The following is a 477,802-nucleotide window of genomic DNA, read 5'->3' as shown; positions in this document are numbered from 1 at the left end:
TGTTGCCTAGGACAGCAGTTATTTGAAGGTTTCACCAAGTCTGGAGGTTCTACCTCCAAGACGGTGCCGACACATGGCTGACTGGCAGGAGGCTTCATCTCTTAGCCATGCAGATCTCTTCTTAGGTTTGCCTGAGTGACTTCATGCTTTTTCTCATATAGTTCCCCAAATCCAACAAAATAGAGCAAAACCATCAAAGCTTCAGCTCTTTCTAGCATAGAGTCCCTAATTATTCTGTTGGTCCATGCTAAAGTTATTTGATACAGAGGCAATTTACAACATATTGGACTGGGTGACTAGGGATGTCAGGTCCATGCCCTTCATGTTGAGGATGAGAAAACTAAGACCTAGGTTGGGTGATCCAAGAGAAAGAATAAGGAGGAAGTCACAATGGCTTTGACCATCTAATCTTAGAAACCAAGCACTGCCACTTCTATCTTCTATTCTTTAGAATTGAGTCACTAAGCCTAGCCCCCACTCAAGAGGAGGCAAATTAGCCTCCTCTTATTTATTCATTTGAGAGAGAGAGAGAGGCAGAGAGAGCACAAATGGGAGAGGTTAAGGGAGACAGAGAAGCAGACTCCTTGCAGGGTTGGGAGCCTGACAATGGGGTTCAATCCCAAGAAATGGGGCTCGATCCCAGGACCTGGAGATCATGACCTGAGCTGAAGGCAGACCCTTAACCATCTGAGTCACCCAGGTGCTCCAGCTCCCACCTTTTAAAGGAGGGCTATCAAAGAATTTGTGGTCATATTTTAAACTACCACACCACAGTTGTGAATTGAGGTGATAAATACCCCCATAGAATTGTTTTAAGAATTAGATAAGATAATCCAAACAAAGCACCTGTCACTGTAATAAGGGCTAAATAATGGTATTTGTTAAAATTACTATTAAAACTACTAAAACCAGCTTCAAACTTGATATGTATCACTAATATCCTTGAATGTTCAAGATTCCCATAGAAAGCCAGTAAATCAAATTAAATCTACAAAATGAATATTTTTCTCAAGCTATACAGAAACTTGTTAGTAATTAAACTTTCAGTATTAACTTTAAAAATACTTTATTTCAGTAACAATATTAATAATGAAGTAAAGCCATGCCTATTCAGTACAACATGCTAAGTATTATTCTCACTGAACACAACAAATAATGCCTCGACCTCACAAGTTTACAGTACAGTGGAGGAAAACAAAATGTATATATAGTATTATTTCAGGTATTGACAAAGACTATGAAGAAAAGCGAAGCTAGGTAAGAAGAAAGGAAGTGGGTACACAGGGGCCAGGAGGGGGAATTGGTTTAGATACGGTGGTTAGGCAAGATCTCACTAAGGTGGTGACATTTGAGCTAAAACCTGAACAAAATGAGAAAGGACACAAACCAAATCAGAGGGCAGAGTATGTCAGCAGGAGAAAACAGCAAAGGCAAAGCCCTGAGGCTGAAGAACTTGGTATGATCAAGGTCCCACAATTAAGCTAGTACAGGTAAAGCTGAGGGAACATAGGAAGAGGGAAGCCATAGAGCTAACCAAGGTCCAGGTGTATGTTGGGACTTGTAGAAAGGCAAAGAATTTGGATTCCACTCTAAGTGATATGAGATAAGAGGTCAGTGGGGAAGCGTTGAACAAGAGAATAACACGATTGAATTGGCTCCTGGGTAGAGAATGGAATGGAGAGGGACAAGAGGGATGCTGGCCACCATTACAGAAACCCAGGTAGAAGATCCTAGTGATGAGGTCTACGAAGGATGGCACCAAGATGAAGGCAAGTGGTTGGGACTGAAGGAACACAGGGAGATATGTGTAGAAGCAGTGGAACCCTTAATTTTTGGTCTGAGTCTAGAATAATGGAGGTTCCATGTACTGAAGTGGGGCAAATGGGGGATGGTACATTTTGTAGGTGGCATAAATGCTGGGTGGGGGGAAATTGACGGTTCAGTTCTAGGACATGCTAATTTTAAGATGGGTATTAGATGTGCAAGTGAAAATGAAGGGGTATTCAATATGTGGTCAGGAACTCAGACTGGACATGTGGCCAGAGTGATCAGCACACCAATGGCAACAAAGGACTAGTGCTGGTCACCAGTAGAGTGGGCAAAGACCTGAAAGAGAAGAGAGCCTAGAGCCATTTGGCATTTAGAGGTCATGAAGAAGATGGGGAGCCAGCACAGGAGTCTGAGAATAGAGGGTTAAAATAGGAGGTAACCAAGAAAGCGTTGTGTCCCAAATCCAAGTGAGAGACAAGACTGATCATTAAATATCACTGAGAGGTTGGGCAAGAAGAGGACTGACCATGGAATCTGCAACATGGAAATCTCTGGTTATCCTGATAGGACTAGTTGCAGAGAAGCAGTAAAGTTGAAACCTAGACCAAAGTGAATGAAAGAGAATTTGGGCAGAGAGAAAGTGCAGATGGTAAGCACAGGTGACTCATTCAAGGCCTTTTGCTCTAAAGTGGGTCAGTAGATGGAGGGGAACCCTGCATGTGGGAAGGATTTTTAATATAGACAATATGACAGCATGTCTGTGCCATGATAGGAATGACACACTGAAGAGGAGGAAATGGTCATGCAACAGAGAGAAGAGAGAACTGCAGGAACAGAGTTTTTGAAAAGGCCCATGGGGAAGGGATGCAGACAGCCAAAGTGGAGGGGTTGGACTTGGGAGTCCATCTATATGGGGTTGAATAGTGTCCCCCTAAAATTCATATCTACCTGGAACCCATGAATGTGACCTTACTTGTAGATGTAGTCAGTTAAGATGAGATCATACAGGATAAAGCTTGTCCCTAATCCAATAGCTGGTATCCTTATAAGAAGAGAAAATAGAGACAAGGACACATCAGGAGAATGCCACGTGATGATGAGAACAGAGATTGGAGCAATGTGTCTATAGCTAAGGAATGCCAAGGACTGCCAGCAACCATCAGAAAACGGGAAGAAAGAATTCTTCCTCAGAGCTGTTAGAGGGAGTGTGGTCTTGCCAACACCTTGATTTCAGACTTCTAGCCTCCAGAACTGTGAGAGAATACATTTTTGTCATTTTTAGCCACCAGGTTTATAATAAGTTATTATGGAAGCCACAGGAAACTAATACACCGTCCCCTGGAAGAACAAGGAAGGCCAAGCACACAGCGGCAGATGAAGTTGTTGGCAGATCTGAAACTCACTTCTTTATTTCTCTATTCTCCATGAGATAGATAAGCCATGGAATCCCCAGATGAAAGTAAGGAGAAAGGAAACTATCAGGGGAATGTGATTTGCCTGGAACAACACTGCTTTGGTCTATTGTCTCCCAAATCTATTAATAGCACCACATTTTACTCCCAAGAACACCCAGATTTAGACAACAAATGTATGGGTTTTTTAGTGTGTGATGTTTGAGGACAGATTTTAAAATATGAGAAGTCAAGTTAGAAGAGTGGAGTGACTAGGAAAATAGAGTGGCATTGCTGGGAGATACTGAGGCTCACTGGATATTTATATTTGTAAGTTGATCAGACCAGTAAGCATGGAGTTGATTTATCCAGTCACATTCTGTTGTTCGGGGCAAGTTGCGTGTTGGGTTTAACCAAAGGTGGAATTAGTGGGGTTAGCCATGTGTGTTGAATGGAAGGAGAGAGTGGAAAGGGAGTTAAGACTACATACATAAGGAAGAGATCATAATAATAGAATGGTGGGTGTGATAACAGAAGGGCTGGGTTGGAGGTGATAAAAACAAAGGTGTTGCTCATTGGATTGGAAAATTGATGGAGCAAGGACTCTAATGGGGCAGTCAGTAAGGAAAGCTAACCTCATGAGCAACAACTTGGGCTACATGACCATGCTGTTTTCTTCACCTCTTTCCTGCTTCTCCTACTCACACTGTAAGGACTTGATGTTGTCCCAACAGGATGGCAACAGGATCAATGTTCAGAACCTTGAAGACATTAAGAATAGTGGATGAATATGGGGTGAGGGATGAAGGGTGAAAAAGACCACAGATATTGGGATTGGGAGAGGGGCTGAAGAATGAAGGAAGTGGAGGGGAAAAAAAAAAAAAAACTTCCAGAAACCCAAACAAGGTATTCTTTGAATGACCTTAAGGAAGTGAAAAGTAATGTTTTGAGCCATTCATGATCTCCAGTGATTTTGGATAATGGAATGAACCAGCCATTCCTTCTAGTCACTATAGGCAGAACCCAGTTATTACATGCATGTTGTATCATTTCATCAATTCAACAAGGTAAAAACAATTGTCCTCTGTTTTACAGATGCAAAAAGAAAGGTCCATGACCCAGGGACATGCCCTGCAAGGGGCAGATAGAGCTTCTGTGGCCTAAAGTTGTCCAGATGCCCTGTGGTCTATGTGTTTGCAGAGAAGTTACTTTTTGCAGAGACCGTCAGGGGAGAAAGAACACCCAAGTGTTTGACCTTGAGCTTTAATTAAGAATTTATCCTATGACTAAAATCTTGGGGTAGGAGGTGAATGGATTCTGGAAAGCAAATAATATCAATTTGTGTGCATCTGTGTGTCTGTGTTTTGTAAAAAGAAGGAATTTGGACTTGTTATATTGAAAAAATTTTAAAACGCAGGAACTCAACCACATAAAAATAACACACAAGCTCACACTCTGTTAGCTGCCAGAGCAATCAAGTTATCTAGAATCATGTACCTTCTAGAAAAGCCTCCACTACCCTGTGAAAGATTGAGTGAGAAAAGCAAACATACCTCAATGTTATTATAAAAATAGTTTGACATTATGGATTCCTAAAATGACTTCAGGGGCCTTGGGGTGGTCTTGATCACACTTTGAGAATTCGATTTTTGCAGAATCCTATAAAAAATTATCTTTGTTATATGTAAAGTTACATCTTTGAAGGTTATATGGAATTTTTTTTCACTAAATAAACTTAGGCTGCATTGTTCTTATATTTTGGGAGGTGAGTGTACATGTTCTCATTCACAAAGTTCCACCAAAGATCAGAATAGAGGCCCCAAGTCCCCTGCACAGGATCTAAGTATGCCTTTCTTCACCACAAGCTTGTGAAGGAGCTCTAAGAAAACACTACTAAATGTACTGGTAAAATCCTACATGAAGATTTCTCCTCCCCTTCCTCCCTTTCTCCTCCTTCTCCTTTTTCTTCTTCTTCTTTTTTTTTTAACCTTTTTTATAACGTGAAAAATTCTAAATGTACACAAGAGAGAGAGAACAATAATGTGAGCCCATATGTACCTCTTATCCAGGTACAAAAACAACAGTCCAAGGGGCACCTGGGCGAGTCAGTCAGTTGAACAACTAACTCTTCGTTTGGGCTCAGATCATGATCTTAGGATCATGATCTCAGGGTTATGGGATTGAGCCCCCCATAAGGCTCTGTGCTCAGTGGGGAGTCTGTTTGAGATTTGCTCTCTCCTTCTCCCTATGCCCCTTCCTCCTGTGCCATCTCTCTGTCTCTCAAGTAAATACATAAATCTTGGGGGGAAGAAAATAGTCCAAGTCCATTCTTCTTTCATCTCTATTGCCCCATTTCCTCACCCCACATGTTAGATTTTAAAGCAATCATAAATTTCTTCTGAAAATGTGTCAATATGTATCTCTAAAAAATAAGGGTTGTTCCCTTAAATGTAACCACAATACCACCACCACACCTAAATTAACACTAATTCCTTGATATCATCAAATAGTCAGTTGATGTCCAAATTTCCCCCAATCACCTCATAAATACTTTTTGACAATTAGTTTGTATAAATCAGGATCCAAACATTCATATGTGCATTTGTTTGTTATGACTCTTAAATTTTTAACCTTTAGGTATCTCCTTCCTTTTTTCCTCTTTGTCTTTTTGTTGTTGTTGTTGTTGTTAGAGAAACTAGATCATTTGCCAGTGGTGTCACTTAGCATGTGCTTCTGTCTCCAGTATTTTCTGCACATTAGCTACATCTAGTTTGGATTTGTCTCCGGGGCAAGAGTGCTTCATAGCTGGTGGTATGCACTCCCACCATAAGGCACATAGTCTGCTTATCTTTCCTTTTGTGATTTTAGCAGCTACTAAAGACCGTTGACTAGATCCATTTCATTGGCATGCAAAATGGTGATTATCATTTCTTCTTTATCAGCTGGATAGTTCTATAAAATCTTTCCTGATCAACTCTTTGTCCTAAGATGCATTTGTATAGAAAAAGCTGGCTAAATGTTTCATTCTTTCCTTTTATTTATCAGTTCCCTAACATCTTCAAAGGATCATGATGTATTTAATTAAGTGCCATTATGAATCCATGAATTTTAACATGTTTAATATGTTTTACCCCATAGCCATTGTTCCTCTTCTTATTGTTCAAATTGCTCCTGTTTTGGTCAAGAGGAGCCACTTTCAGCTGGTTCTTGAGACTTTAAACACATCCTTGCTTTCTGGTTTGAAAAGATGCTCAGATACCTTACCACTTCTTGTACCAGACCTGGAATCCACATTTCACCAATGATCCCTGGTTCTTTTTACTAAGAAATGGCATTAAGATACCATAAAGTGAACACCAGCTTGTAGCTATAGACTAGACAAAACTAGACAATTTTTTGTAGATCTTTAAGCCCTTAGGCTATATGCCACAAGGGGTGTCCAGACACCTTACTTTGGTTTAGAGTACCTTCAAATAACTTCTCCATGCTTGGTTAAGTCACCAACTCACTACACATTTAAATTAATTTGTCTCTATTTTGATTTTAATTTTTAGGGATAATATTTTTATTTTTACTTCATTTTTAATTATGTAAATATTTGCATGGCTCCAAAATTAAATCTACAAACAAGGTATATTTAGGGAAGCCTAGCTTCTACCATTTTTACTCCACTCTGTTCCCTCTCTCCCCTTGTAGATAACAATATTATTGCATGGATTATTGTTGAATTTTTAATATAAACAAATATGCACATATATTCATATACCCTCATTTCCTACACAAATATCAGTATACTATGCACGTTTTTCTCTACCTTGGTCTTCTCACTAAACATTACACCTTGAATATCATTCTTTAGCATTATTTGGAATTATTCTTTTTATAGTTGCATAATACTTCATGATGTGTCAGTACCTTAGTTGTTCATCCTGTTGATGGACAGCCTTTTGCAGTTATAAATTATACTACAATGCTTAGCTTTATGCCTATATCTTTTCAATTTTCTGCTACCCTATAAGGAGACTTTAATTTTATACTTAATAATCTGATTTCAAAAAAGGTACTAATCATTAGGAGTAGAGATTATGTTGGGAGAGAGGATGTCCAAAAACAAGCTCCACCCCTATGGGCAGAACACTAGGTTTATTTCTATTTCTGAGAAGAGTAGCTGCTGCAACTGTCAATCATCATGGCAGGGAACCAATCTATAGATGATAAATGAGTACTTTCAGTGGGGTGGGAACTTGAGGCTCCATAAAAGAGAAAGGCATTACAGGAAGCCATTGAGAATGGAGGTAAATGAGGTGACCCACTATCAGAATTACCCAGTCTAGGAAGTGGCCCGGGTAGTGCCAGCTGGGGACTCAGATGAAGGAACTTGGATATGTGGTCTCAGGGAATAATCCATTAATTGATTTTAACTTTCTCTTTGTTCAATTTATCTTCTTTGATTGTAAGGTCTTTACCCAGGCTTTGTGAAATGTTATAGCAATATAGTTGTGCTATGGAAGATTCAGAGACAAACCTGTAATACATGATTGGAATGCAGAGATAAAGTGGAAGGTAGCCATACTTCCTATTCTTTGCCCCAAGGCTAAAAGAGTGGCAGCAGCGGCAGAGGCATTGCAAGGGAACACAGTAACTCACAATTCCAGGAAGTAAGGTGAGTACTAATCCTGTAGAAATCCTGTGGCATGGAGAATAGAGCCATGGAAATAGGAGATGGTCCAGATTTGGGTATGTATCAATCTGTTGAACGGAGTCAGACTTCTTGATGAAGAAAGACTACAGAAAAGATAATTAGGACCACCTGGTGGCTCAGTCAGTTCAGCGTCTGCCTTAGGCTCAGGTCCTTATCCCAAGGTCCTGGGATGGAGCCCCACATCCAGCTCCCTGCTTCTCCTTCTCCCTCTGCCTGCCGCTCTCCCTGCTTGTGCACTCTTGTTCTCTCTCTCATTCTCCCTCTCTCACACAAAGGAAGGGAGTAAGGGAGGAAGGAAGGAAAGAAGGAAAGAAATATAGATGCATGGACACTCATTCCCAAGAAGTCTTTGCTTTTAGGTAGAAAAGGACATTGTGTGTTGGATGAGGAAATAGTAATGATATAACACTAAGTGATTAATAATCAGACTACAAAAGGACTCAGTGTACCATTTTTCTAATTAGCTATATATAAAGTGTAAAATATTGATTTCTGGTATGTAAATAAATACACCAAAATGAAAATAATAGCAATGAAACCAGAATTAGTGATGAGATCATGGGTAATTTTTTTCTTTGTATTTTTCTTTGTTTTTAAGTTCTCTATATTGGGGATGCCTGGGTGGTTCAGTTGGTTGGGCAGCTGCCTTTGGCTCGGGTCATGGTCCCAGGGTCCTGGGAACAAGACCTGCATTGGTCTCCTTGCTTAGCAGGGAGCGTGCTTCTCCCTCTGCCTCTGCCTGCTGCTCCCCCTGCTTGTGTTCTCTCTTTCTCTAGAAAATTGGTAAATAAAATCTTTAAAAAAATAAAATAGATAAAGAAACAAAGTTTTCTATATTGAATATACACTTGCTTTGAAATTATAATATTATTTTGAAACAATAAAACAATAAAAATACCTAACAAAAAAAATAAGCAAGGGTATTAATAGGCAATAGAGAAACAAATAAATATAATGGCCAACTAACTTAGGAAAAGATTACCCCAAAACACTCGTGATAAACGACGTTCAATGTGAAAAAAAAAACTAACAAGATGCCATTTTAATTAATTGAATGATGATTTTTAAAAATTATTCCAATACCCCATATTCCTAAGGATATAGATAAAATGGCTCATATACAATGATGACAGGAAGCTAAATTGCTGCTGTCATTCCTGGAAGAAAATTTTTCATTGTTTATCATTCTCCTTAAAATGGTCAGACCCTAGGGCTCACTTCCATAAAATATTCTAAATAAAAATCAGGTATGTTCATAATGACTCTTTATCTTTTGGAGTATTTATTACCATTATTTATAACACCAAAAATTATTAAAATGTGAATGTCCAAAAGCCTAATATTCTATAGGTAATTAAAATTATGACTTTTGAGAATAGTTATGACATGGAGGAAAAACTCCTTATATATGGTTGAGTGGAAAAGGCAGATCACAAAATAGTGTATCTAGTGTGATTAAGATTTTGTTCATAAAATTGGGGGGAGGGGTAAAATGTTAACAGCTATTGACTAGAAGAGATTTTGGCTTTCTGTCATAGACATTGTTGAATTTTCTAAATATTCGACAATGAGTATTTAAAAAGTACACACACATAAACAGGCATATTTATAGAACTGGGACTTTTTTTAAAGAAAATATTATTTTAAGAGTAAATCTAGGTTCTGGAGTGGGAGTTTACAAAGCAGCAAGGGGGGGAGAGACTAGAATGATTCATCTAGTAATGAGCTGAAGTGGTAGACATCAGTAAAAACTCATGTTTAGCTTGGTATAGATACAATTAGCTACATAAAGAGATATTTACAGATGTGTGTATATACAGACATATATCTCCTTGCTCTGTCAGCTGAGAGGGCCTAGAAGTAATGACACCTCAGTAGCACTGAGCACACCTAATTTCCAGATCTTGGTTTCTAATACCATTCCCCAATAAAAAGAACAGGGCTCTTTAGAGGGATTGCTGATCTAGAACTAAGGCAGGAAATATATAAAATGAGCCTGGAATACCTTATCGTACCAGTAAATAAGGAAGTGCTCAAAATGAGTAAATAAGCCCATGGTAATGAGGACATGTCAAAGAAGCCAATCAAAAAAGTTCCCCATGGCTGAGGCTGGACAATCTGAGCAATGAAATAAATGAAATGGTATTGGATTATATCCAAAGTATAAAGTAAATATTCTTGAGTCAGTACTGGTATAAATTAATTATTGGATATATAAATGGGGGAGAAGAGACAAATCTCCTTTGCAGAAGTGTTACAAATAATTTATGTAGATATGCTACACTCAAAGAGGTGAAGCATTACTCCCCACTCCTTAGCTATGGGCTACACGTAGTGAGTTCCTTCTAAAGAGCACAGTGTAAAAAGCAGGAGGGGAGAGTAATTTTACAGTGGAGAAACCTGACAAACACAACTTCAGCCAGGTAATCAAGACCAAGATCAACAGTGAAAAGTTATCCTGACAGTATGCACCCTTGGATATGATGGGATGACAATGGTATGTTAGCCTTGTGACTTGTCAAAATCTCATGACGCCAGTCTACTCAAGAGAATAGCATAAGACAAATCCCACCTGAGGGACATTCTACAAAATATCCCTCTCAAAAATTCATCAAAAACTCATCAAAAATTTAAAAAGTCTGAAAAAATGTCACATCCAAAAGGAATCTAAGAAGATTTGATGACTAAGTGTAATGTGGTATCCTGGATGGGACCTTGGAATGGTAGAAATAGTATTAGGTATAAATTAAGGTAATGTAAATAAAATATGGCCTTTAGTTAATAATAATGTATCATTGTTGATCACTAATTGTGATAAGTGCATCATACTAATGTAAGGTGTTAATAATAGGGGGATCTGGGTGAGAAGTATGTGGAAACCCTCTGTACTATCTTTATAAGTTTTCTGTTAATGTAAACTATCCTAAGAAATAAAGCAAGGTTTTTGTTTTTTTAAAGCATGGTTCTGTCACAAAATACAACAAAAGCATTTTTAAGAATTATTTATGCAAGATAGGTAGGAGGCCATTAAAGCCAAGTTTTTTATGTAGAAAATATTGTAATAATTTCAATTAACACATAGTTAAAAATATACACTAAGAAGAGGAATATTTTTCTCTTCATTAAGGAAGAGTGAAATATTACATTTTCCTGAACCTATAGATGTCCATAAGGCAATGATTTCACTCTTCTTTATCACCAGGGAAGACTGAATTTATCTTAGGGAAAGGCATAACTAAACGACAAGGAACATTTTAAGAGGAAGAAGCTAGAGAAGAACCTGCCTCTGAAGATAAGCTACTCCAAAATCCAGAAGAAATGATTAAGAACCTGCTTGGGACTCTCAAAAAAAGGACCCAAAAAAAGGGGGGGGGGTCTATGAATATTCAGCATAAGAAAAGATCAAGATGAACAGGCAAAGGGAAAAGAGAAAAAGGAAGATGAATGATACAGAAGATTTGAAGGAAACTTAAAATGTATCAGAATAAGAAAACTATGGACAATAAAGGACCAACAACAACAAAAAAAATACAGACAATACAGTGAACTTAAGATATTTCTCAGAATCTAAAAGAAAAAGACAAAGGATTAAGATGAAAAGAGAAAATATGATAATCAAGGGAGAATGGAGAACAAAGATGATGTTTAAAAAGTTCAAGTGAAGAACTGAAAAACTAGAAGAGAAGGAAATCTAGAGATGTGATAGAAGAAAACAGTGAGCTTAAGACTTACCACTTTACAGACATCTAACATGTTAACCATTTTACAGAAAAAAAGTAGTCATTTACATGGAAAGGTAATGCAATAACATTTTCATGTAAACAAGAACTCAGAAAATATACTTTTGTTGAAAAAAAGTACCTAATTATATACGAAATAAAGGGAGCCTCAGGAGTAAAACAACCATAAAGAGACCAGCAATAAAAACTGAAATTGTTCAACATAGTTAAGTCTAAGTAGCTGTTTTAAATCTAGGTTTAAAACTGAAAGTGAATGTAAAAGTCACAATGTAATAATATCTTGTACTAAAACCTGTGAAGAAAGGAGAAGTAAATGTACTAAATACTTTGTCTCAAATGGGAGCTGGAGGTTGGGAAGCCCAAAGATACTGCTTTGATTCTGACCCTGCAATTATATGAGAAATTTGAAACACTGAAGATAACCACAATAGAAGTCACATGATCTATTAGCTCCTAAAACACAGACAAACACAACAGCAAACTCAATATAATCCATACAACATAAGACAGAAAATAAAAGAGATACAAAGGAAGTGCAAAAGACAAAACATATGAGTTAAGGTTACAGAAGTAATATTTATTATAATGACCAAAGAAAAGGGGATTAATGCTATAAGAGTAGCTAAGACTCTTAAATCAGGCCCTCAAAACATGTTAAGCCAAAAAAACCATGTTTTTCATAAAATGTGTGTGTGTGTGTGTATACAAAAGTGGTATCACAGGTTTTTAAAATAAGGGAATACAAGAAGATAGTAAAAATGTAAAATGAATACTAGAGGGGAAAGAAATCTAGGCAAGAAAACGAAATGGGACAATTTAGTGGGTGGGACCCTTTATCATAGTGATGGACATCATTCCAAATGAAGAAGATACGGTGAAATAGTTAGCAAGTACTTATCAATTCCCACAGCTGTTCAGGAATTTTGAAAAAAATGCATGTGAAACACTGAATGCCCAATACTACTTAAATTTAAAATAACATATATCACTTTTTGAGTTGTTCTGTGCCTTACAATATTCCATTTAAATATATAAAGATATATAAAGAAAAACTTTTTCGAAATACAAAGAAAAACTGACATAAATACTGTTATTTTGTGAAATGTCAACATACCATTATTGTTACCAGAAGATAAATCAGACAAAAAATAAAGATATAAAGAATCTAAATCATAAAATTAGTAAGTTCAATTTTTTAAATGGGGCAAGGAGAGAGTACATTTTCTTGGCAATTATAAAACTGATAAACATAAAACACAGAAAAACTAAATGCAAAATTCAATACTCCTGAGGATAATTCATCTTGAGAATAATCCTTTTACAGTAAATCCCTTTAAAAGGAAGTTCAAAATTTCACAAGGAGCACTCAAGAAAAGTTGGAGTGGAACCTAATCTTGAAAAATGAAATAAAATTGCCAAGGTAAGTTTATTTTATTATGTATTTAATGAAATTAAAGAACAAAAATATTGATTTAGACATATTTGTTCTGACAAAATTTGGGATCTCATGATATAACATCCTTCATGGTTGAACAATAAAAAGAGTGGCTTTTCTGAAAAGAAAGATCAAACCTTTATCAGTCTTCCAAGGGTCCATTCAGTGCTTTTCTATTTAGATATTTCTCCTCTGAAGCTATCATGTCATCACCTTGAAGAGTTTCCTCTTCCGTTTCTTGCCTTCAACCCCATGCTTAGTTGTCAAAGAAATATGGGTAATTCCAGCAGTTCTCCAACATCACCTTCAACCTCACAAAATTCTGCCAGCTTGTGGCACCTGGATGGCTCAGTCTTTAAGCATCTGCCTTCAGCTCAGGTTAGGGTCCTGGGATGGAGCCCCACATAGGGCTCCCTGCTCTGAGGGGAGACTGCTTCTCCCTCTCCCACTCCCCCCGCTTATTCAGGAAAATTTTTTTAATTTTTTTTAAAGATTTTATTTATTTATTTATTTGACAGAGAGAGATCACAAGTAGGCAGAGAGACAGGCAGAGAGAGAGGAAGGGAAGCAGGCTCCCCGCTGAGCAGAGAGCCCGATACAGGATTCGATCCCAGGACCCTGTGATCACGACCTGAGCCTAAGGCAGCGGCTTAACCCACTGAGCCACCCAGATGCCCCTTATTCAGGAATTTTAAAAAGCAAATACTTGTGTTTCCTCTCTTGCTGCATCTCTGTCAAATAAATAAATAAAATCTTCAAAACAAAATTCTACAGGCTCTGTTTTTAATCAAAGATAATGTGCTTGCTTTGTTTTGTCAGGAAAACATCCAAAAATCAAATCAGGTAGAGGTGACCAGGCAAAGAGATCTCACCAGTTAGAAATGCAGACTCTGGTCTCACTAGTGATGAGATCAGTTTCATAAGTGATTAATTCGTGCATGAACATTTCACCTTTATGACAGTTTTGCTCTCCTCTACAACTTCATAATTGTAGGGACTTAGATACTGAAGTCTCTCCTTCTGTCCTACTTAATTATGTATAAGAAGATACCAAAATTGCACTGACAGGTTATTTAGAAGTTAATCACAACAAAAACAGGTGATATCAAAACTGCTAGAATACAGTCAAGGTGTTACCAGGGGGGATCTTTATGGAGTTAAATGCTTTCATTATTAAATAACATTGAAAATTAATAAACCAAACCCTTAATTTTTTTAAAAGACTGGAAGAAGATATGAAATTTTAAAAACAAAGGCTTAACAAGAATACAAATGGAAGTTGAGGAATAAATCTAAGTTTTGATTCTTTGAAAAGATCAACACATTCCAAGACTAAGCAAGAGAAAGGAGGGACAGAGGGGAAAAAAAGGTGGGGGGGGGGGGCGGACGAAAGAAATGAGAAAAAAAAGAAAGAAATGAACTAAGCAGGGAGGTAAGGGAATGCACAGAGCACAATTATATAATGCTAAGCATGGTGAAAAGGTCTTCAGTTCTCAAGTGATCAGGTTTGGGAAGACTCAAAGCCCATTTGTTCTGAAATTAAAATTAACAATCTATAGTGACTGCTATCGCCATCTGTTGGTGGAAGACAGGGTTGACACCTTTGCTCTGGCTTTGTTCGCATCTAAGAATCTTATAAATGGAAATTTCAAAATGGTTTTAAATTTATAGCTTCTGAATATTTTAAATGGTACAAGATACTTTAGATGCTATGTTGATTTTAGAATCTTGATGAAATTGAAAATGTGCTGGAGATCATAAATAGTCAAAATTGACTTAAGAGGAGGTAGAAAATTCAGAAACACAAATGCTAATGTATGAAGTCAAAATGATTTTTGTTAGAACCAGACAGGTGAGTACTTTTAAGAAAAGAATTAATTCTATACTCCTGAAACTTCCAAAACATGGAAAAAGAGGGAGGTTCTCTACTTAATTTCATAAAAATCAGTATAATTCTGATACCATTAAAATGACAAAAATACTCCCAAAAAAGAAAATTTGAAGACAAATTACAATATCAAATATGGAAGCAAAAGTAATATAAAATATTATAGCAAATTAACTAAAACCATATATTCAAAGAATAATACAATGTGCCCAGGGAGCATTAATTCCAGATGTGCAAGGATAGTTCAATATTATGAAATCATCAATCTGAGTCACCATGGTAATAGATCCAAACAAAAAAGCTGTGTGAACATCCTGAAGGATAAAAAGAAAACACTTTGATAACATCCAATGCATGCCTGGTTAAACAATGCTCCCGCATTAGGTGAGAAGAATACTTCATAAATATCAATAAGATTTCCTCTCCTAAAATCAAGAGTAAGAAAACAATGTCCAAAATAACCACTGTTATCCAATATTGTCTTGGAATTTTTGGCCACCACAGTCAGAAAAAGAAATAAAATGTAAATTACAATGTATATATAATTATTTGTTTTCAAAAAACCAAAAGAATCAACTAAAAACAAATAAATAAACAAAGAGGGAAAAGAGAGACAAAGCAAGAAACAGACTCTTAACTATGGAGAACAACCTGCTGGTTACCAAGGGGGAGGTGGATTAGGAAATTAATGAAATGGGTGATGGGGATTAAGGACTACACTTGTCCTGATGACCACTGAGTAATGTACAGAATTGTTGAATTGCCATATTGTATACCTGAAACTAATATATCACTGTATTAACTCTACTGAATTTAATTTAAAAACTTAATAATTTTAATAAAGGAGTTCAGAGTTCTAATTTATTTTTTAAATATTTGTGAAACAAGACAATAGATTTCCCACATACTGTTATAATCCTTTAAAAATATCATGGGAGAAAATTATTTCTTTTTTTTTTTTTTAAAGATTTATTTATTTATTTATTTGACAGACAGAGATCACAAGTAGGCAGAGAGGCAAGCAGAGAGAGAGAGAGGAGGAAGCAGGCTCCCTGCTGAGCAGAGAGCCCGATGCGGGCTCGATCCGAGGACCCTGGGATCATGACCTGGGCCGAAGGCAGCGGCTTAACCCACTGAGCCACCCAGGCGCCCCGAAAATTATTTCACAAAAGTATCAAAAGCTATGGAATTTTATGAAATAAATTTTAAATTTAAGACATGCTCTTTAAATCTACAAAACTCTAAAAAATTAAAAAGTGTGAACATACTATGTCCATGAATGAGAAGACTTCAGTTCTCTAAACTAATCCAAACATAAAATACAATCGAACCAATATCACAATAGGACTTTTTTTTGGAAATGAATACAGGCTTTTCAAAAATTCAATGAGACTAATCAACACAGAGAATATTTAAGACTTTTTTTTTAATGAAGGGGAAAAAAGTGAGTCTTTTCTGGGATGATTTTTAAAGTACTACTAGTCTTGGGGCACCTGGATGGCTCAGTGGGTTAAGCCTCTGCCTTCAGCTCAGGTCGTGATCTCAGGGTCCTGGGATCGAGCCCCGCATCAGGATCTCTGCTCAGCAGGGAGCCTGCTTTCCCCCCTCTCTCTTCCTGCTGCTCTGCCTACTTGTGATCTCTCTCTCTCTGTCAAATAAATAAAATCTTTAAAAATAATAATAATAAATAAATTTAAAAAGATTTTAAAAAGTACTACTAGTCTTGGTGCAGGACTAGAAAAATCAATAAAACCCAAACCAATGTCCAGGAACTAAGAGAAGGATTTGTAAGAAAGGATCTATAAAAATAGCATCACAGGGCAGTGTGGAAGATAAGATTATTAATAAATTGTATTTGAACAATTGGCTGAACACTTGGAAAAATAAAAAGATAAACCTGACTCCAAATACGCATATGATAGATTGTACTTAGTTTTAAAACTGTCAACTCTCCCTTTTGTGAGACTATATACACTTCCATCTCCTACTGACATAGACTTAGCCATGTGACTTGATTTTGCCAATAAAATGTGAACAGAAGAGACATGGCACATTCTAGTACAAGTTCATGGTGCCACTCACTGGTTCCACCATCACCCTTTGTCTCATGGGCAGGAGAAATGGATGGAGGCTGCTACTTTACAGTGGGTCCCATAAAAAGGCACACCTGGAAAAGCACCAAAGTTGTCTGCCAGCCAATATATAAAATGAGTGAGAAATAAATACATATTATTATGAGTCACTGAAATTTGGGATCATTTGTTACCATGAACAGCCTCAAGAAAAGTTAAGTGATAACAGAAAAAGAGGAGGGATGCCTGGGTGGCTCAGTTACTTAAGAATCCCACTCTTCATTTCAGCTCAGGTCATGATCTCAAGGTCATGAGATGGAGCCCCGCCTCATGCTCCACGATCAGTGAGGAGTCCACTGTGTTTCTCTCTCTCCCTGTCTCTCTATCCCTCCCCAACCATCCCCCGTTCACATGTTCTTTCTCTCTCTCTAAATGAGTAAATCTCTAACCATGAAAGAAATAGAAAGATGAAGTTAAAAAAAATCTATGAAGACGCAAGAAGAAGCTATTGATAAACATTTATATAATCTTATATCTATTTAAATATAATGCAGGAAGACAACATTTAAATGAAACAAGAGCTTTGGCTACATCAAGGGTTAAAATTTCTACAAAATATTCAGTCAACAAACAGAAATTTTATATGCAACATATATGCCATAGGGTTTATAAGTAAAAAGTTCATGGAAAAAAATAGTGTTCTAAGGGGCCAAGGACATTAATAAAAGTTAATTCTCAAAAGAAAGGGTAAGACTAACCACAGAAATTGTTAAAATACATTTAACTTCAATAATCACCAAATAAATGTCAATAAATACTGAGATTTCTTTTTTGAGTATCTTATTAGCAGAGATAAAAAGCATGATCTTGTCTGGTGTTGATAAAGGAATAGGGAAAGTGGCACTCTCCTATACTTCTTTTAAGAGTATAATTTTTTTTTTGGAAAGCAATTTGGCAAAGTTACAAACACTTAAAAAGTGACTCAGAAAGTCTCCGTCCTGGAATTTATCCTTAAAAATAAGTGGACAAATGGGCAAAAATGTATATATAACCAAGTGTTCATTTATGATAGGGAAATATCATCAAAAGTTTTAAATGGTTAAGTAATTTATGATACAGTTATACAATGGAATATTATGCAGCCATTATAGATGATTATGTAAGTGTATATTTTCAAGGAAAGACATTCATGATTTAAAAAGAAAAAAACAATTTACAAGTATTTGGTTATATCTAATTATTTTATTCTTAATACATACTGCATAAATAATACATACATATGTGTATTCTGTGCATATTTACATATACACAGAATTTTTTAATGTTTAAGGTTGGAGACATAGTAAATAGTCTTTGGTGTATTCTTTCCTTTTTGCTCATACACATTTTTTAAACTACAAGGTGTTATCTATGTATTTAAAAAATAATACATTTTTTAAGAGTTTCTTAAAGGGCTATGTTTCCTCAATCTAATTGGGGTCACAGAGCTCTAAGAATATATGGAAAGCCATATTGATTGACTGGCCTTGGAAATGCACATGTACAGCTAGACAGAGAATTTTGTATGGATTTCCAGTGACTTACTCCTCTTGAATATAAACCCATGGACACCTAAATAAAGAGTCCTTGACACAGAAGTATTGTACACCTGATTTGTCTACTCTAGATGTCATAACCTTGGATTCACTCAGCCCAAATATCTATAATGAACAAGACTGGAGGTTGTTTAAGTTAGTGTTTTATTAAGTTGACAAAGCATGTTTTGAGAATGAATGATTCCAAGGTCTGTCATGAGGATTTTATCATTTGTCCTCCATCATTAGAAACATTAATATACCAGGAAGTATATACATAGGGTCTCTGATCCGACTGGTTGTCCCTCTGAAGGAATGCATTACAGCCAAGAGAAATGGAGAAATGTGTTCTGCTCTGGTCTGGTCTGACCTTACTCCCAAGTTTGTTAACTCACCAGAATTTTGTCCTGCATCTATGTCTACTTTGCCTGTTCTGGTCTCTTAGCATCTTATTTTCTAATAAGATGGAGTGAAGGGGGGTCTGTGTTCCTCCCCCATTTGAAGGGCTCTGCTGGCTGAGGTCCAGACTAAAGAACCAATTACCTCCTTCCATGCTGGAGGGGAAACGGCATTAACCCCACGGATCATTATCTAGCCAGTTCACATTTTGTTAACACAGGACTCTGAAAATATACATATTTTCCTTATAGACAACAGCATTCCAAAAGCTCCTGAGATCCTGAGACCACCCACCCAACCAGAACCACTTCTGCCCCTTGAAATCTACATGTGACACAAACTCATGAAAGTAAAAGCAGAAAGATTAAATGAATAACGTTATAATGCCCAACACCCTGTATAAGTAAAGGAAAGTCAAATCAATAGGTCCATAATGGCTTAGCTCCATAGCAGATACTAGCAGAGATACAAGTTAAGAATTGAGGATGATAATCTCTAAACATGAGAGATAGCCAGGCAATCAAGATAAAATGTTTATCCAAATATTTGAAGTGCAATGTTGCAGATATCAGAAGCTTCCTGTTTTCAACCAAAAGCTTTAAAAAACATAGAAATGATTCAAAAGAAGCGAAAACCTTTCCCTGCCTTAGGCAGAATATATGGAGCATAGATTAACCATTTCTGTATATCTCCAGATAATTAGGAATGTCAACTTTCAACTGTGTTGTAATATAGGGATCCCCTCGGGAATTTTCAAGTGTAGAAGGTGCCTGCAGCTACACTAAATGACTTAGAGCTACTATAATGCTCACTTCACATTTTTGCTTTTTATAGGTCTCTTAGTTCCTTTCTGTGTTGTCATAACTTGCAAGCTTTGAGCATCCTTCCAGTCATTTAGCCAAGTTCTGATAAAAAAATGTATCTAAAGTAAGAATACATAAGCTATGGGTAAGAACTGAGGTTCTCTGCTTAGGTACTAGCTACTCTTAGATTCATAGTACTTGTAAAACGAAGGTTTTTGCATGTCATTTTCTGCACAATTGTCCCTATTTTTTTTCTTTTCCAAAATTCTTAGCTATGTTGAAGAAAGGTATATTTGGTTCATAAGTGACAGTTGGTCAAATAAGATGCTATTGAATAAAATTAAATGTGTAATGAAGGTATGCACAAAACAAAGAAACAGGGTCCTTGGGAAATAACACAGAAAAAGCAAAATGTAAGCCAACCAGAACAAAGGAAGGAAGGGAAAGTCCTTGGCATTCTTTGACTCTCACTATTGCCAAGTACTGGGATGAGTACATATGGTTTTCACATTTAGGATTCACAGTTAGGATTGCATTTGTCTGCAACAGAAAACAGAAGTTTATTTAACTATGTGACAAAAATCCCAGAAGTTAGTGATTGCTGCTGTTGGTTCAACTTCTCAATGATACTGTCAGGACCTGGGCTCTTTCTCTTACTGCCATCATTTGCAAACTGTCTACATCCTTGTGGTTGCAAGATGGCTGCTGCAGCCCCAGACATCACATCAAACATTCAAAGCAGAATGGAGAAGAGGCAAATGTTATATTCCTGTGAGACTTTGTCTTTTTATTTGGAAGATTGGCCTTCTTTGGCAAACTTCCCTTTCATCTCCTCATCCAGATCTAGGACATAGACCACCAGGATGAGATAGATTCTATTATCTTGAATAAACTGGGATTCTGTTAGAAAAAGAAGGGGGAAAGTATGGGAGGGGCAAAAGTCAGTGACAGCCAATGTCCACCACGAAGACATTTCTTCATTTTACACTAACAACAAGTTTTATTTACTCTAATAGGAAAAGTGAGGCTCACACGTGACTTACCCAAATGCACACAAGGCTAAATTTGGATGTGAACTTATTGCTCTTCCTCTCTCCATGACCATGCAGTGGTAGTAAAAATAAACCACTCATGCTGAGAAAATATATTCCAGCATCCCAGTATAGCTACTTCCTAAACATATAGGAATTTTCCAAGAAGAGTATCTTTTCCTTTGTCCCAATTTGTAAAGGCGAAGTGGCCACTGCCACAGAGCTGGGAGGGAGGGTGGGATCCCAAGAGGTGAAAGCCCCATTCGATGCACTGTCCCTTCTCCACGGATCAGGGCTAGCAAGGCTCTTCCTGCCTCCACCAGAGCTCCTCGGTCATGGCCACCAACTTCATCAGACACCTGCCTTGCCCCAGATATTGGAATTTCAGTACCAGCCTCATCTCTGGCCCCAGAAGTCACAAAATTCAACATTCCCACCCCTATGTTTCCTTGACCTCTCCACCTAATTCCAGAGAATCAAGACAAGACAGTACTTACTCCTGGGTGTTTTTCCTCCTTGCAGCAGTACCATCATTTACAAGCACACTGCAGAAATTAAAATCATTGTTCCTTTTTGTTTTATTAAAAATCCTGCCTTGGGACACATGATAAGCAACCTTATTAATTTTCTTTTGTATTTAAATGTTTCCAAAAAAAATAATGCAGTGTTTTGCAAAAGTGTGAAAAGGAAAGTGATTGCACTAATCCTCAGTATTTAAAATCTCCTAGTTCCTATTCATCACTATGTGGCTTCCATGATTACTGTTCTGAAATTCAGACCCAATCGGCTTAATGATGCCCCATTATCTAGAGGAAGAATGCTTACCCTTGGGCCCCAAGGATGAGCTTCAGAACATCCATTAAATTGAAAGCAAAATTGTAAGTGTGTGTGCATACATGCATGTCTTTTTCTGGAGAGGGGATCCATAGATTTCATCAAATTCCCTAAGAGATTGGATTAGTATCCTAAAGCAGCCATAACAAATTTCTTAAAACTTGGTGGCTTAAAACAAGAGAAATTCATCCCCACACAGTTCTGGAGGCCAGAAGTCCGATACCAAGAAGTTCACAGGACCACATTCTCTCCAAAGGCTCTAGGGGAGGATCCCTCCTTATCTTTTCCAGCCCCTAGTGGGGCTCCTGGTACTCCTTTCCTGGTGGCCACATCATTCACACCTGTCTTCACAAAGCCTTCTTCCCTGTGACTCTGTGTCCTTTTCTGTCTCTTATAGAGAGACATTTATTGGATTTAGGGTCCTCCCCAATCCAGCATGGTCTCATCTTGATCCTGACCTTAATTGTATCTGCAAAGACCCTATTCTATACAAAGTCACAGAGTTTTGGAGTGAACACTAATTTTGGATGGCACTCTTCTGCCTCCTAGGGATCCATGACCCTACATGGGTTAAGGAAAAAAATGGCATCACAAGCTTCGGGGAAGACACTGCAGGATGTCCTAGATGACATTCCAGGGCCTTAAGACTCTGCCACCATCCCATTCCTCTGACCTCATCTTCTTCAGCGGCACTCCAGCTACCCAGGCTGCTCCCAGCATCTCACACCACTGCACTGGTCTGCTCCCTACCCTCTCAGATGCCTTTTCTCAAAGACTCTTCCATCTTGTGATGGACACAACACACAGCTCGATCTTTGACCCTTCACATCCTTGCTCTGTGCTTGTCCTACTAGAGAGCTCGGCCACAGCCATGACTAACCTTTTATTTCCCTAAAAAAGACTTGCAAACTGCTATCTGCAATCCCAACCCAACCATGCTATGTTCATAAGGGTTAACATCCACAGAGACTTCCTTAATTCTCCAAGTATGTGGCCCCATGTGCTTACCACCTCTGAGGTGGGGCAATCATTACTTCCATTTTATCGTTGAGGGAAATGAGGGTTAAACAAAGTAGAGAATTTTTTCAGTACCACCAGGCTAGCAGTAAACAGAGCTGTGATCAAACCCAGATTTAGCCGAGTCCAGAATCTGTGCTCTTGACCATCAAGAATTTTCCTGCTCAACTAACAGTGCAGTTGGAGCAAGGTAGGGGGCAGAAGACATAAGAGTAGACCATGGTTTGTATGCATGAAAATATAAACAGTAATTCTGAATGTGGTGGGAAACCAACAGGAACACTGAAAAGCATGAGAACGAAGAAAAGACTGTAAAGTTACTCATTACATTGAGTAGTTTCACTAATTCACTCATTTGTTCATTTGCAAAATGGATATTTATTGAAAATCTATGATATGTAGGGCACAGTGGAAGACAGTGGGGGATACGAGGGTGAATGTGTTAGATGAGATCCTGGTCTTCACTAAGCTTATATTCCAGTAGAAGGAGAAATAAAATAACTAACAAGGGATTAAACAAGCCAATGCAAATGACTACAGAATGGCAAAGAGACGGGGGAGCAATGCTCTAGACTGGGAAGTCAGTGAAGGTATCTCCAAAGAGGTAACATTTGAATGAAGACCTGAGCAATAAGGAGGAATCAAACGAGTGAAGATCTAGGAGCAAGGTCCAGTGGAAAGACAAGACAGTAGGTAGAAGGCAGGGAGAGAGAGGAGATGAAAGTGTTAGATTTAATTGAGGGAGTAAAAACCCAGGAGAAAGAGAAGTTTATGGGAACTAGAGCACAGCAATCCTGCACAAACTATGATTTCCACAGCTACGTTTAAACAGCCTTGGTAGGACTGGGGAAAGGTGAATCACTACCATTTGGACACTCTGTGACAGTTCATTAGCAGTCCTGACTAATGGAAGATGACAAAGATTGGGCAAGAAAAGTGACTGCAGCAAAACGTTGGCATCTCTAACTCTTCATCTTTGGCAAACAGCCTCTCCAACAGTCCCTTGCACTGGGTTTGGCAGCTGGGCACTCCCAGAAAAATGAAGATGCCCAGCAGTGATATGATCCTTGCAATGCAGCAAAACCAGGATATCTCCAGGGGACAGGAAGATGACATGGAATTCATCCCATCTTCTAGAGAAAGCAACACCAGCAGAGAGTCTGGGCTCCAACCCATGCAACCCCAGGCCATCCCGTCTCAGAGTCATATCCTACCACATCTCCCTTCCTCTACTTCATGCAGCCAGATTAGATCAGAAAGGATTATACTCCATCTCCTGGGAAAAGCTTCAGGCTGCACATGTCACCAAAAGACCTTGAGAAAGCCACGAGAAAGTTTCTAGATATTCATGCAGTAAACAGTTGCCAGAGGAGACTCATGAAAAGGCCGGACTCACTTCGTCATCACTGCCTGACAGTTGTCATTGACTCAGCTCTGTAAACCAGATGTTCCCGGTACTCTGGCTTGCTGAGGGCACATTTTCTTTTATTACCCAAATAACATGCCTCAAGTCACCATGTCATAACTAACAGAAGTCCTAGGACTCTTCTTGTGTCTGAGAGAGAAGGAATGTGGCAGAGGAGTAAATGGAGTAAGGCTTACATTTCCACTGGTCATCTCGCTTCCTCTGACACCACCCTTCTTCCCTCCTCTTTCCTCCAAACAACATTATCCAAGGTTATTGTGTGTGGTTAACTTCGACTGGGGCTTTTAGGGATGACAGAAGTGGCCTCTTGAAAACCACTTCTTCACAACAGCACCTAAGCGAAAACTGCATCATTTTTGTTTTGTTCCCCATAGTTCTTCCTCTACAGGCAGTTTCGCCCTGCCACCATTTTACCTAAGATGCTTCCTCCCCTCATATTACTGGGGCCCTTTCCTCAAAGGCTGGGCCCCTAAAGCCCTCTTTCACGTGTTGCCCACTAACACCAGAATCCTTACTTTCTTAGTGGGAGCAGTTAAGTTCCTTCAACTCACCCTCACAAGTCTAGGCTTTGCATGGAACTTGGTTGGCCAAAGACCAAGACAGAGGCTCATCTTTCTGAACCACACAGTCCCAACAAAGTTTTTTGCTCCATCAGAGAGCCAGTCACCTCTGATATGCATACCATTCTTCCCCCCAATGGCAGAAACCTGATATGTGTCTATTTTTTATTTTTTTAATGGTTTTATTTATTTGAGAGAGAGAAAGCACAAGGGGAAATGAGAGGGAGAAGCAGACTCCTCACTGAACAGAGAGGCTGATGTGGGCCTCGATCCCAGAACCCTGGGATCCTGACTGGAGCTGAAGTCAGACACTTAACGAACTGAGCCACCCAGGCACCCTATAACTTTTTGACAGAATTTTTTTTTCTTTCTGACATACTGCATCATGATCCTATCAAGATATATGGAGACAAACACCATCAGTGAATTCACTTTATAGTCCATTGGAATGAGGCTTTAAAGAAGAAGAAAAGAAAACAGATTAAATCGGGCCATTCAAATGCTTTGAATTGGTGAATTGGTGAAACCGTGTGGTGTCAACATATGGTGATGTCTTACACTCAGTTCTATCACAAATTAACAACTGTTGTGGCTCATGCCTCACGCAAATCCTTCCAGACCACTAGGCTAGCTAGAGCCCATCCAGGGGTCAACGGCATTCTGGGAGCAGTGCTCATCTGCTATCACTGATGCAGGAGCTCCATCCCCATGCCTAGAATTCAGGCAAGCCCAGTCCCCCAGTACAAGTTCAAGGAACTTTGGGGACTGCAAAATAGCTCATTACAATTGCCTTGTCTTCTCTCACTTTGCTCCTATTTTTTGACTCTCACTTCCAATACTTCAGAACCTACCTGTATTCTTTCTAACTTTGCTTCTTTCTCTAAGCTCCCTTACTCATCCCTTTTCATCATTAGCAGATTTTTGCTTCCTGGTTGAGACTTCTCTACTGCATGGCTCCTCCATCTTAGCCCTATTGACCCTGGGTGTAGATAATTATTTGTTATGAGGGGCTGTCCTGGGCACTGTAGGATGCTTAGGAGCATCCCTGGCTTCTTCCCACTATTTTACCTAAGATGCTATGATGCCTCCTCCCATCATATTACTGGAACTTAACTGCTCCCACTAGATGCCAGTAGGACCTCTCCCTGGTTGTAACAACCAAAATTACCCTCCAACATTGCAAATATCCCTGAGGCCAAATGGCCCTCCCTTAGCAACCACTGATCTACTGAACATGATTTTCACTTGCCATTTGGTCCCATTAGCTCCTGGGTGCCATAAAACACCACCTCACAACAGCTTCAGACCTCCAAGAGGAACCGGAAGGGATAGGCTGTTGGCTGTATCATTGGCCTTTTATGATAAAGGCCTTCCTCAGGACCTCATGAAGAAGATTCCTAAGTGGTTCAAATACAGCATTTGGCTTTGTCTGGCTGGCCAAAGCCAAAACATCTGGTAGAACATTAATTTAGCCAATTTTAGTATGCTAACAAGTCCCCATAATTAGATCAATTTTTCATCTTTCACTCATATTTGGGTGCTTGCACCCAGCTCATTCACTGGCAAACCAGTAGTACCAAGAGGAAACAGTTGAAGAGAAGCACAATTAGGAGAAACTACACTGTTTACAATCTATATTGAGTAGCTTTGCAGGTCATAAAACCTCATGACCTTCCCTATAGATGAGTCTAACAGGGTTGCACAAGCTAGGTTTTTATTCTCAGGTCTCCTTTAAATTTGATATTCCATTTCAATGCCATTACTCCTGGATCTTGACCACATTGAAAAACAAAAAAATTGTTTCCACTCCTCTAGCTTGGCTAGAAAAAAAAAAAAAGGGAAAGACTATGGCAGCCCACTAGAATAACAGGAGACATCCTTTAAGGCAGAGGGCGGGAGTGGGGTGGGGAATGGCAATGAAAACTTTGGCCTCCTTCCATGGTTGGCCAAAAGCAGCCCTGGTTCTGTTTATTCTGTTGCCTGCACTGCTTCTTCTAATTTGCCACACTCTCATTCATTCATCCATTCAATAAACATTGGCCAAGGACTGCTTCAGGCTATGATCTCTATCAGTGACTAGAGATCTCAGTGTGAATAAGCCTTGACAAAGCATAACATCATGCTGAACTCAGGTCATAGAATCAAATATCTCTGTGCTCTACCACTCACCCACGCGCAAAAGTCATTGATCTTTCCTGGGCCTCAGTTTACTCTTCTGTAAGAGTATTATAAAATTTAAACGAGAGAATGATATAATACACTTATCACAGGCTTTGGCCTGTGTACAGATCATAGTCAATGATCTGTAAATATTAGAGATGCTGATGCTGATAATATTTCTTACCACTATTCTCAGGAAGCTCAATATCAACTAAGTATGTGTCAGGGGAGGGGAGATCAGGAAAACAGTTAACTGCAGCCAAGTAGTGGGTGCTGGTGCAGAAATCTCACAGAGTACAGCGATGCCACACAAAAGAGAATGGTTAACCCTACTACAAGAGAGGAAGAAGAAGGAAGCCTTCCTAGACAAAGCACTCTGCTTCTCGGAGGCTACTGTATAATCAAGCACTCCTCCCCTCAGGAATTTTGCCCCTGCACCAGGATCTCAAAGGAATTCTACTTGAGGACCCAAAAGGATGACCACTGAAAGCACCTCCAACACTCTTGTACAGGCTTTTCTCCCTCAGGAAGAGGGATTAAGGTGCCCCTCAGCTGTGTCCAAGGAAATAAGCCAAAGCCAAGAAGGTCAAGAAAAGTGGGTCCAGGAGAATGTGGTCCTGTGCAAAGCTGGAAGGCTTCACTGCTGCACTATAATTGTTTCCACTCCACATCTGTTTTAAGGTGGCCAAGTGTACAAATACTCTCAACCCAACAGTGAGAAGATAAGGGAAAAAAGGCAAGGATCCACTCTGTTTCCAACAACTGGTACGTAGCATTTACATTGCTTTGAGTCTTTCACAGAGGCCCGAAGATTCTGGAAAGGAGATAGTATATAGTAGAGGAATTACAAGGGTTTTGCAGAGGAAACCTATAGTTGGTGTCATAAAGATTCCTTCATCTCCATAAATTAGAAAAATGCAAAGCTGTCATGGCCATTTCTTCTTGTAATTTAGATGCATATTCCATTCTCAAGATGGACAATTTGTAAGGAATATAGTTTTATTTAGGGACTGACATTTCACTCAAGAACAGGATGGGGGAAAAAAGTGGCTCCTAAGTCACCATTAAAGCCTTCAAACAAGGGGGGAAGGTCAACAAAGACATTGCCCACTTATTTCTAGAGAATGAATGCTGCCTTGGGAAGAAATATTTTGTGGTTTTTTTTAATTGCATCTGCTTTGGGGGGGTCTTTCCTATTTTGAAATCCTATCAGTTCTACAAATCAAGATATTTCCCTCAGTTTCTTTATGTAAGAAAATGTTTCCTTATTGATATTTATTTCACAAAGGCATTGAGAATCCTGGGATAAAATGTTATTCACAGCTGCCTGTCTTGGCATATGCTTTGCAATTTGCCTTTTTTTCCCCAAGTCCTTGAAAATGAACTTTATACCTTTTTCTGATTGCTAGGGGACACATTTAAGCTGTAAATGGAAATGTAAAAGACCACTTATATTTTTGAAGATCCTTAACATTTCTTGTGTAATTATTGGTTAGTTTTTGAGATAAAGTAAAATTGCGGTGTTTTTTTTTTTTTCCTTTCCACAGTGCTCTTCCTTCCCTGTGCATTCCACTTAAATTAGCACACACTATTCCCAATATATCATAAAGTTTCAAGAAGAGATTGGTTAACGGAGAGGTTTAAGAGCTTGTCCTCATTTGGGAGAGGGATACTTACCTTAAAGATTTATAACTATCGAGCTTTACTCCTCTTTGATAAGAAAAAGAAATGCATGGAGCACTGGGTGTGGTGCAAAAATAATGAATACTGCTATGCTGAAAATAAATACAAAATAAATTTTTAAAAAAAAGAAAAAGAAATGCATCATGAAATGAGTTTTTAAAACAAGCAACAGATTCTTCGACTGTTCCTCTTCTTTATCCGTAACATGGCTGGTTATTTATGAGTCTGTCGTCTTTCCCAAACACCACTGTAAATGAGTTGTAAAATCTGGTGACATTTTTGGGGTCAAATGCATACATGTGCATGAAATATGCTCTTGTCTCTAGGGGATAATCTCTCCTTCCTTGAAGGAATAAAACCCATTCAATGCCCACCTGTGATATCAGGCTCTTAACTTTTTGTTGATTTAATCTTCCATTCAGGTAAAATTTACTGATGTCCTGTTATGTTCTAGGTACTAAGGATACGCCAGTGTGCAGAACCAGAACACTCCAAGATGACAGAAATGCTCTATGCCTTTCCAGAGCAGTCATCACTAGCCACCGGTGGGTCCAGCTACAGATGTGGCGATGCTTGACAGCCCAGGGTAAGAGTCCTCTGTTATCTTTCCTGCATAAACCACACCCCTAGGCTTCCTCTCTGATTTTCAGTCTGGGTTTCTTTCCAATGGACTGAAAACTTAAAGACAATTGTGACACATCCTGAGAAGAGAATCCTTTTAAATGTTAATATTTAAAAAAATTAAAGTCTTTTACTCATTCCCAGTCTAATAGTTATTTTCTCTAGCAATTTGCATCTTTTAAGTCTTTTGATGAGTTCAACGCCCATCTCTGGTTCCGCTCTTGAGATGGTCAGCTTCTTGTGTGTTCGGGATGGGGGGGAGAAGGAATGGGTTCTAGTGGGCAGAGGTTCCGTAGAGTTTCCTCATTCTGAGCAAAGCCATGAAGCCAGCATCTGAGAACCCTGAGGCAGGGATTATAAATGGCAGATCCCAGAAAGAGTATGGTGCATGGGGATACAATGACTTCTGAGGTGAGAGACAGCATTAATCCTATATGATTGTATCTGGTATCCATGGCCCTTGAAAATCCATAGGGATACTGAACAGGTGGTCTTAATCCTCTGCATCTTTGAAGCTAGAGGAGTACAAACACCTTGTCACTGAGATGCTCCTTCCCAGGACCCCAGCAAGGGACTACTGCCCCATCTTTTGACCACACACAGCATCCCCACACTGGAATAGAAATCCCTTTATCTTCCACCAGTCAGAGAACAGCCTCTATCTGGAGAGCTGTAACATACAGATCTGTGACTGTTTTTAAAATAATGCATTAAAGGAAACTCAGCAGCTAGAGAAAGGAAGACCAATCTGAGCAAACAAAACATTTGGCCAGTGAAATGAAGCTTTTAGAAACAACAGAGGGAAAACTGGACAAACAAATAGCAAGAGCAGTTAGGAGATTCAAATGCAGTGCACAAAAAGAATGCCCAGGCCTCAGGAAAAAATGACTTCTCCACTGAATGGGGCTTCTAGATTTTGCATATATAAGAAGAACTTCAGGAGACTCCATTAAATCAGAATTTCACATAAACAATAAATGATTTTAGTATATTCTTCCCATGCTACACTAAAAAAAAATTCATTCTGAAATCAAATTTAACTATATATTCTGTATTTTATCTGGCAGCGCTATCATTGAACAACTCAGTGGCTGAATTGAAGAGAGGTTAGTCATTGAAGTGACATGAACTGGTGACTAGAAAACACATGGAAAAAACTCACACTGCACAGAGCAAGCAAAGAGGTGGGCAAATGAAAGAAAGGGTGAGACCTTGAGCTGGGTCTAGCAGACACACTATAAGTAATAATATGAATTCCAAGAACAAAAGGCAGTAATTTTAAAGTGTGTGATAAAAGATATATATGCCCCTAAGTTTGTTGCAACATTATTTACAATAGCCGACATAAAGAAGCAGCTCAAATGTCTATCAGTAGATGAATGGTTAAAGAAAATGTGATATATTTATGCAATGGAATATTATTCATCCTACAAAGAATGAAATCTTGCCATTTGCAACAACATAGATAGAGCTAGAGAATATTACACTAAGTGAAACAAGTCAGTCAGAGAAAGATAAATACCATATGATTTTACTCAAATGTGGAATTTAAGAAGCAAAACAAATGAGCAAAGGTAAAAAAAAAAGTGAGAGAGATACAAATCAAGAAAAAGACTCAACTATAGAGAACAAACTGATGGTTACTAGAGGAGAGGTGGAGAGATGGGTAAAATAGATGAGGATTGGGATGCTTGGGTGGCTCAGTTGGTTAAGCAGCTGCCTTCCGCTCAGGTCACTATCCCAGCATCCTGGGATCAAGTCCCACATCGGGCTCCTTGCTCGGCAGGGAGCCTGCTTCTCCCTCTGCCTCCATCTGCTCTCTCTCTCTCTCTTTCTCTCTCTCTGACAAATAAATAAATAAAATATTTTTAAATTTAAAAAAAAAAAAGAAGAGGAGGATTAAGTAGGGCCCTTGTGATGAGTGCTGGGTGATATATGGAATTGTTGAATCACTATATTGTAAACCTGAAACTAATATAACACTGTATGTTAACTATCTGGGAGTTGAAATAAAATAGTAAAAAAAAAGAAAGAAAAGAAAATTTTAAAAAGAGACAAACAAAAAAACCCAGACTCTGAAATACAGAGAACAAAGTGGTGGTTACCAGAGGGAAGGTGGTGGGGGGATGGGAGGATTAAGAGTACACTTATCATGATGAACACTAAGTAATGCATAGAATTGTTGAATCATTACACTGTAGACCTGAAAGTAATATAACACTGTGTGTTAATTATACTTGAATAAAAAAAATTTTAAAAATAATAAGTAAAAGTACGTAATAGAAGAAAATCCTTACTAAGCTGAAGAGACTCCAGATTCTGGAGACTGAAAGGACTCCTGGAGTTCTAAACTTGACTGATGAAGAAAAACATTCATGTGGGTATGTCTTGGTAAAATTCCTGAATGAAATTAAAAAGCAAAAATCCGACAAGCTCCTGGATAGAAAGAACAAATTACCTGTGAATGGGAAAGCATACAATTTCTCTCTGACTTATTACCGTTAACACTGGAGGCTAGAAGACGATGGAATAACAGTTGCCAATGACCAACTAAAATCAATTGGGGGAATCCTCTGCCCAGTCAAGATGGCATTCACCAGCTAAGGTGAAAGGAGACTTGCGGACATGTAAGAATTTGGAGATTACACCACCTATAACTCCCATCTGAGGAAAGGCTTCAAAAGGAAAGACTTTGAGGGCTGCCAGGGTGGCTCAGTCAATTAAGTGTCTGCCTTCCACTCAGATCATGATCCCAGAGTCCTAGAATTGAGCCCTGCAGTGCCCTCCCTGCCAAAGGGGGAGTCTGCTTGTCCCTCTCTCTCTGCCCCTCCACACCACTTGTTCTCTCTCTCTCTCTCTCTCTCAAAAAACAAATAAAATCTTTAAAGGAAAAAAAAGAAAGAATTTATTAGAGACTTTAAAATACAGGAAGATGGAGAAGAGAAAAAACAGTGATGAACAGTGAACTCAATATAGACAGGTAAAGGTAAGTGGATATTAATGGACTATTGGGCACTGTACAATGTAAATGCTACTTCAGTCCTTTGGAAACAGAAGGGACATATGACAAAGGAGATTCTCATAATAACCAGTACTAAAGTCCAAGATAATCCCAGGCAAACTTAGGAGTTAGAAATGGAGAAGGAGAAAGGAGGCAAGATGTCCCAAAGATCTCACCTCAGGGAGTAGGAAGCGGTGGTGAGGAGGAGAGGGGAAAAGGGAACATTCTAGAGGTTTCATATCCTTCAGGATTGGGATGTGCAGGAAGCAGAACACCATATTGGGAAAAGGGTATGCCTTTCCTGAGAAAATAGTTGGATCTAAAAGTAGATGTCTTGTAAACTCAAGAAAAGGAAACAGAATGAAACTGAAAAGTTCAATAGAACATCCAAATTCACAAGAAGGAGAAAACAGAATGAAACAAAAATAGAATGATTAACAATCTGATGGAATCAGCCAAAATAAAGGGAATTATAAGGAATTAATGATTAAACGATTAAAATAAATAATTTTGAAGTAATTACCGTTCCTACAACATGCCATTAATGTTACTCTCCATACCTGTGCTATCCTTCAGGTTTACCTTGCATGCCTTTCTCTGTCACCACAAGGAAGGCCTGTGTGGATTACATCAATGGGTTCTCTCGCCATCTGGCTTTTTTTTAGGTGCAGCCAGTGATAAAGACCAGAAGAGATCAGAGGGAAGGAGAATGGGGAAGTTAGTCCCTGGGCTCCTCCCATGCCAGGTAGCTCTGTTGTGCTTCCCTACAGAAGGCAGCCCCATGTACACCCTACCCATGGCTTCCCCCCTTTCTTCTTCTGGCCTGGGATGGTAATGCTTTGGGCTGTCACTATCCCCAGTTTGATTCCCTTAAACTCTGCCCATACCCGAAGTAGTCACTATACTGATCTTGCTTCAAATTATCCACATTGCATGTGCCATCTGTTTCCTCCCAGGACCCTGACCAAATACTTCTCTCCACCTGAATGCCCCTCTCAGGCCGTTTCTGCCTCATGGGCTCCTGCTGGTACTTTTTGGAGGAAAGTAGGTATCATCTCTGAAGTAAATAAGAAACAGTGCTGACTGGAGACCTACAGACTGAGGACCAAGTCCTGGCTCTGCTCTGTAACCAAGGACAAGTTACATCCATCTCTGATGTAAATGGAGATGATGGTGCTCACCCCCCTCCAGGCTATCATGAGGATTATGCACCCTATAAATGCTAGTTCCCATCCTCATGACATTGGCAGCAATCCATGTATTTTCTTTGCTCTATACCATTTTCTTTTTTCAACTTACTTATTTGTTTGAGAGACAGAGCATACAGGTAGGGCCAGAGGGAGAGGAGAAGAGAGAATCTCAAGCAGTCTCCCCACTGAGTAGGAAGCCCAACTTGGGGCTCAATCTCAGGACCCTAACTCAAAATCAAAAGTCAGATGCTTGACCAACTGAGCCACCAAGGCACTCCTGCTCCTATGCCATTTTCTTTTTTTTTTTTTTTAAGATTTTATTTATTTATTTGACATAGAGAGAGCAAAAGTAGGGGGAGCAGTTAGAGGGAGAGGGAGAAGCAGGCTCCTCACTGACTGAGGAGCCCAGTTCAGGGCTCCATCCCAGGACCCCACGATCATGACCTGAGCTATAGTCAGACACTTAATGACTGAACCACCCAGGTGCTCCTCTTACACCATTTTCTAACATCTTTATTGAGACATCACTGACATACCATATAATTCACCTATTTAAGGTGTATAACTCAATGACTTTTGGCATACTGAGAGTTGTGCACCCATCACCACAGTTGACATAAGAACACTTTTTAACTCCAAAAAGAGACCTGCTTCCTGGGACACCTGGGTAGCTCAGTTGGTTAAGCATCTGCCTTTGGCTTGGGTCATGATCCCAGGGTCCTAGGACTGAGTCTCACATTGGGCTCCTTGCTTGGGGGGAGCCTTCTTCCTCTGCCTGCTTCTTCCCCTCTTTGTGCTTGCTCTCTACTCTCTCTGATAAATAAACAAATAAAAGCTTTAAAAAAGAAAAAAAAGAAATCTGCTCCCCTTAGCCATCATTCCTCCATCCTTCCCCATCCCAGCACAAGACAACCACTAATTTGCTTTCTGCCTCTATAAATTTGTCAACTCTAAACATTTCACATAAATGGAGCCATACACTATGTGGTCTTTTGTGTCTGACTTCTTTCACTTGGCATAATGTTTTCAAGGTTCATCCATGTTGTAGCATGAATTAGTAACTCTAAGTAACAACTAGTAACTACTAGTTGTTTTTCATCACCAAATAATCTCTGTTTTGTTCCACTCATCAGTTGGTGGACATTTGGGTTGTTTCCACTTTTTGGCTGTCATAAATAATGCTAGTAGGAACATTTGTATATCTCATAGCAGTTTATAAAAACCTAGAGGACAGCTTTTACTATTCTGCACCATAATCACTTGTTGGCATGTCTGTTCTTTGCCCCATCCCCCACTCACTCACCAGGAAGTGAAATTCCCATGGGCAGTGTGCATGTGGGGTCATTCCCGCTGTGAACTAGCACATTATAGACAATCTGTCATGTCTGCAAAATAATGACTCTAGTCATTCCACCATCTTTGACGGCAGCAATAATATCCATGGCCATGTCTGTAGTTGGCACTAAAACAAGCAAAGGGGGAGAATTCTCTCATCTGTTATTTCCTTCCACCCTCTTTGATCTAGGACCTCCATAATCTCACAATCAGATCTTCAAAAGCCATTGGTCTCACAGTTCTTCCTTTTCCTAAAACACAATTCCATTTTTTACAAAGGTCTTTAATCTCACCTAGATTGTTCAGATGTTTGGGAAATTTTATTAAACTTCTACTGTTCATGAGTAACACAGAAAACAACTGTCAACCTCAGGTATGGGAGAGAGTATCAATCAACATCCATATCCCTTATGGTTGAGAGGGTTGAGAACGATACTAATTATTCTCCAATACTTATTATTGAACTGTTATCACACCTTCAAGGAACAGATAGAAAATAGAAATCAATGTAGAGTCTGATGGGTCATAAGGATCAAGACGGAAGAAGCAGTACATTAAATATGAAGACATTTGCATCTGGTTAAACATCACATCTAGAGTGTGGTCATGGTAGGTGCATGGTAAATGCGGGGATTACTTAGAATGTAATGTTGTAATAACTGAACAGGATTTACTGATCATAATTAAACAAACATCTCAGTTTTTTAAAAAATCATGCAGGGCGCCTGGGTGGCTCAGTGGGTTGGGCCACTGCCTTCGGCTCAGGTCATGATCTCAGGGTCCTGGGATCGAGTCCCGCATCGGGCTCTCTGCTCCGCAGGGAGCCTGCTTCCCTCTCTCTCTCTCTCTGCCTGCCTTTCCATCTACTTGTGATTTCTCTCTGTCAAATACATAAATAAAAAATCTTAAAAAAAAAAAATCATGCCTCCAAGACTTGACCCTGTGCACCTGATGAAGAATATCAGTGTAAATGATAGAGAGAGGTGGAGAGAAGTAGGATCTACTTGGAGAAGCATGTTTGCAGCTGACAGATAATGAACTTTTTGGTTGAGTAAAACAGATATATTGAACCTATATGCTTGAGAGCATCTTAGTCTGGTATCATCCTGCCATCCTTCTCCATCTTTGTGCTTGCAACACTGCAAGCATGAAACCAGCTAGGCTGACTCACCTCTCTGGCTTAAAAGCTGTGCTGGGAGCAAAAAAAAAAAAGATAATAATATGATTAAATTACTTGTCTGACAGTTTTTGAATGTTGACTAGTGATGCCAGCTTTTGTGCCCACAATCAATTGCTCTTCCTGTCCCTTGCCACACCAAAAATAGCATAGTCCACCTGGAGAGGATACAAGTCAAGGGGGATCATAAAATGTTCTGAAGCTCAACAGAAAGGAGTAAAGTTCAAGAAAGGTTCAAAGAAGATTTTTCTGTAAAATGGTTTTATAAAGGAAGATCATTGGGCCAGCATGTCCATGATTTGACCTGTTACAGAATAAAGTGGTATTTCCAGATTTAGATATCTTAGCTTCAAGCAAGCACAGGGTTTTTTTTTTTTTTAATGCATTTTAGAATATTATGTGGGACCTATGGCATAGAAAAAATAAATTAGTTTTAAAGAGATGTGTATCCTGGAACAGTTTTATCTCATATGAATGCTTCATGCAAAGTAATTGAAGAATGTGTTGAACACAAGTTACCATTTTGCACCCATGAGAAGTAGCTGGATTAACTTCTGTGCCAGGAAGATGGGAAAAAAAAAAAAACATAGATCTAAATATCTAATGATGGAAAGAGCAAATACATTTTACTGATCAATTGTCATACACAGAATTTGCTTTGCACTCATTTCCTTAAAAAACTGACACATATCTGTGAAGTGTGTAAACCTGGCGATTCACAGACCTGTACCCCTGGGGATAAAAATATATGTTTATAAAAAATAAAAAATTTAAAAAAAAAACTGACACATATGTTAAAATCATTAATTTCTTTTTTTAATGAAGTTTTCATTTTCCAGGAAATCCTTGTTAATCTGAAGAGCGGGATGTACAAGTGTCCCTTCTCAGCAGGATTTGATGTCACAGTGGCAGCACAGAAGCTGAAGAATGGAACAGTGGTACAGCATTGATGAAAAGATCCATCATCTGCTTTCACTTCCTCTGCTTTTCTTTTTCAGGTTTCTCTTTCAGCCTCTACATGTGAGCCATCTCCTGCTCAGTAATAAATGACACTGGTCCCATGAAATTTATGAGCTTTTCACAGCATAAAATAGCATCAGATAAAGGTATTCTTCATCTGTCCAATACCACTCTTACCATCACAGACCCAGCTCAGTGGAGCTCACCATCATCAGGAAATCATTCTTCAGTTATTATAATAAATGATTTTTAAAAGCAGGCAATGGTTTTTCTTTTGAAAATATAAGGATATTGGAGGGGAAGATGAACCATGAGAGACTGTGGACCCTGAAAAACAATCTGAGGGTTTTGGAGGGGCAGAGGGTGGGAGGTTGGGTGAGCCTGGTGGGAACATATTGCATGGAGCACTGGGTGTGGTGCATAAACAATGAATTCTGTTACACTGAAAAGAAATTTAAAAAATAAATAAAAATTTTAAAAAATAGAGCAAGCATAAAATAATTTCATCATACAGTCTTATGTTTGTACTCCTAGACAAATGATCTTATAGTAAACTTCATGAAATAATAGTTCAAAGAAGACCCATCTCTTATTTCGGTAAGATACAAGGGATACATTTTCTATGAGCTAAGAACCATCTGACATAAACCAACAATCAATTTAAAAGACTGTGATTAAAATATGAAAAACAAAACTCAATGCTTTCAAAGCTTGATTAAATCATGCAGAAGATAAATTTGAGAAACACAGCATTTTTTTTAAAAAAATCAACCATTAAGGCAACATTGAATGAAAATGAAAATATTAGCAAAGTTGGCAGATAAAGTGGATAGATTACAAAGAGTCAACTAATGAGTAGACCTTTGGGCAGAGAAGGAGCAAGTAGATCAAAGAAATATTCAGAAGTATGGTTAAGAGAAAATTTAACTTTAGAGAATGAGATAACCAGCTATATTTCAGACAAAACTGACAAATAAACAGCCTTCCCAGGACACATAATGGTCAAGTTTTCAAAGAAAAATAAAGAACTGGAAGTAGCCTTTGGATTAGGCAATCCAGAAATCAGGGTAATAGTCAAACTTCCCGAAAGAACAGTCTATTCTCATGACCTCTTTTCCTGATCTCCAACACAGTCCTCAACCAACTTATTCTGACTTCCACCTGTTCCACTTTGTCACCAAGAAACTGCTCTCACCAAGAAAGCTTCATGCTTTTTTTTTTTTTAACTAAATCCAAAGGACACTTTACAGCTCTCATCTTGTTTGACTTGTCTGCAACATTGGACACCATCTACTCTTTTTGAGAAATATCTTTTTCCTTGGTTTTAAAAGTATCAAGCTTTTGAAGTTTCCTTCCCCATCATTCTGAAGTATTTTTACTCATTCTCCTTTTCTGCTTCCACCTTTTATCCATCCTTAAAGTCGGGTAATCATCTAGGCTCTTTCTTCTTGATACCATCTACACAGCTTCCATTACCATGGATATGCCAGCAATTCCCATATCCATGTTTCCACATCTCCTTTCCCATGAGCTCCAGATTCACATGTTTTATCTCCTGAATATGGCCTGGGCTGCCTTCACAACTTCTCTCTCTTCCACTCCCAGTCATGTTCCAGTGCCATTATTCCCTAAATCAGTAAACTGGCATCATAATCTATTCTGCTTCTCATGCCAGAAATCTCAAAGCTATTTGCTACTCTTCTCTCTCTCTCTCTCTCTTACTTTTACCCAAACATCGAGTACTTTTGATACAACATGTTAAGCATTTTTCATGTCTGTATATCTCTCTCCACCTCCACCACTCCCACCCTTCTTGAAGGCACAGTTATCTCTTAACTAGACTCTATAACAGCCTCAAATCCAGATTCTCAGCAAGAAGTCTTGTATCCCACACCTACATTCATTCACTATTCTGCAATATGAGAGATCTTTCATGTTACCGACCTACCCACTACTTATAGCTACTTAAAACTTTTCATTTTGGTTCTTCTTTTAGGAAAAATATCTCAAATCTCAAATAACTGTAGAGAACTCTAGAACCTGTATATTTTAGGCATTATTCTCCTCTTTACTTGATCATCCTCCAGTCTTCCTCAAATGTGGCACCTGTTTCTTAATTCCTTGAACTGGAGTTATTTCCTTTTGTCTATATATTTCTCTCTCCTTCCCACCTCTTCTCTCTTGACCTATCCAACTATGACTCATCATTCAAGTTTCTTCTTTTGGCTTATGGCGATCTCAGTGAAGCTTCTTTTTCCTCCATAGCTAGGTTAAATTCTAGCCAGAAAATAAACAATCCAATTTAAAAATAGGCCAAAATGCTTAACAGACACCTCACCAAGAATATATACAGATGGTGAGGCACCTGGGTGGCTCAGTCATTAAGCATCTGCCTTCGGCTCAAGTCATGATCCTAGGGTCCTGGGATCAAGCCCCGAATTGGGCTCCCCACTCAGTGAGCCTGCTTCTCCCTCTCCTCCTGCCTGCTTCTCCCCCTGTTTGTGCTCACTGTCAAATAAATAAAATCTTTGAAAAAAAGAATATAAACAGGGCACCTGGGTGGCTCAGTGGGTTAAGCCGCTGCCTTCGGCTCAGGTCATGATCTCAGGGTCCTGGGATCGAGTCCCGCATCAGGCTCCCTGCTCAGCAGGGAGCCTGCTTCCCTCTCTCTCTCTCTCTCTCTGCCTGCCTCTCTGCCTACTTGTGATCTCTGTCTATCAAATAAATAAAAATAAAAAATTAAAAAAAAAAGAATATAAACAGATGGCAAATAAGCAAATGAAAACATGTTCCTCATCATATATCATCAGGAAAATGCAACTTAAAACAATGAAATACCACTAAATTCCTATTAAAATGTCCAAAATCTGAAACACTGACAATGCCCAAGGATGGCAAGGACATAGAGCAATAGGAATTCTCATTCACTGTTGATGGGAATGAAAGATGGAACAGGGACTATAGAAGACTGCTTGGCGATTTCTATAAAACTACATATATCCTTACTATATAATTCAGCAGTCGTCCTCCTTAGTATTTACCAAAGAAGTTGAAAATATATCCATCAAAAACTTGCACATAGGGGCGTCTGGGTGGCTCAGTGGGTTAAAGCCTCTGCCTTCAACTCAGGTCATGGTCACAGGGTCCTGGGATCAAGCCCCACATCAGGCTCTCTGCTCAGCAGGGAGCCTGCTTCCACCTCTCTCTCTGCCTGCCTCTCTGCCTACTTGTGATCTCTGTCAAATAAATAAATAATATTTTAAAACAAAGAAATGAACTATGAAGCCATGAGTAATCCTAAGGATTTAGCAATTAAGCAATTACTAAAGGAAAGAAACCAATTTGAAAAGGCTACATAATATATTATTTCAACAATATCATACAATATCAGATGATATCAACAATATCATCTGAATGCTTTCAGAAAAATGCAAATCTATAGAAACAATAAAAAAAATCAGTGGTTGTCAGGGGTTGGGAGGTGGGAGGAATAAGTAAGTGGGACACAGAATTTTTAGGGCACAGAAAATATTTTCTGTGATATTATAATGATGAATATATGTCATTATATATTCATACTAACCCAGACAATGTAGAACAAAGAAAAAGTGAACTTGAAAATAGATCAAGGGTGCCTGGGTGGCTCAGTGGGTTAAGCCTCTGCCTTCAACTTGGGTCATGATCTCAGGGCCCTGGGACTGAGCCCTGCATCGGGCTCTCTACACAGCAGGGAGCCTGCTTCCCCCTCTCTCTGCCTGCTGCTCTGCATACTTGTGGTCTCTCTCTCTCTCTGTCAAATAAATAAATAAATAAATAAATATCTTTAAAAATATATATGTCAGTAGAAATTATCCAATCTGAAAAATAGAGAAGCAAAAGTTGAAGAAAAAGAAATAGAGCCTCAAAAATACATGGTCAAACATACCAAAATGCATATAATAGAAGACAGAGGGGTGCAGACAATTTCTTTTGAAGAAATAATGATTGAACACTTCCCAGCTTTTATTGAAACACTAATATGTATACACTAGTATACACTAATATACTAAGAAGATGAACAAACTCTAAGTATATTGAAAACAAAGAGTTCCACATCATCGTCCAATTCTAGAAAAGTCATAGTCCATAGAAACATCATAGTCCAATTCTAGAAAACCAAGGACAAAAAGAAAATCTTAAAAGTAGTAAGGGGGAAATGGCATGATATCAAGGGAAACCAGTAGGAGGCCAGGTGTCCAGGTAACCCAAGAAGTGTCATGGGCCTGGTGATCCAGAGACACTCTAGTCCTGGTATCAGTCATGTTGGCTGCAGCTTACCATGTGTAGGCTGCTTTTATATTATTTCCTTCAAGCTCCAGGTTACCAGCAGCATACTCTGAGGCTTGAGGCAGAATTCCAAGAGGCTGGCAGTGAAGACAGAACCACCCTGGCCACACCCTATGCTACCAAAAAAGCAGTTGCCCTCAGAACAGTGACATAGATTAACAATAAACTACTCATGGGAAACAGTGGAGGCCAGAAAGCAGAGGGGTGACATATAAAGTGCTGAAAGAAAGAAAAAGCTGCCAACCAATAGCTTTATTCAGCAAAACTACCCTTCAGAAAATGAATATGAAAGAAAGATACTACCAGATAAACAAAGATTGAGAGCATGTGTTGCCAGCAGACCTATATTACGAGTAATAATAAAGAAAGTCTTTCAGGCTAAAAGGAAATGATGTCAGTTATTTGAATACACAGATGAGATGAAAATCACTAAAAATGGTAAGTATGTAGCTCAATATAAAAGATTAACATATTTATTAATTACATGTACAAATATATAGTTATCTTCTATTGTTTGAGAATTTATATTACATTGCATAAAGCAGTGATTATAACATTGTATTGTTGCATTTTAATACATACTGATGTTATGTGTATGATTAATAATTAGAACACATCATCCAATTGCTAAAGAATGCACATTCTTTTCAAGCAGACATGGAACATTCTCCAGGATGGCCTATATGTTAGGCATAAAACAAGGTTCAATAAATTCAAAAGGTTAAAATTATACAAAGTGTATTCTCTAACCACAATGGAACTAAATTAGAAATCAACAACAGAAAGTAATCTAGGAAAACCCGTTATGTGGAATTTGAATAATATACTTCCATATATACTTCCATATAATTGACAACTCAAAGAAAAAGGCATGAGGATAACTATAAATTATTTGGAATTGAATGAAAACAAAAACACAATATATTTAAGTTTATGGAATACAGTTAGAGCTGGCATTAAAAACCTAAAACAGAAAAGAAAAAAGTCTCAAATGAATAAATGACATCTACATTAAGAAACTAGGAAAAGAAGAGCAAAATAAATGACAGGAAACAGAAAAATAATGAAACCAAAAGTTGGTTCTTTGAAAAGAAAAGAAAATTGACAATCTTTAGAATAACCAATCTAGAAAAGAATGGAGAAAGAGGAAACAAGCAAAATCAAGACCAAAGAGGGAACATATTACTAACTCTACAAAAAACAAGAGAATTATAATATTATGAGCAAGTTTAGGCCAAAAAAAAAATAGATAAGCTGGATGAAATTAACATATTCCTAGAAAGATATCCCAAAAACTCTTTCAAAAAGAAAAAAATCTGAATAGAAACACAAAACTAAAGAAATTAGATTAATAATTAAAATCTTCACCCAAAGAAAACCAAAGGCCAAGTTGGCTTCACTAGGGAATATTATCAAATATCTAAAGAAGAAATATTACCAATTCTTCACAAATTTTTCCCAAGATAATAGAAAAGAAAGCATTCCCCAGCTCATTCCTTGAGGTCAGAATTACTCTGATAACAAAGGCAAAGACATTACAACAAAAGAAAAGTACAGACCAATATCCATCATAAATATAAATACAAAAATATTAAACATAATATTATCAAATTGAATTTACCAACATATCAACAAATTATATACTACATCAAGTGTTTTCTTATCTTGTGGTTTACCCAGGAATGCAATAAAGAGAATATATAAAAAATATATATATATATATACCTTGCATCATATTGAAGAGTGAAAGACTGATTCTCACGAACTAGGCATGACTGTCTTGCTTTCAGTACATCTATTCAACATCAAACTGTCTTGACAGTAAAATAAAGCATCCAAAAAAAAAGAATAAAAGAAAAGAAAGGCATTTAAATTAGAAAGAAAGAAATTTAACTGTTTTTATTAAAAATGACATGATAATGTATGTAAAAAATAACAAGTAATAAAAAAGAAACCATAACATTGTAATACAATATAATATATAACAAGGTCATGGGATCTAAGATCAGCATACAAATATCAGTTGTATTTCTATGTACTACTGATGAAGAATTCAAAAATGAAATTAAGAAAACAATTCCATTCACAATAGTAATCAAATAGAATAAAATAATGGAATAGAATATGGAGTCCAGAAATAGACCCAAACAAGTATGGCCCCTGATTGTCAACAAAGATGCAAAAGTAATTAAATGGAGAAGGGATACTCTAAAATGAATAGCATCAGAATAACAGAACTAAAAGCAATAAATAAATAATAATAAATCACAGTTATACAAGAATAATTAACTCAGTGGGGATCATAGATCTAAATGTAAACTGCTGTATGACATAAAGGAATTTGGGGGTTAATTAATAAAAAAGACATGACCATGAAAAGACATGACACACGCTTTATTGGGTCGAGGTTGGATATGGGGAACTCTCTTACAACACGAAACCAGCCAGCGGTTAACAGTAAGGAGGCTGTCAATCATAGGGGAGGAAGGCAAGGGGACCCTGTGGAAGGGGAGAATCAGAGAGGGGGCTTGCATGTCTAGGTGCTGTCACTCGGCCACACAGCAGAAAGTCTCTTGGTCAGAGAGCTCCTTGTGGTTTTATAATCTTACTAATGTACAACAGATGCTGGGTGAGGTTTCACAGGGTATGCACAGTCAACGGGCTCTACATATGCTTGCTTAGGGCTACTTTTTTAAATATTAGGGCATGCAAAAACTTACACTAATGGATTTGGCACCAATGGGCTTTGGATCTAGTAAGTCTCAGCCTGAAGTGAAGAAACAACCTAGAGAGTCAATAAACAGAGGCCATCTTTTGGTCATTTATATAACAAATGTTAAACTATAATTTTTTAGAAGAAAATATTGGAGAAAATCTTTGTGACTCAGATTTATGCAGAGTTCTTCGACATGATTTCCAAAGCAAGATCCACTAAAAATAATTTGGTAAGCTGAACATTAAAAACTTTTGTTCTATGAAAGAACCTGTGAATGGAATGAAAATACAAACTACAGACTAGGAGAAAATATTGGCAAGTCACACATCCTAGAAAGTAGGTGTTACCTAAAATATAGAGAGAATTCTCTAAATTCAACAATAAGAAAACAATAAAATCCAAAGAGCAAATGGGCAATGATTTAAACAGAAACTCCATAAAAATGGATAAACAGCAAGTAACCACATGTTCAACTTCACTAGCCATTGGGCAAATACAAACTAAAGCCAGAATGAGATACCACTGTATCCCTATTAGGATGGCTAACATTAATGTTGACCATACTAAGTGCTGACAAAAATGTGGAGCAATTGGACCTCTTATATATTGTTGGCTGGAATACAAAAATGGGAGAGCCACTCTGAAAAAAAGGTATGGCAGTTTCTTAGAAAGTTGAACATATATAACCATACAATTGAGAAATTATACTCCTGGGTGTTTATCATCAAAAATTAAAAACATGTTCACACAAGAATCGACATGAATGTTCACAACAGCTTTACTTGTAATAGCCTGAAACTGAAACAATCTAAGTGTTCTTCAGTGGACACATAGAAAAATGAATTACATACATCCAGACAATGCAATATTACTCAGCAATAAAAGTAACAATCCGAAGATTCATGCAACATCATGGATGGATCTCAAGAGCATTGTTTAGTGAAAAAGCTAGACACAAAGATGACATGTTGTGAAATGCCAGAAAATGTAGTTTATAGAGAGAGATAGCAAGTTACTTATTGCCTGGAGCTGAATTTGTAATGGGGATTAACTGAAAATGAGTATGAGGGACTTTTGCGGGATGGCAGGAATGGATTGTGGTAATAATTGCACAATTCTGTAAACTTACAGAGAACCATCCAGTTGTATGTTTCCAGTGGGTAAATTATGCCTAAGTAAAGCTGTTTTTCAAAAAGTATAATTGGCTTTATAAAATTTGACAATGTGCAATAGGGTTTATAACATATGTAAAAAATAAAATGTATCTCACAATAGCACAAGGATAGGGAGAAAAGAAATGGAAGTATACTATTGTAAAGCTCTCATATGTAAAATGGTATAATATTAATTGAAAGTAGTCTGTAGTAAGTTAAAGATCAATATTATAAACCCTAATATAGAAATAACAAAACGAAGAGTTACATATTATAAACTAACAAAGGAGAGAAAACGGAATCAAACACACACACTTCTTCAATCTGAAAGAAAACAGGGAACAAAATATAGATGAGATGAAGAGAAAATAGCAAGATTATCAGTTTAAATTTAACCATAATTAGTAATCATATTAAATGTAAACTGCCTATATATACCAATTTAAAAATACAGACACTCATATTTTAAAAATCAAAACTCATGTTTGCTGCCTACAAGAAAAGCACTTCAAATATTAAGACATAAATAGGTAAAAGTAGAAGGATGCTATCACTAATGAAAAGAAATCTAGGGTGGATACACTAAAATCAGACAGAGTGTATTTTAGAACAAAGAATATTATCAAGGGTAGATAAAATCATTTCATAATGATAAAGGGGTCATTTCAGGAAAAGCACATGACAATCCTAAACAGTATGCACCTAATAACTGATCTTCAAAATTCATGAGACAAAAAGTATAATCAAGCCACAAGAAGAAATACACAAATCCACAGTTAGAATTTATTTCAAAACTCAATTAAATAACTTATACAAGAAAAAGAAAATCAGCTAATATATGGAAGATGTGAACAAGAATATAAATCAACTTGATGTAACTGACACCCTCAGAACATTCTGGAAAAAACAGCAAGATTTTACATTCTTTTTAAGTCCTTCACTTAACCAAACAGTTCATATTCTGAGCAATGAAATAAGGTTCAATAAATTTAAAATATCTGTCGTATAAAACACATTCTTTGACCACAATAGAATTAAATTAGAAATCAATTTTCTAGCTTTGTTTGAAAATTACCATGATAAAAACATTTTTAAATTTAAAAAAAAAGAAAGAAATCAGTAACAGAAAGATATCTGGAAAATCCTCCAAATATGTGAAAACAAAATAAAACACTTCTAAAATAATACATGACTCAAAGAAGAAATCTGGGAATTATAAAATTATAAATTATAAGTTTTGAAGTAAATGGAAATGAAAATGTAACATATCAAAATTTGTTAGAAGTGGGAAAAGGAACTTGAAGGCTTACTTACCTCACCACAAGTGCAAAAATTGGGTCACAGTCCTAAATATAAAATCTAAACTACAAAACTTCTGGAATAAATCATAAGAGAAAATCTTTGTGATCATGGGAACGATAAGATTTCTTACACAGGAAACAAAAATTACAGACCACGAGAGAACATAAAAAGATAGGTTTCATCAAGATTAAAAACATCTGCTTCTCGAAAGACAGTTAAGGAAAAGATAAGATGAGCCACAAACTAGGAGAAATATTTGCTAAACATATATCTGATAAAGGACTCATATTCATAATATTTTAAAACTCTCAAAATAAATAGTTTTAAACATCTAATTTTAAAAACTGAGCAAAAAATTTGAACAAATGCTCTACCAAAGAAGATATATAGATGATAAAATAGGTACATTAGAAATGCTCAATAGGTCACTAGGGAAATGTACATTAAAACTACAGTGAGATGCCACTACATTATTAGAATGGACAATTTTTTTTAGCTGTCAACATTAAGTGCAAGGGAGGATATGGAGTAAATATACCTCTACACAAAGGTGATGGTGGGAAGAGAAAATGCCATGGCCACTTTGGAAAACAGTCTGGCAGCTTCTTATAAAGTTACACACACAATTACCATATGACCCAGCAATTTCAATCCTGGATATTTACCCAAGAGAAATGAAACATAGGTCTCTTAAAGATCTGTTCACAAATGTTTACAGCAGCCTTACTCATAACTGCACAAACCAGGAAACAACCCAAATGTCCATCAACTAGTGCATGCATAAACAAATGGTGGTTTAGCCCTGTGATGAAATACTACACAGGAATAAAAAGGGAGGAACGACTACTACATTATCAACAAACCCCAAGTGCATTATGCTGAGAGAAAGAAAAAAAGGCCAGACACAAAGGTTCTATGTAGTATGACTCCACTTATGTGATGCTCTGGAAAAGGTGAAACTGTAGACATCAGTTAGATGAATGGTTGTCAGGGGATGGATGGAAATAGGGCATCAACTGTAAGGGAAACCAGGGAACTTCCTGGGACAATGGAAATAGTCTGCATTACATCGTAGACTGTACATCGTACATGGTAGTTACATGACTATGGATGTTAATATTCACCAAACATTATGCCTATTTAGGGAAATTTTACTGTACATCATTTGTTCCTGACTTTAGAGAAAGAATATGGAAAAGAGGATAACACTAAACCAGTGTTTGCTAGGAATTTTCTGTACTTTGAAAAAAAAAAATCATGTATCTTTATTTTGGAAATTTGTTCTGAGATGGGAATAGAATAAATAAAAATAAATCTGCAATTAAAAGCATTGTTGATGAAACTGTGGGAATGCAAAGGCAGTAAGAAAATCTTAGAAAGCTGTAGGAGGAGCAGGGAATGGGTATTCAGCAAAGAAGAGTCAACAAAATGATCTGTAAATAAAAAATAGATTGATGGGACTTTTTGACAACATGGAAGTCAGGTATGATATCCTCAAAGTTTTGTGAAAAAATAACTTTAAATCTAGAAAAATCTATCAAACTGAACTACATTCAGAGTAAGTGGGATAAAAAATAAATAAAGATGGATGAACAAAGATGGAAATAATTTAGCACTAACAAAACTCCACTGAAAGACATACTAAAGGCTGTAGTATTTTTACAAAGTAGGAATTTGAACTCAGATGGAAACAGAGGGATGTAAGAAATAATGGTAACTAGAGAAACTGTTAAACATCTCAAAAAAATCTAAGGGTAGTAACAATAATAACCACAAATGTTAGGGGAATTGAATGAAAATGGTGTTACGCTACTGAGCGACAAAGAGGAATGAACTACTGATACACTCAACAACACAGATAGATCTCAAAGACATTGTGCTATGTGAAAAGAGTCAATTTCAGAAGGTCACATGCTGGGGTGCCTGGGTGGCTCAGTGGGTTAAGCCTCTGCCTTCAGCCCAGGTCATGATCCCAGGGTCCTGGGAGCGAGCCCTGCATGGGCTCTCTGCTCAGCAGGGAGCCTGCTTCCTCCTCTCTCTCTGCCTGCCTCTCTGCCTACTTGTGATCTCTCTCTCTCTCTGTCAAAAAATAAATAAGATGTTAAAAAAAAAAAAAAGGTCACATGCTGTATGATCCCACTTACATGATATTCTCAAAGTGAGACTGTTGTTGAGATGGAGAAGAGATTAGTGGTTGCCAGGGGTTAGTGGAAGAACAGGGGTCAGAGTCAGGCTAAAAGGAATATCATAAGGGAAATACTTATGGTGCTGGGTCAGGTCCACATCTGGATTGTGGAGGTGGTCACAGAAATCTACACATGTGATAAAATGACCCAGAACTGTAAACAGACACTGTACCAGTGTCAACTTCCTGGTTTTGATATTGCACTATAGTTATATAAAATATAACTTTTACAGGGAATGCTGTGGAAGGAACCTCTCTCTATTATCTTTGCAACTTCCTGTGGCTCAATAATAATTTCAAAAGAGAATGTTTAAAAAAAAAAAAAAAACCTAAGGTAGAGCCACCAAATAATAAAAAGATGGAAGATGGCAGGGGGAAATAAAAGTTAAACCTATTTTAAGGCCTTCATATTTTGGGGAAGAAGACAAAGACATTCCCTAATTTTAAACCTAAGTTAAACATGTCATTAAAAATTTAAGGGAGGTGCTAAAAGAATAGAAAAAGAAAGTATAGTTTCTAAACCAGACAAACATTGGGGAGTGATAATAATAAAAATAACTCAGTAGAAGTTATAAAAGGAAAAGTAAAAGAGTAATGTGGCTTGCTAAAACATGTATTCCAAAAAATCATAACTTTAGCACTAGTAATAATGAATCAGAAAACATTTTGTAAAGTAATCCAATTCATAATAACAAAAGAATTACAAGATCTATAAAGCGTCTACATGAAAACTATGTGTGGCATATGAAGAAAACTACAAGTACTTATTACCCAATAAGTTATGTTAATAGTTATCTAGCCTTGAAAGATAAGGAAAGAAGAGCAAGTTCCAAATTTGCTCACGAACAGAATGTGCTTGATAAGGAAGCAAATGGAGCACTGGGTGTGGTGCAAAAACAATGAATACTGTTATGTGGAAAATAAATTTAAAAAAATTTTTCTTTAAAAAGTAACCACCTTGTGCTGGTCTGCAAGCTTTTCAAAATGCTGTAGTTTCTCACGCATCAAACTCTGACCGAATAGATAAAGGATATGAGTCAGTAAGTGGTCCTAGAAAGTGGTGCCAGGAGTAAACAGTGTGTACAAGTTAATCCCTGTATCCGAGGTCGCAAGCCTAGGAGCGCTGGTGGTGATTCGAAAGCACCTACCTCTCACCGGAGCAGGTGTGCAGTTCTAATGTGCTCCAGAGTTGTTGTAACTCCATTAACCTTCTCCAGAGCCCCAAGAAGAAGATACTCCTTTTGTTCTCATGGAAGATACTACTATTCGCAAGTGAGAAAGCAGAGGCACAGAGAGAGGTTAAGCAAGCTGCCCAAGGTTTTCAGGCAAGTAGGCTAACTCAGGATTTGAACTTGAGAAGTCCAGCTCCAGAGCCCAGGCTTTAAATGCCTCTGTAACCTCTTTTTAAATGAAGCTGGAAGAATAGATAGATATGGCTGTCAAAGAATAATACCAATGGAGTTGGACTAGCCCTCCCAGCTAACTCAGTGTGCAATAAACAGTGTGATAGGATATGAAAATAGACAAAGGGAATTGGTAGAACAGAACTAATAATTGAGAAAGAGCATCTACCATGTGTATCAAATTAATTAAAGGTGCATCTAAAATCAGAGATCATGATTTTAATTAATAATGTTAGCTAACAACTGCAAGGGGAGTGTAAATATCCACTATAAGAACTTCTCATTTTGCCACACACAAACAGAAATCCCAGCTGGAACAAAGAGTTAAAGGAAACAAAACTGTACATTAAAAAAATAGAACAGGGGCACCTGGGTGGCTCAGTGGGTTAAACCCTCTGCCTTCGGCTCAGGTCATGATCCCAGGGTTCTGGGATCGAGCCCCACACTGGGTTCTCTGCTCAGCAGGGAGCCTGCTTTCCACCCCCCGCCCCCTCCCCCGCCTACTGTGATCTCTGTCAGTCAAATGAACAAATAAAATCTTTAAAAAAAATAGAACAAATATTACAAAACATCTACCATCTTTCTGAGGTAAAAGGAATCCCTGTATAATAAATCACAAAGGGAATCAGCAACTGACTTGATAACATGAAAGTGTAAATTTTCTATCAACTGCATAAAAACTCAGAAAGAAAATTAGGACACAAAGGCAAACAAAAAATTTACAACAGACATAATTCAGAATCGTACTGAATGCAACTGTACTATTTGTACTATCAAAAGGCTTTAAATTTGGAAGATTAGTTGATATCTTTAAAATACAATGTGTTATATGCAAACAATGAATCATGGAGCACTACATCAAAAACTAATGATGTACCGTATGGTGACTAACATAAATAAATAAATAAATAAAACGCAAAGAATTCAGACATCAAAGAGAAAAACACTCAAACCCCAGAAGAAAAATTGACATAGGCAGGAAATATACAGAGGAGTCACTTAAGGTCAATAAAGTTATTTTTAATTCAATAAAAGTTGCAATGAAAACAACAGGTCATTTTACATTACCCTTTGTCGACAAGGATCTCTCTCTCTTTTTTTTTTCTAAGATTTTATTTATTTATTTGACAGAGAGATCACAATTAGGCAGAGAGGCAGGCAGAGAGAGGGGGGGAAGCAGGATCCCTGCTGAGCAGAGAGCCCAACGTGGGACTCGATCTCAGGACCTGAGATCACAACCCGAGCCAAAGGCAGAGGCTTAACCCACTGAGCCACCCAGGTGCCCCCAAGGATCTCTTTCTAATCATGGTAGTAGGATCATAATATAGATACAAATTCAGGAAGCTTTCTATAATGTAATTTAGCAAAACAGTATAGTTAACATCGTGTGTGATTTTGAATTAGGTAAGCTAATAGTAAGATATAAATATCTTAAGAAAACTGTACCTTATGTGCAAATTTTGAAATCATGCAAAGCCCAGCATTTTTAGTTCTTGAAAAACACAGCAAAATTACAGTCCAACCAAGTGAATTGTAAATTGTGAAGAGACCATATAGCATGATTACTTAGGAGTGTGGACTCCAGAGCCAGGCTGTCTGTCTTTTATTCCTGTCATTTACAAGCTGTAACACTTATAAGCTGTGTATTTTATCTCTTTGTGTCTTGGTTACTTCATCTATGAAGTGGGGATAGTAATAATCACCATTTTATATGAACTTAAGAGAATTAAATGAGTAAATATATTTAAAGTACTTGGAACACAACCTTGCACAGGTATTACATAGTGTTTGTTGTGACAATGATGATGGTGATGATAATGATTGATTTGCCAAATGATGGCACCGTGTTAGCAGAAAACAAATATACCCACCATCTTTTGTCATTATCCTGGGACCCATATTGCTGCTAAATGCTAGAACTTCTGCAGATGATTTTGGTGGGTACTTATTATTTTATTATAGTATACAGTAATAAGAAGTCTGTAATAAAATATAATTGTTAAAACTGAATGTTAAACTATTTGCATATTTATAGAAATGTTTACTAAATAATAACATAACTATTATTGCTTAATGGTAACTCCAAAAACTTAAATAGTTAGATATGATACAATATTATAAGAAAAATTTTTAAAAGGTGTTATGATAAACAATGGCTTTTGAAAAACATAGCAGAAGAAAATGGAAAAACAAAGACTAATCATTAAAGCAAAAATACACTGTAGTGCTTGAAGATTTATGCACACCAAAAATGTCCTCTCCTACAAACTACACATTTATTCCAATGAGAAATCAGTCGTGGATTTGCAACGTCTTCAGGAACACCTCCCTCACACAAAAAGGCAACCACCTGGTCAAGGCAGAACCAATGGTCAAGACATTTTATGTACTGGTATCAAAATACGTAGAGAAATTGCTGTAAAAATTTCAAGGAAGAACTTACAAAAAAGGTAAATTAACACATTTGACATGGTAAATAAACTAGATATATCTAGAAAATATCCATTTTCTATTTGTCTACAAAGAAAATCTCAGAAAATGTTTGAAAAAAGAATTTGTACAGACCAAGTGTTCTCGCCATTCTGTAACCAGAAAATTTTAAACACTTCCTGAAGTAGTTCTTGGGTTAAGGTGGAAGTGAAATCTATACATTGAGACACTTTAGAAAATTGGTCTAACCACAATAGATGACACATTTCACAGAAATCAGTCAAAGCTGCATTCAGAAGAATATTCATAGTCTTAAGTGCTTTTACTATTAAATAAAAAATAATGAAAAGATTCAAGACAGGAAGTCCAAAACCTACAGAAAAGAACTAATCACAATAAAGGAGAAATTAACACACTAGAAAATATAGTAGAACTCACATATCTAAGAAGTAGTTCTTTGAAATGGCTAATTAAGCAGAAGATAACATTTAGTGAATTTAATAAGAAAAAAAAGAAATGAAAGAGAAAAAATACAAATAGGAACCTTGAAGGATAAAAAAACAAAATTCCTCTCTCAGAACTCTCACTTCTAAGCACTTCCATAAAGATCCAAATAACATTTAAACAAGCCTAACAAAGCAGCATATTAAGAGATCCATAGCTACAACAAAATGGAGTTTAAGAATGCAAAAAGAGTTCCACATTACTAGGAACTAAGTAGTAGAAATTTTGTCTAATTCAGTGAAGGCAGAAAATTATTTTATAAAATAGGACATCCATCCCTGATTAATAAAAACCCCCAACAAAATAGGGATTGAAATATACTTTTATAATTTAGCAAAGAATATCCATATCAAATGGTAAGCCACTAAATAACAGAATACCTATCTTTTTTTTAAAAAAAAAAAAGCTAAAGGCATGGGGCACCTGGGTGGCTCAGTGTGTTAAAGACTCTGCCTTTGGCTCAGGTCATGATCTCAGGGTCCTGGGATCGAGCCCCACATCAGGCTCTCTGCTCAGCAGGCAGCCTGCTTCCACCTTTCTCCCTGCCTGCCTCTCTGCCTACTTGTGATCTCTCTCTGTCAAATAAATAAATAAAATCTTAAAATTTCTTTAAAAAAAAAAAAAAGCTAAAGGCAATCTCATTAAAATAGACAATAAGACAAAGATGCCCATAATCATTTCCGTTATTTAGGATTATGGTGGAAGTTCCATGTACCATTGCAATAATGCAAGAAAAGCAAATGAGGCATCTACTAAAAAGGAGATAAGTTATCTGTATTTTCATACAACACAAGTATATGTCTTCAAAGCAAACAAATATCTATTGCAAAACAATTCAGAATAACAGCAGAGTTTTCTGAAATGTCTGATCACACTGGTTACTCAAAAGACAATGGCTTGATGCAGAGTTTCAGTTTGGGCCACCGAGAAAGTTATGAAGATGGTTAGCGGTGGCGGCTGGACAACAATGTTAACGTACTTAATTCCACTAAACTGTACACTTAACAAAGCTTCAAATGGTAAAATTTACATTATATTTATTTTACCATGACAACAATTAATTGGCTTAGATTACTTGGAATAAAACTGGCACAATTCACATACTCAATAATTATTTTTTAAATAAGTGACCAGTTTTGAGAAGTTAGTGGGGAAAAACATCCATTCACAATTGAGATGAGAGAGAGAGAGAAAGAGAAGAAAGGGAGAGAGGAAGGGAAGAGAGGAGGAAAGCAGGAGGAAGAGGGAAGAAGAGAAGTAGCCACAGAGGGAGGACGTGGGACACATATGAAGCTGAAAATGTTTATTAAGGGGCAGCAAAGACAACAGAGAAAGAGTGGAGGGAAAAGCATATCGTGCTCCCAGATGAAAACATTCAATATTTCAAAGACCTGAAAATTCCCCAAATAAATCGTTGAATGTAGCTCTATTCCAGTCAAAATATCAGCAGGATTTCCCTTTCAGAATTTGGCATGATAATTGTAAGGTTTATCAGGAATAATAAAGGGGTAAGAATAGCCAAGAAGATTTTGAAAATTAGTAATAAAGGAGGAGGAGCAGTTCCAGAAACGCATAATGTGTTCTACAATGTCTTTTACTTCCTACTCTTTTCTCAAAGCCCAGAAGTTCAAGACAGTCTTCCTGCTCACTCACAACTGTCCAGAGAGAGAAAAGGACATTGTTGCGAGCTGCTCAATGTTCCTTTAACGTAGTAAACAGGCACCTTCAGTAGAACGTACTTTTAATATATTCTGTATTCTTAATTTTAAAATAGGACACCACAATTGGAAATAAAATGACTAGCTGTGCTGTATATATTAGCTGAAGGGTGTTAACAGAATGCAGTATTATGATATGCTGTGATTGGCTCTGAGCCTCAAGGATATTCAAGTACTATCTTCTTGCACCATCTAGGAAAGTAAGATCCTTCTATAAAAATAAATAAATTTATTATTGGCCATTAGAAGAACACAATCAAGGACAGTTTCTTTTTTTTTTTTAAAGATTTTATTTATTTATTTGACAGAGAGAGATCACAAGTAGACAGAGAGGCAGGCAGAGAGAGAGAGAGGGAAGCAGGCTCCCTGCTGAGTAGAGAGCCCTATGCAGGACTTGATCCCAGGACCCTGAGATCATGACCCGAGCCGAAGGCAGCGGCTTAACCCACTGAGCCACCCAGGAGCCCCTCAAGGACAGTTTCTAAAAGGATGATGGTGATGGCATCAAATAGACCAACAGACTCACAAGCACAATAAAAAGGACCATAGAGCACCAAGTATGTATGTAATTTTGTATACAGTGAGTGTAGTGTTTTAAGTCAATAGGAAAAGGATAAATTATTTGACATTTGCCATTGAAGTTACAGACTGATCATTGGTGGGGAAAATAAGGCTAGTGCTCTAAATCACAGTATCCACTAAAATAAAATCTAAATGGAATCAAGAGCTTAATTCCTCCGCACATCTAGCAAATGCTTACTGTGCACAAATTTACGTGCTGTACGACTGTGAGGTCACAAGGACAGAGCAGCGAGCAACACCCACAAGGTCCCCATACTCATGGGATTTATAGCCTATCTCTGGCCTAATGGTATGTGCTGATGATTTCAGGGCAACTGGGGAAATATTCCTGCGTTAGGTATCATGGGTCTGGTCAGAGCAACCCCAGGGTTAGGTAATGTTTCACTACTCCACCATTGACCTTGTGTTTCTTTTATCTGGTGAACACAGCCACCAGGTGATAATCCTTACCTTTCCCTTGATGATGGTAAACTTCAGGTAGTTTCCTGCACAACTTTTGGAAATAATGGGTGGGAGGTAATCAAGCACTAGGATGTTGAAAACCCATGTTCTTCAGCATTTGAGGGCAGATGCTGAAGACAGAAAGCCAAGAGCTCACAAGGAGATGCAGGGAGGAGATCTCCCAGAACTAAGGACAAAGGGAGCAATAACAAGGTAATGTATCCTGTCCCCCTTGATAACATTTTCTCCATCAGGGTCAGAATCAATGAGAGGACGGAAGAGAAATGCAACTTAAAAATATATACATAAGTATCTCTCCCTATCTCCTTTCTCTCTCTCTCTCTCTCCCCCTCAGTATTTGCACTGGGATGTTACCTGACAGGTATGGCATGAGGTGTGACATATGGCCAATAAAACTGCTCTGATTCTGCCTTTCAATTGTTTCTACTCTGATTGACATGGAAACTATAATGCAGACATCAAAGGCTGAATTACACAACCGGTTATTTAATTACCTCTGTGATGATGCCAGAGAAGTAGAGTCAGGGGGTTCACAGAACTGGGACTCTGACCTAATCTCAGGGTTCAGGTGAGGCTTCTCTGAGGACCTTCAAAAACTCTTAACTGCAAACAGGAATGAAACAAGCCAGGTGACTTGGAAGGAGGGAGAGCCCGTGCATAGACTGTGGTAAAGCAGATGGCCCTCCCTGCTGTGCATGGGCACCACCGATCCATTAACAGCACAAATAGAACAAAAAGGTGGAGGAAGGGCGAATTCCCTCTCTGCCTGACTGCTGGAGCCGAAACATCCATCCTCAGTGCTCCTGGTTCTTAAGCCTTTAGATCTGGGCTGGAACCTCCACTCTTCGCTCTCTGGTTCTTAGGCATTCAGTGTACACAACCAGCTCTCCCGGGTCTCCAGCTTATAGACAGCAGATTGTAGGACTTCGCTGTCTCCGTAATATGGGAGCTAATATCTTAAGATAAATCTCTTGCTTAGCTTTTTTATTATAAGCTAATACCTTATAATAAATATGTATCTAGAAAGATATATACAGAGTTATATATCTTATTGGTTCTATTCCTGGAGAACCCTGATGAATACAGATTTCCATCTCAGTCAGAATACTATAGCCTGGATGGCTTAAAAAACAAAAATTTATATCATATGGTTTGGGCAGCTGGTTAGTCCAATATCAAGGTATAAGCAGATCCACTGTCTGGTGAGGGCAATTCCTCTTGCAGAACAAGATGCACCTTGAATCCTCTGACAGTTGAAGAGCAGAGAGAGACCATCTCTCTCCTATCTCTTCTAAAAGGGCTCTAACCCTATTCGTGTATGTCCACCCCCATGAACTAATTACCTCTTAAATGTCCCACCTCCAAATACCATCATTCTGGGGGTTCAGGCTTCAGCACATTAATTTGGAAGGGGGAGAGGGGACACAAACATTCAGGACATCACACACACCTAGTTACTTCTATTACATCTAGGTTCACGTTTTGCCATCTTGGACACTATGATGTCTCTCTCTTACACTTCAGTCCATACCTGTAAAATGTCAAATAGTTTTTTCAACCTTTGAAAAAAAATTATATTTTTATCAAATTAAGAATAGTAATATGTCCAGAATAAAATACAAGCCTGGACACCCAAGAGGATTCAACAGAAATCTTCTTTTTTTGGCCATGACCTCTTTCCAATTCAAAATGTGGTATCTGGCGGGTGGAGGGGGGGGGAGGTGATTGTAAATTTCTTTCCAAAACTCTATTTCAATGATGCTCAAAATGTCCTATTCTCATCAATTCAGAGGGAAAATATGCAAATGACTAATAAATACGAAAAAATTCTCAGCACTCAACTAATCAAAGAAATGTAAATTGAAACAACAAGGTAGTATTTTTCACCTACCAAATTTGCAAATGCTTTTTAAATGTCAATACTGGATATTGGCAAATTTGACATACAACTCAGGTAATACTGGCAGCACAGTCTTCAAAATAGCTACATCCTTTAACCTCATAAATTCTGTGCTAGAAATCTATTGCGGAAAATAACGTGATCAAAGATTTATGTATGAGAACATTCAAAGCAGTGACATAATAACAAAAGACTGTCAACATGCTACAATTGATAGTCTGGTCATGATTTTCAAGCTGTGATCAGTAGAGACCTACTGTTAAACAGAGGAGAACTACTGGGACCAGAAAGTGGTCAGGTTGTTAGGACTCTGAGTTAGATATTTTTGAGTCAAACAGTTCTGCTTTTATCTGTTTTACATACTAAGTTTCAGTTAAGATTCACTTTGGGGGGTGGGAGGAAAGGCAGGCGGGCAGGGATAGCAATTGTCAATCTACCCCAATCAGAGTGTAAGATCCTTGAAGAATTTATTTGCAAGTGATATGCAACCAGAATCTCAAAACTAAGCACATTGTTTGGCTCATAGTAGACATTAAATAAATAGGTAATATTTATTGTAGGTTTAAGTGTTTTTTCCCTGATTAAAAACAAGTATGGATGGTATTATAATTAGGAAACTAAATAAATATCAGATTTTGACAAACTACAGCCCGAGGGCCAGCACTGGCCCACCACTTGTTTTTATAAATAAAGTTTTATTGGGACACAGCCACCCACACTCATTCATTAACAGGTTGTCTATAGCTGCCTTTGTGCTGCAGTGACAGAGCTGCATAGTTGCAACAGACAAGGGGTCTAGAAAGCTGAAGATATTTACTCTCTGGCCCTTTATAGAGAAGGTTTGCCGATCCCTGCTCTATTCAATAAACTGCATATGGCCACCAAAAATAATGAAACAAATAATGATAAGGCATGGAAATGTTCACAGTATGATGTTGTGTTTAAAAGGGTGTAAAACACAAGGACAATGCCAAGTGTTAGTGAGAATGTGATGTAACAGGAAGTGTCCTACACTGCTAATGGGGGTGTAAATGGAAATGAGCACTGAGGAAAGCAGCTCGGCATTACCCCCGCAACCTGTAGGTATCCAACCTTACAACTCATGTCTGCAAGTTCATGTCTACACAGAAACTTCACTGCTAGTGGTCACCCAATGGAAATAAGGCCATGGGTACACTAACAGACATATTTTTAAAAATGTTCATAAAAGGGACACCTGGGTGGCTCAGTTGGTTAAGCGGCTGCCTTCGGCTCAGGTCATGATCCCAGCGTCCCACATCGGGCTCCTTGCTCCGCAGGGAGCCTGCTTCTCCCTCTGACTCTGCCTTCCACTCTGTCTGCCTGTGCTCGCTCTCGCTCTCTCTCTCTCTGACAAATAAATAAATAAAATCTTTAAAAAAAAAAAAAAGTTCATAAAAGCATTATTCAAAATAGGCCCAAACTGGAAATAACCCAAACATCCATCAGAAGTAGAAGGATAAATACATTACAGTAGATTCATATAATGGGAAAAAGTCTTCAGTCCAAATGCATAAATTCTACACACACCAACAGAGATGAATCTCATAAACCTAATGCTAAGGAAAAGAAACCAGACATAAGAGTATATTCCATAGGCTTCTAATTATAAGTAGAAGCCGAATAATCACAAAATTAATTTGTGATAGATGATAGCCTTTAACTTTGGGGTAAAGGGAGAGAATACAAATTTGTAGGGGGCTTAAGAAGGGGCCTCAGAGAGTCTAATAATATCCCACTACCTTACCTGGGTGGTGGTGATATGGGTATTTTCATGTAGCAATAATTTATTGATTTGTGCATTTTTCAGGTTATATGTCACACTTAGATAAAAAATGCTTTAAAAATGAATGTATACTATGGTCCTAATTTGGTTAGAGAAAGAAAGTGTGAGATCGTATATCTGAGTGCATCAAAAAAGCAACCAAGAGAACTACATCAACATCTCGAGAAATTGGATTATGGCTGCTTTTCATTTTCTTCCTCTATATAACATTCAAAATTCTCTGCAATGTTTAAAATATGAGAAACCCCTAAAAATGATAGCTACAGAGCAGATCTCCAAAATTCCATCCCTTAAGTTGAAAGAAATAAGCAAAAAGAAGTAAAATTAGCAAAGAATGGGTAGTGAGCATTGAAAATTTAGCAGATGCTCCCAACTTGGAGGGAAGGACAAGGGGAGACAGGGATACCCCATCTGAAGGCCCTTCCCCCACACTGATGAACAGGGCCTAAGTCCCAAGTCAGCACCCAAGTACATAGCAACAGGAGAATTTACACCACAGAAAGAGATAAATGTTACAAATCATGATTCAATTCATTTTTTTGTTGATCATCTAGGCTTAAAAAAGTAATGGAGAGGGGTGCCTGGGTGGCTCAGTGGGTTAAAGCCTCTGCCTTCGGCTCGGGTCATGATCCCAGGGTCCTGGGATCGAGCCCCACATCGGACTCTTTGCTCTCTGCTCAGCAGGGAGCCTGCTTCCTCCTCTCTCTCTCTGCCTACTTGTGATTTCTATCTGTCGAATAAATAAATAAATAAGAAAGTAATGGAGAGGGGATGCCTGGATGGCTCAGTCAGTTAAGTGTCCAATTCTTTTTTTTTTTTTATTTTTTTTTTAAGATTTTTATTTATTTATTTGACACAGAGATCACAAGTAGGCAGAGAGGCAGGCAGAGAGAGAGGAGGAAGCAGGCTCCCCGCTGAGCAGAGAGCCCGATGTGAGGCTCGATCCCAGGACCCTGAGATCATGACCCAAGCCGAAGGTGGAGGTTTTCACCCACTGAGCCACCCAGGTGCCCCAAGTGTCCAATTCTTGAGCTTAGCTCAGGTCTTGACCTCAGGGTTGTGAGTTGAAGTCTCATGCTGGGCTCCCCTTAAAAAAAAATAATTTTTTTTAAAGAAAATGATGGAGAACACACAAATAATAATATAATGCAAATTAAAATTAAATGTATGTTGTGTCTGCAGTCATAATCTCACAAAAAATTAAGGAAAAATTCTTCCATTATTCAGTGTTATTAACCAGTTCAGCAAGGGAGTCGCTGATATCATGGACAAACATCCCTAAATCTGTCTTTGGTTGTGTCAGTTTCATCTTACTAGGAAACATACAGGAAAGTATCAACCAACCAATTTTGGATTCATGTCAAAACTATACTTGCTGGTCAGCAGCAACCATAGGTTGGCTACGGACACAAATCAATAAAAGCATCCAGTGGCAATCAATCAGCTATGTGGGCTTTACAATGAGGAGTACAGTGGAGTTGATCATTTGTAAATCGTGTGCTGTGCATCCTTTAAATCTGTCATACTGATAATAAACTTCCATACATGTCCCCAGAGAGCTGTTAGGCATTTTTCAGCACACCACTGCCTAAAAACACGTTTTTCTCAGTAAAAAGAGGTTACTAAGATAAACCTGATTTGCAAATGTAGGCACAGCTGAAGAAGTCAAAGAGTTCGTGGGTGAGGGGCACTCAAGCACAAATGTAAAGGTGAGGGGAAAATGTACTTCTTTTTAACTGGCAGTCAGGGCAGCCAACTACAGAGGTTTTGTGCCCTAGTGGAGGGAACCCATGAGGTTAATTCATCTTTCACGTTCTGCCACATGTAGAGAAACAAAGTAAGAAATTTGAGAGCAAGAAGGTTAAAACGCCTTCTCTATAATTAGCTTAACAGGTAAATTAAGGTGCAGAGGTTCCCTGGGGGCCAAGACGGAAAGCAGTGGGGTCCTCCAGCACCCCCCTAATCTCTGCAGTCCCTGCTATTCATGCAATACATTAAGCTCTTTCTCGCCTAATTACATTGTGACTTCATGTGCTAATCCTGATTTCCCTCGCATTTAAACAGTACTTTATAATTTTCAAATACAATTATATTAATTATCTCACTTGATTCTCATCACAGTTTTAGGACGCAGGAATGGCTAAGTTTTAAAGAAAAACATTCCTGGGGAAAACTTAGTGTTTTTGTGTGCTTAATTGAACCATGGTTTTAAAACCAGGCTCAAGAAAAACCCGCCTTTCACATCACCTATAGTTGTGTGACGACACTCCCATCAGCTTCCTTGAAGATTTCAGCTTGATTTTGTTTCTAAAGCACTTGCCCTTTATCATTCTTCCCGGGAAGGAAGACAAAACCACCTGATTACAATTAACTAAAGGGCAGCCATTAATTTTTTAAGCCCTGTCCTCTGCCTTTATCAGGAAAACTTCTGTGAAGTAGACAGACGATCCCTTTTTTTTAGTCCTTGACGTTAATTTTGTTCCTTAGTGAAGAAACGTATACACAGTACGGGCTTACGCAAATTTGGTGAGGACGGTCTTCCCAGGCTGATTTGTTTGAGTTCCATGACAAGCACCATATGGGGGGAGACACATCCCTTGTTGTCCAATGCTGTGAAATTCCCAAGCAGCCTCACGAAGAAAGGCGATTCAGAGTCAGCGCCTTTTCAGAGGGGAAGGCAGGGAGCGAGAACAGAAGAAAGGAGGGGAAGAAAGAAATGGCTATTTCCTGAATCCCTACTACATGTTCAAGAAACTTGGACCGACTTCCTATAACCTGACCGGGTTGTCACGAACCCCATCTCACAGATGGAAAATCTTAGCTCCAGAGAAGATGACAAATAACAGACTAGTTAAAGATGTATCTGTGATTTCAAAGACCTTCCTTGACCACTAGACCACTAGTTCTCAAAGTGTGGGTCCCAACCAGCAGCAGCAGAAGGGTCACCTGGGAACTTGTTAAAGATGCAGATTCTTTTTTTTTTTTTTAAGAGTTATTTATTTATTTGACAGAGATCACAAGTAGGCAGAGAGGCAGGCAGAGAGAGAGAGGGAAGTAGGCTCCCCGCAGAGCAGAGAGCCCGATGCGGGGCTCGATCCCAGGACCCTGAGATCATGACCAGAGCCGAAGGCAGAGGCTTTAACCCACTGAGCCACCCAGGCGCACCAAAGATGCAGATTCTTTTTTTTTTTTTTTTTTTTTTTTTTTTTATAAACATATATTTTTTATATACATATATTTTTATCCCCAGGTCTGTGAATCACCAGGTTTACACACTTCACAGCACTCACCAAATCACATACCCTCCCCAATGTCCATAATCCCACCCCCTTCTCCCCAACCCCCTCCCCCCGGCAACCCTCAGTTTGTTTTGTGAGATTAAGAGTCACTTATGGTTTGTCTCCCTCCCAATCCCATCTTGTTTCATTTATTCTTCTACCCACTTAAGCCTCCATGTTGCATCACCACTTCCTCATATCAGGGAGATCATATGATAGTTGTCTTTCTCTGCTTGACTTATTTCGCTAAGCATGATACGCTCTAGTTCCATCCATGTTGTTGCAAATGGCAAGATTTCATTTCTTTTGATGGCTGCATAGTATTCCATTGTGTATATATACCACATCTTCTTGATCCATTCATCTGTTGATGGACATCTAGGTTCTTTCCATAGTTTGGCTATTGTGGACATTGCTGCTATAAACATTCGGGTGCATGTGTCCCTTTGGATCACTACATTTGTATCTTTAGGGTAAATACCCAATAGTGCAATTGCTGGGTCATAGGGCAGTTCTATTTTCAACATTTTGAGGAACCTCCATGCTGTTTTCCAGAGTGGCTGCACCAGCTTGCATTCCCACCAACAGTGTAGGAGGGTTCCCCTTTCTCCGCATCCTCGCCAGAAGATGCAGATTCTTAAGACCCACCTCAGACCTTCTGAATCAGAAACTATAAGGGGGGAGGGGCAACATTCTGTGGTTTAACAAGCCTTCCAGGTTATGCTGATACACGTGAAAATTTGAGAGCACCTACTCCAGGACAAAAGTCAACAAAAGTAAAAGATCACATGGAAAATATTCTAGGCTCTGCGGGCCAGTCTGTGTCATAACTACTCGGCCCTGCTGTATTAACACAAAAGCAGCCACAGATAATACATAAGCAAATGAGCACAGATGTGTTCCAATAAAAATTAAATTATGGACAATGAAATCTGAATTGTGTATCATTTTCATATGTCATGAAGTAGCATTCTTTTGACTTTTTTTCAAGCATTAAAAAATATAAAAATAATTCTTATCCCAAAGGCTAGACCAAAAAAAAAAAAAAAAAAAAAAAATGAATTTGGGCTGTGGGCCTTGGTTTGGCACCCTGTCCACCAGAGCTGGACCGAGCTACCTAAGTGTGAACTCGCTAGTTAACACATGACACAAAGGCAGGCAACTCTCTTATAAGGTAAAATGTTACAAAGGTGAATTATAAAACTCTCTGTGGCCCAACTGAGGCAGACAGCACATCTGGTTGCGGTCATTAGGAAGGCTTCCACGAAGAGGTGACAATCTGTGTGGGCTTTGTGTGATGAGTAGGAGTTCAACAGATAGACAGTGAAGATGGACCGTACAGAGGGGGTGACTTGGACAAAGGGGTGAAGACTGACGTATGCCAGTCACCTACTCCAAAATGCTCACTTCTACCCAAAATATCCCAATCTATTGAACAAAAATGCTTTCTGGAAATTGTAATATGTAAAGAGTGTTTCGATGCTCTTGTGAGTACCAATAAACTCCAGCATCAGGAAAGGGACAAATTGCAGCAAATGACATAACAACTTTACATGTGAGACCCACAGTCAAGGATATATTCTTTTCTCCTTCCGAGCCATGTGTTGGAGGGGGGGAGGGTGTCTTATTTCCCACCACAAATTATTTCTGGGTGCAAATACATATAAGATTATTGCCTGTATGAAAATGTTGACTGTAGGAAATATGTTCCCAACTATCAGGCAATGCAAGAAATAATTTCTTGAGATAGTTTCTAGTTACACAAATTACTTCCCTTGAGATTTGTTCTGTTTTCCTAATTCTTTACATACCATCCAATTGAGTTGTTCGTTATTTTCAAACACGAGAGTTCTCTTTATGATCATAAATTAGTACAATTTCAGAAAGTGAGGTTTTTTTTTCCAGGTTACTCGTTTTCATTAGATTTGCTTCAGTACCAGCTATTAAAAGGAAATACTATCGAGTCTAATAATATTTCCTAGAATAAGAAAGAAGACAAATGGTCAAGATGGTAAGGAGTAGTGCCTTTCTCTCTGATAGCTCTCCAATTCAGATAGCAGGGAGGTTAGGAGGCCAGGTTCTGAACTCAGACTCTCTGGGCCCCAATCCCTGGTCTCCCATGTAATCACCTATCTGACCTTGACAGAGAACTCATCTCTTGGAGCCCCAGTTTCCCATAAAATGGGGAAAAGTAATTGTAGTTCCTTCGGATTGTCTATGTGTTTGCACAGCACATAAAACGATCTCAGTTAAGTTTTAGCAATCATTACTAGTTCTCAGTGATCCTGGTCTTCCAAAACTAAACAGACCTGCCTCTTTTGGGAGGGGGGGTGCTAAAATGATATTCTCTTCATGCAACCTATGATATGGCAGCAAGTTCAAGACAGGACTTCATAAGTAGGACCTTTCGTGACTCCTTTCTCCCTCCGCCCTCCACCACTTGGACCCTGGAGGGATCAGAAACCACTTACCAAGCTGGGTGAGGCAAAAGGCAGAGAAATGGGCGTGAAGCTATTGGCACAGCCTCTCCCACTACCGGCTTGCTGGTAGCAGCAGACCCAGCCAGGGGAGGGCACGCGAGAAACTTAGGGATGCCTGGAGTTTGGACCCTTACATTGCATGGAACATACCCATTACCACAATGAGAACCCTTTGGGATATAAAGAGGACAGAGTATTTTGTATTATCTAAGGGTGCCTGGTGGAAGCTATCAGGCCCATCTCGGCTTCCACCAGGGGCAAGACAAGAAGGTGTCCTATTTTGTGCGTAGGAGTGGGCAGAGGGGAGGAGAGAAGTTGATTTTGATCGCCCAGCAAGAAGCCTGTTACAACTGTAAGTCCATCTGTCTGTCTGCCACGGGTGTGGGGGGGGACAGAGGAAATGACTCAGGCCTTTGAGACACAGAGACAGGAACAGCTTCACCACCTGTTAAGCCCGCCGAGGGGCAGTTTTCTCAACTAAACCCTGGGGCCAAGGATGAGTGGGGGACGCAAGGAGACAAGGGTTGCCAAGTTCTTCCCACGGTGCCCGCCATCCTGGGGACCAAATAAACGACATCTGTTCTTGTCCAGATCGTTCGTACCATGTTCTCACTCCCATTCGGTGATCACTGGCGAAGCGGCTTTAAAATTCACTAACAGCCACACCAATTTGCAGTCAGTGCTTTTATCTGTCAGATTACAACCCAGCAGAGCTAGTTGGTGTGGGTTTTTTCCCCCAAGTCACACTGACGTTGACATTCCTTCTCTCATTACCATTCTCCTCTCAACGGATTCGCTGGCTGGGAACAGCGAGTTCCCAAGCTGGTGTGAATCAAGATCGAGCTTGGGGAGAGGCGGGGAGAACCCGCCACCCCTCACTGCTGCTGGCTTCACCCTCCCTCACACACACCTGGTACCTGCTGCCCCACGCCTGAAATCTCTCCTTAGCACGAATCACACTTTGCTGCAATTATCTCTTGAATTAATCACTTTCTCCATGAACTCCTTTGGAACACGGGCTGGATCTCTCATGCCTGGATCTTTACCATCTAGCTCCTAGATTTCTTAAATGATGTAATGACATTATATATTGAGACACGAGTAGAAGCACCTTATTTAGAAAGCACATTGGGGGGCACCTGAGTGGCTCAGTGGGCTAAGCCTCTGCCTTCGGCTCAGGTCATGATCTCAGGGTCCTGGGATTGAGCCCTGCATCGGGCTCCTGCTCAGTGGGGAACCTACTTCCCCCTCTCTCTCTGCCTCTCTGCCTACTTGTGATCTCTCTCTGTGTGTCAAATAAATAAATAAAATCTATAAATAAATAAATAAATAAAATAAAAAGCACATCGGCACATGTACTGTGTATAAATCTAAGCCTGTACTTAAATTAAAGCTTTGCCAAAAGGCCCGCACTCTAACCGGATGGTTCCTCACTGACCAGCAGGAATCACAAAAGCCCTCTCTATCCCAGAAATATGACGTGGCAGCTAACATTCTATTAGGAAAAACTACAGGATGCCCTATATAGTGCCCCCCAGTGGCCGGGAAGGGGCATCACCACACCACCCCTGCCTCAAGAGACCTCTCTGAGAAGAAATCCGAGCCATTCTTCAGGGAGCAGAAAACAAAGATCCAAGAGCATGTCTACACAGCCAGTCAGCTCTCTTTCCCAGATTCGCTTCCAAATGAAGCGAAAATAACTTTCTTGAATGGGACCTCCCCACGTGGCCCTGTGTATTCACAGACTACAGAGAGGGAACCGAATGCCCGAGAGCCTCCGCATCCTTGAGAGAATCACAAACCACACGGAGTCATGTCACAGCCTGTCATGCCCCCTTGTCCCCAAGCGTGCCAGGACAAGAATGCTGTTTCCAAAGCAACGGTGACATTGTGTGTTACTAACGCTGCAGGCAGAGAGCCTCAGGAGCACACACGCAAACGCACACGGTCACACACCGGTACACACACGTCAGCAGGCGTGCCTAGAAACACATACGCACAAACCCAGACACGTATCCCCTATATTATAGGAACACGGAAATCTTTTAAAAAGAAACAAATGACAGGGCACTTGGGTGGCTCAGTCTGTTAAGCATCTGCCTTCGGCGCAGGTCACAATCCCAGAGTCCTGGGATCGAGCCCCACATCAGGCTCCCTGCTCAGCAGGGACCTGCCTCTCCCTCTGCAGCTCCCCCTTCTCATGCTCTCTCTCTCCCTAATAAATAAATAAAATCCTTAAAAGAAAAACAAGTCATCTTATTTCTTATCTGGCTAGAGAAGTTAGCTTTCCAAAGATATATTTAATTGTTCTCATATCTGTCATCTAACATTTTTTTCAGTTAACCTGGGGGACATCGAAAAAACCCAATGTTGTATGTCTATTTGGAAACATCTGCTAGTTCCACAGGTCCAGTTTATCACCCACATAAGATGGAAAGGGTTGAGGGGCAGGGATCTCGTCCCTAGGCTGAGACGTGTGGCCCCTTTCTCTTAAGCCTTCATTTAGTGACCTCAAATGGCCAGTCCATGCTATTTCTTCCTCTGTCTTCCTCTCTTTCTGTTCTTCCATCTTCCCTACTGCTCGGCTTTGTTGGAATCCCCTCCCTGGAAAGTCGGAAACCCGAATCCTCATCCTGATGTCAGATTCCGGCAGCTGGGTGTGCATCTGGAGTATGGCAAGGACCACGGTGGCCCTACAAAGTCTCAAATCTAAACGTGACAGGTGGGGAAGCAAAAATGGGCTCTGAGGAGCTGAGTCTGCCCCCGAGGATAGGCAAGACACAGTGGCGCGTCCAGGAGGGAGGGGCGGTTGTGCAGCGCCGGCATGCAGGGGAGCGGGCCAGGGCTAGTTCTGGCACCTTTGCAGAACACGGGAAAGAAAAGCTCCCCCTCTGGGCTTGACACGGGCAGCTGTGCTGGATTTCTGCTTCCATCCACCCACCCTGGGGTGGCCCTGAGGGAGCGCAGAAGCTGTGAGGATGGGTCTGTAGCCTTGCCCTCCAGCAAGGACAACTCAGTTTGTGTACACTCTCTTCCCTCCTTGTCACGGCATGCCTGGATTCCCCAGACCAAACCTTAACCTGAAGAATCAACCCAGGGACCTCGAAGAGAGCTCCGTTCTATGCAGGAAAAAAACAAAGAGAAAGTAGTACTCTTGAGAGTGAGCAGGGGCAGGAGCCCAGCCTCAACCCTGCCTCATGACTGACCATGAGACACAGGTCATGTCAAGTCCTGGGGCCTGGCTGGATTTTCTGCATGTCTACACTGGAGAGACAGTAGTCCCCACTCCCCCGGGCAGTTATAGGATGAGAGGAGATCATACATAGCAGGTGCTTAGCACCTAGCACCCAGAAAGCATTCAATAAATGCTCCTGCTCTGAGCCACCTGAAATGACTCCAGATTTAACTGAATTTCCCAAAGTTACTGGCTGATTTGGTTTCACACGTATGAAATAATACTGCTCTTTCCCTGTCGGCTCACCTTCAGCAAGTACTTTTAAGGCACTACTCCTAGGGGAAGTTCACGGTCAGTGGTCCAGAAAGTGGAGCTCAGGGATGAGGCTGACCTTGGGGGGTTCCAATGGGAGCTGTGCAGGATTGATAAGCATATCCACTAGGATGCCGAAGAAGCCTTGACTCTTCAGACTCCGAAGTCTCGACTCTACCAAACACAGGCTCTCCGGGCGAAAAAGTGACGAGCAGTTCACTGCGATACTATTTTGAGAGGCTGCCGAGGAAGAGCTTTTGAACCAAGAAATGGGAAAACCACTATGTCTGGTGCTGTTATGGTATTTACCTGCGTGACAGACGTGCAGCCTGGCTTAAGGCCATAGTTAAGGTCAATACCAACCCACCCTCCCTGCCTAATGTCAACATTTTGTGGGGCCCATGCATATGGCGTTTCTTCCTGAATCTTTCCCTGAATGCCCCAGCCGGCATTGGGTGTTCTCGTCTTTTCCTATTACATCAGTTGATTCAATTGTTTACTTCTTTCTGTCTCCTGCTAGAAGCAAGCTCCAGACGTGGGGCCGTTCTTCTTGGTTTCAGCATCCTGCCCTCAGCACCCAGCATAGTCCCCGGCACACAGCGGGTTTCAGTATTCTTGCAAATGAATCAATGATGGTGATAAAGGGGATGAGTCTGAGCCTTTAAGAGGATTACGGATGGGTGTGGGCACCGAGTGGTGTGTCTAAGACGGGATCCTTGGCCCTACTCCTAAGCAGATCTGGGCAACCAGACAGGTAATCACTTCTGTTCAAAGACAAGGAAAAAGAGGACTCTGGAATTTCTTGAAGTTGGGGGTGGGCAGAGGGGAAGTACATATGTTAACCAACAAACCCGGTGTGCAAAAGAGAAATTAATTTACAGACAACATTTTCCGGGTTCATATGCGCAAAGCTCAGAATGCATGTAGAAACAGAAATCCCAGCTGTTCGAGTACGATTTGGACCAGGAGAGGCTGCACACGCACCTTGGCCAGAACAGAGAGAGAAGTCAGAACAGGAAGACCAGGCTGGACCCGCTGCAGGGAGGAGGGAGGCCGGTGTGGATTTAAGCCCGGTGCCAACATTCATGGCTGCGACTGGCCGCCATCCAGCTGCGGGCCTGCTCCTGATAGGACGAGGGTCCGAGCCAGGCTGTGGGGTGCAGGAAGGGCTGGCCTGCAAAGGCTGCTGGGAAGCCCAAGTGCCCAGTGGTAATGGGAGGGGGAGGGGAGGCCACTAAATAGGAGGAAGTGTAGACAGCATCGTTCCCTGGGGCACTGGCTGCTTCTAGGTCACAAGCAAGAACTGCTAGCAGAACAGAAACTTGGCTGGGGGAAAAAAAAATGTTTTTGAAGCTGCTGAGTGAACCTTGCCTCTTTACATGCAGCCAATTCCCCGACTGTGATCTCAAAGTGGCAACGGGCAATTTCTGTGCTATCTTTGGACCAGCATCGCCAAGGCCAGGCCACTGGACAGAAGTGGAAGGTGGGTCATTTGGGGACTTCCCGTGGGGGAGCCTTCTCAAGGCGACGGGCCAAACTACACATGCACGAAGCGCTCCCCCACGAGGTGGCACACAGCGGTCTGGAAGGAGGCCTCCGAGCCGGCCGCCGCTGAGCTGAGACTTGAGGCCCACGACGTGCCCGTGAGAGCCGCCGTCAGCTGGGGCCCCTTCGTGCACGCTTCATAACCACATCTCCGACGCTCTCACTTGGCTGAAAATACCAACACTCAGACCCTTCCTCGATTTCCTTCCAGAAACAAAACCAAACAAACTGTGCTCAGTCTGTGTGCTTGGGAGCAAGGCAGGGAGTCGTTGGTCTCGTGCTGCCCCTTCCTGAGCCTCTGCCTCGGCAGGGCCTCTCCATCTGTGACCCTGCTCCGCATGGGACACTCCCGGCTGCCGCGGGTCTCCGGGCTTCTTGCCTCCTGCTGTCTCCTCCTTCCAGCTTCCTCGCTCACTCCTCATCTCCTGAGGGCCCTCAGGAACTTCAAATTCTCTCCCTTCTATACGCAAAAGAATGAGCCCTGCCCGATTTCCAGTCCCCAGCATGGCTCCAGGCCCACCTCTGAAAACCAGGCTCAGCGGAACCTGGCATTCGCTGGGATCCAGAAGTGGCTGTTCATAATGTCATTTTCCAGGGTGCCTGGGCGGCTCAGTCGGTGAAATGTCTGGCTCTTGGTTTCGGCTCTGGTCGTGCTCTCAGGCTCCTGAGATGGGGCCCCTGCTAGCTCCATTCTCTCCTTCTCCATCCCGTCAGATTCTCTCTCCTCCCTCTGCCCTACCCCTACATGCTCGCTCACTCTCAGATAGGTCTTTCAAAAATATATATTGTTTTTCTCTCTCACACCAGGATCCATTATTATCTCTTCCCTGGTCCCCTTCTGTCCTAAACCAGCCCTCCTAAGATAGCCCTTCTTCAGCTCACTTCAAAGCTGCTGAAAACCAAAGCTCATCGCCTCCCCGCAAAGCTACTCTTCCTTCCATGTTACCAGCCTCGCAACCATCCATCCAGATGCCCAAAACAGCTGCTGTCACCTTCCACGGTCTCCCCTCATCTGGTGCCCAAACTGTTTGATTCTCCTTCTGAGATGTTTCTTGGCCAAGACTAATGGTGCAGGGCGTGCACCAGACAAGTGGCTCAGTGGAGGAAAGGCCGATAAATCGCTATGACTGACTACCCTAACTTGGAACACAAGGCATGGAAGACGGGGAGTTCTCCCGAAAGAAGGATGATGGGCAAGCAAGATCCACAACAGCATCTCAGCAAGGGATCCGGGAGCGTGACGGTCGCAGGTCACGAGAGCGAGCTTCAGAAAAGTGTAGTGGAGTTCAGACACCAGCCCTGGCAGGGGGTTGGGAGGACTGACCTGGGCGGGAGTAGGGGAGGGTGACTCCCCGTCCGAGGGACTGAGGCAGACATTCAGTAACACAACTGGAACTGTATTGCTTTGCTAGCGGGGCCATAACAAAGTACTGCCCAGTAGGGGGCTTCAAGGACAGAAATCCGTTGGCTCACAGTTCTGAAGGCTGGAAGTCCATGTTCAAGGTTGGTTCTTCTGAGGCTTCTCCCCGTGTCTTCTCCCTGTGTCTTCACTTAATCTTCCCTCTACCTGGATCTGTGTCCGAACCCCCACTTCTCACAAGGATACCGTTCAGTTTGGATGAAAGACCACCCTAATGGCCTCGTTTTAATGTAAATTACCTCTTTAAAGACACTCTCTCTCCAAATACATTCACATGTTGTGGGGCTGGGGGTTAAAATTCCAACGTGCATTCGGAGGGACCCAGAGAACCAAACTGTGGGAAGCAGGACCACCTGAGGATGAATCTCGGAGCAAAGAGGTCAGAGTCACTGAGGAGCCTCCTGGTGCCCTGCAGGGGCCCCTCTCTGTTATGGCACTTTTATTTGTTATCAACTGACTTCTGAGATGGACTTGGTTGGGGCTTTGAAGCATCATGAATCATTAAAGCAGAAGTAATCCGGGTCTCTCGAAACTGGATTCCACTCCCAGATCGCCTAGAAAACAAAAGGTCTGCTTGCATTTGCCATTGCAGTGAGTCACCTGGAGCTGTAAGATCTTTTTTTGTTTGTTTGTTTGTTTGTTTGTTTAATCACAAAACTCCAGAATTGGGCAATAGATTCCTCCAGAAAACACAGGAAAATACAACTGAAAAATGTAGGCGACCTCTTCTGGCCCATCATGGTTCTGTACCACGGGTCTTCAAGTCCTCCTCGTGTTCACAAGGCCATGCTCTCACTGAGGGCTCGAGGAAAGAACGTGCCCCAGGCCTCCAGTTAACTGCCACTGGGCGTTTATGTGGGAATTACATTTCACGCAGGACGTGGGCTCATTTTATTATGAGGGATGTGATGGAAGAAGGTGCTTCATGAAGTTAGAGAACCCAGGGCCTGGGCGACCTCAAAATGACCAGCCTTTGCAGCCTGGGGCCTCCGTGCCGGAGAGAATCATAACCACAGAGCTCTTCCTGGCAGACCTCTGTGTTCAGGGGAGTTCAAGGTGGCTATGAAACCCTGCCTTTATGGGCCACCTGCAGACTCAAGCAAGGGCATTCACAGAGCCTAGTGAGCAGGGAGCCCTACTTCACCTCGTCCCTGGAGGCCTTTGCTGTGAAAAAGCGTCCCATTGGCGCACACCCAAAATGGACTTGCCTCCCTGGCTGGCAGCCAGTTGCCCTGTGGGGGTAAGGAAGCCGGGCAGTAACTGGGGTAAATGTCTCTGCTGGAGGCAGCCTGTGGCACTTCAAGCCACAGCTCTCACCCAGCTTCCTGCAGGGAGAGGAGAGGAGGCTGCGATGCTGTATTCCCCTGTCAGTCAGAGGGAAGCAATTCTTTAGGTCATCAGTCAAAAGCCTCCTTGGCAATGAAAAACGAGCCTGAACACCAGGCCGTTTAAAAAGATATTTATTGTGAAATGTGGATGCAGCGGCGCCTTCCCAGAATCGAGATAGACGCTCAGCATGAATGATACCGGCTAAGCCTAGAGAAGCAGGCAGCAGGAACCTGGCTATAAATGAGATACGGCCTCGAAACCAGGGGTACAAACCGCCACCTGGGAGGAAAAATCATGCAGGTGGAGGGCGGGGACATTGGTCCTCGGGACTGTGGGGAGAGACCATGACGGAGACCCTGTGGCCCTGGGCAGACAGCCAACTCGTGGGGCTCCAGGCAGGGTCCCCAGCCCTGGGCGAGGAAGAATAGGGCTAAACCCAGCCCAGTGCAACCTGGAGATGCCAGCTGTTGTGACTGGTCGCTGGAAAGTTCTTCAAAGTGCTCCAGGACACAAACGCTGGGGACACGATAAAGAGAGATGAGGGACATGTTGATAGTTGCTGAAGCTGGCTGATGGATATTTGGGGGTTCCTTACATTATTTTTTCCACTTCTGGGGAGATTTGGGAATTCTAATACCGAGAACAATTTTTAAAGAAAATGGGTCTTTATTCTGCATGGATGGATCGGACCTCTGTGCAGATATATACTTTGGAGCACAAACCAGCCACATATTCTAGGCTCTAATTATATTTTAGAGATACACACACACACACGCATGTTATGTGGACACACATAGTCACCATATTGTAAATGCTACAGTTACGCTCTCTGGCACGTCAGGTACAATGCATACAATTCTTTGTGCATGTTATCATTTCATTTCATGAAAATCACATAAGCCAAGGGACTAAGTAAGTCATCGTCCAAAGTCAAAGAGCTACTGAATGCCAGCTCCAGGTTTAAGCCCACCTCGGCTGGATCTAGAGCCTGGAACGTGGCCCATCCTGATATACTAAACCCCATCACTGGGGCTACAAAAAGCCTCAATGTACAGTCACGAGGCCAGACGTGAGTGCCTCCTGTCAACGAGGCAAGGCCAGCGAAGCCTAGCCTGCCTGATTGCTTCTATTCTCCGTTCTCATGTCTCTCCTCAACACCCCCACCCCCTTCCCACGGCCCTTTGGGCAAATCTGTGTGCACCTGAGGCTTCCCAAAAAGGGCTTCTGCATGAGCAGGTGCTTGGCACCATGTGGCCACCCACTCTCACGTGTCTCCATCTGGCTACACAGCAGGACCCTGGAATTGAGTTTGAGAGACAGCGTTTCAAAGTGGCCGAACCACTGTTATCTTTTAAATAAGATAGATTGTAAAAAATAAATAAATAAATAAATAAATAAATAAATAAGATAGATTGTGTTTGATTTTCTGTTTATAAGGACAACTGGGTTCTTCTGGAAGCTGACTGGGGCTAAGAACCTGAGAGCAAGTAGTTTTGGGGACAGCATCTGCAGGAAAGTGGGAGCACGAGTCAAGGAAAGAAGCACCATGTGACTGAGAAGGCAGCTGCCATGGGCGACGCAGGGCTCGGCTCCACTGGGGAAGTCTGGACAGAGTGCAGACTACATGCCAGAGTTTTCCCACCTAAGAGGTAGCAAAGCAGGGTAATTACCCGGTACTTCCCCCCACCACCGGCTGAATGCTACTCCTGACACGGGTAACTCTTCAGCTTCTAGCCAGGCCCCTGTGCGTGGGCCAGAGAAGGCGCTCAGATGGAGAGGCATGGGTACTTCAATACAGTGCCTCTGGCGTGTGGTCAGGCCAAGGGATATGGACAGGGCATTGGCGGCATTTGCCTCACGTGTGAGAGAACTTTTATCCACCTTCACCTACCACTCTCCGGTTTAACCAGTGTTCCCCAACCCTTCTGCACATCATTCTGATAATTAAACCCTTAGGGCTAACATGGTACTTCCTGCTGTGCCCACATACTTCTACCTCCATCAGATGTCTCATCTTGGTTAGCCCAAGTGAGTGAGCTGCATTGGTTATCCATGTTAACTATTAACTATTAAATTAACTAACTGTTGGTGCAATACTGTCATATGCTAGGGCTTCTACTACTATTACTACTACTACGACTACTATGACACACAGAGACACACTTGTGTTTGCCTATGTCAAGGTCAATGACATGTCATTAATAACAACAAAGCCACTAGACTACACTATAGATCATTGACCTTTGAGATCACCAGCGGACGCCCTTACCTAGAATACAACCTGTCACCATAGAAATAATCAAGACATATTTAAGGAATGAATTAATTAATGCTATAGCAAATTCTTTGGTAGGAAGCTCAAAGTCAAATTTGAGGATGATTCCCCCAACTTATGCATAATTCCTCTGGGTGTGAATTTTTTAATTCTTATGTATATTTTCCTAAGTTAATCCATGTAAGGTTTTTTGTAAGCTGATTCAAAATCCTTTATAGAACACGGCAGGATATAAACAAAATCAGACAAAGAGATAACGGTTTCCTACTCTACTAGTAAAGAGAATTCCACTGTGGGTTTATGGTCAGTCCTCAGGAGGCTGCCTGCTTCCCCTACCTATAGGGCCTCAGCAATCATCTCCTAAGAGAAGGTTCTCAAGGTCTCAGTCATGGCCCCACTCCTTCTCCCTCTGTGACAAGTGTTTCCTGGACCTCAGGGCCTCCATTTCCTCAAGCTGGGGTCCACATTTGACCTCAAGGGCCTTTCCAGCTGAGTGAACATCCACTCAGAATGACTTCATAGAGCAGATGGCCAATTAGCCTCCCATGGCTCAAGTAATCCATGGATGAGAGCATGAGGACTTGACCAGGTCCCACAGTGTGGCAGGGCCACCACCAAACCACTGAGGAAGCCAACAGCAAGTGCCTCCATAACCTCAGCTTTGATTGACTCCACTGGAGACTCAGAACAGTGTTCTCCAAACTCAACAAAAATTGAGATTCCCAGTCTTCTCTCCTGCAGATTCTGATTCAACAGGACTGGACTGGTCCTAGTAACCTGGTTGTTAACTTAAAACTGAGTAATTCTTGCAACGGAGCAAGGCTGAGAAACAATGACCCAGCAGAAGCATGGATCATGAAAGAGGGTGGGGCTGATCCTAAACCACCTGGTAGCCCACAGGCCATTCAGTTTTCACTTTAGCCCAGATCAACCCATCCGCTGGTTAGATACTCATCCCTCCCATGCCACTGTACCCAAACAGGACAGCACTTCTTGGCCACGGCACTACTGACATTTTAGAGTCAGTGGCACTGTTGACATTTTAGACTCAAGGGTTCTTTGTGAAGGGGGATTCCCTGTGCACTGTGGGATGTTTAGCAGCATTCTTGACTACTACCCACAAATGCCAGGAGCAGCTCCCCCTCCCCTGTGTCACCAAACCTGTCTCCAAACATTGCCTTATTCCTTGAGAGGGAGAACAAAATCATTCCCCATAGTTCAGAACCACTAAACTATGGTGACCAACCATCCAAGTTTGCCCAGGACTTTCTGGTTTTAGCATTAAAAGTCCCATATCCTGGGAAACCCCTTTAGTTTTTGGCAACTGACATCACCACTCACCTAAAACACATTCAGTTTGAAGGCTGAAGGTAGCTCATGTGTTACTGAAAAGCCTTTAGTTCTTCCAGACACCCAAGTTCAGAGCTCAACTGTGTAAGAGACCTTGGAAATGGGGCTATGGATAAGAAGATCTTTGAGACATCTCACTCAAGGGATCCAGAGAGGTCTGAGCACCCACCCCACTAGACTATGAGCTCCATAAAGGCAAGAGACCCGGTGGTCCTTCCCTGATGATACCTCAGTGCCCAGGGGAGAATATATAAAACATGGTCAGTGAGTATTTCTGAAGATGGATGGATGCATAGACAGACAGATGGCTAGATGCACAGTTGTGTGGATGGACAGATGGGCATATAACTCTAATAAGGGATTTCAATTAAGCTATCTAATCTTTCTAAGCTCCAGCATACTGCCTCCCACAGCATGTGGGTAATAATACCTTCTATGGAAGGCTTCTGGGAAGACCAAATGATGAAGTGAATGGCTGTGTGTGGCTTCCAGGATCAAAATGCTTCATGTATACCTAGCCCATAGCAAATGCTGGCTCCCTCCCTCCCTTTCTGGGGTCCAGGAGAACTAATTAAATTTAATGAAATGATCTGAAACATGAGAACAGTAAGCGAGGCCCCGCGATGCCCACGACACAGACTCGCAGGGACAAGGATGACCGCAAACACTCTTATCTTTTATTTCTATCGCATGGTCCTAATTTCAAATTGCTCATGGTTCAGATAATGGACCCAATAAATGAGATCCCACAGTGTTCTGCCGAGTGCACTTTGTTTTACATGCCCTGGCATCTGGGAACGTTTCATAACCAGCCCCCTACACATTAGGCTGGGTTTGCTTCTGAGTCATTTGGACCCCCCTCATCGCTCAAGCCACAAGGAGTTAATCTTCCCATCCACCCTCAAGCCCAGAGAAAAATGAGAAGAGCAGAAGACAACAGCCCAGCCTTTACTCAGCAGTTTTGACCTGGGGATTCGTCCACTGGCTCAGCCAGGATGCCCCGAACCCCATATCCTTCTCAAGGTCAGTAGGTGACCTTGGTCTTTAAAGCCTATTTTTTCTTTTTTTTTAAGAGAGAGAGGGAAGGGGAGCCTGGGTGGCTAAGTGGGTTACCTCTGCCTTCGACTCAGGTCATGATCTCAGGGTCCTTGGATCAAGCCCCGAGTCAGGCTCTCTGCTCAGCAGGGAGCCTGCTCCCCCCCGCCCCCCGCCTGCCTATCTGCCTAGTTGTAACACCTCTCTCTCTGTCAAAGAAATAAATAAAATCTTTAAGAGAGAGAGAGAGAAACTGAGAATTGCATAAACTGATTAAGTATGAATTGAAAAATATGTTCAAAGGACCCTCAAATCCCAGGACGTGAGAAGGTAAAACAAGAGAATAGCTAGATAGAAATGGTGTATCCCATTGAGGGGTCAGAACAAAGGGATGTGGAAGGCTGAGCTTGTCTTCTCATGCAGACTCCTTACCCATCTTTTGGGGGGGTCCCCAATGATCCCCACCCTCCTCCAGAGCCTCCTCTCAGCCATTCTCCCCAGCGCCATCACTAGGCTGCTTCCCCTTGTTGCCAAGCCGTCTCTGAGTTCCTGAAACACCCCCAGCTTCTTCCCACCTCAGGCTTTCATGTGTGCTATTGCTCTGCTTGAAACTTTCCTTCCATGCCCAGCACAGAACGCATGAAACACGTCACTTCCTCAGAGGAGCCCTTTCTGATGCCCACCTGACCAAAGATAGGGGGCACTAAGCACTTTTCCATCATAAACTTTCTTGTATTACAATTTAAAATATTTGTGGAATAATGTGTTTGATGTCTACTATTGCTTAAATGGCATCCCCCACCCCAAATTCATATATGGAAGCCCTATTCCCCCATGTGATGGTATCTGGAGATGGGGTCTTTGGAAGGTAATGGATATGTCATGAGTATGGGGCACCTGTGATGGGGTCAGTGTCCTTCCCATAAAAGGAAGAGAGACGCGAGTGCTCTTAGTGTGTGCCCTCTGCCACAGCAAGAAGTGGCAAGAAGAGAGTCCTCACCAGGAACTGGATCTGCCAGCACCTTGATATTGGACTTCCAGCCTCCAAACTGGGAGAACTAAGTGCCTGCCGCTTAAGTCACTCAGTGTATGGTATTTTGCTGTGGCAGCCGGACCCGATCAAGTTAATGTCTGCTGCCCCAGACAGACCAAGTCTGTCTTGTTAATTGCTCTTTCATCCCTCCCAGCCTCATGGGACATGGATGGCACATCTGAGCTGGGGAAGTGGACGAGAGTTTATTTAAACAAAGGAGTAGGTGTAGGGACAGAAACCCAGGACTTACTACCCTAGGCTTGAACAGAGGAAGGGAGGACTCATTAGGGAAGCCACAAAGGAGAGAGTTGTCTCCAATCAGCCCCCTTGAGAGAAACAGTGAGAGCCAATCATGGAGATGTGAGGCAACCACAAGGAGGAAGCCAGAGGAAAAAGCAATTGACTCCACCCTCCTTCTACCTCCGGATCTCCTGCCTCCGGATCTCCTGCCGGGGCACCCTGTTGGCCCAAACAGGAACCAGAGAACACTGGGGCCTCATGCATACAAGTCAGCCTACTGGGTCCAGAGCAAACTGGAGAAGGTTGGAGAGTGGGGCTGAAGGGACCACGGGAGGCTCTCTGGAGCATTCCCCTAGTCCCAGGTACAGTTCTGAGCACAAGTGTGAAATCAGTATTTGTTAAAGTCGATGACCACCGTGACCCTTGAACCTCCTCGCCTGTGCTTCAAGTTTGGCTGTAGGAGTTAGGACTTAAGGATTCTGTGTTCCCTCCTCCTCTGCCTTGAAGGGGAGAAAGCATAAATGATTCTCATACTCCCGTCTTGCTACAATGTGCCCTTTGATAATCAATACCATTTTGGTGAACAACCACGGGACCTGCTACCTGCCCCAAAGCCAGCTGGTTGGTGTTCTGCCTTGCCTTGGGTGCCTCTCTCAGGGACAGCTAGTCCATATGTCTGCTCCATAAGAATATGCTCTAAAGAGGCCAGATTCTCTCCTTGGGGAGATCTGATTTCTTCCCCTCCTCCACTTCCTATTCTCTCAATACTTTATTTGAACACATTTCGCTATCCAGGGCATACACAGCCAGTGAGAACCAATCTAGGATTCAGAGTATGGTAGCCATGAAAATGGATCACTCGGATCTCCCCCACTGTGGGTACACGGTTGATGGACAGCCCCAGCTGCCACCTGTCTGGCTACATCACTTTCATACTGAGGCTGACCTTCTCTCAGGCTACTCCACCCAATGGTTGAGAACAGCACAGTACAGTGCCAGCCCAATCCCAGGGAGCAGGGGAGTCCTCTAGGGGTGACATTAGCATCAGGACTCCTTCGCAGCCTGGCCAAAATGTGTTTATATCTGTGTTGTGGTCTGGTCTCAGGCTCTTCCTTTCCTGTTCTCCTTCCTTCCTACTCTCCCTTCACAGGTGCCAGGTATGGATTTAATCTGAAGCCTTGTCCTGCCTCTTCCCCCTTATCATGCCAATCCCCCAATAAATCTTCCACTTGTCTAATCCCATCTTAATGTCTGCTTCTTACAGACCAAAACTGGCACAGAGAAACTGGCAGTTGGCCAAATTAAATAGGCTACTGATGTCTAAGGGCAGGTGTTTGCTTGAGTTTGCAGGGCTGTCAATGCAAGAATGCTTTTGTTTATTTTACTCATTTTATTTTTTATGAAAGCAGATGATGAGATTTAGAGTTTAGGGACTGGGAAAAGCAAAGCTAGTGGAGGGGGTGGCATAAGTACTGTCTCTTTACCCAATCCTAGGAGTTGGTTTTGAGCCTCATAGAAGAAGGGGTGATGGCCAAAAGTTGAAGGAGTTATGTTCGGGAGAGACCAATAAGTTGAGCACAAGCCATCCTACTGAGAGATCCATACAACTAAATGTGGTAGAGTTTGGGGGGGGAAAAAGGATAGTCACCTACACCATTGGCCACAGACCACAGGGCACCAGCAGAACTGGCTATGCCCAACGGGTCGACGTTGTCATGGAAAATTGTATCAATTAGCTATTGCTGTATAAAAATCCTCAACACCCCCAATTATCTATTATCTTCAAACAACAATCATTAATTATCATCATGTGTCTTCAAGTCAGGTAGAATTTAGCTAATCTAGGCTAGGATCCACTGAGGCACTTCTGCTTCATGTATCTCTCTTCTTCCTTGTAACACCTGACTAGCCAGGGCATGTTCCCAGCATGATGATGGCAGAGAAGCAAGAGTACAAGTGGAAAGGGTGAGCCCCCTCACTTCCACACATATACCACTGAACAATGCAAGGCACTCCACCCATGATGAAGCCATTGCAAAGGTGTGGATGCAAAAAAGAGTGGAGAACAACCTGCCAGGACTCTATCAATAAAGATAGAAAAGGGTCACATGAGGAGAAGGCAGCCAAAGAGAATGAACAAGAATGATTTGTTCCAGCACCTATGAGAAACATATCCACCCTAGAAATTACCTGAACTAACTGGAGTAACGTTTGAATTCGGACATCATCTTTAACATAACCTCATTAAAGGGTAAGAATCCCTCTGTCTTGGTTTTTCTGCAATGGTCACAGCTCTCCTTTCTTCTGAATGTCCTTAGAATGGTTAGAGCATCCCAGGAGTAGGAACAGGTTCTGGGACCAAAGGGATCATGACACTGAAGGGAGATGGAGAGCTCCTGTGTGGCTGGAGCCCAGAGATGGGAGCAGAGTTACGGAGGTGAGGGGTCAGAGGGAGCCAGGTCATTCAGGAAAAGCCTTCTTGAGTTATTTGGTTTTCATCCTAAGAGAAGATGAAATCTTGAATGGTCTTAAGTAGAGAAGGAACATAACTTCACTTCTGTTTCTTTCACTCCTGCACATTTTGGAGAATAGGCTGGAGTTGACAAGAGTGGAAACAAGAGTCCTCCGAAAACAGCTGCTGTCCAGGCAAACAAACCTGGGGGATTGTAGATGGTCAGAAATATGCAGATCTGCCTGAGAAGCAAAATCAACAGGACTTGATAAAAGATCAAGGAGAAAGACCGAGTTGGTAAGCTCTGAACTCTTGCCCTTGTTTTCCATTAAGGACATTCTGATTTTTCTCTGACCCTTACTCAATGATCTGAGGAAGCCGTAGAGGTTGTCCTAGCATCCGAGAGTATGAGATGGACTCCAAGTCCAAATCCTCCTGACACTGCCATGAACTCTCCCCTGGCCAGCTAGGTGTGATGTTAATTACATGGGATCATGGAATCCCAGAGACCAGAGTTCCACTTCCATCTTTGACCCTCAATCATTAGGGAACTCAAGGGACCTGTTTTAACCTCTTAAGCTTCAACTTCCAGATCCATAAAACGGGGATTGTAATACCCACTTCTTGGGGTGGTTTTAATTTGGGTTGATTCAGGCAGATGCTACTTTGCAAAGGGTAAAGGACTAAAACAATGCTGGTTCAGTTGGTACACTTATAAGGAAAATCATTCTCTTAGGAGAGTACATTTATCTAGCACATTGCTTTCTGGCAATGGCTAGTTCTATATTTATTCATTCCAAAAAAGAGAAATTGTTTCTTGGGCCTTTGTTGAATGTTACATTGCTACATAGGTAGGGGACAAAAACCTCCCTTTGTGACTTGATGGTGAAACCATTTCAAGAACAGCACAAAGTATCCTATTTTGGGGACAGTTTTCTCCTCTCAGAAAACCTGTCATCAATGACCTGTCACCTTGTCTATAGTCCTCTTTGATAAATTACACAGGTGTTGAAGCCACAGGGGAGCAAATGTTCCATGCACAATGGGATCAAAAGAGGCCAAGTGAAGGGCGGGGTTGGTCCCAAGCATAGGACTGGTGTCAGAAGGGCAGCATTTCAATTAGAGAGGACTGCAAACAGTTAGGCAAAAAAGAAAATTCGTTGACATAAAACAGAAAAGACCAGAGGTATGGAAGACTGTGGTGTGCCTGGATTCAGGGACTTGAACAATGTCACCAACGTCTATCCATCTTGTACTTCATCTGCGTTGGTTGTGACTCAGACAGACTCTGCCCTCATGCCCTCCCAGGTTCAAGTCAGCAGAAAAGAGAGAAATTCTCTTCCAGGGAATGACTGGGCAAGTCCTGGGCTTCACTCTGATTGACCAGCTTGAATCACGTGCTTATTTTCCAACCCATCAGTTGACCAGAAGGACAGAGCTATGCTGCTTGGGTAGTCCTAGACTGCATGCCCATCACTGACAGGAAGGAGACAGATCCCCCAAAGACATGGAATGAGAATGGGGAATAAGGTGAAACCCAAAGAGAAATCAGGGACTACTGTAGAGCAATGATGCTGGTTGGCGGGGTTGAGGGGGTGTCCCCTCACCAGCCCTTGCCTTGGCTTCTTATTCTAGCCTCACGTGATTTGGGCCCTACCTCATCTACTACACTCAAAACCAAGTACCTCCGCCTAGTAATGTGTGCCGTTATCCCCCTTCACAGCGTAAAATATGTCCCCAGCCGGTCCTCCTCTGCTCTTCCCAATACCCTTCAGCAGAGGGAAGGCAGCTTTCCAGAGAAATCTGATTTCTAGATGTGGACACCTGTTCCTCTGCCATCTGTCCTTTCTGCTCCATTCCTCACTCTCTCTCTGTCCTGCGTGTCCCCGAAGCTGACTTCTCTGGAATGTGTCATCGGAGCTCCCTTACTGAATTAGTCTCCTGGTGCTGCTGCAGCAAATGACCACACACTGACGGGCTCAAAACAACACTGACCTACTCTTTTATAGTTCCGGAGGTCAGATGTCCACAGTGAGTCTCGTGGGGCTAGAATCAAAGTGTCCGCAGCTCTTGCTCCTTCTGGAGGCTCCTGGGGAGAATCCATCCCTTGCCTCTTCCAAATTCCAGAGACCACTGGTATTCCTTGACTCCTGACTACTCCCACGGCCACATCTCCTTCTCTGACGACTGGTCTCCTGCCTTCCTCTTTCTCTGATAAGAACACCTGTGAACACACTGGGCCTACCCAGAAACTCCAGTTTACTCTCTCCAGCTCAAGATGCTGAGCGTAATCCCATCTGCAAAGTTTCTTTTACCATGTAAGCTAACCTCTTCCCGGGTTATAAGGATTAGGCCATGATTCTCTCTCCCCTGTAGTTGTTAGGTGCGTTCAACCAAAAGAAGGCACCTGCAGGTGATCACAGGGTAGGGGAGAGAGCTCCTCTCTCCCTAGTGCCCCTCTGCCAGACCGGGTTTGGGTGTGGCGGCATTTCCTGGTTGACCACAGCTCCTCCATCTGGCCCAGAGCCTCAGCTTTCATGGGGTTCCCACACCCCACTCTCTCCTCTTGCCCTTTCAAAGCCATGGGTGGTAATGGCTGTCAGCTGTTGCTAGTCATTGGGTGCCTCAGCATCCCTTGATTTTCTGAACCCAAACAACACTTCTGAGAATGGATGGTTAATAAAGAATCTTAAGCCTTTTGACGTGGACTGTTTCCTGCTAGGATCTTTCCTTAAGCCATCTTTAAAACACTGTTGCTCCATGATTTGTTTCCCTCCACATCAATAATACCTGCCTCTCCTCCTCTGCCCACAAACCAGCTCGGATTTCCCCAAACTTACAATGACCTTTCGATCACCTAAAAATACCACTCTATTTCTTCCCTCCCTATGCCATAGACCTTTTTAAGCAAGTGATCTGCAGACACATGCACGCTGTGTCTCTGAATCTGGTGTCTTCTCCTCCCTGCAAGCTCCTGGAGTTTCCCCACTGAGGGTCACTTGGGACACCCTATTTCTCAGTCCCAGCCTCTGGCTCCCCTGGCAACGTCAGCTCTACCTCTGGAGTCTGAGATAAGAAACTTCACCTGTATCTTTGTTCCTTGTCCATCTGGGTGCCTCCCTGATGGACTGACCCCGTCCTGCCTCACACAGGTTTTCATCACATGTCATTATCCATGAGCTCAAGACCCTGGCCGCTCAGAGTCCTGTCTGTACCTGCCCATGGGTCCTCTCTACCCAGCAATCCAGGGCCCTCACCACCTCCCAACAGAACTCCTCTTCCTGCCACTGGTCCCTGTCCCATGTTGCTAATTTCCATCTGGGACATTCCTGACATTGTATGGATATAGTTCTCTGAGGCTAACGCCCAGGACTCTGTGGCTTCCCTCCTGACTCCTCTGCCCTCGGGTGGACGTGCGGCCTGGATGATGGTGGATTGTCATTTTACCTGAAGGAAGGCTTTTAAAACACAGATCTACAGACCTCACCCATGAGGCACTAAGTTAGAATCCCTGGGGTTAAAACCCAGGCAAGTGTATTTTACCAAGTTACCCAGGTGATAGCTACGTGGCACTTGGGAAATCCTGGTTTACAACAACCTACCGAGATGGCTTCACTGTCCAGTACACGTTTACACTAAATTTTCTATTCTGTTAAATAAAGAAAATTTACATCAACAAATCAAAGCAGAACAGTTTCTAATCTTGTAGATGATACCCACTACCCTTCTTTGAGGTGCTATTTGCCTGATCAGACTAAGCTTCACGTACATTAAGTGGACGTTCATTTACCTGAATTAACTCCTGTGTCCAACTCAAATGATCCATTCGGCAACAACGGCAAATTCACGGGGGGTGTTGGAGGAGAAATGAAGAAATAAGAAGGCTTCAAAAAGGTAACTCTAATTTTTAATTTATCAAAACAGAAAAACCTTAGTAAGATACACAGAACTGCATTTCCTGGTTGAAATCTTCAGGACAGGATTTCAGGATATGCAGAGACCCATGTCCAGGGTCAAGAGCCACCTTTCTAACTAGCCTTCCATTGCTCCCAACCTTGTTAGCCTATTTTTGTTTTCCCAAGATTTACCACAGTTTCTCTTCGTGAGCCACCCGGAAGCTTGAGAATGTTCTCTCGCTTGCCTAGGTGTTCGTCTTGAAGGTTATAATCCATCGACCAGTTTTTAAAGAGCTCTGTCCAAACTTTCCTCTCTATAAATAAACTCAAGTAGACTTCGGGACTTGTTTTCAGCCTCTCAGAAAGAAATATCCCATTTTCCTTCTTTTTTTTTTCCCCTAAAGATTATATTTATTTATTTATTTGACAGAGAGATAGCACAAGTAAGCAGAGTGGCAGGCAGAGGGAGAGAGAGAAGCAGGCTCTCTGCTGAGCAGTGAGCCCGATGCGGGGCTTGATCCCAGGACCCTGGAATCATGACATGAGCAGAAGACAGCCGCCCAACCAACTGAGCCACCCAGGTGCCCTCCTAATTTCTAATTTCCATGGTTACTCTTCCTCCAGGGTTTCGACAAAAGAAAGGGGAAATATCTTAACACAAATAGGTATATATATATATATATATATATACACACATATATATATACAGAACTCCTCTTCCTGCCACTGGTCCCTGTCCCATATAAATATATATATATATATTTCCTCTAAGTTTTGGACTCCAACCAACTCCAAACTTAAGAAATGGGGAGCTGAGGTTGCCCTGTGCTGATTAGTAATACATAGTCCTTCTTGTGCTTCCAGGCCCTGGAAGACTATCAAGGACATTGTCTTAATCCATTATAATAAATACCACAAAATTAAACAACAAGCAATGTACTTCTCACAGTCTGCGGGCTGAGAAGCCCAAGATCAAGGCACCAGCAGATTCTGTGGCTGGTGAGGACCTGCTTCCTGGTTCACGGATGACAGTCTTCTTGGATCCTCACATAGGAGAAAGAGAACTTCCTAACTCTCTAGCCTCTTCTCCCAAAGGTGCCACTCCCATTCATGAGGGCTCTACCTCATGACCGAATCACCTCCCAAAGGTCCTAGCAGACACCATCACACTGGGATTAGGGTTCCAACAGATGAATTGGCGGGGATGGGTAACAAACATTCAGTTCCTTACAGGCAGTGTCTGTCTATCTGTGCTCTGAAAGCATCCTGACCTAGTCCCCTGCCAGCTCTGTCACCACATCAAAGCAGTGCCATGAACCTCAAGACTCGTGGGTGGGTGCCTGCCCAGGTAAATGAGGCTGGGGACACAGATCTGCTTGGGGCTGGAAGCCTGCCTCTCCCCATCCAGTGCAGACCAGACCACAGAAGAATTCGGGGGGTGGGGGGGTGGTTAATGGGAGTGTCTGCCTCTTCTGCAAAGCCCCAGGGAGCACTGGGCTCCCAGCCAACATCCGCGTCACCTTGTTTGCTTCCTGCAGGTGACAGAGAAAAGGTTCTGCTGTGTTGGATTGTGACCCAGGGCTCTCTTTTGTACAATGAGAATTACTTCCAGCTCTGGAGGATCTGCCGCCCTCTGAGGAAAAAAGCCAGTCAGAAGGTTCTCAGGCTGACTCCTCCCTCTAGGATGGCTTCTCTCCAACCCCATCCAGGTGAAGCCTGAAGATTCTAGAATTCCCACACCTGACGGAAACTTCAAACTTGTTTCAGCAAGGAACACAGGCAGACCGAGGGCTCCTGACTCTCTTCCCAGGACTGCATCAGTCAGGGCTCCCCAGAGTAGCGGAGGACATGAAAAATTAACCATCACAATGGGGCACTTCCACTTTGGAACCAGAAGACTATCAATGTAAAGCAGCTTCGATGCGGGCATATGAGCGTCCTGTTCAGCACCACCAGATGCTTGCTAAAGCTTGCCTAGACCCTCATGGAGAACAAGAGATGGGAGTGTGCTCTTCTCTCATGCCACTCACTGTTTCTTTGGGAAACTCTTCTGCCGCCAACCCATGAGGGGGTTTGTGGGTTTGTCAGTCATGGTGCCCTGCCCCGCCTGCCAGGTGAACCAGGCTGAGCCAACCATCTGTCCTATTTGTGGTGGGCAGAGCAATGACCTCCCCAAGGAGCCACATCCCAAGCCCCAGAACCTGTGAACATGTGACCTCAGAAGGCAAGGAAGAATAAAGGTTGCAGGTGGTGTTGGGGCTGCTAATTAGCCAGCCTTCCGGCGTGGACAGTGACCTGGACGATCTAGGTGGGCTCCATGTAACCACAAGTGTTCTTAAAAATGGCAGAGGGAGGCAGTTAGAGATGGAGATGTGAGGATGAACACAGGGTCACAGGGTCTGAGAGATGCTCAGTGCTGGCTCTGAAGATGAAAGGGAGCCCCGAGCCGAGGAATGTGTGCAGCCTCTAGCAGCTGGAAAAAGCCAGGAAACAGATTCCCCACTGGCACCTCCAGAAGGGATAGAAGCTTGGCAACACCTTGATTTTGGTTTGAGGTGGCCCATGGATTCTCCTTTCATCACATCCTAGACAAGGAACTGTTTTCAGACTCCCACACCAAGGGCCACAGCTTCTGTGCCTGGCTGCAAGCTGCTCTCTGCTTCCCGAGACTTCCACCTGTCAGATATCTCAGATAAGTCTAAAATCAGAGGGACTAATACAGTTGTGGTTTTGTTTTCCCAACACCCATTCACTCTCTCGCTGTAAGAACAACCCCAATTTTCCTTTGGAAGGATACGCTTCTCTGATTTTCCATGCAGTGAGTAGGGAAGCCGGTAACTTCCACCACCCCCCAAACCACTGTCCATTTCCAGAAATGAACATGTGACACTGGTCTGACCAATCCCAGCAAGATGGAAAAAATGTGGCAGAGCAGGATTTGGTGGGAGGCAGGGAATGGGAGCTAACGGGAGCTGTGTTTGGACGGGTCAGTGTTTGAGAAACCTGTTAGACATCTCTGTGGCAAAGGCCGGTGGATATTCTGGAATAGAGTCCGGGGCAGAGGTCCAGGCTAGGGATATACATTGGCAAGGTGGCAGCAGCATGTGGGTCGGATCGGAACTATGAAGCTGAATGAGATGCCCTAGGAAGAGAGTATGGGTAGAAAAGGGAAGAGGTCCAAGTCCTGAGCTCGGCGGGACTTCAGCCTTTAGAGAGTCAAGGAACAAGGGACACTCGGCAGAGAAGAGCGGTCAGCCAGCAGTGCAAGGAGGACCGGGGCAGGTTGTCCCCAAAGCCGGAGAAGAAAGCCTGTCAAGGAGAACGTGACCAACAGTCTCCAGTAGTCCTGATAAGACACATCAGATAAGGACTCAGAAAGGGCCACTGGACTGAGCCTCAAGGTCATCCCTGCCAACCCAGAATGCACGTTCAGTGGGAGAGCAGAGGCACAAAACCCCGATGGGGGTGGGTTCAAAATGAGTGGGATGAGAGAAACTGGAGGCAGCAAGTACGGACAGTTATTCAAGGAATTCCTCGAACCCATCAAATATTTACTTTTCCTTAAGCCACTGTGAGCGGCCTTCTGTTGCTCATACCAAAAATGTCCAGACTAACGGAGGACGGAGGCAGGACGCAAATACCAGAGGAAGGTACTGAATACACGCTACTGCCAGGAACGTCGTACACACGGTCTCCTTCCGCTTTAACTGCGATCACCCAGGAACGTCATACACACGGTCTCCTTCCGCTTTAACTGTAATAACCCTACAAAGCAGGTGTTCTTTATCCCCGTTTTAATGAGAAAGAAACTGAGGCCCAGAGAAATTAACCACCCTTGCATTCAAAGTGGCATTCAAACCCAGAACTGGCCCTTGGTCCTATACCACAGCGGTGGGGTGACAAATGTTGGTGCGGGAACCACCAGAATGAGTGAGGCCCTACTTTTGCATTAATATATGCACCAGGGGTTCTCAAACTTCAGAACCGCGTGGAACAGCTTGTTAAAACCAGGCTGCTGGGCCCCAGATCAACATCGGTACAGGAGAGGGGAAAGTCTGCACTTCTGACGAGTTCCAGGGATAATACTGACACCATTGGTCCAGGGACGACACTTTGAGGACCATGGATTTATACCATCACACTTCCTTGCTCAGGCTTGGGGTGCCTGAAGAGCCCCATTCCAAACTGAGATCTCTCGTCCAGCTTATCTCCAAGCTACCAGAGGGAAGCTCACAGCAGCAGACTCCTCCAACCTTTTCTTTTGAATCACTACTGAGACCGTGCACTGGGTAGTCACAAGGCAGGCACTTAGTTTAAAATGCCTTGTGCTAAGGAAAAAGTCTTGATTTTTAAAAAAAAAACTCCCCATACTTATCATCACAGAACCTGTAATCATTTATAATCATGATTGTCAACACGAGACGTGGAATTCAATACCACTATTTCGGAAACATTAAGAGAAAGTCTGATCTGTGTGTAATCGGGGTGGAATAGGTCTCCCCAGTGCCTTCAGGTCAGATTGCGACAGACAGGGCTCTCCTGAAACTCACGGCCATTTCCTCTGACATGCAGCATCTATGGAACGGTGTGGGGAACAACCCACATCCTACACATTTTCTGCCCAGACTGTACTTCCTGACCCTGGAACTGTAGGTCTGCTCTTCTTGATCCTGCCCCTCGTCACCCAGACACAGAGCAGGGCTGGGTCTCTTTGGGGTGTCTGTATCGGTAAGGGAGAAACCATGACCGAATGTAGCAATGGCTTTGAAATCAGACACACATGAACTTGACTCCAAACTCAGCCAGGTAGTAGCTGTGTTCCCCCAAGCAAATTACTTGACCTCCCTGAGCCTGTTTCTTCGTCTATGGAACAGACACAAAAAGAAGTATCTGATAGATTGCTGGAGTAAATCATCAAAACAATTCATTGTAAGTTCACAGCAGCAATATCCACAACAGCCAAACTGTGGAAGGGGCAGAGATGCCCTTCAACAGAGGAACGGATAAAGAAGATGTGGTCCATAGACACAATGGAATATTATGCAGCCATCAGAAAGGATGACTACTCAAATTTGCATCAACATGGACGGAACTGGAGAAGATTATGCTGAGTGAAGTAAGTCAAGCAAAAAAAGGTCAATTATCATATGGCTTCACTTATTTGTGGAGCATAAGGACTAGCATGGAGGACATTGGGGGAAGGAAGGGAAAACTGAAGGGGGGACATCGGAGGGGGAGACGAACCATGAGAGACTATGGACTCTGAGAGACAAACTGAGGGTTTTAGAGGGGAGGGGGATGGGGGGAGGGGAGAGCCGGGTGATGGGTCTTAAGGAGGGTACGTATCGCATGGAGCACTGGGAGTTCCAAGCAAACAAGGAATCATAGAACGCTACATCAAAAACTAATGATGTACTGCATGGTGACTAACATGACATAATAAAAGAAAATTTTTTTATTTTTTAAAGATTTTATTTATTTGTTTATTTGACAGACAGAGATCACAAGTAGGCAGAGAGGCAGGAAGAAAGAGAGAGAGGAAGGGAAGCAGGCTCCCTGATGAGCAGAGAGCTCGCCGGGGACTTGATCCCAGGACCCTGGGTTCATGACCTGAGCTGAAGGAGGAGGCTTTAACCCACTGAGCCACCCAGGTACCCTAAAATAAAATTTTTAAAAATGACTTGTTAAATGCCCAGCATAAAGAATAGTTATTAACTGAGTTGTTTGATCATTAATTTAACAAGTATTTACTGAGCATGATAGAGGCTTGTGCTAGGAACTTCAACAGTGAAGAAGGGAAACAAAAATTTCTGCCTTCCTAGAGTTTAAAGTCTAGTGGAAACAGTCAGACTATTAGCATTATTACATGACATTAAAAGCAGCTTAGGTTTTTGGAGAGGTGATGGGGCCGGCTTTGGCGGGAAGTTTGCAATTGTTAATAGAGAAGGTGGTGATGTTCTTTGAACAAAGACTTGAAGGAGATGACGAGTGAGCCATGTACCCATGTACACAAAGGCCCTGACATGGGGCATTTCGTAGGGGATTGAAGATTAGCAAAGAGGAGACTGGGCCAGGGCAGAGTGTGCAAAGGGAAGAGGATTAGCAATGAGGTCAGGGCATAATTACGTGGTTTTTTATTAATGGAAGTTATAAGCCAAAGGTAAGCCACAGTTGTTGTAAGTCACCTCACCTAGTGATGGCTGCTAAAAGTCCCATTTTAAAGAATTGCAACATTTAACATATGACACAACAGCCCTCGGTAAGCACATTTATGTGAAGGGGTCTTTCCAATTATAATCAAAAGTGACCTTCACGAATACCAGTAAAACCCAGATTCCCCAAGGGTACAACCGGGAAATGAATCTCAATGCATCTCCTTGTGGGCAGGGGCAGCTCTTGTGGGCATCTCAGCTCTTCTGCCCAGACAGCTGCCTTCCTTTGGGGATCTGTCACTGCCAGCAGCACCCTGGACACTAGGCGGCGCTGCTTCCCACTTAACACCCTCCCCAGACTTAATGAGGAACCTTAGTTCAGTCTGGTCAAGGCTGAAGCACGTTATCAGGGTTTGCAAATACCTAGGGAGAGCAAAGGGGAACTAAACACAGGGACCTACTGGAAATAGGATCACCTCCAGCCCTAGATTCCAGCTCCCAGCCAGCCCCACTGATCCAAGCACCTTGGGGCATTTATTCATGTAACCCATCTCCACTGGGAGAATAGCATGTGCTGGGCACTGTGCCTCCTCCAAGTCAGGATAGGGGCTGGGAATGGTCTCCCCACTGGAGCCAGTGCCATGTGACTCTGGAAGACGGGTCATCCAAAGGATACAGCTTCTGCCTGGCTCGTCCTTCTGGTTTGCTTGCCCTGGGGGAAGCCTGAGTCATGCTAAGAGGATGACCAAACTAGCCCAGGTACAAGCTCACACGGAGAGAATGATGTGGAGAGAAACTGAGGCTCCCAGCCAAGAGCTGACATCAACCACAAGACAGAGGAGTCAAGAAGCTTCTGCTGACTCCAGCCTCCAGCCTTGCGGAGCTGTCCCAGCTGAGGCCCCAAACACTGGTGCCCAGAGAGCCGTGCCCACTGTGTCCTGTTGGCGTTGCTCCCCCACAGAATGCACGAATGCAGACACTGTTTGTCTGACAGCACTAGGCGCTGCAGAATGCACCACGCACCTGAGTAACTGGGACAAATGGTCATGTGGGGCAGGAACCAGCCAGGAGGCAGATGCAGAATGCACGCCCTTTCCTCGACATTTTGATTCCCTGAAGTCTACGTCCAAAGAGCAAGACGCTTCCTTCTCCCCTACCTGATAAATCTTCCAGCGCCCTTTTCCTGTCTGAGAACTCCCTGGCACCCAGGTGACTGACCTGGGGAAGAATGGCTTCCTCCAGCCAAGGGCCACCTACCCGCAGGTGGGATGGGCAGAGCCTCACGGTAAAGGACCGTCTAGAATACACAGAACACAGTGCAGTCACCCAGATGACCTTGCGTGGCGCACACACGGGGGAATCCGTTCCCTGTATGCACTCTTGAGCCATTCAGCTCGTTCGTCCAAGGACATGTCTGCCTTAATTTTATATCTGTAGCAATCATGGGTCAGAATTTATTCTTTTTTCCATGATACGTAGCATTTCATCCCTTTGGTGTTTTTGCTTCTGTTTAAATGTGGTTTGCTATTTTGCCTGTTTTTGCATCTTAAAGATTTTTTTTTTAAGCCATTTCATCTTAATGCCTCCATCTTAATTGGCTGAAAGTCCTTGAAATGCTGAAATGCAGCTAAATGAGAAAAATGCATCCAGAGTCACGGGCCGCCGCTGACCTTCGAGGAGCAGCGCCCACGGTTCAGTGACTCCACTTTTGATGCAAAATTCAAAGTCTAGAATGCAAAATTCATTCTTTGGGACAATAAAATGAATGAATCATTTATTTCTTATATTACTAGAAAAGAAATACATGTTGATTGTGAAATTTTAGAAAGCGCGTAGCCAAAAGAAGGAGCAGGTGGAGAAATGGAAAGAGAGGGAAGAAGTTGGAAACAACCACTATCATCCCCCACAAAGTCATCATCTCTCAGCAGTACATCCTGGTAACCTATTGGATCTTCTTTTTTTTTTTTTTTTTTTTTTAAGATTTATTTATTTTAGAGAGACAGAAGAGAGCAGGGAGGGGAGGGGCAGACTCCGCACTGAGCATGGAGACTGATGCAGGACTCGATCTCAGGACCCCGAGATCATGACCTGAGCTGAAACCAAGAGTTGGATTCCCAAGTGATTACGCCACCCAGGTACCCTACCTATTAGGTCCTAATATGCTTATTTTTTTGCCAAGCTAATCTCTCTCTTGTGTTTGTTCATTCATTCATTGTATGAACATTTATTAAGCACCTACTATGCGCCACGCTCTGTCGTGGACAACGAAACTGCGACAATGAACAGGCAACTATGATAGAGCCTGATGTCTGCCATGGCGGGGGTGGGGGGAGGGCATTAGAGGGTTGCGTGGGAAGGTTCCCAGTTCTGCCATGTTGGGACGCCAAGGAGAGATGTCTAACTTGGTTTAAGGGATGGGTAGGAATTAGCCATGCAGCAAGAATAAGATGTTGGGGCCAGGATGGAGGGAAGTACAGAGAGTGGTCCACACACTGCAGGAACTGAGAGAGGCTTTGTGTGGCAGGAGCCTGGATTGCAAGAAGGGCATAAAGCCAGGCTACGTCGAAAAGGTGAGTTCACAAAGGACCTTTCTCCTAAGAGAACACAGAACATCCATGGCCTGGGGTAAGCTCTGATTTGAGGAGAGCTTATAACGAAGTCAGGGAGACTGGTCAGAAGGTTCTTCTCTGAGTAGCCATGCTTGGACATGCTAGAGGAAGGGTGGAGAAGAGAAGTACACAGCCTAGGGAGACATTTAGGAAGAAGAATCATCAGGACTTGGTGGGTGACTGGATATGAGGGTGAAGGAAGATGGAAGTCAAAAGTGACTCATGGGTATCCACATGAACGAGCGGATATATTCACGGTGTTGTAGGTCAGAGAGGTCACTGGGACATGGAATGTACTCAGTTCTGACTCACAGAGCTCCAGGTTTCTATGGGATACTCGGCTGGAGCTGAACAGTGGGGAGGTGTTTGTAGCCTGTGTTTCTGTCATTTGTGGCTGGTTTTCAGGTTCCCTGCATAGCTTCTGTCTCTATCAAACTTCTCCGCATTGGTAGACTCTACTCAAATACAGGGTTTTGGACTGTGTAACCCTAAGATCTGCAAAAATAAAAAGTTAAACTACTTGTTTTGTCGACAGAGTATCAATACTGAAAACAAACGCGCAAACAAATAGAAAGTCACCAGTAGATTCACAGAGGTGTTTGGGTTTGTAAGGTCTCCACCACAGCACTGCCAACCCAAGGACATGCCAATATCCTTATCAAAGGGACCCACGTCACCAGGTGTGCATTCCACTGGGGCTCAGGGTGAGGCTGAGAATAACAATCCATGAGGACAGCCGTCCCAGGACTCACCTCCTGGTGGAGGTTACAAGGTATCTTTAGAAGAAAGAAAGGAAGACAGGATGTGAACAGAGGCTGTCGGGGCTCAGGAAACAGTCTCCGAAAATGTGCTAGTATTTTACTCAAATAATAGCCCAGTGTTGGCACCCTCTTGTGCCAAGGAGCTGTCTTTTGTCGACTCTTGTGAATCTCCCCTGTCCCAGCTCCCTGAAAGTGGCAGAGATCCTCCATTAGACTGAGCCCTGCCCTTCTAGCCTCGACTGCCAAACTGTACCATGAACAGACGCTCCCCAGGCTGCTGAGTTAGCTCTGCACGGAGAATCTGGACGTTTCTGAGCTCCCCCCAGCACAGGTGTGTGGGTTCCCTTTTCATCCAGATCTTCGGCCTCTCGGAAGCTATAGCCAAAAGCCTTCAGGTGGCTCCCCTGGCCCCATCTCAAGGTCTGCCTTGCTGACTCGTTTCCAACCGCCCCAGCAGGGGAACATGGTCAGCTTCCTGAATGGATTTATGCGATGCATGCCTTTGTTGCTTTGGGAAATGGGCCAGAAAGTTTTCAGTTTATTAATTCATCCATTCATCCATCCATCTACTTAATAAAACATTCAGGAAGCACTGTGTTCTGAGGATATAAAAGCAACAAAAACAGACATGGCCTTGCCCTCCTGGAGGTCACAGTCCAGTGGTGGCAACAGGCATTCATCCCGGGACTCAGAAAGGCTGCTCCTATTCAGCAAGGTCACCTACCGAAGGGAACACAAGGTGTTTCATGCATCTCCGGCCATGACCAGAGATCTGGAAAAACCCCAGATTCTTTGCCACGTGGACCGCTTCCCATAGGGTACAAGAATCCTCATGCTAACCAGGTCCCATTGGCTTTCTTCTTTTCCCACATATCTCCAAGGAAGCTCCAAAAGCTTAGATTCCTATAATGGCCCATGTAAGGAACTGGAAGCAATCTGTGAGATGCTCTACGAAGTTGCCAAGGAGAGGGGCATCAGGGTGGCTCAGTCGGTTGAGCCTCTGCCTTCAGTACAGGTCATGACCTCAGGGTCTGGTATCAAGCCTCACATGGGCTCCCTGCTCAGCGGGGAGTCTACCTACTTCTTACTCTCCCTCTGCTGCTCCCCCAGCTTGTGCTCTCTCTCTCTCTAGCTCTCTCGCTCTCTCTCTCAAATAAATAAAATCTTTAAAAAAAAAAGAGAGAGAGAAGTTGCCAAGGAGAATGTTTGATTACTTGACTATTCAACAGCTGTAAAAAAGAAACCATTTCCTTGAATTTAAATTGATGCTTACTCTCAGCGTGCCCAAGTATCCCAACCAGGTGAGATGTCACCTGGCTTCCTCACACTCCTCGGTGCTACCGCATCCCTGCTGGGCCAGGCATCTACCCTTGCCTCCAGGAGAACATGTTTTATTTCTGGCATTTTCATGTCTGCCACTAACAATTAAAATTCCACTGAAATTGAAAGCTCACAGCAAGGGAGCCCCAGGATTGTGCCATTTTATCCAAGATGAATTGGCCCACGGTGGTGGAAGTGGAGGCGTCCACAAACTGTCAGCCCCTCTGGGAAAGGACAGCGGACAAATGTATGGATTAGTCTTCCTAGAATTCTCCTATTTGCAAAGAAATTGTTGAAGTAAAATCTCAACAGAAGTGATAGCAAAAGGAAAGGGCTGGCTGACAGGTAAGTATTGAAAAGTCAAAAATTTTAGAAAGGGAGCTGTCACAGAACTAAAAACAGAAGGGTTAAAGCAGAAACGGGGTAGGAACAAGCTGCTCCAGCCACAGAATGGAGTAGGGCTCAGCGAGGAGGAGGAACACAGCCCATTCAAGGGAGAGCAACCAGATTCAAAAGGCTACCTACATAGTGCGTGTTTCCATTTATCTGGCGTTCTAGAAAAGGCAAAACTGGGGGCGGAAAACAGATCAGTGGTCTGTTGTCTCCCCACCGTCTGGGGAGAGGTTCACTACAAAGGGCCCCAAGGGGATTTGGGGGGCCATGGAATTTATCTTGACTGTTGTGGTGGTGACCCAATTGTGTGCATTTATCAAAACCCCTAAAGAAGAGGGATTTTTGCTATATGCAAATTATGCCTCAAGTTTTAAAAATTTAACTGTGGAAAAAATAAACAGGGGAAAATACTTAGAATAAACATGTCAAACCCCAGGTAATTCAGATTTATATGAACACTTCAAGACCCAATAATAAATAGGTAAAGAATATAAATAGGTAATTTGCATGGGCCAGTAGAAATCATAAAGAAGCATGGGGGGGAAATATCCATGCTGTTAAATTTTAATGCAGGCTAAAGCAACCTGGACATATCATTTTGAACCTACCCAATTTGGCAACATTTCACAAAATAAACTATATGTAACGCAGGCCAAGTTGGAGCGAAACTAGAACCTTGTTCATTACAGATGCCATTATCAATCAAGATGACCTCTCTGGAAAGCAGCATTATAAAACATTCCCAATAACTTCATTCCGGGAAACTTATACTAAAGAAATAACTCAACAAAAGCAAAGAGCTACATGTCACAAATATGTTGATTACTTTTTCAGCTATTACAGGAAAATAACAACTAGAAATTAAATGTCCAACAGGAGACTACTGCATTGTAAATTATGACATGGCCACTAAAAATGATGTCTGAAACACTGAGGAGAATTAAAAAATGCTAACGATGTAGTCTTGGAGTTAAAAAAATGTACAGAATTGTATGTATAATGGCTTTTCACCATAAGCAAGTTCTAAATTATATTTCCTGTAAGCAGAAACATCTCCCGTGTATTTCAAGACACCAGGAGGCAGAACTATTTGGAAAACAAGGACAGGGATCATGTCAAATTCCATTTCTATTTTGCGTCTCCCTTACCAGCAGTATTGGAAAATCACACCTTCTAAGACTTGGTTCCTTCATTAGTAAGTTGAGGTAAATAATGAGTGTTGAGTTTAAAAAAAAAAAAAAAAGCAATGGAAAATACTTTCTAAAGTATAACGTACCATATAAACAAGATGTTGCAAAAGTATCAGGAAATAGCAAAAACTTAAGGCATTGGCTCAACAGGAAGTTGGAAGACTAATAAATAGCAGGACTGATGACAGAAAGTTTTAAACAACTCCAGGGTTTTTTGTTTTCTGTTTTTTTGGTTTTGGTGCATGTGTCTGTTTAGGAGCTGGTTCTACAGTGAACATTGCCAGGAGACGTTTTAAAATTGAAAGAATGTGTTTAAAAATTAAGCTACCTTTTAATAAATTGGAAAATGTTTCTTAAATTTTTCTTCTTTCTTTCTTTCCTTTCCTTTTCTTTTCTTTTCTTTTTGGTAGTTCTTAAGTGACATGGAAATGTTCTCAACTCATTTAGGTTGTTTGGAGCAATGTGATGTGTGGGAATGTACAGTATGTGTGATTTGGAAGCAGTAGTAAAAAAGAGTATAATTACCAGTGTCTTAAACATAACTATTGTTGAATGAATGATCCCCTGAATGAGTACCGACAAGGACCAGGAAGGATTTCTTTTTTTTAAATGAAAGCGTGAGCCTGTGGGCAATTGGTGGTCACATGCAGAACACAACATCAGAAATGCCAGGTTAAGAGGTTGGAGACAGTGACTGAAATTCCATTTCAAAATTCCCCATTCCCAACACCTAACACAATGAGCAAAACAGGTAAACCAGTATAAAACCAAAGAGTCGGGGCGCCTGGGTGGCTCAGTAGGTTAAGCCTCTGCCTTTGGCTCAGGTCATGGTCTCAGGGTCCTGGGATCCAGCCCCACATTGGGCTCTCTGCTCAGTAGGGAGCCTGATTCCTCCTCTCACTCACTGCCTGCCTCTCTGCCTACTTGTCATCTCTGTCTCTCAAATAAATAAACAAAATCTTTTTTAAAAAGAATTTTTTTAAAAAAGAGTCATCAACAGCAATCAAACACCAAAAAGGTAAACTAATGAAAAATCAACTAAAGGAAGGAACAAAAAATTCTGGAGGAAAGCAAGAGGTACAACACAGCGCAGCGCTCAAACCACCCTCATCCCCCAGAAGCTGTTCCTTTAAATCAACAAAAGTTTTACTTAATCTCCCAACTCTTCCCTTTTCTGGTCTGATAGAGAAATAGGGGAAAGGGCTGCTGGAAAGAAACAGGGAGAGCACAGGTGTTAGGTCCGTAATCAAAGGAGCGAGACTGATACAAAGGGAAGCTCAAGCAAAGCTTTATTTCACGCCAAGCATCAAAAATCAAACCAACGGGTCAGGGTCACCTCTTACAGAGAGATGCAACCCCTCCCTGCCTCACAGACTAACTTTTATAGAGCAAAGGCCTTGTGGTTGGGCCTGCCACACACAGGTGGCCAATGAGATTGTAACACACAGAGAAAGCTGCATAGTCATGGTAGGTCACACATGGGTGGCCAATTGAATTACAATTCACCCCATAGTAGCTATTTGAACTAGCCTATCACCTTGGTCAGAATTGGCGCCGAAAAGGCGGGGCCCACTCTCCTTGGTAGCTAGGAAGACAGTATGCATGCCCCACTGATTGGATGTCTCCCTCTGCCCTGACCCGCCCTTGTATTTGGCCTCTGTTACCTGGGACTGGTTTCCTGGACTTGCTTTTAAGTAAGTCCCCTGGGAAGCAGGGGGCAGGGTCAGTTTAAGTTTTACTGCATAAACAACAAAATCACTGTTTAACCGGATGGCATCGCTGTGGCTAAATAGGTCCTTACACAGGTACAACAGAGAAAAGGGAACACCCAAACCTAAACAAAAACACCAGGCTTATTCCAACCTCTAGGGAGATGAGTATTCACCAACCCCTGCCCCACTGAGTGGGGTGAACCTTGATCCAGGATATTTGGTATAATTTAGAAGAGGGAATAGAGCCCAGCCAATTATAACAGACAGCATTTTTGCCCTTGCAGGATAAAGCAATCTAGTCCTTTTCCCTAGTTCTCTCTCTCTCCCTTCACCATTCCCCCAAGTCACAGATAAGTGGATGGAGTACAAAATACTTAGCCCTTGAAATAGAGCTTGCAGAGGAAACAATCTGGTTTCAGATAGGGTAGGAAGAGAGTCAAGAAGTCATCCACACTATATAATTGCAAACAGAATGTCTGGTCAGACCTGCCCAAGTATAAGAAAGATGGAAAGAAATGTCACAGAAACTATGCAGACTTACTGAATTTAAAAAAAAAAAAAAAAAAAGGAGGAAGGAAGAAGGGAGGGAGGGACATGTAAATATAAAACAAAGAACTTGAGCAAGAAGAAAACATGACTCAAAAGAGAGGAGGAAATCCCTTATTGCTACTTCATACCAGCAACAATTAAGAACATAAATCTCAATAAAGCAACAGTTCCAGGGGCGCCTGAATGGCTCAGTGTATTAACTGTCTGCCTTCAGCTCAGGTCATGATCCCAGGGTCCTGGGATCAAGTCCCGGAATCGGGCTCCCTGCTCCCTGGGGAGTCTGCTTCTCCCTCTACCCTTCCCCCACTACTCATGATCTCTCTCTCTCTGAAATAAATAAATAAATAAATACAAAAGAAAAGTGAGAGCTCCAAACATGGGAATAAAAACAATAGAATGAGATTTTTCTGAATGGAGTTTTAAGAACTAAGGAAACAAACTGAGAACCGAAATGACGATTTATGGAACACTAAATAATTCAAGACAGCAAGCAAGGAACTGATCTTGTATGGAAAACTGAATTAGTGAAACGAAAGTCTTGCATTACAATTATAATGACAAACATCTTAAAACTGTTTGAGAGAAGCTAACAGACATGGAAGACAAAAATTCTCCAACATATGGATATTTGATCCTTAAACTGTTAATCCAAAAAAGATTTAGGAAGATGTATTTACAGATATAGTATCAAAAAACTGTCCTGATTAAAAAAAAAAAATGATGATGACTTTTCAGTTCTAAAAGGCACACTCTAGTGCAGGAAAATTTTGTTGAAATGCTCAATACCAAATATATTCCAGTTAAGCTGGGATTATATAGAATCAGAAAGAATTCTCTCATACCCAGGAACAAAAACAACACTTCCTAAAAGGAAGAAGAAAACTCCTAGCTATCCTCAGACAGGTCCACTGCAGGATTCAATGCCAGGAGACAACGGAATAATGTCTACAAGGTTCTAAATGGAAGAAAGTGTATCCTGAGAATGTTATATCCAGTTCAGGATGCTGCTCAAGGAATACAGGACCTATAAATCATTCTGAAAACAATGACCTCCATGGAAATCCAGACAACTGAGAGACGACCTTAAATAAATAACTCAGGGATGCAAAAGACTTGTGATTATGAGCACTGAATCCATTTCAATAGGGAACTAAGAGTAAAGAACGATGGGAAAATATATTTAAATAACTGAATGTGAATGTTACAAACCTGGAAAATTTTAAAATAGTGTTAAAAATCAAGAAACAAAAGAAGTGATAGGAGGAAACTCCTACATGTTAATGGTCTCATGTTTCTTAGCAAGAGTAATTCTACTGGCTAAAAACCGGAACATGTATTTTTTTAAAATCTCCAACCGCTCGATAAAAAAATATAAATAAATAAATAGGGGTGCCTGGGTGGCTCAGTCTGTTAAGTGTAGGACTCTTGGTTTCAGATCTGGTCATGGAGTGGTGTGATCAGGCCCTATGTCTGGCTCCCACTGAGTGATGAGCCTGCTTGGGATTCTCTCTCTCCTTCTCCCTCTCCCCCTGCTCCTCTGTGCTCTTTCCAAAATAAGATAAAATAAAATAATAAATAAAATCTCCAATCACTTAATTTTCATTCTCTCCCCGCCCCACCTCTGTCCCTCCCTCTCCTCCTTTCATTCCTCTTAAAAATAATTTTTTAAAAACCCATAAAAATATATCTGGAACAGTTCGTTGTTCGCCCAGTGTCGGCGATGGTAACTTCTGAGCGGTGCGATTTTTCCTTTGCTCCTGCGTCAACTTCTGTGCATCTTTTGATCCGTTTAGAACAAGCACGTTGTCTGTTCAGAAAGACTCTAGATGGGCTGTATTAAGAGGCAGGGACAGCAGAAGTGAACGTGCGAGGTGATGCAGGAGAGAGGGAGGGGCAGGGCGTCAGGTGGACAGGGTGCCCCCCCCCCACAAAGAGAAGGGGCAGGACCTGGAGCTGCAGGAGGGGGAGCCCAGGGAGAAGAGCAAAGCGCTCAGAGAGCAGCGGGCGGTGCTCCGGGAGGAGGAGCCCAGCCAGCGCGGGAGGCGGGAGGCGCCAGCGCCCGCAGCAAGCACCGCCGGCCCCAGGCTGACCTACTTTCCTCCAGCCCATCCGTTTGTGTCCAGAGCTCCTGCTGAGACAGTCCGGAGCCTCGGAGACACGCACGGGCTCCGGAGGAGGCCAACCTGGACCGGCCGCGGCCACCTCCTCCGCGCCCGCAGCTGTCAGGTTCACCCCCCGCCGGCACCCCCTGGAAGGGGGGATCCCCACGCGGACAGTGCGGCCAGCCTTATTGGAAGAGATCAGCCGGCTTGTCTATTAAAGCCGAGTCGCTCCGTGGGATCTGCGGCCAGAGAGAAGGGGCCCTTCTCCCCGCCCCGTGCTCTGGGACCCGAGCCTCTGGCTGGTGTCCCCCCACTCCAGGCCGCCGGGAGCCCCACGTGGTGACTCGCATAGAGTTCCTGCTGCTCCATCTGGCCTCCCAGCTCCTGCCCAGAACTTGTAGAATGACGGGCTCAGGGTTATCAGCTCAGCTCTGCCACCTTCCGCACGATGTCCTTGGGCAAGTCACCCGATGCCTCCCCTCTGGCTCTCATCCTTCTTGTTTTTAAGATGCAGAAAACGCCATTTACATCCCAGGGTCGGGGTGAGGAGTAAATAAAAAAGGTGATCGTGACCACCTGGGCTGACCGGGACTGCTGCCAAGGGCTCCCTATAAAATGTTAGTTGATCCACTCATTAGGAAGTGCTTTGTAGGGGGTACCACTGATGGCCTCAGGTGCTGGTCCGCACCGGTCAGGAGTGGTCTGTGTCATAGTCACTTGTGCCCTGAGAGTATAAGTAACCAAGTGCTTGAGGAAATGTGTTCTTCCTGAAATATTTCCTACGAACTTCTTTGGTCCTGCGCCCACTACCTACAGAACTGTTTTGGATCATTGGTATAAAAAATAATAAACTGCCACGAGGCCAGTGAGGGTGGCAGCGCTTTAAGTGAAATAACTCTTAGCACCTCGGCAGCAATCGCCAGGAGGAAAATGGGTTGAAGTAAGTGGCGGAGTTATAAATGGGTATTTGTCATTTTGGGGGTCCTGTGGCATCTGTTCCCCCCTTTTTATGCTTAATATCATCTTGTTTCCTTCTGGGAAAACTACCTCACCTACTCTGTGCCATCATGAGTGGCTGAAAATGGAAGTCTCCTGCCCTCCTCACATTAAGGTGTATTTCCATGACCCAACGTGGCCAAGGGGACTCTCCCTCCCCGCCAGGACTTGGAATCACAAAGGGAAGACACAGAGACAGAAGAAAACACTAATAAAAACGTAAAACTATAGCAACAGTGGGGCATTTTCTTCGTGCTGGTGATGCCACATCTAGATTCTCAATGCTCCCACCACCACTCACCACCCACAACCTTCATGTCTGCCCATGTAGAGCTCTAGATGCAGGACCCCAGCTAACAGCTGGACGGCGCAACATGATGACCCAAGGGCACTAACGGGTTTAGGAGGGAATGCACCGTCTCCCTGTCACCCCGCCACCCGCTCTTCTCCCACGTTCCTGTCTCTGTGCAGGCCACCACCATCCTTCCAGTTTCCTAGGGATTACCCTAGACCCTCCCACCTCATCCCCGGCCATCTGGTCTCCAGCTCTATCAACTCTGTCTTCTAAAAGCTTGGAAACCCATTCTTCCTTCATCTGCCTCAGTTCAGGCCTCCACCCTTTGTCTCTTGGAAGATGGCAACAGCTTCTCCAGGAAGACACCTCTTAGGTTGGGGCCTTCCTCCTCCAACTCATCTTTCACTCTGCAGTCAGGGCGATTTTTCTGGAATCTTCCACGTGGTTGTGTCAGGAGCTTGAAGCTCTTCGAGACCCTGCCTTTTGATCCTCCAAGAGCCCAGGCTCCTTATCATAGTAAACCAAGGTCTCATATCCCTTGCCACGCTGTCCCATTTCTTCTCTCAACACTCCTACCCAAGCACCTTCCTCCATCCATATGAAAGTTTTCACTGACTCCAGGACATTCTTTGCTTTTTTACACTTTCACTGCTCCCCAGGTCCACTCCAGCCACATGCTAAACTGCACTGCATTTATCCTGCAAGTCTGCTCTCACTCTGGCCCCTCTAACGACCACATCATCTCAAACAGGGTAGGATGAGGGAATGAGTAGATTCTGGTTGGAGATGGGGGAAGGAGATAGTCTTGCATTTGCTTTTTTCCCAGGCAGACTGTGGGAAGCTGGTTTACATGTCTGAGAGTGACGAAGATATAAGCCTTAAACGGCTGGCAGCCATGCTACCGCTACATTGCCTGGGCAGGGAGCTGACACAAAGGAAGACAGTTTGCCCAAGAGATCATGTCTCCCTGGTGATACCAGAGCCCCTAGATGCAGCCGTGCCTGAAGTCAGACATGACTCTTGAACAGCCATTCCCTCCTTTTGCTTAAGCCATTTTAAACGTGGATTTTCCAGCTATCACAAGCGGAAGGGTCCGGATAGCCCCAAAGAACACTGAAATAAGAATACCCATTGGGAGATAAACTTCAAAATCCACAAGATAGAAGTATGGGATCAACTCAAAGAGGCAGAATGGCCCTGGGGCTGGCAAGACTTGACTGCAACCTAGTTGAACAAAGCCTTATTGAGGGCAGATGTTGTGACTAGAGTCCCAGTTACCTGACATTGAAAATGCTTCTCAGGGTGGGTTAGACATGCGTGCCTGGACAAAGAGGGTTGAGGAGGAAGAGTTGGCAGTACCCATCCAAGCATCATACAGGTTAACAGGTATCAGAGCTCCCTTGGGCAAGATTCCCCATGTAGTGCAGGGGCTCTGCACCTGGTTGGGTGGGCGGGGGGGGGGGGGGGGTCCTACGGCTGGGCTTCCTGGAGTCTTGTAAACCTCCTGAAATTGTATGTACAATCGTACATCTTTCGGGGAAATACATCCATAGCCTCATTCGGATTCTCATGGGGGGTTCATTACACCAAGTAGATTACAGATTGCCAATGTAGTAAGAGAAACTACTTCAGGGGAGGGGAGAGTCACATTATCTGAGGGTCCCCAGCAGGACCTGGGGAGGAGTCACTAGTATCTGTTGAGCAGATGTTCCAGGCACTTTCCTAAATGTTATCTCACTTAATCATAAAAACATGAGACAGAAATGATCATCCCCGTTTTTATATGAGATCGAGGTTTACAGAGGTTAAGAAATTTCCACAGGGTCACACAGCTCCCTGACGTCCAAGACATGTCTTTTCCGTGCTGCCAACAACCACCACAAACCACGTCCAAGTGCTGGTAACCACACACTGGACTTTGCGGTAACTTCACTTGTGGCGCTACCGTCTTGATCCCCCCCACCACAACCCGTGACTTGCTTCTAGCAGTGGACCCCTGCCTTTGCCCCAAGCCACAGGGAATGTGAACCCAGGCACAGAGGTACCCGGGACATGCTCTGGATAGACAGGCTGATTTAGGGACAGAAACATGACCCAAGTCCGTGCCATCTTCCCTGGACTACGTAAATGGAGACAGCACGGAAGGCCCTTTGCCTCTTGAGTTCTGGAGAAAACCAATCTTCAAGAGGAGAGAATAACATCGGCCAGAAACCAGAAGAGATGAGAGACAAGTAGCAGGAGCTCCAGCAGCTGGAGGCCCAGTTCCAGTTCCGTAAGTTCTTTGCATTCTATGATCTTCTCTCATAACAGTCTGGACAGAGTCAGTGAACAGGAAGTGCCGTAACAACAAGCTTCACAGCCACCTTTAACTGCATGTGTTCTTCACATCAAAACTCTAAAGTAGGTGCTATTCATTTTAACGAAATGAGCCACATAAAGGAACCAAGTGGTTCAGCAGATTGGCAAGATCACACAGAGGTGAGAGGCAGAGCAGAACCAAGGGGGCAGGGCTCCAACTCAGCCACCAAGTTGCATTTCTTTCCATCAACATGACGAAAGTATGTGCCAGCATTTGACCCCCATCAGTGAAAGCAGAGTGATGTCGTGCCTCAGTCTGGAGAGGGAGCTGCAAGTAGTTTAGATGCTTCCAACGAAGAAAGTTTGCCCCAGAAGATGGACATTTCCTAGCTTACCTAGAGAACCAAAGTATTAGTCAGTGTTCTGCTGCAGCAAAAGACCCCAAAAATCTCCATGGCTTCCCACAACAAGGTTTATTTCTTGCACTCGGATTTGCACTCTGCTGCATCTCTGCCCCACTCTGCTCCCTGCGGCTTCTCACTCCAGGGCTCAGGCTGAAGGAGCAGCCGCCATCGACGACATGCCCGTCATACTGCAGAAGGCAGCAAGGCAAGAGGCCAACCCAAACTATCTAATATCTTTAAAAGCTTCTGCTTTGATGTGGCATAAAGTCACATCCCCTCACGTCACACTGGCAAAACAAGTCCCATGGCCAAGCCTGACAATATATTCCGCCAACTGGCATAACTCCTGGGAGAAATATACTCTGCTCACTGGAACCGCTCCTAAAAATCATGTGGCAAATGGTATGGATACACAAAACCCTGGGAGGGAGGAAGAAGAGGGCTGAAAACAATAACACCATCAATTAGACCAAGAAACAAGCATGGGCTGGAACAACAGAACATATGACAAACCCACCTTTCATCAGAGGGAACCCTCCAGCAGGGATGTTGGGAAGAGAACACAAAGCGATTGGACTTGTGACTTGAACAAGGACAGAGACCCAGCAGCAGACAGGCCAGGTTTCAGTGGCAAAAACAGAAAGTCCTGAGAGCTAAAGCTTTCAATATCTGGTACCCAAAGAGAGAACTCACCAAAGACCAGAATACAGTGGCCCAACGGAATGCCTGTAAGTGTGCCATAAGGATAATCATTGTCTCTGGGCCTTGGGTTTTGAGAACATTTCCCGTCTATAGTCATTGTGCTATTTTCTTAATTATAAAAAAAATAAGTGGGGCGCCTGGGTGGCTCAGTGGGTTAAGCCGCTGCCTTCGGCTCAGGTCATGATTTCGGGGTCCTGGGATCAAGTCCCATATCGGGCTCTCTGCTCAGCAGGGAGCCTGCTTCCTCCTCTCTCTCTCTCTGCCTGCCTCTCTGCCTACTTGTGATCTCTCTCTGTCAAATAAATAAATAAAATCTTTAAAATAAATAAATAAATAATAAATTTTAAAAATAAGCAATCTTTTTTTTTTTTTAAAGTCATGAGCCCTTCCTGAAGACTAATGGGGTATGGACAGCAGAGGCAACTGCTTCCAATGCCAAACCACATGGTGTGGAGGGAGGTATGAAAGTTAGGTGATGCACCAAGGGTATGTAAATTCAATCCCATGGGGCAAATGCCACCTACGGTAATGACTAACAAATGGAAAGGTAATGGTCAGGAATTTTTTCCTTGGGAACGGTGTGTGTGTCTGTGTGTGTGTGTGTCCCCAACCAAGATGTTCCAGGAATTTTCTGCTCAGATCCCACTTGAAGTTGAAGAAAGAGAAAGGCGACCAGGAGTTCAGTATGAGTTGGACATCCTGGGTTCCCTTCTGGCCCAAGGTAGGAAGTTAGGTCACAGGGGCTTAAAAACGTCTTAGTTTGCACTGAATGTGTAAGACAGTCAGCCCTGGGATTTTATGGACGTTAACAATGAGTTTGAGCTGATTTGAGCCCAGTTTGGTGTAATGTGCACAGAGACCTCAGTGCTGGGCTTCCGAGTTACACAGACCTTCAAATCCTGGCCCTGTTGCATGACCACTCTGCAACACTTGGCAGGTCGTTTACTCTCTGTGCCTCAGTTTTCTCCTTGAAAAATGGGACAGTATAGCATCTACTTCATTGGGATGTGTTTTGGGGATAAAGTACACACATCTAAAATTCCGAGAATTGCACCTCATGTGACAGACCGTAGGCAAATAACAGAATTCAGATAGAAATAACTAATGTAATAGAGACAAAATGATGGACGTATGTGTAAGAAAAGCTGGTGCTACCTGGTCACCATTTCCTCCTTCTGCCCCATCTCCCAGCTCGCCTCCACTTAGGGGTCTTCCCCACTTAGGGGAAAATCAGCTAATGGCAAGAGAAGAACAAAAGAAATGGGGATAGAGATTTGCTGTGGAAAAGGCTAAACAAAAATAAGCAAACAGTAAACAAGAAGAGAGAGAGAAAGAAAGGAGAGAAGAGGGCCTGAACAGCGAGGGATCTGTGAAAGTTTTGAAGAGAGGAAAACAAAAATTGGGATGACTCTGGGGCCGTTTGGATAGCGTGAGAGAGTGGCTAACCGAGAGGCGCCAAGGAAAGGGGATGAATTAGCTCTCTATTGCTGCCTAAATTTTCCCCAAATTCAGCAGCTCATAGCAATACAAATGTATCATCTCATGGTTTCTGCGGGTCAGGAACTGGGAAGACTGAGTTATTCTGGCCCAAGGCTTCTCATGAGAGTGCAGTTACCACACCAGGCGAGGTTAAAGTCACCTCAAGATGAGACGACTAGAAGCCCCCCTCACATGGCTGTGGGCAGGAGGCCTCAGCTCCTCACCACAGGGCTCCCCAGAGGGCTGTTAGGGTGTCTTTGCAACGTGGCAGTCGCCTTCCCCAGGGCAAGTGGGCCAGCTGAGGGAACGGGAGGGACATGACCCAGCCCTGGAAATGCCCCACCGTCACTTCCACTCTATTCTGTCCACTAGGAGCGAGCCACCGAGTCTAGCCCACTCTCAAGGGGAAGGGAACTGGCCTCCATTTTTTGAAAGGGGGGAACACAGAAGAATTCGTGGACATATTTTAAAATCACTGGAAGGATTTAGGGGTGTATCACTGTGGACTGTGACTTTGATTCCCGTGAATATTATTGGGGGACAAAGCTTGGAATATTTTTTGCCTTGATCATGAAATTTTTTATTGTTGTTGCTTTAATATGATGGGGTCCCTGGGTTGGTTTTTACATTTCAGTATCATTTCCCTTATGCCTGAATGATACCCGTTAGCATTTCCTCTAATATAGGTCTGCCGCAGGTGAGTTCTCTTGGCCTCCTTCTGGTTCTGGGACTCTACGGACACACACAAAAGACCACCAGATGTTGTCCCATAAGCCCCTGAGGTTGAGTTCACTTTCGGACATCTTTTCACTCTCTGTTCTTCAGAGCGGACGACTATTACTCATCTGCCGTCCAGTTCCTGGATCATGCCTTCTGCTCTCTCACATCTGGCACTAAGAACGTTCAGGTAGTATTCATTTCACTTCTCACTTCCTCTGCTAGAACATCCACTTGCTCTTGTGTTCTTCACTTCTTAGCACAGATCACCTGCTCACTCCTTTAGTTCTCAGAATGCATTTATAATAGCTGCCCTAGAGTTTTCCTTTTCTAGGCCCAACATCTGGGCCAAGCCTGCTTTTTTTCTTGACTAAACAGTACAATTTCCTGTTTGCTTGTACACTAGCATGTCTTGACTAAACACTGGGTGTCGTGATTAATCCGCACGTAGAGTACACAAGACTGTCAACACATCTGGATTTCGTTATCTTCTCCTCAAAGGCACTGCTTCCACTGTTCAGTTCTGGTGGATCATCTTGAACTGGTTTTAGGTTTAGTTTTAGGAGCTATTAGTGTAGATCTGTGGAAAGCCCAGTGCTTCCCAACCTCATCCAACTGGTAGGACTCAACCATGAGCATGCAAAATTTTGCCTCTACTGCAAATCTCATTTTTTCTTTTTTTAGAATTTTTATTTATCTATTTGAGAGAGAATGAGAGAGGCAGTGCACGAGTTGGGGGGAAGGGCAGAGGGAGAAGGAGAAGCAGGTTCCCTACTGGACAGGGAGCCTGATGTGGGGCTCGATCTCGGCCTGAGCTGACAGCAGATGCTTAACCAACTGAGACAACCAGCCACCTGTCTACTGCACATCATATCATGACTTTGTTTTGGGTTCTGCCAGGGGAGGTACAAATTGGGTTTTGCCCAAGGGCAGCAGCTCTCAACTGGGGTGAATCTGCCTCAAGAGGACATTTGACAATGGCTGGAGACATTTTTTGGCTTTCACAAGTCGGTGGTGTGGCACTACTCGTATCTGGGAGATGGAGACCAGGATGCTAGCTATCCTACAATGCACCAGGCAGTCTCCCCACTGCTCCCCTCACCCCCCATCCCCAACAAAGAACTCTCTTGTCCAAAACAGCAACAGAACCAAGGTTGAGAAACCCTGCTCTAGGACAGTCCTTCCTCCTAAGGCACAACCTTCCTAGCACCTCAGCCAGATGCCATTAAGGAGCCATTAACAAGTCATCAATTAGCTCTCTCCACTCTGGCAGGACTGAAAATGCAATGAGCCCCAGACCAGCACTGCTGGTCCTCTAGTACCTATCCTCTCCTTTCTGACCTGGAGCAGCCGCTCTCTGGTGAACCTCCAGTAGTCTTGCTTGCACATGTCTCTCAGCCAGACTCAGAGGGGACCACCACACACAGCCCCCCCCCCACATGGATTCTAGCTTCTTCAGTTGCCCTCAACTCTGACCTATGCCTCCTGCAGTCAGTGGGACCATGGTGCTCTGCTCGAATTCCAGTTCCTGATGCCACGGTTAGAACACCATCCCCAAGCAGGGAGCTGAATGATTACAGGACTCGATTCAAGTTTCCTTCCTTTCAGGGATCAATCTTGCTACACCTATTGTCCACTGGCTGACCAAAGTTGCCGCACGTAGTTTGTCAGGCCTTGTTGTTTGTGGTGAGAGGGCTAATCTGTACCGTGACTCCATTGTGGCTAGAAAGTGAAGTCCAGTGTGTTTACCTTGGCCTTTCCATTTCTAATCAAAACCTTGCAGGAACTAGTGAATCTGAAGAATTATGGTAACACCCACCAAAGGTGGCCCCAACTAGCCACTCACTGAAGACATTTCTAGTTCAGATTCTCATTCAACAGACATGAACCGAGCTCTCACGTGGACGAGGTTCCCTGGACTCATCTGCATAAAACCCCTGAGAGGCGTGCATCGTCTCCCCCATTTTTTATGCATAAACTTGGGTCAGGAAATGCAATTTTCCTCAAATGGAGGGGAGATAAAACAGATCAAGGGATCATATGGGAACACATTAGAAACATGAGTGGGTTCTCTCCAAGTCCAAGTCTGGTTTCCTTTCTTTCCTTTCCAACGTCTGCAGCTGTCTTCCTGGGATCTATCCACCACCTCTCAGAGGAGATTAAATGGCCTTATAACGTGACTGGTTTTTCCCTTCTCACACCCATCTGCTCTCTGCTAATTTCATTCATACTTTCCTTTACTGGCATATCCACATCTGGTGCTAGGCCTCTTTGTCCACATTTGTCCTGGGACATATCTGAGGCTGAACACTGCCTCTCTCCCAAGGATCCAGGAACTTACACTGTCAAGAAAATGTTTTCCAACATTAATATCATACAACTTTATTTTCTGTTAAAGTCTTTTAAAGACTTTTTTTAGTTTAAAGTAATCTCTATACCAAACATGGGGCTTAAACTCACAACCCCAATATTGAGTTACATGTTCTACAAACTAAGCCAGACGGGTACCCCTCCTGTTAAAATCTTCTTTTAAAATCTCTCAATCAGGGGCGCCTGGGTGGCTCCGTGGGTTAAGCCTCTGCCTTCAGCTCAGGTCATGATGTCAGGGTCCTGGGATCGAGCCCCGCATCGGGCTCTCTGCTCAGTGGGGAGCCAGCTTCCACCTCTCTCTCTCTCTACCTGCCTCTCTGCCTGTCAAATAAATAAATAAAAATTTGGGGGAAAAAAATCTTTCAACCATTAACTAAGCAGCTATCCAACTTGGGAAAGAGAAGACTGAATGCTTTCTGCAGAACACCAGTGAATACTGGTCTATTTATTCCTGTTTTTATGAATTAGGAACCACTTTTTAGGTTGAGAACAGAACCACATTATCTGTTTGCACTACAAAATCACAACAAAAAAGCAACTACATTGTAGTGGGCTGAACAGAAAAATAAAAAAGAAAAATCGAGAAATCACTCTATCCATCTATCCATCCACATGTACATATATGTTCAAACCACCAAAACCTGTGAATGTGACTTAATTTGGGAAACTGGTCTTTCAGATATAATTAAGGATCTTGAGTTGAGGTCATTCTGGGTATCCAGGTGGTCCTAAATCCAGTGACAACTGTCCTTATAGGATGCTGTAGAGGAGAGACACAGTAACACAAGGAGGAGACCACATGAAGATGGAGGTTGAGATTGGAGTGATGCCAACGGCCCGAGAGCATAGAAGAGTCAAGGAAGAGAATCCCCTCTGGAGCCTTCGGAGGGAGCACTGCCTTGCTGAAACATTGATTTCACACCTCTGGAGACTAAATTTTTGTTGTTTTAAGACACCTAGTTTGTAGTAAGTTGTTACAGTGGACACAGGACACTAATATACATATTCGCAGAAAAAAGCAATTTGACACACTAACCACACCGGATTTTTCAAGATCTTGTCCATTAACATTCGATTTCCTTCTTGTTGATGGGTTTCTTCGATGGCTAACACTTTCTACTACCGACAGCCTACCATCAGAGCAGACTACAAATGTTTAAGTCAAAACAGGGGAAAAACTTAAAATTGAGAAATTCAGAAACACCTCATTTTTCTGCTGATTAGGACGTGATTATTGTGTGCTTCCACAGCAACCAAGGTGGTCAGTGAGAATGCTTTCAACTGCAGGATGATGGAGAACCCAAACCAAAGTGCCTTAAACCTCAACGCTTACTGGCTCACATTCTGGAAGAGCAGAGCTGGGATGGACTTCAGAGCCAGCCTGATCAAGATGACAGATTTAATTATCTCTCTACTCTGCCATTTACAGCACTGGTTACTCCCCAAGGATGTTCCCTTCACTGTGGGAAGAAGGCTGTCGTAGGCAAGCAGGGCTCCATGCTTCCTCTTCTAGATCCAGGAAGAGAGTCAGAGAATGTGAAGACAGAGACAGAGACAGATACTTTCTGTAGCTCTCTCCTTAGAGAAGGTACTTTCCAGATGACTTGAGCAAATCTCTCCAAGTTCATTGGCCAGAACTAGACTACATGCCCACCCTTTTTTTGAACCAACCATAAGAATGATGGGTCATGCTCAAACTAATGAGGCCCCGCACCCTAGGTGGGTCAGGTTCCCCATGGCCTCCCCAGAATGCATTAAATGGGAGGTAGATACCTAACCAAGATGGAGGTCCGGGAGGAAGGACAGGGAAGGGAACACTGATGTTTAGGCATTGTATATAAATGATGGTGCAACAATACCAACGTGCCCGCCATCCCGTCTACTTTAAAATACAAAACACAGCTACGGTTGACCATCTCTGCACCCCCTGGCACAATTCCATCCCTTCCTCCTCTGTAGAGTTACCTGCCATTGTAAATTTCGGGTTTGTCATTCCCATGGTTCTCATTCTGTTTTTATACATTTGTGTGCCGAAGCAATATGTTTCACCCTCTTGTATGTTTTTAAACTTAATATAAATGGGATGTGTACATACTATTCTGCAACTCGCTTTTACAGATCATCATCGCCATTTGTGAGTCACGCCTACAGGAATATGTGAGGTTCCAGTTCTCACATTTTCATGGATGCATTCCAATGAATGGATTAATTCTCCTGGCCGCGAATGTTTAGGTTGACGTTTTTTCCTTTAACTACTACAAAGAAAGCTGCTGTGAACATTCTCAGTGTGTGACTCTGTATTCCTGGGAGAGTTTCTTTTGGGGATAGAATAGAAGTAGCATCACTGAGTTATAAGGTGTGTAAACCGTTAACTTTCACTGTTCTCACACAGGCTACACCAAATTCTATCCACCAGCTAGGGATGAGAGTTTTGCCCCTCTGTACCCTTGCCAACACATGCTGAGCCTTACTTTAAAATTTGTGAGTCTTCTAAATCTTGTTTAAATGCTCTGTCATTCTTGCTAGTCTCCAAACTCTACACGGATGGGCAACCAGCCACTGTGTTTACTCCATTCACTCCCGAACCCCAGACAATGCTTAGCACTTGGAAGGTTTTGTGACGAAGGGATGGGGCAGACGCTGAGCTTTTTTTTTAGGGCAGATTCCTAGCCTCATTCTTCTCTGCATAAACCCTTTGCTGTGGGCTGTTAACAGTAAGAAGGGAGGGAGGGTATAGTCTAGTTACTGGGAAAATCCTACTGATTTTCCTGTCGTGCTGACTCAGCACACTCATGGGATCTGGAGTGTGGAGAAAAGCTGTCTCTACCTTTGCCCTCAAGTTATCTATCAGTCAGGAGTCCTCCTCTCTTCTCTCCTTCTCCCATGGGGCTCTGGGTACCTTCACCCACACTAAGCCTCCTGGTCAGGGCCTCCATCAGGCTCTGGCTTAGGTCCAGTTGTTCAGGTCCATCCTGCCTACCCCTTGCTGGCGATGGGGGTTGGGAAGTGGATGGGGGAGTGGGGAGGAACGGATGAAAGAGAAAAGCCGCTTTCCTGGTCCCATCTTGGTGGGGGGCGCACCAACAAATTTCTGAGCTCATAAATGGATTTGGTTTTTCCTCTTTCAAATACCTCCTTCTACTGTCCTAATTTAGTCTGGGCCAAATTCCTAGAAAAAGACAAATGTGCACCACACCCAAGACAGTGGGGACTGCATCCAAACTTCTTGTTTGGTCCGCATCCAGCTTCCCTAGCCGTGGCTCTCAACCAGGGGCTGCAGCGCCCTCTGGAGGCACATGGAAATATGTGCCGGCGTTTTCAGCGGTCCCCCTGCTTGGGAATTTAGTGGGCCAGGGCCAAGGATGCCCACAATGAACAGGTCAGAGCTGCACAGTAAGGAACTCTCTGACCTAAAATGCCAGTACTACCCCCAGTGAAAATGCTGTGGGCTCTGGGAGGCTGAGAACGAGGCCTGCCATATTCACAAGTGTCTCCCCAAGGGAGCCTGGCACATGGTGGAAGCTTGAGAGAAAGAATGGGTGAATGCAGTCTTGTATGGCACCAGCTCACAGAACTCAAGTGCCCGCTCCAAGCACACGCTGACAACCAGAGTGTTAACTCATCCATCAGAAACTGACTAGGAATCTGAAGGGGAAATATCCTCTCTGCCAGGAAGTAAGTGAAATAGTCTTTAGATGTGGGGAAAAGATTTTGTTCTCTATTCCCAGAAAGCTATACAATCCTATCTCTTCTCCTACTAAGAATTATGAGGGAGTCGAAAAGATACAGTCACAGGAAAGCAAGCAAAGAAAGAAAGAAAGAAAGAAAGAAAGAAAGAAAGAAAAAGAGCGAGCATATAGGCTCTGACATTACAAAGCAGCCATACGTAAATCAATTTCCCCGCACCACAGTACCCTCACCGCCATATGACAATGACCATGAATGGACACCACACAGCAAAATTCGCCAGAGCAGTTACATGGGCTTTCCAGAGAAAGTAAAAGGAATTCCTAAGCCCGCCTTACTTGGAGAGGGGAGAGCAAGTAACGCAGTGCTGGGCTCTAGATCAGAAGGCAAAGGGTTCAAACTTCAGCTGTGATGCCCAGTAGCTGAGACACATTGGGTAAGGTGTCAGACTTCTTCAAGCCTGTTTCCTCATCTATAAAATGGGGATAATGATATTTACCCTATAGGGTAACATGAGGGTTCAATGAAAGAGTCCATAAGGCACAAAGCACAGGGCCTGGCACTTAATATATTAACACATTATTACTTTATTATTATTATTCATTATTTGAAGCAACATCAAATAGCCAGTAATAAAGCCAATGACTGCCTTGCAGAACAAAACAGACATTTAGCCATTTAACCCAAGGACATGAGCAGACCAAGAGAACACCCTGTTCTTAAAAGACACAGATGAATTAACTTTATTCTGCCTCCAAGTCATTTTCTTCCCTGGTTGAACAACAGTGTTTGTGACTCACAGTAAATTATAATTGCGTTTTTATATCCCTCTGGTGATAAATATTTCACTTTTAGGTCTATTTTCCAAAAAATGCAGGTCTTCCAGCCAACTTATTCCTCATTCAAACTTCACAAGTTCATTTTTCTCTCCCCATCCTCCACCTGCCCCCTAGCCCAGGCCATTGCTGGCAGTTTGCTGTATACGAAGGAGTAGATCTGTGCTTTATTCCAATAACTCTGAACATTGATAATAACGAAAACACTTGGCATCTGTTTTCTGTTGAAATGTGAAAGCTTCAGAGCAATATTTACAAAGTCTTCTTCCCCAACCACTGCTCTCAGATTTGATTAAGTAACACTAAAACATGACATTCCAAATCAGAGTAACAAGCTGTTCTGGGGCTGTGTCAGGGCCAATCCTTTATATTTTCCAATTTATGAGTATGCTATGAGAGAAACATCACTTACCCAGCTGATCCAACAAATGCTCTCTCCTCTGGTGCACACGCAATAGTCTCGATCTTCCTGACTCCAATCCCAGTCAAAGCCCGCTTCCACACGTTTTGGAGACTGGGGGCGCTGTGAGGAGTATCTCAATGGCAACAGTGTAGGCAAAGGGGCACATTCATAAGTTAACTGACTTTTTTATTGAAGATGCTCTGGCATAAACAAATCAAGGTAGGAGCAGGGAAGGCTGGCTTTAATATTTTTTAAATCAAATTCAACTCCCTATTCAGAAAGCTGAGGAAAATTCTCCCTGGGAGAACATGTGGGCAGGCAGCAACTTTCACACATGAAATCACATAGGTTTAAAGCAAACCCACTATCACTAAATATTACTATGTATCGGAGGCTAAATAATGAATGGCCCCCAAAGAGATCAGGTCCCAAAACCTGGGACCTATACACGTTACATTATTTGGAAAAGGGGTCTTTGCAGACGTAATTAAATGGAAGGTCTCGAGATGGGGAAAGCCCCGATTTCCTACTTTAATCCTGGATTAGCTGGCGGGCTCTACATGCCATCACAGGGGTCCCTTATCAGAAGGAGGCATATGAAGATCCATCAGAAGAGGCCACGTGGCCACGGAGGCAGGGCCTGGAGGGGCGCAGCCACCAGCCGAAGAATGCCAGCAGCCACCAGAAGCTCATAGAGGCAAGGAATGGATTCTTCCCTAGAGCTTCAGGGGGGAACACAGTCCTGCCGACACCATCATTTCAGGCCAACGAAACCAATTTTGGAATTCTGGCCTTCAAAACCGAGAGAATAAATTTTTGTTGTTTTAAGCCACTATGTCTGTGGCATTTTGCTGCAGTGGCCACAGGATACTAATGTACTATAAAAATAAAAGGTACATCATAAGAGAGTCAAAATTTAACACGGGGAAAAATTTAATCCAATCCTCCCTCTGTTCCCGTTTTACGGACCAGGAAACTACACCAGAGAAGAGGTGGCAGGCAGTGGGAGGCAGAGCTAAGAGCCTGGTTTTCTGTCTCAAAGCACTTTTTAAAGAAAGGAAATCAAGCCTCTGGCCTGCTTGGGTGCTCTTTTAACCTTCTCAGAATATTTCCAGCACTGTCCAATTCCAATATTGTCCAATATGGTAGCCACTAGCTGCCTGTGGCTATTTAAATTTAAATTCCTTAAAATTAAATTTAAAATTCAGTCCCTCAGTCACACAAGCCACATTTCGAGAGCCCCACACTCACAGACAGCCAGTGGCTACTGAATTATGCAGCACAGGTAAACATTTCCATCATGACGGGAATTTCTACTGGACAGTGCTACATCAGACACACGGAACACCCAGCCAACTTCTCACTAAACTTAATAACTCCGTGTCTGTTTGTTCATATTGTATTTCCAACACCCAGCACACTAGCTGGCCTTCCCTGGGAATCCCACAAGGACTTATAAGAAGGTGCAGAGTGACAACAGGGATTGTTACCCCTGACACCTTCTCTTTGCTGAATAGGGCTTTTCTGCTGGCTTAGAGAGATCCTGCAACATGGGCCAAGGACCACACCCTGTGCCCCTTCCTGACTAGGCCCGGGAGCAGCACAGGGAGATCAAGAATAAGACAAGGGGGCTAGACTGTTTCAGACCCAGCTAATGTCCCAGAAGAGTCTAGAGCACATTCCGGGGCTGCTCCTAACTTGTTCTGATGCTCTTGGGATGCCCAGAGAAGGCTGACACACCCCCTCTAGAGTGTATGTGCGGCCCTTCAAAGTTCAAAAGCAATGCCACGGTCTCCTTTGATCCACACAACTAGTGAAGCAGAGGTCTCCACTTTATGACTGAGAAAACTGAGATTCAAAGAAGTAAAGAGAGATGACTTGCCGAAGATATGCGGAGAAGCCAAGACTCTAGTGAAAAATTCTGACTCGAGAAACTTGCTGTTCACACGACCAACTCTTCTTCCTTCTCGAGAACCCAGGCTGAGTCCTGCTCACTGGTGTAGCCCCCGTGAAATCTAGCTGTACCTTCTTCAATCAATCAAATAATGCTTAAGGTTGGTTTTCCCATCTCACTCTTTTCCCCAAGGAGAAGTTAAGAAGACAAATCAAGTCCAAAGGGAAGTGAAACAAATACTTGGAAATGCACTTCTTGGTAGTCAACTCCAGAAACAGAGGAATGCTGCTCAAATTCACTTCAGAGAAGCGAGTTTGTTATACTGACACAGAAAGCTATGTGCCACAATTGAGAAAGGGTTTTTAGGGCAGACAGCAGGCATTCGGGTCCCGAAGGCCATGTTCTGGGGGTTTTTCTAACATATATACACATGTGCTAGGATTCTTTTTTTTTTTTTTTTTTTTTAAGATTCTATATATTTATTTGAGAGACAGAGAGAGACAGTGAGAGAGAGCATAAGAGGGAAGAAGGTCGGAGTGAGAAGCAGACTCCCCCCGGAGCTGGGAGCCCGTTGCAGGTCTCCATCCCAGGAATCCAGGACCATGACCTGAGCCGAAGGCAGTCACTTAACCAACTGAGGCACCCAGGTGCCCGACCCATGCTAGGATTTGTGGTATTCCAAGAATATGACTTAAAGCACACCACGCCTGAAATGCGACCATTCAATCTTCACCTCAACTCCGTGCAGTGGGTACAAGAATCAGTCCCACTTCACAGCTGAAGGAACCAAGGTTCAGAGAGTTTAGGTCAGTTTGCCCTCCACCACTACAGCTCATCGGCGACAGAGCTGGGACCGAACGCAGGTCGGTCTGACTCTAAAGTCCTTCCCACCACGGCAGTACTCTGGCTGTCAACAAAGTGTAAAATAGACATTTTGGACTTATAGGAATCTGTCATGGAAAATAAGTCCTGGGGAGAAAAAAAGCCTTGAAAATAGTTACTAGTAGGGTTCTATGAGGATATAGATATAGATATAAATATAGATATAGATATAGATATAATATTTTGAACATATTCCTAATTCCACACTCGGTGTTTCCATCATCAACATCTGCCTGTTATTTTTTTCCCCAGGCTGCCCTCTGCCTTTAGCAGAAAAACCCAGAACCCATCAGAATCAAACAAAACAAAAATAAATCCTACCTAGGAAAAGAAGAAGCTACAGTATTGTCTTTTTCTCAGAAAAGTACATATTGATGATACACTGTATTTCTAGATGAACTGCTTCTTGACTGAAAAAATCTAAGACGCTTTCAAAAAAAATTTTTTTATGGAAATTTCAAGCATTCATTAGAGAGAAAAGTGTCATACACCCTTAGGACTCCACCTTTTATTTTCTACAGTTATCCACTCATGGCCGATCTTGTTTCATCGAATCCCCTCTGCACTCACTTTGTTTGCTGGTATTTTAAAGTAAATCCCACGTATCTACCACCCCCCCCCCGTGAATACTTCCATAATGCACCTTTAACTGATAAGGACATCTTTTTCATGGTAATCATAATCCATTATCACACTTAACAAAATTACAGTAATCTCTTATCATCCGAAACCAAATTATACTCAAATTTCTCCAATTGTCCCCCAAAATGTCTTTTTTGCAGTTACTTTGTTCCCATCAGAATCCAAGCAAGGTTAATATATTGCATTTCATTGAGTTTCTGGAGTCTCTTAATTTTACCCCACCCTCAAACCTGAACACAAAATGGATTTAAAACTTAAACATAAGACCTGAAAACTAAAACTCCTAGAAAAAAAAATTAGGAAAAAGCTTTTGACGATGGCCTTGGCAACAATTTTCTGCAGACGAAAGCAAAAGCACGAGCAATAATAAGCAAAAATAAACAAGTGGGACTAAATTGAACTGGTAAGATTCTGCACAGCAAAAGAAACAATCAACAAAATGAAAAGGCAACCTACAGAGTGGGAAAAAATATTTGCAAGCCATATGTGACAAAGGGTTACTATCCAAAACATAGAAGGAATTTAGACAATTTGAAAGCAAAAAACCCAAAAACAATGGAGGTAAAAAACGAGCTGAGGACCTGAACAGACATTTTTCCAAAGACGTACATACAAATGGTGGACAGGTACTGTCACCAGTTTTCAGAGAAATGCAAACCAAAACAAGGAGACATCGCCTCACACCTGTTAGATTGGTCATCATCAAAAAGACAAGAGACAGTAAGTGTGGGGTAGGACGGGGACAAAATGGGATGTTGGCACTTGGGGATATTGGGAATTACGAATGGTCTGTGTGGAGCAAACGCTCCAGGTCAGCTGGGTCTAAAGCTCTCCACATGGAATGCCTCAGCGTCTCTGTTCCCTGCCCAGAAGAGCTGAATAGAAAGCAAATGCCCTTAGAGTTTCATAATGGCTCTGCTCTCCAGTTAAGATCTTGCTGTCATATTCAATATGCCAGTATGTCGTATTAACACTCCCTCAATGTTATTACCAATTGGAACTGTTCTCAAAAGCGTCAGTAAGAAAAACAGAACAACAAAACCTTCAGCGTGGGGCACCCCGCTGGCTCAGGCGGTGGAATGCGCGACTCTTGATCTCAGAGTAGTTAGTGTGAGCTGCATGTTGAGTGCAGAAATTACTTAAAATTCAAGTATTTTTAAAACATAAAAAATAAAATAAATAACAGTTTAAAGAAAAAAAAAAACTTTGGTACAAAAGCCACTTCAGAAAAGTGCTTAAAAATGCTTAAAAATTGGGGCGCCTGGGTGGCTCAGTGGGTTAAAACTTCTGCCTTTGGCTCAGGTCATGATCCCAGGGTCCTGGGATCGAGCCCCGCATCGGGATCTCTGCTCAGCGGGGAGACTGCTTCCCCCTCTCTCTGCCTGCCTCTCTGCCTACTGTGATCTCTGTCTGTCAAATAAATAAATAAAATCTTTTTTTTTAAAAGAGAGAGAGAGAGAAAGGGGATGCGTGGGCAGCCCAGCCAGTGGGGCATCCACCTTGGTTTGGGTTCAGATCACAGTCTCAGGGTGAAGTTTACCTCAGCACAGAGTCTACTTGAGATTCTCTCTCCCTTTCCCTCTGCCACTCCCACTGACGCTCTCTCCCTCTCAAATAAATCTTTTTTTAAAAAATGAACTGGAAAAAGAGAACTAAGCTAGAGAAGTGGCCAAGAAGACAGGAGGAAGGTCCTTACCCTCAAAGAAGTAGTCACTTTACGGAAGGTAGTTTAAACTATCAAGAGATAGTTTATGTCAATTTTATTTATTGGGGGGGCAGAGAGAGCATTTGTGCACACAAGTGGGGGTGGGTGGCAGGCGGAGGGGGAAGCAGGCTCCCACTGAGCGAGGGGTCGATGCAGGACTTGATCCCAGGACCCTGGGATCATGACCCGAGCTGAAGGCAGATGTTTAACTGATGGAGTCACCCAGGTGTCCCATAAGTCAAATTTTTAAGATACTTCTCTCCTGGGGATTTTATTAAAAGCCACTGATGAATTGTTGAACACAACATTGGAAACTAATGATGTACTATGTGTTGGCTAACTGAATTTAAATAAATAAAATACAGATTCTCAGTAAGTTTGGGGCAGGGCCTGGGTTTCTGCATCTCTAACAAGCTCCCATTTGATGAAGAAATTGCTGGTTCATGGACCACAGTTTGGGCAGCCAGCCAGAGTTCAGATTCAGATGAAGACCTATGAAAAGAGAATGTTCCCTTATAACTCCTCTCTCTGCCATGCCTTTCCCACTTCCCCACATCCTCCCAACTCCTTTCACTCCCCACTTGTCCTCTAGGAATGAAGACCTAGACCTCTAACTGTTCAAAGCACAACCAGTCCTTACAAGCGGCCATCTCTGTAGGTTCAAATTTTAAGCACAGGACATCTGCTCCTGAAAATGTGGCTGATCGGGTTATCTGAAAACTTTCCTAATAACAAGTACTTGAAAATACTAAAGAACAAGTTTTTTTTTTTTTTTTTTTAAGATTTTATTTATTTATTTCACAGACAGAGATCACAAGTAGGCAGAGAGGCAGGAGGGGTGGGGTGGGGAGAAGCAGGCTCCCTGCTGAGCAGAGTCCGATGTAGGGCTTGATCCCAGGACCCTGAGATCATGACCTGAACCGAAGGCAGAGGCTTTAACCCACTGAGCCACCCACGTGTCCCTAAAGAACATATTTCAAATGAAAGTTTTAAGGCACAGCTGACAACAGAGGAAAATACAGAAAATCTTTGGAGGCTGAACCCAGAAAACTATGAACCAAAAAGGTAAAAGCGTCTGCAGAGGCTGGACACCCTAGACCAGTCCCAGTAAACCTAGAAACTGAGATTTTCATTCACACACAGGACAAAGATGAAAGACACGGGGTCTGTAGGAGGTGCGGTACAAGAAATAAGAATGCCACACATGCCAGGACCACCAAAGGGTACCCCTCTAAGAAAAGGTAACTAGAAAACAGCCATCTACTCACCAGCATAGGGAGACCACAGTAAAACCTGACTTATCTTGGGCTCTGAGAAAAAAAATTGTTCACCCAGAATTCATAACCATGAATCTTCCCACACCTAAACTTGAGTAATTACTCAAGTTGTCCAAGAATCCTTAAACACAATTAGCACAAAAGGTGGCTCTGAGTCAGTAATACCCCTGGGGTACCTAGCAGAGTCAAATGCAAGAGCTCTCAAGGGCATAGAGACAGACTTTCGAGTAGCACTGCACAAAGTCCAGTTAAATAAACCCACTAGAGATACCTAACAGTCAAGAAAAACACATAAGGAAATCATCTGCTCTAAGGAAGAGACATCAAACAAGAAGTGTAAGATGCCAAAAACTTCAAATACTGTAACTGTTTCTAAAAACCCTTAAGGAAAACTAATGAAAAATAAAACAAAGAATTAAAAATATTTTTAAAATCTTTACAAAAATAGGTTGATTTGAAAATGAATCAAATAAAACTTCTAAAAAGGTATTTCAACAGTCCTTGAAAGTAAAAACTTGATAGTCATTGAAACAGCAGAGAAGACACAGCAGAAAAGCTAATACACTGGAAAACAGATTTGAAAAAATCACCAAGAAGGCAATGCAAGAGACGTAAAGTGATAGAAGCCAAAAGGGAAAGAGTGTGACACATATCACGCATGTAATGGCAGCAAGGTTTTTACTACCAAGTATTACATAACCAACCACATAGAGAACTTCCTTAACCAGGCATAGGCATCCTTCAGAAACCTACTGCAAACACGGTACATATTGGTGAAATGTTAGGATCGCAGGTCAGGATCAAAAACAGTCTGATCTTTCCATTAAACATTGTACCAGATGCCTGAACTAAGTGCAATTTTTTTAAAAATCATAAGCATTAGAAGAGGCAATACTGTTCATATATTCACAAGTAACATGACCGTCTACACAGAAATATCCAAAATAATCCACAAACTATTAGAATTAAGAAAATTCAGCAAGCCTTCTGAATATAAGATCAATATAAAGACATCAACCACATTATACCAATAATAGTAACGTAAAACATGCAATTTTTAAAGTACCACTTAAGAGCAAATCTAGCAAAAGATGCCTAAGACTGTCACTTAAAAATCATAAAAATTTATTGAGAAACATAAAAGACCTGAAAAGCTGGACAAGATAGACCATGTTCATAGATTTAAACAACTCAGTATCAGGTAAGGTGGATTAATTATATGTCTGCAACTATTGGCAGTTTAATTTAGAAACTTCTAGTACAGTTGAAAATGTGTTCTTACAGCTCAACAAAAGCTAAGGTTTCTAGTCAAGAGACACGGTCACAGACTGCATAAGACGACATGTGAGAATACTAATGGAAGTGCTTTAATAGCAGCAAAAACTCACTACCTAAAATGACCCTCAACAGGAAAATTCCATAAACTGTGGCACAGTTATACAATGGAATATTACATGGCAGTTAAAATGAATAAAGAGCTTCATTTATCAACATAACTGTGAAAAAAAGCAAGCTACAGAAGGCAAATCACATGACAACTTCTAAATAAAATATTTAGGCATGCAAAAGAATAGATTATGGATACTTACATGTATACTAGAAGTATATGTATACTAGAAGTATGTATACCAGTACATGTATACTAGAAGTACAAAATTACATGTATACTACAAGTACAAAATCATACACGGACATGAACTATATCAGAGTGGGCGTTCCCTCTGATAAAGGAAGGAGAATAGGATTGGGGTGAGACACACAAGAAGGCTTCACCCACATTTGTAATGTTTTATTTAAAAAAATAACCCGAAACGAACACAGCAAAAACGTCAAAGTTAATAAAGCTCGAGGGTGGGTATGTGGGTGTTCATCAAGTCTGTATACTTCTGCAAACATGAGATGTTTCCTTTACAAAGAGAATGGCAATGTTAGCGAGCTTAGCAAAAGTGACTCACATGCGTGCGGCACTCTTGTCTTCATGCTGTCAGAGGAGGTTCACACTGAGCCAGAGTCTTCCACGAGGGAGAGCAGCACAGCCAGCTTGCTCTCCCACCCTGCCTCTCTACCATAACCCTCGTGTCCCATGTCCCATCTTCCCAGGTGACCAGCTGTGCTTAGAGTACCACTTAAGAGTGGTACTCTGTACCCACAGGCCTCCAGCCTAGGCCACCTGCCCCACCTGGAATGCCACCAAGACACGAGACTGATGACAACAAGCCTTCTTCTTGCCGCCTCTTGTGCCCTCCACTGTGGACCACCTCCTTCAGTGACTTCACTGGGGAAAGCAGCCATGACCATGGCAGAAAGCAGGATCTGGCACATGTGAGCCCCCAGGTGTAACATCATTTAAAGGGCACCAACTTCCATCTGAGGGTGGTGTCAAAGGCAGCTCACCTGGGACTTACGGACTTGTTCTTCTGCTGAGCGCAGAAAGCTCTCTGGTGTGTCCCCCTGGCAAGCCAATGACATTACCTTTATTAGTTTACCCCAAACTCTTTCTCAGGAAACAAACTCTGTGCTTTGAGCCAAAAACCCCATGGAGATTAAAGTCATTTTAAACTCCATTTATGAAGGGTCAGAAAAGGTTCGACTTTCTATACTCACTCTTAAGTAAAACGGTGTCCTGTTTCTTGCAGCAAAACGTTAATAAATTTGTTGTGAACAGAGAATCAGGGCTCACGGCGGTCTATAAAATTAGATTTCTCAGGAAAACCTTGGCCTGAGCTCTTCAAGAGATGGTCCTTTATGACCCAAAGCCACTAGAAATCCACACTCAGTGAAGTACTTCTATCATTTCACTCTCCATCCTGCCTAGACCTGACAATGTCTCCCCAGAGCCCTTGAAAGGAAACCGAAATTTACCGGGACTTAGGTGGTCCTTGGTGACCCAAGCCCTCACCTGGACTAGGTCCAGCTCGTTCATCCCTGTAACATCAGCACTCAACGCAGTACCAGGTGCCTGATAAAAGGCGAGAGGAGGAGTGCCTGGGTGACTCAGTGGGTTAGGCCTCTGCCTTCAGCTCAGGTCATGATCTCGGGGTCCTGGGATCGAGCCCTGCATCAGGCTCTCTGCTCAGCAAGGAGTCTGCTTCCCTCTCTCTCTCTCTCTGCCCCTCTGCCTACTTGTGATCTCTCTCTCTGTCAAATAAATAAAATCTTTAAAATCAATAAAGGCGAGAGGACACAGGACCTCTTCTCCTTCCCACCCCATCTCCCTCTAGCCTCTTAGGTTCCTACAAGTGGCAATAAAAAAAAAAAAATTAAAATTAAAAACAGCCACTACCACCCAGAAATCCCCAGGAGGAAAGTGCACTTGCCCCGCAAAGGAGAAAATTAAGAGATTTCACACTGATCCATAGAAAGCTGAGAAAAGCAGGCAACTGGTGACATGTCCTGAACCAGAAGGTCATACATGGTATCGCAACAGAAACAAATGCAGACAGTCAAATGCTGGCACACAAATCCAGCCACAAAGGCACAGGCAGGTCCCATTTCCTCCCTAGTCCACCTGGCATAAGGTTCCTCTCTTGCACAAAAAGGCATGGCCCTGCAGACTCCGGAAACCAGCCGTCGTGGCCTGCAGGTGCTCTGTCGCAGGAGGCACGGCAGTCTCGCGTTAGCACACATCTTCGGCGACAGGTACTTCCAACTGACAAAATGCCAGAAAGCAGGAGAGGTGGCCATCAGTGGGCAACCAGTGATGATCCCTTGCATTCCTTGTCACAGGGTGGTGTGCCACGGGAGGGCTGGAGGCAGCTGGGACCAGCTCAGGAAAGCCTCCCATGGGCATGTCTTCCCAGCTCCACTGGGGTGACGTCAGCTTGGTTGTCAGCTACCTGCCTTGGCAGGAGGTGTACACCACAGACAATGGCAAAGGCCACAAAGCGGCGCCTTTTAAGTTCGTTTCTGAGGGTGAGTTATTATACAGTCACCTGCATAGAACTAGTTATTGGTAAACCTGTTGGCACGTCTCAGACTTGGGTCCAGTGCATCCCATGCTGACTGGCACTTACTGCTCTCTGAAAGGTACGCTGTCCATTTCCTATGGTGCTTCAAGTTTTCTGTTTCTCATTAGTTTTCTGGAAAAAAGTGGCATCCTTATCAGCAAGGGCCCCGAGTCTCACTCACTTCTGCATCCAGTTCACTCCACAAATCAATCCCTCCCTCCTTTCCGGCATTCTTTTCAAATCTGTCCATCCCCAAGTGCCACTCACCATTTCCTTTTGATTTTGTAAGACCCTCTCTCGACCTTACATTGTCCTCCCCTTCAGAGCCGAGCCTTTCCAAATACACTTATGTCCCCCAGCTCTCCATAAGCTCCCGCCCACTCCTCACCACAGAAAGCAACTCTCAGGTCAGGGATGACGGAGGTACCAAAGCCTCAAAGGCACCTCAGTCCTTATCTGATCCAGTGACACTCCCTCCTCTGGACGCCTCTTGGAACTCCGTGGCCCCATTCTCTGCGGTTTGCCCTCTCTCTCTATGCCTCATCCTTCTCCGTATACGGGGTTCCTTTTCCTGTCCTGAAACAGTGATATAAATACATAGAAGACCCACCCAACTGGCAGCTATCGATCCTGCTGAGGGGCTGAGGGTGCAAAGTCTATAAAACTTACAGATTGTCCACATGTTCCACCAAAATGTGGAATTCTAAAAAATCAAGTGACCCCAAAGTTTCATCCTGCTCTATAAAACTCTGGTGGCCCACTGTCAACACTGGCCCACAGGGTGCTGGGGTCACATGCAAGCTGTGGTCTCCCAACTCCGTTCTCGTCCAGGCTACTACGTTCTAGATCTGCATCCTCTGAAGCTGGAAAGCCACCTCCACCCAGGGTCTTCTGCACACACCTCAAACCAGCACTTTACCCCGCCCCTCTGCTACACCCCCTCCCAATCGAGGCAGGGCCCCAAAAGCATGCAGACACAGGGGCCTTAGACCGCCTATCAGCCATGCTGATTCTGTGTCCAAATTCCCCTCAAATCAAGCCACTCGTCTGGATCCTCAAGCATTCCTCTGTTCCAGGCCTTCATTTACCACCTAAGTTAAGGCAAAAATCAAAGGGGACTCCCCGGGTGTAATTTCCCTTCTCCAATCTATCCCCCAAACTATAACCAGAAAAATCTTACTAAAATACAAATCATAACATATCACCCTTCCAACTAAGAGCCCTCCACAAATCCCTAATCACCATATTAAATCTGCAACGAGTCACAACAGCATTGAAGAAAAACTCCAACTGGGGACGCCTGGGTGACTCAGTGGGTTAAGCCTCTGCCTTTGGCTCAGGTTATGATCCCAGGGTCCTGGGATCGAACCCCACATCAGGCGCTCTGCTCAGCTGGGAGCCTGCTTCCCCCTCTCTCTCTGCTGCTCCCCCTGCTTGTGATCTCTGTCAAATAAATAAATAAAATCTTTAAAAAAAAAAAAAAGACAAACTCCAACTGATTTCAGAGCCATTTCTTTTTTTCTTTTTAAATTTTATTTATTTATTTGACAGAGATAACAAGTAGGCAGAGATGCAGGCAGAGAGAGGGGGAAGCAGACTCCCAGCTGAGCAGAGAGCCCAATGTGGGGTTCAATCCCAGGCCCCCGGGATCATGACCTGAGCCCAAGGCAGAGGTTTTAACCCACTGAGCCACCCAGGCGCCTCACAAAGCCATTTATCTTCCTCCACCACCAGCCCTCTCATTCCAGTCATGCTAAACAACTCTGAAGCTCCCCAGAATGTATTCTGTTTTCACTGTCTGTCAAAGGTTCCCTTGCTAAAGTAGCTTTCCTAGAATGGCTCCTTCTTCCTGAAGGCCGGGCAAGGATACCCTTTCTGCGTTTCCCATGATAGCTACCTCATGATGGGGCTACAACAGTACTGTAATAGTCAACTCGTCAGTTTACTACAAGCTTCTAAAGGCAAAATGTCTCATTTCTGTACCTATACGGACATGGAGGAAGGGGCTAAATAAATATTTATAAATCTCAGTCTCGAAAAGGCCCTCAGAATTAACTCTATTTCTTCCTTCATCCCTTCATCGAACGCCTGTTATCCTGTGTAACCAACTGCTAAGGGAATGTCCAGCCTCTTGAACACCACTGATGATGGGGAAGTCACTTATTAAACACCGACGTCAGCAAGGCCTCATTCTGGACATGCACGCAGAATTCATTAGAAGGAGCTCACAGCTCACAGTCTGTTGACACCTCATCTGACAAGATCAAGTTCCTGCTGTGGCTGTGGAGGGAAGCTGCTGACTTCCAGATTATCACTGGTTTCAGAAACACCTAGCAGAAAGAGCACTGGGGGAAGGGGTGAAGGTGCCTGCTGGAAATGAGTCTGGGAAAAATAAAGTTGGGTCATTTTCATATCGTTAACATAGCTAGGACTTCTCCAAACTCTTTTTGCCCAACTTCTGTCTTCAATGTTTAAAGCTCCAGAATCACCACATTGTCAAAAAGCAGAGTCTAATGGGACCATTTTGCCCTAATTCCAGGAAAGTCTAAGAGAACAGAGAAAATATAATTAAAGTCAATTATTTTGTTGAAGGAGAAAGTTACACAAATATTAACTGACTGCTGGCAAAGGGAAGAAACGTGTTGGGAGTCAGGTATGTTGGCAGATGAGAGAGCGTATCTAAGGTTCCACCCAACAAATATTCAGAATCAGGGTTTCTGTCTTTCTCTGTGGGTCACTTCCCATTCAAAAGATTCTGGAGACCAAATGAGGTAAGATTCTTGCAGGTTAAGACCAAGAGTCTTTAGGTCTTCTCTCAGCCACGGCATCCAGAGAAAGGATACAAGCAAACCTCAGAGATACCACAGATTTTTTTCCAGACCACCAAAATAAAGCAAGTACCGCAACAGAACAAGTCAAATGAATTCTTTAGCTTCCCAACACATATAAAAGTTATGTTTATATAATATTGTAGTTTATTACATGTACAGTAGCATTATGTCTAAAGAACAACATTCATGCCTTACTTAAAAAATATTTTATTGCTAAAAAGTGCTAACCGTGTCATCTGAGCTTTCAGCAAGTCATAATCCTTTGCTGGTGGAGGGTCTTGCCTCAACGTTGCTGCAGCTTCTACACCAGCCCTTGCTGCTTCACCATGCACTTGTAGGTCCTAGGGATGGCTTCTTTCCTTTAAACCTCACAAACCAATGTCTTCAAACTTTTCTTCTGCAGCTTTCTCACCTGTTAACCCTCACAGAATTGAAGAGTTAGGACTTTGCTCTGGATTAAGCTTTGGCCTAAGGGGGTGTTTGATCTTCTGTCCAGAACACTGAAACAAGGCTGTTTCGCTTTCTTAACGTTTTTGTGTGCTCACCGGAGTAGCACTTGTAATATCCTTCAAGTACTTTCCCTTTGCATTCACAACTCCGCTGACTGGTGCAAGAGGCCTGGCTCCAGCCTATCTCAGCTTTCAACGTGCCTTTCTCACCGAGCTTAATCACGTCGAGCTTTAGACTAAGAGTGAGAGATGGCGGACTCTTCCTTTTACTTGAACACTGAGAGACCATCATCATAGGATTACTAACTGGCCTAATTTCAATATGTTGAGTCTCAGGGGAGAGGGAGGCCCAAGGACAGGGAGAGATGAGGGAACGGCTGGTTGGTAAGCAGTCAGAATACATACGTTAAGTTCACGGTCTTATATGGGCACGCTTGTGGCACTCTAAAACGATTACAATAGTAACATCACAGATCACCATAAGAAATATGATAGTGATTATAAAGTTTGAAATACTGTGAGAATTACCAAAATGTGATACAGAGACACAAGGTGACAAATCTGTTGGAAAACGCGCCAATAGACTTGCTCGACGCAGGGTTGCCACAAACCTTCAATTTGAAAAAATGCATTATCTGTGAAGCTCAGTAAAACGAAGCACAATAAAGCGAGGTATGCCTCTAATTTATTTTTCAGATTCCTCTGCGGGATTAAAAAGTCTTTTTCTCATCGCATTGCCACGCTCCCTGCTCTTGGTCCTCTTTTCCATGTACTGGAAAATAAAAGGAAGGGGGGAGAAAAGAGACAGCAGATTATATTACCATTAGTATCAGCTGAGTTAAATATTTTAAAATATTTGCAAAATAGTTTTTGCTGGTAAAATTCTCATTTGTCTTTTATTTCACTGAATCTGAAACTGCAAACACAGTATAGCATCTACATCCTAACAGGTGTACAAATATTTACTGAATTCATATTTTCTCCCATGAATTCAGTAAATATTTAAGATGAGTGAGTTTTATCCCTCTTCTGCAGGAACTCACAATCTATCGAAGTCATCTAATCTCTGCTTGAACACTTCTAGTAATGAGCAGCTCACTACCTGAGGTAGGCTGTTTGTCAGACACTTCTACTTGTTCCAAAGGTTTTTTTAATGTTGAACCAGTAAGTGTTTCCCTGTAAATTCTCCTACTGCCCTCCATTTCTTCATGCAAATATCTGATTACAAAAAACCCACTTACTACCTCTGCTTTTAGGCCGAGCATTGCTGGTTTCTACAAAGGACCACAGAACAAGGCTCTATCTTCTAATTGCTACCACGTACCATTTGTAAGGTACTTTAATATCCCTTATAAAAACTTATAAAAACTATCACAACCGGGGCGCCCGGTTGGCTCAGTGGTTAAAGCCTCTGCCTTCGGCTCAGGTCATGATCCCGGGGTCCTGGGATCGAGCCCCGCATCGGGCTCTCTGCTCAGCAGGGAGCCTGCTTCCTCCTCTCTCTCTGCCTGCCTCTCTGCCTACTTGTGATCTCTGTCTGTCAAATAAATAAAATCTTAAAAAAAAAAAAAACAAAAAAAACTATCACAACCAGAATTAAATACAGTGCTCCATGCAGTCTGACAGATGTGGACTACAGAGGACCTTCTAGTTCTTATGACCTACGCATTTTATATCTATAAATATTATCAAGAGTAACTGGCTCTTGGCAACCACATTATCCTATTAGTTTACACGGAAATCTATACTCGGCTGAACTTCCCAGGATTTTTTCATTATGAATAGCCATCAAACAGGATTCTCTCCAAATCCTACATGTCTGCAGTCAGTTGGATCTAAGTGCAGTTTTCGCCTTAGAGGTTTCCAGCCTTGTATTTGGATCTGGCCAGAAGATTATAAGTAACGGGAAATACACAGCCTGGTACTTAGAAAAAGCACTTGTTTAAAGCAGAGAAACGTGAATATAAGTGCTTTTGTATGGATATATGTACAGACTTATATACACCGACAGACATATTTTAAAGGTGAATGAAGGAATCACTACGAAAAAAGGAACTATTCACTAGGGAATGAAGGAATCCTATGGAAAAAGGAAAAAAAATAAAAGTAAATTCAAGTTGAAAAAACTAAGTATATGTGAACAGCTAGACATCAAAATCTTTTAGGAGCCAGAGATATGGGAAAAGGCCAAAGAAATGAAAAGCAGTAACAGAGAGCTGAGCAGGAACTTGACCGGGCCCCCTGCCCAGACACCGGAGGCAATGCTGGGAAGGTTTGTGTTTATTGCATCTTCGGGTCTCGTAACCTCAAATAAGGGGAGCTAAACTAGATCATCTCTAAGAAGATTTCTAGATCTAAAGTTTTGACTGAAAAGTTCTAACAGCCTCTGGAATGATAGTTTTCAAACTTTTTTTTTCTTCTTCATCAAAAGGCCACTTCAAATTGCAGATGAAACACCAGGTCCCTTTAACCAAAATCATTCCTTTTATCTGTCACTCATTAATTTCCCTCCTAAGATTGTTGGGGGAAAGGGCATTTGTCATTTTATTTTATTTTATTTTAAAGATTTATTTATTTGACAGAGAGAGATCACAAGTAGGCAGAGAGGCAGGCAGAGAAAGAGAGGGAAGCAGGCTCCCTGCCGAGCAGAAAGCCCGATGCGGGGCTCGATCTCAGGACCCCGAGATCACGACCCGAGCCGAAGGAAGCGGCTTAATCCACTGAGCCACCCAGGCGCCCCGCATTCGTCATTTTAAAAACCATTTTTTTTTAAAGGCACTGTTCTAAAACGTAATGGGATACCTACTCTGAGAAAAATATTTGGTATCGATCTTGAATCACATATACCAGACTGCCTCCAGTAATCAGGCTGGGAGGAGGGTCTTAAGGGTAAATCTTCAGAAGATGATATGTTAGAGGCAGACAAAAAAAAATAAGTTAAAGAGCAAATTAAATATAATCTGTTAAAATGTATGTTAAAATATTCTCAAAGGGAGTCCAGATGGCCTTTGAATAAAAGAAGAAAAAAAAGGATGAATAAGATGTTATTCACAAAACTTCACTGAATAACAAAACCAAACCAAACTGAATCAAAAAATTAAGAGGGATGAGGGGCGCCTGGGTGGCTCAGTGGGTTAAAGCCTCTGCCTTCAGCTCAGGTCATGATCCCAGGGTCCTGGGATCAAGCCTCGCATTGCATCGGGCTCTCTGCTCTGCGGGGAGCCTGCTTCCTCCTCTCTCTCTCTGCCTGCCTCTCTGCCTGTTTGTGATCTCTGTCAAATAAATAAATAAATAAATCTTTAAAAAAAAAAAAATTAAGAGGGATGAAATAGAATTAGTGATTATTTCCATAGAAAGAACAAAAGCAGCGACACAGCAGCAAAGAGAGGCTAGTAAGGGAACTGGCCAGACCCTTTTTCTAGTTGAAAGCACCAAGGAATGAAGTACTCAAACGGCAGGTGAAGGGGATGGTTAGAGGAGCACGTGAGAGGCAGGAAATGGTCAAGTAGAAAGCATTAAAGGCAGACAGGAAATACGTGAGCATAGGTTCAGAGGACCAGAGGAAGAAAGAACAGACAAAAACATCTATAAATCAGGTAATAAGGTGACATAAAAACCACACTGAGTTCTTAGAAAATACATCAAGGAGAAAATCCAAAATTTATATGAAAACAAACTCAAAGTAAGAAAAAGATATACAGCATTCTACCAAACAGTTGCTAAGAGCTCAGGACCACCGGGGGAAGAAAATTCTGAATAAAGATCTAATCACCAGGGCGCCTGGGTGGCTCAGTGGGTTAAGCCGCTGCCTTCGGCTCAGGTCATGATCTCAGGGTCCTGGGATCGAGGCCCGCATCGGGCTCTCTGCTCAGCAGGGAGCCTGCTTCCCTCTCTCTCTCTCTGCCTGCCTCTCCATCTACTTGTGATTTCTCTCTGTCAAATAAATAAATAAATAAATAAATAAAAGATCTAATCACCAAACCAATGGCAAAAATTAGCAAACTGTAAAAAGAAAAAAAAAAATCTAAACTTAGGAAAAAAGCAATCTAACACAACTGAAAGCACATGAGAAATAAACATTTGTACTGAATAAAGTAGTGTGGGCTTCATTTTCTCATCCTCTGTTAAAAGGGGAACAAAGCCCTAGGTTCAGTTTTCATACAAACTAGCTTTACATGTAAATATGAAGAAAAACTCTTTAAAAATCTATTTAAAACATTTCTAGATGGGGCGCCTGGGTGGCTCAGTGGGTTAAAGCCTCTGCCTTAAGCTCAGGTCATGATCCCGGAGCCCTGGGATCAAGTCACGCATCACATCGGGCTCTCCACTCAGCAGGGAGCCTGCTTCCTTGCTTCCTCCTCTTCCTCTCTCTCTCTCTCTCTCTGCCTGCCTCTCTGACTGCTTGTGATCTCTGTCAAATAAATAAATAAATAAAATCTTTTTAAAAAAATCACTTTTATATGTACACATTTGTGCAAAGAAAATTATAACTCTGAATTCAGAACTCTAGAAAGTTCTTCAAACGGTAAAGACATTGGAAAGGGATTCTGGGAATGGAGGGGTAAAAAAAGCTTGATTTAAAAATACAAAAGTTGAAGATAGATAATTGCTGCACAGCTTCAAATATTATAACTAATACCTTTCAATATGAGGCTAATAGGAAAAAAATTCAAAAATACAGAAAAGGAAAGAAAACAGGAAGGCCGGTTTTTAGTATAGATTTTTAAAGGTTTGAGACATAAAACAATGGATGAACAGAACAGAAATGGAGTTAACTTTCTTTTCAAAAGCACTCTGCTATATGCCCAAGTCAAAGTCATGGTCTAAAACCAGGTCCAGGAAATGAGTCTTTCCAACCAAGTCAAGCTAGATCTGCATGGCTCGTACATGCCATGGTTATGAAGAAATTCATAATTTTAGACCAGTAAGGAGCCCAAGTCCAGGTCCCACCATGTTCTACGAGGAAAGAGAGGCCCTGTTAGTTACCTGCTATAGCTGAGAGATGGTTTACCGAAGTCTTCCTACTATTCAAACCCAGTTTCCTAGCCCTTACAATTCATCCAGAGGAGTTACAATGATTATAAGGAAACTGTTTTCATTTACGTGCATGGAAAAAATAAAAAAGTAATGTCTTTCATTTCTCCATTTGGTTTTAGGAGAGGACATACATATAAAGTGTCAATTCTCTCTGTTATACTAAAATTTGGAATAAAAATTAGTAATGGGGGTATTCTAAATATTGCTCAGAAAGGTTCTATTCTACTGTTCAACCACTTTCATCCTCTAACACTTTTCTTACCTCATTCTTCAAGCATTTTCTCATCTCCCGATCGAGATCATTGCAATGACCAAAAAATTTCAGAATGTTGTGCTAAAAGGAAGAAGAGGGGTAAAATATTTCATCCCATAATATACTAAGGTCTCTGGCACATAGAATTTAAATACTTATTCTAGAAATAAATGGAATATTTTGGTAATATTTACAGAAATGAATTTAATGTGTTACCACCTTGTTAATAAGCAAAGAGTTAAATCACAGGTATTAAACATACAAATAAATGGACTTATCCTGGCCTTCTTAAAAGAAGGGATAAATGCTCTATAGATAGAAATGAAAACTAAAAAGACCTCTCCTTGATAAAATGGAAGTCTATTAACCTGCCCAAACCTCACAATGACAGAATATAAACAATTCTGTTTTCTAATACCCTTTTAAGGGCAGGTGAAAATCACAGGACAACCATCATCTATCACAGGAAGCAATGTCAAAGTGTGGGGTGGCCATATTAACATGACCAGTGACTTCTTCACTAGCAAACATTCTGTCCCTTTGAAGAATTACCCAATAAATGCTCAGGGCAAACACTAATTTTCTCATTTGCCTCCATCCAAAATGTCATCAAAATATATCAGAAACACATAACACCGTTACTAAATGGCCTATATGGGCCATGTAAGTAAGCCACTAATCCAAAATGTAAGAAAACCTAGATCTAAAGTTCAAAGTCTGCTTTCTTTGCCAAGAAAAATAAAAATCTCCTAGTGAATTCAAGGCCTATGACAATTAGCACAGCAAAAAGTATGAATGCTCTGAAGCAGATTAAGATGAAGAATGAAGTCAAGAACACGAATTTTAGTCGGGCTATAATTAGTGTGTTTGCATATCACGATTTTTAAGGAATGGGTAAGACAGCATGGTGATGTCCTATAATGACATGCCACAAGTGCTGAACTTGTAATAATAAGCACCTTCTCCTTTTCTTTCTAATTAAGGCTTTCATGGAAACCAGACAACGCGTAATTAATAAGCTGTGCCTCATGCTAATCCTTTCTTTCCCTGCCACTGTAAATGTCCTTTTCTGGTCCACAGTGGAAAAATGGGTCATTTTTTTCTGGCAAGCATTTACGGTAAACTAAGATCTACTACTGGTCTCCTAAGGACCTTTTCAGAATAACTATTTCCTATGTATTTTTCCTAAACTATTTCCTTGGCAACAAATGAACAGGAACCATGCATTTTCACACACCTTCTGGTGAAGCAGAACAGAAAGGATTAGACTTTCAGAATGTAAGGCAGTATTTCATAGTTTGGTTTACATTGACTCATATCATCCATAAACAGACATCTTATTTTTAAATCCAAGACAGAAGCTCTTTTTTTTCTTTCCCAACATTTAAACCCAAAGAAGAATTATACTCTTGTGACATTACATGAAAAACAAACCCAAAGTGCTCCATTGGAATTGCTTTATGAAATGCCTGGGGTCTACATTTCTCTTGTACACACATGGCATAAGCGTCTAGTGTGTGATGTCTATGTCTAGAGAACCAAACTAACTGAGCAATTGATTGAATAAATGAATCAATCAATTGATAACTTGAAGACAATGTACCAAGCAGCAGGGATATAGCAAAGAGGAAGGTGCACCTGGGCCCTACTCACAGTACATGGTCAGACGGAAGAGCCAACTAACAAAGAGATTGCTATACGGTAATAGTTTTCCAAGTGTAGTCCAAGGACACCCACGAGTTCCCAAGACCTTTCCAGGCATGTACATAAACACGGTAAAAACTATTATCCCGATAATCAAAGATCTTATTTGTTTTGTTCATTTGCATTCTCTCACAAGGCTACTGTGGAATTTTCCAGAGGCTGCACAAAGGGCAATATCACCAAAGACTGAACATAAGGCAGATAGGAGGATCTGGCTATATTCCATTAAGCCAGGTATGAGAGAACTGCAAAAATGCAAAACTAATGCCACTCTTTTCACTCTGTTTTGGAAAATAAGGTGTTTGGGTTTTTTTTAAAGATTTTATTTATTTGTCAGGGATAGAGGGAGAGCGAGCGAGCGAGCACAGGCAGACCGAGAGGCAGGCAGAGGCAGAGGGAGAAGCAGGCTCCCTGCCGAGCAAGGAGCCCGATGTGGGACTCGATCCCAGGACGCTGGGATCATGACCTGAGCCGAAGGCAGCCACTTAATCAACTGAGCCACCCAGGCGTCCCTGGAAAATAAGGTTTTTTATGAAAACTTACTACATTAACATATTGGAGTTATTCTTATATTTTTATATAAACGTATTATTAATTCCTGTTTTAATTTCTAATTCAGTGAATATTAGTAGCTATAGCCTACATACACGAAAGTTATTTGGGGTCTTTAATAAAGCATAAAGGAGTCATGAAACCAAAAAGTATGAAAACTATCTTAAAGTAGGAACCATGTGATGTGTGGGGTTACTGGAGTACAGAGTGACTACACTAAGAGAATGCAGGCCAGGAAAGGAGAAAAGGAAGAGGAAGTAACAAGTGACGCTGAAGCAAACCTGAAGGAGGAGGAAATCTGGTCTAGCACACAGGAAGTGAGACAGTGGGGAGGGCTCTGAGACCAGCAAGGAGAAAGCAAGCTCAAAGGCTTAGAAGAGGGAAGTGTGTTGCCACACAACTGCACACAGGAGCACACAGGAGCAAGCAGAAGAGTGCAGGAGGGTGGTAAGGCCCACAGGGTATGTAGGGGACAAGTCCATGAAGGCCCTGAAACAACACAAAATAAGAAATTCAGATTTGATAACTTGCAGGCAAAGGGAGCCATTAGAGGGATACAACGATTCAGCTCACATTTGAAGATCACTCCAGTCAAGTGGAAGGGGACAGAGAAGAGGACAAAATGGCCAGGGGGCCAGCGTGGCCCCAGTAAGATAACACCGGAATTAACTGGTGTTAAGAACAGACACATAAATCAGTAGAAGAGACTACAGAGCCCAGAAACAGACCCAGCCACATATGGTCAATTGATTTTTGACCAAGACAGCTCGATAATTCAGTACGGAAAGGATGGTCTTTGCAACCAATGGTGCTGGAACAACAATATCCATAGAGAAAGAAATACTGGCTCATATCTCACACAGTACACAAAAATTAACCTGAAATGAATCACAGCCCTAGGATGTAAAAGTTAAAACTCTACAACTTCTAGGAGGAAATCTCCATGACCAGGAAACATACAAAGATCTTTAAAAGGCAAAAAACCCTCCCACAAACCCACAAACCGTAAGAGAAAAAACCTGGTTATCAAGCCTCATCAAACTTAAAAACTGCTCTTTGAAAGACAACCTTAAGAAAATGAAAAAGGATGCCACAGACTAGGAGAACATATTCACAATACACTCATCAAAGGACTTGCATATCGAATGAAAAAAAAATTCTTAAAATTAAATAATAAAGCAAACAACCCAATTTTAAAACATCGGCAAAAGAGAAAAAATAATAAATAGATAAAATTTAAATTAAAAGGGCGCCTGGGTGGCTCAGTAGGTTAAGCCGCTGCCTTCGGCTCAGGTCACGATCTCAGGGTCCTGGGATCTAGGCCCGCATCGGGCTCTCTGCTCAGCAGGGAGCCTGCTTCCTCCTCTCTCTCTGCCTGCCTCTCTGCCTGCTTGTGATCTCTGTCAAATAAATAAATAAAATCTTAAAAAAAAAATTAAAATTAAAAAAATAAAATATGGGGATGCCTGGATGGCTCAGTTGGTTGAGCGGCTGCCTTCGGCTCAGGTCATGATCCCAGCATCCTGGGATGGAGTCCCACATCGGGCTCCTTGCTTGGCAGGGAGCCTGCTTCTTCCTCTGCCTCTAGCCTGCCACTCTGTCTGCCTGTCTTTGCGCTCTGTATCTCTCTCTCTCTCTAACAAATAAATAAAATCTTTAAAAAAAAAAAATAAAATAAAATATGACTTTATATGAATGGCCAAAAGACTTTATATGAATGGCCAATAAGCACATGAAAAGATGCTCAAAAACTAGCCATCAGGGAAGTAAATCTAAAACCAAATGAGACACTACTGCATACCCATATAATGATTAACGTTAGAAAGACAGTATCAATTCTTGATCTAGATGTATGCTGAAAAGAATCTGCCTAAAGTATACAGTCAAACAACAACATTCATCGAACCAACAAAAATATCTAACTTCAAAGGTCATAGGTATTACTCATTACCTTACCATTAGTCTTCAAATTTTACTCATTTAAATAATACTTATTAGTATAATTTGATATATCTACAGTATATGAATATCATGAGGAAAATAACACATCATGAAAAGTTAAAGAAAAAACAGACATTCTCCTTATAACCATCTCACATATCAAGTATATGAAAAAAGGTAAACAGTTAACATCTGTAAAAATATCAGCTTAATTTAATGATTTCCAAAAATGTGCTTCCTTTCTATTTTTGGTTTAAACCACAGAATTTTACTCCCATTACACTAACAAGTGAGCAAATCTGCCAAATTAGGCCAATTATAATTTAAATCGAGCTAACATCTATTATAAAAAATGTTTCGGGGCGCCTGGGTGGCTCAGTGGGTTAAGCCGCTGCCTTCGGCTCAGGTCATGATCTCAGGGTCCTGGGATCGAGTCCCACATCGGGCTCTCTGCTCAGCAGGGAGCCTGCTTCCTGCTCTCTCTCTCTCTCTCTCTCTCTCTCTGCCAGTCTCTCTACCTACCTGTGATCTCTCTCTGTCAAATAAATAAATAAATAAATCTTTAAAAAAAAAAAAAAAAAAAATGTTTCAATCTCCTTTAAACACAGAATGGTAGACATCAAGGAAAATCTTAGAAAAATCTTAAAATAATTCCAATATGATCAGAAGAGTTAGAATTTAACATAACTGTTCTAGTGCCCTATAAAAAAAAAAAAAAAAAAACAGTATTTTATGGTAAGAACATGAATTCTAACTATTATATATTATCTCAGAAGTTCCCTAATGAACCACCATGCTTGATTTTTACTAATCAAGAAATGAGATGGTGCCTTGAAAATCACAAGCATCAGTTACTAATCTTTGGTAAACTAAGATCCACTATATTAACATTCCTTTCCAATAGTGGAAATAACATTTTATATCAGTGTGTTGTACTTAAGTTTCATTTTTGCTTTAATGTCATTTTTCTGAACTCTTACATTTTTGTGACATTCCTTAAGTAAGTTAATCAAGACGTTGCATTCTTCAGTGTGCAAGTGTGGAGATAAGTCAGGATGCATCTTTAGGAGGTGACGGAGCACAGCAGAGCAACCTGTGGATACAAGAGTGTCTTGAATATGTGTGACTCTATTTGTTAATGCGACCTAAAACTATTTCAGTAAAAACGTGCAGTGAGTTTTATCAGAAAACAATGTTGACCTCTGGCAGATTATTAAACCTGAGCCTCAGCTTCCTTATCCAACAATTTCACAGATTCAGCAAGCCATCAGGTGTTGTTTGGAGAACCTGCAGGTTCAGAAAAAAGCAGAAGTCCTCAAGAGACCCAATCCTGGAAATAAGTGCTCCAGTAGAAACAGCTAGCCTATATTAACAAGCCTAATCTCAATTATTTTCCTCACATACCTGAAACTAACTACAACTCCTTTTGTTCAGATGAAATTCTATGAAATAAGAGAATTGGTTTATTAATCCTTTTAAAATGCATATTCCTGAGGGAGAGGGCTAAAGCCACATTAGCCAATCTCATGTTAATGTCAGTTCATATGGACTGCTTTCTTATTCCGAACATCTGGCTGAGAAAAATCCAACTAGACAATGAAGAGAAACAAAAAGCAGATGGGGAAAAAAGTTTTTCATTTTAGCAGAGATAGCCATAAAATGCAATTATTACAATGAAAGGAAGAAGCTGAATTCCAGAAATTAAATTTATCACAAAGTAGAAAATCAGAAGCCAACGTCAAAGGAAAAACATTATTTTGAAATGTCTGCCACAGTTATGTAGTACTATTTACCTATTCCTTCCTTTAACCTACTGTTTTTAACTTGGAAAACATTAACAACAACAACAAAAAAAAAACCAATTAATTCTTTTAATCTACAAGTTTCAAGAAAGAAAACCTAAGGGAAAATAATGACCTTAGTTGGGCAAAGAGTTCTTTATATAGGTCAAAAGCATAATTCATAAAAGAAAAGAATTGGTACAAACTTACAAACTTAAAAAAACTTTCTCACTTCAAAATACACCATTAAGAAAGTGAAAAGACTCAGGGATGGAAAGCACAGCATAGGAAATGTAATCAATAATACTGTAATAGATTTATTGTGGTGAGCATTTCATAATGTATATAAATTTTTTAAAATGGAAAAAAAAGACAAGCCACACTTTGGGTGATAATGACATGTCAATGCAGGTTCATCAGTTATAAAAACACATGACTCTGGTGGGGGATGCTGACAGTGGGGAAGGCCGCACATGTGTAGGGCAGGGGGCAAGTGGGATCTCTGTACTTTCTGTTCAGTTTTGCTGTGAACCGAAAACTGCTCTAAAAAATAAATAACCTACAAGCTACAGACTAGGAGAAAATATTTGCAAATCATATATGAAAAAGGATTTGTTATCTAAAATACATAAGGAATGCTTATAAACAACCCAACATTTAAAAGTGGACCCAAAAAACAGCCAAAAGACTTGAATAAATACTTCATAGAAGATGAGACAGGAATGGTTAATTCAGCACATGAGAAAATGCTAAACACCATTAGTCACAGGGAAAGGCAAACTAAAACCACAATGAGATGGTAGCTACACATCTGCCAGAAAAGCTACAATCAACAAGTCAGACAATAACAAGCATTAGTTAGGATGCAGAGAAAACAGGCCTCATTGCATTGCTAGTGGAAACAAAAAATAGTACACACTTAGGAAAGCAATTTGGCAGTGTCTTAAAGGACTTAAACACAAACTTACCAAATGACCCAGACCTCGGAAACTGCACTCTTAAGAATCTACCCAAAAGAAATGAGAACACATAGGCACACAAAGACATGTATCCGAATATTCACAGCATTATTCATTATAACTAATACTGGAAACAACCCAAATATACAATAACCTGGTAACTGGACACACAAATATGGTGTATCTAGACAATGGAATACTACTTGGAGAGGAAAAGGAATGCACTGATACAGGCACCAACATGGGGTAACCTCAAAAGCACCAAGCTAAATGAAAGAAGCCGGATTCAAAAGACTATATGATTCCATTTATGTGCAATGTCCAGAAAAGGCAAAATTGTAGAGAAAAATAAAAAAGCTGATGGGCTCCCTGGGCCTGAAAGTGAGAGTGAGGATTATTTGCCTTTGGGCACAAAGTAGTATTTCTACATGATAAAAATGATTTAGAATAGGATTGAGGTAATGGTTGCACAATTGCAGTTCACTAAAATCACTGAATGGGTGAATTTTATGATACGTAAATTGTACCTTAATAGAACTAATACCAAAAAGTTCAGGAAATTCAAAAGGCCTATCTACCTTCTACTCACAAGTAAAATCCTTAAAAATATCTAAACAAATTAATTCCAGAGAATTACAGTATTCCTACTATTGCAGAACTCAATTAATAAAAACATCAATAGATCACTATTCCATTGAGTGACTTCCAACTGAGCACATCCACTCAAGGACACACGTGCACACACACGCACACACAGCATACCACAGCTGAAGATCCCACATAGGGCTGTTGGGCCAGTTAAGTGTTTGAAATGGAAACTGGAAATGCAGCCAAGTTCAAGTTTGGTTTGCCTGCCACTAACTACAAAATCTTTTTAATGACATAATGTTTTTGCCTCAGAAAAACAAGATCTCACATACTCTAGCAATTTAAACCATTTAATATTATACCAATATATCACATTTACACCTATTAGTTATCTGGTTATCTGATTTCTGCCTCCCTTTTTTCTGAAGGAAGATGTATACTGGCTTAGCCACCTAGAAAATGTCTTTATATTTTGTAAATATATTTGACAAAAAATTTTTGCATATTTCTATCAACCAACCCTCAAATGTACACTTTTACAGTTTGGAAATGAACTCACAATGTACTGAAATGACCTCGTTAATTGGTAAATTAAATACTCTAGAAGACACTTGGCTGGTAGGATAAATACTGCACATGGCATACAAGTATAAATGCAAACGTATCACGATGTATATTTTTCCTCCCTCTATTACAAAAGTTAATGTCACTATAGACCCAGCCAGGGCACCAATAAGACGTCTTCCCTTCTACGTACTTATCCAACATAATAACTACATCCAAGAAGAAAATGGGTTTCATAAGGTTTCCTTTTCCTAGTCTTCTTGGTAAAAAACTAAGCTACTACTTAACTTACAGTTCTAAACACTGGCCAAATTCCTTATCTAACAAATTCCTTGCCTTACCAATCATTCCCTTCTTTCCTTCACTCTATCTTTTTAGTGATATATGCTTTTCTTCTTTCCCTCAATTGACCCTGTACCCACACTAACAGCACCCAATGTCCTCTGGTTTCTTGTAACCATTGGTGCACACACAGGTGTACTCCCGGACTCTCGGGAGTTAATCTACAAAGCACAGCTATAAAATGAAGGCACTGCTCTTAGAACACAAGGATGTGAGTGCTGGTATCTTCCAGTAGTCATCTTTAAAAGCCTATTCTAATCAGCATTATTATAACTCGAAGTAAATTACGAACTGAAGAAAACGAAATGTATATTCCATATTCTTTTAAGATTCCTTCAAAGCCATAAGAAAATATCTATATTATTAGTGTTGAAAATAATTTGTTAAACATTTACCACACACTAGGCACAAGTCTTACAATCCTTCCAGAACTGTAGCAAGTAAGTACCTTTATAAATTTAATGAAACCATAAGAAATTGCCTTTTTATAGTTCAAATATGCATTACTCACATTTTCATAGTAAAACTAAGCCCCAGATCACATATTAAGTGGTAGAGTTACTACCCAATGCAATCTCTCATCAGGACAGATAATTCCCATGTTCAAAATAGGAAAGACATGCCTTCCCAGCAGTTTGTGTAAGAAATAAATACAGAGAGTAAAAACTATTTCCCAAAGACACTCTGGTGGGTTACAAGTTCAACAGACAATAATTCTAGGCCTATCTTCCAAAGAAGTCAATGTAATATTATCCTGTCTGTCTCCCTCAAGAAAAAAACAGTACTATGTTTGTCCTGATCGGTCCAAATATTGACAAAGTAAATATCTGGAGAGAGTGCTCAGGATTAAGATGGCTTTGACTCTAGGTTTAAACAGGAAGCCATTAATGAAACTGGGAATATTTGCCAATTTAGGGACGTGCACATCAGAGGAGACAGATAAACAACCTGGTTCAGTAAAACAAACAATGGATTTACAATCAAAAGTTGTAGACTTATCAGTCCATAAGTTATAACACTTTGGTTACTTAATCTGAGACTAAGTCTCTTCTTCCATAAATTGGAATTAGCTCTTGACCTGTATCTCTGGGTGGTCCTGAGGTTTAAGATAACATATGTGGGAGAATCTGAAATAGTGAGCAGTGAGTGTGACATCTGTAAAGTATTATTTATATATCTGAAATACTCTTGTCACATGATGGGAAAGCCTGAACTGAATTTACTGAAAGCCTGAACTGTTTCCAAGGCACTTTCCAGGACAGGACTGGAAACCAAAGGGTGGATGTTAACAAAGGCAGGTGTCCTCTTCCTGGAGCTGTCCAACAAGGAAACAGGCTGCTATGTGAAGTTCTCGGTTATCTGTCCTCATGTACCCCAAGGAGACTGGCTACATCAATTATGGATGCCGCAGCATATTCTTGCATTGCATTAAGTTTCTTCTCAAGCCTAAGCTCATAACTAAATGATTTCAACCTATTTCCAAAAATAAAATTCAGTCAATGGATAAAAAACTTGTCACCACTAAAAATACAAGGAACAATTCTAAAAGGGTAGTAACAAACTAATTAACACCGGGCGAGCTGCTGAACAAAGGTGAAGGGAACATTCATTTGTACTAAGACCTCATGCATGGGTGTTTGTATTAAGAAAAAGGGATAAATTCCGTTCAAAATGTTATCATTTAAACACAAAACTTCAGTCCCACCTTTACTTCGGCATTTAGAAAACATCAGAAGGGTTAACTTGTCACAGTTACAATGCCTCCCTCGCCACCTCAACTCCACCCATTGCCTGAATTAAGTGTGCACACATTTATACCAAAAGAGCCACTGAAACTCTAAAAGATGTTCAGCTGGGACAAGCTTATCGTTCTGTAACTGGGTGACAGGTCTCTGCAAAGCAATCTGAACTGATATTTGGGGGTGAGCTGGGAGAAAAGAAGCAGTATGTTACTCTCACTAAAGGCATAAAAATTACAGGCTTATTTAATCACTCCTTCACCCTATTCTACCAACACTGAGCTAAAATCTTCCTAATGAGTATTCCATGATAGACAGATTTCAACCACCAGGTGGCACAATTTTAGAAAATAAACCAAGAGTAACCAAGACATTAACCCTGGTAGAGAAAAAGCAGGAAGCATTCTAATAACACTTCAGCAAATCTTTAGTCACAAGGAGGAAACCCCTTATTTTAATGCCACTTGGGTTTTCTTTCAAAAGATTCTGCTGTTTGGTGTCTGCACCAGAAAGAAATTTACACTACGCTGCAATTTCTGATGTCATTTTAAAACAAACAAAAAACAAGTCCAGAAAAGTCTCTTGTGCAAAGTCTGAAGAAGCTGTTCTCTAGGAAAAACTGTGCACTTAACACTTAAGGCTTAATGCTTTGTAAAACCTATCTTTTTTAAAGTGTACTTCTCAGAAAGCACTGGAATTAGTTAAAATAGTATTTCTGCAACTATGTCAAACTACGCACCACATTCAGCAGAGGCAGCAGACATAGCAGGGTATACCTACCTTACCTTTTTATCTGCAGGTGCAAAGTGACCAAATCTAAACATATGCTCTTGAGTGACTAGTGCTCCCAAATACAGACCAGGCCATATAAAACCAGTCCATATACCCCCCAAAGAACACACAGGCTAGTGAAGGAATATTCTTCTAAATACACACAGTAAATGCCCAATTAATGTTTGCCAAATCTTGAATTTAGGATTATTATAGATCTGAGAATTGGTTCACACCTCAACATAGTTTAAAAAAAAAAAGACGAAAATAAGGCTCATTTGAAATAAACTAAGCAAGTGCAGAAGCCTGTATGTATGGAAAGGAGCTACAAGGGGCGTCACAACACAAGTCGGCCAGTGCGAACTTCTTTTAAGCACTTAAGATTTTGGGTTTCCAGAACTCGGTTTACCAGCACCTACTGTGAGCCTACAGGCACGGTGATTTTTAAACCCAGTGAAAGGGATCTGAATGTCTCCTCTCCTTCAAAAGTGTCCTGATGAAAATAAAGTCTTTTTTTTAAAAAAGTGTACTGATGAGGATCTCCCCGGATTCCCACTTCGCAAGACGGACTGGGGGCCACTCTGCAGCTGAGATGTGCCGGAACAAGCCCCCCACCGTCTACAAACAAATGCTAAACCCCCAGCTGGTAACAATAATAATCCTCCAGTTCCTTGAGCGCTCACCGCACCAAACGCTGGGAAGCGCTTCCCTTCTCACCATCGATGCCGTGGGGTTCGACCATTTTAGCGGCGTGGAAGCCGAGGCTCAGGCAGGGGAGCAGCCCGCCCGGGATCACTAGGCTCGCGAGTGGCGGGACAGACTGCAGCAGAGTGAAAGGTCTGGGCCAAGCGTGCCCTAAACCGACCCGCGCGTCCTCAGCAAGTGCCTGAGGGCCGAGAGCCCCGCACAGACCTCCAGGCGCCCGCGCCGTGGACTGCCGGCGAGCCGAGAGCCACCACCCCCCTGAAGACCTACGGCCGGACCTTCCAGGTCCCCACCTCGGAGAGCGGCAGGGGGGGGCGGGTGGCAACGGCGGGGCGCGCGCCAGCAGGGGACGGGAGGAGGGGCGGGTGCGTGTCCCGCGGCCTCCCCGGACACCGCGGGGTCCTCGGAACGGCCCGGACTGCCGAGACTCACCTGACTCGCGGCCACAACAGGAGGGCTGAAGCGACAGTCACCAGCGAAGACTCCCCATTCAAAAGGCGGCAGTCAGGACGCCGGAGCTGAGCCACCGCCGGGTGGCGAAGGCTCTCACGCCCTCCACGGCTGACCTCGCACGGCTTGACCAGCCCCCGCCGCTCCTGGCCTCTGAGGCGCATGCGCCACCCGGCCTGGACGGGCCCATTTCCGGGGGCTGTCGGGGAGGGAGAGCGAGGGTCCCGAGGCCCGGTGGGGCCTAAAAACAGCAACCCGAACGGACAAGCGAGATTAAAGGGGCCTAGAGTAACTGTATTTAACTAACGTTCTCCGCTAACGAGGGTGATGCGAAGATCCGGCGAGTTTCACTGCTGCCGCTCTCCCACGCGGCCCCCGTGCCCAGGGTACAGTCCAAGGAGAGCGCTCCGCGGGGCGGGGCTGGAGGGCGGCGGGAACTGCAATTGGTGGCTTTGAAGGCGCAGCGGGCGGGAAGAGCGGCTGACAAGACACTGCCGGCGATGACTGACTGCAAGAGACCCGTGCGCGGCGTGGGATCGGGCCCTTGAATGTGGCGGAAGCCTTGAGGAAGCCACATCCCAGACCTGTGGGGTGACTTTTCCGCGACTGCCACACGTCCCAAGGTACGGATTTGGCGCTTGGCCTCAGGTGAGGGGTGGCGGACGACAGTTGAGGCCGGGCTAAGAAGGCGTAGCGACGCTTGCACATGACGTCATATCCGCCCTCAATGGGGCGGAGCCTTAACTGGTTTACGTCCTCTCCGGAGCCCCCACCCCGCTGTCACGTGACGGGCTGCTGTGCTTTCTGATGCAGGGCTTGAGGCTATCCTCTGAGTTGGATGTTTTGATTTTTTTTTCTTTTTTTAAATCGGGCTTAGCTTCCGTATTTTTTCCGTACGTGCGGTTCTCGTGTTCTTACTTATGGTCCATTGGCAGATCCTCAGTGTAAGAGGAGAGCTACAGAAAAGTATCCTGAAAGAGTTCTGTTTTGTCATGCGTTCGTTCACTCAGCAGAGGTCTTGGGCACCTGATACGTGCCAAGCGCTGTCCTACGAATAGCCAGAAGTAAAAAGAAATTAGATAGTCACGGGGAATCAGCTGGGTTTACGCAGGGGTTTACCAGCCTTATTGGTGAGGTTGAGTGCTCCTACCAGAAGTCTTTAGAAAGGCATTTCGCAAACTTTACCCGGAATTAAGAATCTTCTAAAGCATTCTAAAAATGCAAGATCTCAATTTTTTTTTTTTAAAGGTCTAGGGGCGCCTGGGTGGCTCGGTAGGTTAAAGCCTCTGCCTTCCGCTCTGGTCATGATCCCAGGGCTCCGCGGGGAGACTGCTTCCTCCTCTCTTTCTGCCTGTCTCTCTGCCTGCTTGTGATCTCTGTCTGTCAAATAAATAAATAAAATCTTTAAAAAAAAAAAAAAAAAGGCAAGGTGTAACGCCCTACCTGGTGCCCGCCCACCTCCCAGTTCAAATAGATGCGGTCCGGGAATCTGCATTTTTATAAGCTTTCCCCCAAATCCAGTGTTTTCAATGACAGACGTTGGTTTAATATATCGCTGCTGGGCCCTAATTCTCACCAGGGTGCTTAAGTCCTCAGGCACACTTCGGGATATAGCCATGAATAACCCAAACGTAGTTCCTACTCTAGTGGCTCAATATTGTAAAGCAATACAGTAATCAATAAACAAGATAATTTTAGGTAGTTCTGTAAAGACAATAAGTAATGCAAGGTGGGGAGTTACCTTTATTTTTTTTTTTTTTAAGATTTTTATTTATTTATTTGACAGAGAGAGATCACAAGTAGGCAGAGAGGCAGGCAGAGAGAGAGAGAGGAGGAAGCAGACTCCCTGCCGAGCAGAGAGCCTGATGCGGGACTCGATCCCAGGACCCTGAGATCATGACCTGAGCCGAAGGCAGCGGCTTAACCCACTGAGCCACCCAGGCACCCGGGAGTTACCTTTAGAATGGGTGGTCAGAGTAAGTCTCTCAGACTAGAAGGCATTTAAGCTAAGAACTCACTTACAAGAGCCACACATGTGAATATGTGCGAGAAGAAACTTCTAGGCCGGGGGTAACTGCAGGGACAATGACCTGTCTCTGGAAGGATCCTTTTGTACTAGAGGAACTCAAGGCCAATGTAGCTAGAGCTCAGAAAGCCAGGGAGAAAGCGGTAGGTATGGGGAAGGATGCAAGAAGCAAATGCAGGGCTTTGTAGAGTGTGGTAAGGATTTTAGTTTGACATTAAGGGAAGTTGGTCCTGTATCTGGATAAGAAAATAAATCAGTCTCAGTTTTCATGATCTTGATTATCTTCTCATGTTCTTAATTCAATTGTTTTACTCCTTCTTCACAACTCGTTATAGTTGATTTTTGTTCTAACTGCTCTTTCAGTACCTTAAAATCTTGTTGACTATCATTATCTTTTTTGGAAGTGGGCAGTGGTAATAGATTATATGCAGTGTTCAACAAACACTCAAATGGTAAAAATAAGTCACACCCTGGATTCTTGTAGAGGGGTGCTAGAGGCATCCTTCACCCTGTTCCTTGAAAGCCCCAGGGCTTTTGCACTTGCTATTCCCACTGTCTAGCAAGTTCTTCCACGAGCTAGCCATGTGGCTTACTCTGTCCTCCAAATGTTCCCTTCTTTATGAGAACTGCTCACTCCACCCCCATATCATTCCCAGCCTGCTCATTTTAAATATTATTAGTTTCCTATCTCTATTCCATTCTCTCTGCAGCATTTAATCACATTTTATGATTCTCCTATTCCCTCTCTCTCCCCACTAGAATGGATGCTCCATACCACGAGGGAGTTTAGACTTTGCGGTTAAAGATGTCACTGTCCCCAGTGCCCACCAAAGTGCCTGGTACACACAGGTGCTCAGATTTTTTATGCGAATCAGTCCATGAACGAATGATTTACTTACCATTACCATCAAAAGATCAAAATACTCTAGCCAATCAAGGAGAGAGAAGACTAATTTTTAAAACCTCCAAAGCATATTTAAGTATACAGCATAGGGCACCTAGGTGGCTTAGTTAGTTAAGCGTCTGCCTCTGGCTCAAGTCATGATCCCAGGGTCCTGGGATTGAGTCCAATGTACAGCTCTCTGCTCAGCAGGGAACTTGCTTCTTCCTCTGCCTTCTACTCCGCCTGCTTGTGCACTCTCTCTGTCAAATAAAAAAATTTTTTTTTAAATTTTAAGTAAGATAAGTATACAGCTTAAGGATAAAATAGTTAAAATCTTCCTGTTGAAACACTCTTTGCAGAGTACCTAAAAAAAGGTAAACATTTGGGTGTTTGACCTACAAATCAAAATCCTGGCTAAAAATAGGCTGAAAAATTCAGTTAGGTTAAACTTTTGTGTTTGGTTCATACTTTGTTGTGCTGTTTTTGTTTTTATTAAAGTGCCAAAGAGATGGATGAAACCCTTGTCGAGTTTATCAAGAGGACCATCATGAAAATTCCAATAACTGAAATGATGCCAATCCTCAAAGCCTGGGACTTTTTGTCTGAAAAGCAGCTGCAGACTGTAAACTTCCGACAGAGAAAGGAATCTCTTGTTCAGGACTTGGTTCTGCTCTGTGAGGTAACAGTGATCAAAATGATAAACCTTAAGTACAATACTCCCCCTTTGGTTTTTTTCTTTCTTCCTTTTTTGAGCCCAAAAGAGATTTAAGGCAGCTGCTAAGCCATGAAGGAATGCGGGTTATGTACTACTCCAGTGAGGAAGAAACTAATTTTTGATTAGCCTTTGCAACTTCCATAGAAGCCTTAAGAATCAGTAAGATAGTGAACACCATGGGAGAAAAAATAATTAATACAAGTTAAAAGAATGAGCAGTATTCTTTTTTTTTACCTATTAGATTGTCAAAGATGAAAAAATAATATTCAAATGGGTTGGTAAAGTTATATGGAAAGAGACCCCATCTTTCACTTTCTTTTTTAACTTATTTGCTTTTTAATTTAAAATTATTTCAGATTTCCAGAAAAGTAGCAAGTGTGGTATGGAACTTTCTTTTTTTTTAAGATTTTATTTATTTATTTGACAGAGATCACAAGTAGGCAGAGAGGCAGGCAGATGGGGTGGGGGAGAAGCAGGCTCCCTGCTGAGCAGAGAGCCCCGTGCAGGGCTTGATGCCAGTACCCTGAGATCATGACCTGAGCTGAAAGCAGAGGCTTAATCCACTGAGCCACCCAGGCACTCCAATATGAAACTTTCATATTCGTGTACACTCTTCCTTCATTCACTTTTAAATAAATCCGCTTTATGACCCAGCAATTCCACTGCAGGAAATTTATATTAAAAAAGTTAATAAAAAACTAGGAGGTATATATATGTATTATAATTGATAAACATTTATATACCTAGATACAAACGTATAAATATTTATATATAAGTAAAGATGTTAGCCTTTTTTAAAAAAAAACAAAAAATTAGAAACAGCTCCTTGTAGGAGAATAAATAATGACACATCCATATAACAAGATATTCTTCAGACGTTAAAATGCATAAACTAGAACTTTATGTACAACATTGAGAAACACTGTATACCTGAAAATGTATAAATGTATGTCGTAGGGCAGCGGTTCTCAATTAGGACTGTTTTGTCTCCCGGAGAACACAATGTCTGGAGATGTTTTCAGTTGTGAGACCTGTGGGAATGCTCCTGGCTTGTAGTGGGTAGAGGCCAGAACGTTCCTTAACATCCTAGGACAGCCCTCCAACACACAGAGTTGTCCGACTAAATGTCAGTCGTGCCCAGTTGGGAGCCCCTGATGCAGAGGAAGTTTAGAAGGGTACCGCTGATGGAAAACGAAAGAGATGAACGCGGTGTAGACTTTGGGGGGAGAGTGGGGAGTGCCTGGACCGAGACACTCGGCAAGACAGCATAGACTGTACCCAGTTTCTCAAGCAACCCTAAGATTACTGTGAATGGAGCAGAACCAAACCATCACCACGCTCACGGAGTATTTTCTCTCTTCTTTCAGGAGAGGCGTGCAAGTATCCATGATGCTGCCCTTCTAGACATCATTTGTGAGTGTTGGTGCTTTGTAGTTACACTTCCCCAGTCCCGCTTCTTCCTTTTTTTTTTTTAAGATTTTACTTATTTATTTGAGAGAGTGAACAAGTGAGAGAGACGGAACAGGGGGCAGAGCAGAGAAAGGAACAGAGGAAGAGGGAGAGGCGGAACTCCCCACTGAGCAGGGAGCCCCATGTGGCACTCGATCCCGGGAACTTGGGATCATGACCTGAACCAAAGGCAGACACTTAACTAGCTGAGCCACCCAGGTGCCCTGAAGACCCCAGCCCTGTTTCATAAGTGAGGTCGTTCTGTATGTAAGGGCTGATTCTTCAGTCAGGTGGACCTAGTTTCACTCCCTCCTGTGTCACTTACCAGTCCCGTGTCCTTGGCCTGAGTCCCATCACCTTGCTGAGCCTAGACTCCTCCTAAGTAAAAGGAGAAAGCAGTCATACCTACTTCATAGGGAAGCTCAGAGGCTTAAGATAATGCTTGGAAAGCTCTTAGCACAGTTGCTGGCTACTGGATGTACTTAGTAGGTATTTGTTAGGCTTTGTTTTGTTATTAACAGAACTTGAAAATATATTTACAAGAATTTTTTCTTATTACATTGTTTGTTATCTCCCCTCCCCTTCCCTTTCTTTGGGTTTTTTCTTTTGTGTCCTAGTTTTCTTTTCTGTATTTTTTTAAGACGTCTACTTTCCTCCTCAGGAGGCACCAGAGTATAGGGTCTAAGAACACAGGCCCCAAGGCCAGATTTCTTGGATTCAGTTCGTGGCTCTATCATTGTCTCCCTGTGAGTCCTCAGGGAGGCTGTTGACATCTCTGTGCCTCAGTATTGTCATTTGACAAACCTATGTCATAATGATGATATTGCATAAGGTTATGATGATGAAATAAGACTCCTGGTCAAGTTCTTAGAACAAAGCCTGGTGTTTACTAATGATAATCAATTTATATTAACTACTTTCTGTGACCTGGTGTGTAACAAAAGTCAGCTTTATGTTTTGCTCCAACTATGAAATAACTGAATTCATTTACACATCTGCCTCTGGTTAAGTCTAATTTTCAGGGATTGGATTATACCTAGACCATATAAGGTGGATCCACGTAATTCCCATTTCTCACATGTTTGTTCAAATGTTCATTGAGCACCACTCTGTGGCAGGCTGTGTGCTAGGTGCTGGTGGCTCCAACAGGTTGATTCATTCTCTCTTAAGAGGTCACGATCTTTAAAAATAAATAAATAAATAAAGAGGTCACCATCTGATGGAGGAGACAGGTTGCTTAATCACACAAATGCCTTCTTGCAGACGGTAGCAGGGGCTGTGAAGGAGAGCATAGGAGTGGGATCTGCCACACTGAGGGTTTGGGGAAGGCTTCCTCGAGGACATGAGCTGAGAGCCAGAGGATGAGTGCCATTAATTAGGCAGAGAGGAGAAGGGAGGTTAAGAAGCAGGAGGGCAAAGGGCACAGAGCTGGAAGTCTTGGAGTAGGAGGGCTAAGTAGAGGAGTGGAAAGAAGGCGGGGAATGGGGAGCTCAGTGATGCCAGAGGGGTCAAACCAAATGAGGCATAGGCAGGCAGATGCTATGGAGACTTAGAGGCCTCTCAAAGGATTTCAGCCTTTTTTCTAAGAATAATGCAAAGCCTTCTAAAGATCTTGAGCAAGAAAGAATCAGGCTCTTGTTTTTCCAGAGCTCACGGTGCAGAGACAGAGACCAGGGAGGGTGGGAGTGCCCTACAGGAGTCTGTTAGAGCATCTGAGCAAGACGGGGATGTAGCCTGGGTGAGACGGTGATGCGGGGGATGGAACGGAGAGAGCCGAATGGGACCAAGAACTGCAAGGATTATAGTGGACCCGATTTGCTGGTGGCTTGGTCATGGTGGAGTGAGTGGGAGGAACACGGCTGGCTTCAGGTAGTAAGTGCTCTGTAAGTGCTACAGAGGAAACCAAAGCAGGGAGAAGGGCGGGCGGGTTTGGGCAGGGGATTGGGATAGGCCAGTCCGCATAGGGGGCCTATCAGTAAAGACCAGAATGGAGGTGTACCACCAGCTGGAAGACGAGGGCTCCTGACAGAGGGAACAGCCAGTGCCAAGGCCAGTCGTGGGGAACGCGTCCTCCCTGCCATGCTGGGAGAGTGCCACGGTCTGGGGAGTAGAGTCATGTGGAAGGAGAAGTGGTCAAAGTGTGAGTAAATGCCAAATCTTGACTATATCACTAATTCTTCATGATTTATTTTAGTTGTCTGCAGAAAATTAAATCCATATAAAAGTTATGTTTTGAATAAAAATGTACACGACTTAATTTGTAAACTACTAGTATTTTCGCTGGTGTTATATTATATTGAATACATGCTTAAAATATGTTTCATAAGTTCTTTCCTCGGGAGTTCTAGGATATAATAGTAATCCACTCTTCCCCTCTCTCTCAGATACTCAGTTTCATCGGCACCAGAAAGTTTGGGATGTTTTTCAGATGAGTAAAGAACCAGGTAATGCTTTCCATTTTTTTTTTTTTTCCTAATTTTTTAGTAATCTCTATACCCAGCATAGGGCTCGAACTCGCAACCCCAAGATCAAGAGTCGCATGCTTTTCCAGCTGAGCCAGCGAGGCGCCCCCGTGTTCTCCATTTTATGTATTTGATATTCTGGGAATTTTAAAATGAAAAGCAATATGTTCCTCTTAAATGTCTCTTATTTCAAATGAGTAATTTCAAAATTGCTCTTTTGTGGGAAAAATGAGAAATATATTTGGTGATGCTCTGTCTGAGGTATCGGTTGGTGAGACTTGATCACCGTAGCTCTTTGAGGTCACATAAAATGCTCACCTTCGGTGTCTTTGCAGATGTATTTCTTGAACATTGTACTCCCTTGATTTGCTTTTATTTTTCTTTTCATTCTGACAGGTGAAGACATTGACCTTTTTGATATGGAACAATTCAAAAGTTCATTTGTGAAAATTCTTCAGAGAGCATTAAAAAACGTAAGAACACAATTTACCTGCATTTCCATGAAATTCAATGTCAAGGCATCTGCGCAGTTGTTTTTTTTTTTTAATGTGTAAGAATTTTTGTTACTAATATTCTGTGTGCCCTCCGCCGTGATGGAAGTGTCCTGCATCCACACTGTCTGGGACACCGGCTAGTAACCGCACGTGGCTGCGGAGCACTTGAAACGTGGACAGTGTGACGGAGGAACTGGAATGCTAATCTTTGGTAACTGTAGTGAATTTTCGTGCAGTAGCCACGGGTGGCAGGTGGCTCCAGGACCGGTCAGTGCAGCCTGGTGCACCCCTAGTACCTTCAGCTGCCGCTCCACTTCCACAGTACCACCGAGTATCTTGTTTTTTCCCTTTTGAGGGAGAGTGAGGAGAGGGGCAGAGGGAGAGGGAGGGAGAGAATCTTAAGCAGGCACCACGCCCAGCACAGAGCCTGACGCGAGGCTCGATCTCACCATCCTGAGTTTTGACCTGAGCCGAAATCAAGAGGAGTCAGATGCTTAACTGACTGAGCCACCCAGACGCCCCACCACCAAATATCTTGTTGTAGGTTCAGGCAATCATTTTTTTTAAGAGCTCCCTTACTTCATTCTCTTCCCACTCTGGTCTGCCTTAGTCCTCCTTGCAGAGCAAGACGCTCCCAAAAACCTGCCCCAGTCACCGTGCTCTAGCCATCCTCTGCAGAATAGTAGCGTTCCCCCTCCACACACAAACCCCCTGACTGGGGCTTCCCATCTCTTCAGCTCACCGTCTATGACTTCTGCCATACCTCTACCTACCCCTTGTCCCTGGCCTATTCCCCCGTCTCCTTTCTCACAGTGTCCCTTCAGTGTGGAGCTGGAGTCCGTCCCCTGCGCCCCCATAAGGCCCCTGTTTGCCGTTCTCTGTTCTGTTTCACACTCGCGGTCTCTTCTCTGCTGCTTATAACCGTGCTCAAGTCTCGGTGGAAGGACAGCCCCTCCCTGTCCTCATCCTCCGCTCTGTCTTTTCTACAACACTCTTGGAGGGAAATATTCTTCTCTTGCTCCTGATATGTCCACTGGCACAGTGGCGCTGGCCCCCCCCCCCCTTACCATCCCGTGAACCTTTTTCTGGCAGGACCACTAACTTGGCCTGAAGAAGAGCCGTCATGCCCACTGGGACACCTATTCTTCGCTCCTGCCCCGGGTCCGGCTCAGCCCCTGCACAGGAGGCTACCCGGAGTCATTCTGTCAGTGACCATATGAGCAGCTCTGCCTGACTGGATTCTCCCATCTGGAGGGTCACTTGCCTGCAGGGAGGAGCCACCACCAGTGTCTCTGTAATATGCGTTGGCCTCCGCCTACCAACTCTTTTGCCTTATTTCTCGGTGGGCCCAGAAGGACAGGAGAGAGATTGGCCCCCTCAAAAACCTTTTCAGAAAGACTCTTTAAAAGGGTAATGCGTCCTTGCCAGCTTCATGCTTAAGCCCCTCGTATTCAGGCTACTGCTCTCACCTCTGTATCAAAACGGAGTTGGGAAAGATGGTGGTTCTTGTGTCATCCCCAGAGCAGCAGCATCAACATCACCTGGGAACATGTTAGACGGGCAAATACTTGGGCTCCCTCAGACACAGTAGGAGTGGGCCAGAGCCCTCTAGGTGATGCTAATGCCTGCTCAAGCGTGAGAACCTCCCTGTTCAGAGGGACCAGTGACGTCACAAAATCCCGTGGATGGTTCTCTTTCAACAGTAGCGCTGATTGCAAACACCTGTGCATGCCAGGCCCGGGGCTAAGCCCTTGCCGGTCACTAACTCACTGAACCCTACTGATAAAGCAGGGTGGGTCCCGCAGTGGTGCGCGTCAGAGCCAGGGTCGAAATCCAGGCAGGTGGCTTGAGCTCATGCTCTTCACATCTACACTGACTGGCTCTTCGCGGCTTAGGCACTGCCATGCACCAGTCACATAACATCAGTTTCTCATGCTCAGGAAGGTCACGCCGTCAGAGAATCGGCCATCAGACCCCTTGATCCTGAATATTTGTCTTCTGGCCATCCTGAACTGCTCTTCATTGTCTCCACGACCAGCTCCTTTCCTTTCCTTCTGCCCTTTGCTAGAGCATTTCCCCAAGCTTCTGCAGTCTTCCCCCCATGAGTTTCAGCTCTGGGAACTTAACTTTAGTGGGAGAGAGGAGGGAGGAGGAGAGAGAGTCATTCCCCTCTTCCCTTCCAGAACCAAATGAGTTGTCCCAACACCATTTGCTGACTGGTGTAGCTTTTTCCACTGCTTTATCATCATTGGATCCTTCTGATTCGTTCATGCTCTTAGAGTCTATGTTCTACTCCTGATCTGTTTCTCCTCATTTCTGCTCATGCACTCCTGATCCACTGCTTGCCTCTCGGGCGTTAATCTGAAGCTCCAGTCAAACTGAACCAATCTTCAAGTTCTTGAACTTGCCATAGGCTGTTCCCTCTCCTTGGAACAACCTCCGCCACCTGGCCTTTGCACAGCTCATTTCTTCCTCCCCTCCTCCCTATCCTTCTGCCTCCACTTAACTAGGTCTCCCTCAGGGAGTCTCCGTGACCCACCCAGATGGCATTTCCCCTGTCACCATACTCCTGCCACTTCCTGCTTTTATGGTCAGCCTTCCTCCCTCCCCCTAGTCTCCCTGAGAGGAAGCCGACTGTCCTGCTCCCCTCTGACACAAGTGAGCGAGGGCGGAACAAATGCTGGGAATGAATGGATTGGATACATTCTTTGCAAAGTCCTTATCCCTTTAATGCTGTAGTTTGTAAAATATTTTAATAACCATTAAGGCAAGGCAACCCTGTCCCTACCCACAATTACTCTTCTTTACCAAAAATGTCCTGACTATTCTTCAAGATGAACCTTAGAATCATTTTTATCAAGTTTACAAAACAAAACAAAAACTTCATCATTTTGAGTGTGGGTCCACTTTGATCTGTAAATTAATTCAAGGGTTATTATGAGCCAAGAGAAGGTATGCCTCTCCTTTTTTGGGTTGTTTTTGTTTTTTGTTTTTTGTTTGTTTGTTTTTCTCTTTTATGAATAAGCACTCTTTGCTACTCTGTTCCTAAGTTGATATTTTTTATTATATTATTTGAAAAATATTCTTACCATGAAATTACACACTTTTCGGAGATTAAAGGAGAGTCCCATCCGGACTGTGGGTATGGCATGTGCCCCTGCTTTTTTTTTTGAACAAAGAGCCTTACTGGCACAGAATCCCAAGCCAGCTGTCCATAAATGGGGATAGGTGGTCTGGACCCTTGTGGAAGCAGCCTCCGTAGAAGCCAAACATGACTGGCTAACTCCTCCTGAGAAACACCCGCAACCGTGTTCCCGCCCTGTTCACCCCGCATCAGAAGCCTAGAGAGACCTGCTCGCTTTCAGTGCCCTCTTCCTCCTCGACAGTCTTTCCTGCCCTTCTCTTTGGCACCGGGAACTTCTTTTGTATGAACCCCACGCCTCCTGCCCCAGCCATTCTAGGAGAAGAGTGAAATGCTCCCACATCCTCCTGCTTCAATGGCCACGTCTTTCAGTTGTGAGATTTCCTCTTTTATCACCGCTGTGTTCTAAAAGCTTTTGCCTCCTGAATGAATTTCAGGCAGACTAGTGAGTGGGAAAGCCTGGGAGAACAAAGGAGCTTTTTTTATTAGTCACGTCTTCCTGCTTGAAAGGCCACAAAGGCCCACCTCCCCGTGTCTTCTCTGTCTTGAAAGGCCACAAAGGCCCGCCTCCCTGTGTCTTCTCTGTCTCCCCTGCTCAGAGCTGGCCCACATGTGCTAACCCCATTTCTCAGTTGACCGGGGACTCCCAGCTCGACTTCACTTTCCTCATAACTAGCAGCCCAAAAGCTGATGCTGGTGATTTCAGGCCACGTTGAGTCTCCAGGACTGAAAAGTGACTTGCCTGCTGCTATAGGATAGACATCTTAACCTCTCTATGCCAAGGACTCCTTTTGCTGTTAGTGAAAGTTACAGACACCTTCTTACAAGAGTATTTTATTTTATTTTTTTTTTTAAAGATTTTTTATTTATTTATTTGACAGAGAGAGATCACAAGTAGGCAGAGAGGCAGGCAGAGAGAGAGAGGGAAGCAGGCTCCCCACTGAGCAGAGAGCCCGATGCGGGACTCGATCCCAGGACCCTGAGACCATGACCTGAGCCAAAGGCAGCAGCTTAATCCACTGAGCCACCCAGGCACCCTTACAAGAGTATTTTAAATGCTATAATGAAATACATAGAATTGTAAGGAAAACCAACTATATTAAAATACCATTATGAAGATATTAAAATATCAAGTTGTGCTAATTCATGTGCTTCTTTAATAACAGTAAATGATCTCACAGTAGGTCTAAAAACGACTGGTCTCAAAGTAGTGATGGGCATAAATGGTATTTTTGAGGCAGGCTCAACAGTTATGTGTCAAGAAAATATTTGGGATTTCTACAGATAATAAAGTAACAGGCCCTAACATTCTATTGTTTTATTGCCTACCTTCACAACTGAAGGAGATGCTCCATTTCAGTTAGTTCAGAGACACCCTGAATTCTAAGCAGGGACTACAGGTTAAGAACTTCCTGCCCTTGAGCCACCTGGGTAGAGAAGCTGGTCTGAGAGGGAGCTGAGAGCCTGCCCGGGGAGCCATGGTCTGAGCCGCTACAAGGAATGGGATCCAGAGCCTTTGAGTGTGTGTGTGTCTCTGCACTCAAGAAAGAAAGAGACTAACCGTATATCTTACCACTCTAAACTATTCAAAATACAGTGTTCTTAGAAAACTTACAGAGAGGGTGGCTCAGTGGTTAAATGTCTTCCTTCAGTTCAGGTCATGATCCCAGGGTCCTGGGATCGAGCCCTGCATCGGGCTCCCTGCTCAGCAGGAAGCATACTTCTCCCTCTCCCACTTCCCCTGCTTGTGTTCCTGCTCTCACTCTCTCTCTCTCTGTCAAACAAATAAATAAAATCTTTAAAAAGAAAGTAAAACTTACAGGGAAAGAAAATACAAGCTAAAAAATATGTTTCAATTGCAAAAAGGTAGTACATTTACTCTCCTTTTTCTACTTATATATCATGTAGTTTCATATGATAGTCTGTACTAAATATATTAGTTTGGTTAAATATGTAGCAGTTCTGTTCGTTGTAAGCTTCATTTGATTCCCACACTAAACTTGTTTGTGGTATGTCAGTAGCTTGTGGGTCATGGCCAGTTCTAACCAATTTATGGCCAGAGTACCTTGGCCAGCAGGACAGTCCCAAGTTAACCAAACCTCTTAGGACTCTTGGCCAGCAAGTGTCCCAGTTAAGCTTGAACAGTATTTATCTGAGCTATCCTCAATGAAAAATGCTTTCTCCTGGCTACTGAAGGATGATATCTATTAAGATAGTTTCTTGGGAAAATAGTCAAGGTCTGCATTTGGGCCCTGCCTCTTAGGGGATCTGAATGTCATCTTTACTAGAAGAATGTGAGACAGAATCTGAAAGCCATCTGAGCCAGGATTATACTAACTCTGTGAATATCCTTTTCTCTTAGCCCATTGATTTTTTTTTTTAATTTGACCTTTTTTAGATCATAGAGCCTTATGAAAATTTTGATAAGTGGTACGGCACCTCTCTCCGGGCAAGTATACACTTAGACATGTGTGCCCAACTCTGCATCCAATATAAAGAGGACACAGAGCTCTTTAAGCTTCTCCATGAGGCTTTACTTCAGCTATCCTCAGAATGGGCTACAGAGATTACCTGAATATGTTGAGTGCAACCAGTTTTCTCCCTCTGGTAAAATTGTGCCCTCCACATACCGCATTCAATCTCGATTGGTCGGGCTTTGCTTTTATAATGTGACACAAAGAGGCTATTCAGAATCAGACCCTGCCCTCTTCCATTCAAGCCAGCAAAGGTCCACTGAGTGCCTGTTGGGGCCAAGGGCTATGCTGCTCACTTGGGAAGGTCAGACAGCTCCACGCACAGCAAGCACTCCGAGCAGCCTGCACCCCGGACTGGGGAGGGTTCATTGTCTTGAACCCTGAGGGAATGTGGGAAAGCAGCCAGATAAACAGTGGGCAGCGTTGGAATAACTGCCTTCTTTGCTAATGCTGGAAGCTACACTGCAGCCTGCTTTTTCTGGAGTCAGGTACAAGGAGAGGAAGTCAAGACGTGTGGGCAAGCCAAATGCACCTGTCTCAGATGCCTCCCATCCAGGTTCTGACCTCCCTGGGGGAAGCTGAATCAAGGGGAAGCTAAGAATCTAAGAATCCAAAACCAACTGGCAGTCACATTTAGTTGAGAAAGATCTGTGTTTTATCCATGAAATAGAATTTTCTATATGCTTGCCATATTACTTTAAATTGTTAGCATCTGAGTTAAATGCATACAAGCATTAAGATAATATATTTGAGTCCATTACTACATAGAAATCTTACTATTAAATTTACAGTGCACAATAGGTCTGTGTTTGATGCTAAAAAACCTTCATTATTAAACAGTTATGTCATTTGTTAGGCTGCCTTATTTCATAAAATCATATGTATCAGAGAAGAGTTCTTTAGAAACAAGCCCAAGAAATTGTTGAAAAATTGTGATACCCTGATTGTAGGATTTAAAATTTGTGTTTTCCCTCCAAAAGACTCTGCAAGGCATAAATGTGTCTTTCCAAAGCAACCACAAAATCTTCTCCCAAAGATCCCCCAAACACTGTAATAAAAAGTAGAAAGACTGCTGGGTCTCAGTCTATGTCCAAGGTTACAGCGACATCCTTCACCCCTAAGGAACACTTGCTGGTGCCATATATTTTTTCTTAAAGTGAATTTTCTTTTTCTTTAAGTAATCTCTCCACCAAATGTGGGGCTCAAACTCCTGACCCTGAGGTCAAGACTCCCATGCTCTACCAACTGAGTCAGCGAAGGCCCCTGGTGCCACAGACTTCAGTTAGGAAACTTAACTCTTGTTTTTTGTTTTTTGTTTTTTTTTTAAGGTGACGGTCAGTTTCCGAGATGCTGAGGAGAATGCCGTATGGATTCGAATTGCTTGGGGAACACAGTATAGAAAGCCAAACCAGTACAAACCTGTCTATGTGGTGTATTACTCCCAGACTCCCTATGCCTTCACTTCCTTTTGTCCTCTGAAAAGCAATATGCCCCTTCTGGGTCAGGTAGGGAACCAAGTACCCTAGGCTATAATATTTTTATTATTCTTATCCCAGAGGTTTGCATAGGGTTAAACTGCTCAGTAAGCATTTTATATAAAATGCCACATGTAATTCTTAATTTCCTAAAATAAGGAGCAGAAACTGTTCTACTAGAAACTGAGCATGGCACAGCATTGGTTTGGAGCTCTCTGTTACTGTCTTTTCATCTAGAAGTAATGTGTACTTAATGCAAAAATTCAACCAAATATTATAGATACTATAAATATCAGGCTGTAATACTATAAATATTGGGTAATCCTAATAGTCTTTGCAAATTTTCACTTCCAGGCGCTGACAGTTGCCAGCAATCACCATAAGATTGTGAAAATGGACCTCAGAAGCCGGTATCTGGACTCTCTGAAGGCTATTGTTTTTAAACAGTATAATCGGGTGAGCCTATCAGTGATGCTCTTTCAAGTTACACCTCCATTTTCTGGTTCACACTTGATTGACTTAGACGTGTCTGAGCAGGTGGAAAAGTCCACCTCGGACAGAAGATCATTCCAGATAATACTGAAGTGGAGAAGGCTTTCAATGAGTTAACATGAAAGGAAATCATAGTGCCTCACTTTCCTCTTGTTATAATCGCATTGTTTTATACTGTTCCCTAGTCGTTAGAGTTTATGTTACAGATCCCCATTTCCAAGTCAGCTATTCCAATTAGAATTTATTTTATCTTTAGAGTAACTCGACACTATCTTTCGAAGCTAATTATATTATTCGATTATGCAAGAGAAAAGTCGATTTCATTTTTGTCCTGTCAGTCATACAAGTGATACAAGAGTTAGAAGGAAAGGAGAAAGCACTGGCTTATTACGAAGTCCCATAATTAATCTGTTGGTTTAAATTAATGTTGGTTTAAAATAATGAATGCATTATTTCCTTTAATGATAAGAGGGGATCTGACCTTACAGACTCGGTAATTTTTTCCTATGCATGGCAACGGTGTGCTTACATGTTAAGACTTCTGTAGGTGGATTGTTAATGCTCTGGTTCTAACTTTGAGCCCTTAGGTATGTTACACTTATGTATTTTCATCTGTTCTAAGTAGAAAGAAGTGACAGCTCTCTGCCAGCCACTCTTTAAAGATAAAAATCTAACATAAAGTTAGTGGTTTTCGCCCACAGCAACCACCACTCTTACCCACCACCCTTCCACCTGTTCTGCTGTGACATTTGCATCCCTAGGATAATTCACACTGTCACGCACTTAATTATAAAAACATCGGCCGCAAAGGGAAAAACAATTGATGGACTTCAGTAGGAAAGTGATTTTTCCAGAAGGAGCCTTGGGGAGTATTTCACAGTGATGAAGACGGAGCTATAAAGCTGAAGCAACACATTGCAAATCCTGCCCAGGATTCCTTTAGCTTTTGCATTCACCACCCAGGCTTCATCCAGATCCATTTTTATGCTAACAAAGGACAGAGCTCCTCATTCGAAACAGGCATGTTGCTGGCCCAGCAGTCTCTGCCAGTCTCCTGTCTGGGAGAAGTGCTTAACTCAGCCTGGATGTGGCCTCAAATCTCTTTTGCTTGAAAAAAATAAAGATTCAACACACTGTTAGGTACTAAAACCATTTATTACTCATGTTTTAAGATGTTAAAATCAGGCAAAGTTTCACTTTTTTTTTTCTTTCTTTCCTTTTTTTTTGTTTTTTAGACCTTTGAAACTCACAACTCCACTGTACCTCTGCAGGACAGAACGCTGGAGCTGGATATACACAGTATGTGTGTTTTAAGATAAAACCGAAATCATTCCTTTCTAGGTTTCCGTTACTTGGTAAATCATTTAATCACTTGGAGCCAGATTCAGAACTATCCACTGCTTTCAGAAAAATTGAAAATTAACTTTCTGTTGAAAAGATAAACTAAGGGTCTCCTGGGTGTCTTAGTCGGTTAAGCAACTGCCTTCTGCTCCGGTCATGATCTCGGGCTCCTGGGATCAAGTCCCACGTGGGCTCTCTGCTCAGCAGGGGGTCTCCTTCTCCCACTTCCTCTGCCTCCTTCCACTGTGCTCGCTCTCTCACTATCTCTGTCTCAAATAAAATCTTTTTTTTTTTTTAGATTTTTTTTAAAAATGTTTTTATCTGTCAGAGAGAGAGTCAGCACAAGCAAGGAATGGCAAGCAGAGGGAGAAGCAGGCTCTCCGCTGAGTAAGAAGCCTGATGCTGTGCTCAGTCCCAGGACCCTGGGATCATGACCTAAGCTGAAGGCAGATGCTTAATGAACTGAGCCACCCAGGTGTCCCTCTTTTGAATAAAATCTTAAAAAAAAAATTTTTTTTTTTAAGAAAAGGGATAATAAGCTACCATAGGTTCCTTTTAGAATTTATGAGAGCATCAAATAATAACCCTTAAAAACAAAAATTAACTAATAGTCAAGCATTACTGGTGTGCCAAGCACCACAATCAAACACTTACAGGTATCACTTCCTTCCTCTTCATCATCGGCCCCTGAAAAATCCCTGTTTAGCCGACAGCTGGGTTTCAGAACAGTTTAGTAACTCGCTAGGCGAAGTTACACATCTAGGAATTGCCAAAGCCAGGCATAAAATTCCAATCTGACGGAGTCTGGAGCCCCAGCTCTGAATCCACTGGATAAACTCCTTCTTGAATAATCAGAGTTGGGACTGTGTTCTTACCCGCAGATGGCAGGAGTCTCTCCGTGGAAAACCCAGGAGAAGAAACTAAAAACTGCTGTAGCGGACCAGAAAGTTGAGAAGAGTGGTGGGGTACAATCTAGATTTCTAGAAATGAACATTTTTCTATCTCTCAGCAGTGATCTGGCAATCGAATGAAATGGCACAGCAATTATGAGTAAACATTTTTATGACCTTCCGATGGTTGCAAGAACTGCCAGTGATTTCACCTTAAGAGAGCAAAATACAAAATTGTGTGTATTTTATAATCCCAGTTTAAAAAATATATATCTTTCTATTCATTAAGAAAAAGGCTAGACAGAAATTTATTTTTTTTTATTTTTGATTTTTTATTAACATATATTATTAGCCCCAGGGGTACACGTCTGCGAATCGCCAGTTTTACACACTTCACAGCACTCACCATAGCACATACCCTCCCTAATGTCCATAACCCAACCACCCTCTTCCTACTCCCCTCCCCCCGAACAACCCTCAGTTTGTTTTGTGAGATTAAGAGTCTCTTATGGTTTGTCTCCCTCCTGGCCCCATCTTGTTTCATTTTTCCTTCCCTACCCCCCCAAACCTTCTATGTTGCCTCTCAAATGCTTCATATCAGGGAGATCATATGACAATTTAAGATTTTATTTATTTATTTGATAAAGATCGATCACAAGTAGGCAGAGAGAGAGAGAGAGAGAGAAGGAAGCAGGCTCCCTGCCAAGCAGAGAGCTGATGTGGGGCTTAATCCCAGGACCCTGGGATTATGACCTGAACAGAAGGCAGAGGTTTTAACCCACTGAGCCACCCAGGCATCCCATGGAGATCATATCATAATTTAGACAGAAATTTATTAAAATGTTAAGTGTTTTCTCTGCCTTGGTAGAATTATGCAGGATTTTTATTTTATTTATCAGCCTGCACTTTGCAACTTTCCTACAAAAGGAATTACTGGGGGCGCCTGGGTGGCTCAGTGGGTTAAGCCACTGCCTTCGGCTCGGGTCATGATCTCGGGGTCCTGGGATCAAGTCCCGCATGGGGCTCTCTGCTCAGCAGGGGGCCTGCTTCCCTTCATCTCTCTCTGCCTGCCTCTCTACCTGCTTGTAATCTCTCTCTCTGTCAAATAAATAAATAAAATCTTTTAAAAAAGAAAAAGGAATTACTGCAATCAAGAGAAGAAACAGTAAGCATTATTTTTAAATGAGGCCAGCAAATTGAAAGCTTAGGAATGAGAAGAGGATATTTTATGGCTGAAATACATTTCTAATACCTGTTTTCTTTTGAAATCTTCCATTTATAGTGGATTCACGGATCATTCATGAAAACAGAATAGAAAAAGAGAGAGTCCAGAGAGTGACTCAAGAAACTTTTGGAGACTATCCTCAACCAAGACTAGAATTCGCACAGTATAAGGTGGGACATTGCTATAAATGTGAACTACGAGTTATCCCTATGTTTTTAAAACTTTAAGTGGAAAACAATTATGAGAAACTTATCTTATCTTCCTTTATCACTCTTTTCTTTTTTTAATTCCTTTCCTAATTATTGAATAGAGTTGACACACGATGTTATGGTAGTTTCGGGCATACAGCAATCTGTACATTAGTCCGGGCTCACCACAATAAGCGTAGTCAGTATCACTTTAATTTTGTATGATGAATTTATGAGTTAGAATGGACTTCTTTATCATATTGATTAAGTGCCTCTGTTAACAAAGGAGACTTTTAGAAATCACGACTTTGCCTTTTTATTTTATCTTACATATTAATTCAGTTATGTGGAACTGGCCACAATCTGTATTTTTGAGGGGAGAAAATTGCAGGCTATACCTCTAGTCCATCGACACCTAGAGTGACACTTAACATAGTCAGCGCGCACAAATACTCGTTGAATAAAAGAGTGAGTAAATAAACATGTCATAGCATAGCCCAGTCAGCATCCTAGGAGAAAAACCAGTAGCCTAGTCAATCCTACAAACCTACCTCACTCCAGAAGTATGCTGCTGCCCTCCAGGAGGCCCAGCTTGGGGGCAAGCCCACTCCCCCCATTAGAAGAATTCAAGGTTTATATCACGATTACCTAATTTAATATTTGTGCTCATACTCCTAACATCCGCCCCCCATAAAATCATTTCTGCTTAGCAGCCCCTATAGCCACAGGCAATGCTTTAAATCCATCATTGATTTGATCACTCAGGCCCAATACCTCTTTTCTTTGATTGGTTCTTTTAGTGGGAAAAGTTGTATCTTTCACTTTGGGCTCCCTACATGGCAGTTTTGACCCAGTTCCTTTGAACAGCCCATACTCTAAGTCACTGGTTCCTTAATGTGGTCTCTGGTCCCACCATATCAGCATCGCTTGAGAACGGGTAAGAAATGCAGATTCTTGGCCCCACCAGTGTCCTACTGGATCAGGGACTCTGGAGATGGGACCCACCCATCTGTTCTTACAAGCCCTCTGGCTGATTCTGCCCGCTAAGGAGAACCACTAATTGGGAATAAGAATCTGCAAGAATCTCCCCATATATACAGTTTAGAATACCGCTACTCTGTAAGCCAAGGTACACATTGATTCATACCTTCTACGAATTCTCCCTACCTTTTCTATTTAGAAAAATGCCAAACCTTCAGAACACCTGGAAGGATATCACAATGAACACCCACTTCCCCTTTGCTTCAGTTCCCCACCTGTTAACGTTTTGCCACATTTACTTACTTTTTGTTGATTTATTCTGCACCATTTGCAACAGTCACAGACATTACTAACCCTCTAAATATTTCAGCATATTGCCTCTAAATTTTAAGAGTCCCTTTAAGTTAAAAAAAAAAAATGAAATTAAAATCTAAGACTCAAATACCTATTAAAGCATCAATACTTGGCTATTTTATGATATTAAAGGATTGGTAAATTGTTACTAATTTTTTTAGATGTGATAAGGTTATGGGGGTAAAGTTTTTTAAAAAGAGGTCTTCTTAGGTCTTTTTGAGATACATGCTGAAATATTCGCCTTTGGAATAGTATCGTGTCTTGCACTTACTTTGGAATAATCCAGCGGTGGTGGTCCGTAAGGAGCAGGGATGTGGGGTCATAGTAGAAACAAGACTAACTGTGAACTGATCGTGGTTTCAGCTGGGGGATGTGCACACAGGCTGTCATTATACTGTGCTCCTTATTTTTGTGTACTTCTGAAATCTTCCATAATAAGGTAAAAAGAAATCATGGTCCTGACTCAGAAGACGTGACATTTTTACATCAAAATGACAGATTACAATAGACAGTGGTAATTTGCCATTAAGAATGCAACAGGATGCGATGAGCACTGGGTATTAGGCGCAAATGATAAATTGTTGAACAACAGTACATCTGAAACTAAGTATATACTTTATGTTGGCTAATTGAATTGAATTGAAAAAAGAAGAATGCAAACTAGGGGGTGCCTGGGTCTGGCGTCTTCCTCTGGTTCAGTTCCTGAAATTGAGCCCCCCCCCTGCTCGGAGTAGGCATCAGGCTCCCGGCTCAGCGGGGAGTCTGCCTCTCTCCTCCCTTAGCCCCTCCCTCCATTCATGGTTGCATGCTGGCACTCTCTGTCTCAAATAAATGAATAAAATCTTAAAACAAACAAACAAACAGGGACTACAAACTAAACGCTCAGATAAAGGTCCCTTCCCAGGTCCCTGTGTGTCAAGCACCAACGTGTTTTGTGTGTGATACTGTTTGACATACTGGTTGCCTTGTGCATTTGCAGTTTTGCAAATTAAATGGCCCGCACCCCCCCATCTCTGTATTTCTTGATAACAAGAATTAACAAAATGCAAACCTCATTTCATTTTAGTTTACCATTCCAGCTGATATATTTAGTAATTATTTGTAAATGTATGTGTTGACAGCTTGAAACAAAATTCAAAAGTGAACTCAATGGAGACATCTTGGCAGAGAGAAAAGAGCCCCTCCGGTGCCTAATAAAGTTTTCCAGCCCGCATCTCCTGGAAGCTTTGAAAGCCTTAGCACCAGCTGGTAAGTAGTCAGCTTATCTTACAGAATTAACAACACACTACATTCGATCTTCTGTTTTTGCTGGCTGATTACCTCTGAGCTTTCACCTGGCTCCGGTCCACTATCCCTTCTTGCCCTATTTTTCGTGTTTGGCTTCCACACATCATGGGGGTCCGTGATCCACCCTCGAATCTCGGCCATTGTTAAACTGACTCCTTTTCTTTTTTTTTTTTTTTTTTAATTTCAGGTATTGCAGATGCACCGCTTTCTCCATTGCTTACTTGCATACCCAATAAGGGAATGAATTATTTTAAAATTAGAGATAAATAAGATATATGTGGTTTTGAAAGCACAGCACCTCTTTGACTCTTTCCTAGGAATTTCAGTCAACAGCTAGCTGGATAGTTTCTGTTTATGAACTTTTGTTTTAGGAATTAATTCTTGAAATTGACAGTTCAGAAACATTCAGTATAATTGTTGGGACTGATTCTTTCCTCCTCCACTATGTACCGTCTCCCCCATATCCTGCAAAGCATAGCTGGGCCTTTAAAGAGTGACATGTCCTTTTTCTCACTCCTGTCTCTCCTCTGTCATGGAGAGATCAGGTTCTAATTGCTTGTTTCCAAGGATTTTGTCTGAAACCTTGGATCCTGGAGAGCAGCATCAAGGAACCATCCTCAACTCAAAACTTTCTAGGAAGATCATAAAATTGGTCCATTCAAAGGTAGAGTTGGGTCCATGAGGTTATTGCAGGAGGTAGCATATCAGATGATTCAGTAATATAAAATAATAGTTTCATTGTAAATATGATACGTTCTGTAATCTGTTTTATGATATATTCAGACTCACATACTATCTGATTTGTGAATAAAGATTGCAAAACTGGTGTATCAGTTACTTTTGACAGAAATTTTTCAGTGATCATCTCTAAATAATGTGTCCTTTTTTAATAACATTTCAAAATATAGTTCCTATTTTGTTCCACAAAAGATTTGGGGTACAAAAACATGTATTACAATGATGATAAAAGGTGAAGCACTCTGGGCAAATAGGAAAGCAAACAAAAAACAAGGAAGACAGAATAAAGCCAGAGATAAAATAGCCATGTAACAACACACAGGTCAGGTGCCTCCAGCTGCTAGAAAGTTGAACAGTTAGACTGAAGTCAGCCAGTGGTCAAAACAGAGAAGAGAGGGGCGCCTGGGTGGCTCAGTGGGTTAAAGCCTCTGCCTTCGGCTCGGGTCATGATCCCAGGGTCCTGGGATCAAGCCCCGTATTGGGCTCTCTGCTCAGCAGGGAGCCTGCTTCCTCCTCTCTCTCTCTGCCTGCCTCTCAGCCTACTTGTGATCTCTGCCTGTCAAATAAATAAATAAAATCTTTAAAAAAAAAAAAAAAACAGAGAAGAGAACACCAATTTGTGAATGAAGATATTTAAAAACTGGTACATTTGTTACTTTTGATGAAAATCAAAACCAGCTTAATATACAGATATGTAAATATAGTCAGAGAAGCAGGGCTGAACAGTGCTCTATAATGTAATGGTATTGTCTATAGATTACAGATATGGGAAGAATACATTTTTAGACATAATTAGAAAAACAGCATTGATATTTCCATTATCTCAGAGTGAGGCACTGGGTCTGCAGGGACTCAGTAATGCTAATTTCTTTGAAGACGTAGACATGGTATCAAGCATCTGTCCCCATGTGCACACATGTGGTAGGCATTTTTGCTTGGCACCTGAAGCCCTCTATTAGGTCTGCACAGAGGCTCTGCAGGTTCCTAGATGGATTCTCACAGGCTCATAGCCCTCCTTGATGCTTGGCAGTGATATGCAGTTAGAGCCTGAAAAGGAAGACACTAATCGTAATATCCAGCCATAGTAGAATCATTTGAGGCTGTACCCTACGGCCCTCTCAGACAGAGGTACCTACTTAAGGAAATGAGAATACATGGAACTCTTTATCTGTTATGTACTTGATGTTCAGTCGGCCCTCAGTTATTCTTTAGGAGGAATGATTCTTTAAATACAATTTGGTGTATTCCATGGAGGAGGTGAGTTCAGTTTCTTCTTAGGCCACAGTCTTGCACAGGAACTTCTGTTATGTACTTGATAATCCAGGGACACATACTGCATTCAGCTGCAGCCTTGGGGACAGATGGATCAGTAAGTGTAGACTCAAAGACCTCTACTGCCAAAGGACTTTATGGCACATTAGGTAGGGTCTCCAAAAATGAATAGCTAACCTTTTTGGAGTACTTGCTATGTCGGTCCTAAGTATTTTATGTGCATTATCTTATTTTCACCACAATCCTATAAGTCAGGCAGCATTACTTGTCTTATTCCACTCTAGTGAATGCCAAAGCCGATGCTAGTAAGTGGCTGAGCTCACATTAACCCTGGGCATTCCAATTTGAGAGCTTGCACTCTGAGACATGCCAAAAGAAACAAGAGCCTGTAGGTGCTATCCCCCACACACATAGCTGTAGAGTTTGTTTGTTTGTCCCCCAGTACTTTTAAAAGCAAAAGTAATTTCTGTGATAGGCAGAATAATGCCCCCTACTCAAAGCTGTCCATATTCCTAATCCCTGAAATCTGTAAATACATTAGAAGGCGAAGGGACTTGCAAAGGGGAGATTATTCTGGACTTCCTGAATGAAGTCACTGTAATCAGAAGGATCTTCAAAAGTGGAACAGCAGGGGAAAATGTGGAACAGAAATAGGAGAGATCTGAGGGAGAACACGTCCGTGATACGATGAATACTCAACTCACCATTACTGACTCTGAGAAGCTGGAAAAGGCAAGTAAGCAGATTCTTCTGTAGAGCCTCCAGGAGAAATGCCACCCTGCCCACACTTTGATCTTAGGGTAGTACTTGTGTCAGAACTCTGCCACAATCTGTGTTGACTTAAGCACTAAGGTGGTGGAAACTTGTAACAACAGCAATAGAAAACTAGTACGGCTTCTGATACATGTAAGTTAGCAGTTTTCACATAAAAACCTTGAAAAATATGGGCGCCTGGGTGGCTCAGTGGGTTAAGCCGCTGCCTTCGGCTCGGGTCATGATCTCAGGGTCCTGGGATCGAGTCCCGCATCGGGCTCTCTGCTCAGCAGGGAGCCTGCTTCCCTCTCTCTCTCTCTCTGCCTGCCTCTCCGTCTACTTGTGATTTCTCTCTGTCAAATAAATAAATAAAATTTAAAAAAAAAAAAAAAACTTAAAAAAAAAAAACCTTGAAAAATAAATCTAGCAACACCAAAGATGAGTAGCATCCTTTAAACAAAGGATGGATTTTTCATTTCACCAGTCCTCACTTTCTCCTTTGTCTACACATGGCCTCCTGTGCTCATCTCCTTGGTCTAGCTAGTCCGTCCAAGTATTTAGGTTTTGGAACCCTGCCCTGAGTCATACTGTCTCCTAAGTAGTAGTATGTCTTCAGCAGTGAAGAGGCAAAAACAAAAAAGATAACAGGCAAGTAAATCCAGTCTCCCTTAAAATGATTAACTCAACCATAGCAACTTACTTATTTTTACAATGCGACCTGGGGCTAGTTTCTTCTCTGCAAAATGGGGTAAACCTTATAGTACATACCCGTGACACCTGTTTTGAGGACAAAATGAGATACAAAGTGAAAAGTGCCTTCCCCGAAGTCTAGCACATGGTAAACCCTCAATGAACAATAAATGTAATTAACATACTATTGCCTCTCCTGCCATTGAATATTTGGGTTGTTTCTAATATTTGGGGAAATAAAGTTCCTGAGCGTATTGCTTTTTCTTCTATACAATTAATGCCCAATGTTAAGTTTTCTGGGAAGATGAAAATGAATCAGTGGGACCAATACCTTCCACCTGTTCCCAAGAACCCCTGTGAAGTTTTATAACCCTCTTGCCTCACCGCAGACGAGGCGCAGAAGGCGGCGGCTTCCCGCAGACACGCCTTCCATCGCCGGCAGGGGGCGCCGCGGCCGTCCCGGTCCCGCCGGATGCTAATGAGGCCGGCGGCCCCGCCCCCTGCCGGAAGTGGCTGCGGCGGGAGGTGGGGCCTGTTCGTTCGGTTCTTCTGCCGTGCGGGAGCCATGGCGGCGTCTGAGGCGGCGGCGGCGGGGTCCGCGGCTCTGGCCTCGGGTGTCCCGACCGCCCCGACGGCCGCGAGGGGAGCCGCCGCCGCCGCCTCGGGCCCGTGGGGGCCCCCCGGACGGCTGAGGGGCAGCCGGCCGCGGCCCGCGGCGGCGAGACAGCAGCCGGCGGGTCCCGCGCCTCCGGCCCGGGAGCTGATCCAGCCGTCGGTGAGCGAGCTGTCCCGGGCCGTGCGGACCAACATCCTGTGCACCGTGCGCGGCTGCGGCAAGATCCTGCCCAACAGCCCGGCGCTCAACATGCACCTGGTCAAGAGCCACCGCCTGCAGGTGAGCCCGCCGCGGAACGGCGCCTCCCCGGGCCTGGCGCTCCGGGGCTTGGGCGCGGGCTCGGGCGTGCGGGGCGTGCGGGATCCCGGCCCGCGCCCGGGATTGCGCCGTGTGTGTGTGTGTGTGTGTGTGTGTGTGTGTGTGCGCGCGCGCGCGTGGAGCCTCGCCGGCTGGCGTCCACCCACAAAACGGGCCACACCGGCCAGGGAGTCCCGGCGGGGCAGAGTGGGCGCCAGCACGCAGGGACACCCAGTAGAAAACACTGTGTCATGCCTCTCCGCGGTGGGGCTCGGACGAGCCGGGACTGCCGGCCTCTGGCTTCGCGGCCCGGGCATTCGACGCAGGGACCTCGGTAGTTCCAGTAACTTGCGGAGGCCGGTCGCGTCCTCATCCTGCTGCTGGGGAGCGGATTGCGCAGCCGGACCGGAGCAGCAGTTGAAACCCGGTGTCCGCCTGTCCAGCCCGAGCGCTTTCCACCACACCCACCGTACCTGCGTGAGGCCTTCGGCTTCTGCCCGGCTTCTAAAAGGGCGCTGCAGCTCTGCCTCGCTTTCCCAGTGCGGTAGAATCGGGTGTGCCCAGGAGGGAGACGTAAGGGGCATTGCCCGCAGGACTTCTCTTAAAAAGGGAGCCCGTACGTTAACATGACAGTCGTGGGACCGTCCCTTCCTCGGTCTGTGAAGTGGGGCCGTGACTTATACCCCTCAGTGCGCGTCTGTGGAGAGCCCGGCTCCCCGAAAATCCAGAGGTCCGGCCCCACCCGACACCTGTGAAGTCCCAATTTCCCCGTCGTTACAAGGGGCAGTCTCCTCCCCCCGCTCCTTACTCGCTTCGCTCCGTGTCGACAGTGACGGAATTCCGAAGCGTGACACTCACAGCAGTTTTGTGAATGTAGCTGTGGATGGTCTGAACGCCCCCCGGGAGTACGTGTTGCAGGTTCTGTCTGCCCTTCCCGGAGATCCTCCTTGGAGACCTCCTTAGAATCGGGCTTCCGGGGAGAATTTATCAGAGGTTGTAGTTTCTAGTGGCCCAGACATTGGTGCCCATGAGAGGCCGACCCCGTCGGGCACCAGCTGGACAGATGCAGCACGGGTCCCCCGTGAAGATGAGGGAGCCGGGCCAGGAGGTGTGCTGGGGGGGACCCTGCAGGTGAGGCTGCGGTTTTCCTCAGAACCGAGGCCGTTTCTTCCAGGCCTCGAGTGCAGTACCTCTTCCGTGGTCTTTGGGAATGGTCTTCGACCTTGTGTTTTCTCTATCATACTAAATTTCAACGAAATCCTTCCTTTTTATTTTGAGTGGGTGAACCGCATGTTTGCAGAAATTCTACATGCCTTGATTCTCTCGGCTCACAGACCCAGCCAGGACACTTCACATCTCTGAGCCCAAGAGAAGCTGCCCGTCTTGCCAGGACTGGATTGGTCCAGAGATTGACTCTCACAGTTTTATTGTCCTTTTGTCTGGAGTTCCTGTCTGGAGCTCTTTCACTCTCAAGACTTTGCGAAGCATCTGTTGAGCACAAAGATACCATTTACTCTTCAGGACGAGCGTGATAGCATAGGAGGTCTATTTCTAATTATGTTTTTAAAAGACGTTAAGTTTAGGAATATCTAGAGATACCCGTACATTTACAAAATGCACAAACACGTACAATATACAGTGCACATACAAAGTATAATGAGATTAAGAAGGAGGCGTATGTTTGAGGCAGATAAAAATTTTGATAGTCAAATTTTTACCCGAACTTTTCAGAGCGGCAGTATCCTCCCTTGCTTAGAACCTATGTGAAGTCATTCTCCCAATTCTAAGCGGGTTTTCAGATGTCTCTTGTCTAAACCTAGGACAGTGCCCTCCAGATCCCTTTCTGAACTAAAAATGTTGAAGGGAAAAGTGGACTCTCCTGATTTTCCTTCATAGATCATTAAGGAGACCTGTTTCAGGAGGAATTAAAGGAATCTCACCCAGAACCATCATTATTTTTGTTTTTTATCTTTTTCTTGTCGGAGAGGCTCACTTTGCTGCCTTGTTCTGCCTTTCTAACCACAGCACTCAGCCAACCATGAGCATCTGCTATATGGGAGGAAAGGGGTTCATTTTCTTTGACGAGCGTGACCTATGTGACACAGCAGCCTTTGTGTACCTTTACAGAGGTGCCCCAATGGGGTGAATCTCTTACTCACCGTCTGCATCCTGAGGAGAAGGCTCTTGAGTTCAAACATTACTCTTGACACTTGTTGTTTTCAAAGTATTGGGAGGAGGGAGGGCGGAGGAGGCGGCCTGGGGAGAAGAGCTGCCTGGGAGCTCCCTGTGGTTTTGAAAGCTTTTTGGAGCTACTCGGGTACCAATCAAGTGCCTGCCTACTTACTGCTCTGAAGGTAGTCTGAGTTTAGCTGCTTGGCAGGTTTGCTTAAGATTCAGTGGGAATTTTTCCTGCTCGTTCTCTTGGTTACCGGCACTTGTAAAATTCTAGTTCCTTTTCTAGTTTTTTTTTTGGGGGGGGGGGGGTATGATACTCTTTTATCCCCTTCCCCATTAGTTGCTGTATGGTCCTTATTTTATTCTAGACTTTCTTCACAGGGTACCCTGTCCCCAAACAAATATTCCCTTCTTTTTTTTTTTTTTTTTAAAGATTATTTATTTATTTATTTATTTATTTGACAAAGATCACAAGTAGGCAGAGAGGCAGGCAGACAGAGAGGAAGGGAAGCAGGCTCCCTGCTGAGCAAAGAGCCCTATGTGGGGCTCGATCCCAGGACCCTGGGACCACGACCCGAGCCAAAGGCAGAGGCTTTAACCCACTGAGCCACCCAGACGCCCCCAAATATTCCCTTCTTAATGTAAATAATTAACCAACCCTTCTGAAGGATAGTGGTTAAGAATAGGGATTGGATTGTAAGGTGTAGGGACAGCTGTGTTTTGGTGTTATGCGGGTTCTTAAGATACGTGTCTCTATTTCATCTCCTAGTAGGAAATCTCCTCCTAGGAAATCTCCCTTGCCTACAGGGGGATTCCTGAGGAAATGAAAGCTGGGGATTAAGGAAAAGGAAGAGTAGGAGTAAATGGACATTTCTCAGAGATTCTTTTATTTCTTGTTTGAAAGCAGTGAAGGGGACAGGTGGGCCCTTAAAGAACCTCTAACCCAGCAGCATTTTTATTTTTGAAACCTGGCTTAAAGGATATGTTCGGTCCAGGGTTTGCTTTTAATGATTTGCAAGGAAATTGTTTTAAGGAAAAAACAAAGGAAAAGAAAGTTTCCAGGTCATTCTGCAGGCCATATTATACAAAGACCTGCAATTTTTAAATTTACAGTAAGAAGACAACAGAGCGAACTGATTTTCTTCTTGGATGCTTTCTGTGAAGGCAGTCAGGTGCTGGTGTAGTTAAAGTGCCTTTTTTTTCCCCACCAGTTTTTGCCACTGTTCTTAAAATCTTTTCCTTTTACCCTTTCTCCTTAAAGTGCATCCTTACCTGGTTTTCTCTTCTTCCATGTGTTTACTTTTTTCCATCTTGTTTTTTATTATTCCCTCTCACAGATTTTTCCCCCCAAATTCTTTTAGTTAAAATGTTTCATAAACATTTTTGAAATGCTTTTTTTTTTTTTTACTTTAAAATGTTTTGTGTAACAGGTACCCAAAAAAGGAATGCAAAACATGAAGTATTTTTTGTGTTCTCCTTTTAGTCATGCATACAAAAGATGAAGTACAAGAAGTCTGGCGAATTTTGTTTTTGAACATAGATAGAGGATGCCAGAACAAAACATGACTCTCACTGCGGTTCATGTGGTGTTGTGCCACCCCCATTTCTTATCTCCCCCATCCTCATCTCAGCCATCCTGTCTTTTTTTTTTTTTTTTTTAAGATTTTACTTATTTATTTGACAGAGATCACAAGTAGGCAGAGCAGCAGGCAGAGAGAGAGGAGGAAGCAGGCTCCCCGCCAAGCAGAGAGTCCAATGCGGGGCTTCATCCCAGGACCCCTGAATCACAAACCTGAGCTGAAGGCAGAGGCTTCCCACTGAGCCACCCAGGCGCCCCCTCCAGCCATCCTGTCTTTTGAGTTTATTGTCTCAGGACAGGAAGGCCCTGGAATTGGGATGGGGAGATGGTGATAGGGAGGGTGAGGAGTTGGCCCTCAGAAAGCACGAAAGTGAACGCTCTCAGATTGTTGCCATTCCTGTAATAAAGGCCACCAGGGGATGGTTGGTGTCCATTACAGCTGTCTTTAGTGTTTCATCCTAGTGCATGATACAGTTTTGGCTTTGATGGCCACGTGAACATGTTCAGTATAATGCTCCCAGTTTTTATTGAACATTTACTCTGTCCAGACATTGCCAAATGCAACAGATGATACAAATACTTTCTTCCCCTTGAAAAGGTTTGGGGGATTTCAAGTAGTTCCATTAGACAAAACAGGTAAGTAACAGAAGAGAAAGGCAATTCGAAGTATTTATAGTAAGGGACTTGAATGTCTCAAGCTAGAGCAATTTGGACCCAGCAAGATATGAGGTGCCACTAAAAATGTTCAAGTGAGGTAATGGCATGATCAGAGCTATACTTTAGAAGAATGAATCTGGCAAAGTGAATGAAAAAAAGATTGAAGTTCTAGAAATGAGTCAAGAGGCTAATGATTAAAGTCCAAACAGAGTCATCATGACTTGAACTAATGATGTAACAGTGAAAACGGAAAGTTGAGGGAGGTGGTGGAAGACCCGTAAAGAGAAGGGACTAATTGCCAAAATTCGGAATCTAGCAGGATGTTCACCAGTAGGTGAATGGATAGATGAACTGTGGTACCTCCAGAGAATGGCATATTACTCAGCACTAAAAAGAAATGAGCTATCAAGCCATGAAACGACGTGGCAGAAATTCAGGTCAGGAGTATACTCGATGAAAGCAGCTAATATGAAGAGGGTACCTACTGCATCATTCCAACTGTATAACTTTCTGGAGAAGGCAAAAAAGATTAGTCCTTGTCATGTGGGTTTAAGGGAATATTAGGAATAGGTGTAAGCACAGAGGATTTTTAGGGCAGTGAAAATACTGTGTGATTGTGTAACAGTGGATGTTTATCATTACACACTTGTCAAAAGCCACAGAATATACAACAGCAACAATGAACTCTAATATAAACTGTGGATTTTTGGTGATACTGATGTGCCAATGTAGGTTCATTGATTGGAACAAATGTACCACTCTGGTAGGGGATAATGTTAATAGCGGAACAGGCTATTCACATTTGGGGAGGGAGGGATATATGGGAAATCTCTGTGCTTTCTGCTCAATTTTGCTGTGAACCTAAAACATCTCTAAAACGTTAACTTTTTTTTTTTTTTTTAAAGATTTTATTTATTTATTTGACAGACAGAGATCACAAGTAGGCAGAGAGAGAGAGAGGGAAGCAGGCTCCCTGCTGAGCAGAGAGCCCGATGCGGGGCTCGATCCCAGGACCCTGAGATCATGACCTGAGCTGAAGGCAGCGGTTTAACCCACTGAGCCACCCAGGCGCCCCAAAACGTTAACTTTTTTTAAAAAGTGAAGTGAACATGTCTTTGAGAACATGATTGGGAGTTTAAAAGGGGATAATAAAAGGGCATGGTAGGGGTGCCCGGGTGACTCAGTGGGTTAAGGCCTCTGCCTTCAGCTCAGGTCATGATCCCAGGGTCCTGGGATCAAGCCCCGCATAAGGCTCTCTGCTCAGCAAGGACCCTGCTTCCTCCTCTCTCTCTGCCTGCCTCTCTGCCTACTTGTGATCTGTCAAATAAATAAATAAAATATTTTAAAAATGGGGGGGGGGGCATGTTAGGGCACCTGGTTGGCTCAGTCTAAGTGTCTGCTTTGGCTCAGGTCATGATTCCAGGGTCCTAGGATTGAGTCCCGCATCTGGCTCCCTGCTCTGCGGGGAACCTGCTTTTCCCTCTGTCTCTCTCTCTCTCTCTCTCTGTGTCTCTCATGAATAAATAAATAAAACACTTAAAAATAAAAATTAAGTTTTTAAAAAGGCATGCAAAGCAGAGTTGAGAGTATATTAGAAGTGAGCATGAATTTTGTAGTGACCTTGTAGGCAATTTTGTGGAGCATCTGAACAGCCTGGAACATACACAGGAGCCATGTCCCTGGCGTATCACTAAGAGGAATTTGATGATTGTCAGGTGAATGAAGAATTTCTCAGTCTTAATATTCTCCCCACATGTCGTTTTTTCTTGCTAATAACACTAGATGGAAAAATATCAAGTTAACAAAGTATTTCATTAAAAAGAAACAAAACACTAGGTGAACTGGTGAGTAGGAATGAGTTTGGTGATAAGAGACCATGTCAGTTGTCATTAAAGCTAGTAGCTACCAGTATTTTAACAGAGAGCCTTTCAGTCTGACTTTCACAAGGACAGTAATTTAATGTAAAGTTCTGGTTTGGCATTAAGTTGGTTGGCAGAAAGCAAAAGAAGAAACAAAACTCTCTATAACAAATAGCAATAATAACTAATTGAGTGATCACATGATAAGCACTGTGTTAATGACTAAATCCCCACAACAACCATGAAGTAGATCCTGTTTTACCTTCTTCACAGGTAAGGAAACCAAGGCAATTCATTTTCTCAAGGTCACAAGAAAGTGGCAAAGTAGAGAATTCAAACTACGGCAGTCCACATTCCAGAACCCAGGGGTTTAACCTCTATGCAAGGGGTTCCAAAGCTAGACTGTATTTTCGGATTATGTGGGGAGACTTAAAAACCAAGTATGGATCCCTAATCCCCCCCACTCCAAACTAAAGTGTCTCCTGTGATTTTTCAGACTCTAGGGTTGAAAACCACCACCCTACGCTGGACTGCCTTTCAAAAAATGCCAGTTAGCAGGCAAATGCTCTCTTCTTTAAGCATTAAGACAATACCAAGAGGTGTACAGAATAGTCTCTGCCCTTTAAGAAAGTTAGTTGGAGAGAAAGAATTCTGGGGAAAAAATGGTAATATTTAAAATAGCTTAAGTTTCATTATCTCAGAATTCAAACAGGAAACAGATCTCTATATCTGGGTGGTGGTGAGCAGAACAAGGGAGTGTTGTTTATTGAGGCTATGATCTGGGCTTGGCTTTATGCTAATCCAATACAAGATCATCTTGAGAGTTAACTACTGTATCTATCTCTGAAATGAGTAAACTGACTCAGAGAGGTTAAGGCAACAACCCTAACTGGTAGAAGTGGTTTGTAGGTTTTTCAATGCCAGGTGCTTTTTCCACCATCGCAGTCTGCCTGAAGAGAGCCAGGAGAATGTAGGGCAAATTGGGCCTTCATAGACTGTGCAATTGGAAGTGGGAAGAATGTGAGGCTGAGTAGGGTGGTGTATGAAAAGGGAACAGAAAAAGGTACGGCTATAATGGGAGATTTGAGGCATAACACAGTTAGGTGATACATACAAATAAGTTTTCAGAATGTCACATTTGTTATAACATTAGAAGAGGAAGGAAAATTATGTAAGAGACCATGTAAATAACCCAAATGAATATGAATATCTGGGCAGTATGGCGCAGTAGGATTGTAAAAGAATGAACCAGTGTGGAAGACATGGAGGACTAATTGAATTTGATATGGAAAGATAAATTATGTTGTTTAAAAATAAAACAAGAACAGCTTCTTTTCCCTCTAAATGAGTGGACACAAACTCAACAAGGTCAACATGTTCCTCTTGAGATCCACTGGGAAGGCAAAGGGAAGGAGTCTTAGCCACGTGATTATTCATTTCTCACTTCTCCAGAAGCACTACTGGTAGAGAGGGAAGTGGACATGTTCCAACAGTATTGAATCCTCGCTAATCAGAACACTAGATGACCAGGATACCTGCCTGAGCGCTGCAGCAACAGCTGAGGCCTGAGTCAAAGGGAAGTTCTACCCCTTCCACTTAGACCTCAATCTGTATTTTGATTATGTTCTTCTTTCCAGCTCATCTCTTAACTCAGGCAAAAGATCCAGGGGAGGGGCATCCCATGATAGGGACCCAAAACTATTCCCTCCAGCAACAGGGATTCCCTTTACACCAGCAAGAACCCCGCATGGTTGACCCCAAGAGAGCGACTGACCTGACCTTTTCTGCCTGCCTGCTCGTATCCACTGACCTTTGTCCTACATTTTCCTTACATAAACCTGAAAGTATTTTCAGCACTTTGGAGACAGTCGTAGAGAAGTTAGTCCACTATCTTCCTGGTACTGGATTCACTGAAATAAATCCCTTTTCTTGTGTCACCACCACTTGTCTCACTACCTTTGTGGTGAGTGGCCAAAGTTGGTCTCTTTTGGGATCCCCGGAACCAGGCGCTCTTCTACCCTTGAGCCCTGGTTACATGAATACATCTCCAGTTGTTTCCAGTGACCTGTCAAGAGGTCCTTCCCCAGCCCACCCCACCCCCCTTTAGGGCCAGACAGGAATTACGCTGGAGGTCATAGGTGTGTCACACCTGCAGTATGTGAGCTTATCAGGGGCACCAGGACAGAGCACTCCAAGCTAAATGAAGTCACGAGGTATTTTAAACTCCCAGCCAAAAAGACAATCACATACTTAATAACAAAGGATGATTAGGATTATATGAGTTAATATTATATATGTGTGTATATATATATATATATAAGTTGTGTCGACTGCCTTCACCTACTTCAGGGGTTTAAGGATCAGAGGAAGTCAGGGTGCCAGGAGGAAGGCCTGAAGAACAGAGTCAAAGGAGGGGTTTTTTAGGGGCTCCCAATAATTGAGGGTGGGGTAGAAGGGAAGGGAAGAATTAGGGTGGTACCAAAATGTTGAGCCTGAGAAATGGAATATACCACTTACAAACAAAGAAAGCTGGCTTTAAGGACAGAAATTTTAAGTTTAGAAGGAGGAGTTTTAAAGGAATGGATAGAAACTTTTAAACAACATGGAGGGGTTTTTGGTTTTGGAAAAAAAAAATTTTTTAAGATTTTATTTATTTGAGGGAGAGCGAGAATGAGAGAGAGAAAGAGAGCGAGCGAGCATGAGAAGGGGGTTGGTCAGCAGGGAGCCTGATGTGGGATTCTATCCCTGGACTCCAGGATCATGACCTGAGCCGAAGGCAGTCGATTAACCCACCGAGCCACCCAGGTGCCCCTCTTTTGAAAAATGTTTATAGATTTATTGAGCTACAGTTTGATTCACCGTAACATCTACCCATTTTAAGTGAAAAATTTAATTATTCAATAGATCCACATAGTTGTGCCAGCAGCACGACAATCATTTTAGAACATTTTTATCTACCCTAAAAGATCTCTTATGCCCATCTTTAGTCATTCCTTGTTTCTGGTCCCAGCCAGTCCCACTGGTTTGTTTTGTTTTTTAATAATTATGTAAAATAATTTTTTCTTTTGCAGGATGGCATAGTAAATCCAACAATAAGAAAGGATTTGAAAACTGTACCGAAATTCTACTGTTGTCCCATTGAAGGATGTCCTAGAGGCCCTGACAGACCATTTTCTCAATTTTCTCTCGTAAAACAGGTATTTTATTTAAGTAGACTTCTCTGAAGGTGAAATGCAGGTGATACAAACCTAATGTGCATTCTAATCACTTACGAAACCATAACTGGAGAATTCTCAAATTCTGCCTGTGAGGATAGCCCTACCCGGGCGTCTCCGTGTTGGGGAAGACGGGAGTGGGGTTTAACAAGAGTGAAGGAGAAGTGGCTTGTTCTGGAGAAGATGTCCAGAAGTGGGTTTGGAGAGAAGGGCGAGAAGACCGGTTCCACAGCAAATGAGAAATGTGTGCTCCACGTCTCTTGTGTGACTGTGTGCCTCCAAGGCCCGAGGAGCAAAGGCACAGAGGAGGAATTCTCTTAAGGAAGGACGAAGCCGCAGAAGTCAGGAAGAGTTCCGGAAGCAGCTGCCTTCGGAGGAGGGAGGGGCCCAGTGAGTGGGGAAGGCGGTCACGTGGGACTGGCAGGGACTGGCAGCTGAACTACTCTCCCGAGGGCTGGCTCAAGGGGTCCTAAGAAAAGCCTGGCGGACTTTCTCCTGTCTGCAGCACTAGTTTGTAAACCCAAGTGGGTGCCATGAATTGCCACCAAAACAGGGTTCTCACTTTTCACAAAGCGGCAGTGACAGGGAGAAGGGGCGTGTGGTAAACTGCAGTTTGCCTGCTTTTCCATTCTTTTGATGTGTAGACCGCTCTCGCTTGTCCTGTAGACTCATTTTTAATGCACGTACAGGGATGGTTTTTTCAAATGTTCTGAGCAATGTGGTTTTCCACTTTGGTCTTCTGTGTTCTTCCTAGCACTTCATGAAGATGCACGCCGAAAAGAAGCATAAGTGCAGTAAGTGCAGCAATTCCTATGGCACGGAGTGGGACTTGAAAAGGCACGCCGAGGACTGCGGCAAGACCTTCCAGTGCACGTGCGGCTGTCCCTACGCCAGCAGAACTGCGTTACAGTCTCACGTCTACCGCACTGGCCATGAGATCCCGGCAGAGCACAGGTAAAGGGGAAGAAACGGTGGCCCAGGAGTCAGTCGCTATGGGAAGAATTTCAGACGAAACTCCTGGAAAGCCATTAGTGCAGGGAGAAAGGAGGACTCACAGCAAAAAACATGACGTGAAAGGGGGGAACTTTCGGAAAGGCGAACAATACTAGCAAAGGGTCCACATCTGTCTAACCCGGTTGTTCTTCCTTATTTCTTCCCAATTGAAAAGCCCAGCTTGGGGCGCCTGGGTGGCTCAGTGGGTTAAGCCGCTGCCTTCGGCTCAGGTCATGATCTCAGGGTCCTGGGATCGAGTCCCGCATCGGGCTCTCTGCTCAGCAGGGAGCCTGCTTCCTTCTCTCTCTCTCTGCCTGCCTCTCTGCCTACTTGTGATCTCTCTCTGTCAAATAAATAAATAAAATCTTTAAAAAAAAAAAAGAAAAGCCCAGCTTGAAGCATTTTCCATCAGAGGGATGTTATTAAATTGCTAAAGAGTTAAGTTTTATCATGAAACTGTACTTCATCTTAAAGGTCAAATTTATATTTGGAGTAATAGCTTCCTACTTTAGGAACAGTAAAAGTTGCATTATATAATCTGTTAGCTCCCTCGTGCTTATAGAGCTAAGCTGAGTACTAGAGTACTTAGAGGTATGCCCCGAAAAAGATGGGCTTCCTCCTTCCCTGCCTGCATGCTCCTCCACTTCTGCCCACCATATAGTAGTCCTAGTTGTCATAGAGGCACAGAAGGATGGATCTCCCCTCCCCTGGTGGATTCTGATCTCTGCTCTAGATGTGGGGAACAGCATTTGTAAATACTTGAAGAGACTGCACCAGGGTTGAAGAAAGCTGCAGCCTAAACTCTTGTTTTTCTCCTGTTAACTCTGTCCTTGGTTTCAGGGATCCACCTAGTAAGAAAAGGAAAATGGAGAGCTGCTTGCACAGCCAAAAGTTGTCCAGTAAGACCACTGAGGCCTTGAGCACCCAACCAGCTGCAAGACCAGACACTCAAGAACTGGAAACTTCAGATATAAAGCTGGTCACTTCTTTTGAAGACTCTTGCAGCTCTAATGCCGGAAAGCAGACTCTTACAACACCTCCAAGATACCCTCAGAAGTTGCTTTTACCCAAGCCCAAAGTGGCTGTGGTGAAACTTCCTGTTATGCAGTTTTCTCCCATGCCTATCTTCGTGCCTACAGCTGACTCCTTGGCCCAGCCTGTGGTGTTGGGTGTCGACCACCAGGGTTCTGCCCCTGGCGCTGTGCACATACTGCCCTTGTCAATTGGAACCCTGATCCTCGGCCTCGATTCGGAGGCTGGCTGTCTGAAGGAAAGTCTCCCTCTTCCAAAAATTGTAAGTCCTGTTGCCATGGAGCCAATTAGTACAGGCGTTCAAGTGAACTTGGGTAAGAGTCTGTCTAATCCTTTACAAGAACTAGGGAACACATGTCAGAAGAACAGTATTTCTTCAATCAACGTACAGACAGACTTGTCTTACGCCACGCAGCACTTCATACCTTCCACGCCGTGGGCTGGGCCTGATTCCTCTGTATCTTCTTGTTCTCAAACAGATTTGACGTTTGGTTCTCAAGTCTCCCTTCCCATTAGTGTTCATACGCAAACGTTTTTGCCCAGTTCCAAGGTGACCTCGTCCATTGCTGCTCAGACTGATGCGTTTATGGATGCCTGTTACCAGTCAGGTGGGATCTCCAGAGAAACCCAGACGAGTGGGATGCAAAGTCTGACAGATGACGGAGTACCAATGGACCAAGCTGTTATGGGTGGGGACATTTTTGAGAGCGTCCATTCATCCTTCGGTGTTTCTACAGATAGTATTATAAGCAGCAGCTTAGTAGCAGAGACCGTCGCTCATGATTTGTTACCTCAGACCCACCCTAAGACTTTAAATCAAGATCTTGAGAAATCAGCACCAATTATAACCTTCAGTGCACAGCACAGCATGCTTCCTTCACAGAACATGACAGATAATCAGACCCAAACTATAGATTTATTAAGCGATTTAGAAAACATCTTGTCAAGTAATCTCCCCAGTCAGACACTGGACAATCGTGGTCTTTTGTCTGACACAAGTACCGGACCTGACCCCCAGCTCCCATCTGGCCCGACCCAGAATCCCGCAATTGATTTTGATATTGAAGAGTTCTTGTCTGCCTCAAATATCCAGACTCAAACTGAAGAGAGTGAGCTTAACACCATGACCACCGAGCCTGTCTTGGAATCGCTGGACATAGAGACCCAGACGGACTTCTTCCTTGCAGACACATCTGCTCAGTCCTATAGTTGTAGGGGAAATTCTAACTTCTTGGGCCTTGAAATGTTTGACACGCAGACACAGACAGACTTAAACTTCTTTTTAGACAGTAGCCCCCACCTGCCTCTGGGAAGTATTCTGAAACACTCCAGCTTTTCCATGAGTACTGATTCATCTGACACAGAGACCCAGACTGAAGGAATCTCCGCTGCTAAAAACATACCTGCTGTAGAGAGCAAAGTTCAGTTGAACAGTACAGAGACACAGACCATGAATTCTGGCTTCGAAACCCTGGGGAGCTTGTTCTTCACCAGCAACGAAACTCAAACAGCAATGGATGACTTTCTTCTGGCCGATTTGGCCTGGAACACAATGGAGTCTCAGTTCAGCTCTGTAGAAACCCAGACATGTGCAGAACTACACAGGGTCTCTGACTTCTAAAAGTGAAGTCCGAGCGTGCAACGGCATTGACGATTTTCTTCTGCGTTTGGAAAATGGAGAGCGGGACAACAGTGTTAACGCTATTGAATGTAGTTACTGATGCATTTACTTCAGTTCTTGGAGGGTCTTTGCCTTTTGTACTTGTAAACATGAAATTTGTGTATAAATGTGAGTGTATGATAAAGTGTAAGATGTTGGTCTAAATAATACTGTTTCTGTGTTGCCTACATTTGCCCTGTCATGGTTAGTCTTCCCATCTTCAAAACACAAGTGTATTTCATGCCTTTCAAACCCATCTAGCATTAGCTGAAGCCAAGCTTACCAGGTACTAGGGTACAGACTTTTCAGACCTTCAAAACACTTCAGTGGAAATGTGTCTTGCTTAACTTAAATTGCTCCTAAAATATTTGACAGTGCTTGTTAGAAATTCCTGTTTCCTGATAGTGAATCTAAAGAAATCAGATACCACACATCAGATGTAAAAGCCGGCGCTCAGATGGTGTGGGACTCATGCTGCCTACGGCTTCATCTGCTTTGACATCTCGCTTTTTTCTGACTTGAAGACAAAGGAGAACTACAGCCGTCTTTAGCTTCTGAGACCATCTCCATGTAGTCAGTGCCATTCTTCCTTTACATGAACTGAGACCAACCCACATGTACAGTACTTCCTCACAAGACTTGCTGCTGTACAATTACTGCTTCAAGAAGTAGCGGCAAGCACTTAGTGTAAATAGCGATCCTCCTAGTCCAAGTAACTGTACGTCATTCCAGCCGTGGAAACTCATTCTGGAGTGTGCCCTGGGAACATCCCTCCTGCTCTCCCCGGTAGGCAAGGGTGGTACTCCACAGCTGCTTCTCAAAATGTACCCATAGGCTGGATCTGAGTTTTGTCTCTCTAAATGTTTAAAAAAATTAAGGGAAAGAGAAAAAGGACATCCCCCCCCCCCCAGCTAAATTTCAGTGTAAGGTGATAGGGCAAGAGTGCAATCAACAGTTACTCTAAAGTGAATCTTCCCTTCCACTTCTCATCTTTTCCTTGAATAAGGAAAGGCATTGGGCTAGCAAGGATGTTATCTGTGCCTTGAGGATAGCAAGTATAGAAGAGATCCACCTAAGAAATGGTATTCTGCATTTTGTTGCTTTGTTTAGACGGCAAGACCAGTCTTCAAAGAAAAGGAGGTGAAGACCAGTTATGTCAGTGATCGAGGACATCCATGTTTTTAGATAGGAGCATGGTCATACCTGCTTTGGAGGTTAACTGTATTTAGGATTGTTGTCCAACTTTCAGCCAAGGAAAAAATCAGTGCAGCCTGTACATTTTCAAAGTTTGTTAAGAAAGTTCCTTCTGTGGCACACTTATGCTGCTGAAGGCTAAATCCTCAAAATAAAACTTAAGGAGTGGACTAATAACCCCAAGTAAATAGATGATATTACTACTAATTCCTGTCCCATAGAAGAATAGTTGGTAGTGAATAAACATATCCTGGAGAGATGAACCCAACCTGGTAGATAAGAGTTTGCTTTGGTCACAGTGGCCTATGACTATGGGTTTCAAAACAAACATAAAGCCTTAACTAGAATTTCATTGTGTTAGAATTGTCACTGCCTTAATGTTTGAACATTGATTTAAATTCTCCAAGCAAAGGAGAAGTGCATGTTTGTTTATGGCTTTTTTGTAAATATAAATGCAGTGATCTTTGGCTTTAAAAAATTCGTTCCTGTGAAAATGTTTGTTAATTAATCCAGCCAGTAGAGTTATTTACAGAAAAATTGCGCATGTCATAGTTCTTTATGTACAAGAATTGTTTTCCCTCCCAAAAACCTTAGTTACCTGAATTGTCCTAAGATTATTCATAATAACTGAAATTCAGTGATTAAAGAGAAGTGAGAATTCTACCTTTTTTGTGTGTGAATTCTTCGACATACTCATAATGTGACCTGTTTTGTTGCCTTGACTTTCACAAACCCATCATCTGCTGATAGTCACAGGATGCAATGGTTGTGCCTAGTTATTTTCATAACTGTTTTACCTGTGTTCATGAAAATATACGAATAATTTTCCTAGTAGAAGAAAATGAAAAGACATGCCGTTACTAAACTTTCTATTTTGATGTGAAGTTTTTATCTGATAAAAGTAACACACCTTACGGTTTTAAAGTTTTGGAAGGATTTCAAAGGAGATGACTCCATGCATTTGCCGAAGGCGACCATTTTATAACACGATGCCGTTTATCTTCGTAAATAATATAATTCTAGCTTACGAGCAAAAATAAGAGGGTTAGAATATAAGTAGTTCCTTAGTCAATGTATTTCTGATTCCTTGATATAAAGGGGAAATAAAAACAAATTTTTTGTAGACTTACCTGAAAGAGGCTGAGTAAGTTTTGAAGCTTCTTTTTATCAGAAGAAAATATATCTATGTCAGTCCAGTTGTGAAGCTGTAGTCTTAGTAGTGGCAAATTGACAGGGTGATGCTTTCAAGTAATATTTTATGGCCTCAGTTTTAGAAGGTTTACCTTAATTCCAGTCCAAACCTCACCAAAACTTGCCATCTAATATTGACTCTAAGCATTTACTCTGCTTTATTTCAAGCAATGCTTCTCACTCTGGTCCTCAGAAGCCTCTTAAAGAGGAGAGGAAACGTATACCTTTGGGGATTTAGGGACAAAGGCTTTGTAGTCTCAAGTATTCATTCCCATTGGAAGTGCTTTCAAGTGTCGCTTGGTAAGATTTGGTTCTGGGAAAGAGCATGTCGATCTTCTGGCTTCATACTCCCAACATCTAACAGACTGTCAAAAGACATGGAGTTTCATCAAGATGTTGGCTAGTATAATGTAGTTACGGCCAAGAAGTAGTCCAGTAAATGTGCTTGCTTTGCAATGTTTCAACCCGAAGGGTTCTCTCAGTTGTATCAACAGTGTTGATGAGCGGACACGCTGATGTTTTAGCTTACATAGCGGGAGAGGCAGGCTAAAGATGAAGGGGATTCCTAGGTTGTCAGTGTTCCCAGACTAACGTCTGTGGCCCTACATTTGATAACCTGTGTGTGTGAAAGGAGCAAATATCCAAACTATGAATAAATTCAAGCATTGTCTGTAACCCTTGAACTGGAAAAGTACCAATATTCATTCCTTTCAACAAACTGCAGGGGAAAAAACTCTAAATTTTGTATCGCCTTACTAATAACAAAATACACACATTTGTAACTCTGTGCTAAGTCCACAAAGTCAAAATAGTGACGGCTGGCATAACAGAAACATTGCCTAGGCCCTGCCACTGACTTGGATGGTGACTATCAAGAAAGTTACTATTAAGGGACAGAAGGCTACAAAAACGAAACAAGAAAACAATCGTAAAAAGTGATACTCATTTTTAGTTTATCAGTGAAGTGGTCAAATATTTGAGAAATATTTTTTGAAAAAATATATCTCCATGGTGACTTTGTTATTCTCAAAAGTATATATGCCATTTCAATGTGAACAAAGTTGTTTTGCTGTTTTGGGTTTTTTGTTTTTGTTTTTGTGTTTTTGTCATAAAGGCATGACCTTCTTCGCATGGCATGTGTCAGACGTTATTCCAAGCGTGGCATCTTTTACTGCTTTTGCTGGAAGCTTTTTTACTCTCTGCTTTCTGGTGCTCCATTGCTTTTTCCATCCCTTGTTTGGTTTTATGATTGCCTCTCAAACATGTTTGTGTTTAGGATTGAATTTGAAAGTCATCCCCCTCTTTATCTTCTTTATCCTGTGCTGTAACGAGAAATTTAGTGACTTCAGAAAATGTAGAGCTTGTACTGTAATAAAAACGTGGCAGAAGTCAAAATATCTTAAGTAATCACAAAGGGTATTTAACCTTCCAGTGCCCTGCAGTAACCTCTCCCTATTGAAAGTGAGCCTTCAGGAGGAGCACCTGGGCGGCCTAGGGGGTTGAGCCTCTGCCTTCGGCTCGCTTTATGATCTCAGGGTCCTGGGATCAAGGCATCGGGCTCTCTGCTTAGCGGGGAGCCTGCTTCCCCTTCTTTCTCTGTCCACTTGTGATCTCTCTCTGTTAAATAAATAAATAAAATCTTTAAAAAAAATAAAAAAAAAATAAAGTGAGCCTTCAGAAATTAAGATTTTATGGTACACTTAAAAAAATAAAATACTTAGCGCACTAGTGTGAGGAGGGGGAGGACACAGAGGGAGAGGGCGAGAAGATGACTCTGCTGGGCCCTACAGGGCTTGATCTCCAGCCAAAATTAAGAGTGAGACACAACTGACTGAGTCACCCAGGCACCCCTTAAAGTACACTTTTTAGAAACCATCCAAACTTAAGCCAGCCATGCTTTGGGATTAATATGGGATTATTTATATTGCCTTACTTCAGTTCATGGGAACAATATTTGTTTTGCTAAATTTGAAAGTGTAGTGCTATTAATTGTAAGCTGCTGTTTGTTCTTTTTACCTTTTTGGTAAGACATGTTCTATTTTAAAACCATTTAAATCACTGTTCTCTAACGAGATAGGTGCCTAAATCGTAAGTCTTCAGATTTCATGTTCTCTAGCTATCACAATAAGGATCTGACTTTCCATTTTCTTGGAATTACATGAGAGAAATCAGTCATGAGGAGTGAAACTAAGCCTTCATAGAGTCAGGAACAGTATCAGAACTGGTGGTACTTATCTTGAATAAATGTTTGATTTCTGGCTTTCTTTAGAATACATGCAGCCTAAAATAAAATTGGTAAACAGTCCTATGGTATTAAAAATATGACTAGTTCATGGTATGTTTTTAAGTTAACAAAGTTTTCATAAGCAGAGATTGTTTCATTTTTAAAAATACACAGGGAAGAAACCTCTCTAGTTTGAGCTAAACCGAGAACAAGAACTATATTCATATATATGTGTGATGTATCAGTTTGCCAGTGGCAAAAGAGTGGTATATGCGCTATTAGCATATACATATATAATACTCATGCTGGTTTAGCATAAACAGTGAATGTTGAGAGTATTGCTTAAATAGTAGGGAATTCTGAATAATAGCATGTGTAAATACATCAGCTTATCATCATAGAATTCCCTTGAAAACCTTGCCAAAGCAATAATGCATGTTCTCAAAAGACAGAATATGGGAATATTGACGACTTTTCTGGACACTGGCTAAGTGGGCCCGCTGTCATTATGAGATCATCTCGGAGAAAAAGCTTGTGGTTGCTTCCTTTTATGGGGAACCTAGGCAGGCACCACCAGAAGACCTTGAAGAACCAAGACAACACGGAGAGCACCAGAGGGCTTTAAATTCAGAGCACCTGTGCTTTCCAGGAGGCCGCAATCCAGGCATCGCCCACTTTTCCTTTGTCCCTGTGCCAAGGCTTGTGTTCGGTAAGTAAAACTGTCAGAGAAGCTGCAAACACAGAGATTGAATTCCCTAGAACATTGGTTCTCTACTAGGCTGATTTTGCCCTTGTGGCACTTGGTAATGTCTTATAGAAGCATTCTTGATTGTCACGACTAAGGGATACTATTGGCAGCTATCAGATAGAGGCCAGAGATGCTGCTAAGTATCCTACCCTGTACAAAACAGTCCCTACAAAGAATTATTCAGTCCTGTTACAAAGGAAGGAGAAAAAGATCTTTCTTTGACACTCGTGCATTTGCCCAGGATAAAGAGAATAATTAATTCCCAGAAGGGGCCTAGCACTCTTAGTGTCTTGTAACTTTAAAGGCATTGTTGTATTGTGTGGCTGGTAGTAGAGTTTGGGGCAGAGCTGAGTCTGGACATCAGGAGCCCAGCACTGAGTCTCCTGGCACCAGCGTCCCAGTAAGTTTGGCCGACTGGTAGAGTATTCCCTGGGGTACCAGCGACTGCCCTGATACACCCTCGGTCATAGCCACAGGAGCCCCTCTGTTTATTCCCCACCTTGCTTCTCAGTAGCCCCTAAACTGCAGCACCAAGGTTGAACCTGACCCAAACCCAGACACCCCAAAAATCCCTAGATGTGAGACCTTCTCCAGTTGTGCATTTGGCCTTGGCCAGTTGGGGATTCCCAGAGAGATGGGCTGGGCTTCTGTGATCTCTCCAGGTCCTAAAGCTCTTCAACTTGGAGGCAGGAAGAGAAAGCCCATTTGATTCTGGGTTCCAATCATTTTATATTTTTTTTTTGTTTGTTTGTTTTTTTGCATTTCCAATCATTTTATAGCACGGTCCTTCAAGTACAGGTAAATTTTATGAAAGGGGGCCACGTCCAGAATAAAGAGAGTACAGCTAAAAATTAGGGAATGTCTCCCTGAGTAGCCAGAGTCTTACGTACTTGTCCAAACATAGCCCGACCTTATTTCCGATTTAGTCTTCCTCTTGCCCTTCAGAAGTGCAACCCCCGCATCTCTGTCAGGAAACATTCTGTCTATCCAGGTTTCCTGCCCCTCAGGTCCTCCCGCCATCACCCAAACCCCCAGCAGCACCCCCAGGCCTCAACCCAACCTCACCCAGAAGGTGACCTCAGGCCCTGCAGAAGCCCTGTGTCAGGTGCTGCCACAGTTCCACTTGATGATTTTTTAAAGTTTTGAGAAAAATAGGGGTTTGGAAAATTTGATTAATGAGACATCCAAAACTAATAGAATGAGAGATGAGAGATAGCTCTCCATGCTTGGTTTAGAGAGGACTAAAGGATCCAAAACCTAACTAAGACCATCACCCTGAGGTAGGAAGAGGGCTGTTGCCGTCGTTATAACATGCTTACTGCCCTTCAGTGGCAGAATTTCGCCTGAAAGGACATCCTGATTTAATCTGAATGGAGATGGGCAAAACCTAGAGTGATTTTATCAACAGAAAAGAAGCTAAACCCAGGCTGATGGAAATAAGATCCCAGCGGGGCTTAATCAGGTTAACTGAAAAACTAACAAAAGAGATGCCCAAGGCAAAACCCTCATATCTATCTATTCATAGAGGACTCTTAGTCAATATTTTGCTAACCAAACTAATTATTTGCTCAAAAAAAAGGATACTACACATCTTGAAATTTGGGCAGTTCCTTTGTTCAGACCAGCCTTCCTCTTAATTCAAAATCATTATGTTTACACTAAAATCTATAGAATTTATAACCCTTATCTCAACAAAAAGGTTTTTCTTAAGAAAGAAATATTTTGGGGGGGCACCTGGGTGGCTCAGTGGGTTAAAACCTCTGCCTTCGGCTCAGGTCATGGTCCCAGGGTCCTGGGATGAAGCCCCGCATCAGCCTCTCTGCTCGGCGGGGAGCCTGCTTCCCCCTCTCTTTCTGCCTGCCTCTCTGCCTACTTGTGATCTGTCTGTCAAATAAATAAATAAAATCTTAAAAAAAAAAAAAAGGAAAGAAAGAAAGAAATATTTTGGGGGTGTCTGGGTGGTTCAGTCGGTTAAATATCTACCTTTGGCTCAAGTCATGATCCCAGGGTCCTGGGATTGAGTCCCTTATAGGGGTCCTTGCTCAGTGGAGGGTCTGCTTCACCCCTTCCCTCTCCCTCTGGCTCCCTCTCCTTACTTGTGCTCTCTCTCTCTCTCTCGTTCTCTGTAAAATAAATAAATCTTTTAAAAAAGACAAAAATATTTTGTTTTAACTTAGTGTTTTCAGACTGCCTCAAGATCTCAAAATGTAAGCGCCTCTGGGGTGAGTTAATGGGCTCTGTCCCTCGCTCATGCTGGTTGACACTCTAGCTTGTTTTACATGTTGAGCTTAGTCTTGATCTTGCTATTCATAAGAGGGGACGTGAAGAACCACTGACTTAGGTGGGCAGGCTGCCAGAGCTGGAGGGTCCTCACACAGCATGGGATCCAACACCTCATGGTCCAGATACAGTGGGAAATCAGAGCTTCTTTTTTTTTTTTTTTTTTAAGATTTTATTTATTTGACAGACAGAGGTCACAAGTAGGCAAAGAGGCAGGCAGAGAGAGAGAGAGGGAAGCAGGCTCCCTGCTGAGCAGAGAGTCCAATGTGGGGCTCAATCCCAGGACCCTGAGATCATGACCTGAGCCGAAGGTAGAGGTTTTAACCCACTGAGCCTCCCAGGCGCCTTGAAGTCAGAGTTTCTTGTAGGCAAAATCCAGATCGTTTCTTCACTCGGAGAAGAAGAGGTGGGTAGAACCTAAAAATTACTTCTAGACTATAAAAAAGTAACCAACCTCAACAGGCAAAACACACCTTTTTAATGACCATTGTACTATTATCATTTCTGCATTTCTGGTGTTTTGTAAATAAATCACAAAACAATAAAGAAATCTAAAACTAAGAGAAAAGGCATTACAAAGACCAATTGTGGAAAGCAGGTGTTTAGAAATACAGTCATATATTCTGTCTACCCATCATTTAGGGGACAGGAAGTCCAGAGTTCAAGTACAACCTACTTAAGCAAATGCAAACTATGTAATTACAGAGTGGCTAAATGGTTATTCATATTACAAAATGGTTTTTCAGAGCACTTCTCTACATAGCATTTTTACTTGGCACTTAAAACATAACTCATTTACAAATGTTTATATACAAATTCAGGAAATAGGCATTGAATAGGTAAAATGAGAGAAGAAGAAGGGCAGAAGGAGAAAGTGACACCCCTATTCCACAAGTGTCTGTGTGGGGTTGTAAGTTCCCAGAAATTAGATGTAAAGTAAGGCTGGAGGAAGCTTGTGGGGTGACAGTTATAATTACACTGACTTTTCTGTTCAAATAATTATTCTTAACCTGCTTCCCAGGATGGACCTTATAGAGCTGTAGCTAAAACTTTTGCAGACCTGGAGACTAGCATGAGGCTATCACATAAGCATATGAAACCCTGAGATATGTAGCAAGTAGTGGATATGATATATCCATGGGTATCAGCATATGATGCCTCGGACAGAAGGATATTTATTTGGACACAGGCTGGAGTTTTCTATTAAAACAATGTTTCAGATCTTTGTTGCAAGAGAAAAGAAATCAACAGACAGATATTTGCCTGGTTCAAAAGATCAGGATACAATTTGATCGAAAATAAGCACTTACACTTAGCTTAGGGCACCAGAGTGGGGCAGAGCGAGTCCCTGCCAACTGGCACGGGGCTGCCAAGGGCATCACTGAGGGAGGCCCTTCAGAGTCCCCACCATGCACTTGGCTTCTAGGGGGAGTAGAGAGATAAGGCAGGCAGAGGCTGACACTGGCTCTACAGTTTGCATTTTGTAAATGGCTCAGCAACGGAAGCAGGGCACATAAATATGAGGGTTTTGAGAATAAATCAAAACTCAGACCATGAAGTTCCATTTCCCCTGGTTCTACTGGAAAAAAAAAAAAAAAAAAAGGCAAGGGGAGGGTGGGTGCGTGGTAAGAGTATGGAAGAAGAGAAGAAAAGAAAGGATGGGACAGGGCAGAGAAGAGACAGGGAGAGGATCAATGAATTCAAACAGTGCTGATTCCCAGGGAATTCTATTGTGGCAACTCAGAGCAGTCTGTGAGCAGAGACAGGAATGACAACTCTGCTCACGGTGAGGGACGGCAAGAGAGTTCTCGGGAACACTTTGGTCTCCAACGTTTGGGGCCTGTGTTCCTGCTTGGCCTCTGTGAGAATGCACTTTTGAGTGTTGACGGGAGGCCTTGGCTCCCTGGCTTTGAATTTGGCTTTGTAGTTCTGTACTCCGTGTTTCTGCAAAAGCCGCACGGTGGCGAGATAGCGCACGTTGCTGGGGTCAGGAGGGCACACCAGGTTTTTCTCAGGCAGGAGGGACCAGTGCAGGCAGCACCGCTCCTGATGCGCCAGCAGGGATGTCGGGGCCACCCGGGGAGGAAAAGGCAGTGTGTCATTGACCTTGAGGTGATTGGCCAGCTCAATGGGTCTCTTTTCACCTTTCCCATCAACTGTTTTCAACCCATATGCACAAGCCACACACTCATCCTTTTCCACACTCAGCACCTTCTCCTCCGGCTGCAAGAAGTTCTTACTCTTCTTACCCAGAACATCCAAGCCATTTGGGAGTGAAGCCTTCAGGGGAGGCAGAACTAAAAGGGCCCTGGAAGTCAAGGAGTCTGAGATGGAGGGACCTCTGCTGGGGCTTCTGGGGTCCTTGCCCCTAAGAGCCTCAGGGGTGGCCCAGTCTTCCTTGCACCACATAAACTCCTTTATTTGCAGACTCTTTTTCTCTCCCTGACCGCAGCGAGGAAAGCAGATCTTGCTAACCTCCCTGGAGGTGGCGGTGGTGGAGCCCAGAGAGTTTCCCCGAGTCTGGGAGGGGCTGCCTTGATCCTTCTCCAGACCCACCTCAGCAGGAGCCCCTGACCCCAACTTCTCCGCCTCCACCTGAGGCCTGGCCTCAGCGCTCCCTTGGGAGAGACTGCCACAGAGTAAGCAGCTACCGGCACCTTCTCCCACCCTCGCCTTTTTAAGCTTCTTCCTGGGCCAGATGCAGGCAGTTGGAGAAGTCCTTCCCCAGCCTTGGACCTGCAAATAAAGCAGCAGGTTACTCCTGGCAGAGCTGCTCAAACTCAAGCTGTCCAGCTGTGGCCACAGCCCCATTTTGGCCATTCTAACTGAACTGGTATTTCTCTTAAAATTGACTCACCTTTTTTTTTTTATTTTAATACTATTTTAGCCTCATAGTAATAGCATTTTTAACAGTATCTGTTAATCTAAAATACTAGCAATTGGATTTAAAACTAAAATACTAAGCAAAAACATCTATAAATGGCCATCTTGATGTGCTGATTCTTTATGTTTTCAGATGCACATTAAAATAAAGTCAGGAGGGGTGCCTGAGTGACTCAGTGGGTTAAGGCCTCTGTCTTCGGCTTAGGTCATGATCCCAGGGTCCTGGGATCGGACTCTCTGCTCAGCGGGGAGCCTGCTTCCTCCTCTCTCTCTGCTTGCCTCTCTGCCTACTTGTGATCTCTATCTGTCAAATAAGTAAATAAAATCTTTTAAAAAAAATGTAAGGGCTCCTGGGTGGCTCAGAGGGTTAAGCCGCTGCCTTCAGCTCAGGTCATGATCTCAGGGTCCTGGGATCGAGTCCCGCATCGGGCTCTCTGCTCAGCAGGGAGCCTGCTTCCCTCTCTCTCTCTCTCTGCCTGCCTCTCCATCTACTTGTGATTTCTCTCTGTCAAATAAATAAATAAAATCTTTAAAAAAATTAAAAAAAAATTTAAAAAATAAAGTTAGGACTCTTTAAAAAAATCAGAGCTGTTTGTACTTATCTCCCTAAGGTCTCTCAGACCGCTGGGCTGTTACCACACCTTAGGAGACTGCTGTGTGGAGGGGCCGGAGGGAGAGACAAGGAGCAGAGGCAGGTACCCCCAGCACCCCTGTGCAACCTGCCCCCCCATCCATCCACACCTAGAGTCCCCTGGCTGAGCGTGCCACAAATGTCACAGTTAAACAGAGTTGCCAGGTAGAAATCAGGATCACATTTGAGGCTCACTTAATAGGAAACATGATAGGTACTGTTAACCGAAATTCAAATTTAATCAGGTATCCTGTGTCTTCGTTTGCTAAATCTGGCAACCTTATATGTAAAAACAAAAAACAAAAAACAAACAAACAAAAAACATATTTCCCATGCTTCTACCATGTTTCAGGCACCAAGCTAAGGATCCACTGGTATTGACATTCGTTCATTTAACCCATGCCATAGCACTGTAATTTAGGTATCCTGATGTCCAGGATACTGAGTTGGAAACTGTCCTTCAAAATGTTACTATAGCCAATGGTAAGTTCTGGCACATTCAGAAGGTCTGTGCATTCCCATGCAGGGGACAGTGAGAGGCTGTGAGAACCACAATGTCTCCTGGGCCTAACCACAGGGCCAGCCTCTCTAGTCATCTTGCACAAAAACATCCCTCCATCATCACTCACTCCAGACCTCTGCACCCTCTTGCTACACGTGCTCAGTCCCCCAAACTCCGAAATGGGAAGCATCGCTTTTTCAAAAAGGCTAGTAAGTGCCTGACACGGAATCGGGAATTCCTGTTCTCCTTGTAAACCCCTCTGGCCAGAATTTACAGATGAGGAAGTTGGGTGCTAGGGGACAGGAGCCCTCCCCAAGGTTAGCTGTCTGTAAGTGGTGAATCTGAAACTGATCTTTCTTATTCCAAAGTCCTGGCCCTTATCAAAGCCACAGGGATACCTCAAATATATGACAACCAAAAACGAACAAACAAACAAATAAAAAACCCGTCTATTTTCTTTGGCGTAGTCAAGTCCTAATTCTTAGATGGCAATTATATTTGGGGGCTGTAAGGTCGCTGCCCTGTGCTGAACTCTTGAGATGCCTAAGGACACCTCTCCCAGCCTACTCTTCCACCTTCTGTTCTGAAACTCTGTCCCTTCATGTGCTGTTGAGCTGGTGCTGGGTCTTCGAGAGGACCATGTTGCTTGCTTCAGACCTCACTGCTCTTGACCCTGACTTCCAGGTGATTTTCCAGCTTTTGCAGAGAAGGGTCTCAGCACATTAACTGACAGATCCTCAGGCTAACCGGCCTCTCTACCTTAGGTGGCTTCGAACGAGACAAATCCCACGCTCCCGAGCGCCCCTCCTGCACCCGCCCCACCATCTTCCTCTGGCCAGACAAGGGGGGATGTGTCTCCTGGCTCTGCTTTGTAGCATGCCAGCTTTTATTCAGGTGGATACTTATTGAGGGAAATCTAAATTCTGGAACTTTAATCTTTCTATGATGTTTACAGATGTTCTATTTAATCTGTTAAACAGGTGGACCTGAGGAGCCAGCAAATGTTCTCTACTTGTTTGACCTTGAGCTGCTGCCGAAAAATCCAGACTCCTGAGCCCCACCATGGCCTACTAAGACCATACTCACAAGATGGACCTGGGCACATGGATTTAAAAACACCCCAGGTGAGCCTCTATAGAGGATCTATGTCTCCAGGGTGTTCCGGTGGTCTGGCGGGGATCTGAGTCCAGAGATGGGGATCAATGACCCCTGACTCTTTTGGTTCTCACAGTTGGGCTGTCACGGGTAAGCTAAATGTTAGTTGGGTTGCTCTGGGTCAAAAACATGCAGTCCTGAGGCACCCCATCCTGAGAGGCCCCTGGGTTCCGCAAACATAGGAAACTCTCACTAACTGCTCCCAGCAAAGTGTTCTCTGTCCTCATTTAAATGCTGGCCCACCGGTCCCCGGCAGCAGCTCAGGAAATATCAAGCGCCATAAGCCCGGGCAGGAAGCTGGCTTTGGTGGGACAGGCCCCTGACACTTGGGACAAGGTGGCCTGAGAAGCCAGGGAGGACGGGTGTGCAGAGAGTGAAGAGCAACCGGCAGCAGGCGGGAGCAGGTGGCGTGGCACGATCGTCCCCAACAGACTGAGCAGCAAACATATTCTCAGCACGGGACACATTATGGATTGCATGACTGTCTCCCCCCAAATTCCTATTTTGAAGCCCAAATCCCCAAAGTGATGGTACTTGGAGGTGGGCCTTTGGAGGTTATTAGGGTTAATGAAGTCAAGAGGGTGGGGCCCTCAAAATGGGATTAGTGCCCTTATAAGAGGAGGTGGAGATAAAGGGTCTACTTGCACCACCAAGGAGGGCCATGTGAGCACAAAACAGGAAGAGGATCCCCCACCAGGACTCAACCATGCTGGCACCCCGATCTCAGAGGTCCGCCTTCTGGACTGTGAGAAATAAATATCTGTTGCGTATGTCCCCAGTCTATGGTATTGTTAGAGAATCCCTGAACTAAGACAGAGCTGGGTCATTCCTTGTGGTGTCCTGGCATCCTGGGCACTGTGGGATGTGGAGCAGCACCCCCGGCCTCTGTCCGGTAGATGCCAGTAGCACCCCTTTCCCTCACCTGCAGTTGTGTGACATCGCGGCTGTTCTTAACACCTGCCTCCTAGGGCTGTTGAGAGGCTGAATGAATTGGTGTACGGGAAGCATTTGGTCCTGCACTTGCCAACACTAATGGGCCGCAAATACCCAATTAAAGGTACTGCTATTGCCATTCTGTGTATTTTACCTCTATTCCTAGAGTTTCTATGTTTCGTTGATTATACATTTTTTGGTAGTAACTAGTTTTGGCAAAAGTAAAAGGAAAGGCTGGCATTGAAACACAGATGCCCGAGGCACCTCGGTCAAGGAGATACTCACAGCTTCTTCCCACCCCGTTCCAATGACAGATTCCATGGCTTTTTCATCTTGTTCAAGCGTAATGTCACTGATACTGAGAAGACAACAAACATGATTCTTTTCACTTCTTTCATCCGGGCAAGTATAGGTTAATTCTGTTTCTTCTGGGCTGTGAATTTCATTATTTTCACTATTTTCTGATTCCGTCTCATTTTTCTGACAGAGATCCATTACTGTGATTGGGGCTGAAGGTTTTTAACATCTTCTTCCTGTAGCATGAAATGCAGGCTGAACTTAGTTTGTAATATGCATTTCTTAAAAACTGAAAGAAAAAAAAACCTAAATCTATAACTCACGCAAAATAACAACAAGACACATTCCAGAATAGACTGTAAGAAATATTACAAAACCAGCCATTGCCAGATATTGATACTATAAAAGATACAGCTATTTGGAAAGACTAATGGATTTAATTAAAGACCAAAGTTGGGATTGAACAAAAGAGGACAGGAAGATGTTAGTGGAGGCTTTATCCCTCGTGATGGGGTAGAGCGAGGCAAGGAATATAGGTTTAAGCACCCCTGTCCTCCATTCCAAAAAAAGTCCAGATGCTTCTGTGCAAACACCATGGGAACTGTGGTGGGCATGTGTGACCTGGCCACTTTCTCTTCTTTCCCTTCCTGGCAACTCTGGACACCGGTCGAGGCTGGGGAGCATGTGGTCTAGGCTGGGTCAGTGTGCGCATCCCAGTCCAGCCTGGATGACTGGGTCCTTATGAAAATGGACATCTGGCACAGACATGCAGAGAGGGAGGCCATGGGAAGAGTCTAAGGGAGAAGACTGTAAGCCACGGAGAGGGGCCCTAGAGCAGATCCTTCCCTCATAGCCCTTGGAAGAAACCAAGCCTGCTGACACCTTGATTTCAGACTTCCAGCTTCCAGAACGGTGAAACAATCCATTTCTGCTGGTTAAGCTTCCCCATGGTCTTTGGTCTATTGTCCTATGTGAAGGCGGCCCCAGCACACTGGTACCGTTCACAGTGGTAATGGTCTCAGCAGGAATGATGATGAACGCGATACTGTCCAGCCTTCACTGATGCTTGTCCAGGTTGAAAAATGCAGCTTGGCATTTATAATCAGCCAAAGAGTTAGGAAAGTTGTCATCCTTTTTATTTTTGTTTTTGATTTTAGTAGGCTCCACACCCAGCATGGAGCCTGACGCAGGGCTTGAACTCACAGCCCTGAGATCAAGAGCTGAGCTGAAATCAAGAGTCAGATGCTTAAACGACTGAACCACCCATGGAAGGTTATCATCCTGATCAGGAGCACAGACTTGGATGCCCAAAAGCCAGAGTTCCAATCCTATCAGTAGCTCTATGACCTTGGGCAAGTCAATTTTCCGGGTCTGTTTGCTCATCTCTAAGAAGGGCACGATTATAGCACCTTCCTACAGACAGAGGCTCCTTCTGAGCACCCCACAAGCCACAGAGATGAATCCCAGGGCCCAGACAGTGACCTCCAGGGGTCCGGCTGCATGCTGATGGGCAGCCAGGGCCTTCTGGAGGATTCCTTGCCTGTAATGACACAGAGGCCACACACTTGGCTTTCTCTCACCCTAATGAGCCCAGCCAGAAACCCACTTATTAAGTTTTCTATTGAGGTACAGATTAGTAACTTCTTAAAATATTATCTGTTTAATTACCATTTTGGCTTTTTCACATAGGCTTAAAGTAGCATTTTGAAGCAAATAAAGTTCCATTTACCTATGGAAGTTCAAATATCTTTGGACATCCTAATCGTTTCCAATATGAGATCAGAGGAAATGAAAGAAATCTGAAAGGAAAAAAATGATATCAGAAGTGGCTAAACCAAAAGGAAAAAAAAAAAAAAAAGAAGTGGCTAAACCCCCAGAAGCGCTATTCTGTTTACCAAGAATAGCATGATTAAGGACTAGACTACAAACTAGCCTGATCCTTTCATCTTGTGAAATTTCACTTCAGTCACTACTCAGGCCCAAGAAGCTCCTAACTCAGTTGTGTTCTCTTCTGGATGACCCATTTGCTTGTACCACAAAAGCCCAAAGCCTTAACAAGTATACAGTTAAAAAGGAAAAAAAAAAAAAAAAGTAGAGAATCAAAAGCAAAGCCATTTATTTAAATAAGAAAATAAATAAGCACTTGAGGTTAATGTAGCAAAGAAATAGGTAATATTTAGGAGGGATTAAGTATAGCTAGAATGTTCAAGTCAATAAGAAAAAAGTTCTGTGCTTGAAGCGTCTCTGCTGGCAGGGTGCTAACAGAACTAACTACCTGTTCTAGTGGCTCTAATTTACTGGGTCTCAAACTTAGCTGTACCTTAGAATAATGCCACAAACCCTACCCACAGAGATTCTGATTCTTACTGGTCTGGGCCAAGTCTGGCCATCACAACCTTCAAAACCTATATAATCCAGCAGCGCTATTAGGAAGATCTCCCTTATACTGACCCCAATACAGGTTTCCCTGCCCCCTCAATATCCTCCACCCTCGTGTCCTCCTCACTTTGCCCTCAAGAGCAAGGCTCTGTGATGGGAAGCCTTCCCATCCATGAATGGACTTGAGGAGCTCTAGGACACTTCGAAAAATGCTCAAGCATTTTTCTCAGGAAAAGGGCTTGCATCAGAGGTACAGAGCTGTCTGTCACTGCAAAGGGTTGAAGAGTCATTGATCTGAAGATGGCCTGTTGCCTCAGCTCCCAGCCAGCCCTTTGAAATGGATGAAAAGTTTCCACATACTCTTATGTCTGTCAGGTTAACTATCTCCAGCAACTTCAACTATTTCTCACATGTCGTGAGAATATGTGAAATGTGAGAGGAAGACAATATAATCTCTGTATCAAGACAGACAAACGGCAGAGGCCAAAGATGTGGTAGTGAGGAAGGCCCTATTTTGGAGTCAATAGAAAGAAGTTGGACCCTGTGAGGGTACCAGAAGAAGTTCCAGTCACATTATACTCCCAAACCAGAAGAAGTTCCAGTCACATTATACTCCCAAACCAGAAGAAGTTCCAGTCACATTATACTCCAAAATGCCAAAAGAAAGCCAGGTAATGATAATATTAAATAATAAAAGTGAGAGCGCCAGGCATTGTTATAAGCACTTCACACATTTGTTATAAATACTGCATTTTATAAGTACTTTATTCATTTAAGGGAAGATCATGGGAACAGTATTGATGCCTTATGACCAAACACTAAAAAATCATCTGGGAAGTCAGTAAACAGACTATTCTTAGTCAAATGGCCAGATTACTGCATACCAGATAGCTAGGTGCTCCTCGGTAACACTGGTGTTCAAACTGGATTAAGACGCTCCACTACTAAAACAGAATGTTGGCGGTCTTTTCCTAATCAGAAAAAAAAGAAAAGAAAAGAATTGAGTTAGTGGAAAGAACAATCTTCATTTAAAATTTTTCTCCAATAATCATGCCTTCAAGTTGTATTGCCCATTCTTATCTTCTGGCTCATGTAAGAGACAACAAACAGAAGTATACACGAAACAATCAAAGATCAACAATATCAAGAGTGGATATGTGATTTCTTGTATGCATTCTTACTTTTCTGTTGAAAGGCAGAAATCTGTAGGGATGTAATAGTCATATTTTCTGATAGTAAAATTATGTCTAGTTTACAGATTTGGAGTCAATCAATAGGTCATCCTATACCACTTTCCAACTTCTGTGGAGCTTTACAATCATATAACTGAGAGCTTATTACTTTACAAGCATCTTGTTTCATTCCACCAGTAGCTCTAAAGATTAGAATGACACGTGCAACCCCGAAACTCATGCTCCTCAGTTCCTGGTGTTCCCCCCAAAAGTGACATGATAATCCTGAAAATAATTGAAGACAGCTATTATTTCTTCAGAAAAGAATCTCAAATTCCCTCATCTTAAGAATGTATAATTACTGATAATGTATAATTATAAAGATAATTAAAATACAGTACCTGGAAATGAGGGTAATATTTCAAATGTGGTCTGGCTAGAAATGCCTATTTTGAAAACTGACTCCCTTTGATCTGAAATCTACACCTATTAATTGAACAAAGATTGCTACATTTTTTTTTGAAGATTTTATTTATTTGAAGGCAGAGATCACAAGTAGGCAGAGAAGCAGGCAGAGAGAGGGGAAGAAGCCAGCTCCCAGCTGAGCAGAGAACCCTATGTGGGGCTCAATCCCAGGACCCTGGGATCATAATCTGAGCGGAAGGCAGAGGTTTTAACCCACTGAGCCACCCAGACGCCCCAGATTGCTACATTTTTAAAAAAGCAATATCTCAATCCTGGTTAACACTGATCTGGAGGTCATCTATAACTTCTATATTTTTTTCCCACATGAATTGTTAATAATCCTTGCCTTTTTCACTCCATATCCATGCTGTTAATTTTCTTCAAAAATTTTTTTTTCTTTTTGGGGCACCTGGGTGGCTCAGATGGTTAAGCATCTGCCTTCAGCTCAGGTCATGATCTCAGAGTCCTGGAATCAAGCCCCATACTAGGCTCCCTCCTCAGCGGGAAGCCTGTTTCTCCCTCTCCCACTCCCCCTGCTTGTGTTCCCTCTCTCGCTATCTCTGTCCAATAAATAAATAAAACCTTTTTAAAAATAGCAAGAAATTTATCCGCCCCCCCCCTTTTTTCACTAGATATAGACCTCTGGATGGATCGGATCTTTCCAAAATTTCCTCTTGTTGGTTTTGGACATCCTTCCAATCTGCTTAGATATTTGTCAGTCTGACTGTGACTCCCCACAGCTTGGTCATTCCTTCCCACTTTAAGACTTGCAATTTGATAGGCATACCTCCTGTAACTTCCTCTAAGTCCCCGATAAAATATTGGCAAGGAGAGGGTAAAGGATAATGCCATGTGTTTATCCCTTGTACTGGGGCATTTACTAATTATCAACCGGCTACAAATTCACCTCAGTATAGAATTATTTGGCCTATGCATATAAATCTCATCTATAGGATTCGTGATCCATCGATTTAGGTAAACTTCATTTTTTTTTTTTAAAAAAGGACTACCAAGAGTTTAGAAATTCACATTTATGTTGATGTCTATTAATTTTTAAAATATTTACTCTCTATCTTAGGCTTGAAGAAGATTGTTGGTTCCAAACAGTCCCAACACAACTACAGCGCTGCATTGAAAAGGGTGTTAAGACTTGGCCACTGCAGGAAAGAGTTCTGTGGTTGATTAATGATGTCTGCTAGAGAATAAAGAGTGGTAACACACATGCTACCTATTTGCCATTGCTTATATAAAAAGTCAGATTCCAAATGCCTTATTCTAGATTCCTACACCTGGTTGACACATTCTCAGGTAATTAAGGAGGGGGTGTTAATGGGCCAGGAGAGGTGAAAAGCCCAGGACACTTAAGTCAAAAGCAAACTATGATCCCTTAAAACTCCTTGCCATCTCCTTGGCTCTACACCATGCCCTACACCCTGCCCACTTCTTTCTGGAAGCTTCAGGTTTAAAAGAATCTTGAATCTACGTCCGAATTTCAGCCTGGGAAAGAGAGGCTTCTCATAGTCTCAACTAGAATACGGAATGGGCGGTCCTGTGGATCCTTAACAACATGTGTTGGGTGAGGAAATCAATGAACAGATACACCGTTAGCTATGGTAGAAGCGAAGTTTCTTAATACAGAGCTAAGCTTCAGGCATATGAGGTGGTTAAAGAGGTCTTGGGCACGCTGATCACTGGTCATATAGTTTCTAAAGGAAAATGATATGAAGGCTTCAACCTAATTTACAGTTTTGGAACACAGCTCCGCAGGGAGTTGAATCTGCCTCAAAGTTAAGCACATGCACCACTCAATTTGCACAGTCTGTTCACATTTTCAGGAGTATAAATCTTATCTCTCTACGTTAATTATCTTGCTCCTTATGCTTCTTTCGCGCCCACAGAGCACAGCAGCTTCGATGACCCATAGAAGGAATCCTATGGGCGTGATTCATACAACCATCCCTCCAGATCAGCCGCTTGGGTTTTTACTGCAGTCCCAGTCTCCAACCCTTCCGCTCTTTCCACTCACACCCGTTCCCTCGCTAAGTGCCTATCAGATGCCTAGCTCTGGTAATAAAATAGTAAAGCAATGCCTGTCTTCTCAGCTTACAAGTCTACATGAAAGCACAAGTCATCAAACACACACAATCCACCTGTTGCTCCTAAAGCCCAGGCGCTTCACACCTGGCTCTTCCCTTTCTCAAAATGGCCCCTCCCCTTCCCCGAGGCTCCTTCCCTTCTTTCAAGATCCTTCCTCCTCGTCACCCAGCAGCTCCTGCCGTGCCACAAAAGATGCCTACCCTTCTTTCAAGAGCTGTCCTCTCCCGCGAAACGTAACCCCTTACCTACGAGACCTTCCCCTTCCTCCCTTGGCTCCTCCCCCCCAGGGCTCCGCCCTTTCAACAGCCCCTCCCACTGCCACACCCATTCCTCGCCGCTCCTCCCCGGGGCCCGCCCACTCTTATGCCAGCCCCCGCCCACACTACCTCAAGCTTTCGCCTTCCCGCCTCGGAGGGCAGCTTCCTTTCCGACCCGGCGGGGCCTGTCGCTCTGCCGCCTGTGGAGTGGTCTGGGGCCTCGCCCCGGAGGCGGGGCAGCGGCGGCGGCCGCTCACACCCTTCTGTGGGCCCCACGGGATGCAAGGCCCCGGGACAGCTAAGTCTCCGCGGGGAGGCGAGGGCGACAGTTGCCCTGGGTGACGGACGCGCTGGGGGCGGGACCGGCGGGGGGCTGTCGCAGAAGTGATGCAGAGCCCGCCTGGCGTAACAAAGCCGGAGCGCGGGCGGCGACGCTGGCTGACGGCTGTGGGCACGTGCTCCCGGCAGGCTCTGCGCAGCTGCGCACCTGCCCGCGGCGCCTGACGAATCGCCGCCTCCTGTGGGCGCGGGAAGACGCGTTTGAGGTAAGCGAGAGACCCAGCTGCGAGGCCGACGCCGCGGCCGGATGCCCCGCGGACCGTGGAGCTGGAGAGGGTCCTCGGACCGGCTTCCCCTCGGAGACCCGGGGCGCCACGCCCCGCTCTGTTGCCGTCGAGCCGGAGGGTGCTTGGGGCGGGGGCAGGGGGGCTGCCCTGCGCGTTGTAGGGTGCTCGGCGGCGGCCGTGGCCTCCACCCTCTAGATGCCCGGCAGCCACAAAGGTCTCCAGCTTTGCCGGCGGTTCCCAAACCACCCCTACTCTGGAGAGCGGCTGTGGGCCGAAACCTCCTAGTGGAATCCACTCCCGGCTTGTTCGACGGGGCGGTAGTTTGAATCCGCTGACGGCGCCACGGCGCGCTCCTGGAACTTGCCCTGTGGCGGTACAGCCCTGAAGGGAAGTAGCCTCTGCCCCCTTAAGGCAGAGGGCGAACTGGTGGAAGACGAGGCGAAGCTCCCCACTCCTCCCCTCCTCTGGCCCTCGCACTTTGGAAGGCCTCGGAAGTGCAGCCGGGGGTGGGAACCCATGGCCCAAGGCAGTTCCTCAGGTGGAGCCTGGGCCCAACTCACGTCTGATTCCAAAGCCGGTCTGCTTTCCAGTTGTTTTCCTCTCAGTCTGAGTATTTCTGTTGTGTAAAAGCATTTGCATGTCTTTTATAGCACTGTGATTAAGAAGCATTTGGAAAGATAGCTATATATTACTTTTTTTTTTTTTTTTACAAGCCCCCCTCCCCCCCGTAATTACCCTGGAAAGTCTACAGAAAAACTACTGTTAACAGTAGTAACAGTTAACATCTAACAGGAAGTTAGAACAACGTACTTTTCTGGATATGACCTTTAGGTGTCATTTCTTTACCTAAAAGATGCACATTTGGGTCTTGTATCTCGCAACCTGGAAGAAATGGTATGCCTGCGGACTTCTAAGAACAATTGTACAAAACTGCATTACTTCACTGCGCATTTTTAAAACATAAAACGTTCATAAATTTAAATGGTAGCAAAATATCATAGATGTTGGCATTTACAAGTGTCACATCCCTGGGGACTTGGGTGGCTTAGGCAGTTAAGCGTCCCAGTCTGGGTTTGGTCCTGATCTCGTGGGTTGTGAGAAGGAGCTCTGCACTGGGCTCTGCTCAGCGGGGAGTCTGCTTGGATATTCTCTACCTCTGCCCCTTCTGCTGCTCATGTTCTCTCTCTCTAAGTAAAATCTTAAAAATAAAATGTTACAACCCTCTTTGAAAAGTACTGAAATCTAAGGACAGTTTGATACCCATCAACATCTATTTAAAAATATGAACTGATTAAAACAAATTCTTCTTTCTTCTTAAATTCGTAATTGTATTCAGATTCTCCTTTCTACACAGAACTTTATTCTAACATACTTATGATCAAATGGTCAAGACTTACTGAGTACTCGTGTCAGTTTGATGTGCAAAAGAAAACTAACTTGAAAGTGAAACTTCAAGACCCTAAGGCTAAAATATAAAGCAGTGCCTTGTTTTTCCAGATGGAGAAATGTCCTTATTCCTACTAAGTTGACAAACAGTAGGAATGTATTACATGTGTTGATAGTTATTAATGTTGCTGGAAGTTACCACAGTGAGATGGGTGGCACTGTTCTCCCCTCCACAATTCTTTTATCTGTGGATACGTATCACATGTTGCTAGAATGAGACCGATTCAGCCCAATTTTATTCTTTTAAAACGTGTATAATCTGGTAACTTGTTGCTATGAAGACGCATATGAAAGAGGTTCTGTTATAGCAGTCTCTCAAGTTTTTAAAAACTCCTTTCCACACAGAAATCTGTTAAAAATTTTTTTACTGACAGTTCAGCTAGGTCCTCCTTCACTTCTTCTGAAAACAAAATTTGAAATCACCTGACTAGCAGGCGGCTTTGTTACCAACTCACTAAAGCTACTTTCTGTTTCTGGGAAGTATACCAAACATTTTAACAAACAGTTTTACTAAATGACTCTTAAACTTGACGGTGACCATGTTTGCATTAAGCACATCAGAAAGTTGGAAGGTGGTAACTGATTTCCTTAACAATAACTGCCTGCACACCTTGCTTTTAAATGGGCTTTTTTTTTTTTTTTTTTTTTGAAAGATCTTATTATCCATTGACAGAGATCACAGGTAGGGCAGAGAAGCAGGCAGAGAGGAAAGGAAGCAGGCTCTCCACTGAGCTGGGAGACCGATGCGGGGGTCGATCCCATGACCCTGGGTTCATAACCTGAGCCAAAGGCAAAAGCTTTAACCCACTGAGCGACCCAGGCACCCCTAAATGGGCCTTTAAAATGGGCTAGTGGTAATCACTGTTGGAAGTTCAGCAGGTAAAAACCAGATAGCACGACTGAGCAGAAACGTTGAAGGACAACTGTTCAGTTATTATTACAAAAAGCCATTATAGACTGAATCAAGATATGAGAAGCCCTAGTAGAATAAAATCCTAGAGTTGGCCCAGGAATGTTTCAAAAGCAGAAAGATGGAGGCAAGAGATATATGAAAACTGTATTTTTTATTTAATTTTGCTGTGAAACTAAATCTGGCCTAGAAAGGGAAAATACTGATGGTGATAGGTAGTGAATAATAAAACCATTTGCAAGGAAAAGAATTTAATCACCTTGTAAAGTGAGGATCATTTCTGAGGAAAGCATGTGTGATTGGGTCTGAAAGAACAGAATGACTACTTTGTTTTTGCTTTTAGTTTTATTTGTCAGAGAGCCATCGAGCAAGCACCAATGGGGAATCAGGCTCCCTGCAGAGCAAAGAGCCTAGTGCCAGGCTCCATCCCAGGACCCTAGGATCATAACCTGAGCCGAAGGCAGATGCTTAAGCAACTGAGCCACCCTGGGATCCCGAATGCCATGATTGTTAAGCAGTAATGAGGAAAGTTACAGTAAACATAATTTTATTTTATTTATTTATTTTTTTTTTTAAAGATTTATTTATTTATTTAACAGAGAGAGATTACAAGTAGGCAGAGAGGCAGGCAGAGAGAGAGAGGAGGAAGCAGGCTCCCTGCTGAGGAGAGAGCCCGATGCGGGACTCGATCCCAGGACCCTGAGATCATGACCTGAGCCGAAGGCAGCGGCTTAACCCACTGAGCCACCCAGGCGCCCCTCAAATAAATTAAATCTTAAAAAAAAAAAATTTATTTAGAGAGAACACAGAAGCAGGGGGAGGGGCAGAGTGAGAACCTCAAGCAGACTCTCTGATGAGGGCTGAGCCCCATGCAGGCTGATGCCAGAACCATGACCCAAGCTGAACGCAAGAATCAGATGCTCAACTGACTGAGCCACCCAGGTGCTCCAAGTAGTTTCTTTCTTAAAACTTAATGTCATTTATTTCTTTACTCTGGGAGGTGATAAAATTTTTAAGGTGATAAAAATTTGCAATACCTCTAGGGTAATCTGTTCCATTTCTTGAATTTTAATTATTAGCAAATGTTATCTAAAACCTTTCTTAGGGTGCCTGGGTGGCTCAGTGGGTTAAGCCGCTGCCTTTGGCTCAGGTCATGATCTCAGGGTCCTGGGATCGAGTCCCGCATCGGGCTCTCTGCTAGGTGGGGAGCCTGCTTCCCTCTCTCTCTCTGTCTCTCTCTCGCTGCCTGCCTCTCTCTCCATCTACTTGTGATCTCTCTCTGTCAAATAAATAAATAAAATCTTAAAAACAACAACAACAACAACAACAACAAAACACCTTTCTTAAACTGTTAAGACCAAAACCATTCAAAAGGAATATGAGGTCAGAAAAATTAAATTCTCTGATTTACCATTTGAAAGGCCGTTCAACACCTGTTATTTATTTTTTTAAAATATTTTATTTATTTATTTGACTGACAGAGATCACAAGTAGGCAGAGAGGCAGGCAGAGAGAGAAGGGAAGCAGGCTCCTCACTGAGCGGAGAGCCCGATGCGGGGCTTGATCCCAGGACCCTGAGATCATGACCTGAGCTGAAGGCAGAGGCTTTAATCCACTGAGCCACCCAGGCGCCCCCCAACGCCTGTTATTTTTGACAGCACTATAGTAGAAATGAGGGTTGAAATGGTTCTATATTCTAAATAGCAAAAGACCAACTTGCCATATAACTGGCTCTTTGAAAAAGCTCACAGGGATCCTAACAAAGCAAATGTGTGTCTTTGGGAAAGGATGAGAGAATAATAAACTGCCCATCTCCTTTCAGATGATAATCACTGATGTCCTTTCATGCTGGAATTGCCATTTTTGCTTGCATTGATCCTCCTTCCCTACCACCCCATTCCAACTTCAGTATTTTTATAGTAACATTAGCGAAGAACTGATAAAGAATGGAACAGGAATATTTAAGTGTCTTATCCTCTCCACCACCTTTCTTTTCTCTGAAATGATGGTAGTTATGGATCTGTCCCACCTACCTCTGGATATTGCTGTAACCATCAAAGAAGGTAATGTGTGAGAGTACTTCAAAACAAAAGAGTAAGTCTATGTAATTGTTACTCATTCTTTTTTATTTCCAAAGCAGAGTAAATTAATTTTAATAATTAAAAGTTGATGAATAATTATACAAATAAGGAAACAGTCATCCAAACTGTTTTGGATACTTTCTTGATAAGGGTGTAAAGATATAGCTCAGCAGTGACATGGCCATAAAAGATGGCTTCTTTCTCCTAAGGACTAGGAAAAATTTATTTACCTTCTTATTTCCTCTAGGTTTTCACATTTGCAGTTTATTCACGATCAGAAGGTGATAGTATCTGAACACATCCCTCTTCCTGCACTAGCTGGGAAAAACATTAAGAGGTATGTCTGCTCTTATTATGTGTATGTGTGTATTTATATATTTATAGTTATGTGTGTATATGTAATATCCCCTTCAAAATATCAGTGGAGTATACTTGGCTTAGAAAATACGCTATTTAGCTACTTAAAAAACACCACTAGGCACTGTGAATTTGCTTAAGTTGTGAAGAATATTCACTAAGTCCATGTGTGAGCTTATAAGTTCCACTATGTCCATTTCTGTTCCCATTACTTAAAACAGAAACCTAAATGTGGTTTATTTTCTTAAGGATGCCATGTGTTGTGCTTAGCAAACTTTTACCTTTCCTTGTCTTCCTCTTCTGTCTTCTCATTTAGCAGTATTAAAAAAAAAAACAAAATAAAACAAAACCACCATTCAGTGTCTTTTTTGATTACATTAAAGACGACCAAAAATGGTACTTAATGCTATCAGGCAATTAGGTCTTTTAAGACAAACCAGACTTGTGACTAAAAGGAAACATTTTCTTGGAAACTTTCATTGTTATGGCTTAAATTTCCTTTAAAAAAAGTAACTTTCTATAAGTTAAAATCAGCATTTGTTAAAATGAGCATTTTCACAAATAGTAGCAGAGTCATTAAATGAAATATTAAGTGCAAAACAAAAAAATATGATTAATGAAGAAAGTTGAATGTTTTATTATTAAACGATTTATCTTCCTGCAAAGCTGTTGCTTCACTGTATAAAAATAGCACCAGCAAGTGCAGTATATTGCAAAATTAAGGTAGTATTGTTTTTATCTGACACTGAACAACTAACAAACCTTTCTCTACTGCCAGTTATTTCCAATGGAAAGATTATTTAAGTATTTTGATCCCCATCCAGGGATAGATGTAAGGAAGTTAAACAGTATTCCCTAAGGCTTAATGTAACAATGTCATCCTTCAATTACATGATTTTTAAAACTAGTTTTTAACCACAGATAATTTCAGGATTCTGCATATCATAACTGGAGCATAAAAATCATATGGTGTTGCAAAACAGAGGCATACTGTGTTTTTCTGCAGTCATTATAAAGTTAAGGGGTATTTTCTTCCATTAGCATTGTTGCAAGTACTTTCTTTTTCTACTGTTATTGTCAATAGTTGCTATTTTAAAATCCTCTGTGTACCACTAATTTAAGACAACTATGCTAGATTAAGTTGTTTCATACTAGTTTATTTAGGGGTTCCATTTTCACTCCTCAATAGATTTTATGTATTTCTCATATGCTTCTTCACTCATTAATTCATCCAGTTCTGAGGGATTACTGAGTGCTATCTTGATCAGCCAACCTGCAACCAAAAAAAAGTATCATATTCCAAATAACCTTTTTAAAGAGTAAAAGTTCATTCAAAATGTGAAATTTTTGAGCCTCATAATTAATCTAGTATTCTTTATGTAAATCACTCATTACTTGTTTAAGGAGCTTTATATTTTAGCCTTAAGAATTCAGTTAACATCCTTGCATATCACAACTGAAAAGAATGCAAGTACATAGATTCTACTCTAAAAGTTTAAGAACTCTTAACCTCACACCTGTCAGAATGGCTAAAATAAAACAAAAAACAAGTGTTGACTAGAATGTAGAGAAAAAGGAACCTTTATGCATTGTTGGTGGGAATACAAACTGATGCAGCCACTGTAAGACAGTATGGAGTGGCCTCAAAAAGCTAAAATTAGAGCTACCCTACGATCCAGTAATTGCATTACTGAGTATTTATCCAAAGGATCCAAAGGCTAATACAAAATGCTATATGCACCCTTATGTTTACTGCACCATTATTTACAATTAGCCACATTATGGAATCAGCCGAAGTGTCCATCAACAGATGAATGGATGTGGTTATGCATATGTGTTGATGTGTACAGAATGGATTATTACTCAGCCATAAAGAAAAATATAAAATCTTGCCATTTTCAATAACATGGATGGAGCTAAAGAGTATAATGTTAAGCAGAATAAGTCAGAGAAAGACAAATACCACAGGATTTTAATCATATGTGAAATTTTTACAGTAAGCTCCACAACCAGCATGGAGCCCAACATGGGGCTTGAACTCATGACCCCTATCAAGACCTGAGGTGAGGTCAAGAGTTGGATGCTTAACCGACTAAGCCACCCAGGCACCCATGATATGTGGAATTTATGAAACAAAACAAAGGAAAAAAAATAAGAGACTCTTCAGTTTAGAGAACAAACTGATGATTATCAGGGCAAGGTGGGTGGAAGGATGGGTGAAATGTGGCATCGGGATTAAAGAGTATATTTATCATGATAAGCTATGAGTAAAAAGTGCACAACTGCTGAATCACTGTATTGTATACCTGAAACTAATATAAACACTATATGTTAACAATACTAGAATTAACTTTTTAAAAATTAAAAACAAAAAAACAAAAAACAAGACCTCAAGTTGTCCTAACTATCAGCAACACTGAGGGATCCAAACACACAAGACCAGGGATATCTTTCTTTAACAGAAGGAACACCGACACTCTAACGGCTGAGGTAAAGGGGAGCTGGCAGCAGAAAGCACTACTAGAGTTAGAAAGGCTAGGTGACAGGCAACACAGAACTACAAGCTAATCTTAATTTGGCAATTCGTGTACAAAATGGTGAAGTTTTATTCTATTACCACCTATACCACACAATATGATTGGACACCTTTATGTGTGAAGACATAAATACTTGCAAGTGTTCATAAAAAGTCTACACCTGAAACACTAAGAGCTCTATAAATAAGGCAATGCTTTATTTGACAGAGATCTAAACCTAACCTTACATATTCAGCTTCTGTGTTTCCCTTTTTTAAAGCAAAACATCCCTATTTAGTATTAAAAAGTGAAAAAGATGGAGTTACTATCTGCTAAAGCTCGCTTGAAACTCTAAATGTTAACTGCAGCAATAATCCTATGAAAAAATTTCTAGCAACAACTTACCATCTTCATAACAAGATTTGTTGACAAGTCCTGGATTTTCTGCAAGAGCTTCATTAATTTCAGTTACTTCTCCTGACAGAGGAGAATAGAGTTCACTAGCAGCTTTCACACTTTCCAAAGCACCAAACTCATCTGAATTGAGAAAATTTAAAAAATATCAAAAGTCAATGACCTGAAAATATAAAATACGGAGAAGTGGTCACCCTTAATATAAGCATGATAGCACATTTTAAATATCTTTAAAGATTTTACTTATTTATTTGTGAGAGAGAGGGATAGCGAGAGAGAGCATGAGCAGGTTGCAGAAGCAGAACTCCCGCTGAGCAGGGAGCCTGACACAGGGATTGATCCCAGGACCCTGAGATCATGACCTGAGCCACCCAAGCGCCCCAAAACATTCCAAATATATTTTAAAAATCATAGACTTTGTCATGCTCATAGCACCTGTGATTAGAGTATAAATATTCTCAATAAAGTAGACCTGTTTTAGACAGAGTCAACAACAAATGGCGATGTATCTGAATAGCAGATGTTCTGAAACCCAGTAAAACTCAATTTTCTTTCAATTTACCATGGCTCTGAAAAAGTAAATGAAAATTTTAGGAGATTCTAGTACTGGTGAACTACCTCATCAGACCACCCTTCTTGCAGATAATAATTATAAACTCTGAATAAAACAAAAAACAAATATGAAGGCTCTGAAGAGTGACCAAAGGAAGAGTCCTTTGGTCCTTAAAAGGAGCCCCAAATGGGTGTGATCTTCATTTATATAATTTGTACTGACAACACTGCCCCATTCAAAGCACACAGTGTAACCAGAACACAGAGAAAACCAGTATCGCTTGCTTGAGAGGTCGAAGGATGGAACATGACTCTGCCAAGGTAGCTGGAAATTGAGGGCTGAAATCCTATAAAGAAGGGAGCCATGGTTAAGAAAAAGTAGTTAACAGATCCCAAAATGACCACAGACCCACATAATGGAATAAGGAGAGAACCTAAAATAACTTTAAAAAGATCATCACATGTGAACACATGGGGGAATACCTGCAAAGAAATGGAAATTTTAAAAATGGACATCCTAGAACTGGAACGTGTAATACCTAAAATGAAATTCACTGGAAGACAGGAACAACAGAAGGATCAGTGAATGTCAACAAAGAGCACCTGAATTCAACCATATTTCAGCCTTTTGACTGAAATGAAAGACTGAAAATTTAAGAGACTTAGTCACCTGTGGGACAACACTGAGTGATCTGAACTGAATGATACTGAGAATACCATATACCCAAGTATGTGGGATACAGCTAAAATAGTGCTTGGAAGGAAATTATTCTTTAGGCCTCATTTACAAAGAACATCTTAAAAATCAGTGACCTGGGTTCTAAAGACACTAGAAAATGAACAAAAGCAGTCAGTTCATGGGAAGGAGATAATACTTGAAAGGGACAATAGTGACTTAAAAAAAAAAAAAAGGCCTTTGGTTTGAAGACAGGCACCAACCTGTCATTTGGGGCAGCCAAAATTCTGAGAGAAAATCTCAGTCTTAGTTGGCATAAGGAACCAGAAGACAAGCTGAGGCCACTGTAACTACTGGAAAGTGAGGTGGGAAATTCCGAAAAGAAAGAGACTAAATAAGGGAGAGCCACAAATCTTGTGCATAAACTCTATCCAAATCTCTCTGAATGATGCCTGAGCCATGCATGCACACCTGGTGTCCCACCTAAGGCTAAAAGAATTAAACTTAGATTGTAGTTGCTACCCACCACAAGGGAGACAGTATTTTACAGTATGGGTAAAAAGTACTTACTAAATTTTCTACCTTAAGAAAAATTAGAGCACCTTCAGTCTAAGTTGAAGGAAGAAAACAAAGATTTGAGCACAAAATAAATGGACTATAAAAAAAATTACCAGTAAAAATTTGCTTCTTTAGGGACGCCTGTGTGGCTCAGTTGGTTGGACAACTGCCTTCAGCTCAGGTCATGATCCTGGAGTCCCGGGATCGAGTCCCACATCAGGCTTCCAGCTCCACAGGGAGTCTGCTTCTCTCTCTGACCTTCTCCTTGCTCATGCTCTCTCTCACTATCTCTCTCTCAAATAAATAAATAAAAAATCTTAAAAAAAAAAAAAATTGCTTCTTTAAGATTAGTATGATTGATAAATAGCTAACAAGACTGATTTAGGGCGCCTGGGTGGCTCAGTGGGTTAAGCCGCTGCCTTCGGCTCAGGTCATGATCTCAGGGTCCTGGGATCGAGTCCCACATCGGGCTCTCTGCTCGGCAGGGAGCCTGCTTACTTCTCTCTCTCTCTCTGCCTGCCTCTCAGTGTACTTGTGATTTCTCTCTGTCAAATAAATAAATAAAATCTTTAAAAAAAAAAAAAAAAAAAAAAAAAGACTGATTTAAAAAAAAAGAGAGAAAACACACAAATTGCCACATCTTTACTACTAAATCTGACAACATACCATGGAAAAATTCCCCCCAAAACATAACAAAACCAACAATGGTGTACAAAATATGAATAACCTTATTTGTATCAAAAACCTTCCCAGAAAGAAATCATCTGACTCAAGATTTAACTGTTAATTATATGAAACATTTAAAGAAGAAATAATACCAATCTTGCACATTCTCTCAGAAAGCCTGATGCTCCCCCCTGCTTATGCAAGTATGCTCTCTCTCTCTTTCGCTCTCACTCTAACAAATAAATAAAAATCTTAAAAAAAAAAGCAAGTCAATATAACTAATTCCAAAATTTGACAAAGCCTTTATAAAAGACCAGTATCTCTCATGAATATTAATATAAAATGATTAATTAGCAAATCAAATCCTGCAGTATATTTTTAAAGATAATTTTTGCATCACAACTACCAGGAAGGCAAGTCTGATTAAACATTTTAAAAATAACCTTATTCATCATATTAACAAAATAAAGGAGAAAACCCTTATGTGAAGTTAGTAAGATGGATAAAACAAATGTGACAAAATTCAACAATTTACCATCCATAAATGATTAAAAACAGTCAGCAAACTAGATGGAAAGGAACCTCCTCCTCTGATAATGAGCATCCAGTTGAACTATCGTGCCTAAATGATGAAATCTTAATGAATTCTCAAGATCAGGAACAAGGCCAAGGCAATGATGTCTACCTCACGGCTTCTATACAACATCATACTGAGCTCAGGGCTGTGCAATATAAGGCTAGAAAAAGAAAATGCATAAAGACTGAAAAGAAATAAAGCTCTTTATTTTTTATTAATTTATTTACTTTTTAAAAAAGATTTTATTTATTTATTTAACAGACAGAGATCACAAGTAGGCAGAGAGGCAGGCAGATAGGAGAAACAGGCTCCCCGCAGAGCAGGGAGCCCCATGTGGAGCTTGATCCCAGGACATGGGATCATGACCTGAGCCGAAGGCAGAGGCTTTAACCCAGTGAGCCTCCCAGGCACCCCTAAAGCTCTGTATTTACGGATTACAGTACTGTTGACACAGAAGATCCAAAGGAATCTAGAAAATGTTAAGAATCATTGAATTTAATAAGGCCCAAAATGAAAGCAAAAACTATGACAAGTTTTAAGAAAAAAACATGGAGAGTACCTTTGCAAACTTGGTATATGCCCCAGCTGGTCAAACTTTCTCAGTTTATACTGCCCTAAGATTTTAGTAACATATTTTTCATTTTAAACTACACCTATTTACTGATAATGTGTGTCTGCTGCATACTCTACAACTTCTCCATCAGGGAATCAGACTGAACACCAACCACTGTGTTATGATCCTTGTTTACTTTCATGCAGTATTTGCTTCAAAGACACATTACTCAAGATAACACCTAATCTAATCTAATATTGGAACTAACTCTACTGAGCTATCAGTGTGGTGTCCAAAAAAGGTTGAAAATTTTAAATATCCCATAGCTGCAGGGTATATAGGATGGGAACCAGGGAGACAAAGATTCTTGGAAAAGATGCAATGTTCTATACATAAATAAAAACACTAATAACTTGGACTTGTTAAAAATTAAAGCTTATTAAAAAAGTTATGAAAATGATAAGGCAAAATCAAAAACTATTAAAAAAATATACAGAATGCTTAAAAATCAATGGTAAGAAGACAACCCAAATAAATTTGGTAAAGGCTTGACTAGAGATTATAAACAAACAAAAAAAGATGAGTAGCAAAGCACATGGATGGGTGCTCAAGAATAATTTGTCATTTCACAGTGGGATGATATGCAGTGCCTAGAACTCTCATATTGCTGGTGAAATGTAAAATAGTACAGCTACTTTGGGAAACTGGCGGTTTCCTACGAAGCTAAACATACAACTACTACACTACAAGCCAGAAATTCCACACACATACACATATACATAAACACCCACCCAAGAGAAATGAAGACATCTACCAAAACCACTTCTACAAAAAAGTTTACAGCAGCTTTATTTCTAATAGCTAAAAACTAAAAATAACACAGAAATCCATCAACAGGAGAAAAGATGAAAAGATTACATAATGGTACAATATTCGGCAATAAAAAAGTAAACTACTGATCACTCAACATAAACCTCAGTGTCATAATATTGAACCAAAAAAGCCAGACGTAATATAAAAACTGTGTGGTGCCTTTAATGAAGAAAAATAATACACAAAACTAACCTATGGTGACAGAAATCAGAGAACAGGTTGTCTCAAGAAGGGTTTTAATTGACAAGGTTTACAGTGTTTGTCTAATCGCATTGGATTATACACTTCATGAATTCACCATGTAAATTTTACATCAATTTTATAAAAGCCTTTGTCAGAAAAGTCTAAAGTACTTCTTAGGGATATTTACGTTAACATAAGTTTTTTAACCACAGAAAGCAGGTTCATGCTGCTCATTTTTTGTAAAGAGATGTTCAAATCAGGATCTCTTGCTTGAGAGAAGCAGAGTGGGTACAAAACATTATGAGAAAGGAACAACTGATCTCTGATGCCCAGAACACAGAAAAATGAACAGATAAAGATTATTAATCACAAGGGTCTTATTATGAACGGAAAATGTTCCTAAGAAGACCTTCAAAAAGGAAGATATGACCTAATATAATATGAGAACCAGAAAGCAGAAAAAGTTCAAACAAGATAAATGACTGGGTAAAGTTTAAGTAGAAAAAACATGGCCAATATTGTCCAAGATATTTAGAAAAAGATTCTTTACTGGCTCCAAAGAAAAACAAATATTACCTTCTCATCCTACTATTGGATATGGCCATATGACAAAGTCATACTTGAGGATTTTGCTGCCATTTTGTGACCTCTGACACAATGACGCAGAAAAAGCATGAAAAAGAGGTCCTGTCCTTGATGACCCTCCACTGTACCACTGAGCTAATCCCGTTTCCACCTATCTCCAGACTTCTTGAAGGAGATAAACCCCAACTGCAATCTTTTAGGTGAGTTTTCTGTTACTTGGATAAAAAGCACTCTAATTGGTCCTAGGTGCAAATAAGTTATTATTCAAGATAAAGGAAACATATGGCATGAATAACATACCAAGATGAGAAAAATACTCACCTTGTTTGTTCAGTTTTGTCCCGACCTCAGGCAGACTACAGTAAACAACATCTCCCAAAGCTTCCTAAAACAAACAAAACACAAACCTTTAAGAAATCAAATTAAACCTTCCAGTGAATAGAAACAAATCAAACGCTAACCTTCTATAATTCAGACAGTATGTATTTTACACCCCAGGAGCCACATTCTTTAGTTTTTCTTACAACCCTTCAAAAAATGCAGAACAGCTAGCCTGGTCCACAAGCAGCAGTGTCACAAACCATATTCCCCTCACCCCAGATACTAGCTCCTCTGAAAACAAACACACCTTGTGCTTTTCCACCTCCACAGTTTTGCTTATTAGGCCCTTTTGCCTGCAGTATTTGCTGAAATCCTTCCCACTGATCTGTACATAATAGTCCTTGCACTCTCTGAAAGACTTTGACTCCAAGTTAAGAAGTAAGCTCTCCATTAGGTGAGTTACAACCCCTGTACTACTCAGGTTATCCATCATATAATGTTTTGTGTGTCATTTTCCACGTAGATGATTCCCCTCATAGATAAACTCCAGGAGGGGAAGACAACACTTGTACAGCATTGTACACAGTACCGTGTACTGGGCCTCAGTAGGTACACAGACAGGTCAGTGAAGATACAATTGTCAATGATGCTCAATACCTGATATTCCAACACTTCTGAAGAATACTATATACTCATTTCAGTTACAGTTTCCCTTCCTACCCCAATGGGAAATCATGTATGAGTCCATACTTGCTATCTGGCTTCTCATTTCCTTCTGTATAATTTCTCAATATGGGATCAGTGGGAATAGCGAAATTAAGAGAAAAATATTGGCTACATAAATGGTTTGCCTTTGTCTAATCTGTGCCAGTCTAGGTTTTCCCTCTTTATCCCCAGGGTCATGCACATATCACAGTGTCCACAAACGCCATCAACACTCCCACACCTTCTGCCTGCTCTTTTTTTCTCCCTTAACTGCCCCAACATGAAACACATTTCTTTCCTGAATAAGGTATATTTTTACTTCTAAGTGTTAACCTTTTAATAATCTCTTAAAACACTTTATACTGCCCTAACTTATCTTTTGCTTGTTTACTTGATTGATGTTCTTTAAAGGGCCCAAAATAACAAGGGACAGAATAAACAATTTTTTTTAAAAGGTAGAGCAATCCAATTTAGGCAAGAGGAGACCGTTTTAAGTATTTCAAGACAATCCAATACCTGTGCAAAATTGCTGATTCCCACTGTTCCAATACCATTTTCTGTTGTTATCCATTCATGCTTGTCTGTGAATTTACGCACTAAAACAGAAGACCAATATTTCAGAAAATCAGTGGTATCACTTCTTCAAAAGCACTTTTCATATCAATACTGTCAAAAGGCAAGACCTTCCCAGTATTTGTGTTTGATTTACTGACACTGCCTTTCAGTAACACACTGCCCAGGAAAAACCAGATCACATGTAAAGACGGAACATCTTCTTACGAGTACCATCATTTAGGCGAAGATGGCTTGATGTGAATGAACGCCTTTTGTATCTTTTGGAGATTTGGTTATTCCAACATCAGTCTAAATCACTCATACAAACTATTTTGGAGCGTACTTCAACTGTATACTCATCTATTACTGGTCTGTGTTACAGAAGGTAGTCTATCCCTCTGTAGACTTGGGGTGAGGAGGCATAAATTTGCTCATAATGCTTGTAAGTGTTCATAAATGAGCACAGATTACTTAACCTGAAGAAAAAAAAAAAGTACCTTTTTAGGTAGAGTTAACCTAAGAGGGTTTCATTGCAACTTGGTTATAAAGTGGAATCTTACATGAATGAAACTGACCAAAAACTATAATTTGATTAAGTTACTAAAATTCCATTTTCATTGAATTTTAAGCCTGCCCTTGAAGAAAGTGGCTACTATCATTTATTTAAAGAAGCAAACTATAAGACCAGAACTCAACAGTCACCTCAGAGCTAAGGCATTAACTGCTGGAAAGTCAAGCTCTGCTCAACCTTCAATGGACAGGTTAGCCCTTGGCTTTATGAGCGTCTTCTCTTCAAAGACATGGCCAAACTAGTCAAGGATTCCTGAAAAAAAAACTGATTAAAGTTCAAGACATGTGAAAAAAAGCTATTTAGAATTTAATGTTCATAGTACCTGCTTTAAAGAATAATTTTTTAAAAAGCATATACTATCTTCTTAAATATATGTATTACTTTCTGAGGCCAAATATTTTTCCAAAAACAGTGCCTCAGAAGTTAATAGGACAATGGTTCATCAATTCAAATGCTGTTTTAGAATATGCCTTTTTGGTTCACTCATATACCTTATCCCAAAGATAGCTGTCCTTAAAACAGCATTAAAATGCTTTGATTACACAGCTCCGATCCACAGCAGAATGTAACTTACTACTTTCTTTTTCTCCTAATCATTAAAAAACTTTAATTTCATATTCTTCACTGGAAGAAGTTGTAAAATCTCTCACAAAGGGAACTTGCTTTGCTTCATTCCACTTCAAATAGCTAAAATGCTTCAGGTCAATCTGATCTTTCCATAAAGTTTAACTTTGTGTTCTAACTACAACTCTCTCCCCGCACTGCCTTTTCTTGACTACTTCAAGTTTAAAAGCTCTTTCTTGCCAGAAGCCTTCTGGAGCCCTCCAAGATTCCCAGGCCATCCAGCTGGCTCCCACAGCACTCTGTACCACTCTCCCCAGATCCTGACCCTACAACACCCAGCACTGAAGGAGCTAGTGCTTTTATCCATTCTCCCCAGCAAGGAGATGAAGTACAAGGCAAGCAAAAGCATGGGTTATCTCATTTTCATTTGTATTCCCAGTTCAAACATAGTGCTTACCAAACAGTAAGCACTCAGAGGTTTAAGGAGTGAAGTAATTCTTTGGTTTTAATTAAGTAGATTCTGAGCAAAATAATCTGTATAGGTACTTGGCTACAGTCAGTTCTCCCTGTTACAACTCTAGAGCTGGCCGATTACAATACAAATTACAAGAACTTTAAATAAAGTTTTTTAAACTTTCTTTAGTCTAGGGGCAGACAACAATAAATATGACTTCTCTGAGACTACTGTCTCAATTTTGGCCTTGGCATCTTGCCTAATTGTAAAGATAATCCTAGGAGTATGCATTTTCCTCCTTTCAGAGTCATTAGTCAGGGGGCACCTGGCTGCTCACACACACTCAGTTTAACGATTCAGCAACCACAAATTTAGAGGAAAGACAGCAACATCATAAGGTAAATCCATGTTAAGTCCAACTAATTTCAAAGTCCGGGAGACTATTTACAAGGTCAAGCTGTTTAGGCTAAAGACAATGATTATTTTAATTCTCCTTTAAACCCTCAAGCCCAATAGGAAAAAAGTGGACAGATTAGGTAAATAATTACTTTCTTACTGAGTCTTTAAGAACATCATTTTTTGCTTCAAAATGAAGCGTTTTCAGTAATTTATGAAAAGTATGCATTTTCCTCCTTTCGGAGTCATTAGTCAAGGGGCACCTGGCTGGCTCAATAGGTGAGCATGCGACTCGATCTCAGGGTCCTGAGTTCAAGCCGCACTTGAATGGGGTAAGCAAGCATGGAGCTTACTTAAAAAAAAACAACAGGGGCGCCTGGGTGGCTCAGTGGGTTAAAGCCTCTGCCTTAGGCTCAGGTCATGATCCCAGGGTCTTGGGATCGAGCCCCACATCCGGCTCTCTGCTTGGCAGGGAGCCAGCTTCCTCCTCTCTCTCTGCCTGCCTCTGCCTACTTGTGATCTCTGTCTGTCAAATAAATAAATAAAATCTTTAAAAAACAAAACAAAAACAAAAACAAACAAACAAAACCCCACCAAAACCCACAACTATTCCAATCACTAGTCAGATAACAAATATTGGACAATTTTTACCTACTTGATTCTATAATATTTAAAAATGAGTAACATTTACCAAGTACTTACTATGTGTCAGGCTATATGTACAGCGGGTTACCAAGTACTTACTATGTGTCAGGCTATATGTACAGCGGTTACATTATTTCATTTCATCCTCCCAACAACTCTCTGTGGTAGAGGTTATTATCATTTCCATTTTTCTGATGAGGGAAACAGAAGTTAAGTGACTCTGCCCAAGATCACATAGCTTATTAGAGGTAGGATCAAAATGGGAACTTGGGTCTCTTTCTGTTCTTAAAAACCTTGGTGTTTCAACCAGATCAGGGGTATTGATGTTTTGGACAATATTTAACTAGCTAACTGGAAACTGCAAAATGCCAGCAGTAGCGCCACACTGAATAACAAAAACAAAAAGAAAAAAAAACCTTGAAATTCATTTCTTTGAGACATGCTTTCCCCTTTGTATTCAAATAGGTAATTACTGATACGTGTCACCAGCAGAACTAAAGGAATACATTAGCAACAGGAGAAAAGCATCTTTATGTTTCAGGCTGTAACAAATCAATGTTATCAAGACTTCCATTTCCAAACAGGTTTCTAGAAACAGTGAACTTAATGAGACAACAGCCATCACAGGCCTATGCACCGCTAAGAAAGAAGCCCGAGTTCTTGGAGGTCCAGTTAGCATCCCAAGCATTTGTGCCCGCAGTTAGAAAACTTTTCCCGCTGCAATAATTGTGCTAAAGTATAAAGTAGCACAGATGACTAAGACATTTGTGGGCAGGGCCCCCAGTTACTTCAACTGCATGTCTATGTGAGGCATCATTTCTGTCCCAACACATCCATAACTCAGTATAGACTTTAGCATAATGTAAGGGTCCAAAAGACTTTATCTCACTGTTTTTAGGAAACAGCCGAGCATTCAAAGTTAAGCTCACTTTTGCTAGTAAAAATCTAGCTCCAGTGCTTTAATTTTATTAAGTGCTCTTGCTTTTGTTTTACTTCACAGAGTTCTCAGTGACAGTCCATGTAGCAAACTAAAGCCTACCAGGTCTCCAATTTTAGGGCCCACGATACACACACGCGCAAGAGATAACCTAAGGTTGCCAAGGAGTTTAGCGATGACTGCACGGTTCTCCAGCAGCGAGCGGCCGAAGCTCCCGCTGGAACAAGCCTGCACTCGGCTGCCGCGCGTGTGCTCCAGGCTTCCTCCTCCTGGCTCTCCAACCCGCAGGACAAAGGCTGCAGCATCGGCCACGCGACTAGGGATCCCAGGAGAAGCGAGGGCAGGGGACACCTCGCTTAACCCAGGTGGTCAGCACCGGGGAATCGAGGTAAGGAGCGACCCGGGGGAGGGAGGCGCCCAACTCCGTCGCCCCAAGCAGCCCGGCTCTCCCCACGTGCTTGCCTGCGCTTACCGGAGAGCAGAGCCGAGCCTGTGCGCAGTGTCCGGACGGTACCGGTCCTCAGTCCCCAGGGCCGCAGCAGGCAGGCTGCGGTGGGCGCGGACGTGACGCGCAAGCTGCAGGCCGTAGCCAGCACGCTCCGCAAGGCTCGCAGCGCCATGTTCACAGACGCGCGCGGGTCGTAGTGCAAGCCGTGCGGGAACCCCGGCCCGGCAGGGGCGGGGCGGGGGCGGCCCTGGACCGGAGCGAGCCGGAGCGAGCTGGCTGGTAGGAGGGTGGTGCTTGGTAGGGGCAGGGGTGGGGATTCCAGGCCAGGCACGGCCCTGGATAGGGGGACAAGCGCGAGAGGGGCGGGGATATACGGAAGAATTGCGGCCCGGAAGGGGTGGGGGGCGAGGGGCGGGGCCTAAGCTCAGTAGCTGGTTGGAGGGGGCGAGTGGGGCGGGACTGGACCTCGTCCCCGGGAGTCGCTTTCCGGCAAGTGAAAGTGCAAAGTCAGCAGTTCCAGCTTTGCCAGAGTGAGAGACACTAGGGGGCATTGAGAAGGGTTCCCGATAGAGATGGCATCTCGGGGCGCGCATCCGTGCACAGTGTCTTTTTAACACTTAAAAATACTGGAAACAATCCAGGAACCCAACTTTATTACTTTACAGATCCCAAGAGGCTTAGGTACCCCAAATGGGACAGACAGAATCATGAAGCTCATAGAGGTGCAGGGACTTGTCTAAGGGTCGGAAATGTCTCGTTGGTGGATGCATGGAAGCCAGTTAGCTAATGCAGGAGCAATCAAAAGCTGAAACCTACCATGGTCAGTTCCTTGCTTAAGTAGCCAGCCCCATGACCAAGACCTTTCCAGAAAAGCAGAAGACATGTTCCCATTCAAGAGACGAAATAATCAAGTTCTGGGGAAAATAATTAAGTTCTGGGAGAGACCTTACCTTCAACACAAATTTTATGGAGTGGGCAGGAATCAGCAAAGAAACACCAGAGTGAGAAACACCTCAAGCTGCACATCTTCATTATTACAGGGTGGGCACCTTAAAGTGATGTGTGTGTCTGGTGGTGGTGGTGGGGGGGGGTTGTTTAGAAGACCCATGCTGTTGCACTGAGCTTCTACTCCACTCATAAAATAAGCACTGTCAGCGCATCTGTCATATTCCATCTTCCTTTCCCTTGCTATGTGCCAGGGACTGTGTAAACATTACCTTTTTAATCCTCTCCAAACCCCTTTCTGATAGGTATTACTTTTGTTTCACAGGTGAGGAACTGGAGGCTCAGAAAGGTTAAATGACTTGCCCAAGAGTGGAATGGGGAAAGCATTTATAGCTCAAGCTGCTGTTAGATGGCAGTAGCAGAACTTGACCTCTAGTTGGATTCAAGGTCAACTGCTCTTAAACTCTGTTACTATGTGCCTCCCTTTGGGAAGCTGATGGCTCACAGTGGTTTTCTCTAAAGTCCAGATCTTGACTAGCTTCTATAATGTCAATATTCTGTTTTTATTGTTGTTTTCTTATAAGCCATCATAGCATACTGCAAACCATGCCCTAAAATATTTATTCCTTGTTTGATTAATGCATTTGGTGGAAAAAACAAGGTCACATACCAGTCTGTGGACAATATCACATGTCCTTCCACTAAAACAGTAGGAAATGTGTCAATTTTTTTAATAAGCATTAGGATAACCAAAAAAAAATTTGTTTTTCATAACCGATAACCTTTGTAACATCCATGGCTTGAGATTTGAAAGGTCATCTCATAACATGTTTGGTACAGACACCTGAAAATTGCAAACACCTCAAAAGGGACCCACTCATGTCTTAAAGCTTTTTTTTTTCCTCTCATAACAATACAACTGAAGGAGTTGCCAGTTTGATATTTACAGTCAGTTTAGGACTGTAGAGTAGATGGGAAAGATGAGAGAGATGAAGAACTTAGAAATTCTCCAGATCTTAGAACTTTTCCTATTTAAAACAAACTGTATGGGGCACCTGGGAGGCTCAGTTGATTAAGCATCTTCCTTCAGCTCAGGTCATGATACCGGGGTCCTGGGATGGAGCCCAAAGTTGGACTTCCTGCTCAGCAAGGAGTCTGCTTCTCACTCTCTCTCTCCCCTGGCTCATGCTCTCTCTCCCCCACATCCCTCTCCCCTCGCCCTCATAAATAAAATCTTAAAAAATAAAAATACAAAAACAGACTGTACCTATCTGGGTAGGTCTCTGTACCAGTCTATTGAGAATGTGTGTACACCTTGCTATGGGTTATTTGATGAACATCTGTGCACATAAAGCTAGTGTTCATACCTGACACAATAAAGAATGGATGATGGGCTTTTGGTAGTATAGAAGATGATGAAATCCCCAGTGTCCATGTTGTATGGCTCTTTATAAAGGATCCAGGGTATTTTTGTGTTTGTTTTGTTTTTATTGTCAGGGTGGGATCCTGATTCACCTGTCATAAAAAGACATTTAAGTTCTCATCCAGAAAGAAGGCAGTAGTTCAACTCCAGGATTGATTAAGTCAGTCATCAAGCATTCATGTTCCTCTCATCTTTCTGCTCTGTTATGTTCGGATTGCTCCCCATGATTTCAAGGTAGCCTCCAAAGTTCCAGGAGTCTTGATCAGACTAGACAATATCTAGCAGCATAAGACCCCACGTCTCTGTGTCTCTCTTTATTAGCAAGTAAACCTTTCCAGGCAGTATCCTGGAGACTTCAGTTTTCATTGGCTAGAACTTGTCATGTGACTACCCTAACTCCCTCACATCAAGGGAATGGATTATTAAGACAAATCAGGATTTACCTTAGGTCGCTACAGGGTCACCTTCCCATGAGTCATGTGGGAAAAGGGTAGAGGTCTACCAGAACAAAGTTGGGTTCCAACAGTGAGGAGGAAAGCATGAGATGGATTTGGGGCAGGCAGCCTGGAGGATCTGTTATCACAGGTATGTGAAGAGGAGGACCCAGACATGTGAGCTGGAGAGGATATGTGAGGTGTGTCCCGTGCATGGGGGAAGGATAATGTGCCCTTAGTCGCACAAACCAACCCTTTTATTGTCTAGATCTGTGGTTCAAAGAATTTAGAGCCTGGTTATCAAGTCTGACTGCTCATGGGAATCACCTGGTCTTTAAAACTATTGTTGCCTGAGTCCTAGCCCAGAGGTTCTCATGTATTGGAATGAAGTCTTCAGATTCTAGCGTGTAGCCCAGGTTGTGAACCACTGGTGTAGATCAACAATTCCTGTAGTGTCCTCTAAGGAACACTAGCTTTTTTTTTTTTTTTTTTTTTTTTTTTAGGAACACTAGCTTTGACTGAGGTGCTGCAGTACTGGATCCCTGGGTTAGAGAGGTTTAGGAGTAGCAATACACTTTCTCTCTTGTGCTCATCTCATCCCAGCAGTGCCCTTTTAGCAAATTAAAAACAATGACAATTCCCATCCCAGAGAACTTGTATAACCTTTTATACAAGTGTGTTTCTCACATTTCTTTGATTCAGAAACATTTCTGAGGGAATGACACCTGTTATGTTGAGTTGTGCTCCCTACAGAGATACACTGGAGTCCTAACGCCCAATACTCAAAATGAGATCAGAATTGGAAATGGGGTTGTTGAGGATATAATTAGTTAAGACGAAGTCATAATGGAGTAGGATGGGCCCTCAATCCAGTATGGCTAGAGAACTTATAAGAGGAAAAGAAACACAGGGACAGATACAAGGAAGAAGGCCATGTGATGACACAGAGATTAGAATGATTCATCCTCAGGCCAAGGAACACCAAAGAACACCAAAAGCCAGAAGAGAACATGTCCCCTTTGACACCTTGATTTTGGGCTTCTATAAATATCTGTTATTTTAAGCCACCTAGTTTGTGCCACTTTGTTCTGGCAACTGTAGCCAATTTATATGACGGCTATTAACCTCTCTTCCCAAACACAGTTTGGGAAACTCTGAACTAGAATCATTCAGAAACAATCCCTGACCAACCAAGAAGATTAAATAGTTCACAGACATTATTTTTCCCAAACTCCAGACAATATTCGTTTTATTTCTAGAAGGAAATACATTTGAACAAACAGTCTATCACAGTAATGACAATTGCACATATCTCTCTATATATTTTTCTTATTTTTTCATTTGCCGGATGTGATGCCTTTACTATGCACACAGGAAAACATCCAGAGAGAATGTAGAATCACCAGTAAACATAGGTCTGAGGCTTTGGCCTTCCCCTTCTGTAACTGCTTATATTTGGATGAAGAGCTTAACCACTGGGTGCAGCTGGTGCAGGTGGAGGGGGCCAGGCCTCTGACCCGCTACTTGGGCAGCTCACTGCTGTTTCCAGGCTCCTCTGTTTTACATTTAATCCCCAGGAAACCTAGTATTTTCATCAGCAAAAAATCAGCAATCTCTCCTTCCTCCGACAGCTGAAGAGGGAAAAAGAACCATGTGACGTACATAGAACCATCCTCTTTGGAGGCTTCTCTTTCTTTCTAAGGAGAAACCATGGTATAATTGTCCAGTTCGGTCTCTGCCAAAGTCACTTCGGTATTTAGTCAACTTTGTGTTGGGAGTCTCCTTCTTCTGCAAATCCCAAGGGTGTGTGTTCCCACCTTTATCCCGAGGAGGTTCCTTCTTCCCTTATGACGAAAATGGTAAAATTCCCTCTTTCACCCCCAACAGAGACTCTTAGGAATGTATGTGCAAAGACCCTTGTGCATTGCTGCTGGGAACGTGAAACAGTGCAGCTGCTTTGGGAAATAGTTTGCTGGCTTCTCAAAATTTAAACCAGTTACCATATGACTGGTTGAAATACATTTCTAGGCCCAAGATGGAGCTGCTTCTGCCTGGCATGCCATGACAGCAAACCGAAGCTTACAGAACTTTTGGTGTCCCTGTAAATGCTCCCCTGCCTAGAATATCAGGTCGGCCAGTCCCCAAACACAAAGCCACCTCTGGGCTCTATACTTCTGTCTTACCCCAAACAAGGTTGACTGTGTGGCTCCAGCCAATCAGATATATATATTTTTTAGTTTTTCTCTTCCTTGTTCTTTATTATTTCTCCTGTAAAGCTTCCTGTGTTCCGCCCGATTTGTACTTCTCTGAATGGAGACTGTCCACTTCATGAAGTGTTAAAGTTTGTATCGCCTAAGTTTTCTGCTTTTATCATCTTTTAACAGATTCTCAGCCTCGGCTGTATTTTAAAATCACATGGGAAGATTTCAAAAATACCAGTGTTCTACTCATTCATCCAGGGATTCTGTGTTTATTGGTCCCAGTGCAGCAGCGGCAGATGTCCCAAAAGCCCCCATGTGATTCTAACGTACAAGTAGGGCTCAGAATCACTGGGGTTGTGAACGGAGTGCCGCCTTGGGAATCAGGAGACCCAATTCTAGTCTGCCCTTCATTTGCTTGTAATCTCAGGGAAGTAATTTCCTCCTTCTGGACTTGTTTCCCCTCCCATGAAACAGGGGCTTTGGGCGACAATGGTCTCTCAAATACCCATAATGTCTAATGCTGCTCGATCTCTTCCTAGTTCAAGGTCAGTGACTGTTGAAGAATAGACCAAAGGGACTCACCTGATCATATTTTTGCTCCTCATTGAAGGCTACCAGGATGACAGAGATAAATAGATTCAGCACCACAAATGTCATGAAAATGATGCAAGACCCGATCAGGAAAGAGCCAAGCACTGGGCTATAGTCCAGGACCTGTGGGGAAGAAAGCAAGACTCATCCCCAGGAGTCCTGTGACCTAGTGGCCACTTCCCCCAGGCACCCTCAGAGGAAAAACTGGTTCCCAGATGAGACAGGGCCTGGAACCAGGAAGGTCTGCTTCTGCCTGGCAGCTGAGAAAATGGGCAGTGTTCTCAAGAGCTGCTAGGAAAAAGGACAGCCAGCACCCCTTACTCCCTACTGCCACCATTTCCAAATATGGCTACCATTTCTGGCTAGGGCCAGGAACATTCTAGAGACCAGCACAGCCCTCTCCTGAATAGCCAGTGCCTGATGTTCTCCTGTAAGCAGGTGTCCCCAGGGTGAGCTATGGGCCCTAGTATGGGACTATCTGCCTAGAGAAAAGGGAACAATTTTATTTGTCCAAAGTTACCCTGTGCTTATCTGACATGGACTCAAGGGATAACATCCACCCAGGAGGAGGCATTTGAGGAGGGCGCTTTTTCTTTCTCATAAAGGCTTTATGTAGATGGCAATGTCGGTGTCCCCCACCCCCAACCCACCACACCCCATTACCTCCTCATAGTTAAAGATTCCTAGCTGAAGGCTGATCATCGTTTCTGCTGCATCAAAGAGAGTTTTGTAGGAACGGAGTTTCCAACCAAATATTAAGTTTGACTGTTATGGAAAGAGTTCTTGTGAACATAGAAAGAAACCAAGTGACCTCCCCACTCCACCCCCAACGCCTATTGTTTGACAGTAAAGTCAGTGTTCTGGGTCAGCCATATCCTTGGCCTAGCTGTACCCCTAATGCCAGTTCCTACAAGGGCCTGCAGGTGGGTGTGTGTACATACCCAGTTCTGTAAGGAATGAATATGCATTTCTGGGGCTCAGGCATCACCCATTAAGCCACTGTTATGTTCACTCAGATGACTGCTCTAAGAATCCACAATGAAACTAGGCTCCTTTAGGCCCCAACCTTTTTGCTCTCGGGGAGTTGGGTTGCATAACAAAACCGAACCCAGGTTTCTGCCTGGGCCTTACACCCCCACACAGCTATTTCCTCCTCCTTTCCCCCCAAAGATTTCCACTATTGTGTCAGAGACCCAACACTTCCTTGGCTCTGAGTTGGGTGACTTCTGGTCCCAGAGAACACTGCAGTATCCCCAGCTTCTGCACTTCAGATGGAGGACTGAATAAATCCATGTCAACTGAAGGGTCAGGTGGAGTATTTTTGATAAAACCAGACTCCAGCTTTTTAGCGTATACCCTCCATCACTGCATCGACATACCTCGCCCATTTCTCAGGGTGAGAGAGGAAGATGGAGTAGGCTCAGAGACTAGGGAGTCAGGGTTGAGGTAATAGGGACAGAAAAAGGATGAGGAATGGGAGAGGGTTAGAGAGGCCGTGGAAAACACCAGTGGGTGGTCAGGGATGATGGAATGTGAGACTGGATGGGGCCAAGGCGAGAACTGGGAGAAGAGTTGGGGTAGTGAGTGGGTCAGGATTGGGTGAAGGGTCAGAGAGGAGTGGGGGCCCTGGTACTATGGGGAATGTGGACTTGGAGAGGTTGGGGCATATTTAGATGGAGATCAAAATGTGGCAGAGGGTCTTTGTTTCTCACATTAAGTGAAAATGAAAGAGTTGATAGTGCAACATTTTTTTCATTCACAAAAGAGATTTGATTGCCAAACACCTCTCACTGTCAAGGGACTGAATGAAATGATTTTCGGCACCATTAAGTTCATGCCTCATGTGCGAGGCATCAGGCAGTGACATAGTCTGCAGATGTGTCTGTCCTTCCTTCCCCATCTGCGCAAGTCATCTCCACATCCCCCAACACAGAGGGAATGTTCTGTGCATGTCTGAGCAGTTGGGATGTCAGGAGACCTGACACATCCAGACAGGGTCGAGATACAGAAGGGAATTCTTTGTTGGAGGTAGTTAGCCATTTCAGTCGTAGAGACTATACCTCCTCACTCTTACCCATCTGAGGTCTCTAGCCTTTTTCATTTGGGTTGGCCAGTTTATGAGCTCCCAGCTTAAAAGCCCTGGACTTAGAAGCCCCATCATCTCCCTCAGGTACTGAAGTCTTCTCAACCCTAACCCTCAACCCCCCACCCCTGAGAAGCCTTTGCTTCCAAGGAGACCAGCCTTGAAGGTTTTACTGAAGAAACCACTCACCGCAATGGAGTAAGCCAGAAGCATGATAAGGATGACAACAATGAAGCCTGAAATGTCCCCCCAAGCCCGGCGCAGGGCTGAAGTGATCATGTTCATTTTGGGGTTCAACCTGAGCAGATGCCAAAGCTTCACTGTGGACAGCAGTACCAGGAAGGCAATGATGTAGCCAAGGGCAGCATCAGCTGCTGCTGTCTCACCAAAACTGATCTCCCTGTGGGACCGAAAGGGGAGACTAGGTCTCAGAGACTATGGAATCTCAGCGTAGGAGGCTGGATTGGATTTAACATGATCCCAGAGGCCATCACTTCCCATAATAGGTCTGAGAGATAGAACTGGTCCAATTTCCCCAGCCAGGTAATGGTGAGCTGGTGATGATGGTGATGGTGGGATGATGGTTATGATGTGAATACGATAGTGATGTTGGTGATAATGATGGGGATGATGGTGAGGATGATGCCTATGATAGGGATGATGATGTTGATGGTAGTCATGGGACCAGTACCTAGCATTTTTGGTTAATGGCTGCAGAGCTATGGAGGAAGAGCAAAGGAGGAAACCTCCCAGTGTCAAGAAGATGGAAGTAAGGGCATTCCGTGAGCCTCCCCTCCTGGTTTGGGGTCCATGGTTTAGATGCCCTGCCCTCCCTCACACTTTCTGAGTGTGTGCCTGCCTTGCCCTTGCATTTGAAGGAGGGATGGAAGTACCATTCAGTTTCTTTGCTAAGTTAGGGCCTGTTGAACCTCAACTGCATTGTCTCAATTGACCTTCAAGATCACTGGATGAGGTAAGTATTACTGTCTCCGTTCTACAGATAAGGATGAAGGATTGGCTCAAGGTCACAGAGCTAGTGACATAACTAGTGGCGGAAGGATGAGAGTTGGAATCCAGGCATGTCTGATTTCACTCTGCCCTTCATTCCCTTCTCTTCCTATATTTGGACTTTTAATTCAGTCTTAATGTCGTTGTATCATTAACATGACATAGAACTAAGGATGCCTGAGCAACTCAGTGAGCCAAGCATCCCACTCTTTATCTCAGCTCAGCTCTGTTCTCAGGGTTGTGTGTTCAAGCCCTGTGCTGGGCTCCACACTGAGCATGGAACCTACTTAAGGAAAAAAAAAAAAAAAGTAAAATGGAGTAGACCTATATCTGGTGACATGGATGGAGAACAGGTTGTTGTTACAGGATTTCCTTTTCCTTTGGTGCCTGTGGTTCTGGGTCACAACACTTTGACCAAAGAGTGGTGGGCAGCAAAGCAAAGTTTCCTGAGCAATAGTCAAGTGATAATTCGAAGCTCCTGAAGAGGGAGGAGACCTCTGGGCTTGCCCCCGGGAGTTTCTAAATCTATGGGTCTTTATGGGCTTGCTGTGTTGTTTTAATCTGATAAACCCTCCATGCATTTGTCATTCAATCAGGTTTTTGTCATCCATCAGTGGGAAAGAATGGAGGGCTCTTTCCAGGGTGGTGTAAAATGCTTTTAAGGCTGTTTTCCTCTTTGGTTGGGGGGTGGGGGGCTTTGTTCCTGCCTGCCTTTCTTACCTGAAAAACAAAAGGGGGTGGATGTTGATAATTCCATCTTTTAGAAGTTTAGGGAAGATTAAAGTATATAAGATGATGCTTTTAAAGTGTTTTTATAACAGAGTACAGCATCCAACAATAAATAAATGTTTTCCATATCAATAAAATCAGTGGATGAGTCAAGACGCAAAATGGTTTGAAGTAAGGATTGGGATCCTATAGACACACAAGCTAGGTTTTGGGGTTTTTTGTTTGTTTGTTTTGTTTTGTTTTAAGATTTTAAGAAATCTCTACACCCTACATAGGACTCAAACTCATGATCTTGAGATTAAGAGTCACATGTTCTACTGACTTAGCCAGCCAGGTACTCCTTAAGGATTTTAATTTTAAGTAATCTTTTTTTTTTTTTTTTTTTTTTTTTTTTTTTTTTTTTTTTTTAAAGATTTTATTTATTTATTTGACAGAGAGAGATCACAAGCAGATGGAGAGGCAGGCAGAGAGGGAGATAGAGGGAAGCAGGCTCCCTGCTGAGCAGAGAGCCCGATGCGGGACTCGATCCCAGGATCCTGAGATCATGACCTGAGCCGAAGGCAGCGGCTTAATCCACTGAGCCACCCAGGCGCCCTAATTTTAAGTAATCTTAAAATTACTTTGTAAGCATGAGGATCGAATTTATACCCCCCAAGATCAAGAACTGCATGGTCTACTGACTGAGCCCCTCTCATAAGCTAGGTTTACATTACTTCTCTGCCACCTTTTAACTCTGTGGCTTGGAAGTTAGCTCTCTGAGCTTCAGTTTCTTTCTCTCTCTCTCTCTTTTTTAAATCTTTTATTTATTTATTTATCAGAGAGAAACAGCACAATCCGGGGAGCAGCAGACAGAGGGAGAAGCAGGCTCCCTGCTGAGCAAGGAGCCGGATGCAGGACTGTATCCCAGGACCCTGGGATCATGACCTGAGCTGAAGACAGAGGCTTAAATGACTGAGCCACCCAGGCATCCCTTCAATTTCTTTATTTGTAAAATGGAGTAGTGTTAATGTAAGCAGAAAGAGTTATGTGTCCCCAGAAACAGAAAGACCTAGCTTTCTTGACAATAGGAAGTCATTTTAGGCCCCCAGCCATCTTGTGAGTGAATGTAAGAATAAAACAGCCATTATCAGGCCAGGAGATAGTCTGATCGTATCAGGGACAGTCAGCCTGAAACAAAAGCAAGATTGACTTGATGTACATTCTTGAGTTCTCTTTGCAGGATCTAAAACTCCTTGAGTACTCAGATACCAGACCAACTAAAGCCAGGGAATTGATAATGCTGACCTTTGCCAGCCCGAGTGACTTTGACCTGGACTCAATTACCCTAAGATGACTTCTGCCCCAAGGCCGTGGTGTATTTCCCATCGTGCCTGCAAGCCCATTCCGAATATGCATTCCCCCTTACCTCAAAACCACCAGTTTTGTTGTTTGAGGAGACACTGCTTTGGAAAAGATCCTTGGTGTTCTCCTTCACTTTTTGCAAACAAAATTCTGCCTTTTCCTACTCTTTTGGCTTGGTGCTGTGTTTTGGCTGGACACCCACTAAGAGGCAAACTCACGTTCAAGTAGTAACAACATGTACCATTGTGGGTTCTCCTGAGCATCTGGTGGGCTAGTGCCTCTTGCCTAGCAGAGTGGACACTTTGTAAATGGTATCAGATGTAGGCAGACTGGTGTGCTGCTACATCTTCTGGGCAGGGACCTTCACAGGGTGTCACATGGTTTTATGTTTTGGTAAGATTTTCAAAAGTAAGATACTGTTCTATTTTGTCTTAAAGAGCTTTCTCAACTACAGATGTGTTAGGCCCCAAACCTGAATCTAAGCGGTAGCTATAGTTATGTTTTTCAAGAGTGAACCTGATCTGAGGATCAACAAGATTTCAAAAGCCACACCACCACCCGCAGACCACCCTCCCTACCCCCGCCGCAACCCTGGGGCCACAGAGCTGGAGGAAACAGGTCTAATATGGGAGTTGGGCCCCGAGGCAGAGCCACTTACTCCTCCCCATGGTTCCGGTAGTGCTGGAGGTCTCGTTCTGCCAGGATGGCCCTCTTCACAAACATCGCCAGGGCACTCCAGCTGGCCAGGATGATGGTTAGCTCCAGAAGATTCCACTTGCTATAGAAATAGCACCACCTCTGTTTCCTCATGAGCTTGCCCTGGGAGAAGAGCTGGAGGTTCTACCACATGCTATAGCCAGAACTGTGCCTCCCCACCCCTTCCACCATGGCTCTTCAAAGCACCCAAGATGACCCTTCAGCAGGGGCCTACTGTATCCTAGAGAAGCTTCTCAATAAAGAAGCCCCAGAGTACCTGGGGCCTCTCCCCAGCCTTGTGCACACACCTCATCTGCTTTCAGCACCAGCATGGGTTGTAGAATTGGGGGCACATAAGAGTAACAGCATCTAACAAGAAAAATATTTAATTATCCCACTCGTTCATAGAGCATTTACTTTAGAAAACCTATCATTGTGAAATCTTTCTCTGCCCCTTTGAGATGTATGTAAATCTTCTTGAAAGTTAAACTAGCTTCAGGAATGTTTTTCTAAAGGACCTGGGAGCTTTCTCTTTGAAGGGTGAACATGAAGGAAGGTAGTACCCTTCATTTGCAGTTTCTCTGGGAGGGTCAAAGGTATTATGTTGTGCAAGTTCTAAGCCTCAAGTGGTAGGCACCTGGTTCCAGGTTGCACAATTACCTCCTAGTGTGAACATGTACATTTATTTTTCCTTTTGATAAAGGCAGTTACAAAAGTGGCCATCCCAATTACTAGCTGAATTTAGGGTGGACTAGTAGGACAGATGATGCCATGCATCCTCTTGAGGATTCATTACTATTTATCTTAAGGATGAATGTGTAATGGATCCCATTAGCTCTGCAGTATGCAAAAGTGAGACTCCTTTCTGTCTTTGGAATTTCTTACTGGATTGCCTGGGACGCATACCACAGTTTAGCGTCATGCTTATTCAATAAGAAAAGTTGTTTTCTTGGGAGAAGTTAGGAGTTACTGTTTAACAGATACAGTTTCAGTTCTGTAAGAGGAAAAAAATTCTGGAGATGGGTGGTAGTGATGGTTGCATGACAATGTGAATGTACGCAAGGTCACTGAGCTGTACATTTAAAGAGGCTGCGGGGGGTAACTTCTATATTATATATCTTTATCTACCACAATTAAAAATGAGTAGTTTTGGGGCACCTGGGTGGCTTAGTGGGTTAAGCCTCTGCCTTCAGCTCAGGTGATGATCTCAGGGTCTGGGGATCGAGCCCCACATCGGGCTCTCTGCTTAACAGGGACCCTGCTTCCTCCTCTCTCTCTGCCTGCCTCTCTGCCAAATAAATAAATAAAAATCTTTTAAAAATTTTTTAAAAATGGGGTAATTTTGTTAAAGTAGTTTTTTTTTTTTCTACCTTTGTGGACAGGTTTTCTAGATTGGTAGGAGACTTTGTTTTAATCATCTTTCCCCATCAGGTGTCACATGTCAAAGGTATTATGTTGTGCAAGTTCTAAGCCTCATGCGTTTCACTCCCACTAAAGAGAATCTTCCAGGTCTGTTACATTTCCCTCTTCCTCCCTACTCTTCAGGAGAACTGATTAGTGTTTGGCTGCTAAGAGGCTAAAGTTTACCTCCATTAAAAAGGGATGAAGGAGGGTAAGATTTTCAGAACTGCTTAAGTGGCGTTTTTGAAAAAGATTTAAGGGCTTTGGAGATAAGTGTTGTGCTGCCCCTGCAGGCAGAGGGTGAGGGCAACCCAGAGAGGGAGGAGCGATCTGGGGGGTGTGGTGGGGTGGGGACTGGATGGGCCTCCTTTGGTGTTCTTAGGTTGTTATTTGATGACTGTTCCCTGTTCCGTTTGCATTGGTGATGCCCAGAGGCCCCGTGGGATCCAGGTTTGTAAGTCTGAGGTGCAACAGAGGTGTTGAGTGTCAAGTTCAGTGAGCACACTCTCTGGATTCAATTTTGGCCTTGAATAAATTCCTTAAATGTCTCTGGACTTCAGCTTCCTACTCTGTGAAGTGGAGCCAATAGAACCTTTCTCCTGTTTTTTTTTTTTTTTTTTTTTTTTTTTTAAGATTTTATTTATTTATTTAACACAGAGAGAGAGAGAGAGAGAGAGAGAGAGAGAGAGATCACAAGTAGGCAGAGAAGGGGGGGAAGCAGGTTCCCCGATGAGCAGAGAGCCCTGTGCAGGCCTCCATCTGAGGACCCTGAGATCATGACCTGAACCAAAGGCAAAGGCTTAACCCACTGAGCCACCCAGGCGCCCCCTCCTGGTATTAAAAGTTCTTTGCACAATGTCTTTCACGTGGTAAACTCTCAAAGTACCGTCCTTACTTTAAAGTGGTGGTTGTGACTGTTGAGCAGGGGATGGGGATGCCCTTTCAAGATGTCTGATTTGCATTTTTGGTGGGGCAGGGGCATATACCGAGCTTGGAATGAGTTCCCAGCTTCCTCAAACCACCATCATTATCAACATCTGCACCTTCATTTTGCAACATGGTGGTATTTAAAGGTAGCAAAGGAGATTTTTTTCCCTAATTGCCAGGGACCACAGGTGAGCCACTGGCTACCTTTGATGTTTTTGAAGGGTCTCAGTTCTTCTCCCTTCCCCACCCAGGAAGGATCACCCTCTGAGTCTCAGTTCCTGAGAGGTCCTGAAAGCTAGTCCCTGAGCTGGGTCAGCCCTCAGGACTGCAGAAGGACCAAAAGGATGCCATGGCAAACAGGTTAGCAGAATGTGCCCCTCTCCCTTCTTCAGCCCTCACTCCAGGGGAGGTCCACGAGAGGGGACAGGCACACTGCTGCTTCCATCCAATGGAGCTGTCATCTACCCCTCACCTGCACAACCATGTAGTAGAGGAGGAACAGGAGGTAGATGGCTTCTGCTGCTACCACGAAGGGGTGCCAGCCGTCAGTGAAGGGGTACAGGCGCAGGCTCTGCAGGTTCACATGTGTAAGGAAGGTTCCTGGGAAGCAAAACGTGTTCTGTTCACCCAGTCACCCACCCGCTCAGAGCCACCACTTCTGACTGGAAGGCATCAGTGACATGATGCAAGCTCGGGCCCTTCCGAGGACTGGCAAGGGCAGAAGAGAAGGTAAATATCCTTCAGACCCACAGACCCAAGGGACTGGGTGCACAGTGGATGTCAAAGGCAATGAACATATTAGAGGGGATGCAGGAAGCATAGCTGGAAGAGCTGCTTCCTATCCTCTGCATCTGGTATCAGCCATTTGTGTCCTCAGTCACCTCCAGCCAAAGCACACCATCCCACTGAACATTCATTTACTCCAGGCTGGCTCACTTAAAACTGGTTTACCTAAAGAGAGTTCACTGAAGATCAATTCATCTATTGGCCAGTATTCCTGAAATTCAGCCTTCTTTTAAATCATCTTTCATCCATTTGTGTGTTTTGTCTTTTGGGGGGAGTATTATAATGATATTTTGTAATGATTTAAAAAAAAAAAAACAGTTTGACTGATAAAGCTTCTGCCTCTGAAGACAAAGCCAACCATGAGAATGTCAGAACAGAGAGACACAAACAACCTGAGTCCTTGCCAACATCAGTGGGCTGCTTGAACCAACCAGACCTGAAATCCATTCCTCATTTCTCATTTGTAGAAACACATAATTTAATCAGATGTGTTTGGACAGGCTGTTTAGTTGGTCTTTATGAGCCACAAAGGTGTCAAAAAGAGTAGGAGAACACGGGGATACAAATACTACTCCCCCCAACAAAAGGGTTTGAAATAAGCACTTCGTAGTGGCCAGAGATCATGGAAGTTGAAGGCCTTTTACTTTTCACTTTACATGGTTCTGAAATTTTAAAAACTACAGGTATGTATTTGTTTTACTAAAAATGTAATTTGATACTAAAAATGGCTTAATTTTTAGAGGAAAGATGGTTGAATTTTAGGAAAATCGGTTATTAGCTGAGGAAGCTTTGGGTCAGTGTTTTCAATAGATTATGGTAGCTTTAAAAGAGGTGGAAGGCGGGAAATGGAAAGAAAGAAATGGAACAGAACACAGAATATCAGAGTATACTGCATGTAGTGAAGGAAAATATTTTTGAAGCTTTTGTCTCAGTTTATGTATATTTGTATGTGAGTGTATTGGAAAATAATGTAAAATGTACCTCTTCCTGTAGGTTGAGGTACAAATTGTAAAATGTTGTTTTAGGGGAAATTATCTGTTACCAGGTCACCCCTTCTCCAGCCTTTCACTGCCAGCCCCCCAGCCTGCCTTCCCCAGAGTAGGAAGCTGAAGATGATGAGCTGTCTTCAGACTCTCAGTTTGGTTCCCTCAGGGTATCTTGGGGACGGGCCAGAGAGAAGTGGAGGCAACTAGTAATAAGGCTGGAGCAATGCTGGAACCCGACCTTTGGGTGCCCAGGAAGAACCAAGACCCATCCCCAAGTCTGCCAAACAACACTGGACCCAGAACTCAGGCCCTGGGGCCCAGAGGGAGGGGTGTCTGTCTTCTAGAACACTATAGATGGGGTCACAGGTGAGGCTGCCCACCCAGGGCGCTTGTCTCCAGGGTCAGAGTGATGATGCAGAACAGGTTAACGTTGGCATTGTAGACGGTGAACTCCACAAAAACAGCTCTGGTCAGTCTGTCCAGCCAGGTATTGTCAAAGAGGTATTGGAGAATTCTGTAGGAAAAGGACTGTTTAGGGACATCTCCAATTACAGTGGCTCCCTGCCCCCCTGTCCAGGAAGGAGGCCAGGGTTTCCTATAGAAATTTCTCCCTCTGGCTCTGCTCCGTCCCCTGGGCCATAGGACCTGGGGGCTCCTCCTGGGAGTGATCAGTTTCCCACCAATGGTGCAGTGTCTTGGCATGCATAGTCTCCTGAACATTGGGGGCCACGCATAGTCTCCTGAACATTGGGGGCCACACTTACAGGACCTTTTCTCCCCATAGTGCCAGCATCCGCATCATCTGGAAACTCAGTAAAAATGCAGATTCTCAGTCCCCATCCCAGATCTTTGGAAACAAATTCCTCTAAGGGATCTGTGTTTTGCAAATCTGTGTTCTGATGAGCCTTCCAGGTGGGTGTGATACTTTTTAAAGTTTGAGGACCACCCGTGTGAGAGGAGCCACATAGAAAATCAGGGGCTTAGGCAAGCCGACTCAGCTTCCTTACCTAGGGTGGTGGTAACACCAGTGCTTTGGGAACATTGTGAAGAGAAAATGCAACAGTGTGTCGTTTGTCTGTGTGAAATAGGGACAGCTGTTATTACTGGCATTAATAGTGATGGGCCTGTTTTAAGATATGCCCTGTGCCCACTGGGTCTGTGTCCTGCTTTGTGTTTAGAAGAGAGAACATCAGTTGTTGCAAGTGGCAGGAAAACACTTCTTACACGGAAACTGACAATTCCTGTCCTGTCCTGAATCCCAGGGGACCCCTGTCAGTTGACCCCTGTCAGTTGTTCTCTGTAGGGTTTTGTTTCCTGTGTTCCTCAAGATGCCTGAGGTGCAAATGGGTTCACTGACTTGCCTGGGGCCACACAGCTAACAGGAGCAGTGCCAGGGTTTCACACTTAGGACTGTCTAACTCTGGAGTATGCTGGGAGAGGCAGTCTGCATAGGCCCTGGATGTCCCTGCTCTACCTTGTTGAGTATTCCAGGAATGCAAGTTCCTGGCTGGGCTTTACCCAAGCCATTTCTTAAGGCTGTGTTTGCAGTGAGAAACCTCGAGGGATAAGGTAATGTCCTTCAGATAAAGAGCAGGTTTGCTTCTGTCACTATAGAAACAGTGAATGCTCCAAACTCAGTGTTCTTCCTTGCTACTATAATTCGCTGCACATAAAAGCATGATTCTTGGCTAAGATTACTAGCCTTAGCCACTTCCTATCTGCCTGGTAGTAGATGTCTTTGTGTAGTAGAGCTCCATATCCCTACACTGGCTCTAGCAGAGGCCACCAGACTCAGCCACCAGGCCGAGAGTGCTGGAGAGGGACTTTGAGATTGTAGTTTCCAGGGACCCAGAAATACAATCTGAATACTTCTGTGTCCCCCAGTTCCTCCCTACAATGACATGAATGAGCTTTGCTGCACCTGCTAATAAGACCCAGACCCTAGGAAATGGCTTTCCTTGGGTATACGTGAGTCAAGTGAGTCTTACCTTGATGCGCTTTTGCGATCAGTCCCCAAGGGGACCACATAACCTCCTCCCCGGTACACAGTGAGTTTGCCCCAGATGGGATACCCTCGGCGTTGGCTCTGGCTCTGGTACTGCCAAGCCTGGGAAAAGCCACTGCTGTTATTGGGTATGGTGGCATTCCAGCCTTCCCCATAGTCTGACAGATCTTCAATATCCAGAGAGTATGGTGCATGGCATCCATTGAGAGAAGCCTGCAGCTGTGGGGCAAGAGAGCAAGAGTTTTCCCGGACCCTCACTTGGCGAATCTGGGCACTGCCCACCAGCTTAGAATTCCCATCCGTGACAAAGCCTGGAAATGAAAAACAGGTGGGTCATTCTAGCCATCAAAATTGTCTTAGTGCATCCTGGCCTGGATGTTAACATGAACTTCAGTGTACCCAGTGTAAAAACAGTCAAGAGTAAGTGGTTCATGGCCAATCACAGGCTATATTCATCACCATCTTCCACGCTTAGGTGTGGTCTACTTCCTGCATAACTTCTCTTAAGGAATGGTACCCCCACCGCCTGGTCATCAACTTGGAGACCTTTTGTGCCCTTTCTCTCAATGCTCATATCCTAATGGTCAAGGCTCATCAACTCTACCTCTTCACTGTTGTCTGCTCCCATGCTCATTTCTCCATTCACCCCTTCCTCTCATGCCTCCATCAGCCCCATCATTTCTAGCATCCTAACTACTCTCTATTCCGACTTCCACATGATTCTAGAATGATCCCTCTTAAGTGCAAATTCCATTATGTTACTCCCTCCCGAAGAAACTGTCAATGCCTCATTTCCTTAAGCATAAAATAGAACTTCTGAGACCCTTGATGATCTGACCCCTATTCCTCTTTTGCTTTACTTTTAATTGGTCCTCAACTCATACCTTACACTGCAGCCACACTCAGCACTTTGTAATTCCAGGGACGTGCTGTGCTACTTCAGGCTTACCTTTCCCCCTATTGTCCCTTGCACCCGGTATACTGCTTCTGCCTAGCTGATTCATGCTCATGTATCTCTCACTTACAATATCCTCCACTCTGCATCAGGGGAGGTTTAGGGCCCCTCTCTTGTGCACACACAGCCTTCTGAGGGTCTCTCTTTCAAAGCATGTGGTCCTGTGGTTATTGGCTCTCTGTGAGGCTGATGTGACCCACTCCTGTTCCTAGAAAGCAGTCTGCAAAAGGGGGCTGACATTTGTCCTCAGGTGAGGGAAAAGTACCTGGGTAATAACTGTATAGGTTGCTCAGGAGGGTGGTGTTGGCCCACACGAAGAACTCTCTGAAGCTTAACACAGCTGAAAAGCCTTGGGTGAAGCTGTGCTCAAGGTGTCTGTTGAAGTGGTAGGTGCTGGGGTCCCTCTGCCCATAGGCGACCAGCAGCAGCATCCACAGGAAGCCCAGGTATGCTGAAAGTGGAGGTGTAACCCCCGGTCAGGCAGGGTTCCCAAATCCCACCAAGCCCAAGGCAGGAAACAGAATGGCATACAACTCAGAATAGTTGAGGTCTTGTAGACCAGCTTCTTGCCCCCTAGTGACAGTGGAACCAATCCTTAGACAGTGGAAAGGAGTTAAATCCGCAGATATGAGCTTGCCACCTGGGTTCAAATTCTGGCTCCGCCACTTCCTGTCTATGTGCTTTACTAGTGACTTAACCCCTCTGCTTAACCCCTAGTTAACCCCTAGTTACTAGATTTACTAGTGACTTAACTAGTACTTAGCCCCTCTGCTTTACTCTCCTCATCTGTGAAGTGGGGATAATAATTCTGTTACATAAGGTTATAATAAATTAATATTTATTAAGCACTTAAAAATAGGGCTTGCCCAGAGTTCACGCTATATGAACATTTCTTAAAAAGAATCTTCTGAAAATGGGGCTCTGCCATGTTATAATGCTGAGGATAGAGCAATGAAAATGACGGTTGTGTTCTGAGCACTCGTGGAGCTCACCTGTGGACAGGTGAGTGTGATGTAAGGGCCCCTTACATACAAAGATTTAGTTTAGGAGGCCAGCCACCAGAATGTGGGGGGTGCAGAGTATTACCCAGAATCTTTGGGTTCAGGGCCTGGGAATATGCATCCCAGCAAGCCCTCCCTGGGGTGAATTGGGGCTCTGCCCACACCTCTAGGCTCTCTTCATTCTGTAACATGCTGCTACTCCTATGCAAGCTCACCTGTTCTCTGCATTTGTGTGGCTGTATGTGCTCAACCATTGGGAGGGCAGGGCAGGAGTGCTGCAGGGTCCATGTCCTCCCCGAGAGCAGCCTTCACCAGTGACCTGTGTGACAACCTGGAGGTATGTACTATAAACCCCCACAGAGGTCCCCAGCAGGACTGAGCTCCAGTTCTCACACGGAACCCACTCATCACCACACCTTCTTTCACCTCCCTTCTCTTCTATACTTTCCTTTTCTCTACCAGTGTTTCCCAGGATCACCTCCAAAGCAACTACTTGTACCCCAATCTGCTTATGGGAGAACCCAGACTAAGATACACAGTGGTGTTTGAAAGCAGGCTTGGGGAGTCTTTCCAAAGACATAGTCTTTGGGCTGAGAATTAAAGAATAAGGACTTAGTCAAAAGAAAAGATGGGGAGGAGAGGAGACACATTCCAGGCAGATTAGATTAGTCTGGGCAAAGGCCTGGGGTCCAGAGAGTGAAGGAGTCCCAGAAGCAGCAGGACATGGTGTGTCCAGAGCTCAGAGCACAAAGGGCTGCAAGAGGTGACCCAGGGTGGGCAGAGCCACAGTAGGGAGTTTGGATTTTATCCTAAGGGCCATGTGGGGCCACCAAGGGATTTTAAGTATAGGGGAGAAGCTGGGGCGAGACAGTGTGGGTCTGTCAAAGATTATACCGTTGTCTGTTGAAGTCTGTGCTGACAACCAGTGAGTGAGGAGACTGCTTGTGGGTGACCTTGGTTGCCTACCCAAGATTTCTCTGATGAAGGCAAATGCCTTCTGTTCCTTGAGATGGGTGGTTTTCATCTTCTCGACGTCAGCGGCCAAAGGCGGCTGGTAAATGTCCTTTCTGCTGCATCGTCGTGCTCGGAACAAGGCAGAGGGGTCTGTGAAAGCAAGGACATGAGGACTGTCTCCCAAAAGGCAGTGGAACCAGCCTCAACTTTTGCAACCAGAAGCCTCCTGTCTTCACCAGGACCAACAGGATCCGCCATTCCTACTCCTCAGGAGCCACTTCCCAATGCTGCCCTCCATGCCTCTGCCACCACCATCCCTATACTCAAAATTCTGACCCTACTCCAACTGGAGGATTCGCCTCATACTGAAAGTACAACACCCTCCCCTCCCTGTGCTCCTGAACCCTAAGACAGAGCCCAGTGTTCCCAAAGCTGTAATGGATGGAAGAAGGAGGGTCACTAATATTTCAAAGTCCTGTCATGTCTAAGTATCTTATTTTTTAAGCCACTTTATTGAACTATAGTTTTCATAAATTCTCCCACTGGACATCTACAATACGATGATTTTAGTACATTTATAGAGTTGTGCAACCATCACCATAACCCAGTTTTAGAACATTTTCATCAACCCAGGAAGTTCCCTCACGTCCCCGTCAAGTCAGTCCCCACTCCCAGTCTGTCCTACCCTTAGCCTCATTAATCTGCTCTCTGTCTCTATAGATTTTTTTTTTTCTGGATATTACATATAAATGGAATCCTACAGTGCATCGTTTCTTGTGTCTGGCTTCTTTCACTTAGCATAACGGTTTGGAGTCCATCCATGTTGTGTAATTTGTATTTAGTTCCTTTTTTGGTATGGGTACACTTCTGTCCTGTCATGCATTCATATCTAAATCATTACTAGTGTTGGCTATTAGGAATAACATTGCTACGAACATTCACATACAGGTGATTTCTCTCGGGTAGATTCCTAGGAGTAGCAGTTGGCTCTTTTATTTTTTTTTAAATTTTTTTATTTTTTTAAAGATTTTATTTATTTGTCAGAGAGAGGGAAAGAGAGCGAGCACAGGCAGACAGAATGGCAGGCAGAGGCAGAGGGAGAAGCAAGCTCCCTGCCGAGCAAGGAGCCCGATGTGGGACTCGATCCCAGGACGCTGGGATCATGACCTGAGCCGAAGGCAGCTGCTTAACCAACTGAGCCATCCAGGCATCCGGCAGTTGGCTCTTTTAGATGAACCTGCTCTGAACATGTATATACAAGTTTTTGCATGCAAATAAGTCTTCATGTCTCTGGGATAAATGCCCAAGAATGCAATTGCTGCAGCATATGGTGAGTCCATTTTTACTTTTGAAAGAAACTGCCAAACTTTTCCAGAATGACGGCATCCATTCCCACCAGCAGTGCGTGAACGCTCCAGTTTCTCTGCATCCTTTTCAGCATTTTTTACTTTACGCTTTACTTAGAGCCATTCTGATAGGGGCATATTACCCCAAATGTCTTTTGAATCCATGCCTTCCGTTCCACCTCCAGTGCCAGGACATGTCACCTCTTATCTGGACCATTCCAGTAGTCTTTTCCCCACTGGTACTTTTGACCCAGTACTTTTGGTTTCCTAAGAGCAGCCATAGTGATCTTTCTCAAATCACAAGATAGATCACGCCTCTCTCCTCTGCAGCACTCCGGAATCCCAGCACCCACCCAGGTGCTACAAGGCTCTGCTCCCCACCCACCTTTCGGTCGTCACCTTGAACCATTCTCCCCCTAGTTCCCCTTGCTTAGTCCACACTGTCTGTAATCACTGTAAAATGACAAGCTCTGTTGCACCTCAGGGCCTTTGCAAGGGCCCAGTGTGCATTCCCTCCCTTCGCCAGGCTCCAGTAGCCAACATAGGTACTACTTGAGCAGAGAGGCCTGCGTTCTCCTGTGTGCTCCCTGAGTTCTCACATTTTGCGCTTGTGTTGTTTACTTGTTTAATGTGTGTCTCCCTGTGGGCTGTGCTTTCCAAGGGCAACCTGCTCTATCCTGTGCTGCGTTGCCAGGGATGAGAGCAGGGATTGGCTTTAAATGGTCAAGAGGGAACCTTTGAGGATGACAAATTAGGAGGATGGTTGCACAACTAGAAATTTACTAAAATCAATGAGTTACACACTCACAATGAGTGGGTTTTATGTAAATCATGGTCCTAAGCCATCGAACTGCCTGGCACACAGCGAGTACTCCCTGAGTGGCTGCCAAAAGAATGACTGAATGAATATTTAATTGTTCTCGAAGCTGGCGTCTCTTGGGACAAAAATTACTCTTTTGTCTTGGGAAGATTTTAATGGACCTCTTGGATCCTCAAAGCCAAAACAAAACAAGCTCAAACCCTATCCTAGAGTGGAAGAATACCAGCCCATGAGGAGGAAACCACACTATGTAATAATATCAGTACAATAATATGGCTATGCCTTTTGTTTATTCCTGTTGTATTTTCCCCGAATGTCAGAATCTCTGCCTACACTGCTGGAGTGTTGACTCTTTCTGTTCACTTGTTTTGTGATTACCTTATTATAGGCATTCTCGGGAGTTTAGGCTGTGAAATGAGAGACCAGGCTGCGGGACATGGGGCTGCTCAGTGGCCTCATCCAGCAGGGGTCAGTATGGCTTTGTTCTAATAAAACTTCATTTATGGAAACTTTATTTATGGAAAGTGGGCTAGATTTGGCCTCATGGCTGTAGTTTACAGACCCTTGTCCTGGAACTCTGTAGCTCACCTGTAAGCATCTTCGGTTTTGGTTTTCATTCTAAAGACCAAGGCCCTGAGCCTAGGAGGAGAAAGCTGCTTGCTTGTGATTACACAGAGAATGACGCCCGTGCAAAGTGCAGCCCCCAAGGGGCCTCTTCTGGCCAAGGGGTTGTGCTTTGGTGCCAGAGACAAAAGCAGGAACAGGGAGAGAAGGAACAGGGTTGCTTTAGAGAGTTTTGGAGGGTTTGGGGGTGCTTCCTCAGTCAGGGGTGAAGAAATGATGGGGCAAAAAGTCAGCAACTGGGCTTTGTAGGGCCATCTCATCTTCAATGGGTTTTAGGCCCCTGCCTCCACCTATGCACTATTACCTGGGCCAGACAGACGTCCTGGGAGGGAGGCCACCGGCTCTTCCTCATCCTCTGCTTTCTTCAAGACCAGTGCAAAGAAGGCAGCAAAGCCCAGCACCTGAAAAACACCCACTGTGAACCCCAGGCCTGGGTTAGACACTGCCAGCTCCTTATCAGAGAGGGGTCAGGATCAAGGCCACATCTGTGTCCTGGGCACAGAACCGTGCTCTGAGGAAGTAAGGTAGGAACCAGGCCATTCTGTGCCAAGAGGGGATGTGGCTGTGTAGGGAAAGGGCCAGAGCACCTGGCCACCAAACAGAGACAGTGAATCCTGAGCTCCCCTTGCTTCTCATACCAGAGCTTTCCCATTGCACTTTCGCACCTGCACTCCCCTGCTGATAGAGCTCCCTCTTCTTTCTTTTTTCTTTTCTTTCTTTCTTTCTTTCTTTTTTTTTTTTTTTAAAGGATCTGTACTCTAGGAACTACATAACACTTATGAAAGAAATTGAAGAAGACACAAAAAGATGGAAGACCATTCCATGCTCTTGGATCAGAAGAATAAACATTGTTAAAATGTCTGTACTGCCTAGAGCAATCTATACTTTTAATGCCATTCCGATCAAAATTCCACAGGTATTTTTCAAAGAGCTGGAGCAAATAATCCTAAAATTTGTATGGAATCAGAAGAGACCCCGAATTGCTAAGGAAATGTTGAAAAACAAAAATAAAACTGGCGGCATCACGTTACCAGATTTCAAGCTTTACTACAAAGCTGTGATCACCAAGACAGCATGGTACTGTCATAAAAACAGACACATAGACCAGTAGAACAGAGTAGAGAGGCCCCAGATATGGACCCTCAACTCTATGGTCAAATAATCTTCGACAAAACGGGAAAAAATATACAGTGGAAAAAAGATTGTCTCCTCTTATTTCTTATACTATCTCTAGTGCTGAATTACATCTCCCTCCCTCCCTCTCTCCCTCCCTCCTCCCCTCCCCCTTTCTTCATTCCATCCATGCCTTCACCTCTGCACCAATGGAGCATGAGCTTAGTAGTAGTCTGGGCTTTGGTTGGGAACAGAATGGTTCACGTCTCCATTCTTACTATTCTCAGACTAGATTGGAGGAGATGTTGGGAGTTGTTTAAATCAGCAGATAAAGGATATTTAGGAAAGAACTGGGGACTATCAGGTAAAATGGGGGTTAGGGATTTGGAGAGTCTCATAGGTGTAAAGATTCAATGTCAATGCCCCTTCCTTTCTGCAGCCCCTGCCCCCTCACCCCAACACACACACAGTATATTCCTACCACCTGACTCCTTCTAGGGGGAGCCCTGGCTCCAAGCTCCAGGCTGGGGCTCAGTATTTCTCCAACTCTAACAGTAACTTTACATTTCAGAAATAGGAGTGTGTCTTCCAAATGACACACAGGTTTAATGATTTGGTGTTTTTTGTTGTTGTTGTTTTTGTTTTTCTGAAGGTAAAGTTCCTCTAAATTGCTGGCCTATCTCACAATTAAAAGGATCTTTAGGATTGAGGAAATATGGTATTATTTGAGGAATTATGGAATATATATATATTATAATTATATATAATTATATATTTTAGAATATAATATAGAATTGAGGAAATATGGTATTAATTGGGGAAATATGGTATATACATGTAACCTAGGGCAAGATATTTGTGACCTTCCCTTCCTAACCTCTTGTCATATATAGAACAGAGGCAGGGACCCTCCTGAGGGTGATTCTGATGCTGACTGCCACATCTTGATAAGCCACTCGGCCTGGCCACGATAATCCCTTAATAGCGTGAAATACCCAGTGAGAGGTCAAGTTTCCCCCGAATATCTCATGAGTGTTTTTATACAGTGGTTTGTTCAAATTTCAGCTTTCTAAAAAGTTTTAAAACAAACAAAGGTGTCTTTCTGTTTTAAATTACTCATTGTGGGGCGTCTGGGTGGTTCATTGGGTTAAAGCCTCTGCCTTCGGCTCAGGTCATGATCCCATTGTCTTGGGATCGAGCATCTTGATAAGCACATCTTGATAAGCCACTCGGCCCAGAACCCCTGTCCCAGAACTTGGATTATCGTAGTGATTAAGCTCATTACAATTCCCTACCTGCTACCAGCACCACCTCTCCAGCAAGGTGCTGTGTATGTTTGTAAGGAATAGACAAAGAACAGCTGAGCCTAAGGACAGGGAAGCTGGCAGGAGGGAAAGTGTGGGCGGAGGGGTCCAGGGCAGCCTGACCTTCAGGGGCTGGGTGACAAACACACTCTCTACGAAGGAGACGGCCATGGAGATGAGCCACTTCAGGGAGCTGGCCCTCCCATAGTGCAGACCATAGAGCATGGTAAAGAAGGCTGCCACGCCGCTGGTGGCTGCCACCAGGAGCCAGCCCACCACGACGAACCACCAGGGCAGGCCGCGAGGACGCTTGCTCACCATCGGGAAGCTGAAATGCAGGATGGGTATGATCAGAGTAGCACCTCCCAGGCTCAAGTTCAAATCCCACTTTACCCTCCCCAGCTGTGTGACTGTGGCCAAGCTCCTTGACCTCTCAGATTCTGTACCTCGTACCCACTCAAAGGGCTATTCTGTATTCTCTGGCTTCTCATACCCACCTCTGTATCTGGTACCCACCTCAAAGGGCAGTTTTAATAACTTGGTGTTTGGGTTTTTTTCTGAGGGGAAATTTCCTGTAAATTGCTGGCCTATCTCACTCCCCCCGCCATGTTCACATATTTATTCTATTTTTTTAATTTTTAAATTTTTAAATAAACATATAATGTATTATTAGCCCCAGGGGTACAGGTCTGTGAATCGCCAGGTTTACACACTTCACAGCACTCACCACAGCACGTACCCTCCCCAGTGTCCATCACCCCACCCCCCTCTCCCTATCCTCCTCTCCCTGGCCCCCCTCAGTTTGTTTTGCGACATTAAGAGTCTCTTATGGTTTGTCAGAAATGATCCCTGAAAGTATAGTCTTTGGCTTATCTCTCTTTAAAAGGATCTTTAGAATTGAGGAAATATATTATTCATATTATACATGTGATCTGGGTGAACATCCTTCCAAGGTGGCCAGGGGTATAGTCTCTCTGCAGGCACCCCACTGGGGGGCAGCGCCCACTCAGCACCCAGGGGAGAGGATTACCTGGTGTATGCTGGGGGTGGGGTGCCCAGCTGTCCCCCCAGACAGCCCTTCAGCATCTGCAACTGGCTGAGGGCCTGGGCGTGGCTCTGGCTCTGGGGAAAGCCACAGGGCCCCACCAGCTGAAGCTCTTGCTCCATGTGCTCCAGCTGAAGGTAGAGACACTGCTTGTAGGCATTGTCCTTCTGAGGGTCACTTGGGCCCACCTCTGGCATCAGGCATCGCATTTGTTCTGGAGGACGGGACAGAGAACATTAGCTGGTGCTGAATGCCACAGCCGACTGCCTGCCATTGAACAACGTTAGTAACAGCTTTCAGTATTGAACACTTCCTATGCACCATGGCATGAGAGATCTAGTAAGATGGGCAAAGTTACCAGGTTTCCATGGCCAGTTAGGATTCATACGTTCCTCTTTCACCTTTTATCAAGGGCATTCTCAAAATTTCTGTACACATCGACAGAAGAGAACAGAATAAGTATCACCTGCTGCTGCAAGCACCAACCTTTTGCCAATATTGTTTTGTCTCTGCCCCCTCCCCTGACTTTCTTCTTTTTCTGGAATACCTTAAAGCAAATCCTAGATATGGTATTAGCTTATCAGCAAATATTATTTTAAGGATTTTTATTATTGTCAGAGAGAGTGCACGCACAAACAGGGAGAATGGCAGGCAGAGGAGAAGCCAGCTCCCTGCTGAGCAAGGAGCCCAATATGGGACCCGATCCCAGGGATCATGACTTGAGCTGAAGGCAGACGCTTGACCTTCTGAGCCACTCAGGCAGCCCAGCAAATAAATTATTATTTTAATATACACAAGATTTGCCTGGTGCCAAAGATAGTGTTAGTCTTAATCTTTTGCTTTCAACTTCTTTTTATTATGAAAAATGTTAAACTTAGAAAAGTAGAGTAATGAGACGAACCTGCACACACACTCACTACTCATGACCAGTTGTGTTTCCCCGGCACCCAGCCACCCATGATTGTGGCATCCACAATCATGTGGATGATTTTGAAGCAAATTCCAAGGCCCGGGTCATGTCACTGATATTTTAATTTTAATATGCTTCTAGAGAATGTAGGGACTCTTTTTAAAATTAAAACCATAATGATGTTATCAACATTTAAAATGAGTAACGATAATCCCTTAATAGCGTGAAATACCCAGTGAGAGGTCAAGTTTCCCCCGAATATCTCATGAGTGTTTTTATACAGTGGTTTGTTCAAATTTCAGCTTTCTAAAAAGTTTTAAAACAAACAAAGGTGTCTTTCTGTTTTAAATTACTCATTGTGGGGCATCTGGGTGGTTCATTGGGTTAAAGCCTCTGCCTTCGGCTCAGGTCATGATCCCAGGGTCTTGGGATAGAGCCCCACATCAGGCTCTTTGCTCAGCGGGGAGCCTGCTTCCTCCTCTCTCTGCCTGCCTCTCTGCCTACTTGTGATCTCTTTCTGTCAAATAAATAAATAAAATCTTAAAAAAACAAAATTACTCATTGCAAGAAAAAAACCCTGAACATATCCACTATTCCTGATTCCTTCTAGGGGAAGCTTGGGCTTGCCTCCCAGAGCAGTCAGTGTCCAGGCTGATTGGACCGGTGTTTGCAAGAGGAATGTGAAACCAGATATGGGAGGTGGCAGGAGAGAGCACACTCACCCCACGGCTCCTCTGCAGTCACTAGTGAGACGTGAATGAGTGGGAAGGTAACCAGCACTGTGGAGAAGCGTGCAACTGGGCTCGGGTTAGAGGACAGTGAAGGTCTGGGACAACATCAACTCTGCCTCCCTCTGACTCAGGCCTCCTCCCTTACCCTCCTTACTGAAGCCACAGCTGCAGGTTCTGACATCAACAGCTTTCATGCTGCAAGCCCTCTGGCAATGTTTCTGGAAGATACCATCACTCCCAATCAATTGTAACACCGCTTACTGAATAACCTGCTTTGTACCAGGCTGGGTTTAAGTTTTCCTGTGTCTTATGACCTCATTCAGTCCTCAGAATGAGCCAAGAGGCAAAGTGGATCAATACTCCCATTTTACAGGGCAGGAAGCTGAGTCATAGGCTGAGCAACTTGTCCAAAGTTGCACAGCTACTGTTGCAGCAGGGAGAGCCCTAGGGCCTGGCTGACTCAAGAGTCCCTGTTTTAAGGCCTCTGCTATGAACACCAAAGTCCCCAGACTCAAGGCCAGGAGTCCAGTCCAGGCATTAGCAGAGCTCCTGCAAGACAGCCTTCATGGGCAGCCCAAGTCCAACTGTCTGGGACAAATCCTCCAGGGTGGCTGGATCATGGAGGTCAAGATGGGGCTGACCACGGGGTCAGCATGACCCTGGCCAATAAGGATGTGGGATTTTGTTTTGAGGGCACTGACTCTCAACATTAAGTGTGCTCGAAAGTCACCTGAGTGACTTGTTAAAACTGCAGATCCCGACCTCGGTCCCAGAAATGTAATTCACTACATCATTGTGGCCAACAGTTTATGAATTCAAATTCCCCATTCTGTAGAACTCATCCATGTCTGTGTTCTAAAGAAGATTTAGACAGTGATCAGCCTGGTGTATCAAAAATGGCAGCATTCTTAACCCACACCAACCATTATGATAGCCACTGGCCCCATTAATTGATTGAAATTAAGAAGAGAACAGCAGGGGCACCTGGGTGACTCAGTTGGTTGAGCAACTGCCTTTGGTTCAGGTCATGATCCTGGAGTCCCAGGATTGAGTCCCACATCGGGCTGCCAGCTCTGCGGGGTGTCTGCTTCTCTCTCTGACGTTCTCCCCTCTCATGCTCTCTCTCTCTCACTCTCTCTCTCTCTCAAATAAATTTCATAAAAATCTTTAAGAAAAAAAAAAAAAAGATGAGCACTGCAGTTTTCCAGTCACACCAGCCACATTTCAAGTGTTCAGGAGCTACATGGGGCCTGTGGCTTTCATACTGCAGTGCAGAGATGCAGAACATTTCCAGCACTGTGGGCAGTTCTGTTGGACAGCCTGGTCTGAACACTGGTGGCATTGATGTGGGTGGAAGATGGACAGGAAAGAAATAATGGTACTAAATTCTAGCTGAATGCTCTTTGAAAAAGCACCAAGTTTGAGACCTGCGATCTCTCTGCCAAACAGAACAAGTGTTAAAAGGGTGTTAAAGACACACTTTTACCAAACTGAGATTTGCTCCTGGAAAGTCTGGAACAGAATGGAGGAGGGACTTTTTCACTCTACAACTCAGTGTTCTTTAATGTTTTTACTGTCCTGTCCATCATCTTGTGTCCTGCCCCTCACATTTGGAAATGGATCTGGTTTGACGTTGCATCCCCCAATGCTTTACAGAAAAGGAAACTGAGGCACAGAGAACTGAAGTAACCTGTCCAAAGTCACACAGCCCATTAATGGCAGAGCCAGTACCCAGAGTTACCAGGATGGCCAATGCTGTTCTTACCATATAGGAAAGACCAGCCTGCCTTTTTGCTTTGTGCTTTCCATAATGATCTCCTATGCTGACATCACCCTATGCATGTTTGCTGCATGCTTTCTGTGTGTTGTACAGGGCCAGGCACTAGGGAAACGATGGAGACAGAACAGTCAGATGGCTTTGACCTCACAGAGCTCACAGTCCAGCAAAGTTGGCTGCAGACTTTAAACAGCTCTTCCCACGAGTCATGATTTGGCAGGGTGGCATAAAAGCAATGCAAGAGATGCTTAGGAGATGCTAAGAACATTCCAGATGGAAGGACAAGATGTGGGATGGTCTTTAGTGGGAAGGCAGCTTGGTGTTGTGAAGAGAGCGGGTTGCCTGTGTGCAGAGAGAGGGAAGTGATGGCAGGTGGTTGCAGTGGAGATCGATGAGGGAGGAGACGAGACCCTGTAGGACATGTTCACTCCCTAGTGATACAGAGCCGGCCCTGAGTCCTGTATCCACCTGGTCCAGATGTGCCCCCTTTCTCAGCTCAGAAACATAATGACTTACCTTTTGCTCGTAGAGACCCAAGAGGGAGCATTAAAGGGTCATCTCTCTGTCTGGCTTCCTCCCAGAGCTCCGGCCCTGCCATGTTCTGCAGACAGACGACTTCCTGCACCAAGGCCAGAAGGTGATTGATGTCCATCAGCGCTGCTGAGTCCCAGCCGGAGGCAGGTGATGGCACCTTCAGAGCTTTCAACAGCGAGCTGACGAGTCTCCACATATCCTGCCAGTCAGCCCAGGTAGGGTAAGGGGAACATGAGCAAAGGTGAGGGAGGCAGTATCGTGGTTAAGAGCGTTCACTCTGGGGCTTGGCAGTCTGGGTTTGAATCCCAGCTTTGCCCACAGACATGATGTTGGATCACCCTGAGCCATTTCTCTCTAGGATTCGAACTGACGCATTCCAGGTTGTATTTCTCAAAGTGCGTCATGTAGTAGGTGCTTAGGAAATGTTTACTGAGTGCATGAATGCAGAGGGAGTCCCTTCTCTGGGTTTCCAGCTGTGATCTATGATAAAGGTATAATACTGTGTACACACTATGTACCCAAAAAGTGTGTGTATATATGTAGGTGTGTGTATGTGTGTGTTCACGTGTGTGTATGTATGTCTATGGTAGGTGTGTTTGCATATGTATCTGTGTACATGTACAGGTGTGCAAAGGCATATATATGTGTTTGTGTATGCCTTTGTATATGTATGTGCACATGCATGTATACCTGTCTATAAGTGGGTGCATATATACACATGCACCTGCACAGTGTGTATACATGTGTGCACACATGTGCCCAACTGAACATGCGTGCATGTGCGCGCGCACACATGTGTGTGTCATTGATGAATCTTGGAGGCTGAGGCTGTCATCCATCATGGGGTTGCCAGATCTCAAGCCCCAGTCCTCCCCCAACCATTTCTCATTTCTGCCCAGACCAGAGTGCCCCCACACCGTCAAGGTTGAAGACATGCCTTGGTCACCACTTCAAGTGTCAGAAGGCCATTCTCCATGGGCTGTTGTGAGGAGGCCAGGCTAGGGGAGCCCCTATCCCATTTCTCAGTGTTCTGCTCCTTAGTGACCCGAGGACAGGTGTTTCGAAAGATCTGAACGATTAAGAGATTGATGGGGAACATGAGGAGAGAGCTCTCCAGTCCAATCATCACTTCCTGCCAAGTGAATTCAATTTTACCTAGGACAGAGGAAGAAAGGGGTTCATGGAAACGTTTTCTCCACCACTTCCAGAAGGTGGGTGTGCAGTAAAGACTGACCTTGCCCAAATGAGCCTGGCCCTTGAGTGGCTCCTGGGAGGTGACCTTTAAGCTCTTGGGATGTTCTGTCTAATAGATACACCTTGTTTACCCGAGGTCTTGGGCCACACGGTATAGTCTATGTTAACAGTGATTTATGGTGTGGGCCTTCACCACACAGTGTCACCTCAGTCTCTGGAGGGGCTACTGGCTAAGGTCAGGCATGCGGGGGTCAGCCATGTCTATGTTATCAAGCCCCAGTAAAAACTCTGGACACCAGGGCTTAGGGAGAGTCCCTTGTTGGCAATACTCCATGTGTGTTGTCACACATCATTGTTGGGACGACTGACCATTGCCACTGCTTCCCTGGGAGAACACAACTGGAATTTCTGCCCTGGTCTCCCCTGGACCCTGCCCCATGTGCCTCATTCTTTTCCTGATTTTAATTGTATCCTTTTTTCTGTAATGAGCATAATGGTGTTTCTGACTTCTGTGAGTAGTTCTAGAGACTTCTTGAACCTGAAGGTGGTCTTGGGACCTCTGGAATTGTGTGACACCCACTGACCACTAGCTCTGTCATGACATCGGGACTTACCCAAGTCCATCTTTTGTTCAGCTGGGTCCTTGGGAACACCCCAGAACATGATGCTGGTCAGCATGGTGCAGAGGAGCAGGGAGAAGCAGCAGGACACCCTCTGGACACGGGTGAAGTTGCTCCGAGCTGCGCAGCTGAAGATGGAATACCAGATGTGTCCATCCTGGAAGCCCGTGGACGTCTTCATGAAAAACAGGTGCCTGTGAAAAGGCAGTGAAAGGGGGCAGAGATGGGAGAAGACTGGTCTCTTTGGAACAATCTTGGGATAAGAGGGAGGTGTTTGCTTCTAGATTTATCCTCTGTTTTCTCTCATGTGGAAAACATACAGCATCTTAACATCACTTAGTTAGTGATGGGGGTTCTGAACAGAGGAGGTTGGAATCCTAGGCGGCCCTCCTACCTGCTGTGTGTCCTCGGGCAAGTTACTTTACTCTCTCTCTGCACGTCAGTTACTATCTGTCAAATGGGGGTTATAATAGAACCTGCCTCATGTGATTTCTGAAAGGATTAAGTGATGATTTTTGTACGGCATTTGGCAAAGTAGCCAACATCTATGTGAGTGTGTGTCAGTGTTAGCCATTATCACTTTTGTTGTAATTTTAATATAATCCTATAACTATAGTATTATTAGGGTTATTATAACTAGTGCATTAGATGATATTGGTTAAAAATCCCAGGCTTTAGCTTCAGACTCAGTTTAAGAGAATCAAAATTGCAAGACAGGGTTTCTGAAAATGGTACCATATTCTCCTTAGGCATCTCTGTTAGTCTAGGATTTTGGTCCCGAATTTAGTCTAACCACAGGACTTACAAGGGGCCCCCATTCACCTTGAGATTGTGTGGAACTGATACTCCCGATTGGTGCCCATTCTGGTGGCTGATGCCAGCACCCCTCAGACTTGCATGGTACTTTGACTGTCCCACAGTCTGTGCTGTGGGGGTGGCCTGGACTCAGTAAAGGTGCATAAGGAGAGAGGTCGGCTGTCAACAACAGTGATTTCCACGTGATTGTTCTACTCAATATTCTGCTGATAGTTCCACAAATATTTGGTAAGCCTGGTGTTGTGTGCCAGGTGTCCTGCTGGGCACCGAGATTCATGAGGGAATGACAAGGCCCTGCCTTTAGATAGCTCTTTGTCTGGTTTTCAAGTATCACAAGTCTGATGCATTGGGAGGATCATATCTGCTCATGTAATAAAGCACTTACCCTGAGCCGCTCACTGTGCTGAGTATACTCCCCACATCACCTCACAGGACCGGCACAGGTCTCCTTGGGGGAGGCACATTGAACAGCTCATTTTTCAGATGTGGAAGCTGAGACCTGGAGAGGTGAACTGACTTTTGCAAGGGCATGTAGCAAGTCAGAAGCATGCATGTGAAACTGGGAGCCATGTGCCCACATCAGTGTTCTGTCTGCCCTTGGGTCCAAGTGTCTCTGACTTGGACTTTTTCCCTTTGCAGGCTGAGCTGTTCCCAGTGACAGCTGGGAGGGAAAGACACCTTTCAGTAAATGCACTGGAAACAGACTTTGTTTTGAACGTAACTCAGAAGCCATTTAAAGTAGAGGTCACAAACTCAAATGCTAAAGGGGCCTGGATAGATGTAAATAAGTCAAATTAAATGAAGGGGGGTGGGAGTGAGGTACTAGGGGTGGGTAAGGACTGTAGTAAAATAGAGAGCACATGGCCCTTCAAAGAAAAATGTTGGTACTCTGCTCCAGCAAATTGGTACCAAGCAGGAACCCTGGCCCACCACCTTCACACTTGCCAGATTCTTGTGGAGTCTCTTGAAATTTTTTTAATATTGGTTGGGAACAGACTAAATGTCCATTGAGAGAAGAATGGTTGAATTAGTTGTGGGACATCCAGTCTGTGGATATTTTGTAGTCAGTAAGGACACATTTGACCCAAGCATACTGTCCTGGAAGGATGTTCATGGTCTGTCATCAAAGAAATAAGATGACATATTTAGAGTAATACCATTTTAAAAGATATAAAATAAGCAGCATTCTGTGGTATTATGTGTGTGCACATGAGCATGTGTGTATACATTTGTATCTGCTTTGATGTGTTTGACCAGAGGTAAGAGGAAGGAAGGAAAGCCAAGGGACACACATGCTGAAACACCTATGTAGAGTAAAATTGATTGAAGAAGGAGCCTCAGATGGGCAGACATGAAATCACCATTCAAACCACTCTGTTCACTCATATGAAACATATTATTCTATTATTCTATGTCCTGTGTAAGGAAATATGAATAAGTGTTCAACCATTTCACCACCTCCAAGATAATTCTGTGTCAGAGGGTCTGTATCCCTCCAGAGCCCCAACAAGAGAAACTGGTCATTAATGTCACACACTTGAAGCTACCGAGGCACGAGAGCTGAAACGTGACTTTATTCTGCTTCAGCTGGATTGTGATGCATCTTCCCTAGAGACGAAAAAACAAGATAAATAGCATTTGCTTACCAAAAAAAAAGTACCTGAATTGTTTCCTGTCCTGCTCTGTGGCCACTGGAAATACTTTGTCAAGAACACAGTCTCCAACATCAATGGACAGCCACGAGTTGCAGAGGAAATGCCACTTCTGGTCCCTAGCCAAGTCATGCACCAGCACCCGGCTCACATACCTGGGGAAGGAACCCACACTTCTGAGGACAGTGTTGAGGGCGGGGGTGAGGCTTCTTTGGATACAGTGAGGGTTAACACCATTGCAAACCTGAGTTTAAGAACAAGAACTCCTGAAAAGACAGATTTTATATTTTTCTTCCTTGTTCTTGGTGCCTTGACCAAAATGCCCCAATCAGGGGGCAAAGTGGCCTCACGTGGAAGCTCAGCTAGTGTGGAGAGCCAGCTCTTGGAGGCTGCCACGTTTTCACAGATGTATGCTGCAAGAGGGTGCCTTCTGAAACTATTAGTCTGGCTGCAGGCCTGCAAGTCCAGGACCAGAGAGAGTCCAGAGGCCTGGGAGAAAAGCCAAGCTGTCTACATTGTGGGCATTCAGGGAGGCACGAACACAGGTACACAAATGCTGGTCTTCCTGCAGGCGCACACCCAGGGCGTGAGCCATCTAGTTTAGACTCGGGACTTCATGGGTGTCATCTAACCTGATTTAGGTCTTTGAGACCTGGGGAAGAAATGGAATGATCTCGCCTCTGCTGGGATGTCAGATGCAGGAGCCACCATTTCCCCAGTTGCCTTATGGCTGATAAGAATAGCGATTAAAAAAAAAAAAAAGAACAGCGGTATCAAGGGCCCCTCTTTACTGAGTATTTACTGTGTAATAGAGACTATGCTTGAAAGCTCCAGATATGCATTTTCTCATTTCCAGGAAGACACCTTTGTTGAATCTCACACCCTCCTGGGGAGGCCAACATCCAACGACTGATGGGTGCAGTGCCTGGGTATGATCAAGACCTGGGCATCCCAACCCAACTCGGGATGCTCCAGAGCTCCCCATGGAGGTCAGCCAAGCTGTTGTGCTGCATCAAAGCTCTTCTCCCTCTGCTCATCCTGCTTCCTTCTCTCCCTTCCCAGGAGCTGGTCCTAGGTACCCTGCACCCTGAACTCTATCTCAGGATCTGCTTCCCAGGAACCAACATATAGCACTTAAGGTAGTAATGTTTAATCCCTTAGGTAAGTTGAAGATATCAATAGAAGTGCTCTGTTTTTCTAAAGTTGCAAGCCACTGATGGGTGGTCAGGCTGGAAACGACTCATTTAGGTCACTAGTTTTGGCCTCACAAGCCAAATAATCCTCAGGTGGATTCTCATCTCCGGGTTTGCTGGCTCTGTGACCTTGGGGAAGTCACTTATCTTGCCTAAGTTTAAATTTTCCCACCTGTAAAACAAGAATGAGAATACTTGCCCTTGAGGAGCCAATGAGAAAAGGGCACAGAAACGGGAAGGCTTAGCTTAATGCTCAGAGTGGCAGTTGTTCTCACCTCTTCTCCTAAATAACCAGCCCAATGTCTCATTTAGTCTCTTCTTGGGCAAGTTTACCTTCAAAATGGGCATCTATCCCCATTTTACAGATGGGGAACTGGGGCCTAAATGAAGGTCAGTGCTGCAAATGTGCCAAGAGTGGAGCTAGTACTGGACCCCAGGCTTGCAACCTCTAGTCCTTGTCCTAGCTACTGATCCAGGCGGTGAGGCTCATGGGTGGTTGGGTCTCTCTAACCCCTTGTGTCTCTTTCTGTGAAATGGGGATCCATTCTGTGTGTTTGAGGAGGGTTGTGAGGATTAGCCTGGCAGCAAATGCACAATGCCCAGCCTTGGTGTGGCACATAGTGGGTTCTCATGGTGTGCCCTTACCAGGATGGCTGGTCCCCTGAGTTGTCGTGCCACAGCCGCAGGCTCCTCAGTTCCCCCAGGGGGAACATGGTGGAGAGTAAGAAGACATCCACTCCTCCTCGCTCAAAAACTGGGATGTCAGGGTCTGACAGGTGGTGGGGTTCACTCTCTCCATCCAGGCCATATAGGGTGACAGTCACCTGAAATTCAGAGACGAGGAATGGCCAATTCCACATGATAACCAAGCCCCGGTGGCCGTGTTTCATTGGAAGGATCCAAACCCCAGTGAAAACCAACCTTGCAAGGCCCCTTCATTCTCTCCTCCCTTCCCATCTTGGACCTGCCTGAGCTATTTTTCAGGTATATGAAGATTTAGGATAACACTGCCTGCATTTTTGTCTTCAGCATGAATTATAAAACACTTCTCGGCAACCTTTTTAAACTTTCATGTTTGTTTATAAGGGCTCTAGTGTAAGAACTGGTTCCCCCTGCCCCAACAATTCTATTCCCAGGGTCTCCCAACATGCCTGGGTGCCTGGCACTGAGACATGAATGCATGAGAGCCCATTATTTCATAAATACATATTTCTAGGCCCCACTCCAGACCTACCAACTAAAAGTGCTGGGAACAGGGCCCAGGAATCTGCTTTTCTGCAGTTATCCAGGTGATGCTGATGAACATGCCTGATTTCCTGAGCCAAAGAGTTGCAGTTCTGTCACCTGTGCTTGGCCCACATCCCTCAGCCTCACTGCTGCAGTGATCCCTGCACCCATGTCCAGCTGCCAGCAGCTGCATTGCTTTCCTGGAGGTTCTTGGGCTCAGAGTGGAGACTGGAAGTGCCAGAGAATTAATGGTGCTGTGAGCTGTCCTTCATCAACAACTCATGGGATTGGTGGGTAAATAAGCCAGTTCCCTTAGCCATTAATGGAGATGACTTTGAGGCCCATGCTGTTTACTATTTTCCATAGTCCCATTGTGGGATTAGCTGCAGCTGCCCAGATAGGTAATGGGTTGGCATCCTTCACTAGTTCTGTCCCTTCCTTGTCATCTTCTCAGTCCTCTACTGGGGTGTCTAGGATCCAACACCACCCCCTGCCAAATCAACTACTCACACTCAAATCCTTGTTTTCACTCTGTTTCCACCACAGGGTTTCTCCATAATAGACATTCTGGACCCAATAATCCCTTGCTCTGGGGGCTTTCTTGTGCGCCATAGGATGTTTTGCAGCATCCCTAGCCTCTGGCAGATACCCATACTAAGACAATATTAGATTAAAAAGTGACTGCAACTCTTCAGAAAAAGAATTGGCTTATGGGTTGCAAGTTTTCACTCCTTTCCTGGACTATTGAATGTTTAAAGGAAATGAGAAGAATGTTTCATTAGATGGATGAAATTAATTCCTATTGTTATTCCACAAGTAGTTACTGAGCATTTACTCTATGTTAGACAGCTGGTTGAGGGCCCTAAACACAGCAATAAATCAAAATAAAACAATTTTTAAAATGAAAGTAAAACAAATACATAAATAAAAATAGGATTTAAAAAGTAAAAAGACAAATGCTCCACTCTAATGAATCTTACTGTTATTAAAAAAAAAAAAATAGAGCTTTCTCCAGGTTAGTATACACAGTGCCAGTGGTTCTCCAGCTGTGTTCCACGAGGCCCTCAGTTTTAGTAAAGGAAACTTGAAAACTGTTGCAGAGGACAGTATATTCTGATGAGTGATGTGGCACAGGCCAGACTTAACTAACAATGGTGAGACGTTACAGAGATAACCTGCTATATGTTCCACAGCTAAATGCTCAAGAACCTCAGAGAATTTATAAGCGAGTGAAATAGTTTCTTCACTACTTCTAGTCATCCTGCTGAAGGATAGATGGCTCAGCCTGACCTCTTAGCTAGATGCCTGCTAATCAGTTTGCCTAGAAAAATGTAACTCAAGACTCATTGCTTTCAAACGGTACGCATATTTTCTTTCTTTCCTTTCTCCCTTCTCTCTTAAAAATTCTGTTTCCTCTTTATTCATTGATAGCAGTTTACTGACTGTTCTTCATATGTGAGCAGATTTGCATATAGGTTACCAACTAACTGAGTTATTCTTTGGTAGGGATAAGGGAGATGACCGGTGGCACGGTGCTAGACCCCAACTATTCCTTAACCTGTTCTCCTTTATCTTTTTAAATATTGGGACTTGGAGGGGATGTTTTGTTTGGCAAAAGATTCTTTCCTTTAACAAAACAAAAACAAAAAAATGAAAAAAACAATTTACAACACTAAATCCACTGTGCTAAGGCAACTCAACAGTGGACCAGCAAGTGCTTTGTAGGTGGGACATACTGATCAACTTGCATGGTCACGTACCTTGGAGGAAGTAGCTGCCCCTCTCCGGTGTCCAGTGTAGACTGTCACCAGGTAGTGGTACTGGGCAAGGGGATCATTGTCCTCCAGCACTGTGACCTTCACCTGGACAGAAGGATGGCATTAGGAGGGCCCTGTTCAGGGGGTTCATTCACTGCACGACAGTTAAGAGGGGACTGGTCTTCGTGACAAAGGGATAGAGCAAAATTATGTACGTTATTTATTCATTCCATTAGGTGAGAACAAGTAAAATAAAAAGCTTTTTGAAAAAGTACAAAATGCATCTAATATTAAATAAAGCTCAAAATAGTCAAACTGGAAATGAACTTGGCATTAAGTTGAGACTCTGTTCAATATTTGATCTGGTGAATGACACAAATTCTGTTTATGGAGAATTTCTAACATTGGTGACCAGACTGGGACTCCAAGGGAATCTAAAGGGAATGAACATAAGGATGATTTAGCAGCAAAGCAAAACAAAGCCAGACTCTGTAGATTGATGAGCCGCCCAGATCTCCTGCCAATGGAGGGGTTGTTCCGCCAGATTCAGGCATGCAAGAGCCACCTCCTGCTCTCCTGGAGAGGCTGACACACAATGGCAAATTGATGTGGTGTCTGGGTGGTATCAAGACGTGGGCATCTTAACCCAACTCAGGGCGTCTCTGGAGTTCCCAGTTCAGATTCTCTCTCTGCTCATCTTGTGTCCTTCCCTCCCTTTCCAGGGGCTGATCCTAAGCACTTTGTGCAACACTGAATGCTCAACTCCATGGCAGAGTCTGCGTTTTGGGAACCAGCCTACAGGTGAGGCATTTAAAGTATGAATGTTTAATCCCTTGAGTGGATCGAAGACAGCAGTATAAATGTTGCAGCTACTACTAAGGTTCGTGCCACCTTAACTTCCTAGGAGGTGTTGCTGTGTTGGGGGAGGGTAGGAAATGGAGAATGTTTCAGAGCTTTGGGGAGTGCATCCTTGCATTTGTTGATGAGCACAAGGTACACTCTTACTCAAGACACACAACATTTTATTGAAGGCTTACTAAATGTCAGACATGGTGCCTATATTGGAAAAATAATCAGAATTTTGTTGTTGGCAATTTGCTGTTTGAACTCACTTCTATTCTGAGACCTGTCTTATCATCAAGTAGGTCTGGGTTTGAATTCTGGCTTCAAGGAGGTGGCTTTGGACCAGTTACTTGCCCTCTCTGGTCTTTGGTCTCTTTTAATCTGTAGGAAGATTTTTGGTCTCTTCTACTCTGCAGTAAATGGGAGTGGGGGGTCTCAGAAGGCCTGGGCTGTCCAAACTCACCACATTTCAAAGAAAGCCCTGGCTCTTGGGCAGCTCCAAAAAGATAATCTCTATGTCTTTAGAATATCCTGCATGATAAGTCTCTGCTGACAATGTGAGGGCTTTGGGTCATCCTGAAACAGTCTGACCTCTGGATGGTGGTGGTGATGGTCAGTGGTTTGCTTAACCAAACTGAGTCATATGAGCAGTCCAAATGTATATGACTGACCCCCACTTAAACCCTGGGCACCAGGGCGCAGCTGAGCTTCCCCTGTTGGCAGCTCGTCTGTCCTGTCACACGCCATTGCTAGGAGAATGAAGTATGTCCACACAATCCCACTGGGAGAGTACAGCTGGAAGCTCTTGCTGGATCTCCCCTGGACCCTTCCCTTTGCTGAGTATAACCTGCATTGTTCACTGTAATAAACCATAATCATGAGTTTAACAGCTTTTCTGAATTCTGTAAGTCCTTCCAGCAAATCATTGAACTTGAGGAGGGTCTTGGGGACTCTCAACACAGTACCTTCTTCTTAGAGCTGTGGGGGAGCATTAAATGGGATAATCCCTGGCATATAGTAAAACCTCAATGAAGGATCAGTAACAGAATCGTCCAGACAGTTTGATAAGAAACGCCATTTTACATTTGAGGCTGGCAAACTGGCTTGCGTGGGACAACACGGGTTTGCTGCTAGCCCTTTGGCTCCCCACCTGGGCTCCATCCCTGGAGATTCTGAAGGGAACACCTTGCTTCTTCCTCCCCTCCCCTTCCTAAGGTCATGCAGCCTCACCTTGGCCTGATCCTGAGCATCCTTCCTCCTTGCCCAGATCACCACCAGCACGTAGGCCACACAGAGGCAGCTCACGGTGGTCACAACCACAGGGTTGTCCTCGAAGGTGGCAAAGAGCTCGGCAGTCTGGCAGACGTCAATGGCGTTGGGCATCACCAGGAACGTGCTTCCAAAGAAGGTGAGGTGGTTGCAGAGGCAGTGTGTCTGAGAGTGGGTGGTCCGTGGCCCTACCTGCAACCCCAAAGAGGCCCTGGTGGGGATGCCAGCATATCTTTGGCATGCTCCAGCCCAGGGGAGGAGGACGCTGCTGTGAGGGGGCACTGGGAAGACCAGCTGTAGGATTCCCTTGAGCTTTTTTATTTAACTAAAAATTTTAAAATGCTGAAATGTTATCTAGAGCAATTTATACCCATCATTCTCAGTGGGCCAGTCTTCTCTACCCTTTTAAAGAACTAATATGGGTGAAGTTGAAGTTCCCTTTGCCCACTCTCCATGAGCAGCCATTATCACAACTTTGATACGTATCACGCCAGTATATTCTCTGCCTGATGCTTATTCACTGGACAGATATACATGTCAAGTGCTAATTCTAGGTCAGGCAACATGCTGGATGCTGAGAGGAAATCTGGGGTAATCAGATCAACTCAGTTCCCCAGGGACTTTCCTTCTTCTAAACATGAAAGTCCTGTGTCCTAAGACGCCCCCAGTGTCAGCCACACTAGGATGATTGGTCATCTCACAATAAAAAAAAAAAAAAAAAAAAAAACCCACAAAAAACTGAGGCTGGGGGAATCATGTAAAGAAATGGGAAAGACAGATGTTTAAATCCTAAGCCGGTGTCTCAGCACTAAGAAAGCATTCTCTAGGGACGCCTGGGTGGCTCAGTTGGTTAAGCAGCTGCCTTCGGCTCGGGTCATGGTCCCAGCGTCCTGGGATCGAGTCCCACATCGGGCTCCTTGCTCTGCAGGGAGCCTGCTTCTCCCTCTGATTCTGCCTTCCACTCTGTCTGCGTATGCTCGCTCTCGCTCGCTCTCTCTCTGACAAATAAATAAATAAAATCTTAAAAAAAAAAAAAAAAAAAAGAAAGCATTCTCTAAATTTCACCCCTTAGGTCTACACACCAGGGGCCCCTATCCTAGGCTCATTCTTTGAGCAGTATCACTCTAGCTGTCCTCAGGCTGCACCCGTCCGCACAAGATGGAGAGTCAGGGGGCCCTGGGGATTTGCCCATCCCAGCACATACCACCCAGCTGTGTCTAGGGCGAAGTCCTAGGTGACCCCAAGAATGAAACCCTCTTTAAATTTTGCACTACAGATGCCCAACTGTTTATTGATAGATTTTATTTCCTTATTTGCTTCATTGTTTTTCCATTTCCCATTCCTGGTCAGCATTTTGCATGCAGCTATGGGGCTTATGGGAACACCTGGCACACCTGGAGGGGGCCAGCTGGTCAGAGAAGAAACCCAAGTCAGTGCTGTGAACTCAGGGACCAGGCATTTTATGCCCACATGTTTGCCTATGGGCTTTCCCAACCCTTCCAGCATGAGAGTCTCTCGAACACTGGGAATTAATCTGCTCATTCTCTTGTGACAGTAATGGTACCTTTAGTATCTTTGAGAAAATATATAAGCAGTAATTCTGCCTTTACCCTCTGAGAAGGTCCTATAGACGATAGATTTGGAGCTTTCTTCGGCCGTTTAGAGAATTTGGTGCTGCTTTTCCACCCAAACTTGATGATCCCATTTACTTATTTATGGTTCCTCAGTGATCTTTATATATCTATATCTATATCTGTATCCATATCCGTATCTTTGTCTGTATAATGAGCATCAAATACATATTGTTGGATTCATATAACTTTTGGTCTTTGACATGCTCCCATATTCATGTATGCTAGTATTAGTAGGTGTATATTTCAATAACATAATAAGGACCTGAAAACCCCCTATCTATTCAAAAGCTAGAAACGTTCCAATAACTTACATCTGGCTAAATGGTCCTCCTTCAGTCTGTCCTCCCCCTCCTAGCCACCACCCAAATCCCACATTCATTATTTCCCTGATTTCCATTTTATATGTAGTTTTGTCTTCTCTATGTTCAGATTGTTCAACATAGCAATCACTTTATGCTGAGCACTTAACTGTGGGCCAGGCACCACACTAACTACTTTCTCTGCCTGTCTCGTCTAGTCCCTGCCCCAACTGTAAGTGGTAGCCACCCTTTATCCCCATTTTCAGATGGGAATGCTGAGAGAGGTCCAGTGACTTACTCAAGGTCATCTGGCTGATATTGATGAAATGCGATTAGACCCAGTCTGTCTGATGGCAGAGCCCATGCCCCAGCTGGTGAACCATCCCCCTTTCTGAACATCAGGTCTCCGAGGACAGCCTTGTAGGACATCCCAGGCCAGCAGCGTGGGCGTCAGACAGCTGCTGGGAGTGAAGGCTCTGGAAGGTTGCAGCACATCCAGTGTCTTGTTAATGAGGTACAAAGGCCTCTATTGCAAGTGTGGGGAACATGCTGTCTCTTGGACATGTTAATGCACCCATGTCTTTTTTTTTTAACAATATTTTTTTAATTTTTATTTTTTTTAAATTTTTAATTTATTTGACACAGAGAGATCAGAAGTAGGCAGAGAGGCAGGCAGAGAGAGAGAGAGAGAGAGAGAGAGAGAGAGAGGAGGAAGCAGGCTCTCTGCCGAGCAGAGAGCCGGATGTGGGACTTAATCCCAGGACCCTGAGATCATAACCTGAGCCGAAGGCAGAGGCTTAACCCACTGAGCCACCCAGCGCCCAATGCACTAATAGGCACTTGGGGAGCTCTGAGTGGTGGACAGAAGCCAGGGCAGGAGTTGACAAAGAAGCTGAAGCTGTGGCAGAATCAAACCCCAAAGGAGCTTGGTTCGAGTCCCCTTTTGTAGCTCTCCTGGGGCCTGGCTTCTTTTTTTTTTTTTTTTTTCAATTTTTTAAAGCACTTTTTTTTTTTTTTTAAAGATTTTATTTATTTATTTGACAGAAATCACAAGTAGACAGAGAGGCAGGCAGAGAGAGAGAGGGAAGCAGGCTCCCTGCTGAGCAGAGAGCCCGATGCAGGACTCGATCCCAGGACCCTGAGATCATGACCTGAGCCAAAGGCAGCAGCTTAACCCACTGAGCCACCCAGGTGCCCCTGGGGCCTGGTTTCTTACACGACTTGTGATCACTGTCATTTGATCCTGTATGCCATTTGCTTCTTGGCTATGCTCCCTGCCAGACTGAAAGCTCACTGATTTTTCTAACCATTGTATTGCTACTGCCTCGCACATGTGAATATTTTTTGAATAAATGGAAGAAGGTATTTATGATCTAGTAGATGGAGACAGATGTGTGATAAATTTCAGCTAGATGCAGAGCTTACTGTTCTTGGGGACAGTGTGAAGTGCTGTGGAAGTCCAGCAGAGGGAGACCCCCGATGTCTGGAGACTCTGAGTAGGTGGCATCAGAGTGGGAGATCAAAGGGTGAATAGGAGTTTTCTGGGCAGGGTAGGTTGTCCCCGGGGGAGAGAACAGCATTTGAGGAAGGGGGAAGAGGAACAATAATGCCCCAGAGATGGTCTCTGATGGCCTCTAAACCAATGTCTGGACATGTCATGGGTAGAGCTGAGCTGAGCTGACCTGAGATAGTAATCTGATCGCAGTTAATAGAGCCATATGCTATCCTGGGACTTGGTGAGACAGTGCCTAGAGCTCTGGAGACAGACAGACTTGGGTTTGAGTCCCAACTCTCCCACCTGCTGGGCAAGGGATTTGGGGTAAATGTGTTGACTTTCCTGAGCCTTTGTTTTACTACCTATAGAATGTAGAACCTATACCATCTTAGAGATTATTGTGGAGATCTCATGAGGTAATGCAAGTAAAGCATGGAACACAGCACCTGGCATAGAATAAAGGGCTCAGCTCTGAGTTCGGTTCCCTGGAGAGGACACCCTGGCTCCCCAGAAGCCCAGAGTCAGCAGGGATTCCCAGTTATTTTTCCATTTGTTTAATGGTCATTTGTTCCCAATGGCAGCACACTGTTCCTGAGTTGTAGGGTTCCCAGTTCACTGAAGGAACAGACATGGTCTCAGTGGCCTCCTGAGTAGATATGAAATGAATAGTGCTGTGTTTAGTGCTATGGAGGAGTGGATGTTTGTACCAGGAGAGCTTATAGTGGGAAATCTGACTTAGCCAGGGTAACACTTTCCTCAAGGAAGTGACACTTGTGGCAGGATCTGAAGTTGGAGTTAACTAGATAGGGGAGGAGGGGCATTCTGGGCACAGGGAATAGCGTAGACAAAGACATTGCTGGAGGGGTGCAAAATGGCCACCAGAGCCAGTGAAAGGGGACCCTATATGAGCTGGACATACCCAAAAAAGCTGCTCTATCTTCTCCTTTGTGTCCTTTCCTTACCTGGCACCCAGAGTTGTCCCAAGTCCCATGGACCTCATCCCAGAACACACAGTGGGACAGGAAGGTGGTAATGCCAACTGTGAGGTCCCTGCCAGTGGTCAGCTCCAGGTCAGACTCGGGGACAACGGTCAGATAGTAGACACCTTCTCCAAAATGCAGGTCCTCTGGGTTCAGGATCCAAGTGGACTGCCCATCTGCAAAAAAGAGGGATCCAGGTCAACCTGAAGCCTCATGGTGACTGGGGCTAATGGCATGGAAGAGAGGAACAAAGGTGAGCTGGAAGGGAAGCTGATCTTGACGGTCTCTCTGATGTCCTAGGAAATCCCTTTCCCCACCAAGACTTGGGAGCAGAGGAGCGGAGGCACTCCCAGGTCAGTGTGCAGAGCACACCTGCCAAGTCAGATAGATAAGGGCTCAAATACTCACTCTGCCTCTTCTTGGCTGTGTGAGTTTGTATTGGTTACTTAACCTCTCTTTTCTTATCTGGCAAGAGGAAATGTCCTTAGTGCCTATCCCAAGGACTGTAATGGGGGCGCCTGGGTGGCTCAGTGGGCTAATGCCAAGGACTGTAATGAGGATTATGAGGTTGGTTCTATAAGTGCTTGTCAGTTTCTTCAGGGCATGTAGTATGTGCTCACTTAATGTTGCCCAAAAAAGTCATAATGACAACAATAGTAGCAGTAATAATAACATCAAAAATATCAGCACTGAATATAACAAATCATTTTGCTTTTTCTCTATAGTTTCTGATTCTCACGTTTTAAGTTGGTCACCCTCTCCCCATCCCCCAGGAAGCTCAAGAAGCTGGCCCAGTTGTTGGAATACCTGCAGTAGCCACTGGTGGAAGTTGAGCTCTGGCGTCATAGCTGGTCTCATTGGGGTGGTAGCCATAGCTCAGGCTGAGTATGAGTGGGGTATCAGGTCTCCAGTGCAGTTGAATCCCCAAAGCTGCCCCATCTGAAGTCAGGTTCACCCACAAAGCTTCAGGACTGGTCAGGTTTAACACAGTTGGCTCACCATGTCCTTCCGAAAGCCTCGGCAGCAGGATCTGTTATCAAAAACTGTCAAATCAGGGGTGTGCGGGGCTGAGAATGCCAGTGATCTTCAGGGCTGCTGGACAGAGCAGGGCAGGGGGAGCACCTGGGGAACTGAGATCCACTCTGTGCTGTGCTCATTCTGTCAGTTTCCCGGGGCTGCTTAAGTAATGACCACAAACTTGGTGGCTTACAACACCACTGATTTGCTATCTTACAGTTCTGGAGGCGGAAGTCCAAAATCAGTTTTACAGGGGCTGATGTTGGCAGGCTTATGCTGTCTGGATGTTCTAGGGAAGAATCCCTTCCTTGCCTTTTCCAGTTTCTGGAGGGGCCCATGTCCTTTGGCTCATGGCCCCTCCTCACATCACCCAACCTCTTGCTTTTGTCATCAAATCAGCCTTTTCTCATCCGTAGTTAACTCTTCCTCTGTCTGTCTCTTGTGAGCACCCATGATGACATTGGGCCTGCCTAGGTCATCCAGGATCATCTATCTCAAGATCCTTAATCACACCTGCAGAGTCCATTTGGCCATGTCAGGTGGTAAATCCATGGGCTCAGGGATGAGAATATGGACATCCTTGGAGGTGCTGTTATTAACCTACCACGCTATGTACCATGGTTTGGGGCTGCATCTGCACAGAAAGAGGGGAGACTTCTAGTTTGCTCAAAGGTGCTTTGTTAACTAGCGGTCATGTTGATGACAGTGTCAAGCAAGTAAAGTGTTCGTTAGAAGCACAGGCCCCAGAGGCAGAGAGCTCTTTTGGGATCTCAGCTCTGTCCTATGTGGGCCCTGGGACATCTGGCCAATTAACAAGCCCCTGTGAGCCTCAGTTTCCTTGTCATGAAAAGAACACATACATTCATTGATGGTATTAAAAATGGTATCACATACAAAATACTTAGCCAAGTGCCAGGTACACAGTAAGACTAAAAAATTAGCAGCTGTTACTATTCTGCTTTTACTTGTAGATTAGAAGTTCTCCTAACCACTCTCTATTTAATTAGCTTTCCAGATTAACTGATGCTCTGTGTTCCCTTTTTAAAATAGACTGATTGATGCCTACCATGCACTGTTTACTCCTGGTGGCCTCCTGTGTTAGACATGGGCACGGTCCACCCTGCTTCCCCTTCCAGGAAGGACCTGCTACATAGTCACAGGGAGTGTGACCAACAGACAGGCTCCAGCTGGCAGTTCCTTAAGAGTCAGCCCTGGCAGCAGAGACCTAGCTTGTCTGAGGCACACCCTCCCTGGGGCCACCTGTATCCAGTGGTCAAGAAGAAGGTACAAGGCTCTGACACACTGACCTGCTTTGGGACACTTTTTTCATTTGTACCTGTGGGATTTAAATTTATGGAGATGTCTGAGTGATGACATGGAGGGGCCAATGCCACTGAAAGAAGAATTTATTACTTACGTTTCCTGAGAGGAGGAGACCACAATGCCATGCAGGGCCAGAGGAGAAATAGCTGGTTAGGGGGCAGGAGCAGGCCCAGGGGAACGCTCAGGTCAGGGCTGTTACTGGGTTCTCCACGGGAAAAGCAAGGCAGGGCAGAGTAAACCCATTTGAATAATTTTGGCAGTGTTGGGACTATAGGGATGGTCTCTGGTCACTTGGAACATGGACTCAGGATGGTTTAGGATAGGAAATGTTGCCTTGGTGTGTGAGAGTCAGATAAAGGGGCTGGTTGAGGGTATGGACTTGGGATTGGTTAGTCTGCATATGAAAGGTGTGCCCTGGCAAAGAAAGCCCTTTGCTATCTGAAAGGATGGCTGGCCTCAGTAGGGGCCAGTTTCTTTCTTAGCAGCAAGATTTTTAAGATATCAGAATATCAAAAGTTACCAAAAAATAAAAAGCTGATTAATACAGGCCCAATAGCTAATAGTTACTACAGCGCTTCCCTCTGGCTTAACTGCGTCTTTGTGAGGTCTGGATTGCAATCTGACCTCTTCTGCCCAGTTCTGCTGTCTTTCCCCCCTCTTCACAGCCAGGGTTGTTTACTGTTTCTAGCAAACATCTAGCACCCCAAGCTCTTCCTCAGTACCTGCTTCCAGAGAATCCAGCCCATGGTAGCTCTCCCCTGCCAGCCGAGGTGTGTGCTCACCAACCAACACTTACATTTGATCCCAAAGCTGCTTATGTTCATTGTACTTGTGCTTGTAAAGGTCCATTTTAGATACATTTCACGGAGTGACAGAGAGTGGCAGATTAGTAGTGTGAAAAGAATTATTTGCATAAGAACTTAAGTCGAATGCTTTGAGAAGACATAGGAAAGATGAATCCCTAAACATTGTTAGTGGTCACTGGTGAGGAAACTGGAAGATTAAAAAACTCACTAAAATCTCAAAAGAATCTGAACTCCTGTTGCACCATGGTGTGCTTATGTTTTTGCTTCATTTTAAAGAAAATCTGGCATTTTAGAGGTTGCCTTTTAAGGATGGTTTATATAATGAAGATGATTAAAATTCCAATCAACAGATTTAAAGAAACATTTCGATCATACACCCAAAGATTGACAATGATATACATTTATAGTTTTAAGTTAAAATATAGTGTGTCACATAGCGTAATGACCATTCTTAATGATTCTCCTCTTTAATCAACTTCTGGTCCCAACCAAGTTGAAGAAGAAAACAGAAGTGACATGGACTTCTGACAGCACCCCCAACTTCTACCTCGATATTCTCTGACAGATTCTTCATGGCTATGAGATGTCCACTAGGGCTGGTCAGGCAGAGGCCACCAACAGTTCCACTGACATCAAAGCGACTCTGGGCCAGGAAGGGGCTCTTTGGGAAACTCATCACCTGAAACCAAGAACAAGGGGTGCTGGCCAAGGCCCCCAAGGGCTGGAAGGTGAATGCGTCCTTATGTGAATGATAAGGTTTCCTAAGATAGAACAGACAAGTGACCCAATGGGGTGAGTGAGGGACACTGCTGTTAGCTGTGTCTGGCCTTCCTGGTGTGTGTCTGCCCTCCAGGGCTGAGGACCCACTCAGACCTATAGAGCTTTGCAGCCAATGGACCATGAAGCTCTCCAACCCTTTCTTCTTGACAAAGGCAACGATTTTCTAGGAGAGAGATACTTGTCTGCCTTCTCTGGGGTTCAAGGATCACAGTCAGATGTGCCCTCACTTGGGAGCGAAAGGAGCACTGGGTTTTCCATTTCCTGCTTATGGAATGAAGTCTGAAGAGCTTTATTTCCAGTAACTAATTGAACCAAGGCTGCTGGAGAAATTCCACAATGCGGTGGAAGAAAGATGGACTTGGGTATCAGAAGGCCTGAATCTGCATCCCAGCTCTGTCACTTCGCTTGTGGCCTTGGGTGAGTCACTGAACCTCATCTGTAAAATGGGTATAGTAATACTACAGAACGGACAGGGTTGTTAACGAAACTGAGCAAACTCATGTGAAAGTGCCATATTAGCTGTAGAGGGCTGCTCCCAAAGAGGTTATTGCTGTTGTTACCCTGATGTCCACAGGCTCTGGGCGGTCCTCCATGGAGCCAAGATAGGAGGCAGCAGGCAGGATAAAGGTTGCAGAGCTGGCAGCTGCAGTGTGCACAGAGGAGCCTCGCCAACTCCTGGGCTGTATTCTGGCCACAGGGTGAGAAAGAGGTGCCGAGGGAGAAAAGAAAGCCAGTGTCAGAGGAAAATCTCCTGTACTGCAGGGAACCCTGGCATTGCTATCGGAGTAGGTGGCTCTGTTTCAGTCCCCTTAGATGGTTCTGCGTGTTTGCATCAGTAGGAGCCACAGGAGAGGCAGCTGACGCCCCCAGCACCGGGTTGGAGGCTCTACAAGGGCAGGGCGTTAGCTAGCTTTGTTTACTGCTGTGCCCCCAATGCCCAGAAGAGCTCCTGGCGTGTAATGTGGTCAGCACCTACTTTGTTGGATGAATAAATGAGCTTTGATGTGGACATTTCTCCAGGCTTATCCCCTCTACCTACTTGATTCTGATGTCATGGGCTTCTAGACCCATCTTCTCTGGCCTTTGCTGTTTTACATCTGATTAGGTTGGGGACCTATCTCAGACCCTAGCTCTGATAAGAATGCTGGTTTGGGAAACTGTCCCTGGCCCCCAAGAGGGTAATCCTGGCACAAGGAATCATAGAAGGGTGCTCACTGCAGGGGTCCCAGGAGTGCCTGCCCCTGCTTATCAGGTGGAGGCATGCGGGTGGGGGTATCCTCAGGTTCTGGAGGGCATAGTGAGAGACAGGCACTCTGTAAAGGATTGCCAAGGCCAGAGCATCCTGAATCCCCACAGCTCTGTGGAACAATGGGTTTGGCCAGGCGCACTGGGAACGTAGTTAAAAATGGGCAGGCCTCCTTCATTCGGCCTCCCTCCCTGCATGGCTCCAACCTGACCCATCTTTCAGGACTTGTGGGTGGCTCCAAGATGGGACTTGGCACTCACCAGCTCCCTTCCAATGCTGTGCAAACACCCAGACCTTCTCTCAGTGAAAAGCCCTCCCACTTCCAGCTCCCCTCACATCTCCCACTTCCAAGGCTGGTCTTCTGGGCTCTGCTCGTCACAACGTCTTGGGATGTGGGTGTGGACTGAGCCAGGTCAGGGGACAAGCTTTCTTGGGGACCTCAGTGCACCTGGTTACCTCTTTGTGTATATGGAGATAGAGGGGTTGGCCAGAGTGATTGGGAGGTCCCCAGGCAGTGTCCCCAGAAGGAGGGCATCCTGCACATGCTCCACAACTCTGAGCAGCTGGGGAATGGAGGCCATCTGGAAAAGAAAGCAGGGGATACTGCTGGAGACCTGTCTCTGTATGCCACCTTTGTTTACTGTCACCATGTTAGTGTGGGACCTTTCAGCAGAGACGGGGACAGGGCAGAGGAGAGAGGAAGGGACAGCACGGCTGTTTACTGAGTGCCAGACTCAGTGGGGAGTGAAAAATAAGCATTTATGAAGGTTCCAACCCCTTTTGGAATGTGAATCCCTTTTCATCCTCAGAACAACTCTGGGAGGTGAGTGCGATCTCTATACCCATTTGGCAGATGGGAAAACAAAGGCACACAAAGGTTAAGTGACTTGCGGAGGTCACATGTTGATAAAGGCAAGTTCCAGGACTCACAGGCAACCAGGCCTCTGGCTCCCGAGTCTGTGCTGAGCTATCCCGCTGTGTGCCTCTGTGGTGCTTTCTCTGGCCCTGACAGCCAGCCACAACCCAGGTCTTATTTGTGGCAGATAAAAAACCACAGGCATAGCCATTTCAAGGGTCACCCAGACTGCTCCTCACTACACCCAGACCCCCAGATGAGGCTGCAGCCTTGCCACAGCCAAGGCTGGTGTGAGTGTCTGAGAAGGGCCGGATGTCCGCATAGATTGTGTGTGTGTGATTGAGTGAATGTGAGTATGTGCGTGTTTGAGGGTGACCTGTGAAGATAAGGAATCTTGTGTCCGTGAGTATCTGCGTGTTTTAAGTGTGTGATTGTGTGTCTGAATGTGAATGTGGGTTTGAGGGTGCGTGTGAGTAGTAAGTGTTCGAACATAAATGAGTGTATGTGCTTTTTGTATGTGACTCACATATGTGAGTCTGTTCGTGTGAGTGTGTGTGGCTGTGTGGCCATTGTGAAGATATGAGATAAACGTGCATCTCTGTGAGTGTGTGCAAGACTGTGTGCTTCAGGGCACGTGTGGGAGTATAAGTGAAAGCTTGTAAGAGTGTATGAGTGTGAGTGAATGTGTTAGTGTCTGTGGATATGTGTGAGTGCATGGGTTTAAGTGTGTGAGTGTGACTGTGTGTGTGTGTTCCCCACATGCTAAAGGACTCCGGAGCAGCAAGAAAAGGTTGTCCTGCTCCATCATGATGCCGTCCTAAGAGGCCCTCCCCCCACTGCACCCCGTGAGGAGTGCTGGGGCTGCACAAGACCGTGCCTCATCTGTTCTCACTCTACGGACTGCCTCTCTTCTAAAAACATTCTCTGTGGGCTAGGCATGTGATCTCTCCAGTTGGCAGTTTATCTGGGATGAAGTGGAATGCCTCAATTTACAGATAAGGGGTGAGAAGGAGGGAAGTTATGTACCCTGCCCAAGTCTCAAGGTTTGAAAGCGATGGAGGCAGGATGAGAAGTTAGGCTGCCTCATTCCAGAGCCTTTGCTCTGCCTTCCAGAAGCTCTGGTCTCTGTAAATTTTCTTCCAGCTCCCCAGAGAGGACTTTAACCTCTGAGCCTCAGTTTCCTTATCTGCAAGATGAGGAGAAAGATCCATCTAGAAAGGCTGGTGTGAGCTGCGCATATGGTAGCTGGGTAGCATGTGGGCATGTCATCCGCCTCTGGGCTGAGACACCTACCTGGCTGCCCTTGGCCTCTGCAGGCTCTTCTGGTCCCTGGAAGCTCAGGGAGGCTTCCAGCACACTTCCCACAGCCTGAAACAGGTCCTTGGTGGCCGCCTGGCGCCTCTGGTCTTCAGGCTGGACCTTGGAACTCACTGCCAACAGGGCTTCACTGGCATGCTGCAGAGCCCAGATGGCCTCCCGCTGGTTTCACCCAAGGGAGAAGGAAAGGCAGCGTGAGCCCCTGCCTGATAGACCATCCCCTGCACCATTCAGAGGACAAGGGCTGCAAGAGAGGGGAGCGAGGTGGGGAGACAAACTAGGGGAAATCTGGGCCCGTTGCACAGGCTGCCTGTGTCACTGACTTGAGGTCAGGTTCTCCTTCCCTACAATGTACTAAGTTCCTTCAGGAGAGTAGCCTCGTCCATCTCGGAGGCTTTCCAGGGTGCCCTGCACAACGCCTAGCCCACAGCAGTAAACGTTCGCTAACTGAGGAGATGGGCGGCAGGATGGGTGGGTGGGGGATGGATAGATGGAAGGATGGATGGACAAGATGCTTATTCCCGTTTTGTAATTCTGTCTGTATTTGTGAAACCGTGTAAAGCCTTGCTGCCCCAGTGCCCTGAAAGAGCCGTGAGGGCAGAGACAATGTCTGTGTTACTTGCTGAATTTTTTTTTTTTTTAACTAAAAGAAATATTTTCATTGCGATCTACTTTACAGGCATTCCTTTTTTTTTTTTTTTTTTTTTTTTAAGATTTTGTGTATTTATTTGACAGACAGAGATCACAAGCAGGCTGAGAGGCAGGCAGAGAGAGAGGAGGAAGCAGGCTCACTGTGGAGCAGAGAGCCTGATGTGGGGCTTGATCCCAGGACCCTGGGATCATGACCTGAGCTGAAGGCAGAGGCTTTAACCCACGGAGCATCCCAGGTGCCCCCAGGCATTCTTTTTTATAATGTGACTTTTTAAAACTTTTTTTATTAGTTATTTTTATTAGCATATAATGTATTATGTGCCCTGGATTACCGGTCTGTGAATTGTCAGGCTTACACACTTCACAGCACTCAGCAAGTATATGCTGAGTGCATATTCTTGATGCACAGTATGTGCCCAGTACCTGGTATATACTAGACATTCAGGAAGCATTTGTTGAGTGAATGAGTAAATTCATGCACGGACAAGTAAATGGAAGGGTGGAGGAATGGGTGTACACAGGCACTGAATAGATGTATGCACGTGGAATGGATGGATGAGCAAATGGGTGTGTCAGTGGCAGGTGTGACGTTAATAGCATCATGGCCCCAGAAATAAAGTTCAGCCTTGCTGGCCTCAGGATGGAGAATCTGAAAGGCACAACCTGCTGACAGTAGGTAGAACAGAGCCAGGGTAAGGTCTCCCCTATTACTGACTTAGGACTTCTTTTTTTTTAACCTTTAGCTACAATAACACTGGGAGCATGGTGATTTAGTTTGAGTCATCCAAGAAGCTGAGCCTGAGCCACAAATTTAAGATGTGGGCTGGCAGAGTGACTGGTGAGTCAGGGTCGTAGAAGAAAGAAAGGCAGGACTTGGCAGCTGGACATCAGTCTGATATGTACTAGGGAACATGGGAACATATGAAACGGGGAACATGGGCAGGTTAGCAGCAGCATCTGGGCACACACTTAAATGTCACTCAGTGATAAGAGTCAGCTACTCCTTTGAGGTGCCACTGGTAGGTGAGGGAGTGGGTGTATGAGTACACAGGCTATGGCATCCAGAATAAGATACAGGAGCTGCAGGAGGACATCATCCCTCCCTTGGCACCACCCATGCAGGACCCTTAGAAACAAGAAGGTTGAAGCCTCGCTGACCCTGTGATTGAGGGACCTTCGACCTGGGATGAGTTGTCATTTACCCACTGAGGAGGAATGTGTTGCATGACTTGGCCTAAGACAGCAGATAGGCCTCACTTACCTGGGCCTTGGGCGTGAGCTCCTCAGGGGGGTGGGTCACCTCTCTTAGCACCTGGGCCAAGCTTTGTATCCTCTGTATGTCCCCCAGGGTGGCAGGGACCGCAGACAGTGACCCCAGCACATGCTCTCTGACCTTGATGCAGAGGGAGGAAGATGGGGAGAGGAAATGTAATTCCAGTGGCTTTTTTTCAGAAAGATCTGGAGTCAGGGCAAAGGACTAGGCTCATCTGGGGTTTTCCAAAAGCTTTTCCAAAGCCAAGAGACCTCTGTTTGCTTTGTTGGATGTGTGGTGTGCAGAGTGATGGCCTCCCAAAGATGTCCACATCCTAATCCCTGAAACACACCAGTATGTCACCTCATAGGGCAAAAGACACTTTATCAAATTGTTTTAGAGTTTTCTGTTTTGTTTTGTTTTTTTATGTACTCTCTGCCCTGAAACTAATAACCTGAAACTAATAACCCTGAGATCAAGAGTCGCATGCTCCTCCTACTGAGCTATCTAAAGGTGCCTGTTTTGGAATTTTAATTAAGTTAAGGGTTCTGAGATGGGAGTGGATCTGGATGAACCAAGTGGGACCAATGTAGCCACAGGGGTCTTTGTAAGAAGGAGGTAGGATGATCAGAGTCAGAGAAGATGTGTGGATGGAGGCAGAGGTGAAGAAGAGGCTGGAGGAGGAAGGGAAAGGGAGTGAGGAGGGTAAGCTGGGGGAGGGGAGGGAGGAGGCGTTGGAGAGAGGAGGAGGGAATGGGGGAAGGATCTGGAGGTGCTGAGCTGCTGGCTTTGAAGATGGAGAGGAGCACAGAGGCTTCTGGGGACCGTGCTTCCTAAGCCACAGAGCCCTAGGAAGGGCTGGCTGGGGGCTGGCCTTGGCAGCCACAGAGAAAAACTAAGAATATAATTTCAGCACTGCCAGGGAGGACTTTCCCCAGCGACGAAAGAGCCCTCTCTGCACTGTCCACTCACCACATGTGACTTTTGAGCCCATGAAATGTGGCCAGTGCAACTGGAGAACTGAATTTTAAACTTTATTTCAATTTAATGTTTAATGTTTAATTCAGATGTAAGTTCCTAGATGTGGCGAGTGGCAACCTTTTGGCACAGCACAGATCTGAGTGAACCGTCCCCCTCCCCTGGCCTGCTCACTCAGCCTACCTGTCTGACCGCCCTTCCTGGATCTGCAGAGTTCAGGTGTGTCTGCTGTTAGCTTAGGGTGCAAATAGGCTCTGGCTTGGATGGAGGAGAGAATAGGCCAGTATATGAGGGGACTCTGGTCAGAATGTTCTGGTAGGAGAAATTGTGTTTGCTTCTGCAGTTCTTCCCTCCCTCCTTCATCACTGTCCTGGAGGCAGCTTCTGTGGAGATGCTACTGGCTTCTGCCTCTCTGGCCAGTGGGCTCATTCAGTGGGAGATGAGAGGGCAGGAAGAGAGAGAGCTAGAAGCTATTCTCCTGGTGCCTGGGCCACTGGTGGGTCAACTGCCTCATTCTTCAGCAACCATTGCTTCCATCAGGGAACCCCTACCATGCAGTTGCCCCCTCCAGATTCTGGTCACTTCAGGCTGAACTCCAATTTTTATCAACAGAGCCCTTTTTAAATTCTTCTTAGTGCTTCCATTAGAATTTTATACCTTCCTCCTGTCAGGGCCCCGGTATTTCATGAGGAGACCTTGGGTCAAGCTGCATAATCTGTGGGCTTGGGGACCGCAGGACATCCAAATGGAAGTCTGCCATAGGTAATGTTCAGAGTAAATGCAACCCAGACTGAGAACCAGGAATGTGTGGGGGTGTAGAGAGGGGCGAATGTAAAACAAGGGTAGGGGTGAGAGGTGTAGGAGGGCAGGAGGTGGACGGGGAAGAGCCAATCTGGGTCGGAACCTCATCTTCACCACCTTCTTAGAAATGTTGGCCTGGGCAGACTTTTAAAATTCTCTTGCCCTATTTCCTCTTCTGTAACATAGATGGGGATCTCACCATTTACCCTGTAGGGTTTTAGTGAGAATTATATATCCCTGAAGCTCTTGGGGCTGGCAGGATATAGTAGGTGCTCAGTAAATGTCAGTTATTTATCTCTAAGTAATTACTGTGACAGCCATCACTTTCCACATGTCCTGTACCATGCTAAGTACTTTCATGCCAACCCTTCAGGGGACCAGAGAAGTCTTTCTTTTCTTCTCCATGCCCAGCAGGTATATGTGATGCTGTGTGTGTGTGTGCACCCACACATATTCATACAGTGGATACCAGGAGTGGAAGTCATCGTCCACTCTGCAATAGCCGTTTGTCCTGTCAGCTTGTAACACGTGAGATGGCCGCTCTGTGGATTAACACTGGTTGAATGTCAGTAATTTCAAATGGCTTGACCTAACCTTATGAGGAAAAATACTATTTATTATCCCTATTTTCCATATGGAGAAATTAAGGCTTAGAGAAGTTCATTCACCAGCCCATGACAGTACAGATGGCAAGTGGCAGAGGTGAGATGACCTTCAGGGTCTAACTCCAGACCATTAACTATATGAGTGAGGCCAGGCCACATTTCTCCTCTAGCCTCGGATTTGTCATCTTTGACAGGAAGGCCTGGAGCAATACTCTTAAATTCTCCCCTGCCATAGAAGCCTTTGACTCCATGAGGCCGAGCAGGGCAAGCAGGTTTCCATCATTTGAAAGGACCAGAGAGGGAGCTGATGTCAACAGGCATCAACTCGGCAGATACCGAGGCTTCCCAGCTCTGTGAATTTCACTCCTCACCCTGAATGGCTGTGTATAGACCCTGGGGCCCAGCGGACAGCATGAAAGAGGCCCATCTTGAGCACCTTCTGTCTGACGTCCATGTTCAGCAGCCGCCTGCAGCCCTGCCCCTGGCACTCCTGGTCTAGCACGGATGACACAGCTCTGGCCAGCTGGAAGAGCCGCTCAGGGTCCCCCTCGCTTTGCAGAGTGGCGGTGATGTTCTCCAGCACTGCAGCCTGGAATGCCACGTTCTCAACACTGGTGTCTCCAAGTCCCACCTAACAGGGAAACCAGAAGCACATTCAGTGCACGGAAGACCTCAGCTCACCAGTTCTTGTTCCAAAACCTGGAGCCTGAAGTCAGTCTCTCGAGGCAAACCAGAGCAAGGCTGGAAGGCTTTGTACCTGGTGCGGAGTCTCTCCTGAGGCTGAGGGCAGCTGGGCCCACTGGAGGCAGACAGCAAACAGCCACTGAAAGCAAACCTTGGGCAAGTCTCTGCTCTACCCTCATCGTGGGTACGCACGCACCTCATTGTGCCCCCAATCCCTTCCTGTTCCACCTGGCCCCTCACCCTTCAAATTTACCCTGATTTTATCCAGCCTCAGCCATGTACTCATTATGGCTGATTTGGGTCCTCCTTCCTCTAGACTCTGATGGCACTGGTCTGTCTCATCCAAGGCCCTACCCCAGTTCTGGCCACTGAGAGGTAGGATCTGTGAAGGTAGAGACCATGTCTGTTTTGTTCACAGCTGTGTCCCCAGGGCCTGGTACATAGCAGGTGCTCTGAAAATACTCGTTGAAGGAAGGAATGGCTCAGTGACTCATCTGGTCATGCCCTTGGCTCTCTTCAATCCGGTCACCAACTTGGTGAGGTTAAGTTGGGTCAACAAGTTTTCTCAGTGAAGAAACAAAAGGCCGTCACCACCCACCTTCACCACTGCGTGGGCCTGCTCTTTGTCCCCTGCGAGACTGGAGACAGAAATGACCACTGTCAGCATGAAGTCATTGTTTACTTTCCCAAGTGGCAAATAAACTGACGGGAGGGCAGGCTCAGGGCCACAGTGTAGACAGGAACCTGGTAAATGGAAACTGAACAGTTAGGGGGCATTCCCAGGCTCCAGGGAGACTGGAAACCCACCAAGGTAGAGCCTGCTGACAAGGACACAAAACCCACAGCTCATGAAGACATGGCAGGCACTCAGGGACCCCATGATTTCAGAGAGAAGACAGCCACCTATACTGATCCGCTGGCCTCCCTAGGTAATCATATGCTGCTAGGACTTTGGAATAAGTTTACTGGAATCCATAAAAAATTTCAAAAATTGTTTCCCTCTTTACAGGTTTAAAAAAAATTAAAGGTAACAAACCAAATTACAAAAAGGAGGAGGAAGAGGAAGAGGGGAGGAGGAGACCTTAAAAATAGCACCCCCTCCCTGCAGGTGTGTGGCTGGGTCAGTGTGCCTGGGGCTGGGGTTAAGGTGTAGGCGCTTCTTTATTCTGCAAACCTCTTTCACACATGCAACACACTTTTTGCAGCTCCCTGTTCTAGGAGAAGTGGAGCCTAGTAGCTGAAGGGAGAGCAGGAGCCCTGGGCCGGTACCTGACTCCAGGCAGAAGCAGTACTCCAAGGGGGCCAGGGCCGAGGATGTATTGCAGAAGATGGTGAAGCTCGTCAGAATGGTACCCTCCTCCGGGGTGATGGCGCACGTGGGCACCACAGGGAGAGGCAGAGAGCTGATCACATGGGTGTCCTCTCCGTGGGCATGCCCGGTTACTGCTGGGGAGTGAAGACGAAGAGTGCTTGAGGGGTTCTGTGGGTCACACAGACCACCAGGCTTCAGGATTGCCCTGGGAGCTTGTTAAGCATGCAGAGTCCCATGCCCATGTCCTGACCCTGAGCCTCAGACCTCTCTGGAGGTTCTGGACTGAGGCCCAGAAATCTGCATATCTCACAGCTCTCCCTGATGCAGGGTATCCTGGGGCCTCACATTTTTTTTTTTTTTAAAGATTTTATTTGACAGAGAGAGAGAGATCATAAGTAGGCGGAGAGGCAGGCAGAGAGAGTGGGGGGAAGCAGGCTTCCTGCTGAGCAGAGAGCCCGACACGGGGCTTGATCCCAGGACCCTGGGATCATGACCTGAGCCGAAGGCAGAGGCTTAACCCACTGAGCCACCCAAGTGCCCCGGGGCCTCACATTTTGAGAGTCAGTCCTTTATCTGTAAAACAGGGCTGATACACACACACACACACACACACACACACACACACACACACACACATTTTTATATATATTTTTAAGATTATATGTATTTATTTGACAGAGAGATACATAGCAAGGGAAGAAATATAAGCAAGGAAAGTGGGAGAGGAAGAAGCAGGCTTCCTGCTGAGCAGGGATCCTGATGTGAGGTTCGATCCCAGGATCTTGGGATCATGACCTTAGCTGAAGCCAGACGCTTAATAACCAAGCCATCCAGGCACCCCAAAAGGGCTAATATTAATAGCTTCCTCACAGCTTTGGTGAGGAGGAAGTATTTGGGAAACAAAATGACTTGCTCAAGGTCACCGAGCTCAGAAGGGCCATGCCCAGAATCTAGAAACAGGCTGATTCTGCCCAAAGCCTTGCTTTTTCCAGGCCTCCACCTGCACCAGCATCCTTTATCACTGGTATTTCAAAAAGAGTATATACCTGGAAGAGCTGGGCATAAAGAGAATTTTAACCAATATGATTTTAACCAATTCCTAACCAATTTTTAACCAATTTTAACCAATCTTTAACCAAAATGATTAGTGTAGGGGCGCTTGGGTAGCTCAGTCATTAAGGATCTGCCTTTGGCTTGGGCCATGACCCTCCAGTCCTTTATACCCGCATCAGGCTCCCTGCTCAGCGGGAAGCCTGCTTCTCCCTCTCTGACTATGCCCTGCTGTGTTCCCTCTCTCGATGTCTCTCTCCCTCTATCAAACAAATAAAAAAATCTTAAAAAAATGATTAGTGTAGACCTAATCCAAAAGGTTCGGGGCACACCTCAGAGTGTTCATTTTGAACTAGTACCTCAGGTTGTTCCAGTATGGGAGGTCCGTGGGCCACTTTGAGAAAAACTGAGTCAAGTGAATCCATCCCCAAAAGAATAAAATAATCACCCATCATTTGTCGTTTTGAGAATCTACATTTCCTACAGCACTGGGCTTGTTTAAAGTGAGAATCTTCTGGCAGGACACGCGGACTGCACCACCCCGGAACAATCTGTCTCCTCCACCCTGCATAATGCAATTCAGAGGCAGGAAACTGAGGTGCAGAGAGTTGAAGTGCCTCGCCTCCCAGCTAGAAAGTGGTGGCAAAGGGATGAACCCCAGAGCCTGTGTCTGGCCCCTGACCCTGCACCGAAGTCCCACATTTCAGGGCTTCTGGGTTTGTCTTGGTTCACTTTCTGTGGCAGACGGGACCCATGACAAGAAACTGAGCGGGGGCCTGCACACCTGTGGCTCTGTTCCGGGTGGCCTGGCCCCAGGTCTGCAAGAAGGAGCTGTTCCGCCGCAGTGTGGAGGTGTTGCTCTGAGGGAGGGTTGAAGCACTCAGCCCAAATCCCCGGAATCTGCAGGCAGCCGGGAGAGGCTCAGCCTGAAAGAGAGCAGCAGCTAAGAGACCCTGAGGCTTCAACCAGGCTCCTGGACTCAGCAGGGCAGTGGCTTCTCACCCCTGGGGCCTTCGAGCAAAGACACCACAAGCTTCCCTGAGTCAGCCCAAATACCCAATTTCTAGCCCGATGTAGGTGTTTGTCTGAGATCAGACAAAAGGTGTCCCTTGAAGGACACCCCTAGACTGGGATTCATATGCAGATCATTTACTGAGGGAGGCTCTTGGGAAAACCAGAGCGGAGAGGGAAGCAGAGGGCAGAGAAATGGTTTCAGGAGGTGTCCAGCCAGCCTCAGCCTGATCCCACAGTGAGTGTGAGCTGTACCACAGAAGTTCTCTTACTCAGAGGCAGGGGGCTGGGGCATTAGACCCCCACGTCCATCGGTGACCAGCGAGCAGTCCCTCCACAGAGGCTGGGACGGGTGTATCAGCCTGGGCAGAGGGACTGAGCTGGGGCCCCCGCAGCACTTGCTGTGATGTTTCCCCATTGCTTCTGCTCCCTTGTGTTCATTCTCCCTTCTGACCAGTGCCCTGGTTTTCCTCTGGGGAACACCACCACCCCATCCCCGTACCCCCAGCTCAGTCCTGGGCATGTGACACATGTGGCTGTCAGCCAAAACAGGAGTGGCTGCCACCTTCCCCAGTGTCCTCACCTTCCCCAGAGAGGCGTCCTCTAAGTCCCGGTTGAACATGGCTACTGAGGAGTCATCCCCCATGGTGACTCTGAGCACGACATCTTCACTGGCATTCGCTGGTCCACAGTTCTCACAGCTGAGAGGGAGATATAACAGAGTGTGGAAGTTCACTTCAGCCTTGTGGCCTCGTCGTCTTTTGTCTGGTTCTTCTCAGGTCATTTGTGAAGGTGGCAGAGGGCTTTTTTTCAAGTAAAAGAGGAAATAAAAGTAACCCATGCCCCAACCAAAGCCAGGACATAGCGTTGGTCATGGAGATGGAATGATTTGTGCCTGACTGAATTCCCACTTCATTCCTGATGAAAGACAATGGTATGGAAAGTGCATGAAACCTAGGGTCCTCAGATCCTGTCCCTGTCTCGTAAGAATGGTTACCTTGCATGAGTCACTTTAACTCTCTGAGCCTCAGTTTCCTCACCTGCAAAGTGGTGGGGGGCGTGGGAGGGATAAGAGCAGACAATATTGCCGTGATTCCTTCTAGTTCTAACAATAATAAAGGAATGCTGTGGTTTTATTGCATGCATGCCACAGGTTATAAATGATTTGCATCATTGTTTGCTTATCCAGGGCTTACCACGCCCCTAGGAGCAATGTATTAGAATCCCCTATCACAGACAAGCAAAGCAAGCTCAGGGAGCCAATGTGATTTGTCCCAGGTCACATAACTCCTTAGTGGGGAAAGGGAACATGCACCAACACGTCTATATTCAGACACTGGGCCTTCTCTCTAGCATCCCACTCCCTCCCTAGTGCCAATAAAAGGTCACTCTGGCGCCTGCCGTGTGTCCAGTCCATGTGCAGGACCTTTCAGCTTTAACTTCTTTGCAACTCTCAATCTCCCTACTTCTGTCTTCATGTCCATCCTAGCACAGGTGTACCAGACATTCTCCTACAAATCTTTGTGGCTCTGGGCACTAGGAGACTAATGTCCATGGACTCTAATCTCCATGGACTGTGTCACCTGAGTTTCCGTGCCTCTGGCTTCTGGTTGGGTCTAGCAATGGGAGGCACTGGCTGGGGATCAGATGGTGAAGGTGGGGGAGGTGGGTATTTATTACCAATGGCCCTGCGCCTTAACAGGTGGGCAGGAGTTAGCAATGGCTGTTCCTCTAACCAAGACCCCAGCTCCCGGTGGTCCTAGCAATGCCATCCCCCCTCCTTTCCTATGCAATCCTGAGAAGGAAAGTGGCTTCCTCCTATTGTAGTCCTGCACTGCCAACCCTAGTTTGTTCCCTTATCCCTGCCTGCATCTGTACGTAGACCCTTTGTCCAACTCTCATCAACTCCCAGTTTGAGGGAGACAGCTACTTCTTTTTCTTTTTTAAACGTATAATGTATTATTTGCTTCAGGAGCACAGGTCTGTGAATCATCAGTCTTACACAGTTCACAGCACTCACCATAGCACATCGCTCCCCAACGTCCATCATCTAGCCACCCTGTCCCTTCCCCCACGCCCCATTGACCCTCACTTTGTCTCCTGAGATTAAGAGTCTCTTATGGTTTGTCTCCCTCCATGGTCCCAACTTGTTTCATTTTTTTCTCCCTCCCTTCCCCCTCTAACCCCCTGCCCTGTTTCTCAAATTCCTCATATCAGGGAGATCATATGATAATTGAGACATCTACTTCTTGCTCGGACCCACTTGATAGACCAGGCTACCTTGAGCTCTCACCTTGACTCCTGCAAAAACTCAAGTGATCTCCCGGAGCCCTCTCTTGCCCTCCTCCAACCCACTCTCCACCCTGTTACCACAGAATTTTGAAGTAAGGCACGATCCCCTCCCCGGCCTACTTGCAACTCTTGGGTGACTTTTCCAGAACTCTATAAAATGATGTCTATGATATAACCCACAAGGCTCCACCAGAGCCAGGCCCTGCCTTTTCTCCCAGTTTCTTTTTGCCCCTCTTTCTCCCTCCATACTTGAGCCACACCTGTCTCTTTCACTTCCAGCTATTCTGTGCTCCTTCCTTTTGCCATCCAGTTTCCTCTCCTGCCCCCTTTTCTTGCCATGCTAGCTCCTCTTCCTTCACATCTCTGCTAAGGGAAACCTTCCCTGGTCCCAAGTCCAGGATGCTGTCATTGGGATACACTACCTCCCTGCATTCGTTGGGGCCAATCATTGCTGACCACCAGGAAGCACTCCATGTGAGAACTGTGACCAGGTCTATTGGGCCACGCCTATAAGACTTGTCCCTATGTCTATGCCAGCCTGAGCTGGGTCTTCAGTAAATGGTGGCTGAAGGGATGGCAATGCCACAGGAGTTTGCTCTCTTGCCCCCACCTGACTCGAGGCCCAAGTTCCGGGGGGGCAGACACATAGAGGCACTGCTCCTCCCGGTTCTGCAGCTCCCCGCCTCTCCAGGTGGCCAGGCGCAGGGTGACGGTGGAGTTGGGCGGTGGCAGGCAGGACGGAGGAAGCACCAGCTCCCTTTGGTCTGTGCGGAGCAGCTGCCTCTCAACACAGTAGCTCCACTGGGCCCAGCAGCGTCCTGAGGGGAAGGGGGAAAATGCTGGGTTACCAATCCAAGGACCCTTCCGGTTTGGCATTTTGGGGAAGAAAAGAGACATAGATAAGAAAAGGAGCTCCAAAGAGAGAATTTGAGGAGCACTCCCACTTGCAGGGTGTGGCAACAGTGCTGCGGAAGGATGCTCCTGGGGAAATGAGTGGTGCTTCCCCCTGACTCTTAGCACACCTGCAGGGGATGTCAGCTTCTTTTACTTCATGTGGCACCGGCCACTGCTGAAGAATGAGTGGCCAGGCATACAGCAGGAGAGAGGCCAGGAGGATAGACAGCTCTGCCTGGGTGAGCACCGAGGCAGTTTCTTGTCCCTGGTGTAATTTCACTCCACCTGGAAGGCTGACCTCAGCCGTACGTTTCTGTGGGTACACTGGGGACCTGGGGACCTGGGGACCTGGGGCCTGTATCCCATCTGAGAGGCCGCATGTCCCCTCTGGCTTTATGATACCATCTCAGTAAGTCCCTGTATCCTTTGCCCTTCATCTCTGTTGATGGATCTTTATCCATCAATCACCTCGCTTCCCCCGTCCCCCTCGTTATTGGATTTAGGGCCAACCCAGGTAATCCACGATGACCTCATCTGCAGAGTCTTAACTTAATTATATCTGCAGAGACTCATTGCAGAGGTCATTGTTCTGGGGATGAGGACCTGAACGTACCCTTTTGGATTCAGTGTTTAACTCCCTATAGGTACCAAATGCACAGAGTGGAGGTGATTGCCTTCCCATCTTTGTCTTGCACAGAGTTCTGGCGTGTCCTTCCAGAGCCAGTCCCTGCCTGCGTCGGAATATAGGTATGTGTGTTTGTGTGTGTGTCATTGTTCCACACACAGCATTCTCTATGCCCTTCTGGACTTGGCCTTTCTTAATGCATCTTAGTAAGCATCCCGTAGCCATACAGCTGCCTTATTTTTGTTAACAGCTATGTAGTCCTCCCTGTCTGGATGTACCCATTTTATTGAAGCATTCCCCACTTGATGAATATTCAGAGTGCTTGCAATCATCTGCTATTTCCACCAGTGCCATTCATGAGACATGATCTAGGGTCAGGCCATCAGCTCAACCACCCAAACTCTATACGTGCATCCTCTATGAATCCTGATAATGAGAATTAATATTCAAAAGGGTATACTGAGCACTTACCAGTGGATATCGAAAGGCTTCAAGTTTTCTATGACTTTTGACCCAGCTATCCCATTTCTTAAAATTTATTATTTTCTAAAAATTTATTTATGAAAGTAACCAGAGAATCAAATAAAGATAGAACTATAGGGATGTTCATTACAATGTTGTTTATAAGGGCAGATAATTCAAAACAACCTAAATGTCCAAAAAATAGGGTACCAGTAAATAAATGATCATATACTAACTAGACAGTCTATTATACACTTATTGTGAAATCAAGATGGAGAAGATATCATGACATTAAAATATACAGGATATATTGTTCAAAGAAAAAACAGTTAACAAAAATAATATGTACAGTAGGGATGGCATTAATTTTCAAAAGAATGACTGCCCACCTAGGCTATATCCCTATAGAGAGGAGGACAACCATTTCTAAGTAATGGGCACTGGTGCTACTCTCTTGATTTGTCTGAAAATGCCTCCTCACTTCTAGACTCTTCCTGGCAATGTATAAAGGGCAAGGAAGTGAAAGGAGGGCAGTTGTTGTTTTTATTTTATTACTGACTTTTGTGATGAAAATAAAGCAGATTGACTTTTAGGACTAATTACTGTTCTCACATATTTTACAGATAGTGCATCTCCTTGTTGCCTGCCTTCAAGGCTACATCTGCCTTGGTTTCCCACTGCTTCCCCCGACCCTGCCATTTCCATGGAATTCTTAATCTGGCACTTGCAAGGGTCAGGCAAAAGTGATACCGGTGTGAAGGTTAAAAAATGGCAAAGCTGACCTCTGTCCATTACTTTGTGGCAAGATAGGATAGTTCCAGAACTCTGCAGACACCTACCACATGACCACTGGAAACGTAAATCCTTGTCACTGTCTGGCCAGCCCAGAGTCACAGTCGTGAAAGGATCCACATACTGACCAGGTTCCATGTATACCTGCACGTTCCCTTTCTCTCTCTGCAGAAAAAGCAGCTGGCTGGTGAGATGCCCATCCACAGTTGGCACGCCACCTCCCACCCCACAGCAATCTGTGCCAAGGGTACCCACAGTATAGGGTGTGGAATAGAAACAGACCCTGTGGGACCCACCTGGCTCACCTCCAGGGATGAATCACAGGGTAAGTAACTTTAGTCTGAATGTGGGCTCAGTGTTAAGGGTCCACCATGCATCCACTTTTAACAGAGCCTGCTCTGGACCAGGCCCCATGCTTGATGCCCAGAGATACAGGAATAGAGACCTGGGCCTTGCCCTTAAGTTTGGGAGGGAAGACAGACAAGGAAACAGACAAAATACAGAGTGCTAACTGCTGCGGAGAGAGGGGGTCCAGAGGATTATGAGAATGTGTAAGAGGGAGGCAGTAGGTTGAAAACATCTGCTTCTATGAAGATTTGATATCATTCGATTCCTGGGCTGCTGTGGATTAAATGAGGGGGGGTTGTGACATGCTTTCTACTGTATCTGGTGCAGAGGAAGGCACAGAGCTATGACCTCTACAAAGTGGATAGCTGGTGTCAGGGCAAGTTTCTCCAGAGGACAGGATCACAGAGCTGTTGTGAAGGAGGAGGAGTAAGTGAGCCTGTGAGTTCTAGGAGGAGAAATCAAGAGGTATAAGATATTCTCCTTGAGTAAGTTCTAGTAGGACCTATTAAACGGCCACCCTGAGAGGACAGCCTGTATAGCAGGAAGCCTCATAGCAGACCTCAACCCCTAGTGGTCTCCCATGGCCTAAGAATAAAACCCAAGTCCCTGTCTTGGTACCTAAGACTTCATGGGATCTGGCCTCTGTCCATTTCTCTGTAATCTCCTACATGCTCCTCCTACCCAGCCCCCTTGGCCTCAGGCCAAATTCCAGCCCCAGGGCCTTCATATCTGTGCACCCTGAAAGCTCTTATTCTGCTTTCCAGCATGACTGACTGTCTTATCTTCAAGTTCCAACTTGAATGTCTCCTTCCAACAGGCCTGATCACATTTGCTAGGCCACCCTGTGTTGGTTGCTGTCACTGCACCCCATTGCTTCTAGTTAGACACTTATCACAACTCCTAACCAGATGCTAATTTATTCAGTAGTTTCACCTACTAGTCTCCAAGAAGGCAGGGGACCATGGCTATTTATTCACTTTTGTAGCTATAGTCCCTAACACCAGGCCTTGGATAATGTAGATGTACAGTTTTTGTTATTGACATGCATAAACAATGTCAATAGCAAGGAGTTGAGGACTTAGTATTGCTGTAAAAACTAAGGAACCCAGGTGTGTTTTCTAAGCATCAACAGCTATAAATTTTCCTCTGAGCCCTGCTTTAGCTTCATCCCACAAATTTGGATAGGTTGTACTATCATCACTCAAAAAATGTTAAAATTTTCCTTGTGAATTTTTCCTTTGACCTCTTGATGTTTTTCAAATATGCTCTTGAATATCCAAGATGTCTAAAAGGTATGTACCTATCCCAGATATCTTATTACTTATTTGTACTGTGATACTGTAGTGGTTGGAGAATATGCTTGGTTTGATTCCATTCCTTCTGGATCTCTTTTCAAATGGAAGAAACCTCTATGCTTCCTAGTTTTCTGGCTATTAGCACCAGTAAGCCCAAAACCAAAACCAAAACAGAGTTCTTAGACATCTTTTTCTGGTGAGGTGTTAAGTGTCTAAAAAAACAAATACTCACATTCTTTTCCTTGGCATTTATTCCAGATGGTTCTTGTAGACTGGAAGGAGCTATAAACACAGTGGGAACAGGCATCAGACTTTGGTAGTGTTGATAAGATTGCCAAAGGGCAGAGGCAGAGGTATGCTCAGAAATTTAGCATACATTTAGGCCATAGAAATGGGTAAAAACTCAAACCATCTTGTCCACCATTGGACTAAAGACACCTCTTTGGTTGTTAGGAAAGAGGCAGGCAGTTGCTAATGCAGATAACACAAAATTTGGAGACAGGCCTGTGGCTGTATGTTGTTAATGTTTAACTACCAGTTAAGGGACGGAGTGGGAAGCTCTGATTTGTAGTGTTTGCTGCTTTCTTTGGTGTCTGTATTGCCACTAAGGCAGATTTCAAGCTGCCAAGCTGACCGCAGTGATTGTAGAGCAAGAGGTGAACAGAACCAGCTCTCACAAGCTGCTGGCAGCCAGCCTCAGCACACCATGGTACATTTCTGGGTTCTTCTATTGGCCTCTTACCGGCTGTGTGAACCTCGGAGTGTTAGTTATTCTGAGTCTTAGGTTTCTCACGCCTTACAGAAAGGCAATTCCCATTTCTCAAGGGCTGAATGCTGTGCTTAATTGCTTTGTCATCTGTATATATCTGTAAAGAGTATTATTATATCAAGTCTAAAAAATGGAAAATGTACATGCAGTTGGTATGCTCTGAAAATACTAAACCATGAATATGTTAAAGTGTAGTGATTAAGATAGGAATGTGTTTTATCTGCACTGGCAGATTCATGTGCATCTCTAGACCCCAGTGACCTGGTTATTTTAAGATCTGAGTACCATTGATCTGTAAAAAATTCTCTCCCAGTGAATTCCCATTCAGAGAACTCCAACTTTGAAGGTCTGTAAAAATTATACAAAGCAAAGCTAAGATGCTAGACACAGAAGCTGTTCTTAAACCTTTTTTATATATAAGATTTCATTCATCTATTTAATTGGCAGAGAGAGAGAGAGAGATCACAAGTAGGCAGAGAGGCAGGCAGAGAGAGTGGGGGAAGCAGGCTCCCCACCGAGCAGAGAGCCAGATGCGGGGCTCGATCCCAGGACCCTGAGATCATGACCCAAGCCGAAGGCAGAGGCTTAACCCACTGAGCCACCCAGGTGCCCCACCATTCTTAACCTTAAGAAGGAAGATGGTCCAGTAACCCTGAGAGAAGAAATCAGGAAAAGTAGTTGCTACCTCTGATCCTGCCATGAATTAGCTTAGTGACTTCTGGAAAGTCATTTAAACTCTCTCAGCCTCAGATTCCATATGTGGAAAACGAGGGCCATGGACAGTAGCAAGGACAGATGTCGTTTTCCCCCATCCAGGATTTTGGGTCCCCCTTCTCTTGGTAGGAGCACTTACAGGTGACATTTTCCCTGATGAACCCTCCTTCCCCCACTCTCAGTCCTTGGTTTGGGTGAAGCTGACCCTTCATCATATTCTGGGTGAACATGTGATTCTGGTCTGCCCAATACCACTTTCCCCTGGCCTCAGCACTGGGTCCTGGAGGGAACATGAACCAAGCTTGGACCAGGAGAGGCAACCTCAGGACTTCTGGAAATATCCACAAAGAGGCACTCCTCCTCTAGGGTTAAAGATTGAAGCCTGGGGCCATCCTGCTACTGCTTGGGAAGAGGGAATCACAATGAAGCCTGAGTAGAATGAAGAGATGGGAACAGACAGATTTCTGATGACTGATGATTGAGTGACTGGATCCAGCTGTGACTAAACCCTGGCCTTTTCTGAGTTGATAAAACTTCCTCTGACTTGAGCTAGTTTGACCTGTTTTTCTCTCCATTGCTGCTCAAAGAGCCCTGGCAAACACATTTGAGATGAACTTTCAGCTCTGTGATTGCCATTGTTGGTTGCCTATCCAGCAGCCAGTTCCCCACTCTTCCCGGTTGCCAGAATCTACTTTTCCCACAAAGCTGGAGGTGTGGGATACCTGCTTCCCAGCATTCCTTACAACTGGGGTGCATGACCCTGAGTGATGGTATCTGACAGGAAGATTGCTAGGGATGAGCTGGGGAAATGCTCCCTCCCCACCCCAGTAACAAGAGCTACAGAAAGGGAAAAAAGCTTGAGCAGCTGCTGAGTAATGCTGGGCTGACATGTGATGTCTGGAACTGCAGCAGCCATGTTGATGAAATGCAAGCCTAAGAACAAAGCAGAAGCTCTCAGGATGGCAGAACTGGACAACAGGGGCACCTGGATGGCTCAGTCTGTTAAGTGTCTGCCTTCAGCTCAGGTCATGATCCCAGAACCCTGGGATCAAGCCCTGAGTCCAGCTCCCCACTCTGCCTGCTCCCCCTTCCCTGCTTATGCTCTCTCTCTCTGTCAAATAAATACATAAAATTGTTAAAAAAAAAAAAAAAAAAAAAAAAAAAGAACACGACAACAGAATGAGCCCGGGTCCTTGTGGTAACACTAAGCCACTGAACCAACGCTGGAATTACTTACCTCCTAAATTCTTAGTAGGTGGAACAATAAAACCTTGAGCAGAAAGCCTCCTTTGTTGGGCTTTTTGTTGCTTGGAGCCTAAAGCAACATAATGAATACAAACTCGGATGTTCAGAATTCTTAACAATGGTTGAATGTTTTACTGATTATTTCACTGCCCCTTTAACATCTATAGAGCGAGGTAAGTATTTCAGAGCTTTGTTTTGAAGAGTTCCTCACTGGATCCCAAGCAAGTGCAATGCCCCAGACTCTGGTCATGAGTTCTGTACCCACTTCCCGAAATTCCTTGCCTGTGACAGTGATGCTTCCGACTTCCAAACTTAGGTTTGAGAAGGCATTCCTCACCGTCACAGTGACCAGAAAGGTACCTGCAATGCAAAGGGTAGACAATTATGGGTGTTGTAATAAATTGTTTGACTTTTGCTAAGACAGCTCTCTTAGCATGTACTTCTCAGTTCCACTGATGGCAGAATTTGAATCTTTCATCATCTGAGCATTTAATGAACCCCTGTTGTATACCAGACATGGTGCAAAGCTCTGGGGACACAGAGATGAATGAAATGTGGTCTTTGTCTTCAAGGTCCTTATAGTCTAGTAGATATTTAGGAGACCAAGTGCCAAACCATGGCAGAAATTGGTATGGGGGCATTGTGGACACGGAGCAGGGGATCACTTCATGGATCATGGATCATGGTTCATGGAGGGGGTTAAAACTAAAGTTCAAAGGACAAAAATAGTGTCCATCCTTTGAGGAGAGATTCCAGCAGAAGGAAAGACACGACAGAACTTTTAAAAGATTGCGGGGTAGAAAACAGAAAAGAATTTGTAAGACTTATTTGGGGTACATATGTATCCCACCCCTCTTCTGTCATGGGGAAGGGTGGTAGGTGCTACCTTCTCAAGTCTAGAGGGAAACTCATGAGAGGGGACGCTTGGAAAGGTGAATGTGTGCTCTTTGAGGTTGAGGACCCCCATGGAAGTGTTCCTTACTCATGCCCTGGGAGGATGGTCTATGACAGGGGGTCATGACAGAGGGTCTATGACAGAGGGTGGAGTGAGAGGGAGAGAGGGAGGGAGGAAAAGTTCTGCATTCCTGCCTTTGGAAAAAACTATAGTCACTACTGGTAGCTGGCCAAGGAAAAGGTGAGAATTTTCTGCAGACCAGATGTTTGTCTAGGGGAAAGGGAGTGCTGGAAAGGGCAGCAAGAATGAGAACAGAGGGGGCGCCTGGGTGGCTCAGTGGTTTAAGCCTCTGCCTTTGGCTCAGGTCATGATCTCAGGGTCCTGGGATCGAGCCCCCCATTGGGCTCTCTGCTCAGCTGGGAGCCTGCTTCCCCCTCTCTCTCTGCCTGCCTCTCTGCCTACTTGTGATCTCGCTCTATCAAATAAATAAATAAAAATCTTTAAAAAAAAAAAAAAGAATGAGAACAGAGAATGACCTTCGTGGTGATCCAGAAGCAGCAGCAGCTGGCCAGCTGTGGCCAGCTGAGGGAGAGGCATCACCCCTGTCCCGGGAGCTGAGGGACACAGCAGAGGCCTCAGAAGCCCAGAGAAGCTCCCATAAGACAGCTGCAAACATCTGCTGGGCCCTGACAGCAAGACCAGCCAGGACTGAGCCAATGCCACCAGGTAGTGAGGATTTCTGTTCTACCTGGTTCCCTCTCCTTCTTCCTCACCCACTTCATCCCTGGAGCCATCCAAATCTGTTTTTCTTGTGGGGAGAAGACTACTTGTCATCTAAGAGTAAGCCAAAACCTCATAGGGCCTGCAAAGATTTTATCTATTATCCCCTGCCAAACAACTTTTATAGAAGACAAAAATTAATTTGCATTTGAATTATAGCCTATATGTTGTATGTATTTTCCATTGTCATTTCATTCCATTCTGGATTCCCCCTGTTTCAAGCTGGACCTCTGATACCTGGCAGAGTTCCAATGTTTTTCTTCTCAAATCTGTCATTTAACCTGCTATGTCTTTTGCCATCTCTGCTGCTGAGGGCATGATAACCCCACACCTGCACAGTGTTCCCCTCTTTCTGACATACCTCTGAGACCCAGGGCTAGGGACCCTGGGGACAAGATTCTGGGTGGGCTGGAGGCTCTGTGACCCTCATCACATTCCTGCCTGCTGACCTCACCGCACTGCCCTGAAGGACTCTGTTCTCTCCAGATTAAATGCAAATGTCTGCTGTGGTCTCCGTCCCTGGTAGTGCCAGCCAGTCTGTCACCCTATCTCTTGTTCCAGCCACATCGTGACACTTTCTCTCCTCTCCCTTCCTCTCCCACTCTTGTTTTTACCTCTTTCTCTCCCCCAAGAGCATGGACTAGTTTCCTGAACCACACACTCCTCTAGAAATGATGGAAAAATTGGACCACTCCAGCCCTCCTTCAGTGGTTCTCAGTGGGGGAGATTTTGCTGTCCAGGGGACAGTTGGCAATGTTTGGAGGCATTTCTGTTTGTTGGGACTTAGGGGCCTGGAGCTGCTGGCATCTAGTGGATAGAAGCCAGGGATGCTGCTGAACATCCTACAATGGGCAGGACAGCCCATTGTATGTTGTATGACCATTGGGTCATACAACAAAGTATGACCCAGTCCCAAATGTCAGAAGGGCCAGAATTGAGAACTCCCGTGACTCTGAACTCTATGAAGGCAGATAATAAGTCTCTTCCTTATTTTTGTGACATAGGCTGGATGCTGTGAACCAGGTTTGTGACCAGGACACACTGAAACTGGCTGGCAGGATGCTGGACACCTGAGTCTGGAAGGGAAGAGGAAGGAAGTTTGGAAAGGGGGTCTGCCAACCCCAAGTACCTTCAAGAGGAACTGCCACATGGTAAATCCCAAATGGCGCCTTGAGGCTTTCTTCTTGGTGGGTGAAGGTTGCATTGAGTCCTGCCACTTCAAAGGTCAGCCCCTCTGGGATACCATGAGCCACCGAAATGTTGACCAGTAGGTCTTGTCCAAGCTCCAAGTGGTCAGAACCCCAGGAGGCCTGTAACCCTGACAGAGGCTCCATGAAGTGGACTGTGATGTTTCTAGAGGGTGCAGAGGTGGTGGTGTTGCTGGTGGCTCGGATCTCCAGCTGGTGCATCCCGGGGCCAATCCTTTGCTGGGCCGCTCGGTCCAGGGTCAGATTGTAGGGCAGCAGGCCGTTCAGTGTGGTGAACCTAGCCAGGCTTGTGTTGCCTGACAGCACAGTGTAAGTCACCCCTGTTCCTGTGTGGGATAAGAAATATTTAAGAATGTTGGCAGCAACCATGCTGGTGACTGTACCAAAGTAGGCAAGACTAGCTCTGAGATCAAGTTCTGGATATAGCTAGGGGCATGGTATAGCCATAAAGACATGTGGAAGTGTGAGTCCCAACCCCAAGTATTAACTGTGGTTATCTCTGAGTAATGGGTACATGAAGGATTTTTCTTTTTGGGTCCTCTCTGCTCATCTGTACATTCTAATTTATACTATGCATGTGTTACCCATAAACTTAAAGGTTTGTAATAAAGATTTGAGAACATTTTGTTGACAGGTTTGGCCTTGGAAGAAGGCTAAGAAGGAAGCATCTCCCAAGGCATGGCTGATTTTTATGCATGACAGTTAGCCTCCAGTCTTGTGCTAGGCAGGAGCAGCTGAAGCCATTTCCTTCCACCTCTGCAGCAGACTGCCTGGAACTCTGCTCCTCAGGAACACGCAGCCTGTCCCCATTAAGATGGGGCTCCCTTACAGGCTGGCACTGGCTGTCCAGCGGAATATTGTGGTTGACTCTGAAAATCGGATTTAAACCACCGAATTATGATTCTCTCCAATAGAAACCAAGTGAGTATATTTTCTTGTTTGAGCAAGGACGATGCAGCTAACACTGCAGAGAATAATGTTAGCCCTTCGACTCTCCCATTTACTGCTCCCTCTCCCCACACTCGGCGAAGAGCAGGCACTCAATTATATTTGTAGAATGAAAAATGAATGAAGGATTATTTTAGGTTTCCCAGGTGCACAGAGCACCATCTTCAGCCGACAAGGACACCAGAACAGAGAGGAGCCCCAACTACCGCGTTTAAGGGCCTGCAATGGCTCCGTGAAGTCCCTGCTGAGTGAGGCTCTGGGAGCTGCGAAGTCGGACTGAGTCACGTCCTCACCTCTGCAGCTCCACGTCAACGCAGTTTACCTCAACAGGCTTCTGTCCAGGTCGCACATTGGACCTGTGCCTGCAGGAAAGATGCTGCCTTCGGTGATGATGGGTCTTAGCTGGTAGGGTCTCTATTGACAAAAGGGATAATATTTAAGAGTATTCAACAGGTGAAATTGCGTGGGTCCCTCCCGACAAAATAGGATGGATATTTTGATAAATCAGAATGGACACTATGACCAATCGGAATAGATGCTGTGACCGATCAGAAGGGACACCTTGCCTAATCAAAATGGACACAATGACCAATTAGAATGGCCTCTGTGACCAATCAGAAAAGAAACTGGCCAATCAGAGCAGACGCCAGCCATAAGAGGTGCTGTGGCTGGAGCAGTGCTTGTCACTGACTAGCAGCCCTGACTGGGGGCAGCATCACTGTGCCAAGCTGGGCAGTGCTGGCTGAACTGGGATGGCCTCAGGCCCAGCTGGTAGCTCTCCCAATCCTAGTCAAGTTCCCCCAAGAAGGAGTGACTTGGAAATTCAGTTCTTCTTACGGGACTGTGGGCGTGCAAAAATGGCATTCAGAAGGCTGAGAGCTTCACTAGCTTACTAGGCTTAAGACTTTGAGCCAATTTCTGAATGTTCCCTCTGTTTCTTCATCTGTAAAATAGAGATGATAGTAGTAATGTGTAACAGTATGTGGAGATAAAACTAGTACATATAAAGCATTTAGACCAGTTACAGGCACATACTAGGTGCTAAGTAAATGAGCTAAAAAACTAACTCGGTACCTGAGTGCCAAAGCCTGGGAGTTGGATGGATAGATTTGGGGAAAATCAAGGTTGCCTTGACCTTGACCATTTCTGTAGACTCACCTCCATCAAGCACCACCTGAATCCACAATGGGTCCCCGAAGACAGCGCAGCAAAGAGGACTGGCTCCTGACTGGGACAGGCTGGAGCACCCAGTCACACTGAGCTGCCCTATCTTGTCTCGGATCGTCACATGCTTCTGAGCCATCACGTGCCACTCAGTGGTTGTGCATTCAGCAAACACAGTGAATTCCCCGGGGGCCGTGAACTGATGGATGATGTTGCTGGATGAACTGCCGGCAATAGTCAGTGTTACCAGTGTTAGGAACACACACACACATACATTCACACATGTGTGCACCCATGCACTCACCCGCCTTACACTCCCCTGCTCTGCAAAGATAAATGAAGAAAAAGATGCTACTCAGCCAAGCTGTTGGTGTTCATGAAGATTACGTGGGAATGTCTGGAGCAGGTAGAAGTGAAAGAAAGAGCAATAACCAGCCAGGAAGTTGAATATTTGGTTACAAGTCTTTTTTCTGCTATTTATTTCTTCTGTGGCTCACATAAATCCCCTTTCTGGGTCTTCCTTGCTTCATCTGTAAAATACTATGCCCCAGTCTACCTTTCTGAGCCATATTTTCCCATGTGTAAAAGGGGACCCTAGCCCAAATGTATCAGAATTATGGGTATGTTTTGCTTCTCATTTTCTCAATGAAACTAATTAAAAATCTCTTAACAGGGCCTGTAAAGCCCCACATGACCTGCCTTCCTGAACTCATCCCCATCTCCTGCCACAGCCCCCTAGCTCAATGCCTACTCCCACCTCTCTTCAGTTCCTGGAATATACCACCTCCTGTCTGCCTCAAGGCCTGCAAGTGTGCTGTTCTTAGCTGGGAAAGCTCTTGCCCATCTCTGCTCACACTCACGCTGTTCCTTCTGTTCTCAGCTTAAACATCGCCTCCTCAAGGAGACCTTCCTTTGGTTCCCTATGAAGGAAATGCTGCAGCTTCGTTGCTTCTCCTGGGTGACACTCATCCCTTGTGTGCTTGCTCAGTCACTCTCATTCTTTCTGCAAGGTTGTCCACACAGTGTCTGTCTAATTCTCAGTTATAAATCTGACACCAACACAGTGCCCAGCACAGAGTGGATGCTGAGAAATATTTGACAAATGAGCATATTTGTGAAAAAGCATGGAAAACAGTGACCTGACTTTTGGTGCTGGCTACCACAGTGTAAGCCCACCAGAGCCTATTTCTTCCATTGATTACCATGAAAACCCTGGGCAGATTTCAAACAACAGCTGACAGGTGGGGAAGAAAGTAAAAACTTTAAGAATTATCCATAAAGATGGGGTTTTCCTGTTTTGTGTATTTTTTAACCTCCTGTCTCTCTTGGCTTTGTCCATAGGGTAGCATGAGTCATGAAACTGCACAATGGATGAAGAAAACAAAAACCTCTAGAGAAAAACCCTCTGTTTAGCCAGAGAACCAGGAAAAGGGACCCAATGAGCTTGAAAGCACAGGGAAAATATCTGTTTTGTGTTCTCTTGTTTCTCTCTTGGCCCTGACCTAGGCTATCCTCCCTCAGAGCTGCATTGACTACTTAAGGGGATACAGACACAAAATCCCTAAGAGAAAACCCATCTTTCTAGCCAGAGGAGCAATGGAGAAAGACCTGTAGGAGCTGGAAACTGTGGGGGAAACCCTGAAAAGGAGAGATCTGGAGAGGAGGATCCCCCCACTTCTGTGAACAACCCAGCACAAACCATGACCTCACCCAGAAATTATGCAGGTGCAAAACAGCCCCAAAGACACACAGCCAAGGCTTTGTTGAAGTCAGACTACAACATAAACACCACCCAGAGTGCCACATGTGTGGGGCAGACCCAAACAGCTTTGGAAACTGAATGGATATGGGAAACACGGCTCACAGAAGGCAAGTCGTGAAGTGTGGTCTGAGTCTAACAGGGGTGCTGCCAGCTAAAACAAAACAAACAACAAGCCATTTTCCAGAGGATTTAAACAGGATCCAGAGTCTCAGAACCTACTGTCAAAATGTCCAGAATAATCCAAAATTGCCTGATATACAAAGAATGAGTAAAATTTGATCCAGTCTCAAGGGAAAACATAATAGATGTCAGCCTGTAGATGACTCAGGGGTGGAAATTATCAGACAGACTTGAAATCCACCATCATAACCAAGCTCCATGACATAAAAGTAAATCCTCTTTAAATGAATGGAAAGCTAGACATTCTGAGCAGAGAAACAAACTATTTTTTAAAAAATTAAAATTTAGAAAACCACAATACCTGAAATAAAAAAATTTTACTAGATGCCTGCAATAGTTGAATAGTGACAACAGAGGAAAGTTGGTGAACTTGAACATAGAGCAAGAGAAAGTATCCAAGTTGAAGAACAGGTGTTAAATACATTTAAATATTAATAAAATATTGAATTGTTTAAAATGAGCAGAGCATCACCAATCCATGTGACAGTATGAAAAGATAAAATATTTGTGTCATTGGAGTACCAACGAGAAGAGAAAGATTGGTGTAGAAAAATATACTGAGGAAATAATGGTGAAAACCTCCTCAATTTGGGAAAACCCTACATTTAAAGATTCAAGACCCCCCCAAAGGAAAAAAAGTGAAATAATGGTAAAAACCTCCTCAATTTGGGAAAACCCTACATTTAAAGATTCAGACCCCACCAAAGGAAAAAAAGTTAAAGAAAACCATCCCCACACATATAGTTATCAAACTGCCAAAAATCAAAGATTAATGAGATAAATCAAAAAACCAAACTGCTGGAAAAAATGGCACATTACATGTAGACATGTGAATGAAAGTAGATTTCCCCTCAGAAACCCATGGTGGTCAGAAGACTGTGGCAACATCTTTAAGTGTTGAAACAAAAGAACTTTCAACACTTAATTCTATATCCAGCAGAAAAGTCCTCCAGGGAGTGAAGCAAAATAAAGGCATTCTCAGGAATAAAGAAATCCTCTAAGAGGATTTGTTGTCAGAAAATCTACTATAAAAGAAATGGTTAAGGGAGTTTTTGCAGCTAATGGAAATATCAGAGGGGAACTTGGAATTTCAGGAATGAAGGGAGAGTACAAGTAATGGTTAATTACCTTGGTAAATGAATAGGCTACTTTTCTCCCTTAAGTTCTTTAAATGTGTATGACTGTTGAAAGGGTTTTCGATGTATGTAAGTGTCCTACATAGGACAATTATAAAGGAGGGTGAGCAATGGGACCCATATGCCAGTAAGGCTTCAACATTTTACTGAAGTCAATACTAACTCCATTTGGACAATGAAAGATTAGATGTATATATATATAGTAATCCCTGAAGCAATTACTAGAAAGGTAATAAAGAGAACCAAATAATAGATATGTTAAAATGGAATACTAAAAATATGCAAATACTCCAAAAGAAGATAAGAAAGGAGAGGAACAGAGGGAAAAATAAACAAGGGTGAAGAGAAAACAAGTAACAAAATATAGTAGACCTAAACCTAACTATATCAATAATTACATATAAATAGTCTAAACACAGCAATTATTGTGCCAAATGGGATTTTAAAAAACCAAGACACAACCAAAGACTGTCTACAAGAAGCCCACTTTAAATACAATGATAAAGATACGTTAAAAGTACAAGTATAGAAGCTACACCAGCAAACACTAATGAAAAAATGATGGAGAATGCTTTATTAATATCAGACAATGTAGATTTCAGAACAAGAAAACACTGACTCTTTAGAGAAATGTGAAGGATGGTTTTGAATAGCAAAATCTGGCCTGTTTTTCAGGGATCTGCCTGGAAGAAGCAACTCGTTCCATTTTCTGAACTCTGCTGCCAACTGAAATTGCCCAGGACTAAAAGGCAGAGAAACGGATTTTTCCTAATTTGTCTCCCAGTGAGCTCACCCAAGGGAAAAGACAACAAAGTGGTTTTAGAAACTGCTGCCAACAAAGAGAAGATATGCTCAGAGTACAAAGCAACAGAGGCAACAACTAAACATTTCTGTTACGACGCTATGAGCCAGCAATTCCACTCCTGTGTACAAACCCAACAGAAACATGTACATGTATGCACCAGAAGACACGTGCTCAAATGTTCACAACTGCGCAATTTGTAATTGCCAAATGGGAAATCACCCAAAAGGACTGCCATCACTAGAATGGATAAGTAAACTGAAGACTGTCCATACAATGGAATGCTATATAAGAATGAGAAAAAAAAAAATGGTTACGCACAACAGTATGGACAAATCTCAAAAAGGTATTGTTGAACAGATGTCAGACACAAAAAAGAATACACTTTATGATTCCATTTATAGAAGCTTCAAACGGGTCGCACTGATTGATAGTGGTAGGAATCAGTACTACTAGGGGCCTGAGGAGGATTCCTGGGAGGCAGGTCTTGTTTTGTTCCTTGATCTGAGTGCTAGTGACATGGGTGTGTTCACTGTGTAAAAATTAACTGAGCTGTGTCTTTGTGTGCATTTTTTTTGCATGTATCTATGCTTCAATAAAAAGTTTAAAAATTACTTTAAGATACTGCCACTCACTGATTTGTACATGCTGCTTAGTAGTTGACATTAATGGGATGTGGCTTTTTTTTTTTTTTAAAGATTTTATTTATTTATTTGACAGACAGAGATCACAAGTAAGCAGAGAGGCAGGCAGAGAGAGAGGAAGGGAAGCAGGCTCCCTGTTGAGCAGAGAGCCCGATGCGGGGCTCGATCCCAGGACCCCGAGATCATGACCTGAGCCGAAGGCGGCGGCTTAACCCACTGAGCCACCCAGGTGCCCCGGGATGTGGCTTTTAGAAAATGGAGAAGATAGCTCGTATTTTTTATCTTTGCTCATAATGTCTAATTGTTATGAATACCAAGGTCTGTGTCATTTTGTTCATGTCACTCACAAGTTGCTAGCCAGCTTCGTGGACAGATCAGGCAGTGTGGTGGAGTGGAGAGGGTCAGAAGCTGGAAGTGAGGTCTCCAGAGCTCCATTGGCCACCTGCATAACCTAATGTCTCAGTGCCCTTGTCCATATAAGAAGGCGAGAGCCATTCCCGGCTGGGTCATTCTAGGGTTTACATGAGACCATGGCTGAGTAAGTACCTGGCATGTAATGGACTCAAATATTGTATATTTTTTTTAATAATAGGATGACATTTATGCCACTTAGCCTCTTAGAAATAAAGGTAGTGTCTACTTCTATGTAATGTGAATATAATGGCCACAGTTGTTCATTTCTGAGAATCAACTCTGTGCCGGTTCTTTTCTTCTTTTTAGTCCCATTTAGTCCTTAAATTACCAAGTGATATTAGCAATATTTGCAATAATATTAACAATCACAGATCATGTACCTGAATGCCTAAAGATTCTTATATATCCTCTGTAGTGGATGCACGTCACCGAGAGCCTGTCCTCCGAGACCGAGGTCTGCATCCCCCCAGCACTTTGGCCTGTTAGTGCTGGAGGGCTCACAGCTGAATCCATCTCCAGGAATTCCCCTTAGCTAAAGGGAGCTGGCTCCCACAAAATGCCATCTTGCCTTCAATGGCTGCCCAGGGCCAGAATACAAAGGTTCCACTCTCTTGCCTCAATCAAGTCAGATCCTAGCTCTAGAGTTCTCTATGGGTTTAAGAGGGGCCTGTGTTGCTAGTGTATCCCAGTCCAACTTCTGCCCCTTCTCCATCCAGGTGCCCCCCAGGAAACCTGTGCCACAAATCAGTTTCCTGGTACCCAACCTACATATTCTCCAAAAACAATTTCTCTAAACTGGCTGGCAGCAAGGCTGTTCATCAGCATACCCCTTTTGAGTTTTCCAGCATTGTCTTTCATTTTTTCCCACACACCTCTGAAATCCTGTTGTACTACGGGGCTCTAAGTTCGGTGAGGAGACCTCAACCCCTTCACATCCATGACCTCCCTTGCTGTACCTCCTCTGGTCCTGCCTGGTTCCCCCAAAAGACTTCAGTCCTTTGTGACCATCACTTCACCCTCCACATAATTCCTCTGAGCCTCCCAACATTCTGTGTACATCTAGGTCACTCTACGTTTCATGTTGTCTTGAGAATTACCGATTTCCGGGAAGTCTCCCCTGCAGACTCAACTGTGCGCAGAGGCAGCTCTAAATAGACCCCAAAATGACAACAATCTCCGAATATGTCAGTAGGTGGCGCTAAGTTACCCAACACTGGACAAGGACAACTTTCACCTTCACAAATTGTTCCATAAGGTGCATAATAAATTTCAGAAACAAAGTTTTCCACAACAAACAGTAAAGCAAAACAGCCTTAGGTTCAAATGAACACAAGACATGGGAAATGCAAGGTGAAAAGGAGCTTCTAAAAGAGAAATTCTTAGACTTTTATTACACTGTTTCTATTTGAGATTGGATTCTCCCCAGTCAGTTCATGCTGTCTACAACAGAGCTCGTCTGATTTAGGTTTTAGCTTAACAAGGAGTTAAGCAGAAGCAGGGTTCTGTACAAACACATGAGAGAAAACCACAGTGATGGTCACACAAGTTATGTGACTTCTGTGTACTTAAACTTCATGCCATTCCTAAAATTCTAGCTGAGGCTGCTCGTGCTAAAAAAGCATCAGAAATACATCTCCCAAATTTAACAAAAATTATAGAAGGTGGTGGCCAGGTAGTTTCAAAGTCCAACAAGTTTTTAAAATAGATGAAATTGGATTATTTGAGAGGAGTGATGGCAGATGCTGTCACCACCTATTTCTTTCGGAAAGAAAATTTCAGTGACTTTGGCTTCAAGCTAATGCTGAGAGGGACTGCAAATGTAAAACTGATTACTGTTTCTCTTCAATTATCAAAAAACCACAGAGAATCCAGAGAACAAGATAAAAACACCCTTCGCCTCACCATCCAGAGTTGACAAATACTAGCATTTTGTCCCATTTTCTCCAGTTTTTCGCTACTGTTTGCTCATTACTGGGATGTCCTTGTTTAACTAAACGTCTTAGAGAGCTACTGACAGTCAATTTTGACTAATGCCAAATGCAAGTTGTTTAAAATTTGGGGGCTGGAAGATTGTGTAGCTGAGCATTTGTTGTTTTACCAATGAAATGGTAGCAAGCAGGAAGAAACCTGCAGAACAAGGCCATGGGCATTTATGTCACTTAAACATTTTCTTCCCCAGAGTATCTTCACATGTAATTTCTCATTTCACTCCAGGAAACAATCAAGGCAGTCATCAATGTAAATGCAACAGGGAAGGAAATAGAAACCTAAGACCAGGGATTGTCTTGCTGGCATTAGAACCTTCCGGAGAAGGCATTTTATTTTGATGGCACAGAAGGATGTCTGAGACCACTGAGGACTGTTGAGTTTGAAACTGGCACTCAGTGGGACAGATTTGGGCCACAGATAGAGCTGGCCCCTCTTGGACCCGCCCCACCCAGGGCTTCCTGCAAGCAGAGCGTGCACAGGGATGGATTCAGAACCTCTAGCTCCCACAAGGTAGAGCTGCAGACGTTGTGGAGTTAGGGCCTTCAGGATTTCCCTGGGGATTCATGTTGAACTCAGGACTCCTGGAAGGAGCCGCCAAACCCAATGAGCATCTGAAAATTCTAGAACATTCTCAGGCACCCAGCAGAGCAGAAAAGAGCTTACCCCAGGCCCAGGTAAGACTTGGAAATGTTATGAACTCGATTCAGCCTCTTATCAGGCTGGGGAGGCTCTGCTCCCCTAGAGGATCCAGAGCACAGTCCCTTCAGGCCCTGGTGCCCCCATGCTGTGTAATCCATCTTGGGGGGGCTTCAGGGCCTCAGCTTTGATGCCTGACAGTCCTGTCTTGCACCACTATGCTGCCACTCACTAGCTGCATGGCTTGGGCAGTGCTGCTTTACCCCTCTGAGCCTTAGTGGTTTTGTCTGTAAAAACAAGTTAATGATTACCTAGCTCAGCGCTATCCAATAGAAAAACAGTGTGAGCCGTGTTACTTTGTAGGTGTGTATGTTCTGATAGCCACATTGAAAAAGTAAGAATCGGTAAAATTAAGTTTAATAATTTATTTTCTTTAACCCAATATATCTAAAATACTTTCGTTCCAACCTGCAACCAACGTAAAAATTAGTGAGATATTTTACATTTTTTATGGGAATTTAGATGGAGGGAACTAAATCTCCAAAATCCTGCATATATTAAACAGTTACAGTGTATCTTAGGACCTGCCACATTTCAACTATTCAATAGTGCATGTGGCAGGTGGCTATTCTATTGGATAGGGTTGCAGTGAGGGTGAAATGAGATTATATGTGAGATTATATGTGAAAGTTGCTTGGCTGGACTGTTTTTAATGTTGCTACTATTTTTTTATCATTCTTGCCAACAGAAAACATTCCCACACCCAGGTGAGCTTCTTCACCTCATTACCGACTCTTTGGATGGTCACATGGGAGAGAATCTACCCAGAACCAAGCCAAAAGGACCCAGCTCTTCGTGACTGTGCATGGGGCCTCCATCATGAGAAAACCTGTGAGTGCCACTTCCTCCCCTTCTTGAATGTATGCCCCTTGGTGTTGTGGCTGTGCCATTCCTTCCATCAACAGGTGGAGTCTGTTTCTCCATCTGTTGAACCTGGGCTTGGCCATGGAACTTGCTTTGGCCAATGAGACATTAGAAAACATGACACAAGTAGAGATTTGAAAGATGCATGCACATGAGGCCTTGTTCTTACTTACTGCTAGAAACCTTCAGACACCATGCCAGTGAGGCTAAGCTAGCCCGTTGTGTGATGAGAAACACACACCCATAACCAACATTCAGCTAATCACCAGACATGCAAGTGAGGAATTCTGAGGACATCCACCCCCAGGGTGAACTGGCTCAGATAAGCAAAGCCACTTAGCTTATCCAAAGAAGCCAGAGAAATAATACTGTAAGCTACTAAGTTTGGGATGTTTTGTTATGCAGCAGAAACTGACTGATACAGCCCTACTTAAGTCTCAGATTCCTCTTACCTGAGGGGGTAGTAGGGATCGAAAGTGTGGCCATCTCCTGTACTGATTATACATGACAGGTTTCCAATGAAGGGAGAGAGGAGCCATGTCAGGGAGATGGTGACATTGTCAAAGATGAAACTCTCTTTGGACACCATCAGCTGGAGGCCTGCAGATCAAAAAGGGAAATGCTGTGTGCCATCAGAAATCAAAATTGCATGCTTCTATTTAAAACCTACTCTCTCATATCCACTTGTCCTTCATCATTAGGTGGGGCTTTCAAAGGTTTCTTAATTTTATTTTTACTTTTTAAAGTTCTTTTGAATTTTGTTTTGAATTCATAGGTAATAGGTGACCAAGTTACAAAATTTGAAATGTGTAAAGGGTTCAGAATGAAAAGAAACCCTGCCTTCCATTCTTCAGCATATCCCCCCCCACACACAGAGGCAATCACTGTTACCAGTATCCAGGGTCACTTTCGGGATATCTACACATTCCCCCCAAGCACATCCATGCTTTCCTATTTATACAAATGGTCCATGATGTATATTCACTATTTGATACCCTCCTTTTTTTTTTTTTTTCACTTAGTATATCTTGGAGATTGTTTTGAATGAATTCAGTTAGAGCTGCCTTGTTCTTTGTAATGGCTGCACAATGTACCCTAATTTATTTAACCAGGATTCTATTGATTGTCTAAATGTATTTTATCATGTTTAAAAAGACAAAAGGCCAAGCACCTTTAGGAAAATTGACTGGGCTAAGGTGGCTGATGATTCATTGTAAGCCATTTAGTGCACATTAAATTTTATAAAACTGAGCTTTCAAAGTTAGCTTGGAGGATGGGGAGTGAGGTAGAGTTTGCCAGGGTTTCATACAGGCCTGGGCTAATTGTGCAGCATAATCTTTCAGTTTCCAAGCACTAACGAGGAAGGAAGAGATAGAAGGAGCTGAATGTAAGCGAAAAGAACTTTCCTGAGCTGCTCAGGAAGTTGTCGCTGTCCTGATTCACAGCTGTCTGAGGAAACTTGGACTGTTGCTAGGCCCTCCTGGGCACTGTGGTGGGGGGCACGGGATGGGGGAATGCTGGATAAAGTCTCCTTTTACAAATCAGAAACACTGTGATCAGAACTCACTAGTTCACAAGGGGGCAGGATATATGAAATCAAAGTTGGGGCAGGAAATCTGTTCCAAGGTCTCTAGACCTAATATACCTACTAGCTGCAGCAACACATTGGTCCAATGACAGTCACACTGCAACTGGCGGACCTCCAAAAGGTACCCTTTGTCCATTAGCAAAACCACCAAATGGAAACCACTGCCAAACCCGATGGCCTCTTCTTCCCAGAAAATAGAATGAAGACATCCTGCTCTTACTCCACCTAAGCGTGTCTAGCAAACTGATGTTGCTGGTGAAACCTGTCCTCTCCTCATCTCTTTGCGGTCCTCCCTCCTACACCCACGGACCCTGCTCTCTCGGATGGCCCTTGGGGACCCCAGCATTCCCTGAGTCACTTCTTCCCTTCAGAGCTCCCTGCACCATCACTTACGCTCTCTCCTTTCTGTTGGTGCTGTTGTGACTAATTCCCTGGACAATGGCGTAGGGGAAAGTGGTACTCATGTACACTTTGAGTGGGAATGTAAATCAGTGCAGCCGTTTTGAAGTGTAATTTGCAATCTCGATTAACATTTAAAAAGCATATACCCTAGGACCCAGCATTTCCTCTACTAGGGATCTCGCCTCTAAAAATGACCAGGCACATGTCAAGATAAATGCACAAGAATGAGCGCTACAGAGTGACACTTAACAGCAAAAATCAGAAGCAACCTGAATGTCCATCAGCAGGGGACCAGTCCGTCCAATGAATTCTGACACAGTCCTATGATGGGATACTGCACAGCCATTAAAAGAATAAGGTTGTGGCTGGGAAGGACATCCAGGATATATTATGAAGTAAAAAAAAAAAAAATGTTGAGCTATAAACTAATATATTTAACATGATTACATTTTATGTATATATATTCATACACAGTCACGTCTATGAAAACAGTTTAAAAAGCAGAGAAGAACTTACTCTAAACTAAACATTTAACGGTGGTTTCCTTAAGGAGAGTAGGACTGTAGAATTGAAGGGAGGAATTCTTTTTTCTTGATTTATAAAACTTTTATAAAGTGTAGTAATATGGGCTATTTTTATGGCTTTCGAAATTTGTAGTTTTTAAAAGTCCCTGTGTGTTCTAAAATGCAGCCTATGGGCAGGGTGGTGGTTGAGTGGGCATGGGGTGTGGTAGCGAGACCTCTTTTAACTTCTTTCAGTCATGCAATACTGGTTTTGTCTGACGTGTTTATTGGGTCACCCATGATATTTCATTGGAAGGGTCCTGGGAATTAAAAATTATACATTTTTTATTTCTGGCTTGACAGCTCATTTCTGCAACAATAGCCTCAGACTCTTTACCCCATGACACTAGGCCACTTCAGGGGGTTCAGCTGCAGGGAATCAGGTGTGAGTCAGGAAGTCTCTTAGCACACAGATCGGCTCCCATGGGAGGCTCCTCCCTCTGCTCCAAGTGGGGCTGGACCTGGTGTAGAAACAAGGGAATTCCTTGTTTCTTGCTGAGGACTCACCTTCCTGGCACTGGTACCGCACCCACAGGTAGCTTCCCTGGGTGGGGCACAGGTCTCCAAAGTAGGTCCCATCTGCTGCCACCTGGCATACTTGCAGCCCCTGGCACTGGCCTGGGAAGTGCCCAAATCCCAGCAGGAGAACAGTGTCAAAGACAAAAAGGGACAGGTTCAGACAGAGACGGATAACCTCCCGCTCGTTCATTCATTCATTCACCCACCATCCGCCCAAGAAATATCTGCAAGCATCCACAGAAGACCAGACAGTGACCTAGGTACTAGGTGGAGAGAGAGGTAGGATTTTTGCCCTCAAGCAGCTCAGGGGTCTAGTACAGGGGTTCTCAAATCTTACGATACACCAGCATCTCCTGGAGGGCTCTGGTCGGCACAGATTTCCAGATCCTACACCCAGTGCTTCTGAGTCAGAAGGTAGGGGGGAGGCTGTGTAAGAATTTACTTTTCTAATAAGCTCTCAGGTGATGCTGATGTTGCTGGCCCAGGCACCCCACTTTTAGAACCACCGGTCCAGTAGCATCCAGTCAGATGGCCTAACGTGGGAACTTACGTTTTGAGAACTGACAAAGAGGGGAAAGATCAGGAATCCTGTCCAGGTGCCCACAAAAAGCAGAAGCATGGGGAACCCAGGCCAGAAACTTCAGGTCATCCCAACACCTCTCCCTCCTGCCCAGGCAGATGAGTTACATGCCTACAGAGAAGCCTAGGAAGAGGACAGGCAGGTAGTACCTGGTTGTAGGACTGAGCTCCCACTTCTGTGCTGGGTGTCAGCTGGGAACCCCCTTAGCTCCTAGAGGCCATTCCCTGGTCCTAGTGTGTGGCCCTCTCTTATCTCCCAGTCAGCAATGTACTATAGGATCTGTCTCACACTTGAACTCTGATTTCTCCATCAGCCCCTTCTTCTCTCCAGAAGCCAGAGAAACTTCTTGGCTTTTAAGGGATCATGTGGTTAGATTGTGCCCACGTGAATAATCCAGATTAGGAATCATAAATGCATCTGCAAAGTCCCTTTGCCATGATATCTCATCATACCTAGAGTTCCAGGGATTAGGGTAGCAAATCTCGGGGGCCATACCTCTGCCTATCCCAGATGGGAATACATAAGAGGGCAGTGTTTTTCTTTTCTTTTCCTTTCCCTTCCCTTCCCTTCCTTCCTTCCTTCCTTCCTCTCTCTCTCTTTCTTTCTTTTTTCATGCATAATGCTTTTCATCCTGTCTTTTCATCCTCTCTCTGACCGCAGCTGTCTCTGGACAGGTCCTCCCACGTGGTCCTCGCCTCCACCTCGTGGTCCTCAGCCTCCACCATGATTCTAGCAGTGGCTGGAGGGCCCTGACTTCCAGTTTTGGTAAGTCCATCCCCTCCAGCCATCCCTCTGGCCCATAGGAGTATCAGTGGCTATCCATTGCTGCTAATCTTGGGGTGGTATCATTATCCCCTGTTTGATTTCTCAGCACTTCCATGCTGGGTAATATATTCCCTGCATTGAATTTCCTCTGCTGAAAGGCCTGGCATGGTTTCTGTTTTCCTAATGGGACCTAGCTTGATACACTCCTTAGTCAGAGTTCCGTGCCCTTACTATGTGCATCCACAGCCCTAGACTACAGTCTCCAAGAGAGAGGGAATGTTTTGCTTTGTTTTTGTTCACTGCTGTATCTCTACTCCAGTGCACAGAACAGTACCCAGCACATAGCAGATGCAAAATAAGTTTTGCATGAGTAAATACATAAAACCTTTTCTCCCTTCTTTGTGGCATTGAGCACAGTGTTAGGTAATTGCTTGTATCCATATCTGTCTCCCCATTAGATTGCGAGCTCTTTGAAAAACAGACTGATTCCTCCCTTTATTCACAGAGCGCAGGAAAGAGCCTGGCACAATGTTGGGCTCAACGAATGTTTATTGGCCACCTGACAATGAATGAGTGAGCATGGCACTTAGATACGAACAGATTCTCTTGGGATCCTGCCCAGCTCTGTTCCTCTGACCCTTCCCAGAAGGATGCAGGGCTCCTTTCCAAGGTGCTCTTTGGGGTAGGGCTGCAAGGTTTGGGAACTTGCTTCTGGGCCTTTGCTTAAATAGCTCACTGAGTCCCCTCGAGGTCTCCATGAGGGAGGCACACCCTTCAGCCCGTTCAGCCCAGGCCTTTCCCTCTCAAGAGGGGGCATGGCCTTAGGAATGTGAGAGCAACAAGGAGAGTGGGTGGGGGCCAGGTGGCAGATTTCAGCATTTCCTTCCCCCGCTATATGCTCTAAGGGTCCAGGGATGATGTGGACCAGACGTGGAGAGGGAGACACGGCAGACTTCCCCAAACCAAGCACGAGGCTACTTGCCAAGTTCTGGGAGTACAGGGCATTCTACCCTGAAGCTACACAGGGCCTTTGGGTAGGGGCAGAGCCCTTTGGCGAACTGCTGAGAAGCCCGTGTGTTGAGATCCAGCCTGAGGCCCCAGAGCTTTCAGCTTGGGCATAGACTGCTGTGTCCTTACTTGGCCCAGAAGCAACAGACCACCTGCCTTCCTAGCACCTTGCAGGTCCGACACTACTAACCACAGCAGAGAGTAGGCAGGCCCCTGTGTCTGTGTCTAGAGTTTCTGAGAACTTTGCACCACCCCCCAGGAGGGTGCAGGGAACCCCCATCATCTCTGAAACTGAGCCCTTATCACCAGGCAAGTGTAGCTTAGAGGAAGATTTCATCTAATTTAGAAAAACAAGGCCATGCAGAGCCCTTCTCATATGAACAAGAGATACCCCCAGGGATGTGTGTTTCAGCATTATTCATAATAGCAAGGATTAAGACACAACCCATTCAGCTCTCAACAGAGAAAGAGACACATTATGGTATAGTTATACAACAGACTAAACGAATAAACTGGTACAAGTATCAACGTGGATAAGAGCAAATTTAAAGCCATACTCACTATTGTAGTGAGGGGACGTTAAGCAAATATGGCATAATGTTAAGATTTAACAATGAAGAGTAGTGAATCTGTGCGAGTTCACTGAAATATTTGTATATAATACATATGATATATGTTTGGAGTACTTAGAAAGTTTTAAAAATTTATAAAAGTAATGTTTCTTGCGTGCAAGTGGAGTGGGGGAGCAAAATGCCCCCTTCGCCCATGCAGGTGGGTTTGCTGTCCCGTGAGGAGGTGAGCCATGGCTTCCTTGCTTCCTTGTATGGTGCTATGGGCAGAGACTGGCCTATTTTCCTAATGTTGGAGGCCCAGATATGAAGCTTGTTCAAGCCTTCCAGACCCTTTTGCTGAGGATGGGACACCAGGAACTGCCCTTCCTCCATAGCCAGAGCTGTCCTTGGGTCCTACCTGCCACTTCGTCCTTGACGCCGGCCCAGTTGCATTCCTCCCCCAACGGGCCTGTAGCACCCTGGGTGCAGTAATGCGGGGTGTGGCGCCCGTAGAAGGCGTCCTGGATCTGGATGACCTCCCCTGAGCCGCAGTGCATGGTGACATTGAGGCCGTCACAGGCTAGACTCTGGCCAGCACCTGCGACAAAGGAAAGGGGACACCTTAGGAGGGATCACGGTCATGCCTGGGCAGGTTGATGGGAAGTGGAAGGGTGTCCGGGGTCAGGGCTGTGATGAAGGGACACAGCAGGAGCTGGGTCCACAGGGGTGAGAAATAGAACGTGGTGGGCATGAACACGGCTCTGGTCTGCACCACCCATGCACTGGCTGTGTGACCCTCTGCAAATTATTTCGCTTCTCTGTGCCCCCTCAGCATGGGGGAGAGTTGGCACCACAGCACATAGGGCCTGTAGGAGGATTAAATGAGTTTATACTTGCAGAGTAAGGGCTATACAACTGGCAACTATATTCTATTTTTTTCAAGATTTTACTTATGTATTTGACATGGGGCAGTGGGAGAAAGAAAGCACAAGCAGGGGGGGAGCAGCAGGCAGAGGGAGAAGCAGGCTCCCTACTGAGTAGGGACCCCACCTTCATGTGGGGTTTGATTCCAGGACCCTGGGATCACGACCCAAGCCGAAGACAGCCGCTTAACTGACTGAGCCACCCAGGTGCCCTATATTCTCCTATTTTGGGTACCTTCCTTGAGCCTTTTCTGAAAGCAACGCCTGGCATATGATAGATGCTAAACAAGCATTTGCTGAATGAATGAGTCTTTATACCAGTCCTAGAAACTGGGCTACTGTCCTCCTCACTAAGAACATCAGGGTCATGGGGGTCACTGTGTTGAGACCCCACTCCAGGCTAGGTCCTGGCATGTGGTCCATGTTCAGTAAACATTTTTTGGAAAAGAACAATCTGGCTCAGACCAGCAGAGCCAGAAAGTAGGAAACTGGATCCGTACTCAGTCCTGTCTGCCTGGTGGGAATGTCACAGGGTAGGGGATGAGACCAAAATCTGTGTTTGTTTCCTCCGGCTGCTGTGCAAATTCCCACCAAACTAATGACTGAAGCCAGTACAGATTGATCATCCTCTAGTTATGAAGATCAGAAGTCCAAAGTGGGTCTTACTAGGTTGGTATCAAGGGGTGGTTCCTTCTGGACCCTCTAGGGGAGGGTGTGCTCGCTAGCCTTTTCCAGCTTCTAGAGGTATCCACGTTTGTTGGATTGTGACCCCTCCTCCATCCCCAAAGCCAGCGACCCTGCATTTGCCAGTCTCTCTGACAATAGGCAGACTCAGGTTGTCACTTCCCAGATGTGTGGCCCTGGGCAAGGAGCTTATCCTCTCTGAGCCTCACTGTTCTTAGCTTTAGAATGGGCCTGCAACAGAAGAGCAGAGGCACTTCTGAGTACCTCTGGTGAATGCACACAGAGTGCACAGCTCTGTGCCTGGAGGTCCCGCTGGATACGTGTTAGCTGTTCATGGTGTGACCTCGGAGCTTGACTCCCAGATCCTGGGGGCTGGCAGATTCTGAGACTCGTTTCAGGTTGGGTGCAGAAGGGGAGCAGGCTTTGGCAGGGCTGTGATAAATGGGGACGTTTTATGACCCACATGTCCCCGAAGCTGCAAGTTTTCAGAATTAGCCAGGCTAGGGGCCTACATGACACCTATTTAAACCCAGACATAGGGGAAGTGAGGCAGGGGGCTCTGTAAGTACCCAAACCCAGAGTGGGCCCTGGGAGCTAGGATTCTTCACTGAGGGGCTTGGAGGAGGGGACTGAGCCAGGAAGCCTGAAAGCTTCTGTCAAGCCTGGCTTGAAAGTCAGGAGGCCATGGCCCTGAGGCTCTAAGACCAGGCCCCTACACCAGGGCCCCACATTGCAGGCAGTACACAGGGTGGGACTATAGGCCTCTCATGCCGGCTCTTACACGGAGTCCCCAGGGAAGGGGCCCCGGGTGCAAAGGGGTTCAACCATGGACAGCAGCTAGAAAGGACACAAGAGTGGAGAGTGGGAGAATTCAGGAGTCTGGGATGCTGGACGGTTGGGACTCAGACCCAGGCCGGCCAGGGTCGCAGGAATCAAGGGTGAGTGAGAACAGCCTCCTGGGACCACATCTCCTTCATTGGAAGAGTGGAAAAAGAGAGTAAATAGGGCTGGGCATTTGCTCCTAGATGCAGGTATCTGAGAGGAAAAGGGACGGGAATGAAATCAGTTAAGCAGGTAGGCAGGTAACTGGACAATGAGAGGCAGGGTGTGAGCTGGAAAGATGATATGAGACAGGCACAGAGCACCACCCGGACAGAGATGGGTGGAAATTTAGGGAAACACAGAGCAGACACAGAGACACAAAGTCAAAGAGACAGAGACAGAGTTGGTGACAGAGACACATAGAGAACACAGAGAGACAGAAGGAGGGAGACCCACAACAGAGACCAGCTCACCAAACTCGCAGATGAAGGCGAACGGCTGCGTGCAGTTGTCTGAGGCCGCCCACCCAAAGGAAGCGTCTCTCTGGATGTAACCACAGGTGTTTGGGGCAGGAGAGGCCTGTCCTCCGCGCCAGTGGCTGTAGATCACATTTGAGGTGTCCAGCCAGCTCCCTGACCCTGGGCATGGGAACACAACCACCAAGACTTAGAAATGTTTCTCTGACCCTTTTTTATGGACAGGGCTGGCCTCAGCTCAACTCTGGGAAGCACGAGGTGCTCAGTCAAGGCTGACGGGCAGAACACCTCTCTTTCCCATGCCAATGAAGGGACTTTGCTAGCTGTTACCTTCCAACATCCAGGCAGAAGAACTCAACCTACAAACCAGGGTGCCACATCAGGAAGCGCAAACAAAGTGGTTTGATTCAGTATATGATGCTTCCAGCTCTGTCTCACCATAATCTAAAAAAGCACAGAAGTATGTTCAAAGGTGTTCTGTAGAGAGACAGAGGCCCTTGTCAAATATATCTGGGCCATGCTGAGTTAAAATGGAAGCAGTTTTCCTTACTCTGAGACTCTTCAGCCCCTGGAACACCTTGGTGTGCTCTGGAAGAAATGCCCTGTGCATGTGCGTGTAGTACAAAGGCATTTCGAGGACACTAGGAATCTAGAAAACACTAAATATAAAACATTTACTCGGGGATGCCTGGGTGGCTCAGTCGGTTAAGTGTCTGCCTTCGGCTCAGGTCACTATCCCAGGGTCCTGGGATCGAGCCCCACATTGGGCTGCTTGCTCAGTGGGGAGCCTGCTTCCCTTTCGGCCTGCCGCTCCCCCTGCTTGTGTGCGCTCTTTCCCCCTACCTCTCTCTCTCTGACAAATAAATAAAACCTTTAAAAACAAACAAACAAACAAAATATTTACTCTGAAGACTCAAACATGTATTTATTCATTTTTAAAAATCCATACAAATGGATTTTTAAAAAAATTTTAAAATTTTTTTCTAAAAAAATTTAAAAGTGAAAAAGGATATAAAATGAAAACATCTCCCTTCTCCCAACCTCCAAGGTACTCCCATTACTGGTGTGTTTCTTGTGAATTGATCCAGACTGACTGATATCCACCTATCAGCATCTATGAGTGCCTTAAATCAATTTACACAAATGCCATCGTATTGTACCCGGCACCCTGTCTTCTTAAATAACATTAAATCTTAGGAGTGGTTTCATGTCAGCCCACACAGAGCTACCTCATGCTCTGTAACAGCCATGTGGTAGCTCTTGGTGATTTTCGAACAGACGCAATTCTAACTGCACATGAGTGGATGTTCAATATACAGAAATCCACAACTGCTACGTCTACAAGTCAAGAAACCATTCAATAGATCTTGCCTGAAGATGCATTTTAGAATTCAAATCCCGAGACTATGAATTTCCTAAAACAAGCTTCTCCAACTGTTCCCTAATTAAGCCTTTCCATCCACTCTGATATAGAAGCCCACACCGAGTGACTCATTTCTAAAACCCAGTAGCTTTGAAAGGGCAATGTGATATGCCGGGACACGGGCAGAGTCCTCACTGCCCTTCACTGGCAGCATCATCTTGAGCAAACCATTTCCTCCCCCTGGACTTTAAGTTCCTCATCCATAAGATAAAAGTAGCAATGTGTACCTCGTGGGCGGGTGCAAGGGTTAAATATGAATGTTCATTTGTCCATTCTCTGCTATGTACAGGCACTGGGAAAACAAAATGGCCAGAATATGTTTCCTTGCCTCGAAGAACTCATTGTCTGGGAAGGAAGGCGACACGTAAAAAGTTGCAGTTATGCCAGAAGTAACCTCACAGGTTGTGGACAAGGCCCTACAGGTGCAGAGAGAAGGACTCGACTGTACTGGGGTTGGAGGAGGGACACCTCACAAAGTAAAAGGTAAGGAAGAGTTTCTGAGAGAGCCATTAAGATGAAACTGTCTAATGTGAAGGGAATGATGCCAAGTTCTAAACCTGCTTTAATCCTTAAGAAATGGGGAAAGGCATGTAGGAGTGCCTTTTTCTTAAAAAAAAAAAAAAAAAAAGATTTATTTATTTGAGAGAGAGAGGGTGGCAGGAGGAGCAGAGGGAGAGCGAGAAATTGAAGCAGACTCTGTGCTGAGTACAGAGCCTGACGTGGGGCTCGATCTCACAACTCTGAGATCACAGCCCCAAAATCACAACCTGAGCCAAAACCAAGAGTCAGATGCTCTATTGACTGTGCCACCCAGGGGTCCCCTGGAAGTGCTTTGAAAATAGCTTCCTAATTATTTCCTGAGATGTTTTCTCATCTGTAAAATAGAAGCAACAATGTTATCTCACTGGTTATCTTAGAGATTGAAGGTGATAATGGATGAGAAGGACTAAGGATCGTTCCTGGGACTATTCCAGAAAGAACTGGAGGAGTCATAGTTAGTCTTAGTTTCAGGAACATTCAAACAATGAAAGTTTGCAGAGTGTCAGCAAAGTGCCAGATTCTACACTAGGTACTGTGCATGAGCTGTTTCATTTGATCCACAAAACAGTCAAAGAGGAGGGTATCCTCATGAGAATTAGGATATATTAATTTGTTCCATGAGGTTCTGTGTAAGAAGCAATAGTTAGAATCACAGCCACAAGCTTCCCATGAAATACAGCTTTCACAGGACCTACCTTCTGTGGTTCCATTCTGAACCAAGTTCCCTGTGAGTCCAATCCACCATTCCCTGTCCTGGGAGATGTGCTTCTGCAGAAACTGCTGGGTGTCTTCATCGTGAATAAAGACCAAATGGCCCCCTTGCTCCTCACACCAGCTCTGGGCACCATAGAAGGTGCGACCGAGAGGCACAAATTCATAGCAAGAGTCTCTGAAGGCCACTTGACTTTTCGAGCAAAAGCTGCCCTCCTCTGGCTTAGAGATTGTAGCCCTAAACCTCAGAGCAAGCCCCAAGAGCACCAAGCCCACTGCACTCATCCTTGAGCCACCGCTGGAGTGTCTGGATGGAGCTGGCACTCACGTCCTTCTTATGCTGCTGCCTTACAGCCATCTGTCATCCATCTTTCCTTCTCTCTTGTCATCAAATAATAGTACTGCCTCTTGTTTAAGAAACAAAAGCCTCAGGATGAATGTGTCTGCATTTTTGCTTTGCCCAGATCTTTGTTCAATTCCTGTTCCAAGTCCAATTAGTTTGCAAAACAGTCTTTGAGAAAAACGGATAGCTGCTGTCTCACCTGTCTGCTTGTCATTCGATCAGCTGTTAGCTTCTGATAAGAATTCCTTGCTATGGGTTTTTCATTGCTCTTTTTGCCAGAAGCCGTTAGCATGTGGGAAGTATGTGATAAAGGAAAAATGGAAGGAAAGGGAGAGTGATGGGATGGTAAGAAACAAAAACAAAACAAAACAAATAAAACCAAGATGCACTCATCTCCAGTGCTATTGTCTAGAGTGGTGGCTGTGCCCAAATGATAATCACATCCTGCCCAGCATGGTTTAAATCCTAATGGCTGTCTCCCTCTCTGACTCATCACATTACTAGTCATGCCTGTTGGAGAAAACAGATTTTCTACAAAACTGTTCTGACATCATCATGAAAACAAGTTCTTAAAACTTCAAACCTGTCCATCCTCACCCACTTCCTAAACCCTCCAGTGGGTGTCATGACCTCTGGATCAAGTTCAAGCTTCTCAGTTTTATATACAATGCTTGGTATGAACTTGCCACTGACAATATTTTCAAACACATTCCCCAAGTATGGGGTAGCAGACTCACCCATTGCTGATGGGAGTGTAAATTGGTACAACCTCCATTGTGGGCAATTGGACCATATCGATTTTGACGATATTTTAAAAGCAGGAGCTCAACTTCTAGAAGTTTTACCTACAGATAAATTCATACATGTGCAATATGCTGTATGTTAAAGGTTATGTATTACAGAATTTTGAAAGAAGGAAGGATTGGAAATAACCTAAATGTCTATTGATTAGAAAGTGGTCAACAAAATTGGTACATTCTCCAAATGCACAAAAGAATGAGCAGCTTCTTTCTATAGAAATTTAGAGGGATATCTAAGATTTTTGCTAATTTTAGAAAAGTATGAGACATTGCTGATGGTTCGACTCCATTTATGCAACAATATCTATGAACATTTATTTGTATTTGTGGAATATATCTCCCAAAGGACTTAAAAGAGACTGGCAGTAGTGATTGCCTGGGTCAGGGGTGGAGGGAGCAAAGAGACTGGGAGACAAAGGAAGGAGCAAGACTCTTTTTGTTTCATTGGCCACATTTTTGAAAATTTCTGTCTTGTACTATGTGAATGTCTTACCTGTTCAAAATAGTAAATTCTTTTTTAAAAACATCTCCATGAGTCCATCATCCCCCTAACAGCTCAAAGTGCCAGCTCTCTCTATCATAGTTCACTGCTGGTGACCTTCCTTGATGCCTCTCTGTACCAATGCTGTTCCCTCTGCCAGGAGCCGTTTTTTCTGTAGTCCTGCCCTGTTCACCTAAACGACTTATCTCAAACATCAGTTCCTTCATGTATTTTGTAGAACTTGCCTCATATAATATGCTTTTCTCTCCTGAGTTTCCTTTTTCTTTCTTTCAATAAAAAATTAAGGTAGAGTTCACCTAGCATACAATCCATTGATTTAAAATATACAAGTCAGTGATTTTTAGTATACTCACAGAGCTGTTCAACCTTCACCATGATCAATTTTAGAACATTTTCATGATCCAGAAAGGAAAACCTTCACCCATTGGCATTCACTCCCAAACCTCCCTCCTATAGCTCCTGACAGCCACTAATCTCCTTTATGGGTGTGTGGGTCTGCCTGCTGTGCACATGTCATATAAACAGAATCACATAACATGCGGTCTTTGTGACCAGCTCCTCTCACGGTAGCTTCGGATCTTCAAGGTTCCTCCATCTTGTAGCTTGGACCATTACTTCACTACTTTACTCTTTTTTTTTTTTTTTTTTTTTGCACTCAGTAAAAGTTTATAGGATAAAACTAAATGAAGAGTTTTCTAGAACCATTACATTCTCCACCTCAGCTCCTTATTTGTTGAGTAATGTTTGTTGTTCGTGATAGCTTTCCAAATTAACTGAGTTTGACACAATAACTTGCTTCGGTGGTGGGAAAATGGTTTTAACTACTAACACCAGAGTTCCTCTTGGTGATATTTTCTTTAGGAAAATATCTTGATAGGCCATTTGGGTTAGGATGGGGAGACACCAGGGGTATGGTTTGCACTATTACAACAAAGCACACTGCTGGTTGACTGGTCTGCATAAGACGTTAATGGCTCAAGATTGGAGAACTGACTACACAATGTGGTAGGACTCTAGAACCTTCAAAAAAGATATTAAGTGGGGCACCTGGGTGGCTCAGTTGGTTGGGTGTCTGCCTTTGGCTCACATCATTCTCAGGTCATGATCCTAGGGTCCCTACTCAGGAGGAAGCTGGCTTCTCCCTCTCCCTCTGCCTTTCTTCCATGCTTGTGCGCGCTCTCTCTCTCTCTCTCTCTTGAATTCTCTCTCAAATAAATAAATAATATCTTAAAAAGAAAAGGCATTAGGCAAATAGTTTCTTATAGCAGTGTAGCCAAAGGCTTTAGAGAACACAGTTGTTTAACACCTGGCTTTAAATTATTCCCTTGCTCTGACATAATTCAACTTTTTTTTTCCTCCCCAGTCCCTGGCAACCACTACTTTCTGTCTCTATGAATTTATGGATTCTGGACATTTCATGTAAATGGAATTATACAAAAGTGTGACCTTTTGTGTCTAGCTGCTTTCACTCAGCATAATTATTTTGCAGGGTCATCTACATTGGAGGGTATATTAGTAATTCATTCCCTTCTATAGCTGAATAATGTCTTGTGTATGGATATACTACATTTCCCTTACCCATTCATCCGCTGATGGACATTTGGGGCATTTTATTCTTGCAGGAAAGGGATAGTCTCTTAATCTCTACCCATCCCATGACTGGCCACAGTAAGACTCAATGAACCTTTGTCAGACTGGTCCCTTCTCCCAGGAACTTGGGTATTGGGAGAGGTCAAGAGGATGTGACTGCTAGTTGACCTATGAATGGGACCCAGGCAATTAGAAGCTCCTCACACCCTCCCTGTCCTTGGAACGTGCATTCTGCTTGCCTTCCCCACTTCTAGAAGCTGTCCCAAGGACATAGCCTTAAGATAATGATATGGTGTTGAAACCATCTGGACAGTATACATGATTGAACCCAGTTAAAGCGTCCATATAAACTTCTAAGATTTGGCCAGCGAGGACAGAGATTAACTCGTCTTGCAGCACCCAGGACAAGCATTTTATGTTAAGTCCCCCGCTTATTATCTGCCGCCTACCAGTCTGGACTGATTGGCTTCTTTCTTTGGTCTCTCCCTGCCCTACATGTAAAGATGCCAGTTTTCAAACCAACACCAGGACTGACCCTTGGCCCCCATTGCTTTCCCAGAAGCCCTTCCATGCCCTTTGGAGTAGCCCTGCCAGTAGCCCAGGGCAGGACTCGATGTCATTGCTGAGTCATAGCCTGCAACCCAGAAAACATTGCTCTCTTATCTCCGAGGGCCAAGGTTTTAATGAATTCTATTAGAAAACTATGTGGAAGGCCTCATACAGCGATAATGTATCTCCTGGGTAAAGGCTTAATTTATGACCCTCATGCAACATGCTTGGAGACATTTGATAACAAACGCAAATCTACAGGCTAAATTCCACTTTTTCATTCTTTACATTCTGATAAATTCCAGACTCCTGGGCACGGAATTCATCTTGGTGATGTCAGCTCCCAGTGTGCCTTAACATCTGTGTACATGAAGAACGGAAATAGGACGTGGCTGGACCCATGTGAGTCTGTTTCCAGTGTCTGATCCGGCTGCCTGGGCCTCCAAACCCTGATTTTTGAGACCAGCAAGCGAAAACAGAGAGAGTGGATTTGGTTTAAATGGGGACTTAAGGCCATGAAAAGAACCATAAAGTTGTTCATGTCCTATGGCCCAGCCATCCCAGTCCTGGGAACAGATCCATTTTAGTTTGGGTTCTTCTAAAAGTTAACTGAGACAAGAAATTTAGAGAAAGCAATTTACTTAAGAGGGATTGCAGGAGACAGTGGCAGGAGAGTTGGGGAGTACATTGCTTTATGTGAATTGGCGTTTTTATTGGTCATAAACTGAATTGAATCTTTGCCCTCCATTCAGCTAAAAGACATTATAACAAAAGAATCCCCATGGTCCCCTCACCCCAATACAGTTTTATTTCTTTGTGGTTCCTTCAAGTGCTTCTTGCCTAGGAGATGGGTGTTTGGCCAGGCACAACTGTAGTGTTCACATAATTAGTTCATAGGATACTTCCCACTTAGCTTTAGATGGTAGGCCTTTCCCATGCTGCTGAAGGCTTTGGAATAGGCATGGTGGGAGCTGTGCTTCCTTTCCCTCAATAGATATTTACTACACCATTCCCACAGTGCTGGATACTTTGTGTGGTTTTCCTCATCTGTTTATTATGTGTTCAGTATTACAGTACTGGTCAACGCTGCTATGATATTCTTCTTGTTCTTGGCATTTAGCCTAAGCTATCTCCTGAGGGTTGTGGCAGGCATTATCAAGGACTCACCTTGACACCTCACACTTACCATGTTAGGCTTCTAAATGCAAGCTCCTGTAGTTCTTTGCCCCCTTCTGCTCACAATGGACAGGTTGATGGTGCCTGGAAGTTTGCACCTCTTGGGAGAGTTTCTCCAAGAAACTCCAAGAGTTTTTCTTGGGAGAAACTCTCACCCTTGATTGGCCAGTGTTGGTGGATCCATCACCCAGATCCCTTAAGAGAACTCTAAAGCATGCTCACACCCCATCTCACAGCCCAACAGCCCAGATCGAGCTTCAGTTGCCCACGATGGGAACAGCCTTGAAGATGCACTGTTGACATTTTCCCTCTTTGTTTCACTTCCCCATGCCCTTGTTGGCATTTCCTGGCTTCAGCTCCCAAATTAAGCTACTTGAACTTGAATCCTTGCCTAGCCCACAGCACATTAACATCTTCTGATTCTTGCCATGGACTTGGTGCTTATTTGAACCAGATCAGTTATCTTTGGGTTTTTCATGTTGTTGATCCCACTTGAAGACTCAGACTTCCAGATCAGATCCCATGAACATGTTTCACACAAGTGAGTTGTGTCTTGCACACTTTCCTGATGGTTTCAATTTTATACTTGGGGACCATCTCATAATGACCTCAGGCAATAGGATGGTGGGTGGTATTTTCTTGGTTTTTTAGATGTGTATGTAGGTGAGTCCATGTTTTCACCTATGCTAAGTTGTTTGCTTCTATAAGGTAGCTAGTAACCTGAGTCTTGAGGGACTTGCCAGGAAGAAAGGTGTGAGGTTGGAGATAGGGGTGGGGGCAGAACTAGTAGAAAGTGTATCTCAGGGAGAAGCCCTATAATACCAAATCCTTATTTCTTGGCGGTATCCCAGAACCAAGATAAACTAAAGCCCCCTTCACCATCCCCCAAGGGGTATTCTGCTGTTTGGGACATGTACTTTCTTTCCAAGAATGCCTCTTCTTGGTGCACCTGGATGGATCAGTCCAACTTGAATGTCCAACTCCTGGTTTGGGTGCATGTTGTGATCTTGGGGTCCTAGGATCAAGCCCTGCATTGGGCTCCGTGCTCAGTGGGGAGTCTGCTTGACGATTTCTCTCCCTGTCCCAGTGTCCATGCCTACATGTACATGTGCTCTCTCTCTAAATAAATTCCTAAAAAAAAAAAAGTCTCCTCTTATATGCTTGTCTGTATACCTGCATCCTTTTCTCAAGAACAGCTCAACTATAAACCTCTTCTCTGAAGCCTTCTACAGACATTTACAGGACTTAACTTCCATGGCTTCCATGTCCTCAGAGCGATTTAATCTACTTCTGTGTTAGCACAGTTTAAAAGTATTTAGCCCTTAAAAAAGAGAGCAAGAGACAATGAAAGAGAAACTGTGAGAACTTGTCTATAAAAATAAGTCCATGTATAACCTTTTAAATTTCTACTTTTAAGTTGTTTTACTCAGTGACTATTGTGGGTTCAATTGTGTCTTCCAAAAAGACACATTGGGAGTCCTAACCGTTGGTACGTGTGCATGTGCCTTCTTTGGAATTAGGGCCTTTGCAGATGTAATCAAGATGAGGTTGTGCTGGTGTAGGGTGGGTCCAAATCCAGTGACAGGGGTCCTTATAAGGAAGAGGGGAATCTGAGCACGGAGAGGAATAGACACAGAGGGAGAAGGCCACTTAAAGAGAGAGGCAGAGACTGGATGCAGGCACCATCCAGGATTGCTGGGAACCACACCAGAAGTCAGAAGGAGCAGGGAGGGGTTTTTCCCTAGAGACTTCAGAAGGATCATGCCTCCCCTGATGCTTTAATTTTGGACTTCTGACCTCCACAACTGTGACAGAATAAGTTTCTCTTTAAGCCACCATGTTCGTGGTATTTTTGTCACGACAGCCCTAGCAAACCAGTGTGATGGTGACAGCACAGTGCAGTCATGGGACATTCATTCATTCTGTAAATATTTGTTGAACACCTACTACATGCCAGACACTGTGCTAAACTCTGGATTTTAAATAGGACAGTGACGTGATCAGGCTGGCATTTTAGCCAGGTCACCTGGTGGCAGCAAAGAGGATGGACTGGAGTGGGTGGGACTGGAGGCAGGAAGGCCAGGAGGAGTCTGCTCCCAAGAGGTGAGCAATAGGGCGGACGGTGGCTAGGGGGCTGAAGGAAAGAGGAACTATGGGAAAGATTAGTTAGGAGGCTGAAACATGAGGACTACAGCAGTTATTTAAGTTGAATTTTTGTGAAGCTTCACTGACTGGGCCTGAGCACAATACAGTAGAAATTAAAGAGTTTCAGCTCAGGCATTAGAGGGCATTTCCTTCTCTACCAGTAATGCCCTCTGCCTTTCAGTCTTGTCCCTCCTACCTCTTAGGCGTGGCACATAGTTATAATACTTCTTATTTGCCTTCTTTTCTCCCATGTTAGGCTGTGAGTTCTTTGGGTCCAGTAGTTACGATGTCCCATCTCTCTATCTCTTATACCCAACAGACACTAGTCTCTGCATCTAGTAGTCCTTTGTGGAATTGATGAACCCTCCTAAGTTTTAATGGGGTACATTATGGTCTTCCATTTTAGTGGTGAAGCGTGCACTCCAGGAGTCCTAGGGCAGCCCTCCCACCACTCCCTACACCCTGCTTCTGCTCTGCCAGGCAGGCCTGTGGAGAGTATGGCATTCTGGAGCTTACCACTGTCACTCTCCCTTGGGGAGGCAGCTGCCCCTCTCCTGGACTTTGCCTGTCACCTTGAACCCTGCCAACCAAGATTTCCACATTATCTGCTCCGTTTATCACCCTGGCTAATTAAAGGCACCATTTAGAAGCTAACGTAATTGGAAAGCTGCAAAGTAATTTAGATATGATAACCTTATTTCCACAAAGGGAAATATTAACACTTTTTTGGCAATGACTTTGTAATAGGAGATACAGAATCGCAAAATAACGCTGTTTTGTTTTGTTTTGCTTTTTATAGCACAAAAACTTTTCAAATTCAGTCTTTACTTCTATACCTCAGGACTGCATTATGGATGCAACACATCCCATGGGAAAGGTGGCCTCTGGAAAGGCAGCCTCCTCTTCCTTGCTCCTTCCCCAAATGATCAGGTAAGAGGATCCCACATTCAAATCTCCCACCTCTGCCGCATGTTATGTGATCCACAGCCCATGGGCATAACCTCAGGGAGCTTCAGTTGCTTCCTTAATTAAAAAAAAAAAAAAAAAAAAAAAAAAAGGAGATAATATAGTACCTGCCAGGTCTGTGCCAGAATTAGAAGATATGGTGTGTCCAAAATACAGAGGAGGGGGCACACATCCATGAACTCCTCTCTTCCTCACCAAAGGGCGGAGATGAAGGCTTTCAGCTTGCCCAGTGAGCCTCTCGGACCCTCCGAAGGGCAGACCGTGTGTGATCCTGTACCTAGTCCTCCGCCCTCTGGGAGTGAATCCCCTTCTGCAGCCTCTGTATCGCTCCTGGAGGCAACATGGACAGCTTGTGGCAAATGTGTGTGTGACGTGGGAGGAAGCCTGGGAGATACCCAACCTGACTCGAGAAGGAGCCCTGCCAGGCAGTACCTCCATGGTACTCCCGTCCTCCCCTGGCTCTCTGCTTCTTCCTGTCTGTCTCCCAGCAACCCCGGCTTCCAGGCCCCAAGTCTGTGATCATTCCCCTCTTCCCTCTCTCTGATGTACAACTGTTCCCATCAGATGGGTGGCACTCCATATTTGAGGGACAAATGAATGAATGGGTGAATGAACAAACACATGGGCTAATCCACTTTTTTCCCATTGCCACCCACAGAATTCTCTGATGCTTGTACCAAGTAAACTGTCCTGTCATGCAGCCATAGCTACCTCTGTCCACCTTGGTCGTATATAAATGCCATCTTAGCAACTCTCCTGCTAGCTCAGCACCGTCAAAAGAACTTTCCCTGATGATGGAGATGTCTCGTCTGCGCACACCAGTATGACAGCCATTAGCCACACGTGTCTGTGGAGCCTTTGAAATGTGGTTAGTATGAATGAAGAATTTAATTTCATTGTAATTAATTTGTCTTTAAATTTATATAGACAGCCATGTGCTGTTAGTGGCTTCGGTACTGGACAGCACAGTTAAGCTCCCACATTAATGCCTTCATTGGACATGATCTCTTGACTCAGGACATCGTTATCCACAGTATGAAGCCCAAATTGTACATCTGTGCACAATCCAATCCCTAAACCATTTTCCATCCCCATCTCAGTGGTAGTGGAGAGGAGCTGTGATGACAACTATGGCCTCTGGAGTGTTCGAAGCCCAGCTCCATGGTTGGGCAAGTTACTTAACTCTGTGTGTCACTCTCGTAATCTGTGAAATGGGTTGGATACCTACTTAGGGCTTTTGTGAGGAGGACATGCATTCCTGTGTGCCGAAGGCTTAGAAGAATGCCCGACACATAGGAAACTCTCAATAAACGGCACCTATAATTGTCATTATTTCTCTCTGTCCCTGGAAGAGCCAGTCTGCCCTCACTCTCCACCCCAGAACTGTCCAGCTCTGTACCATCATTCACACTGGTCCTCCTCTCTGCCTATCCAAACGCTTCCCACTCTCAAGAGCTCAGCTCTGCAACCCTTCTCCAGGAAGCCTTCTGTCCTAACCTTCCCTAGCCTGAGCACACTTTCCTTCCCTGGAACTCCATAATACTTGCTATCTGGGCCTCTTCTAGAGCAGCTGTAATAGGCAACTAGTTATTACTTACCGTGTACATGTCTTCACAGCCAGCCTAGAGCAAACTTCAAATCCTAGACTAGGTTATGGATGTCTGTTTTTCCTTCAGGGACAGGCCAGAGATGTATACATTGTACGGGGTCAAAAAATAAGTTTCTGAATATCATATTGGCTGATCTTTCCGATTTTTCTCTCTTGCCCAAGAAAAGAAAGGAAAGGAACATGCTATAAGCTCCTGCTTTATTCCAAGCCCCATGATGGACATGATCAGAGTTTTTACAGTTTAATTTAAACTTTGCAGCCACCTATTGGGACAGGTATTATAATTCCTCTTTTCAAGATGAGGCAGCTGAGGGTCTGAGATTTAGGCAAGTAGCACAGGTGCTCAGCTAGTAAGGAGAAGAGCTGGGCCTCTGGTGCACATAGGTCTGTTGGGGTTGCTAGGGCCAAAGATGGCCCAACAAGGGACCACACTGCTCAGGCACCACGTTCACACCCTTACTTAGTCCTTTCCCATGCCACGTTGGCTAGTTCTGGGCTTTGTGCTAACTAGCAGCAGGCAGTGAAGTAAAATGATGCCAATCCTGGGTTCGCCTTACAGGAGGCTGGCAGCTCCTGCTGCCTCTCTCTTGAAACACTTTTGGGAGGCTTTTGCTGTCATGGAAGGAGTCCAGCTATCCTGCTGGAGAGATCCCATGGAGACGGTCAGGCCAGGCCCTGAGACTGCATGGAGAGGGAGAGAGGCCCAGACCCAGTCTTCCTAGCCTGCCAGTCAACAGCCAGCTAACTTGCAACCACAAAAGGAACCCCAAGTGATAAAAGCAGAAACCAGTCAGAGCCCGGCAGAGCCCAATCAGCCCACAGAACTGAACGCAGAGAGGTAAGAACAATGACAGGTGCTTTAACCGCTATGTTTCGGGGTGGTTTGTTTCATGGTAACGAATGACCAAAGCTCTTGTTTAAGGTGAGCTACTTCCTTCTGTGTTCCCGTTGTCCTGCTCTCTGATGCACTGGCCAGTGTTCAGTCCACCTGAAGGCAGCAGATGCGTTAGAAAACCTGTCTGTGGCATACCCACATTTGCTCTCCTCTCTGCCTCTGATCCTCAGCCAGAGACTTCAGCAAGCGGCAAGCACTGCAGTATGGTGGGGAGGGATATGCACTGACGAGCTCTCGGCCAGAACTGGGCTCCTTCCCATCTCTGAGGTTGTAAAAATAAAGTTGCTAATGACCTCCTTGCAGGGGTGTGTAGGAATCAAACGACATGCTGCTCATCAGACACCTTACATGCTACTTGGTACGTGTCAGGCATCCAGGGAATGGCATTGGTTAGAGGCTGGAGAACAGCTCCTACTCCTACAAGGCTCTTATCCCACTCTTCCCTTCTTAGCAAAGACCTAGAAAGCAGAGGTCAGGCTTCCATGGGGCCAGAGCAATGCCAGAGCTTCTTGACAGAGAGCAGCTGCTGCTTGTTATCTCTGTTTATGAAAAGGGAGGCTGGATGGTCAACATGAAGGCTATCCCAGGAACCACTGCAGGACCCCTAACCCTTTGGGAAATGTATGTCCTTTGGGATATGAAGACGCTGCCTCCTAACATGGGAGTGAAGAAGGCAGAACTGAGTTTCAGTAACCACCTCTGTAACTCCAGAGCTTGGCAACTAGTCCGTGTATGTTCGAAGAAGACACAGAATTATGTTCCTGCTTCATTCACTGCTGTATTTCCAGCACATAGTAGATGCTTAGTAAATACACGTTGAATGAATAAATGAATGTGGGGGTGAATGAATGTTGCACTGCCTGCAGCAACACTGCAGGTTGCCTGTCCCAAGCCATTCCCTCCTTGTTCCTTGCTAATGGATTCCCAGTGTGAGTCTGGGGGCAACATGCTGCCTGGGGAAGTCACCTGATGGGTTTAAGAAAATCAGGGCACACCTGTTCCTCCTTACTGGGAATTAGTCTAGGGGTGGTCGTGTGATGCCATTTAGCCAGTGAGACTGAGAGAAAAATCTGCTCAGACGGTTCTGAAAAGGTTTTCCTTGGTATAAAGAGAGGGAGCTATAAAAAGGAAATGCCTCCTCCCTCCTGCACTTTGTGTCTCTGCTTTAGCACGTTATTATGGAAGGGCATGATTCCTGGGTTGAAGGCTATCACTCATAAGCAAAACAGAGCAGGCCCAAGGATAAGAAACCAACCCCCTGAGGATGGCCTGGTAGTGCCTGTTGAGATGGCCCAGATGAGTTTCCAGGCAACCCAGGACCCCCAGTTGACCTGAGGTCTGAGACAAAGACATATCCTCAGAGTTTCTGCAGATATTATGTTCCAGCCAAAGCACCTTCCCTTAACTCGAACTTTCATGATATCATCATGGGCTGAATTGTGTCTTCCCCTCCCCCACCCCAAGATTCACATGTTGGAGCCCCAGCACCTCGAAATGTAACTGCATTTAGAGAGAGAGCCTTTAGAGAGGTGATTAAATTAAAATGAGTCCATTAGGGTGGCCCTAATGCACTCTGATAGGTACCCTTATAAGAAGAAGTCATTGGGACACACAACCAGGGAGGCATGTGCCCAGAGAAATGATTACCCAGGGAGGGGGAAGCGGGGGCGGGGCGCAGGGTTGAGGCCTCAGAAGCCAGCTCTGCTGATACTTTGATCTTGACTTCCAGCCACCAGAGGTATAAGAAAGCAGACTTGTGCTATTGAAGCCACTGGTACTTTGTTATGGTAGCCCTAGAAAACTAATACAGATAGCCATTGCTATGATCAATTATTATCCCCATTATCACAAAATCCTGACGTCACCATTTAATTGTCCCTGGGATGCAGTGGGGGCCTGAATAAAGAAAGCTAGCCTGGGTTTCTCTGTATTATATAACAGGGCAATGATATCAGCCCAAGACTGGCCTTCTTGTGTCCTCCACCCATCAACACATCCACCCATTACTTCATTCCGCAGAAATCTAGCAAACATCCATCATGTGTCGGCACTGAGTAGAATTGTCACAGAGTGTATACTTTGGAGTCAGGCTGCCCAGCTAGGCTTCCTGATTGTCTATGTGACAATCATTGACTGTGTGACCTAAGGCAAGTTGGTTATCCTTCCTGACTTTCTGCATCTCTAGAATGATGCTAAGAATACCCATCTCCTAGGATTGTATAAAGTCCGAGCGAGCTAGCACATGTAGAGTGCTTGCCTTGCAAAGCACTTGACTCAGAGAAGGCACTCGATGTGGCTGGGGGCCATTGCTTTGCTGGATATACAAAACAGACAAGAAAGGAGACACGATCATGTTTTTTCCCTTCTGTAATTTCAATATCATCCTCTCCACAAACCCTGTGGCCTAGGTATTGCCACCCTGTTTCATAGAGTAAAGTGAAGTTCAGAGGGGTTGTGACAAAAGCTCGGAGATCCAAATAGGTCTTCTGAGCTCTAAGCCTTGAGCTCTTTATTTCCCCCCCGACACCAGAGCTCCTGCCTCTGGTGGTGCATTTTTTTTCCCCTGAGCTCATCATTTATGCCAGACATTCTCATTTAATCCCCGCAAGGACACAGCTTTCACAATCTAGGAATAATAACGCTGACATGGATACACATGTTTAGACCAGACAGAAGAATAAACTGGCAAGTTACGGGACTGAATGGAAAATGTGGGTCAAGGGAATGGCCTTCTGGGCGAATGGGGAGGAAAGGGTGTTGATCGGTAGCTGTTTGGGGCCAGGTGCCTTTACTAAACCCTTGATTTACAGTACTTTGGGACTTCGATATCATTACACCCCCATTTTACAGTTAAGGAAATGGAGGCTCAGAGAGGATAAGGCAGACACATAGGAAAGGGAAGAATGTGAATCTAGCATCAGCCCAAACACACAGCATCTTCCCTGGACCAGAGCTCCTCAGCAGCTGCCGAGAAGCAGAATCACCCAACACGTGGTTAAGACCACCCAGAGCTGAGCACCCCCTTGAAAGGTCTCACGTCGGGGTGTGTGAAGTGAGGCTTAGCACGGGACCCAGGAGCACGTGCAGCTGGGTGATCGGAGTGTACAGCCAGGGGTAGGCGGGCAGCCAGACCAGGCGGCTGTCCGGACTGGGCTCCCAGATCCTGGAACGCGGTCTCAGCCCAGACCTGACAGGAGCTGTAAAGACCAGCACCACACCCTGTCTTCGTCTACCCGGAGAGGAAACAGCTGCTGCTTTCTTTAAGCAAGAGGAGTAGAGAGGAGTCCATTAACTCATTATCCAACATTCAAAGCCACTTGAATATGGATTTTAGGCAATGGCATCACACGGAGAGGCACAAATACAGGGGACTCTGAAATCACAGATCGGCGTCCTTTCTCTCTCCTGTTAGACCAGGAAGTCCAACTGACACTTGTTTTTGTTTTTGTTTTTGTTTTTTACAATTCTTTAATTGTTTTCGAGAAGCGTTTTTGGTTCCCTATATTTATGGTTTAAATGGGTAAATATTTTATGTTTACTTTTCCTAAAAAACCTATAATAAGTTGCTCTTTGAATATGACTTTTTTTTAACTGGTAAAAGGTTTTATTATGAGTTCACTTATATGAAGTTCAAGAACAGAAAAAAAACTCATCTTTAGTGAAAGAAATCAGATCGGGGTTTACTCTGGAGGGTGGGGTTTGGAAATTGACCAGAAAGAATCACAAAAGAGCTCTCTGGTAATGGGAACACTCTAATATGAATTGGGCTGACTGTTGCATGTACATAGACATCTCTCTAGTACATCAAGAAGTACAGTTAAGATCTGTGCATTTTACTCTAGGTATACTTCAATAATATCTTGAATATGATATTTTAAGGAGGGGGAGGCTCAGGGACCTTTATTCAAAACAAGACAAAAAGCGCTCTCTGCCGAAGAAGTTCCTACCACGTGCAGAAGGAATTCTCACGATTGACACGCTCTCGGCTCCCCCTAATCCCAGGCCCTGATAGTTTCTCCTGTTGTTCTGATCATAAATCATCTCCACCTCCTGGGCTGGATTATTTCAGGCTGCATACCTGCGCAGAATGCACCCACCGAATTATCCTGCCAGTTTAAACCCAGTGGAAGAATAGCTTTTCTTGCTTAAGCCAGATGTGGAACTGGAAAGGGAGTTGGGGTTACCGTAGGAGGGTTAAAGATTAGACAGGACTCCTGGCTAGGGAATTGACCTTTGACCACAGATAAATAACAGCAGCCAAAGCGCAGCCCGTGCCTCCCCCCGCCCCCCCTCCCACAGCCCCCGCTGTGTGAGAAGAGATACCAGGCTCTCCAGGCGACAGGAGGGAAGGAGATGTAGGAGGAAGCTGCTGGAGAGCAGAAAGGAAAGAAAAGAAGGAACCAAAGATCGAAGATCGGTTGCCTGGAACACAGCAGAGTGTCTGCGCACTGTCCGTATCACCCCTGCTCAGCGCCCCATGCCATGGATATAATATTTGGCAGAAATAAGAAGGAGCAGCTGGAACCTGTGAGGGCCAAAGTGACAGGTAAGCATTTCGTACAGACACGGGCTCTCATATATTTAGACATACACTTTTTTTTTCAGTTTATAAAGGTAAAATTTACTGTAAATTATTTTTGGAAAATCTGGAATGCAGTCTATAGCAGGGAATGATCCACAATCCAGATGTATTCTCTGTGAAAATCTAGGTGTGCTTCTAATACACAGAAACCGTTTCCAGGGAGAGGGAGAGTCATCCTCACTACTTGAGGATGCTCCGACCGCATGAAGACAATGGAGTGATTCTGCAGAGCATGGCCCGTTCCAAGCGGGTGGAGCCTTTGTGCAAATCTGTGCGCCCTAAGTTACCTTATCAATGGCATGAGAGGCGCACATGGGCTTCCACTTTTGCGTGTGCATGCGGGGTTGGGGCATATGTAGGGCATACCTTGATGTCCTCACAGGTGTGACCGGGGCCTTGGGGTACCCGCAGAGCCGTAAGTCAAACAGACCCAGAGTGGGACCCTCCACCAGAACAGTCCTTTAGAGGGCTTTGTGTCTCATTTTCTTCATCTGTTACTCCTCCGGCTCTCTCCCCTTCTGTGCTGCCCCTGAGAAGGGCGCGTGGCTGTCTCAGGCACGCAGGTGCTTTCATCCTCAGATACCTGGATCTGGAGGCTTTTCCCAAGTGAGCATTTCTCTGTGAGGAAGTCACATGGGAACTTTTCAACCAAGGAATTGCCTTGGAAGGCTTTTGAAAGAATAGCTTTTATGTGTGTTTTTCTCTGATTACAAAGATAACGTATGATCTCTCTGTGTGTGTGTGTTTTGTATATGCACGTATATAAAAACTTGGATATGCTAATGGGAGCACAGGGCAATAAAATCAGCTGTATTTCCATCTCAAGCATTCCTAATACTGGAGCACTTTAAGTTTTTACTTAAAGAGATTGTATAGACGACAAATGTTTTTTTTTCAAAAACACAAGTTTATTTACAATTAATATTTTATTTTAGAAAAGAGAGCCTCCAATACCTACCCTTTTATGCTCTGGGACACCATAAACATGCTGCCCATAAGCCTTATGTTTAATGGCTGCACGGAAATCCTTGGCAATTTTAGAAAGCCGGAATCCTGGAACCTACAGATCTGAGTGGACCCCTGGATCCACATGAGTTGTTCTCCCCACCTCCACCCCACACCTGTATGTAGCCTCCCCATCGCCTGGGCGTCTGTTACAATCACAAATTCCTGGGCCCACTCCAGACCCACGGAATCAGATACGCTGGAGGTGGAGCCCAGCAATGTGTGTTTCTACAAGCCCTCTGGTTGCTTCCAAGTGTGAGAACCACTGCTATAAATCATGCCTTCCTCCTTGAGCAAAGCTGAGGGCTGGAGAGGGGCTGTGACTTGCCCAAGGCCAGGCGGCCCATGAAGGACGTGCTCCCAATCCTCAGTCCAGGCCTCCAGTCCAGGGTCAAATCTAACCATTGGCTGCTTGTTAACTAAAGATTGTCCCACATTTGCCCATGAAGGCCATGTCCAGGCTTCATGTTGGACAGTGCTTTGTTGGCTCTGAGACCTCCTTGGCCAGTTAATTAAGCATTTCTTGCCTCCTTCCTTCTTGTGTAAAATAGTCTGCCTGTACCTACCACATAGGGTCAATGACAATATGATTTAATGCACCTGCTCCCCACCCCCCACTGGTGCCTGGCACATCCTTCTGTCTGGGGTTTTGTGTTCAGATTCCCCTCTCTCTGCTCTGCCTCACCTGCACCTTCTCCTGCATCTGGGTCTCTGTGAAGAGCCCCGCTATTCACTTAGTTGCCCAGGACAAGAAACGTGGGACCCTCTGCCTCATATTCACTCAAGCTCCCAGTCCTACCCATTCCGCGTCCTCCAGCTCTCTGTTGTTTCTCTCCATCCTCGCTCGGTCTTCCTGCCTCCTCTTGGCTTCTCCTCCTGCCATGCTCTACACCACAGAGACAACTTTTGAAACCCCAAATCGGAGCATATTCCATTAATATGAGCTGTCCAGAAGAGGTAGATCTTTAGAAAGTAGATTAGTGGCTGTCAGGAGGACAAGACTTTGTTTCGGGGTGATGGAATGTTCTAGAACTAGATGGTGATGGTTGCATAACATTGTGAATATATTTAAAAAACCCTGAATTGCATACTTTTAAATGGTGTAATTTTTTTTGTTATGTGAATTTTTTCTCAAGAAAAAATTGCACATGCACAAAAATCTGATCCTCTCATTCCCTATCTTAACTGGCCAAGCTGTGCCATTCTGCTAACCTTCTAATCCACACCTTTGGTGTGGTCTCATTGACTTTTGTCATGCTTCATGCTTAGCTCAAGCCTCAATACTTACGCTTCCTCACTCGAAAATTACAGACCAGTCTTGCTAAACAACTGGCACATCTGCTGGTCTTTGAGCTGGTCTTTGATCTCTCCGTTCGTGTTCCCCCAGCGATAAGAATTCAGATGTAAGTAGTTTAATTTGGGACATGATCCCAAGAAACACTGGGAGGGAAACCAATAAAACCAATAAAGTGAGCCATCAGACCTGAGCCCTCTGGGCATAGTATATCACATGCTTCATATTGTCCCAACTGGGGGCAAGGAAGTGGTCACATGCGATGTCCAACTCCCCATCCATCATTGGGTGACAGCCACTTAAAGGGACATTAAAGCCAAGGTGTTCTAGCTTGCCTAGTGTGTGGGCAGAGCAGCTCCTGCCATGAAAACAAAGCCCTCAGGCAGAGAGCTGCAGGTAGTGGCAGAAAGTAACCTTCAGGGAGAGGTCAGTGCCAAGAGGACAAGGGTGGGGCATCGACAGTGTCTACTGCAGCAGGCTACCTCTAGAGCAGTGCTATTCCACAGAGATAAAATGCAGGCCACATGCATAGTTTTAAATTCTAATAGCCACACTAAAAAAAAAAAGTAAAAACAAAACAAACACAAAAACAAACACAGATGAAGTTAATTTTAACAGTATATTTCATTTAAGGCAACATACCCAAAATATTATAGGTTCAACATGTAATCAATATTTTAAAAATTGCTGATGAGATATTTAATATATTTTTTCATACTTAGCAGCCTTTGAAATTCAGTGTGTATTTTAAGTCTCCAGTACATCTCTGTGCAGACTGGCCAGGTTACAAGTCCTCGGTAGCCACATGAGGCACGTGGCTACCATATTGGACAGCACGGTTCTAGAATGTTCTTTCCTCATGCCTTTGCGAGGCCAATAACTACTCCCCCTCAAGACTCAGCCTCCCCACCCTCCTGCTCTAACCCTACCTGCTGTTCCACGCAGCCCCCTTGCTGAGCCTGTCACATTGCCTTCCTTTATTGTGGTGTGGTTGGGGAGTCTGTTCATCCATCTGCTCTGTGGGTGGTAAGCAACTTGAGGACAGAGATGACGTCAGTTCTTCTCGGTATCCTCAGTGCTGGCATATCCTACCCTTTCTGGAAATGAGTGCTGAAGGAATGAGTGGGTATTACGAGTCATGTTGGGATCATGACCTCAGTTCCTTTCCATGGCCACGTCTCATAGCTTTTTGGTTGAGATGTGAAAACTGGAAACCACTCTTTCTCTTAACAGGCAGGATTCCCCCATGGCTGCAGGGCACCCTGCTCCGCAATGGGCCTGGAATGCACACAGTGGGGGAGACCAGATACAACCATTGGTTTGACGGCCTGGCCTTGCTCCACAGCTTCACAATTAGAGACGGTAAGAGTACTGGTTTGGTTTGTGATTGCTGCTGTAAAGACAACCACACATTTAGTAGCTCAAAATAGCCCTAATTTATTCTTACAATTATGGAATTCCGAAGTCAAAACTGGACTAAACTCAAGGTGTTGGAGGCTTCAGGGAGATAGCCCGTTTCCTTGCCTTTTCCAGTTTCTTGAGGCTGCCTGTCTTCCTTGGCTTGTGGCCCCAGCTGCATCTGCAAAGAACAGCAGAGCCTCTTGCACACCTGCTCTCTCTCCCTTATTCTCCCCAATTCCTTCGCTTCCATAATCTCAGTTCCTTCTCGGACCCTCCTGTCTGCTTCTTCTAAGAACCTTTGTGATGGCACTGGGCCCACCCAGATAATCCAGGATCATCTCCCTTCTCAAAATCGTTAATATAATCATGTCTGCATTGCCCTTTAAGTCAACAGCTCCACAGATTCCAGGGATTAGGACATGGACATCTTGCAGAGGCCATCCTTGAGCCAACCACAAACACAAACCTCCCTGGAAAGGGTGCCAAGCTGCTCTTTCAGAGAGTCCAGCCTGCCAAATGATACACCTTCTCATGAAGGTGGGTGAGAACAGGAGGAGATTACTGGCTTTGGAGTCAGACATGCCTCAGATGAAAACAGGAAGAGCACAGAGCTGAAGAGATTGCTCACCAAGCAAGGGAGAGCCTGTCACTCAAGCAACCAGTTCAGTGGTTCTCTCAGAGGGGAGACTGAAATGACTGAATAAGACAGAATTCTGGGTTCAGGTGACTGGCTCACGAAGTGAACGGTGAACTCGTTGCTGTTGGCCACGGTGCTGGTGTAGGTCACAATAGCACACTCTGAGTTCTTAAAGAGGTCTGGGAGGGTCACGTGGGGCTTTAGCAGGCTCAGGGTCACATGCTGGGGAAGTTCGCGTCCAGGGCTTCAGCCTGATGACATTTTTCTTTAACCCCCCGCCTTCCAGCCCAACAAGTCGGTGACTTCACCTCCCTTGGCCTCTGTTTCCTCCACAGTAAGAAGAGCTTGATGATCCCCTTTGCAGAGCTGTCACGATCCTTTGAAGGGCCGGGTATCTAGCAAGGGCCTGGCACCTAGTAGGTGCAAAACACATTGAAAATCCCCATCATTGTCACTGGGTTTGAATCCCATCTTCATCTTAGCTAACATGCACCTCAGATGTGTGACCTTGGGCAAGTTACTGACCCTTTCTGTGTCTGTCTCCCATCTGTAAAATGGAGATATCAGAGTTGCCATGGAATTTAAAGGCATTAATATATGCAAGGAGCTTGGTATAATGCGTGGCACAGAACACATGCTCAATAAGCATTAGCATTATATTTGCTTATTATTATTTCTTCTAAGCCAGTCAGCAATTATTTTTTTGAGTGCAGACTTTAGGCCAGTGTCTTGCTATAAAATTTCGTGAATAGAGACCCCATGTGTAAAAACCATGAGCTCTGAGTTTGCAAAAACTTAACAGATACTACTGAAACTCAGCTACAGAGTGGTGGTTCCATATTTCCTGACAGCCCAAAGCCTTAACAGTCCCCTCCTTTCCTAGACAGAAGTTAACCAGTGATTCCTAGGGAAATGAACACTGTTCTGGACAGTGTGCATGGAAGGTAAAAGTACACTGGCTTCTTTTCCATAAGGCCCTGCTTTGCTGGGCTGTCACATCCCTCGTGGTCCATTTCAGGGGCTCAGATTAGCGCTGCATGGGAGGCACACTTGTCTTCTCTTTGCAGATGCAGAGATGGGAAACTTAGAGAGGCTGAGTGACTTATCCAAGCGAGGTCGCTGAGGTAGGGCTGGGATCTGACTTGTGTTGTCTAGGGTTCAAGTTTGCAATCATCCCTGATCATCTTCTCACCCAAACTCATCCCCCTAAGAAACGGCAGGTGGCTTGAGTGAGCCTCACAGCTTACTGATTGGCAGCTTCCACATTCTTCCATAGAGACTCTGGAGACAAGAGAACCAGCAGGGAATGACCAAGCCATGGCTGTCTTTCCAGAAGCATGGCTGCCATCCACCAAAATCCTTGAGTGAGCTAAACAGGCATGTGACCAACGTTATCCCACACTGCTTAGACTTTCTAAAAGTTTCTAGTAGATTTTCAAACTAAAAATTCATTGTCCAAGGTAAGTAGCTGTTTTGTCTTCTATTATGGGATGGTCAGGTGTGACCACAAAAGGAGGCAGAGGGAGGCTTGGGAACAAAGCCTCTTATAGTCACAGGTCTTAGGAGGCACAGCATGTCACACCAGCACACAGCAGATAGCACCAGGGTGGTCCAGAGTCAGAAGACAGGAGCAGGGGAAGCACATAGGCTATGGCCTGTCCTGGGGTTTCTGAGGGAAAGACAAGACGGGGCAGAGTAAACAGCTCAGGATGGCTCATGTTGGCAGGCTTTGGGCTACGGGGGTGGTCTCTGGTTGCCTGGCACCTGGCCCTGGGGTAATGAAGGCAGCGGAATATTGCCTCTGGGAGTGCATGGGCCAGAGGGAGGAGATCTGGCTCTGAATTGGTTAGTTTTCATCTCAAAGATATGCTGGGCCCTTTGCTACCTCTAAGAATTGACTCGTCCAGGGAAGGACAGTCTCTCCTCCAAGCAGGAAGGTTTTTTTAAGAATCAAAACATAATGTACAGAAAATTTTAAAAATATGTACACAGTAGCATGAAAGACTCAATTCTATGCATAATCTGGAACTGGCTGGAAAATGGGAAGTATGGAGAGTCTTCTCAACTTTCCCCATTCTGCTCTTGAATCTAGCCTGTGTCAAAGGTACATGCCCCACTCTACTTTGCAACGATCAGCTTGCCATTCTCCTGCCTAGGAGAATATTTGTTCTGTTCATATTGTTGTGTCTTCATCACCCGGAACCGGGCCTGGCCTAGGAGACCACTAGGAAACTATTTATGGAGCCCAAATGACACGAACAAGGTAAAGGGTATTTGGGGAGAAGGAAGCTATACGTTCCCAGTTGATCTCTTCAACGCTCACTACAGGGAGTGCTTGCTGGCCACTGGCCCAAGTGTTTCATACCCAACCACAACTCAGTCCTCACTACAGCTCCTAAGGAAGGTACCTCTCAATTTTATAGCCCAGGGAGGCCAAGTAACTTACCCAAAGGCACACAGCTAAGAAGTGGTGGAGGTCAGATATAAACCCAAAGCTCTCTACATCCAGAATCTTATGAGAGAAGCATTGCATAGTTCTGTTCCACTTCCCCCTCCTGCTGGCTACCTCTCTCCTCATCTCTCCAAACCAATCCTCTCGAGGTTGTCAGATTGCCAACATTAGTGTGGCACAGCCTGGTCTCATCTCTCGTCTCCTTTACAACTCTAAGTGGCGGGGTGCCTGGGTGGCTCAGTGGGTTAAGCCTCTACTTTTAGCCCAGGTCATGATGTCAGGGTCCTGGGATCGAGCCCCGCCTCGGGCTCTCTGCTCAGCGGGGAGTCTGCTTCCCCTGCTCTCTGTCTACCTCTCTGCCTACTTGTGACCTCTCTCTCTGGGTCAAATACATAAATAAAATCTTTTTTAAAAATTTAAAAATAAATCTTTTAATTATTAATAATTAATTAATTAGTAACTAATAATATTAATTATTATAATACTTATATTATTTATTTATTTGAGAGAGAGAGATCACAAGTAGGCAGAGAGCAGGGGAAGCAGGCTCCCCGCTGAGCAGAGAGCCCGAGGCGGGGCTCGATCCCAGGTCCCTGAGATCATGACCTGAGCCGAAGGCAGAGGCTTTACCCACTGAACTACCCAGGTGCCCCATAAATAAAATCTTCAAAAACAAACAAACAAACCTCTCAATGGCTCCCCATTCTACTCCACAATAGTAGAAGCAAAAAACAAAAATGTTAAGTGCTACCATACATGATTCAAGAGGACAAGCAAGGCTGAGCAGGATTCTCTGATTTACATATAACACAAAGCCATTATTTCTCAAAAGATGGTTTGTGTACCTTTAATCAGAATCCTCTAGGATTAAAGTTGCAAATCCTGATACCCCACCCAGGGCTGAGTGAATCATAATCCTAAAGGACACTGTCAGAGCATCAGTGTTTTCTAACACATTTCCTAGATGGCCCCTCAGCACATCCAGGTTTCAGAAAACCTCCACAGTGGACCTCCAGCCTTGCTGCCCTGTCCCACCTAAGACCGAGTTCATCAGTGTGCCGTGGAGGTGGGGCTCAGCTTTCTCTGCACTAGGTGACAGTGCAGCACAGAGAACCGGAATCAGTGCCAAACTGGTAAGAAAACACTGGAATAAGAAAGCAGAAAGATAAAAAAAAAAAATGGTTTGTGGCCTTCAGCAGAAACCAGGAAAGTAAATGCTTTAAAAACCCAATAAAGACTTAACTAAAGGAACAGAGTGGAGGAGAAGATGGACTGACAAAGGGTATACAGGAGTGCTCTTTCTCATAAGTCTAAAGTCAATTCAGTTTGGGTGGGGTTTTGTTTTTGTTTTTGTTTTGTTTTGTTTTAAGTAGGCTTTATGCCCAGCGTGGAACCCAGTGCAGAGCTTGAACTCCCCACCCTGAGATCAAGACCTGAGCTGGGATAGAGAAAGAGTCTGACATGTAACCAAATGAGCCACCCAGATGCCCCTAAAATTACTTCAAAACTAAAAGTTCTTATAAAGCAGGCAGAGAGTTGAATGAACCTAAGGCTCCTTCAGCAGTATGGTCAATAATTTTTTATTTAGAGGCAAGGTAGTTGTCCCACAAGGATTCGGACATGTAAATTTTAAGAGCCAGCATCACCAAAGTTTAGAGACAAAAAGAGCTCTCCAGAACTTAGCCTTTTCTGAAGCTGGCTTTTTCAATTATTATAGCTCTAAACTAGCCTTTTAGAAGTTTGCTTAAAATGGAGATAGATGTAGATACATATATAAAATCTCCCAATATCAAACTTTGACCCAGTTCTAGAAGATTCCAGGCAGGAGCACATCTGTTTACTCATGTCCCTTTAGAAGGAATGCAGCTAATTGGGGCTCAGCAGGGAGCAGGGTTCTGGGGAATGTGTGGTGGCCTTCTTTAATCTCAGCCTCAGAGCTGAGTGTCAGCCTTGAGCAATTCCAGAGACACGTTTTCCTGTGGCCCCTGAGCCCTCCATGCGTGCTCTGGGACTGGTTGTTTATAGGAAATGGGCCACCTGCTGACAGCCAGCCTGGGATGGGTGTTTACACTTCAAGTGAACATAATTTAGCATTTTTAGCAAACCATGTTTTCCAGTGTCTTGTAGGTGGCGACCCACAGAAAGAGTGACCAGAGAAGGACAGGCTGGCTCAGGGGGAGATCAGGGTGGCCGTGAAGGAAGGTCTGTGTAGCCTGTGACCAAAGACCAATGTGTGTGGCCTCACCAACCCTCAGCTGCATCTTCCTGCCTCCAAGATTTTGTTGGACAATTCAAACATGCTATGTGCCCATGGGCCAAACTCCTTGTATCTTCCCATCTCATTTAAAACTGCCAATCCTATACTGGAGAGGGCTATGGGATCCCTAATATCTAGCTGAGAAAACTGAGGTTCAGTGAGGTAAAGAGATTCACACAGAGTCACATGGCTTGGATTAGGACTTACCCCAGAACCGAAGCCCACCCACTCTACCCAGTGCATCTCAATAGCGTATATAGCTTTTATTGAGCACCTATTATGTGCTGATTTCTTTACGGGCCTTAAGCATCACAGCAACTCCATAAGGAACATATCATATCCTTACCTCATGGCAGAGAGGACCAAGTCTTGACTCGGACACAAGGTCTAGTGCATGGTTGGTAGATGATAGAGCAGAATTCATAACCACCTGGAGACTTGAACCCTCTCAGGGGTAGAGATGTGCCTGCCCTGCTTGCCTCCACTTTCTGGCCCACTGAAGTGATCAGTAGATACTGGGTGAATACATGAACCCAGGGCCGGGATAACCAAAGCCATTCCTCCCGGTTTCTTCTTGCAGCCCCAGAACAGAGCTCCCACTCCTGAAATAGCTCAGTGATAGTTATTTTCACAGCAGTCACCCTCAAAAAGACTTTTGAGAAGAGGATAGGTGGCTATCTGCCCCTGGGCACACAGTTTACCTCCCAAAGTCTAGAGAAAGAACTAGGAGGTCTTTCATGGTCTCTTCCAATTTTATGAAGACTAGCATCGCCGTTATTGCTATTATTTCCATCTAGGTGCACAGACTAGAGTCCTTACCAATGAAACGGATGCTTGTGTCCTTTGGGTCTGGAAATGAAAATGCAGTTCCAAGGGCAAAACTACTTAAGGCTATTAGAGGTCAAGATAGCAGCTCTCCAGGACGGAGACTGGACAAGCTATGAGGGGCCTCCAGGGGGCTCTCATGTTCTGTCTGTAAATGAGGATGTAGTTCATATGGGTCGGTTCTGTTTGTGAAGCTTCAGCAAGCCACACAGTAATGGTAGCACATTTCCATAGGTGCGTTTTTAATAACCAGGATCAGATGGAATGATCAAACTGACGGCGGTGGCTGTGTCAGCTTTAAACCCAGCTTTCCCCTCCCTAGCTGTGTGGCTTAAAGCAAGGTACTTAACCTGTCTTTGCCTCGATTTTACTCACTGGAGATGGGTTGCAGGGCCGTAAGTTGTGTAAGCCCCTTATACTTCATTTGGTAAGAAATTTGAAACCTTCAACTGTTGTTTAAATTTTGTCTTATTTTGCTTTTCACTAGCAAATTACATTAGGTTGATTATTTTTCCCCCTAAAGAACATATTTCTGGTTGGTGTATTTGATAACATTTCTAATATTTTAGAATTTAACCAGAAAAAATACACATAAAGTGTCCACACAGTACTTAGCACACATGTGCACAATAAAATATTAGCTCTTAGCTCTGTTTCCTTTCTTAAATATAAAAAGTCACCAGACAAGAATTTCTTGGGAAGGTGTTCTCTCCTAAGCCCATCGTCATGGCAGCAGATACATGATGGATATTTCTCTTATCAGCTTGTTTTATGGGAATGAAATGTCAATATGACCTGGACACTACTTTTTTGCATATTATAGTTGTCCCAGCATTGGAAGCATATATTATATTACAGCAACCAATGTATTCTAGAGTGGGGAAGAATCAACATGTCACTTGCTAATTAACAGCAAAATTAAATAAAAATTTAAAAACCTAGAGGTTTCAAATTGTCCACCAAATGGTTTGAAGTCCTCAGATATGCCAAGAAGGCCCCTGCCCCTTAACCCCATCCCATTCCTACTGCTCCCAAGCCCTTGCCTCATGCCGAAGGCCATCTCACTCAACTCTTGTAGGAGGTGGGGTGCCTCTCCCACCTCCAGGCCTTTGCTTCCACACTTTCAAGGAAGAGTGAATGGAAATGCACTACTCTCTCCTACTTGCCAACTCCCCAATCTATGGTAGGCAAATAGTTTTACTCATTTTCCAAGGTTTATTTCAAGTGCCACCTTCTCCGGGAAGCCTTTCCTGACCCATCCGCTTCCAGATGGGCGTCCTTAGCTCTCTCCTCTCTTCTCCCCTAGCTCTAATCTCCTCTCTCTTCCAGAAGGAGCCCATGAATATATTATGTTACTCTGCAAAGTAGAAGAGTCTTTGCAGATGTGGTTAAGTTAAGGACCTTGAGGTGGGGAGATTATCCAGGGGAGCTCAGTGGAATCACAGGGATCATCACAAGGGAAGAGGGGGTCAGAAAAGACATGACAATAGAATCAGAGGTCAGAGTGATGTGACCACAAACCAAGCAATGGAGGCAACTTCTAGAAGTTAGAAAAATCAGAAACGGATTCTCTGCTGACACCTTGCTCTTTAGCCCTGTGAGATCCATTCAGGCCATATCTTCCAGAACGCTAAGATAACAAATTGGTGTATTTTTAAGCCACTAAGTTTGTGGCAATTTGTTACAATAACCACAGGAACCTAATACTGGACTAGAACCCTCCAAACATTTTCAGGTTGGTCTTGATGAACTGGTCAAGAGGTCCAACTTTTATGCAGTGAGTTAGATTCTCTTCGTTGTCTGCATGAATTAGACATCCACACAGATACTGATCCTCTACTGTACAGGGAATTGGGTGCTAGGTCATCCTCTGGTTGTAGTAGGTATCAAATGTCACTCCAGGAATTGAAATGACCAGTGGAAGTTTTCCAGGGCAGAACTAGGTCCTGGAGAAACCCAGCCCAAATATGAGGCCTTTGGACCCGTCCTCCAAATCTGGACCTTCCCTGGAGGGAAGAGATGATCCATGGTAGAAGAGACCCATGATGGAAGAGATGATCAATGGGCCAGGTCAGCACCTCTTGGCAAGGCAACTGAACATGCCTGAGCCTCAGTCCCCTGCTGTGTAAAATGGAGCTCATCAGGATACTTACCTTGCCATATTATTTATTGTCTCCAGTGAGGAAATGTGTGTGAGAGCTCACCGCAAATGCTCTTTGTATCCGGTATACACTAAAGGGGATTGTCCTAGTGAATTCACCTTTCCTTCTGTAATACCCCTACAATGCCTTAAATCGACCTTAAAACTCCGTAAAGCTGTCAGCCTGGGCTGATTCTGTGTCTTCTCTTTCAGGTGAAGTCTGTTACAGGAGCAAATACCTAAGAAGTGACACCTACAAAGCCAACATCGAGGCCAACAGGATTGTTGTGTCAGAGTTTGGAACGATGGCCTATCCGGACCCCTGCAAAAATATATTTTCCAAGTAACTGTCCATTTTGAATCTGGTCATGTTTTTTGATATCCTCAGTGGTAAAAACAACCAGGATCCACTCATCTGACAACCCTTTCTGTAGGGTGCATGAAAACATTTACCTGGCGCAGGCTTTGCCTTTCTATGCCATGCAGTTCTTGATCACTGATAGCAAGAGAAGCAAATGGCATCTGATACATTATTAGGTATTTTTCCATATGGCTGATAGGAGAGCAATTTGGAATGATCCCCCAAAATTATAAATGCACCTTCTCTTCAGTCTGGAGATAGGCTTGCTTGTGTCTGGAATGGCAGATGTACAATGTTATCCACAGCTGCATCATTTGTTATAATGAGGAACTGAAAACAACCCAAATGTTCATCAACAGAAGGATAGTTAAATAAATAAGAGTGAAACTGTACAAGAAAATACCAGGCAGGAGCAAAAAAAAGGCAGGATGGGTAATGAGGTTGCTCCCTATGTGCTGAATGGAGAGATTCCCCTGGTACCTTGTTGAGTGGGGGACACAGGGCGGAATAAGGTGCAGAAAGAGCATATGATAAGCTATGTTTTGTGTAAAAAGGCAGGAAGAAATCTGGATTTATTTTTGCTTGTATGTGCGTAGAGAAAGTGGGAGGATCTGTGAGGTGGGAAACTGGCAAATGAGAGAAAAAGTTAAGGAAAGTTTTTTAGTTGAATACGTTTCAGATCATCTGGGCTAGGATGACTATGAATGTATTACAAGCTTGACAATTAAACAGTTGGCGGGGGAATCAGACCCGCTGTCAGAATCTCCTTCCTGATACTCTTCGGATATCGACGAGTTAGGAAATGTGCTAGCAGTAGACTGGTCTGGAGATGGAAGATTGCTCCTGCTTTTCTGGACTGACGTCATCTTTCCAGTTCAGGATCCAGTGCTAGGGCATCCAGTGCCAAGATCCTGACATTTGCAGGCGGGGGAGGAGCCAGGCAGGGAGGGGCAGGCGGAAACCGCAAAACCACCACCTGTAGGGCGGCTTTGCTGCTTCACTATTCGCCAGCAGGGGGAGCACTAACCAACACATGGATCTAGGATCTTCTGATCAAAGTAATGATGAGTTTTTCCTCTCACCATTTGTTTGCTTTTCTTTAAAAAAAAAAAAAAAAAAAAAAAAAAAAAACCCTAAACTAATTTCCTGGACAAATTCAGAGTGTCCACTGTGGACTCTTATTCCTTCCAAAAGCAAGGATTAGCTGTTTTGCTAGCCTTAGGGGAGCATTATGGAAGGGTACATACGATTTCTGTGGAACTCCTTAAAATACTTCAGAACAGCCTATTAGCTCTTGGTGTCTCTGGTGTGGGAGACCTTTGGATTTTTGAGAGCTCAAGAGGGTTCAGTTGGCGGCCATCTTGTCCCAGATGACTCACTTCTTAGCTAGTTCAGTATGGTGGTATCTTTAGGCAGCCTAATCTCCAAGTCCTCCAGATTCCACAAGTGATCCTTTAGGACTTGGAACTTTTTTCCCCCTTAATTGAAGTAGATCATTTTAAGTGATAGGAAGACTAAAACTAAAGCCATCTTGAGCAGAACATTGATTTCCTCTTGATCCGCTTTCCTCCACAGAGCTTTCTCCTACTTGTCCCATACCATCCCCGATTTCACAGACAACTGCCTGATTAACATCATGAAGTGTGGAGAAGACTTCTATGCGACCACAGAGACCAATTACATCAGGAAAATCAACCCACAGACTCTGGAGACCCTGGAGAAGGTACCAGTGGATCTACTATAACCGCATCAGTTCCTAGTTCTTGGGAGGGAACCCCTGGGTTGGGCCAGGTGGCCTGCAGGAATTCATGGGGCAGCCTCTCCTTTACTGCCATTGGATCCTGAGCTTCCCCAGCACAGCACTTAGCACTAGATTCTAAGCTCCCTTGGGGTGGGGGCCATGTCGTTTCATCTCTGTGTCTGTGTTTGTTCTGAGGGCTACTAAACCAAAGTGCCACACACTAGGCAGGTTAGAACAACAGAGATTTATTCTTTCATGATTCTGGAGGCTGCAAATCTGAAATTGGGGTGTTCTCAGAGCCATGCTGTCTCTGAAGGCTCCAGGGGAAGATGCTGGCTGGCTTCTTCCAGTCTCAGGTGACTGCCAGGAATCCTCAGTGTTCCTTGGCTTAGAGATGCATCACTCCAGTCTCTTCTAGAGATATAAATCATTGGATTAGGGCCACCTCCATCTAGAATGACCTCATTTTGACTTGATTACATCTACAAAGGCCCTGCTTCCAAATATATGTACCAGGAGTTAGGGCTTCAACATATCTTTTTGGAAGACACAATTCAACTCATAACAGTGTCCACCGTCTTGGCACTGAGTGGGATCTTAATAGGAGTTTGAATGAATGTACTGGATTGCCCGGACTGGAGCAGCCCTACCTTGTATTGACCTGAAGAGGGAGGCCTTAGGCAGAGAGCAAGCAGACAAAAATAAACGTCCAAGCAGATACCTTTCCTGGGCAGAATCAAGTCAACATTTTCGTGAAAATCAATAGACCCATGCATTTTTTCTCTAGCTGGCTAATCAAAGCCTCGGTGTCTTCTCAGTACATTTTAACGATCTGTTAAAGGGAATGCTTTTCTTAGCTGTGAAATTATGTCCAGCACCTTTTAAGCTAGGCGGCATAGGTCCAACTGATGTATGCTTTCCACAAAGCCACAGAGAGGAAATAGTAGCAGAGAATGAAGCCTTGCCTGACTTTTGGCTGGAGGTCATGCTATTCTGGGGGAGGTGGGGAGAGCAGTTGGTCCCCCAGCCCGGCATTATTCTGTGGCTGTGCCCTGTTGTGGGCTTTGACTGGAGTGTTTTTGTAACTCTCTGTTCTCAGAATAATCTACAAGAGAGGCCTGGAGATTTATGCCTCTGTGGCATGCAAAAGGGGGAGAATTTAAATGAGGTAACCAGAAAGACACAAAGCAGCAGTTAAGATTAGCTTGAAGGCTGCCCCACTGTGCAGGTCATTGTTCTGTGGTGAGGCATTCTGTCACCATGCTGAGGACACCCAGCAGGCCAGGGGGCAGGGTTGCAACAAACGCTACAGAAAACACCCGCAGCTCCCAGACTCCCCTGCCCCCTCTATGCTCTCTGTGCTGTAGGAGGCTGCCCATGAGGCTATATCAGGTCACACTGGTAAACATCCTCTTTTAAGGTGAAGTCTGCCTTATTTTTCCATCAGGAGATAGGCAAAAGTCGCCATCATCTCTCTGAACCTAGAAGCAGGTGCTTTTCATATGTTTCACCCTTCCCCCATTTTTAAAACCAGGTGGCTCTCATTTTGCAGGTTGACTATCGCAAATACGTGACTGTAAATCTGGCAACAGCACATCCCCATTATGATGCAGCCGGAAATGTTCTGAACATGGGCACATCCATCATGGACAAGGGGAAGACAAGATATGTGGTCTTTAGGATCCCTGCCGCTGTACCAGGTAGGTCATGCTGGGCATATCCTGAAGGACAGATGCCACGGGTGGCTACCTCCGAAGAGTTCTGATTTTTACTGATGACACAAGACTCAGTCTGACACTTTCCCTCATGGGTGATTCAGATGACCATGAACACACCTTTCTTCTTCAGGGGAAAAGAGATGCTGCCAGGCTTCCTTTTGAAAGAACTAATTCCTTCTCTATTCTAACCTGCTTTTCTTTAGGCTCCAGTTCATTGGTTCATTCATTTATCCATTATTCGTGCACCATTTACTTATGCACCCATCTGTCTGTCTGTCCATCCAGCATCCATCCAGCTCTCCATCACCCATCCATCCATCCCTCCATCTGTCCATCCATCCGCCCGCCTGCCCATTCATCCGCCCACCTGCCCATCAGACATCCTTCCTTCCATCCATTTTTTTTTTTAACTTTTCTAACATGACTTTGTATGCCAAAGCTGTACTGCCCACTTCCCTCCAGCCCCTAAAGCCAGATTCCTAGTGCTATTATGGGAGCTCAGTCCTTCTTCAGACCTTCAGACCTTGCCGACCCCTCACCCCATTCTCTGGGCCTTCTGAACCTTCCCCCATTTAGGCCAGGAACCTGGCGCAAAGCCCAAGTCAATTGTGATTTCATGTTCCTGAGAGGAGGAGGCTTCTGACCCTTGTTTGTCCAGGACCCTCTTGGGAACCATACCCAGGACACCAGTCCTCTGAGGGTGGTTGCACAGGGCTCAGGAGATGGGGCAGAATGACAAGGGTACTTGGCTTGACCTGCCAGTTCAGGAAAACTGGCTTCCATCTGGGATCCCTGCTGGTCCCCTCCCTCATAGTCCTGTAGAACCTCCTGAGCTTCTTACTAGTCTCTATTGGCAGATGTGAGCCCCTAAGGTCAGAAGGCACAGTGAGTAGTCTTGTTAAATGAAACTCCCATGAATTAAGCCGATAAAGGAATAGAGGGTCCCATCAGACTCCTAGAAGGTCAGATCTGGGGATAGCCTAGGCATTTAAGTTTGTCACATCATATTACAAAAGAGGATAGATAAGGCCCAGGGGGATCAGGTGACAGGCCCAAGGTCACACAGTCACACAGCTCACAGGAGCCTCCAGCACCATGCCAGCAGCTCCCCCACTGAGCCCCTGCTGCCTCCTGGTGGCTTCCCTGGGATTCACTCCTGTGTCCTGCCTCCTAGGCCAGGGTGCTTTCCATTTCAGTTGGCTTTGTGCTCCATTTGTTTTGTGAAGAAAAGAACCACCCCACAACCCCATAGCATCCCTCCCACCAGCCAGCTGTTTACGGTGCGCACAGGTGGCCACAAGAAAGGTGCGGACGCTGGCAGATAACTCATTATGAACCAGCCCCAGGCCTGGGCAGGGAGGCCTTTTGGCCAGCAGTGACTCATCCTGACGGGGAACAAGTAGTTTTCACTTCTTTGCCACACGGAAGCAGGACGAGCTGCATGGACTACTTCATGATTTCATTCTGTTCTCTCTCTCTCCACTCTGTGAGTGCTATTATCCCTAGTAACAGAGGAGGTGGCCGGGCTGAGAGGGCTGTGTCTTCTCAGCTTGACCGTGTGCTTTGGGCCATAACGACTGACCATATTCCATTGCACCTGTTTCCGACCTGTAAAATGCAGATCACACAGTCTCCTTCCACTGTCACAGGAGGCATAATAGCCCCTTATCACAGTGGGTGCTTAGTCTCACCCCTAGGTGTTTCTGAATGGTCAGCACAAAGAGAAATTCATGGAAACCCTGTGATGAGGTACATCTCAAATGCTGGTCCTCAGCAAAATACCAAAGTTGAAACCTGGGGAGCCGGCCTATAAACAGGTGCTTGAGAGAAATGCAGAATCTAACACCCCAGCCCCACATACTGAATCAGACTCCACACTTCGATCATGATCCCTGGTGATCCATGGGTATGAAGAGGTATTGTTCCAGAGCAGGGGCCGACAAGCTTTTTCTGGAAAGGGCCCAAGAGCGAGTATCTGAGGCTTTGCAGACGCATGGTCCCTGTTGCTACTCCTCAGCAGAGCCATTGCGGCTCAAGAGCGGCAGCAGCCATGCACCCCGCATAAAGAAGGCCCAGGTTTCTCCAGCCCCTACCTGTGTTCTGAACAAACCTTGATGCAAAAGCGTTCTGTGTGTTCTGATGTGTTCAGAACACAGGTAGGGGTTGGGCGCCCAGGCTGTCGTGCAGACTCCTGGCCCGGAGGCCTGGCTCTGGGGCTCGGTGGTTTCCGATTGTAGCACCAGGTCTTGCAGGGCAGGCGGGCCTAAGTGGGAACACTCAGAGCCCCTGTGTCAGGTGGGCAGCAGCTCCTTCACTGGTTTAACTTGTCTGCTCTCACCCAGAGGTTCTGATCCGGTCAGTTTGAAAGGCTCAGCAGCAGGTGATGGGGCATGGCCTGGGGCCGGCCAGGTCCCGTGCTGCTCCTGAGGCTTGCCTTTCTCTAGAGGACAAGAAGGGGACGAACCCCTTGAAGCACACGGAGGTGTTCTGCTCCATCACTTCCCGCTCCCTACTCTCCCCGAGCTATTACCACAGCTTCGGAGTCACCGAGAACCACATCGTTTTCCTTGAGCAGCCTTTCAAGCTGGATATCCTCAAAATGTCAACCGCGTACATCCGGGGAGCAAACTGGGCCTCCTGCCTGGCCTTCCACAAGGAGGACAAGGTAAGGCCTGGCTGGGACCCCCAGCCACATGAGGATGGCCCAGGAAGCAGACTGACACGGAGGTTGGCATGCAGGAGTTTTCCTAGGGAGCTAGGGTGGGAGCTACCATGTAGTCTCCCCAGATTCATCAGCCAGCCTTCCAGAGTGTTCTGAAACTGGATGGTCCTGCTGAGTGGTCCCAGGTGGGGGTGAGGGCGCTGGGACCCCAAGTCACTGAGTCAGTAGAGCAGACTATCCCTGTCTGAAAAGCGTGTGACCTTGGGCAAGCTGGCTTTCATCAGCCAGGCCACTGGCACCAGCCCGGCAGCCAAGGGCTACTCCCCAGTCCTGACCCACATCTGGGCTCCTTGCAGCTTGCACTGTCCATGGACAAGGCCCTTCCGGCGTCCCGGCAGCCAACGGGTAATGTCAGGGAAGGGTGCTAGAGATGATTTAGACATCCTAATGATAGAACATTCCACCACGTGGTACAACCAAACATCTTCAGGCACATCTGAGTGTTCCACGTGTGGATGTGTGCCTACGTGCGTGTGCCTGTTGTGTATGTGCATGCCTCTGTATACGAGTGTGTGTGTGCACATGCACATATGTATGAATACGACTGAATCTGTGCTTGGATATGTGTGTATGAATATATTTACTTCCTGTTGAAATGAGTAAATTTTTACCTGTGATAAATATCAAGCAATTCTTAGTGTTCTCTATTCGAAAGGTATACAAGAAGAGGAAGTCACCTGTCAGTCCCCTGTCCTCCCCCTTGCTGCCACCAGTCCCCTCTCCAGAGAGAACCACCACTATGCAGCTCTAAGACCTCTCCTTTCTTCTCAGGGAGGAGAGTGAGGTCCCTCCTCTGCTCAGAACATTCTAGTGATTTCCCATCTTCCTAAGAAAAAGATCCAAAAACGTCACTGACCAGCCTGCAAATCCTCACAGGCCCACATCCCAACAACCACTGGCTCCCTGCTCACTCAGCCTCCTCCTGGACTTCCTGTATCTCAAACCAGCCTAACACCTTCCTGCCTCAGGGCCTTTGCATTTTCTGTCCCTTCTACCTGGAAGGTTCTTCCCCAGATGGCTTCCTCCCTCAGTTAATCCACGTCCCAGCTAAATCCCCAGATCCCTGAGGCCTTTTGTGATAAACCAATCTCCAACAGACCCCGCCTCAGGATTCTCCATCCCCGTGCTGGGCTTCATTTTTCTCAGTAGTACTCACTGTCCTTGGCACATTATCTGATCATTGACTACTGGCCTCTCCCCCACCGGACTTAAAAGTTCCATCAAAGAAGTGCCTTGGTTTTAGTCTGTGTTTCCTGGAAAAATGTTCCTGAAAAATTGTCTGATGTGTCCTAGACCCTCCGTCTATATTTGTGGAATGAACGCTGGGGTCAGGGGCCAGCAGGGAGGCCAGCTGGAGTTGGGTTTGGTCTTCAGGCCCTGGACATTCCTTGGCCCTCAGAGAATTTCACAGTGAGAAGACCGAGCTCCTTGCTAGCGGCAGGCAGAAAGCCCTGGGAAAAGCTTTTGGAACGTGTTTAGAAGAGAGCTTTCTGGAAAGTCCCTGTGCCCAACCCAGGGATTTGGGTCATGGGGGAAGAAAAGAGCTAAAATAATTCTGTATTCACTTGCCCACCACCCCTACCTCCCACACTGTCAAAGCCTTCCTCCTCTGTAATTCCACGTAATGTTCAGAGCTGGATTCTGGGGAAGGAGAGAAAGAGGCACATGAGCTGGGAGGAGGTGGCCGAAGCCCGGAGTAGTCCCTCCCTGCCTTTCAGGAGGAGGGTGGTTAGTCCAGAGCTGCCAAAAGAAAGAACCCCACACATACTTTAGATGAGGCAACTGGGGTTGCAGATATGGCTAATTACCACCCAGAGCGATACCGCCTCTTGACACCCAGAGGTGTGAGCAGATACCCATGTGGGCCCCTTAACTAGAACAGGTCTCTCCACACCGCAGCCCCCAGGATAAGGGAGTTTGCCGTGACAACTGCTTTCTGGCCAACCAGGCAGCAGGTGGACACCGGGAGACAGGCCCCAGAAGGGCTGGTGTGATTTTAGGGTTTTAGGGGCCCTGGCTGTGGGTAGACCCAGGGGGGTCTAGAGAACTGGCCAGTTTCTCCCCCACATGCCATTGCCAGGGACCAAGCTCATCCCAGCCTGGAGTCACAGTCAAGTGAAGGAAGGGAGGGACGGTGTACCCTCAGGGGCTTCCCCCAGACTCTGTCCTCCTGGGGATGCAGAGGCCCCTGCAGCAAAGCTTCCCTCTGCTCCATCTGAAGGAGGCGATCAGGGACCGGCGAGAGCAGGGAATTCTGGGGGAGGGGGATGCTCCAGGGTCACGTGCTAGTGGACGGCAAGGGAGGGTCTTGTCCTGACCCACTGTCTTTGTGCCATGTCAGCACAGGGAGAGCTGACCCCTGGATGTGCCTCTGCTTTCAGACTTACATTCATGTCATCGACCAGAGGACCAGGAAGCCTCTGCCCACCAAGTTTTACACGGACCCAATGGTGGTCTTTCATCACGTCAACGCCTACGAGGAAGATGGTTGCCTTCTGTTTGACGTCATCACCTACGAGGACAGCAGCCTTTACGAGCTCTTCTACTTGGCCAACCTGAACCAGGACTTTGAGGAGAACTGCAGGCTCACCTCCATCCCCACCCTCAGGAGGTTCGCCGTGCCCCTCGGTGTGGACAAGGTAATGGCTCGGAAGGGGACCCTTGCCATTCCCGGGGAGTCGTGAGCCCCAGTGGGGAGTGACTTTGATACTCACTTGATTGACATTGAAATCCCAAATGAGCTGTTCTTGAAGACAAAAACAGGCTTTCATTGCTTTTCCTAAAGTGGTGCATATTCAACATAGAAACCTAAGAAAATACCAATTAGGTAAAAAGGAACAACAACAAAAAAAAACCCATTAACCTATTGTGGATATATTTCTGTTGCCTCCTACCTGTCTCTCTGTTGCTCTCAGTAGATAGACAAACAGACATACTGACACACATGTTGATGTGTCTGTGTTTATGTGTATATGATATACCTGCCTATGGATACATGTCTCAATAAAGCTGTTAAAAATTCTGTGTAGTAGGACTTCTCTAAAACTTAGAAATGTATATTTATATTTTATATATTGCTTAATTTTAGAGAAAGGAATCACGGAGAATTTTTAACAGCTTTATTGAGAGATAATTTCACACACCATACATTTAAAATGCACCATACAGCTGCTTTTAGTAACTTGGCAGAGTTGTGCCAGCAACTGGATTTTAAAACCTTTTTATTAGCCCGGGAAAAAACCTGGCACGCCTCCCTCTAGCCCCTTTCCTGGCTCCTTCCCGCAGCCCCAGGTGAGCACTCATCCACTTCCTGTCTCAGAGGCCCTGCCTGTTCCAGTCACGGCCCACACGTGCCAGGTGCTTCCCTCCACACCGTGCTTCCGAGGCCCGTCTCCGCCACAGCGCACACCAGCCCTTCCTTCCTTTTCATGGTGGAATATGCATGTACTGTTTTGTGCAGTGCTTTTTTCCACTTATGTGGATATCCAAACATCTCTCCGTGACATTCAGTATTCTTCTACAACATCGTTTTAAACATTTGCATGGCAGTTCCAGACTGGGATTCATCACTATTCACCTACCTAATGCCTGCTGGTGATGAGTCCCCTTCTTGCATTAAAAATGACCACTAGGCCAGACATTATCCTCAATTAGGGTGATGCTACCAAGGCTCCAGGCTTGGTTTCAGAGGCTTCAGAGATTCCTGGCTCCAGAACTCACTGACTTCATGACTTAATTAATTTAAATGAAAGCAAATTCAATTCAACTCAATTTTAATGGCTCCTATTTACTGAATGCACTCTATGTGCCAGCTACTTTGCTAAGCATTTTATTTTCCTTGCCTCAGTTAGGGATCAAAACAACCTATGGGAGAGGTCCTCACATGAGTCTCATTTTATAGGTAAAGCAACTGAGGCTCAGAGAACTTAAGGAATATGCACATAGTCACACAGCCCCCAGGGACAGAGCCATGATTAGCAGAGGTCTGAAGATCTAGCCAGATACTGTTGCTTGCCAAGAGTTAATTTCTTTGTTAAAAAGAAAGTTCTAGAAGTATGAGGTGTTAAAGACATAGTGACACATACTCTTGCTTGCCAAGAGTTAATCTCTTTGTTAAAAAAGAAAGTTCTAGAAGTATGAGATGTTAAAGACATAGTGGCACCTCACTGAGATGCTCTGCTTGACCCAGTCAGAAAGACTGGAAGAGAAATGGAATGAACTTCCTCCCCACGTGGTTCAGGGCTATTGAATGAATAGCTACCTTCCACAAAGTCATAACATGGCACTGCCTTCTGTGGCCTGCTCTCTGGACCATACTGCAGTGCCTTGCTTGGTCTCCTGGTTCCAGGAAACAGTGGGGGTGTCACAGAGCACACAGGTGGCAAATCCCGAGGCCTGGCCCTGCCTCACACTGACCTCAGCCCAGGGATGAAACAGAGAAAGGAAACGCTCCCTCCCACTACCCACACACCGAGGGATTTTATAACCTTTTATCATGCTTGAAAAATGATTCGCTTCCTTGGAACCAGGCTGAGAAGTTCAGCATGTATATTTTGAAAAGCTGCCGTGTGAGCCATCTACTGCTTTGAAACTAACAAAGAAGTGTGAACCTTGGGAAGGGTAGCTCTGGCCACGCTGTTTAATTGCTATTTATTGTCCCTTAAAACGTCTTCTTGCTTCACTTTCAAGTTGCCCTCCTGCATATTGAAATCGAAAAGCTGAACAGATGGCAGACATGTCCAGATCTGGCAGCTCTAATTCTGTCCTATCCAAAGGCTTTTTAGGACAGATGGTGGGAAACGCCACGTTTCTCTGGCACCCATCAGTCCAGGGCCTTTGCAAGTCACTGTCCCTCTGCCTGCAACACTGTCCTCTTTGTATCAGGCCTCGCTTCCCATCTGGGCTTCAGGTTGGACTCAGCTTGGGGGGCTCTGAGACCACACCTGGGCTGGGCCGTGGGGATTGGGGAAGGGCGGGGCATGGTCTCAGCCTGCAGGGGCTTCTAATTTGCAGTGAGTCTAGCAAATTCCTGCTCAGCCATTAGGTGTCAGGATCATCACTCCCTTTAGAAGAGTTTGTAAGTTCTGATATCACCTGAATTTCCTTGCTGGACATTTGTCCCAGGTAAATGAGCTTGTTCAGTCATCTGCCCTGGGAAAGCTTGGACAAGCTCTTGGTCTTGTCAGCTGTTTATCCCTTAAATCCGTCACAGGGCCTGGCACTCAAGAGGGTTCTCATTAAACTCCTAACTACTATAAATCCATGAACGAGTGGTAAGTGGGTGAGAAATGTGACAGGGGTTCCCTAAAAGGACACGGGTCTTTCTCTAGCATTTGGAACATTTCCCAAGTGGAAGTGCTTTCCGCATAGAATGGGCAGTAGTGAAGTATATTTAAAAGTCTGGGACCTCCCAGCTGCCCCAGATTCTCTTGTGTTTGGGCCAGCTGGGGTCAAAGGAAGGTGGGGCCCCTTGGCACTCTAGGCCTGTTGATGCAGGGTGGCACAGGGTTGTCTAAGGTGGGGCTGGGCTGGGAGGGGCGTGGACGTGTACAGACAGTTCGGGTGGCTGCCCTGCCCTCCTCCTGCGGGGCTCGGAGCACTGCCTCTAGGTGGGTTCATAAGCACTCGCCTTCCCTTCCAACAGCTAGCCATGTGTAAGGGGCCGTCATGGGCGGAGGCACTGAGGACTTAAAACAGGTAGTTTCAACTCCTGGCTCGGTAGATTTGGTTTTTGTCTTGACCCCAAATTCAAAAACAAAGATCTAGTAATAGAAGAAGCTGCCATTTACTGAGAGCTCCTTATGTGTCAGGCCCTGTGTTAGATGCCTTTTTTCTTCTTAGACCCCAGCAGGAGGTGCCCCTGCTCTGATCTTGACATTTGGGGGAGGGGCTGCTGATCCAGCATTTCCTTGGTAGTGCCCCTTCCTCACATATTGAGGAGTTCAGAGGGCCCAAGACCTGTGCCCATCCAGAGAGGTACCTTCCCCTGCCTCAACCAGGAACCAGCTACTGGGATCCCTAAATTCTCTGCCCAAATAGCCTTCCAAATCCTGCTTCTCTCTTCCTAAAAGCAGGCTATGCCACTGGTGTACTGGCCTCAGACCCATGAGGTGGCCAGGGTTAGCTATTGGCTTGGTGGTGCTGGCTGGGGAATCTGGGCAGTGAGAAGAAACAGGGCAGGGAAGAAAGAACCTGGGCCCAGAGGAGGCTGGCCCTCATTCTGCCACCCGATTCTGGCTCGGAACTCCAAGGAGTCCTAGAATTCCAAATTCACACATCCTTCCAGACCAGCACTGTGCAAAAGAATCCATTGCAATGATGGAACATTCTCTGTCTAATGCAGTAGCCACTAGCCACACAGGCCAATGAACTGTGGCCAGTGCAGCTGAGGAAGTGGATGTTTAATTGTATAATTTTAAGTTAAATGTAAATAACCGCATGTGGTCAGTGTTTCCCGTATGGGACAGCACAGTTCCACATTATGAAGGTCTCTGTATCAAGATGGGGGAGAGAACGGTGTCGCACTTAACAGTGTGCTCAGTGTAGTTAGACGCAGGGTTGGTGGGTCTCCACTCTTGTCCTGGGTCCTGCAAATTTTAGGAACTGTTAAATGCTTTGCATGCTTCTCACCTCGTTAGTAGGACATCCCTCTGTGTTGCTTATTACATGACTACAGAGTAAGTGGCCCAACATTGCAAGAACATCTGTGGGGTTGAGTTGGGATTTGAATGCATGCGGTCTGGCTCTGAGTTACTGACTATGATGTGCCTGGCCCTGGACCAGGTGTTTTCATAACTATTATTTAATTGTAACCATAATCTTCAGGTATCAGTCAAAGCAATCCCACTTATGTTACCACCCATCAAAAAGTAATGAATTGCCCCCATATTTTACAAACCAGGAAACAGGCTCAGGGAGGCTTAGGGGCTGAGGTTGGGGAGCTGCTGCTCAAGCTCACACAGAAACCCGCAGAGTCCGATTTCACAGACCGGGCTTCCAAACCCCAAAGCCAGTGTTTTGGGGAATTACCACGATGGCTGCTGCTTCCGGGAGTTCCCTCAAGTTGAGGGATTTCAAAGCAAACTGTAGGATCTTGGATCTTGTTGACATTGGGCTAGAAAACTCTTCTCAAAGCTGAGCACGTGGCCACCAAAAGCAGCCGAGTCATGTTCATTACTGCTGTGTGGAAAAATTCAGTTTATCCCTCAACCAGTCTGACCAGTTTCAGGCTGGAATTAGAAGATGTCTCTGTAGACGGACTCCCTGCGACGCAAGCCCAGGGCATGCACAACAGGCCTATTGCTGTCAGGTGACTTAGCAAAGCACAAGGCAGCCTCCTCTGGTCTGTGATACGGTACAGGTGGACGCACTCAGAGCTGCTGTTTACAAGATACCACTGACGTGCTGAGTGCCGGGTGACTTTTTCCACGCATTTCATCTCATTTAATTCCTACAACCATCCCTGCACAGTACATGTTTTGCACCTTGACAGTGGAAGGAAAGCTTATTGAGTCATGCATTCGCTCATTCATTCAGTGCTTACTTTCCGGTGTGTGCTTTCAGCTCTGTGCCATGCACCAAACAAAATCTGGTCCCAGTCTAAAAGGGGAAGACAACATAAAAGAAGGAAGAAGCTCCATACAGGAGATAATGACAGCTCAGGACAAATCCCTTGGCAACATTGCAGACGGAATTGCTGGGGAAGGAGAATTTGCGCAGAGACCTCCAGAATGGGAATGGGCCAGCCTCATGGCCTTAGCACCTGCCTTGCCTACAGTGTTCTTGCTTCCAAGCAGAAGAACTGCGAAGCGAAGGGCCCAGACTCTCCTTCCCTCTGTGTGGCTGTGGGCAGGCCTCTTTCCTTCTCTGGGCCTTCTTTTCCTCTTCTGTCAACTGAGGGATTGAACTAAACAAATCTCAAAGGGCCCCTGCACTGCAAATGCTAGGACGCAGCAAATCTGTCCCCCTTCCCGGCAAAAAGCTGCTCTCATTCAAATAGGTTCCTTTTAATTATAAAATTCCATTTTGAAAAATTTGGAAAGTGGAGAGAAATTTAAATGAGAAGAAGTCAGCCATAACAGTAATTCTCAGCCTGTAAAGTCCCCCCATGAAGGCAGGGACTCAGTCTTACTTCTTCATTGCCTAACCTGGACTTGCTCCAACGGTAGTAACATCATTATCATCATCATCATCATCATCAAATTGATGTAGGGGCCCCTGGGCGGTTCAGTCAGTTAAGCATCTGACTCTTGATTTTGGCTCAGGTCCGTGATCTCAGTGTTGTGAGATCTGAGCCCTTTGCTGGGCTCCTCGCTCAGTACGGAGTCTCCTTGAGATTCTCTCCATCTCCCTCTGCCCCTCCCACTCCTTTGCTCATGCTCTCTCTCTCTCTCTCTCCGTGAAATAAATAAATCCTAAAATCAGCAGCAACAACAACAGTAACATTATCTGCTGCCGCTAACATTTATTTAGCACTGACTGTTAAGGAGACCCTCTTGCAAACCGTCTGTATGATTATTTAATCTGCACAACAACTTGGAGATGTGTCTACTCTTTGCATGATGCATCCACTGAAACTTATTATACAAATGAGGACACAGAACTCTCCAGAGATACTAAGTCACTTGCTCGAGGCCCCATAGCTGGTATGTAGGGAAACAGGGAGTAGTAGAACCCCAGTAAATATCTAATCAATTGTTTTAAATCCTTCTCCTGGGTTACCGTGATGATGGTAAGACACCGAACAAAGTCTGATGATAAGCTGAGACTAAGGAATGCCCTCCACAGATCCTTCACTCCCAAGCCATTCTTCGTGCCTATTTGTTTTCATTTCAGCAGTGGTATATTTTCACAGGAGAAAATCCTGAAAATACAGATAAGCGTAGAAAAATAAAGTCCCCATAATTCCACTGCCTGCTGTCTTGTTAATAATTGGTGTCTCCCCCAGGATCTTTTCAGTTTAAGTTCTTTTTAAGATTGATTGAGCTCAGACTGCATATGCAATTTACTCTACTGTTTTTCTCGGTATTCTACCATGAGCATTTCCCATGTTATTATGAACGCTTTATAAACATCCTTCTGATGACTGATACAGCCAGCCTTCCCTGTAGGAAGGGAATCAGCCAGTATTTAAAAAGCGAGAACCTACCAATACATTAATTTCACCCGGGAAAGATAAGATAGCCCAGAGTTGGAGAAAAGAGCCATAAGTCTAGGGACCCTTTCCTACCAGTAGGTAGCTATCAGTTTACGAGGTCTCAGAGAGTAAGAATAAAACACCAGCAATGCAATAGCTGCTTCCTTTGGCTCACGTGAGGCCAGAACAAGATGACATCCACTAAAGCACTTATTTTATGACGTACCCAGTAAAACAAGTGTTTGCTCTGGATAACCTGTTTTCAATTTTTTTTTTTTTAACTCAGAATGCAGAAGTGGGCTCAAATTTAATCAAACTGACATCTACAACAGCAAAGGCCCTGAAGGAAAAAGATGACCAAGTCTACTGCCAGCCAGAGTTGCTTTATGAAGGTAAAACACATCCTCTTTGCAAGACACCTAGGGAGGGGGCAGGCTTTTGTGAATTCCCCTGAGACCTCTCTCTACCTCATTCTGATGAAGAGGAGCTGTGCCCAGACAGCAAAACTGAGGACAAGCAGCAAGACTCTTGGGGTGCCCCAGCAGAAAGCATTGAGTGACAGTTCTCTTTCAAATATCTTCAGACAGCTCCCAGGAAGGCACTGGGGTCGGCGGCGGGGCGGGGGGGGGGGGGGAGGGGGTGTTGGATCAGGTGATTTTCACGGCTGGTCTCTGCAAACGTTCTGATTTATTGAATGCTGACTTACTGAACAGGGACAGTGTGTCTGCACTGCCATTTCTATACCTTCAAAACACCCTGCCAGAACAGGGGCCATCAGCCCCATTCAGTGGAGGAGGAGATGGCTCAGAAAGGCTATGCTCCACACAGAGTGTAAACCCCTCCAATAAGAGTTGCACCCATGAGAGCAGGCTTCTCAATCTGGGCACCCCTGATGTTCAGGGCTGGGTCATGCTCTGTGCTGGGGGCCATCCTGGGCACTATAGGATACTGAGCAGCACCCCTGGCCTTGACTGTAAGCACCCACACCCAGAATTAGAACAACCAAAATCATGTCCAGACATTGCGGGTGTCCAGTGGAGGCACCATCACCCTGATGGAGAACCACTGCCTTAGAATATAAGCCTCAGTGTATCCCCAGATGTGACAAAAGTGTGGCTTAGAGGAGCCTCTGCTCAGCACAGGTGTGGAATGAATGGACTTGTCCAGGACACTCGCTAGAGGGTGGCTGGGCATGGTTCGGCTTTGCTCCCACGTTGGCTGCTGCCTGGTTCATGCATCTGGGCGGAAACTGTCCTGGGGACTTTGTTAGACCAACCCCAGATTTGTCCATAAGAACCACTACTATAAAACAGCATCCTAGGATCCCATAACCGGTTCCGTGTGGCACCCAAAGCACTGGGAGGATTTGGAAGTGAATATGTAGGTCTTGGTCCTACTTTTTTCCCCCCTAAGGTTTTACTTATTTATTTGGCAGAGAGAGAGCAGCAGCAGGCGGAGTGGGAGGCTGAGGGAAAGGGAGAAGCAGGGTCCCAGCCAAGCAGAGAGCCCCACATGGGGCTTGATCCCAGGACGCTGAGATTACTACCTGAGCTTAAGGCAGACACTTAACTGATTGAGCCACCCAGCTGTCCCCTGGTCCCAGTTCTTAAGGCTGGCTGCCTTAAGATGATGATTTGCATCTCCACTCACTTGCCACATGGTGGGGGCAGATAGAGGGTTAAAGGGTTAAAATGCTGTGGTCTTTTTTATATCCAAGAAGAGAATTCTTGCTCATTGTGGCAATCTCAGGCAATGGCTGAAAAGTATGGCAATAGATGGGTCCCTCATAATCCCTCCACCCATGGCAACACTTTGGAAATACCTGTTGTGTTTCTGTCATGTCTGGGTTGCTTGGCGTATGTCAGGTCCTCTTCTAGAACTTCCCAGACCTCACCCTGCCAGTCTCACCCCATTAACCTTGACATTAGATGAGTTCGCACACATAGTGTGCTTTACCAAGGGCCTGGCGCATAGTGAGAGTCCAGCACAGGGTAGAAGTTATCAGAACAACTCTGGGAGGTAGGTGTTGGCACATGTCATTTTTGTTTTAGAGCTGAGGACAGCAAAACTGAGGATAATTCCATAACTTGCCCAAAGATAGGCAGCAGAGCCAAGACCTGAACCTAGGTCTCTTGGACTCAAAAACCCTTAACCTCTGCACTTACAGTTTTATAAAATGCAGACATACTGTACCATCTAGAATATTCTGAAATGGCTTCTTCCACTGAGTGAATATAGCCTGAGAATTTCCCAGATCCTGAAGATTCTTCAAGAGCATGGTTTCACCAGCCTCACAGAATTCACGGGGAGAAAGCCCATTTTACTTAACCAAGTACCTGAGGCTGATCATTGACAGGGTGGAGGTAAGGGGGGTTGGCAGTCCCCAGACCAGGTTTGAGGTCCCAGAGCACCGTGGAAAGTCTCAGAGGTACTCGGGTCAACTGTGGGCACCTTTTTCTGGTTTCAGTATGTGGGTGGTCCCTTCAGCTCACAGTCACTGTGTTGTCTCTGCAAATTCTCATGATTACTTGTCTGAGGGCCTGGACATCTCCTCGCCTTAACAGGCCATTCCCCTGCACTCCCCGCAAGCCTGATAACCTCTCATGCCTCCTTTTTAGGAGGCTTCTGTGTGGCAGATTTTCCACATCTTCTTCCTCTTTTCTTGGACATTACATTTTCCCCAGCAGTTGGCTCTGACTGCCTGGAATATTCTATAAGATGGGGGATTTTCATTTCAGCCCTCAGACTTAGAAATTTAATTTGCCCCCACAGGCGCACACACACACACACACACACACACACACACACACACACACATTTTTAGGGTTTTTTTTTATTATAAAAGTAATAGACACAATGAACATTTCATGTAATGAGAAACCTAGAGTGTACAATATAAAATACAAACTATAAGGAAGTTACTAACCCAGTAATGTTTCTGAACCTTTTCTCTACATTTGCAACATAGTGGAGATAATACTAGAACCAGCCTTCTACAGTTTGTCTTATGATATTGGCACTTTCCCATGTTATTAAAATTCTTTGCAAACATTATTTTTACTTAGGTGACTATGTGAATTCACCAGATTTATTTAACTATTCCCAATGGACACCCCTTTCCATGGCTTCAGAGTTTTTTTCCACACCCCCACACATGCACACACATACACGAGCACTTTTTTTTTTTTTTCAAGAGCTTTAAAAAAATTGCAGTAGCCTCTGATTCTAATCATGCAATTCTTTTTGATTACTATCTTGGATAATTAAAGATGCTTATACACTTAAAAAACGAGGTCTATCTTTCCTTGCTCCTGAACCTTCTCATAGAGCCAGGGTAATTATCAGAGGTTCCCTCCCCCTGCACTGTTACAACCTTGATCTAATCCAGGCCCTGAAGCAAGTTCAGCGATCCTGGATCGGGAGCTGTTTTTGTGGACAGGACGCCGAGTCTGGCATGAAGCGTGGAGGCTCCCAGTCTTCAGCGATGGGGGCTTCACTGGTTGTGTCATTCTCTCCAGGCTTAGAGCTGCCTCGGATCAATTATGCTCGCAATGGGAAGCGATATCGCTACGTCTTTGCTGCCGAAGTTCAGTGGAGTCCTATCCCAACCAAGGTACTGATCCCTGCGTGACTTGGGCTGGCGCGCCCTACGACGATTGTGTCTGCCTGCAAAGCTAAACTCCAGGTTCTCAGACTGGGTGACCTTGATCAGAAAAAAGGAGGTCCCTTTGGGGCAGAGGGCAGATCAGAGAGTGAAGTCCGTTTGGACGGAATACCATGGAAGTGATGATGGGCCATCCCAAGAGAGGCAGCCCTATCTGATGGACAGAGAGATCTCAGCAAAGAGGTCAGAGCTGTAGGTCTGACCTACATTGATTTCTTTATTCAATACATGTTTATTGAGCACCAGTTACGTGACAGCATGGTGGCAGTGAGGATAAGGAGATGAACAGGGTGATCCCAGTCCCTGCCCCCAAGGAGCTTGCCCTTTCAAGCAGAGAGCTGAAACTTAGACCCTTTAGTTATTTTTACTTGTTACTATTTGTTGAACACTTACTGTACCCCAAGGACTATGTTAAATGTACAGACATCACTTGTCTTTAATATCATTTTAAATAATAAATGGAATATCTTTTCTAAAAAATGCAAGCGTTGCAGAAATGTGCAAAGCAAAAAAATTAGGGTTCACACACACACTCCCCACTAATCCCACACCCCAAGGGGAAACACGTCTATTAGGGATTAAGAGAAGTTCAGGGACTTGCACTTTTTAAAACAACAAAAGGATCGTATTACACTTTAAATGTTTGCATTGAAGACATTCATTTATTCAACACATACAAAAATGGCAGTGTAGCGCCAAATACCAGATACATTCAGGCTTTTGTTTGTTTGAACAACCATTTTTATTCCATAAGATTCAAAACATTTTATAAAAGAGTACGTGAAAGGTCTTTTTAATGAGTGTTTCTTAGGATATTTAAAGTCAAGAAGTCATCCCTAAAAGTCTGAATCATCCAGGAATGCTGGGTGGCTCAGTTTATTTTTTAAAACTTCAGTATGTAAAAAATTTTATTTTTTAAAAATTGGATGACAGGAGGACCTTTGCTTAAAAATGCAAGAGGAAGCTCGCTGCTTTCACTTTTGGTGCTACACTGACCCTAGGTAGATGGCATTTGGAGTCTACGCTGGAGGGGCTGGATCCCCTCTGTCTGTGGGCACTGATGTCACCAGTTCCCAGGGAATGCACATGCTCTCCAACAAGTCACTCCCATGTCTCTCCTCTTTGGATATACAGATACTGAAATACGATGTTCTCACAAAGTCATCCTTAAAATGGGGACAGGAGCATTGCTGGCCAGCAGAACCCCTCTTTGTCCCCACACCGGGTGCCCAGGACGAGGATGATGGTAAGACCCCAGGAAGGGGAGCCCACTTGCCGCACTCTGCTTGCGATCACTCCTCAAACAGAGACATCGTCTGGGAGCAGTGTGACCCTCCCTCTCCAACCCCCATATCACAGAGCTAATGGAAACAGGCTTTGAAACCCAGGTCTGTCTGAGTCCAAAGCAGTGAGTTTAAGGAGTCTCTCAAAACACCCTCACTTCTGACACCAACTGCAAGTTGAGGGGTCTCTAAGACCACCCTCAATGTCGATAGAAGGACTCATAGAACCCACTGAAAACTGTTCTGTTCATGGTTCTGGTTTGTCATAGTGAAAGGACTATAGGTTGAAAGAAAAGATACCCATGGGACAGAATCCAGGAGAATTTCATTCATGGAGTATCTGGTTGTCCCTGGAGGTCACGGCCAACCCCAACTCCTCCAACAATGTCCATGAAATGTCACCAACCAGGGAAGCTCACTCAAGCCTTCATGTCGGAGCTTTTTTAGGGGATCGGTCATATAGTCATTGTTGGTTGGCTATGTGGTTCACCTTTGGCCTTCAGCCTCTCTGGAGGTCAAAGTGACATCTAAATCACTTTGCTAGGATAGACCATCAGGCTGGTCCCAGGTAAATAAAGATACTTTTTTTTATGAGGCAGGACATTATAAGGGCTTAGAGGTCACCTCCTAGGAGCAAAGGTCAGACTTCCCTTTGGGGGACATTAAATTGTTTACTACACAAAAGCCCACTTCCTTTCTACTTTAATATTCATTGCAATGGCTGGGGCAGAATTCTTAACCATCTCTAAACATGTATTTTCTACATGGAGCACCTGTAAATGTGTATTTGTGGCCCACGTCCCTTTTCTAGATTTCCACATGACCAAATGATCCTTTTCCTCCTTGATTCTGTCTCTGCCCCCAAAAATCCCTGCCCATACTCCTGGGATGCTCAGGAGGGCCACCAGAACCGTGGCTGGGGCTGTCCCACTGAGCTGCCAGCTGCTTCCCTTAGGTGAAATGGAGTGGATTTCTGCCTGGACCCTGTCTTCCTACTGGACCCACATGGCATGGCACGCCAGGTGGCAGACCCCACGGTCCTGTCATCTCTGAGGTGGGAGATGGTTGGCAGCACCTCCTGCTGAAGCTGGCCTCCCACTGGGCCGGCCCAGGGCCTCCCCTCCATTCTCTTGTGGGCAGGGAGTAGCAACGTCTTCATTGCACCAAAGCAGAGGCCGAGGGAATGCAACTTCCGTAAAGCCACATACCCAGTGCCTACAGAATTAGGATTTTAATCCAAGCCCGTCTGACTTCAGCTGTGCTCAACCACCCTGAGACCCAGGAGGCTTTGGGAGGCATCACGAGTAGTTGCTGGAAGTTTAGGGGCATTATTTCATTTAATCCTCTGTCCCTTGAGAGCGAGTACTTGGAATATGTCCATTTTATGGAGGGAAAGGCTGAGGCTGCTAGCGTGCTGCATGTGCGTACAGTGGGCTGGGCTCCTTCAAATGTCATTGCGTGCGGCTCGTCTGAGTTTAGCCAAGTGTCATTTGTTAGCCCAATGCAGCACAAAACTGATTCTCCATAATGAGACTTTCTAAGTCCTAGGCAAATAGCCATCCTCCAATGCAGGCAGTACTTTACAGAACGCGCTCATTACTCACCATGCAAGAGGTTCTCTCAGCAACCGGGGAGGGCAGGGAGGATTCACCTTACTCTGCAGATGAATGGACTAAGGTTCAGAGAGGTAAAGGGACTGGCCCCGGCAGGGCTGGAATCAGGTCTTCTGATTCCTACTTCCCTGACCTTTCCCTTCTGCTCCCACAGAATCTCAAATTTGCGGTCCTTTTGCTTTGACTCCATGCTTACTTCAAAGAGGACAGGGAGATACAGCTGAGGAACTTGCCCCTCCAGCTGGAGGGAATTTCAGTCTGCATTGTTACCAAGTGTCTCTTTTTGTTTCCCCAAAGGGATTATCCTATCAGCCATCGTCTCTACCGATCCCCAAAAGCTGCCTTTTCTGCTTATTCTGGATGCCAAAAGTTTTACAGAATTGGCTCGTGCATCCATCGATGTAGAGATGCACCTGGACCTCCATGGGTTATTCATCCCGGACACAGACTGGGACGCGAGGAAGCCGGCCCTTTCCCAGGAAGAGCGGGACCGGGCTCCAGACAGCTGCGTGGCCCCGCAGGCCTGACTGGGGTGGGGCCTGGGCCCTGGGCCCTGGGCAGAAGGGCCCCACTGGCAGGCTCCTGCAGGACTGCGGGCTTGCTTCCTCTCTGGGTGAAGGGACTGCGGGCTTGCTTCCTCTCTGGGTGAAGGGGAGGTCCTTCATTTCGTTTGCACTTCTTCTTTCTGTGGTTGCTTTGAGACAAAGGTGTGGAAATCGTGCTTGTTAGTATCTTTTCTTTCCACTTATTTTGGCCATAAAGACCTTGTTTGAAAGTGGATAAATATTTATTGATTAGCTCAAGCCCTTCTAAGAAAGCCTTTTTCATTATGACAATGATAGTGACTAGAAACTGTACTAAGTCACATAGTCAACCATCTTAGAATGAGCAACCACTGACATCTCAGAGGAGAGACAAGTAAACATCCATCGCTTCTCCTTCCTGCCGCCCCTTCTCGCCCTCTTGCCAGTAGACTAGCTTGTGGATCTAGGAGCTGTAGCTTTCTCCACTGTGACTTTAGTAAATTATGTGGCCAGGAAGGCATATTGCTTTGGGGTCATTCCATGCAAGGTATGGCATAATTTAAAATAATAAAAACTTTGAAGTCTGCTCTAACCTTATTTAATTTTTCCATGGCTTCTTTCTTCTGAAGTTCTTCTAAGGCAATAAAATAGAGGAGCTGGACAGTTTGTAGCCTGCTAGATGCCCCACTGTACACCCAGTGTACACCCAGTGGGACGGCAGACTGGTGTGGGCATCCCCCTCTTCAGGACAAGGGTGAGGGGCTGGACACTCACCCAGCTTGCCATGGCCAGGGGGCTGGAATCCAGGATTGAGGCCCAGGCCTGGGCTGGCATGAGGAGTTCTTGCCTAGCTGAGAACGAGGGCAGTGAGCCATCCCACTGTCTGTATGGGAAAGGAGGTTCCCCAAGCTGAATGCGCTGCCAGGATGGGCTAGGTCTGCACAGAGGTGATGGTAGTGACGGTGGAAGCTGGGAACAAGCCCAGAAGCGTCCAAGTGAGCACCGGGAGCTTCACAGATAGTCGAGTCTCACCTTTGTGGTCTAGTGGGTGCCTGGTTTAGACACCCAAATGCAGGCTGGATAATTCCAACATGCCCATGTCATAGGATTGGGGGAGCTGGGAGCCCACCCTTATTCTGCACCTGCCTCCTGACGTAAGTCTGAATTTCATTCGGTCACCGGTATGGATTCAGTGACATGTCTTGAGGGCAGGAAGGAATCTCCGGGGACACTGCATGGAGTACCCCAGAGGGGGCAGCCCTCTCAAGGGTAGTCTTGGCTTTTGCCCTCTGGCCACCATGAAGCCATACTTAGCTTGACTCACATGTAGGCTCCATCTGGTCTGGGGTTTGGGTTTTGTTTGGGGGAGTGGGGTTTTTTTGGACATTTTTATTGGCGTAATTGTAGATTCATGTGCAGTTCTAAGAAATAATACAAAAGAGATCCTGCAAGGACTTTACCAGGTTTTCCCTGGAAAATGCTGCAGCATTATAGTACAGCAGGACGACCGGGACACTGATTCAGTCCACAGATCTTTTCAGATCTCTCATTCAGATCTCTCATCTGGTACTCATTGCTGTGTGTATTTAGCTCTGTGCAATTTTATCAAAGCTGTTTTATAAATGGAATCACCTTTGAGGATTGACCTTTCCCAGCAGAACTGCTTGGAGATTCATCCCTGCTCTGTGTTGGGTGGTTTTGTTCACTGCTGTATCCTCCGCACCTAGAACACTGCCTGCTGCACATTTATCCTCACAATAAATATTTGTTGAGTGAATGCATGAGTGGGTTCCTTCAACAAACTGGTTGTTGGTTAATAGTGTACCAACAAGAAATGGCTATTTTCCTAATGATCTCCTGGGACGACAAGGAAGACAGTTCACAGGGAACCCAGTGACAGCAGCCAAGACACCCCGTCCGTGCAGGTTCCCTCTCCCTGCCATCCCGGATCCCTCCTCTCTCCCTTTCCCTGTCAGTACCTCAAACCCCCTCTCCTGACCCAGCATTTCCTTTTCACTCTTGGCTTCCACAGCACATTAAACAAAACCCTGACCCCTGGACATGGCAGAAGGAAGACCATCTCTGCTTCCTTTGGGGATCCCAGCACCTCCAGCCTTCACGAGATCTACTGGGAGGAAATGCCAGCGATGGTGGCCTAAGAAAAACGTGACTGAAGTCTGCATTCACAGAGCAGGAGTGGAAAAGAGGCAACAGATGTGACACTCACCTACTTATTATTATTCTTCAGATATTTGAGAAGAGGGTGGAACTAAGAAGTGCTTCCCCCACCCCCATTCTCCTCAGTCCTGATTGCCAAACAGATCCAGACCTCCTCACGAAAAAGGGTGCAGTTCTGCGGGGAAGAAAAATATGTCTGTGGTTGGTTTGCCTCGTTTGAGATGACAGGTGAGATAGCAGACTGATGAGGAAGGCTGGCACACCAAATCTTTTTTTCTCAGTTTCAAAACCACCACAGGTCGATGACAGGATGCCTGATTTATCTTGGATCCTTAACGCCATCCTGTTTCATTACACACAGGCCAGGGTAATTAGCTCAAAAGGCCACAGGAGCTAAGACGCATGCGCTTTCTCAGGCACCTCAAGACAGCGTGTCTTCCCCTCTGAGCCTTCCTTGTTATGCTTCGTGTGGGTGTAACACATGACCAGGAAGTTCTACAGGAACAATCACTCAATTTGTTTATTGCTTTGATAAAGCCACAGCATTTCACAAGTGCTCTGAGATGTGTCAGGTACTCGGGGAGCCCTCAAATGTTTGCTGACCCACTAACTTGTTCCTCCAAAGGTTTTTCTAATTCGATTCCAGTTCAGGAATAAGCTGGATGTGTACTTGGACAGATCAACTCAAGAAACATCTAAGTGCTTTCCAGCAACATCCGCATTATTGGTTCACACTCACATCCTCCAAAAGTTACGGAGCGTCAGGCTGACTCCATTAAGAAGGTTGCTGATCCAGGCTAAGAACAAACACCTTTGATCACTTCTTAAGTTGTTTAAAGACTGTTTGGGTGGCTTTTAAATGGCCAAGAGAAGTCTTTGCCATGGCAAATCAGGACACGCAGACAGAAGAGTCATTACCAGCTTCCTCAACAACAGGAATGAGACCTGTGGCCTCTACAGCTCAACTTCCTTCTAGGTGTTTGGCCTGGCCACCAGGTGCAGACACACAAACACAAACACACACATACACACACGCAGCCAGCGGCAAAAGCTGCTGGGTCATGTCAGGAAACAGTCCCTTGAGGTCGAGCCCCAGCAGAGAGGCTGGGGATGTTCGTGGACCAGGTGAGCAAAGAGAGCTATGGAAGCGCTGTGTTGGGAAGGGTAGGGATGAACCAACTTTCTTCCCTCCTGGTGGTCAGGGAAGGCTTCCCAGAAGAGTGTGCCTTCAGGAGCTGCCTGAGTGTTTGGAGGGAGGACCTGGCCAAGTGCTGGTCCTTACAGGCTAATAGTATAGCTCAGGAAAAGGATTTGGGGACGGCTGTGGGTTGACTGAACAAAACAGGTGGGGAGTGATTTCCCCGAGAAAGAGCAGTTGAAAGAGTGTGAGAATTTGGCAAATTTTGCAGGCGCACGTATGTGTGTGTGTGTGTGTGTGTGTGTCTGATTATAAAAATTATATATGTTCATCGTAGAGCACCTGGTTACATTAAAAAAGAAATGAGAAAGACACCCATAGTCCCACTATCAAGAGAAAATCCCTGAAATCATTCTAGTGTGGTTTTTCTTCAGTATTTAAAATATTTTTGTGCACAGCGTATATAGTAGCAATTGGTTTATAACCTAGCCACCCGTTTATAACCTGTTTCTTTCATGGAACATATAATGCAGGTATTTTCTCAAAGTACTAAATTCTTCTAAAAGGAGCATGTTACTTCATCTTTGGGACATGACCTGATGTACACTATCCTACTGCTGGACATTTAGGTTGTTCCCAATTTTTTACTATTATAGATAATGCCAGATCAGTAACTGCACACATATTTCTAGAGCTCATCCCTCCCCCTGGCTCTGTATTCAAGCAGTTATTATTTCAATTTTTTTTGGCTAGATTCCCAACTTGGTTTTTCTGAGCCAAAGAGAAGAAAAACAAGGTTTTGGGTATTCTTTGAAAGGCCTAGGGTTTTGGTTTGATTCAAAGGAAACTGAGAAACCATTAGAAAACCCAAGAGGCTCACATGGTCAAAGTGGTTGGAGGCAATAGAAAAAAGAGGGGGTACATGGTAATATGACTTCCATCCAAATCTTCCCTCCCTCTTCTTCCCTTATTCCACCTCCTCCATATCTTTCCATTCTGGGAAGATACTTGCTCTTTTCCAGGAATATATTCACCTCACTCATTCATCCATTCAGTGATAACCAAAAGTGGGTTGGCATTTAATGGGGAGCACAACCAGCACCTCAGCTGTCCTCGGGGAACGGAGGGCGCCATGAAGGACACAGCACCAGGAAAACAGACCAATGCCATTCAGTGGATTGCTGGTGAGAAAAGGGAACACCCCAGGGGACACCCAATGCTGCCTTGGAAACCAGGGGAAGGATGGCAGCAGGGAACTAGGGGAAATGGGCGATTCCAGGGCTGAGGCTGGAATCAGGGGAGAAGTTAGTAAATTCAAAAAATCTGAACTGTGGGGAAGAAGCTGGACAGAAAAGGCAAGTTTCAGCTTGATCCCCAATTTATCTGTAGTCGTGTAAGAAATGGGATTGGCACTCGCTCAAAAGAACTCTCCAGTGGCCTCTTCAAGGACAATCAAGGACTAATAGTCATTCTTTTTATTCTATTTTTTAAAAAGATTTTATTTATTTATTCGACAGAGATCACAAGTAGGCAGAGAGGCAGGCAGAGAGCGGGGGAAGCAGGCTCTGCTGAGCCCATATCGGGCTCTCCGCAGAGCAGAGAGCCCGATATGGGACTCGATCCCAGAATCCTGGGATCATGACCTGAGCCAAAGGCAGAGGCTTTAACCCACTGAGCCACCCAGGCACCCCTCTTTTTATTCTATTTTTAAAGATTTCATTTATTTATTTAGATAGAAGTGGAGAGGGTCAGAGGGATCAGGAGAGTGACTCCCCAGCAGACTCCACCCTCCTCCGCACAGAGCCTGATGCAGGGCTCAATCCAGTGACCTTGAGATCATGACCTGAGCCAAAACCAAGAGTCAGACGCTTAACTGACTGAGCCACCTGGGCGCCCTAATAATATGTTTTTGAGATCTAATTCACACACCATAAAATTCACTCATATAAAGTATAGAGTTCAATGCTGTTTAGGATGCTCAGTGCTGTGTAACAATCACTAGAGCATTCTCATCACCCCCAAAAGAAAACCTGTCCCTATGAGCAATCTCTCCTCCTTCTGTGCGTCACCCTCCCAATTCTAGAAAACCACAAATCTGTTTTCTATCTTCGTGGATTTATCTATTCTGGACAGTTCATATAAATTGAATCACACAAGGTATGAGGTTTCTGTGACTGCCCTCTTTCACGTAGCATAATGTTTTCAAGGTTTGTTAAGAGTCAACACTTCATTCTTTTTGTGGCCAAATAATATTCCCTCTTATGAATAATGCACATTTTGTCTCTCTGTTCACCAGATGATGGACATCTGGGTTGTCGCCTCTCTCGGGCTATTGTGAATAATGCTGCTATGTACATCACGTGGACATGTGTTTTCATTCCTCTTACGTGTATTCCTAGGAGTGAAATTGCTGTGTCACATGATCACTGTGGGTTTCACATTTTGAGGAACTGCCAAGCTGCTTTTCGAAGTGGCTGCACCATTTTGCATTGCACCAGAAATATATGAGAGTTTCCATCTTCCCACTTCCTTCCTGACATGTTACTGTCTGCTGTTTTTATTTTAGCCATCCTAGATACAATGGGGTGGTATCTTGTGGTTTTGATTTGCATTTCCCTAATAACTAATGATGCTGAACATCCTTCCACGTGCTTATTGGCCATGTGTATGTCTTCTTTGTGGAGGTATACCTACTCCAATCTTTTGGCACTTTAAAAAAAAATAGGCTCCACGTCCAGCATGGAGGCCAATGGGGCTTAAAGTCACAACCCTGAGATCAAGACCTGAGCTGAGATCAAGGGTCGGATGCTTAACCAATTGAGGCACTCAGGCAACCCTCTTTTGTCACTTTTGAACGGGTATTTGTCTCTTCATTGTTGAGTTGTTAAGGGATCTTTATATATTATAGATGTAAATCCCTGATCAAATGTATGATTTGCAATATTTTCTCCCATTTTGTGTGTAGTCTTTATTTTCTTGATGGTGCCCTTTGAAGTACAAAAGTTTTAAAATTTTGATGAAGTTCAATTTATGCAACTTTTTTAAGTTTCTTCTACTTTCAGTGTCATATCCAGAAACCATTACCTAATCTATGGTCCCAAAGATCTCCTCCTACGTTTGCTTCTATGAGTTTTATGGTTTTAGTTAGCACTTACATTTAGGTCCATGATGCATTTTGAGTTCACCTTCACTTACAGTATGAGGTAGGGGTCCTACTTGACTCTTGGATATGTATATCCAGTTGTCCCAGCAGAAGAGTCACTTTTTAGGGTTGATAAATCTTCCAGGCAGGGAAAAAAAAATGTATCAGCTTTTCCTCCATCATTTCCTAGATGTTTCCTTAAACAGCAAGAAGAAACTGTAGGCAGCTCTTGGCTGATCCCAGCAAGGCCTTGGTTCAGAAACCAGGAAACCAAGATGGAAGGCCCAGTCAGTAGTGCATGGCTCCCTGGTGATGGCTTCTTATCTTCCTCCATCTTCATCACTGGGTCCTGGCAAAGTTCCAGGTAAGTCCAGCATATGTGGGCTTAATTTGGATCACAAGCTCTGGTGGGATTTTCCAGTATTTTCTTTCTTTGAGTACATCCACTGTGTTCCAGGAAGGCTGTGAGTGACTAGTCTTCCTAGAGATCCTAGCCTATTCCAGGTAGAAGGAGAGCTGGTGGTGGCTTTGGGGCTAGTGAAAAGCAGGAGTTCCCTGATTTTTGTCTTCCGTCTGCCATTGGGTTGAGCAGGCTAGAGACCTTAGCCTAGTTCGGGGTTTGTTAAATTACTGTGGGAATGAACATGGGAGAAACAGTGATATGTTCCTCATTTGCGGATCTTCTCTGGTAAGGGCAGGAGCTGAGCTTCCTTACTCTAACAGTGTAACACCAGCTGACATGTATTGACAACTGATGCTCTCCAGGCACTGTGCTTAGCCCTTTATGTTCTGGTTCCCACACAATCCTCAGGATGCCCTGAGGGAGATCCTGGTACCATTCCCATTGGCTGGATGAGAAAACTGAGTCTCAAAAACAGTTAAATGACTTGCCCAAGATCACACAGATGGCTCCTGAGACTCCAAAGTCCAACTTCTTAACCACTACTTTTATTGCCTGAATCTTACTCACTTCTCCACCTTTGGGGCTTAGTACAGTGCCTGGGACAAAGCGGATCAATCATTTAACTTCTCTGTGCCTCTGTTTCCTCCTCTGTAGAATGAGGACAGTAACAGAATGCACCTCACAGGGCTACAGTGAGTATTAAATAAATCAGCGTTCCTAAAGTCTCAGTCCTAATCTGAGTTAGCTGAGGTTATGTGAGCAGTTCAGGCAGAGGATGCTACTTACAAGCCCTCAATGAAGGCTTGTCTTGCTCTCTCTGAGCACGGCCTTCTTTCTGCTTTGGTGAAAGAGGAAAGGGTCAGTCCACCCCACTGGCCAGTGGCATCATAAATGACATTAGCAGATCGTTGCCACACCCCAAATAGCCATCGCACAACAAACAGTCTCATCGGGCACAGGCAGAACACGGTTGCCTCGGGAGAGAGCAGGTCTCTGAGTTACCTGGTTTCAGTTCGAATACCAGCCATCTCCTGGAGTTGATGTGACAACTAAAGGGGATATTACATACCAAAGGCACAGGCCAGCGCCTGCCACAGGGATGCGTGGTCACAAACAGGAAGGCCACACGGGAGGGATTTTTGTCAGTTTGGTTCAACACCCTCCCCTTGTCTGAAATAGCACTGGGTGGTTTTCTGTGGCTGCTGGAACAAATCACCACAAACATGGCGGTGTAAGCAACCCAGGTTTCTTCTTCCAGTTCTGGAGGTCAAAAGTGCAAAATGAGTCTCATGGGACTAAAATGAAGATGCGGAAGGGCAGCCTCCCTCTGGGGGCTGCAGGGGAGAGTCTGTTTCCTTGCCTCTTCCTGCTTCCTTATCCCCCCGGTTTTGGGTCTCACCCCACCTCTTCCATGATGCCCCTGCTTCAGCATCCCAACACTCCTCCTCTGCAGTCAAGATCGCCCACCTCCCTCTTATTAGGACCCTTTTAATTATATTTAGGGCATACCAGATCACCGACAATACCCTTCCTATCTAAAATCCTTAACTTCACGCCATCTGCAAAGTCCCTTTGGCATCTGGGTTACATTCAGAGGCTCCGGGAATTAGGACTTGGATATCTTTGGGGGCCATTATCCAGCCTACCCCAAGCATTGCCCTGGCTTGGACCTTTCAGGAATGACCACAGCAGCACACGTGGCCTCCTCGCCTTCAGGTCCCGCTCAACTCTCACCTTCGGTGTGGATTTCCTGACCCCAGTTTAACACTGCAGCTTAACTCCGCCACTGCACACTCTCCTGATCCCCGTATCCCTTTAATTTCATTTTCCCCACAGCACTTTTGGCTTCCTAGCACTACAAAATGTACTTGTTTATCACGGCTTTGGTATCTGTCCATTTTCCTCACCCGAATGGAGACTCGAGGATTACTTCTGGGGCAAGGACTTTTCTGTTTTAGTCTCACGTGTCTCCTAGGGGTCTGGAGCAGTGCTGAGCAAATAGCCGGTGCTCAGTGCATGAATGTTGAATGAACACGGGACCTGCTTGGCCTCATCAAGTTTCTCTCAGCTGTGAGTCTGGTTCTTTATCTTCTGTGCTTGATCGAGGCTTTCATAACAACGAAGGCATTGCCTGTGGTGAAGCCAATCGATTCTAGGCAACCTATGCATTAGCCCGTTCACGGTCTCCACCCCATTCCATTAACACACTGGCAATTTTGATCTCTAAAATACACATAACCTCAATTCTTATCTCTACCAAGACTTGCGAAAGTCTAGGAGGGCGATGGATGATTTGGCTTGGACACTTACTGAAGGATAAACTTTTGAGAACTCAGATGATGCAGAGATGGGAGAGTAAGTGATCCCTGCCGGAAGCCGCTGGGGTTGGTTATACTGAGTTAGACTGTTTCTAACTAGTCTACCTGGAGTTAATGAGTTTGTGGTTTCTGCAGTTGGTCAGGTGTAAGAGGTTGGCTGTAGAGGGATCTTAAGCACTGGAGGGGGCATGGTGGAAGGGCTTTAGGGTGCCCATGAGCTTCCTGAAACTGCACGTGAACTCTTGTATATGTGTTTGCTCTTAAGGAGAGTAGAGTGCATTGCTTGAGTCAACTTCTCAACAGGAAAACTGGAGAACTTCTGCACTTCTCCAGCTGTGAGGTTTCTGTGAGTCTGTGACTCAGGACAGATAGTTCAAACTAACAGGTTGTGCAAACAGCTCAGGGAGGTAAGGCATGCCCCCTTCTCATCACCCCAAACCCTAACACGTCTTCAAACTATTGTGTTTAAAGATGCTGAACCAGGCACTGGTTCAAATCTCAAGTTGACTGGTCTCAGTTCTCATAAGACTCTGGGCATTTCTTGAGGCCCCAGTTGTTCTCATGGTAGAATTGGGATTGCTCTACTTTCTTTGATGTTTTTTTTGTGTGTGTGTATGTGAATATGAAAATTCTTCAAGGGTACAAAATGCTGTAGAATCATCATGAAATATTAATGACAAAGAAAATAATGTGCCTTATTTTGTTATGTGGCAATAGACTGGATTGTTTCCTATGCCGCCATCCATCCATCCATCCATCAGGAATAAACTGAGATTCAGAGAACTCAGGTTACTCACTCAAAACCTAGAAAGAGCAGAACCTGATTGAAAACCTACTTCTGACTGCTACAGTGGCAATGTTCACCAGCATCACCCACCAAAAACACTCCAGAAGGCAGAAGGGAGGGGAACCACCTCCCAGAAGGCAGGAGGGAGGACAGGTCTACCAAAGACGGCACCTTGAAATCTGTGCTTTACCTTACAATGCATGTGCATGTTATAGTACATTCTATATTATGCCCATGCTCCTCTGAATATCAAAGAATTTCCCAGCAATCTTTAAGTCTCATGAATGTTCTGGGAAGGGGCTTCCCCAACTCTGAGAAGCTCTGCTACAATCTGTACCCCAAACACCATTTTCCATGTCAGATGTTGGTTATTTTTGAGACTTATCTTCTGCATTGGACTAGAAGTTCCTGGAAGGCAAGAGCTGAATCAGATTCTTCCTTTCTCCCTCCTTAGACCGAGTCCAGCATCCAACATGAAACAAGCACACAGACCATGAATTTGGCATATACTTATCGCATGCCTGCCTAACCAAGTTCAGGTGCCGTGGGAGAGGCAGACGGATCACTGCTCTCAAGACATTTACAACTGAGTTGGAGAGGCCAGGCTTCCAGAATCTGCCTGGAAAGGATCTTCCCAAGACTCTTGGCACCACATTTTAAAAGCTTGGGACTGTGATGCAGCAATAGAAGAAATGGTAGGTAATTAGACACCAAATAAAAAGTGTCATTAAATAGGACAAATTTTGTGAAAAGTGACAACCTGTTCCTCTGGAAAGGCAGCATTGTGTCAGTTAGAGAGCACACCTTGCAGAAGCAAAGTACAAATTATTGATGATGAAACGAGTGTTTCCCAAGAGGGAAAAGTTGAAAGCACAGTCACCTGCTCTAGATGCTATCTATTCTGCCGGAAGGGTCTCAGTCTCTGATTGCTTGGCCTTTGAGGGCCATATTCTGAACTTCAGTGGCACAGATAAAGCTATGTTCCTTTCTGACAAACATGGGTAGATTCTGGCCTTATTAGATTGAAACTGATTCCTCACATAGTCACTGAGCTCACTATGTCTGTGTGGGCCATGCAGTGAGAGGCAGGGGTACATGATGAAGGGTTCACAAACTTGGCAATGAAACGGGGAGTCAAAATCCTGGCTCCTCCATGAATCAGCTGAGGGATGCAGAATGGGGTTTTTAGTTCTCTGAGCCTTGTCTTTTTAAACCACAGCATGGAGATCCTAATTCTTATCTTATAGGTTGTTGTAAAGTTTTATTGGGGTGATGGACAAAAAGCTCTTTGCACAAGGAACTGAACATAGGTGGGCACAAGAAGTGGCAATTGTGGGGCACCTGGGTGGCTCAGTTGGTTAATCTACTGCCTTTGGCTCAGACCATGATCCCAGGATTGAGTCCCACATTGGGCTCTTTGCTCAGCCAGGAGCCTGCTTCTCCCTCTTCGATGCTCCCTGCTTGTGCGCACGCGCGCTCTCCCTCTCTCTCTCTTTGTCAAATAAATTAATAAAACCCTAAAAAAATAAAAGGCAATTGTGGAAAAATTAAGGAAGTAATTTCCAATTTCAAGAAACTTCGGGTCTAGTGAAAAGACCAGTATGTTAACAGGTTAAATGTCATTCGTGTGATGGGTGCGACAATTTTCGAAGTAAGCATTTATGGAGTGCTTACTGTGGGCCAGATACTGTGCTAAATGATTGTAGCTGGATAAACTCATTTATTCTGCACAAGACGGTGGGTAGCAGGAACCACAACTGTTCCTAGTGGGGCATGGTGAGGCTTAGAGGTAGTTTAAGTAACATGGCCCGGGGGCACAGCACGGCAGAGTGGTAAGAAGAAGGGATTGAACCCAGCAATCAGACTCTAGTCCAGGAATTCAAGGCACAACAGCGAAAGAGAAAGAAGTCAGGAGAGGCTTCACAGAGTTGATATTAGAATGGTGAGCAATTCCTCAGGCACCAGTCATGAGAGAAGGAGCCCAAGGCAGGAGGAAAAGGCAGCTGCAAACAGCTTGGGGGATGGACAGATTTTTCTGTCCGGGAATTCAGGCGGCTGTGCACAGAGAGTTTGGGATGATCTAGAAGATGAAGGGGGGACACCTCAGATACCAGGCATAGGGATATGGAATTTTAACCTGGAAGAAATGAAGGACCAATGAAGGATGAGGAAGACAGGGTCACTGGCACGTACGGAATGCGCCTACCTGCTAGGTTCAAAGAGGAAATGACTCTGGGTACTCCATTGGAATCATCAGGCCATATCCCATTTTCCAACTAAATTACAAATTTCTAGATATTGTGTGTGTGCAAGTCTCCCCTCTCCCCTACTGGCCAGTAAGTTCCTTAAATGTCGACTCTAACTGCTTTTCTTCTCCCGCAAGGGCTGGGCAAGTCTAGGCGCCTGAAGAATCAGGTGGATGAGTGATGACAAGCGTGAATGAGTAAAGGAGAACCGAAGTTGTGAACGGAGTTGTGGGCTGGATTTAAGGAAGTGCATGTAGCTGGGGTGGGTCGCGAACCTAAAAGTGAAAGGGAAACAGAAAAACTCCTAGAAGAAAACATAGGAAAACAGCATCGTGGGTGCCAAGATTTTCAAACAGGACATGAGAAGCACTAGCCATAAAAGGAGAGAGTAATAAACTCCATTAAAACTGAACTTCAGTAAAATTAAGAATGTCCGTTCATCAAAGATGCTATCTGGAGAGTAAAAGGGAAGCCCCAGATAGAGAGAAGAAATGTGTGTTCCCATGTATATGATAAAGAACTCCTAACTATCGCTTTGAAGAACCAGTTTTTAAAAATGAGGAACAGCTCAAATAAGCACTTAAATACATGTATTTAATATATACACACACATGTGCTCCATAAATACATTCACACATACACACATATATACATAGTTTAAAACACATACATATGGGGCACCTGGGCGGCTCAGTGGGTTAAGCCGCTGCCTTCAGCTCAGGTCATGATCTCAGGGTCCTGGGATCGAATCCTGCATCGGGCTCTCTGCTCAGCAGGGAGCCTGCTTCCTCATCTCTCTCTCTCTCTGCCTGCCTCTCTGCCTACTTGTGATCTCTCTCTGTCAAATTAAAAAAAAAAAAACAAAAACACACATACATATGGGGGCGCCTCGGTGGCTCAGTGGGTTAAAGCCTCTGCCTTTGGCTCAGGTCATGATCCCAGGGTCCTGGGATCAAGCCCCACATTGGGCTCTCTGCTCAGCAGGGAGCCTGCTTCCACCTTTCTCCCTGCCTGCCTCTCTGCCTACTTGTGATCTCTCTCTGTCAAATAAATAAATAAAATCTTTAAAAAAACAAACAGAAAAACCCCCACATACATATGTTCATATACCACCACACACCCACCAGAATGGGTGTGATTAAAAGACCAACACCACCAATTACAGAAGGATGCAGAGTAACTGGAACTCTCATGCATGACTGGTGGGAGTAGAATTTGGTACAACCACTTTGGAAAACTTTCCGGACGTTGGCTGATGCTAAACATATTCCCACCCTAGGACTCAACAGTTCAACTCTTGGGCACATCAATGCAAGAAAAAAGTGCCAACAGCGCCCCCAAAGACTTGTTCATAACAGCTCTGTTCCAACAACCCCAAACTGGAAACAGTCCAAACAACCATCAGCAGGAAAAGGGATAACCGTAGAGGGGCACAGTCAATAATGGTATAGTCACGTTCACGTAAAAACTGACTATGGCTACAAGCCCTAGAGCCCAGCACCAGGAAGAAACCCTCAGAGAGGTCATCAGCCCAGACCTGCCGGGGACCTGGCAGGAGGGGAAGAGACTAGATTCTGGCATGGAAGTCAGCTAGGAGCTAATCATTCCTGGGGCTCCTTGCTGGCTCAGTCAGTTGAGCATCTGGCTCTTGATTTCAACTCAGGTCATGATCTTAGGGCTGTGAGACTGAGCCCTGCCTTGGACTCTGTGCTGTGTGTGGAGTCTGCTTGGGATTCTCTCTCCCTCTGTCCTTCTTTCACTCATGCTTTCTCTAAATAATTAAATTAAAAAAAAAATAAAAAAGCAGCAGCTCATCTTTCCTGAACTGAAAATCAGAATGAGCACTGGTGTTAAAAGCAATGACTAACAGGGCACCTGGGTGGCTCAGTGGGTTAAAGCCTCTACCTTTGGCTCAGGTCATGATCTCAGGGTCCTGGGATTGAGTCCCGCATCGGGCTCTCTGCTCAGCTGGGAGCCTGCTTCCTCCTCTCTTTCTGCCTGCCTCTCTGACTACTTGTGATCTCTCTGTCTCTGTCAAGTAAATAAATAAAATCTTTTAAAAATATATTTTAAAAAATTTTTAAAAAAGCAATGACTGACATAACCCTAAGTATTTACTGAGCATCTACTATAGGGCAGGCCCTGCTGCTGGCGCTCCACAGGAGTACTGAGCATCTATTACAGGCCAGGCCCTGCTGTCAGCGCTTCACTGGAGTCATCTCCTTTAATCATTCTGGCCACTCTGTGAAGTTACTCTGGTTACCCCAAGTTTACAGAGTGCAGTAACTTCCCCGGGGTCTCCGAGGGTCAGAGAAAGACCCAGGGCAGGCAGGTAGGAAAGCCAGTGAATGAAAGGATTTCAAGTGACTTCAGACATTTGAACAGGTCTGAGGAGCAGACAGATTACTTACATGATACAAATTCTGCAGGAATGACCAGCTCATTGTCCACCCAGCGGCGTACTGACCAGAATCCTAGGAAAAGAGCAGAAATTGAGTATTTTTTTATGCTTTCAGGTATATAAGCATGTAATACCCAAACTAAATTTAAAGGGTACAGTGTGCAAAAGGGTGTGGCTTGAAGGGGGAAAGTAAAGTTTCTTGCGCTGAACTTGGTTTGAAAGTAGATATTGGGGGCAACCTATCCCAAGAGCTGTTATACTGTGACCTCCTACGATCTGGGAGTTTCATTTCATGTACTTCAAGTCACTCTTCCTAATTTGTCTTCCTTCATGCAATGTCAGGTTAGGCAGAAAGGGATGAAAGAGCCAGGAAACTTCCCTCTCCCCCCACCTTCCTCTCTTCTGTTTCTTTCTTTTCACAAGTATATATTTATTACACACCTATTATATTCCATGCATTGTTTTAGAGGTTAAGGATACAGTGATGAGTAAAATAGGAAGTTCCTGCCAGGCCTCATGAAACCAGTATTAAAGCCAGAGGAGACACACAATTCACAAATAAACATACATAATTCCAGGCAGTGATTGAATGCAGTGAGGAAAAATGAAGTTAGTTAGGTGAAAGACTTTCTTTTTTTGTATGTATGTGTATTTTTCTAATCTTTTTTTTTTTAAGATTTTATTTATTTATTTGACAGAGAGAGAGATCACAAGTATGCAGAGAGGCAGGCAGAGAGAGTGGGGGAAGCAAACTTCCCGCGGAGCAGAGAGCCCGATGTGGGGCTCGATCCCAGGACCCTAAGACCATGAAGACAGAACCCCAACCCACCAAGCCACCCTAATTAGATTAGGTGCCCCCTAATCTTTTTTTAAAATTTTTTTATTATGTTATGTTAGTCACCATACAGTCCATCATTAGTTTTTGATGTAGTGTTCCATGATTCATTGTTTGCATATAACACCCAGTGCTCTTCCTTACTACCCATCACTGGGCTTACCCATCCCCCTACCCCCTCCCCTTTAAAACCCTAAGTTTGATTCCCAGAGTCTATAGTCTCTCATAGTTCCTTTCTCCGATTCCCCCCTTTCATTTTTCCCTTCCTTCTCCTAATATCCTCCATGCTATTCCTTATGTTCCACAAGAAGTGAAACCATATGATAACTACCTCTTTCTCTACTTGACTTATTTCACTCAGCATAATCGCCTCCAATTCCATCCATGTTGATGCAAATTTTGGGTATTTATCCTTTCTGATGGCTGAGTAATATTCCACTGTATATATGGACCACATCTTTTTTATCTGTTCGTCTGTTGAAGGGCATCTTGGCAAGTGGAGGCCTTTCTGAGGGGTTGATGTTTAAGCTTTGATCTAAGTAGAACAAAAGAGCAAGCTATGAGAACATGGCGAAAGAGAGTTCCAAGATCAGAAATCAGCCAGTGCAAAGGTCCTGAGGTGGGCATACATGGTCAGAGAAGAGGAAAAAGGCCAGTTTAGTTAGTGCACACCAAGGAAAGTAAAAGGTCTTTATAAGCCTCAGGGAAGGCATTGGAAGGTTTTGCATTGGGAAGCAACTTGATCTGTTGGCTTATGGGGAGAAAGAACTCACAAGGGATCAAGACAATAAGCAAGGAGAGCAACCAGGAGGCCACTGCTGGAGTCTAGGGGGAGTTAATTAGCAACTGTATCAGGATGGTACTGGCAGAGGCTTTAAGTTGAAGCTGGATTCAGGAGACTGTCTGCAGGAAGAGCTACATGGTTTGCTGGTGAGAACAGTATGAGAGACAGAGGTCGAGGATGTCCCTAAGTTTCTGTCCTTCAGTCCTTAAATGAATGATGCTGCCACTGATTTGGGGAATGATTAGGTTTAAGGGGTAAACCAGGAGGTTAATTTCTGACATGTTTTATTGCAGATGTCCATTAGGTATTCACTTGGAGCTGTTAGCAGGCTGTTGCTTGGTGTTTGGTGGGGGAATCATAGAAACCATCTGAAGTAATGGATAAAGAAGATGTGGTCCATATATACTATGGAGTATTATGCCTCCATCAGAAAGGATGAATACCCAACTTTTGTATCAACATGGATGGGCTGGAGGAGATTATGCTGAGTGAAATAAGTCAAGCAGAGAAAGACAGTTATCATATGATTCCACTTTCTAGTGGAGAGTAAGGAATAACATGGAGGACATGGGGAGATGGAAAGGAGAAGTGGGATGGGGGAAATCGAAGGGGGAGACGAAGCACGAGAGACTGTGGACTCTGAGAAACAAACTGAGGGTTTTTGGGGGGGGGGGGATTGGGAGAGCCTGGTGGTGGGTATTAAGGAGCACATATTGTATGGAGCACTGGGTGTTGTGCATAAACAATGAATGTTGGAACATTGAAAAAAATTAACAAGAAGAAAGAAATCATCTAAAGTAATCTCTTATGGACAGAAAAATCTCAGTGCTCCCTAATTATTAACATTTATTCATTCAGTAAATATTTCTTGAATACCTACTGTGTGTCACACACTCTACTGGGTGCTGGGGAGTACAGCACAGATTTGGTAAAAAACCGTCACTCTCTTCATTACAACTTAATTAGTTCACTCGTTTCTAAGACACTTCTCCAAATGTGTAAATACAAAGAATCAACTCTCAAGAGTTATAAATACTGAGATGCTCTCTGACTCAGCAATTTGGAAGAGCTCAGATTTTCCGAGATCAAAGAGTTATAAATAGATTTGGACAAATGACAGATTTACTCATAAAATATGCGAAGACTGCCTTAAAATGAATCAGAAGAGACTGTCTCTCAACCAAATTAATGTTTACAAAGAGTCAACTTGGTGTAATGGAAAAGCTTACAGGACTGGAAGGCAGAAGCTCTGGGCCTGTGTGTTCTGCTTGGACTAGGTCACATGTATGACCTTGACTGAGTCCTTGACTCATCCCGAGTCAGTTTTCTCTTCAATAAATTGAATGTAAGTTTCAGTGTTTTCTAAAGAGCCTTCAAACTATTAAGTTCTTTCTTTGCATTATTTCTCTTGCTGGACTCTCATTCTTCTTTCCAACATTTTTTAATAAACAAAACTCCGAACTCCAAGGTGATTCTTCTCTTCCATGAGGGCTCATCTTTCAAACCAAAGTAAAGCAGGCTTTTTTCCTTTTTGCAACTGGAATTTTTTTTTTTCTGATTCTAAGAAAACGATCCACGATCAGAAAAGCACAAAGAGAGTAAAAAGTCTCTACACTCATACCTCTGAGGTAACGCTATTGTTGTATCTACAACGTATCATAGGGGAGGTGTAGAATATTTATTGAATGAATGACTGCTGCTAGTATTTGTGAATTTTAGTCAAAAAGAAATTAAGGAAGAAAGAAAGAGGAAGGAAGCAAGGATGGACGGAAGGAGAAAGAAGGAAAAAATCCTTTCTCTGGGGGTTGTTTAGCCACTAAGGCAGCAGGGGTCGGTTACAGTCACCAGGGACTGAAATGGCTGGGAGCCTACCAGATCTCAAATTACTGGTTTCACAACAGCTGAGATCTGAAATCTATGGAATGTGGGGAAACAATAACACCAAATACACCATTCTGAAGGCTGTAAACAGTATCAAGGGTGGCTCAGTTTGAGCAATAACAAGGAAGCCTACAAAACAGTCCAAGGGCTAACCAGGAATGGCTCCTGCAGCCGACAGGAGGGCAGGTTCTGCCCCACAGATCCTTCCTCCCACGCTTGGGCCCTTTCCCTTCCCTACAGCATCAGGAGGTGTTTTCTTGGGGCACCTGAGCTGACCTCAAAACTTTATTGAAAACCTAGCATCTTTTTGATTGTTAACTTCCCTCTCGGTAAAAGGTGGTTTTCTGGTTACCAGGGGGCATCTGGGCAGAAGGCTTTAGAGAGACCTGCATCAATCAGGGAAGAGGTAGTTGCTAGCTTCAGAGGGTCACCTGTGCAACAGGCAGACCAGAAGACCTTATATATGCTTTCAGAGATGGCCCTGTTATTGGCAATATTTCCCAACAGCCCACCTGCCTGAGTAACTCATTCATCTTTCAAAAGCAAGCTCAAATAGGACGTTCAAGGAAGGTCTCCAAGCAGCCTCACAGGGCAGAGTCCCTGTGCTATGCCACGTTCCTGCTTTCTGTGCTGAACTTACCGCACTGTAATTAACTGGTTTCTAGGCTGGTTTGCGAGCTCCTCCAAGGTAGGAGCTGTGTTGCATTCACTCATGTTTCAAGGGACCTGCATAGTGCCTGGTGCTTAATAGATGCCGCTCCAGTGCTTTTGCATAATTAGAGGTAGCAAGTCTGGTAAATGAGCACAGCAGGCAGGACGTAACTAACCCAGTGGGGCCAGGGGGTGACAGGGAGCTGAGGAACACTCCATCCAGAGCAGGAAGCTGCCCTTCAGCTCTAGCAGACTGCTCCGTGGGACAAGGGCCCACTGGGGCCAAATCCAGTGATTTTTTAAGATCTGAAAATTCAGATCCACATGTCAAATGTCCCAGTTTTTCAACATTAGTACTTCCTTCCATTTGGGAGAAAAAGATACATGGGAGAAAAAGAAAAAGTATGGCACCATTTCCTTTGTGGGGCAGTGCCTACCCCTTCCTTTTGTCAAAATGACAGAGAAGGTTCACCTCTACCAGGAAGAGCCTACCTGACTAATCCCCAATCACCTCCAGTTATTTCAACTAAGGCAACACTCCCATTCCAGGGAAACTGGTTACCTGAGGGTAATTCTCTTACTTGAGCCTTGTTTTGTTTTGGAACCTCCTTGATAGTTCAAGAGTAGACCAGCATTCCATGCAATTAGTAAGTGTTTATCAAGTATTTATATTATACAGATAACTCAGTCATATACATCACCTTTGACCCCAACAACCCAGTTGGGAATGAAGACGAAGACAAAGAAAGTAAAAACAGCAGATAAAATTCAGGAAACATTTATTAAGTGCTTGGTATTCACATTTTTGTTCTCCATCCATCTGACATTCAGTGTGCGTTACTATGGCCCTGCACTGTGCTTAGCACCCGGAAATCGAGCCACTAAAATGTACAAGCTAGCCGGTGACATGGATAAGTAAACCCATTTATAATAAGTTACCTGACAGAACAATGTTCAAGGTACAGCAACAGCTTGGAGAAACGAGTGTCGACCTCTCCCAGGGAAACTGGGCAGGTAGTATCACGGAGAAGATAAGTTCGAGCTGCTTATCTAGGTTTTTTTGTTTTTTGTTTTACTTTCATTGTGACATTTTACAACATACATAAAAATACTGAGATTCGTACAATGAAACTCCATGTACTCACAACCTGCTTTAACAATTAGTAACTCATACCCACTTCTGATTGATCAGCACCCTCCGCCGCTTCCCTCCACCCCTCCATTTTGTCTGGAAGCCAGTCCGAGACGTCTTTATCATTTCACCCATAAATGCTGCGTTTAAAGAAGGACTAGAAATGTCTAGACCTTCCACTATTAAATTCCTTTTCCCCCGTCCACTCTGCCAGCAGCTCTGCCGGAGTTACACACCCTGATTCCTGCTGCGCATCGGAAGCCTTAGCTGGTTCAGGGTGGAGACTCAAGGCTGTATTGGACCCTTTCAGTTGGTCGAAGAAGAAGATGGGAACTGATCCAGTGAAAATCCCCTCCTGCCGTATCTGAAATGCTGACCATTCTTCAGGTCCTCGGTCCCAATCGCTAATTCTTCAGAAAAACTGCTAATTCTTTAGAAGCTTATTGAATTAATTGAATTTAGAAGCTTTTGGAGGGTGGTACAAATGAACTGATGTTTGTACAAACAAGGTAGTGTTTGAACAAAGTGGTGGCTACACTCCACACTCGCATGTGCCCTTAACCTCCAATGTGCTCTTAACCCAAGACTCAAGGGGCTTGCCCTGACTGAGCCGACCCAATGCTGCTTCCTGTCACAGGTTCGATCTTCACTGGGTTGGGAACCTGGACGCACCTGAGCATCTGGTTCTCTACACACACCCTCCAGCCCTTTGGCATTTCCTGTCTGCACGAAAGGCTGCAACAGCCACGCAGTTACCCGACCAGAACACTGTCCCGGACTCCCTCTCCCTCACAATTCTGTCCGTTCCTTTACAGCCGCCCGCGATTAACCACATCCACCATCATCCTCCGATTTAGGTCCCGGGCCCCTTCCTTCAAGTACGGTAATACTCAAGCATCTTTCTGCCTTTAGCACGACCCCTCCTCGTTCTGCACGCAGCTGGGGGATCCCGCGGCTGTTCAAAACCCTCTCAGAGTTCCTGACCCCTGCGGGATAAGGACCAACCTCCCTACCACCGACCAGGGGGCTCCGCAAAATATAAGGCCTGTCAGTCAGCTCTGCAGCTTCACCCGCTCCATCTCCTCTGTAGCCGGCAAACAAAGGCTCATTCTGCTGGCCTGCTTTCTCGGGTCTCTGGGCTCTCACCCGGGAAGCGCCTCTTCTCTCAGGAATAGGAAAAGCTACACCCACCGCTCCCTCGCTTACAAGCGTGAGCTCCCACGAGTCCGCAAAAACACGAAGTCATCACCTTCATTGCGCAGACGGAGCCATGGCAGATGGGCACCTTACCCATGGCCACGCAGCTACTCAGGGGAGGAGGCATGGCTCGGATTCAGACTCGCGGCGCCAGAGGCCCCGGGCAGAGCCAGAGGAGTCCCGGGGGCCTGCACACCTTCCACCGCAGCAGCGACGGCTCTCGGCGGCGGACAGCCCCAGGCAGCGCGGGAACCGCGACCAGCTGATCCCGCAGAGGAACTAGGCTTCTGATTGGTCGCCTCCGGCAACCATTGGAGAGAGGGAGGGACCGAGGGCCCGGGGGCGTCGCAGAGAAATGACGCAACGCCGCGGCTCCTTAAAGGCGCCAGGCCCTTGCGCCGCCGATGGCGCAGGCGCGTTCTGGGGGCTCCCGCTCCTTCTCCGAGCACAGACAGTCGGGGCGGACGGGCGCGCGCGCGCGCGGGCTGTGCACACGGGGCGCGCGCCGGGCAGCTCCAAGGGTCTGGCGGGGCGGCTGAGGCAGCTGGACCAGACGGCTGACGAGGCGGCGCCGAGATGGCCGAAGGCAGCGCTGTGTCCGACCCTCAGCACGCCGCGCGTCTGCTGCGAGCGCTCAGCTCTTTCCGCGAGGAGTCCCGCTTTTGCGACGCGCACCTGGTCCTCGACGGGGAGGAGATCCCCGTGCAGAAGAACATCCTGGCGGCGGCCAGCCCGTACATCAGGTGAGGAGGGGGCCGCGGCGGGCCGGGCGGGGCCGCGCTGCCGGAGCTCGGGGGTGGGCCGGGCCGGGCCGGGCGTGTCCCGGGAGCCCCTGGTCCCCACTCCCCCCGCCGCCCCGCTCCTCCCCGCTCACCGCTCGGCGCGGGGTCCCTCGGGCGGACGGCCTGCCGGACCCCCGGGACGGCCCCTTAGCTTCAGTCACCCTCGGGCCAGTCCCGTGTCCCCCGCGGACCCCCGACTCCCTGGAGTCGACCCCCGGAGCCTGGGCCGCAGCTCTCCAGTCCTCCCTGCTCCGGTGCCCACCGCCCGGCGTTCGCACGGGCCTCCGAGCCGCCGAGGCCCCGGGACGCCGTCCTGGGCCGGCCGGGGACCCGCACCCGCGAGCAGGGCGGAGCCTCGCCCGGGCCGGGCCCGCGGAGCCGGGCTGAAGTTTGCCGGCCGCTCGCCTCCAAATCGCGCAGTGGGCCGGGCGGGCGCGGCGAACGGAGCCGGGCGCGCCCCTCCCGCGGAGAAGCCGAACAAACACTTCCTCGCCCGCTGCGGGCCGAGGGAAGAGCCCGTGGGACCTTCTCCCCGGGGTCCGCCTTCCGACCCCCGAGGCCGAAGTTCCTGTCAGACGCGTCTTTTTCCACGCCCGGTGGGAGCTCCGTGTAAAAGCTGGGCTGTGCGTTAGAGGCACACGTTAAAGTAAGCTGTAGCTAATTTTAGAGCACTTACTGTAATTCTCAGGATGCGGTTACAAGCCAGGATCATGAGATTTCAGAGACTCAGAGGGCATTTTAAAACTTAGGTAAAACAAAGCTTAAGCTGATATGCTAAGTCAACTAACCAGGTTAACTAAGGTCGATAACGTGGTGCTTAATCAAGTGTGTCCGATCTTGCGAGGGGCTCTATTTTCTTATAGCAACTTTCTGCAAACTGGGTGGCTCTTTTAGCAAAAGGAAAAAAAAAATACTAAAAGCTGGAGGAACTGCCCAGTAAGCGGGTTAAATATAGACTAATAGTAGAGAATGTCACTAGAATTGACAGGTCAGAAAAAGCAAAATGATGGGCATGTATTCTTCGGGCTTTGTCCCAGCACCGCTGGGCACCCAAACTCCATTTTAACCTTTGCATTAGGAGATACCTCTGCCAACTCAGAAGCAATTCAGGTGCTCTTGTAACTTCTCCTGACTGCGTTCTGTAAATCTGCTTGCACGCTCTGTGGATTTAAAGGTGGGGTGCAGGGAGTCTTTGTTAGAATGGAATTTGGATTGCCAGTCTGCTAGACAGCTCCTACCTGGTCGTTGGGAGGTGTGAGCAGTCAGTATCAAATTGGAATCGGCAGGTCACAGTCTTCCCTGTATACAAAGTATTCCTTGTTTGGGGAGAGAGTTAGCACAACTACTATAGATGAATTGTTGTTGTAAGTGGCATCCAGCAGACTGAAAAGAAAATTACAAATCCCCAAACACATGCTCTCTATCCCCTTCCCATGCTTCAATTTTCTCCAGTTTTCTCCATACCGCTTACCACTGTGATATACCCTCTGTTTCACTCATTTACTTTACCCATCTTCCCTAGCCACCGTGTAAGCTCTGTGAAGCCAGGGAGTTTTCTTTAGTCCATCACTGTATCCCTGGCAGCCAGAAAAAACAGGGCCTAGTGGTTCAGCAGATGTGTTGGATGAGTGATGGCCTGCCTTTCTTCCCCGGCAGGTTGGACCTGAGATGACTGGCTCTGTTCTATTTCATTTCAGATGCTCAGTTATCCCTCACTGAGAAGAGCACTAGGCCTGCTTTCTCCTTCTACCTTTTACTCGTATGGCTGTGATCTCTTGGCGGATGACTTATACTTGACTTCAGCTCACTAGTCTGATAAATAAGGGATAAAATGTGTTTTTGTCTCATTTAATCTTTGACCTGTAGAGGAACATGAAATAGTGCTTTGAACTCCTCCAGGTTGACACACAAGTCTACAGAGGTAGTGGTCATCGCTGCTATATCTTCCGCGTTCAGAAAGATGTGGTATGCCCTCGGGACATGGTGGCAAATAAGGAGAATATGTAGTAATGTCAAATGTTACCTACTTACAGTAGCAGTGATTTAGGGATGAAATACTACTCATCAAAGTAGCCAAGCTGAAAGGGACTTCAGATCTTTTCTGGTCTAGTTCTGTCACTTTTCAAATAAGGAAATGGGGCTTGGTGGGCCTTAGTGATTTGTATTATAATGAAGTTACTAGTACCTAGTGGTTGAACTAAGATTAGACTCCAAGTTAATGATACCTCCTCTCCTACTCTAACCATACATGTTACGAAATTAACTCGTACCTGAGTGTTCTTCGTGTAAGCTCTACTACTTACCGATTCACAATATAATTTAAATGTTTACCAAATACTTGTACATACGGTCTCATTTTGATTTTCATTTCCATCTTATTTACTAGGTAGGGCAGATATTTTTGACATTTTATAGATAAACAGGAATCAGTCCATGTATTTTTGTCAGTGACTGATTAAGTTTATTTGATTGTTGAAGTGGTGGAATGTTTTTGGTTGTCCTTTAAAATGAGGAAGCCCAAGTCTACTTCAAAGTAATTTGACTAATATATAATACTACTTAGAAGTAAACTTTTTAGTTATTTTATAGCTGTGATTTCATGCTTTTATAATGTATCTGTTTTGTTTGAAAGGAACTGTAAAGAGTTTTGCTGAAACAAAATGAATTTGCATGTTCTAGCACTTGATGTTTCTTTCCCTTTTGAAGCTTAAGCATTAAGGTCTGTGATGTCATTAATATGTGGATTGGGTGTTCAAAAGTTTAGTAGTCTCTGATATTTTATAAAAATTTAGTTTTGTCTATTAAATTTTGTTGGCCGGTTTAACTATCCTAAGCAAAGTAAAGTTGTATGGTTTAGAAGCAATGTTATACATTGCTTCTGAATGCTCAAAAAAGGGAACCAATTCAGCTTTGTCAGAATAGGAATTAAAGCAACTCATTTGGCATACTTTCTACTTAGTAGAGAAAAGTCTTTTAACCTAACTTATTGGCTTAATCATTTCCTGTGCTTTGTCTTTGGTTTAGCATTTATTTTTCCTCCTGCTACTCTCGGCTATCAGACACTAGGAGGACTTTCAGTATAAAAGGAAGAAACCAGAAAGCTCAGCTTTAGCAGTAGAATCCTAATGATAACCTGAAAAAAGGTTGTGTAGAGTATATGTCGTGCAGCTTTAGGGTACAGATGCTACTGGAAGGAGGGCAAGACCTTCCACAGTCCACCATTAAGCTCAGTAAGTGGGATGCTGCTTTCCCAGGGTGCCCTCTTTCTGGCTGTTTCCCATTCTGATCCCTGAATGATGTTTTTTCCTTTAGTTTGTTGGGAAAACTAAATCTAAATGTAGCTGACGACCTTTAAGGATGACAAAATTGAATTCGTTGGTATAACGACCCACAGAATCTTTCCTTTCTCAGCAACCCTGAGACCTTCTGGGAAAGGTTCCCTAAGGCTTATAGGAAATTTCCCTTTCTCTTGAATATTGCAAAGTTTGCTTTGCTTCATGTCTGAGGCTCTTCTGATTCTGGCACACTCCCATTGATCTGATAGAGAGTTCAGACTCTTAAGAGCTGTGGTTCTTTGGGAGTTATGTATGTGAAAAGGAATGGTATGATTCTGCAAGAACACGTGCATGTTCCTATCTTGTCACTTTTGGGGGGGGTGGAGTTGCTATTTATTTATGGCAAATACTCCACATCCATGATCCTCTCCAGTCAGAAGTTCTTTGAAATGATGCCATTGGCCTTGACCAGTCAGGGGATAGAGTCCCCTGACTCACCCATCCTGCAAATGGCCTCACAGGTAGCAGAGGTTTTAAACTGGCCATTGAGCCTGTTGTCACCTTGTCAGCCTCAGCCACGTTCACCTTGATGGATGTGTGGTCCTTGGTGCTGATGATGCAGTTGCTAGAGGAGTATTTCCACAGCACGGACAGGTGCACGAACTTGCCCGTGTTCTTCTGCATGTTGAGGGCACACCTGCTGCCACCTCCACCATCGTGGGCCCAGAAAAGCCTCTATTCACTTTTGAGAATTTCGTTTTTTTTTTCTGGGGAACTGTTGGAGTGTTAATTGTTTAGCTCTTCGTCATGGTGAGTAAAGGGAAGAAAGATTCTCAAGATTTTTAGGTCCCTTGAGTCAGCCAATGGTAAGAATGGCAGCTTTCCCCCCTTGTTTTTTTTGTTTTTTTTTTTTTTTTTTTCCCAGGGAAAGCTGGTCTTGGGAAGGTGGAGTAGAGACACTGGGCCCAGAAACCAATCTAGGTCATCTTGGATTCCTTTTCCGGGACTTGGTTTCCTCATCTGCAAAGTGAGGTTGGCCAGGCCACATGAACAGCAAATCCCCTTTAAGTCTGAATTGGGTGGCTCCATGCTATTTTCATTTTGTTTTGTGTTTATATGTTGTGGAGAGGGGTCTGTTTCTGTTCTTACAGCTTTATTGTATCATTTAAAGCTTTGTTGTGCATTAACCTTAAGGCATTTCCTCTGCCCTTTCTCACATGATTTGGTTGGGTATTCTGTTCTAGGAATCCAGCCCCATAGAGCTATTTTGTAACAAACATTGACTCTATGCTGTTACTCTGGGTGTATTCCAAGGCCTAATTATCGATGAGCCTGTTTGGCCATTTAAATCTAAACTTTGACTCATAGATGATGCTGATGAACTACTTAAGGAGACTAATATGATCTCGGTAGGAAGTCCAAGTTTCGGAGCAGCGTGGAAATTGTCAACATCCTTTCTTTGGGCACCCGAAACCTGTCCTGTACTTGATCGGTACTAATATCCATTAGTTTGTCTGCTGTGTGCAGAGCATGCTGTTGGTACCCAAGTCCCTTTTCTTTCACTGGTGCTTTGGGTTTTTGGTCCCCTAGGTGCGGCCGCTCCTGCCACGGGATTTTGAATGGTGACTGTAACCTGTGAAGTTCCTTAGTGCCTAAGGGTTCGGCTAGAAGCTCCCAGTTCTGAGACTCTTGCTGAGACGTGAGCATCCTTAAATTCAAATGATGACATCTGCCTCTTGCCGTTCCTTCATGGTGCTGGGGATGTAAGTCAGGCCTGAGTATCTTTTAATGGATCTGGGCCTTGTTTTCATCCAGCCACTGTAAGGCATCCTGAACGACCACAAGATGCAGTCTGTCCTGAGGGCTTACAGTCATCAATGCAAAGTTATTATTTTTTCTTTTTTTCCCCTTCTTCCTTCTCCCCTTCTCCTCCTTCTCTTTCACCTTCCCCTCCTTTCTGGTGTTTGCAGTTGTGTTCAAAGAAACCCTTTTCTTATGTGAGGTTTTCAGAACTGATATTAAAGTATGTTCTGTTTCAGAAGGTCCAATGCAGCCTTTTCTCTGGCTTCTAAGGAAAACTAAGCACTTGCAAATTGGAGCTCTAAGTCCAACATAGGTTGCTCATTTCAGCTTAAAGGTTTTTATTCATCTGAGATAGTGGCTGCCTGCTAGTAGCAGTGAGTGTTCTAATTCTGGAGAGGTGTTTGGAAGGTTTCAAATGGTGAAACAAATCAATGAAATTCTTGTTAGACTAGTGGATCTGATATAAAGGGAAACATTGAGTGTTTAGACTTACAGTAGAACTTTCCTGAGGATTGCTATTTTGATTAATAGTGTATATGATAGATGTAAAACATCTCTGTGAGCACTGATTAAGTTCTCATTCTTTAACCTATAGCCTTTAACTTCTGCCTCTTCTCACAGTTTGTATTTTCCCTGGTAAGTCCTCTTCAGTGTTTTTAAAGTAATTTCTCTTGTGCAATTTAGAGAGTCAAGTAAAGCGATTTCCACAAACTCTGGTTCTTAGGATGTAGATTTGGGTAATATAGCCTAAGTGTACAGATTACAAAGCCACTGTATCCATTGTTTAAACTGCTAATCAGTTTGTCTCATGATATCAAAGTGAGGGTTAAAATCTATTTATAATCCATAAAGAAAACATAATTAGGACAAATAAGGAGTCGTTTGGCTTATGAGTACTGTGAGGTTAGTCCTTCAGGGAGCCATATGATCCTTCGGCAGGAGACAAGTCTATCATTTTGTGTACGGAAGCTGTAATATAAATGAATAATTTGTAAGTTAGAATTCTAGGTTAAAGGTGGAGATGCAGAGGTGTGGGGTGTGACAGTGGCAGACCGTGGCTGCAACCTTGAATTCAAGTGCTTCGCCTGGGTTCTCTATCCCCTGAGACAGGCTGAGTCCAAAGAAGGGATCAAAGGCTGAGGTAAAGGTGACATCTGTAGTTCTTGGGCGGGGAAAGTCACGTGTCCGTCTCAATGCCCTCCGGTGCTCAGCCGGAGCTCTTGACCCCCGTGCCCAGAAGAGCAGAGAGTGAAGTCTTCTTTCTTGGTATTGACTGCCAAAAAGTGACTTAGCTGTAAAACGGTGGTCTAATGTTCGCTGATTCCATTCCTCTGTGGGAATAAATTATAATATTTTCCCCTCTTTTCAGAGATTTAGAAAAATAGACTACTTAAGGAAAATAAAATCTTGTTAAGGCTTTTTGTCCTTTGTCCCAAAGAAGGCAACACAACATCAGACATCACTCACCATCAGGGAAATGCACATCAAAGCCGCAATGAGCGATCACTGTATACCTGTTAGAAGGGCTAAAATAAAAAAAAGACAGGAAATCGCAAGTGTTGGCACGGATGTAGAGAAGGAACCCTCATACACCATTGCCGGGAACATAAATTGGTGCAGTCACTGCAGAAAACAGTATAGAGGTTCCTTAAAGGAATTAAGAATAGATACATAAGCAAGCAACCTAAGTGTCCATCAATAGATGAATGGATAAGGAAGATGTGTGTGTGTGTATATATACACACACATATGTATACACACAATAGAATGTATGTGTGTGTATACACACACATACACACACACACACACACGCAGTGGAATATTGCACAACTACAGAAGGGATGGGGTCATGCCATTCGAGACAGCATGGTAGGACTGAGAGGGTTTTATGCTAAATGAAATAAGTCAGACCGAGAAAGACAAATACCATATGATTTCATGCATAAGCAAAATCTAAAAAAAAATAAAAGCAACAAATTAGTAAACAACAAAAAGCAAAAAATCAGACCTAAAATTACAGAGGACAAACTGATGGTCCCCCTTGGCAGGAGGGGCTGGGGCGGGAGCAGTTTGGGCAAAATGGGTTAAAAAGAGAGAGAGATACAGGCTTCCAGTCATGGAAGGGGTAAGTCATGGGAATACAAGGCACAGCATAAGGAATATAGTCAGTGATATGTCATAGCACTGTATGGGGACAGATGGTGGCCACGCTTGTGGTGAGCACAGTATAGTGTATACACTTGGTGAGTTACTGTGCTGTCCACCTGAAACTAAGGTAACATGAGGTGTCAGTTCTACTCAAGTCAAAAAGAAAAGAGGGGCACCTGGGTGGCTTGGTCGGTTAAGCATCTGCCTTTGGCTCAGGTCATGATCTCTAGGTTGGGTTCAAGCCCAGGGTCAGGCTCCCTGCTCAGCAGGGAGTGTGCTTCTCCCTCTCCCTCTGTGTCTGTAGCTCTCCCAAATGAATAAATTTTTTTTGAAGATTTTACTTATTTGACAGAGAGAGATCACAAGTAGGCAGAGAGGCAGGCAGAGAGAGAGGAGGAAGCAGGCTCCCTGCTAAGCAGAGAGCCCAATGCGGGGCTCGATCCCAGGACCCTGGGATCATGACCTGAGCCAAAGGCAGAGGCTTAACCCACTGAGCCACCCAGGGCCCCCCGCAAATGAATAAATTTTTTTAAAAAAGAAAAGAAAATCTATTGTAAAAAGAAAAAAGTTAGCATTGTCTTGAAGTATGAAATGTATTGTGTTAACTCATCGCAACTAGACTTGGCCATAAAGGGACCTAACGTCATTTGTGTTCACGGCCTAGGGGCTTGATTATGGGTTTAGCCGTCTGTTCATCAAATACATCAGAAGATACTCAGTGACAGCTAGGTGCTGCAGAGACTCCTGTGACAGGTGACAGACAAGGAGCTTGCATTTCACTGGTTGACAGGGTATAGCACTTTCAGAGGCTTGGTTTTCTTTGTGTGCGGCTGCTGTTTGAGTGTGTCTCCCACACACAGTGTCAGAACGGAGACTGAGTACATGGAGACCTAATCCCTCGAGTTACTTGTTCTACTCTATGGGGCTAGTCAAGGAAATAAACCTAGGACCAAAGACTTGTCAAAGTATTTTTGACATTTGCTGAATTTTTCAATACTGATGAAATATATCCTGATGTTGCGTGTACTGTCCATTTCAAGAATGGGGAAAGAAGGGACTGACTTCATTTTTGGTTAGATCATTCTAAAAATGCTGTAAAAGTGTATTTAAAGGACTCATCTGATTATTCAGTACTACATTAGTGACCTCAATTAATCATCTTAACAAAAACAACTGTCTTTAAGTAGAGAACATGGATCCTCCGTCAAGGTTCCCTAATTGGCTCGTTCATTCACTAAACTTTTCTTGAGCATTTTTGTGCAGCACAGCTGTACCCTGGGTGCCCGGGGCTCCAGCCCCCACTGAGTCCATCTGAGGAGGTGGACAGTGAAGACATCTGCCACAGAGAGATGTAAGGGATGGACATGGTTGCTGCTGGTCCGGGTGGAAGGAGCACCCCTCTGAGGGTCTGTAGGTGGAAGATGAGGATTTGACCTGAGCAAACCCCTCAGGGGGTTGGGGGGGGTGCGGAACACAGCGGGCGCGGGAAACCAAGTGCTGCGGTCCAGAGACCAGAACAGACGGGCACACTGGATTGGGGCAGGGCGTGGGGCAGAAGAACACCAGCAGGACGAGATGGTGAGCAGCAGGTAGGACGGCATGAAACAAGATGAGAGGGGTGGGCAGGGCCCTGTTGTCCTGGGTTGGCGCTCACACTGCCCTCCGGTAAGTTGAAACTTTCACTGTAGCATTTCCCTGAGTTGCTGGATGTATATTGGGAGCTGACTGGGGAGGTGTTGGGGTTTGAAGACAGGACCCAATATAATCTCCCAACATAGTTTAGTCCATGCAGGGGTTGAGGTGCTGTTTTAGAGGTAATGGATAGACACTGAGGCTTATAAGAAGGAGGAGATGTACTCTTACTTAGGAGGGTGCTGCCGTTGGGACAGGAAATAAGGAGTCCCTCCCTGGACTAGGGCTGGTCAGAGTCAGAGTAAACTGCCTGGGTTAGGGGTAGTGGGGATAGGACTTGTCGGTGAGAAGACGCCTCAAGAGAAGCTAGGTTCACCGGTCAACAATGCTTATCACTTACTGTGAGTATTAAATTGGGAATAACTTTAAAAGATTCTATTCTCAAAGTTCACAGCTTACTTGTGCAAAGACAAGTCCCAAAGTATGGGACTGTATTTTAGTTGTATCGATAGATGCTTGTGGCTCTAGGAGTTGTGCAGAGGAAGAGTACTTGGGTTGTCATGTAAGGTTTCGTGCAGGAAAACAAAGCCTTTGGACAAAGCCTTGAAGAGAAGGACTAGCAGGTGAGTGGGGCAGGAGGGAGGTTAAGCACAGCGTCAGGAGGTGTGTGCTCAGGCAGTCAGTAGACTGATGGGACTGGACTGGAGGCTTGGGTAGGGATGGTGGCAAGTGTGGATGGACAGGCAGGTGAGAGCGGGCTTCTCGAGCGCCAGCTAACAAGTTTAGATCTCATGCACTCATTAAGCACTAGTACGATGACTGGAGCCTTGGAAGGGGACTTGGTTGTTGTATATCCACAGGGCTCGGGGGGCCCTGGAATTTCTGGCTGATGGGGACGGCTCGCCATGGCAGCGTCCTGGGGACCGGGTGAAGCCAGTATCCAGGCTTAGGAAAGAAGGCAGCCCGCCGTTCTCTGAATGTGGGGACGGAGGAGGAGGAGGTAGCAGATTTCAAGCCTGGCTGCGTAAAGAAAGTGGGAAGCATAACATTCTGTTTTTGTGTTGAATTTGGGGTAACATTGCTGAATAAACATCTTCATTATACTCTTCTGATTCTTGAAAATTCTGCGAGTGCTCCACAGATCTGTGAATATGAATGTTCATTTTTGCGGCATTTCTTGTCTGTGCCGTCCGTACCTCCTCGTTTGTGACAGATAACATGTGTATTCCTCCTTCAGGCCCGGCTCCGGTATCCCTTCCTCGCATTCTCCCCGTTCGGCCGAGCAGTCGCTCCCTCCTACAGACTCCTTTAGCCTATCGCCTGTGCCTTCAGCGCAGCCTGTCTTTCGTTCGGTGGGGACAATTAGAATAGACAGGGGCACTGGGTGCTTTCAGAGCCTCATCTTTATCTCCAGGGCCAGAGGCCCTAAGCTCATTACCGGAAAGCCCGTCCACGAGAGACTGAGTTGACTGCTGTCTGTAAGTCCTGACGAAGACGTGGAAGGTCAGAGTCCAGGATGCTGACACGCTGCTCCCAGACAGGGCTACACTCTTTCCTGTAACATTTTGCTGAGTGACTGTGTGCTGGGGATAGTGTAGAGAGACAGAATCAACCGTCCTGTGACAGAAGTTACTACCAGAGAGTCTTTAATTTGCCCCATTTTAGATGCACAGTCAACCCAACCAGACATTTCTGGTGCCAAGAAACCTGGAGAAGAAGGGACCAAATTCTTTATTCAGAAGGAGCAGCTCCAGTGAGAGCGCTTTTGTTAAGACATGACTAAAGAATTCATTGAGAAGCATTCATTCCCTTGACAACATTTTGGAAGGCACTTTGAGCTTCAAGTAGTTTGGTGAAGTTTATAACCGTAGATTGTAAATTATGGAGGCGCCAGAAGCGAGAAGGCGGCTTGAAGCTGCTGGAGAGGGGCTCAGCCCACCCTTTATGAAAGGGAGCTGAAGGGCCGTGTTGGAGGCTGTGTTTTGCTTCTGGTTTTCTCTACCTCCACTATCTCCTTCTTCAAAAAGGAAAAAAACAAAACAAAACAAAAAAACAAAACCCAAAACCCCGTTTCTCAACCTTCACTTCATACTCTGGTTTGAAACTGCTTTGAAAGGATAACTACAAACACAATAACAAGTTGTAAAAATTCTTAGTTCTCCTTTAGGAGAATATTATTTAGGAGCGTAAGTCCTCCTTCTAACTCTTAACGTTGGGAAGGAGGGAACAGAAGGTGAGTAGACAAGCAGAAGTTCTGTGGTACTGCGTATCCTGTCGCAGAAAAGAGGCAGAGGAGCCAGCTTCCCCGTAGAGAATCCTTGTCAGAAGTGCCCCCAAACCAAAGGGAGGACCGCGTGCATGGGGTCTTCAAAGGGCGCAGAAGGTGCCTCTCTTCAATAGCATCTAGAAATGCATCCTGAGCAGAAAATCTGGAGCTCTCCTGACAGGTTGTGGCATGAAATGTCTGTCTTTTATGTGCGTTTCCAGAAGGTCAGGGTGTGACCGGAGTGAGGGCTTAGGCTTGTTTCATTCTAGAGGAATTTTTTGCTTCACAAGTTTGCTGCATCATGATTCTGCCTTTGAACTCATCTTAAAATTTTAACATGCATTTTCAAACCTTGTCTTCTGAGAAGTAAATTTTATGGATTGCTTTACTTGCAAAATTACAAGAACCAGGTTTAAATTTTAAGAATCTTTTTTTTTTTTTTAAACACAAAAAATCACAGAAGATCGCATGAGAGTTATTTATGTGAGCCTTTATTCTGGTTCTGAACAGTGTACTTAATTGCTGTCGTCGTCATCATCATCGTCTCCCAGGTAGACCTGCCACTTGCACTAGAGCTTTCCCTCTCCTTACAGCTCAGTCTCACGCCCTGTCCATCCTTTTTAATAGCGAGTTGTACTACGTCATCTTGCTGTATGATGCAACTCGTTTCATCCTTTCCCTTTGACATGTTAATTTCCAGTTCTTCTTTCCTTCCGAATAGCAACTCTATAATAAGCAAATTAGGGGAAAATAAGAGGGGGGTGTTTTCTTTTTTCTTTGTATTTTTTGTGGGTACATGTAAGCCTACTTTGGGGGCTGTGTGCCCAGTACATCTGTTTCTGAAGCTAGTACAGATTTCTTCTTGGAGAATAAAGCCAGATCACCGTCCAGGAAGACTGGATTATCACGGAAAGACCTTGGCAGTGTATCTGATGTTTTTTCCCTCAGGCCTATCACTGTGGCCTTGTCACTCTTGCAAGTGTTTTCTCAAAGTTATTGCTGTTTGGCCTATCTTTTAGACCAGATTTTTTAAATGTTGTATGCTTGTTACTCTAAAAATATTTAGAGGAGAGTTTGGTGAAGTTTTTCTGTAGAGTCCAGTGTTTTAGGCTTTTTAGACCACAGGTGGCCTCTGTCACATAGTCCTCTTTGTTTTTGTTCTAACGACCTTTTAAAAATATAAAAACCATCTTTAGCCCAGAGGCCCTCCAGAAACAGGCTATAGGTTGTAGTTTGTTGATTCTTGACCCTAGAGTATTAAATTTTTTAAAGAATTTGCATATAGAGACAAACTCGGAAGATCACCTTTAAAGCTGTCTAAATCATAGAATAATGCTTTGCGGACCAGCCTTGGGTAGAGCAGAGATCCGCAGTCCAGGCTGATTCTCCCTGACCCACCCTCCCGTCTTCTCTTTCTTCTGGGTGGTTGTTCTGTCGCATTGTCTTCTTCCTTCTGTATCTTTTATTTTTTCCCTTCCCTTCTGGCTCCTTCCCTTGGCTCAGAGGCATGCCTGGGCCACTTCCACTGCCTGCTATGTGGCAGACATGCAGATGTCCAGCGGATGTATCTCTGCGTCCTCTGCTAACAAGTGCATGACTTTTTAAAAAAATCTAATTTAATATTAATTAATTAATTTTAAGTAGGTTCCATGCCAAGTATGGAGCCCAGCGTGGGGCTTGAACTCAAAACCCTGAGATCAAGACCTGAGCTAAGATCAAGAGTCAGACGCTTAACCACCTGAGCCCTCCAGGCGCCCCACACATAATTGAAGCACGCAATTCTTCAAACTAGAGTGTCTATTTATCTTGTCCACGGTCTTACCACCTCTTTTTCCTTATCTCTTCTCCTATCTTATCACTCCATTAAACCCGTTTTTCCAAATTGCTAAATAGGATTGCCAAATCTGGTGAAAACTTGGAAGGCAGCTATGCTAACCACTATACCACCAACGCTCTGGTGAAAACTTGGAAGTGTTTATCCAGCTCAACCCATCTGCTGTATTTATCACTCTTGGTCATTTTCTTGACACTTGGTCTCTCCAGGCTTCTGTGACCCCGCTTGTCCCATTTCCCCTACAGTTGACTTTTCTGGCTCTCCGCCCTGTCTGTCCCTATACGTGATGTGGCACAAGCTTCTGGCCTCCCCTCCGCTCTCTGACAACATCATCTGCTCCAGAGACGCAGCTACCTCGGCCTCTCTCCTGAGCACCAGGCCTAATATCCCTGACAGCCTGCTGCGGGGCTGCTCGGCCCCACCCACCCCCAGGCCAGCTCTCCTCCCCCAGGTGGGTGGTCAGTATACTGCCAGACTCCCTGGGAGAAATTCAGAGACCTTGGGGATGTGCCCTCCCCACACACATACGTGATGCCACAGCCAGTGGTTTTGGCCTCTCACATCTGCAGCCTTTCTCCTCTTCACCGTCACTGCTGCTCACATTCCAGCTGTTACTAGTTCTGAAAGGTGACGGAGCCTCCATGCTCTGTCCCCATCAGTCCTCCATGCTGCTGCTGCCGCGCTGATGCTTCTAGAATGTAATTAGATAATGCCTAGAACTAATGGCTTCCGCGATGAGTTTGATGCAGGTACTGGAGCAGGAAAAATACACCATGAGCCTAGAGTATTTGCCAGAAAGTAAGGAGGTGCCCAAAAGATGAGAGAGCCAATGGGAAGGAACTCTCAGTGGCCAAAGCTTTGGCAGTTTGAACAAGGAAATGAATGTCAGTAACATTGGATCATAAATCGTACAATGTAATACATATCCACATGTGTAGGCACGAGTAAATGAATGAATGGGTGAATCAGTAGGAGAAGAGATAGCTTTTATTTTTCAGTTTTACAAAAGAAATTTTTTTGAGAGAGAACACACATGCCCAACCAAGCCCAGGGAGAAGGAGAATCATAAGCCAACTCCATGTCCAGCACAGAGCCCGACACAAGGCTTGATCTCACGACCCTGAAATCATGACCTGAGCTGAAGCCAAGAACTGGACACTTAACTGACTCAGCCACCGAGGTGTCCTGAGATAGCTCTTCCTTACAAAAGAATTTCCATTAATAAGTATAGATGGAATAAAAGAATAGAAAATCATCATTTGAGCATGATAATAATTGTAAAAGGCAAGATCCACCAGTGGATACTGAAATTAGTGGGCAAGACTTGGCGGAGAAAAAGGATATTTGGGAGTGTCTGGGTGGCTCAGTTGATTGAGCGTCTGCCTTTGGCTTAAGTCATGATCTCAGGGTCCTGGGATCCAGCCCTGCATCAGGCTCTCTGATCAGCAGGGAGGCTGCTTTTCCCTCTTCCTGCCCTCTATGATTTCTCTCAAATAAATAAATAAAATCCTTTTAAAAAAAGGATATTCGTATATTCCAAATTATCTTCTTTGGTGGATTTAATAGTAACAAAGGGATAAATAGTGACTTTAAATTCTTCGTGGAGAAGCCCAGCGGACGTCATCATAGCCAAATGGCCGAGGTTGACCTCATACACATCAGCATTGTGAAATGCTGCACAGGACATGATCTCACTTCTGTAGGGTTCCTGCTAAAAGTATGTTATCAGTCTAAGAAATTAAACCCAGCCTGAGGGACCTTTTACAAAATAATTAACCACTACTCACCAAAGAGTCAAGGCCTTAAAAGGTGAAGATTTGAAGGACTGTCACAAGTTAGAGACATAATCATGAGCTGAAGTTTGGAACCCTAAATGGAACCCCAGAACAGAGAGAAGACACTAGGAGAAAAACTGGTGAAATGTGAATAAAGTCCATAATTTATTTAACAGTTTTATACCAGTCTTTAGTTCTTAGTGTTGATAGTTGTACTAAGATTATTTACGATCCTAACACAAGTGGAAGCCACCTGAGGGGGGATACAGGAACTCTACGATTAAAACCTTTTCTGTAAGTTTAAAATTATTTCAGAATAAAAAGATTTTTAAAAAATTCCTCATGCACAGTTCCATTTCCCTTGAGGTGAAGTCCGTGTGTGTGTGTGTGTGTGTGTGTGTGTGTGCACGCACACACACATGTGCACGTCCTCCAGAAGCTGGCTTCTCCCCACCCTCCTTCCCCATGTGCTTCTCTCTCCAGCCTTGTTAACCTGCTCGCCCCTGTCGTTCCTTGGATGTACAATACCTCATACCTCACTGCCTGTGCTGTCCCTCCTCCTTGGTGTAAAACACTCACCTGAGGCCCCATGCAGGTGCCACCTCTGGGAAGCCTTTTCTGATCTCTCTCCCTAGAGAGCTGACTTTTTGCCTCCCTTTTGCTTAGCACAGCGCCCACTGCACAGTATTTATAGTGATTCACTTGCCTTGTCCCTTTGGCCTCCTCCTCTGTCCCTCCTGTGACAGTTCCAACGTTTTCCCTTTTCTTGGCCTTGGCACGTACTGATCAGTTATTTGGTAGACAGTTAAGGAACTTGGGTTTGTTTGATTTCTTCCAGTTAGATTGCGGTTCTGCATTCTGCGGCAAGAATAGCAGGGGAGTGATGTCCCATCCTCCTCCATGTACTCCGTCACAGCCCCACCACGGGTTGTCCCAGCATTAGATGACGTTCGTTGATCACATGGTTAAAGATGGCGTCCACTGGTTTAATCCACTGGTTTTCTCTTTGTGATAAGCAATTACAGGGAGACGCTTGGAGATGATGGAAGTAGTCCATGCCTCATCAACTTTCATTCACCAGTTTGAGTATCAAGCTTTGTGTCTTTGTAACTGTTATTGATTAGACTCCTGATGTCAGGCTCACGCGGCTGCATGGAGAATAGCACCCTGTCCTGAGATGGGGACGGCCTGGGGAGGAACAGGCTTCCAGCGGGCTGGGGAAGAGATTTATTCTGGGACATAATGCTAGAGGCTTTAGACTCCCGGAAACAACTTGTAACATTGCATTTTACTGACCTGAAGCCCAAGGTTAGAAGCGATGATTTATCATTTCCTCGACACTGGGGCCCAACAGCTAGTTGAGATCTGATTTCTGAACCCATCCCTAGTGCTTGATGCCATGCCTGGACCAGCAGAGGGACTCAGGGCAAGGTCAGTGGCCCAGAACCACAGTTCTTATGGGTTTGGTCCTCCTGCCTCTCTCTCCCTTCAGGGTCGCCGTGCTTGTGCAGGTGTAAGAGAGTAAGTGAGGTCATTTACAGCTGTGCGTGTCCGCAGGCCCTGGGATGTGCCGTGTCTACCGCCTCCCACCCCACCCCAGTCCCCCAGACGCACACCCTGCAGAAGTTTTCTCAAGCTCTCCTCCTGCGGAAGGTAGTTCTCACTCGCCTATTCTCCTATCTGAAAACATTATCTCCCTTGAGATAAATTGTTCCTTCGTTCAGATCACATGACTCAAAGGCACACACTTTGTGTTGTGTTTCTTGCAGATACTGATGTAACTGGACATGCTTACTCAGAGCAGGTGTAGATAGGAACACTGCCTGTCATCTTCAGAGTGGATGGCGTGCTGTCAGGAGGAGAACGGAAGACGTTTCTGTGACCCCGTGTGTGCCGCCTGCCAGCAGTGGCCGGGGCCGGGAGGTTGTCGGGGACGATGGCGCGGTGACCGGGGCCTCTTCAGACCTGAGGCGGCTCTGCTTCAGCTTCATTGCTAAAAATCTTCTTGGTGGGATGACACCTGAGCAGTAAACGCTTGGTTTTCCAGAAACCTTCCCTAATCTTCGCATTTTGCCATGCAGTGCGCTAGTGACGGTGAGCAGAGGGCCGTGAGGCCGGGATGGACCGCCGGCCGTTCAGGCTCAGGCAGGGTCGCTCACGGACCGCAGCCCTCCCCCCCAGCCTGCCTTCCGGGCCAGCCTCCATTTGCCCTCAGCGCGGGGGCAGGTGATGGCACCGTGGACATTTGGGTGACTTTGCAGCTGGGGGACAGTCAGTTCTTGAACTGCTGACTCACACACATGGGGATTGGATGCTGGGGAAGCATCCGCTCCCCTCAGTGTGGGTGAACCAGCGGGGCGCCGCTCAGGAGCGCTCACTCTTGGGCTGGTCGGTAATGCCATTTCTGCAGGCGCGCTCCTTTTGTTTCAGGGACTGGCACTGCCCTGGTGAAATCCGGGGGTCCCCCAGCCGGGCTGCGTGCTGGGCTTAATTCAAGTCCACGCGCATCTGTCAGGAGCCGATCGGTATGGGCAGTTGATGAGGGGAGGGGACAGATGCTACACAAGACAGGTCCTGTCTCCCGGGTGTCGACATCACACAGATGCGGTTTATGAGATGGTGCTAAGTTCAGTGGAGAACTGAAGCAGGGAGGGGGCTAGAGGTGGTACTTTGGATAGCGTGGTACCCGGACTGCTCTTGAGAGCAGAGACCTGAAGTGAGTGAAGTATTAAAACATGTGATTAGGGGGAGTGCAGGGTAAAGGGAAGCTTCCAGGGCTGAAGGAATGTGTCTCAGTAAGCGGGGGAACCTTTTAAATGTACACAGTCTTGGAACCTGACTCAGTTGCTCTGGGATGGGACCCAGGCATCTGCTTTTCTAGAAGAGCTTGCCAGAAAATTCTGGGAAGCCGGATTCACGAGCTACTCTTAAAACCCATTCAAATTATGAGTCATTGCAGCATCTGTGTGAGGAGGGGAGTTTTGATGGTAAGACAGGGAAAACTAATCCATCTAGGCAAGAAGAGCCCAGTGGAGGTAAAGAGAAAGGAACAGAGGGAGATTAAAAGGAAAAATGAAGCCGAAGCTCCATTAGCATTGCCACGCGGGGGGTGAGGCTGTCTCCTAGAATCATAACATGAGGAATGTGGTCATGTCCCCGCTCTGCTGGTTCTTTCCTGACTCCCACTTGGAAATCCCTGTTCTCCGTGTGCAGTGTCAGGCTGGTGGCAGATCCCGGCCATGTCTGCGGCATTGTGCCCGAGTTTTCCGGTGGTTTCCTCTCCGCACTGCATCCTGACCACTCTGTGTGATCCTATTCTTCCTATAGGAAGAGCACCTCAGTGGCTGGCTGGGGAGCCTTTGTGGGTCCCGGTGCTGGGGGAAGGGAGCCCACCTAAAGGTCTGTGGCACCTGGTTCATAGCCCGCCGGTCCTTGGGGCTTCGTGGGGCTTCCCTCTGGGACCCTTGCTCCTGTCTCAGATACCCATGTAAATCATGTAGGTGGTGTTCTTGGGTAACAGGAACCATTAGAAAGCCAGGTTCCTGTTTTCCTATCCATAAAAAAGCAGACCAGAAAAAGGCCTTGTCGTGGGAGGGTACCTGTGTTGATGGAATTATTACCGGCAATTTATATTTCATTAAGTTGAATGGGGACTAAAACAATACACTTTCAAAATTGAATTTATGTTTTAGAGCAGTTCAGGTTCATGGCAAAATTGACCATTCGGTTCAGATACAGAGATGTCCCATCCATCCCAGGCCCCCACCACGTATAACCTCCCCCATTATCAGTACCCCCACCAGAGTGGGACGTTTGTTACAGTTGTTGGACCCACGCTGACCCGTCACTGTCACCCAGAGCCCTTAGCTTACGGTAGTGTTCGTTCTTGGTGGTGTACATTCTGTAGGATAAGGCAACTGTACAGTGACAGGTGTCCATCATTGTAGGACCACACAGAGTGTTCCCCTGCCCTGAACATCTATTTCTGATGTGGTTTTTAGGAGCTCATGAGGATGAAAGGGGAGGGGAGGAGCATCTGTAAGACAGGAGTCCCCCCAAGGAATATGAATTAGGAGTTTGGCTTAAATGGGCAAATGCAGTGGTGAGCCTGAGCCCCTCCGCTCAGATCTCGCAGAGCCTGCTGTCAGTAACTACATGGTTTGAGGCGACACGAATCACTTAAAGCCATGTGAGTAATGCCCATGCGTCACCCCAGAATTTCTGTAAATCTTGACTTAAACCTTACATTCTCTTGCATTCTATTTGAGTACATGCCCTTGCTTTTGTTGGAGACAAGCTTTTGCATCAGTCACCCTCACATCAAATCTCATTCAGTGATGTCTGAAGTGGTTCTTCGAAGAGTAGTAGAACCAGGCCTGGTTACCTGGGCATTGAGACACATTGAACTTTGTCAGCAATTGGAAGCTGGTGAGGAAAGAACTATTTATAACCAACAGTTTACTTTGGCTTTGTTACACTCACTTAAAGGTTGTAGGCCTCTTGGATGGATGCAAAATTTTGAATAATACCAGCTTCTTTATTAGCTAGGAACCAACAATTTTTTTTTTTAATAAAATCTCTCTTCACTGCTGCCAAGAAAAAGAAAAATTGATTTTGTTTCACATCTGTTCAGTTTGAATAGGACAGAAAATAAATGCTTGCCTGCTCAGAGGATAGGTGATTGGAGGAAAAATAAACTCACCCTGTGTTATCGCCCCACATGCACACATGTTATCAGTCCTCCGACCCTGATTGAGTGGGGCAGCCTTCACCCTCTAGGACTCCATAGGACACCTCCAAAGTCAAGTCCGTGCACGAACTCAGTGGCCTGTTTCGGCAGTTCTGTCCAGAGATGTTTGGGGATGGGAGAGCTCTCAGATCACCTCATCTAACCTCTTCTTTTTACAAATGAGAAAATGGAGGCAGAGAGGGGAAATGTCTTGCCCCAGAAACAAAACCAGGGAAGAATGTGACAGGCATGGATATTTATATCTGAACACCCGAGGCCCAATTTTATGATACTCTCAATTATTTCTAGTGTTTTCCACGTGTGATGAAATTCTCAAAGTGGTATTTTAAGACTGCTGCCTTCTCCAGAAGAGAGTTTGTACATTGACATCATGTTGTAATAAAAACAAGGATATTGCTACTTCCAATAAATTTAGGTATGACCGTATGGCTTCCTAGGGGAGAAATGAAGAACTGAAAAAAACAGTTGATTTACCTCCTGTTTTTTTTTTTTTTTTTTTTTAATGGGCTAACTTACAAAACAGAACTGTCAGTTATTAATTCTTTGGATGAGCTTTTTTTCTTTTTTTTTTAAATTTGTTAACTCCCTCAGTCCAGTTCACCAAATTCTCTGCAGCAGAGGAGAGAGAGATGATATGCAAGATGAGAAAATTCTAGATAGAAAGGGGAACGTTATGGAGAAAACTGGGCTGGAGGTTGAGGACAGTCAATTGGTGAGTTTGGGGCAAATTGAGGTATTTCCTGAAGGAAAGAAATGTAAGATAGAATGACAAAAACTAAAGGGATCTAGTGACTTAGCTGGGGAATCAGGAAAAAGGGAAGACAAAAGGAGGGAGAATAAGACACATTTGAGGTCACCGAGTTGGAAAGGGATAGCGGCTCTCCAAGAACTGAGAGAAGGCAGTAACGAGTGACGGGAGCCTCTGAAGCAAGACTATTTCAAAACAGATTTGAGTGACTCTTACCAGCTAGGATTGGAAGAGACTCGAGACAAGCCTTCCCCATATTCTTGACAGATGGGGGATCAGCCAGCCTACGAGGAACGTCTGCACACTGGGGTTGTTCCAAAAACAAGCCGCCGTAATACAAGTACAGGCTTGGAGGTTGAGAGTGTGTTTTGTTTGTTTGTTTGTTTTTTAAGATTTTATTTATTTGAGAGAGAGAGAGAGCATGAGCTGGGGAGAAGGCAGAGAGAAAGGGAGAAGCAGGCTTCCCTCTGAGCAGGACGCCCGATGTGGAGCCCGATCCCAGGATCCTGGGATCGTGACCTGAGCAGAAGGTGGATGCTTAACCGACTGAGCCACCCAGGCGCCCCACTGAGGTTAAGCATTTAGGCACTTAGAGCAATTTGACAGAGTAATTTTGTATCTGTTGACTCTGATGATAAAATGATTGGGGCCTGCATTTTATGTGTGTTTTTATTTCATTTTTCTCATAATTCCTTCATTTTTAAATTGAGGTATAAGCAACATAACCTTGTGTTAGCTTCAGGTGTTCAACATCATAACGATTCGGATATTTGTATACATTACAAAACAACCGCCATGGTAAGTCTAGTTCACCTGTCACCTTACATAGTTACCCAACTTTTTTTCTTGTGATGAGAACTTGTAAGATCTGCTGTCTTGGCAGCTTTCAAATACACAGTCTAGTCTTAATAACTGGAGTGGCCATGTGGTACATTCTGCTTTATTTATAATGAACTTTTATTATATCTTACAAAGTATTCATTTGAGATGGATTACAAGTACCAAACACACCGTGGGTTATTTGGGAAGCATCGATTAACCCCTTGCTGCCCGGAGGGGTCTGGAGACCAGCAGCATCTGTGCTGCATGAGACCTTGTTACAAATGCAGAAACTCAGGCCCCACCAAGACCTTCTGAATCAAGACCCCTAGATGACCCTGATGAACATTAAAGTTTGAGAAACGCTGCGCTTCTGTCCTTTCGGCCTTGGACAGGTGCGATTATGAGACGCTCTTCCTCATATCACTTCTGGTTCCACTTCACAGTACTTGAGGTCAAGTAGGACGGAAATCTCATGTGACAGTACTGTGACTATTTGAAGACCATTATCACTTCCAACACTTACTTTACAAATAACTGTTGAACTTCTGTTCTTTGTGAACTACTGGGCTCCATTGTCAGGTGACAGTGATGAAGAGGACTCTGGCCTCCAGGAACTTACAGTTAAATAAAGGGGATAGGGAATGGGATATGTACCTAAATACCATACTCACCGCAGAACTTGATGACCTTGTAATATAAAGGGCTTGGGAAATCTGTAGCAGGAGAAATGATTTTTACCTGCACTATGGAGGTGAGGGTACAGGTGCAGCTTGTGGCAGGGTGGAGTGATAAGGAGTAACTCTTTGTGGAACTGTCATTTTCGCCAGTCTTGACAAGATGGGTAGGAGCGGAACGTGCACAGATGGTACCCGGAGAGATCCGACGTGGGCTAGAAGACGGGAAAGTTTGGGGGCAGGTGTAGGGATCTGAATTTAAACCATAATTAAACTTCTGTAATTTAGGCTTAAATTAGATGTTTAGATGTCTCTAAACATCTACAATGATTGATTTTTCCTGGGCTTTGAAAAGGATCTGATTTTAGAGAAGACCGAAATGGCCAGTACTCGTATCTACAGGAATCTCTTTTCTGTCCTCTTAGCCATCTCGCGCTGAGGGAGAAGACAATGCTCTGATGGTGAAAGCATAGGACAATGTAGTCAACTTCACAAACACAGCAACGATGCAGTCGCATGGTTGAAGGCTGAAAGGGGGCAGCAAGGAAAGATCTGCTTGTAGCCCCTTCTCTCCCCAGTCCAGTCCCGCTCCTCCTTCCACCGTCCACAACATGCGCGGTTCCTCCGGTCAAAGGCCTGCAGCCTTTGAATAGCAACTTCCTCAGCCTGGATCTCGTTGAGAGAAAAAGTCCACATGGTAACTTCACAAATGAAAGCCTAATATAAAGAATAAAAACTGCAGCAAGAGGTTGGAGTTAAGAGGGATTAGCTAGTAAGAGGTAAGGAAAACTCTAAAAAATACAGGAACAGCCCACAGAAGGAACAGCTCCAGCCTGGGCTGAGCTCCACACACTGTGGACAGGACACAGCACAGCTACCTGCATGGCGCAGAAGCCGCACAGCTGGAACTTGCCAGAAGTCTGTCCTCGCAGGTGCCTGGGAAAGCTGCTCATGAGAGGTCGGAGCTGCCGGTGGGAGCTCCTGGGAGACTGCCGTGTGCTGCCAGCAGCCGTGCACCACAGGCGCTCCATGCTGGGAAGCCTGGCTGTGTTGTGGGAGCCTTCCAAGCTGCTAGACCAGAACCAGGAAGCACCGTCTTTCCGGCGCTCCCTACGAAACGCTTCACGTCATGCCAGCTGACAAAGGAAAATTATTTAAGAGGCTCAGATCCATTTTCAGAGAGCATGCAAAAAGGGAGAATTTGGAGCTGAGAGGCAGCGAACTGAGAAGTTCAGATAGTCATGACATCCGAAGTGAAAAGAGCCACGTGTGCTGCCAGGAGGACTACACAGTGCACTTCAGATTAGGTCTTAGCTGTACCACTAATACGGTTTTTCTCTCTTGGTTGGGAATTGATGAAATTTTGCTCCTCATTTACTAACTGTCAGGCATAGAGATAAACCCAAGATGCAGTGAGCAGAAATAAAATATCTTTTGAGTGAAACTCTTTAGTACAGTACAAGCTGTAGAGGCAGGAATAGCAGACAAGTACAGGAAGGAAACAAGATTGCCTAAATACTTTCTTGGTACCTCCAGATGCATTATCACATCAATTTCATCCCATCAGTTTCATTTTTCAGGGTCTCCCACGGCCGCCTCCTGGCAGCAGGGTGGACTGGCTTCCTTCTACTTCTACTAGCTGCTGGTTTAGGGACATTCCGTACCATTCCCTACATTGACTTACCTTTATTCCCCTGTTGGAGCATGTCTTTTAGTTACTGAAATCCTCCTCTTTCTTGATCTGCTCCCTTGATTGTTGAGGCACATTTTCCAGCAGCACACTGAGAAAGGTCGCAAGGGAAATAATTTGTTTGGGGACCATGTGTAGCTGATAATATCTGTTCTGTCCTGACATTGGATTGGTAGTTTGGCTGGTTATCAAAATCTAGATTTGAAATAGTTTTCCTCCCGAAGTTTGAGATCATGTGCTCTCGGGGAAGACCTATGTCCGTAGCTTTAGGTCTTTCCTTTCAGGGCTGTTCAGATCCTCCAAAGAGTCTTCTAGTTTCTTGCCTGGAGGATGTAGTTCTGGCTTTCAACATTTAAGAACAGAATTGAGGGAAAAAAGATTGATGGTCTCAGCATTCACTATGTAAACATTCTATTTGTTCTGTCTGGTTTTGTGCAGTAGTCTTACCTCAAATGTGTCTGATATCCCCCCTGTCCAGAGACCCACCCTCTGTTTTATATTCTTTACAATGTAAATCGCTTACCTTGCCCTGGAGCTGGGTGGGGAGGACCTAATGGGAATTGTGTGTATATGGGGAGGCAGGACCTTGGAATTCAGCTCCTTCTTACCTCTGTCAGCCTGTGTCTGTGTTTGGCTCATCTCTCGCCCTCATTCCACAGCTGCCTCATTTAACCAATTCCCAGCCTCAAGGGATGGGGGGGTTCTTAAGTGCAGTTTAGATTGTGTCTTACCTTTCCTCACTGCTAAATCATAAACATTGTTTATACCTTGGTTAAGGTACCAGTTCTTCAACAAGACAGAAAAAACTTATTCACCATGAAAAATGATTCTTCAAATTATTCATTGCCTTAAACAAACATTCCAAGTCTGCCAGAGGTTTAATATCAATCTAATAAAGAACTCCTACACTTCCATATGAAGACAATTAACTCCATTTTAAAAATGACAAAAGACTTGAACTTAACATGTGTTTCACAGAAGAGGGAACACATATGGCCACAGACATGAAGAGGTGTTCCACACCTGAGTGACAGGGCGGTACAGATCACAGCCCCAAGGAGAGTGGTTTAATGGGTGCAGGAATAACAAAGAAGCAAGGGAAAATCAGACGTGGGATTTGGGACAATAGTTACTTCAGATGGGGAGATCAGAGGGATGGATGGTTAGAAGGAACATCCGGGTAGAAGCAGGTTCTTGTCAAGATCCTAGCTTGTGTTTTGGGTGCGATGTTCATGGTGTCTTTGTTACGTTATTGAAAATAATTGGATAATTAAATACGTGAAAAAAAAATGTAAGCCTAACAGAGCTGGGGCTCCCAGGGTGAAGTAGAGATCCTTACTCAGGTGACTCTTAGCTATGGTTGTCTCTTTTGTTTTTTAAGAAATAGCATTCTGAATCCTGGAAGAAGTATTTTGTAGTCAGAAGTTATAAATATATGTATATGTATATTAATCTAAAGTTAACAAATTACATTTCCTAGGTGGGGTTCATATGCTGATAAATATCTACTTTATAGAGTTTTAGTACATAAATATTTATAGCTATTTCTGTTCTTTCATAGAAATTTTACATTTTTTTCCCTTTCTTAGGACAAAGTTAAACTATAATCCTCCAAAAGATGATGGATCAACCTATAAGATTGAACTTGAAGGGATATCGGTAATGGTTATGAGAGAGATCCTGGATTACATCTTCAGTGGGCAGGTATGATGAGACTCACAGGGAGGAAGACTAAGTAGTCTTAGTCTACTTAGTCTACCCTGAGCTGCTCAGGCTCAGGGCGAGGGTCTCTGTCATCCATTCTATGACCCAGCAACACTGTCCTCTTCATCTGTCATTGTCTGCGTGACGCATCTCTCCTGCTGGGAATGCTGCCCAACTGTTCTTCTGGGGCCTTGCTCTTAAAAGAAGAGCAGACTGAGTAAAATCTTAGCCCAGTCCCAGGTTTGTATTTATCATTCTGATCTCCACCTTCCATTGTGAGATGGGAGGGGCCTGAGATGCTCCTTTCATGGCTGTCTTTATGTTTTCAAACCTTAATTCCCATCTTGCTCTGTACCCCATCACCTGGAAATGGGAGCTTCCTTGGGCAGTGGGAATTATTTTATAGAAATAAAGAGTTTAAGGTTCACACAAATGACAGGCCCTTGCATTGGATTCATGATGCCTGGGTTAGTAGGACTGACGTCGCTGTCGCACCCCGTTCTTGCTGATGTCCCTTTACCTCTCTGCCTGTTTACATTCCTGGGGTTTAACGAAGCCCAGGGAAGAAGGTGTTAAATGATTAGACTTCTTTCTTTTCCTTTACCATCCTCAAGGCCCCTACCCCAGATTTCATGATTTAAAGTGTAGCATGGGGGCTCTTATGAATAATCATAGGTTGAACTGGTTCTAGTTTTTTAACAGGAAGAAGTTAGTGTATCTTACATTTTGTTATGTGAGAATGCATTTTATCTTTACTCTTTTCGAGGGCTTCTTTCTTACTCTGTCCCATATTCCTTCCTCATCTTATTTTACCTTTCCTGTTTGTAAGAGCCGCCTCCTCCCTGTTTTCGAACACGCCGCTTGCCTTCTCTGGTTATATTCGTTCAGTCAACCTCAGTGATGGCCATTCTTTTTGAAGTTTTTGGGTTAATTTCATGATGTTACCCCTTCTCTTTGCTCTGAACATGGGGATGGGGGTGCATGTGAGGTTATGTGTATGCTTGTTAAAAATAAATGAATTTAGATTGATTTGGGGACAGTCCTTAAAGTATTAAAGATAATTGGAAGCATCATAAAACTATAAATTTGAAGCATCATAAAACCAGGCTGAGTAGCAGTCTGTCCTCTAACTTTTCAAAATCAATTCAGCAGCAATTATAACAAGTTATAAGCCAGTAAGAACATACTCCCATTCAGGCTTCGATTTGAATCTTGAAACCTTACTTACAGATTGACTTCTGTGTTTAGTTCCCAGTTAAAATTACTTACGGCTTAAGAAAAGAAAAATAGACAAAAAAATTAATTATGGTTTACAGCCATAGTTGCAATGTGAGTTAGAACGGACTCCTGACCTGGCAGTTCAGTTTGATCAGGATGGAATGTGGGGTTTTTTTCACATGTCTGCATCTGACGATGTACAGCCATCTGCTGTCCTGTGGCTGAACTTAATATGTCAAGTAAACGGGAGATTTTCCCTTAGTTGTGACTTACTCGACACACTTCTTTCCACAGTTTTATTGCTCACTTTATAAGGTGATTGTTAGTCATACATTGTTTTTCTGTATCTGCAGTACACAGTGTGCGAAATGGGACAGTACTTTACTTGCTGTCCTGTACTCTGGAGCCCCTCCTCATTTCCAAGTGTAGGACCAGCGCCCGTTCTGTGGGAGAGGAGAGTCTGGGGCGTTGTGATTGTGGCATATTTTTGAGGCTTGGTTCTTCACATCGCCTGTGTGTTGCAAGCCAGGGGAGGAAGAAGCAGCAGAAGATTAAGGAAAAGTGAAGTTCATCATGATAAACCATGATAAACCATCTTACCTTAGGGATATCTTCCAGAAAGTCGCTGTGAGACCAGGGTGTACGTGTTGTACCAAATGCGATGTTTGGCATTCGGAATGACGGGGCCCTCCCCTCTCCAAGGGGCCGGTGTGGTGTGTCTGCCGTGCCATCCAGCAAAAGACAGAACGTGGCGTATCTGGAGGCGGGATTTGCTACAGTTTGGCTGATGGTGTTTAAAGAAACCCTCTTCAGTTTACCCCAGAAGGCAGCACGGTCCACCTCCCAAGCATTTCAGCCATTTAGTTCTAGAAGCGTGCAACGTGGACCGTGTACCCGGGAAGGGTTCGTGATCGTTCATGTGGGTAAGGCAAGGGCCATGCAAGCAAAAGTCAAGCAGCCACATTCTGTTCGCCAGTGCCCTGAAGCTCCTCTTGAAAAAGAAGCACCAGGCCAGAGTGTGTGAAACTGCCCACAGAAGGGGAGCTTTCATGTGGTTCAGCCAAGCGTTGGTGGTATAGTGGTGAGCATAGCTGCCTTCCATGTGGTTCAGCCAGGAGGTTAGCGGTCTGGGCTCTAAATACGTACATCGAAGCATGAAATATTTATGATACTCTTGCAGATCCGGCTGAACGAAGATACGATCCAAGATGTTGTACAAGCAGCAGACCTGCTCCTGCTGACGGATCTCAAAACCCTGTGCTGTGAGTTTCTGGAAGGCTGCATCGCTGCCGAGAACTGCATCGGCATCCGTGACTTCGCCCTCCACTACTGCCTGCACCACGTCCACTACCTGGCCACGGAGTACCTGGAGACTCATTTCCGCGACGTCAGCAGCACAGAAGAGTTCTTAGAACTCAGCCCACAGAAGCTTAAAGAAGTGATTTCTCTCGAGAAGCTAAATGTCGGCAACGAAAGATACGTGTTCGAAGCGGTAATTCGATGGATAGCACATGACACAGAACTGAGAAAGGTACCTGTGGTTTATAGCGTGGTCTGACTGCCTTTTTGCTTCCTTCCTGATTCCGTTCGCTCATTCATTTATTGATGGGCTCCGCCATGTGGGTGTTTTCTTTTTCCCCTTCCACTTGAAAGGCTTACCAAGTTGTGATCTAAAAGATGTCTGGGGGCGCCTGGGTGGGGCAGTCAGTTGGGCCTCCAACTCTTGATTTCCACCCAGCTCATGATCTCAGGGTCCTGACATCGAACCCCACATCGGGCTCCGTGCTCAGAGGAGTGTCTGCTTCCCTCTCTCCTTTTCCTTCTGCCCCTGTGCCCATGCCCTCTCTTGCTTTCTCTCTCCAATAAAATCTTTAACAAAAATAAGATAAAAGATGTCTGTGGTACATCTTTACTTAGGGCCATTGCGTAGGATCAAGTGGTTGTTTCTTTCAGACCAGACTACAAAAGCTTATGAAACTCATAATATGCCAGTGGGAATATTAATACTTGTAAGGACCATAATATCCTTTCTGCATTCCTTTTAGCAGGAAGATGCATTTCAAGCTTAAGCTGAGGAGTTTAGAAATTCAGGGTTCCCACTCTCTTGTTCAGTACCCATCTTTGCACCATGACTGGGCGGACTCAGGACTCTGACACGGGCAGCAGAGTGAGAGGGGCCCACACAGCTCTGGCAGAGGGGGCAGGGGAGTGGACATCAGGAACGTCTGTGGTGTGGGCTCTCCCTGGAGTGATCGACACCACTCAGCAGGAAGCCGGAGAGCATTCTGCGGTGGGCCAGTGCAGTCAGAGGGGAAGGTTCTGGGAGCAACAGCTGGGAAGGAAGGGTCTCAGAGAATACCAGGCTTTAGATCCAAACTGTCACTGCAGTGGGGGAGGGAGCAGAATCACAGAGCTTGAAGACCAGTATTGATAGACACCAGCTTCAATTGCTGTATGTGAAGAAAGAACCATGTTAGGTGTCAGGGAAGTTTTCAAAAAATATGATCGCATTGTTAGTGGTTCTCAGCAACTGTTGACTTAGGTTTTGGTGACTATCTTGTTATTTTTAAAATTCTGTAGGCTTATGTAGAAACTGTGGACCAGAATACAGACAGAAACTGTGACACAGGAATGAAAAAGAAATCCACACTCCTGTGTGGTTGTAATCTCAGGACAGGCAGTACAGTTCGCGTTTGGTTTTCCACATTAGTTGGGTAGATGAGAAGAGGAGATAGGAGAATTCTCAGTTCACTGCTGCTCAGAGAGACCACAGTCACTAGCTGTCCCGGTGAGGTTGCCACAGAAACTAGAGGCAGTCCAACCTCTGGCCAATCTGAACCTCATTCCTCAAGGACTCTTGGCTTTACCACTCAGGATATGGAACAGTATACCTTCAAATGACTGTTCCAAAACCAAGAAAAACTAGTCTACTAAGGAGTTTCATCTCGTGTATGTGGAATGCTGTAGCCCATGAGATCAAATTTAATGAGCCATCATGGAAGGTATATAATTCATGTTATATGTGTTAGGTATTTTTTTAACAATAATAATGAAGAAATACATAGTACTCAGAATTTTTCTGAACTCTCGCTTTTCTGTTTTTCTTGTAATGTTAATGTTGATGGATTTTGATTTTCTGTTATCCCGGTCTAAATTAAGCTATTGCTGTGTATAATGTTCCCGTAAATGCGATTGAACTCCTAGCATGTCCAACTCTGTGAAATAAGGCCCCTGCAGCCCAGTGACCCTCTTGGGTGTAAAGAAAGCTGCTTGGAACTTTCCTGCGATACCTCACATATAAATCTGAACTGATTATTCTTTAAGTTAAGCTTGTCTTTATCAAGGCCATGGGGAAATAGAAAGGAAAGGGGTTGGTTGGTAATGCAAAGTCTGGCTGCGCTGGCGCTGGTGACTTGCCCACTGCTGATCCTTAAACAATTTCGGCTTTTCCGTGAGTCAGAAAGCGCATGTTCTAAAACCCCGTGTGCTGCGTCCTACATTTTTTTCTCCCCATCCTTCCTACCCTCCTGTGCAGGTTCACATGAAGGACGTGATGTCAGCGCTGTGGGTTTCAGGGTTAGACTCCAGCTACTTACGGGAACAGATGCTCAATGAACCGTTAGTACGAGAAATCGTCAGAGAGTGCAACAACATACCACTGAGCCAGCCGCAGCAGGGGGAGGCCATGCTCGCTAACTTCAAGCCCCGGGGCTACTCGGAGTGCATTGTGACTGTTGGTGGAGAAGAGAGAGTGTAAGTATGGATGTGCTTCGTTTCAAAGGTCGTAGAAGGGAAGAGCTCTTTCCGTGTAAACAGGAATTCGTGGTATTGTTTTTGGTGTCTAAGCATAATAGCAATAGATTTTTTTTTAAATGTTTTAAGCATTCTTTAGAGCAGAAAACTAGTCATAGTTATTATAAGCAGAACTATATAAAACACATTAACTGCTAATCAATTATTTATTTCCTTAGTTCACGGAAACCAACAGCAGCGATGCGATGTATGTGCCCTCTTTATGACCCTAATAGGCAGCTTTGGATTGAACTGGCCCCTTTAAGCATGCCAAGAATTAACCACGGAGTTCTCTCAGCAGGTACCATTCTGCGGTCAATTTTACTTAAACACGAGATCAAGTAAATATGTGATTTCAGGGTTGTACGGAATGACTCAAAACCTTTTAGAGATTTAATTTTAAGAGATAATTTTATTATCTCCATGATGACGTCTTCTGTGTAGCTCTTGCTTTCAAGACTTTGTAAGGAGAAGTGTCTTCTGTCAGTCTGTATTGTTCCTGAATCTTTAATATGTAGCTATTTTTAAGACTTTAGTGGAAGAGCATTTCACTTGATGACTTACTGATAGAAGAGCAACATTCAATGACTCTTACCACCGTTAGCTATGTGGCCACACCCGGAACACAGAATTCCCTTGAGCCATAAAAGTCCCTTTTTTTTTTTTAATTCATGCAATTTAGAACTACAGTAACTATGAAAAATAAAGGTGTTCTGTCAAAGCAGACATTTCGTGTGAGACTTTATAAAACAGTACTTAACATTAGCAATGGTTTAAGTTACTTTACTACAGAATGCGTGTTTCACTTGACCCCCACGAGTTTGAAAACAGCTCTACCTTATTCAAAGCTCTCACTCAAGGAGGTGATAGGAGAGGTTGTATTTGTGGCCTTCTGACTACTCCCTTTTCACCTTGCAACAGTCTTCCTGGAATCCTTCATACCGTATAGTCTTTGCTTGCCCACTAACATTACTTTAAAGAGTTTGAAAGGTATACCATCCCATTCCATATTATAGAAATGGCTAAAGCTATACTATAGTACAGAAATGGAATCATTTTTGGGGTTCCAAGATGGTTGAACCTATTGTCAATAATAATATAAGCAGCGAATGCAGTAGTGGAGCTGACAGGATGTGTCTGATTTTCTTGCTCTCTCTTCTCAGAATTAGCTTCCTTACATTTCCTTCCCTTAATATGTACACCTATTCAAAATTTTCACACACGCACACCTGCCACAACGTTTCCTATGTCACAGATTTTCTGAGATTTCCTAGAGGGGTCGGTACTTCGGAAACATTGAACAATGAGGATGGGGTCGTGTCTGGTTGTACTGAGCAAAGCTGTGACGTGATTGAGTGGTTCCTATTTGTCCAGCCAGTACTGTGGTTCTTCTTTTCCTGCCTTTTTTTTTTTTTTTTAATTGATGGATTTTTGGGGGTGGGGGGCGGTCATTCACTTTGTGCCCTCTCTTCCAGGTTAGAAGTTACATTCTTTGTCTATATTCCTTTGAAAGTCATCATAGATACCCTAGCCTGTATTCTCAAGTTATAAAAGTTATATGTGCATTTCTACTGTTTCACAGTCTTGCAGTATTAAAATATATGACTGTTTATGAATAAGTATCTACATATAAATGAGTTCGATTCATCTGTTTTGAACACACACACACACACACACACACACACACGGAGAGAGAGGGAAAGTGTGTAGATTTATCCACATATTCACCACTTTCTTTGTTTTTCCTTCTTACTCCTCAGACCTTCCATCTAGGATTATTTGCCTTCTCTGAGGTCCATCCTTTTTTTTTTTTTTTTAAAGATTTTATTTATTTATTTGACAGAGATCACAAGTAGGCAGAGAGGCAGGCAGAGAGAGAGGAGGAAGCAGGCTCCCTGCTGAGCAGAGAGCCCGATGATGCGGGGCTCAATCCCAGGACCCTGGGATCATGACCTGAGCCGAAGGCAGAGGCTTTAACCCACTGAGCCACCCAGGTGCCCCTGAGGTCCATTCTTTTGAATTTCCTTTGTTGTGGGTCTACTGGGAGCAAACATTGATTTCTTTGTCTAACAATGTCATTGTTTTGCCTTCATTCTTAAAGGATGCTTGTACTGGATATAGAATTTTAGGGCATCTTGACTCTGTGGCTTGGTCTTTCCTCAGATCTGGAAAATTCTTAACTCATTTTTACATCTTCAGGTATTGCCTCTGTTCCATTGTCCTCTTTCCCCTGCTTTTTTTGGAAGTCCGATTAAACATGGCTACACCTTTTTGCTCTGTCCTTAGCCTCCTACCTCTGCTTTGTTTTGTTTTCCATGTTTTTGCCTCTCTGTGTGTTGCCCTCTTTATGATTTCTTTTGATTTACCCTCCGCTTAATGAGTTCTCTCTTTAACTGTGACAGATCTGCCATTAAACCCATCTGTTAATCTTTTCAAATTTTATGTTTTTATTATTCATTTATTTATTTATTTTTAAAGATTTAATTTATTTATTTGACAGACATATCACAAGTAGGCAGAGAGGCAGGCAGAGAGAGAAGAGGAAGCAGGCTCCCCGCTGAGCAGAGAGCCCAATGCGGGGCTCAATCCCAGGACCCTGAGATCATGACCTGAGCCGAAGGCAGAGGCTTTAACCCACTGAGCCACCCAGGCGCCCCTATGTTTTTATTTTCTTATTTTATTCCTAGAGATTCTCTTTAAATCTTTTGCAGATCTGCTGTGTCTCTTCTACAGTCCCCTTTTTCTAAGAGTTCTCTTAAACTTTGTCCTTCAGGAGGCACCTGGGTGGCTCAGTTGGTTAAGTGTCTGCCTTTGGCTCAGGTCATGATCCCAGGGGCCTGGGATTGAGCTCCACCTTGGGCTTCCTGCTCAGTGAGAAGCCTGCTTCTCCATCTCCCTTGGACCCTCTTCCACACTCAAGCTCGCTCACTCGCTCGTTTTCTCTCACACTCAGATAAATAAATAAAATCTTCGTAAAAAATTTGTCATTCCATTTTTAAACATAGTAGGCATTGTCATTTTATCATCTTTCTGGAGAGTCCAATATGTGAAATTTAAAGTCTCTGTAAGACTAATTTCTATTGTCAGTTCTTCACGGAGTCTAGTTTCTGTGTCCGACTATCTTTGGTTGGGTGGTGATCATTTTAGTAAGAATTAATTGTAGGAATAATTTGATGCTTTAAAATTTTAGAATATTAGAATCTAAAGATTAGATAAGGATATTTTCTTCCATACAAGTTTTACATTTGTTTCTTCCAGTTGCCTATAAGCACTGCACAATTGGAATTGAATTGCTGTAAATCAAACCCAAACCTTGAGATCTCCTAGACAAGTGAGGAGATTTAAATCTGGTTTCTGGTTCTGGTTAAACTTTGGAGAGGCTCCCCTGCCAGAAGCCATAGTTCCTGTGGGCCTGGGGTTTTGATTTTTGTCCCTTCATGCCCTCAAAGCCATTATAAGAAAGTTTGGAAATTTCCCAGATTGGTGAATGCCCTCAAAGCAAAATGGTTTCCGTGGGTGGTGACCTCTCCAGATCCCCCTTTTCCTTTCAGCTTTGCCATATTGCCCTGTTGCCTTTTTCTCTTTTAAGATTATTTTATTTCAAAAATGTTTTGTCCAAAAGGACAAAATAAAACAAAAAAATTTTGTCCAGCAGTTTAGCTGTTTTGCACAAGAGTTGGTATGAATAACCTAATCCACCATTACCTGAAATAGGAAGTTCAACAGTGACTCTTAGATCCTGTATTGAACACGAACTGCACGGGTGCCCCCGGTCGGAGTGCTCCTGGGTCTTGAACGAGCAGATGTGGCCTGTGGATGAAAGGTTGTCTGGGAATCACAGGCGGATGAGGATAGATAGAGCTGCTTGGTGTCTGTGTAGGTGGTGCCAGTCTGGGCTGCACGCTATAGGGTAGTGGGAATCCACTCAGATGCTGAGTGAGGTGAAATGGCCAAAGTGAGCCACAGATGTGAATTAGCCTCGCTCACCAAGGATCGAGTGAATTGTGATGAAAACCTCAAATCTACTGTTGTCATTAGAGAAGTTACCTCCAGATACTGTCTCTACAGCTGTGCCATTTATACTCAGCAGGAGATGGGAATTGAAGACTGAAGTTTCAACTTTCTCGTGTGTCTCATTTGATTTTTACAGAGGGATTCTTGTTCGTATTTGGAGGCCAAGATGAAAATAAGCAGACCCTGAGTTCAGGAGAAAAATACGATCCAGATGCGAACACTTGGACGGCATTGCCACCAATGAATGAGGTAAAACGTTCTTTTTCATCTGTTCGGTAGAGTGTCTGTCTTCCCTTGAGCACTTTCATTTATTTTGCATCTGTGTGTATGTAAGGAGAGAGACGGTGACCCTGCCACACCCTGTGCTCACTGTCCTAGTGCCCACCATCCCAGCTTCTCTCTTGGTGTCTTCCTTTGGTCCATCAGACCTCCTCGTGTTTCCTCAAACCTACACACACTCTTGCTTTGGAACCTTTGCCAGATACCCTTGTGGCTTGTTCTCTGCTTCCACTGGTGTTTGTCCATGTGGCACTTTCCAGGGAGGCCTTCCCTCCTGCCCCTCAGCTCTTCTGTCTCCGCCCATGTACTTTCTCTTTGTATCACGTGATACCTTCTCAAATACTGGATTTTTTTTAATTGTTCACACAAACTCCTTGATGGCTGGGGATTTTGTCTGGCTGCTGAGGGCTCCGTCTTTAGTACTAGAGCAGCACTGGGCACAGAGGGGACAGCAGGACACTAAGCAAGTATTTGTTGACAAATCTCCCCTTAGGCTTCTGTCATTCTAGTTGGCCGTAGCAGGAGCCCGGCTTCCCCGTGCCTCTCCCAGGCTCTAAGGCAGAGCTCTTGCTAGGGTTCTTCCTTGTCTTTCACACAGCAACTTGGAAGCACTTTAGCCCATTGCTAAACACAGTTTTATTGAACCAGAAGGTAATAGTTCTTGGTGTGAGCGATGGTGAGTACAAAATGGTGACTCCACCAGTGAATTTATCACGCATGTAATTCCCTTGTTTTGAATAACTCCTAGATTGGGTTCTGTCTCATGATAGAAAGGTGAGCTGCTCGGAAAATCGTACATGTCTGAGAGAGATGGTTTTGAGCATCACACCTCTTTGCTGAGAGTCTGGAATGTGATGGTATCTGTAGTTTTTATTAAATGTGTGGATATCTGCTTTCAGTCTGGTGTTCGGCTTTTTATATAAAGAGATCTTTGATGTCTTTTCAGCCACGACATAATTTTGGTATTGTGGAGATAGACGGAATGCTGTACATTTTAGGGGGAGAGGATGGGGAGAAAGAGCTAATTTCCATGGAGTGTTACGACATTTATTCTAAAACCTGGACGAAGCAACCTGACCTGACCATGGTTAGAAAGGTGAGAACCATTCTTGTGATTACAGATTGGGTTTTAAAGTTAGCCTTTTTTCCTTTCCCACATCCACCTTTCACTACAATCGATAGTGTTGGAAGAGGGAAGGTCACAGACTTCTGTCACTTTTGGTGGCTTGCCTTCATTGCCATCAGCGCTACACCCAGACAGGAGACGGAGTGCGTGTGAGAGCTCGCCCTGACGGGGGCTCTGCGATGCACCGCTGTGCCCCCTCCTGTGCTTGACACATGCTTCATGAGCACGCTAACCTAGGAAGCAGCCAGGTCTGCCAACCCTCTTGTCTTAATGATCAGGCAGGCCTGAGGAGGGACAGCCTGCAGGTAAGCACGGCCACTGCATCCAGAGTAGAGCGAAAACATGGCTTCCATTAGCCGTTCAGAGCACGGGCTGCCTTATTCCCGTTTTCTGGGCTGGGAGGGAAGGGCTCTTCTTCACACCGAAGCTTCCAGTCTTGTGCGTATTTACACCTTGGGTGCTGTGCTCCCACTCTCTATGCTGAACTCATTTGGAGCAGGAACTGAATGACATGTTGCTCGACAGAATCTCAATCTTGGAATCTTCAAAGAGTTGTGGAAGAATGGAGAGACTGGAAAGTTCCTTTAAAAATTCGGGTCATTTACATATCTCACTGAGCACAGTCACATCGGATGGAGTTAACAAACACTACGTGTACAGCTTCCTCCACTTGCTTTTAAAATCCTGTCTTCCTAGTATTGGAAAATACCATAGTTCTACTATTAGAAATCAAATCCTTTCCCACACACCCTGTGGTGCTCTCTAGACTCAAGTGGGTACTTGTCTAACGTGAGTAGTAAGTGTTGCCTCCTCACCTCTCGCTTTCTCCTTCCAGATCGGCTGCTACGCAGCTATGAAAAAGAAAATCTATGCCATGGGTGGAGGGTCGTATGGAAAACTCTTTGAATCTGTGGAATGCTACGACCCAAGGACCCAGCAGTGGACTGCTATCTGTCCACTGAAGGAGAGAAGGTACGAGAATGCGGGCATGGACCATGTAGGTGCCCTGTTTCTTGTTTCAAATGAACCTTTCACTTGTCTTGGCATTTGGTTTCTATAAAAGTACATGAAAAACCCATTTCTGGAAAAGGAAGACCCACCTATTCATGGAACCCTGAACACTGCAGAGTTAAAACAAGCAGAAGAGGAGCTAGGGAATTGGGCCATGAGTTGTAAATCCAGTAGCTGATACGCTGTGTGTGGCCTTTCAGATTTGGAGCTGTGGCCTGTGGCGTGGCCATGGAGCTGTATGTGTTTGGGGGTGTCAGAAGTCGTGAGGACATGCAGGGGTCGAATGAGATGGTCACTTGCAAGTCCGAGTTCTACCATGACGAGTTTAAACGGTGAGTTTGAATGGTTTCACATAACTTGTGGAACTTTTCCTTTCTGCCTTCAGAGTCATGTCTTCAATTTGTTTTGTTTTGTTTTCAAGCTACTTGACTGAATTATCTTGTTTATTTGGGACATATGCCTAGTGCTTACTAGAGATTTTATCAGAGACTTCAGAAGTATTCGTAGCTTAAAACCGTAGAATGGTGTTTCTGAAATCTATATCAGACCTTGATTGTTTGGTTGTTTAAAATCATTCATTAGCTCCCAATGGCTTTTAGGAGAAAATTTAAACTCCTTAACCTAGAGTGTGGCCTTCTGTGATATGGCCTCTCTCTATTCTTTCTGCTGTAGTCAACACAGACGCTTCACTTTAGTCACAGTGAGCAAAATTTTCTCCCTAAAACATGTTATTGATTATCTCAGCTCTGTGCTTTTATACTATTCCTTTTACCTAAAATCCCCTTTCAATATTTATCCAGTTAATACAGTCTCTTCCAAAACTGTGTGTAATTATCACTGCCTAAAAAAAGCCTCCTCATACCTCCCAGTCCGGTTTAGGCTCCTCCATCTGTGATCCCATAACATTCAGGTCATGTCTCTTGCATTGTAATTGTTAACCATGAGATTCTTTTTTTTTTTTTTTTTGTAAGATTTTATTTATTTATTTGAGAGAGAGAGAGATCGTGAGAGATCATGCACAGAGGGGAGGGCCAGAGGGAGAAGCAGACTTCCCGCTAAGCAGGGAGCTTGACGCAGAACTCCATCCCAGGACCCTGGGATCATGAACTGAACTGAAGGCAGACTCAACCAACTGAGACACCCAGGCGCCCTAACCATAAGATTCTTGAGGGCAAGGTTGGGCTCAGCTGTCCATGGATCTTAACTTCAGCATCGTAGCTGGCCTGTGTTAGATGCCCAATGGAAGGCTGAGTCGGTGAATGAAGTGTGGTGTCACAGAGTCTCAAAACATCTGTTTCACGTTGCTGTACTGGTCTGGTAGACTAGGCGCGCTTCTCCCAACCTCCTTCCCTCCTCTCCTCCCACACATTTTATTATGGTAACCACTAAACTGCACTATCTAAATCATAGAGGGAAATGGTCATGTGAAAATTCATCTTGTTACAGTAGTTCAGTCCTGTTACCAGAAGGGGGTGCCATAAGGCAACGTTTAATTTCATACTATTTTATTTTATTTTATTTTTTTTTTAAAGATTTTATTTATTTATTTGACAGAGAGAAATTACAAGTAAGCAGAGAGGCAGGCAGAGAAAGGAGGAAGCAGGCTCCCTGCTGAGCAGAGAGCCCGATGCGGGACTCGATCCCAGGACCCTGAGATCATGACCTGAGCCGAAGGCAGCGGCTTAACCCACTGAGCCACCCAGGCGCCCCTAATTTCATACTATTTTAGATTGGAACAAACAATGAGCAGCTACCGAGACTTTAGAGATACATACAAATGTTACCTAACTTTTAGTGTATTTCAAAGTGAGGATATTTGCATATCCTTTCTCTCAATTGCAGAGGTAGACCCCCGTAGGAGAATTTATTAGACAAAGTATGAGAACAGTTTAGAGAATGTCTGCTATGGTGGGAGTGGGGCAGCATTTCAGACTTTTATCCATTTCTCTTCGTGGATTATTGTGGGGGTCACCATCCAAGGTGCAAAGTAGCTTGTTAATTCCTGCCCAAGTGACTCTCGAGACTGTCTGCTCAACTTCATTTATAAGCAGTGGTCAGTGTGTTTGGTCTCCGATAAAATACGGACCTGTGCCTTCTTCATAATGAGTTACTGCTTGGGCAGTGTGAGCTAGAGACTGCCACTTGTTTGGTGGGGCAATCAAGGCCACGTATGTCTCCCCCGTCCCTGTCCCTGTTTGTTGATAGGACTTAAATCTGGCTGCAGAGTTTCTCAGTTTGCCCTTGGTCTGCTATCAATTGCTAGAACTTTTCTATTTCTGTCAGGTTGTTTTATATTAATAGTTAATAAGCTTAAACGTAGGTGTAGTACTTGCTTTCAGTTCATAAGTATTAGACATAAGAATATGCCTCCTTCCTTGATATTTAAAAGCACTTCCAAATAAATTCATGGATCAGTAGTCTCCTTGTTTCTGAGCTGTCCAGTGTTACTTTTTTAAGGTAAGCTCTCGCAGCCCTGAGATCAAGAGTCTCATGTTCTACCAACGGAGCCAACCAGGAGCCCACCCACATTAGTTTTTAAATAATAGAATGAGGAAAGCTTAATTTATTTCATCAATATAACTTATAGGGTTCTTACTTGTATGAGTGACTCTAGAGGCATACATAACTCTAAGTGCCTTGTATTAACTCATTTGTAAGCCATTCAGTCTTCAAAATAACCCTCTCAGTCCCTATGTGCTCTTTTTAGTCCTTTTTTAAAACAAAACACAGAGAGGTGAAATAATGTGTTCAGAGACACACAGATAGACACACAAGTAGCAGAGCTAGAATTTGAACTTGGGCACACTGGCCCAGAGGCCACCTTTTCAGCCACCACTCTACATTGCATTAGAAATACAGGCTTCCCTGTAAAAATCTATAGGAAGAAAATAACATATAGCAGTAGTTTGTTTTTCAAAAGAGCAGATGTTTCCAAGTATGTTTGCGTATTGTGGAAACTGTTGCCAGAGGACCAATCTGTATTAGATTGGAGACCATTTATTGTTTTTAAGTAATCTCTTGTCTTTCCTGCCTTTGTTCCCTATTTTTAGGTTAAAACTTTCCTGGAAAAATGCCATACCTTATTTTCTGTGTTTCTAATGAAAAGCAAAACTGAAGGAAAGCAAAGAAATTGCCATAAATTCTATCACGTCATAGTAACAACTTAATAATATTATCCAGAATGACGGGCAGCTCTGTTTCGATTCCCAGTGTCCCTGCTCTTCTAATACCAGCATCCTCGCAGTTACCCGTACTCAGTGAGGCTTATCCTGATTCTCTCTCATCCTTCACATCTTACCGGTTGCCAAGTCTTGTCGTCTTTTGTAGACTCTGGAATATTTTCCAGATCACTCACCCTCGTTTCTCTGCTCCTGCCCTACCGTGTTCACTTCCTTGTGTGTGCAATGGCATTAGCCTTCTAACTAGTTTTCCTGTGCATTTGGTCTGTTTGTGTTTTTGAAAGATTAAGCTGACTTTGGTCATTTCGTTCTCCTTCTGAATTCTTGGTATTTCCCCTTTGCTCACCAAACAAAGCTAACAGTATGTAGCCCGCTGCTGGGGTCCTCCATTGTCTGAGGTTAAGAGAAATGTTCAGTCTTTCCTAGTCTCTTCCCTCCATGTCCTGCACTCCAGCTCCTTTCTTAATCCGTCCTGTGTCTGATTGCCTCCATGCACATGCTCAGCCTGGATGGCCCGCTTTTGTTTCTCTAGAACAGTCATGGTGACTGCTGAAATCAGGACCTGCCAGTTTCATCTTGTGGTCCCTGAATGTGTAATTGAGCAGACATGCTTGACAATGGGCAGAATCCCCATGTTGATTCTCTGGCCTGCGGGGTGGAGGGGTGTGGGCATTATGGTAGGAGAGGTATGGAAGTGTCTGTAACTTTCCTACCAAGACAGAAAACCAAAAGCAGTTCTACATCCTTGAGGAATTTATAGAAATTAGTGCCACCATCAAGAACTTGAAAAATGCAGGAATGGAGCTACCTTTCATATCCCCACTTAAGTCATTTAGAAAAAGTAGAAAAGTCAGATGGATTTTGGAAAATGTCCATGTGCTTTCATAAACATAATTCAGTGGTTACACTGATCACAGATTTAGTCCTGAATGTAGTGTCTTTCTGCAAATATTGTATCTTTATGCAACACAGACTCTGGCCTTGGTCCACAGCTTTTGACCCCTGGTGCTTTTTCTTTGTACCAGTTTGCAGGGGCCATTAGAAGCAGTTTGCTTTTGCCTGTCAGGGCCAACAGGCCCCCTGCACTGTCTGGCTTCAGGGCTGTATCACTTCTGCTGTTTCCATATTTTAGTCCAGGAAGATCTTGATCACCTTGGTGTCCCATGAAAGCATCATGTTGGTCTACTCCATTGACAATGTGGTGTTTGGATTGACGGTTAGGAGTGCTACAAGTACTACAGACACCTTTGCAAGTCATGGGGAGCTGAACCTGCTCCTGACCACATCTGTTTCAGTCACGGCCCAGTCAAGAGACAGAAACCACACCGGTAATCTGAACAGAGAAAATGGAATTCACAAAATTATTTACTAGGAAGAGGTGGTTAACAATGAGTGCAGAAATAGCTACTGTAGGAAGTGCAGCTACTACTACCTTTTAGGGCTGAGGGCAATACCCTAAGAAGGGGCAAACTGGGAAGAGACCTCCCTGCCCTGCAAGGATATGGTGTGGCGACTGGGTTCAGGACGCTGCCTGTTGGGTGGCAGAAGACCTTGCTGAGGGCAGGCCCCTCTGGGTCCCCAGCACACTGCAGACAGCAGCCCTTGGGAAGGAGGAAAGCACACCAACCCTGGCAAAGAAGCCCTTTGTGCTGCCAGCCTCGTAGTCCCTCCAGCGCCCTCTACTGGCAAAGCCCACCACTGCATTTACCTTTTCAAGGCGGTTCATTTTCTCCATTGTGTTTTCTGTTTCATTGGTTTCTGCTCTTGTCTATATTATTTCCTTCTTTTACCTTCTTTGGGTTTATCCTGCCCTCTGTTTGCCAGCTTCTTCAGGTAGAATTTTAGATCTCTTCATTTCTTTACTGAAACCTTCATCTTTTCATTATAAGCATGTTTCCCTTTCTTTTTTGAACATAGTTGTAGTGGCCACATTCAGGTCCCCAGCTGATGGATCTCCCGGCATTCAGTTATCTTGGAGCTGGCGTCTGTGTATGGTTTGTTACCTCGAGAATCGGTTCTCATTTTTCTGGCTTTTCTTTTGTTGAGTAATTCGGGGTTGCACCCGAACATTGTGAATGGCGCGTTGTCGGGGACCCGAAGTCTCTTCCCATGCTTGTGTTGCACTGAGAGTTCTAGCAGGCCATGCCCCTGGCTCGGCTCCTGGCAGGCTGTCAGGCTTGCAGCGCACGGCAGCTCAAGCCTGTCTCCGGTTCTGTAAGCCAGTCTCAGTTACAAGCACTCATGGTTCAGGGTCCGTCCAAGACCTGAGACCAGCACATGCATGTAAAATTGGGCATCCTTCTCTACCTCTCGTCTTTCTGAGACTTCCATACGCTCTGGAGATTCTGGCTGCTCTGATTCTAGCGGCTACAAAGATGGCAGGTCTTCTCATGGGGTCTCTGCCCCCTGGAGCTGCCAGAGTCATGCCGCCTTTGGCCAAAGCTACCAAAGATCCAGAAACTCCTCCTCCTGGGTTGCTGGTTCTAGTTTTCCTTTCTTTCTCAAATCTGCCTGCTTTTGCTCAGTCTCCAGAGGCCTCAGGCACTTGTCTTTTGTATCTCACCCAGAGTTTGTAGCTGGAACTCTTATCCAGAGTTCCTCGCAGGGTGATCTGCTTGTTAAGGGAGGGCTTCTTTCTCCCCCGCCAGAAACAGAAACCTCAGCAAAGCTCCCTCTGTCTTTACTTCTCCTCTCCAGCTGATTGCCCCCCGCCCTGTGCCATCTCTCCTTGCCTGTCTTTCCCTCCTACACTGCTCTTGCTGAAACTCACTGCTCCAAGCCAGGCTATAGTCTGAAGTCTCCTTCCTTGCTAATTCTAAGTGACCAGAGGACTCATCCTGGTAGTCTCAAGTCCTGAGAAGTCTCTGTTTGAAAACATTGTAACTAAAGGCATACTATTGCTTCCTCCATTACAAAAGCGACTGCCACTTAGTGACGTCCCCTAGGTGCTGGGTGCTATGTGATGTAATATACAGTGGCCGCTTCCTTCCATCCCTGCAAGTCCTTGGATGTTAGTGGTGGTGTTTGGCCTCCCCACTTCACAGATGATGGTTAGCTAAATTGTCCAAGGTCAACGAGGTGATAGATGGCAGAAAAAGAAGGCAAAACCATAGGCCTTTTATACCTGTTTAAAAAAAAAAAAAAAAAACCTGCAGCTAAAGACATGCTGCAATTCAGTTTTTTGTGTTAGTTTCATTTCATTCAAAGCTTCAGCGTCATATGAAATAGATCATCTAGGATTGTTTTTCTGGAACTCAGGAACTCTGAGTCATTGATCTGCTTTGGAACAAATTTGGTAGATCATCTACATAGACTGATTTCTTGAGCATTGTTTAATTATTCCGGGGAAGAATAATGTGAGATTCTCAACTCTACAAAATTATGCCAAAATATTGTTGTATTCTGATACGCCTTTCAGTAAACAGTCTAGTTGTAGATGCTCATTTAGAAGTGGCAGTAACTCTGATGAGCATACGCATGGCCCCATCATGTATTTGCCTAGAAGAGCTGTGTGCCTCTGCACAGGGGTTGGGCCTGGGTGTAGGGTTCAGCAGCAGACAAGGCGTGGGACACTCTCATCAGCTTTGTTTGATTCAGAACCTGGGAAGAATTTAAATGTCAAGGTTTAGATATTTGTGTTTAGCCCTGAGGACATAAAATGTGAATAAGCCAGTTACAGTTTGATATTTTCAAACATTTTCTTTCAAAGGCCTCTTCAAGTCCCTATTTTCATTTTTCAGTGATAGTTCTGGAATGTTTCCCTTCCCCTATTTCTTAGAGTCATTTTGACACCAGCGGCCAAACTGTATTCCCAGTTCCAGCAAACTGCTGGATACCAGTCAGCATTCAGATGGAATGTGACTCAGAAGTTGAGTGAAGGTGTTTCAAATATGGAAGCTGTACCTTAGCTGTGTTCTGAGTTGTTATGTGATCTCGAATCATTTTGCTTCCATGTTTCTTAGAATTCAAAATATGGAAGTTGCTACTTTATAACAATCTGGCAAGAGTTCTTTGAAATCAAAGTACTGTGCTTAATAAGAGAGTTTCACATTTATATTTAACAGCCAGTTGATTCGGGTCTAAGCCGCTGGCTTCTTGGACACTTGATGGCAGAGTTAGAGATACAGGAATAACTAACGCCCACATGCTGTCTGCTCCAATACCGAGTGTAGACCTGGACACTGGTAGTTCTGGAGGATTTAGATACATTCCAGAGTCTGAGATGGCTGCTATACCCCAGCTGTGTTGTTAGCTGTTAAAAGGAAATTGGTCCAGTTACCTTTTTTTTTTTTTTTTAAAGATTTTATTTATTTATTTGACAGAGAGAGATCACAAGCAGGCAGAGAGAGAGGAGGAAGCAGGCTCCCTGCTGAGCAGAGAGCCCGATGCAGGCCTCGATCCCAGGACCCTGAGATCATGACCTGAGCCGAAGGCAGCGGCTTAACCCACTGAGCCACCCAGGCGCCCGGTCCAGTTACCTTAAGTGAACATTAATCACAAAGCAGAATCTACGGTTGTTAAGGTTGTTTTTTTAAACAAAAACCACTTTAATTTTGGAATAATTTTACACTTAATTTTACACTTTTAATTTTACACTTTTACACTTAAAAGTTGCAAAAATAAAATCCCGATTAAGCCATTCACCCAACTTTTCTTTGTGTTAACATCTTATGTAACCATAGTGCCAACATCAAAACCAAGGTATTTATGTTGGTACAATATTAATAAGTAAACTATAGTCTTTTTATTTTTTAAAGATTTATTTATTTGACAGAGAGAGACACAGCGAGAGAGAGAACACAGCAGAAGGGAGAGGGTGAGGCAGACTCCCTGATGCGGGGCTCGATTCCAGGACTCTGGGATCATGACCTGAGCCAAAGGCAGACACTTAACGACTGAGCCACCCAAGTGCCCCTAGTCTTTACTCCAATTACACCAGCTCGTCCACTCAGCTCTCTTTTCCCTTTGCTCTGAAATGCCTTGCGGGATCCCAAAACACACTGTCTTTTTTATACAAGACTACTTTTTTTTTTTTTTAAGATTTTATTTCTTTATTTATTTGACAGAGAGATCACAAGTAGGCAGAGAGGCAGGCGGAGGAGGTGAAGGAGGAGGAAGCAGATCTTTGCTGAGCAGAGAGCCTGATGCGGGGCTCGATCCCAGGACCTTGAGATCATGACCTGAGCCGAAGGCAGAGGCTTAACCCATTGAGCCACCCAGGCGCCCCTCTTTAGTCTTTTTTAACCTGTGATGTTCCCTTGGTCTTTCCCTGCCTTTCATGACCACGATATTCTTGAAGATAATGGGTGTATGTATCTCTTCATTTGGATTTGTCTGACGATTTCTCATGATCAGGCTGAGGTTGGGCATTTTTGGCAGGAACACCACCGAGGTGATGCACGCCGTTGAGGAGGACGTGCTGTCTCCATGTCTTAGTACTGGTGACACTAACGTTGATTACCTGGTTAAGGTGGGGTCTCTCGGGTTCTGCCACCATAACATATAGCATTGCCGTTCTTTCCTTTTACTTTACAAAAATCCTGGAAGCGATCATTGAGAATATGCACCATTTCTTCTCAACAATTAAGCACCCGTCGGTGGACCCACGCTGCAGTCCCTATAACTGTGGTGGTTTCCTGATGCTAGTCTATCTCCCTCATTCTGTCTGCATTTGTTAACTGGAATTCTCTAAAGAAAAGACCTGTCCCTTCTCCCTGTTTATTTTTTTGATGTATTCAGTTACTTACTCGTATCAGTATAGACTCAGGAATATTTATTTTATTCTGTGAGTTTTAAATCCAGTACTCTCATTATTTATTTTGTTGCTCAGTTGTTCCAACTTTGGCCATTGGGAACACCTTCCTATTAGCTCCGTGTCCCTAACCCTTCTGTAAGCACTTCCTGTCTGGCAGCATAAGATGCTTCAGACGCCTCTCGTGTTTTCTCTCTCAGCGGGGGAATCAGCCACCTCTTTGTGGAGCCCTGGATCCTTTTTGGGCTTATTAAATTGATTTTCAGCAGAAGTGCCAAGGCAATTTAGTGAGGGAAAAAACATCTCTTCAGCAAATGATGCTAGAGTGACTAGATATCTGTGTGGAGGACCAGTGAACTTCTGCCTTACACCATACCCAAAATGCAACTTGAAATGCATTGTAAGACCTGAACATAAAAGCCGAAACTGTGAAATCTCCAGTAAAAAGTATAGGGAGGAAAACCTTTGCAACCTTGGGATAGGCAGGGATTTCCTAGAAGGACACAGAAAGCAAGAACTGTTTAAAAAACAAAACAACAGCAACAAAAAATGGAACTTGTCAAAATTAAAAACTGTTCTTTGGAAGGCTCCACTAAGAAAATGAAAAGATAATTGATAAGCTGAGGAAAGTATTCATGATATATGTATCTAACAAAGGACTTGTATAAAAAAGACAAAGAATCTTACAGTTCAGTGGGAAGACAAAACCCCAATTTGAAAAATGAGCAACTCTTTGAGCAGACATTTCACAAAAGAAGACAGATGCAGTGGCCAGGGAGCACACACGGAGTCATGGCCAGGGAGCACACACGGAGTCATGGCCAGGGAGCGCACACGGAGTCCGCCGGCCTCCCTCTTCTCAGCCCACACCACTAACACGGCCACAGTCAGAAACACCGTCAGGAGTGAGAGCAGGAGGTGATGCCAAGCGGTTGGAATTCCCAGATGCTGCTAATCGGAAGGCAGAATGGCACAGCCCTTTGGAAAACAGTGCAGCATTTTATTATCCGGTGGAATATACGTTAAACCATATAACCAGTCACTTCCGTGACATGATATCCACCAAGACGATTCACTCTCCAGTGCCCACAACAGCTTTATTCACCATAACCAGACACTGGCAATTCCCCAGATGAACATGGGCAGGTGTGCAGATAAACAAATTCTAGTCTCTCCGTGTCATGGAATACCACTTAAAAAGAAACAGATTAACGATGCAAGCAACTGTGTAGTTGAATCCCAGGAACATGGTGCTGAGCAAAAGAAGCAGGTTGAAAAGTGCTTGCTCTTTATGTTTCAGTACAGGTGACATTCTAGCACAGGCCAGACTAGTATCCAGAGTGGCAGGAAGGAACTCAGCAGTTACCTGGGTTGAGCTGAACTGGCACGGTGCCTAGTACTGTTGGCTCACCGAGTTTTGTCAGCTTCCTAGACCTTGCGGTCGTCCTCTTGACGTCCTTGGTTTTGCCCGTGTGTTCGCTTGCAGATGGATCTATCTTAACGACCAGAACTTGTGCATCCCCGCCAGCTCCTCTTTTGTGTATGGAGCTGTACCCATAGGAGCCAGTATTTACGTTATCGGAGACCTCGATACAGGTAAGACCCTCGTGGTAATGTTGCTGGATGTGTTTCCCAGTGACTCCAAGTCACATTGTGTCACCTCTGCTGCTTCTCGTGGTCTAGGTACCAATTACGACTACGTGCGTGAGTTTAAAAGAAGCACAGGGACCTGGCACCACACGAAGCCACTCCTTCCGTCTGACCTTCGCCGCACCGGGTGCGCAGCCTTACGCATTGCAAATTGCAAGCTTTTCCGCCTGCAGCTCCAGCAAGGCTTGTTCCGTATCCGTGTCCATTCACCTTGAAGAAGGGGCCGGAGCAGAGGCAAAGCTCCCAACCAAGTGCACCGTGACACAGCTTTCTGCGAGGGGAACAGAGGTGGCAGCCGAAACTTGCTCTGTGTGCCGGGCTTTGTATGGTAACTCTGGTGGTTTTACTGTCATGCTTAGAAGCCTGAGGTTCCGCTCTCGGTGGGGAGAACCCGTAACTGTGGAAAAAGCTCCCTTGGAGGAATCCTGTCCTCCACTTAGATGTGTCTACAGACAGACGGAGGCTAGTCACCGTCAAAGGGAGAAGGGAAGTGGGAATCGATATCATGTAAAATATTGAAGTTAAAATCCTAAGGTGCATTTTCCCTGAAGGGAACTCATATCTGAGTGACTGCTGTGTTCGAGTACCTGGCTTTGGTAAACAAACAAAAATCCATATATGCAAATCAACATATCCAAACATACCAAGATTGCTTTCCTACTGCACTTGGAAGGAAATGTCATGCCTAACCCTGCCTGACCGATCAAGGTTTGTGCCTAAAATGTTAGATTGGACTGTATGCCGGTTAGTGTCCATTTACTACTAGTACTGTGTCCGAAGACTCTTTTTTAAACTATATTATCATGAATTGAAACTAAGATAAAATTTCTCGTTTACGACATTCTATCTTAGTCATCTAAAGTTTCAGTAAATCCATGAGTCAGGTTGCAGCCCTCATGTGAATTTAAGAGAAGTTGCTAACTTCTGTATTAATTCAGATACATCATGCCATAATTTCTGGGGTAGTTCTCCTGGAGTTTGTGAAGGATTCATGCAGTGCTGTTCCTCCCTGCAAATAATCAGAACCATTTTATAAACACGAGGTTATTAAGCAGAGTAGGAGATTTTCTAGAAGAAAGACATAAGTCAGACACATCATAAAGGTCTGCTGTGACTACAAAAACTGTCCGGACAAAATATATAGGGATCAAAAACCAATCTGTCCGAAAGCACACAAAGTCTTGTTTACTACTGTTTAGGATTGAAAACTTGTCTTAGAACGCACACCTGCGTAAGAATCTAGTCTTTATAGCAGAATTTTCTCAGTGCCGTTTACTAGCAAGAGTTTTAGACAAATTATGTTATAAGTAAAGTTTGGCTGGTAGAATAAACTACCTCAACTTAATTTCATTCTGTTCATAGTAGAGCGAATTATCTCTTCCTCCACTCCCTGCCCCCCCCACTCCCATGTCACCCCACTTCCCGTTGGGGGAAGAAGTCTGTTGTTAGTAGCACTTATTTTATAAGATACTTTGTTTTCCATTCAAATTATGCCACCTTAGTGTGCAATCAGAGACTTCAAAGTGCTTGATGACATCATAATTTGAATTTTATGCAATATCAGATTTCTAATCAATTTAATACAGAGCTCTTCATTTCTAATTGTTTCCTGCAGCTTTTTCCCGCCTCTTGGTAAATGGCTGTAAGAAGCAGTATTTTGTCTTAATAATTAATACATGTATAAATGTATCCTTTGGTTACAAATTTGAGAATAGGAGTTTCTTCTGGAAACTTCCTAGATGGAATGCTTGTATGCTGTTAACAACATGCATATGAAACATGGCTTATGTTCCCCTCCCCCAGCACCATGAATAGAAAAAAGGGTTACCCCCTCTCTGCAGATTTTTTTTTCTTACACCTACTAGGAGTCAGTACAATGCTATAAAAGTTGCCGGGAGAAGCCTTGCCTGTGGGGGTTCTAAAGAGTGTTGTGTGTGGCAGGAGATCCTAGTAGAAGAAGGCATGCGGTGTTTATCTTCTGTATCAGAGGCACTAGGCCAGATTTGCCACACGTTCCTGTAACACAGTCAAATCCAGTGTATAAAGCAAAGCTGACCTTTTTTTCTTTGTATTGTGTACCAGTCAGCTGTAGTCTGCACACCTTCCCAGTGATGCCTGGGGTATCTTTTTATCAAAACAAGCCACGCGACCACAGCAGAGAAAGCAAACTTCTTTTTCCAATTAGAGATTCATTTTTTAGGGGAAACAAATTGCTGAAAAAGTGAATTTTCTTTGGTAGCATATCCTGTACAGAACAGAACCTTGGCCTTCAGAAGTTGCAGCTGGGGTACGTTAAAGCAGTGACTGATGTCCTATGGAAGCCGTGACAGTCAGCAACTCTCTTTCTTTAATTTCTGAAGCTTAAAATTCTTCCCAGTCTACGCCAGGCCTCTCCAAGGAGACAGTTCATTGTTTAGGAGTGAATGAGTCCCTGTTGCAATACTTTCAGTGCCTGCATGACTTGGTCAATTCATTTTATAAAAACAGTTCTTTTTTAAGTTTTTTATGCAATTCATTGACACAGTAGCTGCAGAAATTAGGTAATGTTTTTTAAAATAAATTTGCCACATAATATGGGATGCTATCACCAACAGTAGCTGCTAAGTGCCAAACTGTTATTTTCCTATATATAATATATATATTAAAATACTACATTGAATTGTAGGAATATATTTAATTTTATTATGTTCGAAAATTAATTATGACCTTTTTTTGTAAATGACCGTGACTTCGGTATTGTGAAATAAATTTTAACTCATTTCATGCAGGTTTAACATTCCACTTATGCCTTGAAACATCTTTTCTTGACAAATTTTTTAATACTTCTTTTTCACAAGGCACTTGTACCAGGCATAGGTTGGAATTGGCAGTTGAGGATAGATCTTAAAATTTTAAATAAAATACCTTTGGGGGAAGTGCAATGTATTTTCATTATCCCTCCAACAGAAGGAAAGTTGTCTCAGGTTAGAGTCAGTGAATATTTAAAGGATCTCTCCTAGGCTGCTGTCTAAGGTAGGCTTGTTTGTTTGTTCGTTTGTTTGTTTAATGCATCCAAATATAGATTTTTTGAAGAGGTAAGTGTTTAATTTAAGATGAAGTGGTTTGTTTGGGATTTATTTTTGTGAGTGTGTGAGAGTGCTTGTATCCTGGGAGAGGGAGAAGCGTGAGAGGGGGAGAATGTGTGTGTGTGTTATGTAACTTGGTAAGTGTGTTTCTATATGTTTACTTTTTCAATTGTAGCAAGACTACATATATTACTGTCTTCTGGTGCTTCAGATAAATTCTTGAGCCCATGGCCCTTCAGTTTATACTACTGAGTTAGACTCACGTTGGGTGTAAATATTCATAGAGTTGTAGTTGGTAGGAAATCTTACTTGGTGTTTCCATTTCTTTAGTGAGATTAAGAACAGTGTTCACCAACTGGTATAGTTGGTAGGCTATAAAGATTTGGCCTAAGAAATTTTTTAATTCATTGCTTATTTCATCAGTTCTTTATTTCATTGCTGTGAGGCATTGATAGCTAACAGTAGGCTTTGCTCAGACTGCAACAACCAAAAAAGAGTATTTGGGCAATTATGGATGGTATATTCTTTGTACTGAACGGTCTGGTTACGTCACCACTTCAACAATGCTTTGACGGTGCCATTTTTATAATTTATAAGTGGAGGGTGGGGTTCCCTAGGCAACATACAGGAAGCACATCCTTACACTGACCTGGTAGAGATAGGGCTGTCTTTGCCATGGTGCCTCATTACTTGTGGTAGTAATTGGGTTTTTTGGAGACATTCTTTAGCTGCCTCGGTCCGTTGGAGTTCCATTTGGTGCATTCCTGCTTCACTGTACCCAACCAAAAAGTTTTCCAAGGAGTGCTGAAAATACTGCAGTATTGCCTTCTTGCTGGCCTGCTTGATTCCAGAGAGTCTCTTGTGGTCAGGTAAAGACATCTGATTATCTGGGGAAAGAATGAGGTGGCACTTGGCATGGATTTAAAAGGCGCTGGAGGGCGCCTGGGTGGCTCAGTGGGTTAAGCCGCTGCCTTCGGCTCAGGTCATGATCTCAGGGTCCTGGGATCGAGTCCCGCATCAGGCTCTCTGCTCAGCGGGGAGCCTGCTTCCCTCTCTCTCTCTGCCTGCCTCTCCATCTACTTGTGATTTCTCTCTGTCAAATAAATAAATAAAATCTTTAAAAAGAAAAAAAAAAAAAAAAAAAAAGGCGCTGGAACCCCCTTAAGCACCTGGTTAGGGGGAAGGGTAAGACTGCCTTGTTCTGTGGCTGCCCCTCACAAAGTTGGGGAGCCTTTGGGAGCCAAGGAGAGAGGAGACTCCTGATTATTACAGAAAAGCTGTCCTGGGTTTAATCAGCAAATGCTTCTAGCACCCCAGCCAAAAATTCTGTTGGGATTTCTGGAGAGCTTTCATGCTGCCCTCCCTCTAGATGGTCAACTCCTTGTGGGCAGCGACCCTCTCTTGGCCATCTGCTAATCCCAGTGCTTGGCACACACCAGGCAGCCAGTAAATGGTTGGCCACTGTGGTACAGTACTCTTGTTGTCAAAATGATGTTTATCACTGGATTGAGAAGTCCTCTCCATGAGCGACTCATTTCCCTGGAACTTTGTGCACAGATGGGCTGGCCTCATGTTGTAGGGTAAGAACCTAGTACAGAAGAAAAAAAAAAAATGTAAAGTGCCTGACATATGGATGCAGATGTCTTTGGTGTCCATATGGTTCTGTAGGATTTGGGGACCCTATCCTCAGCAATCGTAATGCCGTTTATCACACTTAGTGTTGGGTTTTAGTTATTGTTTTGTACATGTGGTTCCAAGCCTTTTCCAGAACATACTGCTTGGATCCTCACATCTCTGTGATGGGTGCAGCGCCTCCCGCCCTCGGACAGGGAACAGTCTCTCAGGCCCAGTAGATGCAGCCTCTTTCCCCACCTCACATGTGAGCAGAAACCATTATCATTTCACTGTTCAGCCTTTGAGACTCCCACTTAGTTTTTAGGTGTACAAGTATTTTTTTTTTAAAGATTTTATTTATTTATTTGTCAGAGATAGAGGGGGAGAGAGCGAGTGAGCACAGGCAGACAGAGAGGCAGGCAGAGGCAGAGGGAGAAGCAGGCTCCCTGCCGAGCAAAGAGCCCAATATGGGACTCGATCCCAGGGCGCTGGGATCATGACCTGAGCCGAAGGCAGCTGCTCAACCACCTGAGCCACCCAGGCGTCCCTAGGTGTACAAGTATTTTTAGTCGTAAAATAATCTTTTGTGGTATAACTTAAACCCCCAAACATGTCCTTCACAAGTTACCCAGATGTAAGCTGAAAGGTGTTTGGTTTTCTTTGTCCATTAGCCAGAGGAAATTTAAGAATTTATGAAGGTCATAAGAGCAGGAGTACTAAGTATTCGTGTTTGACAGAGAAGCACTTTTTCCTTTTAAAGATCTGAAGCGTCATTTATACTACTTTTCTTACCACATCTGAAATCAGCGAGGGAGAAGGGATTGTGTCTTAGAGTGTTGGAGAAGGTATTTTGCTCGCTTGCTAATAACGCCTGAAGTACTCCTTCTAGCCGGTTCAGGAATGATAGAGATGTGTGGTATGCTGGTGAGGGGTAACCCACTTGCCCATATGGAAGAAGAACATGAAATCAGGTTGAGGCTTTGCTGCCTGCTGGTGGTCAAGTCAATACTATGGAAATAGAGAATTCTGCGATTTTTTTTTTGGCAAGCCAACTGGTAAAACATTTAAAACTTGTGTATTTTTCGGAAGCGATTCTATTTTGAATCCTAACTCTATCTATCTCAGCTTTGTCCCAGGGCCGTCCCTGTGTTTACGTGACACCTAAGGAGCTCGGTTACGACTCTGTTCCTTGGTGTAAGTGTGCGCAATTGAGGAGAGTGTGTTCGCGTTCCCTTCTGTCCCCGAAGTTCTCTAACTGATCTGATTGGGTCTTTAAACTCCCCCCCTTCCTCATCACATCACATATCTGCAAATAAAACAGCCTTGCATCATGGCCTGTGGCAGAACACTGTCACCTTCGCTTTTTCTTTTTTGAGATAAAAACCAATACTTTAAAATTGCTGCTCAGCTGAAATTTAGGCTAATTATAGAGTTCGATATTGATGTCGTCATGGCCCAGCGAAGCTGCTGTAAATGCTTCCGTCAGTGTGATCTGTGTTAGAGAAGTCACGAGCCAGAGCGGGGAGGCAGCCCGCGCAGTCAGTGCACACGTGGCTTCGTTCGGATCCGGCCATTCACGTGACCCGTGCTGACACACGGCCACTCCAGATCGTTCGGATCCCAAGCAGATGCAGGCTCATCCTTCTTTCTGGTCAGCAAATTACATTTATTAGATCTTTATTTTTAGCATTTCCACAAAAATCATAGATTTGAAAATACCTTGTTTTTATTTTTCCTCCTCATCAATTACGAATAAAGTGAACGTTAGAAGCTTGAGTTACATTTTTTCCAGTTAAACCTGTGAACTTGGTATAAACATGACTATACGTAGCTCTCTTTATCATGTTTCCTGTTTAGGGGGATGAGAATTACCTGCACTTACTCCCTTGTTCTTTGTGTTTATAGGAAAAACTCCGTTTTCGGCTACCTCATTATGTAGTGTTGTGCTTGATCCCCTGCCAATTTAGGAGAATTCAACACATTCTGTCCTTTAACAAAAGCCTGGAAGCAAGCAGCGGGCGGCCTTGAGGAATACAATTCTCTAAGGCATATTTTCCATTTTACTACTTTTTTTTTTTTTTTTAAATAGGCACTTTTAATCAGGAGGAACAATCATTCTCCTAGAGCTGCTGCAAAGTGATTACTTGAAACTCAACTTGAACTTTAAAGAGTCTTTAAAAGACTGTGTTTTCATAACATAGAGAAGTAGTATATTGAAACAGCACTGCTGTGTAAAACAGAAGGCCTGCGCCCCCTCCCGCTAGGACCAGACGGGAGAAGGTGTCTGTGGAATCAGACCCAGCATTTGGAGTGGACTTGCTCGGGGCCGTTGTGCTCCGTTGTCTACAAGGTGCTACTGCGAGCAGCTTAAGGAGCTCTTCAGTGTAATTCCATAAATTTGTTTCCCAAGAATCTTTAATTTTGATAAAAATTGAGGTTCATTAGTAGATTCCTCTTCTCTTTTGGTTCTCACAGTCTAGGGTTTTCTTTTTATTTTTTTAAGATTTTATTTATTTATTTGACAGAGATCACAAGCAGGCAGAGAGGCAGGTGGGTGGCGGGCGGCGGGGGGAAGCAGGCTCCCCGCTGAGCAGAGAGCCCAACTCGGGGCTCAATCCCAGGACCTTGGGATCATGACCTGAGCCGAAGGCAGAGGCTTTAACCCACTGAGCCACCCAGGCGCCCCAGTCTAGGGTTTTAAAATGAAATCTAAAAGTGTTTCCGAAGTACAGGTTTGAGGTTGACCACACAACACAGAATTGTGTTCTACTTAAAATGATGCGTGAGTGGATTTGCTTTGAGCATCAGTGGAACGTGCCTTCTGCACGTGGCTCTGTTCTCGCCTGTGTCTGTCAACTTCCCTGGTCCGTAAGCTCGGGGGAGCCGTGAGGTCCACCGATTCCTGCAGTCAGACCTTTCCTTCCCAGAGTGGTTTCTCACGGGAATGACCCAGCATCCCCAGTGCCCAAAAGAGTTACGCCCATTCCTAAAGACCTAGTGTACGAATCACTTATGGACCAGGTGAGACCTAACAACGGAACTGTCGTTGTGCTCTACGTGATCTAGTTTTCCAGCCTGTACTTTTTTAGAACGAAAGGCAGAGTTTCCCCCCACATGACAGGACATCCACATCTCCTGGGGCTAGCAGCAGGCGTGAGACTTTCCCCAAGTGGTTTCCGAGCGAACCAAGACTTAGGGCCTTTGAGCCCCAACCTTTTTATTTCAGTTATTTTGAGGAAAACATGTATAAATACTTGATGTACTTTCCCAGGCAAACCTAGTAGCTGCAAGGATCCAGGCCATGGTGCTGGGTGTGGGTGGGTTCAAAGACCAGGACTGCAGACTGTGACCTTCAGGAGTCCCGCAGCCTTAGAGTCCGGTTCCTTACATGCAAATGTAGGGTAAACGGGGGTGTTTACCTCTTTGGGCTGCTTCGAAGATCAGGCACATAATGAAGGTGAGAACCTGGCAGCCCCTGTTTCACCCGTAGCTATGGCCACTGTGGCCACTCACCTCAGCCTCGGGTCCCTGATGGTGAGCCCCAGGGAGGGGGACAGCACTGCCCTCATTGTGTATCCTGGCCTTCGCACTTCCCCATTCAAACCTCTGCTGCCAAGAGGTCTATAAGTAAACGAACATTTGTGTTGATAAAATGATTTGCTTTCTGGACCTCTGCCGCTGCTGTCCTTCTGCTGCTCTAATATTTGAATTCAGGGTGATTCTGTAGAGCTGAACCATCCTAGAATATGTGCTTGGAACATTGAGAGTTGTTTTAGATAAACCTCAATTAAGAATTTGCCTAAGGAAACCCTTAAAACTCTTTACCAAAGTTTAATCTTTGTTTTTCCCCTAAGATGTCACAGATAGTGACCTACACTGGTCACATAAATTGTAGATATTTTAGATCTCTGCTCCAGATCAGTATACCTGTTCTATCTCAACTTGGATGCCATGTGAAACTTAAACAAACAAAATTTGTGTTACAAGTATGTGTGTGTATGTGTAGCACTTTTGCACCTTCAAATAAAGTAGGGCTATTTAAGTAGATGATTCAGAAAGTGAGCTCCTTAAACCCTTCCATACGGTCACTTTCTCTCTGGTTCCCACCCAGGGACCAGCAGATGTGGCAGCATGAGAGGCATTCTGTAAAGCCGTTCTGCTCTCTCTGTGAATAAGCAAAGGAAGGAGGGACAGGGCTGACAGGGCTGAGAAGTGGACGACACAGTCATGACAGACAGCGCTGCTGCAAACGGCCACAGGTGCCCTGGCCGTTTGTGACACTTTTCTTAGCGACGTGTTTAAAGACCTAGAAGGCTGAGAAAAGTGCTCGGAGGGATTAAGTGTTTGTTGGGTGTGAGGCTCCCCCAGCGCTGTGACAATCTGATAGATGGCTAAATAGTCTCATATCCAGGTTTAGAAAAGGTAGTTCCTAAATGAAAAAGAAAAAAGGGGTGGGGCGGGGAATCACTGATAATTTGAACATAAGCCAAGTATTGAAAAACAAGAATGGGGCGCCTGGCTGGCTCAGTCGGCAGAGCGTATGGCTCTTGATCTCAGGGTCGTGAGCTCAAGCCCCACTTTGGGCTTAGAGCATAGTTTTAAAAAATAAATTAAAAAGGAAAAAAAAAAAGAATAGTGTTTGTGTGTGGGACTGGTAGCCAGAAAAGGAAGTGTCTGTACTACTTGGTCCCCCGGCTGCACTGATGGACACTGGGACCATGGCATTTAGCCGCCAGTTCCAGGTGCCACCATTGGAGAGGCCTGAGACACAGGCCTGTGAGGACTTGTTTAGAACACGCAGGTGTGCGTGGCTCAGGCGAACAGCGGACATTGAGACAGAGTGGCCTCACGGTAAGGTAGGAACCCTCCGTGGCACTGAGCGCTTGTCTTTGAACATGCCACCTAGGAGAGCCCTTGCAGCTGTGACCAGCGGCATGACCACGTCTGTGCATGAGTGCTTTGTGGCTAGATATGGGTCACCGTCTCCAAAGCTCCTTGCAGACAAACAGCTTAGTTAAAAAAAAAAATTGGGGTGGGTGAGTTTGTACTTCTGCACTGATTTTGGGGAGAAGAGCCTTTGTTCCTTTCAACCTGTGCTCCCTCTTCCTCTCCTCCCTGGCCACCTCCTGTCCACAGCCTCCTGACTGTGGCCTCTGGCCGACAGCCACATCCTTCTTCAGCAGAACTTTCAGAAATAGGCACAATTCTAGAGATTTCCCTAAAACCGTATTGTTAACTGGAACCACAATTCTTGCTTTTTATCTACTTTTTGCTTGAAATCTGTCGGTATCTTTGCAGATGTAAGAAAACTGATAAGTAAAAATTGCATTCTTTCAAGTAGGACTTAGGTAACCAAGGCCAGGAATGCTCTCGAGGGGGCTTGTATGCTGGGCCCCCTGGCTGGCCAACCTCTCCAGACCCTTTCCAGCTCAATGAAGTCTTATCGTTCTTTGAGAAGAGTTTCCAAGGGATCTGATTCCTCTTGTGATTTTGCTTTCCCTCTTCTATGAAGCTACAAGGCAGTCTTAGTCCTGGAGGGGAGGGAGGCTGCCCCTCACTCCATGTGTCTCTTCCGGCCCTCCCCGGTCTTGGCGAAGATCTGCCCCAAAACAGAGGAACCAAGCATTAGCCAAGGTGTGCACCCAGGTCCTCAGGGGTGGAGGGGGGCTGTCTGGGCTCCCCCATCTCTTGGGTGCATTTTCTGATTTCTCGAGTCGTCTTGGCTTACTGATAAGCTCTGTTTGAACCAGTGTTGGCTTTCCTCCCCACGTCCCACTGTGGTTGCCCAAAGACCCTGCTGGAGGGTCTCCAGGAAGCAGGCTCGTCCTCAGTTGACACGTCTCTCTGCACCAGTTAGGACTTCAGTCAGGGTGGGAGAGGTCATTCTGGGCTTGTTTTCAAGGGTCCTCTTACGTACGCCCTCTGCTTGGCCTTCCCGCCCTGCCTCTGCTCCTCTTCCCACACCTGTCCCAACTAGGGGTTTTAACTGCATATAAAGTATGTATCCCAGAAAGGGGGGGAAAGGGGAAAACAAAACAAACAAAAATAATAATAATAATAAATAAAATTAAAAACAAAACAAAACAAAACAAAACCCTCTTCTTGTTTCCCAGCCTGTTAGCCTGAAAATATTTACTGAAAAGGCATCTTCTGGGAGCTCCTAACCCAGCCTTTGTGACTAGCACTTTCCACAGCCAGCTGGCCCTGGCTGCAAGAGAGCCAGACCTGTCCCCCAGGCTCCAGGGAGCTTCCCAGAGTCCAGACCGCCCTGCTCCTTCCTGGGTAGAGCTCAGGACCAGAGCCTCCCCTCTGAGGCATGGCCAGCTCTAGACAAGAAGAGCCTCGCGGGGGCCCAGCTCGGCCGCCTCCCTCACAGGCTCCTCGCTGAGCCAAGAGAAGGGGCTCCAGATGCCACACGTACTACCTCAGCACTCAGCCTCAAGGCACTGTGTGGCCCCCATCGCCTGGCGAGGCCTACTGGGGGCTCCTGGGAGACTGGCCTGGGCCCCGGCCGCCTGCACACCCGCCGTGGGGCTCATCTGGGGGCTTGGGACCTGCACCGTGCTCTCGAGCGTTCGGGAGAGCATAGCAAGACCGTGGTCTCCTTTTACTCTTCCGTAGCTCTGACTTCAAAACACGCCGCTCAAATTGTGAGTAGAATCAGAAATCAGAATTGCTCGTTTACAATCAGAGAGACCATCTTTTCATATTTTTTTCAAAAGAGATTTTTGCTTCAGAAGAAACTCCAGAAGATAACATGTATTACTGTTAACCTAGCATGTGCTTGCTGACTTTGACTCTTAACGCTTTGTTTAAAAAACAAAACAAAACAAAAAAAAACAACTATGTAGGAACTGGTGCATGGGGCAAAAGGGTGTCATCAGCTTAAAAACCAATTTACGTGGGTTCACAGCATCTTCTTCCCTCCATGGGACCTCAGAGTTCAGGTTCTCCGTGAAAACAGTCACATTCCGCGGGGCAGGTAACTTTATGGCAGGAGATGTATCAAGAGGCCTTTAGTGGAGACAAGCACAGACTCTTTAGCAACACTCGCTTAATTCAGCCATCAGTGGCTTTTTCTGCTGATGGGATGCTTTTTCTTTTGACTCCTTGTAACACAGCTTTCATTTGTTTCCTCATTCCTGCACCCTCCCTGTCGCCAGGGACACAGCAATGCCTATTTTGTTTCGAATCCTCCCATTAGTGAATTCTGACAGCCGAACAGCGGGAATCATGGCCTCGGCCCAGGAGTCGAGCGCTCACGGCAGCCCCCCGTGCACGGGTGTCCCTCCCTGAACCGGGGCGGGCCGCGCTGCTTCTGCTACGAGCAGCTCCCCGCTGCACCCCCGTCCGCTCCCGCCCTCCTCAGCAACCACAGTGAGGAAGCACGTCAGGCAGGCTTGGGCAGACTTCGTGCCATCCCTGTGTGTCCCCAGTAACGGAGAAGCTTGTCTCGATCTGTGAATGAGACCCATGGTAACTCATGACACAGCGGTACGTTCGTTTGGTTTGTTCACTGAGGCAGATCTCCCGCTGGAAGCAAACCATTAAGGGAATTCCTTAAAGCAGGACCTTAAGCTCAGTTTGACTCTCCCGATATTTAGGGCTGGTCCTCACGGTGGGCCCCGAGCCTGGCAGAACGGCCAGCGATGGGCCCATGGCCTGCATGGCATCAGGCATAAATGCGTGGTAGTTGCCCTTGTCAAGAACTGGCTTTTAGCACCCTCTTGATTGGCCACTTTGATGATTTCCGTGCCATAAGGAAGATTTCACACATACCAAGTTCAGAGGACACGGTATCCGAATTCATCTGGTTGAACAGCAGTCTTCGTTTAATTAACATATAATTTATGTTTCCCGACATGGCACATACAGAGTCGTTCTAGTTTAAACCCTGCGGCTTTTACTATCTGATAAGATTCCAAGTGGAGCAGTCCGCTCAGATGTGTGTTCGCTGGAGGTTGTGTTGTGTGACAGGTATCCCGGTCTTCCAGGAAACACCTCCTGCTTGAAAAACAAACAAACAAACAAACAAAAAAAAAAAAAACAAGAAAAAAAAGATTTGCAGTGAAATGCACAGAAGCTAAAGGAAACACATTGTATGGACAGTTGAAAATCTTTGCGGTACCGGAAAGCTGCAGCTTGTAGAATTGTACTCCTCAAACTCAGTAGGACAGTAGAGAAATTGTGCTGACTTGATTTCACTGAACTGTCACGTCTCCAGCCTACCATGGTCCAAATGTATCCGTTTGTGTTGTGGAGTAACTTTTTCTCTTCCTTTGCTGGTATGAAATTTAGCAAAGTGGAAGTAACTTTTTGAATTCGTAACGTTTCTTACAGAGTTGCTTGACGGTTTACAAGTAATACCGATGCACAAAGGGTCTGTTCCCTGTGTCCAGTCTGGTAGCACGCACTTTGTTCACCTGCTTCAGTGTGTTGTGGGGTGTAACTGCGGGTTGATCCCTGTCCGCGAGCGCGGGTATTGTGCTTGGGGGACATCTGCAGTCGTGCTGTTCTCTTGTACCGAGGATCAGTGAAAGTGTTTTATCTTTTTTATGTAGTTTGTATCGACTGGATTTTATAACTGTAAGAAAACAGAAACAGAGTGTTGTATTTTGATCTGAAATTTGTCTATGGTAAAGTAATTTTGTTTTATGTATTGGAAGTTCATTTAAAACTTGAAATATTTTCTAGAAGGGTACCGAACAAAATGAATCGTCTTTAAGCTGTTTAATTAACCTAATAAAACAATTTGATGGAGAAGCCATTCTGGTTGGTTCCAATTTTTACAGCGGCTCCTGGTAAATCCACATCGTCGATAAAGCTTGACTTGACTTCCGAATGGATTAGTCTTTTTTGAGCCTCAGCTGAAACGGTTTGGGTCTTAGCTGCCTGGATCCTGACTCTTGAAGTAAGATCGACTCCTTGACAGCCACTCTCCACGGTCATGGCCTTCGTGGCTTCCAGCCCTACCAGAATAAGTCTCTAATCTGTCCTTCCCCAACCCCCGCCAAAAAGCACAACCCTCCTTGGAAGAGGGAAAGAAGTTACACTTCAGAGTAATAGAGGAGCTTGATACCAACAGTGCAGTTAGATGTTGGAGAATTCCTTCTTTGGCAGATGGAAGTCTCTGTAATTTCCTCTCGCTCCCTGGCCCAGAGACAGCACGGCTACAATGACCAGTGCTGCTGACAACATGCTAGAGGGAGATCCCTACCAAAGATCAGGGGCGACAGGCTTAAAGAATCTATTAGTAAGATCAAAGCTATGTAAGTTGGCCATAGTCACTCCTGAAATCACAGCCAAAGAACAAATGGAACATATGTAATGGAATGAATATATATTTCACATTATATATGTCTGTGTGAACCCAGTCCTGGAGAAATTTACCCAGATAGCCTGTTCTATGTAAGGGAGGGGTACTTGCTGGTTTTGACGCAGGTGGAGATACGGCACAGGTAGAGATAAGCAACTCACGTGTTAACTCACTTCATTCTCCCAACAACCCATTTTATGGCAGAGAAACCGAGACCCAGAGAAGTTGGCACTCTGCCAAACCCACGGGTCCAGTGTTCCAGGAGGGGGCAGAGATGGGATCCAAGGTTGGCTGTCCAGTGACCTGTCTCTCTAGAAAGGAAAACAGACCTTTTTGAAAGCCGCTCATCTGTTTCCTGAATGGCCGAGGGTAGAAAATCAAACAGTTTTGTGGCTGAAGGGGTCAGTTTGGAGGAAACTCCCGGATGGGAGCCCATTAGGATAATGGGTCCATGCTGCCCCACCACCGTTCTTAGCTGAAAGAAAAGCCAACAAGAGCCAAGGTCTGTCTTTAAAATACCAAGACCAAGTTTGAGTGGGTTTGTGTGTGTTTTATTTTAGAAGTGACCTGTACTGATTCATTCTTGTGTTCTGATTCTGAAAAAAAGAAACCTGCAGCTTTCTGGAGAGCCCGAGGGAGTTCGTTCCTGTGACCAGCCTGTGGCCCAGAGTAGCTTCTGAAGTTTGGGTGTGAGAGGGGCGTGTTCCGAGTTATCTGCCCTGGCTCTTTCCCAAGGGCGGGGTCAGCGGCCTCTGCCGGCCCCAGTCTGTACCCAAAGATCTTTCTCTGCATTCCACACATTCCCTGCAAATAAAGTCAGCATGGGGCGGGGGGGGGGGGGCTGCAGGGCCCTGGGCTGTGAGGGCAGAGGGTTTGAGTTCCAGGGTGACCTTGGGAATCCAGTTCCTGGGGGTGGTCGGGTGGCGTCTCTGCTCTGCTTTCCAAGTGGAGGGGCAACACTTCACACACACTGGGACGGTCATCATAAAACGGCAGAGGGGATCGGGGGCCGCTGAGGGTTAGTGACATCGGAATCCCGTGCTGCCGTGGAAGACCGATGGGGATTCAGATACGGGACCATTCCCAGCCGCATTGCTCAGAGTAGCCACAAGGTGGAGACAGCCCGAGCGTCCATCAGGGACGGACAGCCGCACAAGCTGGGCCCCATCCCTGCGGTGGAATATTATCCAGCCAGAAAAAGGAAGGAAGCACGGACACAGGCTCCCATGCGGGTGAACCCTGAAAACATGATGCCACGGGGAAGAAGCCAGGCACAAAGGGCCACGTAGGATTCCGTTTGTATGGAATGTCCAGAAAAGGCCAATCCTTGGAGTCAGAAAGTCGATCCGCAGGTGCCGGGGCCTGTGGGCAGGAGCGGCTGGGGAGTGAGTGCTCCTGGGCACGAGGGGCAGGAAGATGTTCTGGAACTAGGTAGAGAGGCTTGCACACCAGGGAGACTGTACTGAATACCACGGCACTGTGCACTTCTCAGTGGTTTGTGTTACGAAAAGTTCACCTCAATAGAAAACAATGAGGGATGGACCAGAGCAGTGAAGAAAACAGATCAACTTGGAGGCTGCGTCGCTGGGAAGACTGAGGAAGGAGGGCGCCTGGGGTCAAGTGCAGAGTGCCGTGTGCCGCTGACAGGCGGCCTTGAGCGAGCAGAGATGCGGATAATGAGGGCCACCTGGGAGGTGTGGGGAGGCCTCTCTCGGGGGAGACGCCCCCCTGGGTCTGCCAGTCTCGGGTGACCTGCGGAGGTGTTCCGCAGGATCAGGAAACTGAAAGGAGCCTTCCAAACGATGTTTCTTGAATTAGATTCGAGAGGAGCCTGCCCACCGGTTGAACACCAGGCTGCGCGGTTCAAACCCAGCCTCCACCACCAGCTCGCTCAGGTCTCCCGGGGACCATGACAGGATGTCTGGCCCCAGGGTCGCGGGGAGAACTCAGTGAGTAGAATTCAGCGGTGGCTGAGAGCCGTGGCCCGCACTCGACAAGACCTTGTGCTGGTTATTACGCTTTTGTCTCTTAGCACGGCTGCTTATAAATAAACAGGTTGGAAAAGGAGCCGTGTTTTGCATCCTGTCGCCCCTGCCCAGCCCGGCCTGCCTCTTCCCCAGCAGCAGTAAGAGCCCCTCTCGGTCCCAGAGCACGGCAGGGCACCGAGACGGCTCACCCGGTCACCACTGCCTGGGGACCCCGAGTGGCCGCTAGATTGTTTGTAGAAAAGGCAGCACCCGTGCCCCCAGTCTGGAGGCGGGATGCTCAGAGAATTCCCAGCCTGGGAATCTTACCGTAAGGGTAGATATATTTTTATCCAGCCGGATATACTTATCAGCTAGGGCCAGGAAAGGGGAAACTGACTAACAATTCCAGCCCGGCCAGATTCTCCAGATTCTGGAGCTGCCGCAGGAGCTGTGTTTTCCCCGCTGCAGCCAGGAGGCAGGGAGGGAGGAGGAACAGGAGACACCACCTGCCTGGGGGGTCGGCTCCTTAGCTGCCTTCCTCTGCACCCTCTAAGTTGCCCAGAGCCTTGGGGCCCACCATCCCGTGTGGGGGCCTTTGCAGCTGGTTATCTTCACAACATTCTTGAAGATCACGTCCCTCAGTTAACACATGAGAAGGTCACAAGCTATTTGAGTCCCTCCGTCCAAGTCATGTGGCTGGTCTCAGGCAGAGCTGGGACTGGAACCCGGGTCTCTTGATACCTAGGCCTGTGTTCTTTCTACAACTGTCCTTTGGCCTTTGCGTCATTTCTTTTTGTCATTAGACACAGGAGAGCGGGACAGGCGCTAAGGAAGTGTCCCCTCCAGGGGTTCCCACAGCACCTGGCCCCAAGAGGTAGCCACCAGAGCCAGCCATGCTCAGGGACCTCCCTTTGGCTACACTCACTGTGCGGAAAAGCCTTGAGACACCTCGGCTCCTGTGGCAGGTGGGAAGATAGCCATCGTGTCTCAAGTATGTTCATATCCTAACCCCTAACAGGGGAGCCTGTGAGCTGATGTAGCCAAAGGGACATTGCAGATGTGATTCAGTGAAGGGTTTTGAGATGGGGAGACGGTTCTGGACTGTCCAGGTGGGCCTGCGTCGTCACAAGGGTTCTTACAACAGGGAGGCCACAGGGGCAAACAGAAGACATTAGAGCAAAAGCAGGAGAGGCTGGAGTGACACGGGGCCGCAGGCCAGGGAGCACGAGCAGCCTCCAGAAGCTGGAAGAGGCCGAGAGACGGGTTTCCCCGGAGCCTCCTGAAGAAGGACCACCCGGTGAGTGAGACCCTTGCTGGACCTCCGGCCTCCAGAACTTCGAGAGAATGAAGGCCCTCAGCTTGCAGCCATGCGTTACAGCTGCCGAGGGAAACTCACGCTGCCCACCCTCTAGAAGTTAGAATTTGATGAGTCTCGAGGGGCCCAGGGAGAGGACTCAGGGGACCCTAATGTGCAGCCAGACCTGGGAACCATCTGTCTTCAGGTGCCTTGGAAAGGATACACCTGCTTCCACCACTGGCCCGAAATGGTCAAGGCTTTCATGGGCCTGAGCTCACAGGTTCTACTCCCCAGATCTGAGCCCCATGGACTTTCTGCTCTCCAGAGGCTACGGTAGAAGTGCCTGGGCCCACCTGAGTTGGTGGAGGCCCCTCCTTACCTAGGTTTCCTCCAGACAGCATCAAGGATGAGGAACCTCGACAGACAGCCCTCCTGTCTTCATCATTTCTCTCTCCCAGTCCCACTCAACTCCACTGGAAAACCCATCCCCCACACCCTAGCCCCCTCCCTTTGCAATCTGCTTTCGCCATCTTTGGAAATCCCACCATGCTAGTCCCCCGATTAAAAATCCTTTGCTCCTGTCCCACACCTTGAGAAGAAAACCTAACCCTCACGCTGTAGTCTCTGAACTACGGCAAGATGTCCCTTACCCACAGCTCCAGCCCTATTTGATTCCACGTGACACTTCCCCTTACCACAGGCTCCCTCTCAGACCACAGGGCATTGGCATATGCTGTGCCTCTTCTCCCATCACCTGGCTCCTCATCCTTCAGGGTGTGGCATTGATGGCTCCGCTTTACAGACAGCTTTGCTGCTTCTCTCCTCCCAACCCTGTATCAGAAGGCCTGAAAAGGCCAAAGGCCTAAGAGGTTCCAGAGTGAAGCACAAGTATAGAGAATCAACTGCCGATTCTCTACAAATATGGATAATATCCAATCATGGGCTCTTCCTAGTTCGTCTCTCGGGTAGGGGCGAGGTTTCGCTTTCCTCCTCAGCCCTATTGTCAGAGCAACAAAGCTGAAGAGTCCTAAGTGGGGACAGACGCTTGGCCCCAGGGTTAGACATCACTCGGGAGAGGCAAGAACAGCAGCCCAGCGGAGGGGGGCCCCCCACCTCGGGGAGCCGTCCGCCTCTCAGCTGGCACTCTGCTGCCATGCAGAAATGGGGGCCCAGCATTAACCTGACATTTCCAAAAAAGCTGGAAAACCTGGAGTTTTACCTTAAGGCTCTGGTCTCTGCGTTTAAAGTCAATTCAGTTTTTCAATGAATGGTGACTCTGTTCAGAGCAAACAGCTATGTCTGTGGGCCTGATTACTGACGTCGGACCTATTTCATCATCTGGTGTGTGTCTTTCTGTGCCGGGGATGCGTGGAAAAAACGTGGCCATGCTATTTTGCAGCTGCTGCCCCCCAAAACTGGAAGTTCCTGGTGCCATCTCCTGCACCTGGGCCAGTCTCGTGACTCACCGGCTGACAGAGTGAGGCCAAAGTGACACTGAGCTGGTCCCAGAGCCCGGCCCGGAATGGCCACAGAGCTTTGCTTTCAAGTCTCTCCAGCCTCCGTGTCAGGAGGCCTTCAGGCTGGACTCTCAGATAACGAGGCCCCGTGGAGAGAGGGGAGGCAGGCCGAGGCCCTCTGGAGCCCTCCACCCCCACCCAGAGGCCTGATATCTGGAGAGACGACTAGGGGCCTCAGGCAAGACCAGCGACAGAGCCTCCCGCCGAGCCCAGCCGGAGCAGCAGCCCTGTGAGGAAACGAATGGTGCTTCTGTGGGGTCCCGCGTTTGGGGCTGTTTGTTATGCAGCAGCAGAGAACTGACATGTAGTCCTAATGCCAGGCTTTCGTTCCCTTTGCTTACCTTGTGTCTCTTTTCCCTGGACACCCCACTCCCCGCACACTCCTGGGTGTGGGCTCTGTTAACCCACTGCCCTTGTTCTGTCTTGCTCCCAGTTGGGTTCCCAGTGCCTTGTATGAGGCTCAGTGTGTGTGCAGCCGATGTTTGTTGAAAGAATGAGTAAGTAAGTGCTTAGTTCAACAAACATGGGTCATGCCAGCCCATTGTCACAAGACACAGCGCTGGAGATGAAGGGTGACCCAGGCCCTCCAGAGGGAACTCATCGCTTCCTAGACTTATGGCTCTTCTTTTATTCTTTTCTTTTCTCTTATGTTTATATTTACATCTTTTTAAGTAAGCTCTATGCCCAACATAGGGCTTGAATTCACAACTCTGAGATGAAGAGTTGCACGCTGTCCTGACTGGGCCCCCAGTCCCCCCCCACATTATGAGTGTACAGTACTACAGTGGGGGGCATCTGGCTGGCTCAGTCGGTTAAGTGTCCGACTCTTGATTTCCTCCCAGGTCGTGATCTCAGGGTCCTGAGGCCGAGCCCCACGTCGGGCTCTGCACTAGGCTAGAACCTGCTTCAGACTCTCTCCCTCCATCTCCCTCTGCCGTTCCCCGCCGCCCCCCTGCACTGCTCATGCTCTCTCTCTCTCTCTCTAAATAAAAATAATAATAATTTCGGGAGGTCCCTCAGACCTCCGGCTGACGTTTCACCCGCACCCCTTCCCAGTGTGCGAAAGATGTGGGCTCGGAACCTGGAGCACCCGCCTCTCCATCACGTCATCTTTCAAGGGAAACCGAGGCTCATATCCCTTGAAAAGCTGCCTGGAAGCTTGGCCGACACACAGGCAGTACCCAGGTACGCATCCTGCCCTCCGCCCGGCCCGCAGAGGGGGCGCGGGAAGGTCCCTTCTGTCTTTGGAGGAAATGCTAGCACCTTAGACAGCAGGGGATGCGTCCGGCTCTCGCGCCAACCACGTTTTCTCTCTCCCCGTCAGCCTGCAGCTCCTCCCCTCAGGGGCCCAGGCCTGCAGACCCTGCCAGCTGCCCCTCCTCGGTGACCGGGCCACAGCCCACCTCCTGAAGGGCCCTTCTGGCTGCCCCCTGACCACCCCCGTCACCACAGCCAGCGTGACCGCTGAAGCGTAGCCACCCCTTCATGCGTACTGTCTTCCGTCATTTATCCTCACGAAACCGGTGAGGTATTTTCAGATGAGAAAACAAAGACCCAGAGAGTTGAAGTCATCCGTAAAATGGGATAAGGAGCCAGCATGTGTCATCCTTTGTGGGAGAGGGATTTGAGTGCCGTGCAAGGGGTGGGCCCAGACCAGAGCCACAGGCCGGAGCTCAGAGGCCTCCGTCTGCTCCCACATCCTCGCTGGACTTGAATTTCTCCGCCCCAGCACATCCCAGGGAAGCCAGGAGCCGGCAGCATGTGACTTAGAAGGAAACAGGGTGCGTCCCTTCTCGGGAATTCTCAGGAACTTGGCTCAGTCCCGGGCGGATCTCCTACAGCCCTTGGCAGGGCAGAGCTGGGATGACTTCATGTTTGCGTTAGACACTTGCAGGATGGGACAGAGCTTGTCTCCATATTTCAGGCCGATGACCTCGGTGTGAGTGGGTGACCTCCCTCCTACCTGATGGGAGGTGAGATCCAAACTCACCGGCATCTGATGCTGAGCAAAGACTGACACAGACCCACAGGGAGCCTGAGCGGCCTCCAGCACTTCCTGACACCTGCTGGGTGCCGCCCACTGTCCCTGGTACCCAGGACACTACCCCTGCCATGGAAACTCTAGCCGGTGCACCTCGCTTTTGCTTGAGCACTGGAATTGCCTGGGAACGCCGGCCCCCTGCACTCCGGCGTGACCTGAGACCAGAACCTCTGGTGTGGGACCCACACATTGGCATTTTTCTAAAGCTGATTAACAACCAGGCCAGAGAGCGACGACGCCAGTGAATAAAAGCCCAGGGTTGAGCATTTGTCTTGTTCCAGGCTCTAAGAGTTTCACATTTATAAATATTAATTCCTTTACTCTCCACATGACCCCTTGGAAGGAGGTATGATTACCATCATCCCTATTTCACAGATGGGGGAACTGAGGCACAGAGTGGTGATGTCATTTACCCAGAGCCGGTGAGTGGCCGGCCCAGGATTAAATCCCAAACAAGCTGGTCACTGAGCCTTACGCTTAAACACCGCACCTGCTGCCAGATGGGATAAGACTGGCCGCCGGAAACACGGACAAGAAGATCTGGACGTCAACGTGGGCCACGGGCCAAATACAAATGTCCCTTTAATGGGAAAAGCATGGATGTTTTTGGAACGGGCAAAGGTCTGAGTTCGAATCCTTCACCCTGTCACTCCCCAGCTGTGTGACCCTGGGCAAGGAAATTAGCATTTTCATGCCTCTATCTCCCCGTGGGTGAATGAGTGCCCACCTCATACACAGCTGTTGACACGGCAAATGGGAAACCCTCAACAGAGAGCCTGGCAAATGGGCTGGAGAGTGTTCCGTAAGGAATAATTGTGTATCTTCCTCCCTGACCTCCTCATGTCCACCTTGGGTGTGTCCCCAGAGAGAAAACTAAAAGGGATCCTCTGGACCTCCTGGGTCTTCATGAAGCAATGCCTGCCTGGGACTCACCCTACAGAGCTTTGGAAGCATCTTGTTAGAAGAGGCTGTTCTTCCCCAGCCGAGAAAGGACCTTACTTTACTCAGCATTTCCGATCATTGAGACGGATGGGCCCAATGCCTTCTTCACTTCCATGCAGTCCTGTCATTCTTGGGAGGGTCAGGTTCTGGGATGCCTGGAGAGCCCTGACTTTCCACTCGGCAGTGTTGAGGGCCCTGCCGGAACTCCGGGTGCACAGGTACCAGGCCCCAAGTCTTTGGCACAAACACTGCCTCACTTGCTTCTCAAAGGAGCTACCAGAAAGAGCGGCTCCAGGGGAGGACAGAGGTAAGCAACTTTCGCAAGCACAGGAGCCCACCATCCCTGGGGTGAATGAGGGGTCCTCAGCATCCTGGGGACCCCGGTGCTCTGCCCACAGCTGAGAGGGCCAGTCAGGCACAGGAGAGAGCACTAAGCCTGGGGTCCAGCCCGGGGTTTGACGAGGATCCGCACCTGCGGATCTGTGTGACTCTGGGTGTGGCACTTGGTCTTGGAAACCTCAGTTTTCTTATCTGGAAAATGGCCCCATCATATAAACGAGGATTGAGCTAGGTACTATCACGGCTACTCAATCTGTGATAGCGATTAGCCCTCATAGTTCCATCCATTCAAAAATTATCAAATAAATACTCAGTAACCAGGAGGAGTAGTTCCGTCATTAAAATAACTTTTTTTACAATGACTATCATGGATTTCTGTGAATCCAATAGCCAATAAACAATATCCAATATCTAATGAATAATATTGAATAAAATATCCATAAGAGTAGTAATTCTACCCATTCAAGTAATATCCAATAAATAAGTTGGAGTAACAGTTACATCCACTAAAATAATGTTAATACTTGGGACGCCTGGGTGGCTCAGAGGATGAAGCGTCTGCCTTCTGCCCAGGTCAGGATCCTGGGGTCTTAGGATCGAGTCCCACGTGGGGCTCCCTGCTCAGTGGGGAGACCGCTTCTCCCTCTGCCTGCAGCTTCTCCTGTTTGTGCTCTCTCTCTCTGACAAATAAATAAATAAAATCATTAAAAATAAAATAAATAATAATGTTAATACTATTAGCATCGGGGACTACTGTGACTCCACTGTCCAGTAAATAATATCCAATAAAATGGGTAGTAGAGCAGTTATATCCATTAAAACAATTGTAATCCTGTAATCACCGTGGGCTACTGTGACTCCTAAGAGAGTCCATACAACACGGTGTGTGGGAGGGACTGAGTGGGGGATCCTGGCACCGTGGACCCTTACTGATGGGGTGCACAGGCACCAACATGGAAACCACAGGCTCATATGCCCCGTCCCTTCTTTCTCACCGCTGGGGGTCCGGCCACCTTCTCCCTGGGACTGTTTCCTCCTCCCCACGCGAGGAGAAAGACCCTCTATCCCGCCCCCCCCCACCCCCCCCCACCCCACCCCCCCGCCGCAAACACCTGAAGATCCAATTCCGAAGGCGGGTCCCGGCGGCATCCGGCAAATACTGGGAACTCCCAGCAGAGGGCGCCCCAAACCCACAGGGCCGAGGGCTCCTACCCCGGGTGGCTCTGCTGATGTCCGGAGGAGGAGCCAAGTCGCTGGTCCTGTCCTCGCCTCTCCCAGCCGGGTCTCAACAGGGGAACCTCCGGACTCTGGATAGAGCCGGGTGATTCCCGCGGGTGATGCTGGAGGCTCGAAAGGAGGGGCGTCCTGCTTGCTCCGGGGCCCTGATCAGGGTTACCCCTGATGGTGGCAGGTGGCAGGAGGGTCGGGTCCACCCCCCCCTGCTTAGGGCAGCTTTGGCCGTTCAGGTGTGTGCCCGTACCCACGCCCTTCAGCTGCTTCTCTGAGAAGTCTTCTCCGGGAGGCGACTCTGCGCGGCCGCCTTCCTGCATATGCCGCTGGAGCGCGTCTGAGTTCGGGGCTCCAGGCTCAGCAGGAGAAGCCCCGTTCTTTGTTCCTGCGCGTGGTCATGCGGACCCTGGGCAGTCCGTGCAGACAGGCATGCTTCCTTAGCACAAATCCAATCACAGGACTGCCAACGAGGCCTCTGGGAGAGCTCTAGAATCTCCCAGAGGCAGGTGCGTTGTGACCATGGTGGTCGCCCCTGTGCCCACAGCAAGGGCTTAAGTTCTCTGAGTCCTCCTTTCCTTGTACCCACGGTGACCAATGGCCCTGCATTTGCCGGAGGATCATGGGGCCGTGCCTGCATGGGGAAAGGCTTGCAGGCTTGCACAGGACCCCTCTCCTCCGTGCCCATTTGTTAATCCAGGCCATTGTCCTCCAGCCACCCCACCCCCGGGACAAGACAGGCCACTTCTGTCCCTCACCCCCACTCTCCGGACAACTCTGTCCACCTTCATCTGCCCCCTGCACAGCCCCTCCTGTCATTTCTTGCTCCTAGATAATCTGGGCCTCCATCCCCTCCCCTTGCCCGAACCCCCGGGATCCCGGAAGACCTCCTCGCCACTGGTCTCAGCCCCTCCCATCCACTGTCCACCCCGCGGGCAGAATGACTTCTCTAAAATGCAAATTTGATCCCATAGCTTCCTGTCCAACACCCACCAACGGCTTCCCGTCAAATCTGGGGTTACGTTGCAGCTCCCCGATGTGACTTACAAGCCCTTTGGTCATCGGGTCCGTGGCTGGCTGTCCAGCCCCATCCCTCTAAGTGACAGGGCACAACCCTCGGGGTCGCTGGCAGTTGGAGGTATGACACTCCTCTTGATAGTTTTTAAATATGTGCACTTTTCTTCCCGAGGAAACAACATTTTTAGTTATAGAAAGGACATCTCTTTCTCTCTCTCTCTCTCTTTTGGGGACTACAAGAACATGCACTGAGTCCCGGGACAGTATCTAATGAATTGATAGTTGATCTGAAAGTGTCTTTCCTTTGGCCTTTCCTGCCCTCATTCAGTGGCTAAGGTGAGTCAGCCACACTCCTGACAGACCGAATGTTAGGTGGATTCCGGTTCAAAGTCTTCCCCACCCTGAAGAGCCTCTACCTCTCTGAACTGAATCAGGGTGACCGTGTGCACCCGGCTGCTCTCAGCTGTGTCCTCACACGAGACTCACACATGAGAACACAGATGGGTCAACATCGGGCAGAGGTGCCTTTTCTGTTCCCACCTAAGGGCACTGTTTGAGGGGGCAGTGTGACATTCAGGTCCCCCTCTCCTAGTCACGGCCACATCACTGATTCATTCCTGGGGTCCGCGTGCTTCTTGGTGGGGGCCCTGAGGGCTGGCGGTTCTGTCCTTTTGGACCCGGCTCCCCGTCGCGAACCCACTTCCCCAGCTCCTAGCTCAGGGGCTCGAAAACATTCAGACCTGCCCCTTCTGTTACAAAACGAGTATTTTGTAATGTGACTTTCTATCCTGAATTTGATATCACAGGTGTAGAATTCACCTGTACGTGTGATTTCCAAACCAGCAATAGAATGCCCTAATTATAAAGGAGAAGGATTAAAAGGGAGATAATTTGCCATAAAACCATATGGAGTGGGGATGTTGGACCCCCTCAAAGATGGAGAGAAGGAGTTAGAAGCCCCCCAGGAAGGCAAGAGCTACAAGAACAGACGGTCACAGGTGTGCCTGTGGCTGAGGCCGTCGGCGACATGGTTTTTAGAAATGGTGGCCAGCTCTTGGTTAATGTCCAAAAGAAACCAAGAACAGCCTTCCCTTCGCTGACACGGTGGTTGCGCTCCTAGAAAATTCAGTGACTGTAATATCTGGGCAGGGAGGGGACATTTGCATTTATATGTACAATGAAATGAGATTCTAGACACAGATAAGGTCAGGCAGGGTTTTGCCTCTATGAATGCAGATAAGCTGTTGTGGCTCCCACACACCTGTTACCAGGACGAATTTCCAACCCTGGTAAGGGCAATTCTGCCCCCAGGAAAACAACAGCTGGTGGGTCAGCCCCCCACCCCACCCAGCAGGTTTGGTCATGCTGTCTCTCCCTCGCCTTCCTGTGGAGGGGCTGCACTTTCTGTAGTCCTTCTCAGAGGTGCCATTCCTCCAGGGAGCACCACCCCCCGACCCTGCCAGGCTGGGTGAACACCCTTCTCGGCCCCCACAGCCCCACACACCGCACTCTGTCCATCTGCCCCCAGGAAGCCCAGAGCTGTTGCTGTCACCTTTGAACCTCAGGTCAGCCTCAGCGTCTGGTGTCCAGGAAGCACTCCGTAGATTCTTGTCCAAGACGTGATCCTAGTAGTGGCCCCCGCCTCTGCGGTGCTCCCCTGGATCCTCCTGACAGCCCAGGAGGTATCTGGTTGCTGTTTCAGAAGAAGAGACTGACGTTCAGAGAGGTCAGGTGACAGACCCAAGGTCGGACACCGGGAACTGGGAAGCAAATCTGGAATTGCGGATCCCCTAGGTCGGCATCTTCCCTTCAGTTTCTCTTGCTGTCCTGGTCAACACAGCCAGTGGCTCTCCAGCACAGACACCAGGATGGGCCCCCCGCCAGTCTCCCAGATGACCCTGCCCTTCTGGGATGTAGGGTGTCTGCCCCCTCCCCACACACGCTCCCTGCTCCTGAACACAGCCATACCCCTTCCTCCCAGGCTGCCCTCTCCGTCCCCATAGTCTCCAGCTCAGCCACCCTGCTGCCCGAGCTGCTGTACCCCCAGCCCAGCTCCCCGCCCCAGCTCCCCGCCCTGGCTCTGCAGGCCAAGCCACTAGAGCCAGCATTCCCGGTCCTCCCTAACAGCAGCGCCTGAGGGTGGGGCCCACTCACTCCCGAGCCCTTCCCGGGGGGCCCCCGGCACAAGGCCGGGCTTGTGGCCGATCGCTGACCACGCGTGGATGCTCCCTGCTGGCCAGGCTCCCTGTTAGCTGAGAAAGCGCAGATGCACACCAGGGGTGCGGAGCAGCGGGCCCCAGCATGATCAGGGCTCCCCAAAGTTGCCGAGAAGGCTGCTGCCACCCAGTGGGACTCGGGGGCAGGAGAGCCTCGGGGTCTCCTGCCAGCACAGAGCCGGCCCCTCCCTCAGAGCAGAGTCGGCTGCACAGGCTACAGGAAGCTTCCAGCCCCGAGTGGATGAGAGCTTGGCCTGTGTCAGTCGTGATGGATGAGGAGCCAGGAGCGTGGTTGGTAGAGCCCCAGGGTCACACAGCAAACCACCCAGGGGGTCCTCCATGCTGGGTCACCCCAGAGCTGGGGTGACAAGTGGCTGACGCTTTAGCCTCGCTGTGCCTCAGCGTCCTCGTCTGTAAACTGAGGGTTTGGGAGTAAATGATTGCCAAGGTCTCTTGTGCCTTTTATATTTCAGGGTTTATCCCACAAGCGCAGCCAGACTGTTTTGAGCACCTGTTATGTACCTGGAGAGTGAGATGCATTCCAGAACGAAACGAAAGGGCCCAGCCCACCTAAAATCGAGCCAGCCCACTCCCTGTCCACCATCCCCACTTTATGTTAACCCTTAGCTTCTAACAGCGCCTAAAATACTTGAGACTTCATGTATGTGCCCCCCCCCCCCCACCGCCACGAGTCCCCGCCCGCAGCAGCCAGAGCGGGGCCGGGCACATAGTTGGCACTCAGTACATACATGCTGAATGACTGGATGAAAGCATGAGCGGCTTTCTGGATCAGATGATCTGAATGCGATCTACCAGAGTGTGAGTTCATAAGGACACCAAAGACGAAAACAGTCACTTTTTTTTTTTTTTTTAATTTATCTAAATGCAATTTAGTTACCATGGGCTGTATTGCGAGTTTCAGGGGTAGAGTTCAGGGATTCATCGGCTGCCTCCAGCATCCGGTGCCTGGCTTACTGCCCATCACCCAGTTACCCCATCCCCTCCCCAAAACCATCTTGTAAGAGCGGGTTGCGATCCACACAATATTCCTGCTAACCTCAGACCTGCAAGGGGTCCTTGCAGGCCAAGTCAGCACTACCTTCCAGAGGAGGAAAGCAGCCCCCAGACCGTAAGGGACGGGCCCCAGCACCCCTGGGTTGCCAGGATGACAGGCACGTGCTTCAGCTGCCACGTGCCCGTGGAGCTGCTTCCTGGATGTTCCGGATCCTCCTTCTCCCCGCTCTGTGCCTCTGCACACGCACTTCGCCTTTGCCTGAGAAAATCCTTCCCCAGCCCCACCCTTCCTGCCCCGGCACAGCGCTGCCCTTCCTTCCACATCCCATAGAATGAGCACCTTAACTGGGACCTCCCGGCAGCATCCCGGACGTCCGCCCGTTCCGGCACAGCGTCCGCATAAGTGACCAAGCAGGCACCTGCTCTCCGCCCGCCAGGCTGGGGGCTCCTGGAGGGCAGGGCTGTGCCCAGTGTCTAACTAGCTCAGCCCTCAGAGCGTCTGCCACCCAGCTGGGTGGGAGGCTGAAAGCAAATGCAGGGACTTGTGTGGTCCCTGACAGGCAGATGGGCGGGTGGGCTGGCCGGCCACCAGAGCTTGGTGAATGACCTGCCGCGGGAAGGTGTGCATATCACCGCCTGCTTCCCGGGAGTCAGTATTCCGACTTTTTGTGCTGAATACAAAACCTTTTTTTTTTTTTTTTTTTTTTTTGGTGTCTCCACATGAAAGCACGTGAAAATGAGAGGTCTCTTTTTCTTTTTAGGGGATCTCCTGGCCTCCTGACCCATCATTACATTTTAAACTTTACTGTTTATTTTTTTTTTAATTAGGGTGTAACTTATATCCCATAAAATGAACAAATCTTAAGTGTACAGCTCCATGCCCTTTTACACATTTACAATGAAACTACCACTGAGACCAAGATGCAAAACTTGACCCCGAGCCCACTTCTCTCTCCCAATCTGCATCTCCGAAGTAACCCCCATTCTGACGCACCCAGCAGGTCCTTCACCAAAGCAGGCCAGCCTGTTTGCCAGGCTTACCAGAATGAATTACCATAAGCTGGCGGGCTTAATACAATAGGAACTTATTCTCTTACAGTTCTGGAGGCAAGAGTCTGAGATCAAGGCCTGGGCAGGGCCAGCCTCCCTCTGAAGGCTCTAGGGGAAGCTCCTTCCTGTCTTTCTAGCTTTGGGCGGCTCCAGGTATCCCTTGGCTTGTGACAGCATCTCCCATCTCTGCCTCCATCCTCCCCTATTCTCTGCATGTCTCCTTTTTGGGTTTTGTAAGAACACTTGTTATTGGATTTAGGGCCAACCCAGGTAATCCGCCATGACCTCATCTGCAGAGTCTTAACTTAATTACATCCGCAGAGACTCATTTTTCCAAATAAGGTCATGGTCACAGGTTCTGAGGATGAGGACCTGAACGTACCCTTTTGGATTCAGTGTTTAACTCCCTATAGGTACCAAACGCACGGAGTGGAGGTGATTGCCTTCCCATCTTTGTCTTGCACAGAGTTCTGGCGTGTCCTTCCAGAGCCAGTCCCTGCCTGCGTCGGAATATAGGTATGTGTGTTTGTGTGTGTGTCATTGTTCCACACACAGCATTCTCTATGCTCTTCTGGACTTGGCCTTTCTTAATGCATCTTAGTAAGCATCCCGTAGCCATACAGCTGCCTTATTTTTGTTAACAGCTATGTAGTCCTCCCTGTCTGGATGTACCCATTTTATTGAAGCATTCCCTGCTTGAATATTCAGGATGCTTGCAATCATCTGCTATTTCCACCAGTGCCACACAAACCACCTTCGCAAGTGATGTCTTTATACAATGTGCATGAAGCTATCTGTGCAGAAAATTCCTAGCTTTCCCTCCTTGATTTGCAGAAGACAATAAAAGGTGATTAAAGACAATCTTTAATTTAAAAAAAAATCTTCCCTGCGGCGCCTGGATAGCACAGTCATTTAAGCATCTGACTCTTGGTTTCGGCTCAGGGTCGTGAGATAGAGCCCTGCCTCAGGCTCTGAACTCAGCAGGGGAATCTGTTGGAAATTCTCTCCCTCTGCCTCTCCCCCACTCCTGCTCTCTCTCTCTCTTCAATAAATAAATAAATAAATCCTATTTTAAAAAAATCTTGCTTTATCCGCACATGCACACACGATTTTGCAGATTCATTTCCAGCCTGGTCCTCCATCCGTCATCCATTTTGCAAAGCTGTAGGCACAAGACACTTAACGCTTTTTTTTTTTTTTAAAGATTTTATTTATGTATTTGACAGAGATCACAAGTAGGCAAAGAGGCAGGCAGAGAGAGAGGAGGAAGCAGGCTCCCTGCTGAGCAGAGATCCCAAAACCCTGGGATCATGACCTGAGTCGAAGGCAGAGGCTTTAACCCATTGAGCCACCCAGGCGCCCCAAGACACTTATGCTTTTTGTTCTGTTCCATAAGCTACAGCTCCACATCCTAAGAGTTTTCTGTGTTGCTACAGAGTCATCAGTTACATTTTTGTGGCTGTGTGACAGCGTCCCTGGCCAGATGTGTCACAATGTGCGAAACCGGTGCCCTCTGTGGACTTTTCAGGTTTATTTTCTCTTCCAGATAATTCTGCAGAGAACATTTTCTTTCCAATAGCTTTTTAATTTTTTTTAAAAGGATAATTTCCTTAAAATAGTTTTCCAAGCATCATATTATTCAGTCAAAGGGTATGAACAATTTCGCAGTGTTAACTGTAAGCTGCCAAATTGCGTTCCCAGGGAGACTGTCCGCCTCATCCTGACGCAGGTGGTCACCGGGCCTGCCTAACTCACCAGACCTGACCCAGCAGCCCCGAGGACTCACTGCTCTCATCTAAAAGAGCACAAGTGTGGACTTCCTCAAAGTCGCTCTGATCTGGGTGCCTTTGGCCTCCCTGTCTTTCCCGCTCGTCTGCTGCGGACTCCCACGGGCCCAGCTTCCAACCTTGGCTCAGCCCCTTGGCCTCGGTCTGGTCACTTCCCCACTCCGATCCTGTTTCCTCATCTGGAAGAGGTAGGGTGACCATAGTCCCTGTTCCCTGGGATGCGGGACTTCCAGTGCCATAGCAAAATGTGTCCCAGGCAGACAGGGACCCATTGGGGAGCCTAGTAAAATTCAGAGGAGCCCCGTGCCCCGAGGCAGGCTGTGAGGAGGAAACCAGCTGATGGGAAGCTGGGCGCGACTCTGTCCCCCTCCTGATCCACAGCGGCTAGAGGACCCTCCCCCTCCCTCCCAGCACCCCCGGGGTCCTCCACCCGGGGCTCCCCGGCTCCCAGGAGGCGCTCAGTAGGTGGGCACATGGTGAATTCGCAGGCGACTCAGAGCCTGCTCTCAGACCCTTCAAGGGCTCCCTGAGAGGAGCGGGCGGGGCTGCGGGTGGGAGGGGGGATTCTGGCGTTTTCCATAAATTTGTTTACTCTTTGCATCTCCTCCTGGGCTTTCACAAGTTGACAGGCTCTGGGATTTGCATGCCTTTGTTGCTGGAAACTGGGTTCATTTTGTCTTGCTGGCAGCTTCTTTCTTGGCGTATTTTTGTTCTTTTCTTTCCTGTTGCCGTGATGTGGAAGGTGTATCTGAATTCTTCTGTTTCTTTAGGAGACAAAAATTGGGAGAGAAAATTGCTATGTCGTGTTGCTCGTTCTGGAGTGTGTGTGTGTGTGTGTGTGTGTGTGCACGTGCGCGCACTCAGAAATACTGCTTTCTGAAACTCACCTCGTATGCAGAGAAACCTTGCAACGTCTGCTGGGAGAAGGGGGGCCGTGAGCCCAGGGAAGGGTCAAGAATTAAGGAGCAGGTACCCAGACTCTCGCGTACAGCTTTGCCGGAGGCCCACCCCTGCCCTTCACCTAGCGGGCCATGTTTGTTGAATGCGTGAATTTTCCCTTATTTCCTTCAAGTCTTTTTAAGAAGCATCACCTTCTAGATCAGAGCTGAAGGCCCTGAGTTCAGGGGCTGTTCTGCGTCCAGGTTTTCTCTTCTGTCTCTAGGGCTATATCACCACTCTCCTGTATGTCCCTTCCCGTGCATGTTTTGAGACCACTACGATTCATTTAGCAAAAACTAGACACAGCGTGTTTGTGGGTCCGCGTGTATGAAAAGGGCATCACACCGTCCGCACCGCTCTGCAGCTCGCTTTGGCTGACCGCTGACACCCCCAGCAAGTTTTCCACAGGGTGGATGGCCCATAGCAAAGGAGCCACTCTCCTTTGGTTGGTGGCTATATTGGTTTTCTAGGCTGCGGGGCTTAATCAACAGAAATTTATCCTCCCACAGTGCTGGAGGCTCCAAGTCCCAAGTAAAGGTGTTGTCACGTGGGTTCCTGCTGAAGGCCAGGAGGGGAGAACCCGTTCCATGCCCCTGGTGGCCCTGGAGCATCCCTAGGCTTACAAATACCCTTCTCCCCCGACTCTTCCCGTGGCTTTCTCCCTGTGCGTTTCTGTCTCTGTGGCCAAATGTTCCCCTTTTCCTAAGGACACCAGTTGTGCTGGAGCAGAGCCCACTCATATGGCCTCATTTTAACTTAATTACCTTTTTAGAGAACTCTCTCCAAAGAGAGTCACATTCAGAGGCTCTGGGGATTAGGGCTCCTACGTATGAATCTGGGTGGGAGAGGGCACGTGGCGGACGGGACACAGGCTTTCCTGCTTCTCCGACATCTTCATGGCCACCTAATGTTGTCGGACTATTCCATTCTCTGCCAACTGGTGACGGACCGATGGCACATGACCGCCATTTAATCTGTGCCCCCGCCTTCCGATTTTTAATGAAATCAAACATCTTTTCAGAGGTTATTGTTTCTGGTTCAGTGGATCCCCTCTTCATACCTTTGCCCGTTTTACAGCTGGACGTAAGAGTTGTCTTTCATGTCGAGTTCTGGAGCCCTTTGTAAATCCCAGGTCCTAGTCTGCATTGCAAGACTTTTCTGCTGGTCTTTACCTTCCCTTTACGCTTGTTTATCCTTGGAGGGACAGAGGTTTTTAATTTTAACGTGCTCAAATGCTTCAAGCAGCAAGGTTTATCTTGTTTAAGAAATCCTTCCCTCCACCAAGGTCATAGAAATAACGTCTTATATTTTCTATTACATCATTCAAGGTTTTGTTTCTCAAGTCCCGGCCTCCGTGCACTTGGAATTTATTTGTGTGTGTGGTGTTTGCAAAGAGCATCATTTTGTTTTCCCAGATGGATTGCCAGAGGCTCTGCTTGCCCCATTTCACACTCTGGTATCCCCAGCAGGCCGAGGCGCACATCCAGTTCTCCGACATCAATCGCCCTGCATACCTGGGGACTTCCCCTGACAAGGTGCGCGCCCAACACAGTGACAACTGTGCCTGCCTCAAGGATGAGCCCAGCTGCAGCCTGAACCGTGGCTGCATCCTTCTGGAAGGGTCTGCAGAGATGGGCACCATGTTCGTGTCCTGTGTCTGGTGTAACAAATCACCACAAACATGGGGCCTTGAAATAGCAGATGTGTGTTTTCTCACAGTTCAGGTGGCCAGAAGCCTGAAGTTGACGTGTTGGTTCCTTCTGGGAATCCAAGGGAGAACCTATCCATGACGCTCTCCTAGCTTCTCTGGCTATCTGCGATTCTTGGCGTCCGTTGGCCTGAAGAGGCATCTCTCCAATCTCTGCCTCTGTCTTTACCTTCTGCTCTGTCTGTGTCTGTTTCCACTCCTCTTCTCTTCTGAGGACTGACATTAGATTTAGGGACCGTTCTCATGAGGGATGATCTCATCTAGAGATCCAGAAGTTAATTTACGAAAGCCCTTTTCCCAAATAAGGTCACATCTACAGATTTTGGGTGGACACATCTTCTGGACACACTCAATCCACCACAGGGACAATCTCAAATGGGGAGAAGTGTTACTCCTCACAGGGGTGGGAAAGGAGCAAGCAACACCGATGTCCCTCACCAACGTACACTTCCTCTGGGCCCCTTGCTCACTGACCAGCACCCAGTCCGCCATTTTCTTTCATTTCTTCTTCCCAACCCAAAATCTAGTGATGTCTTATCCCATCCCCAGAAATAAATCTTAAGGAACTGGTTCAACAGCATTAAAAACAAAACAAAACAAAACAAAACAAAAACCCTCCCTTTGTCATTGCTTTGTTAATAATATTGAAAAGTTGGAAAGAGCCCCCAGGGGAGGAGGTAATTACTTAATTACTTCAATAATATTTGATCCTGCAAACTTACTGATAGACTTAGCAGTAGTCAGTCACTGGAGGGAGAGGGCAGAGAAGGATACTGTGGTTGTTGCCCATTCCAGAGTGAGGAGGGTACATTCCCACATGACCACCCAAAGGATCAACTAAGGTAGATTAGGAAGGGGTCGATTAGGAAGGGAAATCCCAATTGCCATTGGGCGCCCTAAGCTAGTCCAAGTCCCTGAAGTTGAGTCATGAGAGCTAGGTTGACTTGGGTGAACCAGACAGAGACAGGAAGGAGGATATAGGAGATCCACCTCATTGGGACCCACAACTGGCCACCAAAATCCCGAAAACATGGCAACACAGAAGAGCTCGTGACTAGATGAAAAGCGCAGCCTAAAAATGGACCCGGAAGGGTTCCTCAAGAAAAGGAATTGCCATATGATCCAGATCCCTGGATACCTACCCAAACAAAAAAAGGGGGGGCATCAAAGAGACGTGTGCCCATCTATGTTCATAGCAGCCCTAGACACACAACAGTCAAAAGGTGGAAACAACCCACATGTCCATTGATGGATACACGAATCAATCAAATGCGGTATATACGAATGAGGGAATAATCTTGATTCGCCTCAATTCTGACATATGCTACAACCGGATGGGTCTTGAAGACATTCTGCGAAGTGAAATCAGCTAGCCACTGAAGGACAAATACGGTGTGAGTCCACTTCTCCGAGGGACCAGAGCAGTCCAATGGTGGCTGCAGGGGCTAGTGAGTGGCGTGAGGGGTTCACGGTTCATGGGGACAGAGTTTTGGTCTAGGAAGATGAGAAAGTTCTGGAGCTGGGTGGCGGTGGTGGTTGTACAATGTTGTGAATGTATTTAACGTTACAGAGCTGTACACTTCAAAATAGGCAAGATGGGGGATGCCAGGGTGGCTCAGTGGGTTAAGCGACTGCCTTCAGCTCAGGTCCTGATCCTGGAGCCCCGGAATGGAGTCCCATCATATCAGGCTCCCTGCTGGATAGGGAGTCTGCTTCTCCCTCTGACCCTTGCACTTCTCATGCTCATTCTCTCTCTCACACTCTTTCTCTCAAATAAATAAATAAAATCTTAAAAAAAAAATGGGCAAGATGGCACATTCTAGGTTATGTGTATTTTACCACAGTTTTTCTCAAAAAAGGTGTTTAGCTCATTGGCGGAGAGCCTCCTGCCTCTCTGAGTTCCATTGTCCGTTGGGTAAATCTTGATTTCTCCTGTCAGGTGAGGTGGTGAGGGAAGCAGACAAGATGGCTGCCCTCCTGGGGTTCCAGGTGAGACGGGCAGGTAGGCCTTGCTCAGTCACACCCTCAAACACGTGCCTGAATTTCTTCTCAGTTATTAGCTCTGTCCCCTTGGCTGATCCACTTCTCCTCATTGAGTTTGTTTCCTTTTCTGTGACAATGGGGACAGTACCAGGCCCTGAGGATGACGTCGGAGGCCCCGCGAGTGTCCTCTGAATGGCCCAGGAGAGAGCGCTCAGCTCAGGAAGTGCTCTATGGCTTAGCTCCTTTTCCACAGTTCTACGTCAGAAACATCTGCTTAAGGACACACTGACATAATTTGCGTCAAGCAAGGATAGAGTCACACAGCACATATATATTTTAAGGTATGCGAAATCCTTTTATATGCAAAGACGTTTTAGATGGATATTCACCAGGGGGTGGAGAATGGGAGATGGCATGTGTGGTGGGAAACAGTCTTTAATCCCTATTAAGGGATTTACTGATCCGCAGGCAAGTAACCTGACATCTCTAAACCTCCCCTCCCCCGACAGACTGTTGGGTTTTTTTTTTAATTCTTTATTATGGGCATTTTCAAACCCTCACAAAAGAAGAAGGAATCATCCAATGGACCTCCACTAGCCAACCTCAGTGGAAGTGCCGATGTCCGCCTGCTGGCTCTTTTAAAGCGAATCCCACACTCTTTAAAAAAAGAATCGCCACAACACCATGATCACGCCTAAAAGTTTTCTTTTTTTTTTTTTTTTTTAATTTTTATTTATTTATTTAACAGACAGAGATCACAAGTAGGCAGAGAGAGGAGGGGAAGCAGGCTCCCCGCGGAGCAGAGAGCCCATGCGGGTCTCAATCCCAGTGCCCTGGGATCATGACCTGAGCCGAAGGCAGAGGCTTTAACCCACTGAGCCACCCAGGTGCCCCACACCTAGAAGTTTTTTAAAAACCATTTCTTGAGATTGTCTAATACCTAATCAGTGTTTAATCATCCTTGATTGTCCCATAAATGCCTTTTTAATCTGATTTGCTCGAATCAGGATCCGCAAGGACCACATATTACATTTGGCTAATACATCCTTTCCCTCAGTGTTCTTTTTTTTTTAATTTTTTAACGATTTTAATTTATTTATTTGACAGAGAGAGAGATCACAAGTAGGCAGAGAGTGAAGGGGAAGCAGGCTCCCCACCAAGCAGAGAGCCCGATGCAGGGCCCGATCCCAGGACACCGAGATCAAACCTGAGCCGAAGGCAGCGGCCCAATCCACTGAGCCACCTAGGCGCCCCCCCCCCCCAGTGTTTTATTAGGCCAGTGTTCCAACAGCCAGCAAAGGTGGTACATTTTACCGTGGGTCCTCGGCACAATGCCCCAGACGCAGGGGCTGACCTATGACCGTGCTTGCTCACGTGTCTCCCTACAGCAGAAAGCACTTTTAAGTCTTTTTAAATCTAAGTGCTAGCCCCCTCCATGTTTTTTCTTTGCTGTTTATTTGCTGAAGAAACCGTGTCATTTGTCCTGTGGAATTTCTCCTTTGAAGATAAAAAGAGCTAACATGCGTATTGTGTTTAGAATATAGTAGGTACGGGATGCCTGGGTGGCTCAGTTGGTTAAGCAGCTGCCTTCAGCTCAGGTCATGATCCCAGCGTCCTGGGATCGAGTCCTATATCGGGCTCCTGAGCAGGGAGCCTGCTTCTCCCTCTGCCTCTGCCTGCCATTCTGTCTGCCTGTGCTTGCTCTCTCCCCCCCTCTCTCTCTCTGATAAATAAATGAAACCTTAAAAAAAAAAAAAGAATATAGTAGGTATTTAATTAATATTCATTACGACTTGCTTTCTTCTTTTATTTATTTATTTTTAAAGATTCTATTTATTTATGTGAGAGAGAAAGACTCTTGGGGGGGAGGGGCAGAGGGAGAGTCCCGCGCTCAGCTCACGACCCTGAGACCATGACCTGAGCTGAAATCAAGAGTGGGATAGTCAACCCACGGAGCTGCCCGGACGTGCTTCATTTGCTTTTTTTTTTTTTTTTTTTTAATTACAAATAT

At 44.8% G+C, this 477,802-nt stretch overlaps 8 protein-coding genes, 3 long non-coding RNA genes and 1 pseudogene across 32 annotated transcripts; 7 read left to right on the top strand and 5 right to left on the bottom strand.

Annotated features, from left to right (window-relative positions):
- Window positions 1-7,640: 7,640 nt before the first annotated feature.
- LOC131817954 (uncharacterized) lies at window positions 7,641-30,285 on the top strand. The gene is made up of 3 exons (XR_009348643.1): window positions 7,641-7,824; window positions 28,940-29,071; window positions 30,174-30,285. It is a non-coding gene; the product is annotated as an uncharacterized LOC131817954 (long non-coding RNA).
- Window positions 30,286-130,340: 100,055 nt separating this feature from the next.
- On the bottom strand, window positions 130,341-147,240 carry CMC2 (C-X9-C motif containing 2). Of its 4 annotated transcripts, XM_059151947.1 has the most exons (5): window positions 147,046-147,238; window positions 141,914-141,951; window positions 140,145-140,257; window positions 134,977-135,048; window positions 130,341-130,449 (listed from the first exon to the last, which is right to left on the bottom strand). In XM_059151947.1, the coding sequence occupies exons 1-5, from the start codon at window positions 147,225-147,227 to the stop codon at window positions 130,363-130,365; spliced, it is 492 nt and encodes a 163-aa protein (XP_059007930.1). In that variant the 5' UTR covers window positions 147,228-147,238; the 3' UTR covers window positions 130,341-130,362. The 4 variants fall into 4 exon arrangements, with proteins under 4 accessions (XP_059007930.1, XP_059007932.1, XP_059007934.1 ...); XM_059151949.1 differs by lacking the exon at window positions 134,977-135,048 and having other exon boundaries at window positions 147,046-147,240; XM_059151951.1 differs by lacking the exon at window positions 141,914-141,951 and having other exon boundaries at window positions 147,046-147,184.
- Window positions 147,241-147,548: 308 nt separating this feature from the next.
- Window positions 147,549-169,778, top strand: CENPN (centromere protein N). Its single transcript, XM_059151946.1, has 11 exons — window positions 147,549-147,686; window positions 150,471-150,651; window positions 152,055-152,100; window positions 154,521-154,580; window positions 154,995-155,071; window positions 162,037-162,213; window positions 162,538-162,639; window positions 163,911-163,974; window positions 166,189-166,301; window positions 168,776-168,902; window positions 169,129-169,778. The coding sequence occupies exons 2-11, from the start codon at window positions 150,481-150,483 to the stop codon at window positions 169,209-169,211; spliced, it is 1,020 nt and encodes a 339-aa protein (XP_059007929.1). The 5' UTR covers window positions 147,549-147,686; window positions 150,471-150,480; the 3' UTR covers window positions 169,212-169,778.
- Window positions 169,779-172,935: 3,157 nt separating this feature from the next.
- On the top strand, window positions 172,936-188,334 carry ATMIN (ATM interactor). The gene is made up of 4 exons (XM_059150870.1): window positions 172,936-173,289; window positions 182,649-182,774; window positions 183,547-183,746; window positions 184,626-188,334. The coding sequence occupies exons 1-4, from the start codon at window positions 172,960-172,962 to the stop codon at window positions 186,436-186,438; spliced, it is 2,469 nt and encodes an 822-aa protein (XP_059006853.1). The 5' UTR covers window positions 172,936-172,959; the 3' UTR covers window positions 186,439-188,334.
- A 6,237-nt stretch (window positions 188,335-194,571) lies between these two features.
- Window positions 194,572-207,329, bottom strand: C16H16orf46 (chromosome 16 C16orf46 homolog). 3 transcript variants are annotated; one of them, XM_059150885.1, is made up of 6 exons: window positions 207,015-207,329; window positions 203,779-203,865; window positions 202,245-202,314; window positions 201,398-201,740; window positions 200,504-200,751; window positions 194,572-196,850 (listed from the first exon to the last, which is right to left on the bottom strand). In XM_059150885.1, the coding sequence occupies exons 5-6, from the start codon at window positions 200,711-200,713 to the stop codon at window positions 195,855-195,857; spliced, it is 1,206 nt and encodes a 401-aa protein (XP_059006868.1). In that variant the 5' UTR covers window positions 200,714-200,751; window positions 201,398-201,740; window positions 202,245-202,314; window positions 203,779-203,865; window positions 207,015-207,329; the 3' UTR covers window positions 194,572-195,854. The 3 variants fall into 3 exon arrangements, with proteins under 3 accessions (XP_059006868.1, XP_059006865.1, XP_059006867.1); XM_059150882.1 differs by lacking the exon at window positions 201,398-201,740; XM_059150884.1 differs by lacking the exons at window positions 201,398-201,740; window positions 207,015-207,329 and adding an exon at window positions 206,829-206,930.
- A 4,806-nt stretch (window positions 207,330-212,135) lies between these two features.
- LOC131817488 (uncharacterized) lies at window positions 212,136-306,227 on the top strand. Of its 4 annotated transcripts, XR_009348528.1 has the most exons (13): window positions 212,136-212,225; window positions 225,666-225,934; window positions 256,712-256,879; window positions 258,494-258,668; window positions 262,009-263,123; window positions 263,421-263,656; window positions 265,846-265,924; window positions 267,182-267,374; window positions 291,216-291,265; window positions 292,569-292,722; window positions 299,448-299,594; window positions 300,414-300,572; window positions 303,105-306,227. It is a non-coding gene; the product is annotated as an uncharacterized LOC131817488 (long non-coding RNA). The 4 variants fall into 4 exon arrangements; XR_009348529.1 differs by lacking the exon at window positions 263,421-263,656 and having other exon boundaries at window positions 262,009-262,085; XR_009348530.1 differs by having other exon boundaries at window positions 262,009-263,656; window positions 267,234-267,374.
- On the bottom strand, window positions 213,382-226,385 carry GCSH (glycine cleavage system protein H). Its single transcript, XM_059150886.1, has 5 exons — window positions 226,019-226,385; window positions 221,941-222,020; window positions 220,720-220,783; window positions 215,167-215,298; window positions 213,382-213,518 (listed from the first exon to the last, which is right to left on the bottom strand). The coding sequence occupies exons 1-5, from the start codon at window positions 226,164-226,166 to the stop codon at window positions 213,421-213,423; spliced, it is 522 nt and encodes a 173-aa protein (XP_059006869.1). The 5' UTR covers window positions 226,167-226,385; the 3' UTR covers window positions 213,382-213,420.
- Window positions 230,056-393,164, bottom strand: LOC131817481 (polycystin-1-like protein 2). 6 transcript variants are annotated; one of them, XM_059150871.1, is made up of 44 exons: window positions 392,922-393,164; window positions 386,359-386,421; window positions 319,129-319,293; window positions 316,645-316,824; window positions 313,311-313,421; window positions 310,703-310,850; window positions 301,758-301,987; window positions 299,573-299,977; window positions 297,051-297,128; window positions 294,273-294,322; window positions 292,445-292,562; window positions 290,235-290,442; window positions 287,916-288,033; window positions 287,106-287,247; window positions 285,229-285,405; window positions 284,558-284,703; window positions 283,712-283,906; window positions 280,901-281,032; window positions 278,965-279,150; window positions 277,272-277,396; window positions 276,130-276,256; window positions 275,337-275,468; window positions 272,451-272,673; window positions 271,626-271,819; window positions 267,197-267,427; window positions 265,127-265,228; window positions 262,785-262,963; window positions 260,955-261,101; window positions 258,473-258,672; window positions 257,602-257,819; window positions 256,647-256,863; window positions 252,698-252,926; window positions 251,791-251,995; window positions 249,555-249,651; window positions 246,473-246,610; window positions 244,771-244,956; window positions 243,534-243,861; window positions 241,926-242,059; window positions 240,246-240,373; window positions 237,408-237,568; window positions 233,861-234,071; window positions 232,252-232,353; window positions 231,580-231,711; window positions 230,056-230,427 (listed from the first exon to the last, which is right to left on the bottom strand). In XM_059150871.1, the coding sequence occupies exons 1-44, from the start codon at window positions 392,953-392,955 to the stop codon at window positions 230,317-230,319; spliced, it is 7,143 nt and encodes a 2,380-aa protein (XP_059006854.1). In that variant the 5' UTR covers window positions 392,956-393,164; the 3' UTR covers window positions 230,056-230,316. The 6 variants fall into 6 exon arrangements, 1 of the variants encoding a protein (XP_059006854.1); XR_009348525.1 differs by lacking the exons at window positions 230,056-230,427; window positions 231,580-231,711; window positions 232,252-232,353; ... (37 more) ...; window positions 316,645-316,824; window positions 319,129-319,293 and adding exons at window positions 351,306-351,489; window positions 358,230-358,323 and having other exon boundaries at window positions 392,881-393,164; XR_009348524.1 differs by lacking the exons at window positions 230,056-230,427; window positions 231,580-231,711; window positions 232,252-232,353; ... (37 more) ...; window positions 316,645-316,824; window positions 319,129-319,293 and adding exons at window positions 368,956-371,905; window positions 373,963-374,088 and having other exon boundaries at window positions 392,838-393,164.
- Window positions 308,539-334,423, top strand: LOC131817489 (uncharacterized). Of its 2 annotated transcripts, XR_009348532.1 has the most exons (7): window positions 308,539-309,364; window positions 310,075-310,217; window positions 320,844-321,037; window positions 329,710-329,840; window positions 330,535-330,744; window positions 332,045-332,323; window positions 332,408-334,423. It is a non-coding gene; the product is annotated as an uncharacterized LOC131817489 (long non-coding RNA). The 2 variants fall into 2 exon arrangements; XR_009348531.1 differs by having other exon boundaries at window positions 332,045-334,423.
- BCO1 (beta-carotene oxygenase 1) lies at window positions 336,648-372,321 on the top strand. Of its 6 annotated transcripts, XM_059150878.1 has the most exons (12): window positions 340,491-340,623; window positions 341,635-341,715; window positions 342,576-342,759; window positions 349,187-349,316; window positions 350,910-351,057; window positions 352,628-352,775; window positions 355,238-355,458; window positions 357,897-358,154; window positions 364,938-365,043; window positions 368,170-368,264; window positions 369,450-369,561; window positions 371,509-372,321. In XM_059150878.1, the coding sequence occupies exons 4-12, from the start codon at window positions 349,279-349,281 to the stop codon at window positions 371,736-371,738; spliced, it is 1,356 nt and encodes a 451-aa protein (XP_059006861.1). In that variant the 5' UTR covers window positions 340,491-340,623; window positions 341,635-341,715; window positions 342,576-342,759; window positions 349,187-349,278; the 3' UTR covers window positions 371,739-372,321. The 6 variants fall into 6 exon arrangements, with proteins under 6 accessions (XP_059006860.1, XP_059006859.1, XP_059006861.1 ...); XM_059150876.1 differs by lacking the exons at window positions 341,635-341,715; window positions 342,576-342,759 and adding an exon at window positions 336,650-336,926 and having other exon boundaries at window positions 340,495-340,623; XM_059150879.1 differs by lacking the exon at window positions 342,576-342,759.
- Window positions 393,165-393,404: 240 nt separating the features above from the next.
- GAN (gigaxonin) lies at window positions 393,405-443,843 on the top strand. Of its 3 annotated transcripts, none has more exons than XM_059150872.1 (11): window positions 393,405-393,571; window positions 418,617-418,731; window positions 421,130-421,480; window positions 423,485-423,702; window positions 423,921-424,042; window positions 427,892-428,004; window positions 428,981-429,130; window positions 429,996-430,132; window positions 430,372-430,503; window positions 440,589-440,698; window positions 440,786-443,843. In XM_059150872.1, exons 1-11 carry the CDS (start codon window positions 393,405-393,407, stop codon window positions 440,965-440,967), a joined length of 1,797 nt encoding a protein of 598 aa, XP_059006855.1. In that variant the 3' UTR covers window positions 440,968-443,843. The 3 variants fall into 3 exon arrangements, with proteins under 3 accessions (XP_059006855.1, XP_059006858.1, XP_059006857.1); XM_059150874.1 differs by lacking the exon at window positions 393,405-393,571 and adding an exon at window positions 394,158-394,256; XM_059150875.1 differs by lacking the exon at window positions 418,617-418,731 and having other exon boundaries at window positions 393,463-393,571.
- LOC131817487 (small ribosomal subunit protein eS21-like) lies at window positions 397,319-397,569 on the bottom strand (annotated as a pseudogene).
- Window positions 443,844-477,802: the final 33,959 nt, after the last annotated feature.

This window comes from Mustela lutreola, chromosome 16 (assembly GCF_030435805.1).
Source record: "Mustela lutreola isolate mMusLut2 chromosome 16, mMusLut2.pri, whole genome shotgun sequence".
Lineage (NCBI taxonomy): Eukaryota > Metazoa > Chordata > Mammalia > Carnivora > Mustelidae > Mustela > Mustela lutreola.
Note: the sequence above shows the minus strand (reverse complement) of the source record. Positions and strands in the feature narration are given on the sequence as shown.

Bases quoted from the DNA above. Each gene is read 5' to 3' on its own strand.
- CMC2 (XM_059151947.1), bottom strand. From the start codon at position 147,227: ATGCGCCTCAGAGGCCAGGAGCGGCGGGGGCTGGTCAAGCCGTGCGAG. The intron at 141,952-147,045 runs GTGAGTCTCGGC...TCTTTTGGGTAG, and splicing joins CTGTTGTGGCCGCGAGTCAG to ATTCTTAAGAGTGCAGTTTC. The intron at 135,049-140,144 runs GTAAGAGTTCAG...TCTTCCTTTTAG, and splicing joins TTAAGGAATGTCACAAAAAT to CACAACATTCTGAAATTTTT.
- CENPN (XM_059151946.1), top strand. From the start codon at position 150,481: ATGGATGAAACCCTTGTCGAGTTTATCAAGAGGACCATCATGAAAATT. The intron at 163,975-166,188 runs GTATGTGTGTTT...TTCCATTTATAG, and splicing joins GCTGGAGCTGGATATACACA to TGGATTCACGGATCATTCAT. The intron at 166,302-168,775 runs GTGGGACATTGC...ATGTGTTGACAG, and splicing joins TAGAATTCGCACAGTATAAG to CTTGAAACAAAATTCAAAAG.
- ATMIN (XM_059150870.1), top strand. From the start codon at position 172,960: ATGGCGGCGTCTGAGGCGGCGGCGGCGGGGTCCGCGGCTCTGGCCTCG. The intron at 173,290-182,648 runs GTGAGCCCGCCG...TTTCTTTTGCAG, and splicing joins TCAAGAGCCACCGCCTGCAG to GATGGCATAGTAAATCCAAC. The intron at 183,747-184,625 runs GTAAAGGGGAAG...CCTTGGTTTCAG, and splicing joins GAGATCCCGGCAGAGCACAG to GGATCCACCTAGTAAGAAAA.
- C16H16orf46 (XM_059150885.1), bottom strand. From the start codon at position 200,713: ATGGATCTCTGTCAGAAAAATGAGACGGAATCAGAAAATAGTGAAAAT. The intron at 196,851-200,503 runs GTGAGTATCTCC...CTTTATTTGCAG, and splicing joins GAACGGGGTGGGAAGAAGCT to GTCCAAGGCTGGGGAAGGAC.
- GCSH (XM_059150886.1), bottom strand. From the start codon at position 226,166: ATGGCGCTGCGAGCCTTGCGGAGCGTGCTGGCTACGGCCTGCAGCTTG. The intron at 220,784-221,940 runs GTATTGGATTGT...TGTTTGTTTTAG, and splicing joins GAATCAGCAATTTTGCACAG to GAAGCTTTGGGAGATGTTGT. The intron at 213,519-215,166 runs GTAAGTTGTTGC...TTTTGGTTGCAG, and splicing joins CAAATCTTGTTATGAAGATG to GTTGGCTGATCAAGATAGCA.
- BCO1 (XM_059150876.1), top strand. From the start codon at position 336,863: ATGGATATAATATTTGGCAGAAATAAGAAGGAGCAGCTGGAACCTGTG. The intron at 351,058-352,627 runs GTACCAGTGGAT...CTCATTTTGCAG, and splicing joins CTCTGGAGACCCTGGAGAAG to GTTGACTATCGCAAATACGT. The intron at 352,776-355,237 runs GTAGGTCATGCT...GCCTTTCTCTAG, and splicing joins GATCCCTGCCGCTGTACCAG to AGGACAAGAAGGGGACGAAC.
- LOC131817481 (XM_059150871.1), bottom strand. From the start codon at position 392,955: ATGCCTCCTCCCCTGAGTAGCTGCGTGGCCATGG. The intron at 292,563-294,272 runs GTGAGTATTTGT...CTTTTTCTGCAG, and splicing joins TAAATGCCAAGGAAAAGAAT to AGAGAGAAAGGGAACGTGCA. The intron at 234,072-237,407 runs GTAAGTGGCTCT...TCGGTCCCACAG, and splicing joins TACCGGAACCATGGGGAGGA to GGAGATCAGTTTTGGTGAGA.
- GAN (XM_059150872.1), top strand. From the start codon at position 393,405: ATGGCCGAAGGCAGCGCTGTGTCCGACCCTCAGCACGCCGCGCGTCTG. The intron at 429,131-429,995 runs GTGAGAACCATT...TTCTCCTTCCAG, and splicing joins ACCTGACCATGGTTAGAAAG to ATCGGCTGCTACGCAGCTAT. The intron at 430,133-430,371 runs GTACGAGAATGC...GTGGCCTTTCAG, and splicing joins TGTCCACTGAAGGAGAGAAG to ATTTGGAGCTGTGGCCTGTG.